At 38.9% G+C, this 560361-nt stretch overlaps 7 protein-coding genes across 25 annotated transcripts in view; 4 read left to right on the top strand and 3 right to left on the bottom strand.

Annotated features, from left to right (window-relative positions):
- Positions 1-53635, top strand: part of PTCH1 (patched 1) — a 66443-nt gene extending 12808 nt beyond the window's left edge. Inside the window, exons 3-24 of one of the 3 annotated variants that reach the window (XM_015849306.2) lie at positions 8331-8520; positions 10999-11068; positions 11176-11267; positions 12605-12803; positions 13367-13488; positions 14764-14911; positions 15682-15813; positions 16113-16268; positions 16695-16793; positions 17061-17186; positions 24731-24849; positions 26191-26590; positions 27071-27380; positions 32816-32958; positions 37978-38161; positions 39833-40113; positions 41581-41718; positions 43109-43251; positions 46166-46265; positions 47601-47852; positions 48882-49410; positions 50404-53635. In XM_015849306.2, coding sequence (XP_015704792.1) covers positions 8331-8520; positions 10999-11068; positions 11176-11267; positions 12605-12803; positions 13367-13488; positions 14764-14911; positions 15682-15813; positions 16113-16268; positions 16695-16793; positions 17061-17186; positions 24731-24849; positions 26191-26590; positions 27071-27380; positions 32816-32958; positions 37978-38161; positions 39833-40113; positions 41581-41718; positions 43109-43251; positions 46166-46265; positions 47601-47852; positions 48882-49409 — 3932 coding nt within the window. In that variant the 3' untranslated portion in view covers position 49410; positions 50404-53635. Of the gene's footprint in view, positions 1-8330; positions 8521-10998; positions 11069-11175; positions 11272-12604; positions 12804-13366; positions 13489-14763; positions 14912-15681; positions 15814-16112; positions 16269-16694; positions 16794-17060; positions 17187-24730; positions 24850-26190; positions 26591-27070; positions 27381-32815; positions 32959-37977; positions 38162-39832; positions 40114-41580; positions 41719-43108; positions 43252-46165; positions 46266-47600; positions 47853-48881; positions 49411-50403 lie in introns of those variants that run through there. The other 2 variants (XM_015849307.2, XM_032441271.1) reach the window with 2 other exon arrangements.
- Positions 53636-75346: 21711 nt separating this feature from the next.
- Positions 75347-161608, top strand: FANCC (FA complementation group C). Of its 8 annotated transcripts, none has more exons than XR_004305707.1 (16): positions 75464-75609; positions 91619-91792; positions 95072-95156; positions 97873-97967; positions 119247-119366; positions 120138-120202; positions 123898-124062; positions 124892-125048; positions 131176-131228; positions 133653-133752; positions 141631-141706; positions 142539-142620; positions 145895-146066; positions 148224-148424; positions 150454-151203; positions 152306-161608. XR_004305707.1 is itself a non-coding variant. In XM_015849277.2 (16 exons), exons 3-16 carry the CDS (start codon positions 91628-91630, stop codon positions 150595-150597), a joined length of 1680 nt encoding a protein of 559 aa, XP_015704763.1. In that variant the 5' UTR covers positions 88462-88557; positions 90340-90560; positions 91619-91627; the 3' UTR covers positions 150598-161608. The 8 variants fall into 8 exon arrangements, 7 of the variants coding, with proteins under 7 accessions (XP_015704764.1, XP_015704760.1, XP_015704766.1 ...); XM_015849277.2 differs by lacking the exon at positions 75464-75609 and adding exons at positions 88462-88557; positions 90340-90560 and having other exon boundaries at positions 150454-161608; XM_015849278.2 differs by lacking the exon at positions 75464-75609 and adding an exon at positions 75347-75419 and having other exon boundaries at positions 150454-161608.
- AOPEP (aminopeptidase O (putative)) lies at positions 161410-337344 on the bottom strand. 9 transcript variants are annotated; one of them, XR_004305706.1, is made up of 19 exons: positions 337262-337344; positions 329207-329231; positions 322619-323578; positions 317585-317751; positions 308807-308963; positions 305392-305640; positions 260537-260726; positions 259515-259624; positions 256047-256149; positions 255821-255928; positions 248126-248184; positions 237698-237758; positions 229877-229939; positions 229105-229188; positions 181730-181846; positions 177246-177281; positions 176538-176614; positions 167861-167947; positions 165215-165237 (listed from the first exon to the last, which is right to left on the bottom strand). XR_004305706.1 is itself a non-coding variant. In XM_032441526.1 (18 exons), the coding sequence occupies exons 3-17, from the start codon at positions 323422-323424 to the stop codon at positions 165097-165099; spliced, it is 2502 nt and encodes an 833-aa protein (XP_032297417.1). In that variant the 5' UTR covers positions 323425-323578; positions 329207-329231; positions 337262-337341; the 3' UTR covers positions 161410-162127; positions 165093-165096. The 9 variants fall into 9 exon arrangements, 7 of the variants coding, with proteins under 7 accessions (XP_032297417.1, XP_015704752.1, XP_032297418.1 ...); XM_032441526.1 differs by lacking the exons at positions 176538-176614; positions 177246-177281 and adding an exon at positions 161410-162127 and having other exon boundaries at positions 165093-165237; positions 337262-337341; XM_015849266.2 differs by lacking the exons at positions 176538-176614; positions 177246-177281 and adding an exon at positions 161410-162127 and having other exon boundaries at positions 165093-165237; positions 259515-259621; positions 337262-337341.
- Positions 337345-354644: 17300 nt separating this feature from the next.
- Positions 354645-363396, top strand: LOC107306278 (fructose-1,6-bisphosphatase 1). The gene is made up of 7 exons (XM_015849329.1): positions 354645-354868; positions 356280-356442; positions 358232-358324; positions 359352-359495; positions 360589-360726; positions 361934-362053; positions 363010-363396. Exons 1-7 carry the CDS (start codon positions 354699-354701, stop codon positions 363199-363201), a joined length of 1020 nt encoding a protein of 339 aa, XP_015704815.1. The 5' UTR covers positions 354645-354698; the 3' UTR covers positions 363202-363396.
- Positions 363397-367950: 4554 nt separating this feature from the next.
- On the top strand, positions 367951-388506 carry LOC107306279 (fructose-1,6-bisphosphatase isozyme 2). 2 transcript variants are annotated; one of them, XM_015849330.2, is made up of 9 exons: positions 367952-368572; positions 368920-369038; positions 369153-369855; positions 372385-372547; positions 373372-373464; positions 377401-377541; positions 378770-378907; positions 385131-385250; positions 387665-388506. In XM_015849330.2, the coding sequence occupies exons 3-9, from the start codon at positions 369683-369685 to the stop codon at positions 387857-387859; spliced, it is 1023 nt and encodes a 340-aa protein (XP_015704816.1). In that variant the 5' UTR covers positions 367952-368572; positions 368920-369038; positions 369153-369682; the 3' UTR covers positions 387860-388506. The 2 variants fall into 2 exon arrangements, with proteins under 2 accessions (XP_032297163.1, XP_015704816.1); XM_032441272.1 differs by lacking the exon at positions 378770-378907 and having other exon boundaries at positions 367951-368572.
- A 7761-nt stretch (positions 388507-396267) lies between these two features.
- On the bottom strand, positions 396268-401947 carry CTSL (cathepsin L). Its single transcript, XM_015849318.1, has 8 exons — positions 401815-401947; positions 401114-401249; positions 400640-400762; positions 400398-400553; positions 399834-400058; positions 398128-398296; positions 397704-397821; positions 396268-396688 (listed from the first exon to the last, which is right to left on the bottom strand). Exons 2-8 carry the CDS (start codon positions 401237-401239, stop codon positions 396589-396591), a joined length of 1017 nt encoding a protein of 338 aa, XP_015704804.1. The 5' UTR covers positions 401240-401249; positions 401815-401947; the 3' UTR covers positions 396268-396588.
- Positions 401948-428779: 26832 nt separating this feature from the next.
- On the bottom strand, positions 428780-527640 carry DAPK1 (death associated protein kinase 1). The gene is made up of 26 exons (XM_015849289.2): positions 527396-527640; positions 527096-527242; positions 485226-485447; positions 471952-472090; positions 465226-465355; positions 464361-464409; positions 464195-464221; positions 463657-463809; positions 463462-463507; positions 461773-461862; positions 460481-460573; positions 457371-457490; positions 456140-456238; positions 455211-455309; positions 453599-453697; positions 451809-452006; positions 450533-450730; positions 447986-448084; positions 445020-445097; positions 442479-442701; positions 438980-439168; positions 437296-437493; positions 434595-434733; positions 433193-433313; positions 431807-431995; positions 428780-431215 (listed from the first exon to the last, which is right to left on the bottom strand). Exons 2-26 carry the CDS (start codon positions 527155-527157, stop codon positions 429983-429985), a joined length of 4293 nt encoding a protein of 1430 aa, XP_015704775.1. The 5' UTR covers positions 527158-527242; positions 527396-527640; the 3' UTR covers positions 428780-429982.
- Between the last annotated feature and the right edge of the window lie 32721 nt (positions 527641-560361).

Raw genomic sequence — 560361 nt, 5'->3', positions numbered from 1 at the left:
GCCTGTATGTGAAGCTGGGGGCATCCATTGTGCTCGACCCCTTGTGGCCTCAAGTGGAAGCCAGTGAAAGAGGGGCTTGGCATTGGCCCTGCAGGGCCAGAGTAGCTTGTGGTGCCCAGGGGTGATGTCAGCCCTGCAGAAGGTAGGAGGAAAGAGCTGGGGTTGATGTTATGCAACACACTGAATGCACTGGTGGAGAGCAAACTCTGTGAGTGCTGGCATTGTCTCTGGGTGGGTATCTTGACTCAATGCACAGAATTCAGCCTAATGAAATCTCCATACTTTGTCTGTACTTGCTGGGAGTACAGCATTTCTAGTCCTTTTTGTGGAGATTCAAACAATTTTGTTTCTAACAGGAGAATACAGCATTTCTGTAAGGTTAAATACCTGGTAATGAAGTAGAATTGTCTGAATGATCAGACTGGCCAGAAGCATTAAAAAAAAAAAAAAAGGTCATTTTGTGGGATGTTCATTTGTTTAACTTCGTCACTGTCGTCTGTTTTAAAATGGATTTGGCCATATGGTCACACTCTCAGTGTGTCTGACAGGAATCTGATTGCATCCTGTGCAAAATCAAATGTGCGCATTACTCCTTGGTGTGAATAGCAAACAAGCTATAAAAAATGGGCTTCCTGACAGATGCAGCGTGGTCTTGGGAGCTGGTGGCCAGTAAGAAATATCGGGATGGGGGGAGCAATGATAGGCAGCAGGTTTGGTGCTTGGGGGGAGTGCTGACCTGACCTGATTGTGTCCAGCAGTGAGAGCAGTTCTGCTTCAGTGCAAAGCCATTCAGAAGGAAGCTGCTTAGGCGACAACAGATGGTACAGGAAGCAGCTGGTAGGGAATACTTGAAAGAAACTGTACCCTGTTTCATAACATGTGCATTCTTTTTTATTTTTTTTATTTTATTTATTTTTTTTTTTGCTACCACCTGAAAGCGTTATTTAAGAAAAAGTAGTTCTGGATGTACAGTTTCTCTTTACTGATTGTTGTTCCTTTAAAAATTTTCATTAGAACTTTGTGCTACTTTGTGTACAGATGAAATTTGTGCTATCCCAGGAGTATAGGTGAGAAGACTTGAAAATACTGCTTTTAACCACACAGGAAAACAATTACATGTTAGAGGAAAGGCCACTAAGAGGTTAAGTGAAAAGTTGGGCCTAGAGGAAAGCTGACTGCCGTGGAACAGCACAGTACATTGTTTTTAACATATTACCCATCAGAAGCTTATATCCAAGTTAAAGTAGCTCAAGTCAGTTATTTTCAGCTCTTTTAAAATCGTTAGGTTTAGACCTCGAAGCCCCTTCTTAGATGAACTGGAAATTTAGTCACGTTCAGTATGTGTGAGGGTCTGGGCCTATTGTTAAGCATGCACAAATGTTTGTTAACTCTGAAAAGTGAAACTCCAGTTTTGCTTTTCAGAGGATGAAATTGTTACAGGATCATAAACTATTAGAGTTGCTACAGTCTGTATTAGCTGCCTATCCCACCCATAAACCGTCTCCCTGATTTTTAGGAAGTAGCAGAGTCCGGGGTCCCTTATTCCTCCTGATACTTTACCCAGAAAATTCCATAGTTGGGCTTATCTACCAAAAACCTACATCTCAGCTCTGACCCGAAGGAACCATACCTTTGGAAGAAAGGACTGTTCACTCTCCATTCATTCCTCCATCTCTTTGTTGAGATGGTCAACAAGGATAGCAATTGTGACAGTGGTTTTCTATAATATGTACACCTGCCTGTTAGGAAGTGGACTGAGACCACCAACTCATTTCGCATGAGCTAGCAAAACAGCTGTCAGATGGTAAACAACTTGTGGTCACTGTTGTTCCTGGCTTGATTAGAACCAGTGACCCAGAGGTGAGCAGCTCATATCCTGTTACCAAGGACATGTGTCACAGCTCAGTAAGCAGCTACTGCATTTTACATTTAATTGGCAAGTTTGAATTACATATGCCAGTTTTGTCTGTTATGTATATTCCTGTACATTTCAAAGCTTCTATTTTTTATTTTTTATTTTTTTTTAAATTTATTTATTTATTTATTTATTCCAGATTGTACCATTGAACTTGTTCAGTTGTTGTTTTTTTTATTGTATTTTGGAACGTCTCAACCCAGAGAGACACCAACCCACAAGTGCATTAAAACTTAAATAACTTCTTTAGTGATTTTATTTATTTTACTTAATCAGAAATAATGTGTATATATATACATTCTGCGTATGGCTGGTACAAATGCATACATGTGGAATAATCTTTATTTGATTTTTAGAAGGAAAACATTTTAGCCTCTTAAATTGTAGGAAATGTTTCCCACTACAGTCTGCAGCAGCTGTTGCTGGGCTATCTTCCTGAGCCCACAGACAGCTTTGTATCCTTGTCACTACTCTAAATGTTCTCAGACTGGCCAAATGAAGAGCCATCTTTGTGTTTTTATTTCTGCTATTCATAGTCATATAAGCAGTAATGAAATTCATAACAGGAGTTCTGGAGCCACTGCCATCATCTGTGAGAGGTAACATGACATTTTGGGAAGTAAAAAGCTTCTGAAGTGCTTTTGGTTTTTGTAGCTTTTTTCATTTGTAATCAGTAATCTTTTTTTATATATATATATATATAATATATATATATAATTTAAGCAGAAATTATTGAGATAATCAGTTTGCTTCTAGATTTTCTTAGAAGCTAGTGGTCCTTAAAGAGATTGATAGAGTCTTTATATTGTGATATGCTGATGTCATTTTGTTGGACGTTAGCATGGAAGGGGTGAGAAAAGAGTACTGTTAACTGAATGTTGGGAAAGGAAATGGAATAGTGCTGGCAGCCTTAACCTGGGCAGGTGCAATTGTTGCCATTCTATATGAGCAATATAAATGCAGGCGTGTGTATTTAGCAGAGTAAAAGCAATGAAAGAAAACCTAGATACAGTGGGGTGTTTCTAACTGACCATAGTCCAGTGTCTTGCACAGGTCATGTTTAATTAATTGCAGGATATAGATAATCATTTTTTGTTGAGCTGTTGGAACAGACCGCTGAATGACCATGTAGTCTCTTTAAGACACTGTCTTACCACTGCATTCCAGACCTTGCAAATGCATCATTTTCTTTGAAATTTTATGTTACATTATTAAATAAATGAGCATTAAAAAAATTAGCATGGGTAACCAAAAAATTGTACAGTGCAGTTCTAATTGGCTGACAAGATCCCCCATTAACCTCATTAGAATTTTCAGTGAAATTGTTATGTTGTTCCTCCAATACCTCTGCACTTTGCCAGTAAATTCTGAAGAAGTTGCCACCTTACCTACTTCTGTCATGAAAAATGAAGATGCTAAGTAGTACTGTCTGTGTGCAGAAAAACTGTATTCTACAACTGACAAAGAACATGATGAGCAAGCAGCATGCACAGGCTACTTTAGGAGCAACAGGAAGCTTTAAATCAAAAGGCTGTAATTTTTCTTTGTCCAATAAGAAGCAGGGTAGTCTTTGTATCCGCCAGAGAGCTCAACTCTCCATTTCTTTATTCAGTCCTGTGTGATTCTTCTCAGGTACTGCATTCTATTACATGGCAGGCACAAATATTTCTATCCTGATAAATGTTTGGGACAGGGAGCTGAAGCTGTGTTCTTCCACTGTAAAGGACTGAAACTTCTTCCACTCTGCAATTTTTGAGCAGCATACCATTACACATGTAATAGAAATAGTGTATGGGAACAGCTAACAGAGAGACTTGGTGAGGAAGAAGAGTGGAAGGAAATCCTCAGCAGCAGTTAGTCCAGAGAGAGATCTTGTTAGGTGGCAGGAGGGAATGTGCAGGAGGTATATGGTGGCTATGGGTATCCCTCAGGCAGTGATCTCATGACTTATGTAAACAATTCTGGAAAAATGTATTCAAGTGTAAACGCTTGTCTTCAGAAGGTGAGGTCTCCAGAATGTTCTGTACCATTCATGCAGGTCAGACTTGACACAGAAAAGCTTAGGACCCCAGACCAGTACTATTTCTGGAGATACTGACTTTGGTTTCACAAAATTTCATCACTACACTGTGTCAGGCAAATATTTTTTATCCTAGTTGTTGGCTCTCATGAAAGTTGTTTATTTAGAGGGAATTTGCTCTCTGCTAAGGTAGTTGCTGTACAGTCACGTACAAGGTATCAGTTGAATGGTTAAAAGCAGGTTGTGTACGCATCTGAAAAAACAAACAAACAAACAAACCCTCAGGCTATATGTTGCAGTTCAGGAACCTGAAATTAGAAACTGATATATTAACTGAGATAGGGTCCCAGGACACTGACGTTATTATTGTGTCTTGACGTTTTTTTCTTCTTTTTAAAAATTTCTTGTTGGCTAAATTTTGCAGAAAACATGGTATCATTTTGAGTAGACAAACACCTAAAATCTGTTGACTCCACCTGAAGTATACAAAACTGCTGCCTTATATTACCATTGGCCATGAGACAGTGTGCAGATCTGTTATTTAAATCAGTGTTATGACTTGCAGGAATTTGTGCCACCAACTCAGATGACTGGTCACTAAATCAGATAATAATGGACTCAAGTGCTATCAAGTGATTTCTTATATATCAGAAAAGGAGAATGAAGTATGACTTTTGTCACCAAGATATTAAAGGGAAATAGTTCTGTCTTTAACAGTGAATAAAATCAGAAATATCGGTAGTCCGTGTCATTGCATTTCTAGTACTGTTTTCGCCAAATATAAGAAAATAGAGCCCATGAAGGAAAACCACAAAATAACACAATTTTATTCATTGGTTTTATTTTCCATTACATCATTTGTCCTATAATGTTTTTTCACATAATGATGTCCTTGGCAATCAGAAGTTTCCTCTGCCAGTTCACAGTTTCTTTGTATGTGACTGTTACATTGTGTAAAGTATCTGTGTTTGCCCATGGAGTTATCTTTGCTCTGTTTGGCAGAGTAAATGAACATAATGATCATGTCAAATAATAAAATTGTGTAATGCCCTAAGAAATATGCAGAAAAGACTGACAGTTGAGTTCTGGAATATGTGCTTGTGTTCCCGGATGGTTTTGCTATTCCTGTTTTGAGTGAAAAATAGGGGAAACAGCTTCTGTTCTGTTGGCTGACTTGTGTGATGCAGTTTTGATTAGCTAAATCTGCCTTGTCTGTGAAGTTAATGTGGTTTGACAGGACCCTGATTAGGAAGCAATCATTTCTGTTGATAGTAAACAGTTGGTCACTTTCAGCAGAGATAGGAATGTCAGCCTTTGTCTTGCATGACATACGATTTGTTGTTTCAAGTCCTAGCTAAATTCAAAAGTAAAGTGTGAGCAGAATGGGAGAGAAGGTAGTACCAGAACTAAATGTTTATGATAGAGTCCACAGTCCTCAAAAAATTGGGTCTTTATTGTCTTTGCTGGCACAGGGGCACAAAGAGAGAGAATGCTATTTTGTCTTCTGAAATGCTTACTGCCTGAAGGGCTGCAAAAGAAGCTCTGGCTCCGTGTTACACTGGTTAGGGTGGTTCTCTACTCCCTTTCTATATTCCTGTAAGAAAGAGCAAATTTTATTAACATACCATAAGAGTACTGGATGGGGGAGAAAGACAGCAGTGATCATGAACACTGGGCTGTTGAGTGAAAGTGCTGGGATTACATAAAAATCCCCCTCACAAAGAAGGTATGAAAAACATGATACAAGGGTGTGCAAATTAACTTTCAGTCTATGGTTACTGTTTGATATGAAGGTTTACTTGAATCTGTATTTAGTTGTGATTGCTCAGCTTGTTATACACAGTGAAAACATCTGAGGCAAAGTCTTACCTGTTTCTAGTGTTTTATTTGTGATACAGTTAAACAATTGGTTTTTTTTGTTTTTGATATCACACATATGCAGTGGTAAAAGGGCTGTTAGGAAGTTATAAAGGGAATCTAGGTGAGGAAGTTGTACTTCCATTCATATGCTTTATTACTTCAAACTGACCATTGTTTGATATGAATGAGATAACTTGATATGAATGAGATAACTACACAAATGACAGACTGAGAAAATGGAGTGTGTTGTGGAAATTCTTTTTCGAAGAATTCATGATCTGGAAATTAAGTGATACCTCATGTAAAAATGACTATCATTTAATTGCTGATGGTGTGATTCTGACAAGTTTATCCATGCCCAATTTCTTTTCTGGTGGTCCACTTAGCCTTAGGGATGGCATATGCATAGGTTGAGGGCCCACTTTTTTTAAGAAAAAAAAAAAAGTGCTCCTGGCTTATTCAGATTTAAAGGGTATCATTTCCCACACTGCCAGCTAGTTACAGATCAGTATATGTCCTAGGAAGACTAGGTGTCTAATTTCTCTTCACACTGTTGCAGGATTCAACTTCAGCAGTAATTCTATCAGTGCCAAGGTGACAGAAAATAGGTAACAAAGGATGTCTGTAGCTTGGACTTAACAGATGATAATTTAGTCTTCCTTATCTGAATGTGGTCTCAATTCAGCCAGTTAGCTGAATTAATTGTGCCACCCCCCCCCCCCGCCCCCCACCACACACACACACTCCCTCCATGCCCTTGTTAGATAGAGGGTTATATAGATTATACAAACTCTAGCTGAATTCTGATCTCTGAGTGGGAAGATAATTTTCCATTCTTATGTAATATTTCTGGCAAGAAAAACTGAATATGGCTCCTTCTAGAGCCTGCCTACTTTTGCAGTTTCCCCTTGCCTTTTCCTTTCCTCTTTTAAAAACTCTGTTTTGATATGAAACACACTGTTCAGCTCATTTGGATTTATAAAATAGTCACTGCACATTCACTGTATCCTGCATCACAGAATATTATGCAGGTGTGGAATTATTGGGGCAAATAAACCATAGATAGTCCTTTCTGCTGCATTCACAGCTAGTTCTCTTAATGTTAAGTTGATATTTTTTTTCTTTTTTTTTTTGTTTGGAAGAAGTAGCACTGACCACCTACTCCTTCTCTCCTCACTTTTTTGACTGACAAGAAACATTCTGCTTCTGACTTTGCCAGATTATTTAGGAGAAGGGTATGAATTAATGCCCATTATCTTGGAAATGTGCTATTGGAGCAGTGTGTTCATACAGGCAGTGGTAATTGTGACAGAGAAGTATTTGATGTGGTCTAGAAGAGTTGTAGAACCATAGCGTGGCTTAGGTTGGAGGGTACCTTAAAGATATCTTTTTCTGATCCCTTGCAGGGCTGCCACCCACCAGCTCAGGCTGCCCAGGTCCCCATCCAGCCTGTCCTTGAGTGCCTCCAGGGATGGGGCATCCACAGTTTCTCTGGGCAGCCTGTGCCAATGCTTCACCACACTCTGAGCAAAGCATTTCTTCCTAACATCTAAACTGAATTTCCCCTCTTCTAGTTTAAAGCCATTCTCCCTTGTCCTGTTGGTGTCAGACCATGTTAAAAGTTGCTTCCCCTCCTGCTTATAGGCTCCCTTCAAGTACTGGAAGGCCACAATGAGATATTCCTGGAGCCTTCTTCGACCTGAACAAGCCCAGTCCCTCAACCTTTCTTCACAGGAGAGAAGAGCTCCTGTGGGCTCCAGCCCATTGATAACTGTTGTGGCCCTCCTCTGGACCCACACCAACAGCTCTGCTATCTTTCTTATACCCGGGGCCCCAGGCCTGGACACAGTACTCCAGATGGGGCCTCAGGAAGTGCAGAGCAGAGGGGGGCAATCCCCTCCCTCTTCCTGCTGACCGCCCCTCTTTTGATGCAGCCCTGGTTACTGTTAGCCTTCTGGGCTGTCAGTGCATACTGCTGGCTCATGTCCAGTTTTTTGTCCACCAAAATCCTCAGGTCCTTCTCCTCTGGACTGGTCTGAGGGAATTCTTTTAGTCTCTACTCACATCTGGAATTGCCTTGACCCAGGTGCAACACCTAGCACTTGGCCTCATTGAACTTCATTAGATTCTCATGTGCCCACTAATTGAGCCTGTCCAGGTCCTTCTGGATGATGTTCCACCCTGTCAGCTGCACCACTCAGCTTGGTGTTATCAGAAAACTTACTGAGGGTACACTCAGTAAGGAACAGAAAAAGTTGTGAGTTGTTTTTGTTTTTTTCTTGTTTTTCATATTTACAAAAATTTTTGTTTGAGCCTTTGGTTTACATTATAGTACAGTGAGAGCTTTAATAAGGAGTATGATTTTTGTAGTATTACTAAAGTTAATTTCTTACTAGTTTTATTTACTCGGTGATCTTTTTGAGATAGATTAGTCTGTTCATGTACCATAGCTTTTCGGACTGGAGGATGTGCATTGTAGTCATCACAAATAAGTGTATTTTAGCTAATACAAAACTATTGATATTTTTACATCAGTTGGTGGACGAGTGAGTCAGGAGTTAAACTACACACGGCAGAAGATTGGAGAAGAGGCTATGTTTAACCCCCAGCTCATGATTCAGACTCCACAGGAAGAAGGAACTAATGTACTGACAACAGAAGCACTCCGACAGCACCTTGACTCTGCACTTCAGGCCAGCAGAGTACATGTTTATATGTACAACAGGTGAGCAGATAAGCAAAAATGTTCTTGGTGATATGTAACTACCGGAGATTGAACATGTGTTTCCCTCCGCATATTTCTAAGAGATGAGAACTCTTGAGCCTTTATTTTAGGACTTTCTGATTTGTCTGCCGCTGGTAAGTGGTTTTGGAAGAGATTCTAAAAACATGCCCCTATGAGCAGTTCTACATTATTTAGCAGTTATCTTTCTTGAGAAGTGATATCTATGCTCCCAATATGAAATCTAATTGATCATATTTTTAAAATTATGAAGCTTTCTGTGTTAGAGTAGTATTTATTCACTGACCCACCATCTTGAATCACATAGTGACTCTAAACATGAGTACAGTTTACTGTCATTCTGGTAGTTTGTGTATAAAGGGGGATGAAAATTTGTGAGAACTGTCAGCAGATGGAGTAACAGTTATTCAGTAACATAGGTAGTCATAGTAGAGTTGATCTTAAAGTTCAGCATCTGTGGGTAAGAATCAAGGGGAAAGTCTGCATGGGTTCATGAAAGGCAGGTCATGCTTGACCAGCCTCATTTCCTTCTATGACTGGGTGACTGGACTGGTAGATGAGGGAAAGGCTGTTGATGTAGTCTGCCTAGATGGTCTCTCACAGTATTCTCCTGGGGAAACTGGTTGCCCATGGCCTGGACAGGAATACCCTCCTTTGGGTAAGGAACTGGCTAGAGGGCCATGCCCAACAGGTAGTGGTTAATGGAGTTAAGTCCAGCTGGCAACCCGCTACAAGTGGTGTCCCCCAGGTGTCGGTACTGGGGCCCATCTTGTTTAATATCTTCATTGACCTAGATAAGGGGGTTGAGTGTACCCTCAGTAAGTTTGCAGATGACACCAAGTTGGGAGGTGGTGTTGACCTGCCTGAGGGTAGGGAGGGATCAGAGGGATCTGGATAAACTGGATCGCTGGGCTGAGGTGAATGGGATGAAGTTCAACAAGGCTAAGTGCTGGGTCCTGCACTTTGGTCACAATAACCCCATGCAGTGCTATAGGCTTGGGGTTGAGTGGCTGGATGACTGTGAAGAGGAAAGGCACCTGGGGGTGTTGGTTGATGCTCAGCTGAACATAAGCCAACAGTGTGCCCAGGTGGCCAAGAAGGCCAACAGCATCCTGGCCTGTATAAGAAATAGTGTGGCCAGCAGGAGCAGAGAGGTAAATCATTTCCCGATACTCAGCTCTGGTGAGACTGCATTTTGAGTACTGTGTTCAGTTTTGGGCTCCTCACTACAAGAAAGATGTTGGAATGCGTCCAGAGAAGGGCAATGAAACTGGTGAGGGGTCTGGAGCACAAGTCTAATGAGGAATGGCTGAGGGAGCTGGGATTGTTTAATCCTGGGAAAAAGAGGCTCAGGGGGAGACCTCATTGCATTCTGCAACTTCTTGAAGGGAGGTTGTGATGAGCAGGGGATTGACCTCTTCTCCCAGGCAACAAACAGGACCCAGGGAAATGGCTGCAAGTTGTACCAGGAGAGGTTTAGACTGGATGTAAGAAGGAACTTTTTCTCTCAGAGAGTGATTGGATGCTGGAATGGCCTGTCCAGGGAGGTGGTAGAGTTGCTGTCCCTGGCATTGTTCTAGAGGCATCTGGATGAGGAGCTGTGAGATATGGTTTAGTGGTTTGTTGTAGCTATGATAATGAAAGGACAGTTGGACTACATGGTCTTGTAGGTCCTTTCCAACCTTGTGATTCTATGATTCAGAGTGGCTATGTGCACATACTGAAGACTGGGAACTTTGTGGTATCCAACAACAGTGGTAAGACTGCACCATACAAGGGTACCAGCTTTTGACTATTGAGGTGTCTTCCTGAAAAGTGGTTCTTCCAGGGTTAATGCTTATATGATGATGTGCCTAGGGATGATATCTGAGTCATGAAATCCAGTATCTTTCAGGATATCTTTTCAGCATATTTAGCTGATGCCTGAATTAGCTTGTGCTCAGGCTCCTGTTAGCTTTTACCTGGCTCCTGCTTTGCGTTAAAGTGCCTGAAGTCATGTCAGTAGAATTTGTAATACAGCTGAAAAAGGGAGGGAGAAAGCCTGATGGTTTCTTTCCCTTCTGTGTGTGTGAGTCAGTTTAGGAACATTCTAGTCCTCTGAGCCTCAAAATGACTTGTCTTTTGGTTGCATCTCTGAATGATAACTGAAGTGACAAGTGGTCTAATTTATATAAAGTCAAATTTCTGTCCCTTTTAATCAAATCAACCAGTTTGCTCACTTAAAAGCAGCTCTATTTATGGAGACCATTTAGAACAACTGAAACAAAAATATCTATAACTACAAAACGAGCTTTTCATGTGAGGTGTGGTATATCTATGTTGAATAAAATTTGCTTTCCTCAGTGGTTTGCTACTTGAAGCCAATAAAAGAGTTTAAGTTGTAATTTTTAATGTATGTTACATTTAAAATATAACTTTTCAGTTACTGTTGAAGAAAAATATTTGTTGTTCTTATTACAGACAGTGGAAGTTGGAACATTTATGTTATAAATCAGGGGAACTCATCACAGAAGCAGGTTACATGGATCAGGTATGCATAGCAGTCATTTACTTGGAAACTTTTTCTATAATCATAATTGAACTTATGCTGCTTAGATTATGTTCTAGCCTAATTTTTGCCACTTCTCATTTTGACAGATTATAGAATATCTTTATCCTTGCTTAATTATCACTCCTTTGGACTGCTTCTGGGAGGGAGCAAAGCTACAGTCAGGAACTGCCTATCTATTGTAAGCATGCAATTATTTATCTTTCTAGTCTGATTAATTTTAATTCTATAACTATGTATGATTTTGCATTGCATTCTGACTATCCATTGACATTCTGGTTTAACAGTAAAATAAAATTATGGCGTCTCTACTGGAAGTCTGCATAGACTTTTTTTTTTAACTGAACACATATTTTTGTTTCTGCAAGATGAATTGTAGGCATCAATTTGGTTTCTGTAGTATTTTTCTCACTCTGCTAGCAAGCCCTTAAAGCTATAAGTTCTCAGTCTAAGCTTTAAGGGCTTTACGCTTCTTTTGGAAATAAACTTGTCTCTTTTTTTTCTTAGTTTACAAATAGCATTGATTAATTGGAAATTTTATTTCTAAGAAAATTTCTGGGGTTAAATCTCAGATCTTCTAAGAAACAAAAAATCCAAATCCTTTACTTATGAGTTCATCGAAGAAACCATACATAGTATCTTTTATGGGTGGTTTCTCACAATTTATAAATGTGATATTATATGCCCTAAATCATTCAAGCAATTAATTGTTGATATGTGTGGGCATTTTCTGTTAATTATGCAAGAGTTAATTGTTTCTGCTCTGGTTTGCTCTTGTTTCTGTCTCTGTAAAAGCAATTTGCAATGGCTATCTCATAACCTTTAGTGTACATTTCTAGATGGGAAACATACAGGGCTTGTGATTTCTGGTTGGGAGAACTGGAATAGTGACTTAAGCCTGGTTAGGCAGATACAGTGTGGTTTGAACCACAGAATAAGGCAGCCAAAATCCATTCTAGTCTGTCAACATCAAAAATTCACAAGTTGGGGTGGGAAATACGACAGTGATAGTAATGGTAGCCGTGATAGCAAGAGAGCTTGCTAGCCAATAGTCAAGCTGTCAGGGCATTTGAAGAAGCATAGTATAACCAAAGATCATCTGTATTGATTGATTACATCTGCAAGATGGTTATTAGAGTAGCAAGAAGTAATCTGATACTATGAGAAAGGCTTTCTTTCTTCAGCCCCTTCTTTTCTTTCCTTCTTCCTTTCCCCTAATTCTGTCCAGCAGCAATTGGCTGCTTTTTTATTATTTAGGTGCTTAATAATTTCTTTACTTTTGCTTGTAAATAGAAGTGCTTTTTACTTGTGAATATATTGTATTTTTTGCAATAACTTTGTAAAACCCAAATATTTATTTTTAAATGGCACTAAGGCTACAAAAAAGGTACATAAACAAATAAAATTAAAATATGCCACATTTCATATCCTGTATGAAACAATCTTATCAGCAAATGTAATAACTTAGAAAACAAACATAATTAAAAAAAACAAAAAAAACCCTGATTTATTTTGCAGAGGGAAGCCTCCTTTGCAGTGGATCAACTTTGACCCCTTAGAATTCTTGGAAGAGTTAAAGAAAATAAACTACCAAGTGGAGAGCTGGGAAGAAATGCTGAATAAAGCAGAGGTTGGTCATGGTTATATGGATCGACCTTGCCTGAATCCTGCTGATCCTGATTGCCCAATCACAGCTCCCAATAAAAATTCTACCAAAGTAAGTTCTTGTGCTTGTTTGTATCTTATATTGGGGAAGCTAGAGGCAGGGAGGAGAGAAGAAGCAGTATGTAGGTCTAATTGACTGCTGCTGAAACAGCTGATAACTTTCTGTCATTCTGTGATGCAATAGTTAATCCCCCATATTTAGAGTCAGAGTACAGTACTGCTGGCCAAGGATGGCAAAGTGGCAGTGTAGCATTTCAAAAGACTTAATTCCTCAGAGAGAACCACTGCTGAAATGCATCTACTCTGTATGCTCATACCAGATAGCAAAGCCTTCCTTCCTTCAGGTAGGGCCAATTTTGTTTACTTTGTGAATAATCTAAATTAGTGGTGCCCAGTTTTATACATCTGTCTTTCAGTCAGGCTTTGGGAAAGTTGCTGTTTGTTCAGTTAATACCTGACTGATTTGTCCACTTGAGTAGTTGAGCATAATTTCTCTTTTTAGACCTCTTAAACAATCTTGAATATCAGTTTTTTTACTGTACCATAAATCAACTTCCATGCAGTTTTGTCTGAAGTTATGCAACTGATCAATTTCTTCTTTATAACATTTTCCAGCCTCTTGATGTAGCCCTTATATTGAGTGGTGGATGCTATGGACTGTCAAGAAAATACATGCATTGGCAGGAAGAGTTAATTATAGGTGGTACAGTCAAGAACAGTTCTGGTAAACTTGTCAGGTAAAGAAATAAATGTTTAAAGAAAATTCTAAAGTTTTTCCCTGTTAGAATTTCGTTTTTAGGGTACATGTGTATTTATCCTTCATGTGTATTATGAACCCTTTTAGGAGGACATGCATGCCTCAAGAAAGCAGAATTTAAAACAATGATTAGATAATTGTTTAATTGACATCACTGCTTCCTGCTTCTAACCTCCGAATGATAATGTACATTTCTTAGAAATAGATTTTTTATTTTTTTTTTCTGACATCTTTGTTGTTTGGTGTGTATGTATAAAACATTGAACAGTGTTTGAAACACCAAACAGCTCTGAGCATTTTTTGAAATACTGTCAGACAAAAAAGGGGGAAAAATACAGGTAAAGTACTCACTTGGCTTTTCTCAAAATTCAAAGTAACTTTTTGTTTAGAATCAATATGGAGAAAAGTATATTATTTATGTTATTACATCTTGAATGTATTTTTGTCCGATAAAACACTTTTTTAGACTTTCTTTAAAGAAGTCAGGACTTCACTGAGGGAGAAGCCTGTGAGAGAGAACTATTCTGAAAAATATAGGACATAGTAAGCTAAATGAAGCACAGTTATCACATATTTAATAGAGGTGTTTTTTACTGGAAGTCTTAATATTGATTATGAACTTTTTTTTTTTTTTTTACATTTCCACCAAATACTGAAGAATTATTTATTGCAGTAAATCTTTCAACAATTAAGCCAAAGGATATGTTTTAGTGAAAATAAAGTAGTTGTTAAGCTTCTGAAATTGTTGGATGCATTTGAATACTGTGGAAAGTCACACTGGATAATTGTTGTCCTTGTGTAGTCCTCCCAGTCTGCCAGGCAACAGGAATTAAATATGGCATTTCTCTTGAATGGTTAATGAATGCCAAGGTTTTCAAATGACAAATTTTCAATGGCATTTAAAAGATCTTATAGAAATAACTATTTTTATGTCATCTTCACAGTAATAGTCATCTGTTAATCATGATCCTTATAATTGATTAGTAGTGTTTTATTCTTTGCACCCAAAGTGATCCTATCAAAAATAATGGCTAAATAAACTTCAGTGAAACTAAGTTTTAATCTCAGTACTTGAAAGAGCCATGCAGCTGCACCAGATACGTAGTTAGCATAATTATACTCTATTCAATTTTAATGTGAGTATGTGCTTTATAAAATCAAGAGCTCCTACAAACTGCTGTTAGGCTCTCATTTGGGATTTCATGCCATGAGATTATTTTATGCCTCCTCCTTTTCTTCTTTTTCTCTGTTACAGTGCCCAGGCGCTGCAAACGATGTTTCAGTTAATGACTCCTAAGCAAATGTATGAGCACTTCAAGGGATATGAGTATGTTTCACATATCAACTGGAATGAGGATAAAGCAGCAGCAATTTTGGAAGCCTGGCAGAGGATGTATGTCGAGGTAAAACTGAAAATAACCTAGATATTATAGTATGAAATCTTGCTGAGATCCACTGTCCCTTTTTATGGCTTTTTACTGTATTCTTCCAAAGAAGATGCTTAACTAAAACTAAGTTACTGCCTCCCAGTTTTGAAGTTACTTTAGTCTCTTTTTTAATCGAGAAACTGCTTGATTATTCACGTATGTGAAGCCATGAAGGCTTTACTGTTTGATGTCTTGAACATTTCTGCTTTGCTGAGAATGAGAAGGGTCTGAAGAGCTACTTGGGATTTAAAAGCAGTTGGTTTGCATGATTCTTCCAAAGGTTTCTGGAAAATATTAGCTCTCCCAGCAACAGTCTGGGTGGGGTGGCCACATGACAGTGCCTGGCCTTTGTGTCCCAAACTGTGCCCTCTTCTGTGCTGCTTATGACCTCTGTGAAATGGCCCTGCAGAGGGGGAAAGAGGGGTGTTCTGAAGAGCATGCTGGCCTTGGATTGAAGGCAAAACTTAATCAACAGCAAAGTTATGGAAAGAGGAAACGTTACACTGAAATTGAAAAAATGTATAAATACAGTAGACTTTTCTAAAGCATGGAGATTCTTACTTGATAAACAGTAGCTTTCATGAAGTAGTTATGGAAACATACTTCATCTAGAATCAGTGAAATCTCTTGTGTAAGGTGTATGCTGTAATATGAACGTAAAGGCAAAAACAGCTTCAGGTGTTTGCTGTAAAAATGTTTTGTTTTTTAATTTACATACAGCTACTTTTTTATTTTTCTTTTCATAGGTTGTTCATCAAAGTGTTGCACAAAACTCTACTCAAAAGGTGCTTTCCTTTACTACAACTACCCTGGATGACATCCTAAAGTCATTTTCTGATGTCAGCGTTATCAGAGTAGCTAGCGGCTACTTACTAATGGTAATAAAACAAAATATATTTATTTAATTGTTTATAGTAGTAGAACGTGGCTTGCATATCTGCTTCATTCTTACCAGTCAATAATCCAGAGCAGTTTTTTCATACTTAAAAAGCTTGCCATTTGTAAAGTTTTGTCATTTCAGGTGTGAAATATCTAATGTGTCTGTTCTGCTTAAAATGCTTGTAAATATGGGTATGTAGAAGAGAAGGGTATCACTTTTAAAAACTGACCTGTTCTAATACTTCATTCTTTTTTTTTTCTCTTTCCCTTCCCACCTCACCCTGACCCTTCCTTTCAGCTTGCCTACGCCTGTTTAACAATGCTGAGGTGGGATTGTGCCAAGTCTCAAGGTGCCGTGGGGCTGGCAGGAGTCTTGTTGGTTGCACTGTCAGTGGCTGCAGGCTTGGGTCTCTGCTCACTGATTGGAATTTCCTTTAATGCTGCCACAACTCAGGTATTTAGGAGTCAAAAGTCTGATTACTAGTACTTTATTAGTGAACAAACACATATGAATCTTCAGGGAAAATAAACTGCCAAATTATTTGTATTGCTGAACTTCACATGTGCTTCTCTCCTATGTAGTTATCATTATAACTAATGATATTATTATCATTATTCATTATTCATTATTATAATAATCATTATTATATATAATCATAAATCATTATGATATGTTAAGTCATGATGATGCCAAATGATATTAAAGAAAAAGACAGATTTTTCGTGGTTTATATAATTGTTTTTTTGTATACTTTGTTTTTCTGTGTCCCTGTATAAGTCAAGAGCGTAAAGTTACGTCAGCTAACCATGTAATAGCGAGCTGCATGATAGATCATAAAACAACAATCATTGTTTTTACTTGTTTTGTTTTTTTCCCAAGGTTCTGCCTTTTCTTGCTCTTGGAGTTGGTGTAGATGATGTTTTCCTTCTAGCCCATGCTTTCAGTGAAACAGGACAGAATAAGAGAATTCCATTCGAGGTAATGAGAAAGTGGCAAGTTAGGGTGAAATAAAAGGTTTCCTATAGGGAAAGATACTGAATTAATGAATTCGTAATGATTTTAAACAAATAACAGGTGGGTTTGTTTTTTTTTTTTGGTTTTTTGTTTGTTTGTTTTCTTTGTTTTTTCAGTATTAGTGTCTTGCATCTGTAGAATGACTGTTTCATTTGCAGGACATTGTTTTATTAACACGACTTTTAAGATGCACCATTTTTTGTTGTTGTTATTGTTTGTTTGTTTTTGCAGGACAGAACAGGCGAGTGTTTGAAGCGAACAGGAGCAAGTGTAGCCCTTACATCTATCAGCAATGTTACTGCATTCTTTATGGCTGCCTTAATCCCTATTCCTGCTTTACGAGCATTTTCACTCCAAGTAAGTTTATGTGCTACTTTGTTAGCTCTTATATGTGTTCCAGTTGTGGGAGACCAGTGATGGTACCCGTTAGTGACAGTTGTAAATCCACATTCAGTGCTTCTGGAGGCCACTGAATTAGTATCTAATCATTGTTTTCTGTAGATCTGGGTAATAGCAGCAGCTGTCTGCTCTGGATTCTGCTCCTTCTGTGGAATTTCTTGCATTCTGTTAGCTGATGGATGGTAGGCTGCACTGCCATTCCACAACTGGGTTAAGTGCAAAAACAGGATGTGTGTGTCTATATACATACATTATTTTTTTTTTTAAATTATTTTTTTAATTATTAATTTTTATTAATGAAAACTTTATTGTGTACTACCTTGCTCCCAATGAACCTCTGGAGAGAATATCAGGAATTCTATACTACAAGTACTTCTGAGAGAAAAACGTAAATTTTATGGGCTGAAGTATGTATTGCTCTCTCCTTTTTCCCTCAGTTTTCTTTTATTTGTTTCTGATAAATATGCCTTCAGGAAGATGAAATATTAAAGGTGCTGAAGAAAGTGTTGGTTTTTTTTTTTTGTTTGTTTGTTTGTTTTTTAAGAAATAGTCTCCTTGAAGAAAGCTTTGGGAGTTTCCTATCAGACACTGCTTTGACACACAAGCAATTTATATTGCTGCCTGACCTTGGTGTAGGTCAGGCAAACTGTACTTTTTCAGTAGTCATTTTTCTTGTGCTTCAGAGTGGGTTATTCAATTATTTTTCATTATCCTGGAGCATTTGGCTACCTGGAGGAAGCAAAGATTATAGTTTTCTTAATATATGTGGCAATTATTGCTGTTGCAATTAAGCTATAAAGTAATGAACTGTTGGTGATGGTAGGTACATGACCAATAAGTTTTAATTTTCCATTTTTCAACTCAATAGACAATTTGATATTGAGCAGTGGAGGAAGTAAAGGCCTATTTGGTTTGCTGTGCTGTTGGACAGTATCTGTGGCAGCTAAAACTATAGCTGAATCCTGAGTGGTTAGCTCTGCTGACTTGCTGACTTGCTGGAACTCAGATGTCTGTTTTATAGATGATGTAACAGTGAATTATAATTCTTTCCAAGACTGGCATCAGTATGTGAAGTTTATTGTTGAAGTGTAATACTTTGCAAGAAGTGTTTTGTATCTTCTAAATCTAGTCAAGATTCACCCATCCAATATGTACTTGAAACACCTAACAGGATACTGAAAATCCTTACCAGGAATTGGAGAAGTCTTTTTTTTTTTCCTGTCACAGTAGTAACTATGCTTCTGTAGAAGTTACTACAGCCTAAACACATCTCATAGGAAATACTCAACAGAGATTAGCCATTTTGTCCTAATCATACCTCTAAGCTGTTCTTTAGGAACCAACAAAACTATTTGTTTCTTCTTTAATCAGATTTTGCTCAGCCACTCGTCTCATTCTTTGTATTAGAACATGAATGGTTGCCTTTGGATAGTAAGTAGAGACAACAGCTATAAATATTACTGTGATCTCAGTACAAATTAAATGTACCTATCCTGAGTTCACAGAATCACAGAATGATCCAGGTTGGAAGGGACCTCAAGGATCATGAAGCTCCAACCCCCCTGCCCGGCAGGGCCACCAATCTTCCATGTTTACTAGATTAGGTTGCCCAAGGCCCCATCCAACCTGGCCTTGAACACCTCCACCGACGGGTCATCCACAACATCCCTGGGCAGTCTGTTCCAGTACCTCACCACTCTCCTAGTAAAGAACTTACCCCTAACATCCAACCTAAATCTTCCCTCTTGCAACTTAAAACCATTTCCCCTTGCCCTACTATTATCAACCCTTTCAAAGACTTTACTCTTTGAAGTTATTTTCTTCTTACCTGCTATCACCATATAAACAGAATCAGAAAACAGAAAAGCTGTCTACAGAATAAAATGACAAACAAGAAGATCCCAATTAGATTTCAGTATAGCCATGTATGAACATGTCAACATCATTCAGAATGAAAACACTGTGATCAAAGTCTGTTTTAAGGCAGTGATTAATATAGAATTCATATATTGGATTGCTTGGATGTTCAAAAACTAGCATTTCAATTGCTGAGTCTTTTCTCACATCTGTAGTCTGTCTTTGGTTTTTAAACAGCAGACCCTTGCATGTGGGTAGCTCCAGAAGTAATGCCTCTTATTTATTTCCGTGGAAACTGCAACAGATACAAAGAGCACAATAACACTTTTTGATAGAGCAAATTCTTGGATACAAAGCACTGTTTTACGTGGTCGCTGCCATTAGCTATGCATTTTTGCCATAATAGTCTTCATGGACATTTAGAGCATGGCTTGTCTTTCACATCGTTGTTGTCACTGCTGAAACATCAGCCATAGCCTCTCTGTTCTGGTGTCTGCTATTTGCTCTCAAAAATTGTTCAGCAAGTGTTGATGAATGTCAGTGGTTGCCAATTTTTTTCCACATGTAGGAATTCATTTCCATAGCTTTGCTTCCTATGCACTTCTTTGTCAGACACTGTTTTATAAGACAGCCTCTCTGCAACCATGGGTCACACAGCAACAAAAAATCATGGAGTATTAGTGGGAAGGTTCAACCCACTGCCATACTACCACCACTGGCCACTCATGTTGTGGCCGAACATAATAAACTAAGTGGCATTGCTTACAGGGCAGATGTCATGTATATGAGTGATGTGAAATTATGCAAAAAAGTGCAGCTGAAGACCTGTACTGAAGATTTGTTGGAACTAGAGAACATGGATAAATCAGAAACCACTATCCCTTGTTGTTGGAAAAGAAAATCTATTTCTTGCTTTGTCTAGCTTCACCAGGTAAAATCAAAGTAATATCATGCATTACTTACAGCATTCAGAATCAGTTGGCCTTTGCAGGTTTTCATTGATGGTCTGCATTTATTTACGTATGCTCTTCTTTTTCCCTAGCTTCCTAACAAGACATAGAAGGTAATGAAATATTGCAGTGTACTTTGCACAGTGACTACCTTCTTCTCATCTACGTAGTGAATTTTTAACAGATGGGCTTAGAAATAGAATTGCTCTTGACCTTATTTTACACTTAATTCACTTTTCTTAAGACTCTACAAGATAATTGCCAAAGTTTCCTTAACTTTTGAAGTCCAGTATCTGTAAAATAACCAAGCTGCTGAGGGAGAATAAATGATTTCCTGCTTGTGCAAGTCCATCGTTTAGATGGAAGCTCACATTTTGCATTTCAGTGCTTTCTTCTTTTTCAGTTTCTGTTCTGTTTGCCAGCTAAAGCAGTTTCTTGATAGTCCTTTTATTTACTTTGTGGAGTTTAAACTATGCAAGCTTGCTGTTGTTTTTGGAGTTTACTGGATTTAGCTTTTACTGAGTTAAAAGCAAACAAACAAAAATCTTTTTGAAAGTACAATTTTAAAAATTAGTTCTATTATGTGGCTAGACACTGTGTTTGCTTTATGACTATTTGCATTTTTTTTTAATTTGTTCATTAGCTCTGTATTGAAACAGTTTTACGCTTGAAGAAGCTGGTGGTTTCTCAAATAGTTCAGCCCCAAGAACCACCTATAAGAAAATGCTCAGAACTTTGAGGGAGTAGGTTCTGAATTTTCAGATTTTTAAAAATTGGGCCTGGGTGGGATAGAGGGAGGTTATCAGAGAACCCTGCTGAGAGTGTTTGAAGTTCAGAGTAGGAATGTCTTAAATATTGTTCTTTATTTTGAGTATAAGTGAAGGTGATATTGCAGAGTATAACTATCATTAGGCTGAATTCTTACCTCAGTCAAAATGTTCAGACACGTTTAAGGAATAAATTCTGCAGCAAAAAGGAAAATGCACAGCTTCATAAAAATTCACCTAACTTTCCTTGCTTGTAGTAGAAAATTCCTCCCCAGCAGTTGAGGAATGGTGTAGATTTAGTAATGAGTAGAGGTGGAACTTTGCCCAACAAGTCTTAACAGTAACTTTTTCTCTCATAGTAAGAATAATAAGTTGTTTTTTTTCCTAAATGTAAAAGTGCATTACCAGGTGGTGGTGGTGGGTTTTGTGGACAGAAAGAATGTAAGTTTTTAAACTCATTCAATTATCTTACTCTGCTGAAGTGGTTTGTCCCTCTCCTTTTACCCACATCTTTTAGTTTTCCCTGCTCCTGTCAAGAGAATTTAACAAGCAAAATTAAAGCCTAAGGGGAAGAGGAAGGGGGAGATGTGAGTCTGTGTGCTGTCAGGGGGGAGCTGCAGATAGGCAGTGGTGGAGTGGAAGTTTCCCTGACAGAACTCCTCGTTCGTTCATCACCTCTAGCCATACAGCACACATATTCTCCTTGGGTGGGCTGCCAGGAATGGCAAATAGCAGCACATACCTTAAGCAGGGCCCCAGCCTACCAGCTTGGCTCCCTTCTCCCTTGCTGCCTTCAACACAGACTGCCATTCTTCTGTTTCAGTTAACAGTTGCAGCAGCAATAGTATTTTTAGCCTGTAAGAAAAAGATGTAAAATTGGAACAAGTTTCTCAGAAAATTACCAACGTTTTTTTCTGATTAGTGCAGTATTTATTTTACTTCCTTTTGATCTCATTTCCTTTAATTTCTCTGTCTAATAGTAATCTTAACTTTAATGACTTCTCAGGAAGAGTGTCTAAGGAACTTCATTTGATTACTTGTTTCTGAAGGGATAGGGGCAGATGCACTTTTCCCAAAATATTAAATATTCAATATAAAAATATTCAGCTTGAGTGCTGCTAGCAGATTTCCCCCACTCTGCAAGCTGTGCTACCACAGACTTGTTGATGCTTTTCTGGTGAATATGGTCACAGATAGGGAATATGGCCACGATCGCAATATCTGTACATTTCCATCAGATTTCTAAACTAGTACTGCAAGGAGGAGGTGGTGGTTGATGTATCGTATCAGAGGCTTAGTCACCTTCACTAGTTATTCCATCCTTCTCTGCTGATCTGACCTTGATTTGCTCTCTTGTGTCGTATGTTTCCATATGCTACTGGAGCAGGGATATGAAGCAGGAACTGGGAGACATGCTGAATCTTTTCAAGTCACAGGGAGACTTGACGAGGCAACAGGCAGAACTGATAGAAGAGCAGTGTTTTGCCTGGGTAATTTTGAAAACTGAGTGCTTTTGCAACATTGAAATGCTGGTGAGGTAGGTGAGGGAGAGAAAGCCTGCAACATGTTGGAAATGTATTAAGCTCTAGGGATCTGTTTAAATACGACTCAGAAGGGATGTTATTGTTTAAAAAGATTTAACCTGTGGAGCTAATACTTAAATAATGATAGGATGCATTGGAGAATCTATTTGATTGTAAGAGGAATGCCATGCTGATAAGCAGATTTACTATTTGTAGTTGTGTTAGTTTTGATTCTTCATTAAGAATCACATGTGAATATAGCTAACTATATTTTATCTCTTCCACACACTTAAGTATTCATTCTCAGGGGTAGCAGTGTTTGAGTTTCAAGGATTTTCTTGTCTAAAGAGGGAACCGAAAAGGTATGAACTCTTTGCAGAATTTCACAGATTAGAAGAGAGATTTGTTGGTTTTTCAGCCATTCAGGGATAAGTAAGAATTATTGTCAAACATCAGGTGAGATTATTTTCAGTAAAACTTCACATTTTAACATTTTCAGTAAAACTTATGTCATTTTTGACAAAAGAACTTCTTTAGATACAGCTGATTATTCATGTCAAATGGATGATATGATCTTCAGTGGTTTAGTAGCAGTAAAGAAGGTGGTTGTAATAACCAGGTCCAGCAAATGCCTTGCTTGCAACAGCAGCATTAATTAATTAATTAATTAATTTTTAAACAAATTATTAAAACAAATTATTTAAACAATTATTCTGGAGAAGATCAAGAGGGGAAATCACTTTATCTTGAAGTATTAGCTATGGCCTTACCTACTTTTCTGTGTGGCTTTGTATAAATCATGAAACGGTTTTCTCTCAAACATGGTTAAATGATAACTAGGTGGTTTTAACTGCTAGATAGACACTGTTGCAGTAGTTAAGTCTACAAGTAATTACCAGGACCCAAATCTTTACTGAGTCTGAAGACGGCAAAAGGGAAACACCAGTAAGCTCTACTTCTGTGTTCAATGTATTTATGATTGAATTAACAAGACAGTATTTGCATAACTTACTATGTTCTTAGAAACACAGAAATAATATCTTTTAATCAAACTTAACAGCTTCAGAATTCTAAAAATCACTTAGTAAATTAGTACTTTGATTCTGAAAGAGAAAAATTGAGTTCCATGATTAGTCAGGAATTTTTAATATATGAACAACTTTTGAGCTACTGCTTTTGAAGACTTATTTTTAAAGATCAAAGCAGCTACTTCACTATATTGGAAGAATGGCAGCATGTTTATATCAAGTTCACCACTTGATTTATTTATTTTTTTTTTTCTTTTAATGTTAACTTGTATAATTTCATTATTATGAAACTAGACTGTTGTTGCTTATTTAATTAAAATAGAAGGTTTAAAATAGAAGGATCTCAGTTGATCTACTTGTTGATGACTCAACCACAGGTTTTTGTTTTTTTTTTTTAGCATATCTGTACTACTTGTTAATTTCTAGTCTTACCTGTGCTCAGATTTCCCTTCTTGACAGCTATAGACTTCAGTAATTCCACATTACAAGTAAATGCTATTAATAATAATGATAAATGCTGTGCTACATATGTTTATAGAGATTACCTGAGAATCTCTGTATGGGAAAGGGTTTGAAGGTGGGTGTTTGGGGATTTTTTAAAAATTAATTTAATTAATTTTTAATTAATGTTTAATTAAACACTTTACAAATTAAGTATTCTTCCAATTTAAGATGCATTATTGTTCCAGTTGAAGACTTTTTTTTGATAGACTGTATCATTAATCAAGTTCTGATAAAGACAAATGCACAGACTTACTATGTGTTGTTGGATTAATTTTGCTGCTTCTTAAAAAATACTGTGGGATTATCCCCAGATATTACTCTCTGACTGGATTTCTGAGTTCTTTCATGTGCATAGTATTATCAATTTCATTAGAATTTGATTAAATTCTATACATAATAGAATAATAATAATAATAATACTTCATTATTGACTTTTAAATGTTCTTCAATGTTTAAATAACTACACAACCCTTAAATGTGAGAACTTCATTCCTTATTCCAGGCTTGCTTATGCTTCCACCTTTTTTATAGTGGAGGATCTGAATGGAGCAGGTTCTCATGCAAATGGGTGATTTATTAACTCATGTTTTTTCCACTTTAAAAAGTGGAAAAATTGCCATGCACAGGCACATTAAAACATATGAAGTTTAGTATTAAAAGAGACTAATTAACTACAATAGGACTAGCATAATGAAACTGAAAAGTAAAAATATACTTCCTAGTTCCCTTGAGAGGAAGCTTGGAAGTATCTAACAGGTAGGTATGATAAATGAGTGGGTAAATGAGAACTGAAAAGAGGTTTAATGCTTTGTAAAAATGAAGGCCTGCGTGAAGCTAAGCATCAATACTGCTTCTTTTATGACTGATCTCTAGGCAGCAGTTGTGGTGGTATTCAACTTTGCAATGGTTCTGCTAATTTTTCCTGCTATACTGAGCATGGATCTTTATCGTCGAGAAGACAGGAGACTGGATATATTCTGCTGTTTTACAAGGTGAGAGTGTGCGACTGATTGATTGATGAGGTGTGTCCTTTTGTGGTCATAAGTGCTACTGTTCCTTGTCAAGAGTGGGTGTTCATTGCAGCAGGGTCAGTATTTTGTTGTCTTAACCATATTGCTAGTGACCAAATTGTGTTTGCTACTGAGATCTGTCTCTCTCTGTATTTGACCTTTCAGTTTTGATACCAAACAGAGAAAGAACTTTCCAAAATTAGTTTTAGTGAGTGGTTAGAACAAGGAGTTGATCACATGACAGGACTTTTGCTTTCTGTTTCCGATTAAGTTGTATTTTCATTGGGTGACTTACTTGTAATTTCTTTGGGTGACTTACTGCGCTTTGGTTTTGAGGCCTAATTCTCAGAATTAGGAGACAGTTGGACTGCCCATGTATTCTACCAGTTGTTGCACTGAACATTTATCAGAATTTGAGCCTACATATATATGAGGAAATTCAGTTAATAACAACTGGTTTTGTTTAGGTAAGCAACATTCTGAATTCCTCTTTTTTAGATAGGCTTTATTCATTTGATGAAAAATATACCGTTTTCTGTCATGGTTTGTCATTTCTTATTTACAGCAAGAGATATATCTCTGTTGTTTAAAAACAACAACAATAACAAAATAAACACAAAAAAACCCCAAAATCAACCAACCAAAAAAAAAAAACCAAAAACCACCACCACAAACTAGGTACATATTAAATCCTCGCTTAGACTAAAATAAAATTCAGAAAATACTTCTGAAATGTTATGTCTTAATTTAGCCCATCTTACTTGGAAAATTCCTATGCACGTTTGCATATGTTTACTTCATTCTTGAAACATTCTGTGTGTGTGTGGCATGTGGTTTCAAGCTGCCTCCCAAAAGTGTGAAATCTTATTCAGAAGGCTTAAATATTATTTAATGGTTATTTCAGTTGTTCTAAACAGAAGAACTTGGTATTTTATGTGTTTACATTTTATTTAAATAGCCTAATTCTCAGCATGGGTACACAAATGCAAACTCAGACGCACACTGCATTCAGACTGTGTGTGACTACCTGGATATTCACTTGATTTGTATGTACAATTAATTAATGTAATTTATGAGTGTATCTCAGTGTCTTCAGATAATGGTGGTTTCTGCTTTGTTGAAAATAAGAAATCTGCATATTTACAATTAGAATCATGTCTAAGAAGCATCCACATTTAGAGCTGGAGAGGAAGATTCATGCTGAAGTGTAATAATTAACATAAACTGTCGGAAAGTAGTCGAAATGGTTTGGGCAGAAGCAGAATATTCTGCCTAGTCTGATTAAAATAAAAACATAAGCAATGTTTTTCTTTTCTCTTACAGTCCATGTGTCACTAGAGTGATTCAGATTGAGCCTCAAGCATATGCAGAAAATGACAATATTTGTTACAGTCCTCCACCCCCGTACAGCAGTCACAGTTTTGCACATGAAACTCAGATCACAATGCAGTCTACAGTGCAGTTGCGCACTGAATATGATCCTCATACACAAGTGTACTACACCACTGCAGAGCCGCGATCAGAAATATCAGTACAGCCTGTGACAGTGACTCAAGATAGTCTTAGCTGCCAGAGCCCAGAAAGCACAAGCTCGACAAGGGATTTGCTTTCCCAGTTCTCAGACTCCAGTGTGCATTGCCTCGAGCCACCCTGTACGAAGTGGACACTTTCAACTTTTGCAGAAAAACATTATGCTCCGTTCCTCCTAAAACCAAAAGCTAAGGTAATCAGAGAACAGTTCACCTGCTTGTTGAAAAAGGCTTCTGCATTTTCTGCAAGGAACATTGTCCTGACAATAATAATAAACATAAGAAATAAATATAATTATTTTGCAGTGGAAGTTTGTAATAATTTTGCAGGTATGTTCATACTTAAGAAATTCTGTCTTGCTAGCAGAGTAGTCACATAGCTTCAAAGGTAGGTTAAAAGAGGGGATTGTTCACTTACTAAAACATAATTTTGAGAACTATGTAACTAATGCTACTCTTTATTACCATAAACATTTTTTACCCATGCTTTAGAGACCTTTCAGTAAAATGCCTTGCGTTATGTGTTTACATGCATGAAAAAACATAAGAAAAATAAAATTAGGAGTGTGCAATGATGGATATTAATTTTGAACCTAGTTCTGTTGTGGCCTTTATGAATTGTTAGTTTCTAAAGAAAACTAAAACCAAATGCATTTCTGTTTTTGTTGTTGCAGGTTGTGGTTATTTTTCTTTTCCTGGGCTTACTTGGGCTCAGCCTCTATGGAACTACCCGGGTGAGGGATGGACTAGATCTCACAGACATTGTACCACGTGAGACACGGGAATATGACTTTATTGCTGCGCAGTTCAAGTACTTCTCATTCTATAATATGTACATTGTGACACAGAAAGCCGACTATCCAAATGTCCAGCACTTACTTTATGAACTTCACAGAAGTTTCAGCAATGTGACATATGTTTTGTTGGAAGAGGATAGGCAGCTTCCCAAAATGTGGTTACACTACTTTCGAGACTGGCTACAAGGTAGGATAAAAATTGCACAAACTTATCTTTATTCTGCAGTAGCAAGCACTTAATCACTGATAATTCTGTTTTCCGATATGGCCACACAGACTGCTTACAGTAGGGGGATGCCTAGGTTCTCATCTGAATTTGGATGTTGCTTTCCTTTTTCTTCAACAGTTCTTTTCTTTGTGGCTAACTTTACTACTCAAGACAATTTTGAAGCTTTTAAAGATTATAAGTGTGAGAGGCAATCTCATGCCATTAATTTCTAAACAACTAGTGAGGAATTCTGATTAAAATTAGTGGCCAAATCAGCCCAGTGTCTTGGGAAAATAAGTGTTTGCTGAGTGTTTTGAGAATGGTAAATGAAAAGTCCTACTTCAGCAATGTATTTTGGCACAGGCTTAACTTTCAGCACAAGTGATCCTGTTGGCTTCAGTTGGGACTGCTGGCATGAATAAAATTCAGTGTGGTTTAGGCATTTTATTGGATCACGAGTACACCACACATTCTACATTTCTAGTCAAGTGTCTTCACTCTTTTTGTGGTGCTGCTTTTTCTGAGCTGAACTATAAAGGGATGGGGGAGAGATGAGAAAGGCAGAGCCTTTCAAGTAATCTGATGATGGTTATACTGAAGTCAGCGTATTAAAGATATTAAAGATACTATGTATGATTACATGTGTCGAGACAGTTTTTTTTGTTGTTTAAAATAAATGGTACATCTCAGCAAATTTAACTGTTCTCTGCTGTGAGCAAGTGTATTCTTGCTCAAAATACGCTTATCTTACCTCTGCCACTTTAGCTGAAAGAATCTTCAGCAAGCTTTTTGCCAATAGAAAAGTAAATTATGCTGGCTTAGTGAGACTGTGTATTTTAACCGTAACTATTTACAAATGACTGATGCAGCCAACAATTCTCAGAAAACATTTACATAACTACCAGCATTTGGGATATCTTCTTCCTTCTGAAAGTGTTTTAGGCAGTATTGGGAAAGCAGAGACATCTAAAGGACATAAATAGTAAAATTATCAAGTCTGTTGCATATATAATGCGCTGGTAGAATCAAGCAGAACATAGTCTTAGCTACCAGATTTATTGTTTTATTTCAATTTTTATAATGTACTGGATCCATTCATTACAGTCTCCTTACTGTATGTTTTACTTAGTTTTTCTTCTTTCATAAGTAAGGAAAGGCAGTGTCAATGGAAAGAAAATTCAGTGCAGCTTACGTGTTTTGCCATACTGAAACCTTAATGTACTCTGTAGCTTCCTAAGCAAACATCTTTCTGAGTGCTTTTCCAATCTCTTGCAATGCTATTGTTTATTTTATTTCTTTTGTTTTGGACAACCACAAAATAATCATAATGGGGAAAACAGGTCCCAGCCGTGGAACATGTGAGTAGAAATCTGAGGAAATTGTGTTCAGGATCTTCACATATTAGTGCTGAACATGAGCACAGTTTGACAATGGTAAAATTAGGAAAAGATGTCCTTGGATCTGCTACTTTGCTGGCTCCTCACAATGAAATGCTGAAGGCTATCCCCCTTGCTGTTGCTCTGAGATTGCTTGATTTCTTGTTACTCAGAGTCCATCTCTTACCTTTCATTTTGGATGCCTCTTTTTAATTCCCTTGTCATGCTAAGGACTTGTCTGTTCTTCACCACTTAGTGCCTACGTATCTCCTCTATGCTGCTTGTACATGTTCATATATGACCTTTCCACATCTTTACTAGTCTTGAGGGTATTAATGTTCTCTTCTTGCCTTTCTAGTCCACTTTAGTCTGCATGTATTCCTTCCTTCCTTCCCCTCTGCTGTTCTTCCTGTAGAGGAGGTGTGGGTATTTTGGTACCCTGGATGCAAGGAGTTAAAACTCTACACAGGCGTGTTCAGGGATGCTTCCATGAAGCTCTGATTTGGGATGGTTCAAGTGGTTGTTCCAGCCCTGTGATTAAAAGCATATTGTTTGGTCTTTTGATCATGTGCAGGTTTAAATTAATCATTATGATTACTGCTTAGTGTTTAGATCTGTGTCCTTACCCCTTCTTTCTACCTTCCTCAAGACGTGCACAATTAGGATAGAACAGCTAGCTGCTTTGTGAAGACAGGGCTGTTTTGACAGATGCTGTGTTTACAAAGCAGTAAAGAAGGATACAAGGCATTAACATAGGGGGGAAAGTGAACTATTGTGGTAAAAACTGATTATTGTCATAGTTAAGGGATTGTCTGAAGGTGCAGACAGTAGTGAACAGAAACGTGCATGGTTGTTGCCAACTAAAGCCGAAACTGAGGTGTAAAGAGAAGGGAGCGTGAAAAAAGAATTTACAAATGGGTTGGAGTTTTAGTCTGGATTGAGAGAGTGTCCTTTGTGAGATGGAAATAGTTGTGTGGCTGCCATTTTTAGGTGCTGAAGATAGCAGGATAATTGAAGTAGGAGTGATTTTTGAACTGTGTGTTTAATTCCTAATGTCTTCACTGGGAAGTTCAGTACTGTGGAGGTTAGTGGTTCAAGTTGGCCTTCTGAATTTTGTTCAGCAGTTTACAAAATGGACTGAAGGGAAGCAGCAGTGTATGAACAAAAGCATTTTTTAATGAAGACAACCTCCTTGGTTTAGCTGTATGCTTGTAGTTTCCATACAGCAGAATGCTGTCAGCCTGACACACTTGCAGTTTTCCTATACTTTTCTTCCTGGCATCCAGTCATATTAACATGCTTTTTGCTACTGAAAGTGCAACAGAAGAAAGTTAGCACTAATCATCCATTTACAATGGAAATGTTAATGTTATTTTTGTAGGTGTCTGAATACAAATTACAGCCCCAGGTGGGCTGTAATTAGGCTTGTTTTTGCATAGTGTAATCTTTTATTTCATAGTGCCAATTGCTCATATGGTTAAGTAGGAATTCCTTCACCCCCTTTTTAGCATCCCACATAATTCCGGAGGATTTTACCTCCTTCTGAACTACAAAGTGAAAGTCACTGCTGATATGAAGATGTCCCATATGTAACATTTTAAAATTCCCTCATTTGTTAAAAATTTCTCTGCTGAAAGGCATCAGCAGATTTTCTTAATTGCCCTTGTAGTAGATTAAAAGTCTTTAAAATCTTTGGTGGAAAATGCATATGTTGCTAGCGACGACTGCTATTCATTTCAAGGAAATTTTAACAATGAAACTTGGAAATTCTCTGGAAATGAAGCACAACTTAGAGTGATATCTTGGTATTCCTTCCTCAAGCTTCCAGTTTTAGCAAGGTCAATAATAAGATGACCCAAAGTGTAAAGAAATTACACCTAATGAGTAATAAAGATTAAAAAGGGAGTGGAGATTGAGGGTTGATTAGACTTTTAGGAACAAAGAAGGGGCAGAAAGAGGGAGATGTGAAAGAGTTAAACTTCCACCTGCTGTTGCAACGTAAAACTTACAGGCCCTTTTTAGCATACCTTGCAATGCAGGTTGGTCAAGTTACATGTAGAGTATATTTGGGTTTATGTATCAGTTTAGCCCTGTGACAGGAGCTGCGTATTAGTCTGGAATTACATGTTAGGATGGAAATTCTTCCACAGGTATTGGTTAGCATAGCAATTTGTGTGCTCCTGTTATGAAAGGAAACAATTTCTACTATAACTTTAAAAGTTTAGCTGTTCTTTGGTGTTCTCTCTTTTTTTTCTGTTATGCTTTTTTACACAGTCTTCTTATTTCCCCAAATCATCACACGATAATTACGGAAGAAGTGTTCTCACCTAGCTACTTCCTGAGGGACTGAGAACTGAACTGTGTTCAGGGAGGATGGATGCTGTTTTCCCATTCAGTGGGCATCAACAAATAGCACTGTTAAGGGGTCTGTGAAGTTCCTTCAGAGATTTCAAGAAGTCTGGTGAGGTTGCATCCTCATCCTGGGCAGGTGCCAAGGGGCTGCGGTGGTGGCTTTGGCAGGCCTGTTGCATCACTTTGTTCCCAGCTTCCTGGCTTTACCAGTAGGAACAGTTTTGTAGACAGCACAGGGGGCAGCTTTTTAAGGGAGTGGGGGAAGCGTTTGTCAATGGTGTGAGTACCTAGGCCCCAAGACAGTGTCAGGCCCTATTTTCTCTACCCTCCCTCTTATCTCAGTACAGCTGTAGCTAACCTATCAGATTTGTAATGATGGTTTTCATTATAACTCCTCAGTGCAGCTGTGAGGTGGGCTGGTGATTTCCACCACCCCCTGGCCTTTTCCTTTCCTTTCCTGGACATGCGGTTTGTCCTCTGTTCGCACAGAGCCTCCTTGTACCAGGCTGCGGCTTCCTGTTCTAAATATGATCCAAATTTGTGCTGTGAGGTGTTCCTCCCCGTTAAAGGGTGGCAAAGAGGAAAATAACAGTTGAGACTGAATAGGTGTTGGCTGTGATCTTTACATGTGCTGGCAGCAGATCCCACGATTTATATTAGCTACACAAGTTGAACAGATGGAACAAATTGACAAATTCATGTTCACTCACGCTGTGCTTGAGAAGCAGCTGAGTTGCTGTTTGAAGCTGAAAGTTTGAGTGTGGTTTTTTTTCCCCCTCTTGTAGTGGAATTTCTGGTTACATCATACAAGCTGTTGCCTCAGTGCTCTGCAGTAGCCCAGAACGGTTAATAAGAGTAGTGTGTGTCCTCCTCCTCTGTAGCTTAATGCACTTGGAGAGGATTCTGGTGGGGAGGGAGTTAGGAGAGGGGGGAAGCATGGATGGTGCTTTTCTGCCAGATAATGGACTAAGAGGCTCTCTGGTTTGAACTAAAGGGCAGGCAATGATGTTAAACTAAGGCTGAACTCAGCCTCTTCTTTTTTGGCACCATCCAAGTCAGCTTTGTTTTTAGGGGCAATAAATGCAAATGTGGTAGTGGATTTTGAATGTGATGATTCTGGAATTGTAGTTCATTGAGGATAAATACTTTTTATTCCAGACATCTTTAACACTTCCTCTCATTTTTCTCCAAGCAGAGTGCTTGGTTGCTGTTTCACATATAGCATTACTTCCAGGCAGTGGTGAGGCTATGTAAACTTGGGAAAATCTCTTGAAGATGTTGAATCTGAGAGTATTACTCTTATCCCAGATCTCCTCTATGCAATGAGGTTACTGATTAATGTAACTCCAGTGCACATTGCATCTGCCATTCACTAACTCAGCTTTGCCGGTCATCATGATGTGAGAATGGTCTTAAGGCTTCTTGCTTGCACCTTCTTGTTTCTCCCACTTTTTTCTTCAGAATATGGAATGTTCTAGCGGTACTTTTACCTTACCACACAATGACTGTCAGTGAGGAGTGCAAATATGGGAGGCTGCAAATGGATCTTTCTTCTTGCTTAAGCTATAGATGGCCAGAGTTTACAATTGAAAGAGTAATTCTTATTTCTTCCTACTGAAATTTATTTCTGATGTTGATTTCTTACCTGTTTCTTCTGTTTTCTCTTTGCCTTTCTTAACTCTTCAGGACTCCAGGATGCATTTGACAGTGACTGGGAAACTGGGAAAATCACTTATAACAGCTATAAAAATGGATCCGATGATGCTGTTCTGGCTTACAAACTCTTGGTACAAACAGGCAACCGAGCAAAGCCCATTGACATCAGTCAGGTATTGTATCAGAGTTATTACTGGTCTATACAGGACTGCACAAAGTCATCAGGATTCAGGGGAGATACAAAGAGCATGTTGTAGTTTCTTTTCAATCTTTCTGCATTGAAATGTGTAAGTCATGCCATACTGCATGGACTTGCTGCCTGTGCTTGATTTGTGTGTAATTGCTGTCTGGGCAGCAATTTGTGTTGCATAGCCTTCAAAATCAACACTGGGAATACCTATCATTGATGATTACTGACTGATGTGTTAATGTGCTGCTTCTGTCTCAAACATGCTCTGTTTTCACTGAATTTGTTTTGGAGGATGCATAGCTATATGCATAGATGTATGGAGTCTGAACCTATGTGAGACTCAGGGCCGGTGTTAGTCATATTGTCTTAAGTAGCATAGTTCCTGATTTGAATCAAATTTTCTTGTAGGATCAACTTTGTTCAGCTTTCTTCTGGGATATTTCACCTGGTATTTGCTATCACTTCATTAAAAACCTAAACTTTAAAGAAGATAACTGAGAGTGATGGGTGTATCGATTCCATAGAAGCTGGAAGAAAAATAGCATGCACTCTGACAATTTGACATTGTGTGGCTAGTCGGACAGAGACATGCGATGCGGATTGACCCCAATTGGGCATAGCTGACCATCAGATGGCGTATAGCGCGCTGCTTCTTAGGAGAGAGTAGGCTAGGTAGGAAGGGTTGGCGGCGCGTCGCCCTTTATGTCCGCGTTGGTAAACTGTGAGAGAGCTCCCCAAGAAACGGTCAAGAACAGGTTGAGAGCCTGTGAGGTTCGGTGTAATTAGCGATGGGACTAAGTAAAGGTCGCTGGTATTGTGGTATTACTAACAGCCACACTGGATAGGAGGGGGGGATGCTGCTGATGAGCGCTTTCTTGGCTCCAGCATGCGTGAAGTCGTCGTGGCTCACACGGGCTCTTTGTCCTGGTGAGGAAGGACTTCACCCATTCACTGAGCATCCTTTTGGGAGCACAACCAGATGGCCGAGCTGCAAGAGCTCAGAAGGCTCTTGAAATCCATTGATGATAGCTTTTGGTTCACGGTATTAGGACAGACCACGACAAGAGGTCAAAGCAGTTGCTGCCTGGCTCTCCACGCACCGCTGAGGGAGCTATAAGGCGTCAAAGGTTGGAGGGCTGCTGGCTCCAAGCACGATAGCCTGGTTGAGTTGTATGTGATCTCAAGCCAGATTCGGACCTGAAGAGCAGAGAGAGGATGCTCGCACTTTAGAGAGCAGACTTCACGCTACTTCATGGCTGCTGGACAGATCCCTGGCGTGCGCCTCGAAGAATAGGGCCGTTGAGGCGAGAGTGGCTACTGTTGCAAACGGATGCCCTCACATGGCAGCACAAGAGGTCTCCGATTCCCCCTGAATTAAGCTACAAGTGGGCCAGGAGAGGTAGAAACCGGGCATGGCTTCAAGCAAGGACGCTGCAGAGAACGTGAGGGTGGAAGAAAGGGGTGTTACAGTCTCGGACCAAGGCTGTAGTCACACAGGACGAATACAGGGCTGCGTCCCGATGTGCAGATCTGTGGGACTAGGCAACTAAGCAGAGCGCAGCAGAACTTGAACTTGGCGAGGGGATGTGAATAAACAACGAGAGACCTTCTCCGGTAATTGGGCGCAGAGGAGACCGGACAAAATGGGGCTTGTAGCCTCCTCTGGTAACTTTAAGAAGAGAATGGTTGCACAGATTGAAGAGCCGCTGGAGGTGTGAATGAGTTTTACACCTCGGTCTTCCTGGTGGCCCAAGGATTCTATGAGTCTTTTCGCACGTCCTAAAGCTCTTGAGCCACACCCCATTACCTCCCATGTGGGGGCCGGGGTAACTCCTCCTGGTAAGGGTAAGACAGCACGATCGAGAGAGTGCATCCTTGAGACTGAATGAGTATAAGTCTCAGTGGAGGCCCAAGATGGCGATGCATCCAGGGTCCTGAACGGAGCTGGCTGAGGTGGTTGCTGAGACCTCCCTCATAAATTGTGGAAGAGTCGTGGGTCAGGTGATCGCGCTGATTCGCGGAAGGGGTCAGTCAGATACACATCGTGTACAAAAGGGGAGCAGGAGCGGACCGGTAACTAAGCCAGTGAGTCTCACCTCTGTCCTGGGTCAGATTATGGAACGATCACTGGACAACATGCTTGATCACATATAAGACAAGCATGAAGTGATGCGACGCACAAGCCAGCATGCGCTTCACCACAGGGAAGGGGTCATGCTTAACTAATCTTGTGGCCCATTCTGATGATCGGAGTGACAGCGTACGGATGGATGAAGCGAGAACGCGAGCCCGATGTTCATTATACAGTGGACCTGGAAGCAAGGCCTGTGGTGGCGGCGCAAGGGTGCCCCCTACCAACGATTCTCGATCAGGCCGATGTGGGAGGGGAGGTGAGAGATCTTCGATGGGTGGACCCAAACCTAAGATGGATCAAGGCCATTAGTGGTTGAGCCAAGGCGCAGACAGAGGGTGGTGGTCAGTGGCTCTAATGTCCGCACGTCGGCCCGCCGGTCACACCCGAGCCGTGCGTCGCTCAGTTGTCTGTCTTGGGACCAGGTGCTCTTTATACACTTTATTAATGAGCATCCGCTGAGAGGACAAGGAGTGCACCTCAGCAAGTTTGCTGATAGCCACCAAGCTGAGTGAGTGCAAGTCGATGCCGGTGCAGGGCCGGATACTGCCATTCAGAGGGACCGTCTGACAGGCTGGAAAGCCCTGGCTCGGGGTGAGCCTAATGGAGGCAGTCTAACCAAACACGGAAAGTGCAAAGGTTTTTGCACTTGGGCCGGAAGAACCCAGGCAGCTGTACGCTGGGAAGGAAGTGGTCTTGAAGCAGCTCGGCTGAAAATAGGGGTCCTGATCGCAGATGAGACACTTAACATGAGCCAGCAGTGCGCCTCTGAGCAGCCGCCCCCGCCGCCAGCCCACATGGGATGCCTGGCGCTCCATCAGGAGAGGGGTGGTCGCAGGGCTGGGAGGTGATTGTCCTCTCTCCTCTGCTCTTGTAGAGGGCCCCCTCCGGGAGTCTACGTGTCCAGGTGTGGCGAGCCTCAGTCAAAAAAATTATGGAGATTTGTTGGAAAGGGTCAGAGAGGGCCAGGCAAAGATAGAATCAGGGGGCTGGGAGACCTCCCCTAATGAGGACCGGACTGAGGTGGGTTTGTTTCAGCTGGAGCAGTGGCGAGGTGCCGTCATTGCAAGCCTCTTCATAATCCCTGAAGGGAACTTAACTCAAGGAGGGGCGTAAACTCTTCGAAAGGGCTGATGAATTGCCGGACTAGGCGGACATGGATATCTTTAAGTTGAGACGGAGGGAAAGACTTTAGGTTGGACGTAGCGGGAAAGTTCTTTACTAGAACGCGGTGGATTAGGCTCCGGACAGGCTGCCCAGTGATGTTGTGGCTGCCCCCGTCCTTGGAGGTTGTTCAGGACAGGTTGGAGGGGCCCTGGCAACGATTAGTAACTGTGTATGTTTGTGCCTGCTAGGCAGGGGGAGTTGGAACTACATGATCCTCCGACGGTCTTCCAACCGGTTTTCTGTGATTCTGTGATTCTGTGATCATTTTCTTGTACTGTTGTCATAAGTACAGGTATACTATGGTAGAGTCAGGAATGACAGTTGGCTAAACTGCTGAATAAAATACCTGACCTTCTTTTATAATATTATAATAGCATACAAATACTGTAGCCATTGTTGGATGGCTACCCACTAGGTTTGACTTCTTTAACTAAAATTGTATTTAAATTGATTTCTTCTTTAAAAAGAAGATATACTGCAAGTATCTTAACTGCTCCTTTCCTTGAGTCATTATTGACTCCATGTGCTTTTAGGCAGAGGAATAATATTTCTAATGAGTTTCTTGGCAGATCTGCTTGTTGTTTTTCTTTCGTTCACTGGCATTAAAGGTGAAAGATTTTACAGAGTATACTGTTTAAAGTTACTGTGGTCTGTAAAACACTGCTCTACAGCAACATGCAGCATGCTGTCAGATCTGAATGAAGCTTTAGCAATGAATTAAGGAAACAAAGGGAGTAGAAGAGAAAATCTTCAGTGAGATTTTGTTTAGGAATGTGTACCAGGTACATGGTGTAACAAATGTGATTGGACTACAGCTGCTGATATAATTTCCTCTGCCTGGGAGGGAGAAAAGCGTGGTGCACCCACAGCGGTTGAGCCCTGTACTATGCAGTTCCAAAGACAGCTTAAAGACATACAGTTGTTGCATATCCTGTGGATTAATTGAATCCAGATTTCTGGAATCTAGGTTGGTTTTTGTTTTGTTTTGTTTTGTTTTTTACAACAGTCACTGTTGTTTTTCATTTAATTAAAAAGACCTGAAACTGGAGCCAGGCCAGAATTTTAAATAAACAAACAAAAAAAACAATACTTCTTCCCTCCATGGTCCTCTGTCAGGGCCCTGGCTGTGTTTGGCTACAAAATGCTACAAGTGTACCACTGCTGTTTACGTCACAAATACAGTTGCTCATGATGACCTGTGTAACAAAGGGCACTCTTCTACTTTCATGTTGCTGGGCATTTTCTGAATACATAGGTCATAGGAGGCAAGTGTTAGCAAAATTTATACAGATGTTGTTTTATTTTTATAGCTCTCCTCCATTTACTGGGTGGCATTTCCTTCGGTGTTAACAACAGAGGTTAACTGCACACAGACGTGTATAGGGACTCTTGCCAGATTTTCTTCCATTTCTTGAAATGTTTCTTTAAGTTGGTTGTGTTTTGCTTGTTGTTGCAGGCTTTTGGAATTCAGGTTTAGTTGCTTCAGTCTATTCTGGAGCTATCTACAGGCTTAGTGGTTGTAGTAAATGCTATAAGAGTATTAATTTGTAAACAAACACTTTATTATCACTGGTTTTTTAGATTTCATTGTCAAAGAACTGTGGTTTTTTGTTGGTTTTGTTTTGTTTTTTACTGAAAATGTTACAGCAGGAGCTCCAAAACCAAAACTCAATCTGAAAATCTTCTAATTTTTCCATTTTGCAGTTGACTAAACAGCGCCTGGTGAATGCAGATGGAATCATTAACCCAAATGCTTTCTACATCTACCTGACAGCCTGGGTTAGCAATGACCCTGTGGCATATGCTGCCTCGCAAGCCAACATCCGGCCTCACCGCCCAGAATGGGTGCATGACAAAGCAGACTATATGCCAGAGACAAGGCTAAGAAGTAAGTAACATTTCATCTTAATGTCTTACAGTTTATATAAGTGCCCCCACTTCTTCCTTTAAGGAGGAGTAACTCTAGTTGGTTGATGCTATACAGGGCTCTGAAAGCATAAACAGAACAATATATTATGTTACTCTGTAACCTCAAGAGACAAATGCACCACTGCAAATGTGGTATCACTGTAGTGTTTTATCATGTTGAAAAATGAATTTTATAGCAGTTGAAGTTTCACTGGAGCAAGTTGCCCAGCAAGGTTGTGGATGCCTCCTTTCTGAAGGTGTTCAAGGCCAGGCTGGATGGGTATTTGAGCAACCTGGTCTAGAGGGAGACGTCTCTGCCTATAGCAGGGGAGCTGGAACCAGTTGATCTTAAGTGTCCCTTCCAAACCAAACCATTCTATATTTCTGTGAAGTTTTAAAAACTGGTAATAAGGATTACTTTTTATTGCTGCCTGATAGTTCTGTCTGTGAGGAGGACTTGGAAGTTGCTTGAAATTGCTGCCTGTGTCATTCTGAAGTGCTAACACTGAGATTATATCATGCTTGTCTTCAGTTCTAAATATCTAAGGGATTCTTATCAAGTTAGTCCATATGTCTTAACCTTCCAGCACCAATATGGTATAAGAGCTACATAGGTAGGGGAGCAGTCCTATTCTATGCTATTCATTGTCTTATTGAGCAGCCAGTTCGTGTTAATTTGCTTCAACTTTGAATTTATTGGAGAGGTTACTAGTTGCACACCAGTGGGAAAATGGAGAGGGCACATGGAGGAGGCCTGATGCACTTGGAAATGTTATTGGGTAACAAGCTAGCTGTGCTTTGGTGAATCTGAACCCTAGAGCTTTGTGGCAGTCAGCCAAGTCTTGTTTTAATGAAAATTTATAGTTGAGATTATAATAGGGCAAATCATGTTTAGCAAGTCAGCTGAATGACCCTGCAGGGTCTGGAACACACAACGGCAAAAAAATGCCGTAACAAAATGCTTGTTGTGGAAGCTTTTTTTTTTCTTGTGGTACAGTAGATTTAGCATTAAGCTCAAGAAGAAGTATGGATAGCTTTGGTTTGTCAAATTATTTAAGGATAATGGGTTATATGCTTCCTTACTGAGCCATTACTTTTATATGAAGGATTGGTTTTTTTTCAGTCATTTGCAAAAGTAACATTGATTCTGAATCTGGTTCAAAATAGTGAGTGGAAATCTAAAAATTAGCCAATCTTGCTGAATATAATTTTCTTCTATTTTTTATCTTTGGACCTCAGTTAATCTCAGGGAAATGACCTTTAATTTCAAAGGAACTGTGTCTGCATGAAATGTGGATGAAATGTTTAAGGTGATGTGATCTTGTTTTATACTGCACATAGGGGCTTTTGGCAAATAATTAAAATGCACTATAGTGCTGATGAAGACTAAATACATCAAAATACATCTGTTGCTGTTAAATTATTGTGAAATTATTTGGGAACCTAATGTAGACTGTGTTCTTCCCCTTGCACTGTATGATGAAGTATAGTCATCTTATCTAGTTACTTTTAAAATCTTGGTTGCTCAAAAGGTATAAAATTTAAAGACTTAAAGCACTTTGCTATGGAGAACAAAATGTTTTGTTAATCATGCTCTCTGTGTATCTTCTTCTGCCTAAACACACATTTAAATGTTGCTATCCTTTCTTAGTTCCAGCGGCTGAGCCCATAGAATATGCTCAGTTTCCTTTCTACCTCAATGGATTGCGTGAGACTTCTGACTTCGTGGAAGCTATTGAGAAAGTGAGAGCTATCTGTAATAACTACACCAGCCTTGGGATCGCTAGCTACCCAAATGGTTACCCGTTTCTATTCTGGGAACAGTACATTGGGCTTCGTCACTGGCTCCTCTTATCCATTAGCGTGGTTTTGGCTTGCACGTTTCTGGTGTGTGCCCTCTTCCTCCTAAACCCCTGGACGGCTGGGATCATTGTAAGTTTATTATAAGGGTCTTTGTTGAAGTCAAATTCCTTTCAGCATAGCTCTTGCTGTAGTCGGGAAGGTTTTGTTTATGTCTGGGCCTCTGGTGGAGTATGTATATTGCATCATTCATTATATATTTATTCAACTTGAGAGAGTAGGGTTCACACTAAAGGTACAAACCTTAATAACCTTAATCCTTTGGCCGCCTCTTTTTTTCCAGTTTTAAATGTTTCTTATTAAGATATATAAACTTTTGCCTTTGTTCAGAAGTAAAGACGTAGAGGAAAACTGATAATTATGTTGAAGTTATTCCTATTTATTTATTCCTTCTCTTGTTACAGTGTTACTTCTCAAGGCAGTTGCCTGTGACTAACTTACCTGTAAATTTTCTTACTGATTTCTGAATACAGTCTTTCTGGAAAAACTGAAATGGTTAGGTTGTACAGTGCACACTGTGGAGAGAGTGAAACTAGGCTATTCATGAGAAAAGAGTCATAAAATTCTAAATTGAAGAGAATACTCCTCCATGCTTTTTGCAAAGCACCATAAGTCTTACAGTAAACATTCAAGTTAAATTGAATGATGAGGTTCCTATGTTTAACTTCCATGAACTATTGTGTGGTTTATAAAATGCATGAAGTAGAAAAGCATAAAATGATTACTGGTTTTTGTAATGTACATTTATATGACAGGTATGTTAAAAGATAAATAGTCTAGAATATTTTTCATAGCACTTAATCAAGCAATTTATGTTATTAGTCTTGATTCATTAACTTACAAAATCATCTATTGTGGTGCATAATCGTTTCCGTTAGATAAAAGGGGATTTTTGTTTGTTTGTTCATTTTTTTGAGCAGTCCACAACTTGTATGTCAGTCTTTTTTCTTGCTCAGCTTTTGAAACTTAAAAGTTGATTCTACAAATTTCATCCCTTCCCTTTTCTTCAATTTTTTACAAGTTTACAATAGATGAAAGAAAAATAAAACTTTCCCTCATATGTAACTGTTCACTTTATTCCTGACAATCTCCCCAAGTATCTTCAAAGCTCAAAGCCTCTCTGTAACCTGAGAGTCACTAGCTGATTATAGCATTCACTTTCTTATAGACCTTAAACCTACTAAAAGTCATACTCATATATACAAAAAAATGTTCCAACTGTAGTTAAAGTTACTTATTAAAAAATGATTGTTGTAAAAACAGGTGAGGGGGGAAAAAAAAAAAAAAAAGCATGCTTTGATAGGTATCCATAAAAAACAAAACGCTTTTGAGATGACTGGTAAATTGTAATCAACAGAATACAGCTTCTTCTGATAATTTGTGTACAATATAAACCAGCTCTTTAGCAAGTCTGTTCATAAACACACATAGGATTGCTTTGTGGTGTACATTTAATAGTCAAAAAGTTATTCTAAAGTATGTTTTTCTTCATTTGTATAGAGTATGAGAAATTACTAATAGCTGTTTGACATTACCTAGGTGGTGGTGTTGGCTCTGATGACTGTGGAGCTGTTTGGCATGATGGGTCTAATTGGAATAAAACTAAGTGCAGTGCCTGTGGTTATCCTGATTGCTTCTGTTGGAATTGGTGTGGAATTCACTGTTCATGTTGCTTTGGTATGTAAAACGTTTTCATAGTATTTTAAAATAAAATGGTGTCTATCTCCTAATCACAAATTCTTACTTAGTCTCATTGAATCAGTAATGTGATTCTCAGAAGAAAAGAAGTTGCAGTCTTTGGACAGTTTCTGTAACATCTGTATCACCTGAAATAATTGAGTTGATTTTGATGAAATTGTTCCTAACTGCTGTGGTTAAGGTCATGGGTAATTGTGTTGTATCTAGCTGTCTGAGTGATAGATAAATGTAGATAAAGCAGGGCTCTTAATGCGTATTATTGCAGTCTAGACGCTCTTAGCCACTGTCTGCAGTGTGGCTGTTGTTGCCGCTGTGCTGTGTAGCTGTTTGCTCCCTCTTGTGTATACATTCTTGCATTTTGTGGAACAGAAGCCTTTGAAGGGAGGTTTTCAGAATTACATAATGTTTAATGTCTCCAAACCACTAAAATTCAAATAGATTTGAGTTCTGTTCATTTTCCACATGAAAAGGCTGCGCCTTATTTTCAGAACTCACTCATGCACATCAAGCATACAGTCTGTAGGAAAATGTTTTTCCAATGTGATGAGAGAAGCTTTTTATTTTGTATATGGGAATGCAAAATACCGTGGATACATTAATTTTCATTCTACAGACCACTATTAATCCAACACTGAATATTAATGTTGCATGTTTTGGCTTCCAGTGGATATTAGGGTTGTAAATCTCTTTCTATATGTGTAATTACCCATCTTCATTTTGCCTGTCCCACCAAATCGCTTTATGATATGCCGACTGATTGTTAGGCTTAGTTTGTTAGGCAAGTGAAAGTAAGTTTCTGGGGAAGAGAGATTTAAATACTGGGATCAAGAGGAAGATAACTGCATGAAGTCATTTAGTTAGCAGGCGATGGAGAATTCACCTAAGAAAGATCACAAGAGGAGTTATCACTTTGGTTGCTGTCTTCTCAAACTGTTAAATGATACATTGAGAAGACTAGTTAATAGGAAGCAACACTGTCCTGGTACAGCTTGTGAATAAGCAGTCTGAGGGAGAAAGACAGACATTTCATGAGTATGTATCTCATATAATACAGTGTTCAGCATTATTCCTAAGGCTGCTGTCTTTTGAGTAGTTAAGGATAGAAGAGTGTTAAAGCAGCACACAGTCTATAGAATTACTTTTTAACAATTGTGCTGAACACACTGGCAGCTTTTCATTGTTTGGTAATCATGTTGGTGTGGATCCCCAGATACGTGCAAAGAAGTGCACTTTACCAATGGACACTTCTTTGTAATGTGACAGAAAGACCTGATGCTACTACTGAGAATGCATGCATGAAATTGCATGAGAAAAGCTCTTTGACGTGTTGTATACATATCTGTAATTAAATTATTTTCATTGTTTTTAGGCATTTTTAACTGCCATAGGAGATAAGAACCGTAGGGCTGTCCTTGCATTGGAACATATGTTTGCACCGGTGTTGGATGGAGCTGTGTCCACTCTTCTTGGAGTGCTAATGCTTGCAGGATCAGAGTTTGATTTCATTGTCAGGTAAAGCGTTTGTGTGTTTCTTGACTTTATTTTTAGAGTATGCTTTTAACATTTAATCATTTCAGTGTATCCATCCTTTTATTGTTGTGCATGGTGTATCAGTCATGCTTGCATCATGGTCCTGCTTACCTTCTGTTCCACTAACTCCTTGTTGTGTGCTAGATCTAGTAGCTTTGGTATTGATTTTATTGAAATTTGTTACAGGGAAATTTGACTCCCAACATGAAAGGAAACAAAAATGGCCCCTCTGTAGCAAAGCTGTCAAATTATGGATTTGAATTAGTTCAAAACAGCTAGTACTGTCCTATGTTAGCTGGGTTTGATGTTTAATTTTTAGATGCTCAAGACTTCTTGTATGCATAAAAATTTGTATTGAAAGGACACACGAAGTTATAAATGTGCTGCAACTGTGCAGCAAATGATATTCTCTGAGCCATCTCTTTCTGTTTTATATGACATGTTTTCAGCAGTGCAGAAAGTAGGGAGAGAGAAAAAAAGCTCTAGTTGGGAGCTAGGGAACTGAAAGCATGACCACAGAACTTCATGTTAAAATTTTGTAAAGCAAAGCCTGAAGGCTCTTCTGTGTAGAACTACAGGTGAACTGTTTCTTGTGGATTTAATTAAAAGAATAAAAGAATGTGAATTTGTCAAACATGAGAGGAGAGCACATTTTGGGGAATCTGAGAAGTGCAGTGAAATAGATCTCAATCTATTCCAAATAGCTCGGTAAAGTCTTAGCAGCAACACAGGTTCTTTTTGGCAAACTGCAGCATGCAGAAACACACAAGCCCTAAACAGGACTGAGACAAATAAAAGTTCTCTGAAAGGTGATTTAACCACTTAGGTAGATGTAAGCTGGATAGATGACTAGACTTCACTGACATCCACTAAACAAAAGCAGCAAAATGTTATAGGCAGAATCTGTGAGAAGGTTGTTGAATCTCATTAATATGCTTTTTATTTGTGTTTGTAAGACCTAAAGACAGCAAGACAGTAGGAATTTTCCAGTTGGACCTCATGAAACCTTTGTGGAGATGATTATTTCATGGATACTGCATCTCTTGAGATACAGTTTATTTATTCTGAGAACAGGATCTTTTTATTTTATTGATGTTAAAGAAATAAGGTAGAATTATTCTTTTAGGACCCGATCTTGTGAGAGATGGAATGCTTTACTTACAGATTTAACCTAAAGTTACTGGGATACATTGGTCTTCTACTTTGAAATTTAGACTAGGTTTTGACAGGCATATTTTTGTGTCATAGCAAATAAATGATTGTGGCAGCCCTTCACACCAAATTTGGATTAGATATTCTCATCATATATAAAATGAGCCTTTCAACTTTTCAGCTTAGATTGTTTTGCTCTTTTTGGCCTTCAGTTTCTCATTTCTTAGCACAGTCTGCCTTTAGTTGGCCCTATTTTAGTAATACAGTAAAATAAACTATCGGAACCCAAGTATTGCTATAGCGGATGAAGAAGATTCCAAACTTCCGGAAAGGGGTGGATTAGTCCAACAATGTGGAAGATTAAGTAAATTAACAGACACTGTGTACACCAAGTGGTCAGAGCTAAAATCTTCCTGTTTATCCTAGTGTTAGATGGATGAGATGCAAATGTTTTTAATATCTGTTGTTGACTTCTGTCCCAGTATAAAGTTCTGAAGTTTGTGTTAGTAGATTGGTGTGCTGAATTTTGCTAATGCAGTTCAGAAATTCTAAAATGTTTACAATAGCAGGGTATTTGTAGTTTTACAGGAGTCTGAAATACTTGATCAGATGTGGAAATAGGGGGCAGTAAAGTTTGTTGCCAGCTAGGCAGTGTAATCAGCAGACCCATTAGTGACAAACTTGCCCTCGGTTCTTACCTCACCCCTTTTCCTCCAGGAATTTGCCAGGACCGTGTCCTTGAAATCCTTAGTTATAACACTGCCTTAAGTTTAGTCTGAGCCCCAGCTGTGCCGAATACCAACTAGTAAGGCTTTCCTTTTACTGACAGGTTTACCTTGGTATTCATGAAGGACCCCAGACCTTAGCCCTCAATGATGGGAAAGGACAACTACTGGTGCACTTTCTTCTTCTTCCATAGTACTTCAGCCTTTATGTTTGAATTGGCTGACGCAAAACAAGAGTATTCAGAGATGCTAAATTGTTCAACAAAAGGTTAGCCTGCAATGCAGCTCTGCCATTGTGGAGTGCTCTTACTCAGTACAATGCTAAAGCTTGCTATAGAATGGGCAGCATTTTCTTTACAGAAAGTGGGTTCCTGTATTGTAAGAAGGTTGCAATTTGAGCTGTTTGGTAAAACTGGAACTCACAGAATTCTAGGCGGGAAGTTGTGATTAATGAACAGCAAGGGAAAGCCTTACCTGATACACTAGAGATTTAATTAGAGATTCTGCTGTAAGATGCAGAAGCATTTCACAGTGGATTAGCTGCTACGAGAAGAGTTCCTTCTAGGCTAAATTGTTTAAATTCTACACCCTTCACTTCATTTGTTTGCTTCTGCTGGGTTTTCACTAATGGGGGCCCCTTTGCATTGTATTTGTGCTTTCAGTTCATTCAGCTATTCACCGCACTTTCCATATTTTTGTGTTTGTGTAACACATTCATAAATAACATAGCAAACTTACAGATTCTGAGAAATTAACAAATATAATTTTTTTATTTCCTTTACAAACTAACACTTGGAGCTGTGGATTTGTAGCTTGTCTAATTCAAAAGTTTTTTGAAAACCACAACACTATATCTATACAGAGAAAATGATGTGATTATTCAGTACAATATGAAAAATATTTGAGATTCAATTTAGTGTATGTATTACGCTTATGTATTTAGGAAGTTAGTGATCTCTTATTGCTAACAACATTGTGGTTTCTCTCTCCTTCCCCTAATCCCATAAACCTCACTTCAGGTATTTCTTTGCTGTTTTGGCAATCTTAACTATTCTGGGAGTTCTCAATGGATTGGTGCTGCTTCCTGTTCTTCTTTCATTCTTCGGACCATACCCTGAGGTCAGTAAAAGTAACAATGAACAAAAGAAATAATAGTATTGTATTTGCCCCCACACCTTCCAAATCCCCTCCTCGTTTCTAGAAAGCTTTTATTATATTTTTTGGATTTTTAAATGTTTAAAAATTTTACTCTAGTTTTATTTAAAACCTGTATTAAATTTGCTATATTTATTTATTTGATATTCTTCTACTTATATTTTTAAATTATGGGTTTCTTTAATAATTATTGTTTCAGAGTCTGACAGCAAGCTAGGTACAAATGTAGGTTTTAGTACACTTTTCAAAGCATGCTGTGAATACAGACTAGTCTGTAAAATTAGACTTCTCCCCAGTATTTCACAGGAGGTCATTCCTTTTGTACATATACCTTGTCCTTTTTTTACCTCACTGCCTCTATTGCATTCCTCAAAATATTTAACTGTGGAGACCACCAGGAAGGCCTGTGCGGGCCAACATACACCAGTGGTGGTCCACAGACCACACCTTTATAGCCATGACCAAAAGTCTGCCAAAAGGCTCCTCTGTCCCTGTGGTATATTCTTGGCTCAAGAAAAGTTCTTAACAGACTGAAGGTTTCACTTACATGTCGGTGATTTAACAGTGTGAAGCTCAAATCCAGAAAACAAACAAACAAAAAACCCCCAATTTATATATTTGATTGTTCATTACCTACACTGTGCTCAACACAATTAGTGTTACATATGGAAGATTTTATTAGGCATTAATAAAAGTTTTGCTTCATGTGCCTGTGTATGAGTGTTGTTGAAAAGTAGTACACAGTTTAGATATGTAGGAGTAGAAATACTTGAGATGTTTGTTTTGTATTAGTAAAACATTTTTGACAATAGTGTAACATCTCTCATCTTCATAGCAGATAGTTGGTCCCTTATTCAAACAGCATATACGTACATGTTATTACAGTTGTGCTAATATTATTTATGTACTTATCTCTGCAGATAGCCTATGAACTGCACTATACATACATGTTTCATTTATGAAGTCACTCTTAATATAATCTGAAGGGGGAGGGAAGCCCAGGTATTATTTATATATCTGGAAGTGCAAATGTGTTTGCATGTACATATACATGCTGAAATAATACCTAGAAAAATCTCAAATTGTTTTCATGTACATATCCAGAGATTTTGTCTTTCTTTCATGCATTTTCTTTGGTTTAGTAGAAATGTTCATTGGGAATCTGGTGCTGAGGTTCTTACAGCAATGAAGGGTACACTTGGCAGAGGAACATTTGTATTAAGCAATAATGATTAAAAGGGCAATATTAATTGCATGTTATTGAATACTTGTAATTATAGTTAGCATTGTCATCATCAGGTTTCTCCAGCCAATGGTCGAAACAGATTACCTACACCATCTCCTGAGCCACCTCCCAGTATCGTGAGGTTTGCACTGCCACCTGGGCATACAAATGGGTCAGATTCCTCTGATTCAGAGTACAGTTCTCAAACCACAGTGTCAGGCATCAGTGAAGAGCTCCATCATTATGAGGCCACCCAAAGCCCTGGGGTACCAGTCCATCAAGTAGTAGTGGAAGCCACTGAGAATCCAGTCTTCGCAAGATCCACTGTAAGTGTCTTACATGTTGACTGCTGAAAGGGCAAGAGTGTGTGAGAATTTTTATTTAAATCTGTTTTTTTGGAAGTCTGTTTCATGTTTCTAGCTTATTATGCTTCATGACTTTGTGCCAAAACTTAGAGCACATGTAAACAGGGTACAAATGTTTTTCTTGAGAATCAAGTTGGGTGTGAGATGGTGGTTCAAAGGTGAGGTCTTTGGCATGTGTAGTTGCTATTACATCATATTGGCAACAGCCACGGGAGAGCTATCAGTCTGTTTGATGACTGTCCTAAATAGCCTGTTAGTCTGAGTCAGGGGAGATTAAGAGATTCAGACCTCTTCCACATAGCCACTTCTGGATCACCGTCTCATACACCTCTTTTTGACAGCAAACTTTGAGGAGAAAGTTTGATAGAGTCCAGAAGAAAAATCCAAATCTTGTGCCTGTTGCATCTTGCTACTGGGTTGGCATAACTGCAGTTTCAAAGGAAAGTGAAAAAACTCTTGTCTCCTACCCCTGCTGATGCTGCATGCTGAGCAGCAATGTGGATCTGTTTTTGTTCAACAGGGGCCTAGAAATAGGTACAAGCAGAGCCACATTTGAAGTTAGTCACGGTTTATTGACTGATGTGGCTGCTGTGCTTCACGCTTTTTACAGAAATAAGAAAACAGATTCCTACAGTCTATACAAACTACCCTACTAACATCCTGTGAATATACCCTGCATGGAGTAGAGGCTTTTCCAAATGCCTGCAGTTGTGCTTGCTGAATCACTTAAGATGAAGTGCTTGTTATCCATCCTTTTGAAAACATGGTCCAACATGTAGGAAGATTATATTTTCAGCTATAGTCCTGCACTTCTGTGATGTTATGCTTTCCAGGTTTTTATAACTTCAGATGAAAACTATTTGGAAAAATCAACAGTTATAGGACTCCAGAATATTACCTTCATAGAGTCAGAGCCTAGAATAAAATGTAGAAGAGCAGAGAATTTGTTGTCCTTGCTTTGGCAGAAGCATAATTGCATCTGTCTTTCAGGTGGTACAGCCAGAGTCAAGGCATCAGTCAAGTCCCAGACTGCAATCAAATCCAGAGGCTGGCACACAGCAGGCGTGGTGTCAGGGCAGACAACCCAAGCGGGAAGTGAGGGAAGGACTGCGACCACCTCCTTACCGCCCCCGCAGGGACGCTTTTGAATTTTCTACTGAAGGGCATCTGGGACCTAGCAATAAGGATCACTTGAGCCACAAGGCTCGTTCTCATAGCATGAGAAGCCCAGCATTTGGTGCCATGGGTGTTTCAGGATCAGCCTACTGCCAGCCTATCACTACTGTGACTGCCTCAGCTTCAGTGACTGTTGCTGTCCACCCTGCTGTGCACAGCCACAACTCTCGTGGAGGGAGCTTTCCATCCTATGAAGGATACCATGAAGACGACCATGGGATGTTTGAGGACCCCCATGTGCCTTTTAATGTGCGGTGTGAAAGAAGAAATTCTAAAGTAGAAGTTATAGAGCTTCAGGATGTCGAATGTGAGGAGAGGACAGCTGGCAAGAGCTCAGAATAAGGTGAGCCTTCATTCTGATTGTTGACATTTGTCTGTGTCAGGCAATTATGTACAAAAGAAAGGGGCAAGATAAAATTTCTCTGGAAGACTTTGGATAAGTTTGCTTCTTGGTTCCTCACCATCTTAAGTCTGACTGCACATATTACAGCACTAGCAATGTATGGGTTGTCCATAAATGAACTATTTCCAAGCGCTTTGAAAAGTGAATACATATGGTACAGTCTTAGTTTACTACATGGGGAAGGTGAAGCACGTTGTGCTATGTGTTCTGAGCTGTGTGACTGCATTTACTGCTGATAGATTCTGTCCTCTGATTACTGAATGACATAGTCTAGGAGAGTGTAAAATTGCCAGCTACTTTAAGAGTCTTAAGAGTCATCTCCTAAAGAAAATACAGTTAAAATTCAATGTAGTGAGGACTGAATCCACTGGGGAGAGAGTCTGAATGAGAAGAGAGGGGAAGGCCTCACTTTGCCCAGTACTCTGCTGAGCTGTGGAGTGTCTGAACTGTGTTCAGAGCCCTGCCCAGCCTGTTCACAGCTTGGATGAGCCGTTGGGCCAAGGATGATGTAAAGCTTCTTTCCAAGCATCTCAGTGTGCAAATAGTCCTGAACGTCTTGCGCCTCAGTCTAGAAATATTGCAGCAGTATTGAATAAGGAAATACTTAGGCTCAGCTTTTACTAGTTTAACTGCAATCTGAGTTTTGGTTGTACTGTGTCTGTTATAGCTTATTGCTTCCTGAAGCAGCCATTGGTTTTGACTGAATCTGTGACAGAAATCTAAAGCTGGGCACTCACAAATGAAATTTGTTCTTTCTTTACCAGGAAGTTCATGACTGAGGTGAAAGAAAAGTGCACATTTCCTAACTTCTAACTGTAACCATGAGAATCATGAAGCAAGTCTTAGATTAACTTAATTTGTTTGGTTTCTTGAGCTGTAACGAATGTTTATTTGTTGGTTTTTTTGTTTTTTTTCCCTCTTTTATTTTTAAAGGCTGGTAATTGAAGGGAAGAGGAGGCCAAAGATTGAAAACTATATTTCCAGAACTTCTTGAAGAGAACTGCTCAACATTGTAGAAGAGGACATGCTGCATCAGGACAACGGTTTACCGTTACTGTAACCTATTGTATTATTTTGTTAAATATGTCTTTAAGTATTTAAAAGATGTACACATATGTAATATACAAGAAAACAATGTAAAGTAGTATAATCTGGAGTCATTTGGCTTCAGACAACAGAGTGGGGACATTATCATTTGTGCTCATTATCATTGTACATTGTACATTGATCTCTGTGCCACAACTAAGCTTAATCTAGTTCTAAATTTCAGCATAAGTTGCTGCTGCTTAAATATTGTATAATTTACTTGTATAATTCTATGCAAATATTGCTTATATAATAGGATTTTTTTTTTAATTTTTTTTTTTTTTTTGTAAAGGTACGTGTCTGTTTAAAATATTTTAAATCGGTGTATCACAACCCTGTGGTAGTATGAAATGTTACTGTTTCAAACACGCTATGCGTGGTAATTTTTTAAAATAAGCAGATATGAAGAAAAGCACGTTAATCTTGGAGGCTTAAATAGGTTTAGCTATGTGAAGTTTTTGTTTTGCTGTATGTATTGATGTGTGCATCTGGAGCTGTGCAGGCCTGCATACGTACATTCCTGGTGTACTGTAGTTTCTCTTTTACTTTATGGTAACCTTCAGTGGGCTTATGAACCCACTGATGCTGATGTGAGTCTGTCTTTCCCTCTTAGCAGGCAGTAGTGAAAACTACATTGGTGTTTACTACCATATACCATAGACTGCCATCATCAAAGGCCCGGGATAAAATGGATGAGAAGATGGGGCCAGGGTTTGGGATTGTGGGATTGGGATCCCACTTTCCACACTATTAATGACTTGGTTTATGTAACTGTGGTCAAGTCATATAACTGCCCTGTGCTTCAGTTTCTGATTCTGTGAAATTAGTAGAATTATACTTACCTACCTCCCAGGAGAGTTATGAGGCTTAATTACTGTTCACAAAGTGCTTTGATGTTTTTGCGAAAGGTGTCAGGTAAGTGCAAACAACTATGACCATTACTTTGTCATTTCCAAAGGTGCTGGTAGTTATAGAAATTCCATGAATTTTATCTTGATGTTGATACTGTTAACTCTGAGCGGCATTAGAAGCTGAATAACGGAGTTGTAAGATGGGTGGCCACAGCTCAGCTTTGTCCTTATCAAAGCAGTATCTTCTGTTGCTTTATTTTCATGGCAGGGAGGAAGTTAATAGTAAGTGATAAAAATCAAATGGAAAGATAAAAAAGTATGTAAAAATCTTCTGTTTTCATTTATTAAGTATAAATGGCTTTCTATTGGGTCCAGGGCTGTAATTAATGACACACAAAGCCTGGGTTGTTCTTTTCTCTGTTGTTTGTATTTTCCCATGCTGCATTGGCACTTTTTAATTAAAACAGCTTAATGGGGATCTCTTTGCAAAACTAATTTAGCTTTTTGTATTATTATTTTTTAACTAAAGATGGATTGCTGCAGGTGAAGGGTCTGATAAAAAACAACACACTACAATATGTGTTCTGGTTGGAAAGAAACTCTAAGAATGGAGAACCTTAATTTAAAATATGAGAAGGAAAGTTTTCATTTTCTGTCAACCACCTTCTCCATCTGTTTTTCTGCCCTTCCACAAGCTGATTTTTAAAGCAAGTAGAAATGCAAATGTATTTTCAGAGCCAAATAAACATGGCCAGCATTCAGTTTCTGAACGCAGTACTGGTGAGGCTTTTCTGCAAGCGTGGTGCCTGAATGGCATCGGTTGATTCTTGGATGGGAAAGGGTATTTCTCTGGTGACTTCAGGGAGTCTTACCTTTGCCCACAGACCTTCCTAGCGCAGCAAATGGGGATAACTAGAATGCACAAGTTTCCATGCCTTTTTGCTCACTTGAAAACACTTTGATATGAGGCACTTGTTTACAGATCTCCAATGTGAACGCTCAAAGAGCAGGTGAGAGCCTGGTATTGTTCCCATGATACATAAGCTACTGTTTCAGTGTACACTAAGGGTTAATGTCGCAACTGCCTACTGGTCCAGTTCACTGTCTAGCCTGAAAAACCTTAGTGACAAAAAGATGAGGGGCCCCAATTTAGCACTAGCAGCATAGTGACCTCAGATCATAAAAACTCTGCAACAAAACTGTATGATACTAATTGGAAGCTACCTTCAACTGCCAAGTGTGTGTGTGCTCCCATGTCAGCAGTCAGCAGGGCTCCCACTGACACCACTGCTGCCCGGCCACAGGGCTCAGGCCTTTCTCCCTCCTCCTCCTTGGGGCAGTAGTGGCCAGGAATGGGCCAGGAGAGTGCAGCATCTCCACCTGCTCTGGCCTTTTCCTCCTCCCACACACCTGTGCCTGAACAGCCGCCTGCTGCCCCTGTGCAGTGTGTGCCTTCTTTCCAACATCAGTCACATTGGCCAAGGTTGAACTCAGTGGCTGGCAACGCTTATTTGAGTTTTGTTTTTTAACTTTTTAAAATTGTGGGTGATATTTATATTTTTGTATCATAAGAATGTTTTCTTACAGTATTTGTCATGCCAGTTTATAACAAATGAAATGCAGGGATTTTATTTCTATTGGAAACACTATTACAGCTATGTTTTTACTTTTTAATGGATTTTTATTTGTATAGAGTGCTTACTAATGTTAAATAGGAAAGAGTATATAACATTTACATTAAGAACACTTTGTAGCTTTTAGCGTAAGGAGTTAAAAGGAAAAAATATTCAAACTGGGTCTCATTGCCTGCCTGTTTTGGTAGGAGTGGGTTTGTGTCATTTCAGTTACAAAGATAAAATTATACCATATAATTTATTTATATGAAAATTTATTTTTGTAGTGTACATAGTAGTCATCAAGTCTTTTGACAAAAGTATATTTTTAAAGAGTTATATGTAATGATGATACCAATATGTTTTGGAACACTGCTGAGATGTGATTACGGTGCACACTTTTTCTTGTAAACCCCCTAGCAGAAAAGAAAGTGTTTTAACAGTGTAAAGAGAGAGTGTGAATATTCATTCGATTCTGAACTGTGTTTTAGTTACCATTTGTGATCTAGTGTGGTTCTCATTTTAAACTTTGAATGGAAAGTGTACAAACTCTCTAAATATTAATGTTCAAACACTGATAGAAATTCTAACATGAATAAAAACTATTGTAACTTACTGGTCATGGACGTGGTTGTTTTATAGAATACTTTTTTATAGAGTAGTCAACTGTGCAGATGCAGTCATGCAATTACGCTGATTTGAAGCATGGATTTGGGATGTTTTAGTATTCAGGATTTTTAGGAGACCCATATTTGGCCCATTTTGGAGCCAGAGCTAATTCAAAAATTGTGTATAAAATTGTGCTTATCTGTTGATTCTGTTGCTCGGTGTGAGGATGATGTGGTTAGGACTGGATTATGCATTTCATTTTCATTCTGAGGATTATATTTTACATAAACATTCAACACAAGTAAAGCAGACTATGTACGTATGTATTTTGGGGGGTTGAAATATGAGGAAGTTTCTTGGCTTTTCTGTTCTCTGATTTGTTTCTTAAAATATATTAGAGAAATAAGCTGCTTTTCCCACCTTTATGGAACATCAACAACATTACCATTCTAAAAACTGCAGCACTTTTTATGAATGGAGATTTAAGGAGTATGCAAGCATGTGCAAGCCAGAATATGTTCCCTGTGTCCCGTCAAGCCATGCATTTCTGTCTGAAGTCACTTGTTCCATAATCCCATTTGTGGATTGTCATGTGCAAGCACAATTAGCCATGCATCCCAGAGCACCACAGAGACAGCGGTCCTCTGCTTTGTCCTGTAACCCCTATGTGCATTAATCACAAGTCTTCTACATTTCACATAAACAAAAGCCCAAGTGTGTCTAGTGGTAATTTAGAATTCAGCCTCCTAATGACCAGATGAAGTACAAACACAACTTTTTACATTTTCTAGAAGTTCCACCAGAAAACAGAAATACAGCTAACAAACGCACCTTTTTTCTACTCAAAATACTCACTGACAGATGCTTAGGACTGGACAGACTAACTCATAGTTAGATTTGGCCTTAGTGGATCATAGGTCATAAGAACAGAGTCCACTGAAATCTCTCTTGCATGAGCTGAAATTGCTGGGTTTGCCCTTTGTGTCCTAGCCACGCGGAGGAGCTGCTCCACTCACTGACTGGAGACTGTAGGAGTAAGTCAGTATATTGTTCCATCCAGAATGCAGGATTTTTCTTCCAGAATTCTATGTCACATCAATGATTTACCTTATGCTAGTAGTTATGTTTAGATTTCTTTAAGATGTCATTTCTTGATGTTGGTCTTATTAACCTCAGGAGGGACTTTAATCAGATTTTTGTCAGAGATTGGCTGTATTTATTCAGACCTTAAGTAAAAAGTGCCTAAATTTTTGTTTGCATAATGCATGTATTTAACAGCTTCAGGAATGCTGCATGCTGCTGAACTGCAGCAACACTGATGTATGAACAGGTGTTTCATTCTTGTTAACTTTCACTCCCCAAAAGCATCTGAGATACTGACTGCTTATATCTGAGAACAAATTGTAATTACTTTTAATGGCTGCTGCAGGTAATGAGAACTACTACTTCCCTGCTCCATTTAATCATTCTTGTCCTTGTTGCTGTGGACATGTTGGACCTTACTTCTAGAACAGGATGCATGCCACAAAACTGCATTACCCAGCCCAGCAGCTTAAAAAACACTTGCCCAGATTAACTTTGCAGGTAATTAAGTACAACAATGGAGCAGTGCTGCTGCTTTGACAAAATCATTTAACATAAACACTGGGGTTGGTACTGCAGGAGCCATTTTGACCCCATGGATACTGCAGAAGTGGAGTTAATCTCTGCCTCAGTTTTCTGGTTGTGGCATTATCTACAATGTCATCTAGGCTACCTATTACACTACATCAACCTTTCTGAGGAATGTTTCTGCCCACCCTGTAACTGTGTGGACAACTCACTTGTGTTAGTGCTGCCACAGTACCTTCTGGCCACTGAAGTAGGGTAAGGCTGCCATAAAGATTGTTGTATCTGCCTTGGATTGGTTAGTGTTCTGTAACTCGGTTCACCTCAAAAACAGCAAATGTATTAGCGTACAGTTCAGTTCATCTTGCTAATTCACACATCCTCCCAGGCCCTTCTCTGGACTTAACCCACCAGTTCAAAGTTACAGGGTTTTTGAGCAGTGAGTTTGAGTAAGAACCTCGCATTGGCATGGTTGGGAGACATGTTTTGCATCTTGAGGCACAAAGCCCCTGGCTCTCGTGTCCAGCCTTTCTGTCCCTTGAGCTCAGCCTGTCACAGTGGAGTGACTGTGCAGGTTTACCTGTGGAACCAGTGAGCTGTGGATCTTGCTGAGAAGCAAGGCCAAAGCCAGGCCTGGGAGAAGAGGAGACTTAGGAGCTGGAGGCTGGAAGCAGCTTCCCAAGCAGGGGAGGTTTCTGCCTTGGCTGGAAAAGAGAAGTCTGTGAGGCAAGGCCCAGGGTTTGCACATGGGTGAGTTTGGTGGGTTTCCCCATTAGTTGAGGGGCAAATTGCCTCTGAGGTGTTTGAAAAAATGATTTATAGCAGAAGGGAGGAATTGTGAATGCTTTGAAGGATAGAGAGCTTCACTCTGATTCAGAAGATCCAGCACTTAAAACCAGTGCATTTAAATCCTGAGTAAGACCAATCTTTCCTGTTCCAAGATGTCAGTTTTTGGCAGCCCTAGGTGTCCTGTTGGGGATAGGCACATAGTAAGCAACATCTGTCTGGCCTTCTGGAGGGAAAGGAATTAAACAAGAATGGTTTGATAGCTAAAAAATACTCATAGGAGAGTATTATTATGCTTCTTTTTTTCCATTTCTGTTACCCTGAATCATGGAGATGATTCTTTTTCCCCTTCCTCATGATGTATGTTGCGCCCTGCACAGAAGATGAGGAGTTGCAGCCCTTGGGCCTGCCTTTAATTGGGGACCCTCCTTCAGCAAGAACATCACTTCCCAGGCGGCAATGGAGATGGAATGGTTTAAAACTAGTGATTTTCAGATTAAAATACCGATTTATCCTTATCTAGTTATGAAACATGTAACTCACCTCTAAGTATAGTTTACTTCCAAGAGCTAGATGGATTGTTTCATCTCATTAAATGAGAAAGCAGATGCTTTTTTAGCTGTTAAAACTAATAAAGATCAGATACTTTATTTCCTGTAAAAAGGAAGGTCACAATTTCACTCTACCTAAATAGCAATTATTTGCCATAATTTGGGCAAACCATCTTTCACTTTGATGTTTCCCTATCAGACAACCCTATTAGACAGGCTATGTATTTTAACTTCAGGATATTTACTTTGATAGCCGATTCAATATGCTTTTGAACTATTTTGCAAGTTTTTAGAAGATAGAAGGTTCATCTTTAAGCAGTTAAAGGGGCTAAGTGGGAATGTTACTGTGGTATCACAGAACTCTGCAATCTGTAGAGTAACAGTTCAGTTTTATCATAATTTGCAAAAAATTTGACAGCAAAATTCTTGTGTAGTTAAATTAATGGAATAAAAATGCTTATGCACGATATTAGCTCTGTGAACACCATGCAGAAACTGTTTCATTCAGTCAGGCTTACACTGAACTGAGCGAGGAAGTGAAACTGTAAGTCAAGAGGAGTTATTTTGAACCCTCAGTAAGGTCTGACTATTATGTCAGACCTGATTATTATTATATATGTCAAACTGATTATTAAGCATATAATCTGTGAAAATATTAACAAATACCTGAGCTGCAGTGACCAGCTGTCCTGTTTAATTTGCTTAACATTTCTCTATTCAGTCAAACATTTTGCTCTGCATCTCTTTGCTGCTGTCAGGCATTTCAGCATAATTTTAGGGAATAGTGTATGTATGGATGCAGGAAGTGCTTTGAAGCACACAGTCTGTAACAGATTTAATCTCATAAATATGTTCCCCAATTAATTAGATAATGCATGGATTTGCATCAATTTCAGCAGGATATTCTCTAACGCAATAGTGCTCCCAAGTATCACTGCAGTCCACTGGATCAGTAGCCCATGAATTAATGAGGATTTACACATTAGCTTGTTATGGTTCCTTGGGAACTATTAAGAACTTTTTAACATTTTGTCATTGAAATGAGCATACTGGAGCATCACAGAAATTCCTGCCAAATCTGATGGGAATAGGCCATGAGCAGCAAGGGCATTTTAAGAGCCTGGAGCAAGAACTGCTTTTAAACTGTCTTCAGTGGGATTATTCATAGGTAAATCTGCATCGCTATCAATCTTCCCTGGCTTGGCTGCAGGGTGTGCATTGAAAAGTGTGATCCTGCTGATGCTGTCCACACCATTTAACGCACAATATGTGACTTGGGCAGGGTAAATCACCCCTGTGGAGATCTCCATCTGTTGTCACTGACTGTAAAAAGTGTGTCTGGACTTCGGACTGCAGATGCTCCAAATTACATTTGGTCTACATTCCAAAATTGTGGGTGAGAATCAAACCGGGGCAGATTTTAACTCCACTGAGCTGCAAATCATACTTTTGTCACTGTTACCAGGGGACATTTCAAACAGATTTACACACATGGGAAGACTTTTTGAGCTGGAATGGAAACAAAACTGTACAGAGGAGAGAAGTTTGTTTGTGGAAGTGCCTTTTCTCTCTGTCACCTCAGATTTGCAGAGGATCTGTGCAAAAACATGCTCCTGAAACTTAGTTCTAGGTTTTGAGCTCACTACCGTTACATCCACCTATCTGTCTCTCTTGTGATACTTTAAAATTGTATTCTTTACAATTCTATGGCCATTCTTTATTGAATTATAACCTTTTTATGTTCCTTCTGCTTAAAACTTATAACAAGCGAACTGCTGTATACCTCCATGCAATAGCCCAGACTGTACCTTTTTTACCTCTGTGGATATCAGCAGGGCTCTTTATTTTTTCATGTTCATAGGACTTCAGTACATCTATTACACTATTCTTCCTCTCCCTTCCCCTCCCCTTTCACGTTCCCCACCTTGTATGTCCTGGTAGAGCTGACCCTGAGCAAGGCTTATCATGAGCTGGCAAATGCAACACTAATTGGTGACATCTGTGGCCTGAATGTTGGAAGAGGGTTTCTCTAAAAAGCCAATATAAAAAGCTGGTGTGGAAGTTCAAGATCTCTTGTGAGCCTGTAAGGTAGTACAAACTGAAGATGTGGGGAATCTCAAAAATATCACTCTGCAAACCTTCTCAGGGAAGAGAGTTCTTTGAGAAATGGTTATCTGAATTTCTTCTGCTTTGTCTTGTTTCTTTAATTTGCATGTACATTTAAAAAAGCATTGTATGGTTCCAGTTTTCTGTGAGTCTTAGGAAGAGCTTTATGTACACACATATTCTTGTTTTTACTTGCTTGTCTTTGCAGATGCAGAGAGTGGATGCTGAGAAAGAGAGTAGCAAAGTGTTGTGAGCCATACAGCAGAAAGCGAAGGAAAAGAGCAAAAAAAAAGTGAAAAAAAGAGAAAAATATACCTGAGTGCATGTGGGAAGCCTCACAAAAGTTTCTTTAAGAGGTGCATTTGAAGTTTGTATGAAATGACAAGGGGTGCTGTTCTGCTGGACAAGGGAGTCTTAGCTGTGCCTGGATGCTGAGCATAAGAGTCTAGTGTTCCTGCTCACAGGGGAGGTGATAACTTGCTTTGGGGGATACTTTTTATAATGTTGATGCTGGCTTTTTGAATGTTTTTCTATGCAATGTGTGTGTGTCTGTGTGTGTGTGTGTATGATGGGAAACACACAAGTGTGTAGAGAGAACCGTGGTTTCAGAATGTGGAATTTGCTACTGGCAAGTTATTCTAGCATGGAGGCCAAGAAAAATACCAGGTAGGCTCATATTTTTGCATGTGCATTTTTGTTCTGAAATGTTATAAAAGTCTTCAAAAATGCAGGAAGTTGCACCTGGGAATTTTCTTGGGGCTGATGATTCTCCTGATGGACATCTCTTAATATTCAGTTTCTGCTTCAGCTGTGGTTCTTTAGCAAACTCCTAAAGGGATGCCTAGATGAAGAGGCTCCAGATGACTCTCCTAGACTGGGGCCCAGCTTCACTAACTCTCCCTAGAAGTTTTCTTCTCTCCCATCCTACTGACTATGTGAGTCTGCAGACCTCCTTCCCATACTCCTTTTAAATCATCTCTTCAGGGTACAAGTAGGACTAAGCAGAACAGTAGCACTGACTTACTGCAAATAGTCCTGTTAGCTTACTTGTGTATGTGTAATAGAAGAAAAAGGTTTTCAACTGAAGACTCTCCACTGCAACACATAAAATCATTTTCTCTACTCTCAGTAATTTTCTCTTTAAGGTCTTCTTTGCACAGATTCTGGTACAAATGCTTAGTTGTTTCCCACTGAAATACAGTGTAAGATCAGCAGTGAGTTGTGTGGCCCAGCAGGCACATTTCTCCTTTTCCAAGGAATACACATCTCCTTAACAGCCATCATACCATTCCCCCTGTGGTGTCAAACAGGATAAGGAGATGAAAAAACAGAGGCTTTGGAAAATGTAGTGAAGAAGCATTGCTGTAGGGATATATTGTAAGCTGTCATTTAGAGGACAGCAGCTGCACAGGCTATTCCAGGGGAATGTGTGGTACGTGTGGTTTGGTGAGGTTTTCCACTCCTTGTCCCTCTGGTAAAAAAGAACGGAATGAGTCTAGGTATTTGCTCATTTAAGCAGTTTGTTATCATAGCAATAGAGAATGACAGCACTCTAGAGAGTATGAAATTGAAAACTGCATGTTCTTTGCAAGCTACTGAAAGAAGAGACTGCCTCTATTAAACGTACAGCTTTGTATGCTGCTGTTTGTAACAATCTATGCACATTATAGGTGTCTAATGACAAAGCATCTCTGTTAGATTCTCTGAAATATTTTTAAGGCACATGAGGTGAAATACTGATGGTAGATCTGAGGATGACTCTGGGAATACATAGAACTATATTTAGAATTCTGTCAGAGAGGATGTTGATGAATGCTGAGGTGCTCCAAGATGTGTATAACACCTTCTGGAATTCACCATTATGCTAGGTATATATTCAAACTATTATTTTGGGCTTAGAATAGTAGAATCATGGGATCAGTGAGCTTTAAAAAGACCTCCAAGATGATCTAGTCCAACCATCCAACTACACCAATATTTGGATGAGGTGCTCAGGGACATGATTTAGTGGAGGGTTGTTAGAGTTAGGGTGGTATGCTTAGGTCGTGGTTGGACTCGATAATTTTTGAGGTCTTTTCCAACATGAGCATTTCTATGATTCTATGGTTCTATGATTTCCCCAGTAAGCCATGTGCCTTAGTACAACATCTAAACAGTTCTTGAATACTTCCATGGACAGTGACTCAACTGTCTGCCCAGGCAGCCCATTCCAGTGCCTGACCACTCTTCTGGAGAAGAAATTTCTCCTAACATACAACCTGAATCTCCTCTGGCACAACTTGAGGCCATAATGTAAGAGAAGAAGCTGCCCCCACCTTGCCAGAACTTCCTTACTGGCAGCTGTAGAAAGTCTCTCCTCAGTCTCCTCTGCACCAGGCTGAATGGTCCCAGTTCCCTCAGCTGGTTCCCTAATACTCGTGCTCCAGATCCCTCACCATATTCATTACCTTTCTCTGTTCACATTCCAGGGCCTCAGTATTTTTCATGTAGTGAAACACAGTACTCAGGCTGTGGCCTCAGCAGGCCTGACTACAGAGGGACAATCACCTTCCTACTCCTGCTAGCAGCGCTATTTCTGATACAAGCCCAGATGCCATTGGCCTACTTGGAGTAGTGCTACTTGGGCACTCTGCTGGATTATGTTTAGCCAAGCACTGACTAGTACCCCCAGGTCCATTTCCTCTACATAGACTTCCAGCCATTCTGCTCCAGTCTTGCAGGGTTGCCTGGAGTTGTTGAGCCAAACTTCATCCCAATAGCTTCTGCCCAATGAGCCAGCCTGTCCAGATCTCTCTGTAGGGCCTTTCTACCTTCAAGCAGATCAACACTTCCTCCCAACTTGGTTTCATCTGTAAACTTAGGGAGGGAGCACTCAATCCCCCTTTCCAGATTATCAGTAAAGATATTGAACAGGACAGGCTCCCAAACTGACTGACTCCTGACCGGTCACCCCAGGTAGGTAGGTAACCCCATTCACCACCACCCTTTAGGCCTGTCCTCCTGCCTGTTCTTTACCCAACAAAGAGTGTATCTCACCAAGCCTTGAGCTGCCAGCTTCTCCAGGAGAATACTGTGAGAAACAGCACTGAATGGTTTGCTGAACTCTAGGTAGACTCTGTGAACATCCTCTTCCTCATCCACCAGGCAGGTCACTCAATCATAGAAGGAGATCAGGTTGGTCAAGCAGGACCTGCCTTTCATGAACCCATGCTGGCTGGGCCTGATCCCCTGGTTGTCCCACACATGCCATGTGATTGCACTCAAAATGATCTGCTTCATTTCCTTTCTTGGCACCAAGGTCAGGCTGACAGGCTTAGTTCCCCATATCCTTCTTACGATTCTTCTTGTAGAAGGGAGTCACGCTGGCAAGCTTCCAGTCTTCTGAGACCTCTCCTGTTGACAGATGGTAAAAAGCAGCTCAGCAATCATATCAGCATCCTCAGGTGGATTCAATCTGGCCCCTTGAACTTGTGACAGTCCAGGTGGAGCAGTAGGTCTCTAACATCATCAGTAGTTCTGTAATTACAGTATAGCATAGCAACTCAGGCACAGATAATCCTTTATGAAACCTAATCACATTGCTGCATACCCATCAATCATTTATATTCCTTTGGAATCAGAATTATGAAAAGAACCTAGTGGATGCTGCTATCTAGAGTCTGTGACTTTAATATTTCTTTTATCAAAATACAGAAATTAGTGTTAACTTCTGTCTTTCAGCATTTTGCTTTGGATCTCCATATTGTTCATATATGCTCTCCTATGTTTTTCACTCAGATTTTTATTTGCAGTTGCTCCAATTTTTGTCTTTCTTCCATGCTAAGACTCTACCTGAGTCTGGCCCTCTTAATGGCTGTCAGGAGACATAGAAAGAAAAAATGCTAATGTGCAGGGACACAAGAAGGCTTCCTTTTATTTTGATGCAACTTAATCAGCTTAGGAAAAGAAATATCACTTTCTATCCAAATGAGTGTCATCTCTGTCCTCACGAGGAATGGTCTCTGAATAAATTCTGGTTAATATTAAGTGTTAGTGTTTCGAATATCCAAGTAAAAACAAAAAATATTCAAAGTTTTTTTTTATTTCTTTTTTTATTTTTTTTCTCTTTTTTCTTCTCCCTCCCCCTCCCCCTGCAAGTATTTGCAGAAGGATGAGCTGCAGTGTAAAACCTAGAGGCATTTACATCTTTTTCCATTATCCATCTCAAATGTCTGGTGCAGATTTCAGGGTTGAAGCTATCCATTTGGTGAGAAATTTTTGTTCAGAGCAATGTGCAACATGTTGGACAATCAGATAGTGCTAAACTTGGGTATATATCTGGGGTGCTACACAGCATTTTGGAATGGTGGTTTTATTATTAATTGTCTGGTTGAGAGACTTAAACCATTTGGTGCTTGGACAAATTGGAATCCTTTAAGTAAATAGTTTAGTCTTGGCATCCTTTCACTCTAACTGCTGCAACTTATCCAGTTAATGTCGGAGGGGTGGATGTTTCATCTCGAAAGCACATTTAGAAGGACAAAATTTGATTTTATATACACTGTCTCTTACTCTAAAAGCACAGATTTCCAAACAGTGTACAAAAGTCCATAATTCATGCCCAGGCACAAGCAACATTTGCAACTATTTCAGACTAAACTGGGAAAGTACCTTTTTTTTTTTTTTTTTTTTCCTTCTTCCTGCAGAAACCTGAATTTCTTAAAGTGTCTAGAATTCAGGCTGGGGCTCTGACTTCAGGAGTTGCATTTGGCTTCTGCTATCAGATGTTGGGGGCAGAATGGGAAAATTCACACTGCGAATGGATAGTACTGTCACAGCAGACAATCATGCTATCATGCTTAATAATTTATTACAATCAAAAACACTTAAGCTTCAATTTTGCAAATGTTTATTAAGTGCTTAACTCCCAGGGGACTCTTGAGTCTGTAAAATTGAGCAGATGTGTAACTGTTTGCAGTATTTGTACCTGAGGACTTGCTCTGAATCCTACCAAGCTCAATGGAGGATATGTTTGGAACTTTTGGAAACCTTCAAATAACACACACATACATTGTTGAGATGTTGAAGAGTTATTGAGACAAAAACAGAAGAAACTTCTTTGTCTAATCTTAAAATAGGATGGAATGGTGGTAGAAGTGTGTATGTGTGTATGAAAACAAAGCAAACATTTGCAAGAGTTTCAGCAGAAAAATAATAAGATTCTGTAGTGCCACAGGACTTTGACAAAATTGCTGGAACCATCTTTTGCTCTGCATCTTTGAGGTCCCTATGAAAATGTTGTAACATTGTTTGCCCGGCAGGATGACTAGCCTTAGGAACTATGCTATTTACTGACAGTGATTCCAGCAGCAGCTAGGAGGGATATGTTTCATCTTACTGAAAGTGGTTAAGATGAAGCCTGCTCAGGAAGCTAAATTTTTGTGAAAGAAAACTCCTTCATTTAACAAAAACAGAATTGGTTTTGTTTACTACTCAAAAGCTTCAGGTTAAGTTATCCTGTTTGTAGTATGAAAATCAGTAGTGAGATAAAAGATTTTAATATCACACATTTGGCAATGAAAGAAGTTTTAGCTGTATGTGTACCAAGGCTTCCTGTGTACAAACACATAAAACCGTGAAAAATATGATTTGTTTCTTTTTTTTTTTTTTTTTCTATTGAACTTCCCTCCTCCTGTTCCATAACAGCAAAAACATTTCAGTAGCAACGTTTTTACTGTGTAGGGGTTTCTTGTTTGTTTTTTAAATCAGAATATTGCAAACATATAAAGCTATGTATGCATGGCTATCTTGAAAGATAACTGATTTGTTTGAAATATAAGACCTAAAAATTATTTAGTAGTTTGTAGAACTTAAATCAATTCCCATTTCATTCAAAACTGAGCAGTTCCCATCTCTTCTTATGAGCAGGAATACTTCCAATGAGTGAATTTTTTTTTTTTTTTGCTGAAGCACATCATTTCCAAATGTATTTTCTTGTATTTTCTTATTACACTGTCTTCCCAGAATATGTTTAAAATGGAATTATTTATTATTTATAGGCTCTTGCTTAATCCTATAAAATCCTGTCTCTGTTAAATTTTCATTTTGGCTAGTTAGCCAGCTGGTATTCTGAATGATCATGTTGTTGTGCAAACATACCAGATAATGAGGAGAAGATGGAGTATGTACTTCTTGGCAAATATATGCACATTGCAAGGATTTTGTTTGTTTGCTTGGGAGGTAAAAAACATCCTATGTCTGCTAGGAGATCTGAAATGATAGTCAGAAACTGACCTGAAAAGTCAGAGTGCTTTGCTTCCAATTTTTATAATTAGTATAATTAAAACTGTATGAAGACTGGAATGCTGAGAGGTGACTCAAGTAATTGGCTGGTTAATGTTAAGAAGGTGTAAATTCTCCAGAAAACCCATATGCATACCAACTGAAAATGCAACCCTTGAAATAAATCCATCTGCCTACATTTGTTTTAACAGTAATACTGACCTTGGAGCAAGGTATTTCCGAAAGATTTTTAATGACCAGCTGGAATTAATAGCCTTTGGCTGTACCTAAGGCTTTAAACTCTGCCCAGTCAGTCATTAATTCTTAGGAAATGCTCTGTTCCTTGATTGTTACTGCTTAACTGCATGACAACTTGGACTGTAAATAACTGTTAGCTGAGAAAATATAATTATTGTTAAATGCACATAGTACCCTCCTTCAGAAAAGATTCCAAAGTATTTACTAACTGAAGGTCCTGAAAAAAAGTATGCTAAGAAGATTATTGTTGCTGAGAAAACAGCCTTTTTAGTATCAGAAAGGACTAAGAAGATTCTAAGTAAGTGTCTGAGAAATTAGGCATCTTGAGGGTTGTCTTGATTGCCAGCTATGTGTTTCTAGCTGTAGGCTAAGGAAGCATTACTTTCTTCTACCTCTGTATTTTGGTCAGGAAGATATGAACATAGACATTTACCTATCTTCTGGGAAAACATGTCAAAAGTGTACAAATATCTGCCGTCACAGCTTTAACATGCAGAAAAAATACGCAGTTAAGCCTATCATATAGGTACAATATCTAATGCAGCACAGCCTTATCTCCAGTGTCTCCATACTGCAGGGGATTTAGGAGGGGAACAAGACATTACTGAAAGAGCTGAGCTGGGTGAAGTAAATCTATTTTCTGCCATGTCACCAAGAATATCTGCAGAGGTATTTGTAGCCAGAAGGATGAAGGTACAGACTCAATGAAATACAAAGCATAGAGTGCCAGATTGTTTGGCTTGTTCAACACCAACAATACGGTCAAAGATTTGGACCAACGCTTTCCACTCAACCACAAGTATTAGTGAGGTGCTGAGAAAGTTAGTTCTGATGTTGGAAAACTAGATAAGTTTGTGTTGAATAGCATGTCTATCAGCTGCAATGTCTCTTGCTGGAATAGTAAGAACAGGACCAAGGACTTCACCAAACCACCAGCCAAGGCTGTGCAGGAGGCTGTGCTTAGGTGTGCAGCTTCATTGTGCAGAAATACAGAGATGGAGCTCAAATGATTAATAGGCCAGCCTCTTTCTTATTTGTGAATGAGAGAAGCTTGACTCTACAGACCTATAGCAATCCTAAACTTGATAAATGACTTCTGACACATGTAGGCTGAATTTTATCATGTGGATATAAAGAGAAACCAATGATAAGCATAAAGCTGTATTAGATTTCAGTTACACAAAACCTCAAATCCAAATGACAGATAAAACTGTGTTGTATAGGGAAGATACCCTTTTAATTATATCATTATTTGGCCTAGAAAGACATTTCTAGATCTAATACATTGTATAGTCATAATAAATAATAATATAATGATTGTAATCATACAATATATCAAAAACATAATACATATAATGCGTAACAATTTATATCTCTTAACAAGAACTAGTTGATTCTTCAACAATTTTAAGTTATGAGTTGCTAATGCTGGCAAAATGAAAAAACATTTTTTTTTTTTTCCTTTTTTTCAGTGGCTGCAGACTTCCTTAAGAGAACAAACTTCTCATATGTTCTCCTTGCTGTTTCTCACCTAAGATTTCTTCATTCCTATCTTTCAACTATTTTTTGACTGTATATTAAAGACTGGACATCCTTTTCACATCATGTACTCACTCCTAGAGCATTTTCCAATGACAATATCATTATTCTCATTTAACAGATGAGGAAACAGATTTTCCTCTTGGAGGAATCAAATAAAATGTATTCGGCCACCCAGAAGACTCATTGTTCTTCCAACTTGCTCTTCACAAAATTCACTGCCTGATAAATTTGTTTTAAATGTAGTTTTGTTGTCCATGATATGCTTGTACACTGTGGCTTTAGTGAGAGAAAACTTTTCTAGATGGGACAGAAATGGATGCTCAGGTCATCAGCTTTTTGGTGAAGTCAGGCTGCATGCATTTTAATCTGAGACATAGGTGGAGATCATGGATGAACAGGGTTCAAGGCCTGTTCTCTTACAGCCAAATACCACTTGCATCTTGAGTTTTTCCACCTATAATTATCCTTTCAGTTTGCACAACATGATTATCTGAAGAGCCTAGATAGCAAGAAATTTAGAGGTCTTTTGATATGTGGGATGTAGAGAATAGCTAGTATTTCAAAATGTTTAAATTAGAGGATGGGAAATGCAAACTATGTTTCCATTCTCATCTGCACAGACCATAGCTTAGGAGAAAAGAAATGACCATAGTGGATCAGACCACCCGTATATCAATCTAGGTCATCCATCTGCAGCATCAGGTTATAGATATGCAAGTCTGAGCTGCTACCCATGGTTAGCTGTTACTGGCTACTGCAGATTCATTGGTTCATGTGAGCTCAGTTATTGAAAACTGAAAGGCTCCCTAATCCATCTCTGTCTTCACAGCTAGGCAGCCTGGCACAAGAGAACTGAGAAGCTCCCAACAGATGGACATGTAATTGCCTAAAATGTTGGACTACACGCTCAGTTTCTTTATCAAATGCTTTGCCCAGGCTAGTGAAATCAGATAAGAGCTTTAAGGGCAATACTTAAGGTTGACTGCACTTAGTTTCAGGTTATTGTGAGCCCCATGTGGTACAAGCTAGTGGAGTGGAGATTCAGCTTGGTATTCTTATTTCATAGCAGATTATTTCGTGAAAAAGAAACACAACTACTTTATAAGTTTAAATATAAAATATCTCTAACAATGCTGTAGCTGCTCCTAGGGTTCATATATGCCCTATGAAATGAAATGCTCATATACAAATGTAGTGAAGTGCATAGCTGAATTTTAGGGTTGAATTAAAACTCCAAGGGTGACCAAGCTTCCAGTATCACCATTAAGAAAAAATAAGGGATGTGACACTGTGGGTGACAACAACAACAACAAACAGAGGACAACCAACTCTTTCCAAAATTAATAAAAGTATGTATGGAGCAACAAACTTTTTATCTTAAACTCATGATTATTTCACAAACAGTATCATATTTTTTTTCACTTACTTCATATTAGTACATTTAGATTTATTTTATGTGTGATCTTTTTATTAGTTTGGCTGTGTGATGCTCAGATTTGTGATAATTCAACCCACTTAATGCTGACTTTGTAGTTCAGTAATACATATTCTCAACTTAATCACCATAACTGATTTCTTGTCTTTGCTGTTTTACTATATATTATGTATTTGTATACACATCTTTCCCTTAAGCAGACAAGTGAAGCAATGCCTCTAAAACTGGGTTTTTTGGTCCTGCACAAAGCTGCACAAGGTAGTTTTGAACAGCATGCATTACCTGCATGTAAATTATTTTCACTTATGAGTCATATTCACCCTATTAAATTACAGAATATTTTAAAGGCAGTGAAGAAATAAAGGAAACAAAGGAACACTTATTTGGTGAGAGAATGATAGAAAACAAATTGATATTTTGTCTGCAATGTCATAAAGAAAGGACTAAATTTGAAGATAGACAAGGTTAAAGAAAGGTTAATACCAATAAAGGAAGAAGGATTGCAAAAACAACTGAGAGGAGATTTATGAAAGAATGCATTCCAGAGATTTGCAACTATGAATATTGCAGGGAAAGGAGTGTGGATGACAAACTGTTTAAAGAAGCAGTGAAGGCACTGGAATATTGGAGTTATATTTCCTCTGGAAGGTCAAAGAATCACCATACTGTAATGTCCAATAACCTAAACGAAGGAATGAGAAATACGAGGTTTCAGTTAATGTATAGAGAATGAAGGAGAAAAGCAAGCAATCCACAAATCACAATTCTTGTTTTGGACTACAGACCTGTATTTTCTCAACCTTGTTTTGATTAACACCAGAATGAATACAACCCTACAGAGCTGCTTAACTATTTTGGTAGTTTCTTTAATATTCAGTCATTTTTTCCATTTTGAAAATAATCCCCTAGGAATTCTTAGGAACTGGTTTTCTGTGACAGAGATCAGCTACACTGAAGAAATATAATAATCAAAGACATGAAGACCAGGCTTGTGAAATAACTTACCTGACTGTGAGCAGCAGGTCGCAGAAAACATTCGGCAAATGCTTGATAGTGAAGATCATTGTGAAGGTTTCTTAAACTTATCTAAGGATGACTTCACAGGACTGGGTTAAAACCTAAGAGTTATAACATCTCACTGTTCCATCCAACCTTCTTTTCCTGCATCTTATGGTTTGCTTGTTTGTTTGCTTGTTTGTTTATAGCTTATTACACGCCGGATATTTTTGGGTTTGACAGAGATTATTCTGTCTTTTGATGGAAAGGCATAAGATATACATAAGATGAAATGGCAATCTCCTTTTTTAAACAAAACTATGCCAGTTTGGTAACTGTGCTTCTATTTTTAACATGCGTCTGTTTCATCCAGATGATAAAATGCAATCCTAAGAGAAATTTATCCACTTATATGCTTACAGTTTTTCCTTGTACTCTCCCTCTTGCAATCTATCCCAGGGACAGTGACTGTGTTTTGCTGCGTCTTTTGAGCAGCTACTACATGGCAACATTTTGCTTTTGTCTTACTGATCTTTTTCTGAGTATTTTATTATCATCATTTTATGAAAAGTTGAGGCATATCTCTCATGTATATGAATTTTACTTGATTTCAACATTTCTGTGCTTAATTGAATAAGCAATAATAAACTGCTTTACTTGAAACATTTTACTGTTCCGTGGGCTTGCTTGAAATTTTAGCTTTAAGAAGAGCTTAACTTTCTCCTGGATCATAAAATCATAAAATCATAGAATTACCCAGGTTGGAAAAGACCTTGAAGATCATCAAGTCCAACTGCAGCCTAACCATGGTACCCTAACTCTAACAACCCTCTGCTAAATCATATCCCTGAGCACCACATCCAAACACATCCAGGGATGGCGATTCAACCACCTCCCTGTGGAGCCTATTCCAGTACTTAACTACCCTTTCTGTAAAGAAGTGTTTCCTAATATCCAACCTAAACTTGCCCTGATGCAACTTGAGGCCATTTCCCCTCGTCCTGTCACTTGTCACCAGTGAGAAGAGACTTGCCCTGCTCTCACTGTGAGCACCTTTCAGGTACTGGAAGAGGGCGATAAGGTCTCCCCTCAGCCTCCTTTTCCCCAGACTAAACAGCCCCAGCTTCCTTAGCCTCTCCTCGTAGGGCTGATTCTCCAAGCCCTTCACGAGCCTCGTTGCCCTTCTCTGGACCTGCTGCAGTACCTCCATGTCTTTCCTGTGCTGAGGTGCCCAAAACTGAACACAGTACTCGAGGTGAGGCCTCACCAATGCCAAATACAGGGGCAGGATGACTTCCCTAGTCCTGCTCACCACACCATTCCTGATACAAGCCAGGATTCCATTGGTCTTCTTGGACAGCTGGGCACACTGCTGGCTCATGTTCAGCCAAGTGTCCATCAGCACACCAAAATCCCTTTCCTTCAGGCAGCTTTCCAGCCACACCTCCCCAAGCCTGTAGGGTTGCCTGAGCTTGTTGTGACCAAAATGCAGGACCCAACACTTGGTCCTATTGAAACTCATGCCATTAACCTTGTCCCATCAATTGAGTCTATCCAGGTCCCTCTGTAGAGCCCTTCTCCCCTCAGGCAGATCAACACTCCCTCCCAACTTAGAGCCGTCTGCGAACTTACAGAGGGTGCACTCAATCCCCTCATCCAGATCATCGGTGAAGATGTTAAACAGAAGCGGCCCCAGCACTGAGTCCTGGGGGACGTCACTCGTGACCGGATGCCAACTGGATTCCTCTCCATTGACCACAACTCTCTGAGCCTGGGGACATTGTCAAAGGCCTTAATGAAGTCCAGGTAGACGACATCGACAGCCTTACCTTCATCTACCAAGTGGGTCACCTTGTCATAGAATGAAATCAGGTTAGTCAGGCAGGATCTACCATTCATAAACCCATGCTGACTAGGCCTGATCCCCTGGCTGACCTTCAGTTGATCCATGATGATAACCGAGATTATCTTTTCCATAACCTTCCTGGGCACCGAGGTGAGACTGATGGGCCTGTAGCTGCCAGATTCATCTTTCCAACCCTTTTTGAAGATGGGCATCACATTCGCCAGCCCCCAATCCACCGGGACATCCCCAGTCAGTCAAGACTGCCGAAAAATGATCGAGAGTGGTTTGGCAACCACATCTGCCAACTCCCTCAGCACTCTAGGGTGCAGACAATCCGGCCCCATGGACTTGTAAACATCCAGCTTTCGGAGCAGGTCCAGAACCATCTCATAGCAGATCATGCTGGGCTCATTCTGTTCCCCCTCACCATCTACCAGCGCAGAGGGCTGTGCTCCCAGGGAGTTACAAGTGTCACTATTGAAGACCGAGTCAAAGAAGGTATTAAGTACCTCAGCCTTATCCCAATCCTTGGTGACCAAGTTGCCCTCAGAATCCAACAAGGGATGGAGATTTTCCCTAGCCTTCCTCTTGCTGTTGATATATTTAAGTTCTGAAGAAAAATTCATCGCAATTTCTAAATTTGATAACCTCACTTGTAATAATCTTTTAATAATCTTTTAATTTAATAATCCTTTAATTATTGTAATAATTACTTGTAATAAATAAATAATAAGTTTGCAAAGTAAAAATATACTAAAGGCTTTCAGTGGCTGAGGTTTAGAGTTCATTGATGTACTGTTAATGATGTTGGTAATTTCATTTTCCAAAATTTAATGCTTCGTATCCTGACATGTTTGAATAATCATGTAAATCACAAGAGAATATAAAGCTTTGTAGCTGCATTTTGATTCTGAACAGGTAGTTTCCCAAACCTCCAAACGTCTTTAAATTTGTTCAGGCATGATCTTTATCACATTTTGTTGATTTGCACCTGCTTGGTGCCAATAAAATCAGTTTTATTATCTTAATTTTGGCTAGAGCTTTTCAGGTGATAGGATGTGTAGACTCCTCACCTAGTAGAGGAGTGTAGCCTGGCAGCAAGGCTTTGAACTAAACAGTATTCTATGAAGATACTTAGCATGTTTACTTCAGGTAAGGGGTCTGAAGACATTTTGTCTGGTAAAGCGCATTTGTAGAAGCAGCATTTCTTCAACTGTTAAAGCGGCACAGGCTTTTTAGCTAATGACTATACCGTGTACAAAATATATTGCATATGTGGTAGTCACGTGCACTGATAAATTATATTTACCATACACCTTTGAGTATCTCGCCTGCAGTTTGTCCCATTAATCTATTTTCCCCAAGTATTCTAGTATTCCAAACCTCTGAGCAGCTTCAAACTTTTTTTTCCCCAAAAACCTGTCAAAGATGGATTTCTTTCTTTTCTCCAAAACTGTTTTTTTTTTTCTTACTAAATTAGTACTATCCAAAAGACAACAGGATGAGATTTTGCCCTGAACCAAAGTGTATTATCTGATATACCACATCAAAGTGCAGAACATCACAAGCAGCTTTTGCCACATGCCTAAGTAAAGAGGAAATTGCTAGGTTCTCAAGAGAAATCCTTTCTGACATGTTTAGATTTTCAAGCCAGCATTCTCATCTACAGCAGTGCTACCTCTGGTAAGTTTTAAAAGAATCAATTTTTGGAAGGTTCAAATATTTACTACTAGTAATTCTCCCTGTGAAATCATACAGTTGAGTTAGTGGTATACTTACTAGTACCTGCTGTTAAAGTCCAAGGCTATGAGAAAGAGTCCAAACAATATTTGTGAACATTCAGATGTACTGCATTTATTATATGTACTAGAAGGGCAAACCGAATTTGAAATGTCTGAAGTAGCATAACATTTGTATTAGCATTCACTTGATCTGCACTGTACTACCAAAGTAATTATTCAAATCAATGCCACTTTTTTTTTTTTTTTTTTTTTTTTTTCCCCCCTACTTAAAATAAGGGTCATTTGAAGGTAATACTAGCAAGTGTTTTTTTCCACATGTGCAAATTTAAGCATATTAGTCATTTGGTATGAGTTTCACTCCTAATTTTAAATATCTGTCTTCTACACTCTTTCTCATGACTTTCTTAAACTTCTTTTTTTTCCTTTTTTTTTTCTTTTTTTTTTTTCTTCCCCTTTTTTTCTTTTCCTCCTGGGTTTATTTTTCACAGCTTCTATTATATTACTATGATCTTTGGCCATATGCTTGGGTGTGCATGCAAATGGGAATACTGATCCTTTCACAGGAAGAAGAAAACTCACTCTGATAATAGTATAAGCATTAGGCTGATCATCAATGGCAGTTTTTTGCTACTCTCTTGACTATGGGACAGAAATAGATGACCACTGTACATGCCCAGTCAGAAATATAAAAAATGATATTAATGAACCTATTGCACTCAAAATTATTTCACTGTGTCAGAACAGTTTCTACAATTAAATAATGAATTTTGTTGACATTTAAGGAAGTATTGACAAAATTGATCATAGAAAACAAACAAAAATTCTCTCGTGTTTTTATTTGACACAAAAGGGAAGGCACAGAATGACTGGAGACTTGTATGAGTTATGAACTGGACTCACAGAGTGAATATGGGTGTTACACCCAAAGCTCTGAGCTGTGCTGTGCAGATGTGCTGGTTGTGTGGGAAACATCCTAGCCAGTTTGCCTTGGTGGATTGCCTGATGAGCAAATGCTCTTTCCCAAAAAAGTACTCTGGAGCTTCTACAGCTGAGCCATTCTAATTCATCAGGTGCTAGCAATTCAGTAATACTAAATGAAGAAAAGTAATGTAGGAATCATGGAGATACTACTATATAGGACAGGCTGAATTTATACTTGTATGAGAGGAGATTGTGTCTCATTTTACAGAAAATTAAAAGCACCAGTGAATGGAAAAGATGACACATTACACAGAACTGAATAGAAGGCTATAAAAGCTGAATGAAAGTAACAAATTTGCAGTTTTTATCCACTTTAGCTTATGTTCAAAGAGGAAAACAACTTTGGCAGTGCTGGACCAATGTTTATGCAGAGGTTAAATCTTCGTGAATATTAATAAATATTAGTATTTATAAGCCTGCTAATTCCGACTAATTGTTGGTAGAACAAAAAGTTTGGCAAAAATGTTGCAGCTATTTCCCACAAGTTTCTTATAGAATCACAGAATCATAGAATGGCCTGGGTTGAAAAGGACCTCAAAGATCATCTAGTTTCAATACCCCTACTATGTGCAGCGTCATCAGCCACCAGACCAGGCTCCCCAGAGCCACATCCAGCCTGGCCTTGAATGTCTCCAGGGATGGGTCATCCACAACCTCCTTGGGCAACCTGTTCCAGTGCATCACCACCTCTGCGTGAAAACCTTCCTCCTAATATCTAACCTAAATTTCCCATGTCTCAGTTTAAAAACATTCCCCCTTGTTCTATCACTGTCAACCCTTGTAAACAGCCATTCCCCTTCCTGTTCATATGCTCTCTTTAAGGACTGGAAGGCCGCAATGAGGTCTCCCTGCAACCTTCTCCAAGCTAAACAATAGTTCCCTCAACCTTTCTTCACAGGAGAGATGCTCCAGCCCTCTGATCATCTTAGTGGCCCTCCTCTGGACTTGTTTAGTGCTCATCTTCGTACTGAATATGAATGTTTCATCATATATTGCAGCTCTTTTAAGTTACTAATCAGTCACTTTTTAACAACTTGAGGACATGCTGCTCTGTGTATTTCTTTCAAAACCTGATCTTTATTTAACCCCAAAATTCTTACCTACAGTATTTCAGTGCTCATGCTATTCACACATTTCAACACAGGCTACAAGACCTGTTGGTGTTGACAAAACAGACAGGTTTTAGCAAATTTTGCGCTTAAGCTTAGGCTGACCTGAAAGGTCAAAATTGACTTTATTCCTTGACAATCCACAAGCTGAACCACGGGCAGGCCTACCCATCTACCTAGGCCACCACATCATCCCTAACCCACCCATCCCAACAGCCACGGAGCCCAGTTCACCCTCAGACATGCACACAGGTCCCACACAAGTTTTAGTGCTGGTGCACTGGGAGTGGCGTCTGTGGACATAGAAAACTAAAACTTCTGGGCTCTCGGTGACAAGATTGATTAGCCAGCATTTCAACACACGCAAAGCAAACGGGAACGGGAAACCTGAGCGAAATAAGCGCCCACGCAGCCAGCCGACCCCCAGGCCGCCCCGCGGAGCCCGCACCAAACCACATCCCTTCCCCGCCGGCTCCGCCCCCTGCGCACGCGCGCGGCGCTCACAGCCGGTAAGCGCGGCGGCAGAACGCGCGAAAATTCCAAAGCGGCGGCGCGAGCCGGGCTGCGGGGTAAGCGGCGGGGAGGGGGCGGGGCCGGGGGCGGGGGCTGCGGGCAGGAAGGAAAAGGAAGGGAAGGGAAGAAAGGGAACAACGCTCTTTTCTCGCCCCTTACCCGGCGGTTCCCCGTCGGTGGTCGGCGGCGCCCCGCTGCGGGGAGATGGCGTGGCTGGAGGGTCCGCGCATGCGTTTTGAGGGAGTGGTGAGTGGCAGACGGATGTCTGTCTGTCTGTCTGTTGGGTCCGTGCTACCCATTGCTGCCCGTGTCCTCCCGCTTCCCCTTCCTTAGAGAGGCTGTGAAAATGGAGCAGTAAAATGCTACAGCACGTGCTTAGGGACTTGGGCTCCTAACGGGCTCGCAAGAGGGGTGTAGAGTTCATGGCTCTGTTCCTGATCCAACAGATGTCCAGCTTTTGTGCTGTGCAGTCTGATACGGGCAGGCATCTGCTCCAGTGGAACAACTGCAGGGCAGTGTGTTTTTATGGTGCACCTGTAGGCGTACAACGGGGTCTATAGTATATATGTGCCAGCATATGTATGCGATTTTCACTGTACCTGAGGTAGGTGGATGACATATTTGACCCCCCATTAAAGAGTAGGGAAGGAATAGGCCATTTTGGGCTTAGGATCACAGTTGTGCGTAATTAAATCACAGATTTCACTCAGGCATTTTCCAGGTCACTATTTTTGGTGTGGAAGTATAGTTAAAATGAGATAACAGCTCTAGTGCTATATTTGAGTGATGAATCCTACTTTAGGTTAACTCTGGGGGGTATCATGCTCTAGCCATAGGCCTTTGAATACATGCGGACTGTGGAGAATTTGGTGACTTTTCCTACATATTAATAATTAATATTTTGAAGCTTTTTTTTTCTTTTCTTCTTTTCCCCTCATTTCAAAATCCTTGTTTTTATTTATTTATTTATTTGTAAGAAAAGGAGCTTTCCTGTCTGTTACCATCAAACCAAACCATCTGCTTTCTTCATTGCCTTGCTTTTTCATTTATTTATTTATTTACTTATTTATTGCATTTATGTTCATATTCTCTGCCTGAGGTTAAAAAATTGTGTTACAGCGTAACTCGTATGGTATTTCCAGCAGAGTTTGAGATATTATGAAGTTATGTTGTAAGCTGATGTCAACGAAAATCTCCTTCCTATTAAATTCTGACACTGCTGGAAAGCCCACTTTGTTGACTCTGTTTTTTGCAGCCATGCGGTGCATTTTTCCTCCGTTTGTTTGTTAACCACTGCCATCTCTTGGATAGAAGCAGGCATGCCGATCGTTCATCACAGTGTGTTTCCTCTAGTGGCTCAGAGGAGGCTTGTCTTTGAAAATACAGTCACTGGGAGTCTGAAACAGACACTGAAGTATGTATTTTTTCTTACAGGTTCAGTCAAGATGTAATGATCTTTTCTGTGCTTTTTTTAGTTTCCTATGAAAATAGGTCCTCTGTGGTTTGACATCTTCTTACCTACTGAAAATTGAATGTATGAGCCAGTTTTAGGTATGGGACAGAAGCCTTAAAAGCAATTATTTTCCTATGTATTTTCTAGAAATTGCGTACAGAGTGAAACAGACTGTGATAAGTGGAACTCTTTTATTCCATATTTTATTTGGCAATAGTCCTCCGACCTAGTGATCCCATACATATGGGCCAGCTGGCTTCTCTATATGTTAACTATAGGATGCTGTCCTTTCAGGCTGGAAGTGTCAGAAGAGACACCAGTATGAGTTTGTTTTTTATCTGTAACTGAAGTTATAGATTGTGAAGTAAAATGAAGTTACCCATTTGAAAGTGGACAGTTGTTTTCCTCAAAAGGAAGTGACCTTTTACGCTCAGTACTCTCGAGCTACCATCCCCTAAGCTGTCCATTAAACCGGTTTTCTTTCTTTTTCCCTAAAATGTATGTTACAGTATGTTGACCTACAGTTGTGAAGGTGCTGCTTTTGACCAAGAATTATTCCAAAACATGAGTGACAAGCTTTGTAATGGATGAAACAACTGTTTCCTGAAATTAGTCAGAAAATGTTACAGTTCTTTTATGTGGAGATGTTTTGGGTATTTACCAGAAAACTCAAATATTGTACAAAATAAAAAACCTTCAGTATGTAGGGTGTTTTTTTGTTTTGTTTTGGTCTTTTTAAGGTGTATAAGATGCTTTATAACAAACTGCTCAGAAAAAAATAGGTAAAAATATGGCATGGTTAGAAGAGCTTGCAGGAGAGCAGCTGCTGTTACTCATGTAAAATCTTAAATTAAACAACTTTTGCCAAAGTTGGTATTCTCATATCTATTTTTCTGGTTAACGTAAATAACTACTATTATTGTTGATGTTGCTAAAATGGTAACGTTCATTAAGAAGTCTGTATTTTCTTTTATGTAGCTTTGGAATTTAAAAAAAAAAAAAAAAAAGCAAAAAAAACTTTCTGTCTTGACACTTAGTGGCAAATTCCACCAATTGTTTTAGGACCAAATAGTGAAATAATTTTCAAAATTACAGGAATGTGGAATATACTAAATGTTTTCTGTAACAGTATATTGTTCTGTCCCAGTAACTTTCTGGCTATTTTGAAAGTGTTTAAAACTTAGTAAGACTAATAATCATAGATGTTGTTAATAAGGTAATTGATCAAGGCTATGCATAGCCTGGACTTTTACTTATTTGTAATATATAGAAAGTGATTTTCAGGTGGCTATGACAAATGGTATACAATAATCATTATTTGTATCTCTGATACAAAAATAATAATGAGTATTATAATCATAAATAGAAAAACTTATATTAATGTAATACTATTAATTTAAATCTTCTAAACACCAGAATTTTTGAGTTAGTGTCTGTTTAACTTCTTTTAAGGGGTCTTTGATCTGTAATGGTAAGAAATGGACTTTTAACCAAGAGTTGTTTCTGTTAATTTTTTTTAAACTGTCAGCCTTATCAGACAGATTTGTGACATTTGACTTCTCTATGTATTTTGTTGTTGTTTTAGGTATTTTAACTTCTAATAGAAATTCTGCAGATAACTAGTTATCTGAGTTATAGATGCATAAACTTATCAGTTACGAATTGAATAGATGCTGTTGGTCACAATTTAAAGACTTGCCCAGATACAATGTGCACTGCGTCAGTTATGGTAATCTGAGGATCTGAAAGTCCACTGAGGATTTTGTGGTTCTTTCAGAGGAGTACATTTCTTGTTCTTGGAAAGTGTGCAAATTGGATGTTTTTAAATGTCCTGCTTCAGTTTGTTTAAAACAATACAACAACAACAGCAAAGAAAACAAGAAAAGTAGTCTGCAGTTTGAATGCTGGAAATTAGGGCAGTACTAACAGGCTTCTGCAGAGGCAGAGTAGAAAAAGCCCTGGAAAACTGATCAGCTCCTTCAGTGTTGTATGTTGTGTTAGAAATGGAAATAGCACTCCAGGCATCTGAATCCTGGAACCAAACTGCAGGGTTGCAGTTTGGATCCTCCCTACTGGTAGTTTTCCTAAATATATTAAATTTATAAAACTACATTAACTCTGTGATAGTATTGAAATATTCCATGTAATTGCTGTGATGAGAGTATCCTGATATACAACTAAATCAGTATATATTGTTAGGTCATGATTAGATTGGATGGTCTTTAAGGTCTTTTCCAACCTGAGTGATCCCATGATTCTGCGTGGGTGTCCAAGGAGAACTGGCCAGGAGGTGTATTGCTGTGTAATATTGTTCTCACCTTATGCCTTAAAATTGGTCATCTTCTGTCAGGTGACCCAAACTGGTAAGTAACTCTCCTCCTATGAAGCACCAAAACTATACAGCTTTAATTTCTTACCACGTATGGCATTGTTAGATTGTACCTTTTTTTTTTTTTTTAAATGATCAGATGGGACAAAAAGTCTTACTGGTAAATCACGGGATCTACTATTAGCACAGTGAAAAGCACACAGGCACAGAATATGCAGGAATAATTGACTTAATTCCCCCGATGAGTGCCTCGAGGGTTTTGATGTTAGTGCTGTGTCTCCAGTCTAGCTGCCTGCACAGTCAATTGTTCCTGCAGTTCAAGTTTGATTCACTGAAAGCCTTTGCTCTCTATGTTTCTGAGGAACTTATCTCTTCTTATTTGCAAAGAATGAATAGGCTGATTTAATGCCTGTGAATAGCATGAAAACTTGTCAATGGACTCAAGGGACAAATGTCTGTGGGAGTGTGTTAAAATAATGTACAACAAAAAGGTGTAAATGTTGATTTGGGTGTCATGAAGTTATTTTTTTATTCTTCTGAAGAATACATTTTTCTCTTTCTGTCGGGTGTACTTAGGGCTATAAATACATCTTTATTCAGAAGTGGGTTTTTTGTTGGTTTTTGTTTTGCGGGTTTTTTTCGGGTTTTTTTTCTGGTTTTTTTTTTTTTTTTTTTTTCCTCTTTTTTTCTTTTTTACTTTGAAGCAATTTCTGATTGTGGGTAATTGAAGAGACAAGGCAGGAGCGTCTGGCAAGTTTTTCTTAGGCCTAAAAGAATTGTTCTTTCATTTGCAGACACACTGATACTGTGTATGGACTGTGAACTCGGAATTAGTGGGCTCAACTGACGTTAAATGTGTCATTTTTTCTTAACTTACCACGCTGAGTCCATACAAAATGTGATAAAGTCTGAAAATACTTTCCATGTTCGTTGTGTGTTTTCTTTTGGGTGTATCATTGCCCTTCACCAGTGCAACTGCTGTGCCATGTAAATATTCTATGTTTGAGAAGCTTAAGTTGAATAGTAGCCTATACTTGAGGAAACCCTTGACGAATAGTTGTGGTTAATGGATGAGAAAGTATGAGGCCTCTGTCTATTACTTCCTGACATTTGTTTCCTTAGTGACTCTGAACAAGTTGTTTGCTGTTTGTGCCTCTGTTTCCTTGCAATTAGCATAGTTATCTAAAAGTACTTTAATGATGTAGAGCTGAAGTTTCAATTAAAGGGACCTTCTTCATTACTACTTACTACTGTAATTAATAGAGATTCTTTTTTCAATAAACTTTTTGGAAAAATAATTCACTTTGTAAAAGCAAGTCAATTATATACATTGCACAGTTAGCACTGTGTGACATTACCATAAGCTGTGTTTTCAGTAATGTTCAAATGCTTGTGCTTGAGAGTTTGGACCATGTGTCTCCTCATATTTTTGTGTAAGTCAGGGGTAAAACATGGATTTAACAAAGTTGCCCAGCTATTAAAGAAACATAATTGTTGCAATTTAATAGACTAGTCATTCTTTTCTATGTCTAGATAGACTGACTGCTCTACCATTCTTTTTTGTTTTGTTTTACTAATGGTGAAACAAGATATTTTTGAAATGCGCTACCAATTTGCGGAATCTCCTGCATAGTCCAGTTGCAGGAAGATGACTTTATGTCAGGAGCTTTTTTAGGCTTTATTTCCCTAGTAATTGTAATGGGTACAGGTAGAAATGAACTTTGTTCCTTGCTATCCTAGAGTGAAGTAGTATGTTGTTGTCTGTTCCATTACAGACCAATATTCTGATTTGCTGTGTTCAATTTACTCTTCAATGTTTTCTACTTAGCTTGGAATGGAGATTACTGCATTTTTATTCCCCCTCTGTGCTGGTAGTAGAGTATTCAAACTCTGGAATAGAAAAATGATGTATATTCCATGATGAAAATGAAATGATCTCTAGCTAAGGGTTTTTTGTTTTTTGTTTGGTTGGTTTTTGCTGAGGAATTACTTTCCAAGGAAATAGTTTTTTTCTGTATTCCACTTAAGCAATATAAAATTAAATGTTAATTGGAGAGGATTTCTTTCTGAGGATGTAGAGAAAAGGATAGTGAAAGTCTTTTATACTTCTGAATTTACAGTGAAATTGCATAACTGAGAATTTAAGCAGGAGGAGATGGTGATAACGACATGTAAATGTTTAGCTGAGAAAGTACAATTTGTATTTGGCACAAAAATGACTCTGCGTGTGTCATTACAGTTCATTCACATTTGTGCATTGGCTTACGTAAAGCTTTGTTAGAGTATACTGTTTGTCAGAAGAAGATAATGGAAACTTAAGCCAAAGTTACTATCACATAATCCATGAGATACAGAGAGATGCATTAGCTGGCAAATAGGGTTTAGGAGAAATGATGCAAATGGTAAATTTCATCTTACAGGGATTTGTTGTTATTGCAAATTTAGTTGATATTGCCAACTTGGTGAACCTTTATTAGGTGTGTAATATCAGTGCTATCAATTTAGGCTACATTAATACTGGGTAAAAAAATAAAATTGGCTGCTGATGTAAAAAGAATGAGAATTTATTTCCTTACCATGTAACCTGCTTAAAAAAAGGTGTAACATTATATAGTGTTAAGAATATTGATATCATAGGCTCATGCAGTTTATTTGTGATATTATTAGCTATAGTGAAGGTAAACTGGCATATACAATGATTAGACCATTTATGGAAAGGGGTAAAACAGATTACTTCTGTGCTCACAGATATTCTTCAGAATCAGTTCTACCTCCTGCAATTTGTGGACTGAACCAGATATTCTGCATGTCTGGAGTTTATTCTTTGCATTTTTTTCTTGGCTATTGCCAAATAGGTTGGCTGATAAGGAATTGGTATGATTGAAAAGAATCTGTCCAGCAAAGTAAATCTGAGGATACTTTAACATTCAGCTTCATTATCCCCACCCTCCTCCTCACTATGTTTATCCCTCAAGTGCTACAATGAGTGTTATCTCATTGCAGTGACTTGAGTGTTAGTAAAATATCTCAGGTTTTCTGCTTAGATTGTGCAATATGTTTAAGCTTTGTTGGGGAAATACATTGAAAGAAGATGCTGCACTCCACCATCATTTCTAGGAGGTCAGTAAGATGTGTTCTTGTCTGTGCTTTTGTTAGCTGTGCTCAGTGAGTCATTTCTAGCTTCTGCTGTGTTTTGTTATGTATTTTTACCATTCTGTGGTGCATCACGGTGAAAGACTGATCAATCTGATGTGAAAGAAAAAGTAGTTGAATAGTGAGCTAGCAGACCTGTTTCTTTCTAGTCTGGAGGATATATTGCTCTACATAATATCAGCATGCACCGCTCAAATCTGGGATTTCCTTTATGGTCTGGAAACAAATGTTCAGCTTCTACATGAATCTAATGCCCTGCTTCATTACATGGATGGTTTTATGTGGGCCTTACTGGATTTTGCTCTGATGCTGGAATTCTTTTATATTAGTGCCTCGTATTGGTCCATACTTTACTTGATCGCAGAAGAGCTTTATAGTGATATGATTTATTCTGTTGCATGTGACTTTTTCTTTCAGATACTAGCAGTGTTGGACTCTTAATAACTCTGTTGCCATTCTTATCCTTTTTTTTCTTTTTTTTTCTTTTTTTCTTTTTTTCTTTCTTTTTTCCAGCGGAGTCTTCCATTGGCTTGTTAACAGACTTTGTATTGATTTGTTGTCTAAAGACATAGTAATCTGCTTTGTGGGCTAGTGGCTGCATCTTTTGAGTATAGGAATAGTAATTAATGGCTTTGTTGTCCTGTTAAGATTCATTATGGAAAAAAGATTGATTATCTGAAAATTAGGCAATATCACTCCAAAATGTCTTTCACATCTTTTACTCTTCTCTAGGGTTAAAGATAAGAGTTGGATGGATATTCTAGGATATTATTTCTGCCTTTCACATGAGAGAAAGTTTTATTCTTAGGTAGCTCAGATGGAGAAGATCAGACAGAAGATCTACTGTTCCAAGAGAAGCCTTCCTTTAGAATCAGAAAGTTTTAAAATTACCTTTTATGTTAAGTTATTACTGTTAACAAGGAAGGTTTATAAATAGTATTTTTTGTTCTGAATGTCATAGCCTGGTGAACAAGGAGAAGCCTATGATTTTGTAGCCCATTAGCAGGGCAGAAGAGTGGGAAGTGTTGTATTTTCCAAGCCTTGTAAAAATTGAAATTTTGTGTGAATCCCAGCAATGCAGTGCATGCTTCCCCAGGATGTCAGGTCTTTTCCAGTCTTGCGGAGTAACGTTAACACAACTGTAAATGCAACTTCGCAGTTTTTAATATTAATAGGAGTAAACTTGTGTCGGAGGTGTATGTATATACACAGATTGTTCATAAAAGTAATCTTATCAGTGGTCATATTCTGTTCAGTATGAGAACTGAGCTCTTTTCCCAGTGAGATGTGACAATGTAGTTTAGAAAGCAGGTGTAACAGCTGTTAAAATACAAGTACTATTTATCAGAGGAAACAAATACAGAGATGTAAATTACTAATTACCTTCTCTAAGAGATGAGTGATGTTGTCACTGTTTACATCAGCTTGATAACTATTTAATTTAATGGATTTTTCATCTTGCTTAGCTGGGTTTCGTTTCTTTAATTTGACAAATCTCTGTTGGTTTTGTTTCTGGAGGAAGATATATTTGCATGCAGATTGTTTTAATTAAGAAAGTCTGCATAAAAGCACACTGTTTTCTGTAATGACTATTTTTTCTTTCTGTAAAGTATATGTGGTTGCAACCACAAAGGGGAACAGGCAAGCTTGCTTTTTTTCTGAAGTTTTTAAATTAAAAAATCAACACTAGTCAGTACTGGATGTAAGCACACCATCCTTAATCAAAATAGAAATTGTTCAATAGATTATTCTTGATTGACACTGACTGCCAGTGAGTGTATGTTAGTCTTAACACCAACATATAAACCAGCCAATAAATCTGTTTTCTCAATGAAGAACACTAAAAAATAAGATGACAGAAGTAGTAGTATGTATATTTAATCTGCATGTAGTTTTTATTCAATTTGAGTCTTTCTGAAGTTTCTAAAAAATATTATTTTTTATCAACTACTACAACTTTCTTTTCTTTTTATACAACCCCAAAATAACATCTAGTAGGAATTAAATTTGTGATTTGTTTGCCGCTGCTGTTAAAACTTAAAAACGAGTTAATAGACTTCTCTACATTAATAGATCAGCCATGCTATATCATAACACAAGTAAGAGAGATTAAGTAATGAATCAAAGTCATGCTATCTTTTGATTATAAAATATATCCAGGTGTTTATCAATCTCCTGATATCTGTTAGAGGAAATAAGAATGAATAAGAAGACTGCTGTGCTTTTTAAAGTGTTAACAACCCTAAAAAAACATTTGGAATGTGGACTGTATAAATTCTGTTAGCTCTGTGGTGAACAGTTCTGCCTTGAGACTTTCAGCCCTGGTGTGGTATAAATAGTTTAACTGTTTTTCTGTTTTTTGTTTTGTTTTGTTAGTTTTTTTTTCCTTTACAAACTGCAGTTGTTGACGTTTATGATTTGAGAGAGGAGATGAAATAACATTAAATCAAGTGGTCTTTTGAGTGTGGAGCTACTTACCGCCAATTCATAACAAAGTACACAAATGAGAGCTTTGTACCATGAATGTAACTTTTCATCACTGCTATTAAGAAACCCTGATATTAAAGCAACGTTGTACATTAATGGTATCTCAAGGAGCTTGAAATGCTTTTACTTATTTAAAAATAATAACTGAATTTACAAGATTGAAGACCACCTAAGTAATAAAAGTTCAGCAGTAACTTTTGGTACTCTATTAAAGACAAAAGGGGGCACTGAAAGCTATGGAGGGTTTTTTCATAGAATTTTCTATGGCAGACAAAATCTTTCAGAGGAACTGTAATGATTCAGCAACTGCTGTTTCTCTTGATGTTTATTATAACTTATTCCTGAGTTTCAAGATTTGGACTTGTGAAGTTGCCTTGCTGTTGTGTGATTTTTATCTTGTTTGGTTTCATTTAGAAATATTCTGTTTGTAGAGAGTTTGTAGAGAGTTGCAGAGAAGTAGTCTTCACTCTTGCTACTTTACATACTGGATATACAGTTTTCATTTTCAGACTTTACATATGGAGATGATTGCAGAGAAGTTTTCTGTCAAGCTTTGTTGGTGTCTCATTGGCTTTTGCAAATAGCTCTATGCTCAGCTTTGATGAATGGAATTGAATTATGTATTACATGGAAGTCTGTCTGAATGTGAATGATTAGGTGTATGTCTCTTGTGTACTGAGGACTCCTCATTTGATACAGTACGCCAGGTATGCCCTCACCAGAGCAGAATCAGCCCCCTTGACCTGCTGACACTTCCTCAGGTGCAGCCTAGCATATTGTTAGCTTTCTGGGCTGTGAGGGCACATTGCCGCCTCATGTCCAGTTTATAATCTACCAGTACCCCCCAATTCTTTTTCAGCAGGCTGCACGCAATCCTTTCATCCCCCAGCCTGTATTGATAGTTAGAGTTGCCTAGACCCAGGTGCAAGATCTTTGTTGAACCTTGTGAGGTATGGTACACCTGGGCCCCCTGCTCAAACCTGTCTATGTCCATTTGGATGGCATCCATATGTTGGCTGCACCCCGCAGCTTGTAGTCATCAACAAATTTGCTAATGGTTTGCTCAACCCCACTGTCAATGTTGTGGATGAAGATATTGAAGATATCCCAGCATTGACCCCTGTGGGACACCACTCATCACTGATCTCTGTCCAGATGTTGAACCATTGACCACCACTCTCTGGACTCAATCCTGCAGCCAGTTCTTCGTCCATAGAACAGTCTAACCATGAAATCCATATCTTACCAGTTTGGAAAGAATAATGTTATGGGATGCTGTGTCAGAGGCCTTACTGAAGTCCAGATAAATTACATCAGTGGCTCTTCCCTTGTTCACTGATGGAGTAACATCATCAAAAAAGGCCATTGGGTTGGTCAAATAGGATTTGACATTGGTGAAGCCATGCTCATTCTCCTGTATCACCTCTCCCATCTTCTGTATGCCTTATTGTAGCTTCCTGGAGGATCTGCTCCGTGACCTTTCCTGGCACAGAAGTGAGACTGATAGGATGGTAGCTCCTGGGGTCATCTTTTGTACGCTTCTTAAAAAGTGGTGTGGTGTTGTCTTTTTTCCAGTCACCAGGGCCTTCACTTGATTGCCATGACTTTTCAAATATCATACTTGGTGACTACATCAGCTGATTCCCTCAGGACTCTGGGATGCATCTCATCAGGACCCATAGACTTGTGGATGTTCAGGTTCCTCTGGTGGTCACAAACCTGACCATCACTTACAGTGAGAGGATCGCTGCTTCCTTGATCACCTCCTATCAAACAAGGGTTTTAAGTCTATGTGGCAAGTAGCTGTCAGAGAAGACTGAGGCAAAAAATGTTGTTAAATAATTCAGCCTCCTGCTTGTCTGCTGTCTTGCCCTTTCTGGTCAGGGTACCTGTAGAATCCTTTCTCCTCCTTCTTGGCATTTGTTGTCAAGTGTTAATTCAGTCTGGGCCTTGGTTTTTCCGGACCCCATCCCTACACAGCCTAGCAGCTTCCTTATAGTCCTCATGTGGTACCCTGTCCCTTTTTCCACTGCATGTGCATTTTCTTCTTGTTCTTCAGTTTGACTGGCAGGTCCTGGCTCATCTATGCCAGTCTCTACCTTCTTTTCCTGATCTGCTACACCTGGAGATGGTGAGTACTTGCATCCTGTGTAAAGTTTCCTTAAAGATCTGCCAGCTCTGCTCTGATCTCTTGCCCACGAGGACAGTTTCCCAAGGTGTTTTGTTGACTAACTCCATGAAGAGCTTTCCTGAAAATCAGCATCCCAGTTTTACTCTTTACCTACCTCATATCCCTCTGGAGCATGAACTCAATCACAGCATAGCCACTGCAGCACAGGTAGCCCCAGTCCTGATGTCTCCAATTGGTTTATTTGCATTCATAAGCAACTGGTCCAGTACTGCGTTCACCCTGGCAGGGCCTTCTATTACTTGACTCAGGAGGTTATCCTGAATGCATTCCAGGAGCCTCTTGGGTTGCCTACAGCTTGCAGTGCTACTTTTCCAGCAAATATCTGGGTGGTTTAAGTCCCTCAGCAGGATGAGCACTTCCAATTGTGACACTTCCTGGAGGTAGCTGGAGGTAGAAAGCCTCATCAACAGGCTCTGACTGATCAGGTGGCCTATAGTAGACACCGCTCACAAGGCTCCCTTTCCTGCCTTGGTCTCTAACTGTCACCCACAGGCATTTGACTTGCTCATGGTTATTGTTTAGGGACAACTCTTCACATTCTATGCCTTCCATGATGTAGGTAGCAACACACCCATCCCTCCTTCCTTGCCTGTCCCTTCTGAACAGCTTGTAGCCATTGATAGCCACTTTCCAGTTGTGGGAATCATCCCAGTGGGTTCCGATGGTGGCAACTATATTGTGGTTTTACAGGAGCACAGTAGCTTCCAGCTCCTCCAGTTTGTTTCCCAAGCTGTGTGCACTGCTGTAGAAGCACTTCAGCTGGGTAGCTGGTCTTCTCACTTCCTTAAAGGATAACTCCTTAATTCCTTTTAAGTATTTCCCTTGATTTTCCCCATTGCCTTCTCCTATTGCCCCAGCAGTCACTGCCTCATCATCATAGGATTTCATATGTGCTGCAGTGTTGCCAGCACCTCTCAAGGCAGATCTAGATTTTTGGCAGCTGATATAGGAATCCCAGCTAACTGAAAGTGACCTTGGGAATACATCTGACAGTATGACTGGTCAAACTGGGTATGTGTTGTCTATAATTTCTGTAGCCCTTTTAGTTTATTGTGTACTTAGGCATATATGTTTAATTACATGTAATTAACTAGTAATTTTATATTTCTGCTGTTAATTAGCGGTACATGTCATGACAGTTTATGATCTGAAACCTGTGTATTTGGTCTATTTAATTGTCATGTTTCCTATTTAATTGTGTTATTTATATATTTAGTAATTATTTAGTGAATACTTTCCCACAATGTTGAGGTGAAGACAGTTGTACATATTGTTAACAAAATTGATCTTGGGACCAGACACCATAAACAACTGAGAAAATCATTAAATAAAAATCATGCTATTATAACTAGTGTATGGGAAACCACAGCTTGAACCTCTGATTAATCAGCAGAGGTGAGTGTTGGGTCAGCTGTGGGAGCACAGGTGAGAGTAATTTAGCTATGCTCCCAGAAGGGGTAGAGCTCGACTGCACCTCCTCTGAGACCTCATTTAAGGGCTGACCACCACCAAGGCAGCATCTCTTGGAGATTGCTCCCCAGTGGAGACTACCTCAGCTATCCGTTCAAGACATCAACATTGGTGAGTTTTTCTTTGCTAATAACCTTTGAATATTTACTATCATCTTTGTTAACATCTTTATATTAGCCACCCTTACAAACTAGAATGAGCACTTGTGATAAATTGCTTATGCCAGACAAAAAGAAATTTGTGAAAAAAAAAAGTTGTGATTGCTGCAAAATCGGCTGAGATTTCAGACTTCTGAGAAGAGGCTGTTCTTACACAGTCACTGCTACCCCACTGCACATCGTGGAACAGTACCTGTATGTGTCTGGTACAGGAGATAGGCTTGTTTGATTTTCTTAACTTGGTCCTCTGTTAGGATTTGTCTAATATGGGATCACCAAACAGGTTCACTAGTTTACTCAAACCTGTAAGTCCAGCTTCTGGCTGTATTAGTTCTTAAAGTTTTCATTATACTCTTTTGATGATAGGAAGTTTGCTAGTTGCAGCTGGATGTTTGACTTGTGATTTTGGAGAGCTATTGTGAAAATGTAGGCTGTTTTTAATGCTTTCTAACTAGTAAGGTCTTGGAGTGTTTTGAAGATCAGAGATGTTTTGGCCCTGTGTAGACTGGGAATGTAATAATGAAATAGCATGAGCTTTGCTTATATTGCCTTGAATATACTTAGGTCAAACGTACATTGAAGTGTTGTTACGGTTTTATGATGTGTATGATTGGTATTCCACATCATGACATCATGTAGTGCACTGGGAGGTGAAGAGTTAATGCTTCAGTTATGTGAACTGTCAATAGCTTGGGGTACCTGGTTCTCTGAAGAGAAGAACAACTCCATCTCCCGGAAGGCTTTCACAGTTACATTTTCTGTATAGAGGGAAAGATAAAACTGCTCATGTGTCATGAAACTGCCCTTTCTTTTACTGCTTGTCTTGGCAATATGTGCTCCCTATCATAGTCTCGTGCGGGTTGGAAGGGACCTTAGAGATCATCGAGTCCAGCCCCCGGGATTCGAGCCTCTGTGTAGCAGAGCGGCACTTCTACCACTTGCGCCACAGGGGGATTCGAACCCAGGGCCTCCGGTGTTGCAATGCAGCATTCCTACCACTTGCGCCACCGGGGCACACTCCCTAGCCATCTTGCATTCAGCATTAGAGTAAGGCCTTTGGTTTTGGACACACTCTCATTTACTTGGTTTATTAGCTTAAATCCCAATTAACTTGTATTTCTGCTATTCTAATTACAAAATTAACTTTCCTCCTCAGATGATTGTTGCTGTCTCTTTTTTTCATTATTTGTTATTATTCCTTTCCTTTTTTGTTTCTCCTTCCCTGTCACAGATACAGACGTCATTGAGTTATCTGTAGATCTAACTACCTGTCAAGCCAACGGCTTTGCATCAGCTTCCCCCTCAACCCCCCCCAAAAGTATTCAAAGTCAAGTAATAGTTGACATTCATTTTAGGATGTATACTTATTACTGTTAGAAACTAAGTGAGTTTATTAATAGTGTTCATTTTCTTCTCTAGCATGGAATAGCGTGATATTTAAGTTGTGATTATGAAGACTTAACTGTATAAAGCTGTATTTGCAGTGCTACTGATAGGGTTTATTTTTTGGTTTGTAGGTTTGTGTCTGTAAGTTAGAAAATGAATATTCTCTGATTTAATTTGTTTCTATGAGTGTCTGAATTTGTCTCCAGATAGGCAACAGTTCATTTCTGAAAGCCATCACATCTGCATTAAATGAGAATTGTCTTTACAATTTTGATATTGGGATCAATGATTGAATACCTGCAAAAGTTCAATTGCTCTTCTGGCATATGTGTTGTTCCTACTTGTACAGGAACTGCTGAATCACAACCTGAACTTTTGTTTGACCACCTGAGATGAGCAATGAGTCAATTGTGGGAGTATAGGTGAAGGCAATTCACCTGTGTGACCAGAAGGGGTGGAGCCTGGCTGCACCTCTCCTAGACCCCCCATTTAAGGGCTGACTGCCATTGGGGAAGGATCTCTTTTGTGAGATCACTCATCTTGGATTTTTCTTGTGAATCTACAACACTGGTGAGCATTTTCCATTTATTTCTTTTTCCAGCATAATAATCTCCCTGTTATACGCTCTCTAAAGACCAGTCTAACTTCTCTGTATAGTTGTCAGCTATGTATCTGTATACTTGTTGATTATACAGCCCTAAAAGCTGTTCTGCAAAAGGAAAAGCTTAATNGATTATCCTTTCCTAATGTGATAATCCTACCTGCTACATGCTCTCCAAAGACCAGCCTAACTTCTCTGTATACTTGTTGATTATACAGTACTTAAAACGTATAAAGACTGGTGTAGCATGTGCTGCTCTGTTCTCTCTTTTGCCAAGGAAAAATATTGTAAAGTCAGAAAAATAAATGGTTGTGTCTTTTACTGGAGAAATTTAGTTAGATGACATTTTTGCTTGACAATAATTCTCTTTGTTCCAAGACCCAGCTTTTGCATTGAAGTGTACAACTGAATATAGATTATAGCTTTTATTCAGAAGTTGCATGTGGTTGTTTTTCACTCTACTTTGAATAATAAGGGAATCAGATTGAAAGTACTGAATTTATTGATTTCCTTCAAGGAGGGTGCTCTTTTTGCACTTAAAGATAACAAACAAATGCAGAGCTTATGACAAGCAAAGCCTCGCTACTGCCCCAGCTCACTCCACCTTAGCCCTTTTGATTAGACTTTTTTTAGTATTTTCATTTGTCTTGGAATTGTCATTTTTAGTTTTTCTGTCATTAAAAACATTCTGAATAAATATCTACTCACTTTATTGTAGTATTCTTTAAGTATTGGTATACAGTATACATTCAGATATTAAAAGCTTGAGACACAGCTGGTATATTCTAGGGTAGTTTACTAATCACCGTGCCAGTCTTTCTACTTTGTCTCAGCAGGGTATTTATGTTACCCTACTACTATCAGAAAGCAAATTCACACCCTTAGGAGATGTAATACTGTGATTCCATTTTATTTGAACATAAGTTAGCAGAAATCCTTCTTCCCATTCATGGTCTCAAGCCAGTGTTTAATTATGCCTGATTTGGAGTTGTAATTTTTTTTCTTTAATCTTTTTATTTTTATAAAGCATCGTGGAATGGCCCAGGATACTACAGTGCCTAAATTGAACTTCAGATTTTGGTTGGATAAAGCTATTGAGTGGGGTCAGGCTACTACTTCTGAATCCCAGAAAGATGTCTGTCTTCACTTGCCCCAGTTGCTGGAGTTTCTACATCAGACTTATGAAATGCTTAAACGTATGGTAAGTGACTTTAAAAAGAAAAGGCAGCCTCAGAAAATATCTGCCATGCTCGGTCAAAAAAGCAATCTAAGAGGCTTCTGTTTCTGGCCTGAGGTATCACTGGATCAGAGGAACAAATTGGGAAAACAGTCCCAGGTAACATAGGAACACACTTATGGTTCCCATGATTTATTGGGAGGGGAACTTATTCACAGAATTTTAGGGATTGAAAGGGACATCTAGAGATCATCTAGTCCAACCCTCCTGCCAAAGCAGGCTCCCTAGAGCAGGTTGCACAGGATGGGGTTCAGGTGGAGAAAGAGACTCCACAGCCTCTCTGGGCAGTCTGTTCTAAGTGCTCTGTTACCTTTAAAGTGAAGAAATTCTGCATGTTTGTGCAGAACTTCCTATGCTTTAGTTTGTGGCCATTTCTCTTTCTTCTATCACCATACAGCTAAAAAGAGCCTGACCTTGTCCTTTTGCCTACCCCACCTTATAGACATTGATCAGATCCTCTCTCAGTCTGCTTTTCACAAGGCCAAACAGACCCAGGTTACTCAGACTTATGCTCTCATAAGTCAATAAGAGCATAAGAGAGGTGCTCAGGGCCTTTGTGGCCCTCCGCTGGACTCCTGCTGGGAGATCCCCATCTTTTTTGTACTGGGGAGGCCAGACTGGACACAGTACTCCAGATGAGGCCTCAACAAGGCAGTGCAGATGGGGAGGGTCACCTCTCTTGACCTGCCTGCCCCACTCTTTTAATACACCCCAGGATGCCATTGGCCTTCTTAGCCACCAGGGCACACTGCTGGCTCACAGGCAACCTGTTGTACACCAGGACCCCCATGTCCTTCTCTGCACAGAGCTCCTCTGCAACGGGTCATCCCCCAACCTGTACTGGTGCATGCAATTATTCCTCCTGAGGAGCAAGACTACACTTACTTTTGTTGCTGCCCAGCTCTCCAGCCTACCCAGGTCTCACTGACTGGCAGCGCAGCCTTAAGGTGTGTCAACCATTCCTCTCAGCTTTGTATCATCAACATACTTCTGAGACTGAACACTATCCACTCATAACTGGTGAAGATGTTGAACAAGAACAAACCCAGCACTGACCCCTGAGGAACACTAAATGCAGGCCTCTAGCTGGACTTTTTGCCACCCATCACAACTGTCTGAGCACAGACAGTGAATTCTTGATTGGTTGTCATCTTGTGATGTTTCCCAGCTAATGCTCTAGCCTCATTAAATAACTCTTTAAAATAAATTATAATAAACAGGATTTTCTTCTTCCTGCTTGACTGGTGATAAACGGAATTATTTAGGGACATTCATGTGCAAAATTGTAACTGATACTTTAAAATCTCAGAATCTTCTGTCATGTTAACCACAGTACTGTGGCATGTGCGGTACAGTCAGACCATTGGCACGTGCTGGTAGCTGTCCTGTTTTGTAATATAATTATTGTTATCAGTTACTGGAGTGCTTTCCTTTTTTTTTTTTTTTTCCTTTTAAAATACATTTAGTTATTTTTGTGTTTAGTTCTGTGTATGTTTTTTTGAGCATGATTTTCAGTGAATGTAGTCATCTTAAATTGCTATAGAAATACTGTATTAAGGTATGAGGCTGACTTTTTCTTCTGTAAAGACTGCAGAGCTGTGGGGTTTTTTTTTTTCATTATTATTTCTGATCTGAATTTAATTTTTAAATACAAAATTCTTTTAGTAGTATTTCCAAATTAAATTTTTAAATGCAGGATTATTTTAGTAGTATTTCTTCCCGTGAATACGTCTTTTCCTTAGGAGAGAAAGAAATCTGTTTTAATATTGTTATTTCAAGTAATCTGAGGCTTGGCCTGAAATGGACCTTGCAAGTATGGCCCCAGAAAGTCTAGGGCTAACCCCAAATGTGAGACAAATGTAAGGAATTTATTACCACAACAGGAGATGGTTATCGCTCCTGCTACTTACAATCTCAGCACAGCCCCATTTTTAAAAGCCTTCATTTATTAGATGGTGAAGTTACAAAAATGGAAAAATAAGATTGATTACACATGATTGTATATAAATACAATGCCTACTACTTTAGTAAAGCTGCTTTCTCCTCAGTTCAAAGTTAAATGGCAGTTTGTTCCTGTGTAGATGTAAACTGATTTAAAGAAGGCAGGAAGAAGTAACAGAAAGATATTTAGTTGATTTTTTTTTTTGCCATGATGAATGTGAATTTCTTCAGAAACTCCATGAGGCAGAATATTGATGAGGACCAACAAAAGCAATTTTAATTGTGATTTTGTTTATCACAGAATCTTGGTTATCACTGCTGTTTTATGATTATGGCACATGAGGGAATTAATACATTTTCTAGCACAGTTGAACATTAGCTGAGGAAATTACTTAAGCTTTAACTTATTTGAAATATGATGCTATAGCTGATATCACAGAGCTCTTCTTTTATCACCTACCTGCTAGCATTTACCTTCCAGAGCATTTCATAACAAAATCATTGGGAATGTAATCACAGAATCACAGAATGACCCGGGTTGGAAGGGACCTCAAGGATCATGTAGTTCCAACCCCCCTGCCTAGCAGGGCCACCAAACATACACCTTTACTAGATCAGGTTGCCCAGAGTCCAACCTGGTCTTGAACACCTCCAAGGACGGGGCATCCACAACCTCCCTGGGCAGCCTGTTCCAGGACCTAACCACTCTCCTAGTGAAGAACTTCCCCCTAACGTCCAACCTAAATCTTCCCTCTTTTAACTTAAAACCATTTCCCCTAGTCCTGCTATTATCAGCCCTTTCGAAGAGTTTACTCCCCTCCTGGGAGTAAGTTCCCTCCAGGTATTGAAAGGCTGCAATGAGGTCACCCCGCAACCTTCTCTTCTCCAGGCTGAACAAACCCAACTCCCTCAGCCTGTCCTCATAGGGGAGGTGCTCCAGCCCCCTAATCATCTTTGTGGCCCTCCTCTGGACCTTTTCCAAAATCTCCATGTCTTTTTTGTACTGAGGGCTCCACACCTGGACACAGTACTCCAGATGGGGCCTCACAAGAGCAGTGTAGAGAGGGACAATCACCTCCCTATCCCTGCTGACCACCCCTCTCCTGATGGAGCCCAGGATCCCATTTGCTTTCCGGGCTGCCAGAGCGCACTGCTGGCTCATGTTAAGTTTCTTGTCTATCAGGACCCCTAGGTCTTTCTCTGCCAAGCTGCTCTCAACGTAATCTGTGTCATGAACAATTCTCCTAATTTACTGTTGATGTATAATGTGTTTATTATGTTTTTGTTTTTATGTCTTAACAGAATTCAATTGTAGCAATTCAGCAGTTCCCTTTAATTGGCCAGTTACTAGGAAGGCTTTGTTGGAATCCTTTTGTCATAGGATATGGTAAGAACCTGTAATTATATTTCTTTAACATGAATTTTGTTCCTTAGGACATAGAAAAAAAAATATATAGATTGGCATATACTTTGAGTTTGCTGTTTAAATATAGCTTTTTTTCTTTTTTCATTTAAGTAAAATTTTGAAATAAAACTGTTAACCAAGTTAGTTAAAATATGCCATAGAAAAATCTAGAAAAATGAGTAGGTAGGTTAACAGAGAAAAAATATTTTTTCTGATACCTGTTTTTTTTAAAATAATGAGAAACAGTACTATATCATGATTGTTTGTTTTCATAGATTTGTTTCTGTTTGTGTTTTTCCTACCTTTTAAACTTGCAAAAATACATAGATTAAAAATAAAAAGGGTGAAGTGATGACATAGGGCATGAAAAATCAAAAGTCTTTTACTGTTAATTTATACGTTCAGGTGAGATGAAAGAAGCAGTGAACAAGAAAACTGGTAGAAGGGAGCAAACTGTACGTGCTACCTCATACATAGTGGTAGTATTCTTAACACAAACTGAGATTTTGTTAAATGTCTTATGATCTACTATTGACCAGACAAGTGATTCTGAACTCATCCGCCCTTGGAAATAATCTTTTGTTGATCTTATGCCACAGTTACAACTGCAATTAAATAAATAAAATAAAAAATAAAAAAAAAAATTGCATGTTTTCTCTCCTAATTCATGCTTCATTGTTGAGAAATATGGAAAAGGACAATTTTTTTGCAATCTCTTGGAAGAGTTTTTTAGGTCAAGCAGAGCTTCTGGTTTGGATTTATCTTGTTCCAGTCAACTTCAAACACAGGCAGAATGTGCAAAGCAAATGACAGACGTGTTTGTTAGTACTTTCCATCTGAAAGTAAGATTTGGGAAGGAACCATAGATATTTAAATAAGTCACTATACAAATATATACTTCTATGGCAGTTTTTGAGAAGGGACTTCAAGTTGTTGGGCTTTTTTTTTTTTTTTTCTTTCCCTTGTGAATCATGGTTGCAAGCTATCCGATTTAGAGGACTTTACTTGCTCCAAGTAGAATCCTTTACTTCAGAGTTTAGAGGTGAGAGGCAGAGATTTTCTGTCATCAGTAGACCTGATGCAGTCTGCTTATCCATTTTCACCAGTATATAGTTTTAGAGCCACCTGAGATCTCTCTGGACTGCTGGCACATATAATTCAGCTAATTTTCATTTTATTTGGCACTAATTCTGGAGATATCCTTTAAGATAATGGTGGCTATGGCAGATGCTGACTTTTAAGGGCATATAAAGCAATTTCTTATTTGAATAAATTAGCTTATTCAAGCATGTGTCTATGACCAGGCCACCCTTGCAGCAGAAGGAAATAATTATGTTCAATTCACTCAGAAGAGAAAAAACTTGTACTTCTGCATTTTGTTCAAACCAGATTACCTGTTAAGTTAGATAGGTATGTCTTGGTGCTGGATGCTGTTGTGGTTGACCACGCAGCAGGAAGCATGGTCTCCATGGGAAATTAACCTCTTCATAAACACTCTTGAGCAGGAGGTGACCAAGTTAGCCATATTTAGAACACTACTGTGAGGGAAGCGTGACCAAGGACAAATTGATGTCTGTATTTGTGGTCCTGAACCACAAGAGATACACAAGGAGTTCAGACTGGGTAAGGAATTCCAATGCTTTTTCTGTGGGCTAAGGGATTATGTTTCTCAGTAGGCTCCTAAAGGTTTATGTCTTGAGCCAAAAAGTCTTGCAACCCAAACTAATACTAAAAATGCTGGGGAATTTCTTGGTGGCTCTCTGTCAACATGAATGTGTAAGTGTGCATGTGTTCATTTCCACAGAAATTTCAGTTTTAGCTGATTGCTATTTAGCTTAATTAATATTTTCTTATATATATACATATATATATATGCACACACATATGTAATACGTACATATCTGTGTTTTTCAGTAACATTTTATGATGGGCTTTAAAAGAATATTTTTAGTTCTATGCCAAGGAGTAATCTTTTGTAGTAAAACTGTTATGCCATTAAGTTGGAACTGTTGGAAGGGTTATGATGTTAACATAAGTTGGTTTCAGATCATGGAATCATAGAATGGTTTGGGTTGGAAGGGACCTTCAAAGTCACCTAGTTCCAACCCTGCTCCTGTAGGCAGGGACACCTTTCACTAGACCAGCTCGCTCAAAGCCCCATCCAGCCTGGCTTTGAACGCCTCCAGGGCAGCTAGGAAATAGGATTTTTGTTCATCAGCATTTGGGTGTTATGCTACAGAAATGTCCTTTTCATGAAGTGTGGATAATTTTAATGTATTCTTACAGAAAACTCTGTTCTACGTTGTTGTTATGAATGATCTTGTACTTTGTAAACTTAAAAATGCTCACTTCTGAAAAATTTAGTTGTGCAGACTTTTGGCACAAGGTAGTAATTATTTTACTATGGTTGATTATTGTTTATCATTAAAGATATTATTCAGGTATTTGATTGAATGATTTCTTGAAGATATCTTGAGGTGTTTTTTATGTTAATACTGTTGAAGGAAATGGCTATACAAGAACTACATTTCCACTTTGTTGTGGAAATCTGGCAGAATAGAAGCATTGTGAGTTGTGATTGATATTTTGGACTTTATTTTTGTGGATAGATAAGAATTGTGTGTAATTCTGTCTGTTTTGGTATTATTTTCTTATTTCATCCTGAACATAGACATATTTGCTTTTTTTTCCTCATTAGATGAGAGCCAGAAGACTCTTATGTGGTGCTTATGTTGTCTGTACAGTAGTGAACCACAGAACCCTGTGGAACTGAAGGCCAACAGCTGGATACGAGTAAGTGAATGAGTCCTTCCCAGGGCTGCTTTGAATTAAATTCATTACTTAAAGGTGCTACACTGTCTTTTAAGAAACTGCTTTAAACACAGCTACCATGCAATTTGTAATGAAGCATGTACCACTCTGATTATAACACAATCTGTAGTACTTTGTTATTAAAAAGGTATGGCATTTTAAAGTGGCTAGTTTTGAAGTTTTAACCTTGCAGGTTCACTAAATCTAGTAACTGAACAGTGAGCAAAAGCCACAAATTGGAAGGCAAGCAAGCATTATTTAAAAAACAAAAAGAAAAAAAAAACAAGAACCTTTCAATTAAGATAAAATAAAGTAGTCTGCAGAAATATAATAGTTTGATTTGAAAATGGTTTGTGTTCCTTCTTCAGTTTCACTTTTTTTTTCCCTTTTGTTTAGTCTCCTGCATATGAAGAAGCTAACTGTATCCAAACTAATTGTATCCAAAGCTAATTGTATCCAAAGGTGGCTGGAGAGAGAACTGGTAGTGCTTATGTGTGAATTTATATCTAGCAATGTAAGGAATGATGATGTCAAACTCAAAGGTTTTACATGAGTTTATCTGATCATACTTTATATATTGGCAAACTGAGCTAGCAAAACACATAAGCGTGTAAACAACTGCAGTCTGTTGATGCATAATGCTACCTTGCAGAATAACAAGGGTGCAGAATTTTTTGAGTTTTAATTCTTTGTGTTCTCTCTGGGTTCTTACCAATATACGATTAAAATATTAATTGAATTGTTAATTCAGTTATAGTCCTCACAATTAGTGAGTCAGTAGCAGCCATCTCACTATCATTGATAAAAAAAATTTTAGGCTTAGCCAATATGTGACTAATTCATTTCTTAATTACTAGTTGTTTTTATATATTTCTTTTTTTTCTAGGTATGCATGTTAGTAAATAACTGTACTTGAGTATTGTTTATTGGGGTGTGCTTATTCTCAACAGTTAAGTTCTCATAAATGTTCTGATGCCTCAGTTCCTAAATGCGCTTATGAGTTTCTCAAGACTACCCATATTTTCTGTTATGAACTTTTCTCAAGAGACCCTTTGTGAGGTCAGAGCATTTGTAATTCACTGTGCAGCAAAGGTTTTTTTCAAAGTCTGAATGAACTCCAAAGTGAAGTGATGCAAAAAATAATTCTACCTTTTCTTATGCGTTCTTACTAATTGGAAGTATTCTTCATATGGACACGTGTGATTCAAAATAACATCCATTTAGATATTACCGAGAGAAAAGTTTGTCTTAGAATTTATTATAAACAGCAGCATATGCATATGATGTGGTGAAGGAGGGCTATGCCAAAGCAGTGTTCTACTGAATGTGTTAACGTGTGGGGATGTTAGAAATATGTCTATCTGTTTTAGCCTATATCAGTTGCCTGATCTGATTGATGTAACTGACCTGGTGATTTTGATGATATGAAAAGGAGTGTCAAGTATGAAAGAATAGATAGTTGGAGATAGATATGGGAGGGACTGCTGCTATTGGCAGCACCACTACTTCAGGCTGTCCTGGTTTGGGACTTTTTTCTACCCACTTTTGTGTGTTTGAATCAATCTTAAATACTCACCATGAGTTAGAGGGTCAAGATGTAGTGTAAAAGGAATAGAGAAGAGGACACAGGAGCATCCATTCTTTTGTTTCCTTGTTAAGAGTCAGTTGAAGCGAGTTGCAGTACCTAAACTAATGAAATGAGAAAAAAAATCCTCCAATTACCAGCAGATGGCACTCTATTTATTTAGAGATTGCCAGTCCATGCATTCATACATGCTTGCATGCCTACACAAACATATATTCTCACTCACTGTTTTTGAACAATAGGGTAATTTTGGGATTAAACTAACGGTAATAGTATTGCAACCTTTCCTTGATTCCATCTTGCTGTTTTGTTAAGAAATTTTGTATTAGGTGCTAGTTTTGCCTTTAATTTGTCAAATTTGTCGTGAGAATGACAAGCAAAAACAAGTCCTTTATCTAAGGGAAGGCCAAATTAGACTGGGCTGCTCAGTCCAAATTATTGGCTACAAAAAATAAAAAATATGACATTATGCAATGAACATGAACAGGCATTCTCTGGAGTTGGAAATGAGAAGTAAAAACAGCTGAGCATTATGCTTTTTATTAAAACTGTTTTGTGTTACTAAAGTTTTCCATTCTGAGTTAAAAGTAGGAGCAGCTGTTAAATCAGTACAGCTCACAAAATGGAAACAAACAAAACCATTCTACCAAATATCCTGATTCTAATAGTTGCCTGTTCTGGAGGCCCTTCTGTACATGCAGAATACTCCTGATGATTGTTCTTATGATACTGTGTAGTATGGGGATTTTTATATTATTCTTCATCCTGGTTTTGGCTTGAATACATTTAATTTTGTTCACAGTAGCTGGTATGGTGCTGTATTTTAGATTTAGAATGAGAATAATGTTAATGCACTTATGCTTTAGTTGTTACTAAGAAGTGCTGCACAGACCCAGTAACTTTTCATCTCCTCATATTGCCCTACCAGCAAGGAGCTGGCTGTGCTCAAGGAACTGGAAGGAGGCAGAACCAGGGCAGCTGATTCAAGTTGTCTAAAGGGTTGTATTGTACCGTATGGTACAATAAAACTGGCCTAGCTGACTTGCAAGCTGCCACTGCTCATGGACTAACTGGGCATCAGTCTATGGGTTGCACTGTGTATCACTTTTTTTTTTTTTTAAATTCATCAGTTCTTCTGCTTGTTTTTCCCCGTTTCTCTTCCCCAAGTGCTAGGGTAACATGGGCAAGCAGGTATGGCGGTTCTGAGCTGACCACTATGTTAAACTACAAGAGTCCTTTTTGCACACAGGGCTCAGAGTTGAGATGATGACAGATCTGACCAGAGTATGTTAGAACAAATTTGTAGTTTAAGTCCTGTATTTGCATAATGGTTGTTGGTCTTATTGTTGATTAATTTGCCTTCAAAATATTTGCTCTCAAGGTTGTTTTATGTATCGGCTATCTTGCAGTTTACTACCTCTGAGGTCTGACTTATGGCTGCTTTTCCTTTTGTCAGTTTGTACAGTGTAACATTTGCTAACTTTATGCTGTCTATGAGCATGCTGTGTGGTATTTGTGTTAAGTATTGCTGTCATTGTACCTGGGGGAACATTTGTTTCTTGGAATTTAGTAGCAATTACACTTTCTGTCCTTTTTACTTGTGGGTTCATTCTGTGTAGGAGACAGAGAAGGACGCTTTCCTTATCTCCTTCTCTTTACCTTTAAGGGTGCTGATTATTGTTCATTATTGTTTGATAGATCAGACCTCAGAAAGGGCAGCAAGCTGTAACTATTCAGTATTGCCAGAGTCTATCAGTTCTTTAGGATTCCACAGCTGTTCAGGAATTAATTCCAAAACTATCAGAGATGACAATTGTCAGAAATATGTACCCACATCCTCCCAAACACCTTGCCACCCAAACCCTTCCTGTCTCAGGGTAGATCTCTGGGTGATATTCTCAGATCATTATTCAACCTTCAACAAAACCAGAAATTCCTTCAGGGAATTTAGCAATAGAAATATGCTGGTTTGAACATCCAAGGATATTCAGAATTCTTAAGAGGTACTGGAGCCTGGAGAACAAAGGAAGGTGAAAACTAACTCTTCCTCAGTCAATATCAGGATATTTTTATAATTCATGATTGATCAGAGCATTGAAGACCTTCGAACTTAATTCGATTTTAGAATTGTCATGGTTACAAAATGCAGTTATCAATGTGCTCACTATTGATAAAGTGTTTAATCCAATTCTAAATCTGACGTAGGCTTATATTCTGTAAACAGGAAGGAAGCATGGATTTTTTTGACATGTTGAAGTTAATGAGTCATCAAAGAGGCATCCAAGAAACCTGAATGTAATATTTTACTTGTAAGTCAAGGAATAACAAGAAAGTATATCTCTAAATAGGAAGAGCTGACTTAAGTATATTGTCCAGATATAAGATATAAGTGCAAAATTGAAAAGTATTTCTCAATTCTGTATCTGAAATTCTCTTTAATAGTTGTTCTTAGTGAAACACAGAAAACATATCTTCAAGTTCAGGCCACTCCATGGGGAAAACTGCTTCTGTTTCCTTGTCGTTCATCTGAACAGCAGTCAGTTTGATTCACCAGAGCATACAATGTGTTTGAAAATAAAGAAATCTGTGAATATGGAAGAAGAAAACACCAAACGCAGAAACAGCATAGGATTAGAAGCTCCAAGCCAAATTTGAAAGAGTCAAAACTTCTGTGTTAAATGAAACAAGCAGAAAAGGTCTTTACACAGAGGTAACAATACATGTAAAGAATTGTGTATTGACAGCAATGCTAAGAGGAAGGGTACTGTGTGGATGGGCTGTGTAGAGTCTTTTGAATGGAGCCTTTGTACTTAAGATGCCTGAGCCTTTATTGTAAGTTTAATGTTGTGCAGAGCCATCTAATAATTCTTCCCTTCTTTTTCTTAAAATTGTGACAACTGCACAGAATTTAAGAAAACAATCCTCAATGCTTTTTATCATCTCTCTCTCTCTCCAAAAAAGAGAGGTAGTAGCACGTTAGTCACGTTACAACCTTGAAATTTAAGTGGGAGAATGCTGCTGTTTATGTCTTGAGCATAACAAAAGTGAGAGTAAAAACTCCTGCTCTTTCATTGGCCTTGCTTCGTACAGTAAAATGTTTGCTATTTTTGTTTGTGAGAGTAAAACTTCAGCTGAAATGATGTTAAACTAGTTATGGCCAATCAGGGGTACAGCTTTGAGGATAAATGTAGCAATCAAACACTTGTCAGCTTTAAGTGTAATATTTACAAATCTAAATTCATACATTGAAGATAATTTCTGTTTGCTGGATTAGGAAAAAACTGGTGAGTCAAAACTCAGAGGTGGATAAACTATTTTGTTTAGTGTCATATCTAAGAGTACAAAAGACAAAGTCTAGTTATAAAGACTTGTCCGTTGTATGTGTGAGATTGAGTATGGAGGCATAGATAAAGCTCCGTATAGACAAATGGAAAATGCTAGACATGTGGATGTGAGGGAGCACCACAGGGGAAGGTGAGCCAGGATCCAATGACAGTGATCAGACCAGTCATAAGACCAGTGGTCATCATGCCCAGTTCACAGTTACAAGGCAGGTCCAGGGTCAAGCTAGCAAGTTGGTGCCCTAGATCAGGCTATGGAGCAGCAAGGAGTATCACCAACAGGTGTATCTGAAACATGGCTTAGGCAAGGACCAAAGCTGATGCTAAATGCAGTTCCCAGGCAAAACCAGGAGGAGCCAGCTTTGTAGAACTCTTGAGCACTCAGCACTGTATCAGAGTTGGTCTGGAGCATAGGTGACCATCAGCTTCTCAGGTGGTCATTATTACCCAGAACTTGGACTAAGAATGGATGTTTCTATGAAAAATGCACTGTGCTGCAGTAAAGCTCTAAAGAGTGGGGATTATCCTGGTAGATTAATGAGCATTTTGTGTGGTTGAAGGTGGGTTGCAGCATAGGTGAAGCTCACCTTAAGAACATCCAAGCATTCTCTCCTTGGCCTAACTGAAGTCCACACAAGAATTCTAGATGCCCTGATTCCATCTGACCAGTGGGCTAGTTTTTAGGCATTGCAGACTGTTGTAAGAGTGATTTTGATTAATATATATTGTAAATAAGCTATTTTTTCTACCACTCAGATTTTCAAACGCCAGTTTCAAATTTCCTTATGAACATAACTGCAGTATGTACCAGCACTTCATAATAGCTCATGCCTATGACCAGATGTTTAGGTTTCCACAGGATTTTTTGTGGAAGTCTTTCTGTCAGTGGGTATTTCAAGAAGTTTGTTTTCTTCTATGAAGGCAAATAACTGTGAGAAAATGCCTCAGCAACTCAGGTTCATGTACATGCCATACATTTTGAGCAGCATGGTAATTTAGGTAAGCAATGAAAAATACAGTCTCCTTTTATGCACAGTTAATCTAGGGCTGGAATATATGTTTCCTTCATTGAAAGAACAGCTGTGGACCTTACTGGGAGGTTAACGTGATTAATTATCTGCAGGAACGCTTCACAAAATGTTGTTATTAGGAAATAACATGATAAGATTAATGCAAATATAACATTTATATGCATTGTAACTCTTTTTTTTCAATTTATTATTCTCTTTTTAAAAGCAAATCTGAAAGGCTTTTCTAAAAGCTTTTCTAGGAGATGTAATTTTAAGGTATCATGGAGAAGATTAAAAATGAAGTGGGAAATTAAAAGCTAAACAAATATTTGAATATTATGAGCATAATTCATCTGTTATTATTGAGAAAATAAAGGAGAAATAATGTTTCATAGAAAATAATGTTTAAAGTGGTTTTATTTCACATACTGTGCTTGAAAGTTTATTGTTGTTGCTCCCTTCTAATTTAGTAATATTCAGACTAAGACAAGTAAATAGTTACTTTACGCTACTTCTTCTGTAGATGAAACACAAGATAATTAGAAGCTAATGCCAGTTTAAGAGAGCAGGAGAGGAATGGACTGGGGATCTGTTTTCTTTTTCCCACTGGTTGTGGGAAGAAGGAGGTCTGTGTTCCAAGGGGCATGATTCCAAGGTAGATATGGAAAATGTGAAGTCTCCTGGAGGCCAGAGTAGTTCAAAGATACTTGATCACTTTCTGAGACTCAATTTTGTGGTTTTAAGGATCTGACAGCTTTTTTTTTATTATTATTATCTATATTTTTTGTATGTTTGGAAGAGGAAGTTGTCATTCCTCTCCTGACCTGTGCAAATAATCATCAGGAACATTACAAATTACAAAGATCGCAGTGTATTCCTTCAAACGAACAACATATGATAGTAGATACAGTAGATATCTTGTTTACACTTTTCCTACTCTTTTTTTTTGTTTGTTTAGTTTTTGTTTTTTGTTTTTTATTTTTCTCTCTTGCATTTTCCCCCTCATTCTTCTGGAGTCTTTGTGGCAGTTTTCCTTAGTCACTGTATGTGGAATTTAACTTTGCCTGCAATCAAGGGTTAATATGAAATGTGATCTAAAGACTTTTCCTCATGAAGTTTTCTAGAGTGGGTGAGACAAATGTGTTTTTTTACCCAATCCTTGAATTTTTTTCATTCAACCTTATTCTGGTACATCCTTCTTCCCTCCTTTGTTCAGCAGTGGCATTCTGTTCAGTGTAACTCTTCATATTTATACCCAGTAGACAGTCTGTTCTTTTTGCAGGGGCATCTGTGCAACCAACTCCTGGCAGAATTATTGAAATGGTACAGCCTACCTCATAGATTTGGTAGGGAAGAATGCAAAAACAACTGTGTGTTGTGCCTCCGGCAACAGCATCATACTGCTTAATTTTGGATGATAGGACACCACACATCAGGAGAATGTCTGGAATACAAGTTTCAAATTTGATCTACTACATGAAGCAAAGAACAAAGTTTGAAATAAAATTTTCTGCTAAGGAAATTGCAACTTACTTTGATGTTTAGGACTTTATTTCTCTGAAATTTACTGTTACTATGAACTGTTGAGTGTTCTTAAAGGAAAAAGGGTAAGTTGGTAATACATTTAAATCTAGAATCTTTGGAGATTTTTCAATATATGTATTCACATGACAAAGAAACAGGGAGTTGTAATAATTTATTGCTCTCTAGATGTGTATCAAATCCACAAGTCACATAGCCTCTGTTCTTTAAAGATGTAAAGCTTATTATAAAAATGTAAGGTGAGGAGGTGATGTGACAGTCTGTATCTTCTGATAAGAAAATTAAAGTGACTGTTTTGGTGGTCAGTCTACCTTCACTATGACACTGGTTGTACTGTAAGGCAAAATATTTTAACAAACCTAAAGTACAAATATTTAAAGTATTCAGATTTTGAGCCCCTTGTGCACATCAAAATAACTTGCAATTACTGTTCAGTGGTTTTCTTGTTGGATAATGTAGAGGAACTTGTTGCAACATATGCAATACATTATAAGACTTCCAGAACAATAATTACAGAATGAAGCAGACTTTGCTGGCAGATACTTGAACACAGAAGTCTAATCATAGTACTTGCCATAGCATGGGTGGTCACAGTCTGCAGACATTTCTGACAATTGATTCTCTGTGCAACAGCGGTTGTAAAGAACTGAAGTAAACAGCATTCCAGTCTTTCAAGGTCTTCAGTTTTAAGAAAGTATAGCTTCTCTTCACCACTTCTCTAGACTGCTTGTTTCTGACAGCCATAATCATATGGGCCATGTTTTCTACCAAGTAAATTATTCTAGAAGCAAATCAATAGTATATAATATATACATTCTTCAGAAAGTTTTCTTTCTTTAAAATATATGCTGTTTTAAAAACTTCATTTATTTTGTTTTCTGACCATAAGAAGTTATTTCTTACATAAAACACTGTACGATGTGTATTTTTATTTTTATTTTTTTAACTTTTATATTCCTTGTTTCCCTTTCCCATTGTTCCTATGCTCAGTGTTTGGATTTTTTTCTTACTGTTTCTCTAAAATGACTTATGGTTACTTTGAGTGCTAGCACAGAATTTTTACTCCAACCAAATAATAAAAAATATAGGTGTTTGGGAGCCAGTTTACTGCTGTGGGACCTGGAGTGATTTGTCCAGATCTGGATCAAGTACAAGAAAGAGGGAGCTGTTGGAGAGGATCCAGAGGAGGGCCACGAAGATGATCAGAGGACTGGAGCACCTCCCCTACTAAGATAGGCTGGGGGAATTGGGCTTGCTCAGTCTGAAGAAAAAAAAGCTGCGGGGTGACGATTACATCAGCCTTTCAGTACCTAAAGGGAGACTACAAAAAGGGGGGCAGTCAACTCTTTGAAAGGGTAGATAACAGCAGGACTAGGGGAAATGCTTTTAAGTTGATGGAGAGAAGATTTAGGTTGGGTGTCAGAGACAAGCTCTTTAGTATGAGAGTGGTGAGGTGCTAGAACAGGCTGCCCAGAGAGGTTGTGGATGCCCCATACTTGGAGGTGTTCAAGGCCAGGTTAGATGGAGCCCTGAGCAGTACCAACACAGAGGTTGGTGGCCCTGCCTTTGGCGGGGGGATGGAGATTCATGATTCCTGAGGTCCCTCCCAACCTGGGCCATTCCATGATTCTGTGGCCGGATTTCGCTTTCTTAGTGTCCTATGTGTATTGACTTGGCATCTTGAATTTCACTAATTATATTTAAATGACTAAAGCTGGTGTCATGCAAATACATACACAGTGTTTACAGGCCATTCCAGAGTATGCAAATCAATTGCGGTTGAGCACAAGTACTGCAGTTCTGTCATATAACTGTATGAACATGAAAGTCAAAATGTATTTTGATGTGTTTTTACGTGGTGTTGAAGTATTTGTGGAAATAACTCAAGTACATAAATGAGTGTAAAAGAAATATCTTAACTCTTGCTCTGGATAACATTAGTTTAAAGTTAGCTTTCCTTTGAATTAAACAGAGAGCAGAAGATTGTTAAATGAGATATATACACACTTTGAAGATCTGGTGTTATTGACTATAGCCTGAAGACTTACTGAATTCCTAATGTGATATGGGACCTTTCAACTTTTAAATTACTGGTTAAAATTCATTTTGAAAACCAAGTCTACTTGCTTTGCAGCATGGCCTGAGGGAATAATGAGTGATAAAGGCACTTTTCTTCATCATTTCTGCAATTTGTTTGTGTTCTATGTATCAACTTGGAAAGGGAAACAGGCTTCTCCAAGCTGCTGATGTTCTTATTCTTATTTCTTGATGTGTATCTCATGTGTGTACGCAAAATATGTTGGCCAGAGATGGAGTAATTTTGGGATCATTCTTTAATGTGTTTGTTCAGCTGCACCAGCTGTGTGAGTATGTGTAATTACATTGGATACACACCTACTGAGATCTGCTTCTTTCAGGAATACTGGGAAGAGGTTCTGATTTGCTGTAGGATCAGTGAAATGTGAAGTTAGTTTTCATGGATAACTAAATCATGTTTTAGTTGCAAAGCTATAATGGTAAATTAAAAACCTTATTTACTGAAAGCTTATTAATGTCTTTTATAAGTTGTTGCCTATTTCAGTAACGTGTTCTAGCAGTGTATATATTTGTCATTAAACAGGTGGGAAAAGTAAGGTTAGCAGCATGATCTGTTCCATGCCTGGTCTATGCAAATATGATTTACTTCTTTATTACTACCATGTTTTTCTTTTAAGGAAATTTAAGGCTCATGAAATAAAGAAAGACCATAGGTTATTCTACCATTGACTGGTGCAAACATATGTTAATAGAAACATCTCATTTTTGTTAGATGTAGATGTAGGCTTTTCTGGCTGTAGTTTTATTTTCCACATTTTTGTTGTTGTTGTTCAAACCCATGTCTCTACAGGCTTTAGATCCATACTTTATACTGCTGAGAGTTCAAAAATGTTTTCTGTAGTAAAAATGTAGCTGAATGTTCTAAAAGCTACCTTTTATTTTTTTAGAGCAAGTTGATAATACATGCTTAACATTTGACATATCTACCTCTTACAGTTGCTAATTAATTTTGCCTTAAAGAGCACAATTCTCTGTAAGGTTAGAGTACATCACTGACCCGTGAATCAAAGTGACAAGTTGGCCTTGTAACTTTAATAAAACAGTTTATGGAGGGAGATTATATAATTAAGAATTGCACTAGTATATGTACTAAAACAATGTTTTTTATAAAGAACAAAAGTGTGATTGAAGATTACAAGAAAAGTTCAGGTAAGAAGAGCTTGGAGCTGGCTCATTTTGGCTCATCATATAGAGAACTTTTAAGAATTAAGATGGCTTATTAGACAGAGTGCATAATCAACTTTTTGATCCTTATTGTCCCAAAGTTTTACTGTGCTTACTGATGCTCTTTTTTTTTTTCTTTTTTTCTGCTGTTCCTTCACTTTTTGAAAAGTCACCTAAAGGAGGTCTAGGTGATTTCTGAACAATTGAAGATTATTCATCTAAGTTGTCAGTTAGCCTTCTCATTAGCTCTTCTGTGAATCAACTTTCTAAGTTGATTTGGATATTCTCTATCCAACTATGCATAATTGCTTGGAAGGATGCAAAAGTATTTGCAGTACTTGGTCATATTACCACATTCTTCTGATTAGAAATAGAATGATAACATGTGTAAGCTGGGGGAAAACCAGACCTCTATGCTTTTTTTTTTTTTTTCTTCCCAAAATGATAATTCTTTTAACAATGCCAAGATAACAAATTTAAATAATTTCTTGGCTTTTACGCCAAAGTAAACAAAAGCTAAGTATCTCAAAATAAGAAATGAAGGATTCTGCTTTTCTCTAAGGCTGCTTGAGCTTTAACAGAAGATGTTGCGATTTGCTGGCCAGCCAGCCAGCTTCCTCAAAGCACTTCAGTAGTGCCAAGTGGCTCTAGGAAAGATTATGATTTGTTAGTGACAAAGAATATGTGTTAGTTTGAAGAAATTCTGTTGGTTTTAGAAACAGCCTACTATAATTAGTGACTGTCTATTATTGTATCATCATTATATGTGTGTTCTACGTATTTTTGTGAAAAAAGTTCAAGAACATTTTTCCATCCTTAACATTAAACAATTTGACGTTTCTTGAGTCCAAAAATAACTGAGTAAAAATAATTTCTGTTAAACTTCATTCCGAGTTATTTGTAACACAAACCAATTTCAAGCATAAATATTTATTGATGATTTACTGATAAGTTATATGTTTCTAGTACTTACTGAAGTCACATATTTGGACTAAAAAGTAAAACATTATGATGCATTCAATCTTCCTAAACATAAAGAACTATTTTTTTTTTTTCCATTTTCTTTTTATTCATGGATTTGAAGAATTCTTGTGTGCAAATCTTGTGTTTGGGCTTTTGAAATTTGTGGGGGGAAGAGGGAAATTGATTCTGAATCTCCGTCTACTTAAACCAGAGGGCTGAAAAAAGAGATTTATGGTAAAAGTATTGAATTTCCTTTTGTAAACTAGTGTGTGTAAATGTGTGTTTTATTTCAAAAGCAAAAGTCTCCCTAATACAAAGGATAATAGCACTTTTTAGGTGGGTGTTTTTTAAAGTGAAGAGAAAGGAGGAGATTTGAAATTGCTTTTTCTGTTTGAGGCCAAGCATAGCCTCAAACCTTGCCAGCCCCAAATTTCTAAGTTTTTTCCTAAGATTTCCAAGGGTTTTGTTAGTGATTTGCAGATGGAATTTAGGCTTTGGAACTCATCCATTAAAAAGTTGTGTGGTCTTAGCCACAGTAGTGGTGCAACATGTTTTTCCTGTGCTAGCCTCACAGAAGTTAACTGAGCTTAAACTGGTGAAAGAACAACAGTGAAGCTTCCCTCCCCCTCTCCCATAATTTTGTTTACTGCATACTGCTTAGAAAATAGGATCAGGTTCATTTTGAATTGTATGGAAGAATGTAACACTTTTCTTTGATTTTAAGAATCAGAAGGAAAAGTCATCTTTTTAATGAGCAGCATGTATCAGCAAGATGAATGGCATTCATAGTATACATTAATGTTTAAAGAATTGTATCAGTCTGAATGACTTATTTGACTGTTTTGGGTTTTGTTTGTTTGTTTGTTTGTTTGTTTTTGCCAGTAAGCTTTTTGTGTAGGTTTTCATGCTCTTTCTGTCTATTTTTGCAGTTATTATTTTTTTAAAAAGCAAATTGTAATTACAGCTGTAGAAAGCAAGGTAAGTAAATTGGCCTCTGTTGCATTAGGTATGGTGTGGAGAATTTTGTAGAAACCACGCTTTCTTGTTCAGGAGTACATGCAAGCTAATGGGTCCTGTACATCTGGTGGCATTAATTTGCAGAAGAATACATACATACATATATATGTGTATATGTATGTATATAAATCTCTAAATAATATTAAGCCTGTAGATTTTCTGTAACTTGATCAAATTCTCAAATGCCAAAACCTTTGTCTTTGTAGGAGTATTTAGCAGGGTAACTTGTTTACTATCAGCTAGTCTTTCATGGTTATTAATGGAGATTTAGATGTGGGCAGATTTCACAGTGCCACTTCATGCAAATAAGAACAATAAGCTCCAACAAAACCTAGCCAAGTGCTTGTGGCCAGCAGTTTTATTTAATGTTCTGGTATAGACATTCAATTAATGAAAACCATCCCATAAATGCAAAGAATGTGTATCTACAAACTATGCTGGAAAAAAAAAAAATTCCTGACATTAAATGTCAGAAAGAAATGTAGGAAGAAGGTGCTACCTCATCCTATACTTAAAAAATTTGGCCCTGATCCAGGAAATTAGGAAGGAATATTTTAAGATGAAAGTTATGTTGAAGATTAAGTCTGTGCAAACCTTTCTGTAGTTACTTGAATAGACTCTTCTTGATATGGTGAGTGATTGTGTTGACTGTCTGATTGCTGAAATGTGTGTGTGTTTATGGCATTTTGTCTATTTGAGATATGTTTGAATTTTACAGCAGAAATTGGAGATTTTAATTAGGTTATCATTGGTTAGTAGTTAAAGAACTACTTTTTTTTTTTTTTTTTTTTTTTACTCTTATGAAATACACACTCACATTTTGCTTATGATTAAGTTGTTAAGAAATGCGTGTTATATAATTTCCCCTAGCTTAAACATTGAGGCTTGTGTAAATTCATTAGAAAAAAAAATTGCTTAACGTAAAATACTGCTCTGAAGCCTATATTATGTTTAAATACATACAGTGCTGTATATATTTTGTTCTCGGTTTTGGTTTGTGGAAAACTAATTTTCTGTCTTTTTCCTGGAATTTAGGAATGAGTGAGCAGGAGGTCCTGTAAGCAAAATTAAAAGTCACGGACTTTGTTATGATTAGATAAGTCCTTGGAAGTAATATGAATTGTGTTACACTAGCATCCTACTGACAAAATTGGTTTCATAAGTGGTTGATGTTTTAATCAGTCTGTATGAGCAGAAATCCTTGTCATTTATATGATTAGCCACTGTAATTCTCCATAATTATTTATCTCATACTAAAAAGGTTCTAGAAATACCCAACCAGTTTGTTTTTTATTGTCAATAATTTAATCTATATGGCATGGAACACAATAAAACCGTTACGCCTCCAGGCAGGATTTTACAGAAAAAAATTAATAAAAATTATCTGCAGCCATTTCGTTTGGAGTGAGCTGCTGAAAACTGATAAGCAAAAAAGCCCTGGGGAAAGAACTTAGCTTTAAACACATCAGTGCAATGTGTTTACTTTGCTTCCCAAGAACTGTGGCCAAACAATTAGGGAAGTAATTTTTGAAGTGAGGATGCTACCTCTTTAAGGAAAGAAATAAAATGTGTCATACAGCTTTTTATGTTTTTTATGTTTTTGTATGAAAGGTGATCTAATTCATTACTAATGTTGTAACTGATTACATAGTTTTGAGGTATTTTCAAGGCCAATTTGGAAGTAGAATGACATCTCTTGTATCCTAGACCTGTGTTTAAAACAGTGGACCATCTGACAGTACTAGGAGCACTTGAGAGCAAAATTGATGTACAGACTCTTTAAATCACTGCCATACAAGAAATACTCATTTCAAAATCTGATAAAATGCAAAGAGAAATTACTTCTAATACTTCCCCTGAATAAGATTTTATTTTTTATTATACCCTTTTTTTTTTTTTTTTTTTTTTTTAAGCAAAGTGGAGAAAATTTGGTTTCTGTCAAACCAGATGGAAAGATTGGAAATAAACCTGTTACTTGGATAGATTTGAGAAATTTACCATTGGGTGTTCATGGTGTATGAATTCCAACAAATTCATATAGATCATAATATTGAGTTAAATGTTACTAGTAATCTCTTTGCAGATAACAATGGCAATTCACTTTGAAAGATAATATACTAAGAAGAAATATTCTTCAGAAAAGCTGACATCTCCTTCTGTTCCATCCTGACTTACTTGTTGCTTTACAGAGTCAACTAAATTAGCAAAAAGTGTGTGACAGTGTCACTGGGAAACCCTAATTAATATCAAGTCTGATAGGCACATCCCAGTGAAGCCATTGATCTTTTCCATCTAAAAGAAATTGTTCATATTGATTTTAATGTCTGCTTTCAAGGACACTAGGAATCATAAATCCTTTAGAGAGAGGGTGTTGTGAGATTTCCAAAAACAAATTGTTTTGTTTGGTTCCTTGGAATGTCTTTGAAACTGTGTCATAAATTCTGGGATAGTTGTTATACAAATACAGGTACTAGTATAGAATTTGTCATGTAGTCTGGTAATTAAAAACATCAACAACAACAAAGCCTGACTACCTTGTATTGATATCTTGATAATCTTGAAAGACATGGTCAATTGAAGGTCACCCAGGGGATCAGGCCCAGTCAGCATGAGTTCATGAATGTTAGATCCTCTTTGACAAACTTAATATCATTCTGTGACAAGGAGACCTGTTTAGTGGGTGAAGGTAAGGCTGTCAGTGTGGTCTACCTGGACTTCAGTAAAGCCTTTGACACTGTCCCCCACAATATCCGCATGGAGAAGCTGTCTGCCCATGTCTTGGATGGGCATACACTGGGTGAAACACTGGCTGGATGGCCAGGCCCAAAGAGTTGTGGTCACTGGAGTTAAATCCAGTTGGTGGCCAGTCACCAGTGGTATCCCCCAGGGCCCAGTACTGGGGCCACTCCTATTTAACATCTTAATTATCTTAATGAGGGGATTCAGTGCACTCAATAAGTTCACAGACAACACCAAGTTGATAGGGAATGTTGATCTGCTAGAGGGCAGAAAGGCACTACAGAGGGACCTGAATAGACTGGATCAATAGACCAAGGTAAACTGTGTGAGTCTTTGTAGGGCCAAGTGTCAGGTCCTGCATTTTGGTCACAACAAGCCTAGGCAACCTTATAGGCTTGAGGAGGACTAACTGGAAAGCTGCATGATGGAAATTGTTCCTTGGTGTACTGATGGATTATTGGCTGAATATGAGCAAGCAATGTGTCCAGGCAGCCAAGAAGGCTAGTGGCATCCTGGCTTGTATGCAGAATGGTGTGGTGAGCAGGAATAGAGAAGTAATCCTGCCCCTGTTCTCAGCATTGGTGAGGCCTCACCTTGAGTACGGTGCTCAGTTATGGGCACCTCAATACAGAAAGGACACTGAGATGCTGGAGCAGGTCCAAAGAAGGGGAACAAGGCTTGTGAAAGGCTTGGAGAATGCTCTGTGAGGAGCAACTAAAGGAACTCAGGCTGTTTAGTTTGGGGAAGAGTAGGCTGAGGGGAGACCTTAATGCTTTCTTCAAATACCAGAAAGGTGCTTGCGGTGAGAGTGGGGCTGGTCTCTTCTCACTGGTGGCAGGTGACAGGACAAGAGAAAATGGCCTCAAGTTGTACCAGGGGAGGTTTAGGTTGGAAACAGAAAGCACTGGAATATTCTCCCCAAGGAGGTGGTTGAGTCACCATCCCTGTAGAATCTAAGACTACACGTTCTTCATGCTCTGCTTTGCGTAAGTGACCAATTACCAGGTCAAGGCTAATAACTACATACAGACACTAATTTCATGAACAGTGAAAAATGGCTCTTTATTGCCTCGTGGTGTTTGTTTATATACAGGCTCTACTTCGTCTACGCCACCTTAAGCTATGCATAATATTATCCAGTCACAGAGCAGGAGAGGTCCTGTCATGTCGCAGCCCGAGTGTTTGTGCACGCCTACTGCAACACATCCCTGAATGTGTTTAAAAACAGTTTGGATGTGCTGGTGGGTTGTTAAGAGCTAAGGTAATATGATTAGGTTCTGGCTGGACTAGATGGTCTTTAAGGTCTTTTCCAACAGAGCAATCCCATGGTTCTGAGAAGCAGACAGCTTCTTCACAAGGATGTTGTGGGGTAGTGTCATAGGCCAGGTAGACAGCCTTACCTTCATCCACTAAGTGAATCATGTTGTCATAGAATACTAAGTTTGTCAAGCAGGATCTTCCATATACCCATGCTGACTGGGCCAGATCCCTTGGTTGACTTTAGCTTATCTATGATAGCTCCTGAGATTATCAGTTCCATAACCTTCCCTGGCACTGAGGTGAGACTGATAGGTCTGTAGCTACCAGGATCATCCTTCTGGCCCTTTTTGAAGATGTCACTTTTGCCAGTCTCCAGTCCACTGGTACATCCTCGGTTATTCAGGACTGTCTAAAGATGATGGAGAGTGGCTTGTCAGCCACATCCGTCAACTCCTTCAGCACTATATGGTGCAATCCATCTGGCTCTCTGGACTTGTGGGTGTCCAGCTTTCAGAGCAGGTCCAAAAACATCTCATCATGGATTATTCAGGGCCTATTCTGTTTCCGATCCCTATCTACCAGTGCAAGAGGCTGTGTAGCCAGCCCTCCCTGACTTACTATTAAAGAATGAGACAAAGGAGGCAATAAGTACCTCAGCCTTATCCTGATCCTTGATCACTGTGTTGCCCTCTGCATCCAGCAAGGGATGGAGATTCTCCCTAGCCCTCTTCTTACTGTTGATGTATTTATGGAAATAATTGTTGTCTCTCACCTTACTGGCCAAGTTCAGTTCTAGCTGGATTTTGTTTTTTTTCTAATTTTCTCCCTGCACAGCTTCACTGTGTATTTGTAATTCTTATAAGTAGTTTGCCCCCTCGTCTGCCCTGCAGAAGTCAAAGGTGGCAGTTCTGCTGACTCCCCTCTGTGGTTCAACAAGGATCAAAAAGTCTATCATTTTGTGATAACTTTGCTTCAGACGGCATCCAACCTTTACACTCTCCACAAGACATTCTCTGTTAACAAACAGCATGTCCAGGATTTTCCTTTCCCTTGTTGGCTCCTTTACAGGCTGTGTCAGGAAGTTGTCTTTCACACACTCTAGGAACCTCTGGGTCTGTTCACTTTCTCCTGCATTAGAATTCCAGCAGATCTTTAGGAAGTTGAAGGCCCTCACGAGAATAAGGGGTGGAGACCTTGAGACCTTATCCAACTGTCTATAATGTATTGTGTCCACCTTTTCATCCTGGTTGGGTAGCCTGTAGCAGACTCCCACAATAATGTGAGTCTTGTTGGCCTTTGCTTTTATTCTGACCCATAAGCTCTCAACCCCCATCATCACTGTCATTAATTTCCATACATTCACATTCTTTCTTAACATAGAGGGCCACATCATCACCTTTCCTGCCTTGCCTATCTCATTTGAAAAGTTGGTAGCCATCCATCACAGTGCTTCAGCTATGTGAGTCGTCCCACCATATTTCCATGATGGCAACTATATCATAGTTTTTTGACCACACAGTGGCCTACAGCTCCTCCTGTTTGTTACCCATGCTGCATGCATTCGTGTAAAAGCACCTGAGCTGGACCACCTTCTGAGTGGGAGAAACCCTGATACAGTTGTCTTGCTCCAATTTATAGGAGGAAGGCAAGGTTCTTTGTTATATGTTTGTGAACATTTGCTTCCTTTCATACCTGTCTATGCTAATGAGACATATAGTTGTAATAGAATCATTATGTATAAGCAGAGTTAAGTGTTTTAAATAAGCTACATTTTCTGGAGAGGAGAATTTTCTGGACGTTTGTTGTGATTTAACCCAGCAGATGGGTGAGCACCAGTCATTCATGTGCTACTCTCCCTTCCAAGTGGGATGGGAAGAGAATCAGGAAAAAACAAAAAGAACTTGTGGGTTGAGATAAAATTATTTACTAAGATAGAGAAAAGGAAAAGGGTAATACTTACGACTACATAAATATGTATTTATACATATTTATATATATATGAATGTACGTAACAAGTGATGCACAAGCAATTGCTCACCACCCCCTGACCAATGTCCAGATTGCCCCCAAACAGTGGAAGCAGTGAACTCCCACCTCCTTCAAAACTCCTTTCGTTTGACATCATATGGTAAGGAATATCCATTTGGCCAGTTTGAGTCATCTGTCCTCATTCTGTTTACTCCCAGCTCCTTGGGCTCTTCACTGTGAATGGCCTTGGCTCTGTGCAACACTGCTTGGCAGCAACTGTAAAAAGCAGTGTGCCATCAACATTGTTTTGTCCCAGGACCAAAACATAGCATCATACCAGATGCTCTGAAGAAAACAGCTCCATCCCTGCTGTAACTAAGACATATTTTGCATCAAAGAAAGCATTTAAACCCAACTAAATAAAAATAAATGCTTTATTATTTCCAAGTTTCTTATCTTAGTTGCACATAGGTATCTCCCCGGCTTTGCACTGGCAACACAACCTGTAAAATGAAGTATCTAAGACATGGAATTGAATTTTTAATGTTTTTCATCTTTTAGTACATAAGTTTCTTTTACATATCAAATAGATCTTTTCATATTGAGTACAGTGTCTCTTTGCCCCTGCTTTCTTTGCCTCATTCTGGCTATTCAGAGGTTTGATACATTAAAAAAGAAACAACAACTAACCTACAGAATCTCATCAGGGATGTAGTGAAGTGCATAGAAAAGGAAGATGTGGAGAACAAACCAAAGGCATGCAAAACAAACAAACAAGAAATACAGCTTTGTGGGACCTACTTGACTGAACCCTTGTTAGTGTTTTGAAAACAGTCTAACTTGAGTTACAACTGAAAATAATACAACTCACAGTTGCATATGAATAAATTAATCAAGACTTGTTTGGAGATTGTGCAACTTAATAGATTTTAGAAGTTTTAATCGTATTTAGAAATATGTACTTTTTGAAAATCCCCATTTTAATGTTCTTTTGTTAAAAAATGCAGACATTACTTCTGAGGTGCTTCTGAAAATGTGATCCTACAGTGCTGACTTCTTTAGTTTCACAAAAGTCAGTAGGTGGCGGTAGAACTGCAATTTTTCCTAGCTCAAACTATTCCCGAAAAAACATTAACACTGAAAGATAACAGTATTTAGACATTTAACATTAGTCGGCAAGGTTCTAAAACAATCCTATACAAAAGTATAATAAATAATATGCCCTAAGTGCTTTCTTGTTTTTTTGTTTTTTGTTTATTTTGTATTGTTTTAATAATGATTTTTTCTTGTACCTCTGGTGTGCTTTTGCTGATCTTCTCTCATGTTATTATTTCACACATAGAATACAACTCATTCTGATACCTCCTACTGAAACAAAAATTGCTCACCTGCTGCTACTACCAGGCTGAGACAGAAACCCAGACAGAAGGAGCACAGCTTTCATAGGCTGATGTGTGCACTCAGATAGAACTCCAGCAGAACAACAGAGCAGCCCAGGCATTTGTTTGAGGGAAGCTCCAGAATCTGGAAGTCTTCACTAGAGCCTGAGAGCGGATGGGAGTGTAAATGCGCCCAACTTGACAAACTTTTCAAGCAGGTGGTCCGGGAAATCACCAGTCATAATGTCATAGTCATAATGGTAATCTGAGAGAAAGCTTGATACATAGTATTGTGCAGTTATATGGACAAACCGACTGCCCTAAGTCCCTGAAAGAGAAGGAAAACTAAGGTAGCTTGAGGAGACAGGTGGCAACAACACTTAAGACAAGGGAGACAGGAACATTATATTTGTTCAGTGCAGATGGAGTCTCTCTTTAGCCCTGAAGAGTCCCTGCAGAAAATACTACCAGAAACGGTGAAGGGTGTTAGTAAATGGGAATTTGTTGCTGAGGGTCACTGAGGTACTCATTTGCAATCTGGACAGTCTCTCTAGTGAGGTTTGATACTTGCTAGAATATCAGTGAAAGGTTACCATGTTTATTAAAACTAGAGAACCACTACCCATTCCTGCCCTTTTAAGTTAGGTTTCAGGAGGCTACTATGAGGAGGCTCTGAAATAGTAGGGAGACTTCAGATCCCTCAGAAAATCGCTTATGTGATCAGGAGTGCAGTGTTCTTCGTCCTCCCAGCTAAAGACTAGTTCCTGGGAAGAAGGAGGTGAACACACCAGGTGAATGATATACTTCATGGCTAGTGCTACACTCATGGCTTTGGGTTCTGTGATCAGGCATGGGATGCAGCTGACCAGGTGGAGCAAGAGTTCTGGGTGAACTGATTAGGAAAGCTTAAAACTAGTTTTGATGGGAGAAGGGGATGGAGTTATGCATGACAGAGAAGGGCTGGCAATATTGTCACTGCAGGAACCAGCGGGGAAAAGCCTTTTAGATTGTTCCAAAGGAATTAGAGAGGGCTCCTCTATGAAGGTATTGAGGCAGTAGCCCAGCTGAAGTGCTTCTGCACCAATATGCACACCATGGGAAATACGCTGAAGCTGGAAACCATGGTGCAATTAGAAAGCAGTTACCTAAGTATACTTGTAGCTTTACTGCATTGCCCTTCTGTTCCTTTCTTCCAGAGCTTACTTTGCCATCTCCTTTCTTCTTCTAAGTGGGAAAGAATCGAGGCTGAAACCAGTACATTCATATCGGCTCTTGGCTACACGTCAGCAGATTATTACGGTCACTTGGTTGAAAATGTAAGTATTTTGTGCAATTGAGACTTTGTTATTAATCGCACCAGTTTATGAACACATACATGGAGTTGTCAGTGCTACAAGGAACATGAATTGAACTTTGCTTGTCTTTCTTACTTCAGTTACTTTTACAGTCTTTTAAGGGAGAAAATGAAGTGAATGAAAGGAATCTCTGGAGAGAAGAAATTATTTTTTATTAGATTATAGAAGCAAAGGTTGAGTATAGGATAATAAAATATTTTGTTTCTGTTGTGTTATGGCCAAAATGTCTGTACTATCATTCATTTTTTCCCTCTGAAGTTTAGATTATGTATATACATAACTGTGCATTAAAACATAAATTCTGAATGTTTTCTTTGCCTGTATGCATAGCATTTAAAATAATAGATGAGCATTAAATCTTTAGAAAAGTGTCTTTTATGTTTGATATATTTAAAAAAGTGGGAATAGTATCTGATAATAGTCTGAATCAGATGAAACATCTAAAAATTACTGACTCTGAAAGTTTTGCCTCAAGTCTCAACAGATCTGAAATAGCTTCTTTGTTTGCAAATGTGGAAGGTATAGAATATGTTCAGAAATGTTTTGAGTGGTTTATTCAGTGATCTGGACAGTTTTAACTTGGGCTCAATAACTTAAAATATAATTGAATCAAAATGGAAAGTTATTTATGTCTACAGAGTATCAGTGATACAAACAACCATGCAACTAATGTCTGCTTATCTGGAGTATGGGCTTTTTATGTAATTTATTTTATTTTGTTTTATTTAACAGATCATCTCCTCATTAGTAACTGAACTCAGAGGAAATCAATTTAATGAACTTAACATTCAGGGAAAGTAAGTGCTATCCAGATATCATTTTGATTTGTTTTAATTTCAGCCACTAGTTCAGCAAGGGTCTTTTTGCAGTCTTAGGCATGCAAGTATTTAGGCATCAGCTTGAAACTTCACTTGCTCATTTGGATAGTTCCAAGTGTAAAGAAGCTTGTTAAATTATGCTTCACATAAGAATTCAAACTTACCTGAGCCAAATAAATAAATAAATAAATAAATAAATATAATGTTATATATATGTTATAAATTTTATAATTTTATAATAAGAATAATGTTGCATTTGTTATTAATGAGAAAATGTGTCCAAAATGTGTCCATGCTCATTTGAAATTAGCTCCCTCATTTTCCTTCTACTATTAGGTCTTTTGTCTGTTACCAAATAGTACTTTGGCACTACAGTATGTTACACAAGCAGATGTTTTAAATGAACCCAAGCATTTAGTGTCTCCACCCTCTAACTTCTTATCCCTCCTTTCTGTGGAAGAAAGTCTGAGAAAGCGATGGGGAAGGAAGCTGTGACATGCTCTGGCCAGATCTGCAATCCTGATTATCAAGCAGTGCTAACAGTTGTCTTGCTGCATTGTATATTATGTTTCTACATGTGTAGATGTAGTCAGTGAGAAAAATCGCTTTCTTTGTCCATGCTATTTATATAGAGTAGGTCAAGCCAAAGTCTCTGAAAGGAAATTTACCTAGCACTACTATTTTGGACCTGACTGTTCCTCTCCACTGGCTTTGAAATGATCATAATCTTTTGTAAATATTTCAGAAAATATTAGATCACATTGGTAGATCTATCTTTCTGACTGTATGTAAATTCTGTGTATTCCAGAAGAAAAAAAGAGAAAAAGGAAATGTATGACCTTACCGTGCGTACTCTCTTGTTCTTCAGACTCAAATCTGCTGACACTGATTAAATGAGTTTTATTACCTGTGTAACACCAAATAGGCTGTAAAGTTAGAGGAAAGAGGAAGGTGTTTGAAAGATCTTCATTGTGTCATACCTTCTGTTTTTCTTGTTTGACTATTTTCCACACTTCCTTCTTGCACTTGGATGTTTTTGTAAAAATGAATAAGTGACCTGAATTTATTTAGTTCTAATTTGTACTACAGTCATATAGACTGTTTAGTTTTGTTCAATGAAGAAAATAAACACCCACATTTTACAATGTGGACTAAGCTGCAAAACTAATGAGGTTGTTGGAGATATCAAAGAATATCTGATTTGTACCAGGAAACAAGATTTGTACTTGTAGATTTGGAACATAAAATTTACTCATTTTGCAGATACAAATGTAGTTTGTAGTTGAAGGTGTATATGCTTTGATTTCTCTGTGTAGTGATTCTTTCAGCAACATGAACAATGTCTGGAAACTTTCTTGCCTTGATTTTCACCTGTAATGCTCTAGTCACACCATCCAGTCTCAGAAGGCAAAGATGGGCCAGGAGAATTAAGAACTTTGTATAGAAGATCAGGTTGGACACCACCTAACAGATGTGAAGGTGCATAAGTTGATAGAATGCAATGAGATATATTTGTATGTCCTGAGGAAACTCACAGATCAAGTTGCTGAGCCACTATTTGTCATATGTGAGAAGTTATGGCAGTTCAGTAATGGGAAATTTAAACTCCATTTCTATAAAGCAAAGAAGGGAGACCCAGGCAACTGCAAGCTAGGCAATATCACCTCTGTGCCTGGCAAGATCGTGGAGCAGATCATCCTGGAAACTATACAAAAGCTTACGGAAAACAAAGAGGCGATTGGTGACAACCACCATGGCTTCACTAGGGAAGAACTATGTCTGACAAGTTTTATGACCTTCTACAGTGGGGTTACTGCATTGGTGGTTAAGGGAGGAATAACTGGTGCCATCTACCTGGCTTTAAATTTGAGGAACATGGATTTGGTGGATGGGCGACTCTGTATAAGAAACTGGCTAGATGGTTGTACCTAAAGTATTGAATTCAATGTATACGTGTCCGAATGGAGACCAGTGATCACTGGTATTCCTCGAGTGTAAGTAGTAGGCAATATGTACTTGCTGCCCAGAAAGTTCACTGTGTCATGTGTTGCTTCAGAAGAAGTGTGACCAACAGGTTGAGGGAGGCAGTTTCTGCCTTTTCTGTTCTTGTCAGGCCCCACCTGGAGTATTGCATTCAGCTATAGGACCCCAGTATAAGGATATGGACCTGTTGGAGACAGTCGTGAAAAGAGCCACAAAGATGATCAGAGGACTGAAGTTCCTCTGCTATTAAGATGATCTGAAAGAGTTGGTTTTGTTCAGCTTGGAGAAAGCTCTGAGGAGACTTCCTCAGAGGACCTATAAGAAAGCTGGAGAGGAATTCACACCAAGAAATGTCTTGAAAGAACTAGGAACAATGGCTTCAAACTAAATGACTGTAGGTTTAGACTAGACATTAGGAAGAAATTCTTCACGCAGAGGATGGTGACACACTGCCCAGTGAAACTGTGGATTCTCCACTCATGGAACTGTTGCCCAAAGGGATGGAGTCCTGTGAGGTGTCCCTACCCACTGCAACAGAGGTGGAACTAGGTGATCTTTAAGGTCCTTTCCAACATAAATCTATTTTATGAAATTCATTGCACACAGTGGACTGCACTGCACAATATTCTCCAATAACATACCTATTTTGAAGCTTATGCAGAATCAAAGAATCACACAGTTGGAAAGGACCTACAAGATCATCTAGTCCAACTGTCCTTCCATCACCATTGCTACCACAAGCCACTAAACCATATCTTGTAGCTCCTCATCCAGATGCCTATTGAACACTGCCAGGGACGGCAACTCCGCCACCTTCCTCGACAGGCCATTCCAGTGCCCGACCTCTCTCTGAGAGAAAAAGTTTTTCCCTATGTCTAATCTAAACTTCCTCTGGTACAACTTGCAGACATTTCCTCAGGTTCTGTTTGTTGCCTGGGAGGAGAGGCCAAACCCCTCGTCATCACAACCTCCCCTCAGGAAGTTGTAGAGTGCAATGAGGTCTCTCCTGAGCCTCCTTTTCTCCAGTCCAAACAGCTCCTCAGCTGCTCTTCATAAGACTTGTGCTCCAGACCCCTCAGCAGTTTCATTGCCCTTCTCTGAACCAGTTCCAGAGCCTCAGTATCTTTCTTGTAGCGAGTTGCCCAAATCTGAACACAATACTCAGGGTGCTGCCTTATCAGTACAGGGGGATGATTACCTCTCTGCTCCTGCTGGCCACACTATTTCTTATACAGGCCAGGATGCTGTTGGCCTTCTTGGCCACCTGGGCACACTGTTGGCACACATTCAGCTGAGCATCAGCCAACACCCCCAGGTCCTTTTCCTCTTCACAGTTAGAAGAAGGCAAAAATATCTTTGCAAGGTTTTCTTCCAGAATTAAAAATAAGAATAAAGTAAGCAGCTATTTTGCTAATCCTGAATAGGGAATTAGAATATTGTAAAGGAGACTGATATAAAAAATGCCAAATGCATGTGAACTTCACACATATAACTTGGGAAATACTGCTGCAGAATAAATACCAGTCCAGTATTTGTCATTCTAAAGAATCACTTCTCATGGCAAAAGATGATAAGTCAACAGTATCCATCTCTTGTATTTAATCTGCAGTTAATTTAATTTTCTTTTACCTCATGGATATAGAAATTAAAGTTTAAACTTTTCTAAAATGGTAACTGTATTTCTCCCTCAGAATTTCAGTCAGTCGTGTGAACGCCATGTCCCTTTTCTGTCTCCCATTTGTTACTTTGCCTGATCTAACTCCATTGCTGGAAACTCTTCTTGTTTACCATGGGGGAGCATCAAAAGAAATCCTCAGCTCAGAGTTCTTGGAGGCAGTGAATGATGCCTTTTTAAAGTAAGTTATATGGTCCATATGGTTTTTGTTTTTTTTTAAATGAAGATAATTTATTCAGTTGAATGGCTTTTCTTTGGATCTGGATGCTGAATGCACTATGCATCTCCTGTATAAAAACAACAACACCCTCCTTTGTATTTGAATGGCAGAGCTTAGGTTGTTGACCAAAGTGGAATTTTAATTTGCCGGTGTATAAATTGTGGCATAACAGCTTTTTATATTGACTGAAACTTTTTTTCAAATCCAAAGTATTTTTATGTATTTCTTACTATCTACAAAAGTACAGTTTAGATAAGCTATTAGATAGTTTTGAGTTAAAAAGGATAGCTTTCCGGTGGAAGTTAGAATTCTAATGGCTGTAAAATTGCCTAAGACCTACCTGTTTACCTGCCAGCTGCTGATACTCTCTGTGTAAACAGGACTTTGGGAAGCAGTCTGGATGTGTAAGAGAGTGGGCATGGAGTAGGTGCTTTCTCTGGAGCATACAAGTGAGTTACGGCTTCAAGCCCTTTGCTTCCATTTGTTGGGATCTGCCATAACCAAGTTCACCATTTTTAAAGATGTGTAGAGAGGTTCCATTTTTAGGTGATAATGATTGCATGTTAGTTTTTGCCCTTGTTGTTTTATACCAAATAGAGTACTGTAAACAAGATTTTTTCTCTTTTACTGCAAGTTGATCTTTTTTTTTTTCCTTCTTCTTTTTTTTTTTTTTTTTTCCCCAAGTGTGCATAAAAAAAGAAGAAAGAAAGAAAGAAAAAAAGAAAGTGAATGTTTTTGCGTGTCTTCTATTTTCTTGTGGTAGAAACAATTATTTTTGTCTCTAAACCAGGAAGAAGATCTCCCTTTCTGAATCAGCCATCTTCAGTCTCTGGCACCGTCACTTACCAAGCCTTGAAACTGCTACATTAAGTCTTTTAGACCAGCTGGTATCACTTCAGATAAATAATTTGGAAAAAGTGGCTTGTGTCATAAAAGATTCACTTTTGGTATGTACAACACCATAGTACATTTGATACTGCTCTTTCAGGCATACTGAGTGACCGTTTTTTAAATGTCAGCATCTTTGAGAGAAGTAGTCTATGACATGGCATAAAGCTTCCTTTATCTGGCAATAACTGCTTTACTAAAAGCAAATCTTGATTTTTGTTCATTTTTGCTCTCAGTTTGTTGCAAAAAATAGAAATTTACTGAGACGAACTTCATCCAGGGATGAAAATCAGAGAACTTGAGAATCCAGTCAATATTAGTACTGAGTACCTGTCTGTCTTTAAAAATTACAAACTATTTCCAGGGAGAATTTTTACTTCAATATCTGTGCCCTTGGGAGTATAACAGTTTAAGCAATTAAATTCCTTGTAGATTACTTCATTGTGGACTGCTTAGTCACTTAGCTTTGTTTGCAGATCTGAACAAAGCTCTTAATATAAAACATTTTGCCGGGTCCTGCACTTCAGTGACAACAGCCCCAGGCGACGCTACAGGCTTGGGGCAGAGTGGCTGGAAGACTGTGTAGAGGAAATGGACCTGGGGGTATTGATTGATGCTCAGCTGAACATGAGCTGACAGCGTGCCCAGGTGGCCAAGAAGGCCAACAGCATCCTGGCTTGCATCAGAAACAGTGTTGCCAGCAGGAGTAGAGAGGTGATTGTCCCCCTGTACTCAGCGCTGGTGGGGCCGCACCTCAAGTACTACATCCAGTTTTGGGCCCCTCACTGCAAGAAAGACATTGAGGCCATGGAACATGTTCAGAGGAGGGCAACAAAGCTGGTGAGGGGTCTGGAGCACAGGCCTTATGAGGAGTGGCTGAAGGAGCTGGGAATGTGCAGCATGGAGAAGAGGAGGCTCAAGGGAGACCTTATAGCTCTCTATAACTTCCAGAAGGGAGGTTGTAGTGAGCTGGGGGTTGGCCTCTTCTCTAGTGTCATTAGTGATAGGACCAGAGGGAATGGTTTCAAGCTATGGCAGGGGAGATTCAGGCTGGACATTAGGAGGCATTACTTCTCAGAAAGGGTGGTCAGGCACTGGAATGGACTGCCCAGGGAGGTGGTGGAGTCACCGACCCTGGGGGTGTTCAAGGAAAGACTGGATGTTGTATTGAGGGACATGGTTTAGTGGGAACTATTGGTAATAGGTGAATGGCTGGACTGGATGATCTTTTAGGTCTTTTCCAACCTTGGTGATTCTACGATTCTATGATTCTATGATTTTCTAAACTATAATTAGTGCTGGCTAGTTTGTTTTATAATGCCGGGTTACTCAGTTCACCAAAAATCTAATTTCTTATTAGAATATATAATGACACAGTACCTCTTCCAAAATAATGAGCCTGGCCTTAGTAGTGCTTTGTGTGTCATCTGAGGTTCTTCACCAGAATACAATGCTTGCATACAAGGTCTGTGTGTTATTTCTGTATTAAATTCACTCTGAGTTGAATACAATGCATGATACAGCACATGGCTGAGAAAAAATAATCTAAGTTAAAGTAATGAAAGAAATATAAAAGGAAATAGAATATTTATTTTAATTATTGGTTATTTGTTGTTTGTTAATGATTTCATTTCATTTTAATACTTACATTTTTTTCACAAAGTTTCCCATAAAAGAATAGAACCTTCTGTACTAGCAGACTTTGAGTGTGTGTGTTTGCCTCTGCTCCAGAGGCTTTAGGTGCTTTGAAAAGAAAGCATTCAGAAAGAGGAAAGACCAGTGCAACAGCTTTGAATACTGGTTTACAGGGGACATCCTGTGGACAAGGAATGGAATGAAAAGAGGTGTAAAAATGAGTGCAGTTAGAAGGTAATATTCCTTTTTGGTTGTAGCTGACGGGAGAGTGTGTATAAGGGGGAGATGGCTTAACAGCTAAAAACTAAGAAGCTTCAAAGATATAAAGAGGGAAATGATTGGATCCAGAAGTTGTGATCTGAAATTCTAATTATGTTCTGTAAAACTTGCACAGAGTTCTATGGAGATACTTGTCTGTTAGACCAGTCAACAACTTGAATCCAACAGCCTGCCTAAAAAACACAAGTATTTAGTAGTATAAATTATCATGTTTTGACCTTTGGATTATGGTAGTTGTAAGATGTAACCTCTTTTTTTTTTTTTTTTTTTTTTTTTTTAATTAATACAGTAATTAAAAAGTGGGAAAGTGATGCACAAATTGATTGATCTCAGTGTTTCTTTCATTTGCAAGAAAATCTGTTGAGCACAAATAAGCAACTAGTGTTTTGATTACAGAACATCATAAGATGGAAAAACCACCAGGCCATTTCATAATCACATTAGCAGAGATATTTATCTAAACATAATGCTTCAAAACAGCAAACAAATAATGTATGAACTTTATCAGACCTACACTATTCAAATGGTTGTAAACTACTATACTTTTTTTTGGAAAGCAAAAGTGATATGCAATATTCTTATATTTGAATTTGGGGGATTATTGTAGTGTGATGATCTACTAAATCATGTTTAATGAGGTAAGTTACTAGGTTTGTGATTTCTTAGACTTAACTGGAATTAATATTAGAAATTGTATGCCTGTTTAGAAGTAGCAAAAACAAGAAGTGACAAATACAAATATTCTTTTAGCCTCTTCAGAATTTCATGAGTGGGTGGAGGTCTTTCTTTCTGAAGCAACACTGAAGTTTGTGTGTTCGAGTTAACAACTAGTATTTAGCACATCAGAATTTTGCAGTTTATAAGAAATGTAAAAATATGTATGTAAAGTGATTTCTAAGCTCATATTTGTAAACAACTGTGTCAACAAATCAGTGTTAGTTATAGTTTATGTTCGATTCTTAGATAGCTTTCCTGAGTAATTTTATTATGTTCAAAGTCATGTTGCAAGAAAACCCTGTTCCAGTACAGTAGGTTGAGAGGCTTAGTATTTGTCAGCTTTGCCTTTATAAATCTTATGTGATTGCTGTGTTTTGTTTTTCCACATTATCCCCTTCCCGAAGCACAGATGAGAATCAAAAGTATGTTGTGCTCTATATATAAAGCTCTAACTGTGGAGTCTTCCTTGCTGCTGTTGCACCTATGCCCTTGAACTGTCTGCATGTTTTGCCTTATTCGCAGGTTCTGAGTGTGGGTGGATCCACACTTTCTTTTTGTTGGCAGCTATGTAAATGAAGTAAGTCTTAAAGAGGGGAAAGGAAAATGGATAGAGAGAAAATATAGAAAGCTTGTTTTTTTCTCCTACTACAGTCCAGCTAAATTAGAGTTAATTCCCTGAGTGTTGCCTGCCTTCAAAACCTGTGTTATGGTAAAATGTCTGAAGTAACACCAACTAATTTGTTTGTAATCATGATGAATTAAAGAGGTGTTAAAATAAAATACATATGTATATGTAAAAAGATGTTAGTGCTTTCAAGAAAACTTTATGCTTCAAAATAAAAGTATGTCAGGCACAATCTATAAGGAAATGATTCTTCTCATTTTTTTTTTTCAATTTTAAGTTCAAAATTCAGGAATATTGGTAAAAATAAAATTTGGAAGTAAAACATTTTAAATGCAATAGTGTATTAGGAAGACAAGAGAACTGGCACTTGTGTTATCACCTCAAATCTTTTACTGTGTGATTTTGTGTCCAGTTTGTTACCTTATGCCTACTCTTACTTGGCTTTGCTATAGTAGAGTCTTATTGCTAATATATTCTTCTATATCCTATTTACATGTATCCTGTAGATGCAAATATATATTACACATATATATAGAGAGAGAGAGATTTTTTTTTTCTTTTTCATTCAGTACTGGCTTTGTATCACATGGGCTGTTTAGAATTCTTCTTTCAGTTGATGTAGATAATAAAGTACTGTAGTTTTATAGAATTTGTGTTTATATTATTTCATGTTACCATGTCTTTTTCTTATTTTTTTTTAAGTCACGTTGTTTTCGTATGAGGTGGTTTTCTGAAGTGCTCGCATTCTTAGAATACATTATTGTAGAATCACATGTGCAGTTCCATTTCACTGTTTCGATCTTTTCGATCTTTTGAATTGTTGTATTACATGAAATTTGTGTTACATGAAAAGAGCTGGAACAAGCTCCCAGTAGAGATTAGTTTTTCTGAACTTTTTCTGAAAAAATTTGCATTGTCACAAATGGGATTATTAAATTATAATAAACTATTATTTGTGGGGGAAAAATAGAAGAAAAATAAAAAAAGAAGAGAGATTGTTAAAAACCTGGAAGCCCTCTGAGAAACCCTCCCAGACTCCAGAATCTCTTCCTGCTGTCTTTTATAGCATGGCATGCTGCACTACAGACATAGCTTCACATTGCCTTGGAGACTGTTATGGTGTGATAATATTCTTATTTTGAGTACTTTCAAATAAATTGCATACCGTCAATTGAACAAAATCTGGTGATATGAGGCCACTTTTCCTTTAAAATTCCAGTGATGAAATTTCAGTTGTGTTCATGTCTATGAAGTAGAGGAAACTATTGATAGTGTTTTCTCACAGTGATTATTGTTGTTTGCTGCTGTATGGGAGGAAAGGTTAAAAAAATTTTTGTTGTTCCATAGAAAACTTATATTTTGGTCTTCTTCTAAAGAACTATGGTTTGATCTTGATATGTGTGACTGGTTGACTCTTAGCAATGTTAGGCAACGGTGGCTTTGTGTGTTAAAGAGAGAATATCTAAAAAGACAGTAGAGAAGTAACTGAATTTTACACATAGGACTTGTAGAACATTGTTTTCACTTCCCACTGTTTCCAGAAAGTGTTAGAAACTGGGAAGGACCTCTGGAAGTTGTCTGGTCCAAGTTTCCCTCTAACACGGTGGAATTTTGGAGCCCAACCCTGCAATCAGCTGCCTGCTGTTTGTCACGTCTAAGCAACCAGCTGTAAATACTCTTGAATACTAGATGGCATGTGTTCAGTGGGACAGTTTAGCTACAGCCCTACCACAGAGAGAAAGTAAGGTAAAACATGAAAACAAGATTCCCCTGAGTATTTGTAGTGTGTGAAGACAGCCATGAGAAATAAAGGAGCTGTTATTTTAAGAGCTCTTCTAATTAGTTTCTATTAAAGTTTGTGTCTTAATTTCTGAGATTATTATCTCAGATAAAAGTCCTTGTTCTTCCTATGTGTAATGAAATAGAATATTTTTCTACGTAATACTTACTAGCTTGAAAAACATGCTGAATTCTTCAGGATGCTGCTTCAGACACTTAGACCTTTTATCAATAAAAGGCATATGTAAATACTGGTCCTTCCATATATTCTAAAGTTTGTAAAATGTTTTTTTACTAGACATGCATCATTCCAAATTGTTCAGGAATTATGTTCTCATCAGATCTTCCAGTTCTAATTTTGGAAATGTGAAGCATTTACTTGTTCTTATGTTTTGTTTTGTTTTGTTTTTAAACTAGACTATGTGTGCAAATAGTTACTTAATCTTGGTGCTGTACAAAAGCTTACTTAAATCTTAGAATGTAAGAGTATGGGATTAGAAAGTAGCATGTTTACAAGTGCATGTTGAAAATAACTTTCTTTAAATAGTATTTTGTGTCATAGTACCATGAATACAAAAAAGCTTTCCTGATTTAAAAAATACATACAATTTGATGTACTGAGATAATTACCTTAGCAACTCTTCAATTCACAGAAGAGCATAATAGTTGTAAAAATAACTTAGACCAAAATATATGTGGTAATGTTAAAGACAAAGAGATAAATTTAATTTCTGGAATTTAATTCTGATGGTGTATCAAGAATCTCTAAGTATACCCAAAAGGCATTGCCTGCAAAGGCAAGAGGAAAGCTTTTTGTAAACCTATCTGTGTCTCTTACTTCCAGCAATTGCATGCAATAACTTTTTTTTTTCCCCACCACTCCCTATTTTTAGTGCTTGTTGTCATAAACAGTTTGTAGCCTGGGTGTTGTACTAATTTGCTGATCAGCCTGCTTAGTGTCATTGTGACTCTATCTGTGATTTTGAAGAATCTAATCCTGAGAAAATCTGATAGAAAGAGTTCATTTGAGATTTACAGTTTATTAATTGCAGCATAGTTTTATCCATGAGTTAAGCCATAAAATATGCTGTGACAGTTGTTTGAGTTGCTGCTTCTTAATGACTAATTTCCTTCCATTTGTTCATGAACAGCCACAAGCTGCAAGCCATCCTGCCATTTTCAGAATTGTTAACGAAATCTTCAAGTAAGTTTTGAAAGTATAGTAGGAATCACACACTGGTTTTTTTTTTTCTTTCTTTTTTTTCTTTTTCTTTTTTTTTTTTTTTTTCATGCAAATATGCAGTATTATAATTTCTGTGTGTCATATGCTGTAGCTGGGTACTGCAGGGTACCCTTCTCTGTAATATACTGCAAATAATAGTAAATGTTGAAAGTCCTGAGAACTTTATTTGAAACCTGGAATATAATAATTATTGATAAAATTGACTATGTTGTATTTTACTCTTTAGAAGTTAGAATTGATTTTCCAGTTTAGTAGAGACTTATGGTTGAAATACTACTTTGATACGAAAGCTATAAATGATCTGTAATAGCTTGGCTTATACCAGCATGCAGATGGAGTGTAGCTATAATGTTTGTGCTTACCAATGTTGCTTCTTCTTTATTATATTAATAATCCTCAGTTTTTAGATCAGATATGCTCTTATTTGCGCTAAATTACTGACTTGCCTGTTCAATGAGTTCATCTTTGAATGTGCCATGGTTATTTTGAAGCTATTTATGTTGTTCACCACATGGGGGCTTCCAATCCTTAGTAACTTCAGTGGATTTTTCACTTTGCTTGTATTTCTTCTTATTTTACCATTCTTTCAAAGACTATGTACTACTCTGGTAATCAGCCTGAAATGCGTTTTTGTTGGATCAAATCTAAAAAGAAACTCATAATCTTTGCTATGTGTTTTCCTTTGTAAGAAAAAAGACATTTGTGTGTCTGTGCATGTTTCATTTAGAAACTGTAATTTGCTCTTCAGTAGAGTAGAACCTTTTGACCGCTGTTGCTATAGCATTCCTTTCCATTGCTGTGTTCCAGCATTAACATTTTCTGGTTAGTTGAGACCAGTCACTTTACAAAAGAAAAGTGCACTTAAAAATTGTTGTAACTCCAACAGACCTTAAATGTCATAGGTTGAACTCTAAGGTACAGGGAGACAAAATCTCTGCAGACTTTTTGGAGACCCATTTGTTTCTGTAGTTTGTGTTTATTTTTCTTTTCTCTGCTATCACTCCAATTTTTACCAAATGGTGCCTCAAAATGAGCACGCTGTTTCAGACATAGTTACATCTAGGAATTTAGAAAGCTCTTTGTATTACGCTGTTTAGAAATTGTATTGTGTATCCGCACCTGGAATAAAATTTATTTTATTGGAAGGTATGGAGGTGAGTGAGGGCTGAGGGCTGAGTTTAGGTGACCCTGAAACTCATATCTAAAACTTACGTCTCTTTCATTAATAGCTTTTCCTGTTCTTTACCTGACTGGGCTAAATTGTTTTATCTCACAGATAATAACTTGTTTCCCCAACTTTTTTACCAAGGTAGAGCCATGCTTTGTTCTGTATAGCTTCATAGTCCATTCCATACACACTAGCTTGAGTTTGTGTACTATTTCTTATATTTAAATTGCCCACAGTTTTATGAAATTTTTGCATTACAGTAGTGTGTTAGTTGTTCTCATCTTTTTGTCATTATGGAAAAAAAATAAAAAATCTAACAACAACAACAAAAACCCACAAAAAACAAACAAACAAACAAAAAAACAACCCTAGGACATCTCAGTGGCAGCTTACTTTGAACTTTTTTCCCTGCCTTTCCACATTATTCAAAGATGAGAATGAAAATTGCTCTTGGCTGCCAATGTAGTTTTGTCTTCCACTTGCGCATTGGTTGCATTATGCCTTATGGAAGGGCCAGTTAAAGCATTCACCTTCCTGAACCTCCGGAATAGATTCAATGATTTCGACAGTAAAAGCACTTTGGAATGCATCATGAATTGGAATCCATAATGAAATTTGCAGTAATTATGGATCTAGTATGCCTTTGGTACATAGTTATTTTTGTTTCTGCTGGTTTACTGATGGTGTTCACTAAGGAGTCACAATGATTCTGTATTATTTAATATTAAAATTTGATCTCCTCCTGTAATTTTTTATCTGTGGAACTTTTATATTTGATCAGCAACTTTTTTCTTCTTTCCCCTGACTACATTACGAGTGCACTACTTGACAAGTCAGGACTTATATATGTGTACTTTAAGTTAGTATATTCCAGGAGACTGTAATTTCACTCTGACATGGCTGTGAGTGCTTTCCCTCAGAGCACTTACATATGCTTAGTTGTAGGTGTGGGAATAGTTGCAGTCAACCAACTGTTCTGATACCAGTTTTACCTAACAAAGATATGAAAGTCTGATTTTTAATTTTATACTTTTTTGATTTATTATTTGGGCAAATTATATGTGTCTGTATACTGCGTATACAAAATAACATTTTGTATATACATATGTATATGTATATACATATATATATATATGTTCAAAGTCCTTTCATTAACATTGCTATAGTTGGCAGACAAATTATCTAATCTCTGTCATAATCTAATTTTTCAATCTTAGGAGCGCACTTTTGGAAACTGATGGAGCTCCTGAAGTTATGACCATAATACAAATATTTATACAGCTCTTCATTCAGCTTCAGCAGAATGAAAACAAGCAGGTTAGTCAAGATCTTCTACTTAATGTTTCTTTTCAGCGAGAAAATACTAAATTTTGCAAGAAAATAACAATTCTACCCATAAGACCAGTCACTGAATATGAGTTTAATAATGCTGTTCCCCATGTTTGTACATGTATGCTAAGTTTTAGTTCAGATTTTTTTTTGCCTGTAAATAGAAATACAGTATGGAACCAGTGCACCAGAGAAATTTACCTGAACTTATCCTGGAATAATCCTGCAACCCAAACTATAGTTTTCTCAGGAGCAGTTAAATTGTTATAGTGTGCTCATATGATTTTTGTCACGCGTCTCTGACAGAAAAGACAAAAAACTGTTTTTCTTCTGCAATAGCAGAGTTCTTGAGAATAAAGAAAACATATGTAATAACCCCAATCCTATCTCCAGTCCACTCTGTTGTCTGCTCTTTGCATCCTCGTCCAATTTCTGGCCTTTAATATTGGCCACTGAGAAAAGTCTCGTCAGTTAAGGCTTCAAATTTCCCAGCTCAGCATCCTTTCTTTTGCACAGGCTTTTACGTTGTTCACACTGAACTGAATTAAATAGATTACTTTTCATATTTCAGCTTCTCACTTTTAAAGTTTAAAATAGGAGTCACAAAAAGGTTTTATTCTGTTTATAGGTAACAAAATTCTTGTTAGTTATTAGATCACACTGTCACCTCAAATGCTAATCAAGTTGTTTATTTAGTTTGCTTTTAACTCCATTGTCTATGTTGAAAGTTTGGAAATTATCATTTAATACTTTCTGTTTTAGACTTATGAATATTTTCCATTCCTTTGAGTTTTGCAACTTCTTGGGGAGATGGTAGTTAAGAAAATCTGGGGCCTTCATGTGAGAACATGTGATATATTGACCTTTAATTACCATTGTGACTGAATCTATCATCTTCTGTCTTCAGGCAGTATGACTTAAGGATGAAACTGCAGCTGTCTTGCTTAATATGTAGGTGCTGTACACGTTAATTTTATGCCACCCTGGTTGCATACAGCAGCAGCACACTGTGTAGCCTCAGGTGTGGGTGACTGGGTGGAGAAAACAAGTAAAGATCCCACACCCACCAGGCACCCAAGGGCTAATCCTATTGTGCAGGTGATGTGTTTGCTTCACGGTAAAAAGTCCTTCAGCTACTGACATTACAATGTGGGTTATTGCCTATTTCTCTGAAAGTGGTCTTAAATGTTTCCTCTACTTGAATCTTATCCAGTTTAATTTATGAGTCTTTAGTTAAGATGCTTTCTTCAATATTAGGATTTAAAATCCCTTGTTTCACAGTTTCTGAATTTTCTGTGAAGTTAACTTAAATTTGGCACAAAAATAAGCAGGCAGATTACTTCCTAAACTTGATTTAAATCTCTCTGTATTTTTTGTTTTACTAAAATTACATATGTATATATATGGTACCCATCTTTATCTGGATGTCTGTCAATGACATAATTTCCTCCTTTAACTTTTCTTTCAAGATTGGTAAAACTGTTAATGACAGAGGATGAAAAAGATTGTGGCTAGATCATCTGAAGGTCATATTGGAGTACACTTAATTGAAAAAGGGCTATGGGAATAGAATTGTCCAAAAAAGTGTTTTGAAGAACCAAGTCATGTCTGACAGCTCTACAGGTTTGGAAAATAGCAGAATGATTCCCTTTTCCTATCTGGCACTGTCAGAACTTGCTGTTTTTTCTAAAACTGGGTTTTACTGTTGGGATGATCTTCTTCATGCTTTGTAGAAGATTTCCTTCAAGTTTGTGATGGTAGCAAAGGATTTGGGGTCAGGTTAGTTATAAATTTATGAACTTAAAGTTCATGTTTTTATTTAATGGTAACATTTTTTTCTTCTGGGGTTATTTTCCATTAGGACTGCAAGTAGTTTTCACCTTGGAATGTTGTTTTAGATAGCTAGATAAATATTTTATGACACTCTTCAACTTTTATCTCCTGTTTTACATCACGGCAATTAATATAATCAGCCATATCCAAACAAGTTTAAGTTGTTAGGGTAGTAGGGTTGTGGTTGGACTTGAAGATCTTTTTCAACCTGAGCAGTTGATCACTCTATGAGTCTAAGTTCTGTACCTAGGTACCTTGTTTGGCAATTTGTGATGGCTTATGTAAGAGAAGATCTGCCTAAACTACTGTGTATGTATTACAGGAAGCAAAAAGATGTTTTTCTTTGCTGAAACTGATTTTCACATGCCTTACAATACTGTTTTCATATGTAACTTAAGCTGTTGCTTGTCTTAGCTACTAATTAACTGTGTCAAGGGCTGCTTTTTCAAGGAGATTTTTGATTCAAGCTAATTGACTGCATGCATACCTACTTTAATATAGGGATCATTCATTTTTAATTAACCTAATTCCACCTGATAAGTAGACTTCTAGACTTACCATAGTAGTGATACACTAGCTAAGATTACTGTGTATATTACTGTGCTATAATTTCAATTAATTATTGCTTACAGAACAACAACAGCAACAACAAAATAATTAAAAAAGGTTAGAGAGGGAATGGGACATTATATTTATTTATAAGGTACATACATGTATTTCACACATTTACCCAAACCTAATGTAGGGTTTAGAAAGGTGTCAAATTCTATAGTCCATATTCCCACTCTGTATTTCAAGAGTTGAAAGGCTGTGGCTATGCTCTTACTTCAAAAGGAAGTAGCCAGTTCTAAGCTATGGACATGTAAATCACAGAATTATCAAGGTTGGAAAAGACCTAGAAGATCATCCAGTCCAACCATCACCAATATTTCCCAGCTAAATCGTATCCCTCAACACAACATCCACACGTTTCTTGAACACTCCCATGGTTGGTGACTCCACCACCTCCCTGGGCAGTGCATTCCAGTGCCTGACTGCCCTTTCCGAGAAGTAATATTTCCTAATGTCCAGCTTGAATCTGCCCTGGTGCAGCTTGGAACCATTGCCTCTAGTCCTATCACTGTCTACATGAGAGAAAAGGCTGACCCCCAGCTCACTACAACCTCCCTTCAGGAAGTTATAGAGAGCAATAAGGTCTCCCCTGAGCTGCCTCTTCTCCAGGCTGAACAATACTAGCTCCCTCAGCCGCTCCTCATAAGGCCTGTGCTCCAGACCCCTCACCAGCTTCGTAGCCCTCCTCTGAATGTGTTCCAGGGCCTCAATGTCTTTCTTGCAGTGAGGGGCCCAAAACTGGACACAGTACTTGAGGTGCGGCCTCACCAGTGCTGAGTACAAGGGGACAATTATTTCCCTGTTCCTGCTGGCAACACTGTTTTTGATGCAAGCCAGTATGCCGTTGGCCTTCTTGGCCACCCGGGCACACTGTCGGCTCATGTTCAGCCGAGCATCAATCAGTATCCCCAGGTCTGTTTCCTCCACACAAACCTCCAGCCACTCTGCCCCAAGCCTATAGCGCTGCCTGGGGTTGTTGTGGCCAAAGTGCAGGACTCGGCATTTGGTCTCGTTGAACCTCATCCCATTGGCTTCAGCCCAGCTCTCCTGCCTGTCCAGATCCCTCTGTAGGGCCTCGCTACCCCCAGGCAGATCCACACTCCCAGCCAATTTGGTGTCATCTGTGTACTTACTGAGGGTGCACTCAATGCCCTCATCCAGGTCATCAATAAAGATATTGAAGAGGACAGGCCCCAGCACCGACCCCTGGGGAACACCACTCATGACCGGTCGCCAGCTGGATTTAACTCCATTCACCACCACTCTCTGAGCCCAGCCCTCCAGCCAGCTCCTTACTCAGCCAAGAGTGCACCCATCCAAGCCATGGGCTGCCAGCCTCTGCATGAGAATACTGTGGGAGACAGTGCCAAAGGCTTTGCTGAAGTCTAGGTAGACCACATCAACAACCTTTCCCTCATCCAGCAGATGGGTCACTAGATCATAAAAGGAGATCAGGTTGGTCAAACAGGACCTGTCCTTCATGAACCTATGCTGGCTGGGCCTGATCCCCCAGCCATCCCGCACATGCCGCATGATCTCCCTCAAGACAATCTGTTCCATAACCTTCCCTGGCACCGAGGTCAGGCTAACAGGCCTGTAGTTCCCCGGATCCTCCTTACAACATTTCTTGTAAATGGGAGTCACTTTGGCAAGCCTCCAGTCTTGTGGGACCTCACCAGTCAACAAGGAGCGCTGACAGGTGATGGAAAGAGGCTCATCTATCACCTCTTCCAGTTCCCTCAGCACTCTCAGGTGGATCTCATACGGCCCCATGGACTTGTGGCAGTCCGGTTATGAGTAGCAAGTCTCTGTTTCTTCTGGAATCACAGGGAGCTTAGCATGCTCCCCAGCTGAGAATACCAGATCAGAGTGGAGTACCCTGAGGATAACTGGTCTGTCCTTTAAAGACAGACATAAAGAAGGCATTCAGAACCTCTGCCTTTTCCTTATCCTCAGTGGTCACATTCCCAGCCTCATCCAGCAAAGAGTGGATATTCTCCTTTGTCCTCCTCTTACTGTTAATGTATTTATAAAAGAGTTTCTTATTCCTTTTCACCCCAGCGGCCAGGCTAAATTCAAGCTGGGCTTTTGCCTTTCTGATTTCACCTCTACAAATCCTAACAACTTCTCTGTATTCATTCTCAGTTGCCCATCCCTCCTTCCACAGGTGGTAGATTCTCTTTTTTTCCCGGAGCCTCAAGAACAGCTCCCTATTCATCCATACCGGTCTTCTTCCTTGCTGGCTCATTTTGCGGCTCAGGGGGACTGCCTGCTCCTGCACCCTTAAGACAGCATTCTTGGTTGAAGAGCAACCAGCTCTCTTGGACCCCTTTACTTGCTAAGACTGAATGCCAGGGGACTACCCCTACTAGTCTTTTGAACAATTTTAAGTCTGCCCTCCTGAAGTCCAAGGTAGCAGTTTTACTATTCCCCCTCCAAGCTCCACCATGAATTGAGAAATTCATCATTTCATGGTCACTCTGTCCAAGGCAGCCCCCAACCTCCACATCTCCCACCAGACCTTCCCTGTTTGCAAACATCAGGTCTAGCAGGGCATTTCCTCTCGCGGGCTCTCTGACCAGCTGCATCAGGAAGGCATCCTCTATGCACTCAAGAAACCTCCTAGACTGCTTCTTCTGTGCTGTGCTATACTCCCAGCATATGTCAGGGAAGTTGAAGTCCCCAGTGAGGACAAGGGCTGACGACCGTGTAGCTCGTGCCAGCTGCTTGTAGAATACCTCATCTGTCTCTTCATCCTGGTTTGGTGGTCTATAACAGATGCCCACCAGGATGTCTGCCTTGTCAGCCCTTCCTCTGATCTTTATCCATAGGGACTCAATGTTACCATCCCCAGTCACAGTCTCAGTAGCATAAAAGCATCCCCTAACGTAGAGAGCGACACCACCACCCCTCCTTCCTTGCCTATCCCTCCTGAAGAGTTTATAGCCATCCACTGCAGCACTCCAGTCATGGGAGCAATCCCAACACATTTCTGTTATGGCAAATAGGTCATAGTTTGCCTGCCGCAGTATGGCTTCCAACTCTTCTTGCGTGTTGCCCAAAAAGCACAGGAGGCCCCAGCAAGGATAAACAAAATAGCTGGAGTTGGAAGGAACTTGTAGAAGTCATCTGGACCCAAAGCCTTTGTTCATAGAGGGCCACCTATGAGTGGGTTTGCACAAGACCATGTCCAAACTGCTTATAGTATCTCCAAGGACAGAAATTCCACTGCCTGTCTGAGCAAACTGTGTCAAAGATCAGTTACCTTTATAGTGACAAAGTGTTTCTTAATGTTCAGAGAAACCCACTTATGTTCCAGTTTATGCCCATTGCCTCTTAACCTGTCACTGGGTTCCACAGCAAAGAGCCCAAATCAGTCTTCTTTGTGCCCTCCCATCAGGTGTTTGTAGACATTGATAAAGTTGAATCTGAGCCAGCAGTGTGCCCTGGCAGCCCAAAGGGCCAACTGTACCCTGGGGTGCACCAGACCCAGCACTGCCAGTGGGTGAGGGGAGAGATTGTCCCTCTCTGCTCTGTGTGTTTTGGTCTCACCTCCAGCACTGGGTGCAGCTTTGAGTGCCACATCAGAAAAGGGACATAAAACTGTAGAAAGTGTCCAGAGGAGGGCTGTGAAGATGGTGAAGGGTCTGAGGGCAAGGTGTGTGAGGAGCAGCTGAGGTCCCTAGGTCTGTTCAGCCCAGAGCATGGCAGGCTGATAGGAGGCCTCGTGGCAGCTGCAGCTCCTCACAGGGAATGGAGGGGCAGCACTGAGTTCTGCTCTCTGTGACAGCGACAGGGCCCGAGGGAGCAGCATGGAGCAGCATCAGGGGAGGGGTGGCTGGGGGCTGGGGACACAATCTGCGCCAGAAGGTGGTGGGCAGAGCCCCAAGCTGATGGACATTTGGACACCTTTTTCAGATATACTGTTTGAATTTTGGGTGGTGCTGTGTGAAACCAGAAGTTGGACTTGATGATCCTTCTGGGTCCCTTCCAAGTCAATATATTTTATGATTCTGAGATCCCCTGATTGTTTTCCATGATGATCAGTCAGCATCAGTCATAAGAGAGGTGCTCCAGTCCCTTGATCACCTTGGTGGTCTTACACTGGACTTGTTCCAGTATCTCCAGGTCCCTCTTTTACTGTGGGGCCCAGAACTGGACCCTGTGCTCCAGGTGCAGCTTCAGCAATGCTGAGTGTAAGGATTATCTCTCTTGGCCTGCTGGCAATACTTTGCCTTGTGCAGCCAAGAATATTGTTAGCCTTCTTAGTGACAGGGACACCCAGTCATGTTCAACTTGGCATTCACTGGAACCCTGGGTCCTTCTTTACAGAGCTGCTTTCCATCTGGGTGGCACCCAGCATGTCCTGGTGCCTCAGGTTGTTCCTGTCTAAGGTGACAGGACTTAGCACTTTTCCTTTATGAACTTCATGAGGTTCATTTTGACCCATTTCTCCAGCCTCTAGATGGCAGCATGTCCCTCTGGTGTTCTTCCACTTTTGTGTCATCAAATAAACCTTGTGTTGCACACTGTCCCATCATTCACATTGTTAATGAAGGTATTAAACTGGATCAAACCTAGTACAGACCACTAGGGTACACCGCTGGTTTTGGCTTCCAGCTTGATGTGACAGTCATCACCACCCTCTGGGCCTGGGTGTTCAGCCAGATTTCAATCCACTTCAAATGGAGTTCATCCTGTACTTGCACATTTATGCTGTATCTTGGACATGCCTGTAGTGGATGCTTACAGAACAAAAAAATTAAAGGTATGATGCTGTTAATCTAACGATTACACAAGTAGATATTTGCACATCATCTGAATTGCAAACACTCAGGTAAACAGAGGACTGGTTTGTTTTCTGTGACTACCCTAACCTTGTGCTGAGTCACATCATAAGAATTTTCCTTTTCCATTTTTAAAAATAAAGCAATAATCTACATTACACTGTTATATTTTGTTGATGTTACTAATTATTAGTTTGATATGGTCCATGAGTCTGTTTACAGAGAAAAGTGAAACTGAACTAGTATCTATTTTGGCCTTTGTGTATTAAGAATGAAGACTTTTCTGACTAAAGGAAAAAGACTAGTAATGTTATTGGGCAATATCTTAATATGTTAATATTAAGATGTAATTTTATTCACACTCTTAAGTAATTTTTAGTACATTTATTTAAAAAAAATCTATAACCAATCCATAAATAATTTTAATAGTCAAGCTTTTCATAGGTATCTCCCTTTCTTCTTTGTATAAAATCTTAATTTTAAGCATAGAAGAAAAATATGTAGAAAACGTACTTCTGTGTTCTCTTGCTTCAGACTGTGTTGCTGAGATTGTTTGCTATAGGCTTGTTTTGAAATCTGACCCAAAAGCTCTTAAAATAATTTTTTTTAATTTTTTTTTTTTTTTTTTTCATAGCATAAATTTCCTTTGAAGGCCTACTTCCCTCACCACCACCAGCCTCTTGTAATAGCTTTACTAAGACGCCCTTTTGGTAAGTTTCTTCAGGACACATTTGCAGCATTATCTAACTTGCATTGTCTTCATATGTGTTAAAATAACTTCTAAAAGGACTAAATTTTGCCTTTTCCTAAACTGGGCATTTTGATGAAGCAATTTAAATAATGTTCTTTTTTTGCATTTTATAATAGAAATATCTAAATGTTACTATAACATAGGTATAACTGTAAAGAAAACTATACAGGAATAACAAGGAAAGAGTGCATTATTTTTTGTATAAAAACTATGACATTAGGAATTAAGACAAGATATGAAAGAAGGCATACTAAGTATAATACTACTAATTGTGATTATATGCCATATATGTACTAAAATACTGTATTGCCTTGTTGTTTGTCTCTGAACAAGAGAAGCTTGAGTTCTGCTGTTCAGATTCTGCAAACTTAATTTTCTTATATATATGTTTTTTTAGATTTTCCATTTAGATGGATCACAAAATACAATTCAGTGTTGTGCAGTCTTTCACAAGCAATAACTTCTGCTCTACTCACAGTCTGTTAATATACTGAGGTAGAATTTACGCAAGAATTTACATCAGCCTTATTCAAAGAATATCCCTAATTGTAATTTCTCACATGGCTCTGTCAATGAATTGTTCTGTGAACCACAAACCATTGTTGAAAACTGGAAAATTTTAAGAGGAAATTTTAATTCATTGATGATAAATGAATAAAAATAAAGCAAAAGCCTTACTGATATCTTAATGTGTTCAATTTTATTGTTATTTTCTAGCTGGACAGAAACTTTTCAAATTAAAAAGTGAAAAGCCATCTTCTAAGACTTTTATTTTCATTCTCCCTTCTCAGAATTGCCATCTACACAGTGGCTGCAGCATTTGAAACACATTTCAGATACACTAAAATCTATAGTAGAAGATACGGACATTAGGTAAGCAGTATTTCTAGCTTTTGTCATTTGAATGTATTTGTGAAAAGTCATGCCAACTGAAGTTATCTGAGATGACTACATTTCATTAAGTCTATATTCTTCTGCCAAATTTAGCTTTGTTATAAAGTTTAGCACTTGAGTTACTTACTGAACGAGGACTTTGTAGCATCCATACATCTGGCCAATATACCTGTGTTTCAGAGGTACTTGCCTGCCTACTCTGCCATTTCTCCTATGAATCTTTAAAACTGATTCAGGATTGCATATCAATTCTGTTTAAACAGAACTTTCAAAAGCCATTGTCACATCCAAAGAGTGCCAATGCAGAGTTATCAATCAGAACTTTTTCTTAGCAATGCCATTACCTGTTCTTTGTTTTTAGGTTGCAGTATCCTAAGGACTTATAAGGAGACTGTTTTGGCTCATTAAAGCATCACAAGTTAAGTCCTGAAAAAGTACTGTGAGAATACGCATAGAAAAGATGATCAGGTGGAAAAACAGAGCCCATGTTATGAACTGGAGGAGAGGGAGATGAGAATATTGGTTGGAAAGTTGATCTGACACTTCCCCATTTTTTGGTGTAACAGGAGAACACTTCCACTGAAAATACAGCTATTTTTGGAAAGAGCCTGTTGTGAGCCTTTTGGATATGGCCTGTTTCATGACTGAGGATGTACTGAGTTTCTGAAGGCTTGTACTGACATCCAAACTTTCTAATTTTATTCATGAAGATAAGACTGAAAGACTATTTCAGTCTTTGTTATATTGCTCTTTGAGCTGACACTCCATGTTTCTGACCTGTTGCCCTTTGGTGTTTGTTTTCTAAATAGTTACTGTAATGAATGTGTTTGCTTAGGTGAATTCTGCTTTGGTAGTAAATGTTCTAGAAATATATGGAAAGAAGGAAAGAATGATAAGTCTGTTTAGATCTGATTCAAGAGTGATCATTTCAAAAGAACATTAAACAGCTTTAAATTTCCAGGAACCAGTTTCATTTTGATTTTAAGAGTGAAGTATTTTAATAGAAACATACAACACCTGGATCATATAGATTCTGAAAGGCAGATTCTTGAATATACATTTTGTTTCAGTTAACATATGAAGGCTTTTATTTTTGTTGATGTCAAAAACAACAACAACAACCAACCAACCAAACAAACAAACAAACAAAAAACAAGCTTTTTGCTCTTCCTTCTGAGGCCTGGCTGTCTGGTACCTGTTTCTTGGTTTCTGTATGAACTGCATCTTAGTGCTGTGTCTTGTCTGTTCTGCTCTGAAGTCTGTCAAATGTTTATGTCCTTGAAACTGACCACAGTTTCTTAAGAATATAACTCAGAACAAAGAAAATAACATTAATCATAGTATATTATGGTAAAAAAAAACATCTCTCTTTTCTTTGGTTCCCTAGCCCTTTATTTGCTTATGTTGTCTTTTCACCTCCTTTGCCTTGTTAATGCACTAATTTGAATAGTATTGTACTTGCCAGCATATCTTCTTACTTCCTTTAAAACTCATGCAACAATTATTTTTTCTCCCTAATCCCATTCAGCTGGCAAGAAAACAGATCTGGTCAAAATTCTTAAGTACTAATATAACAAGGAACTGTATTTAATTTTCATTCATTGCTTTATTCATGATTCTGTATCTTTTCTACTTAATAAGATTAACAGATGAGTAAAAATAGCTACTGCACAGCATATTCTTTTCTCTCATAGTCACTACTCTCATTTTTCAGTGATTTTGTTTTTCACTAAACACTAAGTCTTACAGCAAAAATCTTTCTGTCCTTTTCTAATAAACAGGCAGCTTCATGTTCAGGGACATGACTTAGAGGAGGGTTGTTAGAGTTAAGGTATTATCGTTAGGTTGTCATTGGACTTGATGATCTTGGAGGTCTTCCCCAACCCGAGCAATTCTGTGATTCTATATTCAATTATTTTTATTATTTGTGGTCACCTCAGTAAACTGTAAATGTTATGTGATAATTTAAAACAAAATGAACTTACATAAGGCTGGAAGAAATAACATCCCAGAAAAGTGAGCCACAGTAGAGTGATTGACATAGTTGCCACTTGAGAATGAGCAGAAATTTTAATGAGGCCAGAAGTGGAAGTTTCATGACCCTAGACCAGGCATTGTCATGGCACAGGAAAGTCATGGTGAGTTGTATGCTTTGTGGTGTTTAAACTGTTTAGGTAAAAATAAGATTCTGTTCTGCTTAGTACCTGTTAAAAGCAGTGTAATACATATGTCTAAGGACATGTATTTACCCTTTGAGCTATGAATGCTTCCAGTCGTAAATACTTCCAGTGTTACACATAATTAATTGTCTGTTCTTGTTAATTATATTTAATTTTTTTTTTGTTTGTTTTCTTGATTGGGTTTCAGAGCTAAACTATCCAGACCCAGTAAAGCTTGATACAGGCCTCCAGCTAGGCTCTGTATAGCTAATTACAGCTCTCTGTTCCTTCTTCCATGCCATGTTTAACTTTTTGCTTAGGACAAGTCCACCTTTGGTTTGCATCATTATCTTCTGTCTCTTCATTAGTTGGATCAATTGTGATGAAAATGATCTAACTTTGCTTTAGATGAGTATGTGAGAGAGCGTAGAGATGAGCTGTGGCCCATACAGGTATTTCATAGAATCACAGAATCATAGAATCACCAAGGTTGGAAAAGACCTACAAGATCATCCAGTCCAACTGTTCACCTATTACTAATGGCTCCCACTAAACTGTGGCCCTTAACACAACATCTAGTCTTTCCTTGAACACCCCCAGGGTCGGTGACTCCAGATTGTAAGTATCTTCGAACTGAATTTTAAGTCAGGAAACGGCTATCCTTACAAACTTTACTCTTACTTCACCTAAATACACTTCCCCATAATCTACAAAAAATATATGCTGTGTAAACAAGACAGTGAAACTGAAAACCAAAGCAAGACAACAGTACATTAGAATGTGGTATTTAAATCATGATTTTTCCAGTCCTTAGACTGGAAAGTTTAAGGTAAGAATAATTTAAGATGTATATTTTAATTCATAATATTTTTTCACTGCAATACACTAGAACCTGGTGTTAGATATAATCTGTTTTATGGAAAGATTAATGTGTTAATAGCACTGAGTGTATCCTCTAGATAGAGTAAATGAATCTGCTTAGCAGTTAAAATGTTATCTATATTTTCATGTCAGTGCTCTTTGCAGCTAAGCTACAAAATTGTAGGGTGTTTAACAAAACTTAAACACTTAAGTGCATAATTTTCATTTTCCAGCTCTTTTGCTGACCTTTATGAAATCTGGTTTTTGGTTGCTTGTTTTGGAGAATGGCTGGATATTGCAGTAGACCAATTAATGAAAGCACCTGTAGCCCCTGATGCTTTGCTGTGGTTGTTGTCATTTTACTACTGCCCTCAGAATGAAAGTCAACAAAGGACTCAAACAATGGTGGGTAATGTAAGAATAATCAGCAATTATCAGTTGGTAGTCTGCTAATATCTCATTGCTATAAAATAAATAGTATACAACAGAAAAATGAAAGCTCTACAGTGAAGAAGGTACTGGTTTTGCAAGGTCTCCTGGGATCTGTGTTGCAGTGGAGAAGTGGAAAGCTAATTTCTGTGAATTTTCTTGGTGACATTTAGAAAACTTATTCCATTTTTTAAAGACATATAGATTAGCACCTTTTTGTCTTTCTTTTAAAATAATGTAAATTCTTTTAATTAGAAATAAAACTGCTCTGGGAGTGACAGAATTCTGCATTCTTGTACAATGGCTTCTTCTGAGAAGGAAACAAAAGAAAATTCACAGCAGCAGCTGAAGATAATCATCACCAAATCCCTGCATCCCAACCTCATCCACCTACTCTGATTTATCTTACATATGTGTCAAAAATCAGTGAAGAGATACATGCTACATATATGCATAAATATATTACATTCCCATGTTAAATCTCTAACAGAATGAAGCAGTGTCAGAACTTCAGTCCTTGTACTGCATAGACTGGTGTGTGTCTCTGTGTGTCTGTAAATGCATGAAGTCTTGAACTGAGACCTGTTAGCAAGTCTGAAATAGCCTGAGCGATCTGATCTACAAAGCCAAGTTTCAGAATCTGGCTGTAGTATTTAGTCTTTCTTAGTTCAAAAACAGATTTGATTTAAAAATGCAGTTTAATACATCACACTCGTATAACATTATGCTTTCATTTTACATCTAACTATCCAGCATATTTTGTAATATTTTGTTTCCTTCTCTCCCCCTACTGTCCATGCAAGTTCACATATTAATCACTTTTTAATTTTTTTCTCTTTAATTTCTTATACTCCAGGAGCAGATGTGGAATATTAGTTAACTTAGGTTAGAGGTACGTGGAGTAAAGAAACAAGAGTTTTAGAATGTACTTTTGGGACAGTACTCAGTATCCAAGCATTAAATGTAGCTGAGTAAAGCCACAGACCTTGTATGTGCTGATATCTATATACATGCAGCATTTTTCAGCTCCAGCACCTCAGAATGTAATCACATTGTCCCAAAAACCTTCTTCCTGTGTGTCCCTTACACTATCAGGTTGTTGTTTTCAATCACTATATGACAAACTTCAATGAGGAAATAGCTTTTCAACTGAGATCCCATGCAGTTACTCATATTTCAGTTCAGTGTGATCGTTTCTTGGGTTACTTACAGTGAAAAAAATAATATTTTTCACAGGCTAGGCTACTTGACACGTATTCCTACAGCTAATGCTAAGCTTATGCCTTAAGTTAGGTGTTTGCTTTTTTATTATTGCCTTTTCAGACTATTTTATTTTAATGGAGAAGGGATGAAAAAAAATGAGGTCAGGTAACTGCCTGAAACAAGTTGTTTTTCTGAACATGGTTGAGAAATAGCTGTCCTTTTGAGTTTGTAGTGTTATATATTTTCCCTGGTCCCCGCGCTTACATGTTTGTAGGTTAAGTTTTTTATCTATTTATTTACTTATCATTTGTTTAGTTCAGATAGTGTGAACAAAATTAATGTTAAATTAGTTCTTTTTATGTTGCGTAGGAGACAAACTCTTCTGTTTTTTATACCCAGTAAAAATAAGTTTTTATTGGCTAACTCAAAGGGTAAAAACATAATTTGCAAACAACACAGGAAGATGGAAAAAATGGCATTCTTACCGGAATGTTTTATCAGTTGTGGTCAGATTGCATTGGGATTTAATTGATTTTAGCAGCAATGCTGAAATGAGTCCTTGAGGATCCTCTGTTCTTTTTCCCACAATGCAAAAATCTGACTGTGTTCTACTCAGGGACTTTCTCTGTTTCCTTTTATTATTAAAAAAGGTCAGATCCTGGCTTTGTGCCCTCCTTGCTTAGTTTCAAAGACTAAGGAAAGTTAACAGATCCATTCTGCCCACATTTGTGTGTATGAATCAGTATGAAAGAAATGTGTGTACTGCCCTTCCTTCCCTCTTCACCTTTCTGCCTAAAGGCAGACTTTTTTAATGTTTGAGTATTTCTGCCAAATACTCCCTTTTCTATTAGTGAATAAATCTGTAGGAAAAATACATAGGTGACCTTTACTCTTTCCTGATCTTGCATGCTTTGAAATTGTTCCTTACAGGTAGAATCTCAAGCAGTCTACAGTCATCTAATGATGCTTTACAACCATCCTGTCCTTTCATTTGGAGATCTGCAGGCTCCTGTAAACAATGTAGCAGATACAGAACAATGTCATACCCAGTGTCTTATAACACATCTTCTTACCAACTTTTTATTCTTTTCTTCTGGAGGACATATGATTGCCCAGGAATTCATTTCCTATGTAAGTGCTGATTGTTTTCTTTCCCCCCCCATGCCCCTCTCCCAAGTTTAAGTAAAATATACCTGTCTTACAAACTCAGATTTAATATTCTACATCTTACAAAGGAGAACTGAAGAAGATTTGACTACAAAAACAATAGCTAGCATGATATATAATCTGCATAGATCACTCTGAAAGACATGTCTATTTAATTCCATGGAAACTTCAACAGAACACAATAACACTATTTAATTAAGCAAATTCTTACCTACAAAGCACTATTTTCAGTATAGTCACCAATTACCTATGCATTTTCTCTGGGACTGAACAAGTCTGCAAGCTGTGCTCATAAAAATCTGCACTAACAGATGTGACCCACTGTTTCACTGCTGCTATGATGGCATCGTTGCTAGGAAAATGTTGCCTACACAGTCTGTCTTTCATTGGCCTGAACAGATGGAAATCAGAAAGCCCCAGATCTGGTCTGTGTGGTAGGTGTGACAGTCCAGCCAAGATTGGCACTGTGCTCTGTGGTCTTCAAACTGGTATGGGGCCTGGCCATATCGTGTTAACAAGAGGAAGGTTGTCTTCTTTTCCAGTCTAATTCTGGAAGTTTGAGCCTTTAGCCTGGTAAGCAGTCAGAATGATGGTTTGTTGGGGTTCCAGGAAATCCAGGAGGATCAGCCCTTTCCTGTCCCAAAAGACAGTGCATATTGCTGAGGTAAAGTGCCTCTTCAGCTTTTCCTTCAGTGAAGAATTGACATCACCAGCCATGATGAGATTCAGGAAACTGTTACCTTTAGCATTGTATTGATTTATGCAGTGTTCTTTCTGTCCATGTGCAAGCATTCAGGGACTAACTTGGTACAAACTTTGCTGTAGCTCAGCATTTTTATCATAATTTCCAATGCAGTGAAACTGATAATTAGTTCTGTATACAGTTTCCTGCAAAGCCGACCAATGATGAGCTGATTGAGGTGCTCTTCATTTCATGGCATGATAGCTATGCATGACTGTACAAAATGTGGTTTGTCTTTCATGTCACTGCTGAGATACACCACCCACTGCATCACTGTGCTACATTCACTGTTTGGATGTTTATTCAGCATCAGTGAATGTCAGGGTGTTGATTGTTTTCTGTGCAGAGGAATTTGGAGACAGACTTTTGCTTCATACATACTTCCATGTCAGTCTTCCCTCAGCTACCAACTGTTGCACAGCACCAAAATGTAATTGAATATTGGTTGGAAGGTCCAACCTCTATTGCTATACCATCAACATCCTCCTCTGCCACTGTGGGCCAACATTAAAGAGGAGGCATTACTTTCAGAGCAGCTTTTTATTTCAGCTACAATCAAACTGTTTTCCTTCTTGAAGCATCTCAGCAAAATCTCACTGGAAAACATATTCTGTTCTAACAGTAAAGTTGCAGAAATTCTCCGTGCAGAATCCTGAACCTAATGGATGTCTATACTTATGCTCTCTGATAATTTTATGTATTTCTTATATTAAGGCACCCCAAACCACACACAGTACCAAATTGTGCTGCATGGCAGTGACTTTGGTTAACTTAGTAAAATTTGAGATTAACCCAGCAAATCTGAAAAAATTATGCCTTTGGGTCTGTCTGTGGTGTTTTGTCATTGTCTAGCAGAGGGATATATTTTTATTCTTTGAAACATTGAATTGAAATGTCTCCCTAAACCCATCAAGAACTTAACATGCTTTGCTTTCCAAGGAGACAACTCCTAAATGGTTGTATTGTCTGTCTATTTATTTCTGTTTAAAACCTTTCTGATATATTGTTCTATTTCACTTTAGTTTTAGAGAACCTTAGATGTCTCATAAATGCTGAATTAATTCAAGATGTGTCAAAACAGTATGCTTGAACATAATGAAACTTACTTATGAGATCAGTTTTTATTTTCAGAAGATCTCATGTGTTCAGTTATAAGGGATAGATCTGTGGTTATGTTGCTGAAATTAATAGAGAATAAATTACACTTAATAAATTAATTGCATTATTTCCCATTTCTCTGTTTTCCTTCAGATTACTGAGACAACTGACATGAGAAAGGAAGTTTGTAGCCTTCTTGTCCGTACTGCATACAGAATTAAACATAATGGAGGAGAAAACCAAAGGACTGTGAAGCTGTTGAATGAACTTCTCCAAAAACTAGCAGTGGAAGTTTAGGTTTTCAGTGTTTTCTCTATCCAGTCACTGAGTTAAATCTTTATTTGGGTTTCAGCCTTTCATGAAAGTCTTGCATTGCAGGTTAGCAGGGGTAAAGAAAAATCTCCTTCTTGAGGATATCCCATAACTTTGTCTTTCCCCATGCTGTTTAGAAATGTAAACTGTGAGGACAAAACAGTATTAAAGATAGCTGAAAACTTTGTTCTGAGCTCCTCCTTTAACAAGAGACCTATATCATTTAAAGCAGTTTACTCATCTCCTTGTTTATCTGGCTGCGGATCCATTTTTCTCCCAGATTACTCATGGCTTTATGAGCAATTTTATCCAATTGTTTGGTTGGTAAGTTGTTTCTAAAATGTTTTGTTCTATAATTCTGCTTTTATGTGGCTAACGATGATCTCAAGCGAGAGTTAATGATTCATGGTGAATGCACTCCATGTTCTCAGGAAATCAACAGTGTTTCCTGAACTTGTTAATTCTTTTTGAAAACATGTCCAAAATAAAGCTCCCTTCATGTTTTTTAAATGATTATTTAACACTGCTGCAGCTTTCACAGGACAGTGTTCTCTGCAATGTACAATGCCGATAGCAGGTCTCCATCAGCAGGTATGGCACAGAAATTTCTGTCAGCCTATTTTCCATGAGATTATTGCTCAGGAAATCCTTTTTTTTTTTTTTCATGCAGACAGAATAGGGCAAGTTATGAGGAAACTCCTATTTGAGGCCCAAATTTCCTAAAGAGAGAGGATTGTTTTAGATATATGGTTTCTTTGCTTACTTCTTTCTTTCTTTGTCTATGAGAAGAGCATGGACCAGGAGTAATGCATTCTTGTTTTATCCAAGAAGTTTTGTCCACTTGTTTCTAGCTTAGTTAAATAAATTAAGCATGAAGAACAGTAACAGTAGAGCATCTTAACTGACTTCACAGAATCAGACAATTGGAAGAGTTGGAAGTGTCATGTGTTACCTACCTAGCTTTTATATCAACAGTTACTCTGTGTTAAAAGAAACCACTTGAAATCCTTATGGGTCCTTTCAAATTCAAAATATTCTGTGATTCTGTGAAATAGTATTCTTACATAGAATCAAAAGTGTGTATCTTAAATTAGTACAGTTTTATGGGTGTAACATTTGTTTTTGAGCAAGGGAGAAGAAAAACAGTGTTCTTAGTTTTCTTTGGCTACAAGAAGTGGAAGGATATTTGCTGTTGACTGTTGACTGGTTACTTACAATTTTGTTCCTAGTGAGTCACATTAGACTGAAGTACAGAAGTTATGTGCCCTCTTGGCAAATTTATTAATGTATTTGTGTTGTTTGATTCTAGCCTATGAAGAAATAGTAAAAACTTAATTTGTCTGTGAAGAACACTGCTTTTTGTCTTTTTGGATTAAAAATAGTTCTGAATTTAAAAAAAAAAAAAAAAAGAGAGAGAGAGAGAGAGTTTTCTTGCATATTTTTAGTTGGTACACATATCCACAAAATCAGAATCAAGCAACCTAATTTTCAATTCTGTGATTATTATAACTGAAGGGCAGGTAGAGTCTGGTGGAAGAATAACTTCCCCTTGGCTAAGGAGGAGCTTGTGAAAGACTGTTTAGGCAAAATTAATGCCCACAGATCTGTGGGCCCCAATGGGTTTCACCCACAAGTGCTGATAGAGCTGGCAGAAGTGATGCTAAACTGTTCTCTGTCATATTTGCAAATACAGGCTAGCCAGCCTCACCTCTGTCCTGGAAAGGTCATGGATCAACTTGTTCTGGATGCCATCTCCAAACAGTTGGAACAAAAGAATGTTATCAGCAGTAGACAACACATATTCACCAAGGGGGAATTTATGCTCAACTACTTCAGTAGCTTTCTATGATATCATCATAGTTTCGGTAAATGAGGGGAGATTAGTACCTTGCCTCAACGAGGCTTTTGACGCTATTTCCTGCAACAGCCTTTTAAAGATGAGTAGGAAATGTGGGATAGATGAGTGGGACAATGAAGTGGATTGAGAACTGGTTGACTCATAGAATTCAGAGTCATGACTGATGGTATAGAGCCTGGTTGGAGGCCTGTAACTAGTTGTGTTCCCCAGGGGCCAGTGCTGGGTCCAGTCATCTTCAGCATCTTCATCAGCTACCTGGATGAAGGGATAAAGTTCACCTTCAGCAAGGTTGCTGATGTTTCAAAGCTGGGAGAAGTGGCTGACAGAGCAAACGGCAGTGCTGCCATTCACAAAGACCTGAAAAGATAGAGTTGGGCAGAGAGCAACTTGAGCAAGTGTAGAGCATTGCATGTGGGGAGGAATAACTGCATTCATGATTACAGGCTAGTTAGGGGCTGACATCTTGGAGAAGAGCTTTGCAGAGAAAGATCTGGATGTACTGGTGGACAACATGTTGACTGTGAGCCAGCAATTGATCTTGTGGTGAAGGCAGCCAGTGATATCCTAAGCTGCATTAAAAAGAGCAAGGCTAGCAGGTCAAGAAGTGATCCTCCCCCTCTACTTTTTCCACATCTGGAGTACTGGATGGAGTTCTGGGCTACCTCATCCACAAAAGACTTCTGGAGAGTTTCCAGCAGAAGGCCACAAAGATGATGAGAGGCCTGGAGGATCTGCCTTATGAGGAAAGGCTGGGAGACCTGGGGCTGTTATACCTGGAGAATGAAAGAGAGGGCTGGCCTCATCAGTGCTTATAAATATGCCTATAAAAACCCAAAGAGCAGGAGTCAAGAGTCCAGGCTCTTTTCAGTGGTGTGCATCAATAGAACAAGGGGCAGCAAGCAGAAACTGGAACACAGTATGTGTGAAGCAAACATGAGGAGGTACTACTTCGCTGCAGGAGTGACAGAGCACTGGAACAGGTTGCCCAGGGAGGTGGTGGAGAATCCTTCTCTGGAAGTATTGAAGACCCACCTGGACACTTTCCTGTGCAAACTGTTTTGGGGAACCTGCTTGAGCACGGGGTTAAACTAGATGATCTCCAGAGGTCCCTTCCATCCACTATGACTTTGTGATTCTTTGTATTAAACTGAATGGTTTGCTGAACTGAGTTTTTGGTGTAAACACCTACAGAGTGTTCTCTGTAGGATGAAAAATACCCTAAAATTTGCCTCCAAAGGAAGAATCCCATTATTTGATGTGAGATTCCTTAAATTCTCTCTATGTTAAAACTATAGGTAATTTTACCTACTTAAAAGAATTAGCAGAGTTATTAATTAAAGAATTAAGAATTAAGAGTTGCAGTGTATGACTCCTGCAGATTTGTTAATTCAATGCTATGGGTATTAACTTGCTGGAGATTATTTTTTTTTTAAAAAAAAACCACTAACAAGATGCATGGAAACTTTTGTAACTTTCTTAAACAAAACCAATATCCTACTAAATAGTGAGAGATCTATTCAAATAGGTAGGAATAGTAATAGCAGAACAGACAAAATGAGCTGAAAAAAGGTATGTTCTTGTTCTCCTGTGTTTATCTTATTAAGAATTACTGAATAATTTAAATATTATAAAAAGGATTTGCTGGCTTGCAGAGACTTTAAAGAAAAGTAACCAATTGATGCTATCTGTAACTTTAAAAAGGAACATGTGTACTGGCATTCTTTGCTTAATTTAGCATAGTTATAAATCATTAGTGTTTCTTTTTCTTTGCTCTTTCACAGTGCTTGAATTATGTTCTAACGTTGATATAAACCATGATTTCGTGGGATGTCAAAGCTGCTTTTGTTAGTGTGCCAGTGGTAGGCAACAGAGTGCTTTTGGTAGATCTGAGTAATGGAAGATTTCTCCGATGGTGGCTCCTTCATCATCTGCCTAGTGTGTATCATCATCTCTGCAGTCTCTGCTTTCTGAAAAAGTCCTTTGGAGCCCTGAGGGCTGTACTTATGTGCAGAACCAGACAGAAAGTCCTGAAGCTGGGGCTACGAGTAGCTTGTTCCCTTCCCTCCACTCTTCATGTCACCACACACTCTCGTTCTGGATATTATGCTGCATAGAGAACTTTAAAAATGTTACGTTTCAAGGAGTTGCTTTGACTAGGAATACATCTAGTAAATTTAGCATATTTGTTGATGATATTTCATTCCAACCCAAGACTGCCACATTACAACCCTTTGTGTTCTGCATGCTGTCCTCCCAGGGAAAAGGGTGGTTGGCACCTGTGGGTTTTCTTCAAAAAAAAGACAGTGCTGTGGCTTCTCTTCAGTTAGGATCTTGGTGTAGTGTACAAAGCAGAATGTGCTTTCTGCACGGCATGCTTGGAACAGGTGTTACTGCAGTTTAGCTCTGGGATTTGTGATCTACTTTCCATAATGGTATTGTAAATGTGCAGAGAGGTGTCTGAGAGAGTCAGATGAAGATCCAAGTGAAGGAATATTAGTTATGGTAGGTTATAGTTCATGCCGTGTGACTGCATGTTTGGCTTGGTTTTGGTTTGTTTTTTTAAGTGTTGTACAAGTTACTGATGAAAGGTCCAGCAGAAATAACAAGTAACAACTAAAGAAAACACTGAAAATACTGAAAGAGTTCGATCTGTGTATTTCATGGACTATTAAATAACAGAATAAAATGCTGATGTTGTGTGTGAGAGAAAAATGTTGCACTAAATAAAATGCAGTTTTTTATTGAGATGTAAAAAAGTGTACAAGAAGGTGAGAATTTTTGAACCACAGTTGTGGCTGCCATACCTGAGTCTGAAAAGTCAAATCCCATGGTGCAGAGTGCCGCACCTGACACCAAGCATGTTTTTAGTCCATGTCTTCAGAATTTTCCACATAGTCTTCAATGTCTGTGTTAGGCTATCATCATGTTTTGCTGGATTACACAAGTTACACCACTGCAGCCAAGCAAGCTGGTACCAGAGGCCTCCCTCTAGCACCTAATTTATTGCAGCATTCCCATATTTAAGTCCACCTATCTCTCTGGTATTTTCTTCTTCTTCACGATAGATGTTTTCCTTCAGATACTGGTCTGGATATTAACATACACAATAATGGCAGTCAGTTCTGCTGCTGCTGCCTTCGCAGGGAGCAGCTTATTGTGTTGTTGTGTGGTTTGTTCACAGTAAGTGCCAGCAAGCAGCTTCCCTCGTGCTGGCCACCTTCCTCTAACCTGCTGTCTGCCTGCTGGAGGGAATAAATCTCACCAGTCTCTTACAATGGCTGAAGTGTACTTGTGGTGACTGAGTACTTCTGATGGCCAGGACCCAGTAGGAGTAAGGACCGAATTGCTGTAGGACACTGGGAAAAAATATGAGATTTTTTTTTCTCAAATGAACTGCAGAACAGTTCTAGTGATGTCGGTAGGCACAGATTGTTGCTTAATTTGTATTTTGTGTTCTTGCATGTGTGTGAAAGAAGAAGTGGAGAAGGAAGAAAAAATGAGCACATTGAAACTCTTGCAGAAATTTAGCAGTGATTTTTCATATTCAATTTAATAGTAGCACTTCTGTAGAATTAGGAAATGACAATTCCATCCATGACAGTTAACCCAAACATCAGAAAACACTGGAAAAGTTCAAATTATGCCATATCTTTAATAGTTCCATGTACTAACCCAATTCTCTGTGTCTTGACAAACCTTGCTATTCTACAAGCATGCTCCATAACTCTTCTGGGTTATGCTAGACTCATTTCAGAAGGCAGCAGCCCCTTGGAAACAATGTCCCTCTCTGTTATTTTGAATAAAACTACCTGTCAGGCCCATGGACTTTTGCCAATGCATATTTCCAGCTTGAGCACATTTTGACATGTTCTTGACCATAATGAACAGTTCCACTTAGTACCATGTAGTAAAGTATGTTTTGAGTTACAACGTCCTTGAGATTTCCCACGTGTGTGCCCAACCAACATATGCATACAGCTCCTTCCTTCCCTCCTTCTTGCTGTTTTCTTTCTTTGATGCATTCTCTGTGTTGTATGCTTCTTTATTTATTTATTTATTTATTTAGCTTCAAACTAAGTTGTAATGGCAGCTGGAAACACAGATATCTGTCCAGTACTGTCTTTCTTGGTAGAGAACACTGATGAATATTTAACTTTTCCTAGAAATGTGATGAGTGTACTGCATTTCTACATCAGCTTGAGCTGTTTGTGAATAAAGAAGAAAAAGCCATTCTCAAATTGCTTGGAAGTGGAAAGCTGCCCTCAAATCTGGTGTGGATTAAATTCTTAAGCTGGAAATTACTGTTATCTGAGAAGATGGAATCATTATCATATTTCCTAGAGACATGACAAAAAATACAAATGTTTTCTTTGTAGACCAATGAGTTTGTTCTTGAAACAGTCTAAAGAAAGCAATTATCTTTCAGCTTTCCTTTCTTGTAGGTTTGCTTCTTTGCTAAAACAAGTAAGCAGAGCACTGAGCAGTGTGCCCCATACTGTACCCCAAGGGCCATGATGAGCATCTTTCCTGCTCTGCCCTGTCTAACCCAGGCCATGGGAGCATGCTGAGCAAATACCCAGCCCAAATCTTGTGATAAAGCTACACCATCCCCTTTGGAAAGACATTTGTGCAGCGATTTAAAGGTTTCAGATGATAGCTCTTGATTATTTTTCATCATAGCTTTTCTAATCCCAATTTTTTTTATTTTTACTTTACATGTGGTATTGGCAGAGAATGAGCTTTCAGACTCAGTGACTCTGCACACAGACATTTCCCTTTTATTCTCTCCACCCTCATTTCCATTTCTGTCTGGGATCCAAGGCAGATGTGGGCATGGCCCATGACAGGTTGCGGGGAAAACATGAGTCAAGCGACCACAGCCAACAGCTTCTTCCTGGGCTGAGCTGGAATAGCATGAGTCAGGCAGTGCACCTTCCAGAGGAGGGAAGAGACATGTCTCAGACACTTCCATGCCCCCATGTGATACCAGCTGTCCCCCCAGGCACTGTCCTCACATGGACTTCTGTATGTTTATTACTGTTTAATTCATGCCTATAACCATAGTTTGTCAGATTATTTTTAGTGAAGTACAACCTGTCTTCCAGCGGGTTGGTGGGCAGCAGCAGATTGGGTATAGCATTCTCTGCCACCTCTTAGTGGAAGGGTGGTATAAATAACAGATCCAACACTTCAAAGAGTGATTTGTTTTTAAGTTGGACTATCTCAGATTTAGGCAGAAATCAAGGAATAAAGCTGTAGGTCCTGCATATAAGATAACACCTAAGCCTAATATCTAAGAGGGCAGTTTGGTGTTATGATGTCTGTTTTGCACTTGAATGGAATGCCATTTAAACATTATAGGATCACAGTATCAACAACAACATACGTATCTGCTGAAACTTTGCCTCTCATAGGGGACATAAAATCTCATGGATACTGGAAATTGCAGTGCCATGCTGGTGGTGATTTTGAACTTGTTTAAAAAAACATCGTTGATATATCATGCTTTTAGATACTGAGATTCAGTGTCCCAGAATCAATTTTGTAGCAAATTAAAGAGTAACATTTTGTGTTCTGCGTGTGAGTTTATGTCAAACGGCAGTTCTATTGCAGAAACACATTATTACATTAAGGGAGTGCTTTGCTCAGGGGAAAATACCATTAAGTCACAGATGTTAAGATCTGAATGCTTCCAAATAATTCAGACTTTAAAACCATATGCATGGAAATAGGCCCATGGGAGCAAGGACACTGAACAGAATGCCAGGCCACAGCACCAGGCAGCAGAGAGCCACAGCAGGAGGCCTGGACTGCCCTGCAGTAGGTAAGGGTCCCCAGCCTCAAGCAGTGTGGCATCTCTGGGTGCTTCCTAATACTCCTCAACGTCCTTGTGGAAAGAGTTGTCTTGAAAAGCCTCTACAGAAAACAACAAGGATTCACAGAATCATGGAATAATCAAAGCCTACGTCTGAGAGCATTGTAAAATGCTCCTTGAACTCTGGCAGCCTAGGGCCATACCCACTCCCCTCTGATGAAGAACCTACTACTGATACCCAGAGTGGACTGTGATGACAGGGTGCATTAGGGGTGCCAAACTACAGTGATAGTGAGCACTGCACCGTGGGGGAAAGAAGACATGGGGACATGGGTAGCAGAGAAAGAAGCAGGAAAGTTGAACGGAGAACAGATTCTTCTGAAGTGAAGCCCAATGTGAAGGAGGGAAGAGGTATCTTCTACAGAACAACTGATTATCTACCAGAAAAAAGAAGGAACAAATAGCTGCTCAGTAATACTACTAGTTTATACCAAGATGCCTTGGTTTCCTCCCACTTATTTAAACTTTTAAACACAATTGCTAAAATCTTCTGTAATAGAACTGACTTAATGCTCAATAGCAAGACCTCCATCAGCTGTGAAAACATAAATTTGCTGGCTGCAGTGATCTGCATTACATATTATCATGGATGGCATAGCTCTACAGAATATTTTTTTTGTAGTACCCTTTTTCATACATCCCAACATCCTGTTATTCTTTGTCTTAACTGAGTAGTGGTTTCCAGCCTCCTGAAGCCCTTTATCCTTTTGTGTAGCAAAACCGTTTGCTGTCTCTTTGCAAATCATACATTGTCTTCAGCTGCACACATGTATTTGTGGACAGAAAAACTCTACTTTAAAATCTCTCCTATTAGCAAAGAGTGTTTCTGTCTGCCCATTGCCCAGCTGTAACTGTGGTGCCACCAGGGCTGAGCTGTCCCACCACAGCTCATCTGCCACCTGACATCATTGCTGGCAGATATCCACACTGGATCCTCATGCCCCAGGCTCAACATTCTCACTCAGGTGGCACTTCTGGTGAGAGCTGTCTCCAGGCCAAATCTGCTTCCTCCCATTATGTGAGAGGAATGTGCAAACTGGTACACTTAATTCCCCCTCAAAGGAGAAAGCACAGAGCTACAGCAGCTGCAAGCACATCCCAGCAAAGCTGAAGACAAAACAAAGCAGAGGAACTGCTGTCAGCAAATTGGTATGTTTTAAGTCGTGTTTGTAACAGAAAGCATATGATCAGGAATGTGCTTTGTCTGGGGGCACAAGCTACCTCAGTCTCATTATAGGCTGTGTTCCTCTCAGCGAGCCACTCTCAGAAAAACAGATGGTGCTCCTTGCCTAAACAGGCAGAGTTTTAGCTTCAGAGATTCATTTTTTACAGTTTAATGCTAGAATCAGTTAGATCCTAACCATCTGCTGCCCTGGTGCAATACATGGGACACAGTCCAGCTTTCTGCATGGGGACCTCTAGTGGAAACCAGGGCAAAGCCATCAGCTAAACTGGGAGTGGCAGGGGTGGGGGGGGGGGGGGGGGGAGTGCTTTATTTGATTCAGACTGGATTGGCTACGAAACAGAACAAGATGAAATGCAAGCAAATAGGGCAAGAAAACAACTTCATGACTGCCAGTGCTGTTTACAGCCACATACAGTAGTGTGCAATGAATGCCCTTAAAGATTCAGCATTCACCTCAAAAGAGATTAAACGAAGCCACATTTCTGCCACATTCCCCATGTGCCAAACTCTACTAACAAAAAGTGTTAAAAGAGCAAAATGGTAATGTCACTGGATTTTAGGATGCTTATATTCAGGCCTGGATAGATTTACAGCCTGGTAAGATATCACTTCAAGTGATGATTTTAATAAGTTACAATATACTTCTTCGGGGGTTTTTTTTGTTTGTTTGTTTTTGTTTTGTTTTTGTTTTTTTCCTTTTTCCTTACTTTCATTTACCACAAAATGAATCCATACCCACAACACTCTCCTCTATGGAAATTAATACAGGTACACCCAACACTGGGAGAATTCTGAGAAAAATAAACAGTTCAAAGGTTTCTGCATTTAGTTTTTTTTTCCTGCTAGGAAAAAACCAGACCCTATTAGAACTTACACAAATAAATGGTCTATTTCACTCCCACAGCTCCTCCCTCACTCTGTTCAGCGGTGCTTGGGTTAGCAACAAGGGACCACACAGCCCTAGCTGCGGGGTGAGAGCTGTTCCCTCGGCCATTTTTTAGGTTACATGTTGTTAGGCTTTTTATTTGCTGTTGCATTTTCACAATGAAGGACAAAGTTGTGCGAGGGCCACCAATGTTCAAAGGCATGCTACTGTTAATACTGCAACAGCTGTAGGAAGCTGTCCTTAGCAAGCAACTGAAAGAAAAAAAACAACTGAAAGCAACTGAAAGGAAAAAAAAAAAAAAAAAAGGCAAGAAAAGTAACTGTTTTTAAAGATATTTGGTGATACTTGTGAAGTATGTAACATCTCATGTGCCAGGCAGCTTTCACAGTACTGGCTAAGACCAAGACTTAACATTTAAGTTAGGTGTCCTGTTTAAGAGCCTCATTCAGCTTTGGCTTCTTTCCTTGATGCAGTAATGAAATAAAAAGTATGGTTTGGCTTTTTTGTTTGTTTGTTTGTTTGTTTTTTGCTGGCCTTTGCAGAAAAACCTTGTGAAACAAGGCATAACTCTTTCATAAGTAGTTGGGAGCCCGCAGTAAATACATTTATAAGTGTAACTGCATTACAAGTCATTGCAATATATCAGCATGTGCTTGGTAAATTTCCCAACTCCTTCTACATTTAGAAGTTGCTGACTGATCTGACTGATCTGTAATTCAGGTGACGACACTGTAGAGGAGAGGTCAGGAAGTAGGGCGAAGTGAAGAGGAATGGGATTTCTTGGGCTCATGTCACCACTGCAGTAGGCTTTTAAGAAACTGCACGTGCTGGACTTCTCCAGTGTAATTCTTCTTCTTAACATCTATTAACAACTTTCAACTTCTTCTGTCTTACAGTGGAATTGCAAATTTTTTATTCATTTATTTATTTATTTTCCCCCATAGATTTATAAATTGATTTTGAATGGCTGTTCAATGGAACAACTACACATATGTGAAAAACATATTTATTGTTACAAGTACTGGATTTAAAACAATAGTGTACAAAGTAAGCATGTTCACAAGCATCTGTTTATTAAAGTCTTATTTTTTGAAAGAAATAATTGCACTGCAATCAGTAGAGATGCCAATCCTATAAATGAAGAACTACACTTAATAGTTTGCTATGAAGGAAAAAAAAAAAAAAAAAAAAGAGTAGAAAACATTTCCAGAATTTGAGAGGTGGAAGTTCAGTTAACCTAACCAAGACAGGGGCAAACTTCTTCTTAAGTCCCATCCCATCAACAGATCAATGGCCGGTCACCTTCCAGAGACAATTCCATCTTCCAATTAATCTCCCCACTCTACCACCCAGCTAATTTTACGTTAACTTTCTGAAGTGGCTCAGAAGTTACAAACAAAATCTTAAAATACAGAATAAGCGTTTATCAAATTTCATCAGATCCTGTCAAACTGTTTGTATCGTAGGGACTGCCTAGAACCACAATAGATTTTGTGTATATGTGTACAGAGCTGGTTTGTGTCTGTGCATTTTTACCTGTTCTTGGTTACAGTGAGCCTCTGGAAAACAAACACTGAAAGGTAAATGTTTCTGTCAGCTGATTGTTTTAGCAGTCACTTAATCCTTCTTTTGATGTCTTGGGTCAAGGAAATCCTAGCACCACCGAGGTTTAGTAGGAGATAGATTAAAAGAATTTCTCTGTGATCTTTCCTGTAACGGAAAGAGCAATAAAAGTTATTACTCTGTCACAATAAAGCAGTATCTCTGTGTTCTTCTATTTCAAATGTTATATTTTTAGGTTACTAGTAGAGCGTAACTGAGGTTACAAAGTTAATAAAGCTGAAATTGTACTTTAATGCACTGTTTCCCATTATATCTTCTGTGAATGAAGTCTGAGCAATGGGAAATCTCTTTAGAGCTACCACAACGATGTTTGGAGAAGACATAGAAGAGCCAAAGAACAAGCAATTCCCCCCAGTTATTAGCAGGTTACTCTGGAAATAATGATGGAGCTGTTACCAGGGCAATGCTGTGCTGCTGTGCAATATTACACATATCCACATACCTCTTGTCACAAGCCAACAGTTCTCTAAATAGTACTGAGGTAGATTTTCCACCTTAAGAGTATGGTGTTTAACATCAGGACAGCATTATGTACACTATCTTGATTTTAGAGAGAAAACAGTAACAAAGGCTCTCATGTTTACATCTTTTACATCTTTATTTTTTTATTTTTTTTATTTTTTGCTCTCGGGCTCGACTCCTGTTCCTGCTGAACTGAGCCAGTATGTAAAATCAGAACTGATATCAGCTCAGTAGGCACCGGAGGACGGGTCCATCCATGCTTGGGTCAACAGCAGCAGCCGTAACTGGCGGCTCCAGTCGGAAACAACCATTTCCTGCAAACGATACACAGTGCTATGCTACAGCTGCACAGAAAACACAGGAGCATCCACTGAAGAAGAGCCTACAAAACAAAGCTTTATAGACAATTCCAGTTTAACATCACAAACACTGATTTCCTCTGAACTTTAGAAAAGCTCTGTAACCATGTTACTGTAGGAAATACCCTATTTTGCAGTCAGACAGAAGGAGTGCTGTTCATTTGTAGCTAAAAAAAAGTCTTTGGTCCTCTCCAGCTATCTTTGTCTCTCAGCCACTGTACACTGTATTTGGCACACAAGCTCTGATTGCAAAGCTGCCCGTCAAGCACTCCCCCCTTTGCAGGCTGACACTTTAGAAACATTCTCATCTCACCTTCTCTTCAGGTGCAGAACTTAGCCACTGTGAACAAAGAGGGAAACAATCACTGTTCACCAATCAGCTAAGCTCTGCACCTCACCAGAGAGGTCTCCGTCTCAGTACCACTAATTATCAGATGAGGTTCTTCCATGGTGCGTCTGCGCCTTTCCTCTTTGGACTTTTTTGTTTAATGGATGGAGAGGATGCTACAGTGTACATGTTATCAGATGTTATAGCCATTTTCAGAGTAGCAGCTGTGGTCATGGCTATGTGGTAATCCCTGGCAATGTGATTTTAATCTTAACTCACAAATCATCATGCCAGGAACCCAAACAACCACAACATTAAAAAAACAAACAAACAAAAAAAAAAACAACTGTGCAATCACATAGACAGATTACAGATTCCTAGTGGCACTTCATCTTTTATTTTATAGCTCACCATGCATTTCTAATCTGTCTAGAAAGTCAAACTGCAATTCTAGACTATTGTGCATAGATAATACATAATATTCCTGTGCTAGACAGATACTTACCTCCAGAAGTTGTAGAAATATTTATGTGATTACTTAAGGAAATATAGAAAGATGGTACCAAGTACTGTAGTACCAGAACAAACTGCATCTTCCTATTCCTGGCATCTACCAGATGATAAAATGTTGTATGTAACTCAAATTACCATGGGTCCCTGATAACAGGGAGACCATGTAAGCAAGTCCCTTAGCTCTATTTATTTAGAAGGCAATCTCCTCCCTATTACTGCTACCCCTTGCACTCTTCAGTCTCCACCACATTTCTCATAAAGGTTTTCTGGTAGACATACTGCTTGCCTATACAGAACATGTATAGACAGAGTTATACAGAGCAGTTTACAAACAAACTTGTCACAAAAATAAATGCCACAAATTCAAGTGGAACTTACATTCAAGGAATGCCACCATGTACAGGCTTGAATTGGAGGAAAATAAAAATTTAAAAAATCAAGATTCCTAGTAAGTACTAGTTAGAAAATAATGATCTTGCTAAATTAGAGGCCTTAATTTTGAAACAAAAAATCAACTGCCCCTTATGTGAACAGTCAAGGCTATCAGTCTGTCAGATGAGCTATATCATGAAGCAAAAATGTGAGGTATACTGGAAGAGATATTCACATTAATCTGTCTGGCTACATGTTTAACACACTTGTACAAACACTGCAAAACAATCCAAGTAGAATGAGAGATGGTGAGTATCTTTGCAAATAACAATTTATAATCTCCTTGTACTGCAATATTTTGTGAATATTTCTTGCAGTTCTGCTTCCTCTTTACCAAATCTTATCCAGTAATTTCAGAAATAAGTTAGATTACGTATGACATTAACCAGCATCTTTATGTTAAGGGTACACTTATAACCAGTCTCCAAACACCTGGCTATATTTTACATGGTTGAATGAACAAACTGTTCTCACAAGACTCAGATTTGGTGTGAAGTGCACAACTTCGCTATTCCATTTTGGGCTCAGAGTCTTTTCAAAGACTGTGCTACCTGTACAATCAGCATCTGCTTTGTTAAACAAAAGTACTTCTCATACAGGTGCAATTTTTCATAGCATATACTGTAGACAGAGTTAAGAATTCAGAACAGAAAACAACTGTAGGTAGAACCTACAGTTCCTGGCTATCCTGACTTAAAACAGGCCCTCATACAGTCCAGCACAAAGTTTAAAGCAAAGCACCTCCATGCTCTCCATCAAGTGCCTACACATCTAACTCACACTCCAGCAGCTGGGCTTAAAAATAATAATAAAAAGAAGATATTTAAACAAGAATTACTTCTCAAGCTAAGCAGCCACAAGCTCTGTGGTATACCAAAGTTTACTCTGTTCAGTGAGCTCCGCATATTCTTCCTTTATGAGGCAAGATCAACATATTTAATTTAAAAAGAAAACTCACCTATTCAAAATAGCATCTCTGCCACCACTTTGGCTGAGGACATATCCATTTGTTCTTGTGCTACAGCAAAGCATCTGTATGCAAGTTCTTGCTGTTTTGCATCTTCATTCACCATTAATTCACCATAGAGATACACACCCATTGCCTGAAAGAAGAATGCAACATACAGTCATCCTGTTACGACTAGTTGGACGGTTTTCATTTTGTTAACCTTCAAATACTCATTTAATTCAAAAACACTATAGAAAAGGCCTTATACTCTATAGCATACCTTTCCACAGAATGCAGTTTTCTCTGGCTGTCTGTGCCCTAAGGTTGCCTATGCATTGTATTGAGTGTGTAAAAAAAATATTAATTTGATAAATGTCATGAGAAGAAACTGCTTTCTCACTCCACTTTTCTTGCTGCTTTTGAAGTTGAAATCTCTTTTATCCACTACCTGAAATATTTCCAAATGCCCCTTAAGAAAACAGTCTGTCCTTCCTTCAACAGGATACACATTTTCTTTCCAACTGGGACATTTCCATATATGCTAATAAAGAGCACATCAGCTAGAACACCCACTCCAGAATTCCCACCTGGCAATTCTGTAACTTGAAATCAACAGTGCGTGGCTAGGTCTCTGTTTCAGAGTTTCCTCTTTACATCTGAGATATGCTTGGACCTTCTGTAAGAATTATGTCTCTTAGTATTCATCCTGGACAAAACTAGGTAGCCAAGCATGTGAGAGTAAGATGTGAGCCCTTTTGATGTGAGCAGGTAGTAAAGCACTGGCCAATGTAATGAGAAATGCACTGGGCACTGCCTTTTTTTTTTTTTTTTTCTTTTTTTCTTTTTTCCCCTTCCTTCTTTCCTTCCTCCCTTCCTTCCTTTCTTCCTTTCTCTCTCTCTCTCTCTCTCTCCTGAAGATAGATGCTTTCAATCAAATTATGAAAATTCTGTAAGGGTTAAGCTGCACTTATCAAAACTGGATTACACATGTGCAAAAACATTAGCAGCTTAGCGCATCAACTTCTACAGTTTTACTTAATGCTTGGACAGTTGCAAGAGAGGAAAAGTAGGAGTAATATTGAAAAACACAGTTTGTAGTACTGTTTCTCGCAGTTTCTAAGACTGACTGGTGACATTAAAAATTAAGCTTCATCAAATGGTGAAATTTATAGTTTAACACTGACTGTAATAAAAGAGAGCAGCCTCAGTCAGACAAAAGACTGTCAGATGAAGTGACAGTGCCCTAACCACAATGTCCTGCATCCAGAGACCCAAACCCCAGATTTCCAGCATCTGCAGCTGCTGATCACACTGCCTTGGAGCTGGGTTTGGGTTGTTTTTTATGGTGAACATCAAAATGATGGAATTTTGTTCCAGATAGAAATTAGCTTCTCTACTCAGTATTATATTTTTCCCCTTAAATCTTCACATTAAAATGCAACAAATATACTGAGCTTTTGTAATCCTGGAGAGAATTAAATAGCCACACCTGCAATTATTCCCAGACCTAAAAAACAAAATATTTCCAAGTTTCTCATGATCAGTAAGGATACACAATCACTCTGATTCGAGTTGTAATGATTCCAGAACCTGGCTGAGCCATAAACAATTTCTACTGTTGGAATAAATTCAATGAAAGATATTGAAGATTACATGAAAAAAAAAATGTTGCAAAAATTCTTTCCCTGCACTGCAGAAAACATTTGTATTTGTTTATAACCATATCTGTCCTAAACATAAAGCAAATCAATATGTTTGTTTGTGTGAACTTTTTCCCCCCTTTCTGCTGGTGCATATCTGTATCCTTCCATATGACTAAAATACGCACAATAGCACAATATATATAACTCCTTGTTGTTGTAAATGATGTCATTATATCCTCTCGGGGAGGGACGGGGGGAGAGGGAGGGGATGCATTGTCTGTGTTTTATTCTTTGAATAGAAAACTTGCCAAGAAGTCTTGGACTGTTTTTGGCTGATATTTAAATAGGCATTATGCTCCAGAGCTGGAAGAATTAACACAAGAGACTGTAACAGAATTTAGAAAAAGTACAAAAACCTCATAGGCTGTAAATGTCTTTGCTCATTTTCAACATAAAAGGCAAAGGCATGAAAATCTTCATATACCTTCACATACCTTGCAACATTTTCTGTTGTAAATCTCTTTTAAATGTATCCATTATCCTACTCTAAAAATAAACATAAGTGAAACCAAAGAAACAAAGCAGAAGTACAGTTACAACCATAAGATCATAATAGCTCATGTTAATAGCCACATTAAATACATTTTGCATGGCCTCTTAAAACCTTCAAAATTGTCTCATTAACAGTGGAGATACCTTCATTCTCTAGAAGAATATAATAGTTCTATGCTTCTCCATCTGTACATTGTCGTGAAAACTTTAGTCACTGTTTTGCACTTAAGTCATACCTACTTGGATTTACATTCACAACTAGACATGCCTTTGCCACCCTGCAAATCCAGCCAATCCTGAGAAGCATTTTCCTAGCATCGGTGTTTCCTCTGGCTTGCAGTGTGAGAGAATACACACTTTTTACCAACTATCATCTGATCAGCATGCTTCAGTGGGGCTGATTACCACCTAGGTAGATTTCTTAAATCACAGAGCTTAAGGAAAGGGCATAACCTGAATACTTATTCAGCACTTAAACTGCAGCAAATAGATGCAATAAAACAAGCTTTTAGTTTCACACTACTGATTTCAAGAAAGTGTGAAAGGTGATTATTTTGAAAATGCTGATTAAATCAAACTGACCTGGTCTTCTCTGAGAAATTTCTCAACATCTCCATATCCAGGCACATATTTGTGTTTAACAACAAGTTCACACCACCGATGACGAACCTACGGGAAGAGGGAAAAAAAGAAGAAAACAAATTAAAAAAAAAAAAAAAAAAAAAAGCTAGACTGTTCTACCACACAGAGGAACACCAGTTATTAACATAATATAATGACAAGTATTAAAGTTTTCAAGCAAATCACAATTGAAATAAACTCATATTTAAGTAGCAGGAACATGTCTTTGAAAAGCACATACTTTTTGCTGTTCCTAAGTTTATGTTCTTTATCACCTCTGCAGTACAAGCACTACCTTGCATGGCTTTCTCAGCTGTATGCACTAACCAGTCTTTTACTCTATTACTGACTCAGCATTGAGCCTAAAGGAAAAAATCAAAACAAAACAAAACACACACACACACACACAAAACCACATAAAAAAACCACTCTTCTTCTCCTCTTGTTTCAGCTTTTGTTCTTATAGTCGGCATTTATAATTGGAGTAAAATACAAGCAGTCTTAGTCCTTTGTCCTACTGGACAAAAGTCAGAGGACCTCATGTCCAAATTTCAAAAACAGCTCAGAGACCTGGCTGGCACAGTGCAAAGTCAGTCCTCAAACATTGTTTTTCATGGATAGAACCACAATACCTGCATAGAGAGCAGAGCGACAGGTGTGGATATGGTCACATGCTTCTACTTCCTCACATAGTGCAGGTCTGCCATACATTTCTGCCACTGTCCAATTACTTGAATTCCCACCACTTTGCAAAAGTCTTTTTCTTAATCATTCCTTCCTCCACTGGGTACCCACTCCTGGCAGTAAAGCTCCTTTCAAAGTTTGAAAGGAAAACATTGATTTGTTGAGTGAAACTTGGGACAACACATACTTTTCTTTCTCTCTTCTCTATTTTTCTCAAGGTCATTACAAATCCTGGCAGAACCCCAGCCCTGCCATTCTGGAGAGTCGCCAGCTGGGGCAACATGTCTTATCCTCAGATTGCATGATTACCTCCTGCTTCCCAAAAAGCCTCAGTGCTGTCAATGGTGCTGCAAACTACAAGAGCACCAGCTGCTGATGACAGGCCCATGAAGCAGTCAGCAGTACAGATGGCCTGTGGCATGTTTTGGGGTGCAGCGTGGCAGCACTAAGGCTGCTCAGTGTGCAGGAGGGCATGGCCTTGCCAAGGAGGCATGGAGGGTGGCTGGGCCAGGTACGGACTACACAGCACATAGGCTGCTGTGTAACACAGCAAATGCAGTCTCTTCTTGGACCTGAGTACTACAAAGAACCATTTTTTTCATGTATATGCCCCATGTATATACCACACACGCGACAATTTTATTCATATAAGTGGAGGATGGAAAAAATAATTTTAGTTCCTGATGTCTCATCCTTTTCTCAGAGCAGGAGAAGTAAGTTGAGCCCCTCAGCTTTGCAGTGTAACATATGTGTCATGTGAGCAGGCCCAAACCAGTGTCAGAAGGAAATTCTGAAAGAAATTCTCATGGTAGGACTGAGTTAACCATACCACATCCTGTGTATGCTCATCTTGGCTCTTCTTTTCCTCTCAGAAGCCAGTATACAGTGGTGAAAATAAGAATTCATCAGCCTTCTCCAAATTTCCTCTCTGTGATTTCTCTATGCTCTCCTGCATGGTGCAGAGACTCAGACCATATGTCATTCTGGCTCGCTACACGGGACCAACTCAACCTGAGAAGCGATTCACAGCCACCCTTTCCACTACTGCTGGCAGCATGCACTGCCTTCAGCAGAACCACTGCAGCATTTGCAACCACTCCAATGCTCCTGATGCCTGGCAGCTGAAGGCACCATCCACCAAAGCTGGAAATGCTGTTTGCTTCCCTGGCCTGGGCTTCAGTCTCAGAACTGCTCTGCCCAGGAGGGGCCTGGTTGTACCTCTGATCCTGAATGCACCCTCCCGACTCATTCCTTCAGACCTCTTCTGAGGTTTGTAAGTCACCACATATCTCAGCTGTGTCTTTCTGAGCTACAGCTGAGTGTCAGTGACATGTCAACCCACTGACATGTTTCTACCGAAATAACTGCATCAAGATCTACGTACTGGTTAGCACCTAGGGTGAAACACCTAAAAGGGCTGCTACTGACAGACAGCACAGAGTGCTCAGGTTGGGTCCACCTCCCGCCAGATGTCTCATATTAACTCTTCACTTCAAGAAAAATACACGGTATCACACAATCATGTGCAACTCAAATACCACCTGTATTTTGACAGTGCAGTGCAAAATGTTTTGAAACCAAAATAATAATGTAGTAAACTCTACATAACATTTCAAACCAAAATGATAATGTAATAAAATCTACATAAAATTTCAAATGAAATAAATGCTTACATAAAATTCACTGATAATGTAGCTCTAAGAAAGTACTTTTGTTCTAACAGTCTGGGCCACAATCTTCTGGTAAATGGTGCTTAAAGCTGGTGGAGTAAACTCCTGTCAGACATCTAGTACAGGCCTCCACTTTCAAAAGAAAAGCTCCCAGTGACGTATTTGTAGAACTATATTTTTATATTAGAGTGATAATTTTTATCATCTGAGCCAGGTGATAACTTGCTTTGTCTAATCCGTATTACTCTCCTGAGCCTCACACAAATAAACAGACTTACCTAAAACAAATACCCTCACAGAAAGTTTTATGTTATACTGTAATGATCTAGCATGCTAATATTCTCAATCAAATATACAAAGGCAAAAAATAAATATTTTACTTCTGAGGTCTACAAATATAATTTAGAAAGCAGGTAATCTAAGCCATGACCTTAAGAGAGAACAGAAGAAGAGGTGAGAATAGAAAAAAAGAGAAGAAAACTATAGTTGTACTTGGCTCCTGGTCTGCAGAATAGGAGACAAGCTTCAGGGAAAATGAGTACATTTTGCTAATAGCTGGATCCAATTTAAAAGACACCGTGAGACAACAAATATAAATCACAGAACAAAACCAACACAATTAGAGATCCTAGAAAACAGTGTAATGTGAAATACAAATAAGAACTACTGTCTACCTTTATTAATGGTAGGAAGCATATCTGATCTTGAGTTCAGACTTGATTGAAAAAAGAATGTGTTTCAACAGTTAGAATTGTGAATGTTAATTAAACAGTCTCAGATGGCAGACTGGTCTGATTTAGAGAAGAAAAATACAGCAAAACTTTTTTTGAAAAACAATGCTGTCCTACTATAGGACAGCTTTAATTAACAAGAGGGAACCTGGTATCTCCAGAGCAACAGAATGCTGTTCTGTTCCATTTGAAATTATTTATTTCCAGTCTCTTCCTATCTACAAGTAAACTGAATTCAAACATTAGAGCATTTTCAGACAATTAAGGAACAGCGTCACATGCTACTAGGCAAAGTGGGCTTAATGATTTTTTTTTAAACCTCCTTCTATCTTTTCAAGAGCAAAGATTTAAGAACTGCTTAACTAACTACTCTTTAACAAACGAGCCAGGTTGTATCAGTGACGTTTAACATAGCCTGCATTTCACATAAGCATTCCTACCCTCTAAACCATAAGATGTACATGCTTTAATCTGTAAATTTGATTCCACAAACATTTACAAAGAAAGATGATCAGGGATGCTAAATGAGCGTGGAAGCAATGAAACTGCTGCATGTGTTACAACTGTGCTGACAGAATATCAAATTGACAATCTGAAAAGAATGTACTCAGTGGCCAAAAAGCTAGTGAATGCAAACATAATGGATTCATCACTCTGACAAGGAGTCTGAAATTGGGATTTCTGTGTATGCCAAAGGTCTGTCAGGAGTCTGAGCAAAAAAGCTGTCTAAGACCTTTAATGAACTTGTATTTTGGTCCAAAAACTCACTGAGTCTTCAGTACATAAGTAACTTACCAGGCAGTTGCAAACTTCCAACAACACTGCAGGGCCAGCAAAACCATATCCAGTCCTGCAAAAGCCAGCAGTGTTGACAGCTATTCATGTTCCCAAGACCCTCAAAGTGTCGAGATGCAATTAATGCTGTGTTTTACACCTGTAATGTTCTCTCTCAGCCTTACTAATGTTGCTTTTTGCTGCCACTGCTAGAACTGCTGCTAAGGGGGAGAATGGCAGGACTCCATCCTAATGGAACTCAGGGATCCCCACCATGCCCTGCATTGGACAGTGACTGCACATGCAACAGCATGACACTTACTACCACAATGTCAGTTTTCTTTGACCCCAGCACAAGTATCTTAGACCATCAGCAGCCTGATATGCAGGAGCATGATCATTTGGGAAACCCTATGCTACCTGTGGGCAGGCGGATCAATACGATTTTTGTCAGGAGACACTTGCCATTTTAAGGACAACTATGTAGTGCTTTAAATACTTAAAAGTCTTAAGCTACTTAAAATCTATCTTGAATAGAATACCAGACTTAAGATCTCGGTAATACTGATAGCCATGGCATACTACTTTGTTTATTTTGCCCCTTCAGATTGCTACTTCCATGAAAATGAAGCAATAGCACATTATGAGGGATGTTTGTGGTCAGGGAGTAGGACTCGCTGTCCTCTCTCCCACCCCTCAGCAGCACTGATGGAGGCTGTGGGTGGAGCCTGCTGCAGCTGCTTCTGTTGTGAGGGAAGAGGGGGGTCATATGATCTGTGTTTACAAAAACAACTTCTGTATTCTGTGCTTTGGCCAACCTCAAACTGTGGGACAACTAGCAGCATATGGAGCTGTAACTGCCTTGAAGTACCAGAAGGCCCTAGCTTACCAACAGGCATAGGCTTGAACCTCCTTCCCTTCAAATCTGATTTGTGGGCATTTCTTTATGTGCCTTCACCTTCCCTCCAGCTGCAGGCCATTGAATCATTCCTGCACTATATAACCAAATTTCACTTTTACAAAGTTATCAGAAGAACCAAGGCCTTCCTGAAGAACAACCAGAACAGGTCCTTCTTGTGTGGGTCCCCCACACTGCAAACAGGATTCCATGCTTTTCCACAGCCAGCATGGAAACATTAACATACAGAAGCATAGGAATCACAAAACATGCTGATTAGGATGTCCAAGCAACAGGGAGTACATCACTGCTGCTCTCTGTGATCAGGAAGTCTATGACATTATTGAAGGGAAAGCAGCATCGCAGGGAAAAGGTTCAGCCCTTAGCAATGAAGCGTATACCAAGAGCCTATTCAGGAAAAAACAAATGACCCTTTTTCCCCACATACAGTTCAAAAAAAGAGCTCCCAATTAGAGAGCAGAAACTTTTCTCCCTTTATGGTCCAGATCTATGACCAATGACATCCATGTTTGTAGAAGTTTTCCAAAAGAAGGCAGAAAATGAGAGATGAAGAAGCCATGCTTAATCCTTCCTAAAAGGACACACTGACTATGCCTCCCTCTGTGTATCAAAGCCCTTTTTGTGAATTTCTGGCTATAAGAGGACACTTCACACTGACATCCCACGTGCTCTTTTGCCTGCCCTTTTCTGCCTTTTAGCAGAAGATACAATAGCAGTTGGCTGTTCCTCATCCTCCTATGGGCCAATTAAGTGATGGTACACTTACAACAAAAATAGCATGCACTAGCACTAAGGTACTGTGGCAGCCTTAGCAGTGCTTGCTGGGAGAGTGTCCCCACTGCACCTGAGTGCTTTTCTACCACATTTCTATCTAAGCTGCTGTGGTCTCTGCTCCATGGGGGACCAGCTCCTGCACTGCAGTGCCATGTGAGGTAAGGAACTGTTCAGCACAGCATGTGAAACCATTTAGACTGAAAAACAAAGGCTTTTAAAAATAAACCTTAATTAAAACCATAAATGCACTCCCTATACTGGAACCAAATACTTACCCTTTCCCAAGCCTTTCTGCCTGTTCAGCAGGCTGGAGCACTAGTACGTTTCACAGCTTGCAGTAAGATGGAGATAGAAAAAGTGGTGTCATCAGCTGCCACTTGAACAGCTTCATTGGAGATGCATGTTGTGCTGAGGTTTGCCGTGATACTGCTCATTCTTGGCTCTGCTCTCTTGCACCTCCCTGTACCTGCAATGCTAGGGATGTCCTGGCACCAGGATAAGGCCCAGCACTGGAGGGGAGCAGGCCCCAGAAAATCCATCCATAGCACTGGCCCCATGTGAGCTTGAGGGAGAAGCAGCATAGCACTCAGAGGGTCAGGGAGCAGCTTGAGTTGGTGAGGTCCAGGACCTCAGAGAAGAGGGAAAGAAGAACTGGTCTTGGCCTCAGGTCTAGCCCTGCTCTGCAGCCTCCACCAAAATATGCTGGGGGGAACATCCCTGTCCGCAAGCCTTAGGCATTTGTGCATGCCTCAGCTTACACTTCACCTGATGATCACATGAGTACAGTTGTCTCTGTCTGATGTACAACTCTGTCCAAATTCCCTTTGACACCTCTAACAACTGAAATACCTACTGACAACAGTGGCTATAATATCTTTGGTATTACAGTAAGTTTGTTTTAGCAACAATGGAAGTGGTTGAAATATTGCACATCCCACTGCCTCTTCTGGCTGTTTCCCAGCCAAGTCTGCCTACAGTTTTTACCCATATAGTGCTTGTAATGTATTTCAACATGAGCTATTTATATATGCAAATAAAAGTATGTTGGGCTTATAAAACCAAATGTTGTAGTGGGAAAAAGCACATAAACATACCCCACCCATCTGAAGCAGAAATATATCTCCACAGAGCTTGATGTGGGGCACACCAGCTTTCTGTTACCAGTTATTACTCCTGTTCAGCAAAAGGAAAGGCTGATGCAAGCATCAGCACAACAATAAGCTGCCCCTTAGCATGAGCCCCTTTCCCCTGCTTCTACCTACTCTCTGTCATAACTGAAGGCAAAAAAGTGCCTTCTTTTGATCTTAGTTTTCCCACAGTGACAGTGGTCCAAACTTCTGTCATTTCCAAACAAGATGATTGTCACAGACACAATCTAGAGCTGAATGTGAAGATGAGACACAAGTTCTAGGCAACAAACAATGTGGCTGCCTGGTTTCTCTGTCGCTTCAGTCACAGCCAGCTCTTCAAACACAGCTCACATCCTGCCAGTTTTGCAAACTTTAAAATCTTTGTTCCAGTTTTCAAAACACAAAGTTTTGACTCTAAAGACAGAATAGACACATCACTCATATACATCCCTCTCCCAGTCCCCAGAATAAGCTCTCAAGAGAAATACACACTGATTGTACAAGCTCAGAAGAAGCATATTCACTGCTGCAATCAGAGCACAGATGTTACTCCATGTTTTGAATTTCTGACTCATCTTTTTCTCTTGATCCCTGCCCTCAACAACACAACTACCCTTGCTGCTCAGGCCAACATTTGCCCCACATAGTATGACAGCTCTCCATGGTGCTGCAGCCCCAAAGGTCTTTTAATGGCACAGAGACAAAAAGAAGACAGCAAAATAATATCCACATATTTGTAAGTCTGTGATTTAGCAGCGTGACCAGATCTCTGAAGCTAAGGTGATGGCGTAAGGGTTAGCAATTTTGAACTGCCCTGTTTCTTGCGCTATTTAGACCTCACAAACTTATGTCATGCCCTACTTTTTTCCTGCCCTGTGATTCCAGATAACCTGTATTTGCATCAGCCTTTATATTGGCTGGGGAAGTTGATGAGCAGTTTGGACACACTATCAGAATCTGTTTATTTAAAATAGAGAAACATCTTCAAGTTTTATTCACAGTGGAGAAAAAAACACCAAAACAGCCACAGATAATACACTGCACAAGAAGAAACATGTCCACAGCTTCATAATAAAACAATCAGTTGAGGAAAACTACCACTGATAGCCAGGAGCCAGTTCTGCTATTTTTATAACTAAATCTGACTCCTATCCTAGCAGCTTTCATACATATACAAACAAAAGAATCTTTTAAATTTCAAGACAAGGCCAGGTAGTTTGTATTACAGAGCTATCTTTGTATTGTCCTTCGTAGAAACACAGTAGAAAAATTCAGATAACACACCAGCACTCAACTCAGATCATCTCTGAGACAGACTTCAGAAGTCCAGACACTAGAAACCACATTATCCTCCTTTCCAGAATACAGAAAAGCAGGAACTATCTTCAGTCCCTTGCCCTTGAACAAATAACAGTCACAGTATAGTAGCAGTAATAAAAACTTGCTACGTTTCCCTCCTAGCACCAGCTCCCCCTACTTTTCAAGTCTCAGTAAGTTGTTGGATTGCCAGACAACTATGAAATTAAGTGTTAAAATCAGTAAGAAAAACATCAGAGGATAAGCAAACAGCACTGGTAATAGCACTGAGCAGGGGCTTGGAAACTCCTAAGAATACCACCCAGCAGCAAGTGAGATCACTTGGAAGAGGAGTGTTGATGTTGGCTCTTCGGAGGGTTGGGGATCAGGAGTGCTGACGGCTGCAAAGTTATTTTGAGTGCTCCATGAATCGTGTGCTCTGATGTACCTTTCATAGAGCTAATGCTGGCTGAAGGATTTTCTGTTCTCAAGCCCTTATAATTTTCATGTAGCATCAAAACAAACCCAAATTATGGTTACTAGAAATTGCCCTTTGATCGGTCTTACAAATTAATTCCAGCACATCCACTCAGTTACGACAGGCACACGATCCAGAGACAGCCCTAGGGGAAAACCATTACTGTAGGCATTTATCTTCACCTTGTTCCACTTATTTCAGATTCACACTGTACTCTGGGCCTGATCTTTGAACAGCAAGTGCCATATCCTCGGATATCCTTTTTTGGAGGGAAGAAAAAAGTACATGAACCATCAGCATGACTAAAACACAGCTCCTGCAATGCATTCTTGTGAAAAACTATCTTCACCGACGGCAACTGCAACACCATACATCTTAAGAGTCTGCAAACAGCAGTTAACTGCAACACAAGAACTGTAACAGGATGAAGATTTAAAAAAATCAAGATCACAGAGGATCTTCTGAAAAGTGACTGCTGCTCTGGTCAATACATTTCCCATCCAGGAAATGGAGATGGTATACTTCACTCTCACTTTGGCCAGTTTACTGGTCAAAATGAGAGAAATTTCCAACAACAGCAAAATATTTTGTAGGTATTTGCTACAGGAAGTATGAGGAGAAGGGCAGCATGAAAAGTATTAGACTTATACAGAGATTATACTTTGTAAGAACTCATATTACTTCTCCTTTCTCTTTTATTTAATGATCATGACATCTCAGAAATGATTGGTATTAAAACCTCAAATCAGATTTATTTCAGAAACAAATCTAGGACACAGCCAGACTGTTTTACACAAGTTGTTTTGTTTTTTTTTTTCTTTCTTTTTTTTCCCTAAGTTTCTCTCTCTGAAGTAATTGTTAAATGAAAACAAAACATAAAGTGATCTTACCTATCTATAGTGCCACAATGGTGCTCTGAATATAACCTTAAAAAAGAAAAAGCCAGGTGAAAATGTATTTTGTATCAGGGATAAGTCTTCACAGCAGCTTTGTCAGTCTTACAAAACATATACTCATGTAAACAATAAGGCATCTTCTCCTGACATGAGTTGAAACCAAGCTGTATACATATATTAGAAAGTTTCTTTATTTTGTCTCTTGCAGAAACAATAAATCGTTGTATGCACTTATTTTTTTTTCTTCAAGAAAGTAGCATCCTTTAAAATGGCCATAAGTTCAAGCCTTTGTTTTTTTTGTCTACTGAATTGGTCATTCACACACAGGTTACATGAAAGGATCACATATATGCAGGTATTTCATGGCAGCAACTACTTGGAACATACTTAAATGTTGTTCTGCAGTCTTGTAAAGAACGAATGATAAGTCTACGGAGGTATTTGTACACAGTGCTGATTGCATTCAAAAACTGGAAATCACTCCTGAGCCCCTGCCCCAAGCACACCAGGCAAAAAAGGCCTAGCCCTAGATTAGCTGAAAGGAGAGCTCACTCAATGCCTTTTCTGCTGGCTAGCATGGACTGACCTTTCCTGGCCAGCTCCCTTTTCGCATTTAGTTTTGCACTACACTCTACAGAGCACTCTTCTGTAAGTGTGCCTTCCCACAATGCTCAGTAACAACCTGCAGGAGAACTGAGCCATTCAGTGTGAGAATATGCTCAGCTTAATGCACTGAACACCAGATGGGAAGCAGCAAGGCAGATACTACATCGCTTCAGTTGTACTTCTATACCTGTCAGTATTCCACAGATTAAGAAAGATCAATAGAAATGTTATTTTGTCCTACACCCAACTCTGTACGGATGCTGAACGCCTTATATGGTGTGCCTAATCCACAAACCATTTTTCTATCACTTGGTTTTAGATAACTCATCAGCAAGTAAAACACACTTGCAAAAATACCGCCAGATTGTAAATGGGACAGAAAGACTGACACACATCCACTGCCTTTCTCGTCTTATGCTGATGACTTTTTTCCTATCATCTTTGTTATTGCTCTACAAGCCACTTAAACAGCCTGTAGTCTGGTGTACTTATTACAGGCCTCTCCCTGATCAAGTGAAGATGTTAGAACACAAGTAATAAATATACCCAAGGTTTTTTTCTGGACATGCTCCTGGGCAGCCTGCTCTTGTGTAACTTGCTTGACCAGGGAGACTGGACCAATTACCTCCAGAGATCTCTTTCCTCCTTAGCCATTCTGTCATTCTCTGATTGTTAGCAGATTCACAAACTGTTATTCAGAGTTCTCAGTGCTGTCTTTAGATATTTGTAATAAACGGTTTTGTAAAGGCAAATCATCAAAAACCTATGCTCAAACATGTCAAGCTTGCACGATCCTATCAAAAGAAGTGTCACCAAGCTTAGGTGGATTTAAATGCTTTCCAAGTAAACTAACTCTATGCTCTGCCTGATGCTAGATATTCATTAACTGTGCACATAACTATCACTTGAGGAGGGAGAGAAAAAAATAAAAAGGAAAGGACCTCAGCTTCAATTCTGTTATCCTACTGTGTTGATGGTAAATGTAGTTCCTTTGTACTACAGCTGAATATTGTTGTCTTTCTTTCACTGCGCCAACTTCTGTAATGTTCATCTTGGACACAGAGCTTGTGGTACACCATGGAGATTCAGCCCGCCTATGAACAACCACAGTAAGAGAAGGGGAAACAAGGAGAAACAAGGGAAACCTAATACTCAACCATTTTTCCATGCAATTGTCATCCACTTGTTGGACAAGGTTGTGTAATACAAAAAGACATGCCCCAGAAATGAGTTTTCTTGCCTCAGTTGTGAAATTCAAGGATGGAACATAATGAGCTACACAGCACACTGAATGAGAGAACTGTAAAATAACTCCCAGGCAAAACAAGCCCAATGCACCTGTATCCTGTTTCTCACCAGCCATGCTCAATGCAGCTTTTCCCCAGTACTTTCTCAGTGCAGTGTTGCAGTGTCCATGTGTTACAAGGGATGAAGCACAGAACACTCCCCTCCTTTTACAAAGAGCAGAGGGAAGGTCTGATTTCATCCCAGCAGTGAAAAACACCCATCCTCCTCTACTGCTCCCAACACAATTCTAACACGGTTGATTTTTCTTATTATTGCTAACAAGCTTGAAGCATTCTCACTATAATGAGAGTAAACAGTGCTAGATGTAAATAATTTTCTTTATATCCCCTCTGATGTTGTAAAATCTTTCAGCTAACTACAGCACATATATGAAAAGCCTTCCAGCTCCCAAGGGTGCAGACAATATTTTATACACAATTTTTAAGATAAATCTTTGCTTAAAATACAAATTAACATTTTTACATGCAACTCTCACATATTACTGGCCACATCATTGTTAATTCCTATTAGAAGATGAATGTGAACATAAACAGTACTTGTCAAAAATAATAAAACTGGTTCCTATTTCTTAACTTCTTTATTGCTGAGTAGAACACCACAACTTAGAGTTTTACTTAAAAAAATCCCTGCATATAGCCTCTGACACAGAGGGGTTTTGCTTTCTCTACTGGCCTAGCAACATTTCCCTTCCCTTCCTTTCCCTTCCCTTCCCTTCCCTTCCCTTCCCTTCCCTTCCTTTCCCTTTTCTGTATCTACTTCTTCTGTCCAGCTACTATCAACATTTGAACTTCAGTAACACAATAGGATCATCATAACTAAAAAGTGTCTTCAGAGACCAAATTTAGACAAGAAAAGCTAACTATAAACTTGGACTGCCATTCTTTGTCTCTGGGTCACTAGGGTCATTAAAGGAAAAATCCTCTGTGCACACACTGGACTGAGAGGCATGAACGGCCCTTCTCTTGGGTACATAAGGGTGTGTAAGCTAGCATTTCCTTTAAAGTATTGTAGCTGTCTGTGATCTGATGACTGAGATTGCATTACCATTAGTGTTTTACCAGTTGTACCTCTGAAGATCTGCTAAGCCTTTGGCTTCACTTAGTAAAATGAAATGAAGATTACACTCCTTTTGCCAAGGTTTATTTATTTTTTAAATAGAAGAAAAAAGTCTGAGAGACACCTTCTGTACTTTTATGTGACATTGAAAAGAAGAAAGCAAATATGAAAGTAGAGCGAAAGGAGAAACTTGAGAAGCTCAAGCTTGAGGCCTGGTGCTAAGAATTCACTGGCAGGAAGCAGTAACATCACAGCTATTGCTTTGATCTACCTTCCTATTTATTTCTCTTCCCATTGTAGAACCCCTAACACTTCATTGGTATTCAGATGAGATTAAAATATAATACCTATAAATAGATAGAAATGTTGCTTCAAGTACTAATTAAAAACAAGTTTGGCATTTGGAAATTTGTATCAATATTGTGTTTTTTCTGAGAAAAAGCTAGAACTCTGTTTAATAAATCTTGACAAGAACGTTCAAGATTGAACAAGAATAACAAGAAGGATTTTGCTCTCTCCTTAAATTTTAAATATTTCCATAAAATTCCAATTATTCTACTATAAGTCATGCATACTAACTCTCCACAGTCTTCACAGTAGTTTTTAATTAACAAGAGTTGAAAGCCATGTTATTTACTGAGCTCTCTCACTACACGTTAGTTTGATTACATGCTGTAAAAAAATCTAAACATTCTTTACACACCCTTTATTTCCATGAATGACTTCATCTTCCTATCTCCCCTTCTAAAAATCTGATGCAAACAGGTACTAATTGCAAAGGAGTTTTCAGCAGCAAGTTTTGTAGCCTTAACTTTGACAGTTCTCACAGCTTGAGACACCCACAGGACTCTACAAAGTGGCCAGAACTGCATGTGGTAAGAAGGATGTACAGGTTTGCTCCCAATTCTCCCCCAAAACATTAAGCTCTTTGGAACAGAGATACTAGTTTGGTGCATGTCTATGATAAGGGAGGCATGTTTACACTATTACATAAAATTGTATTTTCTCCAGTGCCTGTTGGCACTCTGCATGCAACTGCACAGAACTGATTCACCTTTAAAAAACTCTGAAAAGCACACTTCTCAAAATTGCAAGTGAGATTTAGGAGTGCCCAGAGAGGAACAAAATGGGCCAGTCATGTGGAAACTCAGCTTTAGACTGCAACAGACACAACTGCACCTGGAGACCACAAAAAAGACTAAGATGAACTGAGCTCTGATACATACTCACCATAATATTGTGAAATGTAGCACTTGAGTGAACATGCTGTCTGAAGTTTATGTACAATAGTATATGACATCTACATTGTACTTTCTCCTATTACTACAGCATCCAAGCACACCTGGACTAATGACACACACATGACAGCACTGGACAATTAAGGCATTTTAGGAGTTCAATTAAGTTCAATTAAGGAGTTGAATGAACCTGGCTCTTAGTGGATAATCATTATTCCCAGTCAAAAATGCTAAGAATTATTTTATAAGAGATTTTTTTTAGTGACTTACCTCAGCATCCTGGTCATGGAGCTGGTATGTCTTCTCTAAGCGCTGCAGTGTTCTAGGACACAGTGTCTTCTCTTCCAGGAGATACTCCAGAAGTAAGACCAGCTGGTCTGGGAGCAGCTAAAACCAAAACAAATGCTGCATGTGAACAGAGCTCTACTTAATGAGCAATTAAACAGACAAACCAAAGCAGACAAGACTGCAATAACCTCTGCACTAGCATGCATGAAATACAGAAAGAAGTTATAGGTGATTTCTGAAAAAACTCATTTTTTATGTGTCTGTATTCTGAAAGGCCCAATTATGACACATTTTCCATGGCTTTCATTACTATATAGTTAGGTCAGATCTAAACCATGTTTATCTGAGACATAATCATATCTTATTAAACTAAGATTGTTATGGAATACATATGCTAAGTTATTGCATTTTGTTTGGGCTCAGAAGGAATAAAATAAGAGAATAATTTATAGGGTGTCATTTCAGGAGTCAACTGGATATACTCATGTGGCACTTTTAGCTGCTACATTAACAATTGCTTAGTATGCTTAATGAACATGACACAAATGAGTGACCCATAAAACAATGCTAAAACATCACATTTTGAGGCACATGCTAGCACAGAGTGTCAGGAGTTATCCACCACCATGCAGAAATGATGGCATGAATGCTATGTCTGTAGTATACACAGTATGTATGTACATATGTGTATATGCAGTAGTTGCCCGACTTGTTTTCAAGTTGAATCTAATGCAGCTTTTAGAACAAAAAACACTAGTAGTCTGATGTAGCAAGTGCTTAAGTGCTCTGTTTAAAAGGCTTACTGGATGAACAAATAAATAATTCAAACAGGACTCAGAAAGAAATTACACCAGCTGCCAGGAAACATTTATTGGAAATGAACGATCCATCAAAAGTATGTTATATGCCCCAAAGATTTTCCACTATTCATCCAATTTTGGTAGGCACCAAAATTCTAAGGGGAAGGCAGGAAGAATTGAAACCTTTGCACAGAAAAAGAAATCAACACTACTTTATTTCTAACACTCTCCAGACAAAGTAATGAGCAAAAAAATTTCTGTTATTTTAACTCTGCTTCCAATGTTATGCCATTTGGAGATGCTCTGCTCCCACATCATTGTATCTAAATTATCATAATTAGCAACAAAGCCGCACAACATTTTCTTTCCTCTTAGTCTGACATAATTTACCATTAGTACCCAATCAGAATAAGGCAGAAAGGAAGGCTCTAGGATTTAAAAGATTAGTTTCCATTCCATTTATTTTATTATTTAAGCTATATTCTTAGGGACTGAAAAAATTCCACATCTTACTGGCTCTTACTGGAACATTTTCCAAGTGATAATCACGCCTGCTAACAAAATGAAATTGATAAAAACCATCAGCTGCTTACTGAGTATCTCAATCTTAGAACAACCCCCTAAAGTGCCAAGTTGAATGTTCACTGTATGGTCCAAGAGCAGCTTTCTGGGAAGGATGGGGAGTACTTTAAAAAACAAAACTGGGAAGGCTTCTGGGAAGTGGCTCTGCTTGGAGACAGAACTCATTTTGAACACGAATAAAGTCTGAAATGTTGCAGAACACTACACATGGAAAAGTAACTTTTTATTTAGAAAGCTTTGCCTGCTAAGATAACGCACAATACTTAATTTTAGAAACTGTAGAATAGCTGTTTGAATACGTACATACATATATGCATGCTAGAGGAGGTACAGAATAGCTATTATCTATCCTCAATATAATTGCTTTACAGATTCACCCACAGACAGCTATTGTCTAAGATACTACAGAATGTAAATTAAGCCAACAACAGCAAAGCATCAAAACAACAGCCGTGTCCTTAATTTACCTTTGTCTACTGCTGCATTATGGGCGAGGAATTTTTGGGATTATAGATCAAACTCCTGCCCCTCCTGAATGTGAGACTGTTGAGCAAAAACTCCCGAGATGACATCTTTAGTTGTTTTTTCACCTTCTAGTTGTCCAAGAAAAAACTTTACAAACTAGTCTGCATCCTGTGGTTTAACTAAAGTCCATGTTAAGAGCTAGGAAGCATGGAGAGAGTGGGTGTGGGTGCTAGCAGAAGTGCTGTCAGACCTGTAACTGAACCAGCACTAGTGGTTACAGCTCTTACACTTTGTTCTCTCATTTACTTACAACAAAAAATTAAAGGAAGAACATATTTTCTTTCATTTCCCCTTTTCCTTTTTAATAAAAAAAAACAAACCTGTCTATGTAAGATAAAAACTATCCTAAGGAAAGAGGCAGAAAGCTCAGCTGAAATTTCAGGGCACAGACTGCTACAAAAATTTTCCTGGGGTTTAGAATTCTTCTTTTTCTCAAATAAATCAGCATGAGTAACTTTGTCTCCAAAGCAAGTTTTCAGAGGTTATAGATGACTTCAGAGGATGACATCTGAAGTTTTGCTCCTTCATTTTTCATTGTCCTCACCACCATCCTTATTTGTCCCATCTACCTGCTATTTCTCATCTTTCGCACTTTGACAGTTGTTTGGGGTGCACACTGCAGATTTGCTGTTTGTCTTAGCTTATTACAAAGAGGTCCTTCCTCTTTTTATTAAAGCATAAATCCTAGAGAAAACAAGTTAATTTGTTTTGGATATTGTGAAGCCATTTTCATTTATGACATTATGGCAAATCCATTTTGAATATCTAACAGATGTAAAATTTCTATACAGATACAGCAAAATACAACAGTATAAATTACACTGTGTGAAATCTCTCCCCACGATGAAAAAATTCCAAAACCAGCCACAACACACTAGACATAAAATTTCCATCTCTGTTCTTTGTTTTTCCTTTAAAAGGAAAACTGCATGGAAATAATACTCAGTCCAAATGCTCAAACGTATGTGATTATTAAAGTAGATCCCTTCCACCAGGAAATGAGGCAAATATCAAGAAACAGCATTCACGATGACTCCAAATGCTACACCATCTGTTTCTATTGAAAAACAGATAGCCCTGGCCACAACCTGAGGCTGCCGCACGGAAATCACATTGCTTTTCCAGGGCTTCCCCACCCCCAGCTGTGAGTACTGACACTATAAAGACAGAATAAATTAATGTCTTGGGACCAAGCACACCAGAGGTTTTCTGTCATGTCGCATATAATTAACCATCGTCCCCACTGCAAAGCTGTATCCCAGCACTGCATGCTTTACCTTGTCCTTAAGCCCCTCCTGCAACTACTCAGTCTTTTGAAAGGGTTTCGCTTTGTCTTCCCACTTAACAGCTGTCTGTCCCTAACTTCCCTGGAGTTATCTGATGTAGTGGTTTTAAAGTTTGAATATTGAGGGTCTTGCCTCTGAAAAAAAACAAACAAATAAAAAACACCAACAAAAAAACAAAACAAACCCCCCCACCCCCCAAAAGAAAAAAATAAATAAAAAATGGCATGGAGTACCAAAACAGCAAGGTGGAAGAATCGATGTAAATGTTACCAAACTGCAACTGTAACTCAGACTGACATTCAAGTAGCATCCTGCTTGGGTCTGGAATTCAATGCATACCAAATACCGAGGAACTAAGAAATAGCATACTTAGTACATCCATATGAATAAAATACAAGATACTTAAACCATTATTCTTGTTAAAAGAGTAGCTCAAGTCAGTTTTGAAATAGTTCTACAAAAAATATTGGAACAAAAATGTAAGTTTTCTGAATCCTGCATCCATAAACTGTGAAAAGCACAAAGGCAACAAGTCTTGTCTCTGCAAAGGCATGATATTGCAGCCACAGAGGTCATCGGCCTCTAGTCCCAGAAGACCACCCACATGAAGGAGTGTATTTATCAGTAATACATTAACAAATGCAATAAATGCCAGATTCACCCTTTATACTAGAAAAATGACACTGAAACATTTGACTGCTGACCTTTCACAGCCATAAAATGTATCTACTTGAGCATCCACAGGACCAGTGCTCACACAGCACCCCTAAGCCAGGACACAAATCACTGAAGTAGTACAGCTGGTATGCTGAATATCCCATTTGCTCCAGTCTGCACTTGAATGAAGTCATTGAAAGCCTCCTCCAAAGGGAAATGTGCCTGCAACTAATGCAGCAACTGATTGACAGTGGCGTGATTTCTATTATTATTCCATTATCACACTGGGATCTGTGCCTAAATGAGCATACTTCCTCCCTGATGCCATTTCCTTTTATCCTGGTTCTAGTCTAAAAGCAGATCAATGGGAGTAATACATATGATGTCACTTCAATTTACAGCTTATGCCTCCCTCTCTCGCATGCACAAATAGATCAATTCTTCCCAAAAATGGTTAAGAAATGCATGGGGAGACTCTTCTCCCAGAAAAGGGTTCTCAGCTATATTTGTCTGTGTAACCACAGCAAGAAACTGTTTACTGACCAAAAACAGGAGGGAAAGTAAATAAATAATAGTTTTAAAAAAGGTCACTACTGTACACTAAAAAATGCTGGCTGAAGTACAACACACGCATAAGGTCCAAAACAGAATAAATGCATTTGACCTTTGAAAATTTTACAGGAAAGTTTCAAGTCTCCAGGACAGAAGAGATTTTCGCAACATTTCTCTGGGAGAAAGGAGTGCCTTCAAAATATGAGATGTCTCTTCATTTACATTTTTACAAGACTTTCCAAGGTCAAATTGAATTCCTTCCCACCCCTCTCTTGAGAGAGAGAAACCCCACCCCAGAATTCAATAGTGAATAGCTCCCTTCAGACAGAACTTTCTCATTAACTGTAGATAAGAAAGCACTGCTACTGGTTCAGCAGACAGGATTTACAGAGCCAGGCCATCTCTGCACCCATATTCTGAGCCAATCAAAAGAATCCCCAGATGAATCTCGCTTTATAAACTGTCCATGCCGACAATTTGCCTTGAGGGCTGCTTTCTCTGGGCAGAAATTGAACAAAACGACTTGGTAAAAGAAATCTCCTTTCCCTCAAAACATCTAAAAAGTTAGTATCTTGAAAATTCAAGATAACACTATTTACTCAGCAATATTTTTAGGTAGACTTTGTCACTGTTTATCTCAAAATTCTTGAGACAACAATTTCATCTGTATGACGACCATCTTTTACATGAAAGTAAGGCTTTACCCTCCCCCCTTCTCCTCCTCCAATTCCTGGGGCTAAAATGTACTCATATCAAGTAACATGAATTTAATGAAAACATCCACACTCAACAGCTGTTAACTAGCAAAGTGTGATACACTGTGCTTAAGAGATTCTAAGTCTGAGAGAACTAAACTGCGGTTGAAAACACAGGAAAAAAAAAGCAATCTGCAACGAACAAAAAAATGCTTTGAACTGGTTGGCAAAATAAAACCCATACCAGAGCCTAACAAAATTTCAGAAGTGAATAGTGAAGCAGACTGTATTATTTAACTTTATTTAGGTCAGTTTGTTTACGACTTTCCTTCTGTTGAAAAATCCGTCCCCCTTTCATTGCTTACAAAATGCAAGTAGACTTCACCATACTTAAAAACAAGACAAGTATCTGTAACAGACTGTATTCTACCACAGAACTGCAATACCCTGAAATGTATTCCTGATATGCTGTTTCTGATCAGGGAGCTCTTACTGTGCTTGGTAAGAGACACATATTGTAGAAACAATAAGACTAAACATGAATTTTAGTGAAGTTTTATCAGAAACAGGAAATCCTATGAAGTTTGCTTTAAAAATGATAATTACAGGATATTTAAGCTTGGTATCACTTGCTTCAAACTGGTGGAACATAAAAATGATATTGAGGATAACTATTGTAATAAATACTAAGGGTTACATTGACTTCCCAGTTACATTTCCCTTTGTTCCATCAAAATTAAGGATTAATTTTTAGAAGCAGATCCCCTATATCACAAATCATTCTAAGGACACTACCTGCTCAAATACATAGCTCTGATTTATTCTGGCCATGCTCTGTCGAAGCATTGCTGGATAAGGGGCACAAGTCCTGAAGAACAGTACACAAAAGCACATAAGAACAAAAGTCAGATGACTTGATCTCCACTGACTTTTAATATTCCCTTTGAAGCCAAGGACAAAAATATCAGTAATCAGAGTTCAGTTATCAATATACTATCAGTAAATATTATCCCATATAACACAGCTATCCCCTACAACAGGGCCTTCTGGAGGACTCAAAAGTTTTTGTGTAAGCATTCAATTTTAATTACAGTTTCATCTGATATATCAACACCAAAGTAGTCACAAAAAAACCGAACGTGGGAAACTTAATTCTAAATAATCTATTTAGCATTTGTGAAAGAGAAGTTGATGTAAAAGCTGTGCCACTGGAACATTTTCTCAAAAACCTTTCCTAAGTTAGCACTCTTTTATCACATAACATTTGTGTAACTAGTGCTGCGCTTCTCTAAGTGTTATGGATACTCAATTTGAAAATGCTGTTGAGACCTCTTATGTGCTTAAACTTTTATATATTCACACATTTTTTCTGTCCTGTGAGATTTAAAATGAGATTTTGACACTGTGCATATACATACCTCACCTTGCAATTCCCACCAAATTGTTTTGTATTTATATTATATATCAAACTTAAGAATATTTGTAAAGGAACATTAAATCAGTAGCAGAGAGGGAATATGTGGGTAGATAAGAATGCAAGGATTTCATTTTAGTGATATTTTAAGCTGACTTTCAATACAGGAATCACCACCTTTAAACTGTTTCGTGCTCTGTGCCTGATATTCCGGTTACTTCCTACCAGCAATGTTTTAAAAGGCCAATCATTACTACTGCTCCATTAACATTTTATTTTTCTTAAGCTAGAGTACAAAATATTTTCCCATAATTTACTCAACAAAGAGAAATTACACTTATGAAAAATACATCATCTGTAATCTAATATAAACACACTGAAATGTAAAAAATTATTAAACCTTTATCATCTAACATACTGCTGAGCCAGCAAAGTGAAAACCAGGTGGCTTCTACTGCAGGTCCAGTCACACTACATTGCGCTTTTCCTCAAACCAAATTTTCTCAAATAAATGTTTCGTCATAACTTTACTCTTGAGTATAATAATTCCCTCTTAAGCCTAACGGGCTACACATTGTCTATTTTAATGCACATTATCAAATCTGCTGCTCACTGCCTTCAGCACATTCTGCTCCTGGCTGGAGAGAGACAGGATGTACCTGCTTCCTTGTGTAACCTTTCATCAGTCTGGCTGCTGCTGCTGAAGAAAACTATACCAATGCCACTTAACTCATGACTGTAGGACATAACACTGCTTCAAAGGAGGGCTGTCTGAGGTTCATAATAAAGCACTAATAATGTCACAAGCCTTCCTGGAGAAAAGGTTGAAAACACAGAAAACTGTACTTTCGCTGCTGGACACTATACTCTTGGAATTTCTAAGAATTAACACTTTTTTTTTTTTTTTTTTTCCCCTCCTGAATTTTACAACAGGTGATGAGTGGCTTCATGCTTACGTATCTAATTCATCTTTTAACATCTATTAATCAACTGCATTTCCAGATCTCAGCAAGCAGTAATTTCATCTGACCTAAATACTGGTTCTTATGCATTTTGCTGTACACCCTACGCATCCTGCTAACAGTTTATCCAACAGATCATGTTCCTTTGATTCCTAGTTCTTTTTTTTTTTTTTTTAATTTTTCTTGTTTTTTTCTTTTATTGGCTATTAATATAATCAACTAGATTGGACTCAAGCTTCAGAAACACGCATACTGGAAGACCTTACAACCGATGTAATTGGAACAGGTGTTATCCAATCTTTAGTCCATGCAGGTGACATGGGGTACGTAGAAGAGCTTTATGAAGAGAATGAAGTAATTAAACAGTCTCCTTTGACCAGAGTTGGAGGGACTGATTCACTACCACAGTCCTCTTTGACTCTTTATTAGCCAACCCCCCACAATGGCCATCACAAAATCTCCATCTGTCTGGGAGAATTCATTCATCATGTCTGAAAGCAATCACATTCTATAATCAGCACTTCTCAGACAAGTTAAGTCAGCATCTCAAACATAAGCCTTTGGCACTTCAGAAAGTAACTGGTTGTAGACACTGCACCAGCACCACAGGTTACCGCTTGCCCATCACATTGATTTCCTAACCTCTACATCATTTCCCTTGAATTCCCTCACACAGCCTCTGCAGCCTGTGCCTTCTATCTGAAGCAGGCTATCACACCTCAAGACCAGCCAAGGATGACAAGAAACAGCCTGCATCCCAAACACTCCAGACAAAATGTGCTGACTCCTCAAAGCAGGGGAGAGGGGGGACTGAACTTCTAATGAGTTGATCTAGAACTGCACTGTGAACTACATGTGGGTCACCACCACTTCCCACTCCAGACACATAGGAAGTTTTTCTGTTTCACCTGCTATAGTACAAATGCATATCGGCAGGCACATAGCTTCATATTAAGTAAAATAAATTTTAAAATATTCCTTTCTCCCTTCCAAAAAACCTATCTAAAGCAGAACACCACATTGCAAAGAGAATCACAGAATTGTAGGGTTTGGAAGAGACGTTCAGAGACCATCAAGTCCAACCCACCTGCCAACACAGGTTCCCTAAACCAGGTTGCACAGGTAGGTGTCCAGGCCAGTCTTGAATATCTCCAGAGAAGGAGACTCCACAACCCCCCTGGGCAGCCTGTTCCAGTGCTCCGTCACCCTCAACGTAAAGAAGTTCTTGTGCACATTTGTGCAGAAATTCCTATGCTCCAGCTTCTGGCCGTTTCCCCTTGTCCTGTCTCTACATACAGCTCTCTCAAGAGGGAGAGGATGAGACGACAAACAACATAATGACAGAAGTTAGTTTACTGCTTAAGGTACTTGTGGAAGCTACTCAGATCCTACAGCAATGAATGTGGTGTGGAAAAAACATATTCCGTACACTTTAGTCGTGATTTGAAAAATACAGATAAGATTTTATTCAAAACTATTGTGAAAGCCAATTGCCACTGAGAAAACAAAACAAAAAAAAATCCTTTAAAAGATCTGTGGATGAGTGTTAAAACATCAAGTGGATGTGTGTTGCATGACATGTCCGGTGCTATTTAAAAAGATAGCTATTAGCAAAAATCCAGCTGCCAGATTTTCTGGTCCAAAATCCTATAGAGGAGCATTAAAACTCTCAAAACAAATCCTAGTCAAAACTTGCTGGACATGAGCTTCTCCAAATTTCATTCTGACTTATGTATTTTTAGTCTGAAGAAGTACAAGAACTTAAACAGCATGCCATTAGTGTATTCAGGAGCTCAATTTCTTTCTTTCTTCCTTTTGATTTTTACATTAAAAGAACAACAACAAAAACACTCTAATAATTAGTTGAAATACTAATATTTTCAGAAGAAAATACCAGATTAAATGTGATATGAGTGTCATGGTAACACCGTGACATATGAGAAAAGTATAATCTCAAGTTTCTCAAATGAGACTTTCTGCATTGCCAAGGGCAGTATATTAATTATTAAAAGCAAGCAGGAGTTAATTCTATCACATGTACTGATCAGTACTTCCACATAAAGATACAATATTAGTAATTAGTTTTATATGCAGACAATGGATTTGTTCCTTGACTCGTAACTGCATCTGTGTGGGAAAAACTAGTGCTTCAAAGCACTAGCCTCTCAAGAGCTCTCTTGAAAAAACAAACAAACAAAAGGACAACAAAAAAAACTTTTTTACAGTTATAGGAATGTGTACTACTTTCATACAATTCATGTACTTCAAAAAGGAAAAAGGCATTTAAGAATATGTTAAGCAACTACAGAGTTGATGAAGAGGTATGCAAAAAATATGGATGTTTAAGACAACAAACACTTTACAAATTCACTCTCACAGTCAGGGTAAAATCTGAGGCCCCAAAATATATTAATTTAAATACATGTAATTTATTCAACTTGTAATACAGATACATTCATCTTAGCAAAGCAACATATACAGTAACTCAGTGGAAAGTTCTCTAACATCTCTCCAAATTCCTCAATTTAATGAAAAGTTCCATTAACATTTTTATAGATAGATAGATAGATATAGATGTTTATATTTGTATTCTGTCTGTAAGGCCAATTCAATTAGCTGCATAAAAGCCCTTAGTTTCATAAACCCCCTCCATTAGGTTTGTGTATCATGTTCTAACGTACCTGGAATCATTTCACATTTGATGTATAAAATCCAAGTGCTTGCTGCTTATTGCTGGATGCAGGCACATAGGCTAATCTTCTGGCTGAAATGGCAGAGTTAGTGTTCTCTGATATTTTCTATTAATCTTTTACTATAACATTCATTTATTAAAACTGTCAGTGTTTTACAATTGACTGGGGAAGAAAAGTGTACAAGAGCTGTTGCAGAAAAGAGGGCCAAGAAGCCACACTCTGAAGCTACTTATTTTTATTCCATAAACGTGTACAGAAATTACTCAGTTTAATGCCACTTGTTTCCACACTATTTTTCATGCAGAAAAATGACACAGCAGATGCAAAGCACAGGCTGTCCTAAATTCCACACTTCTGGACTCCCTTCTAGACAACTTATGCCCCATGCCGCTCAGATATTTCACATGGACCTGGACAATCTGCAGCAGGTATCAAGTCACTGCAGCTGCAGTGGGAGAACCCAACCTCAGCAAAATCAGCATTCAGTTACTTGTACATCAGTTAGTCTATATAACGTCTCTCTCTTCAGAAAAGGGGGGAAGGAGAAAAACATTCATCTCAAGGATGAACAATCCCTAGGAGGCTGACCTGTGGCCTCATTGCATATTCCTACTGGGAAGAAAGCTCCTACTAACTCCAATATAATGGATGCAAAACTGGCACTTAATCGCTGAAATGATGTACAAATGTGAAGAGTAAAAATAACCAGATAATGCCAGGGAGGAGTTGGTTACCTGAGCAGTGGTTGAGTAATATTCAATAACTAATAGGTGGATAACCACTAAGTTCAGAGCAGCGCAACAGCAGTCATTCATAACCTTATCTACTAGTGAAAATAGTTCATGGAATTAAGATGTTGTACACAGTGACAGGATGAAAATGTTGGTTTAAACAATGCAGTCCTGTGTTTAAGTTAGGAAACTGCCTGTTAATGTTCAGTTAAACCTAATTTAAGACATAAATGTATCCAAACACTGAAAAAAAAAACAAACTGATTTGCACTAGAAACACAATACTTTCATAGTGCAGATCTCTCTGTTAAGCAAAGGAAAGTGTCCATTCCGCTTTCCACCTATTGAAATCAATCTTTAGAAGTCTTTTTACAGATACGAATGTGCTGCTATGGCTGAAATAGATCTGACGTTTCATTTATAAACATCCATTCTCAGGTGTTCATAACTTAGCTGTAAGAATTCTCTCCTGCCAGAGACTTGATGTTAAAGTTCTCAGACTCTAATCGATTTAAAATAGGCTGGTTTCACCATTTTTTTCCAAAGAAAGTGTCCAGGACAAGTGTTTAAAGACAACTGTCTACATCCAAACTCCCACTTTTTAGAAATGAAAACAATTGACTGATTTACATGACTAGTCTAACGGCTTTTGCAAGCCCACAGAATAAGGACTGCTCTGGCAACAAACAAATAGCCATTACTTCTTAAGGAGCACATATTTTCAGCGGGCAAATTTTACCCTTCATAGCTCTGTCTTAAATAACATTAAAAAAAAAAAAAAAACATTCTCAAAATGATAACACTTCTTTTAAACTACACAGTACAGATTTATATTTCCCCCATTTTTAGAAGAAAACCCCTGAACATCTCTTTTGCATTCCCAGGGACATCAACACCTACCCCAACAAAACTCCAAGACTACAGCAGTTTATGCACAGCTCTGCTAACAATTACATGTAATTAACTTTTCATGCATGAGTTCCTCCACTGAGATGAACAGCAGCACACAAGCTGGCAGAAGTTTACAAGATCAGACCCTCTTAAATGTCCCTTTTGCAAGGACACTGACAGGATTTAACAAATAGCAGTCGTGTTGGAGAATTTTGCAGTAGTGGTATGTTTTCTTATTTTTTTTTTTTTTTTTTTTTTTTTTAAAATCAGGCTCAGAACATTAAGACTTTATATTAAATTACAGAGATATACAAAACAATTCATGTTAAATGCTGTTTACTATCTCTACAATCGAATTAATTCATTTTTAGAAAATATTTTACCCAGAGCAGTCAATTCTCTGTACTGAAATAAACACAATATATTTTTGGAAATATAACGCTCTTTATTACACTCTTCCCCACTCTCCTTTTTAAACACAGACATGCTAGCTACAACAACAGCTAGATTTTAAAGCCCTTTCTGTGAACTACTGGTCCAGCCTGGGCACCTGCAGTCCTCACTTTCAGATGAACTCATCCCCACAAATCTTAATTAAGAAGCTGGGAACCAAAAGCACCATAACACCCTGGAAAATAAGGGACATCATGATCAGAACTATTAAATTGTAACTGCACAAGGAAAGCAGGTACAGTACACTACACCACAATATATTGAGATGCTTCTCTTTTTGGCTATGTCATAGTTACTTCACCTCTGTCCCTTAGGAGGGTGAATTCCTACCCACAGTCAGCTCAGCTATGAATCAGTGTACACATCTTCATTTTGCCAATTATCTTTGTCTAAATTCCCAAGAAACCAAAAGATCCATTCTGTGGAAGGAAAAACACCTGAAGCTTAGTCTTTGATTTCAACATTTAATAATTTTAACCTTGAATAGACATAGGAAAATGATTACATGGGCATTAGATATCTTTTTCTGTAAATTGTTCCTAAAAATGTTTCCTGTATTTCATGATGGAATAGATATTAACTACACTGCAAACTCCCACTGGCAAATAAAATAGCCCCAGACAAGTATTACTGTTTAAATATTATGACTAAACCCTCCAAAAGACACCAATATTCTTACATAAACACTGTTGAAACAAGTGATTCATAACAAATCTAAATTCTTAACTGCTACTAATTACAAATGGGCAGCAGAGGGAAGAAGGTGATACGAAAAGAAGTTCGCTAGTTTAAAAAACAAGTGCTGTAACCAGCAATAGCTAAATTACTCCAAGAACGCAAAATAAATGTAGCGCTATTGTGGAAAAGCTTACAAGCAAGATTATACTTACTGAAAATGTAATTTCAGTTCCAGTCAGTTGGCCAAAGCACAAAGTCTTTTAACCTGATTACACCTTTACTGCGGTGCTTCTGTAACATTTGTCTTCTCTTGAGACTAAATACACAAGCTCTTCTTCTTAATCTAAATCCAATCACAAACCAGTTTTAGACATGCTCCACCCTTGCAATTACACATTACTCTGTGATCATATTCCACCTCTTTCTTTCCCTCCTCCTTTTCCGTGCTGCATCCCTTTTTAGTCAATGCACTTCTGGGAACATTATCTCTCATCTCTAATAATCAAGTTAATTAGAAATGTTAATTTTGGCATTTTAACAACATGAAACTAGTTTTGACAAATCTTACAATTCCAGAGGCTGTAATAACATAAAAGTAAAGTTCTTTTTAATCTGCCTCCAAAAGTACATGAATTTATAAAATACAAAAACAGAATTCTTATCCCACCACCTTCTGTGACAAAATGAGGGCATCCATGAATAAGATCACTATTAATTGCAGGTGCCAAGGCTCTGTCTGAAGTGTAAGAAATGAAAATTTCTTTTGGTTTTACCAGCTGAAACACTATGTAGAGACACTGAGGTTTGCCAAGTGCAGCATCTATTTTTCAATCTTCAAAACAACTGCACCTTATTTTACATGCAATTTTAATGTAAATAGAAGTAATAAAAGCAAAAAAGTAACAGCCTATTGAAACTGTAGTTTCTGTTCATGAGGAATACTATATAATTAGCACGCTTACAGTAAAGTCTTAAGTGCAGGTCTGCATGGTTTCACAGCAGCAATCTCAGCTTACAGGGATTCTTCTTGGAGTAAAGAAGCAAAGCAATAGCAACAAGGTTTGTCTCACTAACATAGTCAGTTTACATAAGAAACCTTTCCATTATGTATTGCCCTTCTGTATTAACCTTCATGGTCAAAAATATTACGTTCAAATATGTTTACTATGCTGATTCATTTTGAGTGTATTTGCATGAAGTGAAATAATATAATCAACACCTTTTTTAGCCATGTCTTACAAGAAATAACAGGAATTGATTACAAAGACTTGTTGTGATATAACAGCAGGCATATTTTCTACACTGGAGAGAACTGGTTTTATCTGGAAAATGTATTTTCCCCTTTTTTAGTCCCCATGGGATTCTTGGCTGTAGAATGTGATCTGAACTCTCCAGGACAGAACTGAAAAATGAACCAGGAAGGAAAAGCAAACAAACAAACAACAAAAAAAAAAACCAACAAACCACTCTCAGTATTGGCACAGCTAAATTTATATGACTGTGGTAATTACTGCTTATAGGTATGAATCCTGTATATTACTGACTTATGCTTAGCAACCCTGCAAATGACAACATTTTCTGCATACAGTATTGAAGCCATATTAAGGGCCTGACAGTGCACACAGTGCTTCCTTCCATCTTTTTTTTCCATCTTTAAACTGTGCTTTCCAGTTCCACAAGTACACTCACAAGTGCTCTGTGTGTAGTGTACTATGATCATGGCAGATATGCAGTACCTATACCATGTATCTCAACTGCAGGGGCAAACAGCAAGAAGAATTAATTGGATTTTTTATTTTAAAAATTGAAACAGACAGAATGGAAGCTGTGAAGTCTGGCTGCACAGATCTCAAAATCATGGGAAAATACACTGCTGGCCTTTAGCCAATTATTGCTTGAATGCTTTTCCATCTTTCCACTTACACTACTACTGGTTAGGGCAGTAAATAAAATATTGCTGTCTGTTTCAAATACTGGTTTCAGGTTATCCGTAAAAAAAAAATGCGAACTCCATTACAACAACATCCTTCTTTTTTCTTTCTAACTTACAGGCACATTCTTTTCTTCCAGTTCCCTGACATTAGATTTTCCTCTTTTTTTCGGCATGTTTACTTAATGTTTGACGTCTTCTGCTGCCTCTGATCAGTCTGTTTCTTCCTTTTTTTTAATTTTTTTAAAAAATTTTTCTTCCCCAATTACTCACGCAGCAACAGGGGGAAGAAAATAAAACAACAATAATTTTAAAAATGCTCTGCAGGAAGCTGGATTATAAAACCACTAAAACTGGCAGAGTGACAAACTATGGAGAGACCTTAGACATTTTGTAGCTTTTGTAGCTAGATTTCAACTTGAGAGTTTAAAAAACAAAAAGGAAAATTAACAATGCCCATTTTGAAACATATTGCTTGCTGGACAAAGAGGACCCCAGCGGAAGATTTAGAGTAATATGCAAGCACACCTGTTTCATGAAATCCAACATAAGGGAAGAAAACACGAAAACACAAGCCAACAACAAAAAAACAGAAAAATCTCCACACAGATACTGTGATATTATGACATTTTCTTTCCACAGAGACTTCAAAGATTCCACCATTTCACTACTTTTCCTAGTCCCTATTTTTCCCGTATTCCAGCACAACTACAGTTGAATCTCTCTGCTTCTTGTTTACCACATTTTCCATCTTTGGATGCTGATCAAGAAGGCGCAGGCCTCGTGCCCTGTAGCTGACACCCACCAGCAGGCTGCTGGACCTGGAGCAGCACCCTGCAACCCAGCACGGTTTGAGGCAGGGCTGCTGGGCACACCGTCCTCTGGAAACACTGCTCGCAGCTCCTCATCATGCTGCTTCGAGGCAGCTCTCCTGCCCTGAGCTCACTGGCTACGGAAGGTGCTGTACAGACAAACGCACCTGGAAACTGGAAACGTGTCAATTTCAGCCATTTGTAACTGAACTATACTCTCTAATACATGTTTGAAGGCAGAGTAATCCTGTTCCACGTGATCTTAATCAGCTGCTAAAGGAGGCTATTTTCATATAAGTTGCTCTTTCTTTTAATGGTTTTCTGCCACATGAAGAAACGTTTTCATTTCTAAGTTTCAATACATAGAATACACAAAGGTAAATTAAATGTAGCGAGTCACTAAAAAGCTGTACTCCTGAGTAAGCTTGTATTCCGAACAGTGCTCAAAGCTTCCACTTAAAAGTAGCTTTTAAAAAAGGGGGACTTCAGAAATAATTGTGACACAAGTATTGTTGAAAGAAAAAATTAAAATACAAGAATTAGAATATAAGAGAAAAGGGAGGGTGGAGGAGAAAAAAAAAAAAAAGAAAGAAAAGAAACCAGAAAGGAAGTAAAACACAGAAACAATGGGCTCAATACAAGGATTACTATTTTTCTACATTTGATTTTAATTTTCCATCTTCTATTAACTTACTGTGTACATTTTCACAACTAGCTTGTATGTCATACACTTTGTTAAATGTATTAGGTAAACATCACAGGCACTCTATTTTATCAAAAAAGAGTTTGTTTATGTATTTATATTAGTTGCATGTTCCTGATAGACTGCTGCTATGAAAAAAAAAAAACAAAAACAAACAAACAAACAAAAAACCATACTGTCAATAACTAAAAGACTGCTATCCCTAATTACACATGTATATCACAAAGGTACACTGAAGAACTTTTTAAAAATACAGATTTCATTAAAACTTGTATGAGACAAGAAGTGAAGTCACTGTTCAGATAAATATTACTTTCCCTGCATTTCTGTGCCTTCCTCACAACTTGCAAATAAAACTGTGCTTTGCAGGGCAAATTAGGAGGTCTCATGTAAAGTGAGGATAAAGTTCAGCACTGCTTTTCCAATTAGTGTGCAAACTTGCATTTTAGTTTACACAATTGGGGATAATACTATTACTGGGAAAAAAAAAACACATTTCATATATAGTCTACAAGAACAAGCAAGACAACCTTTAAAACATAATAGCTTGCATGGCTAGTTTTAATAGCATATGAATGCTGATGGAACAGATTTGACTGTACAGACAGAATTGACTTATGGCTAAAAATGTTTGAAGACAAGTATTTTGCAACAACAGCCTTTCAGATACTAAAATACACATGAAAAAAGCACAATCAAAAAAAAGTTTTTTTTCTGTCAATGTTATTATAGAAACAGGATTGAGTAATTAATATCATTCTCACTTTTTTTTCTTTTCTTTTTTTTTTTTTTTTGGTTTCACACTACATAGCCTACCTACTGCTCAGTGAAAGATTTCCATATTTTTAAAATTCTTTTTAGAAACTAAAGAACCTTAGGTGTTCTACTTTGCATCAGATTTATATGCTAAACACTTACAACATAACGAAGTTGATTTTGCAGCAGTACTTGTTGAGACAAAATTCCCAAGAGATTTCAATGAAACTCATCTGCATAAGGATTGTAGGGTGGGGCATGCAGCACCTTCTGAGTAATCATTTTAACACACACGTACTACATCATGTAAATTCATTTTGTCATTTTATATTCTTGGCTTAGCTTTAAACTTTCAGAGCAAAGCCAAAACATGTAAGCATTAAAGAGCATAAAACAAAGTGCTGCAGGCAACAACTTCGCTCAAATCTAAGAGAGATGGAAGTTAACAAAACACATACACTTCGTTCACAACTCTTATTTTTGTGGACATACTTATGCAGCATCAATTCTTCGTCATGGATACCACATACACAAACACAAGTCAAATTATTCTATAATTGCAAAAAAGTTTCAAAATATATATATATTTTTCAATATATATATATAAAGCAATATATCTACTAAGTAGTAAAAAACTGTAATGTATACATTTAAACTATGAAATTCAGTGAAAACACAGGCTTAATTTCCAAGTCAAGTCTCAAAAATATTTAAAAATGTAGCAAGAAACTACTAAATAATGTAAACTAAGAAAGCACGTCACCAGTACATTGAAAGTATCCTATTAAAATCACATTTTCTGACATACACTTTAGCTGCTGGAAATCTGTCTGAAAACTCATTCTATGAAGTTGACTGCAGATGATTAGCACTAAGTGCTTTATAAAAACATTTTTGGCCATGTAGGCAAACAAACTAATGCTAAGTAAGTCTTAGTTTTGTAACTAAAAGCAGCCAAATTTGCATGAGTGAAGACCAAACGGGAACCCTGTCTGGTTCTGGCTGTAATGCATACAATTTTGATGTCAGCTGCAAAACAAAAATGACTTGCATTATGATGGAACTTTATTTATGGATTATTATTTTTATTTTTGATAAATTCAGATACTTGCTGTGGAGCCAAACCTACCATCTCTACACAGCCATGCTTACAATATTTTTCTCTTGCACAATAATAGCAAGATGGCATCATTTTCTCATATTTTTCTGCCACGTCTGAATAGAATTAGCTAAATCAGATGCAGACGTTCACCACCAGCTTGCAAACTGAAGGAATCCTGGCTCCCAAGCAACAGAAATAAGGCACATAGTTTCTATGTTTTTTCCAGCTTTATAAAAGGATAAGTGTACTTTTGGTGTATACTTCTGAATAAAATAAAGATTTACCAACTGGAAAAGAGAGGCTTAAACATTTATAGTGGACCATAAAGACTCTTTTCTACTTAAACTTGCTTTCTGAAGAGCTGAGATGTTAAAACCAAAAGAAGGTAAACAGATAAAGAAGCTTAGTTGCCTCAGTTCAGATCCTACCGAAAAAGGCATCCAAATCACAAAAGCTGCCCTCACAACTGGCAATGCTGACTAACATCAGGGCTGAATGAGTGTGGAAATGGAATTATGCCCCCTCTCCCTGTTGATCAGCCTACCAGAGTACTTCAGAAGTCAGGGCTGCTCCTCTGTGTGATGCATTTGCTCAACACAGAGTCCTTCAGATTGATGCTCGCTCAGTATGACACTATTCAAGAGAGTACATAACATTTAAAAAATCTCTCCTTTAAATAGTAATTCAAGATAAATGTCTATTTGCAATAGACATTTGCAATAGGAACTCTCTTTGCAGGCTCCTGCTAATATGATTTAAGTATGATTTTGTTTGCAATCAGGAAGCTTAAATTAATTTAGCTGTTCCTGAGCACTGTTACAGCAAGACGAAGTACCCAGTGACTCACAAATACAGTTCCTAGTTCAACAGCCACATTTGCTGCACAGCCAGGTTATGCTGATTTTTTTTTTTTGTTTTGTTTTGTTTTTGCTTTAGCTACCATTACACAAGGGATTTATACTATTACAGCTATCCATTACATTCAGTTTTTAGATTTGTGCAGATTGCCTAGAGACTAAAAGGCAAAAGAATCCAGATCCTCATGCATGCTAAATCACCAGCTGTGAGAAAATCTTCAGCATAATCCTCATACTGATGAGACTTCATCAATCATCAATTATGCACCCCAATATTAAGAAGCCTGACATGATCTTAGTTCTTACTGTTGCTTGCTTTCTAACCCTATAGTAAATACAACAAACTCTTCAACTGAAAAAAAAAAAAAAAAAAAAAAAAAAGTTATTTGCATTTCATTTGCTGCATGGAGGCTGACATTCTGGAGAACAAATACTATGATCAAAAATCCAAAATAGTTAGACAATAGTTAGTGAAGCTCAAACTGAAGCCTCCTATTGTTTTTCAGAGACTTGCCAAACAGCTTTTTCTTAGGCCCAAAGCTTCCAGGATTACATGGAGGACTCCATCAAGTCCATCTGAAACAACCAAACAAAAATACCCAACACAAACCAAATCTATTATTCTTTCAAGACTCCTAACTCAATGGATTTTCTTCCACTGTCCCTTTCAAAATGGAAGGCAATTAACACCTCACAAAGAAATTGAGAGAAACTGTAAAGACTGCCAGAATCACTGTGCAAGGAATGTGCAACAAGATAAAGGACTTAGTTCAGAGGCTCTTCCTTGTATGTCACACCTACTTCACACCTACACCTACACAGTACAAGAGTCTGTATAAAGAAAAACAAACAACAAAACAAAACAAGAGACCCAGTTGTGACTGGTGGGCTACTGCAGTGAACTCTCACCTAAACACAAGGATCTCAGGCTTTACCAAATCTTACCTGAGAGGCTGTGGGTTCATATCAATACCACTAGACAGTACAAGCATCTGTATAAATAAAAATCCCAGTATGGCTAACCTGGTTGGCTTTTTATCATTTAAATAAAATAAATAAACATCACAAGCAAACAAATAAAGGAGGGGAAAAAAAAAAAACAACCTACATGCTTCTTGATATCACTTTGAAACAGGAGGTTGTATGGAATACCTAAGTGGCAAATATCACTCCACGCTCACTTTTCTTTACAGCTTTCTTACTAAAGCAGAAATTCAACCTGCAGTTCAGGAAATGCTTTAAGATGAAGCTGGCTACACTCCTAGAAATAAAAAATAAAAGTTTCAGTAAAACCTGATATGTCTCTGAAAATTACACCTTAACTCCTCCCCCCTAAAACAAACAGGAAACGACACTATTACCTAATGTCTGAAAATTCAGAGAATATATTCATTCATGGAAAGTGCTTTTGCAAGTGAAATGAACAGAAATTATTTCCTCTGTTTACCACACTGTAAACAAGATACTCAAGCAACTTTTTAACCCCTGCCTTCCTGGAAATAGCACATGCTTTTTTAATTCATTAGAGAAAGCAAATGTCAGTCTTGAAACAGGCAATCTGATCAGCATTAAAGTATGCTCAACAAGACAGAACCAGACACTAAGAGGCATGCTACAACAGTTTCTAGTGTGATTCCCCAGCTAACCAAATTCATAGTACTGAGATAACACATCAATTCCTCTACGCATTCAACTATGTTTTTCAAAGAAGTAATTTCATTTGCAAGAGGCAAATTCATTGATCTCTAATCTAAGTATGCGGTTGTACAACCATATCATCTTTCAGATTGTTCATGTGACTATGATTGGAAATACAACACTTGTGGCCAGTTCAGAATTCAGACAGGATCAAACAGACCGTACACAGGTTGCTTCACCAGGGTGACATTACACATTATGTCTTAACATTAGGCTGTTACTTTCGTGGCCACAGCTTTCCTTCAACATCTTCCTTGTATCAAGCTCAATAACGTTTGAAGTAAACAGAAGTTTCCTTCTCAGGAATGCAAGCCCTGATAATTTCAGTGTCTGCTCAAAGAAAAGAACTGTATTGTTGCTTTATGTCACAGTAAAAGCATTTGATTTCAAAGACAACAAGCAGAAAGGCTTCTGCAAGATGGAAACATTAAGACTAGTTTCTGCACTGCATTAATCTAGCATATCTGAGAGTTCCTGCATTCAGGAATGCACTTTCAGGAGTACTGATGCAGAAACACCCTGCCCATCCCCATGCCAGGAGGACTCCTCCTCCACCGGGCACAAAGAAATCTAAGCTGCTGACATCTAGGACAAGCCATTCCTAAGGACAATTTAAAACGAAGGCAAAGGGGCAATGGAGCACAGCAGAAACTAAAGCACTGCCCTGAGAGCAGACAGACTTATGCACAGGTAGCAAAGGTATTTGCCTTCCAGCAGACCATGTAAGGCTGAAACTTTTTTAGCAGCTGTTCATTTCTCATTTGTCAAAAGGAGCTTATAATCAGGAAGAAGACTGACTTTTTACACAGGCAGTGATAAGGCAAGTGAGCATGTTTTTGAACTACAAGAGGGGAAGATTCAGGTTAGATGTCAGGAAAAGAATTGTTTACTTAGAGGGTGGTGGGACACTGTGGCACAGGCTGTCCTTAGAAGCTGTGGGAGCCCTATCTCTGAAATTGCTCAAGTCTAGGGTGGATGGAGCCCTGGGCAGAATGATCTGGTGGATTGCCTACCCATGACAGGGGGTTGGAAATGGGTGGTCTTTAAGGTCCCTTCCAAGCCATTCAGTGATACTGTACTTATGACTCCAAGGTCTGTACTACAAACCAAAGATAAGAGAGAGAAGTAATGCACATAGATGCCTGCTGTGCTACAAGTTAAAAGCAGCAGGCACCTATATGTCTCCAGATGATCAAATCCTTAATATGTCCTTAATATGAAGGGGGGGGGAAAAAAAAAAAAAAAAAAAAAAAAAAAAAAAAAGGGGGGGAATTTTTTCTTAAATAAGTATAATTCATACTTGCCCATTACTTGCCTGAGATCCAAGGGTCACAGCATCTCCTGAATGGCTTACCACCTCCCTGTTCTAGCTCCCTTTTGTTCTCACATAGTATTTTATCAGCACACTAAGGCCACAGGCTACATTAACTTGCTGCAAGTGGCTCAGAAGTACCACTTTTTGGTTTACTTTTATGACTGCAGCAGTCATTAGCCAGCAGTTAAAGAAGCAGGTTGTTAATTTAGCAACAAAATTATTCCAGAATGTATAAAACAAAGCTCCCTCCTCTGTTAACTCAGGCTCAGTTGAACTTCCTCTTATTACTGCATTTATGTGAAATGCAGTGCACAGAGATTACACAGCATACAGTCAGAGCAAGCTCTCTGAAAGTAGACATGCTCTTCCACACTCGTGTCATGCCTCAACTTAATACAGATATATTCTTAATATTATGTTTCTGTGAAGACACACATGGAAAAAGCTACAATTATAACATTCAAATGATGTTACACTTCCTATCAAATAGAAACCATAAAGATCCACTGAATTTATTAAACATATTATTTATGGGATTTATGTTCAGAAAAAAAATGATGTCTGCAACTGCAATCCACAACAGTCAGCAGCACAGAAATGTTTTATACAAGAGTCATGTAACAACAGTTACACAGGGAAAAATGCCCAACCTTAAAATCCCAAAAACAAATCTGAAAAGAAAAACAGCTATGGTGGTCACTTATTTTGAAATGCAAGAATGGTCTTAACCAAAGTACTATGAGGCATTGCCTGCTTCTAATGAAATACATATGATTTTGAAATTAATGATACCTGATGAAACAATATCTGACAGAAATTTGCAACAGAAATGTACTCCTCAGCATAGATGCCTCACAACAACTAAGAAACATTATTTCAGGAACTGCCACATCTCACAGTTTGAAACAGCTGCAAGATTTGTATTTCATTTTATGCCAAATCCTTAGGAATTTAAAGCTGAAAAACTCAAGCAAGTAAGGTGAAAAAACAAGATATTTTTAAATGCTCAGGAACATCTCTTGATCTATTTCTAGTTTGCCTCCTGACAATGGGACTCAGAAGACTGAGGGAGAAACCTGATAGAGTCATTTTGTTTCTCCTTATCAAATACCAAGAAGGCAGTCTTGCCTCACCTTCACTTTTCCTTAAATAAACTCTGTCTGCAAACTAGAACCATAATTTTTAATACCTCTTAAAAGAGGCCAGAAACAGATAGATTGCAGTCTTCTGATTACATGGCAGGAGGAAAGGCAAAGAAACACTATGAGCTATTAATTCTGCCAATAAAACCCTGAAGCCATAGAAACCTTATAAATCTTCCTAAACCTCATTTTGTCATTCAGTTGCTAAGAGCAACTTCTGTTTGTTTGAAATAAAAAGTAGGACTCTGGCCCTTCACTACTGGCACTGTGACATGAAACACAAAAGCAATGTATATTTCTTCATCTGCATATACACAAAAGAAAATAAAGATACTCTAATTCCACTTGGCACTACAGCCATCTCCTACAGGAAAACCTTCTATACTAGTGCAAATATGAAGAGGTGTACCCTCCCTTTACACTGCCACATCTCAACAGGAACCACACAGTCAGTGAGCTGCTAAGGCCCTGGGTGGCCATAAAGTCCAAGTCCATTGCTGTATCTGCTATGCATACTGTCTCTGTGCCTTCTAAAAATTGCCACCATGTGCGGAGATGTCTACATCCTCTGTATAGGACAGTATCACACAAATATGAGATTCCAATAATTTAAGTGAAACACATCAAGGATTTAATTTTGATGTGTAATTTACTACATATGTAAAGGATCAAGAGTTTAGGAAAACAACAGATGAACTTTAAATTATTTGAAATAAACAAATTGCATTCTCCCATAGTAGAAAACTATCATATTTGAAAGCTGATAAACATATTCCACTCCTCTGTTTTAGAGCAAAATGACACTATTTGAAGTTGTCATGCTAAGCTAATTAGCAAAGCAGGAGATCTTCTTGACAACTTTTCAGTCTTAAATCATGCATGGCTCAGACACAATGATTCAGATAAGGTAGCATAATTACAGCACAAAAGTCAACAGTTTCTAAGTTGATACCAATTTTTGACTTCACATTTCACTGTAAGATTCAAGACTTCACAGTAAGATTGAGGTACAAAGTAAATGCTCTAAAAAGTAAATGCTCTCCTCTTATAATTTTTTCCTCATCCTTTCAATAGGACACAGCAGTAAAAGTAATGTGAGATAAGATTGCTCTGGTCAGGAATTGCACATATTTAGGACTCTGTATTTAATTTAGGAATCAGTATGTTTTGATGTATCTACATAATGAAGCCAAGGGATGATGACACTTAAAGGCATCACAGAACACTGAGATGACAATTTCTACTGTGAAAGTGGAATGAAACAACCACTTCAGCACTGAAGAAGGAGCTCAGCAATTCTCATTGGTTATGTCTTTTAATGTGGTACTACTTCAGATGCAACGCTCCACCCCAGCAAAACCAGAAGAGTATTTTCAATCAGACAGACATTTTACAGAAGTTTCATTTGCCTCTCACCAGAACAGTTAAATGGAAACACTGTATAGCAACAGCTAAACAGGACAAAGAACTGAGTCAAGTTTGTATCCACAGGTTCCAGCAAGATCAGATTCAGCATTAAAAAATAAATAAATCCCTTCATCTTAAAGAAAGAATACAGTGGATCAGGAAAACTCTGGTGGTTTCCACTGGTTCCATGAAAGATAAATCAGAAGAAGGAGACAGAGGGGATGCCTAATTGAGAAGGTTCCTACATTTGGAATAAGTACAACTACCAAATGCAAAGTAAACCGGGAGCTGTTTCTCAAAGTCATTGCTGATAAATAGGTTACTGACACAAAACTTCACTCTATGTAAATACCATTGAGAAGAACAAAGAAATGATTCAGGGGTAGGTCTTCATGCTACAACATCAAAACAACTGGAATCTAGGAACACCCCTCTGCATATTTTTCTGAATACACTGGCTTTCAAAGCACACTCTCCACACCCACTTTTACAGACATCCCACTTCAAGAGACATTCAGATAGAGACTTGAAATAATACACACTAGCCAAACCATAACGTATTACTTCAGGAAAAGAAACAGCAATAGTAGTATTTCACTGTGTGGCCCATGAGGAACAGCAAAAGAAACCATAAAACATAGTAGCTATTCTTGCATGAATTATTAAAATCTAGTACAAGTTAGACATTAAAAAAAATAATAATCTTGTGTTGCATTTGCAAAATTTTCAGTACTGAACATATATTTCTTCCCCTCACAGTTACACCATGCTTTTACAAAAAAAAACTCACGAATGAGATGCTCACAATTAAGATAATTTCTGGATGCCATGAGCATTAACTGACTATGCATTTCACAGCAGATACAGGATGTCTTCTCTGGCAGAAAATACACAAAAACCAAAGTGAATTAAAATAACCCGCTTATCGATTGTTGAACAGGGCTGAATCCACTACTTCAGCGCAGATACCATGCACGACAACAAACCATGGGCAATCACATTAAGATCGAAAGTGCTCAACTTTAACAACTGACTTAAAGAAGAAAAAAAGAATGAAAAAAAAAATTCATTGTTGTTGCACCCAATTTTTAGCAAATTAGACAAACTTTCACCTAAAATTTCACTTCTAAACAAATCACAGAATTGTAAACAAGCTTGACTTGGAAGAGATCTTAAAGACCATCTAGTTCTACTCCTCAGACTGTGGAGAGCAAAATATAATGTTTCTTTCTGGCTTTACTTGCTGATGAAGTCAACCAACAGAAAACAAACAAACAAACAAACAACAAAACAAAAAAACAGACCCAGTTGTGACTGATGTGCTACTGCAGTGAACTCTCACCTAAACACAAGGATCTCAGGGTTTACCAAATCCTACCTGAGAAGCTGTGAGTTCGTATCAATACCGCTTGAAAGAATGTCCCAAAAACACACAACACAGTACCACAGGCATGTCACTGGACAGTGCCACTGTGAACACTACTGATTCCTGTAATTTAAGGCATTCATGGAGGCCACATGGCAATTGCCAGATAATCATAGAATGGCCTGAGTTGAAAAGGACCACAGTGATCATCTCGTTTCAACCCTGTGCTATGTCTAGGCTTCCCAGAGCCACATCCAGCCTGGCCTTGAATGCCTCCAGAGATGGGACATCCATAACCACATTCGGCATCCTGCTCCAGAGTGATACCACTCTCTGTGTGAAAAACTTCCTCCTAACATCTAACCTAAATGTCCCATCTCAGTTACTAAAACCATTCACCCTTGTCCTATCACTATCCACCCATGTAAACAGTTGGTCCCCTTCCTGTTTATATGCTCCCTTCAATGACTGTAAGGCCACAGTGAGATCTCCCCAGAGCCTTCTCTTCTCCATGATAAAAACATGAAGTTCCCTCAGCTTTTCTTCATATGAGAGATGCTCCAGCCCTCTGAACATCTTAGTGGCCCTCCTGCTCCAAGAGTTCCACATCCTCCTCATGCTGGGGACCCCAGGCCTGGATGCAGTACTCCAGATGGAGCCTCACAAGAGCTGAGTAGAGGGGGACAGTCATCTCCCTCTCCCCGCTGGCCACTCCTCTGTTAATACAGCCCAGAACACTGTTGGACTTCTGGGCTGCAAGCACACCAGGACCCCCAAGTCTATCTCTGCAGGGCTGCTTTCAACAGTTTCTTTCCCCAGTCTGTATGCCCAAACTTAAAGAAATAGTGTGAACTTTGAGTGTATCTAAATATTTACCTTCTGTCCTGAAATTATTATTGGTATTAAAATGCTTAGGGTTGGACTTAATTTTCTACAAATCCACTATTTCTCTCCTCTGATGAAATCAGTGTTCCTGGAAAACAGATATAGCAGACATTTCCTAAAGCACTATTAATAAATGGATGAACACCTATATTCTCTTCCTTCTCAGGAAACTACTGTTTCACATTGGAAAACTTAAGTCTACCAAGTACCTTAGGACAGCATAATTCTACATTGTCTCAGCTCTCACCAAAGTGAAAATTAAGAATTCTGAACAAACGCACATTACGGACTCCCAGCTCTTTTACCTGACGTCAGTAAGCATTTTTGTCCTTGTCTCCTTCACTTTTCTATCATACACCAAAGTTCATGGCAGAGAAACTTGTGACTGGTAAAATTTAATAACTAATTTTAATTAGTGATGCACATACAGCATGTTTACTTGAATACTGTGAATTACTGGAGTATGAGACAACTATTAAACATAAACAAGCTGGGAGGAGATTCTACCTGTGTTTTAAATTAATGCGCAAGACAGTCTAAAATATTCTTCTAACAATATTATTAGTAGTAATTAGTAATATTACTAATATTATTTACATGGCATACTAGGAGAGACCAAATAGCATGCTGTGAAACTACATCAGCAGTCAAATTCCAGAGATATCATGAAGTTTAGTAATAACTAGACAACATGGGTGGACCCCAACGCCAAAATCTGCCTAAATACATCTTCATATAGTATAACTTAACTCTGGAGAAAAATAAAAAACTTCAGGCTCTAATACCCTTTCTCACAGTGTCTGAAAGAACATCACCCACATCACTTACATTTATATCTTTTCCCCACAGACAAAAGCTAAGAAATAAAGTACTAGAAGATTCTGAATTCCCTTCTGACCTTTCAGAAGATAACCCTACATTCCGAATTACTTATAGCGTGGATCAGGATCTAATCACTATCTAAAAGGTTTTTAAAATTTGTTCTTTCTAACATACACTGCTATGCCTGGACACATTATGTCATCATATTTGAACATATTAAAAAAAAGAGTATGCACTGATAAGTCTTGTTCATGGAACACTGTGCAAGCAAGAGCATCTTCTCTTATACAGCTTCAGATGCTGTAACTGGATAGCTCTTGAGGAACTGATGCATTACAAGCAGAAGCAAAAATGTACAATGACATGCAATGTTATTTTAAAATAAGAGTTTTATCTTTGTGTCCTTATGCAGTATTTCTGGAAAATTACTAGAATGTATAGGAAAGGACAGAGAGTGAGTTTTTGAAACAGGAAAATGAAACCGGGAATGGAAGCAAGACCAGCCCATTCAGAGGTCTACCAGACTATTCTGTATGATACCCAGTGAAATACTTCTGTACAGAAGTCATTTGTAGAAAACCTATGGTGAATTATTTTAATTAACCAAATGCTTTTAGGTAAACTAGACTTGTACATCCCAATTCCTTGCTTTAGGTGCATCCTTGTGTCTTATGATGCATGAGCTTCAGCTTATCACAGTGGAACACCATGTAAAAAGTTATGTTGTTCCAGAAGCAATGAAGTCCAGGTTTCCCCTGGATTTGTGTACTGTGGCTGACTGTAAATTCATTCACAGTTTATACAGGTACTTCCAGGGCCTTTTTAGACTAGAATTCCCCATGTCTAACAAATCACAAGCTGTGAAAGAAATAATTTCTTGACCCTGCTTCCTCTGGCTGGTTGGTGCTCACTGTATCACCATCTTTTTGTCACACTTGATTTAAATATGTCAAACTACTAGAGAAGAAATACAAATAAATACTGAAATTTAATCAATGTGAGCAGGTTTGCCTGCTACAGACTAAAGTGATCTCTGATCTTTTTATAGAATGTAAAATACAGATCTAATGCAGCATTCAAGAAGTTTCTGAAAAGAAAAGGAAACTTCTTAAATAAAAACTTCTATTAATACCCTCAATATCACAAACCCAGACCTAAAGTTACCAGAGGAATTTCCTGGGAGCTGATCAGTTTTCCTCCTCTACTCTGAAATCAGATGGGAAGGCCCTTGAAGTGGGAAACAACAAAAGAAAAGGGCAATGAGGAAGAGAGATTTCTGTAATTTGGAAAAAACACTCAGTGTAAGCAACCCTGTGGATGGCAGAGAAATATTAGCAGTGGATAGAGGAATCAACTTTTAAACTTAGCATCTGGTCTGGAAGCAGTCCTGGAGAAGAGGCAGACTGGTGCCTACACTTCAGGAGAGAATAAAATCTGCACAGCATTAGGATGATTTCTTAAATAAACTGAGAGGTGACATGAAATATTGTGGATATGACTTTATCATTTCAAACTATATATGTGATTAATTATATACATGATGTATATATAATATTCCATATATATGGAATGTGGAAACCTATTTGGCTGTTGGCATTCAGCAGCTTCAGAAGAAGGTAATTGAAGCAAGCCAAGCAGAGTAATAGTACACAACTAATGCAATTTTTTGTAATAGCAAGTAAAAAACAAAAAAAAAAACTTCAAAAAACAAAAACACCTGTGCCCTCCAAAAAACTTTTAATATGCAAATGGAAATTTACTAATTCAGAACAACAACAACAACAATAAAATTCCAGTTAACATCACAGTTTTAGGGGAATTAAGTCCTTTTCCATTCTGTAGGAATGAGATAAAAAAAATCTAAAAATCTAGAAAGGCAAATCTGATTGAGAAACTTTTAAGAATGACAAATTGTTTGTCTAAACTGTAAACTCTGTCTTTCACAGAAAGTCACCTAAAACTGAATGAAATAAGCAACAGGATCTTGTGCAAAGCACTGAGCAGAAACACTCCCAGAAGCACATGTATCAGGCACGCAGATGTTTGATCTTGCATGTTAGCCAATACCTGGATTTCTTTACCCCTTGCAGTTAATTTTTTACTTATGTGAAACACTACTTGCTTTTTCTATGAAAGCATAGCACTAGACATATCTGTAAAGAACTATGAAAAGTTCAAATCACTAGGTACATATAAACCCACTCCTATAGACATACTAATGTAACATAGTCTGGTAGACTATTCTACTTATAATCCTAAGGCAATCTCTTTAATATGATCTTTCTAATATAAGCAAATGATGTGGAATTTCTACACTGTAGAAAAATATTCAGAAAATAATAGATGCAGCCATTCAACCTATACACAACACACACGTATCCAAAGAACTTGCACCATGCACATCCAACCTTTTTGCTTGCCTCAGCTTCACTGAGCAAAGAGGAATTGTCTTGGGCTGTATATAAAACATGTTGTATAGTTAGTGCATGGCAGTTAAAAAAAAAAACCAAAAAAACCAAAAAAAACATAACAAATCTTCTTTTTTAACACTGAAAAAGAGAGCAACAAAAACATAAAACTAGTGGGATATTTGACCTTGTTTTTGCGAAGCTATTGCTTCAGTCTTGTTCAGTGGAAGTGGTTGCAATTTGCTCTGAGTTCTCAAGGCATTCATCAGAAGTTTTTAACCAAATTTTACTCTTTCTGTACTTCACTCTTGAAAACAGTTATTCACAAATGTGCATACTGTAATATATATATATATATGTGTGTATATGTGTGTGTGTGATTATATGAATACAGTGTGATATATATGATTATATGATACAGCAAGGGATAATTTTCCCTGCGAAGAGATGTCTGATAGAAGTCTAGTAAGGAGACACAAATACATTTTTTCATTGAATTGAACATCTGGCTGCAACTCTACAGATCCCATTTGAATATCTGCAGGTCATGAATCTAATGTCAAGAGAGTACAGAGTTGCAAATACATTAACAAATTATGACTTTTGCCCAAGATCTGGAAACCTATTCTCAGATTCTGGTATCAAAATGGAAAGTAAGGCTGCATTTATTTTTTTTTTTTATTTTTTGCTGTTCACAGGACTGTGCTTAGCCAATGTATCAAAATGGATAGAATTATTTGCCATAACGTGAGCCTGACATAATTATATTTCATTTTGAACACTATTATGGTTTGAAATACAGTACACATAAACTGATTTTCACCTTGAAGATGACTGCTTAACCCACTGAAGTGAACAGTCAAATCCATCAAAAACATTACATCTTGGAGACCTTTTTCATCTGCAAGTTCTGACACAAATTTTCCTTTTGAATCCACAAATGACCTGATATGATTTTGTTAGCTGTAAGACCTTCTTAGTATTTTACCTTTCCCTACCTACCTTCCTTCAGAAAAATTAATGATGTCCCCATAATCAGCATCTATTCTTTAAAGGAACTCAAACTGGTGATGACTCAGTCCACTGGACAATATGAAATTCAGAACTTTGATCATGATTTGCACAGCATTATCAATTTTTAAAGTTTTCACACATAGATTTCCTTGATGTACGATAAATTCACGAATGTGAACTGTTGGCGGCAAGTGTATTGCCTTCTTCACAAGTCCCTGTTTTTAAACAGCCAGACCCAAGGCACCATCAGCAGCTATAATGGACATGCCAGCCAAGGTTAAAGAAAAATCACTTTAATTTAACTCCTACTGCTTCATACAAATTCAGTGACGTTATCTTCACTCTCAATACCTCTAATAAAAATAGCAAAATGAACTTTATTTGTAGGATTGGTACTTTCATCTATCACCAAAGCATAACATTTGAAATCAGCAGTTTTACTCTCCAGATATCTTTTTTGATGTGCATCAGATTTGGCAGCATGTTTTGGAATAGAATGTCTCTTTAGATTGAAATCTTTTAAAACTGACAAGATTTCCTTACAAATTAAGCATAGTGCCATATTATTTGTCCGCACAAAAAAAAGCAGTTATCTGCCTCTTTTTCATTGAACACTCTTCTGTCATCCATGCTGATTCTTTTTTGAGCTCAGTTTTCTCTTGACACAACATTAGCTAGGCTGAAAGCTATCGTGTTTTACTCACTAAATGGCACGAGCACATGTAATATACAATACATGTAATACTTATCACATATGTATTAATGCAACTGAGTGTGTAGTGGGTACAAGACAGGGAACACTGCACTGAGCCCTTCCCTCCACAGTGTTCTGCTGCTACATATGCCGCGTGCATTTGAGCTGCATGCAATCAACTCATGAAAAATATCACTAAAAATCACATAATAATGTTAAAAGTTTACAGTCCTCTGGGGGCCATATTACTAGCTGTTGAGGGCAGTGAATACATCTATTGACTGTAATTTTTAAAGGCACATACAGTGGATTACTGGAATACTTCAGTTAGTTTCCTGTTTTAGCAAGTGAATTTCTAAATATTTTCAAGAATGGGGGAGAATTAAAACCTAAAATGATAATGTGATGCATTTGGGCATTTCAGTTGCTATTTCATGACCTTTTAAAACAGCTACACCACAACCAAAATATGGCATGATCATATGATCATGCTGGTGAACTAGATCACAAAACCACTGAGATTCTCTGTAAGTTGCTTTAATGCACCAAGCTCTATAATGATTTGTGCCTACTAAGAGTGTCATTGAACTCCTTAGATTACATGAAATTTATATCAGTCCAGTTTAATAGGAGAAAACATATTGTGACAATTCCTTTAAGCTAACACAGTTTCATTTCAAGAACAGAAATGGGTTTTTATTAGAGGGACTACTGCATTGCAACTTTCATAAAGCAACTCTAAGTGGATTATAAAACACAGGAACACTGACGCAAAATGTATTATGGAACTAACTAAAAACTTTGATTCAAAAAAGTACTTTGCTGTCACTAGTGATAAATGACACACATGTTCTACCCAAGACCTCACATTTAAATTCTACACTCAAAAATAAACAAAAACAACAACAATAAAATGTAAAAGGCCAGACCTGCAAACATTTACCCAGTGGCTGCATTCCACAACAGCAAATGCGTACATACCAGTTTTGAGAAAACTCACACCAGTTTCAGCTAAATCTAAGCTTTTCGGTCTTTTCATCTTTTCCCCAACTTGAGAAATGACCAGTCCTTTGATCGTGGTATACTGCAACCATAGTGGGACTAATGGGTACACGGGCATCACAAGCCTGCAGTGGGTTGGTTAATGACTGAAACCTTACAGATACGATGCCACTGAAGAATTACATTGCCTAGATTTGAAATTGGCCTGATACTATGGTGTCTGACCAACAAAAGACAAAAAGTTTGGACTAAATAAGCTGCTTTAATTCTCTCAGAAAAGAGCAGAAGAGCATGCCTCTGTCTTGAACAGTAGTACAAACAAAAACAAAAAGTGAAGGCCGAGCTTCTAGCCCAAAAAGCAGAATTTGATGCATCTTGAAGGTTTCATAGTTTTAGTTACCCTTTTTTCTTCTTTTCACAAAGGTTACAATTTAAAAGCAAAAACTAAGTTTTTAATTACAGGTAATTAGAATAAACTTACACAGTCTCAAGCAACAACATCTGAACCCAAAACAAGACTTTAGCCTCCAGCCTTCTAGCCACTGTCATTAGTGAAGGGCTGACAAACATGCCACACAGGCAGGAGGTTAGCAAGAGGCCTCTGCAGGGCTACCGTGGTTACATTAGAGAAGAATGGGCCAAGTGAGCAGCTTAAATCCAGCCAACTCTTGCACGTTTCCAAATGCCAACAGTGAAAAAGACAAACATGCCTGTTCTCCACATATTCCTGGGCACCTGCCTACCTAGCCTTGGGACCTGATGATTATGTTTGAAGCCATCAAAGCCATAGAAGCATCCTGTATATCTCCCCACAGCCTTGAGGAAAGTGACTACACATCCACACATCCAACATAGCTTTTAAGAAATACCAGACAGGTTGTCAGTGGAACTGTGCCCACACCAGGCCACACGCAGTTCCATGGGTAACAAGTAGAGACAGCTGGTAAGCATATTAGGTGGAGGAAGGAAGCACTCGGTGGGCATCAAGCACATTCAATGTAGAGCAATACACATTTCAGGAGTCATTTCACATCCTCTGTTTTTAGAAACCCAAATATATGCACATTCTTGTTCAAGCACAGGTATTTTGCTGAAGCACAGATGCACAGGACAAGACACTGTGTGAAGGAATAAGCAAGGACTTAGAGGGATTTAAATGAGAGATAAGATTAATTATGCCTCTCCAGCTAGTAACAGCCAAACAGAAGTTTGAAATCCCTGACACTTGTCTGCTGTACTACAAGATCAAAAAAGCAGTATTATCAATCAATGACAGTTTCTAAAAAACATTTTAAAATACATCACGTAAACTACAAAAGTTATATTGAAATTAGTTATAGATTGACAATTATGTTTCTCAAAACACACCATTTATTTATTCCTTATGGAGAGGGAAAGGAGCTAAAGCCAAATTGTATATAAATATATACTGTCCCTCTTTTTAGTATATAAGCTGGTCAAGAAATCAAGATCTTAGAGAAAACTCACTCTAGTCTGAGAGGAAATTAAACCTGACAAGAGGACTCTGTCAATTCCATTCCACTAATACTGCCTATGTTTCTTTATGAAAACAGTACTTCTCCTTGTTGCATACATACCTTGTTCTTCCAGCATTTTTCTTTCATCTACATATTCTACATATTTTGCCTTCTCAAGCAATAGCTTCAGACTTGTATTTTTCCACTATGAACTTACATCAACTCAAAACCTGCACTTTAACTACTCAAGGGCATGTAGGCACAAAAATATATTGTCCTCCTGAGCAGGCTGGGTGTGGTACTTGAATGTTGTACATTCCATCAGTTAATTGAAAATTATATCTCTGCTTTTCAAAGGTTTGGTAAATACATGGCTTGGCAAAAAGATACCAAGGAACAAGCCAGAAATAGGTATTTCAAATTACTTTCAAGTATGCTGTTAATATATACATTGATTCATAGTAGAATTTCTGGTACTAAATGCCAACATCCTCCTTTAAAACCAAGAGGAGAAAAAACCAAAAAGTAGGTCACTGCAGAAACATACAAAACTGGGAGAGAGATGAAAGAGATCTTTTACTAAATTTAGTTAATCATATCAAAATTGAGACCCAGATCCCTACAAATTAAGACAACCTCCTTCCTTCCATTTTTTTCTTTTTAATTTAATTTTGTTTTTTCACCAGTATGACCAATTTGTGGCAAACACTCCATTTCCTAAGATAGGTCGTCCTATCTGTTATGACATGTAGTTGTTCCACAATAGAGATCTGGGGAAAATTTTGAGCCTCTACCAATATTCCTTCTTTATTTCCAGATATCTGGAAAATACATTTATGAAGCATTGATCCATAGACAGTTTGAAGAGTTATTAAAATAGTACCAAATGGATTACTTAGAAGAAAGTCATCTGAAAATTAAGGGAAATAAAACATTTGCATACTGAGATATGCCAACTTTGAAACAGACTTTTTCTTCCAAATGCTGAAAATTGATAGCTTTAACTTTACGACTCTTAATATTTTAAAAGCCTTATTAAGCATCCTTTTTATTCAAGCCTGCTACTTCAATAAGTGTCAAGATTTGCCATCAACTTGTAAAAGCAGTATCTCCCATGCTTTTTACTTAGTTTCCAGTTATACTCGTATTAGCTCCTTAAAACTTCATGTAGTCTGTTTTTCAGTTGAAATTGTGGAAAATTCCAGAACACAAAAATATTCAACTGAGAAGGTCAGTTTCAGCTAAATGCCGCTGGCACAACTGACTGGATTTCACAACAGTATGAATGCAAAAATAAAATGCATTTGCATACAACACTAAGAACAGTTGTGTGCACTCCAGCTTACTGGAGTCAGCTCGACTATCCCATCTGAAATCACACAACGGACTTAGAGGGTGAATACAAAATGTTCTCTGTGCTGAAATGTCAGTGCCGTCTGGTCCAAACTTCAGGCACAGGCATGCCTGTTTGTCTGTGGAGGTGAAGAAATAATTATCTTAAAAGACCTTTAAATGGTCAATAAGGGAAGTTTCCCTGATACACTGAGGGCATTCCACACCATTTTAGCCAACAAGCACCTATCTCCCAAAAGTGCTGGTTTGCTAATTCATTAGTTAAATCAAGTTTAGCAGACTTTAATAAAGTCTCTGTACTCTAGATAGTTTGCATTCAATATCACAAATAAAAATATTTTTAACACTGCCAGTAACACAAAAATATATAGTGCCATTTGCCATAATTACACATAAAATATTTATTCTGCAAGTTGTATCACTAGCAGAATGGGAGCAGCAGATGTGCTGTGCCACAGAGGTAATAATTTATCTTTCTCCCGTACTCTTAATGGTGGCTCACTCTTTAAAGGGCTTGCCATGTGGTCAGATTAAATAGTATTTCTTCTCACAGGCACGTGGCTCCTCCCTGCTCTCTGATCTTAGCAAAGAAGATCAAGTACATAATAAATACCACGCAACTGAAACTGCGCAGTTATGGCCAGATATACTGTTTGCTATGAATTCTATTTCTGATACTCTTATTAAGTTAGTAACAGGAACTCCTGATTGAATCAGTTTGTTGTTATGAAGTTATTAATCTTGCAACTAGTTATTCAAAAATACTTTACCAGAGATCGAAGCATATATAACTCTCATTTCTCACTGACGGTTTTAAGGTCCTCCTCTTTACTGCCTCCCATCCCCCACAATTACCTGACCTGCATTTCAGGAGCTTCCAGACTATCCTGAGAGGCTAAATGAAGGCTTTCATAATGACTTCAAACGGGTCATTCTGCTATCTAATCTGAAAGTAATATAGTTAAAGAAGTTTGTAACATTACACTTCTAGATGGAGCCAAGACATTAAAAAAATTCAAAACTCAAAATAATTTATGCACTAATTACCTAATAGCAAACTAACAGAAGGCCATAAACATCACCTGGGGGATGAATATTCCCATTTGGGACAAAGCCTTTCTTAGCAAGGACAGTACTTTTCCCCTGATAAATTACAGTTTGGACCCCATTTAAATTCAAGTTCACTTACCATATTGTCTTTTAAAGTACTACCTCCTTCTCTTTGAGGTAATGACTGGAGGACAGCTGAGAGATATGACCAGCATTTGCAAATATCCATTCACTCCTCCCTCTGCATGATGTCCTACAAGCTTTCAGCTCGGCAGCTCCTAAAACCAGTCAGCTGTCTCTTGCCTTCTGTTTACCCACCATCATTCTATTAGACTTAACAATGGTTTTAATTTTAGAACACCTTACTGACTGAGCATTTAAAAAGACTGCCTTATATACAATATACGTAGCTCTGTTCAAACACACACTCTCTCCCTGTGTGAACTGCAGACTTCTAGAAGGAATGTCACATGCAAAAGAAATACATCAGTAAAACAAAAACCCCAGAGTAAATAAAAACTAGTTTATTTTCCTTTTCAGAAGGAATGCCTGCAAAGGTACAAAGTTAGGAGCATAAGCACCTTTTCTAGAACCACAGATATTACTTATCTTCAAACCCACCCTCTCTTTGGCTTTTACTGAAGCAATCAAAAAAGGATTTTAAATAATACCAGCTCTCATTAGCTGTTTCAGGAACTAATTCTACTGAGAAACCTACACCACCTTTAGATACAGCTAACTTTTTAGCCATTACCAATCCTGTCCATGTTTAAATTAAGAAACAACAGGCTCTGCTTAACCACTCCACTGCCTTTCCTAAAAGCAGAGTCCTCTTATCTAAATTAACAACATACCTTAAAAACACTTGATCTGGATGAATATTTAATAGATGTCCTACTGTTAGTTGAGTTGGGAAAAAAAGAAAAAAGGCCTTCACACCACTACTTCGGAACAGCCCACTCTATAACAGAAAGTCTGGAGATGGGTCATTTTGAAGTTTAGTAAAGTTTCTACGTGAAGTAGCAGGGAACAGCAAATAATACTCGCAGAAATTACTCCAACACTCTGCCATAAAGCATCACACCAACATAGATTATAAGTAAGCAAAGAAAACAAATGGGAATTCCATTAAGACACTATCACATGATAAAATATTTCAAAAATAAAAGTTCAGTATAAACAGGAAAAAAAAAAAAAATCAACAGAACAACAACAACAACAAAAATCACACACCGGGCTGATGATAACTACAAGTCCTTAGGTAAAAGGGGGCAAGCCCCTTTCTGTAAAAATTCTGTAGTGCAAGATGATGGGGCAAATTGGAGGGCATGTGTGCATGCATATGTATACATACACAGACATATATGTATTTACATATGCCCATACACACACTAAATATATATATATATGTATAAGGGAGAATTTCTTCAAGTTTCATAAATAAGAACCTTTTGTACCTTGCATTAATTTTTGACCCAACAAAAAAACCCCAAACATGCAAAAATTTGCATCTCAGTTGCCTGCTCTGTTTGTCACATGCTTCACAAAAACTTCAAATAGCTCATCTTGTAACCATGCCTAATTTAATACGAAAGTCAGAATTTCAGCTCAAACCCTTAGGGGAACTCAGCTGGATTACTGTTAAATCTTTGCCAGTGCTTTGGAAAGTCTGCAAAACGCCCACCCAGACCACTCTTAACTAAGCCAAGATGGTAAAAAAAAAAAAAAAAAAAAAAAAAAAAAAAGGCTACTTGCACTATATGAAGGATATCTTTGTAAGAACATCTTTAACTTGACATTCACTCTATATATCTTTTAATTCCTATCTCCCATCACTCAACTTTAAAAACAAACACAACATAAAATTAAGTAGCCAAATTCTTCCTACCTGTAACTCAAAGTGACTTTAGTTTTATGCCCAGTTCCAAAGCGTTTTGCAGGCCAGCAGTATGACTACTTGTAATACACCTGAAGGACCAGAGAAGCCACCCTAGTGGAATATGCAGGTACTGAGGATGAACACAAAAAGCCTTCAGCTTCAGCCTTCTATCTGCAGTTCCTTTCCCAAGCCTACCTACATCTCCTCAGCTAAGATGCTAATAGCAATGAGCATAACAATAAAATCTCAGTGAAGTTCCTTGTGTTGATTACACTTTGTGATTTGGTCACTATTCATTCGGTGACTTCAAGTTTATATAAATTGCTCATTAACTTAAACAGAGTCCTAAGAAGGTGTCAGTATGTTGAATCAAATTCTCTCTCTTTGTAAATGTTGAGCCATAGCTTTTTTTTTTTTTTTTTTTTTTTTCAGTCCTTCCCTGAGTTACAGAGTTCATGTATCTGTGTCCATAATCAGGTTTTCATAAACACTGAACAGGTATTGACAACAGAACAGTCAGTTAAAACTCACACAGGCGTCTCCAAAAGTAACTCTTTCCAACACTGAGTTTTTTGAGTCATAAGGAATTTCCATTGCCATCCAAAGACAATTTTATAACATTTTATTATTTGACTTGGTCTATGTCTCCAGGGTAATAGACACATTCGGATAAAAATTACTCAAAAGTAAGGAAGCTGAGAAACACAGACTTTCCATCTGTGAAAGGAACAGTCAAATGCTGGCTAGCATGTGATTCACAAGTACCAAGTTCTATGGAAAGAAAAGTAGGAGTAAGATAGTGAGAAGCTGATGTGTAGCACAAAGAACAATTACTCAGGTGCTCTGACAAACAGGGACTCCCTAAAGTTTCAGTCACCCCATCTCCCAGACTTCAAATGTTTTAGAAATATTAATGTGGTTTGATGTAAATTTTAACATTACAAAGAAGCAGAACTCAGTCTTGCATACTATAGGTCACTTGTGTGGTACAGGAAAGGACTAAATTATGTTTCAGTAATCTGCAACCCACTCTGGAACTGCTGAGATGGAAGCTACTTCAGAGATATCTTCAAGGCCTTAACAATGGAAATGGAAAAGTACATGATTACAGCAAAACAGTGAGGCACCCAATTTCTCCTTAACTGAAAGAGACATGTCAACTAAAACAGCAGCACCAAAGTAGCCCAGGTAGAAGATGCACTACAGATCACTTCCCAGATGAATGCTGAGATGAGAAATGAGGAAAACAGAAGCTAAGAAGGGGACCAGAACTCCAAACTCCTTTTCACTTAACAATCCTTCTGTCACAACAAAATTGGTGTCAAAAAGACAGTCTCATTATGGAGGAAAAAAATAAACAGTCTTTTAGACATTATGATCTCAGTAGTCAGCTATAAAATAAATCACTTATGGTATTCAGTTTAGACCTACAATGAAAAAAAATAAAAATATTACAAACATTCTGAGAAGTCCTTTGTTCTGTGTCCAAATATTCAAGTATGACGGTTCAATAGAGGTTGAAGTTTTTACACACCTTCGTTCAAAAACAGGCATCCAAAATAAAATAAAAAAATTGTACACATATGGCACCATGAAGGAGTAAAACAATATTGCCTTTGGATCTAGCCAAGAGATTTCTGTTATATGAGGAAACCAAAGTCGACTTTTAAAATTCTAAAAATAATTCTAAGAATGCTTCCTTTCTCAATACTTAGGACAAGAGAAAACAAATGAAAAGACTTAAGTGTCTACACACCATCTAGATCATTGTTATTATACAACCACCCATTTAAAAAACTCTTCAAACAAACTCCTATACAGGACATTCACTGACTATAACTGATTAAAAACAAGTGCAAGATATGAAATAAACAATGTAAGTACAAAATAGATTGTTCTCTGAAGTCCCTAAATACCTTGCAAACTGAAAAGGAAACTGTAAGAGAATCTCATGGTCTGACCAAATATTTTTAACTAAATACAACCCTTTAAATGTTTGCTTGCATGCAACTTTATATCAGAAAGCTGTATCAGTACAAAAGATATTTACACAGGATATCTGTTTCTATATTCTTGTCTTAAATAGCCTTGGAAGTAATGGACGTCATTAGGATAAGTATGCCTGAATAGCAAATAATTATGTATGCAATTATTATTTTTCATAGGTTCCAACTCTAGTAACTACCATGAGCTTATTTGTATCTTTCTTTAAGCTGTGCAAGCACTAGATGCTGGCAAATTTCTAGCTTCTAAAGTAAGACCCATACTCCCAGCATGATTATACTGCAATACTATCATACAATGCGTGAAAGTTTTCTGAAAGTTATACATTAAAAACTATTTGAACTGGGGAAATAAATGAAATAAATAAATAAAATTTAGCAAGATTTGATTTCGTATTCTTTTCTCCCTCTGTGATATAAAAGTTACAGAACAGCATACACTCATCTAGGCATGCAAAGACAAAATGGTAAATCACTGTCCATTAAATTATTATCCTTTACATCCAAAACCTACACTTACATTTGACACTTCAAATCAAAACCACAAAACACAGCCTTAATTAATTACTGAAAATTATAAATGCTGCATTACAAATACTGCAGTATTCCAGATACTGGACTCAGTGATCCTTGTGGGTCCTTTCCAACTCAGAATCTTCTATGAAATCCTAATAAAATGAATCCACCTCTATTTATCTTTTCAGTTATACTGCTGTTTTATGTGTTTGGGATTTCATGGATAATGGTGTGGCTTAATTCATTTGCATTTACAACATAAAGAGCCTCAAGCAAAAGGTTGTGCTCAGACGCCACAGGTAATGATTGCAGTCCATTTCCTTCCTCTAACCAAATCTCTTAGATATCTTTGTATATAGTTAACATCACTACGTCTCAGTTCCCCATTTCTAAAACTACTGTAAGTATTAATAATCACTTCTCTTATGCAGTGATATTACACATATTCGAGGTATTTCATGCAGTGGTGATTGTGTTCTCAGATTAAAAACTAAAAAAAAACCAACAACTTTGAAATCACAGAATTGCTTAGGTTGGAAGAGACCCTAAAGACCAAAATCCTTTTGCCACTGGCAGGGAACCTTCCCACTAGGTCAGGTAGCCCCAGTCTAGCCTGGCCTTGAACACCTCCAGCAATGGGGCATCCACAGCTTCTCCAGGCAAACTGTTCCAGTGCCTCATCAACATAGTAAAGAATATCTTCTAAATACCTCTGTTAGTTTAAAGCCATTACCCTTTCTCTTATCACTGAGCTACCTTATGAACAGTCTCTCTCCAGCTTTCTTACAGGCCCCCTTTTTGGGTACCAGAAGGCTGCAATGATGTTTCTTGTAGAGTCTTCCCTCTAAATTAACAACTCAATTGTCTACATAACAGAGGTGCTCCAGCCCTTTAGTTATTCTTCTTGTCCTCCTCTGGACTAGTTGGACTTGTTCCAACAGGTACATGCCTTTTTTATTTTAGAGTACCTAGAGTTAAATGCAGTATTACAGTGGGGTTTCACAAGAGTAGAGTAGAGGGGAACAATCACCTCCCTCAGCTTTCTGATCGTGCCCCTTATGATGCAGCTCAGGATATGATTTGCTTTCTTGGCTGCAAGCACACATTGATGACTCAGGTTGAGTTTTCATCATTCAGCAACCCCAAGTTCTTATTTCTGGGGCTGTTTTCAATCCATTCTAGCCCTGTCTGTATTTGTGCTTGCCATTGCTCTGACTCAGGTGCAGAACCTTGCACTTAGTATTGCTGAGCTCCATGACATTTGCATGAGACAACCTCTCAAGCCTGTGAAGGTCCCTCTGAATAGCATCTCTTTCCTTGCTTTCTGTGAAAAGATGCTCAGTAAACACACAGTCACATTACAACTCGGTCTTCATGCAACTAGGTATCCTGTTCTGATCTTCTAGGTCTTTCCCAACCTTGATAATTCTGATAATTCTGTGAACTTTTTCAGGATAACATAAAAGCTTTTCTTGACAGCTGATTATTAACTAGAACATGGTTATGATACAAGAAGACAACAATATTTCTTATACTTTCTTTATTAATTGCCACTAGATATCATGTCTGAATCCAAACCATGAAAAAAAAAATATATATATATATATAAATATCCTGCAAATATTCATGAAATGTCAAAATACTGCAAACTGCTTTTAAATGCTTGAACGAGTGGTACAAAATCCATGAGCAATGTATCCATCTGTAGATAGGAACAAGCCAGTCTTGAGAGGTCACTCTACTTGTCCCTGCCAGAAAAGTAACACAGGAAAAATGAGCCCAGTGTAATCTACACAATTTTAGGAATCTAATCCTTTTTTCTGTTAACTTAAAGCTACACAGTGTTTACTTGCTTCTACCAGTGAACTGGATTTGTGCTCCAAGAGTTTCTTGGAGGGTAGATGGTAAGCAGGAGGGCAGTACATAAGAGTAATCTGTGGCTGCTACTGAGTGACTACAGCTATCAAAAAGAAGAATGAGAACTTCCAAAATCTTTACTTAGTTCTGTAAAAGCTCTTGCCTTTGCCTTCTGTGATCAGACATATTTTTTAAAATCAAATGATAAATTCTACACTTAGGAACAACTACACATGACTTTATAATATCTGAATATAAACTAAACTCATTAAAGACAGCCTGATAGCAATTGCCAAGAATCATTATTAAAAATTATTACATATTGTCAAAAATAAGCTTAAAAAGTATAAGACTAAAATGCAACAAACGTAATACTGAAATACAGCATGTTTGAGCAGGAAGACTGTTATAGCTCCTTTGGAGTTTTCAGAGTCAGTGACAATGAGAACGTAAACAATCTACTGGACCTAAACATCTTCAGAACTGTATATTCTCAAGTTATATATTTAAAGAAATTTTGTAGAAAGCAGCTTATGGAGTACTTGAATGCAGTATACCACTAATTTCAAATTGAATAAGTTGCTCCAGTTCCAAATGCCTCCAAATTAGTAGCTTTTTGCCTTACTCCCAAGCTCTCCAAATCACTGCTCAAAACTAATCACATAAACACTAGTGGGTGAGACATTCAAGAAATATTAAAAGAAATCCAATTCTGTTTTCATCTTACTTTGGAAACAACATTATCCATGTTATCAAATTTTCCATTTCCTGATTTATTCAAGACAAAAGGTACTTGTAAGCTAAGGTGAAAAGGCACACATAGCAACCACATACACACACACAAAAAGGGCTTCAGTAAACTGAAAAGATGTTGGTCTTCGTAGATTTCAGTAATTCATCTTGTGATAACATGCACAAAGACAGCCTCATTAAAGTACCTCCAATGAGACCGATGGCCAAACACTGCTCTCTGATGGGAGGGTAACCAACTCTTCCTACAAATCAAAACAAAAACTGTCTGCTAGAACTGCTTTATTTCTTTCCTCTACAAACTTCATATTTTACCATTAACCTCAAACCATATCAGCACACGGCCATGATGGCCCAAGTTCTCCTCATTTAAAAATGGCCACCTCTGACTCTGAAAGGGAATGGGTGAGTCATTGTATGTGTGGTACTAGGTTGCTTTATTGACCTAGAAGTGTGGCAATAACACGAATCATAATATGTATCAGAGAGATGTGCTGTGAAGCAAGGTATGCAACAATAACTGTGAAAGGCAACAGGTAATATTAAAAAGGACATTCTATCACAACAGTACTGCAAATAAGATATAGCTGATACTGGATTCAGAAGTGGACTAATTTTTTTCATCATTATTATTATGGCTACAATAACAACAATAACAACTCCACACTTTTTTTTGTTGTTGTTGTTGTTGTTTTGTTTTTAAACAGACAGTAATTTACTGTGCTATTAAATGCTTTTCAACTTTCAGGCAGTGTTACCCTAAGGAATAAAGTTTTGAGCCATATAGTTACAGCTTCCAAACAATCCATGAGTGTATACAGCTATGATGAAAATATTCAGCATTAAGAGCCTGAAATTACATATTAGCAGGGTTCCTAGAGTTCTGTAATGCTAACCAAATTCAGAAAGGTAAGATTCTGCAAATGATTCACACAAACACTACCTGAAGAACACTCTCGAATTTTGCTTTAGTTACAAAGTAGAGCACAGTATGTAGGTTCAAGATACCTATTTCAGATTTGGTCCTTGGTTTGATTCTCAGTTCAGTGGATTCAAATTAAAGCATTTAAAAACAAACAAACACAACAACAACAAAAAATAACACACACACACAAAAGAACAGGTACATGAAAGTTTTGATGCTAACTTTAGCAAGTTCATGCTTGTTCTGAAAGTATAAACAAGATTATCTTGGTTTTCTAGCTATAGCAGAAGAAGCTGGTAACGTTACTGTAATTGCACTTGTGATACAAAATGATACTAGCCCTTACTTTTCTGTTTCCTTATTGTTTTGCTCCTCATCTTCCTGTTCTCTCAATGTTTTTATCTTTTTTTTTTTTTTTCCCCTCTTATTCTTCAAGGGTATCATCCTTTTTTTTCTTTTTTTTTTCTTCTAATCACACACTTATTCTCTTTCATATTTGCGCACAAAGTACTTAATCTGCTGTGCAATACTGTTTCTGCTACAAGCCAATACATATCCAGACAAAGTTAAGAACGCTAGTGGAACATATCAACTGACTGGGTGCCTCCCTTAATTGGTAAGTCAGTACTGAAAGATTAGTTGTAACCAAAGTCTGAATTTTAATATTGCAATAAAGCTTTGCCAGTGCCAAGAAAATCTCGCTCCCTTTCCTCTTCACTGTTTCTACTGGAAAAGCCACCATTGCTATGGCCAAGCTCCTAAAGAATATAACAATTTCCACTCCCAATCAATAATTTCACTACTAAATGTAAGGTCACTGATATGCCCTTTTGTTGCCAGGGGGGTTGACCAACCTGCAGATGCAGTTCCGTGACTGTGCACTGGATCTCAAAGAATTATTGATACTTATAAATAATAGTAGAAAATGTGTATTCTTATCTTTAATTTTAATTCATATTGATGCTCACAGACCTTGCAACAATATATACATATATACACACACACACACACACATATATATATAAAGAAGTGGACATTTCATGGTATAATGCATTATACCATGCATACGAGTATATTTTACTATATATATTATGTGATTTTAATGATATATATTATATAATTATTAATAATCATATTAGTCTACATACTAGAGGTCCGTTTCACAAACCTTTCAACAGTGAGACCTGAACAACCTTTTAAATATATGAATTTTATCAGTAAATGTGGATTTTGCACCAAGGAAGCTTTTTCCTATAAAAAGAAATGAAGAGGCTCTAACAGTACAAAGTGCTTTTAAGTCTATGCTGAAGATGTGGCAGCAGACCTACTTCATCCTTTGTAATTTAAAAATTACTTCTAACTGCATGCAATCTGTAGCTTGTATTAACACTATTTCTACTGTTGGTGCACTTTGCTCAACAATTCACATACTGATATTTTTGAAATGTTAAGAAATAAACACTAACACAGAAGAAACAAGAACGGCAAACACAAAAAAAAGAATCACATGCATGAAAATAAACAAATTGAATTACTCGGTGCAACAGTTTATGCAGTCTCAGTTTAAATCATATTCTAAAGTATGACAACACAGAGCACCTTATTCTAAATGATATGTCATTTGGTGGTGTTATTTAAATGCACCAGGGAGCTTGTGAGTCACTCACACACAACAATGCACTTCATAGACATTTGTCAAATACTGCAATGCCCATACTAAGGCAACACATCTCAAGAGCTGGCAGTCATGCTATCAGCAAGAATTTGGCTACAGAAACAGCAATGAATCATCATACATTCTAGAAGCACTGTCAAAACAGCAAAACAACATGCTGCTGTACTGATCCTTTAAAGGCAAGATTTAAGAAATGATAATTAAAAATACATTTCTAAAATCAACATAAGCAAAAAACACCACAAAATTCTGTTAGTGCATTTGGAAATGCGTATTTATTCATAAGTGATAGAGTATTAGAATCATTTTTTCCTCAAGATAGCAGAAAGTGGTCATTTAATACACGCGCCAGTTGATTATTTACCTCCTTAATTTCTAATTTAAATAGTCAGTATTATAGGAGATAAGTGTAAAAAAAAAAAGAAGTTTTTCATTTACAACAGGTAAACGAAAAAAAGCATGTGTTTAAATACAGTTTAATTTAGGTTGCACACAGTTTAAGAAATTCTCTGCAGTAATTTCTAAAATAATCAACAGTGAACCCTCATGAATTTCCTTATAGTGCAACTACATAATCTGTAAGACTCAGAAAACCACTGACCGAAGAGCCAAAAGTATCATCAGAGCACCTGTTTCAATGCAGGCATCCTATCTTTTATTGTCCCATTGCTTACCAACACAGATGGTTTCTCAGCTAAAACTATTTGACAATTTACAAGTAACGGTGTAGGTCCTGGCATAAGCTCTTGCTCTCAAGCACAACTGATAGCTCTAATGAGAGTGCTCTTACCTTTCTTCTGCAGAACATTCAGTTTTAACAAAAAAACAGGGAACTTTTGTCCCTGAAATTGCAGGCTATTGATTTCTTTCTAATGATTTATTTCCATAGAACGTACATAGTGGCACACTGAGATAATTATTATCACCTCATCAGAGAAATTAAGAATACCTCTTTATAGTTTATAAGGCACAGTCTTAAAAATCATTCAATTGTGCTGTCCTTTGCCCATGTACACAAACGCACAAAATGAACGCTTACCTTTTGAAAAACAACTTCATCCTGCTTTCTTTTCTTTTTGCTGCTTTTTCTGATCCTCTTGTTTGCCTGAATCCATTTTGTGACCTGGAGTTCAAAACCACAGGGGTTCTTTAGAAAGAAGATGTGATGCAAGTGCAGCTACTCAGCATTAATAACAACCTGTAAACAGACTTGAGACAATTTTCTCCATTGGTTCACTGGGAGAGGAAAAGCACTTTTCCTACACCGAATGACATGGTCTTAGGTAATCTGCTTAGATACTTGTACACAGCTGGAGTGAGATGCTGCTCTCCACCCTGTGAAGCGCTACCTTTCTTTCTTTAATAAAGCAAACTTGCAACTTTCAGCTTAATGTGCTTTGGTTGTTGTGGTTTTTTGTTTGTTTTTAATATTTTATTTTTTTTCCTTCAAGAAAAGGTCTCTGAAACCAGACCGGGCTGCCAAATGTAAAGTTATCACTCCTGCGTGCAAATATCCTGGGGACAATCTCTGCACTCCATCCCTTACACCTTCTATTACAAATCAGAAATTTACTTCCAGCCACCGACTGAACGTTGTTGCAGACCAGCAGCGCCGACGTCAGACGGTGGGGTTGTTATTATTAGCAAAACAACAACACGTGGGTTCTTCCTCGCATACAAGCGCCTCTGTTTCTGAGAAGAGACCGACTATGCTTTTGAAGCAAAAACGCTACGGAAGGAGGTCAGGCGGGGAACTCGGGGAGGAGACCCGCGGGGGACGAAGCGAGTAGCACAAGGACGGCTCTCCTCACCTCGGCATTCACTTGCTGCACAAGCTTGCACTCCTTCCAGGTCTCGCCCTCCTTCAGCAGCGACTGTACGGGGAGAAAGCGCACGGTGAGGCCGAGCCGAGGAACGCCGCGGCCACCCCCAGCCCAGACGTCCCGCTACACTCGGTAGGAAATAGAACACCTCCGCGGGGTCCCCCGCTCCGGCCCCGGAACCCCGCGGAGAGGAGGAGCCTGCCTTAAAGACGCAGGGGCCGGCAGACTCCAGGGTGGCCCCGTCGGCAGCTTCGCGCCTCCCCCGGCCGGGCCTGGAGAGTCGCTGCCGGCGCCCCGCGCTCCCTCCGAGCCCTCAGACCCGGGACGGATTTCCCTCGTCCCGAGCACCATGGCATATAGCTCACGTAAAGCCCTCCGCAACTGAAAGACGCTGTTCTAGCAAAACCTCCGTATACCCTGGTGAAGGGCGTAGCAGGCTGGATCAGGAGTGTAGCACCATCCGTGCCTGACGGCTTCCCCCGGTGCTTTCCCGACGCCGAAGACCCCAGTTGTTAACTGCGCTGCCGTGCATTCTGAAGGGCAGCTCAGTACGTGCACCTCAGCGGGTTTTATTCCTATCACGGCACAGCAAGCCCAATACCGAGGCCTCTGAGAAACGCTTGATATTCAACACGAGAGCACGAGCAGGTGATTAAATTTAGGCACGGGACTTCAGCAGATGATTCTGTGCTCTTTGAGCAGGGTGTTCTATCTCAAGTGTTATGGGAGACACCCAAATTAGTTTAGCCATGGAAAATCTCAGTACGAGAAATCCCCAAGTTGGGTTATTTTTAATGCATTATGTTTAGCATTTAAAACAAGGCAGACTGAGTCACACCTGGTATAACTAAGCTATTCTCAGCATTTTAGAACTTATTTATACTCTGTGCTATAAATGACCATTCTCTGAAAGCTTCTAAGAAGATCTGTGCTCCTGTGGAAAAAAAAGAGGGCTCATCAAAGCATCAAAGCAAGAAAACTCTCCTGCACATAGAATTAGATGGACTTAGCAAACAGAGTTAATAAAAGTAAGTCCAATTACTGCCTGCTAAATCTTGACATTATCCCTCTAACTTTATAACAAAAAGGAAAAAAGGAAAAAAAAAAGTCTCTTCTACTCTTTTTGTTCTACTGCCACAACAGCCTTCTTTCAAGATCAAAAGCTACAGATCAAAGCCAAGATCAAACTCAGTACTTTAAATAGAAGCAACTTCACCACGAGCTATTATACAATAAAGAACTTTTAAATAGAGCAATCACAATAGAAAATCTTATTATAGATTTTTTATTTTTTGCTCACAACGGGTCCACTTAAAGCCAGTGTCAACAGCTTTTTTATTTTTATTTTGTAGAACAGTGGATTTTCTTCTAAATCGTAGCTCTGAAAAGCTGCTACAAATTGTCTCTTGATCTGAGCATTTGAATGACGAAAGAATGACGGAGCACAGTTCAAAGAAAATGAACAAGAATATGAAGAAAATGTTTGTAGCAAACAGAAACTAATGCAGCTATCTAAAAAAAGAGAAAAACAAACAAACAAACAACAAAAAACAACGCTCCTTTGAATCATTTAATAGATTAGATCATGCATTCCCACAGAAGTTCTTACAGGAAGGACTGGGTCATAGAAACAGTGAGGCATATTTTCCCAAAATACTTTAAATAATTACACTTCCTCTCCTGTCAAGTGTTTGGAGTAAATGAGCAGAGAAAATTGGAGAAGACACTGATTTTCAGACTAGCAGACCCTGGGACTGACTTGGGATGAAAACTCCTGAACAAAACCAGAAAACATATTAAAACTCAGAAATAGCTCCCATTTTCTAATTAGTGACTGCACAGCAGTAAAAGAAATTCAACAGGAATTGTTATGGACCTTTTATAGAGGTAATATGTCTTGTGGAGCAACATTTGAGGTTCTCTGGCGCTGGCTGCCATACCTATCAAAACTTGTCTAATGTAAGATAATTAGGTGACTGCAGTTCTACTGAAGACAAGAGCTAATGCACATATGCACACATATTGCAGAGTTAACGAAAGCAGTGAGAAGAACAGGATAGGCTTAATGAGCCTGTGGCCGCACAGCACATTGGCTGTACTGTCAGCTGCTAACTATACTTGTTGGTGCCTCAGTAATCACTGATTTAGCTCAAGATCAGACTAGGATAATTTACTTGGAAAATGGGGAGAGGGAGAATGGGAAAAGATGAAAGAAGGGGGAGGGAAAACAGGGAAAATGGATGGGATGGAATAAAGGTGATTTTAGGAACATTGGTTTCCTACTGTATTCTTTAATACCTCAGAAGAAAAGAGCCAACACCAGAAAAAAGGGTGTAGGAACACCCAATGTACAGGGAGAGTCACTGCCTCACCCTACACCAACAGTCCTCTTTTCTGTCCATATGACTATGACCAGTCACTCCTGAATCCCCTCACAACTGAAATTAAGAGATAGTCCAATCTAGGCTTTCATTAGAAGACCAAAAGCTCTCTTTTGTAATGCTCAGATTGGGAAGCACTTAGACATCTCAAAGCAGGCAAAAGTTCCTTCATTCTTGAAGCAGCAGGGTTAAATATAACTGGATTTTGAACTATGGAGGAGGAGGTGTAGCCAAGTTATATTTTCCAGCATCTATTTTCTAGAATTTTGATTTTTTTTCCCCTCTATTACTGAATTCTACACAACAAGTATACACCTAGATCTATGTGGAATGTAAGTAAAGTCTAGGGACTTCACTATTGTATCATCTTAGGCCCCAGAGGATCTAACAGTCTTCACCAGCCTGCAAGTTACAAAATTGTAACTTTGTACCTTTCTCTGTCTTCCCAGGTAACATAAAATAATCTTAGTTTTGTTTTATGGAATGATACCACCTACTTTTCTGGACTGTTCTATTACTTCTGTCACATCAATAAATAGTATTTTAAAGAACCAATGTGCAAGGCACATTACTGTTTTCCTATAAACCAGAACTATAGCAAAACAGCAAGTGTCCATATTGGGCAATTCTCTATTCAACAATTCAGTAAAAAAGGACCTGTCCTTCCTCCCTCCACTGCATTTCCACCCCCAGCATACATAGATGGGAGAGTGGGAGCTTGGGAATGTGAACTCAGTCCAGCATTGATTGACCAGGCAGCAAACCCTTATTGTTCTGGAGATACCAAACATAACTCCTTTCTAGTAGGGATAAGCTCAGTCATTCTGCACATAACATTGCTTTTGTATTCAGCAGTAGAAATAGAAAAAGGGAAATAAAGTGACTGCTGGAGATTTGTTAAACTTAAAAGAGATTTTGATGAAAAAATATGTGGAATCCAGTCCACAGTTATTTTAGAAATGGAGCACTATTTCAAATGTCCTTTGTACCTCTGAGCTGCACACACATAATGATGACAGGCAGAATGAAGGAAAACAAAAAGATATTTGTGAAAATCTGACTTTTGACTGGAGAGGCAAGCCAATTTTAGCAGGTCATTAAACTAAATCCAGAGAAGTATCCACCTCAGCCTAACTGCATATGTGCATTCCAGGTAAAAATCCCTAAATTATTTTTGGAATTGTTCAATTATTGACTAAACTAAGATTTCTAAAATTAAATACCACTTTCAGAATTTAGAACAAAGGAGGCACTGAAATGCTATGGCCACCATTTTCCAATGTAACATTTAAAAATGAACTTCTACATCTAAGTATATGTATGCCAAACCTGAGAAAATCTGCTTTCCAATTTTAGAATGGGACCATGCAAGATTTCTTCAAGAATGGCTTCATTAGAAATCATACTATTCGTAGATCATATTATGATTCATATTACGTACTTGAGCTGCTGCTAAAACATCCCTTAAAATTTATGAAATCACAGATATTACCTACACTGATTTAGAGCAACCCATAAACTATGTTTTACGTCACTTTTTAAAACAGTGTAGTGAAATTTTGCTATGGGTTTCCTTTAGCTATGCAGTCTATTTCCTTGAGTAGGATGATCCAAAAACTAGCCATGTATAAAAAAAAACAGAAATACTATGAATAAATGAATATTCACCACTAGAAGAATTATTTTGACAATATATCTCTAGAAGTATGCTTGATTTACAAGAAACGTTAATACGTATGGATTAAGCTATTCCTTCACCATAGTTAAAAACAAACAAACAAAAACAGATCAGAGAGGGGAAAAAAATTAAATAGAAGTATTCTTAGCACTGTCAGAGCAGTCTGCCTTCCACTGTTAATTCAGAATCATATATCATGTCAGTGTTCTCCTGATGCTTACAAAAAGCTGCATGTATTCTGAAATATCTGTTGGTAGTAGCTACTAATATCAGGAAAAACTATTTAAGGTGGAATAGGCATAAATCATTAAGTTCAACAGATGGATGAAACAGCAACTCAGGAGTAAATCTTAAGATAATTTCATTTTCATAACACAAGGTACCAAATCAAATGCACATTCAAGGAAAAATCAAGATAGATAGTAAGTTTACCAGTAAATAAGGGTGAGCTATGAACAATGAAGCTTCACAGAGGCAATAAAAAGGTAGTAAAACAAGAATGAAGTAGCAAAGTACTTTTAGGAGTTTATGAGATGCAGAAACTACCTAGTGCTTATTTATCTGTTACACAATTAAAAATGCCCAATGTTAAATATTTCAAGTTTATTTTTAAAATCATTAACTCACTAGGGTAGCATAAGAAATAAACACAAAGCAGATGGACGCTATAAAAGAGAATCTATGCAGAACATATCGTCCACAAGCATACAGCCTTTTAGTTTTAAACAGGAATTAAAGTAGAGCAAATCTCTTACACAGAAAAGATAAAACAGAAACTCAGAAGCACAGAAAAACAGAAACCATACTTCAGGAAACAATCAGTAGCATGAATAAAGTGGTTTTAAGTGAGCTCATAGGTGTTTTCCTGTTCTAAATGCTGTTTCATTCTTCTGATTCTACTGCTTGCCAGCTTAAATCATTGGCTGAAGTTAGTAGTGTTATGTCATTACTAGCCTTGCGCGTGATAAAAGTATTCCATAATCCTCCAGTGAGTCACTTTGGAGACAGCAGTACATGCTGGAGGGTTGCTGATACTTGATTTGATAAATGGTGTTTTCAACAAGACATTTTGCGTTCCCACAATGTGTTCTCAGGAAAATATCTTTCTGACAGTTATGTATGTTATGTATGTTAGAAAAGCTTGCTTATTTTTCATCTCTTACGATCCTTGTTGTTTTCTGTGTAAGAAAACCTTACCAAACAGCAAGCTTCAAGAGAACCGTTGTGCTATGGCACTCACCCATTTATGAAAAAGATTGGCCAGGAATTACCTTGCATTCTCATTTTATAAGATTAACCTTTAATGCCTCAGAAAATACAGAAGCTGGAATTGTAACTTGGCATGCAGAATTCTTTCTTTCATGGCAACAGGACAAATTCAATTTTTATTTATTGGCACGGCTTCTTTAAGTTATATATAGAGTTATTCTTAATTACTACTGGTGTACATATAAGAACCTGGAAACTGGCCCAATATTTAGAAAAGACAAAATGACTTTTCTGAGAGTTTAATGGTAAGAAAAGACTAACTAACATTAAGATTTTGCTAATTGTAGAACAAGTTGAAAGGAGTGCATATGTGTTTTTATACATAGTTATATACACACATACTGTTCCCTGGACAGAATCAGAGGCAGAATTAGGGAAGGCAAAAGATACACAGCATAGGTAAAGGAGTACAGACCTCTGTGAGACCAGTGTCATGATGTATGACTGCAAGGAATACAAAATGTTAATTTCTCCACTGGAAGGAAAAATGTGAAGTAAAACTACAAGCAGTGTAAGTGGAAAGTATTTACCCTCAGAGTTGTGAATTTTCTTTGTGTAAAATTCCTGACACAAATTTCCTAAGCAAAACCAACCCAAACATTAGAAGTGAAAACACCATGGAAACAAGAACAGTATAATACAAAAAGTTTCACATATGGGAAAGATACAAAGGGAAATATGTTCTCATTTAATTTTCAGAACAGACAGTATGATGCATATTTCCTAATCCCATTAAGTAAAATAATCTCTTCAGTACAAAAGTTTCCATTCTAAATTTAGTGAAGTCTTAGATATTACTTGTAAACTAAGAGACATTTTAACTACCATGCTACAAGTCCCTATAGTGCAGTATGCAAAGATTCATAAGCAGAAAGATGACAATTCCAGTGTAAAGCACAAGACACTGCTGCTCTGCTTTTGGGATGCTATCAGAGCAGAAATTTTTCCAGCGACTCTACCACTCAAGAGAAGCAGTCAACTGCAAAAAATACTGGGTGCTTCATATATTCAACACTGCCTGGTTAGCAAGCTCAGAAGTATCACTCCAGGCAAAGGAACAGGCAGAAAGCTTCCTATACAAACAGCCTTGCTCACTCATCATGCAACCTATATAAGAGAGCAAAAATGAATTCCATGGAGTTCCTTGGCTGCTGCTTATAATGTAGATAATTCACCAGGATGTAAGAAAATGGTTTATGTGCCTTTGCAAGCCTGAATCTGTGACAATAGCTAAAAAAATTTTTGCTGAATAAAAACACCCATAATTTAAATATGTCTTATCTGCAATACTGAAAGCAGCTGTTCTACAACATATTAAATTTTCTATCCACTTTCTTGATTAAAACACGGTATTAGAATCAAGGTCCTTTCTCAAGAAAAGATTGAACATCAAGATGCATTATTATATTGTCCTTTCTCTTGCACCCTTCCAGTTAAAGCAAATTTTATCTTCAATTGTTTCACAGCAAAAAGCAAATACAACCTTGATTTTATCTTCTCTTAAAATACTAGTATTCAAATGTTATGGTCTCAGGACAAACTCTCTCAGAGAACTTTCTGTGGCATACATAGAACAACAGAAATCCACAATACCTTTAAATAGAAGAAAGAGCTCAATCACAGCATTTGAATCAAGCTCAGGTTCACAAATATTGACAGTTCTATTTTGACAATTCTATCTGCAAATCTACTCATTCCTTGGAGCCTCAGTCATACTGCCAACCAGCTCTCCATTTCTGTACTTACAGAATCATTCTAAATCTTAAAATTGCAAAGTGGAAACAAATGCAAGTACTTGTTAAGATAAATTTCAAGCAACTTAACAGTTAGAAATTGACCACCAAGTGTGTCACAGAAATATATTTGATAAAAAACTGTTTTTAGGAAGTTTTCTAACAGGATGCCTTTCTTCAGCTTACCTAAATTTTGGAAAAAAATCAATTTACAAAGCCTTCAAATATCACTATGCATTTTCAGTTTTCATAATTTATATAATTAATATGAAAATTAGCATTAAAAGCAGAAAATAATGCTTGGTCTCAGCTGCAACAGAATGAGAACTCCAAAGAAATACAGGAAATTCATGCAAGAGACCCGTGAGTGAGGCACCATATTCATAAAGTATGGAAGCACAAATAACTTAGCGAAGTCACTGCTGTCAATATGACTGTCAGTAACACATATACTGGCTGAATAATGCTCCTTACATTTAGTATAATCCACCACCATACTGTACAACATACTTCAAAGTGTCTACAGTATTAAAGAGTAGGATACATTTTGTAAGATTTGCCTTTGGACTGGTTCATTAAGATGATGGTAGATGCAAAAAACTGCAGTTAATAAAAACTAACAGTATATGAACAATGTATAAAGATGTAGAAACAAGTCACAATCAAAATGTTTATTTAAAAATAACATATACCCAGTGCAAAATGCAAGACTCCAGAAAGAACAGAGAACAAGTATTTTGGAATTTACCTTTGGTACGCCAGAAGTGTCAAGCCAATTCTGGGAGATACTTTCAACAGTTAACCCGGGCCTTTAAAAAAAAATTAAAAAAATTAAAAAATCAGTTTTTCACAATAAGTTTAACAATGTAGTAGCTAAGCAGTTCCCAGTACTGAGTATAATACAGTAGTAGTACATCATGGATTTTTTAATGACTAATACCATCAGATCAGATTTTTTGCATGTTTAAACAAAGGATAAATTACTCCTGGCAGAGATCACTTAAGACAGTCAACTGCAGTTTTGAAATGTAAATTATGAATATGTGCTCTCATCTTTCTTTCTTCTACTAAAATAAAAATAAAAATAAAAATCACCAAACAAACAAACCCAAAAACATGGGTCAAATAAGTTTAGCAGGTGATTTTCAAACAGTTGTTACAGAAGCAGCCTATATGAAAATATAAAGTACCAAAGAATAAATAAAATAAAAACTTCTTTGAACTTATGGACTTTAGAGGCACTGATTGATTTTAATGCTCAGAGTTATTGAATAGTTAACATATTTTAGCTTAAGTTTCATTTCTTCTACATTTTCTTTATATGCAGATAGTAGTCAAAGTGAAGTCCAGAATAGTCTGGAGTCTCAACTAATACAAAAGGAAATAGTTTGTTATGACCAAGCTATGTGGGATTAAAATAAACACAGACAGAATTAACTGTACATTCAGAAATAATGTTTCCACTTTTGCTTTTGCAAGTAGCTTCTGCTGAAATCAGGCTAGGCTGAAAACTTCATAGAACTTCATAGAATCATAAAATCATAGAATCTAGAATCATAGAATCACAGAATCATAGAATGGCCTGGGTTGAAAAGGACCACAATGGTCATCTAGTTTCAACCCTCTGCCGTGTGCAGGGTCATCATCCTCCAGACCAGGCTGCCCAGAGCCACATCCAGCCTGGCCTTGAATGCTTCTGGGGATTGGACATCCATAATCTCCTTGGGCAACCTGTTCTCAGTGCATCATCTCCTGTGTGAAAAACTTCCTCCTAATATACAACCTAAACCTCCCCTGTCTCAGTTTAAAACCATTCACCCTGTCTTATCTCTATCCACCCATGTAAACAGTTGGTCCCATTCCTGTTTATACCCGCCCTTCTAGGACTGGAAGGCCACAATGTGGTCTCCCCAGAGCCTTCTCTTCTCCAAGCTAAACAAGCCCAGTTCCCTCAGCTTTTCTTCATAGGAGAGGTGCTCCAGCCCTCCTCTGGACCTACCCCAAGAGCTCCATGTTGTTCCTGTACTGAGAGCCCCAGGCCTGGATGCAGTGCTCCATATGGGACCTCACAAGAGCTGACTAGAGGGGAACAATCACCTCCCTCTCTCTGCTGGCCACTCCTCTTCTAATGAAGCCCAGAATACAGTTGGCCTTCAGGGCTGCAAGCACACACTGCTGGCTCATGTCCAGCTTCTCGTCCACCAGGACCCCAAAGTCCTTCTCCACAGGGCTGCTTTCAAGGAGATCTTTCCCCAGTTTGTATAAATACCTGGGATTGCCCCGACCCAAGTGCAGCACCCTGCACTTGACCTTATTGAATCTCATCAGTTTTTCATGGGCCCACTTCTTCAGCCTCTCCAGATCTTTCCAGATGGCTTCCTTTCCTTCCAGTGTATCGACTGCACCACTCAGCTTGGTGTCATCTGCAAACTTGCACTCACTACCATCGTCTGTGTCACTGATAAAGATGGTGAAATGCTCTGGTCCCAAGACTAACCCCTGAGGGACACCGCTTGTGACCAGCCTCCACTGTGACACAGAACCATTGATCACAACAATCGGTTGCATCTAGCCAGCCAGTTCCTAATCCATCAAACGGTCCATCCTTCAAATCCACATCTCTCCAATTTAGAGAGAAGGATGTGGTGAGGAACAATGTCAAAAGCTTTGCAGAAGTCCAGGTAGATGACATCCATCTTCCCCCATCTACCGATGCCATCACTCCATCATAGAAGGCCATCAGATTGGTCAGGCAAGATCTGGCCTTGGTGAAGCCATGCTGGCTGTCTCAAATCACCTCTTTGTCTCATATGTGTCTTAACATATTTTCTAGGAGGACCTGCTCCAGGATCTTACCAGGCGCAGAGGTGAGGCTCACTGGTCTGTGGTTCCCCAGGTCTTCCTTTCTCCCTTTCTTAAAAATGGGATTAATGTTTCCCTTTTCCCAGTTGCCAGGTACTTCACCAGACAGCCATGATTTTTCAAATATGCTGTGCACAGCAACCACATCAGCCATCCCTTTCAGTACCATAGGATGGATATCGTGTGGACCCATGGAATTACACACATTCAGTTTAATGGGAGGACTTGGACTTGTTCCACTGTTCCACTGGAACAGAAACCACTCCCCACACCCCCATGTATAGGCTCATGGTTCTTGCAGACATGGGAAGCCTGACCACCTAGGAACTTATAAAGAAGCAAATTTTATATAAAAATCTACACTGTTCGTGCAGTATGCCAGTAGTGAAAAATAGTAAGTAAGCTATGAATTCTGAGAAGAACAAACATGCATAGTCCTGCACGTGGACTTGGCAAGATCTATTCTAGTACCTGCAGCTACTTTCAGGTGAAGACTCATAATCAGCAAAGCATCCAGGAGAAGAACTTCCATTTTGAAGTTCCAAAGCAGGAAGGCAAGCTTCTCAACACTGTTTTTAATTTAACTACACGACAAAAAATCCTGTTGGTTTTTATTTTCCCCAACCCTTACAGTTCTGCTAAAAATTCTGATCCCATAGGAATTTATGGACTGTATCTGTGACTATAAAGGAACTTGCAATTAATCCATCAATCATTTTTACTGAATGATTTTAGAACAACTTTAAATATTAACTTTCATTATGCTATTGAGAGACAGATCAATCACATGTTATGCCTGACATGCAACTAGGAAAATTAATCCTAAAGTACTAGGAACTAGCATTAATTAATGCTATGAAGCCTTCAAAGCAGTCGATCAATTTGTGTTCTTAGTAATCACTATTTTTAATCTCAACTAATTTAACTTGAACTGACCAAAGATTTAAATTATTGATATTGATAAGGTTAGCAGCAGTACTTTCCCAGACACTGGTTATATCTTGACTGAGATAACCCTAAATTCCTTGAAGTCATGAAGAAGTTTCCGCTCCACCTCTCAACTAAACTACATGTTATATCACTTTGAGGTACAACTAATAGTTAAAATCTCTATTCCACACCATCATGTTGTTAGATCTACCATCTCTACTCCCACTTCGCAATATTCTGAAGGAAGCATCATGAAAAGCAAGTCTGCTTAGTAGAATAAAATTATGCCAACTTGAATTAGAAGCAGGAGTATCTGATTAAAACAGAGAGTCAGCTGGACACTCATTGAGTAATTATTCAACATATGCCTGCAAAAAATAAGCAATCTGATAATAATAAACTTGTCCAAAATACACAGGAATTTTGTAACAAAGGCAAAAATGAATCACCAGGTACCTGAAACATAAAAAAACCACTGTGCTTACAAGTGCTGCCCTGTGTCTTTCAGCTACTATGATATACTTGCATACACAGGACAGAGCACCATACTAAGTACTGTGAGAAGCTGCCAATTGAAAAAGAAAAAGGTCATTCTATTCACAGTGTCAACAATACCATTTATATGTGTTTTCAGTATCTATTCTTCTAACAGTTTTCTTTAGTTTTTGATCAGTCATATATTAAGCTGCTGGTCAGGGAGGCTTAATTTGGAAATATAACCAGTCTAACTATCACTACTATAGTGACAGTAATATATTCCAACAGCTCATGTAGTTTAGGTCCCAACCTTTCTTTTAGGCCATTTACAAGTGAGAGATGACATAAGTCTGACTGGGGTGACTTAAGAAGTTCTACAAGAGAGAATAATTCCCAAAGAGAAAAAGAAATCTCCCTAATTAATAAATCTGAGAAGTAAAAAAATATATCCTATAACAATAATAATAATAAGTATACAATAAGTAGACTGCCACAGTCTAAAAAAAATAATAAAAAAACATAACATTTCTCATATCATGTGATTTAAACAATCACAGCATTCAAGAAAAGTTTTTACATTGCTGAGGATTATGAATTCTCACGAAATTACTGTTCTGTATGCCTGATCACTATGGAAATTGATTTTACACAGGTAGTTGAATAGAGACATCATGCTTGAAATGGGGTGCTGTTCCGCATTCAAGTGAATTACATCTAGGTTTGGTCCACTTTTAATAGTACCTTGTTATTTACACAAATTTAGAACATTTAAACGCTGGGTCCTTCAGGCTTTAATTACCTTCACCTCCATGCAATATTCTAAAAATTGGTGTCTAATTAAGCTAGTCAGTTGAATTCCTTCCAAAGGGAATGGGAAGGAAAAAAAGGAAAGTCATTCAATACACTTCCCTTGGGATAAGATGATTTTTTCTTGAGCGCATCTTACTGTGGGGCTAATGCAAAAAGCACAAATAGGACAAACATAAAATAAGACACCCACATTTTGTATAGTCAAAGGCAGATCAGGTGGATCATTCAATTTATTCTATCTCAAGCAGCATAATCAGAAGATTTTTTCATTTCTTCTCTCATGATTCAAAACCAGTGCAACTTTATGTTCCAAAGCTGTATAAGCTAGCAGCTAGGGAAATATGCTTTTACATGCACATTTGATTTGTTTTACTTAGGGATAAGAAACACAGCTTCACACTGCCAGTTTCTCTACCTCTTTTTAACAGCTCAGGCAAAACTTAAAAGGCAAGATTTCCTCAGTAAAAAAATTACCTAGGTCAACACATGATTACACCATATTTGCTATGTAGTGTCTTTATTTTCTATGCCCTCTGTTGTACTTTTCTGAGCCTGTGACAGATGCTGGGGATGGACAGCATATTTAAGAAGGGAAAGATCTGCAACAGCAGTTGGGATCAACGAGTGAAAAAATGAAAGGAACAATACCATAGCCCCCACGATCAGTGCTGAAGCAGGTTAGAAGAAGCTCCAGGCACGAAGCAGAAGCTCCTCCATGAAGAGGCCCGTGGAGGACAAGGCTGTCCCCCTGCAGCCCATGGTCACCATGCAAAGCAGACCTCCACATTCAGCCATGGAGGAGTACATGTTGCAGCAGTGGATAAGACCTGAATGAGGGACAGCCGATGGAGGGCTCCCACAGCAGCAGTCTCAGGCTCGAGCTGCAGCCTTGGAGAACAACTCTCAGTGACACAGGAGGACTGGGGGAGCTGCTACGCATGAGGACAGTGGTGGAGTAGAGACTGGGGTGTGGGCACCACAGTATGGAGCTGTGTTGGATCAGTGCTGGGAGAGCTGCCACCCAAGGGAAAGCCACCTAGTATCAGGGATCCCCACCTAGGGATCCATATAGAGTAGCAGCAGAGTGACCATGGAGGAGCAGGAGAGAAAAAGTGTTACGGTCTGACTGCAGTTCCCATTCTCTGTTCCCATTCTCTGTTCCCCTGCAGCGCTTGGAGGGAGAAGATAGAAGACAGTTAATGGGGGGCAAGTTTTTAGCTTGATTTTAGTCTATACTACTCTGCTCTGTTATGAACATGCAATTATCTTCTTATTTTTAGTCTATTTTGCGCATGATTGTAATTGGTTAGCAATCTTCTTGTCCTTATCTCAGCTGACAAAATCTTTTCCCCCTCTGCATACCACATTTGAGGAGTGGAAGTGAAACCCATCACAATGAAAGCGCTACACCAACTTAGGACATTCTTGATAGCATTTATCCCAACAAGCAACATATTACTTTTCTATTTTCTTCAGATGTTTTAGTACTATGGAGACTATTGTCTCCATAGTACCTGGGGGTACTGATTGATGCTCGGCTGAACATGAGCCAACAGTGTGCCTGGGTGGCCAAGAAGGTCAACGGCATACTGGCTTGCATCAAAAACAGTGTTACTAGCAGGAACAGAGAGGTAATTGTCCCCCTGTACTCGGCACTGGTGAGGCCGCACCTTGAGTACTGTGTTCAGTTTTGGGTCCCTCACTGCAAGAAAGACATTGCGGCCCTGGAACATGTTCAGAGGAGGGCTATGAAGCTGGTGAGGGGTCTGGAGCACAGGCCTTATGAGGAGCGGCTGAGGGAGCCAGGATTGTTCAGCCTGGAGAAGAGGAGGCTCAGGGGAGACCTTATAGCTCTCTATAACTTCCTGAAGGGGGGTTGTAGTGAGCTAGGGGTTGGCCTCTTCTCTCATGTAATCAGTGATAGAACTAGAGGGAATGGTTTTAAGCTGTGTCAGGGGAGATTCAGGCTGGACATAAAGAAGCATTACTTTTCAGAAAGAGTAGTCAGGCATTGGAACGCACTGCCCAGGGAGGTGGTAGAGTCACCGACCATGGGAGTGTTCAAGAAATGCTTGGATGTGGTGCTGAGGAACATGATTTAGCCTGTAAGTATTGGTAATGGTTGGATTAGATGATCTTCTAGGTCTTTTCCAACCTTGATAATTCTATGATTCTGTAATTCTGTAATTGATTATCAGATTACTGTCTCATCATCAGATGATGTCTAAAGATCATTTGTTTTTACCTTTTCTCCCTTCACTTTTCTTTCAGGCTGTTTTTGTTTACTACCAATAGCTTGCATTCAAGACCAAAAAAAAATATCTTTGTAGCAAACAAGAAAGAAATGTGAAGATCTGCTCTGAATGAGTTGTGAGTCAATACTTAACTGAGAAGTCCTTGGAAAAGTTTCTACCAACTTCCAACCAAACCCAAAAGACATACCATAGACTTATAGAATGGCTTAGATTGGAAGGAACCTCAAAGATCAATCTAGTTCCAGTCTTCTGCTATGGGCAGAGACACTTTCCTCTAGATCATAAATCACTGTTTCAAAGCCCATAGAAAGGATTCAGAGTTAAGTATTTCTGGAGGCTGCAATTCAGTAAAGCAGGCATATTCAGAAAGGGCACTTACCACCTGCTTATTTTGCATTTCCGCATCTGTAGGGACTTAAATCCGCATGTCCGATTTTGTGAATTGCCTTCTGCTTTAGGTAGTGTGCCAGACTATTCGAATCTGAGATAATAATGTAGTATGGCAGGTTCTTTAATTGCTCTGCACTACTGTTCCCTGCTGTAACAACATTAGTGCCTCCACATTGTCTTATTCCATGTCAACTGTTTAGACTAAGCTGATTAGATGATGATCTAACACGTACACATACAGTATATGGCCAGATGCAATGTTTCAGAACAAGCTCTGTAAAATACTTGCACTAATGATAATTTCAAAGTTAAAGTTACATAGCAAGCTGTCTACATAGCAAGCTTTCATTGCACTGGGCCCCAAGGCACTTTGGAAACTTTAAACATAAACCCACTTAATTCCTCAATCAAGGAAGAGAATCCACATTTACGGAGAGAAAAAGATTGTTCAAATAAACAGAGAACATGAAAGAACAGAATTTTTTTTTAGGCAGGGAGGGAGGTAGTGGAAAACAAGAAGTCAACATATCCAGCTGAAAATACTTAATTAAGCTTTTTTACTTCGTCTGGATATATGCATTTGTTCACATAAATTACTTTCAAAGACATTCCAAATTACTTTCAAAGTAAGACATTCCAGCTATATGCTAAAGCAGAGTAGTGACAGATCAGTGACTGTTAAGAACCTAATCGCTTCCTACAGGTAAGGTTGTTTTTTTGTTTTTTGTTTTGGTTTGTTTTTTTTTTGTTTGTTTTTGTTTTTGTTTTTTGTACGTGGAATCACAAATGCTAGGAAGAAAGGCTGGAAGCCTTCCAACTGTTCATCAGAATCAACACGTTCATGGTAAGTAGCAATCAGCATGAGTATCCAAGAGGAAAAGTATGAAGGAAAGAGACATATACCTATGTAGATAAAGGTTGTTAAATTACAGCATTATTTTTACATAGATTTTTTAATAAACTGACAATTTATAAAGACATCCAAAGAATGCAATTAGTAAGTCCAAGTTATTAGCAATACAAATAGCAGAAATTTAACACAAGACGTTCTTTGTTTATTCTACATTATTAGAAGAACAGGTTTATTAATCCTCTTGTTTATTTTATTGAATCAAATTTTTTAAAAATTTCAGCACAAGCCAGAGCATATAATATTTTAAAAGGCTTTGAAACAACGATAGATAATGTAGACAGGCATTTTTCCTTCTTGTCATTGGCCCCTTACAGTGAAAACTTGACCTTAGGTGCAAGCTAGGAGATTCTAGGCCTGTCTGGTCAGAATCTAGCCACAGTGCAGAAACAGAAAGATGTGCCTCTGAGAATGGATTCCTTAAGGTAACAAAACTGAGTCAGAGCAGGAAGGAAATAGCTAAGTACATAATCATCCTCCTCTGAGTGTGGAAGGCAACAAAAATCAGGGACTACCTCTTAAGAAGTTATGTCTGTATCTTGGAGCTGTTCATCATTGGGAATGCACTAAAAAAAGCTCCCATGACTAAAATCTGAAGTGCTCAAATTTGGCAAAAGGGAAAAACTTATAGTCTGCTGCATCAAAAAGCAGAAAAGTAATGTACCATTACTCCAAAGTAATAATTACATAAAATTTCCACACTTCAGTGCAATTGCTTTCTGCCAGTTCTAAGGCTCCTCTCATTACAAACATCTCCCAGTGAGCCAAACTTTCCTCTTAGCAACACTAGAGTATGTCTCTTTTGCTAAAGCTGACTGTACTACCATACTAGTAATTTGTTTTTACTTCTTTCCTTCTTAATAAGGTCAGAGTCTAATACAGTATCAGAATGCTTAATATTTTTAAATTAAAAAGTGTTTAGGTTTAATGTTAAAACTTTACTTCATATAATTGCACAAGAGTGAGCCATTTTGTGTGCTACAAAGATTCCAAATTGTTGCTGAGGTCTTGGTATGCATTTTATTCCTGTGGTTGAACTTCAGTGAAAAAAAAACAGTCATCAACAGATGATGTCTAAAGATCCTTTTGTTTTTACATTTTTTCCCTTCACTATTCCTTCGGGCTGTTTTTGTTTACTACCACCAGCATGCATTCCAGATCAAAAAAAAAAAAAATAAAAAAAATAAAAAAAAATCTTTGTAGCAGACAAGAAAGAAATGCCTACTCTTTATTCACACGTTCTGTTACTCTAGACATTGCTGTTATATCTTCATTCTGGGTGATTTTGAGAGTACATAAGTTTAGATAAACTTTATGTCTGGCTGTAAAATGAATTTCCATAGATCTGAATTTTTCAACATACTGTTCTGGAGTGATGCAAAACAAATGGTGCCATACTTCCTTTGCATTAGTCCTACTGAATGTTTACACATATCTTGGCATGTATCTTGGATGAAAATTGGCTGTTTATTTAAATAACACTCTGTACTAGCAGTGGGCTGTGGATAAACACACAAGAAAAGGAAAATTGAGATTCTACTAACAAATCAATGTATAAGCAAATCACTAGGTAATTTACTTCCTAATATGCACCACTTAATTGTCCTGATTTTTGTAGGGCTGTGAATCTCCACCCAATGATACAAACCACTCAGAATTCCAAGGTAGATCTTTGGAAACTGTAACACCACTCCTAGTGGCACAAATATCTCAATGATAAGTATCTTCCCTGTCTCCCTGTCTCTCACTCCCTAGAACACTTTTCTCTAAAAATCTCAAAAGGAGATCTCAAAATCTTTAAAGGAAAAGTTGGAAAGGACATCAAGGATCATGAAGCTCCAACGCCCATGAAGTTTTTTGATGAAGCCTTTTGGAATCTTGCTTCTGAAAAATGTGTATTTTCCAGTAAATGTGCTATTTCTTAAATATGCCAGACATCACTGTAGAAGAATCTGTATTTGTAGCACAGCCCATAGTAACACAGAACAAATTAACAAATAAGCAGTGACGTATTCAAATTTCTGTTAAAGACATAATGTATTCAGCCAGTCACACATAGGAAGATTCTGAAGGACCTCAGAGGTGCTTAACACTGGATTTCTGTGTTTTTCATCTTTCCCTCATTTGTCGCACTGTGTGACAAGAAAAGGACACTACCATACTACTGCTTGAATAAAATCCTTCTCTGGTCTCCTAGATCCAGGGGAAAGCTCTGTTCTTCTTGCTCTGGAGCTCCATGTGCCAAAAGCAGATGGCAGGAGAATCATAGATTAAGCTGAGCAGCTGTGCCTGGCACTTCAGGTCACATAGTGAACACAAAACCTAAATGCTGCCTTAACATTAAAGACAGTGCTTGGGGGGGCATGGGATAGCGGTATCACAAGTCTTATATTTTTGTTTGTACATATGAATGAAAATTTAAAGAAAAAGATAGATGCATATGCTTGAACACAACATTCAGAAAATGATAAATGATCCTATTTCTGCCTAGCATTGATGAAAATAAAATCTAAATCCACATGTTTTCTAGGACTTTACTAACCTCGTTCTCGTTTGCTCTTTTTGTTCAGGTATGTCTTCCAACAGCATGGAAAGAAAATCCTGAAAAACAAACAAAACGCCATAATTAGTATGTTTATGTGTCTGCATTGCTAAAAAGCAACAGATTTTTAAAAACTATATACAGTAGAATGATAAGAACAAAGTTTATATATCTGTCCTGGTGCTATTCTGCTCAATTATTTATACAACAAGCATTATGTTTGTTATTTTTTTAACCTTTTCAGGGAAAAAGTGTCAATACTGAAAAAAAATGGACTTGAAAAGCCTGTTCACTATTTTAACACAATCTAGATTCCCTTTATAACTTACTCTTTAAGAATACACAAGATATAGCTGTTAAAAGCTGGAGATTCATATACTCAGAGGATCATAAACATCTGAGTCATGCATGTTCTTCACATCCTCTTCACTGTGCTTGCACTGCTGTTATCATTATTATGTAATTATTTATGAACATATCATTAATTATAAGAACATACTTTACTGCTTTACTGTTAGATTTTTTTTTAATTATTATTATTATTATTTTTAACCCTCTATGCACTCAGTTGATCAGAAGGCTACACCTACCCTGACAAAATTCACAGTCTTCCTGTGAATCACGCCATGGAGTAAACTCTTCAAAGAGAAGGAAGACAGAACTTTCATGGATCAAGAAGGAAAGTGCTATGACAGTGTAACAACACTACCATCATCCTCACTTATAACAGCATGATAAACCCCCTTTATAGACTTGACATTACTGAATGGATCTCTAGCACCCCATGCTATCCACAATCTAGCATTATTAAAGACAGTCAGTCTTCAACTGTCTAAATACCCACAAAGCATAGGAATTATTCTTCACACTTTCTAAAAGAATTCATCACTTCTGTCTTATTTTAATGGTTGTATTTCTATGCTCCAAAACAGAATAGGAAACAAAATAGCTCATACCTCATATTTACATTTCTTCTTGTCTTTTAACATTTGCCTGTTATTAATTCTGCCTGACATATCATCATCATATTGTTTTGCCAAACAATACATATCAGGAGTGAAATTTTATCCTCAAGCTATTTTTGCCTTCCTCTCCAGGTATAATGGTTCAGAAGAGTCAAATGGCAAACTAGGAGATGTGCTCTTTGTAAGCTTTAATGCCATTTGTTTAAGAGACTCTAGTGACCTTAAACTTCGAAGCAAACATTTGTGGATGGATGGCTGAGTCAAATCATAAAACAAAATACAGTCTGCACTTTTTCTTTCTGACAAGTAATTCAATGAAGTCAGAAAGAAAACACAAGTTAGCAATCATGTCACCACAGAGCATCATTGTTAATAAATTGGCTTATTAATATATATTTTTTTCAATTATTGTTGCATTATTTTATAATATTTAATAATCTGCTATTATTATCAATATTATTAGTAGTATAAATAATCTCAGTTCCCTACATACACCTGCTGCTCTTCCATGGCTGGAAACTCAGAGGCTGAAAAAAAGGCTTTTACTCTAGACAGAAATTGTTACTCTGAAATTTGTGAAATGAATAATGAATACTAAAGGGAAAAAATCTTCTTTGTCAAAAACTCAAATCTAGATATTACTAGTACATTAGAATAAATAAAAAAAATTGGCTCAACTCTCTATTTAAAACATAGATAAATAAGGTTGTATAGAAGCAAAGACTCGAGATGGTACATCTAAATGTATGTTAAATTAGTAACAAGTGCATTTTTGCTCCAGATGCATTTACATCCAATTCCTTATGGAAACTTCTGACTCTATCTCAGTCGATTACACAATTCTAAAATTATCTAACAAATTGGCAAACATTACCTTGTCCCTTTTGGGAGTGAAAATAAATAATAAGCACCCTTCTTAGGATGCAGATGGAAGACTGGACACTTGAAAGGCCAACGGTGTGTAGGATGCAGCAAAACAAGGGTGACCAGCATGGCAAAGAAAGTGATAGTTTCCCTCTGCTCTACTCTTGTGAGGCTCCACCCGAAGTACTGTAGCAAGGCCTTGGGCACTAAATACAATAAAGACACAGAGCTACTGAAGCAAGCCAGATGGCTAGAGTGCTGGAGCACTTCTATTAAGAAAAGTTGAGGATGCTGGGCTTGTTTAGCTTAGGGAAGGCTCTGGGACACCTCACTGTGGCATTCCAATACTTAAACGGAGATTATAAACAGAAAGCAAACTGACTTTTTACACAGGCAGATTTTGATAGGATGAATGGGAATGATTTTAAACTAAAAGACAGATTTACGGGGAGGCTGGTAATGAGTGGTCATGCCCAGGGGACTGTCTTGGGAGAGGAGCTCTTTAACATCTTTATCAATGACACTGATGATGGAACTGAGTGTACCCTCCGCAGGTTTGCTGATGACACCAAGCTGAGTGGTGCATTTGACACAATGGAAGGAAGGGATGCCATTCAGAGGGACCTCAACAGACTCAAGAGGTGGGCCCAGGTGAATCTAGTAAGGTTCAACACAGCAATGTGCAAGGTTTTGCACTTGGGCCAGAGGAATCCCAGGCTGGGATTCCAGAGACGGACTGGGAGGAGCAGTCCTTGAGAGCAGCCCTGCAGGACCTAGAGGTCCTGGTGGATGAAAAAGTTAACATGAGCCAACAGTGTGCTCCTGTGGCTCAGAAACAGTAAGCAAACAGTATCCTGGGCTCCATCAGGAGAGTGGTTGCCAGCAGAGACAGGGAAGTGAATGGCTCTCTACTCTGCTCTCTTGAGGCCCCATATGGAGTACTGCATCCAGGTCTGGGGCCCCAAGTATAAGAAAGACAGGGGTCTGGACACCTCTCTAGTGTCCAGAGGTGAGCCACAAAGATGATCAGAGAACTGGAGCACCTTCCCTACAAAGACAGGCTGAGGGAGCTGGGCTTGTTCAGCATGGAGAAAGCTGAGGGGTGACCTAACAGCAGCCTTCCATTACCTAAAAGGAGCCTACAAGCAGGAGGGGTCTCAACTCTTTACAAGGGTAGATAATGGCAGGACAAGAGGAAGGGGTTTAAGTTGAGGGATTTAGGTTGGATATCATGGGGAAGTTCTTTACCAAGAGGGCGGTAAGATGCTGGAACAGGCTGCTCAGAGAGGCTATAGATGCCACATCCCTTGAGGTGTTCAAGGCCAGGTTGGATGGGGCCCTGGGCAGCCTGATGTGTTAGACACGGAGATTGGTGGCCCTGCATGCGACAGGGAAGTTGGAGCTTGATGATCTTTGAGGTCCCTACCAACCTAAGCCATTCTATGATTCTATGATTTAGATTAGATGTCAGGGAGTGTTGAGGTATAGTCACAGGCTGCCCAGAGATGTTGTGTATGTCCCATTCCTGGAGACAGTCAAGGCCAGGTTGGATGGGGCTCTTGGCAGCCTAATCTAATGGGAAGCAACCTTGTCCACAGCAGGTGTTTAGAACTGGATGATCTTTGCGCGGACCATTCTAACCCAAGCCATTCTATGATAAGTAAAGAAATATAAGCTTGTACTCAATTTCTGCTAACACTTTGGCTCTGGAGCCTATGCTGTCTCCAAATCACTTGTAATGTGAGTACCAATGCATACATGTGCCTGTGAAAAGATGAGGAACTAAATGTTGATATCAGTGACAACACAGAGTCCTCAATCATCCTTTCAACTTCTTCTTAAGACTATTCAACTGAAAATCATTGATTGGATTCAATTGATTATTTAAACTTCATGCATGTAGACAAAACAAAAACTGTAACTGTGATTCAGCAGGACCCAATACTCACAAGTATTGGAAATACTCCCTTGTTAGTTTGTTCTGATAATATATAAATAGTAAAACAGTTTATGCCTTTTCTCTTCAAATGATTATAAGATAGGAACAAACTACTATGTAAAGCTTAAGCTTAAAGAATGCTGAAATCTTCAAGTCAGCGGTGCTGTGAGAGACTGTGACAGCAAAAATGGAAATGTAGAATGTTGATGACTGAAGCCTGAACTTGTACTCTTCCCTCACTAGCTATGCGAAAGACTTGTATATGGTATTGGAAAGGTTTATGATGTTCTCAGACGGGTCTCTTCCGTGACAGAAGAGATAATACTCATAAAGCTTAGAATTTCTTTAAAGATCTTTATACTTGAAACAAGGACGCTGAAATATATTTGAATTTTTATATAACTATATTTTACAAATGTGTGACATACTAGAAGACTTTTTCGTCTTTCACCTGTACAAGATATGATTATAAAACTTCTGAACATCTAGTTCCACTCCTTTCTGCTGTTTTCTCCATGCACAGTAAGCTTGGATTCATACACTAAAACTTTCAAGTATAACATAAAATCTTATTTTTTGAAGCGCTGTCTTCTTAATTGTCATTTTAAAAGAGCAAACTTTAGCTCTATCCGATGATTGAACTCTACAAACCTTTGGTTATTATTGTAACAGAAGTACATAAAAATGAAAGGCTGTAAACAGGTCAGTTCCCAATGTGTTCTTATTTCACTTTCAAACTGAACAATGGCTTTAATTGCATTATGAGTATCAGCAACTTGCAGTCCTGTTTATTTATTCGTAGTCAGTAACACTCAATTTATTATTTAAAACATTCATCTAGTGCAGCTACTAAGTGAGTTCTGTCAAAGAAGAAAAATGGAAACTTTTTTCCTAAAATCCTTCTTGGAGATTCCAGACTTGTCCATTAATGACTCAACTAAAAGAAACAAAAACTACTATTAAAAACATACTGAGCATGCAATCTAAATGAGGGAAAAAAGCATTGATTAATCTTTCATATTTGAAGTCATTTCCTTGCACCTGCAGCTCTGATCTATGAAAAGCACTATGAACACCACTGAAAACAAGACTGGCATTCAGAATGTGGGAAATTATTTTCGCTACTTTGACATTTCCCCCTCCCCACAATTCCTAAAGCTGGGAACCTCTACAATTACTTTGGACAAGGTGGAAGTACAACAGTATGACTTTTAAACTTACCATTCACACCTCAATCTATTTTAATTTTTTTATTCTTTTAAACATGGACAGCATGTTCACTCAGGAAGGAATCTGAATAATAAACTTTATACTAACTTGACTTCATTGCTCCTGCATTTTCAGTTTCTGCTGTGATTATTTATCTAACAATACCAACAGTCTTTAAGACTTCTTACAGAGATAGTAAATACATTTATGGTTGGATTCAGTCCTATCTGCTTTGCATTTTTTAACGTACTAATCAAACAACAGGATCATGCTAAAATTCAGTCTCACCCTTAATATACATCTATACACTTGTCTAAACAGTGGATTAACTCTTCCTGTCAGCTTCAATAAAAACTGGATTTAGGCTGATACGAAACAAGGTAAAAACACAAAAAGCATCACCTCTTTATACCTGATTCTCAAGTAAAGCCATTTAGGAATGTTCAAGACACCCAGCTCTTGCTAAAAATATGTACTGTATATAATCAATGTACTTTTACAGTACAGCACACAGTAGATCAAAATCCACCAAATCAAATATCTTCAAATAAGTAAAGAACCTGTTTTTGATCTACATTAAGCACATAGCTATGCACATATTCAAATAAAATGCAGCCTAGGAAAACTAAAATAAAAGCATCACTTACTCTTGCTTGACACAAGATTTTGGACACAATTATAGGGACAAAGCTTGTATAGTCACTGGTGTTTTCTGCTCTATGCTAAGTACAGCTGCTCAGGGTCTAAGTAACACAACATAGGAAACAGCTGTAGCAGTGGAAAATTAACTGCCTCAGCACCCCAAATCTACCTCTACAGTGCAGAATTGCTGCAGTTGAGCAATATTGTGTGACCTGACACATAAAAGAACCCACAGGCCACTGAGTTATTTTTAAAGATATGTGGAGACAGATGGCCCCTTCAGAGTGAGAACCAAATACCAGGCTCACTGAGCAAAGAATGACTGCCCTGGAAGAAAGAGGAATGTGTTAGACTCCATTCCCTCAAGAGCAGAGACCACAGACTGTGTTGCAAGGAGATGTTTATCTATGATATTCACCATCCTGAATCCTCCTTAAGATTTAAACTGTCACTCCACAAAACACAGTTTTCAACAAAGAAACTAATTTCAGAAATTCACCCATGCCCATTCTCTTCTCTCTTTTCCTGCTCTTCACTCTCATCACATTGCTCTCCTAGTTAGGCCAACTATTTGTCATGTCATTGCTTTCCAGGCATGCCGTTCCAGGCCTGCTTTTAACAATGATGACTTCAGTGAACTGATTCACACACCTCCACAAATGACTACATTTACAACATTACAGCTACAACAAGATGCTGTGCTGGTTTCATCACAAGTGAAAAGTTTCCTAGAACTTTGGGTTTAGAGAGTTATGTCTTTCCTTTCTCAAAACAATATACTTGAGGAGAAGGCTACTTCTCTTTTAGTGATACAGCCAGAGGTTACAGGACCTTTTCAGAAAGGTCTGGGGGAGGTCAATTTCTGACTATAACTGCAGTTGAGTTTTGTACCTAAGAGATGCTACAGTATTCTGTGCTGTGACTTGCTCAGTCTTTCATAGTTTCATCGTCTCATAGTCTCGTGCGGGTTGGAAGGGACCTTAGAGATCATCGAGTCCAGCCCTGGGATTCGAGCCTCTGTGTAGCAGAGCGGCACTTCTACCACTTGCGCCACAGGGGGGATTCGAACTCTGGGCCCCAGTATTGCAAGGCGGCGTCCTTAACCACTGCGCCACCGGGGCTTCCTTTTGAAGCCATTCTACTTCGCATGAAATAATTATATAACACTTATGTCAAGTAGGAAAGTGTAAAGACTAAGTCTGTAGTGCAAGTGATTCATATATGAAGTGGACTTTGGAAGGGCAGACTGATTCCTAATTCAATGCTATTTTTCAAAAGCAAAGCCTTCACCAGTTGAGAAGGAAATCCTTTTCTTTGAGAACATCTGCTCATGGCTGCCACTGCACATTATCACTGCCAGAAAAAAATCTACTGAAAGAAAGAAACAGTGCATCTTAAATATCCTTTGTGGTTAATACTTCAGCAACAGAAAGAGACAAAAGGTTGTTTTAGACAGCATGAGAGTATGGAGCATGATAAGAAAACCTTTAAAGGTTTAAACCTGTAAACCTGTAATAAAGGTGTGTGTAATGCCAAACAGTGTTAGTGACGCTGACTGTGGGGAGGAGGCAGTTCTCATAAGAAAAACTGAAATGAAAACTAAATGAAGCAACACACAGAGGAAGGAATAAAGGGAAAATGTAACAAGCGTTATAGAGGTTTTCAGTTACATTCCTACTCCCTGTTTCCTCTCTCTCAAGAAAAGAGAGTAATCCAGAAAGATACTGATTACAACCAAAATCCAGAAATTAAAAGAATACAAGAGACTATTACAGGAGAGTAAATGATCTATATTTGAGAACATCAGAACCTATGAATATTGACCAAGTATCAAGCTGACAGCCTAAAACAAACTCAATCTATTGCTTACATTATGTGATACATGCAAGGAATCAGATACATATATCACACTAAAAATTAGTGTTGTCTCTTAACAGGCAGGAATATCATCAATACTGCTAAGCCACAATTGCTGTTCATTTTCCACCACAACCAGAAGTATTCCTTTGAATAGTCAAATGGAAAATTAATGTTTTTTGTTTTTCAGAATGTGAATAACAACCCCGAGCACTGTACCTGAGAAAGAACAAGCTGTCCATGGAATTTATGGACAAATTTTCGTAAAGATGCAAGGTATGAAGCCTCTCCTAATGTACTTGCCAGAGACCGCAATAGGAAATAACCCTGCAAGAAATTAAACCAAAAACAAATAGGAGGTTATGAATACACTGATATCTAGAAAAAAGAAGTCCTTGTAATAATAGTAAAGCAATCTCAATAAAAATCAGCTTACAAAACTCACCTTCAAATAATGAACCTGCATGAAGATTTTTTCTGCTTTAAGACCATGTTTGACAATGGATGCTCCAGATTCACTCACTTCTCCCGTACTCTCCTTGTGAGGCCTAAAATGGTAAAAGACTAGTGAAGTCTTGCATAAGTAAGAAATAACAAATAGATTACATCTTCTCATAGTTGAACTACTGTGCATGCCCTAGTAACTTAAAAACTTGTGACTAGTTCAGATGGGGTAGAAAAGAAAACCATTACCAAGCTGGTGTATTATCTTTACAGCCAGGTTGACATTATGTTACATGCCATCCTACAGTGCGCAGACACATTATGAAGAAAGAGAAACAAAACAGAAAAAAAGGCATTTTAAGCAAAAGGAAAGAGAAGGATATTGCAGCCATTTTATTCAAATACAGATTCTCTTCCTATACCTGAGCACTGGCTTAACAGCCTACACAGTTATATTTGCAAGAAAAAATTATTTCATTCACATGTAATACACTGCAGAAATAATAATAACAATAATAATAATAATAATAACAACAATAATAATACTTCTCTAGTTTTCATTTTGGCATTTGTTGTTGGAAGAAAAATTCTGAAGTTCTAAAAGAGCAAACCTTACAAACACAACATTTTGTGGGCTGATTTGTCCCTGTTTCATAACAATATGGGGTTGAGGGACCCACAGATTCATACCCTGGGAGAGGGGTCAAGGGGAAAAAGGGGAAAGAGTAAGGAGATGGTCCTAAAAATAAAACTGCAGCAATGAACTAAGGCAGAAAACCAACGTAGTAAACATAATAGCAGAATGTGAGATAACACAACATAATACAATATAATTGGAACCAAAGCTGTGGTGTGTAGTGGAAATGCTAAGTCGTGGCCTAAAACAGTGATTGAGCAACTGGCGGAAAGGCAAGGCCAAACCAGGGAAGCTCAGGTGCAAGCAATGCACCTGAGGGACTGGAAGGGATAGAGTCTGGATCCACTCCTTTCCAGACCTCATTTAGAAGTTGGCAGTAGAGATGAAAGCATCCCTTGCCAGAGACCCCTGCCTACCTGAGGCCTTTCAAGGGTAAGCAGTTCTTTTCTTACATTTCTGTATTCATGGCTGCTGCATTTGAGCTCATTCTCATTTGTTGTATCCAACGACGTTGCCAGCCTGCTATTATCATCTCATTATAGCATAATATGGTTTTCAGACAAATCTAGAACAAACTACTTCACTGCCTACTTTTAAAACATAACACAGAATCTGGTGTTCAATAAATTTACGGCAGTGAAGTCTGAAGGGTTCCTAGGCTCTTGCAAGCACAAACTGAGACTAAAGAGAAGCTACAAAAACATAGCTTTTTCCATTCCAAAAATATCCCAGCTAGCAGTAGTCTGAGAAGGGACATTTGTCTTCATTGCCTAGCCCTGTGACTGAACCAACCTCTTTAAGTCTCCTGCTGGATTTTGAATGGCTAGACTCAGAAACCAAATAAATTCCTCCAGTTCAAGTGAATAAAAACAACACAGGCCACAGAGTGCAGACTTCTTCAGACCACAACTCCCAATTCTTCTCAAAAGCAAGTCACAACAGTAAAACTTCTTTCAAATCCATATCTGCTTTGAGAATTTTTTTTTTGCCTGTGTAGTGCTTTCTTACTATGCTTTTGCAAAGTGTAAAGCCATTTTTTCCTCTTAAGTGCTATGCTGATAACCTGAACACAACAAACTCATTTCACACATTAAATTCTCAGACAAAAGGTAACCATTTAAAATAGAAAAAGAAAATGCTGTTTAAATTTTATGTTGTTTCTAATACAAAGTCCTTTACCAATGGGAAAGGAGACAGTGGATAATAAGAAAGGTTTTTTAAAGTGTATCAACAGTAAAAGGAAGCCTAGGGAAAATGTGGGTCCCCTAATAAATGGGGGGGGGGGGTGTTCTGTGTTCTGGCAACAGGGAATGCTGAGAAGATGGAGATATGGAGATAGTGAACACCTTCTTTGCAAAAAGATAACTGAAAACACAAAACACTCCTACTCAGGAATCCTGGACCCTAGGAGTAAGTGAGAGAGTCTGGGGAATGGAAGGCTTTGCTTTGGTGAGAGAAGAGATAGTCTGAGAGAATCTTGGCAACATCAGTGTACATAAATCCATGGGCCTCATTGGCATCCAAGTGGGCTGAGGGAGCTACCGAACTGCTCTCTATCATCTTTGAGAGGTCTTGGAAAATGGGAAAAGTGCCTGAAGACTGGAGGATAGCCAATGGCACTCTGGTCTTTAAAAATGGTCAAGAAGGAGGATCTGGGAAACTGCAGGTCTGTCCATCCCACCTCCTTCCCTGGAAAGTTGAACAGTTTGTTCTAGATGCCATCTCCAAGCAACTGGAAGAGAAGAAGGTCATCAGCATGGATTCACTGGGGGGAGGTCATGCTCAACCAACCTGGTGGCCTTCTATGATTTTGGTTCTGGGTGGGTGGATGGGGGGAGAGCAGTGGATGTAGTCTGACTTGATTTCAGCAAGTTTCACTTGTTTCTGTCTCCCACCACATTCTCATAATGAAGATGAGAAAATGTGGGATAGATGGGTGGATGGTGAGGTGGGTTGAGAACTGGCTGACTGGTTAAGCTCAGAGGGTTGTGATTGGCAGTGTGGAGTCCAGTTGGAGGCCTGTATCTACTGGTGTTCCCCACAGACTGGTGCTGGGTCTGATCTTGTTCAACATCCTCATCAATAATCTTGATGAGGGGATAGTGTCCACCCTCATCAAGTTTGCTGATGATAAAAAGCTGGGAGGAATGGCTGACATACCAGAAGGCTACATCAGATTTCTCTAATCTGTGAGGTTTACATCACAGATGTAAAAAACAAAAAGTTCCACAACTTTCCTGAGTTGGAGGCTCCTGACCTGGACACAGTACTTCCATGAAGAGCAGTGGGGGGCAATCACTCCCTCTGTCCTGCTAGCTACAAGATAGTTTCAATTTGTAACAGATACCTTGGCCCTTCAACGAACAATTTTTAAAATTTACAATGCATACACATCTTAGTCTTATCATTTTATTCAGATTTGGCAGTTAGATGCCATACTCCTGCATGTGCCTGTCTTCAGCCATAGAAAATACATCTGTTGCATCTTCAAGCACGAACTTCTGTTCAGGAAATAGCTTTTGCCCTCACCCCCTCAGATAGAGGGAAACTCTTGTAAACTGCTTAGAGACATTTTATACCAAACTAAATCTCATGTTTTTGGAGAGCTTTCTGTAATAAACTGAAAAGTAATTGCATTTTAGAGAAGATGAATAACCTCAGCAATTTAAGTTGACTCTTCTTTTTTTCTTTAGAAGGAAGTAAGGAAGTGTAGTGGATTTAATCACATGTATATACTTTGAAAGGAGAAAACAGTAGAAAATAGCAAGGATGGAGGGAGAAAGAGGGAGAAAAGAATATGAAAAAGCAAAAATTACACGATCACAGCTTTACCTTAAAACTTGCAGCTCTTCTTCAGAGTTCTGCACCTCATCTCTGAGTCGCCGCCAGCGAAGTAAAGCTTTCAATTCCTGCTGCTCTTTTCCTTCATCATGCGACAGCTGCTTAGTGAAAAAATTACCAGGGAGTAAATGATCTTGCTTTCCTTTAATGTGCAAGCAATGAAAGATACACTGCAGATACAGTTGTTAAAAAAACAAAACAAAACAAAACAAAACAAAACAACAACAACAACAACAACAACAACAACAAAACCCACCTACAATTATACCCACTTCTCTAAGAGCTAATAAGAAGACATTGCTGATTATTCCACTTTTAGGAGCACGACACAAATGGAGAGAATGCTTAGCAAATGTTTGATAACTGAATGATAATATTTAAGTGGTATGTTTGTGGGAAGGTAATAATTAATGAATAGATGTTTTCATTCTTATTTGCAGAGATCTTTACCTCTGTAAAGATTAGAGCTGATTATGGGTAGGGAAGGAAAGATTTTTTTTATTTTTTTTTTCTTTTTAAATCAAGTTAGCCTTCAAATTCCAATATTATTGTAAAAGACAGCCTCATAAGGCAGGTTACCCTCTTAACAAAGGTTTTATGAATACTTAATTCACAAAAAAGTTGCTCCAAAAGTAGTGCCTCCTATTAATTTCCACAGAAATGATGAGAGATACAAAGAGTACAATAAAACTATTTGATTGAGCAAATTTTGAATGTCTGTGGGTGTCACTTTTTCAACATATAGGAATTCAGTGACACACCCTTGGTTCACACACATTTCTATGTCAATCACCATTTTGTCAGACTGCCCCTCTGTTGCCATCCATTACACAGCAACAAAATGTAACAAATTACTGTTGGGAAAGTTCAACTCTACTGTCAGAGCACCAACATCCAACTCTTAGATCTCGGGCCAACATAATAAAATCGTAGGCATTACTTTCAGAGCAGCACTCATATCTAATTTTGATTTCTGCATGATTAAATCAAGAACTAGTGCGTTATCAACTTACCTGTTGAGCCCTAGCCCAAAATACATCTTCTAAAAAAGTGGCAAACCCTTCACTTATCCACTCTTCAGTCCAATCACGAGCACCAATGGCCAGTCCAAACCAAGAGTGAGCAATTTCATGGCACAGACGTGTTCCACAGAGATGGTTCCCTCCAGGCAATACACTCTGTGACAAGAAGATGATGTGTGGGCTGCACAAGGGAAATGAAGGACAAAATACTTCATAGGTCTGTTGTAACATCCATTGCATGGCCATAACAATATGTAGGCTTTATTAGCCTTGTCATTCTGTTATCACTATATGCATGCTAGGTCATGACGAACAGTTTACAGCTCAGGCATTTACTTTATCATTGCTTGGCAGAGAATCAAACTAAAAATCAGCAAAGCAGTTGTTTCATATTCAACCACACAACAGCTATTACCTGTAAGAAGTAACTTAAACCAAACTTTTATATTTTTCAAATTACAAGACTGGTTTATTTCAACAGAAGCATTTATATGTAAACCAGGACAATACAAAATCATTAGATGTTGAATCCAGGCAGCAGGTATTTATCAGTTAAATGATCAAAGCTGGAAATAAAGGAAGGAGAAACAATTTATGAAGAAAACAAATCACTACCCAAAAAAACAAGAGCCACATAAAGTAAAGCACTGTGCTTACTACAACCTAAAACAAGCTAGAAAGATACCAGCTGATAATAAGAGTTGATGATTTATTCAAACACAAAGGAAGGAGAACACCCTTTGTTACAAGAACAAAAGTGAAATGAAGGCTTAGATGCCCCCTAAACATCTGCTTTTCACAGTAGGAGAAAGTAACATAGTCTATATCTTCTCTATTTTGTACTCAACTAATAAAAGAAAAAAACTGGAAGAAAAAATATCTGCTATTTACACTTATTCTGCTATGGAAAACACTTATACTGAACTGCAAGTTTCTGCAGTTCCCAGCTCATTTTCTGCTGTTAGGCAATTTCTGTTATGTTTACAGATGTTATATACCACCACCTGCAGATTACTGCTGCACTAACTCTAGGCATCCATCATCTGCATTTCAACTATTTTCTTTTAGAAGGGAAATGAAGCACGGTGGTAGTACCTTCAAGACTACAGATCTTTAAGTTTAGCCATCAAATGTTAGTTTACTTTATATTTGAGAACACTTGTGTCATTTGAATGCAGACACAAGTACATGCCACAACCAATCACCAGAATTCCAGTGCATGTTACAATTTAGTATCAAGAGAACAACAGAGATGAACAACCCTTTTTGATCTTCCGTGTTTACATTTTGTCAGAAACTCAATCATACACACAGATGCAGTTGTATAGATAAGAATTCTGTAGTTAGAATACTCTGAGCATTGTGCCAGACCTACTGGAAACTTCATAAAGATGTTTTTCCTGTAATCATACTGGGAAATAATCAAGTGAATGGATATTACAGATGAATTTTCTAGAGCAAATGACTAGCTGCCATAAATCCTACAATAATATAGCATTTGAGTAGGCAACAGGGTAGAAAAGCAAGCCTTGTGTTTGAAGGAGGATCATATTAACCAATCTCAAAATACTGTAATTCAACATCCAAACTTCATACTACAGAGAAGAAAACATCTAATCACTGATCTGAACACTTGAGCTGCCCCATGGACTGGCAGGCAACTACTTCAGTTTTGCTTGTTTTGTTGCAGTAAATCAAATCAGTCAGAATACAAATAAACAAGAGTGCCTCTCAGGCAAGACTCAGCACTGCTGCTCAGGAGCAAGAAGTAAACCAGGCTACTGAATTAGCTCTTTAAATATTAGATAAGCGTGAAATAAGATATAGACTATGTTACTTTCTCTTTGTGGGATATATACCCACACAGAGTGATACATCAACTTCCTTGAATAATACAGAATGGTCAGTTTAAAAGCAGGATTCACATTTCATATTTTTACTTTCAGGGACCTCAAGGAGAAAATGCAGAGCTGTATGTACTAATCCAAGATATTTATTTATCTGGTCAACAAAGCACACACCTAGCAGACAAGAAATATTTCTGGAGGTTTTCATTTTTGCACCAGCCTTGCAAAAAATGGTCCTTTTCCTTTTCTCTTTTGGTTTGGTTTGGTTTTGAGCATTCTTCTGCAGCTCAGCTCAATTGTCCTCTATAATCCAACCAAAATATACTATCTTAAAATAGTGGACAGAAAACATCACTTCCCAGACAAGGGTTACAAGTATTTCCATAGATATCTGAGATCAGAACATGCAACAAAATGAACAGTCTGGTAATAATGCAAGCAATTTATTTAAACAGTGCTGTCTCATCATCTCTCTCACACCTACAGAGCACACTGTTATGACAAAATTTTTAACTGAGATTTTACAAAATTCACAAGACAAAATAACTTATCTGCAGTTGATAATATGTAGTCATGTCATAGTAATAAATCCTACCTGCCTCAAGTGTTCTAACTTGGGAAATAATTCAAGAGAGAAATATTTTGCATGCAGGTTTCTCTCTTATGCCTGAGATCCAAGTATTACCAGTGTACTAACCTAACTGCCTGCTGTAGTACAAAAAGAAAAAAAAAGAAAAAAAAAGAAAAAAAATAAAAATGGAAAATTACAGAGTAAAAAGAATAAATTATAGATTCAAAACTTTCTCAGTGGCCACCAAGTTTTCATTCTAATTTGTTTGAAACCTCCTACTGAAAAAAACATGAAGAAATGGAAATGTCATAAAAATCAACTACACTGTGCTTCCTAGTAACTGTTACAATACTGTCAAAAAATCTTACAAACTAGAACATTTTGGGGACTAAAGCTTTCTATTCTGTATGAAGTAGTATTAATTTTTCATACTTAATTAATATATTGGCAAAAGCAAGCACAAGCTCTATTTCCAACACTCACATCTCAAATGCAATTACTCTTCTATTGATATTGTTAACACTAAACATAATTTGCGAATTAGTGCAACCAATTTACAAATTCTTTCCCAAGTAATCACAATATAAAATTCCATTGTTTCACGCCTGATGTTTCCAAATGAGAAGTCATGTAAGCTATACAATTCAGTTAGCTTTTTTTTTCTTTATTCTTAAATGATTGACTGGAAATCAATCTAAATTATTATAGCTAAGCAGTAAAGAAATTAAAATGATAAAAATATTTCTCCTGCTGACATATGTAGTATCCCAAAGGAGATCCAGAGGCTGAAGAGAAAATTCTCTGTATGACTGAGAAGAAAAAATACATTAATCCCACTAATTTCAATAATGACTTCATATTAACATGCAAATTGAATATTTAGTTTACTTTCTGGATTTGTTAAATTCTAGATTTCATATGAAACTTAAACCATATGTCTCTGAGCATTTGTAAAATGGGAAAATGAAAAAGGAATATGTTAAAACAGTTAAGAAAAATAATAGCTTGGAAACTCCATTGGAATATCTAGAACATTTTCTCACAGAATCTCAAAGATTGTTAAGGTTGGAAGGGACCTCTGGAGACTAGTCCTACTACCCTGCTAAGCCATGTTCCCACAACATGCTGCATTGAATTGCAACTATGCAGATTTTTAATACCTCCAGAGAAGATGATGAAAATTTGTATTCATTCTCACTCATCTAGAACTGATTTATAAACTAAAATAAATCTCAAACATTTGTTTAAACAAAATTAAAAATTAAAAAGTTACCATAAAAGAATGGATCATAGACATTGATCATAGAATCATAGAATGGTGAGGGTTGAAAAAGACCATAATGATCATCTTGTTTCAATCCCTCTGCTATGTGTGGGGTCACCAACCACTAGAACAGGCTACCCAGAGCCACATCCAGCCTGGGCTTGAATGCCTCCAGGGATGGGGCATCTACAACCTCCTTGGGCAACCTGTTCCAGTGTGCCACAACCCTCTGTATTAAAAACTTCCTCATAATATCTAAAGCTCCCCTGTCTCAGTTTAAAAGCATTCCCTCTTGTCCTATCACTATCTATCCTTGTAAACAGTCATTCCCCCTCCTGTTTATATTCTCCCTTCAAATATCAGAAGGCCATAATGTCGTCTCACAGGGTCTTCTCTTTTCCAAGCTAAACAAGCCCAGTTCCCTCAACCTTTCCTCATTGGAGAGGTGCTCCAGCCCCTCTGATCATCTTAGTGCCCCTCCTCTGGATCATTATGATTAATAATGTTAAAAGATTATCTAAAGAAGACCAGAGAAACAGATACAGATGTAGGCACTCATTCTTCTCATTTTAGAAATACAAAATGGTTCCAAGTGATAATTATTTGATTCCTTCTCATACACTGAAGAGAAGCACTTGTTTTATATAGTACAGTAGTCCTTGGCACTAGAGTAGTCTGTGAGAGCAGCCTGCAGAGAAGGACCTGGGGGTTCCTGATGGATAAGAAAATAAACATGAGCCAGCAGTGTGTTCCTGCAGCTCGCAAAGCAAGTGGTATCCTGGGCTCCATCAGGAGAGGGGTGGCCAGCAGGGACAGGGAAGTGATTCTCCCTCTTTGCTCTTTTGAGGCCCCATCTGGAGTACTGTGTCCAGGTATGGAGCCCTTGGTACAAGCAAGTCACAGAGTTGTTGGAAAAGGTCCAGAGAAGAGCCACAGAGATGATCGGGGGCTGAAGCACCTCCCCTATGAAGACAGGCTGAGAGAGCTGAGCTTGTTCAGCCTGGAGAAAAGAAGGCTGTGAGGTAACCTCACTGCAGCCTTTCAGTACCTGAAGGGAGCCTATAAACAGGAGGGGAATAAACTCTTTGAAAGGATGAATAACAGCAGGACAAGGGGAAATGGTTTTAAGTTGAAGGAGGGAAGATTTAGGTTGGATGCTAGGGGGAAGTTCTTTACAATGAGAGTGCTGAGGTGTTGGCTCACCCAGAGAGGTTGTAGATGCCCCTCCCCTGAAGGTGTTTAAGGCGAGGTTGAATGGTGCCCTGGGCAACCTGGTCTAGTAAACGTGAAGTTTGGTGGCCCTGCCAGACAGCAGGGTTGGAGATCCATGATCCTTGTGATCCTTTCCAACCTGGGACATTCTGTGATTATGTGACCAATGCAGACAGAACTTGTTTCAGAGTCTTTTCAAACTCCTCTTTATACTACCACTGAAGTGATTAGTATGATGAACTGTCAAACAACATCTCTCAGTTCCAGTCTAAACTATGAGTTTTATCACTGATGGATGCAATTTTTCAGTCATGGATAGATTTCGTTATTTGTAGTTTTTCATCACTGCAATTTTATTACATTGTGATGTTTCTGACAAATATGAAAACAGTGCTGAGAGACAAGGTGTGAATAACCTACTATGATAAACAGTCAGACAGAAGGAGCAAAATGTATCTGCTCCTCCAAGCTAAGGTCCAGTACATTGAAAAATCTCTAAAGAGGACTTGAATAAGACAAGATAAAATAATGAAGGTATCTTTTTTTTTTTTTTTTCATCATTTACTACGCAGAAGATAGTATTTATTCATATGTACAATGTAGGTAAATTGTCAAGAAAAAACAACAGGAACAACAACAAGGAAATTAGATTACTTATTCTTTAAATTTTTGAAAATTATTTTTCTCATTGTAATGCCATTGGCATCACTGTTCTAAAAACAGCAAGGAAATGAAATATTTGAAGGCAGAGGTGGTTCTTATTAAATCTCTACAAAGTACAGTTAGTATTGCAAAACTAAGGAATGCTCTTGATTTTTACAGTTTTCTATCACAAATATTTCACCTGAAGACCTAGAAGACTCCAGATAGATACCTGAATTATTGAGGAATTCCCTAACATTACAGGATCCCTAATATTACAGGATAAATGAGAGCTACGATTCAGTGATATTTCAGTGGAAAGTAAATAAAAAGGTCAAGTCCACAGCTGTTGGGTTTTTAGTTTTTTTAAGTGATGAAAACTTCTTATACGATAAAAGAGGTACTGATCCACTTCTACAAAAAGTTTGGTTTGTATCTACTTTACTGCTGCTTCCTGGATCAACTATACATGGGAGTAAATAGTGAGATGAAGACAGCTATCTGGTTAGTAATTGATAGGCTTTTTGCTAATATGTAGTACCACCCACAGTACTTGCTTTTCAGAATTGGCATGTACAAATACACTTGCTAAATTTATTTATTCTACTTAAAAACAGGTGCAAAATCAATACTGTCAAGTATATTCTGATCTCCAACATTCCATTCCTGCTGAAAACATATCCCCTGTATATACAATAAACTACACAACAATCTGCACTTCCCCTTCTTAAGAATGGTCCAGGCCATAGAAATTCAACTAATTAGTCCTGCTACCTCTTTTTATGTACTTCTGTTCCTCATGTATAAGCACCTGATGTAAAACATAAGCTTTAGATTTACTGAATGAAGACCCAGTGCTCATTAGAATGATTAATGCTATTAGGAAAAAAAAAAGGGGGGGGGGGGGGGGGGGGAAGAATAACAGAAGAGAGAGAATAACAGAAGAACAAGTAATGGCTTCAAAATATTTTTTTTTTGTTTATTTTGTAGAGCAGCTACACAAGCCTCCCTTTTTTTATGTGTCAGGTCAATAAGATATCTGTTGTGCTTTTGCACAAAGAACAAAGATGCCTTTATCAGTTCTCAAAAGTCTGTGGGACAAACCATTCACACTGTCAAACCTCCTAAAGTCCTTTCAGCAAATAATGAAATCCAGCACTGACAAATGTCAAAATACTAATTTGTTATATACAGAACAAAAGCAACATTCAGACTTGGTGCCTCATTTCATGTTGTATCAGCCCTTCAACTTGTAAGAACTTCATGGTAGCCCACAGATCATGTAATATTAAAACATAACTGTAAATGGCTAAAACTAGAACAATCTGTTCTCATTACAGTAAGTACTTAACAGTTAAAAGAAGCAAAGCTGTAAACAAAGTCTTCTGGGAACACCAAACACTTTGCAATGTTGAAATTTTCCTCCTTACTGGGAGCAATTTCCAAATAAAATGTTACTTCCAAATGCAGATTCTTTTTCACACACATTTACTTTTACTGTGCTGGTGGAAAAATGAGACTAAATTAGATCATAACTAGTGACAGAAGTGCATTAATGTGCACATAAATTATTGTATCTATTATAAGGGACATGCAGCTATTATTGTTAAATCATATAGAAAAAGGAGAGTTTAACTGCATATAAGCACGCATGTAAATTATTTTGTTCATCATACAAGTCATCCTGCTATTATTACTGAACTGCACAGTAAGAACTGGTTTAGTTTGAAATAGTTATTGTGCCTAAAAACCATCCTAATGTCTCATAGTAATGAACTTTATACAATTTCATCCATTTAGCTTTTTTGCACAACCACAAATTAGTTTCTGTCCATCATAAGGACTTACTCAAGTATTTTCCCTGTTCTCTAGGATACTTTCACAGAATGCATTTACCTAATATTTTTAAGGATGCCAAAAAGAAGCAAGCAGCATTGTGTTCTACAAATACCTACTGCATTCAACACTTATGAATACTTCCAACATAGGTAGGTCACTTTGAAAGTTTTTATTTATTTCCATGGAAACTATGACATATACAAATTTGACACAAAATTTGATAGAGCAAATTTTCAGCAGCAAAACCCAATGTAGTCACTACCATTAGCTATGTATTTCACCAGCAATGAACAAGAGCCTGCATGTTGTGTTTATAAACATCTGCACTAGTGAAGGTGACCACTATTACTGTCACCACTGCTGAAACACACTTCCCACTGCCTCACTGTGCTCACATCCACTGTGTGGTCTCCAGAAACATTCATCAAGGGTTGATGAATGTCCATGAATGCCATTTTTTTTCCCACATGGATGTATTCAGTGACACACCTTTGCTTCATATACATCATGTCAGATGCCATTCTGTCAGACTGCTGCAACTGCTGCACAACAAAAACATGCTACAGAGTACTGTTGGAAAGGTTCAATTTCTACTTCCATAACACCAGCATCCACCTTTAATGTCATGCGCAAGCATAATAACACAGGAGGCACAACTTCCAGAGCAGCTCTTGTATGTATATGGTCATATAATTTGTGTTTTGCATATTTATTGAATAAATAATAAAAATAGATAAGAACTTCTGAAGTTATTAAATTGAGGACACTACATTCAACGAAATGGTAAGGGGCATATGATTACTTCAAGATTTATTTTTACAAGTCCAGAAGGATAAAAATAGGCCATTCCCTGCCTCAACAAATACAATGCCATGGGTCAAACGATGGCCTTTTAAATTTTTATTTAAATTTTATTCAGCAGGGATTCAAATAACAATAGAGAAAAAGCAAAGTAAAAAATTTATTTATTACTCCTGTACTTCTCAGAATAATTCCACTGATATACCAATGGCTATTCCTGTCAGAACAGCCTTCACATTTGCTTGTGGTTATTAGCCACTCCCAAGAGCCAAACATTTCCACTAAGTCCAAACAAAGTCAGGTTTCCAGTTTAAAAACAGTGTTAGTTGGATGACAGGTAGTTTCCTTGCAGGCTCAGTTGAATCTGTGTCTTCTCAGATGGTTAAGCTTTTTTTCTATGAATTCCATACAGTCAACATTAATCAAATGAAATTATTTTTCAACTTCAAATTGCATTTGACATCTGTATCAGTTTGAATTTATGAACTTGAAGACTTGAAGAAAAATGTGCAAATTGTGTGACATTTCAGAAAGTGCAGATTGAAGTTTCCAAAGACTTAATAGCTTTTAAGCCAAATCTAGTCACTTTGCTGTAAATTAAGTTAATTTCCATAGTCAGTGTAATTACTTTAAATTGTAGTTGTAGCAGAATTTTTTGACAGTTATAAGAATACTGAGACTTGCCTCAGTTACCAATCAGTGCATATCTGTCAAGAGTACACAACTGTCTGTCTACAATTAAAACTTTGGCAAGGTGGGTTCATGTCATTTTTGGAGCACAGGATGATTAAAAAGATACATTCCATATTGAGGTTCCATGCTGGATTCTGACTTTAGGTCTATCATACTATCTTAGCCAGCTGTTAACAAAGATGCAAGTAGAAATAAGGAGCTGTTAGCCTCCCCATGGCCTAAAGTGTGAAGGGATGGCATGGCATCTTTCTGCCAAGCTCTATTCCAAACTTTGGAGAGAAGAGCTCATCAGTGACAGAAAAAAGTTCCTCTTCTCCAGCCAACTATATCTCCAGGAGATGAAAAATTAGTTAACTAAGAATTAGCTGCAAACATTCCAGTTACAATGACTTATGTAAATTGGAAAAAGTAAAAGATACAATAGCAACAAGTAGAGACTGTTGGTTTATACTGGCCATAATAACAATTGGTTTGAGTTTCCATGTATGTGCCCAGTGTGTTATTTTTTTTTAAAAAAAGACGTTGCTCAGACTGTAAATACAACTATGTCAATTATACACTCTCTGCCAATAATTCATTTTTTTCAGAAAATTATGTGAAACCAAGACTTCATATAGACTGTAATCTTATGGTACAGCTTCATTTTATCCTTTACTTCTTTCTTCCAGTAAAGGCAGATTGGTTTCTTAGCAGCTGTAGATCAGTCATCTTCATGCCAGTAAATTGATATATTAGCCCAATGTTGCTGTGCAAGAGTAATGGATTGAAGACAGTTCTCTTTGCACAACCATAAGATGCCTTAGTGTCTCAAATTCACTGCAGAGGAAACATGATACACCAAACTTAATTCATGGGATTAAGAAGGAGGAAATTCATCTGCAAATTTATTTGTTCCAAGACATAACTTACATCTACTGCTTTTACATATATTAGTAGGTAATGTTTAACATTACAAATACATCACACAGAATCAAAATAAAAAACAGTGGCACTCTGCATTACTGTCCTACTGAAGGCACTGAGGAAAATTTTAAACAGCTCATCATCACCTAAAGTTATTTGGAGATAACTTGGTTTCCTCTCCAAACTAAAAAACTGCCTTTGATATGTTGCTTTTTTTCTTTTTTTCTTTTTATCTGAAGCATGTGATGTATGTATAATAGACCCTCAGCTAACACAGACCGGTGATTGTACCAGAAACACTCCTGACAGTGAAAACTGACCTTTTTTTTTTGACAAAACAGCTTTGTATGCAACAAATGATAAAGAATATGCCAACAAATTCACAGTGGTTCTTTACACTTCACAAAACTACACTGAACTTCAGCTTCACACACTTTAAGCAGAAGACAGCAGTTTTAAAAGTAAACTTATGGATGCTTGAAGTCCTAGAATTATGTAACATAAATTTTAAAATGTCAGAATTTATTTAATTATCTAGAAATATTAGTTCAGCATTATATCATGAATGAGATAGATGATAAATTAAATAAGATTGCTCAATTTCAATATTCAAAATTAGCCCTAGAAGCCAAAATTATTAACTTGTAATATCATAGCAACTAGTAACACCCTTTGTAAAGCAGAGACATAATATTTGCAATATTATGCAAATAACAAGCAGTCAGCACAAACTAGATGCCTGTCACCTCACAACAAAAAGTACTGCCCTTGAAATTGGAAGGAGTTAAACCATCCCTTATGCTACTACAGACAAAGGAAACATAAGAACCATCAAAAAATAGACATCTCATCCATTTATTTTCTACAAAACAACTGTATTGCCAAATCCCTCTGACAAAAAGAAAATATGAAGTGTCCTTTTCTCCTTCCTGAAAGCACTCTCAGGAATCTAATCTTCCAAAGGACAGAAAGTTCTTACATATATTTCTCCACCAACTTAAATGAGCTAACTTTTGATCTTTACTAGAAGACCCCTATTATTCCCAAAACAAATCTTCACCAACAACATACTGGCAGTAAGCATGTGTTTGTAAGGAGAAAGTTCACATAAGAATACTCAGACTTCTACAAACCACGTGTCAGTCTGAACTGTATATAACTATATAAAATATAATGATTCGCAACACAACACATGCTTTCACAGAACAAGATATAATATCTTGACAGTACTCTGAAAAAAGCTGTAATTTCAAAGTTTAGCTTTTGTAAAAAAAAAAAAAATTAATTCATTCCTCCAAAATATGTTCCATTTCACACAATTGGCAGGAACAAAAAAAAAAAAAAAAAAAAAAAGCCCAACACACTACTGGAAAGTAAGCAGAATCAGAAGAAATCTCTCTCTCGATCACTAAAATGTAAAACAAGGCAAATAAATCTCTTTAATTTTACTGTTAAAACTACCATCAAAACGTAAACCTTCAAACATTTGAAAGAAGTGTGAAGGTTTTTAATTCATATTATTCATCTAAAAATTAAACCATGTTGCAATGCTCAGGATGGAACAAATGTTCAGATTAAATTGTTTTGCAAGGATAACAGTTTAATATTTTAATTAAGATCTCTAGATAATTACTTCAGTCATGCACACAGGTAGGAGAATCTGCTTGTGCCTTTCAAAGGCACTTATTTTTTCTATGATGAATGTTTCAAAAAAACACATTTAGACCAAACTATGACTGTTAATCCAGTTTTGAAGTATCATCATTTTTACTTTAAATATAGTGAAACAGACACAAGGGTTACATGATTGTTCTCAGGATACAGAAGTCTACTTTTATTCACTCCCTCGTGGAGATGAGCAACACATCAGAGGAATCTTTTGTGTAAAATAAAAATCTAAAAAAGCGGGCAGTGGTAGAAAAAGTGCAAAAGAAAGAAGTTTTTCAAATGTTTTGTACAAAATAATTCCAATAACCATTCCTCACTGTATTTGATTTATCAGTGCCTTCCCAGTAATAGGTTCAGAACAGAAAAAAACAAGGCATTGCTATCAAATCTGTTGAGATCCTCCCCAAGAAGACTCATAATATCTTCTCTCCCTTCAATAAACTACTCATTGATGTTTATTGAGTGTTCTTAAGAATAGCACTGAACACTTCCAAAATGAGTACTTGGAAACTGACATTGTGACAAAACACTCTGTAAACTCAACTCTACCCAGTCTTCTCTTCTTTATACACATATTAACATGGAAAACCATGAAAATTTGAAGTTTCCAATACATCACGATAGCGTAATAATCCACTGCCGAAGAGACCTAACTCACACTGCTTAAATCTTAGAATAAGCAGATAACAATAGCTCAAAGTTTGACATTTGAGCATTAGTGATAACAACACTCACCAGCCCTGCATTTTCAGCATTCTCATCAATAAGTAGAAAGGAATCAAAATATGAAGAAATCCACTCCACTGCTGAAGGGATTTGCCAGATTTAATATCCATGTGAAGATTAAAACCCCCCTAAGAACTGCATGTATGTATCACATTCAGATGTCAAAAGACTAAAATTATGTGATCAAAGGAGTGATTCCTTGGTTCAGAATAGAAAGGTGAAAAATATCAAAATAATTACTCATAGAGAATTTGACCGTTTCTATCATTCCTATTCCATTCAACAGGCATAGGACTATATCAAAAGTTGTCACAATAGCAAAAATACCTTTTCCTCTAGCTTAAGATAAACAAACAAACAAACAAACAAAAACAAAACACACACACACACACAAAAACCAACAAAAAAACAAAGATATCATGATGAAACCAGAGCATTTGAAACTACCAGAACAACAGAAATGAAGCAGCTCACTGATACTTTGTGAAAATTATGGCATCAGCACATGTGTCGTTATGTTCTTACTGTGGTTTTATGCTTAACAACTAAATCCTGAGTAAAGGTATGTATTTCCCCTAGTGTGAAAGAGAGGGGAAAGGGGGCCTTTTTATATCATTCTGTTTTGATGAATCACTAACATTTTTTGTGCCTTTTTTTTTTTAAGCAGGAAAACTAATATATAAAAGCAAACAAAAAAACTTGTCACTGTGTAATAAGTGGACACAGGAATTTCAAATTAGATTTAAAACTGACTCTGCTGGAAAGTTTAGCATCTACAAGCAGGGCTAAAATACTTTTATTTTTAAAACCCATTTCTATGGCAACTGCACTAAAAGTGTTTGAAATCAATAATAGACTACATTTCCCTCCAGAAGTTCCAGATCTGGAAGCATCTGGCAGATGCCCTTTAAATCCTCCTTTATGTTATCAGCATTGGCTGGAAGCCAGAAGAAATATACATAACTACAGACAAGCTCTTTATGCTCACTAAGATCCTTAACTTTCAGCTGCTTCCTTTAAGACTTCAGTAACCTGGTCATAGCAATTTCATTCTACCACACGAATAAGCAGAAACTGATCCAAAACACTGGTGCTGATTCAAGTCTGTATGTTTCTGCGTACCTGCTAAAAGTAAACACAAAGCTTTTTAGCTGACTGACCAGAGCTTAGACCATTTTTTATTTTAAAAAAATACGTATTTTTTCTGGAGCCTTAAACCACATCTCAGATATTTCTCTCCAACCAATTCCTGTGGCTCACTAGAACATTTGTCCTTCAAAGTACTGTCAGAAAGATCTGCTGGTACTCTAATCCAAAATAGAACAAGCTATTTAAGCATATACACATGGGAACAAACTCCATTTTGGGTCAAGAACCAGCAACATAATGTCCCAGACAGCTGTAATGCTTCTATGAATATGTGTTCTGTATAAGATGAGTGAGTCATTGAGACAGAGATGTATCAGAAATCTGGATTTAGACATAAAATAGCCTAATAAAGGAAAATCTCCAATATATGATGCTGATTTGTTCAGTATATGTAGGATACATTTTTTATCAAGAGATTTTGTATTGTACTATTTTTAGACTGAAAATGTTCAAAGGCATGTATTTTCCTTCCTTTTAAACACTGAGTAGCTAAAGCTGAATTATAGTATCATTCAAATAACCCAGCCCACAGCTTAATGTCAATAATCACTTAGCTTAATAACTCACAAAGATTATCAGCTGTTTTTTTTTTTTGTTTGTTGTTGTTGTTTAGAAAGATTCTTCTTCAATAAAAAATATATGTATTTAATATATGTATTTAAATATACAGTTGTTCAGTTAATGTCAACATAGGCAGAAAACTCTTAAACACATACATTGGACTGGTAAAATGCAAAAATGTCAGCAGCCTTAGAACAGAAGAAGAATTTAGATCATAAATATGTTGCTGTCTGCCTTCTCATTTTCCCATTTACTGCAGTGCTGTGGCTGTATTTGATAATTTGACATAGAACAAAATTTGAGCTGGTCAGATTACAGAAGCAGAAACAGCAGTGCAGGAGACAAAACAAAGCATGTAACAGACTGAGGCTCCCTAAACATACGTGGACTGGCTGCATCATAGCTGCAGCAGTTACCTTATTTATTTGTTCTCATCAGATCAGCTATTTTCAAAGACAGCTGAAAAAGAGAAAAATGTAAAGAAACTCAAAATTCAGTAACTTGTGGAAATCATCACATTTCTGTGTTGGCTATGTTCAGAGCCCTTTTAGGGAATACCTTACAGAAAAATGAAATAAAGTTATGTTCAGACATTATACTCATTTGAGAAAATGCTTAAGCCCAATTTCATTCCACAAGTACACAGTCAGAACAGACACTCCAAAGAGAGTGTACTTCCTAATAAGAAAGGAAGCTGGCTATGACAGACATGGAGAAGGCTGAAGTACTGAAAAAGTTCTCTGACTCATTGCACACTGGCAGCCAGGTTTTCATGTCTCTCACATGCCCAAACCACATATTCCTGAACATCTAGGTGGGAGCTCCCACTGTAAGAGAAACCCAAGTCTGACACTACTTTACGAGATCGAATGTTTACAACTCTATGAGACCTGATGACACATAACTCAGTGTTCTGAAGGATGTGGCTGAAGTGGTTGCCAAGCCATGCTCCATAATATTTGAGAAGTCATGGCTGTCTCCAGTGACTGGAAAAAGAGAAACATCACTCCCAGTTTCAAGGAGAGATAGGAAGCCATGAGGAACTACAGGCCAGTGTGCCTCAACTCTGCCTGGCAAAATTATGGAACAGATGCTCCTGGAAGATATGAGGAATGAGCAGACGATCCAAAACAGCCAAACACAGGCAGATAATTTCTGACCAGCCTGGTGGACTTTTACAGTGGAGTAACAGCATTGGTGGGCAAAAGAAGGGCAACTGTTATCTGCCTTGACTTCTGCAAGACCTTTGACATGCTTCCACACTAAAAAAACTGGAGAGTCATAGGTTTGAAAAGTAGACTGGTGGATAAGGAAGTGATTTGAAGGTTGCAGCCAGAGGATTGCTGTCAATGGCTTTGTGTCCAGGTGGAGGCTTGTCATAAGTGGGGGTCCCCAGGAGTCTGTCCTGGGACCAGCACTCTTTAACAACACTGATAATAATAGCATGTCCCATCAGTGACACAGATGATGGGATTGAGTGCACCCTCAGCTAACAACACCAAGTTTAGTGGCACAGTTGACACAATAGAAAAAAGGATGTAATTCAGAGGGACTGGACAGGTTTGAGAAGTGGATCCATGTGAACTTAATGAGGTTCAACAAGGCCAAGTGCAAGGTGTTGCACTTGGATCAGGAAATCCCAGATATATGTACAGTCTGAGCAGAGTGAGGGAGGTAACTGTCCCCCTCTTGAGTCCATAACTGGAGTACCATGTTCGAGCCTGGGGACTCCAACACAAGAAAGATGTGGAACTGTTGGCACAGGTCCAGAAAAGGGTCATGAAAATGACTGGAGCACCTCTGCTGTGAAGACAGGCTGAGGGAGCTGGACTTGCTTAGTGTAGAGAAGGCTCTAGGGAGATCTGACAGTGATCAGCAATAATTACAGGGAGCTTATAAGCAGGAGGTAAATCAATGTTTAAAACAGGTAGATAGGACAGGAGAGAACACTTTTAAACTAAAAGAAGAAAGATTTAGATTAGATGTCAGGGGAAAATTTTTCACTGAGAGGGTGGTGAGGCATGGGAACAGGCTGCCCAGATAACCTGCGGACATCCTCTCCCTGGAGGTATTCAAAGCCAGGCTGGATGTGGCACTGAAAAGTCTCATCTAGTACCTGTTTTTGTGGTTGGTAACCCTGCCCATGGCACAGGACTTGGAACTAGATGATCTTTGAGGTCCCTTCCAACCCAATCCACTCCATGATTGATATTTTTCAGATGTACTGTGTTTGATTCCTGTTATTTCAATGGGAGACAGCTATGTATCTCAGGATATAACTTAATTCTAGTACATACTAAAATCTTTATATCTTAATATCTATGTATTCTAATAGTTTTTATGATTCATAGGTATAAAACACCATTCAACACAAAAACCTGTGGTGGAGTTTTAAATAGAAGTTTTGTTTTGTTTTTTTTTTAAAGAATAATGTTAAAAGAGAAACCTGACAGCAGACTTTTGATACACACAAAAGTGTCTATCCACATCCAGAACTCAAACAGGAGAGACTAAATTCAGCTAAATATAACAGATCAGCTCACTGACATGTAATTGTCAGTACAAATATGTTGTCTGGCAAAGAACATATTTCTTACAAAAAATAATTGCATCCAAACATGTTTCTGGAGTATTAGTGGAATCTAATAAATGAGCAGAAGTTGATACTTCTTGAAAGAAAGCATGAATTCTTTTTCAGCAATGGAATCACATGAATAATTGCTACTTTTTAAACATCTTTCTCATGAGAACTACCTCTAGCTTAAACTCTGCCAGTTTGTTCTTACATACATACGCCCATGAAGCAAGCATACCCTGGGAAAGCAAAGCCTGCACCATCTGCGTAAGACAAAAGGGTCAAGGATAACTTCAGCATACTGATGGCACAGAAGCAGAGACCGTCTTAGTGTCTGTTGCTGGTCCCAAAGAAACTTTACACAAAGAAATTGCAAGAAGAGAACCTTTCAAGTCATATTAAGAAACAGACCTAATTCTCTGGAATCTTAAAAAGGAATATATGCAATTACCGCCCAGAGCTTCACCAAAGTATTTTGGAAAAATACACTGCTCTCTGCAATTAGTACTAAGACAAGAAAACCTTAAACCATCTGTATTTGCAAGTTCTTTGTCCAACAAATGTTCCAGGCCTATTTTAACATGAAGTGATATGAAATAATCAAGTGCTGGCCTTTGCCATAGGTGCTTTCCTGTTCCTTTCTGACTTTTGTTCTCTTTGACAAAAGGAGTAAGAGAGTTGGTATTCTTAATTATATTGTTAACACGGACAATTTAACAGGCAAAACACAACCTATCTGAAAAGAAAACACATGCTTCTCAACCAAAAAGTGATAATAAGACTGTCAGTGCTAGATCTCTATCTTCTACATTAGTTTATCCATGCCATAAATGGCAATGGATTGTTCTCAGCTCACAGGTAGCAACTCCCTCAGCAAAACCATGACCAAAGAAAGGAAATTATCTTGGGGCTGCTTGCCTCTTCATGGCATAACCATGGAACTACAACAGCAGCCTATTTTAGCACAGTTCTTTCTGTCTGAACACTGAACACTTCAACTAGTTGGTGGGTTGTTGGTTTTTTTTTTGTTTTTCTTTGTTTGTTTGTTTGTTTTTTAAATTGTTTTTTATTTGATTGTTTTTGTTTTTTTCTGAGAATTACACACTGGGTTTTAAAATGCTACATATAACATAGCCCTTTTTTTTCTTCTTCTTTTTTCTTTTTATTTATTTATTTATTTGGTCTAATTTCTATGGAATGAGTGAGCAGCAGCATAATCACTTAGATTTCATGTAACACAAGTGCATGCACATACTGGTCTTATTTAGAGCTTTTTGCATACAGAGTTGATTCAAAAGCACCACATAAGATAAGAAGGACTTTCTTCAAACTTAATTTTTTAATTTACTTCAGAAGTTTAGAAAGAATGAGAAGACTGAAAGCCTCAAAATGCCTGACCTGAGAGGTTCAAGGCAGAACACAACAAAAAGCTAGAGATTCTATTTTTTTAAAATTTTTTTTATTTTTTTGTCCAGAAAAAGCTGCTTCTACTCAAAAGCATATGTGCAAGTGTGTCCCTAAACTTGAAGNAAAAAAAAAAAAAAAAAGCCCAACACACTACTGGAAAGTAAGCAGAATCAGAAGAAATCTCTCTCTCGATCACTAAAATGTAAAACAAGGCAAATAAATCTCTTTAATTTTACTGTTAAAACTACCATCAAAACGTAAACCTTCAAACATTTGAAAGAAGTGTGAAGGTTTTTAATTCATATTATTCATCTAAAAATTAAACCATGTTGCAATGCTCAGGATGGAACAAATGTTCAGATTAAATTGTTTTGCAAGGATAACAGTTTAATATTTTAATTAAGATCTCTAGATAATTACTTCAGTCATGCACACAGGTAGGAGAATCTGCTTGTGCCTTTCAAAGGCACTTATTTTTTCTATGATGAATGTTTCAAAAAAACACATTTAGACCAAACTATGACTGTTAATCCAGTTTTGAAGTATCATCATTTTTACTTTAAATATAGTGAAACAGACACAAGGGTTACATGATTGTTCTCAGGATACAGAAGTCTACTTTTATTCACTCCCTCGTGGAGATGAGCAACACATCAGAGGAATCTTTTGTGTAAAATAAAAATCTAAAAAAGCGGGCAGTGGTAGAAAAAGTGCAAAAGAAAGAAGTTTTTCAAATGTTTTGTACAAAATAATTCCAATAACCATTCCTCACTGTATTTGATTTATCAGTGCCTTCCCAGTAATAGGTTCAGAACAGAAAAAAACAAGGCATTGCTATCAAATCTGTTGAGATCCTCCCCAAGAAGACTCATAATATCTTCTCTCCCTTCAATAAACTACTCATTGATGTTTATTGAGTGTTCTTAAGAATAGCACTGAACACTTCCAAAATGAGTACTTGGAAACTGACATTGTGACAAAACACTCTGTAAACTCAACTCTACCCAGTCTTCTCTTCTTTATACACATATTAACATGGAAAACCATGAAAATTTGAAGTTTCCAATACATCACGATAGCGTAATAATCCACTGCCGAAGAGACCTAACTCACACTGCTTAAATCTTAGAATAAGCAGATAACAATAGCTCAAAGTTTGACATTTGAGCATTAGTGATAACAACACTCACCAGCCCTGCATTTTCAGCATTCTCATCAATAAGTAGAAAGGAATCAAAATATGAAGAAATCCACTCCACTGCTGAAGGGATTTGCCAGATTTAATATCCATGTGAAGATTAAAACCCCCCTAAGAACTGCATGTATGTATCACATTCAGATGTCAAAAGACTAAAATTATGTGATCAAAGGAGTGATTCCTTGGTTCAGAATAGAAAGGTGAAAAATATCAAAATAATTACTCATAGAGAATTTGACCGTTTCTATCATTCCTATTCCATTCAACAGGCATAGGACTATATCAAAAGTTGTCACAATAGCAAAAATACCTTTTCCTCTAGCTTAAGATAAACAAACAAACAAACAAACAAAAACAAAACACACACACACACACAAAAACCAACAAAAAAACAAAGATATCATGATGAAACCAGAGCATTTGAAACTACCAGAACAACAGAAATGAAGCAGCTCACTGATACTTTGTGAAAATTATGGCATCAGCACATGTGTCGTTATGTTCTTACTGTGGTTTTATGCTTAACAACTAAATCCTGAGTAAAGGTATGTATTTCCCCTAGTGTGAAAGAGAGGGGAAAGGGGGCCTTTTTATATCATTCTGTTTTGATGAATCACTAACATTTTTTGTGCCTTTTTTTTTTTAAGCAGGAAAACTAATATATAAAAGCAAACAAAAAAACTTGTCACTGTGTAATAAGTGGACACAGGAATTTCAAATTAGATTTAAAACTGACTCTGCTGGAAAGTTTAGCATCTACAAGCAGGGCTAAAATACTTTTATTTTTAAAACCCATTTCTATGGCAACTGCACTAAAAGTGTTTGAAATCAATAATAGACTACATTTCCCTCCAGAAGTTCCAGATCTGGAAGCATCTGGCAGATGCCCTTTAAATCCTCCTTTATGTTATCAGCATTGGCTGGAAGCCAGAAGAAATATACATAACTACAGACAAGCTCTTTATGCTCACTAAGATCCTTAACTTTCAGCTGCTTCCTTTAAGACTTCAGTAACCTGGTCATAGCAATTTCATTCTACCACACGAATAAGCAGAAACTGATCCAAAACACTGGTGCTGATTCAAGTCTGTATGTTTCTGCGTACCTGCTAAAAGTAAACACAAAGCTTTTTAGCTGACTGACCAGAGCTTAGACCATTTTTTATTTTAAAAAAATACGTATTTTTTCTGGAGCCTTAAACCACATCTCAGATATTTCTCTCCAACCAATTCCTGTGGCTCACTAGAACATTTGTCCTTCAAAGTACTGTCAGAAAGATCTGCTGGTACTCTAATCCAAAATAGAACAAGCTATTTAAGCATATACACATGGGAACAAACTCCATTTTGGGTCAAGAACCAGCAACATAATGTCCCAGACAGCTGTAATGCTTCTATGAATATGTGTTCTGTATAAGATGAGTGAGTCATTGAGACAGAGATGTATCAGAAATCTGGATTTAGACATAAAATAGCCTAATAAAGGAAAATCTCCAATATATGATGCTGATTTGTTCAGTATATGTAGGATACATTTTTTATCAAGAGATTTTGTATTGTACTATTTTTAGACTGAAAATGTTCAAAGGCATGTATTTTCCTTCCTTTTAAACACTGAGTAGCTAAAGCTGAATTATAGTATCATTCAAATAACCCAGCCCACAGCTTAATGTCAATAATCACTTAGCTTAATAACTCACAAAGATTATCAGCTGTTTTTTTTTTTTGTTTGTTGTTGTTGTTTAGAAAGATTCTTCTTCAATAAAAAATATATGTATTTAATATATGTATTTAAATATACAGTTGTTCAGTTAATGTCAACATAGGCAGAAAACTCTTAAACACATACATTGGACTGGTAAAATGCAAAAATGTCAGCAGCCTTAGAACAGAAGAAGAATTTAGATCATAAATATGTTGCTGTCTGCCTTCTCATTTTCCCATTTACTGCAGTGCTGTGGCTGTATTTGATAATTTGACATAGAACAAAATTTGAGCTGGTCAGATTACAGAAGCAGAAACAGCAGTGCAGGAGACAAAACAAAGCATGTAACAGACTGAGGCTCCCTAAACATACGTGGACTGGCTGCATCATAGCTGCAGCAGTTACCTTATTTATTTGTTCTCATCAGATCAGCTATTTTCAAAGACAGCTGAAAAAGAGAAAAATGTAAAGAAACTCAAAATTCAGTAACTTGTGGAAATCATCACATTTCTGTGTTGGCTATGTTCAGAGCCCTTTTAGGGAATACCTTACAGAAAAATGAAATAAAGTTATGTTCAGACATTATACTCATTTGAGAAAATGCTTAAGCCCAATTTCATTCCACAAGTACACAGTCAGAACAGACACTCCAAAGAGAGTGTACTTCCTAATAAGAAAGGAAGCTGGCTATGACAGACATGGAGAAGGCTGAAGTACTGAAAAAGTTCTCTGACTCATTGCACACTGGCAGCCAGGTTTTCATGTCTCTCACATGCCCAAACCACATATTCCTGAACATCTAGGTGGGAGCTCCCACTGTAAGAGAAACCCAAGTCTGACACTACTTTACGAGATCGAATGTTTACAACTCTATGAGACCTGATGACACATAACTCAGTGTTCTGAAGGATGTGGCTGAAGTGGTTGCCAAGCCATGCTCCATAATATTTGAGAAGTCATGGCTGTCTCCAGTGACTGGAAAAAGAGAAACATCACTCCCAGTTTCAAGGAGAGATAGGAAGCCATGAGGAACTACAGGCCAGTGTGCCTCAACTCTGCCTGGCAAAATTATGGAACAGATGCTCCTGGAAGATATGAGGAATGAGCAGACGATCCAAAACAGCCAAACACAGGCAGATAATTTCTGACCAGCCTGGTGGACTTTTACAGTGGAGTAACAGCATTGGTGGGCAAAAGAAGGGCAACTGTTATCTGCCTTGACTTCTGCAAGACCTTTGACATGCTTCCACACTAAAAAAACTGGAGAGTCATAGGTTTGAAAAGTAGACTGGTGGATAAGGAAGTGATTTGAAGGTTGCAGCCAGAGGATTGCTGTCAATGGCTTTGTGTCCAGGTGGAGGCTTGTCATAAGTGGGGGTCCCCAGGAGTCTGTCCTGGGACCAGCACTCTTTAACAACACTGATAATAATAGCATGTCCCATCAGTGACACAGATGATGGGATTGAGTGCACCCTCAGCTAACAACACCAAGTTTAGTGGCACAGTTGACACAATAGAAAAAAGGATGTAATTCAGAGGGACTGGACAGGTTTGAGAAGTGGATCCATGTGAACTTAATGAGGTTCAACAAGGCCAAGTGCAAGGTGTTGCACTTGGATCAGGAAATCCCAGATATATGTACAGTCTGAGCAGAGTGAGGGAGGTAACTGTCCCCCTCTTGAGTCCATAACTGGAGTACCATGTTCGAGCCTGGGGACTCCAACACAAGAAAGATGTGGAACTGTTGGCACAGGTCCAGAAAAGGGTCATGAAAATGACTGGAGCACCTCTGCTGTGAAGACAGGCTGAGGGAGCTGGACTTGCTTAGTGTAGAGAAGGCTCTAGGGAGATCTGACAGTGATCAGCAATAATTACAGGGAGCTTATAAGCAGGAGGTAAATCAATGTTTAAAACAGGTAGATAGGACAGGAGAGAACACTTTTAAACTAAAAGAAGAAAGATTTAGATTAGATGTCAGGGGAAAATTTTTCACTGAGAGGGTGGTGAGGCATGGGAACAGGCTGCCCAGATAACCTGCGGACATCCTCTCCCTGGAGGTATTCAAAGCCAGGCTGGATGTGGCACTGAAAAGTCTCATCTAGTACCTGTTTTTGTGGTTGGTAACCCTGCCCATGGCACAGGACTTGGAACTAGATGATCTTTGAGGTCCCTTCCAACCCAATCCACTCCATGATTGATATTTTTCAGATGTACTGTGTTTGATTCCTGTTATTTCAATGGGAGACAGCTATGTATCTCAGGATATAACTTAATTCTAGTACATACTAAAATCTTTATATCTTAATATCTATGTATTCTAATAGTTTTTATGATTCATAGGTATAAAACACCATTCAACACAAAAACCTGTGGTGGAGTTTTAAATAGAAGTTTTGTTTTGTTTTTTTTTTAAAGAATAATGTTAAAAGAGAAACCTGACAGCAGACTTTTGATACACACAAAAGTGTCTATCCACATCCAGAACTCAAACAGGAGAGACTAAATTCAGCTAAATATAACAGATCAGCTCACTGACATGTAATTGTCAGTACAAATATGTTGTCTGGCAAAGAACATATTTCTTACAAAAAATAATTGCATCCAAACATGTTTCTGGAGTATTAGTGGAATCTAATAAATGAGCAGAAGTTGATACTTCTTGAAAGAAAGCATGAATTCTTTTTCAGCAATGGAATCACATGAATAATTGCTACTTTTTAAACATCTTTCTCATGAGAACTACCTCTAGCTTAAACTCTGCCAGTTTGTTCTTACATACATACGCCCATGAAGCAAGCATACCCTGGGAAAGCAAAGCCTGCACCATCTGCGTAAGACAAAAGGGTCAAGGATAACTTCAGCATACTGATGGCACAGAAGCAGAGACCGTCTTAGTGTCTGTTGCTGGTCCCAAAGAAACTTTACACAAAGAAATTGCAAGAAGAGAACCTTTCAAGTCATATTAAGAAACAGACCTAATTCTCTGGAATCTTAAAAAGGAATATATGCAATTACCGCCCAGAGCTTCACCAAAGTATTTTGGAAAAATACACTGCTCTCTGCAATTAGTACTAAGACAAGAAAACCTTAAACCATCTGTATTTGCAAGTTCTTTGTCCAACAAATGTTCCAGGCCTATTTTAACATGAAGTGATATGAAATAATCAAGTGCTGGCCTTTGCCATAGGTGCTTTCCTGTTCCTTTCTGACTTTTGTTCTCTTTGACAAAAGGAGTAAGAGAGTTGGTATTCTTAATTATATTGTTAACACGGACAATTTAACAGGCAAAACACAACCTATCTGAAAAGAAAACACATGCTTCTCAACCAAAAAGTGATAATAAGACTGTCAGTGCTAGATCTCTATCTTCTACATTAGTTTATCCATGCCATAAATGGCAATGGATTGTTCTCAGCTCACAGGTAGCAACTCCCTCAGCAAAACCATGACCAAAGAAAGGAAATTATCTTGGGGCTGCTTGCCTCTTCATGGCATAACCATGGAACTACAACAGCAGCCTATTTTAGCACAGTTCTTTCTGTCTGAACACTGAACACTTCAACTAGTTGGTGGGTTGTTGGTTTTTTTTTTGTTTTTCTTTGTTTGTTTGTTTGTTTTTTAAATTGTTTTTTATTTGATTGTTTTTGTTTTTTTCTGAGAATTACACACTGGGTTTTAAAATGCTACATATAACATAGCCCTTTTTTTTCTTCTTCTTTTTTCTTTTTATTTATTTATTTATTTGGTCTAATTTCTATGGAATGAGTGAGCAGCAGCATAATCACTTAGATTTCATGTAACACAAGTGCATGCACATACTGGTCTTATTTAGAGCTTTTTGCATACAGAGTTGATTCAAAAGCACCACATAAGATAAGAAGGACTTTCTTCAAACTTAATTTTTTAATTTACTTCAGAAGTTTAGAAAGAATGAGAAGACTGAAAGCCTCAAAATGCCTGACCTGAGAGGTTCAAGGCAGAACACAACCACAAGGTACAGATTCTATTTTTTTAAAATTTTTTTTATTTTTTTGTCCAGAAAAAGCTGCTTCTACTCAAAAGCATATGTGCAAGTGTGTCCCTAAACTTGAAGATTTATATGGACAGTCTTTCATAGGAGGTACTCACTGGAACCATGAGAAGGCAGATAATTCTACAATAAAAGCAAGGACAGTTTCATATCCTTTTAAGTTTCACTTAGTCCACATACAGCTAACTGCTGTTATGGCAAAAATATTGAGACCCAGAGTTTTCATAGTGCCTATAAGATCCTAAGGATATTTACAAACTACGTACACAAACTGCATAAACACTGTCATCCACAGTAATCACCTTAAATAACTCCATTACTGTCAGGCTACTACTTGTCCAGCTCGGTTGAAAAGCCTGCTACACAAACAAGCCATTGCTTGCAGAAAAAATTGCTAGTTTAGTCTCATGACAGGAACCTGCATGTAAGATGAAACAACTTGGTCATACACCTGATACCAAACATAAAGTACACAACCTATTCTCTCATTTGCACTTTTCTGGATGCATTCACAGATAATTATCTCTGAACATAAACAAACCAAATCAGACAGCTGATTTATTCAGGCAGGTTATCAGCAATATGATCTCATTAACACAGCAGATAATTTGGATTGCAGAGTTCATATGGAGATAAACACTAATAATAAAAAATAAACAAATAAATAAATAGAAAAACAAATAACAAACAACAACAACAACAAAACAGGCAGCAATTATAAATTGTCTTAATTTTAGGGTTTTAAGTTTTTTTCAAACATCCATCTACCAGAAGCACTGATACTTGAAGGAAAAAAGTGTTTGGTATACCTCAACTTAAAAGCACACTGCAATTATGTACTCTGGTTTTCACTATGCGTGCAGCTTTTGTGGAAACCATACTGATACTCCATATTAAAAAGATTTATTTAAGTAGATATATATTGTATATTCCAAACATAAACTTGTTTCCAAGCAATGTAAGAAGTATGTAAACTGACTTCTCAAAAAATCAGAGAGTAAAGTATGCACATGAAAACACAAAGTAGTATGCATACATGGAAACCAAAATGTTAAAATGGTGTGAGAAGGTGGCTAAGATTTTTAGCATCTGACATTTCAATCAATTCAAAAACAGAAAAAGATCAGTGTAATAGGAGTTTAAAAACAGGAAATATTTATTCTTACATCAATTTGGAATGTTAGAAGTGAAACTGAATCAGAATGAAGACTTTCAAGAGATCAAGAACAGCATCTCAGAAATGCTTTGCATTTGCAGAAATACTACAGGAGATTAAAATATCTAAAACTATTTTTTGCCATTCTAACCATTTGGCTTCTCTACCCTTGATATCTAAGCACTGATCCATATGTTATGAAGTCAGAAACAAATCACTATGCTCTCCAGATATAAAAGCATACCTCCTACTGACATCAGCAAGAGCCCTGTAAAAAAATCTTAAACCAGTATATAACCCAGAAGTCTTTAAAAATAATAAAGAGATGGTGTAAATCTCAGACAAATGGCTGTTCTTCTCTCTCTTTTTGAGCATGTGATACCCATTAACATTACTATGATCTATGCATATGTTTCAAAAGAGCAGAATATATTATACAAAATCAAAGCTTTCTAAGCCAGACTACAAAGGGCAGTGACCTGAGGAGAGCTTAGTTCTTTCTGAAAAAAACTGAATATTTTCAGCTGCTGATGGAAACTGAGAGTACACAATTGAACTATGAACCATTACCTGACCTAGTAAACACGGAAGTTTGGTGGCCCTGCCAGGCAGCGGTGTTGGAGCTTCATGATCCTTGAGGTCCCTTCCAACCTGGGCCATTCTGTGATCTGTGATTCTGAGACTCTGCGAACAATGATCAGCCCTGAGACGAAACATTCAGGTGATAACACATTCTGAAACTATTTCCAAGATATTGCCAGTAAGCATTCCTTTTATCAGAGGACAAACTACTAAATATATCACAGGTTATTTGAGGAATGATAACTACATAGAATTCTGACTGCTTCATGAGACTGACAAGTTACAGCAGCTCTGAAAAAATCTTTGGGAGTTGAGACAGTGACAACTTAGTTTTAAAGCACAGTAAAGACAGTGCACCATAAAAAAATTGTGATCTCTAGAGATGACAGTAGTTTGCTTTGCTAAAATGCAGCTATAATATCTTTGTGTCATCTTTCAAGTGACATGAAGACCGTACACATTAAAGAAATCTACATTAAAATTCATTCTAAGTAACAAAAGATCAGCAGGAAAAAAAATGAACTGAAACTCAAGAGTTGCACAGCTTATGTTTTGTGTAACTTTTAATGGTCTATTATCACAACAGTGTGATTTATGTGAATACTCAGTATAAGTAGAGATAAATGTAATGATGGAAATTTGATCTTTATCTTGACCATCTAATTGTTCTGCTTTCAAAGCAGTTATTATTGGAAAGGTATTTCTGTTCTGACACATTCTGCATCCTTGTTGAGCAGAAAGCCACACTGTTTAGAATATGGTTTCATCTGTGAGTTCAAACATCTGTCTATTTTAGGACAAATTATTACAACAACCTAAAAAGAAGAGCTCATAAACAAATAAAGCTGTCACAAAATAAGAACAAGATCAATTCTGTGATTTCACAGGACAGGATCATATTACAAAATAAGACAAGCAAGAAAAAGACAAGTAAATATGACAACGCATTTTGAAATAGAACACTATATATACACTGCTTGTTTTTACCATCCTTGAACACTGCAATAACCAGCAATTTATACTGCAAATATAATAAACTCAGATAGGGTGTTTGAGCAGCGTTATACAGACATTCTTAACTAAAAGTTCTTAAGTCAGGAGATGTCATACATTTTTATGCATAATTTAATTATTTGCTGAATTCTTTTCCAAAAGATCATCTATATTGCCCCCTTAAAGTCAAACAACTTAAAAATATCTCAGAAAAGGAAATCTGTCTTCCTCTTTAAGTAAAATACTATCTAACAATAATGCCTGGAAAAATTCTTTAAATATTTCCATCCGACTTTCTATAAAATGTCACCTCTACTTTCACACACTCTGATTGACTTACTTTTCATTAATCAAATACTTGCAATGAGTCCAAAATCATAGAATCATAGTATTCTTAGAGATGGAAGGACCTTATAAAGATCATCTAGTTTAACTCCCCTGCAAGGGAGCAAGGGACATCCACAGCCTGATCAGGTGCTCAGAGCCTGGTCCAGTCCTTGAATGTCACCAGGCACACGTCATCAACCATATCTTGGGGCAGGCTGTTCCAGTGCCTCACCACCCTCACTTACATCCAACCTAAATGTACCCAGTTCAAGTATGAAACCATTTCTCCTTGTCCTATGAATGTACTAGCAGGTTTCTTTATACTTCCATAATCTGGGGGTACTTTGACTAGATTTCAGTTGAGGTAATGTATTAATGACATCATGGCTAGAAGCAAATTTGGATTCTGTACAGTTTTATAAATCACAGTGCAATAAGCCATGTGACTAACATCTGTTGTACGCTGTTTTTTCTTTGATCATTTCTCCAAGGGAAAAGCAGAAGAAAAGGTGTTTCTTATTTTGATAGGGAGATATATGTATATATATGCAGTATTATATATTTATGCAAAGCAAGCCTGAGCAACATTTTCCTTGCTCCCAGTAACAAGGCAAAACAGTATGTCCTGTTTCTACTCCCTGGGAGAATTCATTTGGCAAAATTAATTGAATCCTGGTGGCATTTATGCCCTGGATATATTTGTTATCTTGTTTTACTGTGATGTTGATCACCACGGGTTAAATCATCTTAAAAATTTACGTGGTTCTTTTGGTTTTTGTGCTAGTATGATCATCAATGTGCCATCAGCACAGGACACAAAGAGCCTCATTTTTGCTACAGTGTGGTCCTTCCAATACCTCCACACTCAAATCCTCCTTACTTGAAACTTTGAAATAAACATGTTCTAAATTCTATGGAAAGCCAATCTGAAAAGCAGATAACTTTCTATGATCCTGAAAAAGCTTCTGCTAATCTAATCCTGATCTATCCTACTATTGAAGCAAAAGTCTTATTTACTGCAACTGTTTCACACTTCTGAGTCACAAAGATTATACAAACATAATTTTTCTGTTAAGTTTCCAGTTCAATTCCTGTTGCCCACTGGTGCTACACCTACACACATCTCTGCAAAAGTTCCAGTTAGCTGAAGATAAGCGTAGTTAATTCTGGAGCTCACTGACACCAATTTGATTGCTGTCAAGCAAGAGACTTAGCAAGTATTACTGGCTCAACATATTCAAGTTGCTGAGCTACTAATTAATTACTGGATTCATTGCAGTTTTTTTTCTATATTGACTGGAGTTACATGGGCCTGAGCAGGTCTGTTCCGTTCATTAATATATTCTCCAGACAGATGTTCTATTTATCAGTGTCTTTATCTTGATGAGACAGAGGCAGAAGATCCACTGCAGTAATGCCTATGTACCTCTTCCATGTCTAAGATATGTCTCGCAATACTGCAGTTTACCAGGTTGACAAAGGCTTACAAGACCTACTGATACATCACAATTTCTAGTCATAGCTTAATCTGAATTTAAAACTTCAGCTACAAGTTGTCTGGATTTTAATGTTTAACAGAACTTCTGTGGTAAAAATAAGGCATAGAGAGAGCTAAAACTAAGTCACAGAAGATATTATTTCTTTATTATCTTATTTATTCTAGTAATATAGTAACATCCATAACATTCAATACTATCCATGGAGTTCATTTTAAGCAACAGGTCCAAGACACAGTGTACTTCAACATCTGTTCCCTTCCTGGTTTACTGTAGGTAAAAAAAATAAAAAAAGTCAAAAGAGGTGAGCGCCAATTCCCTCAACATGCACTCTCCAAAAAGGAGAAGGATCATAATTTCTTTCAACTATTGTTGGAGCCAGTCTTTCCAGTAGTATAAAAATGTGTACTTTGCTGTCAAATTAAAACTTCCCAAGTTGTTTCTAGCAGTTTCATCATCCAGCAATCCTACTTTGTAAATAGCTGCAATTTTTCATCTGAAAATAGAAATCTTTCTTTTGGAGTGTCTGCTAAATCATCTCAGTACTCATCTCCAAAAATTCTTAGCCAAACCAAAGAAGCAGAAGGACATTTAATTTTAAAGAAAGACTACCACAGTGTAAAGTAGGTCAAAAGGATACACAGAGGGAGGAAACCAGAAAGAAGGAGGAAATTATATCCCTTGGCAAAATGGATTCAAAGCTGCCATGATCTGATAGTAGCAGTGTTCAAAAATGAATTCTAAGTCCTTAGCCAAACAGCACCAGCAGATGCGTTTTAAAGGCTGCAATCACAGTTCAGAAGCCAATTCAGCAGCAATTTTCAGAATTTGCATATAAATGCTAGAACAGTAACACTGGCCAAGCAGACTGGATTAGCTATCCTAAAAGCAAAGAGCAAGTGATAGATGAAAAGATGCTTTCTGACACATGCTGCAGAATCTCAAAGATTACAGTCCCAACTCAGAACCATAAAGATCCTTTAAGTCAACGTCCAACCCACTACTGCTGAAAAAGGGTAAACCTCAGAACTCACATGGTGTATCAGAGCAAACTGAGTCACCTTTCCTTAGGAAACTAACAATGGATCACAAGACACTATGGAAACATTTGCCTACTCCCTCCCACCAAGAGTAACTGAAATTTGACTGAGGCCCTTGTGAATCCCCACAGTAGCAGATGTGGGGACTGAGCAGAGAAAGAAGCAGTTCAACAAAACGACGAAGTGAAAGAACAACTAAGGTAAAACAAGCTGCTGCACACTAGGAACTTGATGACGCTGTCCTTCAGGAATGAAGTCTCTCAATTGACAGAATGTTACAACAGCAAAGAAGTAAGGATAACAAATCCAGGAAGTATAGGATCCAGGCCATTAAGCAGGAGACTTAACTGAGTGGTCATGATCAAAGTTAGTACTGAATTACAACATATATGAAGAAAAGAGACTATACAATTGTTTAGAGATAATGTGGTTGAATATTAAAAAGTAAAAAATAGACACTCAGCATCTGAGAGAAGTGAAAAAAAAAAAAATCATAAATGCCAGTGCTATTAAAAAAAGACATCATGTCAATGTCAGTGAAGACAATGAAAAACAAGACCAAAAGTTATACTGGAATACAGGAGGGTTAAGTTAAATACAAGAGGGTTAAGTTACAATCAGAGGCAAAAATTGTATTATAAAATACCTGCAAATAGTCTCAAAGTAAAAGAGCTGTGATAAGAAAGGCATTCCTGCCTCCTGATACAAATTCAGAGCTTTAGAACCAAAGTTTGTTTATGTAAAAATTTACTGGAGAAATTACATGTTTCTGGAAACAAAAATTAGCCCTAAAGTACTGTAAAACCGAGAGGTTTAAAACCTGGCTGCAGAGGCATCTAGCATCCAATCACTTAATACTCAATAAGAAAAAAATTAATCACATCATAACAATAAGTTAGGAAAATGTGAGGGTTCCAGGAGAAAACTTTCTTAATGACCAATGCATGATTCCACTAAAAATTGAATATGGCCATGAAAAAATTTTTGTTTGTGGGGTGTTTTTTGGTTTTTTTTTCAGTCAGAGGGTAGGTTAACAAGAGTATTGCTACTAGAAACAAGCCAAAGTATATACTTGGGAATGTTAGTGGAGAAATGTGGAAAAAAACCACAGCTACCGTAAAAATGATTCACTGCAAAGAAAGATCTATCTTTATCGCTTCAGTGTTATGTCTGGATTATTTTTAACTTGTGCTAATTTTGCTTTTAATCTGTGTTTCTTCCCAAGATTTCTGGAATTAAAAAATAAATAAATAAAAAATTATTGACTCCTTGCCCCAGAGCAAATAATTCACTATTTGTGTATTGCACAAGATCTAAAAGGCTGTATGTGTTGCAGACTTCAACTACCTGATGATCACACTCCTGGGAAAAAAAAAAAAAAAAAAGGCAGCAGGAAGAGTTCAAAACACAGACGTGGAGAAACATTAATCTTCCACAGAGCTCTTTTTCTGTTTGTAAACATTCTGTACTCCTTTTATTTGTTCCACAATCAAGTTAGAGTTGAATTTCCTCATATCAAAACTTCTGTTCAGAATTTCATTTAGAAAAAAGAAACGGAGCAACATTAAAAACAAGCTTTTTTAGATCCAGTTTTTTTTCCTTTCAAAAAAGCCCAGCTGGAGGAAATGAAAATAAACATCAAATATGCAAAAACATATATATATATATAAACTTTGCAAGACTTATTTCACAGTTTTGGGTAAATGTTTGACTTTATTCTTAATTAAAAGACACTGGAGCCAGTTTTGTTTCAAAAAGACTCCAGAACTAAGTATTATTATTATCATATAATAGGGGGGAAAAAAAAGTCTAACAAATAGCTTATACAATCAGTACAATATTGGTCTCTCAACTGAACAGTGCAATAAGCTCTGAACACAGTTATCTCCTTTATCCACCATTAACTTTTGTCAATTTAGAATGCTCAGATTCTGAGAACCCTAAAGGACAATTGTAACATGCAAGGAGTTCCTAATAAAGGCAAGATAAAAAGCCTTGAGCAGGATGCTAACTCCACCTTGAAATCCACAGAAATTTTACCCTTGCGCAAAAATAAGCTCGAAGATTGGCAAGTTTCAGAAAGAACTTAGTATTGCTTTTTTTTTTTTTTTTCACTCTGCAGAGACAAAAGGAACAACACTGTCTGACAGTGCTATGTGTTCCTTACCCTAATTAGGTAGGTTTGGAAGACTTACTCCTTTGCTGTGGCTTCTGGATGCTATCCAAAATTAAAATAGTAACAGATAAAAATAACATGCAAGAACTGGTACTGCAGTGACTTACAAAATTCGCAACTTATGTACTTCATTGGTGTCAAATATAAAGTTTGGAGGACCTGAAGGAAATTTGCTGTTTTTCATTATGCAGTCTACCCCAGTCAAAACTGCTTTCTTTTGTTATGGATCTAGTTGTGCTTGAAATATGTTCGCTAGGTCTTCATCATCTTATAGTGCATTCCCTTACAAGTGTTCTTGTGCACTTGAATTTATTTTACTTCCTGATATCACTGTTAAGTCCCTCCTTTACATGTTTTTCTTTACAGCATGGATAAATAACTATTTTGCATACCACCAGTTAATTTCTGCACACTGCAGCTAAAAACAAGCTGAAATAATACAGACTGTAGCCTGAACAAGTGACTAATCTGTGAGAAAGGGCTCGTATTACATTGGGAGTGCAAGTAAATTGTCTCTAGCTTTCAGTACGTAGCTAGAGGAAATTCATTTCTAAGAAACTCCTCTGTAGCCATAAACAAATTTACATATATCTATGAACACAGTACTAATGGAAGTTTGTGGACATCTTGCCAGCCAGCTGCTACCAGTATCTGACAGAGGTAGTCCCAGGGCAGACATTATAATGGCCAGCTTCCATCTGTATGAACTTGGCTAAGACTGACCATCTGGCTGTTCCCAACAACAAGAGTAGTTCAATATTAAACTGATGAGTGCTAACTAGTCTCCACATACTTTATTCAGGATTAGTAAAACCTTACACAGAAGTGGTGGAGCTTTTGCATTACAGCCAGTGGGTTGGGTCCTGTCAAATCATTAAATTAAGTCCCTTGAAAACAGTATTCATGCACAGAACTGCCAAAAAGGAGGCATCTCATTGAAAGCACACATAGCTAAGTGAGAGCTGGAAGCAGTCTGTGATTGTTAGGATTAGCATTATCTGCTAATTCTTTCTGTTTCTCAAGCGGAAAGCAGTGAGATACGCCTAGCATAACACACACTATAAGTAAAACAAGAAGAATCAGTATAAGAATTATCTCCATTTTCTTCTAGTACTTTAATGGCTTCCCCCCACCCTCCCCCCCCAATCATTAAAAATGGCACTCTAAATTTAAACTGCATTAGAGAAGAACACAGACTCAGCGCAACCTTCATTTCCTGTTCCTGTCTATAACTGAGATGCCATGTCCATAACTGACAGAAGTAGCAGGAAATCTTAAATCTATCTCCTGTTTTTCTCCTGAGTGGAGACAGGGCGTTTTATTTGATGAACGATTAACACTCAGGAAAAAGGTGTTTAATTGCTGTATTCACAGAAAATGATTGTATACACAATTACCCTTTAAAAACTAAATCTGCCTTAACCACAAGTAACATAGAGAGATCTGGGACTGTTCAGCCTGGAAAAGAGAAGACTGAGAGGGGATCTTATCGATACTTAAAAATATCTAAAAGTCAGGTGTCAAGTGGATGGGGCCAGGCTCTTTTCAGTGGTGGGCAGCAACAGAACAAGGGGTAACAGGCGAAATCTGCAACAGAGGAAGTTTCATACAAACATAAACTCTTTACCATAAAGGGTGAAAGAGCACTGGAACAGGTTGCCCAGAGAGGCTGCTGAGTCACCTTCTCTGGATATGTTCAGACACTAGCGTGGACACTCTCCTATGAAACCTCTGTAGGGAATCTGCTTTAGCAGGGGGTTGGACTGGGTAATCTCCAAAGGTGCCTTTCAATGCCTTCAATTCTGTGATTATTTGAACACCCTTCTCACTTCAACCTTCATGTCATTGTAGAGAGCAGTGAGCTCTCCCCTCAGTTTCCTTTTCTCTAGACTAAACAACCCTACTACTTTCAACTGCTCCTCATAACTCTTGTTTTTTGAGTTCCTTCATCAGCTTTGTTTCTCTTCTTGAGCAATTCTATATCCTTCTTACAGAGAGGCACCCAAAACACAATGCAGTACAGTCTCTTACTTCTCTAGTTCTGACGACAACATTTTTGATGCAAGCCAGGATGACCTGAGCCTTCTTGGTCATCTGCACACACTGCTGGCTCATGTACAGCCAGCTGATCAGCACCCCCAGGTTCTTCTTTGGTAAGCAACTTCCAAGCCATCCTTCCCCAGTTCTGTACTGCTGCATGGGGTTATTACAACCCAAGTGTTTAACCCAGTACTTAGCCTTGTTGATGATGACAACAGATTAACGATTGCACTGTTGAATATCATCTGTTTAGAATCAGCCCATCAATCTCGCCCACTCACATTCCCCCCACAAAGCCTTCCTGAGCTCAAGAGTATACAGTCCTGCCTAACTGGATAGCTGCAAATATGCTGAGAATTCACTGGGTCACATCATGGACAACAAAGTTAAACAAAACTGGTCCCAGTACAGTCATGGGGAATGCCACTAACGACTGGCCAGCAACTGGACTGTAAAATAGGGATACAAGATAGCCTTCGTAGAAAATTCAGACTCAGTTGCCACAAAACATTAAAATACCAGCACAGATACTTTTCAAAACAGACAAGAAAATAGTACCATTCTCCGTTTAACCACTCAGACTTTGTACTAGCTACTTTCTAGACTAGTAAGGTCCTCAAGTTAGTCTTCCAACCAGACACAAGAGAGAATGGGTGACTGAAAAAACTGAATAACCCTCTTTAAGGACAAGAGCGTGTTTCAACACCGTGAACTTAAATTCTACACTTGTGTGTCCAAAGAGAGGTAGCAATCTTACAGCTGTAAAGAAATCATAACTGATAGACCAGTATAATACATGAGCAACTAAATTGTGTATGGATCCAGTTCAGACCTGATTAGCACCCAATGATAACTAATTAAGTATGTATGACAGGTCTAGTACAGACTGCTGATTGTATTAAGGTTGCAATTGATTGACATTTTGTTTCAATTCAAAATTTAGTTTCAGAGCATGGAATTTACATTTTCTCATCTGGCTGCTGTTGAAAAAAACACATACCGGAACCAGAGCACTATTTTCATCTGCCTTAAATCCGTGTAGCTGCAAGTGACTTCTAAGTTGCTTTCTGCTTTAGACCATTGCTACTTCACAGAATCACAGAATTATCAAGGTTGGAAAAGACCTAGAAGATCATCTAATCCAACCATTACCAATACTTCCCGGCTTAATCATATTCCTCAGCACCACATCCAAGCATTTCTTGAACACTCCCATGGTCGGTGACTCCACCACCTCCCTGGGCAGTGCATTCCAGTGCCTGACTACCCTTTCCGACAAGTAATGCTTCCTTATGTCCAGCCTGAATCTCCCCTGCCACAGGTTGGAACCATTCCCTCTAGTTCTGTCACTATCTACATGAGAGAAAAGGCCGACCCCTAGCTCACTACAACCTCCCTTCAGGAAGTTATAGAGAACAATAAGGTCTCCCCTGAGCCTCCTCTTCTAGAGGGTGAACAATCCCAGCTCTCTCAGCCGCTCCTCATAAGGCCTGTGCTCCAGACCCCTCACCAGCTTGATAGCCCTCCTCTGAACACGTTCCAGGGCCTCAGTGTCTTTCTTGCAGTGAGAGGCCCAAAACTGAACACAGTACTCAAGGTGCGGCCTCACCAGTGCTGAGTACAGGGGGACAATTACCTCCCTGTTCCTGCTAGTAACACTGTTTTTGATGCAAGCCAGTATGCCGTTGGCCTTCTTGGCCACCCGGACACACTGTCGGCTCATGTTCAGCTGAGCATTAATCTGTATCCCCAGGTCCATTTCCTACACACAATCCTCCAGCCACTCCGCTTCAAGCCTACAGCGCTGCCTGGGGTTGTTGTGGCCAAAGTGCAGGACTCAATACTTCGTCTCGTTGAACCTCATCCCATTGACTTCAGCCCAGCTCTCCAGCCTGTCCAGATCCCTCTGTAAGGCCTCGCTACCCCCACGCAGATCCACACTCCCAGAAAGAAAATAACAGACACTACTGCACAGATGTCACACTGTACAAAAGACATCATCTGAACTGTAATGGCTTTGCAAGCTAATATTTGAATAACCTCTTTTTAGTATTTAAGTATAAAACAGCTATTAGTGTAGCACTCTAGGAAGGGTGGTGAAATGAGTTAAAGTCAGTTCTTATCCTTCATAGCCTCAAATACCATTTCATCAACCTATTAGATTGTGATAAGAAAAAATATATCCAACACTACTTGTATGTACACATATATATACATGTAAATATAAATATATACACACTTACATGTAAAAATTACACAGCGCTTTTTGTATGTTCAATCATAGGAAGAAGGATCTACCTTCAGAACACAGGATATTTGGGCACTGAAAAAATGTCATGTCATACTGAAAATATGTCCATATCACACAAATTAAAGAAACAAAGTTGCTTCTATCACAGTCTCAGACTTTCTCCTTAAAACATGCAGATGCTAGAACATCAGCAAGTTTTTATGGCATCTCAAGACAATAAAAAACAATTTGTTTGTTAAGTAGTGGGAGGCTACAAATAGTAAATAACAACATATATATATATGTATATTTGCAGCAGCAAACTTTTAGATCCCCCTTCACTGCTGTCCAAGTGCTTAATATTTTGTGTTCTCTTTTGTGTATGTACTGCAGCAAACATAATTGATGTCAAGTGAAGACGCTGATGCAAAACCAAACCGTATTTGGCTTAGGAAGCTATTTATGCATTTCTGGAACAGAAGCAGACAATTTTTTTACAATATTTATTTATTTATTCAAAGCACAGGATAGCCTGTTTGATAAGTTATAATTAAAGAACTCTCTATTTTGTATATGCATATTTTCAAGAAACTGAAGAAGAATAAGAGCTATTGAAAGTGAGAAATCTCTTTACTCATCTTTTTAATATTACTCTAAAGAGGAAAAAGAATATGCTCTTCAGAATAAGAAATTAACTTACTGAGATAAGGTCCGTGAAGAAGGAGCGGGGGAGAAGGAGAATAGGGAATACACAGATAAAGTAATGCACTACACAGCTGTTCCACCTCCAGCTGAATGATTTTGATCCCCAGGCAACAGTGCCTGCTGGTGCCTCCCTGACCCCAGACAATTCCCCTTGTTTTATTTTTCAGCATGTACTCAGGGTATGGAATATACCTTTGGCCAGTTTAGGTCCGAGGCCCTGGCTCTGGACCTCCTTCTTCTGCACCCCTCCTTGGCAGGGCAGTATAAGAATCTGAAAAACCCTTACCATAGAGTAAGCACTGCTCTGCAACAACTAAAACATCACCTTCAACATGGATGAACTTTGGATAGCTCTGTTCTCCTGAAATAGAATTGCAATGCCCTAGAAAAAGCAAAAACTACTAAATCTCTGTCACTACGCCAATAATTTTCAATTTTCATAAAAATTGAACCTAAATTCTATAGCTAAGACAGTGATAAATCTGAGGGAAAGAAAGCCTAAGATGAAATATAACATATTTAGATAGCAAGAAGACAGATTTTTAATCTCTTTTATTTCATATATGTCTGCAGATTACATCCCACATTGACTACAGTCAGTTTTGAATACCATGTCATTCAGGACTTTTGTATTAAGAACAAAAGCAGCATTTTAAATTGATATCCAACTTTTCTTGTCAAGTATTTACCCAGCTAGTATCACATTTCCCCTTCTCCATTTGTCAAAGAAAACCTCTGAAGTTGCTTTGATAAGCATAGGTATAGATGATTATTATTTATATTACATTCATTTTATTGCAACAGACCATGTGAGGCTAGTAAATACTTTAAATACTACTCTACCAGAGCAACAGCTACTCAAAGGGGACATCATATAAATTAAAATAAATCTCTGCAGTTACAACTTTCTATGATAGACATTGTACTAACCAGTATGGATTTCATAATTTCCACAATAATAAAACAAATAAAATTTACTTATTTGCATATGATTTTACAAAATACATAATTTTCCAAAGGAAAAAAAAAAAAAAAGCTAACTGAAAAAAATATATATCTGGGGAAAAAAAAACAGAAAAGAAAAAAAAAGAAAAAAAGGGTAATTCGCATCCATTCTTCAAGAACTCAGCCAAAGTGGCCATTTAAATAGGAAAAAAAAAAAAACAAAAAACAGAAATTAAGATTAAAAACTATTTGTGCTCTGCTTCAGCACTTCTGTTTGCACTGATGAATGGACTACTTGTTATTTTCAGCCCAATATCCTGCTTGATTTTTCATCATAGAAACACAAGAATGACTGGTACTTTTTCCTCCTATATGGATGCCACTATGGATTTCAAATTATATTTAAAAAGAATCATTGAGAGTATACCAAAGCATCATTACTTGCAAATATTTTTATTAAGTAAAAGCTCAAGAAACTATACTTTAATTTCAAATCACATTAAAGTTGCCTACATCATTAAGTCAAATTTCACTTATGAAGTCATAATCCTAGCAAAAAAAAAAAACAAAAAAAAAACCCCATCAACATGTAAATATGATTTTTGATCAAAACGTAAAGGATTCTTGCATATATGCTGAAGGACATGCAAAACTATTTGTAGGATCAAGGATTCGATTATCAGACAAGCTGCAGCCTTCTGGGTAAGGAGATCCCACCAAGAACAAACAAAAAGTAAGAAAAAATTTGTTACATAAAAAAGCATGAATACATTAAATATATATTTTTTCTTTCTCCAGACTTCAAACTCTCTTTTACTTGAACTTTTCTTTGCAGTCATTTCTGGCTATGCTGGACAGACCAAGGAATGTTCATATTTAAGGTTTTTGGAAATATTTCCCTAAACTATCACAACTGAAAATAATGACCCCCCAAAAGTTTACATAAGCATATACTCTCACAAAAGGCATCTAGAGCTGAGGCAAATGATTAGTCGTTATTCTGTAAAGCTGAACAATATGAGGTTTGACATTTGAATAGTTTCCAGTAATCCTGGCTGTTTTTACTATAGACTTATCAGTTGTTATTGGAACACTGCAGATATACAGCTTGCATAAATGATGACTGCAAACATGCAGATCAGAGAGGCTGCTTGGTTTAGTTTGTTGTTTTCTGTTGTTGTTTTGCTTTGTTTTACTCTGTTTTGTTTTGTGGTTTTTTTTTCCTTTTCAATTTAAAAAGTTAACAACCATTCTGACATGGCCTGGAAAGCCTCAAGAGTTATGCTGAGATGTTTGAAGTCATGTTTGAAGAAGGGGAACTTCTTTCTCTTGAAACACCATCAAAGGACTATTTGCATGACAGAAAAGAGACTAAGATCTTTATTATCTACTGGGTTGCCAAATTCTTCATTAGCCAGAAATATAAACTGATATGATCTACAGTTCTGCCAAGGACCCCTTATGTTTCTGCCATCAAACACCACTTGGGTTTCAAGGGTGTCCAGCACATTTAAAAACAAAGCCACTAATTTCAGAGCTCAGATAGATTTCAAATAGCTTAATATTGGCATCCTCTTTTGAAAACATTGGTATCTCATTTTAAGTTATTTGCCTTAGTAACAACCAAAGATCTCTCTATCTCATTAGTTTGTTTTCAGCAGTTACTACTAGTGCTTACAAAAATACACAAGAGCAAGGTAAAGAGCAAAGAAGACATTTTTCATCATACTCATAGCTCTCACTGATGTGTGATGTGACAAACTATAATGTACAGTACTTGGCCTACACATTTTTTAATATGCAAGTGCCAGTTTTCAAATTCAAACACAAAAAGTAGTAATCCTATGTTATTTAAATTATGTATGCTGCAAGAGCAAAAGAGAATTCTTGAGGTCAATTGTTTCTAAAAACATCCTCCAACCCAGTGAAAATAAAGGTCCACAACTCTCAAGGGAGTAAAATAAGTATAGGTGAATTTGCTATGAAAAAGCAGAAAAATGCTAAACAGGTTCCAAGGCCCAAGAAATGCAAAAGCCTAGTGTGACTGTGAAAGGCCCTCCATGGTTAGCAAGGAAGGAATAACTTCCAAGGAAAAAGAGGTCTCATGCAGTTAAACAGTGCAAGAGGGTCAAGACTCAAACAAACTCAGGTGGCAAAAAAAAATTAGTCTATATATGGTAGGATGTCCTTCCTCAGGGAATGAGAAAGAACAAGGAATTTAGAATCTCTGCAGGTACTGCCAAAACAAAAGGAAATTAAGGAGTTTAAGATCATTAGGAAGAGATTTTGAAATACTGGTCTTTCAAATGGGATCAGTAAAACTGGATTGGGAATGAAGTGATCTGAAGAGACTGAACACACCCAGGGAACACACAGATCCTGTTTTTCATTTGAATTCTTTCCACAAATTTTGTTCAGCTGAGTAATTCTACTGACTCACATTTGCAACTGATAAATATTTAGACACCAGCAAAGCCTACACACAATTCCTACAGGTCATCACCAACACTGCCAAAACTGAAGAGCTACTCTTGCTTCCAGCCTGTTAGTACTTAGAACATACAACTGATGTTTGTCTTTTGGTGTAATATAAGCTCAAGCATCTTAAAAGAGGAGTGTCCAGCAGGGAGACGGAGGTGATTGTCCCCCTCTGCTCAGCTCCTGTGAGGCCCCATCTGAAGTACTGTGTCCAGGCCTGGGGCCCCCCAGCACAAGAAAGACACAAAGCTTTTGGAATGGATCCAGAGGAGGGCCACTAAGATGATCAGAAGGCTAGAGCACCTCTCCTATGGAGAAAGTTGTGGGAACTGGGATTGTTTAGCTTGGAGAAGGGTCCAGAGAGACCTTACTTGAAGGGAGCATATAAACAGGAAGGGGAATGGTTGTTTACGAGGGTGGACAGTGATAGGATAAGGGGGAATGGTTTTAAACCGAGACGGGGAGGTTTAGGTTAGATATTAGGAGGAAGTTTTTCACAGAGGTTGGTGACGTGCTGGAACAGGTTGCCCAAGGAGGTTGTGGATGCCCCATCCCCGGAAGCATTCAAGGCCAGGCTGGATATGGTTCTGGGCAGCCTGGTTTAGTGGCTGGTAGCAATGCACTTAGCAGGCAAGTTGAAACTAGATGATCATTATAGTCTTTTTCAACCCAGGCCATTCTATGATTATATAATCTCTTCCCTGCACAGTCTAATTAGGAGCTCTAGAATCTTTGCAGTCTCATATGTTTCCTACTCCTTTTTCCTCCAGTCTCTACCTTGTGAAAGTGAGAGAACTTAATATCAGGAAAAAGAAATGCTGTTAGTCATTTGTGCCATTCTCAAAGTTCTGCAAAAAGAACTGAATTCCTAGATTTTAAACTGTTTAAATTGGATCCACAATGCTTTATTCATTTTTATTTTTTTTCTCTTAACGTAGAGTTTAACATATCCCCAACAAAGCTATCTGGATCACATTCTTCTGCTACTAGCATAAGATTTCTGAGAAGCTATACAGAATCATCTGAACTAAAATATCATGATACCAAGAAGGTATGCAAACTTAAGTTTTCCCACTTGAAAGATATTCAGGAAGCAAGAAATAATGACAGCAATGATTATATGCAGTCAAGATTTTGTTTCCATGCAAAAATTAAACGCAAATTTTAAAAGACAGGAAGAGGTGTAAAGAAAACATAAGTAAATTATACATGCTTTCAAGCACAGTTTTTCTGACAAAGTCAGACTTCAGGAGTAATGCAACTGACTCACAGTGGCAGCTGCTAGAATAGACAGCTTAAAACACCTAATTAGGTCACTCCACGGAAGAGCTATCATCATTTTAAATTACTCTAAAATGCTGAAGAAATGCCCCCCCAAAGAATAGGAAAGTATTTGGAATATAAAAATACAGTAAGTACCAGCTAATGAGGAACAAAGAAAGTGCTAAATGCTGTAAAGACCTAATACTTAAGATGTTGACTAAAATTTGACTGTTACCTTCCCTAGCAGACAGGAATACAATTAGAATTCTCAAAATGGTAGTGTATTTGTGCTGGCATGCTGTGTTATGTTATACTGCTAGAGACAGACTTCAGATAAAAAGGTAAATATTACCCTTTCTAATCTAAGGAAACAGCAATTTTTTATTTTTTTATTTTTTTCCCATAATGTGGGTTTGGGCATGGTTTTGAACACAACTTAGTCTTAACTGAAGTCATGAATGTAATTATCATTGCATGGGCAGGAATAAACCATGTAAGTAGTTGCTATATGCAAATAATCCCTGAAAAAAAAATACATCACATGAAGCAAGAATAAGTGAGCTCTTATGAGTCACATAATAATTCCCTTTGCTGTCCAAACAGTTTGACATTTAAATAACTTCTTATTTTATTTCAATTTTTAAAAATTTGAATGTGCTTGGCTTGATGAATGAAAAGCATCAGGAAGTATGCATGCTTCTTCTTTCATCCTTTACTTATATTCAGTGATAGGGATCACTTGGAATGAACAGTCATTAGAGGAAGCATGAGGAAATATACACAGAGGTTTTCTCATCTCCTCCACAAAGAAAGCATTATTACAAATTCCAAATACACAGTCCAGATTCAGATAACCACAGATGGTTTTGCAACAGAGCACCCTCCAGGCATCCTTTCCCTTTTCTGGGAAAGGTACATGCAGGGGAAGCACTGCCATCTTCCCAAAGAGCAATAACATACCAAGAACAGAATCTTGAAGATTGTTCCTACTCAGTATTATTATTTTGGTCTACACATCTCTCACTCTTTTCTCTTTCTTTTTTTTTTTTTTTTTAATTCTTTTTCTGTGTGCACGTATTGTGTCTTTCCTGGCTCCACTGATCACTGCTCTCTTCATACAGTTAAGTGAAATGTAGTCTTCTTCTCACTCACAGAAATGACTGGAAAGGACACATGTCAGTCTTTGTGTACCATGTCTTTGAAATCAGTAGAAACTACTAAGCAACTCTCTCAACTTCATACAGCTTCACGAACAAGGTACTCAACATCTCACCTACCACCAAACCAAATATAATCTGTAGTAGGTGACCAAGCAACAAGGAGTCTGTTTCATGACACTTTCACTTATGAGTCTATTAAGCAAAAATCTATCACCAAATACCAGTAACATATGCAAGTTGTCTACAACTATGAGGCTGATGTGAAAAAGAAGAGTGTCACTGAATGCAGGATTCTTAAATTTTACAGTCTTTAAAAAAGTAAACCTGCAACAAAAACTATACATTATTACATGACAACTTTTTTTTTTTTTTTTTTTTTTTTTTAAGCTCTCTGAGGAAGACTGCAATATGAAAGCTGAATAAAAATAAAGAAGTCTACAGAAAGGAAAATCAAAACATCTAGCATTTTTCAAATTTTCGTATTTGATTAGTTGTACAATTTATCAGACACCATATTATCAGACTGCCCCTCTACTGCCATCTGTCTGATGGCAAGAAAATATAACGGAATACTGGTGGGAAGGTTCAATCTCTACTGCTATGTGGCCATCTACCTAGAATTTTGTGGGCCAATGTTATAAAATAGGATGCATTACTTTTGGAGCAGCTGTTGCAGTTTTCCTTTCAGCCTTCACTCTCCCTTGGACGTTTTACTATATAATATATACACCTAAAAGCTTCTAGTCTAGTGGTGGTACTAGAAAATAGTAATACAAATAGCATTTTACTCTCTGCTATTAGCAAATGCTATCTGATAAGCAACTTACATATTCTTAATAAAATTAATAAATTGGAAATCTTAATTGGTACATGTTTCTGTACTAGTACTACAGCTAAAAGTCCTATGCTATTGCACAACTGGAAATTGTACTGTAAAAACAATAATATTTAATTAAGCTTTTTATTTTCCTCAATTACATGAACACCTAATAGCTTGCTTTCCTCAGCTTCCAAAGCCCAGTGTTTGATTAGAATATCTTAAACAACAAAATACTTGTAAGTAAACTACATATCTGAATTTTAACATACTCTGTCAAGACAGAATGATAAAGTCACCACCACCACCACCAAAACCCATGAAATAATATTAGCATCAAGTACTCGGATTAATAGAACTAATAAAAAAACCTTCAGTTTTGCAAAGCGGAAATTCAGACACATGTCTTACGAACTTATATTTTGCTTCCAAAGCCCTTTTAACACTGAAACTAAAGATCTCAGCACAAAGTAGGCAAGTAAACCTACTAAGCAAAACCCAGCTAGCAACAATTAGCATTTTAAAATTCATTTCATAAAACAGCAGTTTCGTATTGACAGCAATTTTACTCTGTTCATAAACTGATAAAAAGGAGTCAAACAAAATACAAAATACAGAATAAGGTAAAATAGTAAAAACATACTTTACCTAGCCATTCCCAGGCTGGAAAAGTTTGAAGGAACTATCAAAACATCAAGCCTGCAAAAGGGATGTGTGCCCAGTGTGGAATAAGCAGCTGAGAGGCACTGAGGAATAAGCTGAAGTAAATGCTCTTCACAGTGTTCCATGAGGCACAAGGGAGCAAAGACTCTATAGGGAATGACTCTTTGCAACGTGGCAGCAGGATTTTGGAAACGGCAGGGATATTCCATATGACCACAGCTTTCTTTATTCCATCTGACAATAACAATAAAAAAATAGTTTAACATGATACAGAAATATACGATTGAATATAGTTAACACATAGATATTTTCCAGACACCAGAATGATGCAGTTAGTTGACATACATCCATGTCATTTAATCTTCTTGTACCATTCACCCATGTTTAGCACTGTGAAAACATAGGTCAGAATTATTACATATCTGAATAGAGCAGATACAGATAACTAAAAAAGAAGAAATATACAAACCTTGGATTTATAGAAGAAACGAATCAAAAAAAAGATAAAAAGTAAATAACAATACAAAAATGCTTCTTTGTTCAGAGAACTTCTACTCAAATGATTATGCAAATTTTCTTTTTTTACTCTCTTATTACATGCAACTACAACAAAACTCCATTTCTTTTCTGTTGTTTTTAGTTTAAAAAAAAAAATCTCTCAGAGCTTTTACTGCTTTTGTTTTTTCCTTAGATGAAAAATAAGTAGGTATCAAGTCAGTTTGATCAACACAGATATCACATTAGTATCAAGATAAGAGTAACGCCCTTACAGAACGTTAAAAGTTGGGGCTAGAAATATGAATAAATCTGATCCTTTCTAAAACTGAGTCATATGTCTTTATCTATCCAAATAGACTTGTATCTGAGCAGAAATGAGCTTCATGTTTTCACCTGCTAACTTGTCTTCTCTACAGGGCAGAGCCTCTCCTTGGTAACAGATTTCAGCTTCAAGAAGCTGGTTCTACTATGCCTGGACAGCTGAAATACTTAATGTGCCAAGCATCACCAAAAGCCATTTATATTTGTAAGAGTATAAGAGTAAAGACTCCCTCCAATTGGGTGCTGATACACGAAAACAAATTATAAGATGTAGAAAAGAGCTATGCTTCTCAGAAGTGCCAAAATTTCTAAGTGTCAACCAAACACATTGTGTAAAATAAGTAAATTTTTATTACATATGAGAAAAACTCCATCTACCATTTAACACCCTTTTTTTTTTTTTCCCCCAATGATTATCTGAACCAGAATATTTTTACTCTAAAAGAATATAAATTTGTATTTAATTGTCAGAGTTGAGATTAAACAGGAACACAGAAGCCAGCACTTCAGTTCTCTTAACATTTGCCAATTAGTCATTATGGAGATAGGAAATTTATCTTACATTCTAACTCCATTTACTATTTTGGTGCAGTCTCCTCACATCAAGCACACTGGTGCCTGAACATAAATTATATTACACATTTAACTAATTTCTTTCAGAAATCTTTTTTTCCTGCTGCTCAAGAGTTTATCCTCTTTATTATTACTTTCTAGAAACCCCTGCTACTGTTTTGGTTACTTAGACTTAATGACTTAAATAACAGAGAGTATTCACTGTTCTAGCACTCAAATGTGCTTTTCTAAAAAATCTTTTTGGGTTAGTTTTTCTTTGAAAGTTCACCTGTTGCAGATAGATCAGTCCAATTGTCTCAATTTAATCAACAAAAACAGATGAGAACAATGACCTTCACACTGATTAGAATTTGCAGTACTTTTTGCTGCAGAAAGATAAAGAAAATCCTGTTTTCCAAAAGTTTCCAAAGAATAAAAATTAAATATTCTGTCAGATTAAAATCCTGCATCAAAGCAATTACTGAATATCTTGTACATTAGAGAAACGTGGTTAACAATTACTGAGTACTTCTGTATAGACAGTCACATAATGAACAAATAAATAGCAGAGGAATAAGCAGGAAATAATTTCTGAAAGCTATAAACTATAACATAAATATATATGTATAAACTGCTTTTAAGGCTGAACAGGCATGTGTTACTGATGTTAGCCAAGCTGCAAGTCATCAGAGTCCTTTAATTTTGAATTCTAGCAATTATGTCCTCAGTTTCCAAAACCTCGCCAACTCTTATCAAAATGGTGAAAACTTCCACAATCTTAATGGTAACACAGTATTAACCCTAAAACAGCTATGTAATGAGTAAGGCCCCTTCCCCTTCCCTTCCCATTCTTTCCCTTCCCTTCCCTTCCTTTCCTTTCCCTTCCTTTCCCTTCCTTTCCCTTCCTTTCCCTTCCCTGTTCCATTTCCCTTTCCTTTTCAAGCTAAGTTTCTAACTGCATGATAAAAAAAAAATAAAACAAAAAACAAAAAAACAAAAAACAAAAAACAAAAAAAACTAAGGACTTTGAAAAATTGACTGTAACATGTCAGAGAATCAAGTGCTGTGTCTGAGATTTCTGTTAACTAAGGTGAAGACGTGGAATCAAGCTTCATTGCTCCAGAAAATTAATTTTTAACTTCAGTTGTCATCGGAAGGACTATGTGACATTATAATGTTCATTCACAGGAGACAGCAATCTCATAGAATGAATCCAGAGGTGGACCGCAAAGACAATAATGGGCCTGGAGCATCTCCCTTTTGAGGAAAGGCTGGGTAATTTGGGTCTGTTCAGCCTGGGAAAAAGAAGACTGAAGGAAGATCTCACGTTTACAGATATCAAAAGGGACAGACAACCCCATAATAATTTAAATGTAATGAACCTTTTTGAGTAGATTGAAAAGAGAGATAGATAATATCCAAACTAATTACATTTCTACAGGCTTTGTTAAAGATAGCAAAGTAGCCACTGCATGTACTGGTCAACAGGCTATTTTTCATTGATTTGAATGAATTTCCAAAATTCTTTCACAGAACCACTGCAACATTACACACCAACCCAGGAAAACAACTGTGAAGGCCACCTCTAACTATGCAATGGGACTGTACAAGAAAGGAGAAGTAGGGACTTGCATTGGCCAAGAATTGTGGCACTAGTGGGCACTAGATATCCAGTATGGGTGAAGATAAGTAGCACTGAGGATCTTACAGCAAGAGTCTGTAATAAAAAATGGAGAATCTGGTAGTCCTGCAGCAGGGCAATAAGCACCACATGATGTAATATGCAAATCCAGAGAATAGTAGGATTAGTGCTATTGCTCATGAAAGCAGTTTGTTTTTACATAAAAAGAACCACACCCTTACTCGTGAAAAAAAGTCTTGGGACTTATTTCCCTGTCATGATTTTTCTAGTAAGGTGAAACAAATTCTATTTTGATTCCTGTGCTGAAATGGCTTATTTTCACCTTCTATGGAGAAAATGTCACGGCGGAGTAAAATGTCACTTTTCAACAATATTCCAAACACCAACCTGAAATCAGCTTGTGAAAATGGCACGGAAAACTCATCTTCTGGCTGGATAGCAGCTGTGAAGCATTGCTGTTTAACCTCCTGCCAGCACCCCACAGCAATAGTGAAGGTGGATGCTGGCATTGGCATAGTTACATAGTAGTACCAGCTCAAAATACCTGTGAATAAAAGAACATTTGTGCAGATTCATCAGTCAAAGCACCCAGTCAATATTTGATATTATTGTGTACTTGAGATTTTGGGTCATATCACTAACCTTATGTCCTGTTATTTTTCTTGGAGAAAAAAAAAAAATCATTGAGACATATAAGAGCAGTCATATGTGACCGCCACAGATTCAGTATCATTTACTTATATCTGTACTCAGCACTGGTGTGGCCACACCTTAAGTACTGTGTTCAGTTTTAGGTCCCTCATTTGCAAGAAAGACATCGAAGTCCTGGAGCATGTCCAGAGAAGGGCAATGAAACTGGTAAGGGATCTGGAGCACCGGCCTGATGAGGAGTGGCTGAGGGAGCTAGGATTGTTCAGTCTGGAGAAGAGAAGACTCAGGGGAGACCTTACCATTTTCTATAACTGCCTGAAGGGAGGTAGTTGTGAGCTGGGAGTCAGCCTCTTCTCCCATGTAACTAGTGATAGGACTTGGAATGGCCTCAAGTCCCAGCAGGGGAGATTCAAGCTGGATGTTAGGAAACAGTACTTTTCCAAAAGAGTGGTCAGGCACTGTAATGGGCTGCTGAGGGAGTTGGAGTCACTGGTCCTGGACGTATTCAAGGAATGTTTAGATGTGCTGAGTGACATGGTTTAGTGAGAATTATTGGTTACAGGTGTATGGTTGTATTGGATGGTCTTGGAGGTCTTTTCCAACCTTAGTGATTCTTTCATTCGATGATTCTATACTTAAGGCCTTAACTTTCCCCTATCTGCTGGTACATTCAGCTGTTACTGCCCAAGAATTCTATCAGATGTGAAATCTAATAGCATCTTCAGTCACAAAAGATTAACATCTAATTCTGTCAACCCTGGATCACTTCCATACAATTTGTATTGTCTGTACAACACTACAAACATTACAAACCCTTTTCTTTGTGTTCTTGACAGTACCAAACTGACAGAAAAGTTTTAACAAACAACACTAGTACTTACGGATCAGACTTGGCAATACAAGATATAGATGTGCCAACCAGGGAGTTAGAAATTAATACTCAGAACCAGATAGAATATTGCCAAATAGAATATTTCAAGTCATGATTATCCAGGAGCAATATTAGCAATATTAGAAAACCTAATGTAAGGTAAAAAGATAAGACTTAATAGTATAGGAACACGATGATGGAAGACAGAGCGTATATTAAATGCTGACTATATATGCAAACATGTGGACAAACTTCAAGATATTTTGGGGCAGCCTACCTTTTGTTAATCTAAATACTGCTTAGGTTTACATTTGCCCCTCTAAAATGAGCACAGCTTATGGGTCACACTTAAGTACCCATGTATGGGCACAAGTACAGTTGATACACCATATGAATAGGTTGATTACTCTAGGAAACAATCTAGCCTATAGAATCATATGCAAGCAAGTGTGCCCATGGAACTGTGGAAACATACAAACTCCACTTATTTTAAGAAAACATTAATACTTGCAATAGTATTCTAAGCAGGGATATGGAATACTATCAACAGGGGAAAAAAAAAGGTGTGGAGGCTGGAAATAACAAAGTAGCCTTGTAGGACTACTACGCCCTACAAGACACAAGGGAATGAAAGGCGCTGGTAATTATCTTCTAACTTAATGACACTAGAAGGTCAAGTTGTCCAAAGAAGGGACAAGTTAGAAAACCTTACTGCTCAACCTCAACAAATATTGCTACCTACTATTTAGTATAATGTTTATAATGTCTTCTAAGAGGCTGAGGCTTCATCTTTCTTTATCTGCCAGAAAAAGCCTCTGTCTCTTATATGCAATAGCAACCACTTACACACTCTATTCCACTTCCAGCAACATTTACCACTGTCATAAAAAAGCTGAACATACATTACTCCTGTAATTTTCTTAATCTCACAGCAGTATGTGAGCAGAAGGAACTCATTTGCTCCAAACATATCTGAAACAAAGAGGATAACTAGTTTACCAAATTCTCTCCTCATTTTATTTTTTTTTTAAACTTACCAAAGATACAAACGAGCCAACACAAGCAAATTCCATTTTGAGCAAAAGACATAGCCTATAACAGTACCGATTATGAAAAAACAGATTCTCAAGTATTAGTATAATGTGAAGTTTCACTTGAAATGAAAGCCAAAAGGCAGTCACACAAAATTGTTCAAGGTGGCAGAAGATGTAAAAGAGAAAACTCGCAATAGCAAGGACGCTGTCTAAAAGCAAAGGAAAGAGGTCTTTGCTACACAAACAGAGGAAGCGGAGAGGGTTACAAAGATAAACAAGTTTAGCAAGACAGGCTGGAACAAGACCATAGATTTTGTTTGTAAGAAAAAGGTGATGGTAATTTGCACAGAATGTCAAAATCAGTTTGTAATCCAGAAAGGACAGTATGTACTGCATTCACATATTTATATGGACTGGCAACAAACATGATATTCAGAGGCGGAACAAGCCTGAAAAATGATTCAGAAACCAAATACAGGGGAAATTACATTTTCTTGATATGTGTTTACAGATTTATCTAAACTTGAGTTTCCTGAATAAAAGAAAAACAACTAACAATCTCATGTATTTTGTAAGCATTTTACAGATCATGCAAATTCTGGATACTATCAGGACAAGATCCAAGATCTATACTGTCTTTACATATGCAGCTGGAACTCAATCCAATTCCTCCAGAGATTTTAGATGCCCTCTCCATTCATACTCTAGAATTGCACAGGATCACTAAATATTTTTCTAACAGTGGTCTTCCCTTGTACAACTGAATTATATGCACTAACATGAACCCATGAAAAACATGGCTTGAGTTGGAAAAGACATTAAGACTATCTAGGTCCACACTCCCACCATGGGCAGGGTTGCTACCCACTAGATCAGGTTGCCCTAAGTCCCATGCAGCCTGGGTCTTGAACACCTCCAGTTTCTCTGGGCAATCTATTCAGTGCCTCACCACCTTGACAGAGAAGAATTTATTCCTTATATCTACTTTACAGAACCACAGATCACAGAATGACCCAGGTTGGAAGGGACCTCAAGGATCATGAATCTCCAACCCCACTGCCTGGCAGGGCCACCAAACTTCCACGTTTACTAGATCAGATTGCCCAGCGCCTCATCCAACCTGGCCTTGAACACCTCCAGGGATGGGGCATCCACAACCTCCATGGGCAGCCTATTCCAGGACCACAGCACTCTCCTAGTAAAGAACTTATCCCAAACATCCAAACTAAATCTTCCCTCTTTCATCTTAAAACAGTTTCCCCTTGTCCTGCTACTATCATCCCTTTCAGAGTTTACTCCCCTCCTGATTATAGGTTCCCTTCAGGTACTGAAAGGCTGCAATGAGGTCACCCCGCAGCCTTCTTTTCTCCAGGCTGAACAAGCCTGACTCTCTCAGCCTGTCTTCATAGGGGAAGTGCTCCAGCCCCCTGATCATCTTCGTGGTCCTCCTCTGGACGCTTTCCAACAGCTCTCTGTCTTTCTTGTACTGAGGACTTCATACCTAGACACAGTACTCCAGATGGGGCCTCACAAGAGCAGAGTAGAGACAGACAGTCACCTCCTTATCCCTGCTGGCCACCCTGCTCAGCCACCCCCACTCCTGATGGAGCCCAGGATAATTTAAATCTATCTTCTTTTAGTTTGACACTGTTACTTAGTTTCCTTATAGTGATCCTCTCTCCATTTTTTTTCCTCTAGAGTCCCTCAAAGTATAAAAAGACAGCAATAAGTTATCTCTGGGGACAATCATCTTGCTCAACCTGCTAGCCACACTTCTTTTGATGGAGCCCAGGGTACAATTGTCTTTCTGAGCTGCAAGCATATACTGCCAGCTCGTGTTGAGTTTTTCATCTATCAGTACCCCCACTTCCTTCTGCACAGAGCTTCTCCAAGTCCATTCATCAACCAGTAAGCACTGATGTTAGAGACCACAGGTGCAGCAACCTGCCCTTGCCAAACTTCTCAGGATGTAGAACACTGCTTCCACTTTCTGTACATTTCTGTTTTGTATTTTACTTCGTTTAAGAGGTCCTAACTCAGCATTGTAAGTGAGCTCATATTATAAGGGCAATAATTGAGGCTCTCTCTATAATGCGTTCACTGATCAAAGATTGAAATGTTCTTCACGTACACAACACTTCTCTAAAGCAACCGCCACGAAGTACTGTTCCAAATAAGGTTTAACTCTCACTGGTAGGTTTGCTTCCCAGATACCTCTTTTCTCCTATAACTTCCTTTCTTTAACATTTTTTCAGACCGGTGTGATTTGTTTCGTTTTCTATTACTTGTATCCTCACTACACACTGGGATGACAAGCTTCATTCTGTTCCTTTTCCCCCTTCTTCCTTTCTCCTGACCGTCCTCTGTTTACCAGTGGCTTCCTTGTATACAGCACCACCTCTAGGGTAAGAGAAAGCAGTACACATCAAATAGGAAGATTATCTACTGAAGTTAATAGCACTTTGTACTATGAAAACTGTTTTAGACCAAGCAAGGACATCTTGGGAACAACAAGAGGTTAGACAAGGGTTCAGCCATGGGAAAGGAAGAGCACACTGATCCTTATATTTGTAATGCTTATTCCCTCTTCTTAAAATTAGACTTAATTTAAAAGCAATCAGATTCATATAAATAATTACATTAGGCAAAATATTTTCTTACAGGTAATTTTAAAATCATTTAAAAAAAAAATTTAAAAAAAAAAAAAGTTATCGGTTCTGCAAAGCAAGTCTGTCTTAAGATTATACAGATCCTGCAGCAACAATCATCAGTTCTATGAGGTAAAACTGGAAAAAAAACTATTCAAAATTTAGGACTATATTTAACAAGAGTAAGAAATTATAAGCTATTTCTTTTTGCCCAAAAGAACAATTTAATGGCCATTTTTTTAACTGTACTTAAAATAATAACAATGAATCATGAAATTACTTATTAGAATTTTAATGCATTCCGGTATATTTGAAACTACTAAATTGTTTAAGTCCTGCAGAGTTTATTGCAGCTGAAGAATTATGTGAAAGCCATTGTCTGATAATGCCTGATGGAGTATTAAGATTGTATGCTGTGGTGTTTATATTTGTGTTGGCACAAATGACATATTTCAGGGGGAATGTGCTAATATATAAGAACAATGTCCATGAATTAATAGAAAAACACAATTCAGCTAGTTCTAAAGAATAAGAGGTATCCACCCAACCCTAGAACTTGGTATACAAGGTAAGAGTTAGCTCCAGTGCATAAAAGCACAGCTTAGTAAAATACTATTTAGCTCGGGCACTAGGATGAAGAATCCTCCAGTTTTCTGGATCTCCTTGTGACTTGCAGAGATTTTTGATCTTATCTGAAGGACAGAAGTTCCCATACAGCTGTCTCCCATTCATACTTGAATATTAGTTCAGCACTGAACCAGAGGAATGAGCAGCATGTGACAATCTGTTAACTCACACACTAATTCCTGATACATATTGGAGATCAATCAACATGAATACCAGACTCTTTAATTTTGCCTCGGGAAAAGAGAGAAAAGCTCAAATACAAGCTTTTGCTACTAGCTGCAGTGCAGGTGATGACTTCTATACCACTGTATTTCTAATAGTAGAACACATCTCCTAGCGGAAATCAAAGTCTATGTAAGATAGAAACACTAGGAATATGTGAATATGGAGTAATTGCACACAGTCCAAGCCTCTTGATTTTATGCTTACTACTGAATGTCTACCGCTTGAACATGAATCAAAACTAATGTAAAGGTGCTTGTGATAAAACATATATGCACATTCTCTGTGTAACAGCAATGAAATGAAAATAATACTAACAAAAATTTAAAAGTACATCTGGAGGCTAAATGGCTTGTATTTCACACAAACACCACATCTTATAGTGTCCCCTTCTTAACCAAGGGAAAAAAATTGGGTTCTTAGGAAAGGATATATAGTGGATTGGTTTTGGAAAAAATAAATAAATAAACTAATATACAAAGCTTTATGTTGACACAAGAATTATCAATTACAACTACTACAAGGATTTATACAAAAAACACTTATGTTCTCCACATGGTGACAGGCTGACTCTGGGCCACTAAGTCCCATTCCTATCATTAATGATATGGTACATTGATGCCATTTTCAACACTCCATCAACTGCATTTTAAAAATAGTTTTCCCTAGAATTAGTTTTTCCTTATAATACCACTATACATATTTAATGGACTCTTTCAATTAGAGTCACATAACAATGTTATTGAGGAAATAATTATTTCACAGTACAGACTTTTCAACTAGTGAATTGATCTAAGAGAATATTTTTTTTAACTGGCTTATGCTCATTTACGTTGCCTGAAAATCTTCCACAGGTTTCTATTTCTAGAAATTCACATAAGAATCCTTACTCTTCCTAATAGTTTAGACCATGCAGATATCACTAAGGTACAGGTAACAACTCATCAGCGAGAGAGGAGTGTGAATAAAAATAAATTATACAATAACAGCAGAACTGGTGTCCTAGCCTGAAATCAAGAACACTTTCTCCGTACCATGTCAGGAAAACACTAGAGCCCAAATGAGTGGGAAGCTCATCATGTCAGTTTTCCATATTTCAGCAGAAGAGTCAAGGCTTGAAACATGCTTCACATATGACCAAAATAATCAAATAATTCAATGCAAGCTGATGGCTCTCAAATCAATCATACTTCTATTCATTCTTCCCCTCTCAAATATAAATTTGACTTTTCAGAGGGTAAGATTTTTTTTCCCAGAAACACCTAACTCTAACCTTTTCCATGAGCTTTCATTAAACAATCTTTTCACAGGATAAAAAAACTTTTGCAGAAAACTACTATATAGCCCACAATTCTTCTGGCCAAAAGGAAGTAAAATTTTATACATCAAAAGTATGCCTGAGCTCCTTTTCCGTATCCAAATGCTTCATTATGTTTCCCATTAAAGAAAATTTTGGCCTTATCTAAACATAGGCACCAGCCCCTTTTTGCAAGTGTAGAGAAATTAACTTATTTTATCAATATAAGCTATGAACAGTTTTGAAGGATTATACAAAAAGTCAGTTCACTACAGCAGTAGCTGAGAACAACTATTAGACTTTGCCTGTGGGGTGAATTAGAGAAAGAGTGAAACTGAGCAAAGCAATTCGTCAGAACTGGAATAAATATGTAAAGTGTTAGTCATTTCTGAAGACAGGTTTATGGTGGAAAATAACTGCTGTAAGGGTTGGATCCTGTCTTGTAATCATTGTAATTTTTCTAAGTATTAAAATTTTAAATTGCTTCAGAACTGAGACTTCCAAAACAGTTCAATTGGAGGCTGGCTTTCCTTGAGTTCTAAGAGCTTCTTTTATCAGAATGGGTGAGATACAAGCATTATAATCCTTATTTCATTTTTTCACAACTAGAGTATATAACTGTGGAGTGGTGGGTCTTGTCCAAACATAAGGAGCAACAACTTTCTTCCTTACAAAGGGAATATACATTTATTTATGGATTTAAACTTAAAAAACTTTTAAAAATCAGTGTACACAGCCACCAGATGGATGCTGTATGCGCCCCACAGAAAGTTCCCATTCAACTTATCTCCATTTCTATGTGCAAGAGTTAAGTTCTCCTGCTGTCTGCAGCCTGAATACAGCTTGCACTTTCTGCAGCTCTACTGATTAATGCTGATTAATGCCGCAGTGATGCTGTATGAATCCAGTTTACTTTGTGCGTCAGGGGGAAAGTGGGAATAAAATAGAAATCTAGAACTTCTCTTGCAGTACTAGCACTGGACCAACCAGTACTTAAAGTAGGCCTAGTTAAGGAAGGATAATTCTAACTACTAGTATTATTGAGACTTCTCACTGAACATCAATGAATACCACTTTCATAAAGCAGGCTTCATATTTAAAGGCTTGACAACAAAACTACTTACACTAGAAAATACTGACCCTGCTTCTCAAACAAGTTCAAAACTAATGGTGGCAAGACATACTTTGTATTATTTAGCTAACTGCCATAAAAACTTCTTTATCTGTGCTGACATAGGTCTAAAGAATGAATAATACAGAATAAAAATGAAAAATGCTTACTTGCTCTCAGTTGCAGGTAGTTTTATCTACAAATTTAAAAAACAAAAAACAAACACAAAACCAACACAAAAAAACAAACACCAGATTTTCAGAGTACAGAACTAATACTCTTCATCCACTCAGTATATTTCAGGAAACAGATAAAACACAGTAGCAGATCTTAATCACTGCCATACTAGCCTACCAGTGGACTGAAGAAAAGAAACCAAAAGCTTAATTAATCAAGGCTTGGATTTGTCAAGAGCCTGATTCAGTACTTTATCTGTCAAACATTCAACTACGAAGTAATTAAAATAAAGTCATTTCAGAACAAGTGAAATCTAGGTTTAGAAAAAATAAAAATTAAATCTAGGTGTGTAAAATATCCATAAGTTCTTACTGTTTCTTACTGAGACCTTGAATGGGCAACCACCTCAGGATCCCCACTTAGAGATTACTTGTGCTTTTATATCCTTTCAAAAATCATGTCATTACTTAAGCTATATCTCCAATTATAAAACTATAGAAAACACTGCTGTAGAAAATAAATTTCACCTTCTTGAAGCTGGACTGGGTCTGCTGAGTTTTCACCACTCATCAATACAACAAAGTCTGCAGATGCTCGGACTGATGCTTGCCATGTTGACAAGGCAATGGGCGGTTCTTGGCATGGGAAAAGGGCTCTGTTGTTTATCGGTGATCCCATTGTATAAACACATGGCCTAAATGGAAGGAAATGAGATGGGAGGCAGAGTTACAAAAAAAAGACTCAATTGTGTTTTTTGTCAAAGATCAAACATACTGTTGTATTGCCTTCATACTTAACTTTCTCAGCTAGGTTTCAAACTTGTTTGACAAAAACCAAACTACCATTCAAGCCATTTAAGACAAGATAAAGAAAAGCAAAAATACTACAATAATTTTTACATAAACAACAAAAGAATTTTATGCATTAGCTTTTCAGTCTCATACAATTACTGTAATCTGAAACCATAAGGTCAAGAAAGGCTTCTGAGAATCTTCTAAGGATTACATTGCAGCCTTCACTAATATTTATGACACTTCTCTACTGTCATCTAATTAGTGCTTTCATTACCATTACTTGATGGCTCATCCAAACAGCATTAGAACTAGTGCTGTGTCTTACTCATTTACAGTCTCAATCAATCTTGACTTTTGAAATTTCTTCTTCTACTAAGGAGATGCAGGCTAGTTCACTTGCATTACAGATATATATAATCAAAAGAAAGCATTTCTTCCCTGCCAGCTTTAGTCTCCTTTTAGCTTTCCATGTAGCAGTCTCCCTTGTCACTGCTCTTTTTGCAGTTCCTCTAACATTCTCTTAAGCATCTTCCTTATCTGCTGACCCTTTGCTAACTCCAACATTTCATGCCAACCAATTTCTTATTAGCAGCTATGACACAGATGGGAAGGTAACAAGGCCTTTAATTAACTTTTAGACTCCCTTTGCTGGTGCACAGGCGTAATACTTCTGCTTCTTTCACTGTGTTTTGCAGTTTTACAAAGTTTTCTAGTACTTGCATACTGTCACCCCTTCCAAATCATGCATTTAAGAGCTAATTTTTAAAACATAAATTATATTAAATAAGCACAGTGAATAGCTTCTCAAACTAAAGAAAGAAAACTTCAAAAACATCACTTCGTTTTGCTGAGTCTTTTAAGTCCTGTGATATTCTGGGAACACGAAACTGCTTGAGGACAAAAGCATTCTGATTGATTTCTTTCACAACTTGAACAAACAAAAAAAAAATCATCAAAATGCTTCAGAAAATAGGAGATAAGGTGTTAGGTGAAACCTATTTTGCAGTGGCTAAGATCTGAGTCTTACTTTCCTCCACAATAACTCTTTCACAGAAATAATTCCTTCCTCAAAGCCAAACCTAAACCACATGGAATGAATGTGGAGATATCACTGCCACAGATGGAATATATTCTGAAGCCTTCTCTTTTGCTTTCCTTGTCAAAAGTGTTATTTGTTCTACTGGATCATGTTGTCTATGGCAAATTCCAGAGCAAAATGCTACAACTGAGAAAATGAGCTGACAGAACAACACTGGGCAGAACACTGAAACACTGTTCAAATTTACAGTAAAGGGAAGGGGATGAGATGTTTTGTATTGTTCACAAACGAATATACAATTACAGAATCTCCAAATACCCCAAGTTGGAAGGGACTCACAAGGATCATCAAGTCCAACTCCAGCTTCACACAGGACAACCAAAATCAAACCCTATGCCTGGCAGCACTGTCCAAAGGCTCCCTGAACTCTAGCAGCCTAGGTCCATGTCTGCTGTCCTGAGCAGCCTGTTCCATGCCCACTGCCCTCTGGCACAGACCCTGTCCCTAACCCCAGCTGCCCCTCCCTTGACGCAGCTCCATGCCGTTCCCTCGGGCCCTATCACTGTCAAAGAGAGCAGAGTCTGCCCCTCTGCTCCCTGTGAGGAGCTGCAGAGGCCATGAGACCTTCCCTTGGCCTGCCCTGCTCTGTGCTGAACAGACATGGGGAACTCAGCTGCTTCCTCATACCCCTTGCCCTCAGACTCTCCACTATCTCCATAGCACTGTCACCCGTGGAAGAACAAATAAAAGCTGATGTCATGCAAATACTCGATACCTCAATCTGTTGTAAGTGAAACATGAAACACATTTTAAGTGAAACATGAAAATTAACAAATTTTTGTCAGTGTGACCTGATACCTGGCAAGCGGCTCACTCTGCCCAAGGGTGACTCCTGAAGCCAGACTCTTTCCCAGAATGTGAAAAATTGAATGATCAGATGTCTCATACAAATATTTAGATTGTCTGAACCTTACACAGACAACAGCAATTAATTAGCAGAATTCAGAAGAGTAGCCAATAAAGCACCATACTATAACCTATATTATTTTAGCATACAGAAACTGAGAACTCAGTGTCAAATACAACACAATCAGCATGGAACAGATGCTGCCTACATTATTAATGTTATCTTGCTCTCAGATAGTACTTCTAACCAGCAGAAATTATATTAACATCATTTTACAAATAGGAAATAAGAAATGGAGTGAATAGACTTGCAAAATGACAGTGTAGAAGCAGGACCTGGAAACATAGTTCCAAGCCTACTAGTCCAGTAGCTTTTACACTGCACTAGAAAAATTCTCTTTATGAGAAATATCAAAACATATTACATAAAACCTTTTTGCTAAAACATTTTAGAGCTAAAATGGATATAAAGTGAGGTAACAAGTTTCAGCAACTAAGGCACTGGCAGAAATGAGTTAGAAAGGCAGAGAAAGATTGGTCAAATATATAATGTGTTTTCACAGGAATCTCCACTTCTTACCTGAGGAAAATACTGTTTTTGCCAGAGACACTTACTAACTCTAATACTGCAAATGAAAATTTATTTGAAGATGTCCAAGTCTGCCAGGAAAGCATCCATGAAACACTCCTACAAATATTCCTGATTTTGAAAGGAAACTATCAGAACAATGATTACATCAATTTTGTAATCCAACATTAATATATTCACAGCAAGATCAACTGAATACTAGCTGATGATGTGATCAACAGAAATGTCAGCTAACAATGAACTGTCTGCTGCTCTGTTTTAGCATGTGGGTTTTCTAAGATGGACTGATGATTATGGAGAAGTACCTTTTTTAAATCTATTTTCTTCTCACCCTAAGTATATCTCCACATATTTTAGTGCTTCCCTATAGAAGTTCTGTTGTACCTTGCTATTCTTTTATACTTTACTTACATTATTAATTTCTTTTTAACAGCACTGGTAACAGTGCAGTGTTACGTTAGGTTGTAGCTGGCATTCTTCTTTGTTCTTGGTCAGGTGGCACAATTCCAGTGCAAAAGAGGATCAGAAACAAAATTTGTAACCTGATATGGCTCTCTTTTCGTCTGATGCCAGTGATATCTAATTCCCTTTACACAAAATTTGATTTCATAGCTGTTCCTGTTAAAATGGTAACAAAGACTGAAAATAATTGATCAATGACTGAGAAAATAAGAGATTTCCTACTTACTCTATTTCTGCAAGAGTGATTTTAAAAAAATCATACAGTTGTCAGCCTCAATGTTTACAACAGAAGACAGTTTTCTTAAGCACATCATCAATGATACAGATGGATTTTCTCAGCTCCATTCTGAAATCCGTGTTCGTTTCTTGGTTATCTGACTCACATGAACTAGAGTTTTTATTTGTTTCCACATTTCACATGTCACAATAGCTGTGTAATGCTTTGTTCCTAAGTGCCAGTACACAAGTAATTTTGCTACCTTCAAATGGTCTTCCGATCTCCCTCTAGAATATAAAGGACTTACACAATTCTAAATAAACACTTAAAAATCTTAGTTATAAATAGCTAAGGAATTGTGTCACTCTCCTTGCCAATGAGATCCAGCCTGATCTGGACACCTGACACCCCCAGACTTTGCTTTGCCTTCCTGAAGCCCCATCTGGAGTACTTTGTCCTCAGCACAAGAATGATGTAGAACTGCTGGAGTGGGTCGAGAGAAGGCCACAGTCAAAATTCAGAATTTCTGTAACTAACAATTATCTTGAGTTAAACTTCTGACACTTATACTGTTAATAATTTATTGAGGAGTGAGGAGAGAAAGGGAAGCATAGTAATTAATGAATATTAACCATTAACTTCAAATTAACTACCAGGCTTAATGCTGATCACAGTTTACCAGTAGAATAAACTAAAAACCAGACATGGGTGCTTCTGAGTGAAGTCTTAGTTTATGTTAGCATAACTGAAATGAAAGGCAACCATATGTCACTACTTTAGGAATGAAAAGCAAGTATTCACCTATACACAATTTCTTCATCATCTGCCAACTTTGCCACCGATTTTGAAATATCAAAGACTAAAGAAATGGTAGCTATTAAAATCCACCTTTGAACATTACAGATACAGTTGTGTAAGTCAAGAGTGAACTGTGGATCCCCTCATACAAAGATCTTATCTTGAAGATTTCTGTGTAGCACTGTGTACTTCCATAGAAGCCAGATAAAAAAAGCAGCTCATTTGCCAACATCAATGTTTTTTACATAACAGGTAAAAAAGATTTTAAAAGTTGATTATGAGTGATTTATGAGGAAAAGACTGTGTTGATAAAAGACTAGCTGTGAATAAATTCTATTAAATGTTCAGCATGTTGGTTTTTATGTGGTACAAACAGTTGTTTAATCTAGAAGGGAAAAGGAATGGAAAGAACTAAAATGAAAATAACTTGTCACAGAATATCTTCTTTTCTCAAAATAATAATCTCCTATTCCCTTCACGCACTTATGCCAATACTCAGTAATTACGTATTCCCGTTTAGTATGAAGAAGCACAATCATTTAAACAGGCTTGAGGCCTGCAAGTGCTACAAAGTTTCTGGAGCACAATTTATCTGTTACCCTGCAAGACAGCAGTAGGATTCAAACCAAGTACACAAGAGATAGAGTGGAAGGAAATGCTCATCAGCTTCACTGAGCTTCTCAGCAACACACAAATGAACATTCTTACAATTGTTTACAATTAACAAATGCAAAACCTTTCAGCTAATTTACATACCTGCCACTCTGGTCTTTAGTCCATGTAACAGATCTTCCCTCAGGTTTGGTTTTGTACTGTATTCTTATAGCATGAGGAAAATCTGCTGGAGTCTGAACTCCATGTTTCTTTATCTCCAAGCTCCAGCTGCCAGAAGTAAACTCAAGCTCTCCATATCCAGGTGCCTGGCTGCAGCAAGTGTAATAGTATAGCTGTTCCTGACAGCGATCCAAAGGTAAAGTCACAAGTTTGTGTACAATCTGATTTCTGAGATTTTCCAGCTCCTTTGAAACATCAATTAGTTCAGCAGACATGGCAAATTTCTCAATGCCTGGCACAGCAGCAATATCTACCTCCTCAACCTTTAGCACAGATAAATCACAGCAATCCAATATCAGCAGAAAATCCTTGTTCCCGTGGCTCTCTGTGTCACAGCAGTTCTTTGAACCAGAAATCTCAGAAACTTGTTCCTTGTTGCTATGGTTACCATTTTTATCAGAAGTATCTTTTTTACCTTCACCACTGACAGCAAAATCACTATATTCCACTTCACATGAAATGACACTTGCACTTGACACAGAAACATGGCAGGGTTCTGATGACCCAGTTTCACAGATTTTGTTAAGGTGTGACTGGCAGCCTTCTTCACCAATACTGCTGGCTTTCCTGTATCTGCTCCCTGTCTCCAGAAATAAAACTATGATTCCTTCTATAACTTGGCTTTTAAAATCCACATCCAAGTCCAGTACATAGTGCTTTACAAGCATGTGGCTAGTGTTGGCCATTAAGGGCAAGTCATCCTTCATGGGGTCTAGCTGCATCTCCATGTTTCACACTGGTGGTTAAGTTTTACAAAACCTTAGTCATTTGTTATTTATAATATTTCCATAAGAAGCAAGAACATTCAGCCTTCTAGTGCCAAAAACATTTTGATCAAATTACAGTATAGAAATCAGTTGCAGTTCCTTCACTTCTCTCATTCTGTAAGAAAAAGCAAAAACAAAACCAAGTCAGATTATTGTTCCATGACTTGAAGCATTTCGAAAAATACTAAAAAGTCCAGTTGCTTTTACAAAAAACTGCATCTCCACAGAATGAGATCAAGCTAGTTGCTTCAGGATTTGCTATCAAGTAGGCTTTATTTTTCATCTGTCATAAACTGAAACCAACTCTACTAAAGATGACTCCAGATGACTCTTTTTACCTTCTTTTCAAGAATACTTAAGATACACTGTTATGCAACATCTAAATTTATTTTTGTATTGTTTGTTTTCAGGGTTCCTGTATTAATATCATTACTTAGCTCCAATATAAGAAGCATTAGCCAAAACCACTTCATATGTTACAAACTTTTAAGTAACAATCTGATTAATACAAGGCAACAGCAGGGACTAATATACTTCCCACATGACAACCACTCTCATATCAGCATTTTTAGTAAATTAGAGAACATGAGTCCATCTACTGTGGGTGTATTCTTAGTATGCCTTTGAGATGGTTCATAAAGATTTTTAAAATTTATAGTTATATACTAAAGTTACATGTTTACATCTTAATAGCTGGAAACCCATTAATGCTCAGGATAATAGCATCCTACAGAAAACAAAACATCTTTCTCTGGAAAATACACAAATATTACAAAAGCAAGAACATATTAAAATACATCAATATTTTTTGGAAGCTTTTCACCACAGAATTGTAATTTCTATGCATTCTCTGATTGCTACAACCACTGAGCTGAAATTATATGGTTATCCCACTTCAATCCTTTTTTTGACTGCTTTCTAGACTAGAAGTCAAAGACAGAAAGAAACAATTTCCTGTTAAGACTTGTAGTTCTCTTGCTATTAAATCATTGATATTCTCACAACACATAGCTAGGTCTGTTTTTAAACACCTAAAGTGCACAGATATTGGCTTGAGTCACTGGTTTATTGTTTCACAGACTCAGAACAGATTTCAGTGTCCAACATGGTTTTTAAAGTAAACACAGAGAAGAACCTAGACTCACCTTAGACTTGCTATTTTGTTTGAATGCTATCAAATTGGGACCAGTAAGTGAAAGGCTCAGGCCATGAAACCATCAAACTGCAATACGAACTACTTTCACACAAAGCACACAAAGCATTGCAAGAGGGACTTCTTTGAATGTTCTCTTCTACTCAGAAACAGCTATTACAGGGACGTCTTTAAATACAAACAGAGAAAAATCTTTCTTTCACTTTGTATCAGTCCACATGCAAAGGGTCACTGATATATCTCAGTAAATTCAGAGTAACTTGAAGATTATTCAAGACATTAGATTTTTTGAACTAATGCTGGCAAGTACTACTCTCTTCTTTATTTGAGGGCTCTCCCAAACTTTGTCACTGAATTGTATTTCTGTTGATCTTAACAGTTTTCTATTTCAAGTGTTTTCAAACTTTACATATTTACAAGAAAACATTTCATATCTTGCTCTGATGTGCCTGTGTATACTTTGCAGGATCACAAAAAGGTACAAGCTCCTGCAGAGCACCAGTGACTTCACTGTAGCTTTGCAAAAATGACATGTTCATTTTGTCAGTTTGACTTAAAAACAAAGAGCAACAAAAATAAATAAATAGAGGAAAGTGAAACATCATGTACCCTGCAGTGTATATTGGGCATATGGAGCAATGCCTCCATGATGTCTGTCTGTGACACCAGAGAGCAAACTTGATGTTATGAAATAGGTAAATAAATACTTACTTTAAAAAAAATAAATTAAAACTCTCTTTGGTTGTATCTGCTGAGTATCAATTCCACTAATTTACACATACCTATTTCTGTAATATTAGTAAGTATCCAAAAGTAGCAAAGTACTATACACCTAACACCCATGAAAAGCAAAAGCATTAAACTACACACAGGGAGCTATATTAAAATATGTGTATGTGAAATATGATTTTAGCAAGTTACATTCTATTCACGTTAAAATGGATTTTCATTAGACAGCTGCATTCTACTTCTGTCACATTTGGCCTTTCCTACCCATTTCACCCAAACTCTTGATATAAAATTAGATCACACTCCTGGTGTGAGATGTGAGAAGAGCATGAGCCACGGAAGAACATTCATATTTAGCAGTTATATCAATAACTAATTCTTAAAAGTGCCGAGCTGTTAGCAAGTCACACAAATCACAAAATTTTATCCTAAGATTACATGTACATTTGTATCTTATACTTTTTTCAAAAGACAACTTCACATAGGAGTTATCTTTGGGAACTTGGAAGCAGAAATGCTGAGAGCTGTTCTTAAAGTAATGCCTCCAGTTTCATAACACTGGCCCACAATATCAGAGTTGGATACTGGCAGTAGAGTTGAACCTTCCCACCAACATTCCATTACATGTTGTTGCCTTGTGACAACATGCCCACTGCAGAGGGGCAGTCTGTGAATATGGCATCTGAAGTGGAAGTGCAGATGAAGCATGGATATGCCACTGAATTCCTTCACGCTGAAAAAATGGCACCCAGTGACATTCTTTGATGCTTGCCTATTGAGTGTTTCTGGAGACCAAACAGTGGATGTGAGCACAGTGAGGCAGTGGGCTACCTGCACCGGTGCAGATGTTTACGAATGCAGCACACAGGCTTTCATTCATTGCTGGCATAGTTAATAGCGGTGACTGTGCTGAAAAGTAGTTTTGTAGCTAAGAATTTTTATCTATGAAATAGTGCTACTTTTAGCTTTGTATCTGTTACACTTTACATCAAAATAACCAGGAGGCATTATTTTTGGAGTGACCTATGTATCTTGTCTTGCAGATATAAACACACTCCATAATATACTGAATTACATAGATAATATTTTTAAAACAAAAGCCACCATCTTTCTATTTAGTATATCTGTTTGGTTGGGGTTTTGTTTTGTTTGTTTTGCTGTAATTGAGCTGAGCAACTAGATGAAAAATAGATTGGAAAGAGCAAATAAAGAATGAGAACAGTCATTGTTTAAACAAGAAAACAAATAAATCACTGCTGTTTTGCTTTAGGGTCAAGTTAAGAAGAGATTTGCAGACTAAATGGTGTGTGCATATGTATCACTCTTTCTGAAGCTAATTTATTTTTCAAATAGTTTTATCATAGAATCATAGAATGGCCTGGGTTGAAAAAGACCATAATGATCATCTAGTTTCAACCTGCCTGCTATGTACAGGGTCACCAACCACCAGACCACATTCAGCATGGCCTTGAATGCCTCAAGGGATGGGGCATCCACAACCTCCTTGGGCAACCTATTACAGTGTGCCACCACCCTCTGTGTGAAAAACTTCCTCTAACCTAAACCTGCCCTGTCTCAGTTTAAAAACATTCCCCCTTGTCCTATCACTATCCACCCTTGTAAACAGACGTTTCCTCTCCTGTTTATACACTCCCTTCAAGTACTGGAAGGCCACAATGAGGTCTTCCTGGACCTTTCTCCAAGCTAAACAAGCCCAGTTCCCACAACTTTTCTTCATAGCAGAGGCGCTCCAACCTTCTGATAATCTTAGTGGCCCTCTTCTGGATCTGTTCCAAGTGCTCCACACCTTTATGTTTAAATTCTATTCTGTACTATTAGAGTAATCTTTCACACAGAATTAAGAATGGCGACTTAAAAATATCAGTTGCTTTTAACCAAGCACTTGTAGATGCCTAAGCAATATTATCAGCATACATACAGCTTTTTAAAAACTCCCTTAAGAATCTTTTTAGAAGCACCATAAGACATCTTTTTTAACTATGTGGCAGATTTTCAGTATGTTTATTGAGATACAGAGATAATACCTTGTATGAGGGTATCGAGACTGGCACACTAAATGCCTGCTTAGGATCCAAGGGATTAGGAGAATGGAGAAATAAACACAAAAACAAATGCACACTAAAGTTTATTACTCCTTCCCACGACTAAAAAGATAGGAAGCAGAATTAACAGAATTACTGATTAACAGTAATACACAAAAGACTGAGAAGAAAATGATCCTTCCAGATATTTCTGGGGGGAGTGGGAGTGGGAAGATGAAGTCAGTTATTACCTCAGTAATAAATTATTCAGTAATAAATCTGTGAACAAAGAAGTCTATCAAATAGTTATACTTTTTAACACTATTTTACTTCTATCTGCTATATTAATAAGAAATTTAAAGATAAAACAACATTGTTGGTTTTAGTTTGTTGGTGTTTTTTGTTCTTGTTGCTTTTTTAATAAAGCATTTGCAACACAAAAACAAACAGGTAATCTAGGAAAAATATTTAAAGGCATACATATGATAGTCACCTGAGAAGAAAAATAATTAAAATGTTTCATGTGGGCCATTTTACATAAGAATTTAACCTGATATGAGACAAACAGGTCCACTGGATTAAACATTTTAATGCTAATTTTACTACATTAAAGTGCATGTATAAATGTTTGTGTTTTAAACAAAATGGATAGCTAGTCAGTACAGATGTGTGCAGCTTATTAGATACTAGATTTAAATCACCTAAGGAGAATGTCTCAATTCTATACAAGAAAAGACAAGAATGAACTGTCTACTTGGCTCAAACAGACAGGCTTTCTATTATTTAAAAAATAAAAAAAAAAATAAAAAAATCAAGGCAGTTAATGACTATATATCAAACTTCAGTTGCAAATGAACTAGAAAACGACACAGATGTCATATTAAAGCACAACAAAAATCAAGATGGGAAGAAAAAAAGAACAAATAAAAACTAATAAAGAAAAAATGCACTTCCACAAAAGTGGATTATACAATATCAGATATAGCAGAAAATTATTATTTTAGTTCCTTGGAAAGGACACTGTAAAAACCTGCAAGTGAACATGAAAAAAGGTACACATAGGTAGTTGTAGCTTCACGTTTATTTAAATGCTAGTAACCTATAACTTTGCTTTAAATCAGTATAATGATTTCAATAATATTGTAAAATAAATATACTGGAATTATGTTTAAAGTCTAGCATCTAAGCAGACTTCCCCTCATTGGTCCAGCATTTAAAGAAATATATATATATATATATATATATATATATATATATATATATATCTGTCAGATGATACAGAAAGCTTGCACTCAGAAGTAAAAAATATGTAATGACAAGTCCAAGAGACAAACAAGAACTAAGTGAAAAAAACAGAAGTGCAACAATGAAACATGCTTGTAAACCCTATGTTCACCACTACACTTAATTGTAATGTCTTTCACAGACATGTAATAATTTAGGTTATAAAATTAGGTAGCAAACAATGATTTAATTCATCCTTTGATTCCAGTAGAAATGAAATGCATCTTCTGTTATTTCTGTAATCAGGTGTTCCCAAAAATGTACAAAAATAAAAGTACAAATATTCAAGCAAAACATTCCAAACTACAAGTGCAAAAATACAGCTTATCAAAACTTGAAGCAAAATCAGTATGAGTTCCAACATTATGCAAATTTGGAAGTTGGGCCTGGGTACTCCAAGACAGCATTCTCCATTAATTTTCTTTCTGATTAACTGAATATGATTTCTGATGAGGTGCAACCAACTTGATTCTCAAACAGGGTACGACCATGGAACCCACTCAGAGTAACAATTGTTCTTCAATGCTTTCCTTACTTCCATCAAGAGAAGGAGTAGGAATCTGAAAGATATGAAGGGAAATTGGGTTTAACAGATAAAAAGGAAAAAAAAAAAAAAAAAAAACAATCAAAGAAAATCTGACTCTGCTAGCTACATGTTATGTTAGATGGGCAGACTTACCTATGTATTCATATACAGTCCGTCTTTCAGATGCTGACATTATGGAATGCACTTGTATGCATTCAGCTAGAACTACATCAAAGCTTGCAGGTTTCACTGATTTTATCATTTTATCACCTTCCTACTGAACTACTCTATTTTATGACCAAGTTATGCAATATACTCTTATAACTAAACTTCTATTAACGTTCTCTTTTATTCTTAATTACAAAGTTAGCAGAATAAATTGTAATTATGGCTCTCACGTAACACAAAAAACATACTTTATCAACTGCTAAAGTAATATCCTTGCTGATCCTTTTGGAAGTCCTCTGCACATTTCCAAGCTTTCCAACTACATGCAAAGAGTAGACCTTTTCCTACTGTTTCCTGAAGATGCAGCTCTGAATTAGTATTCATTAAATTTGATACAATCTTTTCTTCCCACCTTATACACATATCAAGGTGCCTCCCTCTGATTATCAAAATGAGAGGGGAGATTCTTTGATATACTCAGATGATGGAAAGTGGCTTGGCTATCACCTCCACCAGTTCCCTCAGCACTCTCCGGTGAATCTCATCCAGCCCCATGGACTTGTGGCAGTCCAGTTGGAGTAGTAAGTCTCTGACCATTTCTACCAGCATCACAGCAGGTTTAGTCTGCTCTTCAGCCGAGACTACCAGGTCAGAGTGCTGAGTAGCTTGAGGATAACTGGTCTGATCTTTAAGTACAGACGTAAAGAAGGCATTCAGGACTTCTGCCTTTTCCTTATTCTCAGTGGTCACATTCCCAGCCTCATTCAGTAAAGAGTGGAGATTCTCCTTTGTCCACCTCTTACTGTTGATGTATTTATAAGAGTTTCTTGTTCCTTTTTACCCCAGAGGCCAGACTGAGTTCAAGCTGGGCTTTTGCCTTTCTGATTTTCTCACTACGCTTCTTAACAACTTCTCTGTATTCCTTCTGAGTTGCCTGTCCCTTCTTCCATGGGAGGTAGATTCTCTTTTTCTCCCGGAGCCTCAAGAATAGCTCCCTATTCATCCACACCGGTCTTACAGCTTTCAACAATTCTGGAAGACCCCTAATTAAAGGGGTTGTCCTCTTGGGATCAACAAGAATCATCATGGGTGATTTGTGGTGCAGCTGAAGCTTTCCATCATACATCATTTGGAGACAAGCAATCTTTTGAACAGTTTCTACTAATTGGATGACTGTCCCAGAAATGGCAAGAGTCTCCCCTTTCTAGTCAGTTGAGACCACATGTCCAATAGGCAGCCCTCTGCATTAAGGACCACGGGGCCCAAAAGTTACCAGTAGGCAAAAATACTCCTGGTCCCCAGTATCCTTCAGGAGCTTCTTCAATTAACAGTATCTGGTCTCCACCAATAAGGCTAACCTTCCACACATACTCCATCTCCAGTTCCTTCAGGGAACAGTCAGAATCTTTTTTTCAATTTTGCTAATTCAGTAGAAGAAAAAGTAATCTCTATTCATCTAATCTGATTCATCTAATCTGATTCATCTAAACTGATTCATCTAAATTGATTCATCTAAATTGATTCATCTAATCAGATGAATCAGTATTCATCTGATTGTTTAAGTAGTCGCCATTTTGGTACAAACATTTCTTTTTTATCAAAGGATGCAACTGTGTTGTCAAGGTTTCTAGTTTATCTAGCCCTGACTTTATTTCTTCCAGAGGACAGATTTTTTCTTTAGGAAGGTTTTAAGTGCTAGTGCTGATATTATCCTTGCAAACCAGCTGTTCCTTCAGGGCCTTTCATTCTCTAATTGCCCTTCAAGTTCCACTACCCAATTCTGCAAGGTTTTTACTATTTTTTGCAATTTTCTGTTCCCTGACTCAAGTTCCTTTATCTGACTCTGTAGCAATTGTCTGATTTGGCTTTCTGCAGTAAGCTGTCATGCTCTGAACTCTGCAGTTGCAAGATACAACTTTCCTTTTCCAGCTCAGGAACAAGCATCTTTTTGCAGAGCACTAATGCAGTCAAAAACACTTGGCAAGTTACACCAGTTCTGGAGTGCCCAATATAGCCCTGATAAGTGTCTGGAACCATGATTTCTTAAGAGACCTAACAACACATTTTTGTTTTCCATAGTGGCTTCTCTAACATCCATCTCACAAAATGCACGGTGATATTCCTGGAGACACACACGTATCCAACAAATTCAAGTACTCAGATCACTCATAACCCCGAGAGGTGCATGCACAAAAAAATTCTAACAACACACTTAAGTTATAACACACTTAAGTCACAAAATGCAGAGTGATCTTCCCATAGAGGCACACACATATCTAACAAATGTAAATACTCAAAATTACTCCCTACATTCCCAAGAGGTATACATAAAAATGTTCCAACAGTACATTTAAGTCACAAAATGTGGAGTGATCTTCCTGGAGACATATATGTGTATCAATAAAATGCAAATACTCAAAATTACTCCTTATGTCCCTGAGAAGCCACTCTCTGGAAGGGTACCCTGCCTCAATTATGCCATTTAATAAATCTCTTGCTTTGATTATCAGAGCAAGAGGGGAAATTCTTTGATACACCCGTAGTGAGACTGAAATAGAAGCAAGGTCAGCTGTTTTCTGAAAAGTTTATTACCAATTAAAGTGATGCGGAAGGGAAAGGCTGCTGGTTGTCACAAATTAGGACAATGGGAAAGGGAATGCAGGCAAATAGGAAAGATGGGAAAAGAGCAAAAATTACATGAAGCATAAACAGTCATGCTCACAGATCCAACAGTGTCCCATTGTGTGCCATTCTGATGGTCCAAGGCCAATGTAGGAATAAGGGCACAGGGGGAGGCAGCAGTAGAATGGCCAGCCTTTGGCAACAAGCATATAAACATTAGACAAACAACAGTGGGTCCAGGAGAAGCAGGCAGGTTCCAGGTAGCAGGCCCAGGAGAATCAGGCAGCAGGCAAGTTTCACACCACAAGATATCTGATATTAGGCACATGCTTCCTTGGTTGTAAGCGCCTTTTTTTATCCACTTCCTCTGCCAGGGAGACATTCCTGGGCACTTAGGTTAAGAGTCATGGGCAGCACCTTCAGGCATGCAGGTACTCTAAATGGTTACCTCTTGAGATCTGCCTACAAAAGACTGCTCACTGGCCATTTAGCAGCTGCTTATCTCTGGAGGCTGCTTATCTGTTCTGATCCCTGGTCTGCAAGTGTTAAGACAGTAGATCTCTTGGACTTGGGTCTAAGACTTCCTGGAATTGTCTATCTGAAGTTGTACTACAGCAAGCTTCCAGAGAAAGGTGCAGAAATAATCTCTTACACAGGTACTGTCATCATACTGAAGATACTAGAGCTACTGTTTCTGAGATGTTTGACACTTCTTCTGTAATGCACTGTCTTCTGCAATATGTTTATGTATATTCTGTACATAATACAATATCTAGATTTCATTTTACTGAAAAAAAAGTGAAAGCACTTCACCTTTAAAAATGCATGTTCACTAGCTGAACTGTAAGCACTAAAAATTAGGAACAGTAATTAATGGTACTGTGAAGTCTCAACAACCATTTCAAAAATATTTTTAATTCATACATCCACACATAAAGAAGTAATAAATTATCAGTGCATTCTTAAAATATACCTCACATTCAATGCATTGTCTATATTGAATGTACTTCATAAACGATAAAAACATCAGTCAAGCTAAAAGTATGGTTATGTTTTAGTATTTTAATTTGCAAAGGAACAAATAATAAGAATAGCAGATGCTGGCCAGTATGAATAGAGTTACCCTTAATCATCTATGCATTAATGAGTTGCATAAAACATAAAGAATGAGAAATGGGGAAGAAGTGATCTATTGCACTTTTATAACACTGCATTTCTACTTACTACAGAAAGCATCATATTGAGTCACATGCAAACCTGAGAACAGCTTCCAGGTAAAATAACACCTGGTTGCAAAGCAGACAGGTTTGAAGAATAAACTTCCTAAAACTACCTATAGCAAAAACTACATGTGCAGCATTAAATAAAATAGAATAGACAAGGAAATGGGAAGAGAAAGTTAAAAAGAGGCAAGAAAAAGGATGTTACAGATAATGTACATGATTATCAAAGATGACTCTGTAATAGGATGGTACAAGCCAGAAATACACCATGCAGAACACACTAACTCCTACTTCCTTTCCAGCAAATAATTGTATCAGATGGCAACAGATTTTCTTACCATAGAATCACAGAAAAGCTCGGATTAGAGGGGATATTAAAAATCATCCACTTGCAAAGTCTAGCCATAGGAAAGGCTGTGACTCACCAGCTCAAGCTGCCCAGGGCCCCATCCAGCCCAGCCTTGAACATCTTCAGGGATGGGGCATCCACAGCTTCTTAGGCAGCCTATGCCAGTGCCTCGCTGCCCTGAGTAAAAAATTTCTTCCTAATGTCTAACCTAAATTTCCCCTCTTTCAGTTTAAAGTCATTCCCCCTCTTGCTATTAGTCAGTCCATGTAAAAGGTCAGTCCCCTCCTGCTTATAAGCTCCCTTCAAGTACTGAAAGGTTGCAGTGAGGTCTCCCCAGAGCCCTTCTTCTCCAAGATAAACAAGCCCAGCTCCTTCAACCTCTCCTTCCAGTTAACACACTTCAGTGAAAGAGAAGCACAAAACAACATTTCCTAAATCTTCATGGAAAAACATATGACTATGCCAAATATGCAATCTCTTTTGTGAATGATGTGAGGTACCTCTTATCTCAGAGCACAAATGTAGCTGTTATGTTTCATATATTTTCAAACTCTGAGAGAGTATAAATTAATGAAAGAAAGGTTTGCATGACAGAAAAATCAAGAGAATGACAGTTTTTTAATTGGGCAAAATCAGCTGCATAAATGTTTTTCACACACAAACACCAATACAAGTAGCAGGCAATGACCTCAAGACAGAGGCCACTAAATCAGATTTTGTGTTTACTGTACAGCACACCAACTCACTCCCTGAAATAAAAGCCATTTAAAGCAATTAAAGAAATAGGTGCCTAAGAGCTAAGGACTGTCAGACAAACCCTGGCAGTTTATGCTACATCTGTTCAAAGAGATGTCTCCCAGCTGACTGTTCAGCCCTTAAAAAAAAATAAAATAAAATCAACAGAGATGAGTACCCTTACGCTCAGGTACCCCAGGCCACAGCCTGGCTCATGTGGCCTCACCAGTAGCTGAAGCTAACATTCTGGGCTGCAAATAAGCATCTCTGAAACACTGGCATCAACCTGTTTGCATTATGCATACCTCATATTCTTCGAAAGGCGTAGAAAGTATTTCAGCACCATACTTCCCCTGCATGCCCCAGGCCAATATCGAGGTGCTACGCATTTAAATAAGCCCTAATTTTATTTTGAAGTGTTCTAATGGAAGTTTCTTCCAAATCCAGTTTTATAAATATCATATGTAACGTAAGACTTAAAGATCTTACCCAAGTCAATCCCAAAGACTGGCATCAACAGTAATTTTACTCTGTAAATATTTATATAATTATATATAAGTTATATATATTTATATATAGTTCACAGTAATTTTGAACTTGATTTTCTTCCAAGTACCTAACACAACTAACTAAGCCTTTTTAAGGCAGACAAGAGCAAGAGCTCCTTCATAGTTGAAAGCAAGGTTAAAACAACCTTACAGAAGGACTTGCTACTGTAAACTTTTCCATAGAAAAGAGTTTGAGAACTTCAGAGAGAGTCACAAGAAAATCAGTACACATGGGAACGAGACTCCAAAGTGAAAGTTTAATTCTGTTAACTGCTGCTCCTTCTCAGTCAGTGAACTATAGCTGCAATGAGTAACCACAAGTTAGCAGTAGAGGAAGCTGTTCACCGTGAGTTGAAACTACAATGGAAAAAAAAAAAAAAAAATCTTCCAGTTCAAATGAGATTTGAAAATCAGAAAAGTTCCTTCACAAGAATATTCACTCCCAAAGACAAAACACTAACTTATTCAATGCTTGAGGCAGAAGCATAACTTATTTATGGAAAATGAGCTAGGAATAGCATCCCGATATTTCCTGCAAACACTCTGAGCCTTCATCCAACTCTCTGAACCAAATACCTACATTGTTAAGCAAAGCCCAAACATACATGTAAACATTCCACAAGTACCTACCCATAAATCAGCAATGTTTTGAAAGAAACTGTGTTTTAAAAGAACCCATTTCTGTATGGATTATGTTTTTAATTTTTATTTTTAAAAATAATTTGAAGGACAGTCCTAAGGAACCTACTGAGCCCATGCTTGAGCTAGGGCATGGACCAGATGGTGCCGCGGCCCCTTCTAAACCTCCGAGATGGTGAGGTTCTATGGAGATGCTGGCAAGCATTACAGAGGTGCAAAATTATCTTGGATTTTATTTCTACTCTATACACACAAGAAAAAGAATCTGCTGTTCAAAAGACAGACCATGCAGATGAAAATGTGTCCAAATTAGACTTGTGCTGTAATATGGTATGACTGTTTCTAATGCAATGCAGCTGCCATTTAAAAATACCACCTACAACATGAAAGATTGATTGTTATGTTTCCAATATCTGGAAAATAATCTTCTCTTCCCAATGCTGACACTCACAGACCACTCCTGTAACTCAGCATGACTTATAAAACTCAAATTTATTGTGAGTGAAAAAAATAATACAACTAAAAAGGTTGCTCCAAAAGTAATTGCTCCTATTTTATTATGCAGGCCCATGACATCAATGGCAGATGATGGTGGTATGGCAGTAGAGGCTGAGCATTCCCACCAACATTCTGACACATTTTGCTGCCATGCAACAGATGGCAGCACAGGGGCAGTGTGACAAAATGGCATCTGACATGGAAGTGCCTATTAAACAAAAAAAAAGCATCAATGAATTCCTGCATGCAGAAAAAAAAAATCACCCACTGACATTCATTGATGCTTGTTGAACATTTACGGAGACCAACCACAGGACACAAGCACAGCGGAGGGAGGTGTGTTACATAAGCAGCAACAGCAGGTCACCCCTGCTGGTGCATATCTTCATAAATGCAACATAAAATCTTTAAAGCTGAAAAAGCCAACTAAGATTATCTAGTCTAACCATCCACCCATCACCAGTACTGCCCACTAAAACATGTTCCTCAGCACCACATCTACATGTTTCAGCTCTTGTTAATCACTGGCAAAAATACATAGCTAATGCTAGGGACAATGCTGAAATTGAGCACGCTGTAGCTGACAATTCGTTCTATTAGTGTTATTCTGCTTTTTGTTGTCATTCCCATGCAAATAACAAGAAGGCATTACTTTTAAACTGACTTACATAACACAAAAATCTTTAGATAAATTATAAAATACCATTTATTAAGATATGAGTTTTACATTCCATGTTTCCAAGCATTAGAAGAAGCCAATGAACAGAATCTGTTAATCACCTAAAGAGCTTTAATATAACCATATGTCATGTTCTTTCAGGAATTTACACTTAACAACAAAGTCTTACGAGAAGGGCATGGATTCAAGATGCATAAACAGCTTTTAACGAGAATAGCAAATAAAGTCAATAACAGCAAAAGCCTACAGCTTATTGCTGATTGCATATCGTTTCTTAACATGCATTTACACTGTGCTCCTGTTTACTGTAGACAAGTTTACTCAAGAAGCTGAGGGGGCAACTTAGCCTTCCAGACTTCCAGAAGCACCTTGCGCCGACCGACCCAGCAGCAGGCTGTAGGACAAAGTCTGCGGCCCCAGGGAGCGGGGCTCGGACCCCGGCAGCGGGGGCACCGGGCAGAGGGCTGACAGCGAAGGAAGGTCGGAACACGCGGGACAGACAATTGCTAACAACCACTATCGACACACCACCTTACCTTACCCCTTACCTTCCCCTGCCCCCTGCCGAGAGCTTGACTACCCGACAACCGCAGCTGTACCTACCAAGCTTTCCACCGAGCGCAGGCCGCCGTCCAACCGAGCTGCGGCGCACACGAATGACATAGTGCGTATCCCCCACCCCCAGGTCCCGCCCAAATGCTCGGCGCAACGGTAGTCGCCCCGCCCCCTCGCTCTTGGCCCGGCCCGTGGATCCTCAGGGTGTCCTGGTGGGCCGTGGTGTTCGCTGTAGGGCGTGGTTTCACTTATGTCCGAGGTCCGAGCGTAATGGGTTCTGTTGGCAGGTTTAACCCAGCTGCATCTTTCAGACTCATACACCTTAGCATGGGGGCAGAGGAGTGTCTGCAGCATGGTGTTTGGTCTGTGTGGCCACACAATGGTGCCATCCTGTTCTGAAACCAAGTAGTCAAACAAAACGGTCTTAAGAATTCTGCATTTTGCAAGCCATTACAAATTTAAAAACTACATATGTCTTTAGCAGTTCATTTGTCTTTGGAATTATAATCCTTTGCTTTAATTCTAAATGTCTGAAGAACTCTGATGCATCAGTATTTTTGCACTCACTTGCTGCAGTGTAGTGCCGTTAAAATGCTACACCGTTTGCTGCACCACCAAATGTTGGGTTCCAACCTGTATGTGGATATAGTCAGTGAATTTCTCTACCTCTTTTAGGTGTCCTTGTGCTATCTTCATTTCAATCCTCTTAAAACCTTCAGTCTTCACATTTTGTCCACATCATTTTGAAGTTATTACCACCTCTTTCAGGAAAGCTCCTAAGGCCTAATTCTCTACTGGTACAGCTTACATTGCTTCACTTTTCTCAGTAGAGTTGTGCCAAAAATGTGCCTATCTGAAATATTTCAGAAGTTTCACTCCTAGTGTAGGCTTATAATTTTAATCACAGCCACTCCAAGAGCACCTTTCTGCAATGCATGATATAAACAAATAAGAATAACATGCTTGTTATCAGCAGACCAGGCTCCATTTAAGGTTGAATTTGCCACTCCCAAGGAATAAGCAATAAAGTAAAAGAACAGAAACTTTCAGACAGCTGATGGCAGATTGCAGCCTCACGATTGCCTGGTTACTTGTACCTCTCTTTGCAATCATGCTAGGATGACAGGATGGAGAAGTGTACTTTTTTGCACATTAAGACAGAGCACTGTCATTACTGTTCAAGTTAGCAAAAATCCCACTGGCATCAGCAGGGGTGTATGTATACTTATTTATTTTCACATAACAGATTTAGCTAGATACTTTATTCTGTTGTTTAGTTTGGCAGTGAATGGCTAAGTTCACTGAAGTAATTTATAACTGATTAACTGCTCTCACGGATACCTTGCTTCTGTCTCAGAGCCCACAGGATGCTGGAGCTGTTAGCTGGCTGCTGAAGAAGCCAGAATGCTTATAAAAGGCAAATTATTTTGTCACTTCTGTCTGCAGAAGGAATAATTCCTAAAAATATCTAGCAATGTCAGCACTGAATCAATTGCGGTCTAGGAGAGGTAGGCAGCCATCAGCTGTTAAAATCAATACCGCAGAAGGTCTTAGAAATACTTCATTCATATTTGCAGTGCTTAATTATATGACTCTTTCTGCTTTGGGACCTACTTGGAGCTATCCAATGGGCTAGGATGTTAGAAGGTAAGGGTACCCGTGAGATCTGGTCAGCATTTAAACAACACTTCTCCCAAGCTCAGGATCAGTGTGAACCTATGAGTAAGAAATCAGGGAAGGGTGGCAGGAGGTCTGTATGGATGAGCAAGGAGCTCATGCATAAACTCAAAGGGAAGAAGAAGATCCACAAAATGTGGAAAAAGGATCTGACCACTTGGGAAGAATATAAGAAGGCTGTCAGGGCCTGCAGGGATGTAATAGGAAGGCTAAAGCCCACCTGGAATGAATCTGGTGAAGGAGATAAAGGATAAGAAGAAAGGTTTTTTTTCAGTATATCAACAGTAAAAGGAAGAGTAGGGAAAATGTGGGTCCCCTAATAAATGAGGGGGTGTTCTGGCAACAGGGGATGCTGAGAAGACGGAGATAGTGAACACTTTCTTTGCAAAGATATAACTGAAAACACTCCCACTCAGGAATCCTGGACCCTGGTGAGAAATTCTGGGGAATGAAAGTCTTTGCTTTGGTGAGGGAAGAGATGGTCTGAGAGCTTCTTGGCAGCATCAGTATACATAAATCCTTGGGCTCCATTGGTACGCACCCAAATGGGCTGAGGGAGCTAGCAGAGGTGACTGCCGAACTACTCTCTATCATCTTTGAGAGGTCTTGGAGAATGGGAAAGGTGTCTGAAGACTATAGGGTAGCCAATGGCACTCTGGTCTTCAAAAAGGAGGGCAGAATCCGCAGGTCTGTTCATCTCACCTCTCCCTGGAAAGGTGGTGGAACAGCTTGGTCTGGATGCCATCTCCAGGCAACTGGAAGGGAAGAAGTTTATCAGCAGTATTCAGCTTGGATTCACCGAGGAAAAGTCATGCTCAACCAACCCTGCAGCCTTCTATGATTTCAGTGCTGGATGGGTGAATGGGGGGGAGAGCAGTGAATGTAGTCTGACTTGATTTCAGCAGGCGTTTGATACTGTCTACCAAGACATTCTCATAATGAAGATGAACAACTGTGGGACAGATGGGTGAATGGTGAGGTGGGTTGAGAACTGGCTGACTGGTCAAGCTCAGAGGGTTGTGATTGGCAGCGTAGAGTCCAGTTGGATGCCTGTATCTACTGGTGTTCCCCAGAGGCTGGTGCTGGGTCTGATCTTGTTCAGCATCTTCATCAATGACCTTTATGGGGGGATAGCGCCCACCCTCAGCAAGTTTGCTGATGATAAAAGGCTGGGAGGAATGGCTGACGCACCAGAAGGCTACATTGCCATTCAGCAAGACCTGGAAAAGCTGGAAAGCTAGGCAGAGGGGAACCAGATGAGGTTTAACAAGAGCAAGTGTAGAGTCTTGCACCTGGGGACAAGTAACCGCATGTACCGGTACAGGCTGGGGGATGACCTGCTGGAGAGCAGGTCTGTGCAGAGAAGGACCTGGGATTCCTGGTGGACAACAGGTTGGCTATGAGCCAGCACTGTGCCCTGGTGGTCAAGAAGGTCAATGGCATCCTGGGGTGCATTAACAGGAGTGTGGCATGCAGGTCAAGAGAGGTGGTCCTCCCCCTCTGCACTGCCCTGTTGAGGCCTCACCTCAACAAAAAGACAGAGATCTCCTGGCAAGAGTCCAGCAGAGGGCCACAAAGATGATAAAGGACCTGAAAAACCTCTCTTATGAGCAAAGGGTGAGCTACGTCTGTTGAGCTACGATGTTCTTTATAGACGATCTATGATCAATGGTCTATAAAGAATCTAAGGTGTGTGGGAGCAAAGGGGGTTGAGTGCAGACTCTTCAGTAGTGTGTGGTGATAGGACAAGGGGAAACAGCCACAAAACTGAAGCATAGGAAGAACTTCACAGTAAAGGTGACTGTGCAGAGCACTGTAACAGGTTGACCAGAGTAATTGTGGAGTCTCCTTCTCTGGAGATACTTAAGACCCATCTGGACACCTACCTATGCAGCCTGGTCTAGGGAACCTACTTGGGCAGTGAGGTTGGACTAAATGATCTCTAGAGGTCTCTTCCAGCCTTTACGATTCTGTGATTCTGTGATTCACATATTATCAGCCTGCAGTGCCCAGTCTTTCTGATGATGCCAATCTATGAAGTAGGGGAGAAGTGAATGGAAACATCTCCCTAGCTTGTCTGGTATCAGAAAAATAATAAAATATTCATTGAAATAAGGATTCAAAGCTAATTTTCCCAGAGTAAGTACCTTAACGACAGCTTGGGCAAGATTCTCTTTTCTTTGACTCCATAGACATTTAATTATTTATGGCAAATGGGAAAACAGTTATAGGGCAAACTGTGAGAATCCCTCTCAGAACACAAAATTGAATTTTCTGCATCATTTCCAGGGACTTGGGAAATCTAGATTCAGATCCTTTGCTAAACTGAGGAATTTGCAAACAGATTTCTCTCTCCCAAAGCAAATTCAGTTCTTGAATACAGTGAAAGAAATGCAAATACCATCTTTTGTGCAAAAGTGTTATTTTTTTTTCACCCAAATTGGACAGGGTACAGTGCTCAGGAAAACTGAGGAGAAAGTATTTAGAGAATCCTAAGCAGAAGGATTTGGTTTAGTTTTAGGTATATCTGTTTGGAGCAATGCAGCACTTAAAATACATTGCTTTGGGGGTTGAAACTTAAGTGGATTCATGACTGTTGCTATCAGCTTGGAACTTCAAATTAGCTTGTTTGATTTACAACTGCCAAATTTGAGTATTCTTCTATCTCAAGTGACACAAGAAAATTGTTTACTGAAAGTGTGGGTCTTACTGTGCTTGTTAGAAGAGATAAGGCTCATTGAGAATCTTTCCAGCTAGTATTCAAAAGCAAAGTTTAATGGAGTAAATAATCACCAAAGGAAAAAGAAAAAGAAAAAGAAAAAGAAAAAGAAAAAGAAAAAGAAAAAGAAAAAGAAAAAGAAAAAGAAAAAGAAAAAGAAAAAACTATTCACTCTCTATTCTCCAAAAGCAATGTAAACAAAGAATGTAAGTAAATATATGCATAGTTCAATATATTACTTCAGGCCTATGAGCATTGATAATATCAAGTGGCTTGCAACTAGCAAGCTTAAAGAGAAGGTTCAGGAGCACATGGGATGCCACAGGGTAGGAATAAACATACGCACACAAGGATCTCAAAATATACTATAATTTGACAAAACAAAAAGCTTCTGAAACATAGCTGTGGGGAGGAGAGTGGCTGTGGGTAGTGGCCAGTGATGTTTTAATTTCCCCAGCTTCCCATGTGTCAGAAAGAAATGCAATTGCTGTCCTGAAGTCTGTGGGTTGCCTAGTACAAATGAGTATCACTCATGATCTAGAGACCTCTCAGTGTGCATCCTACATTTTTTAGTCAAGAAGATCAAGAAAATCGGCGCCTACACAAGTGATGGCACCTGGGGCCAGTTGGACAAAGGCTGCCCAAGCTGTGACTGCTTGCCTGTCTTCCCCACTGACAGCTGTCACCCACCTCTGCCAACTGAATCTGTCCCATTGCCTAGAAGCCCCAGAAGCAAACTGACATCTGTGGTTGCAGATGGGGTAACTTTTCCAGTCAACACCAAAAAAGTATATAGGGTTAGTTTATGAAATTGAGCTCAGTTCCCTCCATCATTTTACTCAAAATTGACAAGAATCTTTGTACAGAGCTAGTGAGGACACAGGGGGGAGAGCCTCACAGAGCAACTTATGTAAAGACCCATATTTCTTTTAGGTCATGAAGCACTATCCCAATATTTAGGTAACATACACTCCTGGCTGAGAAAGTAATGATTGAAACTGAATGTAATGTAACTTGACATGAAACTGTGACAAACTCATCTCTCCTGTTCTTAACATCCCTTCAGCTAATAAATCTGGGAACCAAGAACTCAGAACTGGAACTGCTGCTGGACTGAGAATATTATAGAAGATAGTTCGATTCCAAAATGAAGGTGATTGCATTCAGAATTAATTAGAAAACCAACCAGTTTCCTTCAGCTCATTCACTAAATTTCCCATACTTAAGAGCAGAGCCATGAACTCTTCATGCTAGTTGCTCTCACATGTTTTTTAGAAGGGAATAAAATAAACATAGTGCAGATAGAATTTCTGTTTCAAAATACTTTTGAGTTGTTGAGATATCAAGGTGATGGGTGACATAAAAAGCATTGTGCCAGTGTTAGAGGTAAAAGCATGTATATAGTTTTACTAAAATAAAGCTGTTCACCTTCTGATCTCAAAGGAGCATTTTGACCAACTGTTTGTGAAAATCCTTTCATTGGCACTGGGTCTCCAGTACACTGCATGTGTTCAGGGCTATCAGACCCTCACATCAGCTCCAGTGTGGGGTGAAATTTAAATAAATAAATAAAATAAATAAAAAGGGGGGAAAAAAAAAGAAAAAAGAAAAAGTCTAATTTAAAAAGAAAATTTCCTCATTACTTTCACTGGACTTGAGAGTAAGATTTTTCCTTATTTAATGTATCTGGTATATAGACTTGAGAGCTTGTACAGTTAATTAACATTTAATTTGAATCTTCTGTCTGACACAAGCTGAAGAAATCCAAATCCAACAGTTATACTAGGTGGACAATAAAATAGGAAAACAAATTTTTGAAAAAGGGTTCATATATTTTATTAACCACTGTGCTCAAGAGAACCAAATATATATATATATAAATATATATTTCAGCTTTGAGAAGAGGACATACTGCTGAACATGTATAGTATCCCTTCAATGAACTGCTTCCATATCTTATTGCTAAGTGCTGTAAATGTTCAAAAATAATTTTCTCTGAATTATCCACAAATTATAGATTTCATTCTCATGAATTAGACTTTGTCAGTTATAGACTCCTGTGTTGCTTGTGGAAATTCAGTTTTGCTCTTCATCCTTTCTTGAAGTTACTGTCCTGTTAAATATGGGAGAGTTATGTGAGACAACACATTAGAAAAGTTCTTTTTCATCAAGTTTCTTTTCTTTCAGCAGAATATAAGATTAGATTTCCTAAAGCAGACTTCTGAATTAAAAACACTGATGAATTCTAGAGGAGACAACCTCATCTCCTTCTATGATCTAGTGAGCTGCCTGGTGGAAGATTGTTGATGTAAGTCTACCTAGAGTTCAGCAAAGCCTTTGACACTGTCTCCCACAGGATTCTTCTGGAGAAGCTGGTAGCTCATGGCTTTGTCAGGTACACTCTTTGCTGGGTAAAGAAATGGCTGGAGGGCCAAGACCAGAGAGTGGTGGTAAATGGAGCCACATCCAGCTGGTGACTGATCACATGTGGTGCTCCCAGGAGTCAGTATTGGGCCTGTCCTGTCCAATATCTTTATAGATGACCTCAATGAAGGGACTGAGTGCACCCTCAGTAAGTTTGTAGCTGACTCGAAGTTGTCGGGAAGACCAAGTGCTGGGTACTGCACTTTGGCCATGACAATGCTTAGGTAATACTACAGGCTTGGAGCAGAGTGTGTGGAAGACTGTGTAGAGGAAATGGACCTGGGGGCATTTGTCAACACTCAGCTGAACATGAGCCATCAGTGTGCCAGTTGGCCAAGAAGGTCAGTGGCATCCTGACTTGTATCAGAACTTGTGTTGCCAAAAGGAGCAGGGAAGTCATCATCCCTCTGTACTCAGCCATGGCAAGGCCATGCCTAAAGTACTGTGTTCAGTTTTGGGCCCTTCACATCAAAAAAGACACTGAGACTCTGGAGCATGTTCAGAAAATGGCATTTAAGCTGTTGAGAGGCCTGGAGCACAAGTCTGATGCAAAGTGGCTGTGGGAGCTGAGACTGTTCAGTCTGGAGGAGGCATATGGGTGACCTTATTGCCCTGTACAACTACCTAAAGGGAGGTTGTGGTGAGGTGGGGTTCTTCTACTATTCCAGGCATTATTGGTCTAGGACTGATATTAGGAGTGGGAATAAGATTTGTTACAAGGAAAACTAGGTGGAGACAGGTCCAGAAGCAGATGCTTGGATAAATGACAGTTTGGCTGAATTTAAGTTTTAAACTAAATCTGGGGCCCAAAAAATACGATTAACTGCAGTTGGTGCTAGGTCTGGGAAGGGCCCTATTGCTAATCTGGCTGGTGATAGTAGGGCTCAGATGGCAATTTTTTATATTTTGGGATAAAGGGATCGCTTAATACCACATAAATGTCACATTTGGGTTATGAGTCTGTATTTTTTTTTTTTTTTAATTTTAACTAATTATTTTGTTTCTAAAAGCACTTCAGCAGCAAATTTCAATTTGAAGCATTTTCCAAAATGCTATTAAAAGACATTTGGATGAAACTGTCATAGCGCACAACTTTTTGACAGTCATTTGCTGTATGCTTTCAGGAGCTAATCAACCTTTAGATGCTAGAATTGCAGTAACTTTCTAAGTCCTGTTTACCTATAAACACTGATAGCCACCCACCTATATAAAGCATGTTAGATAGATGCTTCATGCTCTGTCTACCTTCTTAGGAAAAGGAGAGGTCTCATATCCTATATCAATCAGAACAGAAGCATCTTTTGTCCTCATTATGCTGCAGTGGGTACCAGACCTCACAGCTTTTGTCTCTAGATAGCGATCTCTGAAGCAGGGTGTGTGTACTCCAGGAAGTGCTGCAGATAATCCACTGTGGTACTGGAGGAAAAGATTTTTTACCATTCAAAAACATTAAAATATCAATTTCTATTTTTCCTTGTGCTATTATAGGTAATTTCTATAATATATTAATCTAGTACTATGTGTATATGACTTGTAAATAAATACTGTGGGATTGTTTACTCTTAAATTTTTAATAAATAAGGGCACATGATCAATATGTGCTTTGAGACCACTGCCCTAGAGCACCTTGTTCATTTGGAGAACTATGTGAATGTTTCATTTGTTATGAGTAAAATAAACATGTAACCCTCTAAGTAGGTCTAAATCTGTAGCATGTAATAAGAATCCAGTCAGATACTATATAACAAGCTTGATCGATTTCCAGCTGTGCCTGGTCATGCAGCACTTGCATCATCCTTTGCAATTAAGATGAAGTGGAATCTGTGTGTAGGATTTTGTGACTCCTGCTGTCTCATAAGGATTTCATGTCACAAAACACACATGGAGCCTATTGGTTTTGGTATTCAGCCTGTAACTGGCTGAAGCAGTGATCTGGTGCTGAATGTGCGAGGAGAGCTTCCCATCTTTTCTTTACATAAACCTGAAGCGTTAGGGGTGTGTTACGTGGCAACCTTACCCAGTTTCTGCACTGAAAATGAGCACTCCCAATTCAATATATGTTACTCCTACAAGTTGCTTTTTGGTTTGTTTGTATGTTTGTTTCAAATTCTCATGGGAGAATTTTTCTGAAGGTGATGCGTTAGCACACATTATCAAACTGCCGCACGATGCAACGGCCATGAATAACATGCAGAATGCAAAGGAAAAGGTGGCAGTGAAGTTCTGAATGACAGCAAGGCTTTGTCCTTGCAAGCATTGCAGCAGGTCGTTTGAAAACAAGGCACATTCACATCTTCCTGTTTTTACCTATTCTCTCTTGTTCTCAGACGGCGGTCTGCATGTAACACTCAGTGCTCTTGTCTGCAGAATGCCAGCAATTCAGTTCGTCGCTACAAAATTACGGCCTTCCCATTGCGCGTCGCAGCCCCACATCGACTGGGCTTGTTCCAGAGGAGCATTGCCACCTGACGGCCACGCTGTGGTGCTGCACAGCGGCTTCTGCTTCCAAGGGACTTTTTCTCAAAGAAAGTAGCCAAGACAAACGTTTGCCCAGGGAGATGGTGGAGTCACCGACCCTGGAAGTGTTCAAGGGATATTTAGATGTTGAGTTGAGGGTCATGGTTTAGTGAGAGCTATTGGTGATAAGTGGACAGTTGGACTGGATGGCCTTGTAGGTCTTTTCAAACGTTTGTGATTCTATGATTCTAAGACTTCATTTTTTCCTGTGTTATCATATGCTTATTTTCTTATGATGAATATCCTGTTTTCCTGAATGAGTGGCAGGAGAGCAGTCATATTAAAATATTTGCAACATGAAAAACCCTTTTCATCCCTAATTGCTGTATTTCTAGCTCTTCCTCGGAGACAGAATGCTGGAATCATTTACTCCACATTTGGTTCTTCCTTCTCTGGGCCTTCTACATTATCACTCACAGTCATTCAGAGAGATGGTGACCTTAAACCTCTCAGCACTTGTGCCAGATTTTTAGATGGTTTGCACAATTACCAGGTGCCACACTGTTGTTTCAGGTGGCAGATTGGACTGACACTCATCACAAAGGCTGCAGTCATGTATTTCATCTGTCAAGAGTAGTGGTTGCATTCTCCACTCTATGCTTCCAACATTTGAAGCATAGAGTGGTTTGAGCAACTCTGTCTTAGCCTCTCCACTGGAAACTGTGGCTTCCAACACTTACAGCTCCCTAACTGGCACAGGAGATCATCCTTCTGCTCAGGACTCTGCTCCCACTTACAGCTCAGTGGCCATCAAAGAATGAGTAACAGATAAACAGAACTAGACATCAACATTGGGTTTGGGCTATATCTTGCAATACCATATCAAAATGTATATGTTCATATGTTCATTTAGGCAAAAATGAGTTCTGCAAAACTCATAGTCCTTTGAAAACTGTAACATATCTATTTTGTTTGATCCTTTTAAAACTTGAGTTTAATAACCTTTTCAGTATCTCATGGGATAAGAGCATCCAACTCATCCATCATCCAAGTTCTGGAGCTTAAGAGAAGGAAAACACTGCTATTTGCAGTGGGAAGGTGCCATCTCCATTTAAAAAGAGAAGATCCTACTACAGAGTGCTACAGAGTTCACAGCTCAGCTAGACACAGCATCTCACATGGAAGCGAGATGATGGCTTTTCCTGGGCATCCCAGGTTCTTTGAGCCAGTCAAGACTCATCTGATACATTCAGAGAAGCAGGGGCCTACAGCTTCTATTGAATTTGAGCAGTGTCTGTTTTTTCTGTTCTTCAAGCATTGATTACTGACTTGTTACTTTACAAAAAGAATACGGTAACATTTTGTTTCCTTAAAAAGGGAACGAGACCACAAGACAGCTCCGTTACTTCACGTTCAGATTTGTCTCAGCTAACACTCATATTGAAATCTCGTACTATTTTGTCAGTCAGTGTTGCTTTCTTCTTTTTTCTCTACTACTCTCCTCAGCCTCACAGAGATGGGTTCAACCAGCAACCCCTGGCTTCCTTTTAAGTTGCCTACCAAATAGAGATGTATCTGAATATTCATTAATTCAAATGGGAAAGCAGGCAACACTTACAGAATAGGTTTGCACTGAACCCAGTATAAATATTTCAAGGAAAAAAAGATAATAATTTAGAATTTAAGCATCTTCTATTCACTTCTCTGCAACAGGTTCTTTCTTCTTGTTGTTGTGTGTTGTAATTTTATCTATCTATTTATTTATTTATTTTTAAGGGGGAAATCTAGAGCATTGCTTATAGCAATGAAATTGTGAATGAAGATGAATATGAAAGTTAGCTCAAAAAAGCAGTGGCAGGCAAGGAAGCCAGAGAAATTATTGAGATAGGTGCTGAAAAAAAATGACAGGAAGAGCCATGAGATTCTTGGTGCCTTGTCTAATGGAATGCTGTGTGTTTAAGGTCAGGAGGAATGCAGTGGGTCTCCTGGAATTTGAAACTGTTAGCAATATGGATTGGCTGCCCTAGAGGAGCATCTGTCCTTCTGGGAGAAGACCGAGGTTTACAAAATCCCAAAGATGACACATCAATGGAATGAAGTGCTGTTGTTCATCAAAGCCTGCAATGCTAAAACTATGAGGAACTTGCTGAAACTAGAAAGAAAGCAGAAAGACTGTCTAGGAAAGGATTTTCACTTACATAGAGTAGTGAACATCTCAGGCTTTCTGTAACAGGATGTGAACCAGAGTAATAAAACAGGATTAGAAGAATGCTAGGGCTGTGACTAGTAAAGGAATGCAATGGAGCACAGCCTCTAGCACCTGCTGTGGCCTTTCATTATCTTTCCAGTTCATTCCTGCCAGAGATTATGGTGCATTTCAGACAGCTCTCTGCTGCACTGGTCACCTATGCTTCATTTCATCTGGATCCCAGGAGTTGATATTATTGTCCAAGTTAATTCCATATATCATCTCTACCACAGCTAGTTCCCTCAAGTACTGGATATGTTTCTCCATGGTGGTCCATTTGCCTGGGTTAAATATCAGGTCTTCCTTGAAGGGATATCTTTCTTTCACAGCTGACAAGAGTCATTGCCATAGGGTGAAAGACTGTGTCCCTTTTCCAATTGCTTTGTCAGTGCCACTTTCCCTAGAAAGAGATCCCAGCTGCTTGGCTTCACTGCCCACTAAGTCCAGGCTACTGGCCCCACCATCCCAGCACCAGAGCAGCCAGGTGGCAAATGGGGATCCAGCATGCCTGGAAACTGGAGGATAAGCAAGCTGAAATATACTTCCTAAACAGTGTGAGGAATCAAAAGCTTGACTCCAGCATTTGCTACATGTGACATTTTCCCACCACCCATAACACATGCTGCATTTTTATTATTGACCTTATGCTGTGTGTTGGACTGGCACAGAAAGCTGCACCATCACATTTGAAAAGCAAATGCTGAAATGAGTCACAAAACTAAATTCTAAAGCAGTGTGGAAAAAATCACCCTTCCCATTTCAACCCTATGTATGTACTCATACACAGGTGATTTGAGTGTTGCCATGGGTTGTTTGATCAGAACAAAAACATGCAAGGTAAGGAAGAAGTTATACAGTATGTTCATCAGTCAGGCCTGATGACTTCTCTTCTGTGTTGTACTACTGCATATGAGCTCCAGCTGCAGATCAGACCAGGTCCTGGTGTAAAAAGATAGAACACAATGGTGACATGTCCAAGATTGTATTATCAAAGGAAATGTATTTGCTACTACTGCCACTGGTAAAGTGAGGCTACTTGCAGCAATAATGGGAAACTGTGAGAAAAAAACCTAACTTCAGATCAGGATTTTATCGCTATCCATAACTGTATATATCTATTGCTATGTAGAAGTTAATTTAAAAGGATTAAGCTGCTGTTTATTCACCTTATCACAACCAAATAGATTCTGTATAATGACCTGGAGGAGAGGCTTCTTTCTACTCCCCTCTCACTCCCATTTCTTAAGTCATACCACCTCACAGTGGAGCTTAATCTGTGTGGGCTGAACTTTCTTGCTATTTCTGCAGAGCTGACCCAACATATGCTTGGCATCCCCTTTCTCTCCTCTGTGTAGTCTGCAACTGTGTCATCAAAGAAGTGTCAAGTAAACAGTGGAAGAGGGAAAGCACAGAGAAGGTCACAAGGGCAGTCCCTTGTTTTGTCAGTGCCTCTTTTTCCTATTTGCTTCTTCTGTCTCTCATACTGTGTAAATTGCTGACATAATCAGCCAGCTGTTCATTTTTACTCAGGTTTTTCCTCTCTGGACCAGGAAGAAGTCTTTTCCTCAATCTTCTCTGTCTACCTCTTTATATCACAAGACAACTATACTGATTAGTTGATGCTTAATCAGAATTTAGAAGCTGTGGCAATTGATGCAAACTACGGATAGAAATAATTTTTAAAATGTAGAGGTTAGAGGTCATTCTAAGTAGCTTTGCTGCCTACTTTTATCATGTAACCAAATATGGATTGTAAAGAGCAACAGGGAATAGCTATTAACAGTCTCCTTTCTTGGGCATGTATTTCACAGGCTTACACAAAAGAAGACTTTTGTGAATGCTGAGCTATGTTTTTGTATTCCCTGTAGTCTGTACCTCGCTAACAGTTATTTCTGATCAGTCCCCCTCACACAACAAACAAAGGTGGAAATGCCAACCACTGTAATTTCATAAGACTTGTTGTGCTGGTAAACACCTGCAATTACATGGAAAGTCTGTACAAAAGTAAAATTACTAAAGCCAAGCAAATGCTCAAGTCCTACCCTCAAAGCTGAACCTCCTGTGCCAACATTCATTTAAATTGTGGAACAGAATCTGAAACAACTGAGCAGACTGTTCTCTGGGGTGAAGTGACATAACTAGTTATTTAATCCGGCAATGAGATATGCAAGGACACTAATGGTACATCTGCCCAGAAATCTGCCCTAGGGGTAGCACCAGGGTCTGAGCAGAGAATTTGATTGTTTCCAATATGTTCTACCTCTGGCAATTCCTCTTGAATTTTCAGGTTTCCTTTTTAAATATAGAAAGGCAATGTTCTTCCATTTAATTGTTGCACTGAGAAACAACATCATGTAACCATGGCATTGATAAAATCTATTTCTTCCTGCATAATGAAGAGTCAAAATACTAACTCTACCATTTGACTGACCTTGTGCCAAGTGCACTGAAAATTCTTCAGGTTGGCAGCAATTTTTTGAATCTTGTTGATGTAGAATTAATTATGCTTTTTATGCTTTTCATACCTTTTATACTTTATGCATTTTATAAGATGGAAAGTGGTAGCATGAGTAATTTCAGATAGCATACTCTTTACTATGTTTAGAAGGTAGGGTCTTGTGGTTCAATAACAAATACAAGGTTTTACAATTCAACATTTATTTTTCAGATCCATGTATACTTTGTTTTCAGCACCTAGCGTCTGCATGTTACATACTTTGCCAGCTCATAGAGAAGTCCAAATGTGCTCTCAGAAGAGCCAGCCTCACAGTACAACACTGAAAGTGCTCACACGCTGCTTCCACGGGAGGGCAGTGTACAAACACAACAGGACAGTATACAAGCACAGCTTGGAAACCCCTCAGTGCAGTATTTATATTGATATCAGCTTTCCAGTTCAATTGGCAAAGTAATTTAATGCATGGTATCAAATTAATTCTATTTTCTAGTTAATATGTTAGATATTAATTTTTAATTGGTTTTTCCTTATAATTGCATCCCTCTCATGCTAATGCCTTCTGGTATATTTCACCTGTGTCCACTGATGTGATGTGCTTTGCTATCACGGTCATAAATAAATACTCTGGGATGCTGGCCCAGCATGCCAAATTCATGTAATAGATAAGCACTGAAGCTAAAAAGAGGAAAGACTGAATGTGTGGATATAAACCCACCTCAGAATTCCCCACATGACACTCTCCCCAGCTTGAAGGATTGTAATTACTACTGCAGTTTCTAATGATCCACCTCTTGAAGCAAATGATAAAAAGCCTGAGCCATCCCCTTCACAGTGTCCCAGTCCCACTCACCATGGCATAGTGAGTTAGAGATACCATCTGTTAGCTATCACCCTTGACTGTTAGATCCGACTCTCACACCACCCACCTGAAAAGAAACTTCCACATCTTTCAGACTTTTGCATGAAAAAAAATTTCTCTCAGCGAAAGTGGGATCTAAGTCTCCCCTCCCCATGTGGACACTCTTACTTCAGGGGAAGCCTTTCCAAAAGCACTTTATTCCCATTGTCCTTTTGGCTGTCAATTGAATCTACAAGAGGGAAGCTTGGTAACAAAGTACCTGGGAATAATTTTATATCTCATTTTCTACATAATAATAATTTGTTTTAAAATGTTGTGGATTTGCACAATTACAACTCTAGATCAGCTGTGCTCTGTGCTTAGTTGGATGTCATCTGTTTGCAAACAAGACCATGTTTTCTTCCATACAGAACTGACAGTTTCAGCAATGTTTAATCAACCAGTACTGACCTTTCTTCTCAAATGACAGAAATTCATTTTCAATAAATGTTTAACTACTGATTTCTAGGGGAAAAGTTCAAAACGTGTACAGACTACATCTAATCCTATATTAGTTTCACATTTACCACATAGCATGATTGCTGTAGGAGTTCTCATGTGTTTTAGGATGTAAGACAAATTGTTTTGCAGTCCAAGAATCTTCTGACATTTGCATTCTCTTCCTTTTTCTGACCCCCATTTTGCTCCTGTTATTTACCCATGTTTTGAGGGAAATGGTGGATGGAGCCACTGTCCATCATATTTGAAAGGTCATGGCAGTCTGATGAAGTTCCCACTGACCAGAAAAGGGGAAATATAACCCCCATTTTCAGTGAGGGGAAAAAAAAGAACTGGGGAACAAGAGGCCAGCCAGTCTCACCTCAGCGCCTGGCAGGATCATGAAGCAAATCATCCTGAAGGCCCTACTAAGGCACATGGAAAATAAAGATGAGGTGACTGCTTATAACCAACATGGCATCATCAAGGGCAAGCCGTGCCTGACAAACATGCTGGCCTTTTATGATGGATTTACAGCATTAGTGGATAAAGTAAGAACAAATGACATTAATCCACCTGGACTTCTGCAAAGCATGAATGGTCACACTCAGAGAGTTGCAGTCAGTGGCGAAGTATCCAAGTGGAGACTGGTGAGGAGTGGTATTCCTAAGAAATCAGTGTTGGGACTGGTGTTATTAACTTCTTTGTAGGCTATGGGGCAGTGGGATCAAGTACACCCTCAGCAAGTTTGCAGGCACTTGGTATAAGCTGAGTGGTGCAGTTGAAGTGCTAGAGGGATAAAATGCTATCCATAACTTGAGAAGTGGACCCATGTCAACCTCATGAAGTTCAACAAGGCCACATGTAAGGTCCTGCACCTCGGGCAGTCTCAAGCATAGATGCAGGTTGGGCCAAGAATGGCTTGAGAGCAGGACTAAGGAGAAGGATTTGAGGATGTCAGTTGATGAGAGAGATTCAAGATGAGCCAGTAATGTGCACTTGCAGCCCAGAAAGGGAACCGTATCCTGGGTTGTACTAAGAGAATTGAGACTATTAGGTCAAGGGAGATGATTCTGCCCCTCTGCCCTCATGAGACCCCACCTGGAGTATTGTGTCCAGTTCTGGAAACCCCAGCACTAGGACATGGAGTTCTTGGAGCAGGTCCAGAGGAGGGCCACGAAGATTATCAGAGGGCTGGAGCACCTCCCCTATGAGAACAGGCTGAGTGAGCTGAGGTTTTTCAGCCTGGAGAAGAGAAGGCTCTGAGGAGACCTTATAGAGGCCTTCCAGCACCTGAAAGGGACCTACGGGGAGAGGGGGCCTATAGGGGAACAGATTTTTTCTAAGGGCAGGTAGCAACAGGATGAGGGTAAATGGTTTTAAACTGGAAGAGGGTAGATTTAGACTAGATATTAGGAAGAAATTCTTTACTATGAGGGTAGTCTAAAGGGAGGTATCCCTGCCTATAGCAGGGGGATTGGAATTAGGTGATCTTAAAGATCTCTTTGACCCAAGCCATTCTATGATTCTGTGATCTTTTTGCATTGCCTTAAGATATTTGAAAGTTCTGACAAAGAGGCAAGAATTACACACATACTACAGCACTTGGTAAAATTACTAAGTTTTCTTTTAGCGAATGCATATTTGAGAATTGATCAGAATTGCTTCAGGATATATCCACGTTATAGTCTAGATAGGTAGCAGAAAAACTGAGCCAGATGTCTTGGCTAGATAGCCATTTCTCATGGTACAGAACAAACTGTACAGTGCAGATTCTGTCTGAAAACTTGTGTGCTAAATAAAGCACTAAGCTTTACATTCTCACAAGTCATCTGTCCTTGACTACTAGGACTTAAGTTATTTAATGACAAGGTCAGTTCCTACAGACAACAGTATCACAGAAATGACCCGTGTATGGGCATACTCTAGGACCAGTGGACATGAAAGTACGTTTTCCTGAACCACTGAACGGCTCAAGCTGGAAGGGATCTTAAAGAGCTCCGAGGCGCCGCACGGATCCCACCTAAAGACCTGCCGTCGCCAGCCCCAGGGGCGGAGCGGGGGGTGGGCGGAGCGGGGGGCGGGCAGAGGGGCGAGGTCCAGCCCTCGGGAATAAGTGAAGAGCCGGCGGCTGGGCAGCGGTGCCTCTCGACCCGCGCCAGCAGCATGACTGACCGCTCCGCCTTCGACACTAATGTCATTACCATGACCCGCTTCGTGATGGAGGAGGGCCGGCGGGCGAAAGGCACTGGGGAGTTCACGCAGCTCCTCAACTCTCTTTGCACCGCCGTCAAGGCCATTTCCACTGCCGTGCGCAAGGCCGGCATCGCCAACCTGTGAGTGACACCCCTGCCCCGAGCAGGGGTGGGGGCTGCCAGTCGGGAGCTGCGGGAGGTGGGATGGCCATAAGACATCGGGCTGCTCTGTAGTCTTTCCGCTCTTCCCACCTTCTTCTTGGGACTGCGGCAGCAACTCGGACAGCATCTTCTCCCAGGAGTAGTAGGCAGTATTACTTGCTTCTGGGTCCCTTTAGCAGACACTGCTGCTGATTGACCCTCACATAGACCTTCATCAAAAAGGTGTGGGTGTTTTGAACCAGAAAACCAAAGGAGCAGGCTGAAGGGCATGTATCAATGGGTTACTGCTCACTGGAGTTAACAACTCAGTGTCAGAGCACCACTTTGTGCTACGTGGTACTGTGCTAGTTTTTCTTTTTTCCACATTATTTTGTAGCACTGTGAGTTTGTGAGGATGACTGCAGACTGTGGCAGCCAACAGAGCTGACACCAAGGAGTGTTTGCTCTGGGAACACTGGGAGGAAACTCAAACACATAGAGTCATGACAGGTCCCCTGCAGGCAGCACACCGTATTTCTAAGTTCAGCATTGCAAAAGACCTGAATTACCAAATTATTCACACTGATCAGTGTATCGTGGCTGAAGTACATTAGAGAAATCTCAGTATGTGCAGAGCTGAGTCCTGCTTTTCTCTGCTGAGAGCTGAACTTCCTGGTCTCTCTTCTGGATGTTTTCAACATTGCCTGTCACAAGGTTTCCCAGTACTTCCTGATGTCAGATAGAGTAGTGCTGATTAGCTTGCAAGGCTTTATTTGTGTTTTGTGCCTGTGTTTCTCAGCTTTATTCCCAAATAAATGTTTACCACTTAAAGTGAAAAGCTGAAAACACTGAACCATAAAATTGGTGATTTATGTGTGAGCAAAGTGTTTGTTTTGGAACTTGTACGTGGAACTACTAACCAAGAGCAAACTACATTGAGAAGTTACAATGTAACTAGCACAGTCAGATTCACTTCCTAAGTATAAAGTTTCCAGCAACATCTTAGCTATTAGAGTAAGCAGCTGTGACAGTGGAGATAGGATGGAGGGACAACATTTAGGTCTTATAGTTAGTATAAAGTAATGTGGTTTTGTAATTCAGCCTTCACAGCCTGCTCTGGCTATATGTGTCTATAATTCAGGGACAACTGAAAAATAATTCCCTCTTTTGTGTACTTCATCTTCAGTGTCTTCTAGATTTTTTCATGACACAGGTGATCCGTGCTAAGACCATAGCCAGTTTTAGCAAGGATGCATTGGACAGCAAGTCAGGTGCAAAAACCTGGGAGATCATCTATCAGTACTGTTTCCACTGCAGGATGTTGTACAAGCATAGACTTGTCAGAAATGGGCTGATTTGGAGGCTGCAGCGCGCTCCTCTGACTGGTTGCTCTCTACTTGCCTTACCTTAGGTATGGGATTGCTGGTTCTACCAATGTGACAGGAGATCAGGTGAAGAAGCTGGACATCCTTTCCAACGATTTGGTGATTAACATGCTCAAGTCATCTTTCAGCACATGTGTTATTGTCTCTGAAGAAAACAAGGATGCTGTAATAGTTGAAGCTGACAGAAGGGTTGGTAACTTTGAAAATTCTCAGTACTCTATTTCAGACTGATCTTTACAACTGTGTCTATTCAAACATGGGAAATTGGATCTGGGCTAAAAATTTCAGAGAACATGTACTTTTCCATATGGACATATACAGTCTGTTTTCAGTTAGTTTGTTCTGTAGGTGCACGTGTTCATCTGTCCCCACATTTGTCCTGCCTGCTATTTCTGTTTGCAAGACTGGATTTTTAGTTTTGTTTTCTCTGATGTTCTTCCTCACTTTTTTTTTTTCTCTCCCCACTTTTTTCCTAATTGTGGAGGAAGTGTTTTTCATGTTTCTTCCTCCTGATCTCTGGAGCTGCACTCTGAGTCTATACAGCACTTTTGTAAAGGAGCTTTATCAGTAAAACACTGACTACTTGCTGCAGATCAGATCTTCACTTCTCCAGTTTAGGCAAATTCTCCCAGAAGGCCTGAAAATAAGATTTTTGCAACAACACAAAAAATCATTCCAACTTTTTGACTTTAATTATATTTCCTGGTCTGCATATCCTTCTTGAATGATCATAATTCCTTTCTGCTGCTTAATATTCTGGTGTGCAAAATAAATAAATAAATTAAAAAAAAAATCAGAGCAAAAAGTATAGAGGAAAAAAACAGCAAACATAATTTAAAAAGTATAACATTAGTTTCGTCAAAGCAGCTGTCTCTTTCCTTCTTTGCCGAGAACCCCTCAAAATGGATTGTGTTAGCATCGGATGAATTTTAGATATGCTTTAGATCTGAACAAATACAGTTACAGATCCTTGTGAGGATCACTGAGAGAGGCTCAATGTTAATGCTTTTATTTATTTATTTTATTATATATTTTTTTTAAACAAAATGTGAGATAAATGTCACTTCTCTCAGAATTTCTACCCATATGATAGCAGAGTATAGAATTTCTGAGTTTAAAAACGTTTCTGGTTTCCAGGATTGAAATTGAATGAGAAGCAAATATGCAAACATATTTATTATGCATGATTATTAGTGATTGTGAACAGCATAAGGGAAAAATGAGCTACATAAAAAGCATAGTGGAATCATCTGTTTTCCCTGTACTGGCAGTTTCCTTTGTCTGCAAGAATCCTTAATACTGCCATAGGCAGAAACCACTCCTCTCTGGGGGAACAAGCGCCCAGCCCACAGGGCAAAAGCAGGAACTGGCTGCAGTAATTTCTGAGTGCCTGTCAATTTCTGAGCAGAAGACTTTGTTAAGCTGTTCAAAGTGGAATGTGCAGTAAAGTGTATAGATTCTGAATGTCAGGTCTTAATGTCATTTTTAATCCCTCTAGTTTTAGCTCTTTATAAAAAGAAGATAGATCTTCTTGTCTGTTTCCTTAAAATTCAGCATACAGTTTCATTAGAAATGAGAAAATGTAGTCTAAATAGTAGATGTTAGAGGATGTCTATCAAAATGGATCAGCATTAACTTCTTATATAAAGCTAAACTGATTACTTAACTTTTTAAATAATGAATTTAAAAAAAAAAAAAAAGTTGAATATGAGAACCTGCTTTGCTGTTTCATCATCTGTTAATTACTTTAAGAATTCCCCAGATTCTACTTTAGCACCAATCACAGTTGTGATCAAGAATGAAATCCAGGTCAGAGATCCTTCAGTTACAAAGTTATGTTCCTTCATAATCTCTAAGAACATTTTAATTTATATTGATATATGAATGTTTGAGAATATTTATCTACTGAATACTTCAATTTGTAGGAGGTAAGCGAATTATGTTACTAACCTTACTGCTCCCCATTTTATATTTTTAGGGTAAATATATAGTTTGCATAGACCCTCTGGATGGATCATCTAACATTGACTGCCTTGTTTCCATTGGGACCATCTTTGGTATCTATAGAAAGGTAAAATGCTTTCCAATAGAATGGGAAAAATTATTATTGTGCACCTTTGGGTAAAATAGAATTGCATATGAAAATTTAATAAAATCTCACTAAAGTTATTTGTGAAAGAGTCTTTCCAGGACTGACTGTAAGTTAAATCTGCTGCTTCAGATGTCTGTATGAAAGATTTGTAAGTGATTTGCACCACTGTCTTAGAATATGAACATTAGAAGAACATGGAAGCCTTGCTGATATTTAATTAGTCAGCTAGAGGAGTCACCCCTTACCTGGTATTAGATTCATGAATAATCTTCTTGAGACAAATTGCCACGTAATTGTTATCTACATGTGAAATGTGCTTTCAGGTTTTCTTTTTCTCTATACTAATGTTAGCCTGAGGACAGGCTTCAAATATAAACCAGAGCTGAAATATGGCATGTGCATTTGAGTGTCTAATTCACTCTGAAAGGCAGAAACCTTGTCTGAAAAGCCTGAAATACTGGACTTACATGTCACAAGATGGGGGAAACAGTAAGCCAGATAAAAACACACCCAACTGTCTGTTTTAATCATTTTTTGTTCTCACATCCCTCAAAGTAACTATTTTCCACTTCGTTTTTTGATGAAGCAAAGGAAAATAAAAGCAACCCTAGGCATTTTGCTCAGCTGTAAACTCCATGAGTCATTTTTCATTGCTTGCTTTTCAACTATGACTTGGAGTTTTGCTTCTAGCCATGTTCATCACCACCTACACAGGAGGTGTGCAGCTCTATATTATCGCCTTAATCCTTTCCTGTTTCCTGCATTCCAACAATGCTTATATAAGAGCATTTCTAAATGAATGTGTCTCTTCCATGTAATTTGTGCACTATATGTAATGCATACGACAATAAAACACATCCATTAGGAATCCTAGTTGTAGGCCATGCAAGCATTTGTGCTACGTGTTGCATGAATATGCAGTAAGAAGACATTCCTATCTCAGAGTCCAATAATAATACATACCAGATTTAAAAAATGAAGTAATTTTTTTTCCTCCTTGTTCTAGGTATCCCCTGATGAACCTACTGGGAAAGATGCTTTACAACCTGGGCGCAATCTTGTGGCAGCAGGTTATGCTCTCTATGGGAGTGCCACAATGCTGGTACTGGCTACTTCTGCTGGAGGTGTCAACTGTTTTATGCTTGATCCGGTGAGAATGTCTTCTGCTTGTTTGTTTATTTAGGGATAACAAGGTACTGTCCGTAAGAACCATTTGTTCATCAAAAAGGTCAAAGGTACAATTTTCAAATTAAAGCTGATGTGGAAAAATGAAGTACGTTCTGTATCCTGCCAAAACTAAGATCAACAGATTTTTGCATTCCATCTGCCTGCCACAGTCAGTGATTCAGTAATGGGAAGACAGTTGAGTCAGTGAAGCAAATATGCAGCATGTGTCAAATAATGTGGCATTTAAAACAAGCTATTTTCTGCAATGCAGAATGCAGCTGAGGTTTTTCTATTTTTTCTTTTCTTTTTTTTTTTTTTTTCTTAATGCTAGGGCCTTAGTAAACTGTTGAAGCAGAGATTCTTAACTGACTTATGTATTTTCAGATCTCTCCACGATAAGTAAAAGAGTAAGTGATGTGTGTGAATGTGTTAGACGCTGTAGAACACACTGATGCATAAGCTTTAAAATCAAAGACATACTGACAACAGCAGAAAGTCGTTTGCTACAATAACCCGTCTTTGTGTTATCAGTCAACCACAATGCCTGCATTAAAGTTTTAGAACCTGCAGCAGTCAAGAAGCAGGAAATATACTGTGGTGCTCCCTGTAAAATAAGAGCTTAATTAGCTGCATGTGTTTTTGTTTACTTTCAGATAGGAGACAGCTTAGAGCATGTGTGAATGTTATTTTGTTTGCTTTTATCACTAACATAGAAATTTACATCATTAGAAACCAAATAGCCCAGCCCTTAGCTACAGAGATTGAAGCTCTGTCTTCTAGTTAGCCCAAGCTAGGACAAACTAGAGTATGTTAATATCTATTTGGAAACGTTTGCACATTACTTCATCTGGCAAAGCTGGTAATGGTACTATGAAGAAGCTTGCATGAACCCAGGATTCCTGCTCTAACCTGTATCCTAACAGCAAATACCACCTTTTTCACAGATATTGAATTATTAAAGAAAGCATCTAGTAATCTCTAGTAATTATTTACTAAACCATGTATATGAAAGGCTTTTACTCTGTAAATAAATCAGAAAACAACATTGATACATTATTTTTCTTTCTTACTTTTAGGCAATTGGAGAATTCATTTTGGTTGATAGGGATGTGAAAATCAAAAAGAAGGGGAATATCTACAGTCTCAATGAAGGCTATGCTAAATACTTTGATTCTGCCATCACTGAGTATCTCAGGAAGAAGAAATTCCCTGAGGTAAAAAAAATCCAGTTTCAGAGAAGCTTTCTGGTCACAAGTAGTTACTTAGTAGTTCCTTCTTTAACATCAGTCACTGCCTCCTGCATGAAGTTCCAGAGCTTGTGGGTTGTTGTTGTTTTTGTTTGTTTTTAAATCTACTTAAGATGTATCCATGTGTGTAGGACTGCTATTTAGATCAGCTGCCACTCAGCACTGTGCTTCACCTCTGCTTTTTCTTCCTTCTTTTTTTTTATCTTAGTCAGGGGTCTGAGTAACTGTTCTGGGGTTAAAACTGGGCATTCAGTGGTAAAGTAGAGAGGAAGTTTCATCCAGTGATGAAGAAACATTTTCTACAGGTATTTCAGGTTGCAGCTGCCCCAGTGCAGTGTCTGATTAGATGGAGAACCTGAGCAGGGATGTTGGCCTTGTGCTCAGTGATAACATGGGCTGTGTCCCCAGGGGCCTCTCATGTGAAAAATTCATGTTGTTTCAAGGTCTGATTTGTGGTCATGCAGCTTCCTGGTTTTGGAAGGTCTGAAGCTCTGAGGAATACCTGCAGAAACACATCTATTCTTTTGCCTTCCTTCTGTCCTCATTGCATTTATTAGGTGGATAACAGTGTCAACATGTAGTATTGCTAAGTGTTCATCTCCACTCTCAGCTTCCTGAACAATGACTGGTATTTTCTTCTGATGACTTGCAAGTTTAAGGTGCTGTTTATTAAGATACTAAAATGATACTGGAAAGATACTATCTGCAGTGTATTGAGGAACAAATTTTAGTAGTCAAATTTAACTTTGTTGACAAAGGAGATGTGAAAACTGAAGCAAATGGGTAAAATAATTACTAACAGTTGCTATTTTTGCTTTTTTACTTTATTTTTTTTTTCCTCATTACAACAGAATAAAAACCCAACATCAGTTTCCACCACTTGATCTCTTTTTCTACTAGAAATGCAGTGTTTTCCAAGGGTTAGAGCACTGATGGAGAGCTGGGCAGCATTTTCTGTTGCTGGTACCACTGCTCATCCATTCTGAGAATTTTTCAGCAGTTCTGTTCCTTGGATTTTCCCAATTAGAAAATGAGGAAGAAACTGAATTTTTAACCTAAACTACTTGGAATACTATGAATTTCTACAAGGAGGAGTTAGATGTTACAACTACTAAGAGGAAGAGACTAACCTGATGTGCTCAAAAGTTACATTTATTTGATTGTCTTTCTATAGGATGGCAGTTCACCATATGGTGGAAGGTACATAGGATCTATGGTGGCTGATGTACATCGCACACTGGTGTATGGAGGAATCTTTCTGTATCCTGCTAACTCCAAAAGTCCCAAAGGGAAGGTAAATCTGCTTAAGTCCAATTACAGAAGAAGTTGCATTACATAGATATTTCATTCTCCTGGATCAGTATTTTGATTCCAGAATGTAATTCTTACAACTTGAAAGTATGTATCTCTTTTGTCTGCATGCTGTCACAGAAGACAGTAACCTATTGTCATACACCAGTTTAGGGCTGCTTCTGGCCTTTGTCAACCATACTGATTTTTCTTTATAATCACACATGTACAGATAATGGGACATTAGTAGGAACACACTAGGGGATGTTTGTTTAAGCAGTCTTCTCCATACCATGTCGGCCCAGTACCTATAGCTAAGTGGAAAAATTACAAAGCAAAATAAATGGCTCACACTATGCTGAGATTCCTATTAAAATCTGAGATATCAGAAGCTTAAATGTAATGTGCTCCTTAAATGAAGCTCAACTGAAAAGAAAAACCTTTTGTCTTTTTCTTAGTTGTGTTGCCTCATCTGGAGGAACCATGCTTGACTGCTTCTGCAGGGCAGCAGACAGTCCCTTGTGGAAAAGCACACTCTTAGGGGCTGACAGGGTGACTATTTATTCAGAGAAGACCTTTCATCTGTTTTGTAACTGTCCATAAATTATTGCTTCAGGTTTCAGATAAGACGCAGTTACTCATTAGAGAAACCTAATGGCATATTCAGGGTCAGTATTTTTCTTGCTACACGATCTGCTGCCTTGTTAAAGGCTGTGTCCTACATATGAACTTTATCTCTGTGTAAAGAGCACAAGGCAAACATGAACTATGGAAAAAGAACTCAGACTGGGGCATTCTTTCTGCTTTGTTTACAGCAAAATCTACACAATTCTGGAGTCAAATTTATATTAAATACAGAGTACTTCAAGTGTTGATTGACTTTAAATCAATTGCCAGATAGTTATGTGATTGTGAGCATTGTCTGGATTGACCACTGCCATTTTGATTTTTGTCTTACAGCTGAGACTGCTCTATGAATGCAATCCTATGGCTTTTGTTATTGAGAAAGCTGGGGGAATAGCAACAACAGGGCATCAGTCAATACTAGATATAGTGCCTGAGGATATCCACCAGAGAGTGCCTGTTGTCTTGGGATCTCCTGATGATGTGAAGGAGTACCTGGAAATTGTCAAAAAACATGCAGCTAAGTGAAAAAGGCCTGCTGCAGTCTCTATGAAGATGGGAAGGAATGCCTTAAAGCTAAACCAAAGAACATACTGCAAGTCTGAACTGTCAGACAAGAAAGGGGATAAGCCACATTTTCATAAGACTTTTTTTTTAAAGTGCAGTTGTACTGTAAAACAAAAGGCATTAAAAGATTGTATTAAAGGAAGCTTTGAAAGAAAATGTTTGTTTTTTTCATTTATCTTTTTTAATTTTACACATAAGTCACTTATGCTACAAGGAAATATTGTGTGATGTTCATTGATACCTAACGTTCTCAAACAAACAATACTGTCATCAGAATATCTTATTTTGTCCTCTTCTAAAGATCTTACAGCTTCTTACAGTGAGTGACCCTTCCTTGACCAGTCCATTGTTCTTTGATAAAAGTATAAAAGTTAACATGGATGATTTCATATGTTGTTTCTAGTCCCTACAAGTTTCTCAGTGTATTTCAGTGTGGACTCATCCTAACCAAGAGTTAACATTTGTGAATTATGAATATTCAAAAAGGACAAGAAGGAGGTCAATCAGCCTCACCTCTGTCCCAGGGAAGGTGATGGAACAGCTTGTGCTGCATGCCATCTCCAGACAGCTGGGAGAGAAGGAGGTTATCAGGACTACTCAGCATGGGTTCACCAAGGGGAGGTTGTGCTCAACCAACCTGGTGGCCTTTTATGAAGGTGTCACTAGCTGGGTGGATGGAGAGAGAGTGGTAGATATAATCTACCTTGATTTCAGAAAGGCTTTTTGGTACTGTCCCCCATGACATCTTTATAACAAAGCTGAGGAAGTATGGGATAGATGAGTGGACCGTGAAGTGGGTTGAGAATTGGCTGACTGGCAGAGTGCAGAGGGTTGTCGTTGGCAGTGCAGTGTCTGGCTGGAGGCCTGTAACTAGTGGCATCCCCCAGGGTTCTGTGCTGGGTCCGATCTTGTTCAACATCTTCATCAGTGACCTTGGTGAGGTGATAGTGACCACCCTCAGCAAGTTTGCTGATGACACAAAGTTGGGAGGATTGGCTGACATGCCTAGAGGCTGTGCTGCCATTCCGAGAGACCTGGACAGGCTGGAGAGCTGGGCAGTAAGAAACCGGATGAGGTTTAACAAAAGCAAGCGTAGAGTCTTGCACCTAGCGAGGAATAACTGCACGCACCAGTACAGGCTGGGGGATGACCTACTGGAGAGGAGCTTTGCAGAGAGGGAGCTGGGCGTCCTGGTGGACGACAGGTTGGCCACGAGCCAGCAGTGTGCCCTTGTGGCCAAAAAGTCCAATGACATACTGGGGTGCATTGAAAAGAGCGTGTCCAGCAGGTCATGGGAGGTGATCCTCCCCCTCTACTCTGCCCTGGTGAGGCCTCATCTGGTGTACTGTGTCCAGTTCTGGGCTCCCCAGTACAAAAAAGACAGGGATCTCTTAGAAAGAGTCCAGTGGAGGGCCTCAAAGATGGTGAAAGGCCTGGAGCATCTCCCCTATGAGGAGAGACTAAATGAACTGGGTCTGTTTAGCCTTAAGAAAAGAAGGCTGAGAGGGGATTTGATCCAGATTTATATACCTATAATACCTGAGGTGTGGGAGCCATAGTGCCGAGTCTGGTCTCTTTTCAGTAGTGTGTGGGGATAGGACTAGGGGTAATGGGCTGAAACTTCAGCACAGGAAGTTCTGCTCGAATGTGCAGAAGAACTTCTCTACAGTGAGGGAGACAAAGCATCCTGGGAACAGGATGCCCAGGGAGGTGGTGGAGTCTCCTTCTCTGGAGATATTCAAGACCCACCTGGACACCTACCTGTGTGACCTGGTGTAGGGAGCCTGCTTTGGCCAGGGGGGTTGACTTGATGATCTCTAGATGTCCCTTCCAACCCCTACAATTCTGTGATACTGTGGTTCTGTAACTCTGACACATCCTGTTAATACTGCCAGCTATTATTCTGTCAGATCTAGGTACATAAGGATGGGAAATGGAAAATAAAACATTTTGGAGGAGGATTTTGAACTGCAGAAAGAGCATGTGCCACTTGGTACCATTCTGCTCTAATGGCATGGCCATTATTGCCAGAAATTAATCTGGTTGAAAAACAACTTCTCTTTTACTAGCAACCCTCACCTGGTGTTCTTTGCGTTATTTTGAGAACATGCATTACCACAGAAGGAAAGAACTGTGCTGTGTAAGCAGAAGTAAATTGTGAGGATTCCCACAAAGCATGCCAACATTTAATATGCTGATTCAGGGCATACTGCTGGGGACACAACATCAGTACTTGGGAACTATAGGGACTGTCCAACTGTCCAGGTCTGCAAGTGCCTTATACGGTCTGGACAGTCCTGACCATCCCCTCTTAGCTCTCACTCTGCCTATGCTCCTGCATCCAATGTTGTCAAGACATGCCTGGTCCTGAGCAGCGCCAATCCCTCCACAGGCCATGCTGTGGTCTGGAAAACAAGAAGGCACTCAGGTGGGAGAGGGCTCAGGTTCATGTGGCCAGACAGATGGGACAGCTGGGTTGCTGCCTGCTAAGTCACTCTTGCATCCCAGCCTTTTCTCCACGGGCTGTCTTGCTCATGCTAGGGCCAGTTCTGCTCCCTCTTCCTGCTCAGGCTGGAAACCAGCTACTCGGGTGTAGCCACAGTCTCACTTTTGTAAGAGATGAAATATAGTTCTTGCATTTCTTTTATCTTTTCTTTGTGATTTTGAAAGGAAGAGGGAATCTCTCTCCATTTTGGATGAGTGGAGGTGCTGGGAGTGAGTGGAGGTGCTGCTTCCATCCTGAAGCACTTCCTGGGGGAACTGCTTGGCTCTTATTCCTGCATCTCCCTATTTACTGGCTTTAGTACATACCCCTTAGCACTAAGAGGCCTCTAGCTCACCAAACCTGCCATAGCAGGCATGGTGCTCAGAAGGACTCCTTTAATATTCAGAATTCTGCTCCTAGTGCAAAGCATGTGACTGTTTCTGAAGTGCATAATTTATTTAGACTCTAAGGTTTTAATTTAATTTGTTCTCAGGGCCATAATTGGACACTTTCATTTAAATGGACACTAATAAGAGGAGAGCCTGGAGCCCTTGCAGTTTTTCTCACTTTCCACACACCAGTCTGGACTACAGTGCCTCAACAGCCCATTGCCCAACTTTTAAGATAGACAGCACACAACAGCAAGACATTTCAACCAGCTATATTAACTCTTCAGCTGAATTATGCCCTCAGCCCCTTCAAGAATCTTTGGGCTGTGTGCATCTATTTTTAAAACAACATGCTGGCAACAGGGAAAGGTTATAAAGCAATACTGCCTGTGTTTACCAGGACATTTTCCAGTGTTTTGTGGTTGTTAGTTTTTGTTTTTGTTTTAGTTTTAGTTTTTTTTCCCCTGTGGGTTGACATTTTCTACTGAAAGTTTTTTGTCTTAAGAGTTGTTTCTTTCTTCCTGTCTGTAATACATGTATCCATGATAGAAAGAGCTCCAGTGCAGGCATTTATAGGGACAATTCCATCAGCTCACCTGCAGTTCCTCTGCACGGCTATCCGGGTGTATCAAAGCTGTGCAGAAGGGCTCGCTTTGGTAGGGCATCCATCTTCAGCTCCTGCAATACTTCTAGCCCGGTTGAGATGCTGAACTGTGGCATTTGGTGAAAGGTCACCAGCTCTTATTTCAGGCAGCACCATCCCATGCGACTAACATTTATGAGCAGTTAGAAGAGGTGTCACCTTTACAGTGCGGGCATGGCCTATACACCAATGGCAGCAGGAATCAGCTTCAAGTGCTCTTGTGTAATCACTGCATTAGGAGACAAATCTGTAGATCCACCAAATTAAGTTGCTTTTTTTTTTTTTTTAGAATCCTTTCTGTCCTATTACAATCCACTTTATCAACTGGCTTATAATCATCACACATTTTAAAAACAATCTCATTTGTTTCTCTTCCACCTATTATCATTAATATTATTATTATTATTAATATAATTATTATAAATATTATTAATATTTTGTATACCTTAGCAGTAGGGCTTTTTATCATTTAGAGGATTCTCCACAGTATTTATGTATTTATCACAAATTTATCTTGGCCAAGATCAGCCAGAGTGATGACCTCTTCCTGTCCAGTCTTTTGCTAAGTTTTATTCATTTATTTCTCTTCTTACTTCACTATTGGCTGTAATGTTTCTGGTAAGCTTGGTTATAGAGCTGGTACATTTCTTTCTGAAGAAATGTTGTTCAAGCAGTAACTTCAGGTACTGTGCTCTAAACTTACTAAGAACTACGCACTACCCATAGAAAGCATTTTGGAAGTTTTTGGTTTTTTTTGTTTTTTTTGGTTTTTTTTTTTTTTTGTTTGTTTTTTTGTTTTTTGATTTTTTAAAAAGAACTAAAGAGAGAAACAGTGACCTTTGGACACTCTTTGAACTGCTAACTCCAAAACAAACCTTAGAAGTGGTTCTGAACTTTGTCTTTTTGACCAGTGTGCAAGATCACTTGGAATCAATAATAAAGAAGGCCCACACGTGATGTTTTTGACAAATGTTAGAAACCATAGTACACACACGCCCACATCCTCGACAAATTTTATTTGCTAAGTTGCTGAGGTACCGCAGTGGTACACACAAAGGAGGCTTTGCATTAAGAGCATTTTAGTAATCCTCATGCCAAGAACCACCATAATGATGAAATAGCTTGCACAATGCAACAGTTTTATTTTAAACCAGCAGATCTGTTTACACGTCTAACGTGAATATTTCCCTTCTTTTATTCATAGCTCCACCACGAGCTACCTCACAGTTCCATAAATATATTATTCTTTGTTTTTTCTCAGTCTCTTCAAAGAAAGCAGGGCTCCTGTTCTGACAAAGGTGTTCTGGAATATTTGCATTGTTATATGAATGGCCTCATAGTCTTTTAACTAGACCACAGAAAATAGAAAATGTTCCAGATAATTTTCATTTTCCACCTTTTTGCCTTTGAGGATGGAGTGGAAAATCTGCCTGCTACTTCATCTGAAGAGCCCTGCTCATCAGACCTCCTTACCCTGAGAGATGCCCAGTGACAGAGCAGGAGGCAATTGGCACAAACTGGAACACTGTAAGTTTCATCTGAACATGAAGAAAAACTTACATACTGTGCAGTGACAGAGCACTGGCACTAATTGCCCAGAGAGGCTGAGGTGTCTTCTTTGGAGATCTTCAAACTTGCCAGGATGTGATCCTGGGCATGGAGACGCTGACCTCCAAAGTAGAAAATCTTTGCATTCAGATGTATCACACCTGGAGAAACCTTCTAGGAAAACAGTGAGAAATTATGAAGCTTAAAAAAGGAATGCAAAGGGATGTCCGAACTCCCAGCCTACAGCTGCAGCTCCTACAAACAAAAGTAAGGCTAAACACAAGTTCTGTTGATAAATTAAATTTCTTCTTTCCTAGTATGATTCATGCCGAGTATTTTGGCTTCAGTGATCAATAAAAATCTCATTGAAACTTTCTGCTTTAACTTCAGATTTTCTAATTTTGTTGTGGGCTTTCCAGACCTTCATCTTAAAAATGAGGGACTGCTACCAATAAGTTAAAATGAAGACTGCAACGCGTGATTGCTCTGATTGCCTTTTATAAGTGGGAGAACAGAGCTGCAATTGAGAGCTGTAATTCCAGTGTTCCAGATGATAGCATGTGCCTAACTCACTGCACTTCTGTCTTTCTTCTCACTGGTGCCATGTGTTCCAGGTTTATTGCTTTCAAGAAAATGATGGCAGAATTATCAGCATAATTGCAAAGTGAGACATATCTACATTTGCATAGAATCACAGAACCACGGAATTATGACAGAGACAAGATAAAATCAGGTAAGGATTATTTGTAGATTAATGAAGGCATAATTACTTAGGAAGCACCAAGCCATAACTCACTCAGTGCTCATGCAGCTCTCATGCTAATTAACTTCCAAATGTCTGTTTTAGGTGGTTAAATGGCCTTCTGGCTTCAGGCACAGAGCAGTGTTTTGCCCTAGCAAGTGCCATGCAGCCTGGCTCCTATGCTAGCCTTGTGGAGAGCCAGGAACTGGACAAGGTGATGAGAGGGCTTCCAATTGTCACCCCTCTGCTGCTGGCATTCTGCAAATTGTGCAGGGCTTGCCTTGCTTTGCAACCCTGAGCCTGCTGCTGCAGGAGGACTGTGTTCAGCCATGAGGACAGTGAGAGCCTTTGCCAAGAGCAGCCATTGTACCACAAAGTTGCATCGTCAGAGCTGTGTGCCAGGAATGGGGGTTTGCGGAGGGCAGCAGAGCACTGACTGCCTGAAGGAGCATGGAGCCAGCACAGGCACAGCTATTCTGGGACCCCATCACATGGTCCCAGGAACATTTGAATAAACTACGACTGGCAGCACAGCCAGGAGCTTCCCCTCAAAATAGACTGCGGCTGGGTATCTCAATACGGCTAGAAAGCACCCAGTCCAGCCAAGGAGATAGGAGCACTGGTATCCAGCAAAAATGTCGGACAAAACCCCCTTTGAAACAGACATGCTGACTCTCACACGGTTTGTCATGGAGAAGGGACGACGAGTCAAGGGAGCCACCGGGGAGCTGACACAGCTGCTCAACTCCATGCTGACTGCTATAAAGGCCATTTCATCCGCAGTCAGAAAGGCAGGCCTTGCCCACATGTGAGTCCTACTTAGGTGTATGGGGAAGAGGAGGTGGAAGAGGCAGCTGCTTGCTCCGTGAGGCTGGGAAGAGGGCAGTGTTGTCCAAGTAATTGCGTGAAGGAGATCAGGGCACGGGTTGCTAGGACTGGTAAGCAGGAGATCTCTCTTTCTGGAGCATTTTAACATCAAATGCAAGATAAACACTTAAACTGGCTACCCTTCTGCAATATGGGTCAGGACTTTGCTGTTCTCTTCATTATAACTTGTAAATGTTGGCACTGATGTATTTCCAAATGTATTGTGAATGTACAGAACATCACACTGCACTGTTTCCACTGGCAGCCAAGCACAGTGCTGAACAGTGCCAGCCAGGTCTTCTTCTGTATTGGGATAATAGTGTTCTGCTTGACAGAAGTGTAAGTAAAGCTATGAAATAACAGCTCTGTGAGAAGTGCTGTCACACATGGGCACATTCCCTTTCTTTCTTGAGTAGTATCAGGGTTACAAGTGAGGAGTCCTAGCAGGTTCTATATGAAAAACAAACAGAATAATTTTGCTTGTAGTCATTTAGGAAATCAAACAAAGATTTGCCTCAGCAAAACATGCAGTGAATTGAGCTGTTCTTCACACAGCTAGGTAAGAATGACCTCAGTGTCTGCCTTTTATTGGTGATCTCTCAGAAGCAGCTTAGGGATCTGAAAAGTCCTAATAAAATTATGTATTTAAAATATACAATTGTTGTTTATGTACTGAAATATATCTTTGTATACCTCCCTGTGTATGTATGTATGCATGCACGTGCAAAGACAGGGAAAACAACTGTGTAAGAAAGACAGTGTTTGTAATTTATCCCTTTTTTTTTTTTTTTCCCCAGTGGTAATGCCATAGCATATAGCACCCTGGGGTCTTTATACTTCTGTAGAATTCTCAGTGATCTGTGACAACCAAAAATTCAGTATCTCAGTACTGCCATAGTCCCCTTACAGGTGTGGACTGTAATTTGTAGAGAGGACACAACGTACACTGAAAGTCAGCATCAGCCTCAGGCTCTTCTGCTATTAAAATGGTCAAGTATATTTTGCCTCTATGAAGTGATCTGAGCTGTTCTGCTTCCCTGACTTCGAGGACGTACTACTTTTAACTAATTTCTATCTTTCAGTATACAGCTTTTAAGTGGAGAGAGCCACTGTTTGACAGACTAAATGTAGAATAGTCCCCTTGCACACAGGATGCAGATACAGTGCTACAGGAGTGTCCTTTTAGAAGGCAAGCATCCATACCAATAAGCAAATGGCTTTTTCTATTAACAAAATCTTTCACATAATGATGAAGAATCATGGATGAGTAATATATATCATTCAAACTGCAGCACATAACCATGAAATTTTGGAAACTTCTGTTGCAAGCTTTCAACCACAGTGACTGCCTTGCATTCATCTGTGCCTTCTTCCCATAAGCAAGACCTTTTTAGAGAAAAAATGTAGCTCTCATTTTTTCTTGCTTTTCCAAACATGAGAATGTGAAGTGACTTCTTTGATGTCAGATATCTCAGCATGAATTTTTAACAGATTTGCCTTTCAGAGCTGAAGGACTTTACAAAACTATAAACTTGGTTTGAGAACCTGCCTGGAAACATGGTAACTGGAGTTCAGATGCTTAGCATGCCCTGAAAATTACATTCATTTCTAGTGCCTCAAACTCAGCATTCCAAGATGGTAATATCTGAAATGCTCAATACTTCTGGAAAGCTCAGGCAGTTTTTGGTTTTTACTGAGGGAAAAAACTTGCCCCTAGCAGCTTATGGTTGATGCTGACCTTACTCAACAGGGATTAATTAACAGCCCTTTCCCCGCTCCATTTTTTTTTTTTGTGGTGAATGATGTACAGATTACCTTTATATTTCTGAGCTGCCCTGATTCATCACATCAGGTTAAGAGTTCTTTTTGTTTAGGACATAAATATGAATTTCAGATATACATATGTATTACTATATTCTGCATAATCATCATACTGATAAAATTAGGATGTAGAATGGAAGTATCATCCTAATCCAGCCAGCAAACACTGCACAAAATGGGTGAATAAACTGACTAAATCTAGAGGCATGGCTTAGAATGGTCTGGAGTTCACTCTGAAGCTTCTGGTTTTGGGGCTGGATGGCAACTGAGGAGTGGAGGGCTCTCGGGATTTCTGTGCTGCTGTATGAGCAGCAGATGGGACCAGCAGTGAATGTCCCTTCTCTGCCCTCAGAGCTGCTGGTCCCTCCTGGAGCTCCAGGCAAACCTGACATCTGCCACCAGAGCTGAACTGTGGGCCCTGCTCCTGGCTTCGAGAGCATTCAGAGAAGAGCAAAGGGACCTCAGTAATGCCCCAAAACGATGCCATCATATTTCCCTTGTTCAGACACCTTGTTTCTAGCAGTAGTAGCCACCTCCCAATGCACCTTGATGGTCTGAATCCAGAGATTAGAGGGAAGATGAGAGGATAGAGCTACCTTTACCTGTGATTCTCTAAAATTCCCCTTTAGACATTTTCCCTTCTCCTCAGGTTTGGCATAGCAGGCACCGTGAATGTGACTGGCGACGAGGTGAAGAAGCTGGACGTCCTGTCCAACTCCCTGGTGATCAACATGCTGCAGTCCTCCTACAGCACCTGCGTGCTGGTTACGGAGGAGAACGAGGAGGCCCTCATCACCCCCAAGGATAAGCGGGTGGGTGCTGCGGGAGCCGGGCGGCGGCAGGGGGCACTCGTGGTTCGGGGAGAGGGCCAGGCCGTGAGAGCTGGGAGCATGTGCGGCGCTGCTGCTTTGTGTCAGTAATTCGGGCGGACGGCCCGATTTCAGCAGCTGAACGCGCTGTGGAGGGAAAAAGTGTTATTAAAGCTTGGAGGAGGGGGAAATGATTATTTCAGAGTTGTTAACACACCCAACTCCCACATGCGCATGTATATTACATTCCCTGGGCGCTGGAGTTACAGTTTTTGATTACATTAATATTTAGGCAAGATAAAGTGAGTCGGTAAGCTGAGGCCGTCAGGGCTGGGTTTTACATTACAGGCCCAGAGAGAGCACCTGACTGCTTCACAGGGCTCCCCTAGGGGGGATCCTATTGCTACTCTTGCTGATGTAACTTAGGCCCTTCCTCGTGGCTTTTTTTCTTCTGACCTCAAACCACACATTATGAGCAAGTCCTTTGGTTCTGAATGTAACAGGCCAAAGAACATCTACTCAAGCAAGATGTGCGCTTCCAGAATGGCTTGTTGCCTCTGTTTTTAGTCTTCTTACATGACCTGTAGACACAGACTGTTCTTTCTGTCAGCCGACTTCGTGCTGTGTGTGCAGCAGTATGCTCTCTCTCCTGTTGCCCTGGCAGGGGAGGCACAGTGCTACAGGGCCAGCTGAGTCCATGGGCCAGCCCTGTCTGCTGGGCTGCATGCAGAGACATGGATGTGTGAGTCACCATGTGAATGGAAATAGCAGTGGAAGGCAACTGGACAGTGCAACATTTAATGCTTCCCTTGCCCTTTCTGTTTCAGGGTAAATATGTGGTGTGTTTTGACCCTCTGGATGGCTCATCCAATATAGACTGCTTGGCTCCCATAGGAACAATATTCGCTATCTACAAAAAAGTAAGAGAACAAACAAAGAACATGTGACAGAATTTTCATGGCAAAAGCAAAATGGCTTGGATGTATCAAGGTGTATCAGTTTCCCTCCTTAATCCTTTATGTGTCTTTGGGCTCAGCAGAGCCTTGCAAAGAGCAGAAAGGGTAGAACATGAGGTTCACCCATGCTGAAGAGCTTTCTGAATTCCCTGGGACCATCAGACCTTGCTGGGTAACAGTACTTTTCCACACAGGCTGGCACCCAAATAAGACCTCTACCACCATCAGGCAGGGGTAGCTCACCTCAGGGCAGGAGGGCTGAAGGCTGTTGCATATCTACCAGTTGGTGTTTGTAATACAGGATTCTGACCAGTGTAGGTTGAGGCCCTGCCTGGGCCCTATCACTGCTAGTGCTGCAGTGCCCTCCTGGTGCATGTTTCCATGCTGGTTGCAGACGGGTGTTTAGGTAGATGGAGGACACCTGAGGCCAAAGGAAGCTGTCACCTACAGATGACAGGGCCTGGCCAACAGCTCCCTTTCCACAGAGTTGCTCAGAGTAGCAACTGTATACCCAATTAATAAATGCTAATAGCTACAGTCATACTGAGTCTTGTGACTTGACTGCTAATCTCCCAGCAGTTGGTATTTTGCTTAAAGTCTGAGCTCACAGCCATATGACTACAGGAGACCCTCAGCCATCATAAGTTTGAAGAAACATTTGCAGTTCTCGTGACTGCAAAGAAATGCTTGCAGGCTCAGACACTATACTTCAAAAGTATAAAGATGTGCTTTTAAAATCATCTCTTGTCTTTTAACTCATCATTTTCCAGACAGTCTTTGTCTTTTACATTTTGGTAGACAAAGCCATCATTGCCATTGAGCACACAGCTGCAGATAAACCAAATAGTTGTGACACAGCCTGAACAGGGTCATGGCACATGTAAAATGCTGGCATATGACTGACCATGATATCCATGGTCAGATCCAGCATGCTCCACAGATTCTGCAACAATATGTAATGTATGGCTTGATGGCTTACCTCCAGTACTTCTAACATGCCCCTTTCTACAGGAAACAGCTTGGCAATCCATACCACATGTCCTGATGGCATGCAGAAGGACCCTTAGTCTTTCTATGTATTCCTGAAAAGACAGCTAAAAATACTGCAGTGCTTTGCTACATTAAGGTAGACAGTAGCTACGGAGGGCACTGTTTCACAAACACTAAACATTAGCTTTTTGTTTAGAAGTGTGTTTAGGTTGCTCTGCAAAAATATAAAAGCAAATGCTCCATGTGATTCATACAACATGGCAGGTTGAAATACAGTTCAGACTTCTCTGTAAGCTCTATAGCTCACATGTTGAGACACATTAGAACTGTGAGCTACCCAACCTTACCTAGGTTGCTGTGGCAGAACAGAAAACATTTCCTGAAGAACTTGAGTCCTTCCCAAACACTAAAGTTTTCGATTCATTTTCTGATCTTTCCATATTTGTTGTTATTCTGTTATACCTGAAGTTCCCTTTATTTATTTATCATCTATCTATCTATCTATCTATCTATCTATCTATCTATCTATCTATCTATCTATCTATCTATCTAATCTATCTATCTATCTATCTGCCATCTATCATCTATCTATTTAATTTAACTGTTTAGCATGAATTTTTCATATCCAAATGAAAATACTGCTGCTGTGATAAAGCATAGTTCTATAAAGCATAGTAGCAGGAAAAACTTATATTAGAAAATGTTAGAAACAACACTGCACCCATGGACTTCCACTTCGGTAATTCTTGGACATTAGAAGGCTGTTTTTGAAGTAGATCATAATTAATGTGCCTTTCTCTTAGATAAGACAATTTTACAGCAGCATTATTAACTTCAGGACTATTTAACCTTTTAAAATAAGTAAATAATAGTAAGAGCTTTATTAATTTATTAAAGTGGATGACCCTTGGCACCCTTGATATTTAGTGCCTTGCACTTCTCAGTCAACTGCACTGTTGATATTCCCACGTTAACATATTTTTAATGAGGAAAGCATACAGAAAGACACTATAAAAAGTGTGGTATGCTTGCAAGTAGTGGTGTAAATGTATATTTAATACTGCATTTAATGTTGAAAACAATACATCTACTATCGGCAACCACTGCCATTGATGTTGAGATATGTGTGTGAGGAGGATATAGTTTTGAAAAAGAAGGTGCTATGAAGTTGGTTCTTAAAAGGAATTGTTTAGCAAACAATTAACAGCTTGTCAACTAGTAAACAGTCAATATTTCCAGCTTTGATACTTACAGATAGATTTTTAAACTTCATTACATGTGTGTAACTTTTCTGAATAAGCGATTTTGCACAGAATGGTTCTAAAGGACTTCATATCAGGTATGTTTTTACGTATTATACTTCATGAAGATCTAACTGGCAACTAGTTTTGTTTTTTTTTTAATTCAGAGAAGATTTGACAAAATAGTATTAAAAATAATTGTGAGCAAAATGTAGATACAAGGTCAGTAAAATAAAGTAACACATTTTTTCAAGCAAAGTCTTTCAATTGAAAATAAAAACACTCTGAAGAGAATTCATTGTCCTCACATATTTTGAAAGATGGTGTGTTTGCTTTCCTATAGATGTGGTATCCAATGGTGAACAGGATTCCAAGGTTACCCCAACACTTTTAGTCTGCTGGGACCTGGTGGACCCTCTGAGAGTTTCTTGTCAGGGACAAAAATGTTTCTTTTTGTTGGTGTGGAAGGTTGTTTTTCTTTGGAAATAACTCTGATAGACATTCGTGAATTTTTAAATAATTAACTTGATATTTATCAAATATTCGGTTTTCTGCACAAAACATTCTCCAATGGTTTTTACATTTTAATGAGATATTTTGGGCTATGCCTGCTATTTCTATTTAGCTGCTAATCAGTCTAATTAAGCCCATGCAACCACTGAGAAACTGTATGAATTTGAGATGATAAAATGCTAAATCAGGACCTCAGTAATAAAGGGTCTGAGCAGATTCTCATTTTAATATCCAGTTAACCAGTATCAAAACTTTCACAGAAACTCTGGCACAAATGGCAAGCTCTTTAAGAAGCATCAGTATCAACTATTCTTAACCCATGTTGACCTATGTAGTCAGGAAAAGCAGGCTGGAGACAGCATTCCCACGTGCTTTCATCAGTCTCTCTTAACCTGTGGCTGAGGCACTCCTCTGGAGCTGGCTAGAAATTTTTTTGCCTGGTCTGCTTGTCATGTTCTTCTTCAGAAATAACTGCAGCACCAAACAGCAAAATGGAAAGTGATGCCAGATTAAAAGCCTGAAGTAAAATGCCATGTGACAGTTCTGTACAATTATGTATGCAAAACTAAATTTACACATACATTACTTAATTAAAGATGTATATTCTGCTATATATAGACATGAGCACTTACACTGTCATTTCAGTTACCTATCTCTTCATCAACAGAGACACAAAGGCATGATCTTGACTCCACTGTCTTCAACATCTGCCCTTTTACTTTGTTTTAATGGAAGCAATGTCTATGGAGTGCAGTGTGAACAATAATAGTTATCACACTCACCGTACACTTACTCCTTCAGACTGACATCTGTTTGATTGCTTAAGTTTAAATTTATAGAAAATTAGTAACTTTGTTCTGTCTCAGATTTATGAGGAACTTGGGTTAATATAATGGGCTACATTGCTCAGCTCTCAGTTTTGTGGCAGATATCATGCTGATTGCATTACATGCATGAAAGGACAAATTCACATTGCCCTGCCTGAGCACACACATTTACTTGTGTTGAACTTACCTTGAACTAGTGAGAACAGTATTTTGATACTTTCAAAGGGTAAGACGCAAATAAGAAATCTATCCCAAGCTGTTATTTCATTGTTGTTTTTATTGTTTCTTGTAATAATTTAACCTCCAGTCCAACGATAATTTTTCCTTAGGAGACAGATGATGAGCCTTCTGAAAAAGATGCTTTGCAGCCTGGGCGCAATATTGTGGCTGCAGGCTATGCCCTGTATGGCAGTGCTACGCTGGTAGCCCTCTCTACTGGTCAAGGAGTGGACTGCTTCATGCTGGATCCGGTACAGTCCTGCTGTTAATAACATTGCTACAGTCTTTCAGAGCTTCCCATGTTTGAGTCTGCCCACTTTTGTTGCTCGTTGTGTCTGAAACCTTCGTAATCTATGCTGTTCTGCCACCTTACTCTGCTTAATAATTTGTGAGTATGTTGGTTGCACTGCCTCTGCCTGATTTCTTTGCTCTGTGAGTTAGATTTTAAGTCAAGCAGCATCTGAGATACAGTTTGTTCAAACCAGACTTCTGATTTGCATAGAGAAATACTTCAAAAAGCTCGCTCCGAACAGTATCTTTGTGTCAGTTTGAAGGATTCTTTCTGTTTTCTTGATTTAGTTTCTTGTCTGCTAAAGAACCTCAAGATGTTCAGTGTTTTGTCTGGAGCAGGGAACATTCGTTGATAGAAGTAAGGTGAAGTGATGCCTGAATTCCTGGGTGCAAAGTAGCTTTATGGCTAAGTCTGTGTAGCCAGCAATCTGTGATTCTGATTCTGTGAAGCAGACTTTTGCTGCTCATTGCTGCTCAGCCCTACAAATGTTGCTGGAGAAATGGGGGAGACTACTTGTTTGAAAAACTGGCAATAATATAGGAGTTGTTTTTAATAAAATGGTGCATTGCAATCAAAACGCTTCTTAATCTTTATATATTCTATATCCAAGCAGGATATATATATACATACATACAATTTATTTATTTATTTATTTATTTATTTATTTATTTATTTATTTATTTATTTATGATCTATATCCAAGCTGGAAGAACTGAGATCTGAACAGATCTGATCTGGTTAGAGACAGAGAGTGTGAAGAAGGAGGCTGCTCTCCGACTGAAGACAGCAGAATCTGGAAGGAACTGACCACAGTCACTTTAAGATACTTACACAGGGCAGTCAAGGGGAGTTCAAAGAGTAAAGGAAAGCATAATTTATTCATTTGTAACCTCATGATCTGTGGACACAAACATTCTATATGTTTTTAGGGTTGACTGGTGTTGCTAACCAAGCTAGCTATTGAAAGCAAACTGCTTTTTGCTTATGCTACCAGTGAAGTAAGTTAACTTTAAACAGATACTGTGCTTTCTGTTTTGTTTGAATACTGTGAAGTTTTACACAAGACTGGTGCTGAAAGGGCCAAGCTGTGCTCGTATGTCTGCTGTTGCTACTGTGAAAACTGTTAGGAGAAGCCAACAAAGCATTCTGCTGCTTGCTCATAATTGATCTCCCCTGTTATGCTGTAGGGTCTTGGAGAATTTATTCTGGTTGATAGAGATGTTAAAATCAAGAAGAAAGGGAAGATTTACAGTCTCAATGAAGGTTATGCAAAGTATTTTGATCCTGCAATGACAGAATACTTAAAAAGGAAGAAATTCCCTGAGGTAAGAACATACTAGCGCTGTATCCAGTATACTATTTGCTGGCCGGTACTGCCTTGCATGCAGTCCAGAGTAATGGGAAGGGATTTGAAGACATCTCTGAAGTCAGCCCCTTGTAAACCTTTGGTTCCATTTTGGGTTTGTATCTGATTTGTTGGTTTTTGGTGCCCTGACATATTTTGTAACTTACTTTTAGTAAATAAACTCATAGCCTATTCATTACTGCATGAAGGAAATTATGCTGTAAATGAAATCATTTAAAAAACAAAAACAAATCAAAACCAGCCAACCAAACAAACAAACAAACAAAAAAATGTGGTCACAGAATCACAGAATCACAGAATTGTAGGGGTCGGAAGGGACCTCTAGAGGTCATACCCTTGTTTTCTACCATTATGCAGCGCAGTCATTTATGCAGTGGGGCATAGTGGAGTTAGATTCAACTCACAGAAGGGGCTGCCAGGGATCTAGGTAGGATCACTTTCATTTTCCCGCAACTAGAAGATATGGCATAACTCTTACATATGTGTCATATAGACCATTAAATGTTCTGTATATATATTCAGAGGTTGGAAAAAAAAATAGGGGAAGGGTTAAGGCACAATTTCACCATCTTCTATTGTTAAGAGGATTGTACTGTTTCCTTCAGAGAGAGAAAGCTGAGAACATCCCTTGCCTGATGAACTTTATCATGAGAATGTGCAGCTCTCTATGGCCAGTGCTGGGAAGGACATAGTGCAGTCTCTCAGTGGGGATATCTAAAAGCTATCTGTATATGTATATGTATATGTATATGTAAGCTATATGGCCAGTAAGTCTCTAACAGTGTAATTCCTCAGTCTTTCTTTGTATGGGAGGTGCTCCATCCCTTTGATTTTCTTTGTGGCCATCCTCTGAACATGTTCCAACAGCACCACATCTTTCTTGTGCTGGGGCCCCAGACCTGGACACAATACTCTTGGTGGGGTCTTATGAGGGGCAAAGCCAAAGAAGACAGTCCCCTTCCTCTCTCTGCTGGCCACCCCTGTTCTAATGCATTCCAAAATACATTGGTCTTCCAGGCTGCAACTGCACACTGCAGGTTCATGTCTAGCTTTTTGTCCACCAGAACTCCCAAGTCCTTCTCATTAGGGCTGCTCTCACTGAGTTCTTCTCCTGGTCTGTACACATACCTGGGACTGCCCTGACCAAAGTGCAACACCTTGCACTTAGCCTTGTTGAACTTCTTTAAATTCATGAGGTCCCACTTTGGAAGCTTGTCTGTTAGATGGCATCCCTTCCTCTACCAACTGCACCACTCATCTTAGTGTCATCAGCAAACCAGCTGGGAGTGCGCTCAGTCCCACTGTCCACATGTAATTGATAAAGATACTGAATATGGGTCCCAGGATGGATGTCTGGAGGACACCACTCATCACCAGCATCCATGTGGACAATGAGCTGTTAACCACAACCACAACTAATTCTTTATCCACTGAATAGTCCAGACTTCAAATCCTTATTTCTTCAATTTAGAGATAACAGTTCAGTGCAGGCCCATGTCAAAGGCCTTGCACAAGTCCAGGTAGACAACATCAGTTACCCTTCTTTTGTTCACTGATGACACTTCAGGTATGCCAGCTTGGACATGCTTGCCAGCATGTCTTAGACCACCTCTTCATTTTATATGGGTCTTAACATCTCTTCCTAGAGGGTCTGTTTCATAATCTTCCTAGGCACAGTCATGGGCTCACTGGCCCATAGTACCTCTGGTTTTCCTTTCTCTCCTTCTTAAAAGTGGAAGTGATGTTTCCCTTTTTCCAGTCACTGGGGACTTCATCTGACAGCTGTGACTTTTCAAATATGACTGAGAGTGGCTTGGTAACCACATCTGTCAGTTCCTTCAGGATACTGGAATGTATGTTGTTCAGTCCCCTAGACTTCTGCGCATTCATTCTCATGAGGCAGTCTTGGACTTGCACTGCTTGTACAGTGGGAGGGATTTTTCTCTCCTGAACTTCATGGAGAAGTTCTGGGTCATGAGAGGTGTGGGAAGCCTGAATGATAGTGAAGACTGAGGGAAAGAATTCACTGAGTTCTCTCTCTCTCCATGTCTGTTGAAGCCTTGAAGTTAAGGTCCTGTCTCCAAGCCACAAGGCTGGCATTGACCCCTGGCTGAGAGGGGTCAGTGCACTGATGTTACAGGCCACAATACACAAGTAATTCCACAAGCCCCTGCTACAGCCCAGATACAGCTACTCTGTTGATACACCCTTAGCACATAACCCAACTGGAGCACTGCACAGATTTGATCTGGGTCTCTCTTTCATCAGTATGCAAAAGGGCAGTGGGGAGTATGTGCTGGATATTTACTGCATGAAGGTCTTTGACTTGAGGGAGGACTGGCTGTCTCCTGCTTTGGGGTTTGGGAGACATCTCAACCAGAAGGACCACTCTCACTCTATGGTCTTCTGGCCACTGTAAACCAAGAGGCTAAGCAACAGTATTATATATGGGTGACCCTTATAATTTTCTCATACTTTTTCTCCCCTTAGATCCATCATGTTTTCTGCCTGCAGTGTATAATGGGCACCACTGTGCTAGAAATTGTTTTTAAAACAGATTTCATTCCAGTCTTTTCAGCCAGTAATGTTTTTAGGGCCATAACACCTAGTCGACACCGATTGTTTTATAGTAGAACTCTAAAACACTCTGTGACCATTTCCTGACTTTGTTATTCCACTTCATTTTTATCTTAACTTAGAATCATAGAGTTGCTTAGGTTGGAAGGGACCATACAGTTCCTATCTCCTGCCATAGGGAGGGTTACCACCATAGATCAGGCTGCTCAGGGCCCCATCTAACCTGACTTTGAACACATCCAGGGATGGGGCATCCACAGTTTCTCTGAGCAGCCTGTGCCAATGTCTCACCACTCTCATTTTAAATAATTTCTTCTTTGTAAATAATCCAAACCTTTTAGATTATTATAAATTATTATTATTATAAACTTCTTTTTGTTTGAAGTTGTTAACCCTTGTCCTGTCACTGGATTCCCTTGTAAGGAGTCCCTCTCTGTCTTTTCTGTAGGCTCCCTGTAAGTACTAGAGAAATGTTAGAAAGCCTGACCATAGCCTTGCTCTCTCCAAGCTGAACGACCCCATTACTCACAGCCTTTCTTCATGGAGAGGTTCTCCATCCCTTCCTGCAGCCATGTGAGGTTCAATCAGTCTTAACTGCAGCTGTTGTCTGAGAGTCATGCTATGGAGATTCCTTGTTTAAAGACTCATCTTAGTAATGCTGTCAAAAACTTACCATCAAGTACAGGTTGCCAGCCAGTCCAGCCGTGTGGAAGTGATGTAAAAAAAGCTAAGAATCATGTTTTTGTCACCATGAATGTATGTAGAGGGAAGCATGCAGTCTATTGCTGCTGGAGTCTAGAAAAGACTTCTTCCAGTCCACTCTCCTAGTTTTGCAAGAAAAACATAGTCTTGAGCTGTTGCTGCAGAGGAACATAGTTTTCAGATATTTGTAGAATAAAGAAGTGAGAAAATTTTCATCACTGTGAAGAGAAAAAAATCACAAGATCTGTCTGTTATGAGCCACATTTTTTTCCCCCTGTTTAAGCAAAAGAAGTAAAGCCAAGGGTGAAACCAAGAGCAATCATGATGTTCCTTAAATGCCACAAATGCAGGTGAAGGGAACATCAAAGTTCTCCAACTCTTTCATTAACATTGGCTATAACATTGCAAAGTTCCCACTGGGCAAACACTGTTTGGCATTATTGAGATCTTTAGTTGAGCTTCCCTAGCATTCATGCTGTTATTTGGTTTGAGAAGAAAGCCTGGGCAATGTGCCAACAACTGTGCAATACCTATTAACTTTTTCATTTGTAAGAAAAATATATGATTAACCAAACTAGAGAAACAAGAAGTAAAGTACCTTGTAACTAGAAGTATTGTTTATTCCTCCTGAGTAGGTAGGTGGATGCTAAGAGAAATGAAAAATTTGTTTTAATCTGCAGTTCAACTAATTACTGTACAAGAATGGAGTGATTTCTCTTCTGTATTTTTCTGAGCACAGTCTCAGCTTTGTGTTTCTAGAAAAGGAATGTCAGGGTAAAAAACAAAACAAATGGCTGGTGGACTCATATTATCCTCTCTTTACATTGCCCAGGTACACACATAAACTGTGTGAATGGCCTATATGTGAACAGGAGATCCAGCACATCCCAGAAGTGTCTGACACCTTGTACACAGGGTGGTTCAGTTGTGCAGCTCATGCTTATTAGGTTGTATTCTTGTGGGCTGAAAATTCCTTATCTGATAGTGCAATAAAAGCAGTTCAAAGCATGGCCTGCTTGTGACCAGTATCCTATGACTTTCTGTAAGGTTTAACAAACTTTTCTCTAAGTCCTCTTCTGAAACTTTGTACTCTCAATTTGTTTGTTCATTCCTTTGTTTGTTTTTTAAATAGAAGTTTAGACTATAATAATGTATTTCCATGAAAAGTGTATTTTCCAATTGCAATCACCTCTGAAGATGTTTTTTTCTGGCCTCAGATTTTTATATCTGCAAAGTCACAGGTGCAAACTACTATGAGCTAGAGAGGCTATTGTTAGAAGATGTGATTGTTTGAGTATAGACTATGGAAATTCTGAGACTGAATACTCGAAATCGTTTTTCAATTGTGCCTGGAAGTAGTATGACCAAGACCCAGGCTTAAGCAAACTCTAATAGGAAATCTCCAAGCTGTGTATTACCCACTGAGTTTTTTTATTGACTATACATTAAAGAAGTATGGAAAGTAGCACAAGAACAGCTGAACAAGGATTACGACTTACTTCGGCTGGAACAGTTCTCAATTCCTGTTTTACTACCAGCTGTAGCAAACATCTAATTCTCTCATGTTGACACTTAGGACTCAAGTTCCTAGTGTTCAATTGCATTGTATAAATGCATGAGAATCTGTTCCCATTTTAAAAGACAGTGAATATCAAAACTTCACAGCTGCACAGAACAGTTAGATAAAGTGATTGCAAAATAAAATACATTTTCCTTCATCTATATTTTCCCCTCTTACTTCTGCTTTTCCTCTCACTTGATTTTTTTTTTCTCTCCTAGTTGGCCTCATGATTTTGCTGGCTAACTTGTGACATCTGGGTCCTTAGAGCTGGCACTGCTAAACTAGTTCTCATTTTATATGTTTCTCTAAAACTTGTACTCATAGAAAGCAGTGAAATCTTTTATTAGACAACGAATCCAGACAGAAAAAAACATGCAGAGGTCATTTCAAACATCTAGCATTACAACATGTATATACATTGATTTTCTGGGGGAGGCCAAAATTTCACTGTTGTTTTGTTGAAGACAGAGTGAGAGATATGAAATTACCATTGGATTATCTGGCATATGAGCTTTCAATAAGGTTTTATTCGTTATATATTTATATGTGTTTTGTATTTCTCCTTTGCAAACATAGAGCGATGCTTTATTTTTGTTATGATGAGCTTATTGTTATTGTTTATGCAAGACACCTTGCTTTTCTTCTGAATTTTCTATCTTACTGTTTTGTTGTTGTCGTTGTTGTAGGGTTTTATTTATTTATTTATATGGCCAGCAAACTTGAAACTGGTGTGAATATCTCCTTTACTGAGCTCACTAAAATGACTGTTCCTTCAGTGATGTCAGTTTCTATTCTGAAGGCAAGGAAAACTGCATTCATGAATAACTTCCAATTATGTCCTAATCTAAACTCTACAGTGAATGCTGTGATGAGCTTCACAACTTGAAAACAAGCTAGAAGGAAAAGGCTGAGTGTCCTCTGGGAACTCTCTAAACTTGTACTGAAAAGTGATATTCATCCTCATGCCCTGGCTTTGGGACCTGTGACAGATTAGAAGTCAAATGGGTACCTTGTTCTAATAGTGTGAGGAAGACTTCACTCTCTTTTTTTGACCACTTGCACTTTCACAGGATAGCAGTTGATACCAAGTTGTTGTGCACTCAAATTACAGACAACCTAGTTTCCACAGTGTGAATACAGCTCTTTAAAGCACTTATTTTAGAATCTCTTCACTAGGTTTCACAAAAGTCAAAACCTGAGACTGGTTTAGGCCTTTACAGTGTCAATAAGCAACAGATGATTTAAGTCACTCTGATACCTGGTTTATAATAAAAAAGACATTTTCCTGTGCTACCAGCTGTCTAGCCTGGTAGATATAATGCTTCATGTGTATGTTTTTCAGGATGGAAGTTCCCCATATGGTGCTAGGTATGTGGGCTCCATGGTAGCTGATGTTCACCGTACTCTGATGTATGGTGGGATCTTCATGTATCCTGCCAGTCAGAAGAGTCCTAAAGGAAAGGTAAATAATTTTACTTCCTCTCTGGTGATCTTGGTCAAATGAATATCTGTGGTTTTCCTGGAGATGCAAATGAATCATTTAGATATACAAACAGGTAATAATTTCCCATCTGCCGAGAGTATTGTTAATGGACATAATGGTCAACAATCCAATTTAATCAAGAAGTTTAGACAGTTGTCAACTCAGGCAAGAAATATTCATTTCTGTTTTTATATTAAAGACTGATAAATGTTTTTCACTAAAATCAAAAGCTTTACTCATTTTTCTAATGAAAATAATTTCAGTATGATAAAAGCCACTGAGATTCCTATCCACAGCTAGCCAATAAACTGTTAATCAGAGGGCAACCTCTGCCCTTTCAGATGGCAGAGTCCAGAGGGGATATGCTGAACTCTCCAGGGTTTTGTTCAGTGCTAGACAGTTGGGCTTGCCTGCCTACTTTTTCCAAAGGTACTGAACTTACTACAATTAGTCCTGAAAACTCAGATTTCTACTAGTTGAGAAAAACTCTGTCAGTGGAAGGTGAGATTTGTGCACATTTAGATAAATATGCTCTGCAAATATTCCATTTGGATACCTGTACAGTGCACACCATGTGTTAATGCAATGCATTGCAGTGATTCCACATGCAGTGTAGTGACTTCATGAATGTGCTGGACCGTGGACCATAGTCAACCTCAACTTTTCTCCTGCAGCATTGGATACTTTTATTATCAAATTTCTAAACCAAGTTATTTTAAGAGCAGTCTGTGTACATAGCTGATCTGTGGACTACAAGTAACCTGCAGGTCATATTTGGAATATGAGTAGTTCAAGGTGTAATAGATTAGTCAGAGATCTGACTCCAAAGCCTCCTTCCTCCCATATCAGTACCAGAGTTAAAACCTTATATTTGATTGCATTTACATCTTTGGTTGGCATGTGAAGAAATTTGTGTTCTTTAAACTACTTGCCGTATCTCTTATGCCCATGTCAGAGCATACTGGTGTCTATAATTCTTTTGTGACAGAGGGCTACTTGTTACATACTTGTGAATGTGTGTTTACCAGAAGAACAGCAGATCCAAGAGATCTGGGGAATGAGAAGAACAGGAAAACAACAGAACACACAACAGAAAAGATCTGCATGTCTGTCCAGGCAAATTTGATTTAAATATATGATACGGCAATTACACTATTGTCTGAAGGAAAACTACTTTTCTTCAGCAGTGTAGTCACAATGAAGAAACAAAAACTCAACATGTTTCCACACTGGTTTTATTGCTGTTTTCTGACTTTCAAAAGCTGGTAATGTGCTAAGGAGAACAATAAGGGCTGTTGGACCCATGTTACCTGGCAGATGGGGTTCTTGTATCAGAAAGCAGCATTTCAGGGGATGTAAAAGTTAAGAATGATGGTAATATGTGTTATTTAGGTTTGTGATATGTCATTGTTTTATTTTAAACACAATGATAAAGGAACTGTGGGTATCAAAGTCTTTGTCCAACCCATTTCTTTTCCTCTCTGTACAGTTGCATTCTGTGACACTTTCTTTTTTTTTTTCCCCCCCAGAAAACATTGTCTTTTGCACATGTGAGAAGTCTTTTAAATATAATTTGAAGTAACAGTGTAGTACAGGAGCAACTCAGACTGTCAATGAAGTAATCAGCTAAAACTAGAGGTGACATCTATTAAAAAATAACTAGTTGTCATTTATATCCTTATAAATACAGAATATTTTGGTAGATATCCTAAATAAGTTTGCATTTAACTGGAACACAAGCACAAGACTGGCAACATTTTTGAAGTTGGTAACAAATACTGTGGCTTATCTGTCTCCATACTGAAAGTGAAAAATTGCTTTAAAAATTACTCTAGTTACTTTTGAAAACAGAGTTACTATCCATATGAATTCAAGCTACAGTATCTATTCACATTTCTGAAGAACTGCAACCAAAACCTGAAATTTGAAACTGGGAGCATCAAGTTTCAAACTCCAAAATATCCTGACCAAACACAATGTGATTACTCCACGCTTTGAGATAACAAATAAAGCCTATACATTAGAAGAGTCTTTGTTTTTCCTTCCCAAGTAATATTACCTCAGCTGGCTACAGTGTTTTGCTTGTGTCTATGAGCTCGACAGCTACTTTTGACATCTTTGACAAATCACAGCTTCATGCTGGTGATGCACAGGAATATGTCAGCTTGGAAACCACGGTGCTGATGTGTGGATGAGGGGTCAAAATACGAACTGTGAAGGGAGATGAATGGAGGAAAGAAGAAGGGCTTGATGAAAGAAAAACTGCTACTTAGGTCAATAGGCACTTCAAATAAAATTGGCTAAAATCCCACTTTACATTCTGGTAATGCACTAGTAATTCTGGTAATGTATTTACCTCCAGAAAGAGTTACTTGTTCCCTCTATCTTTCTAGCTCCGACTTCTCTATGAGTGCAACCCTATGGCCTACATCATCGAGCAGGCAGGTGGGATAGCAACTACAGGGACAGAGGCGGTGCTGGATGTGAAACCTGAGGGCATCCACCAGAGAGTTCCTCTCATTCTTGGTTCTCCAGATGACGTGCATGAGTATCTTGCTTGTGTACAGAAACACCAGAAGAGCAGCTAAAGGCTTTATCACTTCAGACCTTGCTCGTTTGTCTTCAGTGCATAGTAAAAATATTCCTTTCGAGCATTTCAACATCCACCTCTCAGTGAATATCCCACTAAATGAGAGCAAGAGAAATAGTGAGAATGGCTGATGGGAAGAGCAAATACTTCATTTCTCAATGCAGACAAGTGTAAAAATCCTTTCATTTTGATTTATGCAATGCAAACATAGAAATAGAAGCCTAATTAATAAACAGAAGCTACATACTTTACATAACATTAACAAGAAGAAGGGAATAGGGTCAGCACCCCCATTTGATCTGAAGCTAGACATCTGACACCACATGTTGGTATTTTTTGAGACATTATTTTCATACCAACATTTACAATATCGCTATCTGGATTTTCTTCCAGAAATTTTGTTTCAGATGCTTTTTATTTTGTCAGCTCACAGAAGACTGAAAGTCCTGTGCTGTTTGAAACAGTATTTTCAAGCTCCAAATGGTATATGTCATGGGTAATTAATAAAGATGAAAAAGTAGTGACACTGCTAAGGAATGATAGTTTTCATATGAATGGGAAGATGTCTGATGTTATGTACAGACATGTAAACTTCAATGGCACTTCAATGGCACAAATTAAAATAAACCACTGCTGCAAATGTGACACTGGAATCATACCTATTCTCCATTTATCCATAGTCCACTGCAACAGAAGGTAAGTTATTGCACCAAAGTCATTGATGCACCTCCATTTTACTTTACTTCGAAAGTTTCTCATTTCAGGTTTACACTTGCCCTTTTGTACACCTTACCATTCCTAGCCATCTCTACTGGTGCCCTACTGCCAGGTCTCCAATTGACACTTCCAAAGGAGATATGGAATCAGCTCTGTGACTAGCAAGCATTCACTGAGCAATGATAGGGAAAAAAAAAATCTCAATTAAATGAAATATGTAATTATGTTAAGAAAAAAGAGAGTAAAACCAGACATTTAGGTCACTTCAAGTGCAAGGCACACTGATTCATTTATTACCCCTGTCTCCAACAGCTTTTATCAGATGGACATTTCTTTTGATCATCTTGTCTTAAGCAACTCCTGCCCCATCTGCTCATTTCCTGCTCCATGTCCCCAGCCATGCTCAGGTGAGGTTTGATTAGGAACTCACTGTGAACTACATTAGGACATGGACAGAAGTTAAAAATACCCCTGGCAAGAAATCCCTGTGGTTATTTTTAAACTTACAAGTATTCTCTATTACTCATAGAGAAGTCTCGTGTTGAATAAATGCAGGTGTAAAATTATACAGAATGGATATTTACTTGCAGGCATTGTTATCACAGAGGTGTGGTTATGATTTCAGTGCTGCCTCAGTACTCTTTCTACAGGTCTTTATCTACTTTTCTGTAAAGCTGTAGCAGTGACACCTGCCTAAGATCAGCGCGTATTTGTACTTGTACTCAGCATGTACTTATTACTCTGCCCTTTGTTACTCGTTTACTGAATATCTGCTATCAACAACAAAATACTGCAACACTTAAATCCTGAAGAATGAAGTGGAAGTAGAAAAAGCTGAGAGGGTGTAGGTGACAGCCACAGCAATTATATCACAGAGCATGTAGTTGTGTACTCTGAGTATGAGAGCTAGTGCACACTGTATGTATATACATGTATATGTATATATTTACATGTATATGTAGTGTCTTTCTCTCTTCCCCTCCCATCTTCATATCTATACACCTGTAGCAGGTGAATTCAGCATTATATTGAAAAATCCTGTTGCACTTCTAAAACAGGAAATCTAAACACAAGCATATTTGTGGTTTATCTCAGATGTTTGCAATACCTGTGCCAAATCACAAGTGGGGTCACTGGTAACTGCCCTGTTTCCAAGGGCCAGAAAGGAGGACAGAGACTTGATAATCCTCTCAGTAACCACAGGGCCTCTATCCACTGCTTTTAGGGACATGCTGAAGTGAAGATCATGTTGTGGTTGGTATGTACACTGTGTTACTGTGTGAACTGTTTGACCACTGTCAGCATACTGAAATGTTTCAGGTATTCAGTGCCCTACCCTCAGTGTAAATGCATCTGAACTGCCTGACTCCATAGCAAATCTGCATTCAATCCTAGGCACCCTTCAGTGCAGAGCCCAGTACTGTGTGCCTGATATTTCAAAAAGTTGCAGTTCTGACAGCTGCTGATGCTCAGAAAACACAGCTCACCACCTGCAGACAGATCAGTGTCTGCTCTGAACAGAAAGTAATCTCAGCTCAATAAGCAGCATGGGCTGCTTATTAAACACAGATTAGGTAAGCAGCAACTGGTTTCGTCAGATCCTGCTCTAACCTACATAACCTGAAAAGTTTTCTTATGTATTTACATGGCTTCTATTATGTGTGACAAAACCTTGCCTGGGGCAGAGCAGGGGAGAGGGAAAAGGGGAAGGGCACAGTTCTGGAGGCAATACAGCAGTGCTCTAGATAGGAGGTTCCAGCTTGCACCAGCTCACACCTCCAGGCCCCTTTTAATCCCCAAGTCAAGAGTTCGAAGTTTCCCCTCCTGGTGCCTGACCTGTTCAGGCTGTTCCCTCAGAGCTGTCTGGAACAAGCCTCAGGGTTGTGGTGCAGGGTTGTTACCTGCAAAGCCCTTGTGTTTGTTGAACCACAACTTCTTGTGGTCAGCTGTGTGAGGACAGCTGACAGGTGAGAAAATGATTCACAGTATTTCATTTTTTTAAGGATCTTGAAGTCAAATGTAGTGGTTGAGAGGTGAAAAAGAGAACACACCGGCAGCTGCCTCCAGAGCTGATGGAGCACAGGGAACCCAGCACCATTGGCGCTGACTGAGCTCAGGGTGAAGGCACTTTGCTTGTGGAAGAAGCTGGTGCTTTACATTATGCCTCAAAATGCACCAATTTCAGAATGTATTTTCAACTATCTCAGAAGTAAAATGAACTACCTACATTGGTTGGTATCCAAAAACAGAAGAAAACGCAGAGACCCCACTGCTAATAAACAAACGGTTGTTTTGCATGTTACTTGGACTGGGAATTAAACTTGCCTGAGTAGCCAGGCACAGAGAAAAGCAGCAGCCTCGTGACTAAAATCACAAGGCTGGGGGTTAGAAACAGATCTGGGCTGGCATGGGTCCAGCAGACTGCTGCCTCAGCATGCACAGCAGAACAGTGACTGCAGGCCCACAGCAGCAGCACAGCCCGTCTCAGTCACTAGAGGTATCCTAGCACCCACCCGAGAAAGCAAGAGAGCTGAAATGGGAATGCTGCTTGAAACAGGGCTTTGAGCATTTACATCAAGAGTCTGGTTTTCATTCTGTTTTCTACACAGCATACATGCAGGAAGTTATTTTGCTTTTTAACAAAGCCAACTGATATTTCTAGGAAAATCAGGCAAAAATTATTATCATGTGTAAAATGGAAGCAGTGTATCTCAGGATAATTACAAGGAACAGTTAGGACTTTAGTTTAACTAAACTGGGTTACCCAGTTGGCTCATAAAGAAAAAAAGAGTGATTGGTGAATGTAGACCAGAAGTGAAAGATAACCAAAGGAAAGATGACAAAGTTGTGAAAACCTGCAGGAATTCAAAGTATCTGTTTTCCATACACACTTGGGATCTATGTATCAGGAGGCTTAAATGTGAGTAAAAATAAACACACTAACAGAGAGCCTTCATACTAACAGCCATCAATAGGAACAGGAGCTCACATACTGTGAGGAGACAACACCTACTGCTCCATGCCATCATGGACAGTGCTCACACACTACACTCATTTCCACTGGAATTGCTTTTTAGCTTTTGTTCCTTGTTTGCTGCAGATACAGATCTGATTTTTAGCAAATGTGACAACAAAGATCTAAACCAAGCTTGTATTTGGATTATGTATGATTTCACTGAGCTGATTTTAACACTTGATGGAGCATAATAGATTGGTATTCATGCTGGGATCCACCCTGCAGAGTTGCTCCCAGTCAGCTCAGCAATTCACATTGTGGTTTTGCAGGATCCTGTTCATCAGAAGCCAAGTGGTCTCTGATGGCAGCTTTTCTAGTTCTGACCATGACTGTCGAATGAGGCCATTCAATGAGCTCTCTTGCAGAGCATGTTGGCCAGGACAGCAAAATACTCACAGGCTGGTAAGGGGAGCCTGATCCAAACACTCTTGTCAGCTGCTGTACAGGTTGCCTGCTGGATATTTTATCACTTCTGAGGAGAGGCTTCCATGAGGAGATAATTCCCCTGCTCGCTACAGGAGATGCGGACTATGCTGAGGCAGAGCCCAGGCATGACTACTCGCTACACCCCAATGGCTCCCGCCAGCATTACAATGCACTGTCAGCAAATGCCTGGGAAGGAAGAAGCCAGCTTGTCCCCACACCCATCACCTGCAGCACAGCAGTAGTCACTGCCACGTGCCCCAGAAGTATCACCCAGTACAGGCAGGCCGGGTGCCTGCCAGGTGACACATTGTGCTTCCTGTTGTGAGGGCTTCCTGTTTTGTCCCTGCATGGACAATTTTCTTCCTCTTTTAACAAAATAGCACAATTTTGCTTTCTAACTTAGGGAGATAAAAAGAATACTGGCTGCTCAATGAAAAGAAACTAGGGAAGACATGTGAAGGAAAAAGGGCCAGGCAGACAAAAGTAGGCCTGGGATTAAAAGTTTAGTGAAAGACAAACTGTATGCTTACCTTTTGGCTCTGCTGAAGTAAGAATGGGAAAAAGTAAAGCAAGAATTCTTTAAGACTAACAAACAGCTGCTAATCAGCTGCACAACCTCTAGCAGGCAGATTACTTTTGGCTTTTTCCTCTCCCATCCTTCAGCTGCATGTCTGTTACTTCAGATTAGAAGATCGGGGAGAAGAGGGATTCCCTTGCTTTTGGATTTACAGAGTACCTAGTAAATGGGAATATAAAGTTTCTTGGATGCATGTAGATACTGCAACTGAAATTACATTCCACAGTGATCCCTAACAGATTTCCAATGACCACAAGTGTGCTTCTTAAATGCTCTGTTACTCTGAGAGAGATATGAGGTGGGAACCAGAACTATGGCTCCACGTCTTAAAATGCACACTGATATTTCTAGATATCTATTTCCAGTATCATTTTATTGAGAAAAGCTATCAGGTTGCACTAAGAAGTAGCTTTGGGGTCTCCTGGAAAAGGTGAGAATGATAGATGAATAAAACAAAGAATCTGCATATTAAAAATAAGCCACTGTGGTTTTTATGTAAATGTCTGTCATCTTGGTTTCCTTGGACCTCGACTCACTAAAATTAATAGCAACTCTTCAACAGGCATGTGCATGGTGAAAATAAGTAGTACTGCATAAATCAATTTTCAAGATCACTGGAAAATGAATATTTATGTAAATCAGTGTGACAAGAAAAGAAATAAAGCACAGTCAAGTTCCCTGTAAACACAAGTGAAGATTCATCCTCTGAGACCCCTAAAATAACAGAATTAACACATCCATGGATCTTTAGCAAATGGACAAACCTCATCCTCCTCAAAGCTCACAGTCTGTATGCAGAAAAACCTTATCAAATGTCATCAAGGTTCATTTTTGTGAATGGGATTTTTCTGGAAGGAATTTTGTGTCTGATTGTATCCTTCCTTCCACATGCTCTAAGTATCCCTGCACTCACCTGAAATGTCAATAATGATTTCAAGATTCAACAGCGTGGAATGAAAACTAATATTTTGTCATGGCAGTCCTTAAATACATTTAGAAATTTTCTTTCCTGCATACTTTTCAATAGGAGGATAGTAGGCTTATTTAACAACACTGTAAATTTTCATAAATTGATAAAACATCTGCAGTGAAGAAAACCAACACACATTAAAGTAAAATAAAGTTCAGTTTTGCTTAACATTCACAGATAGGATAAGAAAATGACTACTGTTTAAGAGAAAAGGAACACATTCTTTCATGATGGTGAAATCAGTTTCTCATTGAAATTCAAAGAATGACTGCTTTGTGTACAAGAGGAATAATTTCATTTCATGGCTTTCCTTGCCTTACAAATATTTCTGTTTAGAATCCTATAACCACCCACAAAGAAATACAGTCATTCACCAGACAAACTGGAGATGTTTTCATTTTGAGACCTCTAGGACAAACCTGATCAAAGAAGCACCAGCACGCAGAAACCCAGTGCAAACTCCATTTTCTTCCCAAATTTGATTAAAACAGTTCATTTTCATGATGAAGATGAAGGCAAACAATGATGGCAGTGTAATCATTGTACAGAACATCTATCATGCATGTAGCATAGTACTCAAATCATGCATTTAGATATGCATTATATAAGACTCCATTAGCAGCACCAGTAGCTCCAGTGCAGACAGAGCTTAATCAGAATAGTCTAGTCAGGACATTTTAATGGTAAGGAGTGCACTAGAATCTTTTAAACTAATACGCTTTGTGGAAAAATGCAACTCTGGTTATCAACAGAAGTATAATTCAAAAAAATTCTTCAAAAATTTTGGAAACAAGTATGTAGGAACATAGACATCAAGAGCTTTAATAGCCCATAACATTTCTGGAGACAACTCAGGAGCTTTGTGTGTGTGCACGTAACACATTTGCTTTGCCTTTAGAAAGGAAAAACTCTAGAGAGATGCACCACTCTCCCCAGCAAGGAACATATACCCACTAGCTACTTTGTTATAGTGCTTCTACAGTAAACAATACAATTCTTCAGAAAATAAAGCAAACACAGCGGAATCAGGAAAACAGATTTGAAACAATTCTTGAAGTGCAACAGGTTTCAATTTCTACCACTGGGCTTACTTGCAACTGACACAAATTTTATCGTTTACACTATTGCATAAGGAAACCTAGGCTGAGGATTTTACTTAAGATGTCTGTGTAAATATCCAGTTATCTGCATGACTTATTTTACCCTGTCAGCTTTGTGATAATTCCATTCAGAAGGGAGGATGTTCAGCCAGAAGTAAGCAAGATTTAGTGCATACTAATAGCTGTCTTATCATGTGGGTTTTCTTTTTAAGTCATAGGCTGATGCCTCTTTTGTGAACTACATTCCCATTTATTTGTATATGGCTTCAGAAAGTTACTTCCTCTTCTTTTCCTTTCTGTTCATAAACAACATCTTGTTTTCCCAGCAGCTTTTAGTAACCTTGGCTTTTACAATTAAATACCTTTCATCTTCTTTTACAGCTCAAGTACTAGCAGGCTTTGTGTTGAGCTCACGCTGCACTTGGTATTCTATCTTATCTGAAGAAAGGCAGAAAATTAGTAATACCTTATATTCAGCACTGAAGTGCTGAGAGACAGGTTTCTGTCCACTCAGTTCTAGGGATGCAAGAATGAAAATCAGCTAATGCATTTGGAGCTTATGAAGTCAGTTTCCTGGCATCTTGAATATAGACTGCTGACATTTGACATTTTCTTCCAAGCATAATCTCCTTATGGGCACCACCACTTGCTCTCCCTCCCCTTTGTTTCCCACATAACTTCCACCAAGCAGTATGGATGCTCTCCCTAACAGGTTTAACAAGTCCACATAATAGCTCAATCCCAACCAGCGCTTCTGGTCTGTAGCTTATTAATAGCCACTGAGGGAGGCTCTTCTTTAGAAAAAAAAAAAAGTTTGCAAGGACATTCAGGTTGAAAGAAGTCATCTGTAAATAGCACATGAACACACAGCTGAAGAGCAATGAAGTTTTAGTTATTCTGTATTTCTGAATTTAGCTTTTTGTCCCTCTCCTCCTCCAAGAAAACTTAGGAACTGCTACCTTAAAACTTCCTCCACAATAAGGAAATTCTGCTACCACAACTTTAAGTGTTCCCTTGTGTACAAGCAGGAGAAGCTAACTAGGGTCTAATTAAGTTTATACAGGAAGAGTTCATCTCCCCCACCCTTATTTCCCTAACTAGAGCTGGGGCAGAAAGGAACAAGCTTTCTCACTGAATGTTTGCTTTGGATCTTCTTGTTTTACCCTCTTCTTGTTTATCACAATCACAAAGAGAGCAAGGCTCTAAATTAAGTTCATATGAGGTAGTATGAGGAAAGACTGGGGTTAGAAATATGGTATTCTGGATAAGGAATAAAGTTATAAAGTAGTAAGAGCCATAATATTGCCCCTGGGTCACAGGGCAACAACAACATTTTATTACGATATTCCAGATTAACAAGAAGTTTCAAAGAATGAGCATCTATTTCAGTCATTTCTGCTTTTTCCAGTGAAGGTATTTTTCTTCTTTCTATTACAACTGTATCAAATACTACACTCCAGTTTATAAGAGCTGTTCATCATCCTCAAGTACAGGTGCATTTATGTAACAGATAAGACAGATTTTCATTAGCAGTACTATGTAGGATGCCTAAATGATGAGCTCCAAGTGGAAAGAGAGACCAAAAGCCAGTCATCTGTACACACTAAATTAAGTGTTTATTTAAAAAGTAAACCTTTGAGCACATTTCTAATTTTTTTTAAAAAAGGAAAAAAATATATAGAAGAATCTATTAGATTAAGCAGCTAAAAGCCAGCAATATTACAAGCTGTTTACATACCAACATTCACATTAATTTAAAATAAGTGGCATGTCACCAACATGTAAAACAGACTTCAAGAGATTTAAAAAAAAAAAAAAATTAAGTTGACTTTTGAAGAATACAGGTCTACCAGCTGTGTGAACGTGTGTTTGGTCATTCAGTTTATTATCCCCTTTTGCGATGAAATGTTCAGTCCTCAAATTATACAAGCGGATAACTAGCCGCTGTTGCTATTCCACAGTGGTTCTTCCTGTCTTTGGCCATGTAGATATATCCTTTGTCACCCCACTTCTCACCCCAGCTGTAATCAGAAATAAAAGGTTTATTTTCATATAAACATATAAAATTTTCACACTATATATTAGTGTGCCCTGGTGGCGCAGTGGTAGGAATGCCGCTTGCAACACTGGAGGCCCGGGTTCAAATCCCCCCTGTGGCGCGAGTGGTAGAAGTGCCGCTCTGCTACACAGGAGGCTTGAATCCCGGGGGTTGGACTCTATGATCTCTAAGGTCCCTTCCAGCTCGCACAAGACTGTGATACTGTGATATTCCAATAGACTTCTTTACTATTCCTCCATGAAGCATTTAAACTAAGAACTACCTTCCATATTCACAGGAAATTGTGAACAGATGTATGTNGACCAAAAAAAAACAAAAAAAACCACCAAGTAGTGCAGCTGTACACTGAGGTCTCTGCCTCACAAGAGGACAATTCAGGACTACTGGTACTGGAGCTCAGACAATGCTCCCAGCCAGTTTTAAGGGAGGATCCAAGACATCAGGGAGCAAGAGGGTGGTGTCCTGCTAATGCTGATAGCATGAGACTAACTCATGTGATATGCCCTTTAGCATTAAATTGTTTTGTTGTTTTTTTTTTTTTTTTTTTTTCCCCTTCCAGCCCAGGAGGGTAACTACATTCTGAAAATTCAAATGTTACCCTCTTTCACACAAGTGAGTAGCCCCACTACTTCTGAAAATTCATGGTCCTCTACTGCCATAACCTGTTCTTCCTCCTGCTCTCCTATACACTACCACTTCAGTGCATCTACTCTCTGCATGAGCTAATCTTTCACCAAGCTCCCTTGATCCCTTAAATTAGCTGAAAAGGCAGAGGAATGCAATTGCTGCTCACAGCCTACTTTACTAGCAAGTCAGCAGCCAAAGCTGGCTTTTAACTCCCATCATGCAGAACCCCAAGAACAGACTCCATATTTTCCATATGTAGATTTCTTTTGCCGTCTCATACCCCCCAGCCAAAAGGCAAGTCACCCTCCTTCCTCCCACGAAGAATACAACAGACACAGGAAAAGTCTTACCTGTTCTTAACAATCCAGTATTTCTTTCCATCTACATCTTCACCTTCAAAACCATAACCTACAACCAGCACACCGTGGTCCAAGTCTTCGCTACTACAGTCTGGTTCATAGTAGATACCTGAGGAAATATGAGATCACATATGAACAAATTCCCTTACAAGAATCTTTGTGTTCAAAATTGCGTTGATTAGCTCAAGAAGCTGTGCAAAGAGGGGAGTGCTAAGTGAAATGTATCACTGGGAGAAAGTAAGCAGCAAGCATAAGCATATATAAGAGAAGCACAGTGTGGGAATCTGGGCTAGGATTAAAAGGAATCATATGTCCTACTTCATAAACTCAAAATTTTTTGCACTTATTAAACTGAAGAGCAAGTGATTACCGAGTACTCAAGTTCTCTTCATGCAGGTTACTAACAAATCCCCACCTGACTGATAAAACTGGAATGAAGAGTGGCCTGCATCAATAGCAACAGACACTGGACCCACAGCTGCTACTGCTTTCATGAGAGCTCTTTCATGTCCTTGAGGGATGTCAACAAAGCCAGTATCATTAGCAGCATTGTACTCTGCCTTGTAGCGACAGTCTTCATCATCCTGAATTAAAATAAATTAAAAAAACAAAAACAAAAAAAACCTAGTTACTACATTGTTTTCTACTTTACACACAGGTGAGCATAAGAACTACCAGACATACCACAAGTTCACTGCATTGAAAGCAAGAATTAGAAGGACCTAGTTGTTTCTGGTATGCTTTCAAAGTGTTCCCAACAAAAGAAACTGCTTTAGAGTTATTCAGAGATGCTGAAAAAGGAGGGAAAAAAAACCACATAGAGCTGAGAAGCCTAAAATGAAAGGTTTACTGGAATGCAGAACACCTTCACATCTAGGAAAACTGCATTCTCTAGTAAGGAAGACAAATTTCTTTTCTGAGAAAACAATGTCCAAAATGCATTAGTAGGCTAAGAAAGAGAGCCAAGTATTCATTAATTACAAAGCAGTCCAGAAGCTGCTAACTGAGCAAGCACTTAAATCCACAGTCTGTCAGTCTTAAAAACCAATAAGAGTGACTTGGAAATCACTCATTTTTAATGTATGAGCTTACAGTATTCCTGTATTTTGTGCTTCTTTTTTCTTCACACACAGTGAAGCCTAAACTGTGTGGGCATTTGTTTCAGGAAAGGGATCAAGTCGGGACATCTGGCAATTTGATATAAAAAACAAGTGTGATTGATACTAGAACTTAAGTTGGCCCATGTTCTTTTCTTTGGAAGACATGTACCTCAGTTGCTTACTTCTCATACTCAGCAAGTTAGCACTTCCTATAAACAACCAGAATTGCTGGAAGAGCCAAGTTTAAAAAAGAACAACGACAAAGAAAAACAAAACAGGATACAGGCAGATAAGAATCCAAATCCTTCAGTGTTATTCACAGTGAATGCCACTGCTACTGCACATCCATCCAGTCAATAGAAGACAAGCTGCAAGGAAAGTCCCTAGTGAGCAGCAGAACTCAAAGTAGTAAAAGCCCAAACATTACAACTTACGTGACACTGCCTTTTTGTCCTCCCATGCCTGTTAAGCTTTTGGTAAATCATTAGAAGTATTTTAGAAATCTGCTCATTACCTGCATTTATGCAGATTTAGTTCAAAGGCAGAATATAAGACATAGTCAAATCTGAGAAAATCCACACCAGCTGCAAGAATTACTTGGTCTACAGGAAACAGCTTAGTTATGAGAAGCAGAATTGAATCCCTAGGACTAACCAGCAGTTTTGACAAGAACCAAGTCCTGGTTTGGGGTGTCATCAAAGATAAGGCATCTGACAGGAAGGAAGCAATAACAAGATTTGTTTAGTTTTTCCAAATGGTCTGGTAAGATTTGATGAGTTTTAAGGTCTTTTTTAACCTGAGCATTTGATTCCATGATTTTGACTCCCAAAGATCAGTGCAGTATGTGACTGCCACAGAACCTGGGGCAAGCAGCCAACCAATTTCTTTAGAATGATGTGAGAGGAAAAGCAAATGTACTGATGGCTATTTAGCCTTTATCCTTCCTAGGTAGGAGTTTCTTAACACTTATAGTTCACACAAAAGATGCTGTATCTGCAGCATGTTCAGCTAGAACATTTACCTTTGCAGTGTATGGGTAGGATTCTTCCGAATCAATTCCCCCATTATCTTGTACATACTGGAAAGCCTGGTCCATGAGACCACCATTGCAGCCTTGATTTCCTTCTGGGCGGGAGCAGTCCACAAGATTCTGTTCACTGAGTGAAACAAGTTTTCCAGTTTTTCTGAAGTGCTGTCCTTCAAGAGCTCCTGTTGTACTGAAAGCCCAGCAAGAGCCACATTGACCCTGAAAGAAAGACGCAAAATCACAAGTTGCTACATTGGATATATTATGCAATTACAGTTCCCATACTATTTATCTAAGCATTAGAAAAGCAAAAGCCTGAAGACCAACTTCAGTTTCATGATTCTACTATGTTCAAGTAGAGACACTGTTTCAGTTTTCTGAGATTTAGCACAGAATGACTCCTTAATAAACCTAATGGGGTACAGAATTTTACTAAAATGGAACTTCATTCAGCATGCTTGTCCCCAAGTTCATCAAACAACTTAACAGCATCTCTCCTCTATGTACATGGAGGCAGCATTCAGGAAAACTAGACAAAAGTCCACCAACATAGAATACCTGGTCTTTAACAGGAGTTACATATCCCTTCTCTCTCCAGTCCACAGATCGTGGTGCTTCAAGGAAGCTGGGCTCAAGAAACTGGGATCCTTTGTACTTCCTTTCTGACTTCTTGTGTATATAGCCATTCATCAGCTGTCTGAACTCCTCTGTTGTCTACAGAAAATTCAAGACATGAAGTCACCATCTACTATACTATACACTTCTGTTTAGAATTGCATGTTTCATGCTTATGTACATACCATGTCACCAAACTGATTCATCCCTAACTTATAGCTATGTTTTCCTAATGAGTGATCCAGGTTATGGAGTTCAATCATTTTCAGATTCTTCTCCCACACCACTCTCCTCCAGCTTTCCTCTCTCTGAGAAGTCAGAAAAAAAAAATTTCAAGGAGAAAGTTCAAAATTTCACTCAAGTGATAGCATGCTTTGTTACAGCTTGTATACTCAGGCAAACATAAACTCCTCTAGAGAGCTAGAACACTTCCAGAAACAGACACTTTGCCACTCTCATATGAAAAACAGTACAGCACAACTGAGCTGTTATACAAACAAAGCAAAAGGACCCAGGAAGAGAGACTTAATTCCACAAAGGCAAATCATGACCAGCATTAAAACAAAGCAGCCGTGACTCAGCTGATGGGGCCCAGCCGAGCATGCTCTGCATTTGCTGAGCCGAACACACATCTCAGGGGCCACCCAACAGGCACTCACCTCATGATAATCTTTACTGTGCCAGGACTTCCACAGCTGCCAGTGGCTGTCCAAATCGGGATCTAGTCTCGGTGCAGCAAAGGCCAGCCCCAAGCACAGGGACAGGATGGTCAGACACAAGTACATGTTGACAGATCTGCCGGAAATTGAGCAATGCCCATCGGACAAAACAATATGCACACAAGTCCTGTTGCCTCACAGCCTCTAAAGCTGAAATACCCGGCTTGAAACAAACCCGTTCACAGCAGAAGACTCGGTCTCCCCTCTTACTTTGCAAGAAGAAATTAACAAGATGGGCGTAGATCTCGAAGAGAGATCTCTTTGGACAGGAGAAGAAAGCACACAGCTCCTCCCCCAACCCCCTCTTCGAGCTTTAAAACCCGACCCTCACCACCCCGGCGCCCCCCCGGGCCAGGCGGGCTGCCAGGCTGAAGTCTCCGAGGCTCAGCCCTAGGGTGGGTCCTCGAGGCCACCTTGCGCCACCATATCACCTCGCTGGGCCTCGGAGCCCTCCGCTGCGGCCGTAAACAAGGTCGGGCGGAGCGGCCCAAAACCAGGGCCGGCGGCAGGGCGGCTTAGCGGGAGCCTCCCTAGGAATGGCGGCCTCATTCCTACGTGCCCGCGCCTGGAGAGGCAGGGGCCGGGAGGGCCCTCCGGGATACCACCATCGCGGGCGCCTACAACCTCTCCGCCGAGCTCACCTTGATAGACGCCGGAACAACCACCACTCACCCAGCACAGCAACGCTTAACCGGTGGTAGTACCACCGACCCCTTCTTTTATAGCCACCGCGGCCGTGCCCGCCCCACCGCGCCGATTGGCGGCAGCGCCGGCACTCGCCCCGCCCGCCCGCTCGGAACGGGCCGCGGCCGAGGTCGAGGTTCGCGTTGGGGGCCCCTCCAAGTGCCGTGGTCGGCTGCGGTCAGGCGGGGTCGGGCCGTGGAGCTGCGCGGAGAGCTCGCCGAAGCGGTGTGTCCGCCGCCCCGGGCACTGAAGTGGCGAGGTTGCCCGTCTCGGTGGGAACTGCCCGCCCTGGGGGTCCCAGAATGCACCGGCTGTTGCTTTAGGCCCGTTTGTATTTCGATGTGGAGGTACTGTCTAGTGAGAGAGAGCGGTGGAGTATCAAGCTGTTAGGAGTTCAGAGTAAAACTCGTAACTGGTAGAGCACAAGGCAACAAATCTGGAAAAGGAAAGGAAGAAAGGCCTGTTGTTTGAAACCGCAGAAACCCAAGTGTAGCCCCACTGATTGCTCCTGATCAGATCAAGCCGATGAGCATCCAGGGAGCCGTGTTGTCCCTTTGAAGTTTGTGCCTGTCGGGGCATAAACCAGGGCGCATGACTTCACTGGCTTTTCCCTTCTGCTTTGTTTTCCTTCGGACAGGTGCCTGCCTTGCTGTGGCCAGTTCCAGCCTGGGAACACTGCTGCTGCTTGCTGGAGGTTTCTGTACACTTGCTGCTGTGCACGGTTTTGTACCTGATCTGATGCCAGGCATGTGTGAGGAGCATCCTACTCACACCCAGATGTGCTGCAGCAGTTGCACTTACAGTAGTATGAGAAGCACTCCAAAGAATGCCCTCCCTCCCCCCCCTTTCCCTCCCTCCTCCCCCCCCCAACTTAATTTGTGAGAACTATTTTTTTCTTGCCTCTGGTCCTGATGTAGTAAGAATCAGGTATTTCACCCTGTTATAGAGATAGCACCTAGTAGTGTCTCCTGAAAAGTGGTTTGTGACACTGAGTGCTGTGGCACAAGTGAGATATTAAACCGTTTGCATGTGGACTTAGTGTGGGAGCAGACAGGCTTTGTTTTTTAACAGGGTGTTTGCCTCAATAAATAGAATAACTGTAGGAGCTATGCGAGGCTCTTCTGTAAAATCTTGTAAAGACAGCATTTCTGATTGCTTTCCCTTACAAACATGGAGTAAAATGCAGTGCTGTGAACTGTTGCACAACAGAGAAAAGGCAGAAATCACATGATAGGCATTTCTCCCTTCTTTGATGTCTCAAGACACAAAATGTGTCACAACACACAGGGACAAACAAAACATGTTTCCTTGACCAGATTATCATGGGGACAGTGTTTGGCCCTGGGAAGCCCCTCAGAGCCACACATTGAGAAGCTGAAGAAGTTGTCTTGTCTTTTCAGAGTAGTCATTACACACACAGAGAGAGAGAGGGAGGGGGAGAGAGTCATGAAGTGAAAATTCACCAACAGTAATGAACTTACCTTGCAAAACCTGTAAGAAAACAAGACATTTAAAAACGGAGCTGCTTACTTTAGCCAAAGGCTGCATACAAACACTCAGGGCCGACAGAATGGTTGTATGCATGCAGATATGCCACTTTGAGTAGGAAAACATGAGGTCTTTGTAAAAGAAACATTGAAAGGATTTCCTCAGAGTTGGAATGCAGCAAAAGCATTCTGGAAGCATCATGATTTTTTAGTAATTACTCGCTCATCATTTTTAGTTGTTTTGCAAAGATCAAATTTCAAGAGGTCTCTATGACTAAAGGTTCTGAAAGTTTATGTTTTGTTCTAAATTTCTGTGGTTTGTTACTGCTAGTAGCAAGCTGACCATATAGCCACCATATAAGCAATATTTTTGAAGGAAGAAAATGTGTGACATAATCTGCAACAGCATGCATTTGCACAAGATCTGTTAAGTGTACGAACATTTGAAAACCTCAATATCCTTGTGCTTTCTATTCAGATAAATATTTAAAATCTGTATTTTTAATTCCCAAACAACAGTTGTTATTGTTATCAAAGACTGGCCTTTCCTAAGGAAAATGTTCTATTTCCTTATTTGTAAGGAGAATTTAAAAGATGCATACTAAATAAGAATATACTTTTTTATTTTTCCAACTTGAAACTTTGCTCCATAGCTAACTTATGTGCAAATGATTCATGATAGTGAGATGACTTCATAGTTTGTGTAACTAATGGTGTTTTGTGGGGTTTGGGGGATGGGAGGATGTTTTTACTTCACAGCTCTTGGCTGATGTGTCCTGTGCAGTGAGAAATTTTCAGTCCTGTGTTTTTGTCTCTGCAACCGTGTCAGATACCAACTGAGCACTGAAAGGCTACTTTTAAGTTTCCAGTGAACTGTGGACAAGGGCTGCTTTTTTTAGAAGGGCAAGATGTTTAGCTGGCATGACAGGAGGTAAGTCAGAATTACAGTCTTGCGCCATAAATCACATGTGTGCTGTGATGCACTCTGGGATACACCAAGACAAACCAAAGCTTATCCAGATAACACTGTGTCCTGCCTCTGGGAGGTTACCATGTCACCAGCCAGTATGGGTTTACACAGCATGTATCTATTGTGCTGCCTTTTTCTTCGAGTCCTCTTAGTGCATGTTTGCAACACACAAAAATGCCAGATGTCATTTCCACTATGAAGCTCAGCTCACATTACAGGTTTCTTTAACTGCCTTATAGAGCAAATAACATCAGAGAATTTCTGGAAATTCTTGAAGAACATTAAATTTCAACTTGCTCTGAATCATTACTACTATGTGGACATATCAGTTTGCCACGTATTTCTGTAGGTTGTTCAACTACTTTCTCCATATTTTTTTTTTCCCCCTTCAAAAGCTAGATTCCTTTCTGCTCCTTCCAACTCTGCCATTAGTTTCATTGCTGCACATAGGTGAAAATACTCTCTCTCTGCCATCAGTACTCACCAAGTCATTCTGCCTCAACCATTTATTCATCCATGCCACACAGTTACTCACTGTGGCTTCTCACCAGATGAATCTTGAGGTCCCAAGTCTCTCTGCCCTCAATGAGAAGCAAACATACAGGAAGCCTGGAAGCCCAGGCTCAGAAAGGTAAGCAGATGGAAGGGAAATCTGCATGGCAATGGCAATGATCACATCTTGGCCATCACAACAGTGCCATTTAGAAACCTGTGATGGGAAACTGGCCTCCTGTGTCTCTGGCTCCTGTGCAAACAGCTCATGTTTGAGAGTTGTCCTCATTGTGAAGACCACCAGCCACACTGCAGAGGCTGTTGACAGCCTAAAACAAGTTAAATATGCCTTATTATACAGCTAATATATACTTTTATTTCCAGTGCTGCTCCCAAGCCATAGACAGTGCTGTCACATGTCAGTGCTTCCACAAGTCACCAGATGATAGAAGCTGTGTATTTCTCAATAGTCAAAAGATCTTGCATAGCGGTGTGCTGCCTTTATAGTTGGAGGTTTGAACTCAGCACTAATCTCCAGGGAAACTTCAACATGAAATTCAGCTGCAACTGCACATCCCATGCCTGAAGTACAGCCCTCACCATTTGCTATTTTGATTATTTGAAGTCAGAATTTCTAAAATTTGTTTTCTTCTTTGACATCTAATTTTGTCTTCATTATCTTGGTGCAAAAGAAAAGAGGAATGGGCTTACCTGTATTTGCTGGAAAAAGACCCAGAAATCGAAAAAACAAAGCTCTTCTGCAAAGGTAGTTGACCTGCAAAGCTGCAGGAGGTTGACAGAATATCAGAAACATCTGTTCAATGTGAACAAAATAAGCTGTGTCATACTCATCTGTGGCAAGGATGTGCACTAAAGAAAATCCGTGGACCACCAGAGTGGTTTGTCTGAATACCATTTCTTCCAACAGGATAGAAAGGGCCCCACTTTTACCCAAACACAGATTTTTATTTTTTTAATTTTTAATTTGTGTGTGTTAATATGTAGACCAAATTCAAGAGCTTTACTACTAGATTACACAAAGCTGAATTAGTTTAATTAAAAACTACAGTTGTGAATGTGTTTATTTAAACCTGGTGAAATCCCTCTGTCTTAAATTTGGTTATCTACCCTTAAATGCAAACTACAGCATTTCACTGCAAGCTTTCACTGTCTGACATTGATTCAATTAAAAAAAAAAAAAAAAAAAAAAGCACACAAACATTTCAGCAAGCATTGTACTAATTTTAGATAATGGTGCCTTGCTTATGTGTAAAATATGCCAGAGACGCGTTTGTCCATAAGAAAACAACATTGAAAACATAGGTCAAGTTTCTTTTCAGCAATGTAACCAAACTGTACTTATATTTTACAGAAAAGGTTTTTACAGAAAACAAGTGCAGTAAGTTTTCAAAGTGACTGTATCAGAGAGTTAGGAGGATGTGAAAAAACTGTCATGCAATAGGTGTATGTGTTACCTTAAGAAATACTGCTTACTTTAATATATATTTTTAATGCTAGCTTCAGTAATGTTTTAGAAACTGTAGGTATTTTTTAATATTTCTTAATTGAACATGACTGATAAAGAATACCAAAAAGCCTAAATAGTTTTCATTCTTGCAGCTCCTTAAAAATTCCTTTCTCCCTAAAACAGGGCATTCCTCACCAACGACCTCAGGTGACTTTGGAGTTTATAATGATCCTTCAGCATTAAAAACATTTGTAAGTACCCACTTAATCTTTGTTTAGGTTTCTCCTTATTATGAAATCAGATTCAAAGGGTGCTTCATCTGGAGTACCCATAGGGAAGTCAGTTGCATTGTTAGCAGGTTAGAAAAGAAGCAGAGTCTGCTTCAAGAGAACATGAACAGGGTTTTGCTGGCTGTCTGACCACCTTGGAGATGGCTGGGGAGCAGCAACAAAGCCCTTCTAAAGCAACTTTTTGTTTTTAGAGGTCTTGTGATCTCGGAAGAGATGAAAAGCAACAGATAAAACCGCATTCCAGTTTCCCTGATGGCCCACAAGGCAAAGGTGGCTTCAATTTACATCTCAATATCTCACCTGGTCACAGGAACTGGGGAATGATGAAAGGGACTGCTTGCTTTGCAAGAAGGAAGGAGGGGGGAGATTTATTATCACTGCTTCTTCAAGGCAAGGTTGGCTTTTCTGAAATGCCCCAATATTAATTTCCTGTGAGTTTTTCTCTTTAAGTTACATTTGTATGTGTGTAAAAAAAATGACTTTTTTTTTCTTTAACCTGTATGTATGTATACACACACACACACACACACACACACACATATACATATATATATATATATATATATATACACATCCTAAATACTGAATCATATGTGAAGTCAGCTCTTGAAGCTTGAAGCACTGTGTAGACTCATACACCTGAAACTCGGAGTGTTGATTAGCTAGATTCCTTAGTCTTTACTCAGTGTCTCTTGATTTCTAGTAGTTAGTCATTTCTGGAAAGACTGTGGGTCTATAAGTTAACCTGGGGAAAGAGGAGGAGGAGATGGGCAATTATCATATTAACTTGATAATACTGAAGTTTGCAGATGTAGAATCATTTTCACAGTGCACTGATATTTCTCTAAAACAGAACTTTGATGACTTTTCTCCCTCATGTTAAAAATGTTTCTCTGCAAGTTTCACACACAAGAAGTTACTGTTTCCTTGCTTTCTTAATTTAAAGTTTTTATTCTATCAGGCTGGAAATTGCAAATCCTGTCTGTGTTGTAAAGTTCCTCTCACTAAGACTGATATTTTATTATGCATCCTTACTCCAGAGATCACAGTGAAGGCATTCTAAGAGAATTCCAAGAGGGCTTGGGGGAGTACTTCATATCCATTTGAATTTAAAGAAATAAAGGCCAAAGTTTCTGTTTTGAAAAGGAAGTAGTAATAAAGTTCAGAGAGGTATAAACCTTTAAGTCCTTAAGTGCAACATTTGTGCTTCAGCAAGAAGTTGCAAACAGTTGCAGAGGATGAAAGAAAATCTGTTTGTCTGTCTCCTGCTGTTCTCAGAGCAGGGCTGTCTAAAGGGCAAGTTGTCATGCTGGAAAGCATTTCCCATGATAAGGTTAGAGACTGGGAGTGATGTGAGGAATTATTTTTAAACTTAAAAGTTACAGGCTGGATTTCATTAATAGATCACATGAGGGAAGGTTAAATAAAAGCTACTTACAGAAACAGAGAGAGGCAACTGAAACAATCAAACACTGATTTAAATGTAGTTTTCCTTACAGGAAAAAAAAAAAAAAAAAAATTGAGTTCACATGCTTTTTGGGTAAGAGCAAAGGTGATTCACAATTGCTTTTATTCCCCCTTGACAAGTGGGGAGGTTGAGGGGAAAAACAAAGTAGTGCCATTGTTGCTGGCAGTGAAGTAATATGAATGACCCACAGATTTTTCACTCAAGGCTCTTCACAGAGGCATGGTAAATAATAATGTGTTCCTTTTTCTCACTCTTAGACTAATAAAAATGCATGCAAATTTTAGCTCATTTTGGGTTTGCAGACAGATGCAGTATAAACAAGTGCAATATGCATTGCCATGCCTGTCTCTGAGGTCCTGCTGAAGCAAGCTCAGTCCATTGTACACCAGGATGCTGGTAATTGCTGCCAAACTGAAGTAATTGTTTCAAATACTTTAATCACCATTTTTATAATCATTCTTCAGTGTGTCCCCAACACACCACACCACGTCTTTTGCAGGACCTTTATGGTCACCAAAGATCTGTTTGATTGGAATCTCCTCAGTATCAGTGGACTAGAATTTCCTCTGTCCTCTACATCTTTGATGCACCCTCTGCCAGTGGTGCACACTGAATGTACACCCTGAAACTGCAGGACAGCACAGCTGGAGGAAAGGGAAGTCTATGCTGGTTCCTACAGAGGCTCTGGAAGTGAGTGAGTATGAAGGGACATTCATCTGGAAGTGGGATGAAGCTGAAAATGTTTTAAAATATAAATAAATTTAAAATATTAGATTAGTTAGTGAACAGCATTAAACATGTAATGTCCTGATGACTCCATGACAAGGCAATAGCACAGCCTTCACAGAGCAGAGAACTGAATTGGTGCTCCTCCAACTTGTCTCATGAGCAGCTATTAGTGCAGTTTCCTCTGGGTCCTTATGGAAACATACACAGGGAGTTTTCTAGACACTATCCCTAGGCTTGCAGAGGAGAACAGTGAGTAGCTGACACAGCATTCATACAATCAAATCTCATGCCCACCAGCAGTCTTTTGTCTCAAAAAAAGCAATCTCCTGATGCTTAGTTGTTCAGTGCTGGGGGAATGGGATAACATAGGGTTTTCGCTGTGATGCCCATGGTTCCACACAGCTGTGCTGGACTGTTGCTCAGCTGTCTAAAAATTGAGCTTGCATATATGAAATATGCATTTCACCATTCATGTGCCAGTGTCTTTTAGTAGTAAATCTCTCCCTCCCCTGGCAGCATTTCTGGAAGCCATGGTCTCAAGTATCAGCCACGTAGGCTGCTTTACACACTGACTTGAAATAGATTACCTACAGTAGCCTTGATTTGATGCAGAAATCCAACCTTTGTGCATCACTGGTAAAAGGATTTTCCCAATACCGTGTGCCTGAGATGGCTCCTGCCCCCTGACAGAGCCCCAAACACTTCCCATTAGCATGCCGGGCAGACAGCTGAGCACACAGTGCAATCCAAACACAGAGCTGGCCCCTCCCTCTTTAGCTTTTGTTAAGGATTTTGGATTTGATTCAACAGATAACTGTTCAAAACGTGAGAGTGTTTGTGAGTGTGAGTGAGACCAGCCTGGGCTACTTCAATTGACAAAGCCATGCTGTGGGGTCACAGAAGCGGAGTGTGGAAGTGTCTGGTCTCTGAACCACAGATATCAATTTGCCTGGCTACTCCAGCCACCACCTCTCTGCTCAGGGGTTTCCTCAGGGGTTTCCTCTGCTGCGGGCATTGACACTTAGCCCTGGCGCTCAGATCTGTGTGCATGCACAACCTGACTACAAAAGGTTAGTCCCCAAGCTCTTAGATAAGAGAGTCAGGAAGGAAAGAGCTAACAAAGAATCAAACAAAATAGAAATCCAGTTTGCCTATAAAATCTACTTTTGTGACCATTTTTATTGTATGTCATGTCTGAAAAATAATAATTTGCCATTTTTGTGGTTTCCAGTTATAATTCTACGCAAGATAATTAGAGCAATGTCCTTGAAGAGCCATCATTTTTCCTAATTAATATAGCTTCCAGATGTATTGCTTATCTATGATAAATTCCTAACTACAATGCTTGTATTACAAGAGCAACATCCTCCAAATGGGGGCTCAAATCCAAAAAAAAGTAACCAATCAGTAAAAATTAGGTGAAAACTGGGTGTTCTTAGAAAACCAGTGCCCACACATGGACAAAATGAGAGGGGGGTTGTCACTCCAAATAAACACTGAAGAACCCTGCATAAGTTCAGAAGATTAGAATATGTTTGTGTAATCTTGTAACTGCAATAATCTCATGAATATGTACCAGATAGATGTATCTTATGTATTAGATAGATGTGTATTGAGAACTTTTGGATTATAAATAGCAGATAGTGCAATGACGTGGACACATTTGATTTGCAGAGATTAACCACCCGGTGCCCTGCACAGAAATAAAGCACTGTCTTCTCTACAAACATTTGACTTTTTGATGTGTTTGAGAAGATTTTGAAATTGACGACATATGTACAGTGGTAAAATATCAGTGCAAATGCAAAAAACATTTTTTAATTATTCTTTTTTTTCCAAGTGAGAACAGTGTTTGTTGAATTAGGTTCTGTTTGCTTGTTTATTTTTGTTTTGGCTTTTAGGCATGAACAGTAATTGTTTCATGAAATAGTGTACACTTAACCTATACATAACATTACAAACATTGCTTTGTATTTTGTTCCATGTGCTGAATTTGCACTGTCCTAAACCACTCACAGAATGTGCATGAAAATTACTAGAAAAAAAGGTGAGCCGTTAGTGTGAAAACACATTTTAACAGTGTTCTGCACGTAGTATGCTAATTAACAGTGTTCTGCACATAGTATGCTAATTTACATTAAAATGTTCCTCCAAAATAGTATTAAAATTTCCATGCCTCAAAACAGTTGCATCTAAACCTACCAAGTTCTCTACCCAAATACCAGGATTAGACTTGGTTGATTTCTAGTAATTAATAGTAGTGGCAAAATCTGCCTGAGACTAGCCCATGCTTCCTTCAGCACTTGACAACATTATAGATGGGCATGAGATGCCCACTGCATGGTATTCGTGCCTTCAGTTTGCCTGCATTGTATAAAGTGGACTGAAAATATTAACCAATTTATGTAAAGGTACTCCATCAAACCCACCACACAGGCTGTCTTTAAAAACTAGTTGAGGTAGTCCAGGATCAGGTGGTTAGCTCGAATTCTGTGTTTGCTGTTTTTAGCTCTTTTGCATAGTGTCCTTTGTGAAGGACACTACCTCTGCTGAGGGAAACACACCTGCAGGCCATAGGATTCCATGAGAGGCTGCACACCTTCTGGACAGTCCCTGCCGAGCACACCTGCCCAGGTCTGCAGCAGCCTGCTTCCTCAGCATGTCCTTTCTGCTGCTGGCGGTCTTGCTGCAGCCTTGCCTGATGTGGCTGTTGTGTGCTGACTGTTCCTTGGGCTGAGGGGTGAAAATAAAGGCAAGCAGTGTCAGCGTTGCCAAAAGCAGTTGGCTGAAGCAGAGTATGTGGGGTTTCTTCTTCCACCCATCAACTTGCTTCACAGTCCTCTTGTGCTACTCCTTTATGTCTCAACATCTACACAACAAAAATGAGCAAATGTAAGGTTTTTTCCTTCCTTCTCCCCAGCCTTTATCTGCACACAGTGAAGCTGGGTTTTTGCTGAGCATTGGCCTTGCCTTGTCACCATCCTTTTAGAGAAGCAGAGGGTAAGAGCTACCCCAGATGTTGTGTTAATATGCACACTGTGTTTTCAGCTAAGACTTCATTGAAGATAACCAGAACAAAATAAAATGGAAATAATAAAATACTTCACTATAATGACATAATGACCAAATGCTTTGCATTGATTTAATGCATTCTTCTTCCATGACTGTTAATTAATGATGCTTTGTTAAGTAAATCCTGTGGAGTGGGATGTCAGTGCTGAAAATAACCTAGGTCTGATGTGTCTATGAGATCTCTATGAAACTGTTAGGACACTTTTCTTCATATTTTCCTACCTAAAGCATAGCTGCAGTGTCAAAGACAAATTGTTTGGACTGCAGAATTGGCATATTTATCATCATAGTGTTGCCTACATTTTAGAGATAAATGTCAATTCTCAAACTGATTTTCTATTTTTTTAAAATATAAAATGTTAGTGCCCTGTTTGAAGAAGGCTTGGAACTGTTTCATGTGAAACACTGGGAGCATTTCAAGAGTTCCTCAGCTCAGTTCATAATTCACAAGCCCAGATGTAGTTCTGCATCCTGAATTCAGTACAGACCCTGGAAGAGGAGGAAGCAGCAGAACTGAAATGTCCAGTTCTATTGAGGTCTTGGCTGATCTTCTGGTCTTCTAAAACAGAGGTTGTGGAAGACATAGGGTCCATACCCTCACACAGCACAGCAAAGATACATTCATGCAAACCCATATCCAGGGTGCTGTATTATTTTTTTTTCCTGATAAGACTGCAGATAGACAGATTTGGTTGGCTCTTAATAGGTGAGACTTTTTTTTTCCTGGTAAGGTTTTGCCCTCAAGTCTCTGGACAACCTTCTCCTCATCCTCAGTTTTGTACTTGCAATTGTTTTCATGTGTATCTTGCTTGCCTGTTCTTTGCTGCTTTCTGTGCTTTAATTGCTCATCCCTCTCTCTGATTCTGGGAGCAGCCAGTGTTACCTCACCTTACCCAAACAGTTTAGAAGTTACTAGCAGAAGTGGATGCCCCGTCCTTGGAGGTGTTCAAGACCAGGTTGGACGGGGCCCTGGGCAACCTGATCTAGTAAATGTGTATGTTTGGTGGCCCTGCNAGGCAGGGGGGTTGGAACTACATGATCCTTGAGGTCCCTTCCAACCCGGGTAATTCTGTGATTCTGTGATTCTGTGATTCTGTGTTTTTCTCACTGAGTTGAAGGAGTGTGTTCCACAAAGCAAGGACTTTTTATGAACGAAGAATACAAGCAGAAATTCAGCACAGCTAGCTTTTTCCATTTTCCTGTTTTGGAAGGACAAGAAAATACTCAGTTTCACGTGAATCACAGCAAAACACACAGCTTTTTGCATCTGTATGTAGGCTTGATATAGGCTGGTTTGTTTAGCAGTAGGGATCGGTATATTGTTTTAAAGGCCAATATATTAGTGTAACAAAAGGAATAAATTAGTGTTAGTTCTAAAACTTTCCATTTCAACTTTGCTTGGTTTATGAACAGCCTAGTGTTTTCTCGATGAATCTACCTCACAAGAAGCACTGGAGTCATAATAGATTACTTTTATATTTTGCCTCAACATGTGCAAGGACTTTTTCCTTGGATTTCACATATATTGTTTTGGAAATTGCTCATTATGGCCTAACAAGCAATGGAAGTTTGCCAAATTGGGGAAAAACAGCTAAAATTCAGCCAAAAGTCCCTGTGATAAAGCTGGTGATGGAAAAATGGGAAGAAAGGAAGTGGTCACAGGACCACCTTAGATGCAACTGTGCATGCCCAGAGGGATACTACCGTATACTAATGAATTGATGGAAAAGAATGAATATGTGTGCCAGTGTGCTGCATATGCATGTCTTAACTATTTAAATGTAGAACTTGAACTCTGAGAGCATGCTTGTTTTGTCAAGTTGTCCAGTACCTATCCTGAGGAATAAAGGAATGCCACTTCTCTTCCTGGATTTTGGATGACAGACTGAGTTCAAAGAGCATCAGCATGAGTTTGATAGGTAGCCATTGCAAAATAAATGGTGAGGTTCATGCTTGCCTTGCTTGTGCTCCCTTTAATCAGATCACCAACACTTTTTGTTGTTCTTAATCTTGTTCTCCTAAGAATAAGATACCTAGGAGCTGACATCATCTGTGTACCTATTTCCTTCCTCCTGCTGTTGAGCAGATAGGCCAGGGGAAGAGATCTCCAACTTGCCCTGAAGGTGAGAATAAACCAAAAGAGAGTCTTATCTGAGTGGAAGCCAGACAGACAGCAGCTCTCACAAGACAATGCTTGGCAGATGCAGTCACTCACCATCCCAGCACATACAACATGGCACAGCTCCCAGTTGTCCAGTGTAGATGGGATGACTTATAGGAAACAAAGGATTATGATATCCTAGGGAGAAACAGAGACAAAAGAGAGATCCAAAGATAATAAGAACTGTTCAGATCTGCCCTGCCATCTCTCATTATACAAAATAATGTTCTTCTTTCATCCATGTTGTCCAGCAATCTCCATAGCTGGTTTTCTCAATTACTTGCACAAGATTCTGTCTATGGCTACATCTTACTACTACTGCAGACAGATTCCTGAAATGATGCATTGTAGTTAGGAAGAACAAGAAACACATGCTCCTACTGGAACATCTTTTATAAAGAAACTGGACTATGTTGGCTAAGAAGAACAATCCTTACCTGTGCAAGTGGGCAGTCTTTGGGGAGGCAAAAGCAGCCTGACTTATACTTTTGTGTTTGTCTGGTTTTGACTACTTGAAGTCTTCTGGGGCATGTGAAGTCACTGTAAAGACTGAGAACCCTGTGACTGCCAGGTATGACGTGACAATTACTTCCCATCAGTAGCAGAAACCAATCAAGATAATGATATCAGTTGTTTAAAAGAAATCAAACACCTTAGAAGAGTAGTTAGGCTGAAATGATCAACACAAAAGTGCAACATATTGGATGAGTAATCCCTTATTTAATATAGGTTTTAAAAAGAGGGCACTTTCTGTAGATGCCACTTCTAAAACATTTGGCAAGAACTACCAGCCATTCCAGCTCTGAAGGCAGCAACAAACCATGCCCTGTAAGGTTATCCACAGAGGTAATTTCCTGTAATTCTGCAAACTCACTCAAATCAATAAACCATATATATATACATATTCAAATGTTTGCAAGGTCAAGAACTTTACACCTAACATACCTGCTTCAGAGGGGTCACAGAGTTAGTCCTTTTTGTTTAGGAAATGGCTGATAAAAATAAGCCTTTTATCCACTCTTAATATGGCATCTCCATTTATTTTCAGCTCTGTAGCACTAAAGTTTTTGAAGACTACAAAATGAAAAATATTAGGTTACGGGCGTGTGCCTGTAGTCTTACTGGAGAAATTATGTTTTGAACAGTGTATAAAGCAAGACAGTATTTTCCAGAGGACGAAATGGAGAGTAACTCAACATTTCTGTTATGGATGCCCTGAACATGAGACATTAACAATTTTATAAGGTTTGGTAAGCAACATTGTATGCTATGGAGGCCCAGTGAGACTGCTGAGAAGAACTGCTCCTTTTGCCCCAGTGCTGCCATTAAGCCCATGCAGCAGTTTTTGCAGGTGATATGCTCTCTGCAGAGTGTAACGATCATTATGTTTTGTACTGACCTGCATGGGTGTTGCAACATATTTCATAGTTTTATGCAACCACTGTCCAAAAGGTCCAAATTGAGGGCTTAGGTGGTGGTGCTGCTTGTGCAGCCTGGCACAAGACTATATACACTTTTTAAATTGTCATTGAGCCTTTCCTTATGTACTTTCTTCTACAGCATCTCTGGAGTTTTCTGTTGTCACCTGAAGAACTTCATTTTTTCTCAGCTTCCTGAGACTGGAATAAAGAGGTTTTTCCCCTTCTTTTATTAAATAAAGCATTCCCAGTAAGTGCTGGCAACATTCCGGAAAATTCTTGCTTCTCTTCTCAGATTGATTCTCCTGTCAGAAATGCTCAGCTATCTGTCTGTATGGAGAAGGTAACTGAAAGGACAGTACAAGCCCCAGAACAGCGGGGGGAGATTCTTCTCTACTGGGGTTGAGTAGAAGTGGGTGAATTCACACCTACTGGCATGGGTAGTTGCAGGAGCTAGAGTTTTCCTTGAAAGATGACGAGGTTTTAGACACATTCCTGTTAAGCCAAGCATTTATAGAGATGTGCAGGTATGTTGAGTAGGGGCCTTGCTAGTGTGGTAGCACATGACATATTGGGCTTGCAGCTAAGGCTATTAAACAGACTTTGCCAGTAAATAGGTTCCTATTAAATAGTTCACAGCATGGTTTTTTGATTTGTACTTCTGTTTACCAGATTCTTACTCTGGTTGACAGATAACCTGAAGGTACAATATTGCGAAGGGGCAGTGATGAGAGATAGGACTCTCCTGCTGTGCCTTCCATGCTTCTACATAAGGGGAGGGAAGAGGGGCTGAGGCATGCTGCACTCTGCATTTCAGCAGCTGCAGAACCACGTTCCAGGGCAGAGGCTGCAGCCGATGTAGCAGTGCATTTGGTGCCTCTGGCCCTCTCCCCCCATGCCACCAGGGCACACCACGCACTGGCCATGCAGGAAACAGGATGTGATAGGTATGTGGTTGTGTTGCAAAGTCTCACCTTGTGAAATCACCACATTTGTTTGTCCCCTGAAATGGCCAGTTGAGAGGTCCCTCGCCTCTTTCCATAGGTGAAATGAACAGACTGATCCTCCGGGGTGGCAGGTACAAACCCAGACAGCCCCTCTCTCCTTCCAGAGTCAAATGCACTCAGTGTAGTTGAGGAAGGGCTGGCTGTACAGCAGCCAAACAAAGAATGAGTGTTGCAAGAGGCATTTTGAAATAAACCTGTTTGTGACAAGCAGTGACTGTGGTGATATTTATGTGCTGATTCATACTAAAGTGCAGCACCTGCAGTTTTAGCCTGGATGGCTTTTAGGACAGAAGCTGCAGCAAATACTCTTCTAACAGTTGGGAATGAGAAAACAAGCATTGGTGGCTCTAGGACTGCTATGAACTTAGTGTGGGAGGCGGCAGAAGTACCCTTGCCCACAGGGCACAGCTGCTCATGACTGATGGAGAAGGGTCCACACCGCTTCTATACCTCTCACTATCTCATCTTGCAGCATCTCTTCTCTTTTATGTGGTAATGGCAATTAAAAGAACTTTTAACCAGTATGCATTGCACCACACGAGGGCTACTGGACGCCCTCAGAAAACCCCTTGCGGCATCTCCTGCTTCTCCTGGGTGACAGACAGGGCTGGACATTCTTATCTGTGTCTATTGGGCTACGGGTTATAGCATCTGTCACTGCCTGTGAGCTGTGGGTGCCCATCATCAGCCTCTTCACATCAACAAATGCTGGAAAGCATGTGTTATTTCCCCCACACTGCTGATAAGCAAACTGATGCAGCTGAGAGAGGACAGGGCTGCTGCCAGGTCAGTGCTGCCCAGGGAGAGCTTGTGTGTCTGCTCCCAGGGGCACATCAGCCTCTGGTGGGCAGCCAGGGGGGCTGAGAGTGGAAAAACTCTGGGGCAGCCAGAACACTGCAGACACCTCTGCAGTATCTTTGCAGAGGTTTACAGAAACACAGCCTGGAGCCCTCAGGCCAGAGGAGCTGCAGAGCTGCAGAGGCCCTCACTCTCCATCCTGCACTAAGGCCACCACTAAATGTGCTAGTGGTGAAAGTGTCTGGTGAAAGTGAGATCGAGAGAGGAAGCATCTACAGACTACTTCCTCCAGGAAGAAAAAATATTAACATAAGCATTTCTGCATTCAGTCTTCAAGAGTATTAAGGTTTTTTCCTACAAGTGTTTAAAACACTTCAAAGTACAGTGAGAAATCTTCACGCACCCTTGTTGAGTGACTCCTCAGCTTAGCCCTACACGTGCTCTTTTGTTGTTTTTTTCCTGCACTTGGCCACTGGAGCTAGTTTTAGAACAGTTTAAACAAAACACCTTTAAACACTTAGGTGAAAAAAAAAAAAAGAGAAAAAACATAGTTTGATCACAGAGAGAATTCCCTGTCCAAACATTTGAGAACTGTTTGCTGAGGGAAACCTACTCGCCAGCGTTTTTCCCTTCTCACCTGACATTTCTCTTGTAGAGATTGCTGATTCTTTTTCATTTCCATATCAGATAAGGAAGATGACCTTCTGTCTTCTACCACAAAATGTATCTCAGATCCAGCCAGTGATTTGTTTTTTTTGTTTTTTTTTTTACCATTGGAAATGTAAAGATTGTACCTCAACGCTTTGGAAATGGGTGTGAAAGTCTGTGTTATACACAGCTGACGCAATAAAATTTCCCATATCCATACCAAACTCAAGGACTTTTCATAGGATCATAGATCATAAAGGCTGGAAAACATCTCTAAGACCATCTTGTCCAACTGCTGAACCATCAGTACCAAGCCTGCTAACCATGTTTGTCAGTGTCACATCCACACATTTCTTGGACAACTCCAGGGACAACTCCACAGACTCCATTGCCTCGCCATGCTCTCTGTGAAGAAATTTTTCCTAACGTCCAATCTGAATCTCCTCTGGCACAATTTGAGGCTATTCTCTCGTTCCATCGCTGTTATCTGGGAGAAAAAGCTGACTCTCACCTCATTACAACTTACTTTTTGGGAGCTGTGGAAAGCAATAAGGTTTCCCCTGAGCTTTCAGTTTTTCAGAGCAGACAATTCTAGTTCTCTCAGCCACTCCCCATTAAGATTTGTGCTTCAGATCCTTTACAGCTTTGCTGTCCTTCTCTGGACACATTCCAGTGCCTTGATATCTTTCTTGTAGTGAGGGGCATAATAGTGAAGGTGTGGCCTCACCAGCGCTTAGTACAGGGAGATGGTCACCTCCCTAATCCTTCTGACTACACTATTTCTGATACAAGCTTGGATGTCATTGGCCTTCTTGGCCACCTGGGCACAATGCTGGCTCATATTCAGTCAGCTGTCAACTAATACTCTCAGATCTTTTTCCTCTGTGCAGCTTTCCAGCCACTCTATTCCAAACTTGAAGTGTTGCACAGGGTTGCTGTGACTGAAGTGAAGGATCTGACACTCAGTCTCATTAAAACTCATACTATTGGCCACAGCCCATAAATCCAGCCTATCTGGATCCCTCTGAAGAGCCTTTCCATCTTCAAGAAGTTCAACAATTACTCCAACTTGGTCTCATCTGCAAACTTAGTGACGGTGCACTCAATCCTCTCATCAAGAGATCCAAATCATCAAGAGACATTAAACAGGGCTGGTCCCAGTACTGACCCATAAGGAATACCACTAATCAGTTGCCAGATGGACTGAACACTCTGGGCCTGGCCATCCAGCAAAGAGTATACACCTGTCCAAGCCACAGACTACAACTTGCTGGGACAGCACTGTGGGAGACAGCTTTATTAAAGTCTAGGTAGACTGTGTCCATAGCCTTTCTTTCACCCATAGAAAGGTCTGCCGTCATTAAAGGAGATTAGGTCAGTCCAGCAGGACCTGCTTTTCATGAGCCCACACTGATTAGGCTTGGTCCCACAGCTGTGATGCACATGCTGTGTGGTCACACTCAATATGATCTGCTCCATGACCTTCCCCAAAACTGAGTTCAGGTTGATAGGTATGGAAATCCTCCTGTCTCCAGATCCTCTTGACACTTCTTGTAGACAGGCATCACACTGACAAGTCTTCAGTTGCTGTCAAATGGTGGAAAGCAGGTCAGGAATCACTTTTGCCAGCACCCTTGGTAATAAGTGAATCCTATCTGGCTTCATGAACTTATGAAAGTCCAGGTGGAATAGAAGGTTACTGTTTCCTCCTGAAACGTGAGGGGTTGATTCTGCTCCCCATCACTGTCTTCCAGTTCAGGGGGTTGAGTGCCCAACATTTTCTTCATCCCACAACACAGCCCAGTTCTTCTCATTTATTTATTTTGATGCTATATTTGCTTTAGAAGGGAAGAGGAAAGTATTTTGCTAGTACAGACTCAGAAAGCTATACAACGGCAATATACCAAAAGCTATACTGTTTTGTTTTCCATACACAGAGCAAATAAAAGATAAAACCTATGGATGAATTGAACTGTAGTCATTTCCGTGTACTCCCGATTAATATACATATTGATTATCTAGAGACAAAGAGAATCCAGAAGTAGTACTCCAGAAGTAGTACGTCACCTCCCTTCCACATGCAGCTTGACTGCCTCAGTATGAAGAGTACAACTAGCACCTCTTCAGAGAGCGTCATGCCTCAAACCTATTGCTGTCAGCAAAAGGAAAGGTACTGCAACCTCTTCAGGGAGTCAGTATGGGCCACTCAGAGAGAAGCTCTCCCTTGCCTGTGGTACTCTGCCTGGAATTCGATAAGCAGCTAGAAGACCAGGAAAAACCCACCGTGACTCGCGTTACAAAGTACATAGCACTGAGCACCAAGGTAGCTTTTGCTCTTACTCCTTGGGTTGCTCTTCTGGAGAAGAAAAATGCTGGGACAGCCTGTGCTGTTTATCAGTCACTGCAGGGCAGTCTGGACATCCTCGGTAAAGAACAGGGACATTAAATGAACACCCAACTTCAAAAGCAGGAACAGAGAGCATCCTTTAAACTCATTGGCGTTTATCAAAATACTAGACAAATAGCTTTCTGATTCACATACATGTTTTTATTTAAAATTAATGCTGTTCCAGACAGAGTAATCTAGACTTAGGTGAGAAACTTAGAGGTGATATTTGGTAAGAAAAGGAAAAGTGAGGCTCACTGTCTAGAAATACTTTGATTTTTAATCAAATTTGCTCATCATGTGTGTTTAATAAGCAGCATTTGAATGGCTGCTGAATATCAAATCATTTATTTTTCTTCTTTTCTTACTGAAAAGAGAGCAACAAATCCAGATGAGAATAGACTAAATATGGCTGCTGGGTATAACAAAAGAGACAGAGGTCAGGTGATCTGCAGACTAGTTCTATTCAGAAATGTTTTCTGAGAAAGTAGTACCATATTTCTTCTTTGCCTTATCTGTCTCCAGAAATGCCACCAGTTATCCCCCTCCTTGTACATGTGATACAGCATTTGAAGTCCAGCCTTTTGAGCAAGGACAGTTTTATACCATGCCTATATTATGGCCATAATATTGTTGAAGGACTGCAGTGTGCCCTGCGCTGATCCTACAAGAGAGCAGAAAAGTGCCCTGGGTGATGGTGAGGTTTCTTATGCACCTTCTCTTCCAAGGGCCACTGACAGACATCTGACCTCATGGCCTGTGAAAATCTTCCTAGCTAAAACAAATATTGAAGACTAATCCTTATGGGGCTTGTTCCAGTTTTGGCAATTATGTGGATAAAATTTTAATTTGAGGCAAAATGGAAACTGCTTATGGGTGTTTTCCCACAGAGCTCAGGTTGATTTGGGCCAGAATTACTTCTGAAAAGAGGCCACTTGGCCCTGTTCTTGCTTGCAGCCCCTTGGCTTCTAGCCACAGCAGTGAGCAAACCAGGCCACAGGCCAGGCCTGAAGGGCCAACAGTAGGCTGGGATGCCTGGGCACATGGGGCCTGGTGCAAGCTTAATGGATGGGGCTGCAGTGGAAGATGGATGGGACAGGACCTCACCCTCCGCACAAAGCAGCTTTTGCCTTGCTTAGTGGACTTAGGCAAAAACACTCAGAAACCTTACAGTGCTGAGATGGGAGCGCTGGCCTGAGCTATGCAGGAACTTGGTCAACATCTCTTCCATCCCAGACCATGCAGGAGTTCAGACAGCCTGACTGTAGATTCGCTTATTTGCATACACACTCTGTTTATGTCTCCCCATTGCTGCAAAAGTATCTAGAATGAGAATAAATGTAAAAAGAATTAAAAACAAATTGGAAACACAGGTGTCCCTGCAATAGGACACCTAACCCCCATTGGCAGTCCTTAGTATTGTTACTAACACACACACACACACACACACACACATGCATAAGCTGTCCAGCAAACACAAGGCACTGGCCTTGGACAAATCTGCTGGTCGGTTGCCAGCAGTCTCCTGACTGAAAAGCATGGACTGTGGATTGAAACCGTGGCAGTGACCCAGCAGAACACCTGCTCCTTTCTCTCGGCCCCAAACATATGCTGCAGAAACACTTGGTGGTGTTTACTGCTTCCCACCAACCTCTGCAGTGTGTCTACAGGAAAGCTCAGGTGACGTGGAGCAGGATGCCTGGCAAGCCAGCAGAACACGATGAGCTGTGCAGTTGGCATAGCTGGCTCTGCCAGCACGGGATGTACAGGGCTGTCCAGGAACTTGCACAAGCACACAGGCCTTGTTGTACCTGGAGAGGCTGCCCCATCATACTTCTGTGGTCCACACAGTGTGTGTTGGCTGCTTGGCCACTCTGAGCCCCACCTATGTCACAGTCTCAAGGTGGGTAACCATAGACTCAAAGAGTCCTTAGAGTTAGAAGGGACCTCTGAGGGCCATGTAGTCCAACTCCCCTGGAATGAACAGGGACTCTACAGCTAGCTCAGGTTGCCCAGGGCTTTACTCAGCCTTGCCCTGAAAGTCTCCAGGGTAACGACAACACTAGGTAACTAGTTCCAGAGCCTCACCACCCTCACTGTAAAAGATTTTTCCTTATATCTAACCTAAATATACCTTACCTGAGCCTGAAGACATCTCCCCTTGTTCTATCACCACAGACCCGGCTAAAGAGCCTGTCCCCTTCTTTCCTGTGACTGAAAGGCTGCAATCTGGTCACCTCGCAGCCTTCTCCCAGCTGAACAGCCCCAGCTTGATCAGCCTGTCCTCTCAGGAGTGGTGTTCCATTCTATGGATCATTTTTATGGTCCTCCTCTGGATGCACTCCAACAGGTCTACATCTCTCCATCTCTTGTACTGAGGACTCCACATCAGGTGAGGCAGAACAGAGGGGCAGGAACTTGCAACCTGCTGGTCACACTACTTTTGATGCAGCCCAGGATATGGTTGGCTTTCAGGACTGCGAGGGCACATTGCTGGCTCATGTCCAGCTTCTGTCCACCACCAGTACACCTAGGTCTTTTTTGGCCAAAAAATAATGCAGAATGAGAAGAGCAGTTTGTCTCTGCTTCCCAATGACATCTAAAACCACCTCTCCTCCCTACAGAAGGCAGTATAAATGTCTCACAAAGGTGACCTCCATCAGCATGCTTTCTACTCTGGCTATTTCAGCACTTAATTATTATTGCATTCCTGGTGTCCAGAAGGTTATATTTGCTTGGCTCCAGTCATCACAGAGAAGCCTCAGGCAGCAGAGGTTAGGAGGAACATTATCTGGCTTCTTGAATTTGACATAGTTCCTGAAGTTTGGTGCCTTGATGGACTGAGCTGGAAGGAAAGACTGCAGGTATTTGTGACACAGGTAAAGCCTGTGAAATCTGTTCTTCTTTCAAGAACACCAACCTTTTTGTGGCCCTAGCTTCTAATTTCAGTCCTTAGCATTTGAACACTGCACCTTTGATCAAAAATTTCAAGCACTTCACCATCTGGAAGACAGAGAAGCCACTAATTTTACATATTTTCTATACATTTTTTAACATCCTATTCTACTTCCATCCCTATTCCTCTTTCAAATAAGAGAAATAACCTGGGTGACAGAGAGTGCTCCTTTGCAGGTAGTTTACACCACATCTCTTGCCTCTCCACAGGATGTTCATGACAGTCCCGTGGCCAGGCAGGGGTGAGAGGAAGCTGCTGCAGGCTACTGCTGAGGAGTGGAAGGAGTGAACTTGTCCAGCCCAAGCCTGGCTCTGCTCCACTGTGGCTTCAAGCCATTTTTACTGCCCAATCTTTAAAGTCATTTTTTGTTGTGTAATCCCACCTCTTATACTGTAAACTTTCTAGGCTTTGTTACATTCCTTAGGTCTGAAGAGGCAAATGACTTGACTCTGCAGGTTTTTTGAAACTGAAATTTGCAGAAAGAGAATGAAAACGCCTTGTTGAAAATGAAGGACCTCACCTGCAACCAGTCTCACAGCTTTTCAAAACTGTCATCAGTACTGTTTGCATTCTTTACTTTTAGAAGTTTGGCTCAGCTGGATTAACACATGGAGTTACAGTCAGATAAAAGGTAGGCTACGTAGAGTTGAGTAATGTAAACTCTTAGATGGGACAGACATTGGGCCTGTGGATCAGTTCTCCTAAGCTAGAAATTGAAATCTTTAAGCAAGCAGCAGCTTTTGGCCTGGTGGTTGCTAGCAGCAGGGCTGAAATGGTATAGGCAATCCTTTGCTTGCCTGCTCAGGTGTAGGAATAACCTCTTGCTTCAGTTATACTCAGCACATGCAGGTTGATGGTCTCACAGTGCCTCCTAGGGCAGGTAGTCTTCATCCATTTCTACCCCTAACAGAGGCACGCAGGAGCTGTATCTGCTGTGCAATTCCTATTACAAAGATGCATTGCAAGGACTAGTGACTCCAGATTGATGGATTAAAGGAGGTACTTATATAGCTTCCTCTGTAATCCTTACTGCTACTTGACTTCCAGGTCTAAAAGCTGCAAGCAGCACTTCCTTCTGCCTATGAGCATCCAAGGAAATTAATCCCATCCTAATATAGGGCTAATTTGGTTGCAGTGACTCATCCTCTTCCATGATATCCATCCTAAAAGTTACACCGCTCTCCAGCTACCAACAGTCCCCAGAATTCTGTAGAAATGTTTGACTCAAAACACTTTAGTGATAGAGGGCGGGGGTTTAACTCAATAATCAAATAATGTAGTCCTAGCTATCAAATGGGTACAAATGCCTTAAGCAAACTCTTTCTCACATCCTCTGAAGATATGCGCCCTAGCAATGATGAAATCATCCAAACAATAGGCTTAGAAAAGAAGCAGCTAGTTCTGGAGCTCACCTGGGTTTGTCTCCAGTTTTCATGTGCACAGACATTGCCTTTACCACAGCATTCAAGACCTACTGACCTCTGTTTTCCGAAGGAATGAAAGCTTTAGTTTCAGCAGTAGCTGACAGTGCTCAGCACTTTGCAGAGTAACTATTCCTTGCATTTAAATCAATAAAAAGTCAGAAATAAAAAATAGATATATAGATGCCAATGCTATACAGCTGTAGGACTTTGCAGGCAAACATAGGATTTACAGGATTTATTGATATCCCTTACTTCCCAGCAAGTGATCTTTCTCCTTGCACTCACTTTACTTACTGATCCACTACACATGGACACGTAATCTGACCTGCAGAGGGAATGCCCCTGTGAGACTCATTTATCTTTAGGAGACAACAGACTACAACAATGAAAGTATTCTTTGTGGCTGTGCTAAACCAGCAGATTTTGCAATGGAAGGGGCAGCTGAAAAGTGAGACACATGGTGACTCAGAGTCACTCACAATCCTCTAACAGCATCAGTATGAGCTGATACCCTGACATGAAGCCTGCCCTTCTTTCCCATGCTTTCTTCAGCACAGTTTTGAAAAGTGCAACTTCTTACTCCCTGCCACATACCACATGCTGGTGTCTCACGTCAGCTCTTACTCATTCATGCAAACACCACTGAAATGAAGTAAGAGCACCTCCGCTCTCCTCCATCCTGAGCTGTCTGGGCTGGCAAGGCCCAGCTGTGGCAGTGTGCAGGGAAGGCACCTCTCAGCTTTGCTGTGCAAGACCCATGCTGAAAGGAGCAAGCACATATTCCTGAGCCAAGACGTAGAGCTGCCATAAGTGCCCCAGCACATACAAGAAATGCCACATTTCTGTGGGAGAAGACAGCATGGCTCTGGCTGCCAACCTCTCTGCCAGCAAGCTGCAGAAAACTAGGCATTTTTTCTTATTCAGCACCCTTCGCCAGCCCCAAAGGACTGCCTTCAGTCTTCCTTTCTGCATAGAGATGTGAATGCGTTCTTGATGCATGGTATCCTGAGATAGTGAGGGCAGGACTCGGAGAGCAGGCGGGGCATCCTCAGTGCAGGGTTCTTGTTTTCTAGGTATACCCAGCTGAATCAGCAACATGGCTGCATTTTCAAGAATGATTGCTGAATAGGCATAGTTTGGATTTGAACCTCACCTCAGGGCAATCTGGGTACTTCAGAACTGCTGTCTGTTTGGTTATTGCAAACGAGGGCACAGGGACACTCTTGGAGGCAGCACTGCCCACTGGCCTGTTGTTTCAGTGAAGCTCGATAGGGTGAACTGCTGCCATGCATCCTTCTGTCTACATCTCCCCTCACTGCTGGAGACCCAGTCTCACAGAGGCAAAGTTTGTGCAGCTTAGACCTTTTAGAAAACAAGTTCCTCAGTGTTAAAATCTTTTCTTCCTATTTTTTTTTTTTTTTGCTTTCTACCTTGCCTTCTGAATCAGAGAAAGACTGAGAAGACAAAGAAATGAACCCGTGGTTTCATGTACTGATTCTGTATATTCTAACAAGCTGGTTAAAGTAGAATTTTAATTCTGTACGTAGTACATTCAGGCCACCTTCAAAGAAGGTGCTGCACTGCTCTGTCTGCTGAAAACCTAGAGAGGTTTCAGCTCACAGCACACTTCATTTACTGTCTTCAGAGTTACAATTTTTTCATCACTCATCAATTTCATTTGCAAAACTGAAACAGTGACATGGTTCAAACCAAGGTATCTTTTTTAAACAATGCTGCAACACAGACTCTTTGGAATACAAAAGCTGTAATATACCAACAAATAACTTTGGCTAGGGTTGGGGAATGCAGCCAGTGCAGAAGTTTCACCAATGCTTTAGAAAGACTAGAACGCTTAGAAAGCGAGTTTCTGGCTCCCTTCTGAGCCTCTCTTAATCCCTTACGCTTTAGGGTTGCTAAATCACTGTAGTTTCATAACTCTTTCTCAATCATTTGAATCATAAGATTCTTGAAACCTGTGGCTGTCTCTGATTTACATTCTCTTAAGGTGAAAAGAGTAATTTATACCCATCTTCACCCCCAGTCACCTCTAGAATCCCTTCTTTGTCCCACCCTCAGTAATTTGCATGGAGCTGCTGATCTTATGTCTTTCCAGTCTCACCAGCTGGATCTACAGCAAAACTCCCATGAGATACAAAATCAGCCCCTAATACAGCAACACGAAGTGCTCCCCTATTCCATGCATAGTGCTGCACATCTGAGAGAAAATATGCGGAAAAATGATTTTTCAGAATTTAAGTTCAGACGTCAGTAAGAAATTTATGAACTGCAGGACCATCTGTCATGTGTCTTGGTCTTGAACACTGCATCTTTGAGTTTGTCTGTATTATTGATGAACACTGGGACTAACCTCCATATCATCAAACCATGCATCTGTGAAGAGGAATCTTCTAATGGACAGTATCCGACTTTACTTGTTTCAGTATCAGGAGCTGAGTTTATGTAGTCTGTTCATGGCACAAACAAGTAAATTTACAGCCAAACTTTTTTATCTTCTTAAGATGCCACCGCCCATGCTTGTAGAGTGAGTCAGGGCCTTTCAAAAACTGAGGAATGAAGCTCTAATTTTTGTTGCATTAAAACAAAATAGCAAATCAGTAAAACTGAAACCACTGAAGAGTGCTAAGAACGTCCACTTGTATCACTTTTTCAGTTGAAATCATGATTTACAACAGCTGTGATTTTTTTCCTGAAATCTCAGTAGTATGGCACATGACGTACACAAATGCAATCCAAAGCAACCCTATGACAGTGATTCACTTTCCTGAACCTATCACCATAAAAGCTGGAAATGATGCAATAAGCATTTTCTGCCATTCAAAGATTTATCACAGCATCCGCTACTCCCAGGGCTGCATTTTACAGTAAACAGAAGCAGAGATTTGACAAGAATGTACTGTTGGGAAGGGTGGAAAACCATAGTAATAATAAAATCATAACAGCCCTAGGTTTTTAAGTTAAACATAGATCTTCAATGTCCTTGAAGCATGTGAAGAGCTACCTGCTATCTCCGGTCTCTCCTATCCACTACAGCAGACACTACTGGCAGACCTGCACACCAAAAGCACCACGCAGTGTCCTGCACTCTTGCACAGTTTATTTAGCAAGTCCCAGTCGTTTGCAGATATACAATTTCAGCAAAGCTAACTCAGAGGCTGGACTCACCTTCAGGTCTAAGGCTGAAGAAACAAGCTACAAAACCTGGAGGTATTACAAAACGAGCAAGACCCATCTGCATATCAGAACATGGGCAGAACTGTTCCTGTTGTACACACCTAGGAGGCATAGTGTGGTGGTGGTTAAGTAGTAATGCAGGCAAAGCTGCCAGAAGTGGTCTACACAAAACAGGACTCCTCAGTGAGCAACTCACAGCAGAGGTGGGGGGAGGAAGAAACTAAGCTCACTTTGTCTGTGGTAGGAAAACACAGAGGTACCTGAAGGTTGGACTGCTCATTAGGTATGGTTCTTAGTGCAGACTAGGCATTTCAAACAAACAAACAAACAAACAAATTTTCAACAAAGGAGCTCAGTGATGTCAGGGGAAGGATGTAATATAGACAAGATAAAGTACACACAAAAAGCAGTGGGAAACAGCAATTACCTTTTTAAGGAAACTCAGTGCAAGATGCAGTACAGTTTTGCAGTATACACAGGGAGGTGGCATTGTGCAGCTATGTGCATGGAGTGCAGCCAGTGGCCATGCAGCTGTCAGTGAATGAAGAGGAGAATTCATGTAACAGCAAAACCAACCCTTACATGACGAGCAGATCCTTACTGTAAGAGCCACCACCATGCATAGGCTCCGACACAGTAAGAACGACACTTACAACACACATTACTTCCCAATGACAGACTTGCATCCGGTGTTATGGTTTTCACTGTTGAAATAAACAAAGAAAAAGTGATGAGTGAACTGTTCTGGCTTGCTGTTTTTCACAATGAAACCATACCTATTCCACAGCAGAGGAGCCACCTGATAAAATTCAAATACTTCCACAGTGTACTCAGAAAGCTCCCTGATGTGACAAAGGAGGTGGTCACAACTTCAGAAGTCAGGCACTGCCTCTGCAGCATTGTGGTTTTAAGGAAAAGAGGAGGTTTGGTCCACTTAAGGTACAGGAATGCAAATAAAAGCGATGCAACAAGAAACAATTTATTTGTAGAAAAATCCTTTGAAATTTTACTACATGGTAAGATTAAGGAAAAAATAGTATTAATATATATACATACAATATATATACACAAACACATTGCACCATTAAAATTACATGCTTTTTAGAACAGAATGCGCCGTATCCCCTCATATCATTTTTAAAGTCCTCACTGCAAGAAATCTTGTGTCCTTTTGTTTTTATCCCCATTAAAATTTTCAAGTACAAGAAGTAACTTAGGATCTAATAGTAAAAAAAACATTTGGTATACACAAATGACAACTGACAGCTATTATTCTGCAGTATTATTCTGCATTATTTTGCAGTATCTGACACATGTACATCCATTTTGAACTCCATAATGAAACAAACTTTTACCTGAGGTAAATGGAAATAAAGAAGCGTGGTAATTGGCAAGGTTAAGAGGTTTTCACATTATGATTTGACTATAATTGAAGTTGATTAGGTATCACACATCCATACCCACAGTATTGGCACATGAATGCTCTAAATGAGTCATTTTCAATGTCTTAGAAATAAGGGAAAAATTAAAAGGCAAGCACCACTTGCAATGATAAGCATGCAGACAATTTCAGTGAAACAGAGGTAGCATGTTCTTGTAACTCCAACAGGGTCATTCAAACCAATGGAACCTCCCTCTTCTGCAAAAGGCACTCGCTTTTTCAGCTAAAAACAATGTGGTCTTATATTCAGGCAGACTGATTACAAGTGTAGGTGGATTTCCCTCCTTACAAATATATGTATAAAAATGCTAAACAGAGGACAGGATTTAAATAATAATAATTAAAAAAAAGGATGTAAGAAATACATGTTTCATGTAATATGTGCTATTCTTCTCCCCCTTCCTTTTACAGGGAGAATTAATTTATAAAACAGTGTGGTACACCCAGCATTGAAAGACTTCCAGTTAAAACATCAGTACTAAGCAGCACATTATGTATCTGTAATAACTTTTAACACATTAGAAGTACACCAGCCTTTAAGAGATCAAATAAAAAGCAACAATTCAGCCAGAAGTAGAAAGTTTAAGCATAAAAAGGTGGTGCTGAAGAAGGATAAAGACCCTTTGCTGTAAAACCTCATAATAGAGAAGGTACAGAAACTCTTGTACTTTTACGTTTTCAAACTGCAAAAAGGATATCTATGCAAAACACCTCTTTCTTACCGTGACACTACAGAGCTAATTGAATTATAGGATGTGCCACTGTTGCAACTTGAAGCATAAGCCTCTTGACCATTGGCATCTAAATTTATTTTGAATACAGAAGATGCCTTGAGTAAAAAGTCTGCTGCATCTCTGCGACCTAATTCCCTCAGCTTAGACATCAGGATTCCTACAGTGCTCTCAGGAGCATTACTCCACTCCCGCAACAGGGCATGGACTGGGCTTGACAGAAAGTCACTTTGTGTTCCATTATTTGTATTGTACTTCGCAACAAGATCAGGGAGGCCCAGGTTCATGGCAAGAAGGCACCAATCTTTGCCCATGGGATCAGGTGGATCCAGAAGTCGGCTTAGTTTTCTCCTGGTAAGTAGATTCAGATCTGAAACATGAATATCCATTCCTAGGCTTCCTTGGGAGTAGACATCAAGACACCCAAAACACAGTATACTACTAAAGCTCTCTTTATATCCCCCCATGGTGTTAGTTAGTGATGTCTCCTTTTGACTCTGTGCACGGAAGAAGTCTCGAGGCTGATAGACCATTACTGGTTCATGACGCTCCCTCAGCTGCTGAGGACTAAGGTAGTATTTTACAGTCAAAAGGCCTGGTAAGGTTGTGGCTATTAAGTTATCAATAGTGCTGCACACAGAATCCAAAAGCAAGCAGCACTTGATCTTCTCTGTTTCCAGTCCTCTAACTTGAACCTCTATACCCTGACCATGGTTGACAAGCAGCACTAAAAGCTCGGCGCCACGATTCATAATCTTTGATCCATTTACCCACAGACGTATATCAGCATCTCCCTCAGTGCTTTGTTGATGAATCCACCTGCAGAGATTCACCTGAACTTTATGAAAAATTCCACAAGGAAATGGGGTAAGATGTTCCACAGGAACAATTCTAACACCACCATAAATCAGTACCTCATCCTCCTCCTCTGTCCAAGACCTGTGGAGATTGTCAGTCTTGATGAGAGCAGGAATATCCACCATTGCCCCACTGCTAAGGTCTCTTGCACAAATATCCATGGCATCCAAAATCTGTATCAGCTCTTCCACATCACTATCTGTTACCAGACGCTGTATGTCCTCTATAGTGTATCGACCTCTATAGTGATGGAGAGCTTTTGGGTTCTCTACTGACAGGATTTTCCCAAGAACATTTGAACAAAGCCAGCGAGGATCCAGAAGGACAACATCTTGAACTGTTTCACTCTGCATAATGTTTATCTGTTTATAAATAGGAAAGCTATTATTGGTATTTTATGAAGAACAAGATGATAGTCCATACTCTGTCTTTCATAACCTTTTGACCAAATCATTTAAATAACACAGCTGACAGAACCTGAACTGCATTCTGATTTCTTGCAAATATTCAGAACTAAGAACTCGTTCTTGTCTTCCATTAATAATAAAGCCACCAGAGCCCAACAGCATTAAGGCCTAGCCAGTGCTCTGAAAGCTATTTACACAAAGGTGTTTTCCTGCAATTCAGTTTCTAACAGACAAACAAATTTCTCACCTCAAGTGAACATGCTAAGCACTACCTCATTTCAAGATGCCAGTAATAGCATATCCTATGTATTTCATGTTGTTAACAATTACAACAGTGAACTGCAGTTCTGTCTCACAGAAATAATGTTGAATAGAACACATACCCCAAAACAATAATGATAACAAGGAGCACTATTAACAAGTCACTAGTACAATGTCTTAAGAGTGGAAGGAATTAAATACAGGGTATTTACTTGCATCCCATTAAAAATAGTTGGCCAGAAAAGTACCTTAATAATAAGAATACATAGTTTAAAAAGAACTTACTTCTCCTATGCTATGCAACTGCTGTGCAATATGCCGTAGGTCATCTTCATTTGCTAGGGGATTAAGCTGTTCCTGTACATCATATACAAACTGCTGCAATGACATCAGCTGGTTGGGTCCATTCATTTTTCTCCATGAAGGCAGCACAGAGATTATTTTTTCACACAGAAGAGTCATAGGTGGGCAAGTCTAACAAAAAGCACATAAAACAGCTTGTGACTGTACTCTGCTAACTTTGAGGTCTAGAACATACGTGATGTATATACATATCTAAAAAGTCCCCTTGAGGTGGACTGTTACTCTTCTACCTGGTATGTACTTGTGAGAAGATCTACTTTTTCTCAATGAAATACATTCCAGAAACAGCTGGGCTTTTAACCGAAGTATGTGCTCATCACTGTCTGTTCAGGACTAACATTTCAATAAGCGACACTACAGAATATCAGGAAATATGTACAGATAGCATATTCATCTATTCACTGTTTTGGTCACTACTGATGACTATGTCTTGCATTCTCCAGCCACAGCACCCAATCTGTAGGCAACAAAGCCCCCTCAAATTTCATCTAATGGAAACTGCTACCAAAAAACAAACAAACAAACAAAAACACAAAAACCAAAAACAAAACAAAACCAAGTTCTGTCAAAGAAAAGAAACATATATTAAACAGGCTACGTTATATTCCATTAAAATACCTTCCTTGAATCCCCACAGTGAACTCAGCAACCCATTAACTGTCATTTCATTATTTCTTTCATACCTAACAGAAGCAGCTGCAGAATGTTTTATTGGCATGTCATACAGTTAAGGAGGTCTTTAATATGAAGAATTTAAATGACAGACTACAAAGTGACTTGGTCACCCTCAGTACTGAAGTTCGTGTAGATTCATGGTAATTACATACAGTTAAGGGCAACTTTACCCTTAGTTTCATACACATATATACACACACAACTAAGAAAAATCCAACTGCATAGCTTTTCAATACAATAATCTACATATTATCTATTTATATGGGCAGTGTTCAACCCAGGCCCTTTTTAGTGAAAAATATTTGCATCAAATACATTCAATTTTTCTGTTAGACTGCTATGACACAAGGCATAAAACAAACAAGCACACAAGGACTGGAGTCCAATCTGTCAACTCAAAATATGAGAACATAGCTTTAAACTGATAATCCCAAAAATTTATTTTGAAGAGAGGCTTTTTTTGGCACCTGTACTATATGCCAGCAATTTTGGAACTGCTGACAGAATCTTGCACGTCAATAATTTGTTTCTTCATTTCTAATTTCTGAAATTAAATAATTTTACAGAAAAATATTTCTCATCCTAAGTTTTCACATTTTGGCTGGCACAAACTAGACCATTAATATTACTTACAGAAATTATCTGGCTTCTTATTTCTTGTAAGTGATTTCGGAGAAGCTTCATATCTTTAGATCCAGATGCTCCAGCATCCAACACAAATAACTTCTCTGAAATCTGAAGATCATTTCCAAATCTTAAAGAGAAAGAGGGACAGCACTGTTTATTCAGTCCCTTATCTATTTTCTTAATTCAGTGGCACTTCAGCTTTAACTTGCACAATACTTGATTTCCTTTGAAGATTAATGTATAAGTGCAGTACTAATTATAGTAAGATATTTTATAAGAAAATACAGAATAGTTGCTCTCTAATCTTTTTGATTGTAAGCAGATATATGGACAGTAAATTATAATCTTTCCATGGAAGAAGGCTGAAGAGTCCCAGATAAAGTATAACTGCATCCCAGCACTTACCGAGCACTTGTAAGAACAAACATATTTTACTAGATAATGGATAGTAGATATTATTATTATTTTTTTTTTTAAGGTCTTGAAATTTGTTGTTTAGTTTCTACTCAAAATAGCTTAGTTTTCATAAACACAAACACTAGCTCTATTTCTTACTGTTGTTTAACTATTCAATCACACATACTTGTTTTCTTAGCTCTGGAATGATCTGCATTTAAAAAGGTGTAAGCTTTGGTGCTGTCATCCAGATATGTTGTGATAGTTCATCTCAACTGATCGAGATACCACCTATTTTGCAGTAACTCAAATATGTGAATACCTTATATAATACTTCTTAGTTTGTGAAAGTTCTCCGTTGAATGTCACTGATAATCAGTGTGCTCTCCAGACATGTGCTCAAGAAGCTCAGAAGCTACTCTGACTACTAAATAACTTTTGGCTAATCTTCATGTATGTGACTCCACCATGTCCAGTTCTTCAGAAACTGTGTGTGAGTATTCCCTCCAGATTTAGCTAGTTTTTTTCCTACCAGTCTCAATTCAATTCACATTAAAAGGTGTCTGCCCTGTGAAGCTTCCTCTTTTGCTCCTGCAGGTTGCAGCTCAGAACTGCCCACTTCTCTGTGACTGTTGACACGAGGCTGTCAGACAGACTGTTGACACTGACCATTGGATCTAATCCAAATTCAGGGTGAGAATTCTGAGCCTCAGTCATGTTATGCACTACTTGCTCAGGTGCGCTCACTTAGGCCAGCTCACTCATTGATAACACAGTAATTGGCAACTGGTCCTTCCCCCCCCCCCCCCCCCCCCCCCCCCCCCCCCCCAACAGAACAAGCTTCCTGAATACTTTCATTAAAAAAAAAAAAAAATCCTCAAAATAGGACACGTTCTTTTCTGTAAACATCACATTGCTGCAGCCAAATAAAAACTTTTTACATATTCTTATGCATTATAGTATACTTTCTTTGAAACTCACACGTGAACCAGTACTGATAACCTCTCCTTACCTGTTCCTGATCTCTTTCAAGAATGACATATCCTTATCATACCAAAACTCTCCTCCAGCAGGCCGAGGAAGATTGACTATGTCAGCATGTGTGGCAACCAGAACAACATGCAGTGGAGTTTTCAGCTTTCCGCCAAATGCTAAAAATGGAAGCAAAAATATTTCTTTACTACAAGACATGTCCGGGAAGATGGGTTCCTCAGTGAGCCAGGGAAGGAGAAGTAGATTTTTTTGTTCTTGATAACAATTACTTCTGCAATCACTTCTGCAGTGGATTAATGAACTTTTAAGCACAGCTACATCTGTTTCTACATAATGAAACTATTGCTTTGCTGGCTGTTAGCCACCTATAAAATTAACTACATAACATTCCATTTTAATAGTTCTAATCCTTGAATAGTATCAGAAATACTGGTATTACATGCCCTTACTGCTTTAACAAAAAGATTAATTAATAACACTACCCATATATCTATTAACTACAGTCTACAACAATGTAAGGAAAAATAATTAAGAAAAGTAAAAGCTTATTGAAAGGGTTTCTTATTACCTCAATGCTACAGGTAAAGCTTGGGGAAATGTAGGTAGAACACAAAATGTCTACAACATTTACACACTGGTATGAATGCTATTTTACAGTACTTACACAAACAGTGACCTCTCACTTAAGAGAGAGTTAAGTAGGAAAGCTTGGCAGATACCATGAAAAAGAATGAAAAAGAAAGATACAAATGGCATGAATGAGATGACAGCATGGAACACAAAATTTTCAATCTCTTCTCAGACTGATCTTCCACAAAAGAGGAGACATAATTAGACAATTATTTCAGAAGAATGAAGGTACATCCAATTCTGCAGTTTTTGTCTGACAAAAACATTACAAGTCAGAAACACGTTTTCATCAATTAAGCTACAGAACTTGCATTCATTCTTAAAAATAGTCACATTTCCCAATTTAGGAGCTGAAAGTAAAACAAAATGTTATCCAACTTATGTCAAATACTACAAATATACTCCAAATAGAGCTTATCAGCATAAATACTGATTTAAGCAAAGAGCCTAAGTAATGGTATTAGCTCAGTCAAACTAAGTTTCCTTACTAGACTAAGACAATAAAAGCTTTCAAACAGTGCAAATTAACTACGTTTTTAGCTTTAATATGTTTCTGCACATTTCCAAGCTTTTCATTCCAGAATCACAAATCAGTGATATCCAAATGGTTATATTCATGATGTTGTGTTATCACCTAAAATGGAATATGAAAGACAGGCAGGTGTCTGAGGTGAAAACTGAAGGTCAGCCCTTTAGTTCATCATTATCACTGGGCATGCTGAGATCATACATACAGAACAGAGCAGTAAACAAAATGAGAGGGGCAATACTCTGCCCTATGTAAGTATTCAGTATTTTTGTCTGGTGAGTCCCTAGCAATTTTTATAAACATCCATCAGTGCTGAGTTAGATCCTCTGGCAGGGATAACATTTTGATCAGTTGAACCAGTTCTTCCATAAAACTTTAGACCAGTGCTTAGCTAGAAGCAAGATCAAACATTACGATATGTATACCTAGACCTACAGACCTTTTAAGGAAGAGTCCAAGAAATTTAATCAGTTTGCCTGTCATATAACTCTATGTTATGTAACTTAGGATCCTATGGACTTTCAACTCATTGAAAAGCTTGAACACAAAGTCATCCAACTTAAAACCCATGCAAAGTCTTCAAAAATAAATAAATAAAAAAAAACTGAAGTGAAATGGAAATGCTGGTTTCTGTATATCTCAATGTGCCAGAAGCTGAGGCTTAAATACAACTCTAATTAAACAGGTTAGAGCAGCATGCACTGAAAGGTAACGCCCATCTCCAACAACATTCTTGTTGGAGCAGGTACAGAGGAGGGTCATGAAGATGATCAGAGGGCTGAAGCACCCCCCCTACAAGGACAGGCTGAGGAGAGGTAGAGCTGTTCAGCCTAGAGGAGGAGACCTTATAGCAGCTTTCCAGTACCTGAAGGAGTCCTACATGAACACTGGGGAGAGATTTTTTCTAAGCACAGGTAGCAAAAGGACAGGGCAAAATGGTTTTAAAATGGAAGAGGCCAGATTTAGACTAGATATTATGAAGAAATTCTTTACTGTGAGAGTAGTGAGATACCGGAACAGCTCGCTCAGTGAGTGAGAATGCCCTTTCCCTGGAAGCATTCAAGGCTAGGCTGGATGGGGCTTCGTGCAATGTAGGCTAGAGGGAGGTGTCCCTGCCTATAGCAGAGGATTGAAACTAGATGGTCCCTTCCCTAACCATTCTATGATGCCATCCTGTTCACAATTGCAAAACTAATTTAACCTTCAAAAACATTTTAAATGGAGTTAGATTTAACTCTGTTTTAATCTGCATGTCCTGTTCTTGCCTTAAATGGTTTAAACATTCAACATGTTTTCAGAATGCTTATCTGACATAAAACTTCATTTGCCACAAGAGCTTTGTGCTGTACTGCGTGACCTTTTTCAGCTGGCTAACTAGTGCATGAAATTCTTCAGGCTTGTCCCACAAATAAAACTGTCTACTACTGAAAAACAATGATTCAGTTTTGTTTAAATAAAAGAGGATGAAAATGTTTAACAGTGGTCAACAGAGAGGATTTACAGAGTTGCAGGGAAATATTTATATTCCTACGATATTTTATTAACAAGCAAAATAACATACCAATTGGCTCCTCAACAGGGACTAATGATTTCAGGAAACTAAGCCAGAAGGTCACTTGGTTTATCTGGATTTCGTAAGGCTCCTCAAGACTAAAAAGCACTATGTGAATTGTGGTGGGATCATTTGCAGCAAAATAATCATAACAGCAGAAATACACAGGATTCCCAGAGAATTCCCAGATGCTGAAATCACCAACTCCTATAAAACAGACAAACACATGTAAGGAAGCATCATGGAAAGACAAGCAGTCTAATTTAAACTTTCTCAGAGATTAAATGCATGCAAATGAGAAGGCAAAACTGTAAATGCAATCATGAACAAAAGGAATGGTGAAGTTTCAGACCGTCTCAGAATTGGAGAAGTTGAGTCCTCACAGTTTGTTCTTCTCTCACATTCACTTCTCTAAGTCATTCAGCTGGATGTCACAGGGAAACACCTGCATTTTACAAGCAATGCAGCCTTACATATTAAACTGGCTTTTGTCTTGTATAGGAGCGAGTCTTTGCAAAATATAACTGTTCTTTTTTGGCTAATTCCAAAAAAGCATTTTAATTTTATTTATTTATTTTTTAAGTGTGATTGCTGGTATTAAAAGCAACCCAAGGATATTCTCAAATTCACTTTGCTTCACAGAATTATGTTACTCAAATCACATTTGTAAGTCAGGATTGAAGAATCACTACATTGAGGGCTGAAACAGCACAAAGCTTCTTTCTGTGATCTGCTTTACTTGGCTTTAGGTGAGGAAACTATCAGCATGCTGTACTACATGGCACTTCCCAGACTCACTACCAGGTTAGTGTGAAATCAGATACAATTATACTATCTTTACTTATTTAAGTGCTGACTGAGATGCACTTCAAACTTCTGGGAGAAAAATATGCCAGAGACCTAAAATATACTGTTATGAGTACATCTATTCACAGCTCACTCACATACACTCTTACCTTCAATATCAAGGCAGTACATAGAAAGAAAAAAATTGGACAGTTTGTGGCACAACTCTGTTTCACTGCAGAATTTGACCTGATTTCAAATTATACGGAAAGAAGAAATTTGCCCATACAAAGAACAAGCTTTAGTTACATGCCAAACTCTTCAGCACCTAGGACAAATGTTTTGTCACAGGATGTTTCAGTTACTGACCCCTCTTCCTGCTAACTGGTTCCAATTGCAGAACAGTTAACTTGCTTTCCAAAAATACCGAAACCTAAAGTTCCACTCCAGTGCTCACCAGATGTGTTCCAGCCCCCTCGTGGGGTGAGAATGGTTAGATCCTTCAAGCAGATGGGAAGAACACTTGGGCCTATGGGACTGTATTAAATCTGACAAAATCTCTAATCCACATCTAGGTACCTTTACACTAGTAGATAGTGTCATAACCCATTCCTATTACAACAAACTCCTTCCTCCCGCCCCACTAACTCATCTTACAAGTACTTCTGTGTAATGCTCTAAGTTCAGCATATGCACACTGACACAAATGATTACTACATGTCTTACAAGTAATGAATTCCACACAAATATAGTTTCTTCTTAAACACCCCTCATCCCCAGTGTTGAATTCTAAACCACAGTAGCTACCATACCAAGTCATACATTTTATTTTTTACTTCTAAAAACAAGCAACGAGGCTTAACTTTTTCCACAGAAGTGAGGCATGCCAGCTCAGAACTCCACTTACCATTCAAGTAGGCATTCTGAATGTCAATGGCCTTGGTGGACTGATCATCGGCAGAGAAATGAGTGTGATGAGCAGGTGAAACAAAAGCTTCTAATACCCCTTTTGTCAGGCCTGGCTCAAACATCATACTTCGGCTTCTCACACTGACATTCTCACAACCAGGATAAAGATTTGTAATACTTACTGAAACTAAGTCAGAGAAAAAGAAAATAAGATTAGAAATCATAGGAAAATTATAATCACATCACTTAAAATTAAGTATGCTAGACAAAAAGAAAAAACTGATTAAAAAACCCCAAATTTTCTTCAAAGAAAGATGAATAGCAAGCTGTGAGTACACACAGCTGCATCTTTAATCTGAATACTGGAAAGGAAAATATTAGAATGATCTCATTTGGTCCTTAGTGCACTACAGCACGTATACTGCTGGGAAGGAAGTTCAGAAAAGAATAATCTGGAAGTAAAATACTTCAAGAGTCAAAGCTCTTCTACCGCAAAGATATACTGTTTTATATAAGTAAGAACTGTAGCTTCATAGCATGAGCTATTTTTATTGGCATAGAAATGCTACACATTTGAACAGTTAAATTCTGTAAATAAGGATGAAAATACCACACAATCACTAAGGTTTGAAAAGACCTACAAGATCATCCAGTACAACCATCCACCTGTCACCAACCGTTCTCACTAAGTCAGAACTCCTAGCTCCCCCAGCTGCTCCTCATAAGGCCTGTGCTTCAGACCTCTCATCAGCTTAGCTGCCATTCTCCAAACATGCTCCAGGATCTCAAAGTCTTTTTTGTAGTGAGGGGCCCTAAACTGAACACAGCACTTAAGAAGTGGCCTAACCAGTGCTGAGTACAGAGGGATGATCACTTTCCTGCTCATGTTGACAATGTCAAGGTTATATGATTTTTGGTTACTGATACTCCACATCATAACATTATGTAATGCACTGGGAGTTAAAGTGTTAATGCTGACACAACACCATTTCTGATACAAGCCAGCATGCCACTGGCCTTCTTGGCCTCCTGGGCACACTGCTGTCTCATGTTCAGCCAAGCATTGACCAAAATCTCCTGGTCTGTTTCCTATACACAGTGTTTCATCCACACTGTATAGTAACTATTTCTGAGGAGGTGTGGGAGAAAAGCAGGCCCTTAAGTGAAATTATTTTACTTGTAAGCAATTAAGTTCATGCTCACTGCAGATTCCGTAAAGAAGAAAGGGCTTTTTAGCTCACTCCCACCATCTAGTGGAGAAAGTAAATATTTATTTCCTCTACTCGCTGAATTCAAAGAAACTATGTGTCAGTAGTGTAATAAAAACTTTAATGTTTGATCTTTTGGTAGACTGCTTAAATCTTTAGGCTCATATGAATTAAATAACGGAAATTCACACTTATGAACTTTCAGAAACATAAACATGTTGTCAAGTATCCTCCAAACTGGACTGCTTTAAATGTCTCCAATTATAACACTCCATTCAGAACATTATTCATGAGTTACATAATGATCTCCATCCAAAATGACCACCTATCGAAACAAAGTGATGTTACAAAGCAGATTCACTTGAACATCACTGCTCAATTTTCAAGTGTAATGTTCCACATAAACTATTTTCAAGTGAATGCTACTTTTATGGTGATTTTTCAAGCAGTGTGACTGACAATTTAAGTAACTTTCAACTTATGATGGTATGACAGCATTAGATTACTCTCTGGTTCTTGTACTAAGTGATATTAAAAATGTCTTCAGTCAAAACCTTCACTGAATCTTTGAATGGCTTGGTTTGGAAGGAACCTCAAAGATCATCTAGTTCTAAAACCTATGCTGCAGGCACGGTTATCAACCACAAAATCAAGCACAATCAGATTGCCAAGGGCACCATCCAGCCTGGCCTCAAACACCCCCAGGGATGGGACAGCCACAGGGCAGACCGTTCTAGACCCTAGCTACTCTCAGTGAAAATTTGTGAAAATTGTCTAAAGGGAGACAGTGACATCTCATGCTCTGGTGGTCACTGTTCTTATGCAGCCAATGGCATGGGTGGACTTCCAGGCTGCAAGAGCACACTGCTGGCTCTTGTTGCTGTCCAGCTTTTTGTCCACTGGGACCCCCAAGTCCTTCTTGGCAGGGCTGCTCTCAAGGAGTTCCTCCCCCAGTCTGTATACATATCTGGGATCGCCCCAACACAAGTGCAACACCTTACAGTTGGTTTTGTTGAACCTCATCAGGTTCACATGAGCCCACCCTTTGGGACCATTCAGGTTCCTTTCGATGGCACCCCTTTCTTCTGTCATATTAACTGCACCACTCAGCTTACTGTCAACTTCCAGCACTGCTTCCATGAACTGATATTTGTGGTGTAGTTAGCCTCCCCTTGTACAACACAGTGAATTATGTTAAATAATCCAAGAACTTCTGCTTGATTTATTTAATCCATTTATGTATTCTCTCACCACCACAGATATTAATGCCTTCTGATAAATGAACAGGAAATGTAATAACAATCTATGTTGGATATCTTGATAAATCATAATAATTACCTTTGAGTTTCCAAAGACAACAGGAAAGGAAGTGGAGAAGAAATCTATTGCAAGCACTTGCTCTAACATTATTTAGAAGTAATGCTAAAACCGCAAGCAGTACCCAAAGGTTTTTAAAGAAAAAGACAACACCGACCCAATCTGAAACTTAGGTAATAAGATTATTTCTGAACAGCAATATAAATCCAAGCTCTTCAATTTGCCTGATTAGCTTGTATACATTGCACAGCATTTCAGTGTTACAACAAACAATTCTCTCTTTCTGGTATGCTACCACAACTGTGGGCTCTTCCAGAATGAGGTACATGTTGATGTGCAAATCTGAATAGTTTCTCCACATCCTGCAGCTCTTTCCATATTACACAGGTCAACCTGCACTTCATGAGCAAGGTTTCCTTACCATTTGTATACTTCAGTTTAGAAAAGCTCCTTTTTCATTTTGATTAGAGGCAATTTTAGAAACCAATTGGCTGATCTAAATGCCTTATGAAAAAGCTTCTCTTTGTATCCATGGTTATATTTAATGATTATCTAAGGATGCAGCAACTGTTAGTTCTACACTGAATTTGCACTTAAACAAAAAATGCCAATTAAACTTAAGTCTAAAACCATGATGTCAGAATCCCATTATGAAACTAATATTTGCAGCTTAAGACTTCTTTGTAAAAGAGTCCCCTGCTCTTTTAAGCTCATGTACACACCACAATAGTATAGAGAAGCTGAACCACTCTTCATTCTGCACAACCACTGCTCCTCTTATCTCTTATTTTTGGCATGATTTTGCATGCAGAGAAGTCAATACCATCTATGCTTTGCTTTAATTCCTTACACAGATAGGCTATTCTGTCTTTTACAGTACAGTTAACAGGTGTTTGTTTGGACTTCTAGTTTCATCTAGTCCATAGATGAAAAATGAGTTACTACTTAAATGGTATAATGTTAAAGTCATACCTGAAGGTTTAGAAGACAAAGGAGATGGAGGGAACCTGGTTGAATTTGTGGAAGAGAGTCTAGGCCTACGTCTTCGGAAAAAGCTTCGTATTAGGCCACATTTGAGTGACTCTACAAGAGTTGTCTTCCCAGAGCCAGAGTGTCCAAACAACTTCAGCTTAATCCGAGGCTGTGGGTTCTGTGTGTGCCGCAGCTGCTGGATAAAAAGCGCCCTGTGCGTATCCTAAAAATGAGTACAAAGAAGAAATCAGAGTGTGCAGTAGACAACTTCTGCCTCCCAGCAAACGCAAAACCTAGGATTAAATTAAAACTTTTAGGCCAGGTTAGTGTTTATCTGGATCATTTCTCCCATCTGCTCCATCATGCAAGTGATCAATCACTGCCAGAGGAGGAGGGATATGTAACCAAAACACAGCTTAAATACTGCTGTCCAGAATGATCCTGAATTGTCATGAAAACCATGCACAGTTTCTGGATCAACATCAGTGAATGGGATCATTCTGAAATATGATAGAGGACAAATGAGAAAATAATAGTTTCTTTCAGTTCCCTTTTTCCTTACCTGTGATTCTCAGTAGCATAATCAGTATGTTTAAGCTTATATAGCATATATGCAGGTCTGAAGTATTTTGCAATGACAGCAACCATCTGAGCAATCTGAAAACTCGACATGCATCTTCCCTTTCTCTTTGTTATCTTCTCCCGTACTTTTCATATTTAGGAGAATTCTCTTATTCTCTTCACCAAAAGTCTGTTTATTTTCACTTTTTTTTTTTTTTTTGCAAGCAAAATACTGCCTTACCAGATCAATCTTACATGTCAATTCCCACGAAGTTCTTTCCCATTAAAGACCTCTTCCAACCTTCTAAATTTCTACCCCCCTACTGCAAGCTTAAATCCTCTAGACTTGTTTCCCTTTTAACTCCCAAGACTCAATAAATCTTCTTCCCTACTTAATTTAGTTTCACTGTTTGCCCTCTGGATGTATTCATTAGCTCTTCCAAAGCTGCAGTATCCTCTGCATATTCAGGCTTTTTCTCCAAACCTAATCATAACTTCTGTTGAAGAGCTTTCCACTTTAAGCTTACCCATCACCACTGTTTTGCAACAAGAATAACCATACAGAACAAACAAATCACATCTTGCTCTCTTCCTCCAGCAAGAAGCAATTAGACATAGATACTCATACTCTACTCATGGGAGCTGAGCTTTAAAATCAACTCATCAAGACAAAGCAGTCTAGGACAGGGAAACTATTTAATGCCTCACACCTCATAAAGATGTATTTTAAGATAACTGAGATACGTCAAAAAGGTGGAAGAGCAAAGGAATTTGATTTATGTTCCCTTCCTTCACTCACTCATTTGGAGCTGAGAGAGGCTCTGCTGTTCTGCATTTGTACTGGGTTTAAAAGGTAATGTGAATTATTAACAGAAAATCCACAGCAGCAATTTCTGAAATAAGAGCATGCAGCAACTTCACTGAGAAACTGCTCAGAGACAGTGGTGTATTAAATTTATTTTCTTCCTCCCTAACAGGAATGTACAAAATACATTCATTACAATGCAAGTATTGCACACCCTCATTGCTCAATATTCAATTATCTGGAAGAGCTACTAAAACAGTAAGTTCTTCATATGTGTGCTGTTAGGAACTAAATCCTCTAGAGACACGATGAAAAATGTCAGATACACTCAGTACTACATAGTAACAAGCACTTTAAGTGGCTTATTGTAGATTATTAATTTCAATTTACCAAATACTCTGTTGCAAGCTCTGATCAAATGTATTATTATCTCATATTCTCCCTACGTATGTAGTCAGCCTTGAAGAATCAAGTATACTCCGCTGTCAAAGAGATTTATCTAGCACTTCCGAAAGATATTTTAGTAGCTTTATCTCGTTCCTTTTGCTCCAGGTTGATTTGTACTAGTTTCATATCTACCTCAGAAACATTTTTCTACCCGCATGCAAAAACAGTCAAGAATTGTTTGGCTTTTGTTTTGTTTTCTTTTGAAAAATATTGTGCTATAGCACATATATGCCATACTATGGATCTTGCTATGACAAGTGTATGCAAATTATGTGGAATAATCAACGCATATCAGACTTGTCAGATTTACTCCCTTATGCGAAGCCCAGATTCTAGAAGGTAGGGGATTTTCAGATACTGAAACACTGGAATTAAGAGAGGACACAGAAAATTTATACTGCTATTCCAAGTGGTACGATACCTTCCAGAAGGGCACAAACCTCTCAAAGTCATAACTCAAATCTAACTTAAATGCTGATAAAGTAAGCTGTCCTGTAGGATATGCTAACTCAGTAATTTCCAGTTTCTTATAAATTCCTTAAAATATTTGGTAGGCACTGTTAGAGAACAGATAAGATGGAATGTTGGTGCTGTCTGTCTTGCAGCCAGGATATTTGTAATGAGGTTTTTAGAGTGACTTTTGTGAATGATCTTATGATTTCCCATATTCAAACTGCTTCTACTATCTTAAAAACATGAAGAGCTCTTAAAATTTACACATTCCCAACCTTTTTAAGTCTTGCAAGCAGACTGGCTACATGTTCGTGCTGCTCTGCTCTGGCAAGATCTTCTGCTGTTTTCCCATCCTGTTGAAAGACAAATCATTAGCTGCAGGTTCTTCCTCTCTTACCCACAGTAAAAAGCTATGTGCAACACAGACCAACTCTGGTTAAGGCAACAACAGAATAATTACTGTCAGACACAGATGAGTCACGGAGAAGAGGTAAAAAAAATAATAAATGAAGCTGTACTGACTATACCCACTGGAATTCCTGTTTCCTTAAATGGTGCAAAGATACACACAGTGAAACCCACCACAGTATTTCTTTTACAAATTAGCATCTGGATGCCACTGTATCAAGATACTTCGAATTCAGAGTCTTACAGCAATGCCAGCACCCCCTCTCTGTATCCCTTCTTTTCTCACCAATTATTATAGTAATTTATAGACACTATATTCTAAATAGATTTCAAAGTTTAGGCAGTTCACAAATACACATTAGTGTATTCACTTGAATGAATATCAGGTGAATTTTCCTTGCTAGTGGATAAAGAATGATGATAGCATATAAGTCAGTGGAGGTTTAGAGAAAGCGTGAAAATTAGAAGGACGTGGTTTAAACTGCATCAGCAAATTCAAAAAGAGAAGAAAAGCTACATTCAGCATCCTACTCTTGACAGTTAATTACCCACGTTTCATACACCAGCAGTTTAATATGAAATAAACTGAAAGAAAAGTGCTGACTATTTTTCCTATAACAACCACTTCACTGTTAATTTTGTACATTTTGGCAGCAACTAATTCACAAGGACTTTACTTCCTTCTTGCTTTTTCTTTTCTTCTTCTTCTTCTTCTTCTTTTTTTTTTTTTTTTTTTTTTTTTAAATGAAAGAGCTTTCACAAATTACTGGAAAACTAAGACCTCTTTCTTGGACTTCCATTTTTTTATTTACTAGCTTTTCAGGTGAAGTTTGTATAGTCTTCAGTAGCTTCTGACAATACTGTTAACTATTGCCTCATACACAAAAAAGATATCTTTGATAACTGGGTATCCACATAGAGTAGCTATTTTTAGTTTTCTATAGAAGTTAGTCTGTACTCCATACAGAAAAGGAAAGGGACATTAGCAAGTAATAGTAAAAATCGTGGTTCATGGTATGAAGTAACTAATTCTGAACAAACATCTTGCCCTTAAAAATTCCTTCCAAACTTTAAAGGTATCTGCAATTTTACTGAAGAAACATCTAAGATTCTTAAAGTTATTTTTCCTCAGAAAGATGTAGCAAAGAGAAGAATCTTTGCAACTCTACTGATCCACGCGGCATGGATAGATAGTCAAGAGGGAAGGGTTTTAAACTGAAGAGAGAAGATTTAGGTTAGATGCAGGGGAAAATTTTCCATTACAAGGGTGGTGAGGTGCTGGAACAGGCTGACAAGAGAAGCTATGGATGCCCTATCCCTGGAGATGTTCAAGGTTAGATGGGGCCCTAGGCAGTCTAATCCAAAGACTGATTAGCAGTTGACAAGCCTGCCTGCATCAGGGGTTGGTTTGATGACCCTTCAAACCTAAGTCATTTTATTATTCTATGATTAATGTATATGCGGTGCATTCCTCCTGACAGGGTTAGCATCAGCACTATTTACTTTGTCATCTCATTCACAACTACAGAGATAAAAGTTACTTTTATCTTGGAAAGACAAGGAATAGATGGACAATTATACCAGAATAGTCATTTTGTCATAAGTAAGCTGACACAGATCATGAATCCCCTAATCTTCACTTTTTTTCCCTATATCTCACCTCCACAGTATACACTATTAACAAGAGAATTACAGAATAAGGAAAAAAAAAAAAAAAAAAAAAAAAAAAGACAAAGAAAGAAAAATAAAAAGTTGTAAAATGCCCACAAACTCTACTGCATGCACATTTTGTTACTGACTAATAGAGGAACTAACCTAGCTTTCCAAATGTCATTTTTAGATACTAAATTTCTTAAACCCACAGTTTCAATGGTTGCTTTTGAAAGGCTTCTATGTGTCATGTGAGATACACACTTAGAGAGAAAAAAAAAACCAAAAAAACAGCACTTGGTGTATGGGAAAGCAAAAATGTAATTTCCATCAAATAGTTAAAGGAAATGAGATAGAAATCTTCCTCCTCTCTCCATTTTTATTGACTCAGGGATACTCTGAGTGGATAAGAACTTTGAAAAACAGAGTTGGTAATAACCAAATCACAATCATGTGATCTCAATATACAGGGAAACAGTTACTTCAGATCAGAATGCACTGATTAAAGCAAGGGGCAGCATAAAACAATGCAATTCTTCTAAAAATAAATCATGGTGGGTGGGCAGGTAAAGGTGTATACAATGCCTTGGATGCATGGCAAGTCAATAAAGTGTTTAGGAAGAAAGATATTTCTTTTGTAGGTATGCCAGTAAGGACATTGCTGCTAAGAAAAAAAAAATATATTGAGTGGTGTGAATTGCAAGTAATAGTACTGATTAATCTGATATAAATCATTTGTTTCTATACAGATACCTGCACTCTAGTTAAACTCTTCCATGTATCCACACATTTATGACATGAAAACAGAGCTTTTAAACTTCTCCAAAAAAACAAAAAACTGAACAGGATACACATTAAGCATCCGTACAGCAACTGTACAAGGTATGAGATTACCTATCTTAACAACAGTGGCCTATTATAACATTATGTTATCTGTATTTCTAACTAATTTTAAGTCAATAAACTCCACAGATGAAGTGGTAGCTTCACTGTACCTAGTTTCAAATTCAGCTGTAAGAAGGGCACAAGTTGACAACAATTATTTTCAAGTTGTAGATGTTCTACTCCCTACTACTTTTTCATTTCAAAATGTAATTGTATTTAACCACTTCTCTCCCTTGAGATTAACTTATTTTCTACTATTGTATATAAAACATGCATGAAGCATCGTCTTAATACTTACTGAGGTTAAAGCTTCCACATTGGCACCAGTAAGACAAAGGAACCTGACAACTTCAAGAATGCCATTGTTTGCAGCAAGATGCAAAGGTGTTCTTCCATACTATCATGGAGAAAATAAAGGATCATATTAGACAAACAATATCATTCCAATGTTTATGATTAACAATCATATTATATGTTTTATTATTAAGTACTGATACACCGCAAAGGTAGTATGAAAATTTTAAGAAAAAGTCCCTAGTCTTTAAAGCTGTAGATTCAATTTATTTCAAACCAAGCATTACTGAAGATAACGTTTCTGTAGTGTTCTCCTAGCAAGGAATAATAGATGAACATAAGGAGTGTGCATGAAGGGATCTATGATTGTAGTGACAAAAGGAAAGTGATGAAAGTATTTGGAGAAAAGAGCAAAAAAAAAGGTTAGGAATATTTCTTCTGATGACAGATATGAAAATATCAATCATTTCTGGTTTTTTACGTTCATAGCTAAAAACATAAATAACTCTACTGTATACTGCAAATCCTTGCATTACTTGTAAATCCTCTCATCATCTCCTCTTGTTACTTCATATTCTCAATACTGTTCTCCCTGTTTTAACCCTACATTCCAAACCAAATTCATTTGCTTACTTCAAAAAGAGTACCTGAAAGCAAAGCTAAGTTTACGCACCTATAAACTGAAAAGCTGCTTACTCCTCGAACTCAAATAAATGTTTATGATGTTCTGCTGCGCATGGACTTTGAAAGAAACTAGCAGCGCCCTCAACTGGTACTGGATATGCACAGGACAATGCCAGATTTGAGGACCAAGGACAGATGGTCCTTAGTTTATTTACTCATATCATGGGTCTCACTGCTGAAAAGCACAAGTAGAAATAAATGTCTTTATTTCATAAGATTTTTACTCAATCTTTCAGATAAAGTGTGTTCTTAAAAACCACTCCAGTATACTTGACTCCTAAAAGACTAGCAGGACATAAACTTTAACTGCAGCTCCTGCGCTATGATCCCACATCTACTGACCACTTGAAGGCTGTTTATTTCCCTATGGTATGCTTGGGGCCAGGCTACTGAAACCAACTGAGCATTCTCAGTTACGAAAAGAGGTACTAATCCAGCCTTTTGCTGAATTATCTCACTTTCCCAAAATGTGTTCTCGGCAATTAAATTTAGATTCTCTGCTTAGTCATCATATTTAAGCTCAGAGGCAAGATCAGAGAGCTCATTACTGTAAGATTCTTGACTTTGCAGCTGATTATTTTAATTATTAAAGCCAAGAGATTTCACTGGACAACCTTCAAGCAAGAAGACCTACAACTTTAATTTGCTGGCTTACTTAGAGAATGTCAGTTTTCATACTAAGTGGAAATATTAGTATAATATTCTGTTGGAATATGCATATTTTCAGAAAAACTGAATTACAATATCTGAATCATATATAAATTAACAATATAAATTAACAATTAATGACATAAAGATGTCTCAAAAAAAAAAAAAGACTTTTAAATTCACACACAAAAAAAGCACAAAAATTCAACAGAGTAGAGAAGACTTCAAAACTAAATACAGCATGTCAGCAGTCTATTAGCAGACTTTAAACTTATTCAAATCCAGTTTAGGAAAATTTTCTCAAACAGCTTACTTATTTTTCACCTAAAGATACATCGGAGGAAAGCAAGAATGTTAAACCTGGATAGCACCTCATTTAGTTATCCCATACCCTGCAGCAATAGCACAAGAAAAGAAGCCAAGAAAGCACTAGCACTATCTCCAAATTCAGAGATAGGCAATGAAACTTTCTCTTTGCAAAGTGCCCATTACTACAATCAGTTGGCATTTCACATATTTACCTGGTAGTAATCCATGAAGAGGTATCACATTCAACATCTTTTAACGTTTATTACTTCCATAATTGTCACTTGTAAGTGAAAGAATCACCAATAGGACAATTTCCCCAAAGCTCCTCCCTCAGTCATCTAACTACAATTTTTGAAAATAGTTTTACTTTTAACATTTTAATTCTGAGAATTCATGTACAATTGTTTTGTCATTATTTATTTTAATATTTTAATAAATGAACTCAAGAAAAACATAAACCAGCTAATATAACATTTTTATAACCAGCAGCAGAATCCACACTTGTTTTCTATCACTTGTTCAGATGACAGTGCAGACCTGTACTGAATTTAAAGATTTTTAATAAAAATGTATCAGTCTTTAATTTTGAAGCAATTTAGTATTATTAAAGTACATCAAACAAATGTCTATTCAGGCTAGGGAAGATGGCTGGCACAGATTTCAACACTAGAGCTGAGTAGCAGAGTACACTGTGGTAATTAATTCACTTCGGCTCCTACTTCATGGATTTTTAATCTGTGAACTAAACTGAAAAAGGTAAGTTTGCAGCATGAGTCATCAAATGCTTTACATCTGACCACTTTAAAATATAAAAATGAGGGAAAAATAATTTTCTGACTAGCAAAGTAGAGAAGATCATCTAATGCAATAGGTGACCTCTTAAAGCAGTTCAGTGCCATATGCCATTTACCTTATTAGCAACATCCAAGTTACAACCTGCTTCACAAAGTGCCATTACAATAGGGACATTTCCATCTTTGCAGGCCACGTGCAGGGGAGTGTTGCCATGTCTGTCTTGGAAATCAACAAAACATCCTTGATTGATGAGGGTTTTAACTACTTCCATCTGACATCTTCTTACAGCAAGGTGCAGGGCTATATGACCATCCTGAAAACACAACAGAGCCAAGATGTGAGGGAAAAATAAAAGTCCAAGTATTTTTTGAAGTCACAATCATTTTCCAGTAATTTTATGTATTTCCTTGCCTCCAGAATTAAATATATATATATATATTTTGGGGGAGGCAAAAGGGAAGGGCTGAGCTGGAAGCAGGGTGATGCACAATATCTGTCAGAACAGATCAACAAGTAGAAAGCAAATTTTTATTAAGCCAGCAGGCTTTGCATTGGAATGAATGAAATGTAAACACACATTCTCTAGTGAAGACTTCCCCGGGAAGTGGGAGCGTGACTAACTGAAAAAACAAGCCCAGCACTGTAAATCACACTAGTATTTACTAACAGAGGTTAGGGATGAAAAAGTCAAGCAATCTGTTCAGTGATCTGCAACTTCAGAGACAGAGCTTTCTTGCTCAGAGAAATAACTTACAGGCAACTTCGCTGAAAAAAAATAAAGAAAGGAAGAAAAAAATAAATCAGTTTACTGCTTTTTGGGGAAAAAACAAAAATATTGCATTCAACATGCTTTAGCAACAAGTTTGTAACTACCACCAATAAAGCTAGTTATGAGAACAAGCATAGCATAAGCTAAGAAATTGAAACTTTATTTTTTTGGATCACATTGTGAGAGACAAAACATGATTTTGGATCAAATGGAGCTGAATTTTTAAATAGTTTGATTTTAGTATACTGGGAACAAATACGACTTATCCAACCCATGGGAATCACAGGGAAACACTGAATTCATTGTTTTTCTTTAAGTAAATGGCCTACTAACAATTACAGTGCTTCCATGTTCCTCAATATTATTCATAAGGCAATGACTGATAAAGGTGATAATGCATAATCAAAATAATAATAATTAAAGTAACAATAATCAGCTAGCAACTTTAAAGACTAGTATAGCCATCCGTATTCTCTGTAGAAACTGCTCAGAAATCCTAAATCCCAAAAAAGAATGCCAGCACCCAGCATTCAAAAAAGTCAGTTCAGAGGTATGGCTCTGTGACACCTGTGAACTCTGGAGGCAATTCCTGCTAAAAGCAAATCACTCACCCATAACTAACCTTATCTGTTGCATCAAGGTCAGCTCCATGTTCTGACAAGCATTCCACAATATCATGGTATCCCCTAGCAGATGCTGTCAAGAGTGGAGTTTCTCCTTCTCTGTTCTTGATGTTCACATTACAGCCTGCTTCACAAAGTGCTTTGGCAACAGAGTAGTAACCATGCCAAGATGCACAATGCAATGGGGTTTCTTCTTCCTAGCAACACAGAATAAAAACAACCCACAATGAAAAAAACAGAAACAAATGCTACAAGAGGCAAGTCACCTCCTTAACTTAGAGGGAAAGCAAGATGGCAAGGACAAAAACAAACAAACAAAAAAGACAGTCTACTATATAAGCCTTGTAAATAGGGGATCATTTCAAATGCTGACGTTCTCAAGTAGTTCCTGCTGACACACTAAGGGATTACAATGAAGCACTAGATCTGCATCATCACCTAGATTCTGGAAGTCCATATTTCTCACTATAAGGTCATCTGTTGACAACACTCTGTGAGTAATAATAGTCTGGACATTTCCATGCTATTGTGGCTGTCATGGTCCTCCTATTTGAAAAATGATTTTCATTCATAAACACCTTCTACATCCATATTTTGCATGCCAAGGGGCTTAAACAGATAAATCTCACAAGACTTTCAGCTTGAGGGACACTTTTTTGTTTGTCTGAACCAAGGAAGACTCAAAACTTCATTTCCACTATCTCTGTATTTTATAACAATTATGTTTAATATCATTAAGAAATTCAAATGTTTTATAAAAATATAAAGAATATAAATTCTAAGCAAAGGAGTATCCTTTCTGTATTTGATTAATAACAATAGACAATTAGTGCTGATAGCAGAAGACCTGGGCTGTATTCAAGGTTTCTGTAAAAATTTAAGAAAGGAAGTAAAAGTTGATTCTGCTTAAACAATAGAAATATAGACCCTACAAGATGCCAGATTTTAGTTCCACAACTCAACATCCACGCACAACAGAATTTCAGTGAATTTTGGGTTGGATGTATGGGTTTTTTTCCTCACTTAAGACTTTTATTTCTTGTCTTTTTACAAGACTTGGCAGTTCAGAGCTAACAGGAAAAAAAAAAAAAAAAAAAGGATCTTTACAGGAGCACTTCTGAACTCTCCTGTTTACAAATATCAGTGTTTGACACTTCTGAAATCTCTCATGCCTCATAAAAAAAAAAAGATGCTGAAATCAAAGCAACAAGTAATAAAAAGCGTTAGCTGAACTCATAGGGCATGCACCACTAGCTGGACCTTCATGATATGAAGTTTCTTCATCTCTAAACTTCCACTTCTAAGCTAATTTGTGCTTTCTGAGTACAGCAGTTTTTGAGTACCTGCTTATTACAACTTCCATAGTTTGAATTTTTTGTCTTTTCCAAATTCATAGAATCATGGAACAATGCAGAAAGACAATCTAGTCCAACTCCCCTGTGACAAACAGCTATAGCAGGGTGCTCAGAGCTTGGTCCACCCTGGCCCTGAACATCTCCAGTGACAGGAGATCCATCACTACTCTGGGCAGCCTGTTCCAGTGCCTCACCACTCACTGTAAAAAAAAACTTCTTCCTTATACCCAATCTAAACCTCCCATCTTTTAGTTTGAAACCCCTCATCCTGTCACAACAAACCCTGCTGAAGAGTCTGTGCCCTTTCTTCTTACAGCCCTCCTTAAGACACTGAAAGGAAATTCAAACGTATCAGAGGCTGCAAGGAAAGGCTTAGAGTTTTGACCGCATCCACTAAAGCTGTGTTTCTGTAGAAAAATCAAAAAGTACTTCACCTTATCTTGGAAGTTTGGATTGGATCCAACACTACAGAGAAACTGAACCACATCCACATGCCCGTATCGAGCTGCAACATGAAGAGCTGTCTCCCCAGACTGCAATTACAAAAGAACATAACAGTGTAATTTCGTATGTTGCCCCAAATTTACACCACTATGTACAGCTTGATTGTCTATACTCTTTGGGGTACTCTGTTCTTCCTGTACTCTAACAGCTACAGTTAGCTGAGGACTCCAGTTCGCAAACTGTAGTTGTATGTGACAGTTACGATACCACCAGACAAAAGGTATTTCCATCCCACTAGTCACAGAACTAGGCAGGATCAGCCCATAACCTGTTGACACATTCCTTTTCCAGAACTTACTTTCATATTTAATTTGCTGAAGATCACAACCATAATGGAATTTCTGAGTAATGTGAGGTGACTGATGTGTGTATAACTGTCTCCGAAACCAGGTATTTCTACCCCTCCCAACTTTAACCCATACGTGTATGGAGTTGGCCTAACATTTCATTATATCCTTTTGTATGTATATTTTGGTTATTGCATGAAACAATTTGCAAACTTTTGTCATAATTACATTAAATAGAAACAGTACTTCTACTAACAGTGTAACTCCTCTTACAGTATTTCTGTCAGGAATGGAATACTGATTTTACTAGCATGCCTTTCCTTTTGCTAGTTCCACGATCAAAGCACATTTCACAGAAATAACTGCCTCTGTATTGGAGCTTTGGCTAGTGTGGAAACATTGCTGTGGTATAAGCTTCTAACAGCAACTACTTTCTCAGGGAAACGTTGCTGAAGTAACTGCAAGATACAGGCTAATAGCTCATCAACTCTAAGTTCTTTACCTTCTTTATATTCAACTTCATAAAGTCAAATCTATTTGTCAGACTAAAGTGATTTTCAATCAAGAGGAATGAAAAACAGAATCACGATTTTACCCTGAGTTCCAACGTGAAACCCAGTGTTCATGTGAAAATTAATTTAGGTTTGTTCTTCTCCACCTACCTACCATGTACTCACCACATTTATATGCACACTTGGTTAACATCCATCAGAAGAATATCCAGTACATTCAGCTACTTAAAAGCTGTGTTATTACAGCCCTATATGTCAGCTTGTAAAACCAAACTAAAAAATTCAGTCACTCTGTAACGTTATAATGTGATGGAAAACATGGCAGTGACAGCAGGATAGCAGAGTCCCAGGCTGCAGCAAGTGAGGAAAAGCATCAGTGCAACAGCCGTGAATGCAGAAACAAAAGAAAAAATCCGCTTACCTCAGGTAGGCAGGAATCTCATGCAGGATACACATGCCTCCACTGCCAACTCATAAATGAGTTCTGGGAGGGGGTGAGTCCTGGCTCCACTCCTTCTGGTCACTCAGGTGCACTGCATGCACCTGAGCTCCTTTGAGTTGGCTCAACCAGCTGTTTCAGGCTGTGACTTAGTATTTTCACTACACACATTCTTTAGATTACAGCACAGCTCAAAATCATTTCAATTCAAAGACCTCTCTCTTTGCAAAGATAAAGCTTTATGAAAACAAACAAAAAAAATCAAGCAAACTTCCACGAAATACAGAAGAAATTTTATTCTTACCTTATCCTTAACATCCAGAGGACATTTGTTCTCATTCAGAAATTTCAGTGTTTCTATATGACCATGTCGAGAAGCCCAATAGATCGCATTAGATCCAGCCTGCCCAAAATGTTTTATTATTAATGTCAGCAATCACTTTAGAATTTTGATTTTAGACATTTACTAAGATAAAAACGCACACATGTGTATACTGATACTCTGAGCAAATCAGGCTCATCACAGTAAATTTGGGCCCATCACTTATATCAATATATTTTATACATATACCTTTTTTTTCTTCAAGTTGGTTTAGCAACTGAACATATCAATACCAAAAAGCCACTACACTCTGTACAAGGATAATTAATAGGATGACTAACACTACGCAAGGGATAATCCTCGTCACCCTTGCAAAAGAGATTATTGAGAAGTCATTGGGTAAAAACTTCTGCTGTGCTTATTCCATTTATTAGGTAGCAGGTAGTACTTCAAGTTAACTTTAAATGAGACCCAGATCACTCAAAGATATTTTGAAGAAACACTATTTGCAAAGAGTACCTGAATCTTAGTTGTGACATTCCCCATCTCTGAAATGTATGCTTATAATTTCATACTAAACTAAGTTCACCATTTTGATTTACGGCAATCACTAGTTTGAACTAACTTAGTAAACTTAAATAAGCAAGAGCTACATCTTAAGAATAGTATCATTCAAACTATCACAGCTAATAAAGTGATCAAAATGAGGGTAGATGCACTAATAACAAATGAAGGTACTACAAGTTTGCCTTTTTTCTTTTTGCTACAGAGACTAGTGAATAATTTACAAGACAAGCTCTACAACAAACATTTTTTCATTTCCAGTACAGCCTTGTCTGAATTGCAAGTCATCTGACAGCTGCACTGAAAGCCAAAATCTTACATAGAAACAGTGACTAGTGAACTCTTACCTTATCTTGGACATCAATACGGGATCCACGCTTTAGAAGCAACTGAAGCATCTGAATGTTTCCACAGCCAGCAGCAATGAGTAGTGGAGGTGTTCCATGCTAATAATGAAAAATACAAGCAAAAATAATGTATTTGCATTTTGAGGTATTAAGAACAGAGACTGGAATAGAAGAAAGACAGTTAATGGCCTCTCTGGGTGTCCAATTTTAAATAACTCTTTAGGGAATACTGTACAGTAAATAATTCAGCCCTCTGTCCAACTATAACATATCAATTTTCCACATTTTTTTGGGACGAAGTCACACTGGCTAAACGACATAGAATATTAAAGGCACACTTTTCAAATTAGGAATAATAATGTTAAGTTCTCATTAGCCCAGTTTTCAAAAGATGATCCCCTTCAAAATTTATAGCTACATTTCATATAGCTTAGAAAAAAAGAAGGTAAAAAGAATATCTAAGTTTTTGGCCACAATACCTCAAAGATACAACCCACTAACAACATATTAGAAAGTTAAACAGTACTGCATCATTTGAGCAAAAATTCCTATTTGAAAGTTTCAGGACTCCTTCACAGCAAAATAATAAATTTTTCACTACTCTTCAAGAATACTTTTTTAAGTGTGCTATAACAAACATAATTAAAAAAAACCAAACAAACTGACAATCAAAGTTGAGATGATTTATCCAAGGTTTAAAGCAGAGCCAGCAATGGAACCTCAGTCTCCTGCGCTCAGTTAAAATACTCCCACTTGAGCAGCTGCATGATACTAAAACTCTTCATCAAGCAATTCATTTTTTTTCTGAAAATGAACGGCACAATCTAACACTGCGTTTGTGCTGTACGGAACTTTTGTTTCTGAGAGTGCTTTGCAAAGCTAGTTTGTCAGTCTGGTTATTTGTACCTGTTCATCCACGTTTGTGTGCTCTAAGGAACAGTTGCAAACTAAAGCAAAGGCTAATCTCTACCATAAAAAAAGCTCTTTTAAACAGATTTGATTAGTAGTTTTTCAAAGGTGTACTTTTTCTGAAGCATATTTCAGGCTTCATTTTCACGTTGCCTGAGAAGACTGCAGGCAGAACTTATTAAAATTTTCCCTAAAGAAAGGCAGAATAATTCCCTATCCACCTGACATTTCTTTTTCATTTCATGTTACATTTCTATTACTGATATACTCAACAGGGCTGGAGCTAGTCTGCCGCCCACCTCATCACAGACCCACACTCTACCTTGTTGGGTTGATTGACATCATAATTTGTCAGAGATCCCAGAAGGTGCTGTAATCCAGGAACATTGTCATCATTGATGGCATGAATAATAGCTTTCATCACAAAAGAATCTTCCTCATCCTTGTAATTAAAGACAAAGAAGAAAAACTGTTAGCTTCAAGAAAAACAACCCCTCTCCAACTCAACAGTTGACAAGACACTGAAAATTTTTAAGAAGTGAAATTTTAAAGTCTTCTGCTGAAAGTAATCCTTTGTGAAGCATACAGATAAAATGCACATTGTTCAAAAATTCACACAAAAAAGCCTTACACCACCTCTAGTGCAGTAACTCTTAATCTATAAACTCATTATTCAGTGAGATTCCAGACAAGGAACTAATTCCAGCAGAACTAATTACATGCATGTATCCAAAAGGAAATGGTCCGAAGCCTACTACGCCACTTGACTGCACAAATCGCTATGGCTGGATAGGATCTATTCAGGGGTGTTGATGGAGCTGGCTGAAGTGCTAGACAAGCCAGTTTGAAAAATTTACCAGCAGTCTTGTCTAACTGAGGAGCTTCCAATTGACTAGATATTAGCAAATGTGATGCCCTCCTGCAGGAAGTGCAGGAAGGAGGAATAGGGTAATTATAGGCCTGTCAGTTTGATCTTGGTGCTAGGGAAGGTCATTGAGCAGATCACCCTGAGTGCCATCAAATGGCACATACAGGACAATCATGTGATCAGACCTTGTCAGCGTGGTCTTATAAAAGGCAGGTTCTGCCTGACTAATCTGTTCTTCTTCTACAACAACATTACTCACTTAGTGGATGAGGGAAGGGCTGTGGATATTGTCTACTTGGACGTCAGGAAGGCATTCAATTCTGTTTCCCAAAACCCTCTCCTGAAGAAACTTGCTGCCCATGACTTGGGTGGATGTACAGTTCACTGGGTAAAAAACTAGTTGGATGGCTGAGTCCAAAGGGTCTTTGTGAATGGAGTTAAATCTGGTTGGTAACTGTTCACAGGTGGTGTTCTCTACGGGCTCAGTATTAATGTCAGTTTTCATATCTTTATTGATAATATTGATGAGGTTACTGAGTGTGCTCTCAGTATGTTTGTAGATGACACCACATTGGGAAGGAACGTTATCTGCTTCTCTGAGGGTAAGAAGGCTCTGCAGAGGGATCTGGATAGACTACATGAACAGTCTGCATTCAACTGTATGGCATTCAACAAGGCAAGATGCTGGGTGCTGCTCTTAGGTCATAAAACCACGTGCAGTGGTATACATTTCAGGAAAAGTGGTTGAAAAACTTCCTAATAGAAAAGGGGGTGCTGATGAGTAGCTAGCTGAATATGAGCCTGAAGTGTCCCCAGGTGGCCAAGAATGCCAATGGTGCCCTGGCCTATATCAGAAATAGGGTGGTCAGGAGAGAACTGATTGTCTCATTATACTTGGCACTAGAATATAGTAAATATTGTGTTCAGTTTTGGGCCTGTTACTATAAAAAGAGTACTGACTTGTCTAAGCATGGGAAAAGAACAACAAAGCTAATGAAAGGACTACAAAACATGACACATGAGGGGTGGCTGAGGGAACTGGGGCTATGTAGTCAGGAGAAAAAGAGGCTGAGGGAAGACCTCATTACTCTCTACAGCAACCTGACAGGAGGTTGTAGCGAAGACAGTGTCAATACTTTTCTAAGGTGACAAGTGATAAAATATGTAGCAATGGCATTAAGTTGTGCCCTCCCCCCTTTCAAGAATTGGTTTAGACTGTAAATCAGGAAGAATTTCTTCAGAAAAAAGGGTGGTCAGGTTTTGCCTAGGGAGGTGGTAGAATCACTATCCCCAGAGGTATTTAAGAAAAGTGTGTAAGCGACATGAAGTAGTGGTACACTTTCCAGTGTTAGGTAGATCACTGGACTCAAGGTTCTTAAAGGTCTTATCCAACATGCTCAAAACACTAAAAGAAAAGATATACACAAATACAAAATGCAGAATCAAGTTTTGTGTTATCCAGGGATATGCTGTAGGAGGGGTACTTTGTATCCACCTTTCATACATTCATATGGACCAGGTAGGAATCTAGAAAATAAACAGTGAACCTAGATATATTTGCAGACATAACTTTATTTTACATCAAGTACTGAAATTCACTGAGCCAAATATTTAAACCACTTATCTACTTCACACTGTGGTTTCTTTTTTTTTTTTTTTTTTTAATTTTATAATCTAACATTAGGATAGAAAGACATAATGACAGCTGATAAGCTGCGGTGGGGGAAGTGGGGAAAGTGGAAAAAGAGAATAAGCAGCATGGAAGCAGAAAGATAGGAGAAAATGGAGACAAAGGTATGTGGGGTTACAGAGGAGGGACACAAAGAAGATAACAAGAACAAAAGAGGCTTTGGGGAATTTTTAAAGTACGATCCTATTAATTAACAGGAAAAATGAAGTTACCCAACTCTAAACATATCATTATTGCTAATCAGATGGGATTTCTGAAGCCTGTATTAAAATATGGAGAGTAAGATAAATAAGATGCCCTTGGATTTACAAGAAAGTGTAATTTCAAAGCATACTACTTAAAATTGCTACTACTTAAAATCCAATAGATATATACCACCCCAAAAATTGAATACTGACGACTCTAAAATTCCATCCTTAAATAACTGTGTACTATCCGTACTTTAACACTGCTGTCTACCATTTGTCATATCTACGGAGGAGGCTCAGTAATTCTGAATGCTCTGTTAAAAATACCCACAATATTATTTTATGTTATACTGTGCCATGAAAAAAATCAAATGCAACTTTTCCACATTGTAATTGCTACAGTACTAAAATTCCTCCTGAATAAAACTCAGAATCTGAGATAAATGAATGTCAAACACAAACTGATCAGTCTCAGTATGATAACTGATAAATGAAATTTCAAAGTTGGTATCATGCACAAGATCAGACTATGGATAATTAACCTCTGTAGATTTAAAATCTATTTCTTCATACATGTGGGGATTTATTAATCCTGAACACTTTGTCCAATATTTGTGTTAGAACCATTTCAGAAAACATTGTGTCATATACGTTAAGGCTTTCTAATCATATAAGTATACACTTACCAGAGTATCATCACTCCGAGCAACACTCATATTACTTCTGGACAAGAAGGATCTTGATAATCTTTGGCACAAGGATATCAAGCGTACTGATTGCTTTTTTTTAAAAAAAATAAGAGAAAAACTATATTAAAAAAAAATCAAAACAATACTTTGATAGAATGCTATTGCAGAGCTTTTCAAGAAAGACTGTCTATTAGCAACACAAACAAGTTTGATTCCAACCTCTCTCCCATCCCCTTTTAAGCTGCATTTGAATCTTTAACTATAATACTGATAAGCTATTTATTTGCACTAGTAGAACTATGTAATATTTTTTGATTGGTACTATTTCAAAAAGCCATTCATATACAGAGCAAAACATGGAAAGTATTTAAATGCATGGATTTCAAAGCATGTACACACAGGAAACCTAACTGGGCATGAACTAATTGACAACAGTCCCTTAAACTGTTACTGTAATATGCAGATATATACCTATATAATAAGTTACTCCTATACTTACAATTTTCTACAAGGAAGAAATTAATATTTCAGTTTAATAAACACCATAGGTATTTACCAAACAGAAACACTACACTGTGGGGAAAAAAAAAAAAAAAAAAAAAAAAAGAAGTACATGTATATTTGGATAGTTTCTGTTTTTGCTCAGTGACTTAGCAAAATTATTTCCGGCATCTACTGAAATCATTAAAACTCTTTTTCTAATATTACAGACTTCTGCTGTGTCATGTTTCACTCTCCTCATATAAACAGCAGTCAGTCCTTGCTTAGAATCAGTGTGAACTCCCTAGCGTGCAAACAGAAGGAAAGAACTGTCATGAAGTGCTCCCTGAATTCATCAACAACTTCAGCTAATACCTTCCCCCATTACTGAGAAGATTAAATGATGTTTTATTGTAAATACACTGGCAGTGTAAGAGCAAAAACCCTCTGCAAAAGAGACTGTTTCTTCCTTCCTACTCTGCTGCGTGTTGGCATAACTTGTTCAAAGAATTCTGGGAGGCCTGCTTAAAATATGTTTGATCTACCTGTATTACTGCCACAAAAACATGTACCTACACCCAGGAGAGCCTTTCCTCTTATAAATGTGAGCAAAATAGATGATAACAACAAAAAAATGTGCACATAAACATTCCACACACATGAGCACTTCTGTGCTGATCATTAGCAAGGAAGTCTCACTATACTCATACTCTATTCGAAATGACAAAGGATAGGCATGTTTTTCTGGAACAGGTACCACTACTGTATTTATACATTGCCAGCACTGGAAAATGTATTGAATGACTTACTTTCCATTTTCTCCGAGCTGCAAACTTCTTGAATTTCTCCATATTCACTGCAGATGCTTTCCTACTAAGTGCTTGCTGACTGTCTTTAGGCTGTGAGCAGAAGTAAAATATAGCTGTGAAATATCCCATAGTTACAACCAGAACTTTCATTAAGCATCTTCCCTTATGTAAGACTTCCACTTATAATTACTTTGTTACACTGTTTTTATAATGTAAGCATGCATTTGAATACCCACGATGTAGTGAGGCATGCAGATGGAATTCCCTAAGAATACAGTCTAAGGAAAATCCAGATCTAAGAATATTCAATGAAATACTAAGTTGGGTATTTTTGTTTCTTATTTTAAAGAAGAAAAACAAAAAGCCGAGGAATGTAGATTTATCGTTCTGAAAAGAAGTTTAATTTTTTATGTCCCACACTGATGGAGGAATTGTGTATCATTTCCTACACAAAACATGTCTTCTAGGAAAATTTTATGGCTGAATTTAGTCAAACTTTGTTCCAATCTCAGTGTCATTAGATAGACACTGCTGTAACCAAAGAATAATTATATCCCACCTACCTATGCAGTAAGCTCAGCCTTTGACATTTCTCATAGGCTAATGTTAAGCAGAAGTCACCAGTGAAACATACCTAGCTTTGCAAAGCACGATGCTGTACTTAAAATTATTTTTACTGAGAAATATGGGTAAAGGTAGTGATGAGAAGTAAGAGACAATACGAACAGTGGAGAAGGCAGAAGGAGAATATTTGGAATGTCAATATTATAAAGGAATATTGCAAGGCACAAAACAGTGGCTCCTGCTGCAGGAGTGGAAAACGTGTCTGTGAAACACAAACTTAGTGCTTGCTCTACTGTTTTAAAAATCACTTCAATATGTTGTCTTCTTCACATCTGTACTTGTTAAGATTAACACACGAAAAAGTCAGCAGAGAACAGAGAATATCGGTATTTTTTCCAGTCAAATCTGCAGTTTTGCAGCATATTGCTGTGGAAGTATATCTGCCCTAGGGTGCTAAACTGTGAACTGGTTCTCTGGAACATGAGAAGAGGTCACAGTGCAATCTCAAAGCTTGGGAAATCATTGCTGCTAAAGACATTTACTATTCATAATCAGAATTTGATAGGGTAATGAAAAAAATCCATGGCAGGTATTAGAGCACACTTTAAGAACGGTGATGGGTCCACTTTCTCCCTTTCACCCTAGAAATGCTACAATAGCTTGTCCTAAAACAATCACTGGAAGACTGAAGGAAGTTGAGGACTGCCCCACATCAACTGCTGCCTTCAGTCTTAAGGGGGAAGAAGGATAGAAGAGAGAGGACTCTTTTATGCCTGATCTAAATAAGGAGATTAGAAGACAACAAAGGGACTAAATTGAGATAATGCATCTTTGTCAGTACAGTCCTGTCTGAACTCTAGCTTCTCTAGTTGAACATGAATTTTATCTTAATGATAAAATGTTCTTCTTGCATAAATTGCATATGTAAATCAAGTCCACAATTCAAATATACTAGTTTATATACTTTCATACAGATAGCCTACAAAAGCAGTACAAAAGCAGATACATTTAACCATTAGACCAATTTTCAGTTTGAAGGCTTTGTTACAGAACTTAGCAAGTGAAAGTGGAATAAGAAATGAAGAACAATTGAAGAACAGAAGAGAGAATGAATTACATGCTCACCTTGATCCAAGGATGCAGCAAACTATCTTGAATAGTCATTCTCTTCCTATAACAGGAGGAAAGAGAATTTTCTCAGGTAGTAAAAACCAGAAAATACTATATAGTAAAAAAACTAACATTGTGCAATATTCTGTAATTTGAAATATTAGAGACATTTCAGGCTGCAACAATGTATATGCAAGAGGAACAACTCACTTTGGATCCTTGACTAGAAGTCTTCGTATAAAATCTTTTGCCAGGTCACTGGTATTGCTGAAAAATTCTTCATCAAATTCATAATTCACAGCAGACACATTTGCTAATGTTTCCTGCTTGGTTTCTCCAAGAAATGGTGATGCACCACTTAGACTGCAGAAACACAGAACCCTCCTCACATTACATGTTGAAACACACAGCTGTTAACCCTCTCAAACCACAGCAGAAAATGAACTTTTTTTCCCTTGCTTTGAGAAAATAAAATACTATTTTCAGAAAGGTTAGATTTAACAGGGCAAAAGCTTCTATGCAGTTTTAGAGAATATTACCTACAGATCTGAAGACAGCTTCCCATGCAATCTCAAGTCCCACTAATGGCCATTCTAATCAATAATTATAATACTGCTCTTATGATTATTCAACTTGAAACACATTACACAATCAAAATTAGTTGATTCGCATAGGCATCACCAAAATCCCAGAGAACAGATTAAAAAACTAGCAATTCTAAGAACTGCCCGTACACTTTCATACTTACAGGATGTAAGTTATTACACCAATGCTCCTGGAACACAAAAAGAAAAAAAAAAAAAAAAAGAGGGGTGAGGAAGCGTGGACAGAAATGGAGAAAGAAAAGGAAAAACACAAGTTTAGAACACATAAACAACCACAACATTTATTTCAAATCAGATCTAGTAACTCACCACATGTCTGCTTCAAGACCAAGAGGCTCATAATTTACTATTTCAGGAGCTGAAGGAGAAAATAGATAGATCAGATTATAGCCTATGAGGAAATCTATTTCAACCTGAGATTATATAAGTCAGACATAATAAACTAAGATGCTGACAGACTAAATACCTTTAACATATATTTACAATAGGAATGAATGCTACAAACTGCTCAGTTAAATTCTAAAATATCATAAATTACAAAAAGTTAGTGCCTCCTATTATATTAGTTATTAGTTAGTACCTTCCTATATATGCGGAAACTATAACAGATGTGGAATAACACAGTTTGAGAGAGCAAATTCTCAGCTACAAAACACTATTTTTTCAATGCATTCACAATCATTTGCTATGCATTTTCACCAGAAATGAACAAAATGCATGCCACATTTGTAAAAAGCTACACCAGTGGAGGTGACCCACCATCACTGCTGTCACTGCTGAAGCACACCATCCCTCACTGTGATCACATCCACTATTACATCTCCAGTGTTTATTCAGCAAGTGACAATGACTGTCAGTGGGTGCAACTTTTTCCACATGAAGTAATCCAGTTACACACCTCTGCTTCACACACACTTCCATCTCGAACACAGTTTCATCAGAATGCTTCTCTGCTGCTATCTCTTACATGGCAACAAAATGTAATGGAATACTGTCAGGAATATTAAACTTCCACTGCCATACCCACAGTATATGTCTCTGATGTAACGGATCAATATAGTAACACTTTTGGAACAGACACCATGTAAACTCTATTTCAGTCAAACCAAGTTAAAACACATTTATTATTTCACAGACTGTGAAAGAAGAGTTTTAACAGTATCAAGTTTCTCACCAACAAACTCTGGTGTTCCGAAAATATTTTTGAATTCATTTCCAAAATCAATTTTGTGTGCTAAACCGAAGTCGATAATCTTGATTCGAGGCTTTGGTACATTTTTGTCCAACAACATTATGTTTTCAGGCTTTGAAAGGGAGGAAAAAAAAAAAAAGAAAAACAAGATTACATTTAGGTGCAAAATGTATGATACATTCCAGTGTTCTTTAGTCTTGAGCAATTCTTGTATAGTCAGCAGATAAATCCCGCTTTTTAATGTCAAAATTTAACATGATAAAAAGTAAATACAGCAAACCAGAATTTCATGCTGTCTTCTGCAGGCACAAAATTCTACCCCTTGTGGATTCAATAGTAGCAGTTTTCATTTGGACAGACCCTGGTGAAACATATTCTCTTATGATCACAACCCCTGCTATATGATAACTGCTGTTCTGCTAGAAGCTTCCAAGATACAAAAACTATAAATACTAGTACTTGGTCAATATTACACCCTGGAAGAGGTTTCTTTTACAGAAAGTGAGGAAACAGCAAATCAGGGAAGTATATCTCTCTGCTTTTGGTTCTCCAAGAGAAACTTCAGGAGTGGTCCAGCTCCCAGACTTTTTAGAAATCCTTTCCATAGATGAATAGCAGGTTCTTGTATTTACCCATTACTTTTTAAAACATGGCAAAGGGTTATTTACAACGCTGAATCTCAGAATGGCTTAGGTTGGAGGGGACCTTAAAAATATCTACATCTAACCATCTGACATAAGCAGGCTTGCCACCTACTAGACCAGGCTGCTGGGGACCCCACCCATCTTGGCCATGAATGCCTCCAGGCATGGGGCATCTACAGCTTCTCTTGGACAGTCTTACCACTCTGTGAGTAAAAAATTTCGTTATAACATCTAACCTAATTTTCCCTCTTTTAGCTTGAAGCCATTCTCCTTAGTCCTATCACTATCTGATTGTGAACACAATTTGCCAAAAGATGGAACAAATAAGAAAAAATGTCAAGACTTATCATGGAATCAGAACAGCTTAGGTTTGAAGAGACTTTCCCTTAGTGGGCAGTCCCCCTTGTACTACCACTATCTATCTACCTGAGGAAAAAGTTCCTCAAGTACTGGAAGACCGCAATGAGGTATCCCCAGGGCCTTATCTTCTCCAAGCTAAACAAGCCCAACACCCTCAGCTCTAGGAGATGCTTCAGCCCTTCTCTGGATTCACTCTATCAGCTCCATATCTTTCTTGTGCTGTGGGCCCCAGACCTTGATGCAGTACTCCAGGTGAGGCCTCACAAGTGCGGGACAATCCCCTCCCTCTCCACGCTAGTCACTCCTCTTTTGAGGTAGCCCAGGGTACTGTTGGCTCTGTGGGCTGCAAGAGCACACTGCAGGCTCGTGTCCAGCTTCTCATCCACCAGGACTTTCAGTCCTTCCCCTCAGAGCTGCTCTCAATGAGTTCTTCTCCCAGTCTGTACACGTAATTTAGTATCATCCCCACCCAGGTCTAACAATTTGCACTTGGCCTTGCTGAACCTCTTCTGTTTCACACAGGTCCACTCTTCAAGCCTGTCCTTTCTTTCTGTTGTGTCAACTGCACAACTCAGCTTGGCATTACCAGCAAACTTGCAGACAGTACCCCCTTTTTCACTGTATGTACCATGGAATTATGGAGGTCAGTCTCTGGCCTACTTAGAGACCTCGCTGACAGAGAGACCTTCCTTCAGAAGGTAGGCCTGTGAAGGCTGGGTCTTCTTCAAGAAGGAAATCTTGCACTGAAAGCTGAGCCAAGGAAGGAAAGGAGTTTATGAGCTCTGGAAATAGGGGCAGCCAGTTCAAGATTATACACCTGCAGTCAAGTCCAACAGGAAAAAAATAAGACAATCAAACATCATCATCTGGCACACATTTTGTCCAGTTCAGTAAAAGGCAACTAACAGCAAAAGAAGGACTAAGAACTTCCATCCTTTGTTGTATGAGGGGAAACACGGTGATCAAAGATAAGGATAAGGGTGGGGTACATAATGTTAAAAGTCAATTGTTCTTGGAGCATCCAGCCCTCTGAGTTGGAAGAAGGTGACATGGAGCAGAATCACGCTCCTGCAATCCAATGGGAAACTGTAAATGACCTATTATATCCTTTTAACATTCGCAAAGCTGTAGGATTAGGAGGAATTCATCCAACAGCAGTGAAGGAGCTCACCACTCCAAGTGCTCACCAAGCCAAATTCAATAATTTACCAGCAGTCCTGGCTGACCAGGGAGTTCCCAGTTGAACAGATTTTAGCAAATGTGACTTCAGTCTACAAGAAAGGCAGGAAGGAGGAGCCAGGGACCTACAGGCCAGTCAGTTGTCCTGTGCCAAGGAAAGATATGGAACAGATGTTACCGCACAGCACATATAAGACAACTGACTGATCAGATGCAGCCACAGATCTCTCTGCATGGTAGGTCCTGCCTGACTAAACTGATTTCTTTCTGTGACAAAATGATTTGCATTCTAGATGAGGGAAAGGCTGAGGATGTTCTCTATCTCATTTTAGTTAATCATTTGACATAGTTTCCTACAGCATTTCCTGGAGAAACTGACTGTTCATGATCTGTATAGGAGTACCGGTTGCTTGGTGAAGAACTATCTGGATAGCTGGGATCAAAGACTCATGATAAATGGAGGTTTTTTTCAGGTGACAAGTGATAGGATGTGAGGAAAAGCTGCACTATGGGAAGTTTAGATAGCATATTGAGAAGAATTTCTTCTTGGAGAAGGTGGTTGTTAGAATGCATTGCTTAGGGACATGGTACAGACCTCTCCCTGGAGATGCTTAAGGAGATGTGTGGACCGCGTACAGACAACTACAGTAATGAGACTCCATAGGTCATGCTGATGGTTGGATCTGGTGATCCTAACGGTCTTTTCAAACATAAGTGATTCAGTATGCTGGACTGCTCTAAGGAATTCTGAGAGCTATGCCATACTGCTCACACTGTAAAAAAGGACATCTAGAACAGCTAAGAACAGCTCTGGCCCATCAGCCTTCTATTAACTCTCTTTCTCAATAACAAGGGTTGATATATGAGGCTGATAAATCACTTCCAAAATTAATTTTCTTTTTTTTCCTCTCTGCATTTCTGTTACATACATCCATTGCTCTTTTAATTCACACATTCTTGGTATCAAGTGAGAGGATGGTTTTCTTTATTGCAAATACACTGACAAAAAAATAAATATCAGGTAGGAATGTTGGAAGACATTAGGAACATATTCTTACTAGATTTGTAACTCTTGCTGACTATCATACACAGACAAAAATATATTACCATAGATAATAAGGATGAGATTGGAACAGGTATGTTTATACTGAAAAAAACACTCCTTGTCCTGTCTCACTTCCTAAATACAGCAATCCCTTTCAGAACTGTACTGCAATATAATCCTATGCTTCCTTTTCCTCTAGAGACATAACTTCTTACTGTAGCAGACATCAAATGTTCAGCTGCTTATCTATCATATAATCCTAAATCAGGAAACATTTTGAAATGGAAACAATAAAAAAGCAGTAACCAAGCTGACACTGAAAAGACCTCTTTCCATTACCAACAGGATGCAATTAATTGCAATTCTTAAAAAAGAAGGAAAAAGAAACAATACAGAAAATTCCAACAGAATACACCCTTCCCCAATATCCACTAAAACAGAAATGATCTGCTCTATCTGATCTACAAGAATCACTGTTCACTGCTCTGTAGTTCCATTTTAGTACTTATATATAACATTCACATGAACATACAGTGTATATACAACAGTACAAAGAATGAAGTTGATAAAAGGCATTTTGTCCAGGATGTTTTATCCAGCTCGTGTTCACAATTCATAAAATGCTAATCATAGTCTTTATTTCAAGATCTCCTCAGAATGGTTTCATTTTGTTGGAAGTTGCAATTTTCCACAAAGAATCTTATATAAAACACAGATGAGAACTATTCATGGTTAAGTAATTTCTTTCCATTGGCTGATATTTTCCCACCTATGTAAGCAAGCAAAACAAAACTACAGCCAAGATCTGCATGACAGAAGATTTCTGGTTAATGTTACAAAAGAACCATAGAATGGTTAGGTTGGAAAGAACCCTTAAGACCATCTAATTCTAACCACGCTGCCACAGCAGGGACAGCTCCCTCTACCAGGTACCACAAAGGCCCATTCAGCCTGACCTTGAGTGCTTAAATGGAAAGGTCACTAACAGCTGCACTGGGCAACCTATTCCAGTGTCTCACCACCCTCACGGTAAAGAATGTCTTCATAATATCTAATCTAAATCTACCTTTTTCCAGCTTAAAAACATTTCTCCTCATCCTGTCGCTACCTGCTCTCAGAAAAAGTTCTTCCTGAGCTTTCCTGTAGACCCCTGCAGCTACTGGAAGGCCATTATAAGGTTACCCCAGAGCCTTCTCTTCTCTAGGCTGAAGAGCCCCAGCTTCCTCAGCCTGTCCTCACAGGGGCAGTGCTCCAGCCCTCTGGTCATCTTTATGGCCCTCCCATGGACCCCCTTCAACAGTTTGATGTCCTTCTTGTGTTGGGAGCCCCAGAACTGGACAGAATACTCCAGGTGGAGTCTCACAAGAGCACAGTAGAGGGGTAGAACCACCTCCCTCAACCTGCTGATCACATTTCTTTTCATCCAACCCAGGATACATCTGGCCTTTTGTGTAGGAAGTGTGTATTGCCAGCCTATGTTGAATCTTTCATCAACTGACACCCCCAAATCCTTCTCCTCAGGGCTGTTCTCAAGCCATTCTCAGCACAACCTGTATCTGTGCTTGGGATTGCCCTGACCCAGGTTCAGGACCTTGCACTTGGCTTTGTTGAACTTCATGAGGTTGGCATGGGCCCACCTCTCAAGCCTGTCCATGTCTCTCTGGATAGCATCTCTTCCCTCTAAAGTGTCAACTGCACTACTCAGCTTGATGTCTCCTGCAAACTTGCTGAGAATGCACTCAATCCCACTGTCCATGCTGCCTACAAAGATGTTAAATAAATCTGATCCCAGCACTGACTTCTGGGGAACACCACTCCTCACCAGTTTCCACTTGGACACTGAGTCACTGACCACAACTCTCTGAGTGGTCTGTTCATCAAATATATTTTTATCCAGCTTGCTCATCAGGATTTTGTGCGGGCAGTATCAAATGGTTTGCACAAGTCCAGGTAACTCAGTCACTGAGCACCTTACTTTCTCTGTATCCCTCATGATCAGGACTCCAGTTTCCTTCTGGAGAAGACTTTTATCCTCCCTAGCCTTCCCTTTATCACTGATATACCTGTAGAATTTATTCTTGCTCCCCTTAATGTCCCTGGCTAGATTTAATTCTGTTTGGGTTTTAGCTTTCCTAACGTGATGCCTGGCTGCTCAGTCAACTCCTCTGTAGTTCTCCCAGGTAACCTGTTCCTGCTTCCACGCCCTACACACTTTTCTTTTGAGCTTAAGTAAGTCCAGGAGAAACTTACTGATTCAAGGAAGCCTCCTGGCATACTAGCCTGTCTTCCTTTTTCCAAGGTTGTACTACTTCTGGGCTTAGAGGAGATGGTCCATGAGTACTGACCAGCTTTCTTGAGCCTCTCTTCCCTCCAGGGCTATATCCCACATCACTTTGCCAAGCAGTTCCCTGAAGAGTTCCGAATTTTCTTTCCTGAATTCCAGAGTGGCAAGTTTGCTATACACCCTCTTTCATACTCTACGGACCTTGAACTCCACGATTTTGCAGGCACTGCAACCAAGGCTGCCCTTGGGCATCACATTACTCACCAGACACTCTTTGTTGGAAAGGACAAGGTCCACATAGCACCTATTCTCATGGGTTGCTTCAGCACTTGGAAGAGGAAGCTGCCATCAACACATTCCAGGAACCTCTTCAATTTCTGGTGCACTGCTGTGTTGTCCCTCCAACAGATACTGGGGTGGTTGAGGACCACAAGGACCATGTTTTGTGAATGTGAAGCTGCTCCTATGTGTTTATAGAGGGCCTCATCCACTCAGTCTTCCTGATCAGGCAGCCTGTAGCAGACTCCCACTATGATGTCTTCTTCCCCTGCCTTCCCTTTAATCCTAACCCATAAGCTCTCTGTCAGCTCCTCATCTATTCCCAGGTGGAGCTCCATGGACTCCAGCTGGTCAGCAATGTAGCAGGCAACACCTCCTCCCCTTTTCCCCTGCCTGTCATTCCTAAAGAGTTTACATCCATCCATTCCATGTCTCAGTGATGCCAATGACATCATAGCCCTGTAGGCATGCACACACCTGCAACTCTTCCTGCTTGTTCCCCATGCTCCATGCATTAGTGTACAGGCATTTGAGTTGGGCTCCCATTGAGGCTGATTTACCAATTGGAGTTCCCTTATCTTTCATCTTAGGTGCTGTCTTGCTGGCCTGCAATCCAACTCCATGCTCAGGGCATCCATTACCATCATCAGCCTCAAACTGGGATGGTTTGAAGATCCTCTCTCTAAGCAACTACAGTTTAAGCTCTCCTGATTAAACTGGAAAGCTTGTTGCCAAAAATGATCTTTCCCTTTTCTGAGGGAAAACCCCATCCTCCCACAGAACACTGGATTTCTCAAAACTAGTTCCATGACATAAATAGCTGAAGCCCCATTCATCACACCACTAGCTCTTTTCATGACACAAAACTTTAATGGATGTTGCTCACAGTTGTGTGCATTCTTATCTGCTCAACATACCTTTAGATCAAAGTGGGCAATTTGAAGAGAATGGAGATACTGAACACCATTAAGTATTTGCTTGAGAAATTCTGTGGCTTCTTCCTCTGTAAGAGACTCTTTTTCAGCTAAGAAGTCGAAGAGCTCTCCACCTGCAACACTAGGTAAACAGAAGTAGAGTTATTGCCAAGCTTGTTTTAACCTACAGGCTCCTTTTAGCACAGCTATTATCAGACCAACCTCAGAAAGCATCCAAAAGCTTATCAACTGTCAAGGTCAAAGTATAAGATGGAAAATACTTAATTAAATATCTGAAACAGTAATTACTCCTTGCTTCCCCTGAAGAGGAAAGATTACAATAAAAAACATTGTTTGTTTGCTTTTTTAACAAAAAAAAAAAAAAAAAGGTTGGAAAAACTAAACATACATACATTCACAGTTGGTTGTATCTAAATTTATGTGAACTAAAATCCACATATTTAAAACATACTGAATAGCTAAAAAATAAAGCTTGTTTTTGCTTATACACCCATATAACATCAGATTCTGTTTGGTTGTATTTTATTGGGAAATACAAAATTCGAAACTTTCTCTATAATAATTACTAGCATTGGTTTTTTAATTACTCTTTGAAAACTGAATTAAAGAACAGAACTCCCCCAAAGTGTTCAACTTTTTACTAACATAGTGTATTCTCTGAAACTGTGTTATCGCACTCAGCATGCATGTTATATTTCTACTCTAATATAACTGCTCCAACAAGGAAAATCTACAACTGCTCTTAAGACAATTTAGTTGGCTTTCTGGGCTGCAAGAGCACATTGATGTCTGACACGCAGCTTGCCAACCACTGGTACCCCCAAGTCCTTCACAGCAGAGCTGTGGTCTACCTTTTCATCTTCCAGCTTGTACTAGTAGTGGACATTGCAATGACCCAGTTGTAAGCTCTTGCACTTAGATCTGTTGAACCTCATGAGGCTTTCCTGGGCCTCACTGCTTGAGCCCCCTTGGGATTTTTTAGATGGCATTCGGTCTCTCAGGTGTGTGACTGCACCATATAGCTTGCTGTCATCTGCAAACTTGCTGAGGATGCACACGATCTCACTGTCAAAGTCACTGATGAAGATACTAAGAAGTGCTGGCCTCAGTACTGACGCTTGAAGGGACATCGCTCATCACTGATCTCCACTCAGATATGAATCAATGATCACTATTTGTTGATTATGATCTTGCAATTAGTTCCTTGTCCAGTAATCAGTCCACTCATCAAATCCATATCTTTCCAATTTGGAAAGAAGGATGGTGTGGGGGATTCTGTTAAGGGCCTTAACTGAAGTTCAGACATCAGTGGATCTTCCCTTGTCCACTGACACAGGTTCAGCTTCACAGAAAGCCACCATCTTGGTCAGGCAGGACTTGCTCTTGGGGAAGCCATGTTGGTTGTCCTGCATCATCATCTACTTTTCTATGTGCCTTAGCATAGCATCCAGGAGAAGGAGGATCTGTTCCATGATTTCCCCTGGCACAGAAGTAAGGCTAACAGGTCAGTAGTTCCCTTAGTCATCCTTTGTACCCATTTTTAAAGTGGGTATGACATTGCCTTTTTCCAGTTCATCAAAAACTTCACCTAATTGCCATGATTTTTCAAATATCATTGAGATTGGCTTGGTGACTACGTCCGAAAATTCCCTCAGGACTCTGGGATGCATCTCAAAATGACCCATATACTCAGGAATGTGGAGGTTCCTCTAGTGGTCACGAACCCAATCTTCATGTACAGAAGGACAGGCAGCGTTTCCCAAACCCTACCATCTGATTAAATTTGCTCAAAGGGTATGTAAAGAGCAGTTGCCAGTGAACACTGATGTAAAGAAATTGTTAAGGACTTCAGCCTTCTCCTTGTATTCTCTTATCAGTTTGCCTGTACAGTTTACTAGGTGGGGAATACACACCCTCCCTTTCCCAGCTGATGTACTTATTCTTTGCAACTCTTGCTAAGTCCAGTTAGAGTTGGGCATCAGCTTTCTTCCTGACTACAGGTGTAACCAATGTAGTAGCATCAGGTTATCTGTCCCCGTCTTCACTGCCTGCACATTTTCTTTCTTTCTTCTTCCTCTCCATTCTGACCAGTAGGTTCTGGTTCAGCCACATTGGTCTCCTTTCCTGCTCTCCTACACCTGAGAATGTAGAGATCTTCTGCAGTATGGAGAACTGCCTTAAAAACCTTCCAGATCTGTTCTGCTCCCTCATCCTTGAGGACAGATTCCCAGGGGAGTTCTGTTGACTTAACTCCCTGAGGAGCTGGAATTTACCTTCCCTAAAATTCAGTGTTTTGATCTTACTCTTTTCGGTCCCAGATCCCTCAGAAGTGTGAACTTCACCATTGCATGAAGTGAACAAGAAACAAGATCCACAAATTTTCCTAAAAAACAATCAAGCTCTCTTCAGCTTAAGGGCACACACACTACAACTGTTTTTTCTCTACTATTACATAGCACTATTACACAGAAAGGTGTTAGATACAACAAAGAAAGTCACAGTTCCCCTTGCTTTTAGTAAAAAACTGATAATTTAAAAAATACCTGTATATATATCAGAAAGTACAACCTAATTTAAACTGTCTTTCTGTAGAGAAAAAATAATCTGCTCATGATCTAAAATTCTGATTATGAAAAATAATGGGATTAACACATAACAATAGCTAAAGTCCCGGCAAGTTTCTGGAAATACATTTGACTTACTTTATCCTGTCTACTTTTCAAGACACTTAATCTACATTATTGTAATGCAAACTGCATGAAAGTGCATTTTAATGAGTTCTTGGAGCCTTCTCTGAGCTGCCTAGAAGACAATAAGAGTGTTGTTTTGGGTATTATTTGGGATGTTGTAATATTTTCCTCATGAAAGCAATTATTAAAACAAGTGCAAAATGAAATGCCAGAATTACAGACCGGAAGGAAGAGAGGTCACTTTAATAATTTTTTTGTTTGCTTTAGAAACATTAAAATGAAAATGCTGCAGACTAAATACAGTTCATTATCTTATGCAGGCTGGTCAGAAAGACCTTACAAACGGATGCACATACATATTCCTTCATTCTTTGCTTCCCTCTGAATTAAAGTAAGAGGTTTCAAAGAGCTTAATAATGCAGCTATTGTTTCTTAGGTTCCTTCTAATGCTTATCAGAAGAATGCTTACTCTGTTACCTTCCTGCTGACCCCAGTCAGGTCTGATATTAAACACAAGCACCATAGGTATACAGAAAATCATTGCATCATAAGAAGTTACTTGTTGTTTTAAAACAACTCGTAGAGTATTAATGTATGTTTGCACCCAACAAGCTTTACAAACTAAGTTTTAATTATGTAGTTTATTTACTGGCTCACAGTTCCCTTGATCAGTGGACTTTACTCTCACAAATTTTATAATTACTTACATACCTAGATTCACATTGTATGATCTTGAGTGGACTTCCAAATATTACAGATTAAGAAACTACTTTTAAAAAAGCCAGTATAAGACACTGGCTGTCAAATCTATGTCAGTCCTCACAACTCTAAAATGCTGCCATGTTTCCAAGTCTAGTCCTGTGCTTCAGCTAGGTTGATGTGTTACCATACTAAACAAACACAGTGTAATCTATTATCCTATGTTTAACTTTAGAGGTGAAACTGAAAGCCAGAACTGTAACAAAAGAAAACCCTACTGCACCAAAATACCTGCATGTAGTCTTACCAGCTGCATGGCAGCAGTCTCAATCTACAGAAGAGGCAGACCATTCAACCCCTAAGACTGACCTTTTAAAACTTCAGCCTCTCCCAAGAACACTGGTTCCACTGCCATCACAGTGACCCAGCATTGTTTCTCATGTACCGAAAACAAGTTAGGTTTGAGTCTGCTAGTGAATGAATGCCCCGTGTAAATCTAGCTGAAACTAGATCACACAGAATCACAGAATCACAGAATTGTAGGGGTTGGAAGGGACCTCTAGAGATAATCGAGTCCAACCCCCCTGCCAAAGCAGGCTCCCTACACCATGTCACACAGGTAGGCGTCCAGGCGGGTCTTAAATATCTCCAGAGAAGGAGACTCCACCACCTCCCTGGGCAGCCTGTTCCAGTGCTCCGTCACCCTCACTGTAAAGAAGTTCTTCCGCACATTTGTGCGGAACTTCCCATGCTGTACTTTCATCCCATTACCCCTAGTCCTATCCCCACGCACTACTGAAAAGAGACCAGACTCACCACTATGGCTCCCACACCTCAGGTATTTATAAACCTGGATCAAGTCCCCTCTCAGACTTCTTTTCTCAAGGCTAAACAGACACAGTTCCCTAAGTCTCTCCTCATAGGGGAGATGCTCCAGGCCCTTCACCATCTTTGTGGCCCTCCGCTGGACTATTTCCAAGAGATCCCTGTCTTTTTTGTACTGGGGAGCCCAGAACTGGACACAATATTCCAGATGAGGCCTCACCAGGGCAGAGTAGAGGGGGAGGATCACCTCCTTTGACCTGCTGGACACGCTCTTTTTAATACACCCCAGTATGCCATTGGCTTTTTTGGCTACAAGGGCACACTGCTGGCTCATGGTTAATCTGTCGATTAACCGTGATGTCGATCGCTAGACAAACCTCCCTGCTGCTGCCAGAACCCTGCAACCTGGCTTCTAGCTTGCCTTTTAGACACTACAAAGGGATCCATACAGCACGTTAACTGACTGCTCCCAACAGACTGGGAGAAAACTGCTTTCCTCAGGGTGCAGAGGCAATATGTTCACTGAGTATGAGGATTTCCTCCAGCAAAGCACTTCAAAATAATTATGGAAGCCCACAGCTTTTCTCTGTGCACTTTCTGACTGTTAGCAAGAGTTACAGACAGCTTTCTGAGCAATTCACCTGTTAACGACAGGTTTTATTATTTACTGCACTATAATACAGAAAGCTGTAAGGACTAAGTAAATCTGTTTTCACTGCCATAACATCAGTTCATGCTGTTTTCAAGCAGCAGAACACACGTTTTTAGAAACAGCAACACTCTGAACTTGAAAACATTCTGTACAATCATTTTTACTAAGAGTAACAATGGTATCACTGCATCCCCAGCACAACTAGGCATCAATTCTAGTTTTCCTGAACTGGAGTTAAGTGGAACAAAACCTTGGGTCTGCCATATTTATGTAAAAATTAGTAGTGATAAGCACAGTTCCCTGTTTTTCCAGAGGAAGGCTGACAAGATGGTTTTGCAGCTCAGATATTTCCCTCTGGGAACTGAAATAGATCATACCTGCAGAAAAAGGACTTCTACATAGTGTTGTTTCAAGTTGTCAGTTCTTCTCAACTAGAAAACATCGCTAACTAGCAGACCTTGGAATAAGTCATTACCGGAACTGGCACAGGGAACTCAGAACCAATTAACCTTCAAAGTCAGTGCAGCCACCTCATAATGACTCAGTCACATGCTGCGCTGATCACATTGCTTATATGATAATATTGCCTAAATGATAATTAATGATTATCTAATGATTTCTCATGAAGCTAAAGAAAACAAAACATAAAATGCTAAGCTCTTGTTTCAAGCAATTTAACCCACTTTTAAGCTTAAAATATTTAATCAGTCTCAGATTTCAAAATAATGTAAAGTTGAAAAGCTAAAATCCCCAATCAGTTAATTCCAATTTTTAAAGCAGATTTAATATGGGAAGTTATCTGAATTATTTTCTACTACAGGAATCAGTGCTCTTTCCTAATCCAAAAGTCTGTTATCAACTTGCAGAAGAAATTCTCTCTTCTATGGAGTCTATGGTTTCCTGTGGACAACTGTCTCTCCTTTGATTCCTTGAATTTTTTCAAAATACAAGTTTTCTGTCCAAGACTAAAGTATTGCTAATTCCATTTTTATTTAAGGGTTTTAGTACCCATTTATTAGCTTTTATGAACTATATAGTTGCCAAGTCACTCCTCTGAAGTAAAAAGTGTGCCAAATATTTTTAAAGGGCAGTTCAAGGATGCTGCCTTTTTTTTCATTCTTTTTTTTTTTGTAACCTAGCCCTGCAACACTACCATACTTAGATTTTTTTGTTTGTTTCTTTGTTTTGTTTTGCTGTTTTTGAAGAAAACAAACAAACAAACAAAAAACCAAAACCAGAACAACCAAAGGCTTATTACTGCATTAGAACTCCTTGTCATTTCATTTCTCCAGCCCCTAGTGGAGATACACTGTTGTGAAATCCTCTCTCTGATGAGTTCTACAAGTATACAGACCAAGAAGCTTTGGCTTCAGAACAGCTAGCTAGAAGAACACAGGCTCCATAACCTGGGTGGGGATCTAACAGTTAACTTGCTCTAAGATGGAGACTTGAAGACTCCAGTACATCTTTCTGCTCCTAATCACATCTGTTAAACCTTTATTCCTAGGTGCCTAAACACCCTCAGAGAATCTCTCCGACAGCCTATGATTCAGGATTTTGAAGTCAAAAGGTAGCATGATATCTCAAGATATGTACTGTGGAGCATGCTTAGCTGCTGCTGTTTCCCACTAATCTCTGAAAAGCCAGTGCAAGGCTCATAAAAAACAACTTCTTAGCAAGAGAAAGGCAAATTTAACAAAAATATTAAGGCTATTTTGGTCAAAATACATTTAAAGAAACTGTGCTAACTTCAAACCTCAGTGGAAGTCAAGTTATTTTAAGCACTGTAAGTTAATTCTGATGAAATACAAGAGAGATTACACAGTTCATTGTTATATGTACTTTTTTTTTTGATAAGCAATTTAAAATGTCATTAAAATTTTATACATGGATCTATCATTCACTCTTTGTTTTGTTCTGTTCTGTTTTGGTAAATATTATAGAGGTGCTAAGAAGTTGGCAAGTATGCCTTGGTTGGAAAGGACATCAAGGAAGACTTTAAATACGAGACCATGTACTAGATCATGCTGCCCAGAGCCCCATCCAACCTGACCCTGAATACATCTTGGGACAGAGCATCCACAACCTCTCTGGGCAGCCTGTTCCAGGACCTCACCACTGTCTCTGTGAAAAACTTCCTCCTGACATCTAACCTAAATCTCCTCTACTACAGTTTAAGACCATTTCCCCTTGTCCTGTCTCTATCCCTCACATTTATTATCTTCCTTTAAATACTGGAAGGCCATAATGAGGTCTCCCTGGAACCTTCTCAGGACTGGACAAGCCCAGTTACCTGGGACTTTATTTTAAAGAAAGTACACAGGAACTAACTTATTAAAAGCACAAGCCTTTATACCTAACGTTCAGTCACTTGCAAGTAATAAAATTCCTCTCCTTCTGAGCTGAGACTTTAAAACCATTCTTCTTCTTGTTTTCTGAATTGTATAAGCAGATTTTCAACACTTAGCAACACATTACAAGAATTAAGACTGTTAAATTAAGATTCCTAATGCTTTCCATCCATTTCTATGCTCAACACCATTTTTGAAAAATCATCCCCAGTGAGTGGAAAAAGGGAAACAATATTCCCATTTTTAAGAAAGGGAGAAATAATGAGCCAGGGAACTACAGGCCAGTCCTCCACCCTTTGTCTGTTAAGATCATGGAACAGATCCTCCTGGTTACAATGTAAAGGCACATACAAGACAAACAAGTGATCTGAGACAGACAGCGTGGCTTCACCAAGGGCAGATCTTGCGTGATCAATCTGGTGGCCTTCTATGATGGAGTGATGGCACTGGTGAACAGGAGAAGAGTAACAGATGTCATCTACCTGGACTTCTACAGAGCCTTTGATAAGGCCCCTCACCACATCTTTCTTTCTAAATTTGAGAGGTATGGATTTGAAGGATGGACTGTTTAATGAATTAAGAATTGGATAGCTGGATGCAGCCAAAGGGTTGTGATTAGTGGTTCTGCATCACAGAGGAGGAGGCTGGTCACAAGTTGTGTCTTAGGTCTTAGGACTGGTGCTTTTTAACATTTTTATCAATGACATAAATGATGGAATCAAGTGTACCCTCAGCAAGTCTGCAGATGAGACCAAGCTGAGCAGCACAGTCAATACACTGGAGGGAAGAAAATGCATGCCATCCAGAGGTTTTGGAGAGGCTGGAGAAGTGGGTCCACAAAAACCTAATGAGGTACAACAAAGCCAAGTGCAAAGTGCTTCACTTGGGCTAGGGCAATCCCAGGTATCTATAAAGACTACGTGCAGAACCCTTTGAGAGCAGACCTGTGGAGAAGGACCTGCAAGTCCTGGTGGATGAGAAGATAGACGTGAGCCATCAGTGTGTGCTTGCAGCCCAGAAGGCCAACTGTGTTCTAGGCTGCATTAAAAAACAGGTGGCCAGCAGAGAGAGAGAGGTGATTGTCCCCCTCTACTCAGCTCTGTGTCAGGCCCCATCTGTAGTACTGCATCCAGGCCTAGGACGCTCAGCACAAGAAAGATGTGGAACATTTGGAATGGGTTCAGAGGAGGGCCACTAAGATGATCAGAGGGCTGGAGCACCTCTTCTATGAAGAAAGGTTGAGGGAACTGGACTTGTTTAGGTTGGAGAAGAGAAGGCTCAGGGAAGACCTCATTGTGGCCAACTGGAGGGGGGAGTGACTGTTCACATGGATTGACAGAAATAGGGCAAAGGGGGAATGGTTTTAAACCAAGGCAGGGAGGTTTAGGTAAGATATTAGGAGGAAGTTTCTCCACACAGAGGGTGGTGACACACTGGAACAGGTTGCCCAGAGACGATGTGGATGCCCACTCCCTCGAGGCATTCAAGGCCAAGCTGGATGTGGCTCTGGGGAGCCTGGTCTAGTGGTTGGGAACCCTGCCCATAGCAGGGAGGCTAAAACTTTGATGTCCTTCTCAACCCAGGCCATTCAATGATTCTATGAAGTAAAGACCTTCCCCCCCCCCCCCCCCCCCCCCCCCCCCCCTTTTTTTGCAAAGAGAAATATCAATGCATAACTCCATCCATAGCTTTCCTGTATGAAGTACTCCACTATTGCTATTAACCTGCTTTGAAAAGTAAGGCCATCAGGATTGTTTTTTTGATCATACTATGCAATTGTATAGGATTTAGAATAAAAACACTTATTATTTATAGTTACATCTAGAAAGCACCACACGTTGAGAATATTTTGCAGGTCTATGGTCTAAATGAAGTCCTAAAGAAGTGGAAGGAAAAACAAAACAAAGTACTCAGATCTGGTGCATCCATGATTACCAGCAGGCTGGTGAAAAGGTAACCAAGTAGACACCAAATGTGTCTGAGGAAAGAAAGTAAACTTGCTGAGAGTGTACTCGATTCCAGTGCTGAAGTCATTGACGGAGATGTTGAAGAGCCCCAGTTCCATGTCAGACCAGTAAGGCATATCACTCATCACTGGCCTCTGCATGGATACATGTAACTGCTAACCACAACCCTTTGACCGTGACCACCCGACCAATTTTTTATCTATCAAACAGTCTTCCCTTCAAACTTCTCTTCTGCCAATTTAAAGGCAAGAATGGGACTATGCCTGAAGCTTTGCAGTAGTCTGGGTAGATGTCATCTGTTACCTTTTTTCCACCCACACTGATGCTGTCACTCCATCATACATGATCACCAGACACAACCTGCTCTTGATGAAGATATGGTGCTGATTACCTAAGATCACCTCTCCGTGTCCTGCATGTCCTCAAAACAGCTACCAGGATGATCTTTTCCATAATCTTTCCAGGCACAAAGGTGAAGCTCACTGGCCTGTAGCTCCCCAAACCTTCCCTTCTATCCTTAAAAATGGGATTGTTGTTTCCCTTTTTCCAGTCATCTGAAACTTCATCTAACAGCCATGACTTTCCAAATATTTTGGAGAATGGCTTGGTGGATAAAACAACCAGCACTAAGATAGGGAATGAAGGGGACAAGAAGTGATGCAGCAACTATCAGTCTGGGACTTGACATGTAATATATTTCCCTACTCTGTCAATAAATTTATTTGAGATAACTAGCAAATATCATAAGATACTTTCCAATCTACAGAACAATGGTAATGACTTCTACCTCACAAGCTGGATAAAAGAATTATAAATATTAAGTGCTATACTATTAAGGTGAACATTTCTCACACACACATTGTGACATGAGGAAGAGCTTTTCACTGAGGTGGTGGTGGAGTACTGTAAAAGGTTGCCCTGAGAAGTTGTGGATGCCTCATCCCTGGAGGTTTCCGAGGCGAGGCCGGAGGGGCCCTGGGCAGCCTGACTGAGTATCTAGCAGTTAGCAACTCTGCCAGCAGCAAGTGGGCCAGAACTAGATGATCTTTCAGGACCTTTTCAAAGCAAAGGTTCAGTGATGTAAGAAATGTGGGAAACCTGACTACTAGTGGAGATCAAGGCAAATAACTGCTTGGATGCCTAAGTCTTCTCCATATCTGCTGTTGCTGGTTTTTCCTTCTCATTTACCAGAGGCATCCTTAGCCTTTCTTTTCTGATCCACACATCTGTAGAATCCTTGCTACTTTTCAAACCCCTTGTGAAGTTTAGTTCTGCATGCACCTTGACTTTCTGATATCTCTATGTAAACATTTGACTTAAGGTTACAAAAACTAGGCATTTTTTAAACTTTTACAGATTAGTCTCCTGATACAAGGTTTTTGAGAGAAAAAAGAAGAATGGTAAATAGCGGTATGGATAATTTTTTTTTTTTTTTTTCTTTTTTCCCACCATTCAGCACTGCAAGGACATGAGACAATTAAGTAAGAATTTCTACAGTCAGCTGCTCCTTAGAAACAGCTTATGAATTATGCTAAAAATGTTTAAAAGGCTGCACAAAATCCTGCAAATCCTCTGCTGAACTGAGAGATGAAAATCAATAGTAAACAGGAAACAGATACCATCTTGAGACTTCTGTGCTAACACCTATTGACAGTCACTAAAAAGGACAGCTGCAATGGCATGTCTTTTATGGACTGCAGGTGACATACAGAACAGAAACCAGAGATTCTTCTCATCACTGCACATATTATTATACTTGCTTATTAATAATAAACTAGTGTTTCTTCTGGATTTTTGCCTTGTTATGAGCTTTTTGTAGCTGAACACTGAGTTTTAGTTACTCTCTAATGTTAAGAGTAAATTACACAAAATTCTGTTTATTTATGATACACTCTCTCATCTTGAAGTCATACAAGAACATACATCCTAGGGGAAAAATATGCATTATATGAAGAATTTAGTTCAAGAAAGAAATACAGAAAATTCAGTACAGAAAACTGTCACTACCCTGGGTTCTCAGAGGTTATTAAATAAGTTTTCTGCTTCATTTCTGATTTGCTTGAAATTGCTCTGTAAGAACAAAGAATGTCAGAGGAGTAGGCACCTAGAAAAAATATGAGTATCAGAACAGCAGAAAAAAAAAAAAGGATTAAATACTTAAATATTTTTTTGCATTTTCAATGACTTCACATGATACCATAGTGATTTTAAAGATAGTAAAACTCGTCTCTACAGCAATTACAGCAATTCAGTTTAGAAAGAGAATGCCAGTGTATCATCTTTTCCTTTCTGACCCTTTACTCTACCTTTTGATACCACAAATAGCACTTCTTCAGTTTAATATTCATGAAACGGTTTTGAGAAGTGGAGAAAAATCTGACGCTACATTGGGATTATTAACTTGGCAATACGATTAGATAAATAGTTACACAAGTAGTCTGCTGTGTTTTATGAAACATTAAGTCCTGCAGGATGCAGTAACTGTTTCCTTTCAATAAAAGTCAACTGGTACAGAAAGACACACAAGGCAGCCTTGCCACCAAAGGAGCTTTTATTCCACATGGAAAAAAAATAAATAAAAAAGAAAGGAACAGCTCCATTCCTCGTATGACTATCTGTGGCTACTGAATTTTCTTCATAGCCTAAGTACTGGACACTGGAATTTCATGTGGACAGACTACAGAATAGAAAGAAAGCAGTGCAGAAGAAGCAACATGATAACAGTAAGGATATATATACGAAGAATGTGAGAACAAGGGGAGGGATATCATGCTATTTTTTTTTCTTCTTTTTTAAAAGTACTCAGTACACTTTTTTTTTTTTTTAAAAAGAGTTTTGAGCATCAGTAGTAGTAGACCTTCTGACAGAAACTATGAAGTTCATACTTTTTACAAGTCGATCACTTAGTTTTTTTAAAAGAATTCTCATTTACACAAACTCAAACTAATAAAAATGTATAAATCTGAAGCTAAAGAAGCCAACATCCAGATGTTAGCAAGTATTACAAGAAACAATTACATGCAGGACTAAAAGAAGAATAAAAATGTTTTCATGTATTACAAATGTATTTATCATAGCTAATAACTGGTACAGAACTCCAGAGGGTAATTTGCAGTTTATTTCTTAAATCTCTATTGTAAATCTATGTGTACACAACTGAAAACATGCCACACTGAAGTATCCTTATAAGGCATGTGGAATTATCAGTTACGAAAGCTAGTAAACAGGAAGACAATGTACAGGAAAGAAAAAAAAAGTCACATAAACAGCAAAGGAAAAGAGAAGCATTGCCCAAGATTCTCACAACAAATCAGATGTATTTGCATGAAATACACATTCTGAAATGTTTATATGGTATGGAACAAATATAGAAATAATACAGCCTGCATTAGGCATCCAAACAATTTAGAGACATGTATGTCCCACAAGCAGACACTGACAAGCTGTGAAGGGTAAATACTGGTTAACTTGACAACCTGCAGCCTTTGAGGATCCTGAGGTCAGACTTGAAGCAATGGCAAAGTGTTCTCTGTTAACATGTTTACCTCAGTCAGTCAGCAAATAACCAGATTAACAAATGGGAACTAAAACAAGGATGTGAAAGTTCCGTTTACATTTCAACAAGAAAGAACTCTGAGAATTCTATTCTCAGCTATGTGAGCAAAAAAATAAATTCAGCAATGCTACTTTACATCAAAACAAAATATCACAAAATTTGCTAAACTAACTTCCACCCAGAATCTGTACTTCCCTTTGCTCTAATCTTGAAATCATTCATTCAGCTCTACACTGCTCTGGATTTAGAACAGTAATGATGATTAAAATAACAAGCAGGAAAAAAAATCTTAAGTATAATGTACTTAACCACTGTAGCACATTTAGAGTGAAAAACAGATGTATAAATCAAGAAGCGACAACTCCAATGTGAAGAAAAAGAACCCCCAGGCTATTACCAGTCACCTCTGGGGTGGTAAGAAAGACTCATTAAATCATGATTCTTGAAGTATCTTAATTTCTTTACAATAACAACCCCAAAAATCTGTCGTTCTTCTCCAAATCTCTAGTCACTTACAGTTCCAGAATAAGAATGACATCTGTTTTGTTCTCATAAACATCATGCAGGGTGATCACATTAGGGTGCCGGATCTCTTTGAGAATGCTGACTTCTCGCTCAATATCTTCCCGGCCCACGCCACGCCGGCTAGATTTTGTTCTCCGTTTCTTGATGAATTTTGCTGCAAACTGCTGACCAGTGCTTTTCTCACGGCATTTTTTCACTACCGCAAACTGCCCACTGAAACAAAGAACAGAAAGATGCATACCTGGTTCAAGAATGTTTAGAACTGGGAGTAGTTTCTATTTGCTGCTACAGAGAGAAACAGCTGTAACTCCAACTTACCAACTCCGCTGAAATATGTGACTGATTTTTGTGAAAACTACAGTAATATCTGGAAAAAAGCCAAACGAATTCTACAGACACATCACATGCACACATACCCACGTTTCAGCATATGTGACTAAAAAACCACTGCCTGCGTAGACCATTAGGTTTTTAACACACGTGAGCACTGGGAATTAGTGGGGGAAGGTTCTGCATTTCTCCATCTTCACTCATCTTAGAGAATTTTTTTTCCCCAAGAGCTGAGCTTCTGCCAATCTATCAATGCTCATTTTACTCTATACTCAAAAGTATTTTTATTTTATTTAGTTTCTAAAAGGATACTGTTGTTTCAGGATACTGCTTTGTGGTTTATTCATTGTACTACAAAGAACTGCATTTATTATATCATTACCTTAAGGACACATTTGAACATGAAACCAGGCCTGAAGTCATCATAATACAAACCAAGGAAGGTGCTGATGGTACATAATAACACTACTGCTAGTTGTACATAGCATGTCAGAACAGAAAACTCTAAGAATCGAATGCAAAAACAGTATTTCTGATACTATTAAATTTTCCTCTTAAGTTTTCTCAAACTCTAGCAATTCTGTTGTTTTTTTTTCTTTTCTTTTCTTTTTTTTTTTTAATTGTACAAAAAACTACTGAATACTAATGAGAAATTTTTCAGAAGTTTTTCAATTTCTAAATTTCTAAAGTGAAGCCAATAAGTGTTGTCCCTTGAAGTAGATTTATAGCAAATGTTAAACCAAAGACAAGCTTAGCAGGCTTGGATATCTGCACAGAGGTGTAACATATAGGCACGCACAACTCCCATCAGTACCTGAAAGATGAGCTAACTTGTACTGGTAGTTGATTAATCACAAATGATGGAGATCTGCAAAATGATGCATCACCTGCTAAAAGGGCATCACTTAAGTGATGCCATGTAGGAATCTTCCATAAATGAACACAATCCACCATTTACATCACCAAGAATCTGCTCAGGCAAGATGCACTGATGAAATAAGTAAACAATTAAGGAGCATATGACAGACTGAAAATAGCCAATAACTGATAAAAGCAGTATTACACGATAATTAGCCAACTTCCATGGTAGTTGGCTTGGACTAGATGATCTTTAAGTCCCCTTCCAACTCAAATCATCCAATGGTTCCAAAAATCAACGTAAGAATAAAATCGTACTCATGATTTATAAACCTGAAGGGCTGGATCAGCTGGAACATATTTCACATTGCTGGGTTGCCACTATCACCACAAATAGACCTGAGTGACAAAGTGTCTTGAGCTGGGCCACACCATTGGGCCACACCGAGTGACTTCCTTGCAGAAGACAGGGCAGAGACACCAGCCTTCACCTTCTAGAAAGGCTCTGCAGTAGCCAGCACTTACAGGGGAGTCTTTGCACTCTGCCACGGAAAGCCAGAGAAATAAACACAGAGAGAAGCATTCAAAGTTTGGTTTTACTTCAATTACACTATCAACATGTTCAGCATTTTACGAAATCAATTAATCTGTAAAATGACATTACCTCCCTTGAGAAAAAAGTATTTAAGGCACGGAATTTTAAAAAATTCTGCTGCATATTTCGTTATTCCCCTGCAAATATATGTTCTAAAGATAGAACTGTACTGCTCACAGCTCAAAGCTGTCAAAGGCCATATTTGCCTAACAGGGCCCAACAAATGTTCAAATCACAGAATCACATAATCGTAGGGGTTGGAAGGGACCTCCAGAGACCACTGAGTCCAGTCCCCCTGCCAAAGCAGGTTCCCTACACCAGGTCACACAGGTCAGCCGTCCAGGCGGGTCTTAAATATCACCAGAGAAGGAGACTCCACAGCCCCCCTGGGCAGCCTGTTCCAGTGCTCTGTCACCCTCACCATAAAGTTCTTGCACACATTCATGCGGAACTTCCTATGCTCCAGTTTCTGGACATTTCCCCTTGTCCTGTCTCTACACACTGCTGAAAAGACTCTGGCCTCACCGCTTTGCCCCCCACACCTCAGATATTTATAGACATGGATCAAGTCCTCTCTCAGTCTTCTCAACAGAGCCAGTTCACTTAGCCTTTCTTCATAGGGGAGATACCGGGCCCTTCACCATCTCTGTGGCCCTCTGCTGAACTCTTTCCAAGAGATCCCTGTCTTTTTTGTACCGGGGAGCCCAGAACTGGACACAATACACTAGATGAGGCCTTACCAGGCAGAGTAGATGGGGAGGATCACCTCCCTTGACCTGCTGGCCACGCTCTTTTTAATGCACCCCAGAATGCCACTGGCCTTTTTGGCCACGAGGGCACATTGCTGGCTCGTGGCCAACCTGTCGTCCACCAGGACGCCCAGCTCCCTCTCTGCAAAGCTCCTCTCCAGTAGGTCATCCCCCAACTGTACTGGTACGTGCAATCATTCCTCCCTCACTTGCTTTTGTTAAACCTCATCCAGTTTCTTACTGCCCAACTCTCCAGCCTGTCCAGGTCTCGCTGAATGGCAGCACTGTCTTCAGGCATGTCAGCCAATCCTCCCAACTTCGTATCATCAGCAAACTTGCTGAGGGTGGACACTATCCCCTTGTCAAGGTCATTGATGAAGATGTTGAACAAGACCAGACCAAGCACTGACCCCTGGGGAACACCGCTAGATACAGGTCTCCAACCGGACTCTGCACCGCCAGCGACGATCCCTGTGCTCTGCCAGTCAGTCAGTTCTCAACCCACCACACTGTCCACTCATCTATCCCACACTTCTTCAGCTTTATTATAAGAATGCCATGGGAGACAGTATCAAATGCCTTGCTGAAATCAGGGCAGAACTACATCCACCATCTTCCCCCCATCCACCCAGCCAGTGACAACATCATAGAAGGCTACCAGGTTGGTTGAGAATAACTTTCCCCTGGTGAACCCATGCTGACTACTTCTGATAACCTCCTTTACTTCTAATTGTCTGGAGATGGCATCCAGCACAAGCTGTTCCATCGCCTTTCCAGGGGCATTTTCTCCCCTTCCCCCTTCATAACTAGTTTTATTTTCAGGATGTCCTGCCAATTCCTCAGCTAGGATCCTCTTACCCTATGGAGACAGGCTACCCCTATCTGCAGCCATCATGCCAGGTGCCAAGTAAATTGCCCCGTGGTCAAAAAAAAGCCAAAATTCCTGTGTTTGCACCAACTCCTAAGCCAATTATTTGTGAGATGGGTTTTTTGGATCCTTTCAGTATCCTTCTCTGCCACTGAAGGTATAGAAGGAAAAAACACCTGCACATGTGTTCCTCCAACCACCTGCCACGGTCCCCTGAAGTCTTCCGTTATAGTCCTCAGGCTTTTCTCAGTGACTTCATCACTGCCAGCCTGATTTATCAATAAGGAGTAGTAATCAGAAGGGCAAATTGATCCAGGAAGTTTCCAACATATGCCCCTGACCCATGCCCCAGGGAGGCAGCACACCTCCCTGTGGGTAGGGTCAGGCTGACATACAGGGCCCTCCATTCCTCTCAGAAGGGAGTTGCCTATGACAGCCACCCTTCTGTCCTTCTTGGTGGAGGCAGTCTTGAGGCATGGGGTCAACTGCTTCACCCGAGGCAACCTCATGGGTGGACCTCCCTCCACACCCTCACTCACCTCTCTGAGTTCCAGGGTCTCAAACCAATTTTGCAGAGGTGCCTGGGGAGCAGAGGATGGTCGGGATGAACAATGCCCACTTCACCAAGCTGGTATCCGTTTCCATTCCTCCTTCTCTCTCAAACTGCCTTGCTCTGCTCAGCAGCGACAGGGCAGGGGTTTCACCACTGTGTGGAGAATATCACCTTGCCCTTCTAGGAGAAAGTTAGTGTTTTTGCCACTGCCCCATGCCCCCCAGTTCTTCATTAGTATAACTAGTTGCAGGAGAGGACAGGGGGCTCACTGCAACAGGAACACAGTCTGCCTGCCCATTGTAGTGTGCAGACCTGTGCTTTGGGCTGTGCCAGCTGTATCTTATTTCTGATTAGGTATAAGATGGAAGACATATGTTATTAGCTCGCACTTAGCTATTGAGAGTCATCTGAGATGATCTTGGAAACTTGTATGGGACCAGAAGACAAGGTACAGGACCTCTAGAAGAGCTGTGATGTCCTAAAACAGCAGCAGAGGGTTAGAAAAGACACTCTATGGTACCTCAGTCCTCTATATTTGGTTCAGTTCAACCCCACAACAGCTCTCCAATCAACACAGACTCTGGATTTGGTCTCCAGGATCTGTACAGTTTTGCACTACAGGGCAGCAACTCAGGGCAGTGTACTCACTCAATTACTTGCCCTGCTGTGGTGAAGTGCTCATGCAGTGCCCTAGGCTGTTGCTTATAGAAAGGAAAAGCTGTAATTCTCTCACACTCTCACAAAATATGTACACCTCTGGAGATACAGAGGCATTTAGTATTACTGAAAAAGCAATCCACATTTCAGAGAGTTCAAAGCTCCAGAGCAATTGCAAAGTTGGGTAGCAGATACAGGCATTTCTACAAGTCAATCCAGCTCAAGGGTCAGAAGGAAGTAAAAAGTTCTTCTTCATACTTTGGTCAACTGGCTTTCTGCCTGTAAGTCTAAACTGCACAATAGAAGAAGCAAAATATTTCTGCTTATGATTCACCCACAGGGTTGAATGCTATACAGACATCTGGGGGAGCTGATCATGGGATAAAAATGCTGCACATCACATGATGTGTATACACAAAATTAAATGATTCTGTAAAGAAAGACTGACAGAAGCAACCAGTAAGAGTAAGTTATTTTTAGCTTAATCCCAATGGGCACAGAATTCCTGTTACACTCTCTACTCTTATTTTTTTTCCTGGGCTCTACTACAATACTAAGAAGTTACATCCATAAAGCAAAACAGAAAATCAGACAAATTCTGGGAACTGTGTCCTTGTCATAATAGTTACCCCTCTGAAGCAGAGCTTATTAAAAACGTCCTCATCTCTCCATACTATACAGAGGAAAATACTGGGGCTAGACAAAAGTGTTCTCTGCCCAGTAACAAAAAATGGCTTTTTTTCCATGTTTGAAAAGAATGTCAATCTTTGCAGAAGTGAGACAGTCCACAACCTGATTATAAGCTATTACCACTTTTTTCCCCACAGATTTGCAGTTGTATATGCACTCAAACAGCACATAAATAATGATCTTGCAGCTAAGTGATTCGCAGCTCCAAGAAGCTTACAATTTACTCTGTGTGCGTGCACATGTAACACCTATTCTCTTTCAACAGCATGTACAACCACTGCAAAAAGGAGAGAAAAAAAAACAACACATTAATCTCAAAACAATTAAATAGTCGTTAGTCAGAGTAAGGAAATATATAAGACCTTTTCAGTCATAGAAATATTAAGGTTAACCACTTTCTTATCAACACTCGCCTCAGAAGTTTTACAACAGTTACTGCTTTATCATATTAATAAAAAAGCAAAAAACAGAATCACTACTAATATCAGGCTTAAGAAAGTCCAGGGCTACAAAGTAACACTGAAATATGTAGATACACAATACATTTTGGTATGGAAGAAGATTTAATAAAATTGAAAAACTGTCTAGGATTTAGAGTTATGTACATAGGTTTCTTCTGAAGTATTAACTTCTAGTTATTTCCATGGAAACTACAACAGATAATAAAGAACACAATAACACTATTTCACAGAGTTAATTCTCAGCTACAAAAGACTATTTTTCAGCATAGTCACTACCATTAGCTACACATTTTTACAAGAGATGAGCAAGCCTGCACGCCACACCTGTAACAATCCACATGTCTGTCCAGAACAAGGGGCCACTGCCACCACCATTTAGTCTACATAAATGTTCAGCAAGCATCAATGAATGTCCACAGGTGTCATTTTTTCCACATGGAGGTACTCAGTGACACCCATTTGCTTCATACACATCTCCACTTTGTCAGAGTGCCCTTCTGTTGCCACCTGTCACACAGAAACAACATGTAACAGAATACTGGTGGGAAGGTTCAACCACTACTGCCATGCCACAAACATTCACCTCTGATACCATGGGCCAGCAAAATAAAACAGGAGGAACTGTTTCTGGAGAAGTCCTTCTCGCTGAAAAAGCTTATGCTGCTGGTGTTTAAAGAATTCTGATGCCTGAGTTTCTGATATTTTTCCTTTAGTCCATGACATAATTTTTTATTATTTTTTTAAATTATTATTATTATTTTTAATTTATTTCTTCACAGAAGATAGTAATGCATTTTGGACTTCTTTCTAAATAGAAAACGTTCCATTCAGCACATGATTTTAAACAGGCAGTGGTTACAGATCTGTAAGCTAAAGAAAGATGACTTCTCCATGGTGTCAGTGGATCTCCAGTATCCCCATTCCACAAAGACACATCGTGCTTATGATGCCTTTAACATTAAGAGTTCTTTAATCTGATGTTGGCAATGAGCCAACTATCACATTACAGTGTGAGACTGAAGCACTGAAACAATGGAGACCAGCTAAGGCAAGTAGATCTCCTCTTTTCTGAGCTATGTATCACTATCAATCTTTTTTTCCCTCAAACTGTAACTGTTTCAAGGATACTCAGCACAGGGTATATATCACAGTATAAAAGTGTTACAAGACAACAAATATACTGCTTAAAATCAAATGACTTTGTAGACTGCTCCCATCTACAGTTTATCAGAATGTGGGGTTCCAGGAATCTTTGCCACTGCTCAAGAGTACAAGAAAGTTATCAACTAACATATATCTAGATTAAGTGCCAGTTATTCAACAACCTTATTGCTATTCAGCACATAACCCCACAATTAGTTGTTTGTTATTAAATGCTGTACTCACAGATCACTTTTAATCTGCAATCAAAGGGGCTATTTCACTCCAGAGTTCTTTAAGCTCTGCTGTTTTACAGCTCCCTCTAAACTTCTACTTTAAAAGCAAAGGAGAGGTGTAAATCAAAGGGTATTTACTGGACTTTAGCCTGTAGAACTGCAGCAACAGAGCTGGTTTAAGTCAGCCCTGTATAGGCTAATGTATTACACATTCTCCTACTGATCTTTTATTTCAGATCCAATATTTATTCATTTAGCTTCTTCAAAGACAGAAAAAAAAGCACTTGAGTTTTTAAGTTTCTCTTGCTTTTGCAAGTTTGATTTGAAGTGGCCAAGTCACAGAAACCACTGTTAAGTACAGGAGAGAATTATATTAAAGAAACATAAGCCCTCATAAAAAAAAGTGTCTTTTTTTTTTTTTCCACATGGCAGAAGCAGGTTCAACAGTGAAGATGACAGCTTGACATGAGAACAAGTACTTCTGCTAATAACAGTAATTTGTTTCGCAATTTTGTAATTCTTACTCAACCAGTAGCTAATTGCTAGCCTGAATCCACTCTTTTCAGAATACTTGGCATGAAGCTTCCACATCCAGTGAATTTTCTGACTTGCTTTGGAACAAGTACTTATCCCACTGGCCTATTAATCATGACATTTCTCTGTTGTTTTTATATTATAAAGACAACATGTGCTGCCCTTCATAATACATATAGATAAATGCAAAAATTATGGAAAGAAGCGACAAAATCCTCAATAAAGCACGCACACCACACTCTTTATTGATCCTGGATTAGTGAGATTACAGAATAACCACTAGTATGAATTACGAATAGTATGAATTATGAAACTAAAGACACAGATGTTTTAGAATCTATCCTCCTAACACTGAGGAAGTGCCTTCCTTTTCAGAGGGCTGATCATAGTGATTAGGGGTGGCAGTCTCATCACCCGTTCCAAAACTTGTACTTCTGTCCATTCCCAGCCTACAGTACTAGGTTTACCAGATCAGCTGTTTTTGTAATGAGAAAAATTCTTGCGACAAGAACCTTCCAAAGGAGGTGAAAATTAAGCAAGAAGGTAGCAAGCCCCAGGGCTCAGTTTCTAATATTTATTGTCACAGATGTGCAAGTGTAGGGGAATTAATCATGCTCCTTTCTGAGATGGACTGAACTAATGGAAGCAGAGAAAGTGAATAAAGAAGGGACGCTATACTGATACAACAGTGTATCAGTAACAAGATATCTTGGTGCATTTCTAATATTTATTGCATTTTATTTAAAAATAAAAAATAAAAAATAAAGGGGGGGGGTGTATTAAGATCCAGATATTACTGCTTTCACTATTTGACTGCTCTCCTTTTAAAATCATTCTTACCCACTGGAAAGATGCTCAATACTATCAGATCACAAGTCAATTACACAGCTACTTGCTTCCCCCCCAAGAACAGCCTCTAGCAGACTAAAAACCTTCACACTTCCCTCTCATTTCTGAACTCTCCTCAAAGTGTAACAGCAAACATCTTCCCCCAAGTTTTGATGATGTCCTGTTCCTGGAAAGCTAACAGAGTACTTGTGCTGAAGTATTAATCCACAAATCCAAAACACAACTGTCAATTTCTCTCATTGAGCATTGCAGCAGGGAAGGCCAATTGAGCAGGTGACTGGTTTTTAACCCCTCATCTTCACTCCTCAGATCTGAAGATAACCTGAATAAATGAGAAGTCTCCTCTGAAGGGATAAGTGGATCTGCTCATGTTGCTTCAGTGAAAGGACACTGTAGCGGCATTAAACAGGTACATCAGACAAAGCAAGTGTCTTGGTAGCATATACCTTTCATTAAAAACTGCTTCCTCCTTTTGCAGGTATTTAAGTAAAACCACTACAGCATTTAAGGTGAAAAAAATCACCTTCACAGGATTTAATTCAAGAAATGTTGCACATTACGTTTTTCATGTGGTAACTGCATTTCTGTGGATTTTTGCTGCTGTGACTGAACTAATTACCTACCCATATCTCTTTCTGTCATCTGAGACTTTTTGTGATGTGGAAACACTTTTTCAATTTTGAGAATTCTGTGTTTTGTACCATGCCAAATACTTTTGCAATACACTGTCCCCTGTGGAAGAAGTATCTGTACTGAGAAGACGCAGGCTTTAAAAATATTATATTGTAGACCTGTGAAAAAAGGTTTATTGCTTTGTTACAGATTTAAATGAAAGCAGTTACATAATGCAAACCTATCAGAATGACCTGGGACATTGCCTCCTAAACTGGTGAGATTTATGCCTCCAGTTTGTTCCTTTTTTTTTTTTTTTTTAAAGAGAACTTTTAAAAGTCATATTTTTATAACTGTCTTTGCTCTAATGGCTTAACATTCTCCAAATTCTACTGAAAGGAAACTGCATGGAAAATGACAAGACACTAAGAGGGGGATGTACAGTTGAGCAAGGGAACTCATCGTTCACTTTCTCTTGATAAGAACAGCCACCTCCACATCTTCCTCAGCTCCACCCATCATTCAGCACAACCACTCATGTGCAGTCGTGGTAGAGGACATCTGAGTTTTTCCTGCTAAATGGGTTATTTCTCACCAAACACTCAGGTAGGTATCAGCACCTAAGTGAGATTTTTCCAAAGCAAAAGATTGTTCTTCTAGAAAAAGGGCTATAGATGCATAGGATTCTTTTCCATCTTCTAAAACTTGCGAATAATGTTTATGTTTTCAGCTCTGCTACAGTGCCAAACTGGAATCCAACTGGATCCCTCTCCATCACCACTTCTTTGCAGTCTTGCACAAGAGGGCAAACATTAAGAGGTAACTGAAAGCTTGCATGTGTGCCAGTGACCCTTAAGTGCTCCGTGTTAGACTTGCCCAACTGAAGAGATAAGCTACCATCAACATTAACAGGGCAGGGTAAGTCACTGGCACAAGAGAGCACTCCTGGATACAGCAAAGTGGTGGTAAGAGTCTGCATTCACCATGGTCAAAGACAGCTATGTCCACTGCCAGCATTATGCCTTGAGGCACAATCTTCATTCATCTTGATGGATGAAGAAACTGAGATACATGCGCATGGACACATGGAGGGCAGTGCAGAGGGGAAAAAGAGCATGACTCCCCTGCATTATCTTAAAATCACATTTTTAATTTTGCAGCCACACAGGGAATTAATTCAGGACAGGCTTATTTGCTCATACTGCACTTGCTTAAGATCTGAAAGGTGGATGTGCTTATACAGTGCTCAAAATGTCTGTGTTCCTTCCCTTGCTCTGCAAAGTTTAATTCACTGGTAGGGATAAAGAAAATGGCAATAGCATTTAGTCTCCCAAATACCAGAGCTTTGAACAGAGATGGCAAACAAAGCAAAGAAGAGAGCACTGCAGGACGTCTGTATCTGAAGGATGCTGAATAAATGATCACAGCTCTTTTTTTTTTTAAACAAAACAAAAATTTCTATGAAAAACAAAACAAAAAAATCAAAACAGCTCTGCCTAAACAGTCTTCACTGAAAGTAACAAGTTTACACTTTAAGAACCTAAAGTCACAAACCTATCTCTAATTTGACAGCACAATTGTTTACTGTGCATCTCTGGCTGAGAAAAGTATTTTTATAGACTGCCCTTAGCCTAAGCCAGCAATGCTCTAAGTACTTGGCTACCTCCTAATATGAAAGAGCAGCACCCAATCACAAGAAGCATACTCCTGCTGCACACAAAAACTTGTTCTGAAAAAGGTTGCAATGATCACAGCACAAAGACAGAAGACACATGGAAAAGAAGCACGTCAGAGAAGAGCCAGAAGAAGAGCTGAACATTATATAGCATTTCTTAGCACCAAGCTGAAGAGAAAATAATGCTCAAATGCTACATGAATGCACACGGAGAATAAGACTACTGAAACCTGATGGTTTGCTACATACACAGCCTTTTCCAGCTACAGAATACAGATACATACATAAAAGGATCTAAATTAACTTGACTGTAAAAACAGGAAAGTACTGTACATACAAAGAAAAGCAGAAGAATAATGTTATGTGATCTTGTTGTGCTAACATTTCTGACATTTAAAAAGTTTAAATGAAGTTGTAACTTTTACTCATCAGTAAAATAGAAGCTGATAAGCATTCCTTGGAAATATTCTAGAAAACAGTGAAGTTAAAAAAAAAAAAAAAAAAAAGCAAGACATAAGGAAAGGGAATTGCAATCATTGCTAAAGTGAAGCAAATATTCTGACATGATCTATTCCTAACTTTCAAGTTCCTTGTCAGACACATAGATGTGTTTATGTGTTTATGTACTTATTAACTCAAGAAAAATCTCTTAGTTCTCCTGGATTTCTGACTTTGAATGTCTTTTAGCATCACATTACTGAGTTTTGGAAGAACTCTGCTCACAATACAGTAACCCAGAGTATGTGCCAATGAAAGTTTGATTATTCTCCAACAGAAACAGAAATACTTCAGTTAAAGTGATTACACCAAAACATCTGCTTCCTTCATATGACATGCTAAGCAAAATATTAAAAAAAAAATAAAAAAAATCAAAGTTAGTGTATAAAAGTCACCTGCAAACTTCCTGCCTAGATCAACTTAACCCTCTGCTGTACTACCTATTCAAATACAAACTGAACAGTGTAACTGTAAGCTATTGGCAAAATCAATGGAGAGAGAAGTAGCCTGGCAGTATCTATGACAGATGGCAGTTCAGACAAAACAACCATAATTTGATGTTTCAGATGCTGTAAAAAGCACATAGGCTAGACTTAAGTATACACATGTTTTGAATTTAAAATTGTACTTTTGAAATTATACATTTTAAGCATATCCATTGGCTAAGCTACCTAGCAGAAATTTGTAATTTACTCTGAAGTTAGATTGCACTGGAGTCCGTTATTATGCTTTTATATAATTTTTTATATATATATTTTTTTAGTTTTTATATAATATAAACTTTTATATATACTATTATACTTTTCTAGATGTTTACAATGCTTAAAGAATAGTAATTTTTCAGCCTTATAATTATCTTCTTAGAAACCTGAAGAGCCTCCAGTCCTAAGGAAGGACATAACAACATGAAAGCACAAAAGAGCACTTCAGTATCCATGACAGAGCAGAAGACAGATTTCATATTTCTTACTGTTTCCTATACTTCACTTATGCCCTTTGTTTTACGTGACTAGTGTATGAAAAATTCTAGAGTAATAATTACAAGAGTTTGGACTAAAATAGAAAGAAATGGAAAGAAGGGCACTTACTTTTGATCCATGTACATGTATGCATAAGCAGCCAGTTTTAAGAGTTATGCTACCTTCACAATACCAGATTATCATAGCATTACAGCACTTAATGGGCCTCATCAAAAATGTAAACAATAAAATGTGTATCTGGTATTGCCAAGATTCACTACAGAAGTGCTATGTAAGCACAGCCTCTGGTAAGACCACATCTCACCCCACAGGGCACTCCAGAATAACAGCTGCTGTTAAGCAGAAGTTAATTCATCGAATGGGTCCAACTGGAGGTGAATCAGAATTGCCTGAACTGAGAGGAACCTTTAAAGGTCACCTAGTCCAACTCATCTGCAGTGAACAGGGGCCTTACTGAATAAAGCTCTACTGAGTTCCAGACAGATGACGTCAGTGGGTACTCCCTCATCTACTAATGCAGTTACATCACCTCAGAAAGCCCCTAGGCTCCTCAGGCAGGACCTGTCGTTAGTTAAGCCATGCTGGTTTTCTCACACCACCTCTCACTCTTCCATGTGCCTCAGCATAGTGTCCAAGAGGATCTGTGCTTTGATCTTCCCCAGCACAGAGGTAAGGCTGAGAAGTCAGCAGTACCTCAGGTCATCCTGTCTACTCTTCTTAAAGTGGATGTGACATTGCTTTTTTTCCTGTTGCCAAGGATTGTCATGAAGAAAAAGCTAAATAATTAAGAAAAGCTAAATTTGGAGTATTTCCAATATATTTTTCACATATATTTCACCCTATGTTTAAAGTAAAAACAATACACCTTCCTTGGGCCCAACACTGCTTAAAGGGAAGAAATTGATCTGCTTACGATGTTCTCCTGTTCACAGAACAATGATACCACTTTGCCAACACAGCTAATGAAAAACAAGTTAAAACTTGTTTAGGCATGCATGCACACACCTGTGCATACAATTACAGCACCAAAAGCACTTATTAACTAGTATAGGTCATCAGACAGAGGGAGAAGTTCATTCTAAGTATCAGCAGCTTGACAGTAAAATTCAATTGTAGATGTTGCTCACTTCTGAAAATAAGGAGTTTAACATAAAGATGTAGCCTTGTGAGGACTAGGCTAAATTTTGTGGAGTGAAGCAGAGGACAAATTAAAAACAAATTTGGAAAACAAACAAAAAAAAACAAAACAAAAAACCAACCTTCCCTCCTGTTCACATCCAGCACATGTAAACATTTTCACTTACTCTCTATGCTCAAGTAAACGTGCCAGAATCACAATATAATACAACAAAAGCATTGCAGAAACAATGACAGTTTAACCTACTACATTGTGGAGCGAATATCTAGATATTTTGAATCCTCCCTCTTGGTATGCAGTAACTGCGTTACTGTGCTTGGAAAGGTTTTAACTAGAAATGCAGAATCTGGGTGCGGGGGAAGGGGAAGGTAAAAAACCTGTAATATTTGCTTCCTGTTGATGTACTTAGCTTAAAGGCTGATGCACAGACCATGCCAAGTGCAGTTGCTACTAAATTAAAGCATAGTCCTCTCTTTCATCTGAGAGCCCCAGCATTTTCTCCCTTTATGCAAGGCGTTGTTTCCAATCAGAGCTCTAAACTGAACAGTGCAGTGCACAGAATGTGCTTTGAATAATACCAGATCTCCCTGTGAAGCTGCAAATTCTCCTGCTCAATTCCTGAGCACTGACATGTCACTTCATACTGGGGGGTGTGGAGGGAATCATGAAACTCAAAGCTGTAGATACCTCACTGTGCAGTTCAATGTGAAAGCAGTTATGGAAACACCTGAAAGAACAGCAGCATGTGTACTGCTTGGAACAGAGGCTATTTACATCTTCTTTATGCAGACCATCTCCTTGACATATAATTAGATGTTACTGAACTACACTTTATTAAAGAAATATTTACATATTTTATTAACTTGTCATATAGCATAGAATAGGCAAATATAAACTGATGTTCAAGAACATTACCCAAAATACAGGCAGATATTAAATTATAAGTACATCTTAAATCAGAAATAAAAATAGCAAATTTTATAATTACATGAAGAATACCATGTCTGAGTACTTTATCTGCACTGAACACAAATTTGATTATTGAAAGATAACAATGGTCTTCATTCAAAAAACAATTAGTAGAGGAATTACAGCACAGAAAGGAAAGCTCAGACAAACCAAATACTGCATACATACAAGATTCTTACTTCAGTAAATATTTTATTTATACAGTATATCACTGTAAGCCCCCGTCAAGGGTATTTCATCACAGCTTGTAAATATTAAATATTTAAATTTACGCAGGACTTTAAATAAGTTAGTACTCAAACTCAAATTGGCAGATTTGACAACTCATTAGCTAAGCCCTTCAGAAGTCACTGCTTAGAAGAAAATGCTTTGAAAGATGCATCTTAAAACTTCTGCACTGCTCCTAGCCAGTTTCAGAGTTTAAGCTAAAAGTCCTGCTTTTCATGTGATCTAATACCTACTCTTAAATTCAGCTGAGTATCTTGACAAAATTCCTTTAAGTCTATTTCCCTCAATTTAGGCAACTGTAAAAATGAACTTAATTTTTGGTTTTTTTTCCAGACACACTTAAAATTGACCAAATGGTGGGTTAAGTCAAAGGCTTGCAGTACATATAAAACACCTGTTTGTCTTTCGCTTTTGTTGAAACAAAGATTGCTGAACAAGTGACACAGGTTCAAAGGCTTTCTGTTCATCTCCAGTATTCAATACCTTCACCTTCTGCTTAGTCCCACTGCTGTGCTCCTGTAACAGAACCAAAAGGCCTCCTCTTCACTCTTCTGACAGTTGTCAGCCTGCTTTATTTCTTTTCTTCATTGAGTTCTCTTAACTCAAGACTTCTGTAATCTCTACCCTCCCCTCCAGCCTCAAGGTCCACCTCTCTGATCCTTGTTGGGATCGAGGCAGACACTAAAGCTACAGTGTCTAAAACATGGAAATACGACAAGTTCCTCCTCAGTCTTTCTGGCCTTCTCTCCTCTCCTCCTCCCTATGCTCCCTGGCACACGCACCACCCACAGAATGTCCAGGCAATAACATCCCCTCCCCAGTCATAGCTAAAGTCATGAATTGGAACTCTGCGCCTTGTAGGGGAGAGATCTTTTTCACAACTCTTCTCTTGCTGTGCACACAATGTTGTGTCCTCAGAACCGCTTGGATTCCTTCCAAAACTTGCCCAGCTTGCCTTCTTAATAAAATTGCATGGCACATCAAAGAAACATACTTCAAGAAATACCACGCAAAGCCAAACAACTCTGCCTTATTTCTGGATTAAATGGAGTGCTGTCTCCAGAGTTTCTCATTTTCCTCTGTTTAAGCACAGAACTGCGCCCCAAATGTGGTCTTTGCACTTACCCGGCACACTGAACTTGTTACACAGGGAGAAACTTGTGTATATGTTACAAAGAACAAAACAATGAGACCGACCTATTACTTTCTCAGCTACATACTTACTGAGTGGATTCAGTTTAGTGCATGCAAGTTAAAACACAGTTTTAAACAAATAATTTACTGTAACCTAAATAAAAGAATTGAAAGTAAATTGTAAATAAAGGACTTAAAAGATTCTACATACCTCATTTAAAAAAATAAATTCTTACTTTCTGAAGTTACTTTCTCTCTTACTTGGTAGATGAATAACACTTGTAACAAGTGTCTTAAAACACAAATGAAAAACATCCATGGGCAACATCTAAATGCAACATACCAGCTAGGTAGCAGATGGCACATCATATGGTTACCCATCAATCTGCAGCACTGGCAAAAAGATTAATCTACGTATCCTGCTGTTTAATCAGAAGCAATAGGGATAGTATCTGCCTTTCTTTCCCCTCCTTTGCCATGTTCTCCCCACATCCCAATCTCACATACACAAAAAATTTTGTTCATTAGCCAATGGTATTTCAGTAGGAAGTTCTCGGATGTTTACTCTACCCACCCAACCACTTGGTCAGGCCCAAGGCCAGACCATTTTTAAGCACAACCCCATTTAAAGCACAACCATCTGAAACTCCTAAACTTGCCAAGATGCTTTCACTTCTGGGAATTCTGCTACATACGAAGTTTGACATCTTTTCTAATTCCAACAGACTATTCTTCCGAGACTCTAAACATAATTTATCCTTCCATTTCTTTCCCACCCCCATTATAACAATCAGGATCAACAGTCTCCCAGTAATAGAACTAAATGGGACAACCTAACCAAAAACAGCACGTTCATTTTCCTCGGGCTTACTCCCTATAACTAACTTACAGCACCTATACCATTCTGTAAAAGTCTTTGCAAAGTCAGAAAGGGCTGAGGCATGCACACTTTGTACAGTCTCAGTACACGGAACAGATTCAAACGCTGAGATACCAAAGGCAGGATAACTGATAACCTTTAAAAATGAACAAATAGAAAAACAAAACAAAAACCAAAAACAAACACAAACAAACAAACAAAAACAACAAAAACAAAAACTACAGAACACCCATAACTCTCTTAACATAATGCAACTCTCTAACCTCACTCCTTCCAGGAAGAACAGACTGCAGCCTAACAATTCAGTTTATATATTTTTATGTTCAAACATGCAGTGATGAAACATGCTGAACTAAAGATCACCACTTCATGTAACTTCAACAGTGGTTTTGTTTAGCACCCAGATTATTTTAGAATATAAGAACAACAGTCATAGTATGCTTCCTGAAGCTATGGATTAAAAAAATAAACACTTGTGCCAAAACTAGTGTTTATTTTTCATTTAGAATGCTGTTCTTATTCTCTGGTAGGATCTGGCAGGAAAGTACTGTTGTGAAGCACTAAAGAGACAGCAAATTTGGAGCACAACTACTGAATAATTACACAGGCTTAGGTTAAACATACATTTTTCTTGTGTGAGTGCTCCATGTAGAACAAGAATGAGGCTTCCAATTAGAATTCCAGCTGTAATTAGATAAAATAGGAGAATGCCATTTCTTCACAGGGCTGACTGTTTAGTTCTTCCAGAATAAAAATAACAATAATAAAAATAAAAAAATAAAGATATATAACAGTAAATCACTGAAAATTGAAAAAGCTTATATCTAATTAAGAAGAGAGATAAGGTACATCTTCACTTTATTCATCCACTGGCTCAATTTAGTTGACTGTAATAAAATAACAACCCTCCTACCATCCTTAAGGGCTCAATCCATTTGTGTTCCAGGCTTTTAATGGTATCCACATCCTCTGCAAAACCATCTTATTTTTCTTGTATGGTTTTCAACACACATGCTTTTTTGCCCGTAAGTGCTTGCTTTAACCCATGATCAAAAAGCCAGCAACATCCATTTAGATAATAAAAGAACGTTAAAAGCTTCAATTCTCAGCATTAGTGCTGCTATCCAGAAAATGACATTTTTTTCTACACTTGCAGGCACTCCAGTTAATCTTATTTTGAGGCTTAAGCCATCTATACTTATCATATTCTAATTTCATACTGCAGATAAACCAGCTCATCATTAAAAGCAAATATCTTCTCAAATGCTTTAAACCGGTATCTTACTTACTGTACACAAGTAGAAAAATTACCATACCTCAAGAAAGGTAAGTAAAGACACAGTAACCCAGATTCAAGGTGATGTGAAAGAAAAGGGCCTCCATAAACACTACCAATCTAAAACATCCAGAACTCACCTGAATCTCTGAAGTCTGAACTGGAACTCAAGACTTTTATACTTCCAGTATTCATCTAGAGTACTTAAGGGTTAAGTTCCACAGTGATAAACTGTTGCTTGCTTTCCAGAAAACTAGTGTAAGATGTATTGGGATGAAAAGATGATTGTGTTACATAGCTCTTAATGAAACTTCAGCAAGACAGAGGCAGTCACTTGCTTACGCACAGCAGGACTGGAGCTATGCTGCAAGGCAACATGTGCACTGACAGCCGGCTGTCTGGAGCCACAGTTGTCTCACAATATTTCCATTGGTAATGAATGCATCCTCTGAACCTCAACTCCGCTCCAGCTGTGTTTCTGCAAGCACACACACTGCACAGAAACTACCTTCAGACATCTTAGTCCTAACTGCACTGACAGTATTACAAAGCAATCCAAGATCCACATGCATACTTTGATGACATTTTTGAACACCTTGAAAACTATTTTGTTAGCAACAGTATATGTAAATACATGAAGGAAAAATTACAGATCAGTGTAAGCAACATACAGATACTTTCATTAATTCATGCACATTTTATATTAGTGATTAACAGCAAGAACAAACAGAAGTCAAAAACCTCTCAAATTTACATCAGCCTTGCCAAAAATATTGTTTCCTAAAATTCAGATTCTGTGCCAAAAAAGAAAGTGTTTTTTCTAAGTTTGGTTTTGAGTAACAGGATGCCAGGAAATCTGTCATCCAAAACGGTTGTATATTTATCAGCAGTAACACTGCAGAGCAGAAGTTTCACTTTCTACAGTAATTCAGCCAGCCTACAAAAGATTCACACGCATCAGACTCAGCTTTCATCAATGCAGATCTTTCTACTCAGATTAAGAGTTAAACCTCAGAACAAAAATGTAGTCATAGAGACATCAGCATAACAACCACCCCAAGCTGCAAGCAGGATCCTTTCCTCCCTCCATTACAAGGAACGAGCAAAGGCGTGCATAAACTACAGAATACATTTCAGAAACATTTGTCTTCATCATGGGGTATGTTTGTAGATTTTTCCACTGTAGTATTATTATTCATAACAGTCTTGTTTCACTCTATCCTCCCTACCCCCCTCAACTTCCAACATGCAAGTTGCTCCAAAAGAAATGTCTTCTAGTTATTTCCATGGAAACTCTATCAGATACAAAGAGCATGATGATATTATTTGATAGAGCAAGTTCTCAACTACAGAACACTATTCTTCAATAGTTACCACCATTAGCTATGCATTTTTGCCAGCGATGAACAAGAACCTGCATGCCACGCTCATAAAAACCTGCATCAGTGGAGGTGGCTCACTGTTTCACAGATTCAAGGACGACACAGCTGTTAGGAAAATGTTGCCCAAACAATCCAGCTTTAACTGTGCTCACATCCACTGTTTGGTCTCCATAAATGTTCAGCAAGTATCAATGAATATAAGTGGGTGCCACCTTTCCACATGGAGGAATTCAGTGACACACCTTTGCTTTGTACACACTTTCATGTAAGACACTGTTCTGTCAGAATGTCCCTCTGAAGCCATCTGTCACAGGGCAACAGCGTGTAATGTAATACTAATGGAAAGGTTAAAGCTTTACTGCCATATCACCAACATCTGCCTGTGATGTTGAGGGCCACCACAGTAACACTGGAGGTGTTACCTTCATAGCAGCCCATATATTGTAGACATGCTATATTACAGCTGACAGAGAACAAGTAAGCTTACTTAGGCCACTTGGTTAAGGGAGAACACGTGTTTCATCACAGCTCCAAGTTAAACCAATAGTTTCTGAATTCAGAAATGACTTTGTAATCTGAGTTTTACCAGAAATATTTTTTCCAGCAAGTTGGCATTCTCTAGTTATACTTCATAAACACTGCATCCCTACAGAAAGCATCTGAAACCACCCCTGCTGCAAACAGATGAGTGCAGGTAAGCTGGGGATTCAGGCCTCTTCCCCATTGCAATCATCACCTTCCTTCTACTTAGAATATTTCAGATAATAACCCAGGGGAAAAAAAAGAAAAAAAAAAAAAAAAGCAGAACCAGCTCACCCATAGCTAACTCAGCATTTTCAGTAAACTACTTTCTCTGTCCACCCTTCATAGAGATACTACTCTGCCTTCTTCTCTGTCATGAATTCTTAAAACTTTAAGATGTCACTTGCTAAATGCATTTACTCTTTCAGTCATTAGTTTTAGAGATCAATTTTTCAGATATTTCAGAAAGTTAGGGAGTAGTCCTCTTGACGCGTTGCAAGGGTACAAGAGGCATTCAGTTAATTTTAACTATTCATAGAAGCATTATTCTGAAGTTTTGGTAAGATGTTTCTGTAAATGATAATAATAATAAAAATGCTGAATACAAATGACAGTCTTCTTTATCAAAAATATATTTGTTTCAACTTCTACTTATTTTAGTATGCAGAAGTAAATCACAAACAACCCCAATTTCACTTCAGAAAGCACAGATAGCTTTAATATTTGATTTTCTACATAAAGATTTCTCAAGTAAATACCAGAAATATTGAACAGTACTGCCTGCTTAAAAAAATTATGATATTCCCATACAGAATACCAAAGGGAGTAGACAGAACTGACTCAAGCTCTCATAGCGCAAGCGAAGTTGCAACTAATTTTCCTTACATTTTTGTTACAAAAGCAGTTTACCAAGACACTTCTTTTTAGCTTCAAGAATACGAATTCATTTATGCATTTCCTTCCCTTTTCTAACATAAAGAATCATTCCTTTATGAGTTATGTGAAGCCTAGCCTGAAGCAAGGCTCCTCTTAAGGTCTGCTACAGTGTCTTTCATAGAAGCAATAAACTCAAACACTGTTTATTACATGAAATTACCACATACTTCTCAGCATGAACCACTTGTAAAAAAGCAGTAGCAAGTACCCTGCCTTTTCTATGGCCAGCCACAGCTTTTCAGTTAAACACAAATGGTCAAGGAAACCAACGCAATGACCTCTCACCTCAGTGTCATGGTTCTTTTTTTTACTTCTTCATTTTAAAGTGTCAGATTAAGAAAAATCACTGCGACTGGAGGTTTCTCCCTGCTCACTTCAAATGGATGAGAAAATGTCAGTGGGGAAATACAAGAAAGCAGAGATCAGTATGTTAGTGCATTTGCTACATTTCACTTTACAAAAGAGCAGGACTGAAAATAATTTGTAATTGCCCTTTTTAATTTTGAGAAACAGATCCTTTATGGACTTAAGACTGTGAGAGAACACGCCATGTCAGGGGTGTGTCTGGACAGAAGCAGGCCCTCCTTCTGCCTCACACAAGGGTCCTGCATCCCATCAGACCATGCAGCCACTGCCACTCCTCATGTCATCAGCACTCAGGAGTAGCTTCGTGCATAGCGGTGCCTGCTCTGCATTGCCTCCAGAAGCACAGGAGCAAGTGCACACTGCATGGCTAAGGAGAGGCCCTGTTCAGCCTCCACCACAAGCTCATCTCACAGCAGACCTTTTACCTGTGTCTGCCACCTAAGACAGTGGTATTCAACATGAGAGCAGAGGACAGCACCGGACATATTTCACAAAATGTGGGGATGCTCACATATATAATACAGGGATAAAAAATAAACTAAATCTGCCCCAAAAGAAACCCTATGTTTCCAGAAACATCTCTTTTTCCTCCTCTGATCCACATACTTTGCCCTGGGCATGAGCCTCCACCACGGTCCACACAAACACTATGAAGGATAGATGAGGAAGCAGCTGAGGTCCCTGTGTTTGCTCATCTGAGAGGCTGAGGGAAGGCCTCATGGTGGCTGCACTCCTCACAGGAGCAGAAGGGCAGCACTGAGCTCTGCTCTCTGTGACACTGACAGGGCCTGAGGGAACAGCATGGAGCGGTTACAGGGGAAGGGCAGCTGGGGGTTAGGGACAGGTTAGGGTCCCAGGCTGCCAGTGTTCAATAAGCCTTTTTGCAATGCTTTCAGATACAAGGTTTGGACTTCGGGTGGCTCCTTTGTGGAGCCAGAGGTTGGATTCAATAATATTTTTGGGATATTCTATGACTGACTGCTTTCCTCTCCCACTCACAGAGCAGAGGCAGCTCACATAACCTGCTGCTCTGCCAAGCACATCAGCCCTTGCTCTTCTATTGTCCGGGGACCTGACTGGATGATTACAGCAACTGACCTGGAACGTAAGGGACTTGCACAACTTTAGAAAGGCAAGTATTCGCACATGAACAACATTCTCAATATGTAGATTCTCACTTCATGAATATAGTTTTGTTATGAAAACCTGTATGATGCACCCAGTGTTATCAGCCAGGAGCAACCATATGCATTACAACCCTCAGCAATGACAAGATGACAAGATGAAATAACGGAAGTTGCTTATGGTCTTGGCAGGCTGTCCAGAGAACAAGGTGGCAAGCAAGTTTAACTCTGCAGAGTGGCAGCCATGTGTCAGGGTTCCCTTTCCCTCCCAGAATGGAGTATTTCTCTCATACAGTAAGTCTGCTACAGACTTATAGCTTCAGCATGGCTGAAGGGTGGCTGCTTGCTGTAAGGAACAGAAGTTCTGTAACAGAATTGCAAGAAGTAGAAAAATGAGTTCATCAAATGAAGACATCTCCCAAAGTGACACCAGCAAAATTTCCCTCACAACTAATGAGTTTGCAAAAGTGCTACTCCAAGTGTAACCTTCAGACTGCCTATCTGGCAGAAACATAGCTGAAGTGATAGCTTGTTGGTGATGACAGAGGAAAGAAGAGAGATCAGCTGCCATAATGCATAACAGCTCCTGCAGATTCGGCAGTCAAAAAATCAGCTTGAAAATATGATGCAGACATCTATGAAACAGAATACAAGACCCCCAAATACCTTCAAGTTTAAAATCATGCAGTCACAACTTCAAGTCAGAAAAGTTTCTGAGTTACTTTTCATTACACTGGCAACAGTAATTACCAAAATAAAGACATCAGCAAGCTGAAGCTGTTTGGGAGTATTTGTTAGGCTTGAATTCACTGTCATTCTCCATACACTCACTACACAGTTTAAGATATTTACTGCTTGTTTTTGAAAGCTTTCTCAGGAAAAAGAAATGGAAAAAGAACCTCCATCAAAAAAAAAAAGTCCATCTCAAACTCTATTGTAAAGAACATTTTGAGAAAACAAGTTGAAACTGGTAGGTGTGTAGGTTCAGACTTCCATTAGACAGTGAACTAGCATTGCTTTAAGCAATTAGATATAAATGCATCAGGGGCACACAAATAAACATCTCCACACTGCGTACAAACTCCTTCCAGAAAAGTTCTTTAAAGACCGTGCCCAGCAGTGACACAAAGCAAACCCCATCACATGAGGCAACAGAGAGAAGCAGGCAAAATAACATGATGATTTATAAAAATATATATATTTCTAAACTTAGGCCTAGGATGACATAAAACCAGGCACAGGAACAAATAATTTAATTGACATCTTATATTCAAGTTGCAAGGGAAAAAAGAAAGTTACTCTGCAACTGTAAACAAGCTTGCAGAAGACCATTTTACAGAGATTGATAGAAGGTGGTTTTATTGGAGACAGGAAAATGGCTGCAAGATGAAACTAAATGACCGAATGGCTTTAAGTGTCACCCACATGAAAGGTAATACTATCTCTGCTGAGCAGGCTGTAGATAATATGACTAACAGTACCTGAGCATAAGCATTGCTTTTTTGCAGTAGAAGCAGAGGAGGTATCAGAGTCAAAGTGAGCATACAGGACAATACCCGCTGCCAAAGACACTATGGGAAAACCACTATCATGGAGAAACAGCACTTATAATAATAATAATTACGCTTTTCTAGTCTTACATAATTTTTCAATGTGTGGTGCTGAAACTTCTCCCCAGATGCCACACTACTAGTAAATGCAATAAACCTGTCAGAGTGAAATGAAAACCATCAGTGCTGAAAATCATAAAATGAAGGCAGAGAAGGCAATACCTTCTGAATCCTTAAGTTATTCTCTAAAGTTAGAGCCTGCACAGACCACGTATTAAGAAACACAAAGTAAACTGGGATAGAACATAAGACAAATTTAAAAATTTGTACTATGAAGTAGAGTAGTAGATTTGTCCATGGAATTTATTAAGAATTTTAATCCTCCCTCCCTCCCTCACCCCCCCCCCCCCCAGATTTCCACAAACATATATATATATTTATAATTCATTAGTGTTAAAAATCAGTTTAAAATATCATATGCTTTACACACAGGTTTGTTGTGCTGGATAGTTAGCAGAGTTGCAGTTCCACAGTACAGCGCTGTGGGAAGAAATCTCCTCTAAAATACCTCCTCTGCCTCAGCAAAGGCTTGACAACATCTATGCACATACTTACACACACTCCTGCACCCTCAACCACTTGGTTCCTGCTGTCACATTTCACCTCCGTCTGACCTCATAAAAATCAAAATTCATTTTTAGCTATTAGCATTCTAACATTCATTTTAAAAACAAAGTATTCACATAAGTCACAGAGGAGAAAAGCCACCATACATCTTAGAAATGAATGGTAACAGACTGAAGTTTTTCCAAGGCTATGTTGCCCCTTACATATTTGGAAAGACAGAACCCTAAAATAGGCAAAAGAGACAACATATAAGTAGGCAAACTAGAATTTAAGAATATCTGAGATCACTTTCAACTTTATTTGTACTAATGTTCTTTAAGCAAGAAATGTTTTCCAACACTTACAGCATTTTTATTTTCTGCTCCTTCAGATTTCATTGATGACACCAAAACCTCTGCCTTAAGTCTTCTGCTTTACCAGACACATACTAATAATTAATGTTAGCCAGAGAAATCCAAGAGGAAATACATTTTGGGGGTATCAGATAAGCACCTGGTTTTTGTTTCTTTTTTGTCATTGTTTGTTTTTTACTTCCCAACAACAAGTAATTAGGCACTGCAACTTTCTGAAATTTGAATTCCTTTAAGTTGGTCTATTGAAAACAGAGGTGAATCTATTAGTCATGCAACATGATGTTACCAAGGAGCAATTTAATACCACTTTTGATCAGTCAAGAACTCCAGTACTTTTCCATGGTGCACAGCTTCTCTCAACTTCAGAAAGTCAGTCAATGTCAAGTTAAGAAACCAAACTGAACTGAATTCTAGGTAGTTCACTACATTTAGGATATTATTCTAGAAGCATCAAATTTGATTTTACACAGTGCAATTACAGGTGGATTACCTAACATGAAATGTAAGTTCACTGTTTTGAAATAATACAGACAAAACAAAAAAGAAGACAGGTCAGAAAATATTCCCCGTACATTATTTCCTCCCTGAATTATAAAGTAGAAAGAACAAAATTCAGAATATTTTGATACTTTCATTTGCCAGCAGTAGCATCAGATCACCTATGCTGAAAAAATGCAAAGTTAATACCAAACACTTAACTGCTGACAAACTACATTCAAAAATCTAATACAAACAGAAGGGCTATATTGCAATGGTTGCCATTTCAAGTAAGCAGAATGGTAAAAAAAAACATAGCTGTCCCTGTAATCTGAAATGTAATACAAAAGAATAACATTTATTTCCCATATACTCTTTACCACTTAGTGTTCCTATCCCAGAGAAGAACTGATTGGCTTGGCCACTTGGGAATTTCAGCTAGAAATCTGTATTGACTGTGACATTAGGTTGTACACAACACATTTAATAGGATTAAACCTGGTGCCTCCAAAGGAAAAAAAAAAAAGTGATTAATCAACTGAGTTCATTGGAGATTTCTGGAACAACGTGAAAGCAGTCATGGAACCATAAATAAAAAAATAAAACTTCTGCTGATTCACAAAGTATCAAAGTGAGCTTGTTATCACAGAAGACAACTTTATGATGTACATGTTACAATCAGGATGTTGGACAAAGGCTAAGAGTACATTACACAGAGAAAACAGATTATTTTAGACTAGGTCTTAAGACATTTCTATCCTTTCATAACTGTGAACATTCTGAAAAACTTCAACCGCTGGTCAGATATTCAGGTATTAAGAACAGGCCAGTGCATTCTGACACACTGAAGTCAAAGAAAAAATCTAGTAGGTATCAGGAAGCAAGTACTCAGTTGAGGCTGAATAGCAGGTAAAGTGCAAAGGACAAATGTGAACAAAGATAAACACCCAAGTCAAAGCAGCACACAGTGATATGTGGTTTTTTTTTTTGTTGGGATATAGAAGCAACTGAACCTTGATATAGTGATGAAGAAAGAGACAGGAGAATACAGAGTAGATAAGTAATCTGAACAAAACTACACACAAACAAGCGGTACATATTTACAATATACTCTGCAAACTGGCCAATGCTTTGCAGAGATTAAGCACACTGTGCAGCGGAGAAGCTGCCTAAGAGGATGAGGAGAGCAACAGCAGACTCAGGCAGCAATTCCTCACTAGAGCTGCAGCAGTGCCCCACTTCAGGACCACGTGGCTCCTAAGGCCAGGCTAGACAGAGCCCACCTGCCATTGTCCCAGCACAAGACTGCCTTGGATGAACAAATGCCCTCTACCTGCTGCCTCAAGGCACCACCACTTGCACACACACTTTGCAAACAATGATACAAAGAAATTAATTGAACACACCCAGAAGGCTCATCCCTTTCCCTAAAGAATTGATTCAATTTTTACTTCAAAAATGATTGTGTTACGAACTTACATTTTTCCAGTGAGTTCTTCAGCACGGGCTGTATGAAAGAAACAGTATCAAAGAGATGCCCCTTTTTTTCCAGATCAGTACAGGTTGTCATCCACAATAAAAGTTACTAATATCCAGACACTACTAAAAATACAACATTTGACAGGATAAAGAAAGGAGTGTTTAAATGAGGCTGTTTAAAATGTGTTTAAAGTTCTAAATCCCAAAAAAAGTGAACACCAAATTGGGTGCAGGGAAAAAAAAAATAAAATAAATTACTAGACCATTATATGCAGCTGACTAAACACAGGACCTCTCAGAGCACACCAAGACAACACAGTTGACGTGTGAGGTAAAAATGGAGTAAAAAACATGCACGGAAAACCAAATACCATACATCCACACAGACAAATAGTCTCTTTCCACTCCTCCTCCACCCTTGTTTTTAAGATAAAAGCCATTAAGCTCTCTCACTTCACTTTGACATTACTGGTTGGCTAAGCTTGCTTGGACATCACAGAAGAAAAAGTATCAGCAAAACCTTAACAGGTTTAAGTGTACTTAAGCATATTTTTGTTTAAGATAGCAAACTGACGATGCAGATGCAAGTCTGTCATGGTTTAATAATTTTGTAATTTTGCTATCAGTATTCCACATCATAACATCATATAAAGCATGAATTATTTTACTGAATCTGCAACTTACAGAAGAAGACTACATCTCCCAGGGAACAACACGATAGGTCACGGGACCTGGATTCTATATTATCTCGGTCGCAGACTAGACTGGGGTCTTTCAAGTTCTGGCGTTCAGGGGAGTGTGTGGGAGCTTTCACCGTTTCGCCTAGATTTCACAGTAGACCTCTCGGTTACGGGACTCATTCTCTCTCCTATTTTGCTTGATTCGTTAGCTCAATTTTCAATTATATTGTATTATATTGTGTTATCCTGTATTTCAATATAGTATTTAGTAAATAAGTGTGCCTCCTTAGATCGTTGCCGCTGTTTTCTTTTCCTAATTAACTTTTAAATTTCAGCCTAGGGCCCCTGCGGGGCCCATGGCCCTCTGTCACGGACGCAGGTGGATTTTCATTCAAACCGTGACAAAGTCTTAGGAACAAATTTTGGATTCTGCTAGGAGAGCACCCAGGCTAAAAGTGAACAAACACTCCTGCAACAAACCTAAGCCAACAGTTCTGGGCACGCTTCAGGTACTCACTTCACACTCTCACCAGTGTTCTGGCAAGATGTAAAGATATAAGTCCTGTGAGGGCTACAAAAAAACAAAACAAACAAAAAAACCAACCAACCAACCAAACAAAAAACCAACCAAAAATAAATAAATAAATAAACCACACATCCAAAAAACACTTATTTCATCTGAGTAACCATCCCATCACGCAAGTACTAACAGCTCTGTTTCACAGAAGAACATCAAAAGCTGACACACTGCTTAGCACAACAAGGATGGGCTGCACCTCTCCTCACAAACCCTACCATATGGATCCTTTTCTTTTTTCCCCCACATTTTTCAGAGAGAGTGAGCCCCGACAGCTTCTATCAGCTTCTATTATATATCTACCAGCAAAACAATACATCAGTAACATTTACAGGTGTATGGTTGACAATACTGGAACTTAGGACTGTTCCACATAACCTACAGATCGATGGAAGTGCACAGACAGAATGACACTGATTTATTATTTAGTTATTAATTTGCAATCACAAGGTATGCAATACACATCACAGACAGAAGGGCAAGCAGTCACACAGTTTTCTGAACTTGTTCTTTTGGTGTTACAACACACAGAAGAATCAGATTATATTTAAGTGGGACAAGTAATACTGGATCTAACACAAAAAGTACCATTTATGGAAAATGGTTTCTCTCTCCACTGAAGGAGCATGGCGATGGCACCAAGGCTTATGCAGTTCTCCAGAAGTGGAGTAAGGGGTAGCAGGTACCATGCAAGGACGTGAGTCAAAATTAGCTCTCAGAGACAGTTTAAAACTGATATCACACAATTAGTTTACCTAAGGAATCCAGACACAGCTAGGAAATGCATGCTTTTGCTTGCACCATACTTTTCAAACCATTAGTTTCATCAACCAGTTTCCTGTCACTAAGTCATTCTGTGAATCAGAAAAAACCCTGTATCCCCACTTAATCTGACTTGATTTATCATAAACATAATTCCCAATCTGCCTGTGCATATCTACTGGCCCCACAGAGGAGCCAGGGAAAGCAATTCTCCACTTGGCACTCACAGTGGGCCATGAGCTGTGACAGGCCTGGCAGCCAGCACCCACAGCCCGAGGGCCACAGACAACCTTGCTAGAGGACTTTGGGAACGAGGGGGCTGACAGCAGTTATCTTTTAATTGCATGTGTTTAAATGCATGGCGCACTCACACCTAAATTGAGTTAAGTCTTCAAGGGAAGTTCACACAAGAAGTCACACCCACATATTTTTCTTTTGGGTAGAACAGCAAAGCAGAGATTCATATTGAGCTGGACAGCAATTTTCTGTCTTGTTTTTAAGTGCCTTGAAGAATGAAGGATAAGTGGTTTTCAAGCAGAAAAGGTGGCACTGTCAACGGTACTTCAAACAATGAAGAAAAGTGAGAGATTATGCAGCTGCTAAATCCTGCATAGACAGCACCAACACACAGCCCTCCCATCCATGCATTCTTTCAAAATAGCACATGATTTTAAAGAAATCGTGACCGCAGGGTTAGCAGACAATATATGGGATTTCTCCATGATCATACTCTGTTAAGCAATTAGGTCAAGCTGTGCCCTTTAAAATTAGTTTAACACAGCTGAAGGTCAAGGGAAGAAAGCACGTGGTGGAAGAGGAAGTAAAACAGGAGCAGGAAGATTTATTTTAACTCTCAAGCATTTACAAAGCCCTTGCCAGAAAGAGGAGTTGCACTGTTGCTAGAACTTTTTAGTGGATAGAACGAACATTTTTGGCACAGGAAAACTAGCATCTGTGTACAAATAGCAAAAGTGTTTTCCAAGGTCCAAGCTACACAAAATAAGAAAAAGAGAAACACCTTTAGACCAACCTGGTTACTAGTAATGGGTTGAGAATTCTAAATCATGCTTTTATCAATGGATTAATCTGGCTTAGTAGGCAGGTAAATAAGTCAATTTGTGCTGTTGCTGATAATCAGAACAAAGAGATACTGCACGCTGATTAGAAGTTCTGTGATGTTTCTTAAAAGAGATACCCCAGCTTGAGCAGCAATTCTGATATCAGATGTATTTTTTTTTCCCATTCACTTTGAGTTCTGGAATGCAAATGGGATTGAGCAGAAGAACCCTGGTTCTGTGCTGACAGCAGCTATTAGGAAGAGAAGATGCACTGAAAAAAAATAAGAAAACATTACTTAGGGCCTGATGGTTCTGTCCTGCTGGAAGCCCTTAAGTTACTGCAGATTCAAAACAAAGAGCTACAAAGAAAACTTCAGTGACCATATTACAGCAATCAATAAACAATTTAAGTCCTAAAGTAATCAATTAAATATTAATTTTTTTTTGCCACTTTCAAATTGTTAGAATTGTCAGAATAGGTGGTTGTGATGCATACACAAAACCTGCTTCATTTCATGAACACACACAAACAATTCAGCAAACAATTCAGTTTCATATTATATATGTAGCACTCACTTATGTAGTCTGTATAATGCTAGACATGCACATTTGTTGCTGTGTCAGTAGACAAGGCAAGAAATACAAGTTATCAACACCAAAGAAACTTTATACAAGAGGCAGAGAAATACCAAGACACTTCTTTTTCCTGATCAAATTATTGCCTAGGCACAAATAACAATTGCAGCATTATTGCATGTGTGTTTGGAATAACAAATTGATGGATATCCCCTTGTAAGCATAAGCAAATATATAATTCTTTACATGCTTATCACTCTTGCATAGCTTGAAGATGTCATACAAGACATCTTCTGCTGTTTCTGCCAAGTCCCTTAACATTAGCACTTTACTTAGCAATTAAACTCCGGAACAGGAAGAACTACGTGTTATTTCAGTTGCCCAAGTAAAGGCTTAAGAAAATGCTTCAGACAAAAGTCTACTCATAGATACCGTGGTTTAAAATTATAATGTGAATCCATGCCTAGACACAGCACACCTACTATATAAGCCAAGGGAATATGTGTGGAGTAAAACTTCCAAGCCAGCTGGATACCAGCCATTTTGTAATAACAATGGAGCTTGCTGGGACTCATTTGGTCTGAATATATGTACATCTGTTAAAGCCTTTTCACAGACCATTTTACCATATGAAAAACAGGGTACTCACACTTGTAAACAGTTCAAATAACAGCTACATCTCTGATGGAAATGAAAAAGCTAGAAATAAGGTGAAATGATACAGAGAAATGCACTTTTCTTAAAGTGCTATGCTAGCTATTATTTGCAATAATAAAAGGAGCTTGCATGTACAAGTACTTACAGAATCAATGCCCAAATAAATAGCCATATAAATAAGGAACATAATTTACTGTGCTAGTTCCTAACGCCAGAATTTGAACCTTAATACTTGTATTGCTCTTTAGAGCTTTATTTTTCCCTTTTGACTTTTCAAGAAATTTGTAAACCAGACCAGAATTTAACATTACTTCTTAAGTTAGCCTCCTAAGTGTTGGAAGGATTAATATGGTTTTTAATTCTAAGTTAGATGTACAATAGACCAGCCCTAAGTTCCTTAGAAATTAGGATCCTGTTGTGAGTATTAAAGTATATGATCAGAAGAAACATTTGATTTTGATGATGCTAAGCAAGGAATGCTGTTGTTGCAATTTTGTAAAAAGAAACAGGTAAGCTTCCTGCTTTGCTTCCCCTTTATAGCAAAAGATTCTGAAGCTTGTTTGATACACATGCTTGTCTGGCAGCTTGGGAAGAATCTAATGATAATGCTTATTATATTTCAGTTATGCCAACCACTCTTTTGTTATAATGAACAACTTCCCTTTATTTCACCTTTCAGAACCTCCATTTTATGACAGACAACTTATGATCTTAATGAATAATGGTAATGTTCATCTAGAAAACATTCCTATGCTCCAGCTCCAGGGGCTTTCTACACTGAAGTCACAAAACCAAAAATTCAAATGCATGGCACTCAGAGCAGAGAAATATATATAAGGGCTACCTTAAGGAGTTGTTTTTCCATTATCTTTGAAAAATAGGTTTAATACTATGACAAGGCAATGATTATTCAAATAAACACTTGCTAGAAAGACAGTAAGCAGAAATGAAGACAGACTGCAAAGCCCCCAAACTGGTTACGCTTTCCTAAGAAAGGATACAGTTGAAGGTATGATACAGATTTTATCTCACTTACTTCCCACTGGGTATGAATAATCACTGTAAAATCCACAGGTTACTAACATTCCCAGTACCAGAACACAAAGAAACACATAAAACCACAAGCTTATACTTGGTTTTTTAGTTTTCCCCTTTCAGCGATCACTTTGACATTAGCTACATACACAAGAAATGCACCAAGCAATAAAATCCATAAGCACATAATTCATTGATGCTCTGCAAGAAAATCTGCATTGGTGAACGTGATGCCTCTCTTTGACTGAACTAAGTTTTTTTTTTTTAGTTTTTTTTAGTTTTTTTGTTTTTTTTTTTTTTTAGGAAGACACCAAAACCTGTTATTAAAAGAACTGCAAACAGAGCACAGTTTCTATCACATAATCAAACCTCATACCAAAAGCTTTAGTAACTGACTGTCTAAGTTATGGTTTTATGAGCTGCTATTTACAGCAAAGTAATTGTCTGCTTCCCTTACTCTTTAGTCTTTATTTACATCTGCTCACACTCACAGATGAGCTGGAGCACTTAGGAATTCAGAACATTTAAAAAAATATACTGCAAACTGCCCTCTCCAACCTCCATGCAAAGGAAGGCCTGCCTGTCTGCCCTACAGCTCCCGCAGTGAGAAAGCATGCTCAGAGCATGTAGTAACAGCCCTTGTAATGTAGGTTTAATCAGCAGCCAGGCTCCCTGTCATTTGCAGAGCAGCATTTCCACGAAGTGCCATGGAGGTCTACATGCTCCTCTGCCATTCATCATGACAATGGAAGGCTCTGGTGTTTGCAAGGGCAGTGTGTCAGGTGTGGACAAAGACCTTTGTTGGTCTCTCCTAGGGACAGGTTTGGTCACACACTAAGGGCACCTGGGTGGGCTAAGAAGGAAGCACTGCAGCACCCACCAGGAGCTACCTGATGGCAACATACCCACAGAGAAAACCATTATGGAAAGCCTTTCTGCAGGAACAAGAGGAACCAGAAACAGAACAGTTGTAAGATGTAGTCTGGAACTATCTGTTCCTCAATCAATGTTTTAACTAGTAATAAGAGCAGAAAAAGCAATGCTTCTTTTAGGCAGAAACATAAACAGTATAGGCAGAAAGTAAACAGTATCAGAAGGCCCCTTCAAATAGAAAGCAATAACAAAGACAATATACTAAGCTGTTCCCTGTCATGCCTTCCTTTCCTGGGGAACAGACAGCAAACCTATGCAAACGACCCAACTCTTGCAGCTCCAAAAGTAATGCCTCCTAGTTATTTTCATGGAAACTACAGCAGTTACAAACAGCATGATGACACTACTTGGTAGAGCAAGTTCTCAGCTACAAACCCAATAGTTACCACCATCAGCTATGTATTTTCACCAGCTATGAACAAATGCCTGCATTCCACGCTCATAAAAATCTGCACCAATGGAGTTAACCCAATGTTTCACAGATGCTATGACCAAGACTGCCATGTCTGTGGTTTTCTTAGGAAGTAATAAGCTGCCAAAAGGAGCTACTGGAAGTGATGGGATATTGGCCAAGAACTTGCAAGACCCAAGTAAAATATCCAGCAATATAATTTCCCTGTCTGCACAAGGAGAAACAAATTCCATACCACTAGATCTCCAGTGAACTTGGCAAAATAATTTAGCTGCTAGTAGTGCCAGAAGAGAATACAATACAACCAAGTAACATAAGAGTTACCTGTGCCTACTGATACCTACACAACTAAGCACAGTAAACACCAATCTGCACTCAAGAGAGCACAGGATCTCAGCATTTTAATTTTTTAACACTGGTTTTCTTCTCATTTAGAAAAGCAAGACTACAAGGCACAATTTCAGAAACAAAAACAGCCCTCTTAAGCTGCAGACAACCTGGAACACAAATTGGGACTAAAAACTTCAGCTGAGACCAAAGAGACGAAAGGCACCATCCTGTATCTCTGTAATCATGTCTTGAACGTTAACACAGACTCCAGAAAATGAACACCTTTCCTTTTTTCTCCTGTAAGGATAGTAACTTCAAAACACTGTAGCTCCTGATCATGGCTCTCCTGATCCCTGGCCCCACAGGCATGCTCGCAAGCAAGGCACTCACAGCAAAGTCTTTCAGAGGCACACACCATCCTGCACCTCAAGCCTTACAGTGAGTCTGAGATGGCCTTTGAGATAAAGCTGAAAAAAGGGACAAGAACCCAGAAGCCAAGTGACATACAAGACAGTAAGCAGGACCTCCTCAAATAACCGGCAAAAATTTATAACTAACACTGATCACTCACTAAGAAAGATACAGTAGAAATCAAACATTAATAGTACATTACTTCAGTTAAAGGCAATCCTACCACTGAGCTGAGGCAAGAAATGTACAAGCAGTAGGGCACTGCATACAGCAATGTGTTTTTTCCTTTTCAACAGCTCATTCCCCCGAACAGCTCAGCAATAAATCCAACAAAACTAAACCTGTCAATCAGGCTGTAAGCATGATTATAATTTACACTGACTGCAAACTCTCCAAAGATGTGGAAATACCCTCATACACTTGCCATCACCTGGTAAGAGCTAATTTGCTTTTAGAAAAGTACAGACAACATGCTCTAAACACCTGCAGCACCTTAAATGTGGAGACAGGCTATTCAGGGAGAGACTCGCTCCTTTACAAACGTGGCATGCCACTGCTCTGTAAGCTCCATGCTGCTGGTGGAGAATGCATACACTTGGTCTGGGCAGCCACACAGTGATACTCCTTCCTCAGCATTACTGTATCACTGAACCTGCTTTGGCAGGGGGTTTGGACTCAATGGTCCCCTCCCCCTCCAACCCCTACAATTCTGTGAATCTGTATCTTCAAGCAGAAGTTGTCATTTGTCACATCTGGTTATGTAACCAATAGAGAATAAGAGACAAGGGATAAAATATGAAACATTAAAATATTAAATATTAAAATATATATTAAAAAATATTAAAACCAAAACCGTAAGGTTACACACCACCAAATGGATCACTCAGTGCAGTGTTTCACAACAATGCTAAACTGTGTGATCTGCTCTGGATTTAGGTGAAAAGCACCTGCTAGAAGACATTCATCACAACATCAATGCATGTAACAACAAAATTTAATACCCTTCATAAAGAAGGAAATATCCTCAAGGACTATGATGTGCTTGTATAGAAGACAGATTTAAAGCTCATCTAAGAGACCTACAAAGTATAAATCCTTATCAGCTTCCTCCTTCCCCACAGCAGTGTCAAGCCAAACTCCCCATTAATTTATCAAGCTCAGCCTTTAAAAGAATTTCAGTTCCCTGTTCAAACTGGTCTGGTTTCAAAGAGAAATCCTGAATTCAAAGTTCTCTCTTCTGGAGGCCAGCAGCATTTCAATTTGCAGCCTGTTCACTTACCTGTGAACATTAAAGTGTAAATCTAATTTAGATCTTTCAAGTTCAAAGTTCCTTCATTTCCTTAAACATTTTCATTCTTTCAGAGTACTTAGAAGAATAGCATCCCTCTGCACTGTGACAGGAATGTTACCCAGCAACTGACCAAGACAGGCTCCACTCTTGCTATATCAGCTCCAGGTTATGTGAACTGACTGCAGCAAAATTACTACACTGCTCCACTAACTTTCACACCATTCACATTACTCTATACATACTGTGTAATGAAAATATGCAAGGAAGTACTTTCAGTTCCAGGACCCTGCCTGAGAAGCAGACTTTCATTGTCCACCTCAGATTCTGCCACAAGCTAGTGTTGTTTAAATAAGATCTACTGTGGTGGTGATTAAGGCTCTTCAGGTTTGCTGGATAGTACTCCTTTGGGTCACCCACCTTCCAGCAGTGGGGTCAAAAGAGAGTTTGACAGAAGCCTTACTTGAGACTCTATCATTCAGGAAACAGAAGCTACTAAACCACTGTTTTAACAGACATTGTTTCCTCCATAACATACAATTATGCCAATATGTTTGCTGCAAGACTAACAAAATCCGGCAAAAACAGGACACCTGGTTATAAGGACCAGCTGTGACTCTCACAGGAAATACGTAATTTCCTCCAAAAACTGATGGGCCTCTTAATGTATTACCAACTTTAACAACTGCCTGGAAAGATTACCCTGACACCTCAGTACTTTCCATCACTCTCATTGTTTTCAAGTTTATTTCCTGGTTTACAGCCTATGTTCTTTTGCCTTCACGCTACAGTTCTTTACCTCTGTCCCTCCCATGCGTTTAACTTGAGGCAGATCTGCAGAGACTTCCTTGCAAGTTGAAACACAGTGTGAACTGTGACCATAAAATAGATATAAGTTGTTTCTTCTCTTTGACAGCATCTGTGCATCAAAGAACTGGGTAGAAACATTCAGCAGGGGAAAGTGATACTACTCCTGTCAGCTACCATCAGCCTAGACTCAGTCTGGCATACAGCCCTCATGAAAACAGAGCCTCAGCCTCCTCCTAAGCCGAATATGCCAAACACTGTTCAGTACACATAGTTCTAACAGGGAAAGAGATATATCCAAACATCTGTAGAGGTAAGTAGCAGAGATGAAAAAAAAAAAGTCCACACAAAAGAAAAAACAAAAAAAACCACCTATACACTCATAAAAAAAAAAAAAAGCAAAGCTGAAAAGATCAAATTAAAGTTTAAGCACACGCTCAGCACATCAATTCAAGAGCTGACTGTACTTCACAGAGTCTAGCTAGAAATCAAAGACAAACATACAAACATTTTAATCTACTTCCTGATGAGTTCAGATTTACAAATATTTCTGCATCTAGATGATTGAATAATAATCAGCAAGCTGTAGAGTTAATTACACTCAGTTTTAGGAGACCTATAAATCAGACACTGAACAGAGACATAAGCTAAGAAAGAAGTCGTTACACCAAAAAGCAGCTGCACTTCTTGTGGTTTTCCTGCAGCAACACCTCTCAACACATTTTAAAATGCAGCAGTTGTCAGTGGCTGTGCTGCATGCAGCCTGCATGATCTGCAGCTTGCATTTTATTATACATTCCCAAACAGAGCCATTTTGAGGCTTGAACTTGAGGTAAAGTAAGATGAGATCCAGAAGAGTAACTCTTAACACCACTCTTACAGCTAAAGGATTTTTTTTTCAGCCCCCATGCAACCAGCAGGGCCAGGACATGCTCTACTCAGTGTTATCAAGGCAAGCATTAAGTACTGATTCTCAAAGCTTACAGTACTGGTACAACACATACACAGCTCAGAGAAAGCACTGAAATAGCTCTTTGCTGCAAGCTAGGCTTCATCAGCCACTCAGGCGTCTTAAGAACTGGGGCCAACAGTTTCAGCCCATTCAATTTACTGCATTTCACCATCACATATTACTGAAATTTGCATACATGTAGTCAGAAAAGTACTGAATTCTATCTTTGAGAACCTTACACAAGTTACTCAGGAAACTGCTCCAGGGGTTTGGGTTTGTTTGTTACCCATCTTCAATATCCAGTAATTTCCACGGGCACAGTTTAAAATCTTAGACAAATGTAATTAAAAAAAAAGCTTTACTAGACCATCCTTCAAACTGCTCCTTCCCTCATCCATCCCTTATCATCACTTTCTAATAGAATAAGTAACAGGAAATAAACATCACCCTGTGATACTATTAAAAAGACAGTTTGCATGGTTCTCAGCTTGGCCATTCTGAGAGGAAACATCATCTTGAAGAATTTTCACATGCTGTGTATCTCATAATGGAACTTGACAATACATGCACAATTTCAGCACATCAGCTCATTAGTATGAGTTGTTTAGGTTGTATCAGCACATCAGCTCATTAGTATGAGTTGTAAAGTCTGAAAAGAACCACAAAGGTCATGCTATAGTTGTCACCCAAGCATTTTTTTGTCCACCACTTTCTCTTTCCTCTCAACATCAGAGTGCCATGTATTTACTATTCCAGTGTAAAGATAGGTGAGGGACACAGCCTCTGCAGTCCTACAAATAAGCACTTCTGAAAACTGAAGTATGAATAACCAGAATATATATACATATATATTCTGCCTATGTACTCACTGCTTACTATTGACATCAGATCCCACATGGCCTAGAAAAGATTTATCTTCTAATTGAATGCTCCAAAGAACATTTTTCAGATCATAAACACACACTTCCACAACTGCCTATTCTCTCTTATCAGCACCTGCATCACATTATCCTATGCATTTTCCCCTCTGGACTGATAAAGTTATTAGATACCTTAGATAACAGCAGAAAGCAGTGAGCTAACCCTGGAAGCTACTCTTCTTAGTAGCTCACTAAGCTGAAGCACAGGAATTTCCAGAAATGCTGAAATCCATTGTTCCGTTCAACAGTGGTTGAAAGTGTTTCACTTGTGAATTCAAACATTCGAAACAAGTTAAAATTTGTCTGATATACTGATCTCTCATCCTACTTCTTGAAACAACAGGGCTGTCCTAGTAAGTGGCAAACCACAATGCAACACAAGTGCCATTTTTCAATTCTGAGACATTATTTCAGAAGTCTGCAGCTCTTCTAGGAAACACTGAGAAGTTTAATGATTAAAAAAAAAAAAAAAAGAAAAAAAAATGAAAGAAAAGCAGAGGCAGAAGTTGTTTAGTATTTAAGACTATGAACCAAGTCACTTCATTTAATATAAACAAACACGATGTATGTAGTGTAGCTTTGCTTGGACAGTACACCCAGTCATTTCCTGAGCATCATTTCTCACAGCAACCATTTCCAGGCAAAGTCCATCACAGAAGAGTAAAAAAAACAAAACAAAAAAACCCACACACACACACAGACAAAAAAACATTTTTATTAGTCTGATCTAGTTTCAAGGTCTTTCCTTGTCTCCTTCCCCAATAAGGTTTTTAATACTGATGAACTTTAATTCCCATCTTTTGGGCAAACTGAAGCAGTGGCAGTGCAGTAGGGTATTTAAAATGTACAGTCAGATGGCTCGCAACTGCAGGCAGAAATAAAATGAATAAACCCAGTTTAGTAAATTTGTTACCCTTTCAAGATAATCTCTAATGTAGCAGGATCAGAATCTCCAACACTCTTTGAAATGTCATAGATAGATGATTATTTAACACAATAACTTACACCTGTATAACACATCGATACATAACACTAAATCTGTAAGATCCAAGAAAGTATACCATAGAACAACGTGTACAATGGTCAAGAGCACAGTGCCCACATATGATGTTCTGTCCTGTGGACAGCATTGGGTTGACAAGTCTTGGGACACTCAAAAGCTTAACTGGACAAAAGAAATAAATTCACTTCAGCTATCACAAAGCTATGTGCACAATTCATGTACAGTCTAGATGAAAAAAAAGTGAATGATTCCACAGGTATTCATAATTCTGAGATCTTTTTCCTCGTATTTTCTATAGTGACAAATCAAAACAAACCAAAGAATGGAATAAAAATTCTAACATGTTGGCAAGAGAATGACTGTTCATTACTTTTTCAATGGCATCGATTAATAACATAAAACTGAGAAGTGCATATTTTGAGCCAAGGCACGCCATTATCTCTTCCCCTTGTTTTAGCCATCTGCAGGTTTTTTGCAAGCAATATTTCAAACCTTCTTTACTAGCTCTGACCAGGAATTTCACTTAAACAATCCACATATTTTCTTTGAGAGACCTTTGCTAGAACAGCAAAGCTACTTTTTATTCTAGTTACTGCCAGTAGTGTTGCAAGGCAACAGAGATAGCAAAATGTTTCAGAAGAAAAAAATAGTGAAAACAAAAATGTCGAAGTATTTGCATCTTCACAAAGCTTTCTCAAAAGGCAGGTGGTCCTAGGAGCTTCAGGATCCATACATGCAAATACCCCTCAGTGACAAAAAAAAACAACCAACAATAAAAATCAACAAAATAACACAAGAATAATCTGTTTGCTTACCTACTCATTTGTTTCACCGCTGCTGCTAAGTGGAAACAAATGAGTTCATCCCTTACAAGGGAAAAATTGGCTGATTTAGGCAAAACAAAACAAAGCAGAAAAAACAACAGCAACCCCTTTAATCAGTGCTTAGCCAAATCTTAGATCATGACTCAAGTTCTCATATAAGTACAAAAAAAAAAACCCCAACATAGTAAAGTCACAGGTGCTTTTAATAGTCACTTGATTCTTTAGTCCTAAGCCTCACTCAGGGTTGATATGTTTGCATATAAACACACTCGCAAATAAAGTAATAAGCCTAAGGGGGAAAGAAGCAAGAGAGATAAATGGGATTTACAAGAGTATTTCAAGAAATCCTAGAAGCTTAAGCTCAAAAACAAGTTAAACGCATCAGCAAACTAAACTGCTCAACAACTATGCTGAGATTTCTTTACCCCTACTGTTTTATGACAGCATTTAGTCATAGAATGATGGGCATTTCTCAAAGTGATACTGAGGTGAACTCTTCAGGGCCTTTTATTTTTACAGCAAAACCTACACATCAGGCTACACTTATGATCAATCAGCATATTCTCACAACAGTTACTAAAAATCAGTAAGGTTCTTTGTTACATTCACTTTCTTTAAGGAAAAAACAAATAGTTTAACTAGTTATTTTAAATTCTTTAATGTTACAGGTTTAAACTGCATGCCAAGGTTTCACACCACTAAAATGGAGAAAAGCAAACAGTCTCGATACTGTAACATATTGTTTCTAATTCATCACATTAACACAACAATTTGGGTTTTTTTACTGAATTTTATTACATTATATTCAGCCAATTAAAAAAAACAAAAAACTCCACTTGTTTTTTTTTTAAATGTTGTCCAACATCATTCAGTATTTGCACTTCCCCATGATTTAAAAATGAAATTCCCCACCTTCAGTGCTTCATTCTTGAGCTAACATGAGACTTCTGAAGCATGCTTGCATGGGAAAACCCCCATATTTTTGCATTCTGTCTATGAGTGTCCTTATCGAACCTCTTCAGTATGTAAGCATTGTTATGGAAACAGCCCTTTTTCACAAACGGGTGTTGGGGATCAAGGTTTGCACTGACACCTTCCCTCTAAAACGAATAAATGAGGGGTTATTTCCTGAACTAGCAGGTTGGAACTGTTTTCCTCCGTAAAGAATTTTAAGAAAACACAACACATAATTTCTGATTCTGTCTTTACTTTCTTCTGTAAGATAAATCATGTACCAGCATCTGTAAGCACAAGCACGGTGTCAGTTTCAGTAGTCCAGAAACTGAAAAACAAAGTCTAGAACACTTCACGTGTTCTTATCAAAATCTTCTTTTCCAAATAGAATATTTGGACCACACACCCGAAATACATGGTTCAGTATACCACATATCAATCCAACAAATCAACACAAGACTGTCCAGCAGACACCTGAGATGTAAGAAAAGGTTCTGCATGCGCCTGCACGAGTACGTTTCTGCTGCTTTAAACGTTCCTGATAACATGCCGCTCCTTTCTATCCGCAGTCCCACAGCTCAGAGCCCCGCTACAACGCAAAGCCAGGCGGATCCATCGACCTCCCCCCCCTCCGGGGGCAGCCAGGGCATCCCCTGCCCTCGGCACAGCCCTGCAGTAATGTGATACCGTCCAAGCTTTGCAATCACTGACATCACCGCAGGACACAGATTCGGCCCTGTGCTGTCCCGAAATGCCGCAGCCTTCTCTAACAGAAGCGGGGAGGATGACGAACCCCAGCTGGCCGAACTGAGTGGGGCTGAGCCGGAGGCTGACGGCACGGCTCTGCCCGTTGCCCACCGCACCCCAGCACCGCTGCCGGCCCCACTCCCGCCGCTCCCCGAGGCACCAGATCGGCACAATGAGAACTTCTGTCCCCGCCGCCGCCCCGCACCCACCTGCCGAGGTCCTCGCCGGTCTCATAGTGCTCCTCCAGGTTCTCCTGCCGGAACACCGTCATGGTCACGTCGCGCCACACCGCTGACCACCGCCTTCAGCCCCTGCTCGACGCCCTCATCACCGCCACGCCGGGGCCGCCCCACGCCCTGCGGAGGAGCGCGGATGTGAACGCCCAGCCTCGGCCGCACCACCCCCGCCTTCCGCGACCCCCGCCCCTTTCCGTAGCACCGCCCGCCCGCCGCATTCCACCGCGGTTCCGCTACCCAGCATGGCTGGGGCACACCCCGGCCTCCCCGCACCTGACCCCGGCGAGGCGAAGCGGGAAGGGGTTTCCCTGCTCGCTGTCGCGCTGGGAACCGCCTGGCGGCAGCGGTCGCCCCCCGCGACCGGTCGGTCGGAGCTTGATCGTTCGATCCCCTACTCCCCTGCCTTCTCGTCCTCTGTCGCACGAGTCCCTAAGCCCTACACGGCCGCTCCCGGCCGGCTCAGGCACAGCACAAGGCCGCCTCCGCTCCGCCAATGGGAAGGTGCCACCGCCCCGCCCCCGGCCCCACCGAGGAGAGCGGGCGGCGGCCGCTGCTCTGCCCGGCCTTAGGAGATGGCGGTGGCGCCGCCCTGGGTCGGCCGCGGGCACGCGCGGCCGCCATTGTGCAGAGGGATGGAGGTCGCGGCGCGTGGGTAGCCCGCTGTCCAGAGAGGGGAAGCTGTATCTACGCCGGGCGTGTGGCCGTTCGCTGGAGGGGTGTACCCGGTGTGGGGCGGTGTGTCTCTGGGCCACGTGAAACCCAACGCATTATTGCTGCCATGCTGCATGGTTGCCGCCCGTTGTCCTTCCCTGGTTTCCTGCGGTCTGTGGCAGCATGGTTTTGGCCTGCCAAGTTCTGTAGCATGTGGCCCAGTGCTGGGTTGGAACTTAGCTGCATACATTTCTTTATAGCTGCTGTGTTCCTTTCATCTGCACTGTTCAGCCCTGAGGGAATGTATGACGTCAGGTCACCGAGCAGCTTTCAGCTCCCATCTGAGCTTTATGATTCTTAGGAAAAGGATTGCTCATCAGAGGTGAAGAGTTCAGCACGGCTGTGTGTCAGTTCAGCACAGTTGTGTGTTGTTATGCTCACTCCATTTAGCATTTGAGTGAGCCCAGCCTTCTCTAAGCTCAGCTCCAAGTGAGCAAAGGCCTGAAATCTCCTGAGAGAATCATGATGTGGACTTGGATGAGTGTCAAAATTTTCTATGGCCCAAATGATGTACATGAAATGGAGGTACTGGCAGAGGGGTTGTGATGTGCAGTTCCATCATGCTGCCTCCAAGGAGCGCACCACAGGCACCACACCACAGACATGAGGGTAGTCAGAGCATCACTGCCCTTCACTGCTGTTACACAGGAGCAAGGCAAGCAGACCTGTACTCAACCCATCTTCTATGCTTTTGTCTCTGATGGGTTTTCAAGTCATAACTCACACATTTGAGGTGGCTGCATTGTTTGTACAGCCCAAGACTTTTGACAAGCATTGGGTAAAAGTTAAGAAGTTCCTTTTGGCTTTGGAGAAGTCTTCTTCGGTGGATGCAAAGACAATTGCTGCAGCCAGCCAAAACGTTTTTTTGTGATTTTCACATTTTTTCTTGTTGTCTTTGTGATCGCCATGGGCTCACACAGAGGCAGCACCTGTTGTCACACATGTATTTTGCACTACCATCACTGCTCATGTATGCTGCTCAGGGTATTCCTTGCAACACAGCCCTGCACCAAGTGAAGCAATTGGAAACTCTGTTGGTTCAGACAAGCAGAAGCAGCCCAATAGCTGCACCTTCAACATTTTTTTTGACTTCTGGAGACAGGTGTTAGATTCCATATGTGATGAATGGGAAAAATAATGTAAAATTGCTGACAAATATAGTTAAGCAATTTTGATTGCATTGAATGCTTTCAGGTTTTACACTGCATTGGAATGAAATGTGGCTGACATGCCAGAAGGCAGTGCTGCCATTCAGCAGGACCTAGATAGGTTGGAGAACTAGGCAGTAAGAAATCAGATGAGGTTTAACAAAAGCAAGCGTAGAGTCTTGCACATGGGAAGGAATAACAGCATATATCAGTACAAGTTGGGGGATAACCTACTGGAGAGGAACTCTGCAGAGAAGGACCTGAGGGTCCTGGTGGACAACAGGTTGGCAATGAACCAGCAGTATTCCCCTGTGGCCAAGAGGACCATGGGATCCTGAGATGCATTAAAAGGAGCATGGTCAGCAGGTCAAGGGAGGTGATCCTCCCCCTCTATTTTGCCTTGTTTAGGCCTCACCTGGAATATTGTGTCCAGTTCTGGGCTTCCAATCCAAAAAAAAAAAAAAAAAAAAAAAAAAAAAAAGACAAGGATCTCCTGGAAAAAGTTCAGTGGAAGGCTACAAAGATGATAAAGGGCCTGGAACACCTCTCTTATGAGCAAAGGCTGAGTGACCTGGGTCTGTTTATCCTTGAGAAAAGACCAAGAGGGGATCTTATTAGTATTTATAAATATCTAAAGAGTGGGAGACAAAGGGATATAGCCAACTTATTTTCAGTGATCTGTAGGGGCAGAGTAAGAGGAAATAACCATGAACTTGAGTATAGGAAGCTCTGCACCAATATGCAAAAGAACTTCTACACAGTGAGGGTGACGGAGCACTGGAACAGGCTGCCCAGGGAGGTTGCAGAGTCTCCTTTGGAGATAATCAAGACCCATCTGGACACCTGGTGCAACATGATGTAGGGAGCCCAATTTGGCAGGGGGTTGGACTAGATCTCTGGAGGTCCCTTCAGACAACTACAGTTCTGTGATTCTCTGAAATGCTGTCTGTCTTGGCTTTGGCAAAGCCTTTGACTCTATCTCCCCCAGTATTCTCCTGGAAAAGCTGTCAGCTTGTGGCTTGAACAGATACACTCTTTGCTGGATAAAGAACTGTCTGGAGGGCCAGACCCAGAGAATTACAACCAGCTGTGACTAGTCATGATTGGTGTTCCTCAGGGGTCCGTACTGGGGCCTGTCCTGTTCATTATCTTTACTGATGACCTGGACAAGGGATTGAGTGCAAGGGATTCAGCACTGTTACTGCATTCATGTCAGTGGCACAGGGTAAACTGGACAGGCTGCAGTAATAACTCCTTAGTGATTTGGTCAGCAGAATACCATTTTGTTAAAATTTGTCTCATTGCTGTTTTGAAAACCACGAAGATGATAACATAACGAGAATGCCGGGCTTTGTTCCTCCAGAAGCACTCCACAAAAACTAATGCCTCCCGTAATTTCTAGATATTTATGTCATTTCCTTGTACAAAGAAATATGCTCCATCTCCCCAGAGAGCTGCAGCTAATCTAGGATCTGCTAATTCATTTGTTTATTCATAAGGGGTTGTATCACGTACATCCCCACAAAGCAGCTCCTTGACAAGACGATTAATTGAATGCCTGACTTGAGCTGCAAGTAGCCGATTAGCTGAGCTACTTTAGGGTTTAAATGCACATGTCAGCATCTCCCTGTGCCAAAGACCAGACCCACAGTATTGCCAGAGCACTCTGGGGTTCAGGTTGTCCAAAAGCTGAATGCCACTCCCTCTGTGATTACAACCTTGACAATAGCTCTTTTCCAGTGGAAAAATTGAGCTGCTAATGAAAAAAGGAAGGCTTGTAGCCATGGTAGTTGTGTCTTTCCATGATGCTGAATTAAGACTACTAAAACCCCTTCCAAATGACCCAAGTATAACCACTAACTGCAATTAGAACTAACCAGAAATTACAGCTCTTTGGCTTAACTTCTTTGCAAATATTCTTCCACATAAATGTGTGCTATTGTGTATTTATTTAATAGAAAATCCATAAATGATCAATTTTATTTTTGACAGAACTATCTCTTCATGAAAAGGTTTACTCAAAACATTTTGACACAAATTTCTTAACAAGCAATTTCAGCAAGGTAAAATGTGTAATTTGTAGTTGCATTTAGTTAAAATATTGCTCTTAATAACATAACTCTGTGTTGCATATAGGATTAGATACTCTGTGAGACAAAATATTTGTCTCAAGGTATCATGAGGATGTCCTCTGGATTTTTGACTTCAGGCTCAAAGAGGTTACTTCCCTATGAGAACCAAACCCATCAATTATATAACAGTGTTTATTAAATTTTATTGTAAATTTTACTCTGTTAGAGAAGTGTAAACCTGCATTAGAAAGAAGAAATCAAGAAAGCCTATTCTGCAAGTCCTTGGCAATGCTCAACCTACTTCATGAACTCTACAGAGAAACTGAAGATCCAGTTTGTCCAGCACACTGTGTAGTAAAACTTGAGTTTGGATGACATCTTGATATCTAGATGCACATGCTTAAAATTAAAAATAATCAGTACTGCTGTTGCAAAATGATAGGCTTTATATTGATTTGTTGCACAGTATGCACAAGGCAGCACATGATGTTCTGCTTTCACATCTGTTTTCTCCTTTTCCTTTTCTAAGATCTCTACTATCTCAATCAAGAACCAAATGAAAAATTCAGAGCACCTACACATAAAGGAAAAAAATGTGGATAATGAAATATTTCTAAAAGCTTTCACTCAATGACCCCAAATGCCTTACAAGTATCTGTTGCTTTGGTTGTCCTTCACTACATCTCTGTAATGGTGATGGCTGTTAAAAAATCACACCTGTACATGCTGCTTCACAGCAGCTGCGACCAGAGCTGCTCCAGGGCTGGAGGTGTCAGCAGTTGGGGCATGATGTCACATCCCAGCAAACCTCCATATACCAGGCATCTTCAGGAACAGGATATTTCCCTCCCTTAACAGGACTTATCTCAGGTGGAGCAACTGTTGTCTCTTATGGCACATCACTATGATATGTCACTAGGTCTTCTGAAGCTCTTCTTTCAATGATGACAAAGGCAGACTACTTCTCTGGCTGGGACAGGCAACCCACTGTGCCACTGTCAGCACTTGGGCCACCCCTGTCTTAGGAAGGTTGGTCAGATCTTTCAACTACCCCTGAATTTACAAGGTCATTTTAACTACAATTTCAGCTGTTTGGTTTATTGGCTCCAATGCCTGTATTGAAGTGTAGTCAGCCAATAACTGTTTTTCAGTCATACTGTACCTTCTGCTCCATGCCAAACCTGAGACCAGAACCCAACTGGGGTTCAAATGGAATTCTGGTGCTGCCATAGGCACCAGCCAAGCATTTCCTGAGTTACATGGACATCTAGTTCAGCTGGAAGGGTGGGATCAAATATACCCAGTGCCTGGGCCTGTTTAACAGCTAGTTTTGCTTGCTGGAACGCCTCTTGTTCCATTCTGCCCCAGTCCCATTTTTGGCCTTTCTTTGTGAGTTGGTATAAAGGCCTCAGCAGCTGCACTAACTGGGGTCCAGTGGCACACCAGTATTCCACTATACTGCTGAATTCTTGCAGATGTCTTAGAATCTCAGAATCACAAGGTTGGAAGGGACCTGTAGTGTATTAGGTGGCAGGCGGGGCTATGGGATGTGACGGGAAAGGTCCCTCCTCCTTAGTTAATACTCACGATGGGCGGGATTAGCCTTGCCCACTTTCTAGCAAGTTCTATACCAAAAGTTATATAAGGGTGTGTTTGCATTAATAAAATGCCATTTTGCCACGCACTCCCTTGTTGTCTTGGCATTTGGCCCAGCCGCAGATACTCGGGGACGAACGGAGCGCAAGGTGGCGTGTAACAGGGACCTACAAGATCATCTAGTCCAACTGTCCTCCCTCTACCATACAGAAAACCACTAAACCATATCTTCTAGCTCCTTATTGTCTGGAACACTACCAGGGATGGCGACTCCATCACCTCCCTGGGCAGGCCATTCCAATGCCTGACCACTCTCTGAGAGAAAATGTTTCTTCTTATGCCTAGTCTAAACCTCATCTGATATAACTTGCAGCCATTTCCTCGGGTCCTGTTTGTTGCTCCGGGAGAAGAGGCCAAGCCCCTCCTCATCACAACCTCCCTTCAGGACATTGTAGAGTGCAGTGAGGTCTCCCCCAAGCCTCCTCCAGGCTAAACAATTCCAGCTCCCTGAGCCCTTCCTCATAAAACTTGTGCTCTAGACCCCTCGCAAGTTTCATTACCCTTCTCTGGGCACATTCCAGGGCTTTGATGTCTTTCTTGTAGTGAGAAGCCCAAAACTGAACACAGTATTCTTGGCATGGAAGGGAATGCCTGAGCCTTGTCTTTTACCACACTGGGCAGTACTTGGGTCTTTCCTGACTAAACTATGTCCAGGAATTTTGTTGACAGGCCTGGTCCTTGCAGCTTCTGTGGGTTTATAGCCCACCCTTTCTCTTGTGGATAGGTAGTCAATGAGTCTACTGCCTTTCCTAATGCCTCCAGTGAGTCAGACATCAATATGAGGTCATCAATATAGTGGTACAGTTTGATGTTATTGGGATTATTCCAATCTGCTAGGTCACACACTGCTAAGTATGACATACGTAGGCGAGCACACATACCTTTGCAGCAGGACCTAAAAAGGTCCACTGCCTGCCTCCCCACATAAATGCAAACTGATCTTGTGATTCTTCATGGATGGAATACTGAAGAATGCATTTGCCATGTGTAGGACACAATGGTAGGTTTCTAGCTTCCTACTCAAAGAATCCATCAGGCAATACTGGGTATGGCTGCATGAATGAGTGATGTGATTTTCAATTCTCTGTAATTCACTGTCATTCTTCATGCTCTGTCTAACTTTCATATTGGCCATGTGGAAGAACTATACAGGCTATGTACATATCTATGTCCATACATACTCCAGGACTGGGACAATAGACACTTTGAGTATACATGCTCCTGCGGTGGGAGATGCCCAACGCCCAACTTCAACCGTGTCTGGGTTACAGGGATGGTCTGTCCCCCAAACCCACCAATCATCACCCTATCTCCATGGAATTTAGTTGGATCACCATAAATAATCAAAGTTTCTGTGCCTGTGTCTACTAATGCCATCACTTGCTGTATGTTCTTCCAGGACCAAAAATAGTTAATTCAACATAGGGCCTCAGATCCCATCTGGGTCCTCTAGATACAGGGAGCTGGCATCCCCCATCATGCAAGTAACTATGCAATTGCCAGTTCTTTTTCCTCGTGTGGCATGGGCACAGTGGCCTAGGTCACTTGAGGTGTCTTTCCTTTTGTAAGGAACTATGAAATCTTCCAAGATCTATGTTCTTGTTGGTACTTGTGAAACAATTCCTACCCTTGCTTTTTTGGGGGTGTTTTGAAACTTTTTATTTTCTTCCAGCAGCCTCCATAGCTGGACAACTTGATTGGACTGGTGATCAGTCTTTGCAAATTGAACCCTAACCTGGATTAAGTCATTAAATATCTGTTTTTGGGATACATGTATGGGTCCTGATTGAGAAGTCCGTAGGGTGGGTCTCCTAGTTTTACTTATAGGGAAGACCACTTCCTCTTATGCTTTCTGGACATAGTGCCTGGTCTGAAGTTACTCTGCTTCTCCTAGATCAGCCACCAGTTTAGTAGCTTTTTGGACAATGGCCTCTGAGGTTACCAGAGGGTTTAGAATGGACACTAGCATGCCATACTGCTGGGGAGGAGCTTGTTGTAAGATGAGGTCCCTCATCCCCACCAAAAACTTAACCAGGTCTGGACTCTCAAAAGCATTATCATAAATTGCCTCCTTCATTCCCAGTTCTCTATTATAATTTGAAGGTCTCCATCAAAGTTCATAGACCAGTATTCATTGGGACATCATTTTTATTTGGCCACATGATTCTACATGCAGCCATTATCTCTTGAATTAGATAATGATTTTCCTCATTATGCATTACAGTCACATATTGTCTTTGTCTGAGGGCCAGATGTGTGGTGATAGATTCAAGTTTAGAAATGTCTGGTCCATTAATTACCACACTTTCAGTCCCCATGCCCCATAATCTAAAGAGCCAAGCTGGTATTCTCTCTCATATTCTGTTTAAATTGTAACAAATTCATGAGTTTGGCGGCTGTGTATGGGATCGCTGTCATATTAATATCATGTGGGCAGGGGACCACTCCTCAGGTGACAACCCTGCTAGTCTATCTTGGACTTCATTTGGTTTTATGAGTAATTACTGGTCTTATTTCTAGAGGATCTGAGTTTCTCAGATCCTCCAGTTACGTTTCAGTCTGCTTGATTTTCTTTTTATATTTAGATTCAACCAGGATCCAAGGATCTTGTTGATCCAAGTCCTTTTTCCCTTTTGATGGTATAGTCTTTAATTTTAGAGGGGAATTGCCATTCAAAGAGGAGGCAGTTTGGCCCACCAGTAGTGTAATTTTGTTTTACGATTGTCTGATACAGTCTTTTAAAAGCTCCATTTCATCTTTCAGTCTTTCCATAGAGAAATGATATGAGCTCATAGTTAGTAGCAGCAGCCATGCTACAGCAGATGCTGCTACTACTCTTTCCTCTGTTGTTAGAAAAGTTTGTTCTAATTTATTCAAAAATTCTGCCATCTTGGAAGGGGATTTAATAATGGACCATCATCTTCAATAATCCATGCAGCAGTCTGAGATAGGGGATGCAGGTTTTCCCCTGGGAGTTCCTCCTTTCAGGTAGTAGGGGTTGCAATGACCATCGTCTTCTTGAGAAAATTTGCTCAAATGCAACAGCTGTGGATATAAAAATAAAGGGAAAAAGCCACTTACCTTCAAAAAGCCTCAAGTGGGAAGGGATCTCCAGCAAGATACCCTTGTCTCTACTACCATCCCTTTAATGAGGTCCGGGAAGGGGTGGAGCGTGGTTCCACCTGTTCTGTTCACTCAGGAACACTGCATGCACTTGAGCTCCCCTAAGTCGTCCCTGCCTTTCTAACAGGTGCTCAATCACTGTTTCATCTCTGTGAAAAACTTCCTCCCAATATCTAACCTAAACCTTCCATTTCAGTTTAAAACCATTCCCCCTTGTCTTATCACTGTCCACCCTCATAAACAGCCATTCCCCTCCTCTTTAAATGCTTGCTTCAAGTAGTGGAAGGTCATGATGAGGTATCCCTGGAACCTTCTCTTTTCTAAGCTAAACCAGCCCAGTTCCTTCAACCTTTCCACATAGGAGAGGTTCTCCAGCCCTTTGATCATCTTAGTGGCCCTCCTCTGGACATGCTCCAAGAGCTGCACATCCTGCCTGCATTGGGGGCCCCAGGCTCGGATGCAGTACTCCAGATGGGGCCTCGCAAGAGCTGAGTAGAGGAGGACAATCACCTCCCCCTCCCTGCTGGCCAGCCCTTTTTTAATGCAGCCCAGAACACAGTTGGCCTTCAGTGTTGTAAGTGCACACTGCTGGCTCATGTCCAGCTTCTCATCCACCCTTCTCTGCAGGGCCGCTCTGGTGGAACAGATTGCCCAAGGATGTTGTGGATGCTCAGTCCCTGGAGGCATTCAAGGCCAGGCTGGATGTGGCTCTGGGCAGCCTGGTCTGGTGGTTGGTGACCCTAGGCACATAGCAGGGAGGCCAAAACTAGATGATCACTGTGGACCCTTTCAGCCCTGGCCATTCTATGATTCAATTATTCTATGATTTGCATTACATGTAGTCATTGTATACATATAGTCATACTTAGAAATAATTCATAGTAGTATTTAGCGTAATCTGTTTACAGATGATGCATGGAAATGCAGGCTGGATGTGAGGCATAACACCAAATGTGTGTATCTGTATTTAATTGCTGGATGTTTTTGTTTGGGTGGGTTTTTTTTTTGTTGATTTTTGTTTGATTGTTTTTCAGCTAAACACAGCTAAACTGAGCATTCAGCATGTCTGTAGCAGCACTCTCCCAGTGTCACACCTGAGATTAGTGATGATAACTGTACAGAAACACTATCCTGAAGCTTAGGTTCCTTTCCCTGATGGTCACAGAAACTGCCTCTGTCAGCTTCCATGAGTCCAGACAGCTACGTGGAAGCGTTTCCTGTGAGGATGTGCTGTGAAAATCTGTCTACAAAGTCATTAATGCTTTCAGTGTCTCCCCCAGATTTCACATTTCCACGGGGCTGGCATGGTGAATACACTGCTGGGGAGTCCATGTTAAATTTTCAGCTGCTACAGCATCATTGTCTTTATTGTGAAGCAACGTTTGCCACCGGAGCTTCAAAATTTGTGCAGTATTGATCAGGGGCTGTGTTTTCACACTGATGCCTGTCACGGAGTTCTCTCTAGAGCTCACTCCGGGACAGTGGGAACAAACCCGGGGGAGCAGGAACAACAGTTCCCCCCTTCTCTCTAGCGGCACTGTAGGGCACGGCGCGGCCCGACTACGTGCATTCCGGGAGAGGGGAAGGGAAGGGAGATTGCGATTGGGTCTAACAAAAAATGAAGGAGAAAAAAGGTGATCTGAGAACGAACGGCAGTTTAATAACCTAATAACGCTAAACAACAACAAGAGAGTTTCAACAAAGAGAATACCAAGTCCCCAATCTCACCGATGGAGCTGTGGAAGGCGGGAAGCTCCGACCGCGTTGTCTCCTCGCAGGGAGCCGGGCCAGCAACCCCGTCCCCTTCCCCACTTCTCCTCCGGTGCCCCTCCCCACATGCCCATTAAGGCAGTCCACAGGAAAAAAACTTGTCCCCTTTACTCCCATTATTAGGCATGGTGTTCTGATGTGGAATACCAACACCAACCAAGTTACAAAACCATAACAGTGCCATTATGTGGCTATCACCCCTTTTGTTGTGGATTCACTTTTGTTGTGGTGCTGAGCCAGAACAGGTGAAGCAGGTGTTATTTCATGGTAAAGCTGTGTGAGACTCCTTTTGTTGTCTCACATATGACGCAGCAGTTTAGAGGTGTTGAGGAGCCATAGGCAGTGGTTTGGAATGCATGGAATGGAGTGAGTTTACCTACTGCCTGGCACCTTGTCCTGCAATGGAAGTGTGTGGGGGGGAGCACACTCCAGCTTTTAGTGAAATGCTCATGTACAAAATCATTAGCATAGGAAGAAATGCCTGTTTGATTGTTTTGCAGCATTTGCTTTGCATATTTGCAGCCCTAAGCAAAAGATCCCTAAACACAAATTCCTAACAGATATGTCTGCATTAAGTTGTCATCAAAATGTTTTGAAGATGGAGTGATCACATTTGACTTGTTTCATGCCTATGTACTCCATCTGCCCGTCTTGCCTATTTTACAGAATTTGTGCTGCAATTTCTGCAGAGAGAAACAAAGTTTGCACTCCATCTTTTTGTGTGCAGTTCCTTTGTCCAAGGACTGACAAAAAGAAACTTGAATCCTCCAGTGGATTTGTGTACATGCCCTGATGATAGTGAGGCTGGAGCATTACTAAACATTTGTGAGCAGTTGATTCCACCATGCGAAGGGGGCTAGAAAAAAGTGCAAGAGGCTTCTGTTGTGCAAGTGATATTTGATCTTGGTGGGTCGATTAAAAGATAGTATATATTGTTCAGGTACTCTAATCAGGTCAGTTTAAGTTTCCCTGTGGTACAGGAAAAGCCTGCTGTCCCACTGAAACACCAGCTTCTGGGTCTGGACTCTAGCGGCACCTGGGAGATGAGCAGTAGGAGACAGAGATGCTTAGTGTTGTCTGGCCTGTTTTTTCCTCTTTATTTCTCTGGCTTCATTGTTAGCTTGATATCATGCAACCTAAGCATGTTCCATCTCACTGGGGATGGCTGCTGAGGACCAAAACGTTGCATCAATTTCCCTGACAGTGCCTCTGTGCTGGGAGAAAGCTCTGAGCCAAAACAGTAATCTCCAAAGCATGTTAGGGTGTAGTGGTGGTGTGAGGCCAGCAGCACCTCCCTTGCTAAGGGGTGCAGAATATGGTAATAGGAGCTAGGACCTGTTTTTCCCTACTGAGGTAATCCCTGCCAGCATGAACTTAATTGATTTATTATTGCAGTCTTTTAATTTATTTCTTACTGTATTAGATAAATCTCAGTGGGCTCCACTGTGAATTCAGTGTCTGGGATGGGTCAGTTAGTTGATTGATGTTTTGGTGATGATTTTTCTTGCACAGCTTTCAGAGGAGAGGCAGCTGCTTCATACCCATAAACCCAATTGTCTTATTAGGCTTTTACATCCTTAGTCTTGCAGGGACTTTCCCATTGCTAATAACCTGGAGGCTTCTCAGCTGCAATAGAACATGTGTGACAAGCAGTATTCTTACTGTCAGTGCTAAAAATAATATATTTATTTTTTTCTCAGTGACCATCACAGTTGCCCATGAGGGTAGAAAGTCATCATGGGAATCTGCAGGTTCTACAAAGAAGGCCCAGAGGTCTGATTGCCAAACTGAGCACTGAATCCGTCACAGCAAGGCTGGTGATCTTCTGGATAAGGGCTGGCAAGCTTGTAACCTTGCTTCTGGGTGAGCAGTGCAGTGCCTTGGGGGATGAAGCCCTTATATTCTTGTTAACTGCCAAAATAAATGGGTGGGTTTCTGTTCAAATGCAGGTTCTTCTGGCTTTAAGACATAAGGAGGAGCTTGGTTTTGTCCACTGTTAAAAAGCAGATTGCAATTTTGGTTTTCCCAGAATAAAAGTAGCATCATGCCTTGGTTATAATAAGCATACATTATTTACACGTATGTTGCTTGAATAGGTACTGTTGTGTCTGTAAGGAATTACTAAATGGTCAATGAGCTATCAAACCATCTTGTTGTTGGATTAATAAAGTTATGCATTAACAATGCTTTCTTGTACCTGAAACCATATTTAGTAGCTAATTTAACTGACAGGCAAAGAGGAAGAGTTCTGTCATGCATCTTCTTTTCCTTTTGATTTTTTAACACCTATATGCTGTTGGAAAGACCTAACACATAACACTGTGCAGGTATTTTGCAGTGTATTCTATTTAACTAGTTAGAAACTTTTGTATTTATTAAAAAAAGAAAAAAAATAGTTGTTCTGCAAGAAAGTTGCCAATGAATAGAAAACAAATATTTTATAAGCAGGCCAGTGAGGGAAAAATGTAATCAGTTTGTTTGGTAGAAAACTCAGGCATGGTAAGAAATTTGTACTGAAGACTGGGAATGACTACTGAAAGCCCAGTGCATGTTGACTGTGGGGAGAAGAGATCTCAGCTCTGAGCAGGCCAGAGGCTTGTCCTGTGGCCAGAGAAGGAGCAGTGCTGATGGAGGTGGCTTGGGTGGAGGTATGAAAAAGGAGCTGGTGCCTGTTTGTCCTCCTGTAAATCCACAGTGGCACTAGGCCCTTTTTCAAATGAAGTAGAGAACATTTAATAATATTAAATATCCTAAAATTGTCCTGGGCTGGTTCCTGAGCTAGTGTAAATTAGCACAATAAACTCTCATGCTCCCATGAAGTAATGTGACCTGGATCGTTACTGGATCATTATTGATGGCTAGGAAAGTGGGTGGTGATTGCATACTGCAGAAGGCTAGGAGAAAGGCAGGTATGATATAATTTCACCCAGGTAACCTATTGCTATGGCAACAAAGAATAGATTTTTTAAAATTTTTTTTTTTTAATAGAGTTCAATCCAAAAGTGTCATAAAACCAGAGGTGAATTTGAATGAAATTCTCTTATTTGCTTGTGTTATTCATTTGTATTATTAAAATGTTTGTGACCCACGACATTTCTTCTAAGTTAAACAGAGTATTGTCACTTCAGTTTTGTTTTCTCGATTTGCATCCACACTAAAAGTTTTTCATTGTGCTTAATTTTCAGCTACAGACTTTAAAAGTTTATACTCCATTTCCAGCACTTGAACTGTTGCTCCAGGATTAAAGAGATGCAGCTGAGATCAGCACTCATCATTTTTTGTTTCATAGACACAGCAGATTCAGGGAGGTGATCACTTTTCCTCACGGCCTCTGCAGTAGGCACTTGGTGGTCACACCAGGATGTGCTGCTAGCTGCATTTCCCTCCCATTAGTGCTTCAGTGATGTGATCAGGGTGAGTTGGCTAGAAAGGACATCTGCAGCAATTTCACCTCATCTGTGAGAGAGCTGAAGCTTTGAAGTGACTCAAGTACATCAACAGAGCTGAACACATGTCTACACGAGGCAGCTAGGCCTTCAGTCAGAGGACAAGGAGGATGCCCAGGAACCAGATGCGTGCTATGGGGCTCCTTGTGAGTGTCTGAGCTCTGACAGAGGGAATAGTGGTCAGTGTAGCTTCCTTCCCTCCATAGGTTTTCAGTGAGAAGTTGGAGCTGCTTGCTTGATGAACCAAGGATTAGCCCCTACCCATGCTCTGCTCTTCTGATTCCCCTCAAGACAACACCTTCATTTCATCCTTTCAGGCTTCATCCTACCCTGTTTTCTTGAGGCTTGTGCTACACTAATTGCATTTGCTATTTCTCTGCTCAGACATGATGCCTGTCTGAATTACACTCGTGTTTACACTACTTTAGTGCTACAACAGAAGTGACAGTGTTTTTCTTTACATCAATCATGTATTTTACAGTATTTGAAGGCTATTCCTGTAATTGTTTAATGCTTTTTTTTTTTTTTTTAACATCTTTTTATTTTTTCTAAATAGAACATGGCCAAGAGATTTATGCTGCCATGGAATGCCATAAGCTCCATGACCAGAATCTTCTGGGAGTGTCAGTCACAGCAACAGTCACATCAGAACTATGGTAAAGAAAGGCAGCACATCTACAGCAAGAGGAATCAATTCAAGCAAAGCAGTTGTGACTGTTCTGCACAACAAAAGCATAAACAAACCAAACTCAAAAGTAAAACAAGAAACAGAGAAGAATCTATACAGGACCATGGACTGATTTTGGTAGAATTCAATGGTAAACACAGAGATAGGATTATACAGGAAACTAAGGAGTCTTTTCTCTAACATGCAGACGGGAAGAGGCAAGGATGCTATTCTATTTAAAATTCACTTTAGAAGCCACATAAATTCATCTGTTAGCTGCTTAAATGTTTATGTCTCTACTTTCACTATATTTAGTATACACTTACAGAAAATTACTTCGGTGGGTTCTTCTTCACCTTTGAACCACTTTAGGAAGTTGTCTGAGGACCTATATTGCATGTGGTAGTCTGAGGTTGGCCCTGACCTTACACAGGCAGCTCAGTGTCACCCAGCTCCTCATCACTGCTGCCAAACGGCTTCAAACAGATCTCAGCTTGTGTTGCGTGTCCTAATATGAGAAGATACAGAAAACAGGTAGATCTTCCTGGGACATATTGAGATGCATTAGTCTGATTGGCAGAGCAGCCTGAGAGGAGTTGTTATGCTGAAAAGCCTTCTGAGACCAGCTCTTACTTCTCTCCTCATCTTGCCCATAAATGACAAATATTCAACCAAAGAACTGCCCAGCAGAGAAAACTTCTGCTTTGTAATTACTACTCACATGAACTGTTGTGATTGTGTCTGGATGGCAAGTGACTTGATTACATCTTCATGACACTGAAGTGCAAATTGGTCTCATAAAGGTCAGGAGTGCTCTCATGCACCTTTCATGTCTGGTATGTGCTCTTCATACTTGTTATTCTTGTTTTCACAACATACCCACTTATCTTGCTGTCAGGATACCTGTACTAGAGCCTTGGCACTGCCACCAGCGGCAACATGGTACTGTCAACTTCTTCTCCCTTTCCTGTTGCTAATGGAGCGTAAGATGAACACAACATTCCTATGTGTTTAGGCAGTAACTTCACAATGACTGATTTTTTTATAATGCGTTTTTTTAACATTAATCAGTAGGAGCTAAATTCATCTTTACTGTTGCTGTACTGCAAGCAGTAACCTTGTGGCAGGCATAAATCTACCCTCTGTGCCCTTCTAATGCTGATATTTATTGGATAGTCCTCTGTGAATATTGCAGTATTTTTATTTTGCTGTCAATTCAACCTAAATTGCAGTATTTTTTAGAAAAAGCTGTGTTTAGCATGAATTGATTTTTGTTGAGTATCACAAGCTTGGAAGTTATGAAGCAGTGACTTCTCATTTGTATGTAACAGAACAGAAAAGTAGCAGTTTTACCTCCTTTTAAACAATACTGGTTTAATTTGTCTTGTATCTGTGTAGGCTGCAATAAAAGTTCAGTTGTTCTATAGAAAAGCATTATTGAGTTGAAGAGGGAAGAAATTATTAAGATTCAGTAGAAATATAGCAGCTAATAGGTTTGCATGGAGAATTATAACTCTGTTGTACCACTTTCTGGATTGTTATAAGCATTCTACAGAAAGCTTATCACCCACCTATTAATCTCCATAGAAATTTTCCATAAATAATATTTTTTAATATATTGGGGCTGGAAGAAGTAGACCTCCGAGTTAAGGAGCACAATCCATTTGCTGGACTACAAAAATATACCATTTATTTTTCCTTACGCATCATTCATCCCTCTGGGACAACAGTGCAATCTAAAACCTTAGACATTAAAGCTGCGCAGTTAGCCAGCATCGCTGTTGTACTGAGGGGTATTCATTGCATCATTGCCCTGACAGAAAAGAGGTGAAATGGGATCCTCATTCTTACTTTTTCCTCCAGATTAAGGTATGTAGTGATATGATCCACACTATATGGCAAAGCAATACTGCTGCCGTGGTGGGCACCATTCAGAGGACAGAAAATAAGATAGCTGGGTTTTTCTGCTCTCTGTAATGTAAGTGCTGGAATTGTTCCTTCCTGAGAGCTGCAGGAAATCCTACTGTACATTCAGGGATTGCACTCCTGTGAATGACACTGAGCTGGTGCGATTCAGGTATCATAGCAACCTCTATGAATCATGGTCTTTGTTTATCTGTGACTTGATTTTATAAAAAAACACAGTTGGCTTTGGGCCCGGCCTTCTACTTTGCACTGAAGCGAACAGAAGGGCTGCAGGAGTGGTTCCACCAGCTTCAACATGAGTCACAGTGGAAGAATCAGCTTCTTTTGTACTGACTTCCCTGCAGCAGGAGTTGTTTCATGCCATATGTCTGCATGGGGATTACCACCCACTGAGTTTATGACAATTATTAATATTTAATTATTAAAAGGCTATTTTTTTGCAATTACACAGAGAGTAAGGAAATATCACTAGAAACAATCCTTCCCAAATATGTTACTCTGCAATAAATAAATAAATAAATAAATAAAGTAATTTATGGAGTTATTCTGCTTGCATAGAGTAATTCTGGCCTTCCTCTTTGTGCTCACTGGGATGTGGTGCACTTAGAATGAAGAAAGAGGTGACTCAAGAGGAAGTTAAATTCCTTCAGTGACTGACAGTATGTCACTTGCTTTGCTCTTGTTCACTGTCATTTTCTTTGGTGGTCAAAGGAAGGGCATCTCTGATTTATACACTTCTCTCTGAGCTTCACACTTCCTCCTTCCCTGCCATTTGCAGTAGACTAAGGGAGTGAAGACTTGGCTCCAAGACAGGCCCGATAAGCAAGCAAGCAAGCCAAGAAGTAACATTGATACCCTGAGGCCTCTTTGCACTCTGCCTTGCCTGGTAAACACAAAGAAGGTGGTTCTGGGATTTGCCCCTGTGTAGGAATACAGAAAGACTGTGCCACGTAGAAAAATAACTGCAGCGCATGTCCCTAGACTTGTAACTTCTGCTTGAGCTATTTTATCCATGACATAGATACTCTACCCCAGTGTCAAGCATTTAACAGTAAGGGGACAAAGAAGAAAAATAATGAACCATCACTATGACCAAACAGAATAAAGCTGGCTAAACATAAATTTCTTCTCATTTTCTCTGTTGTCATTAGTATTAACTCATGCATTTGTTGAAAAATATAACCAGTTCTTAAAGCCACTGCAGTCAGACAGTAATGGCCTAAAAAGTCAAAACATCCATTAAACTTTTGAAGTCCTGTGTAGGGCAGAAAAAACATGTTGACTTTTATAAAATAGAGTGGTTAGGATGATTATCTTTATTATTACATTAAATATCTTATACAATTTCATAATGCAGTAAAACATTTTAAAAATGCTTAAATTACCGATTCTGATAAAAGGCAACATAGATACTATTGCCAAGATAAAAATACTAATGACTTGAAAGTTCAAACAAGCCATAAGCATGGTAGTTATCAAGAAGCCTCAGAGTTATTTGTACTTTATGCCCCAGATGAAGAACATCTTGTGGTTGCTGGGAACTTGAATATTTGCAGTCTTGAGTCAAAATGCAACTTTTTGACAATAGCTTATCTTCAGTACTGAAAACAGAAGAGCTTAACCACAGGAGTTCAAATGAACTGTAATGTTTAAGATCTGACATATCACCGCTCTAAATGAAAGCAAATATTTCAGATCAGAACCTGAAAAGAAATGTAAATATTCTTCCCAGCTCTATAAGATAGATTCTGCTTGTGCATAGGTTGCGTCTCCGAGTATGCATGCATTAACTTTAGTTCCAGGATTTTGGTCTGGTTGGCTTCTGGGAAAACAAATATTGGCATTGCGCAGAATGCAAACCACCTCCACAGTTCACACTTATATTTCTGGTGCTCACAGAGAGGCCAAAGATGTGAGTAACACAGTGGCTGATCTGAACAGAAAGTGTTTTATTTCCAGGGAAAAACAAATGTACTTCAGAGCACTCTGGTGTGGTCACAGCTCTGTTTTGTTGTTGTTGTTATTATTTTTGTTTTCTGCTGAAGTATAAAAATGCTTGCTTTGTTTTCTTTCTCCCTCATGTCAATCCAAAAATGATAAAAGAACCATTTTGCTCACACAGATTTGTATACAATGGAGTGTCTGTTATGTCTGCAGGATCAGTTCATTTATTAAATAATGCAGACTGATTTAGCTATGGCTGGTAAGCTGTGGCTGCTAACAGTCTAAACTACATCTCTTGCTTCTCAGTAAGGCAGGGATGTGCTCAGAGCTCTTCCATGGAGGATCTCATGCCTACCTCAACTCCACTGGGACTTCTTCACTCTGGAATTACAGCTTCATTACTGAGAGAGGCCTAATGCTGTGCAATTCTCGTTCATTTTAAACTCTGTTCTTTTATGTCTACATCAAGGTAATAAATAAATAAAACAGCTCACTCTCTTGGCCCGCTATCCTTTATCTCTTTCAATCCTATCAATGAGAAGGAAGACTGAGAACATCTGTCTGACTTCCAAAATCCTGATGCAAAGTGTATTGTGCCTTTTCCTATTTCAGTTCTGCCATTTTAGTCATTCTTTCCAGAAGACAGTGATCAATTCCTGATCTTTGATTTCCTCTGTTAGAAGGGCTCACTAGAGTGACCTTGCAGAGCCTGGTATACCAGATACCTGGCCTTTCCTTTTCCTGATATTTAATAGTCAATTTAAAGCTATAATCTATTTACAGCTTTTGAAAACCTCTTTGCCTATTTGGAAGCCAGTGTCCTTGACCACAAATAGTGGGCACATTATATCATCTGGTTTCCAAAGGGAAACAAAGAAATAACAGTACTGACAGATAAATGGAAGTCAGGCAGATGCATAAAATGGTGATCTTCAATAAAGTGGGACCATGGAAAAGTGACATGAGACATGTAGGTGATTTCCAGGAAGCTAGCAATAACAACAAATCCATCAAATGAGGCAGAGTTCTGTAGCAATTATGTTTATTTTGAAAGCAAAATAGTTTTGCAGGAATTTCTTGCCTTGGATGTAATTGGAAAAGATGGAAATATATATCTCGGTTCAGGATTCACAGATTAATTGGAACACAGAGCCTCATATTTTCATTTGATCATTCATGTAAGAATGAAGTTGTCGCCTTCAACTTAAGAAAAGTTCAACTACTCATAGAGTATTCTTGACAAAACAGATTATTTCTGGTGCATATATTACTTGGACCCAGCTTGCAGCACAATGCTCTGGGTATGTTTAGTCTGGGGAAAAGGAGCCTGAGGGGAGACCTTATTGCCCTCTTCCAGTACCTGAAAGGTGCTTACAGTGAGAATGGGGCAAGTCTCTTCTCACTGGTGACGAGTGACAGGATGAGGGGAAATGGCCTCAAGTTGCACCAGGGCAAGTTTAGGTTGGATATTAGGAAGCACTTCTTTACAGAAAGAGTAGTTAAGTACTGGAATAGGCTCCCCAGGGAGGAGGTTGAATAACCATCCATTTGGACGTGGTGCTCAGGGATATGATTTAGCAGAGGGTTTTTAGAGTTAGGGTACTATGGTTAGGCTGTGGTTGGACTTGATCTTCAAGGTAATTTTTTCCAACCTGGGTAATTCTATGATTCTATGTTCATGTATGTAGGAGCAGAAGCATGTCTGTATTCCCTGGAGCACAGTACAGATCATAACAGAGGCAGTGACTTCCCATATACATTCTGGATAAAATGACATGAGAATAGAAGTAGAAACTATGATACTGATGCACACATCTTTCAACTCAGGGCTCCTTTAGTTACCATACTCCTCAGTAGAGCCCCCTCCTTATGACATATGCACATATGTCTTAAAAGCCCCACTGACCTTCTGTAAGTAAAATGGTATGGTAATCTCCACCTCTAGTTCTTTCTAATTCAGACATTTGCCTTTCTTGATCACTGTAAGGAGCTGCTCATGTAAGCAGCAGTTAATGGCTGTGGTAACAGAAATAATTTATCTTGTTCCAAAGCCCTGCCCCAGTGAAACAGGTATCTACTTTGATCCATTATGTAGGATGAGGATGGGAAAAGAATGGAACTGAACAATATTTCAATTTTATTATTTTATTTTATCCTATTTCTCTCTCTCTCTCCCTCTCTCTCTCTCTTTTTTTTTTTTTTTTTTTTCCCAGGATGAGACAGTGGTTTTTGCTTTCCTCTAGACCTAACACTCCATGAAAGCCTTTTAGTCTGCAGGAGGAGGTGTGCTGGTAACAGACCCCTACTGTCTGTTCACAGGGCTCTTGGGACAGAGCTCCTCTCTTTGCAGTTCCTCTGTCAGAAAAGTTATTCTGTCAGTTGAATCAGTACTGAGGAGCCAGGAGGAACTGTCACTGTGAACAGATCAGCTCAGAGCTCAGCATCTTCAGCTCATCACACACCTCCTGTCTCCTTTCAGCTAGTCTACAGTTTTACATTGTGTTTTCTTCTACAGTCTGTACAGTCCATACTGGGAGACAGTTTTACTTCCAAATGAGCTAAAGTATGTTAGGCTGTATCCTTCTCTCCCAGCAGGAGAGAACTTCACTTGCTGAGGAAGCTGCATTTCAGGGCTGCTGAAGTTGCCTTTGATTAGGACCTTTGCTTTTCATCAGTGAATCACTGTTCTTTCCTCCTGTGAAAGCTAATCTTGATTGTTATTTGGGGACAAATACTTTACAACTGCAGAGTTATTCACTAGCAATGAACTCAGTGCATTTCTATTTACAGCAAACTTCCCACATTCTGTTGTCTTGTGATAGATCTGAACTTCACAAAATCACAGGGGACGGCACTGTACCCTTCTGTGCTGAAAATGGCTTGAGAAAAAAAAAACGTGATACAAGAAGCAGATGAGTGGAAATGGGAAATCCAAGTGTGCCCCGGTGGCGCAGTGGTTAAAGACGCCGCCTTGCAACACTGGGGCCCGTAGTTCGAATCCCCCCTATGGCGCAAGTGGTAGAAGTGCCGCTCTGCTACACAGAGGCTCGAATCCCGGGGGTTGGACTCCATGATCTCTAAGGTCCCTTCCAACCCGCACGAGACTATGAAACTATGAAACACAGAAATGCTTCATAGTAATGCTCCATAGAAATGCTCAGAGGTATGTTTTTGTTTCCAAGGAAATGGGAAGAAAACTGAAGAATTAAGAAGCTATGGAGCTAGCCTCTTGCTATCCAAGTCAAGAAGTCCTATGTCCATGATTAAGACCTCTTAACACACAGCTCAACATTCCCCCGCTGAAGAGGGGGAATCTATGTAAGAAAAGCAGTCATCTAAAAGACATGCTGTTATAGTCAGTAATAAAACTGTATGACTGCATAAATACAGACGACTCTGTATATCACAAAAGTTTTGCATCCTGTTGGGAAAATTAGCAATGACTGAGGAACATCTGCAGTGTGAAATGAGGCTGGCTTCAATAAGTGCAGTGGAAAATAAGATAGGATCATAAAACACAATTGTCTGTTGAGGCTCTAAATTACATTAGGATATATCAACTTCATGTAAAGTTTTGTTCAAATCCCTTTTTGTGTCTCGGCTTTGTTCTATGTTTAATGTACTTATATATTCTTCCAGCTCCAGTGAAGCAATACAGCAATACTGTCTGAAGAACTAATAGCAGGAGGAGAAGAGATTGCCATGTGGCATCAGCCTCCGGGCTAACAAAGGTTACTAAGTGCTAGTTTGAGGAATATGACTCCCCTCCTGACTATCATGAGCTGTAGCTGGTTTGAATTCCAAGAAAGTGTACTCCAGATGTTAACTCCAGATGAGATTGTGCAACATTAAGAGGGTGGCAGTTCCCCTAAATGCTAGATTTTCTTCCTCCCGCATGATCCTTCCAATTCAACTGCAGGATTGCACCATCAAATTTGTTACTCAGTTTGGGATAACAGTCTATTAAGGAAATTATTTGGCACATTCTGTCACTGTTAGCTATTGACACAAGATGCAAACCTGCAGTTGCTTTACCTTTTAATAGACAAATGGTAGTTATGCAGAAGGGCGACAGCAGTAATTACTTGAAAACATGTTAGGAAATAATAGAACATTTATAGCAGCTTTTAATCCATCTTGGTGAGTAAGAAGTAAGGAGATGGACTATCCCCATGAATGCAGCCTTTTCTCCAATGACCATCATAATATATATATTCATAGAGGGAATGTTTTAATGGGTGGCACATGGATAAATATCGCCTATTGTGGCTTTTTTTCTTTTTTTCTTTCATTTTTTCCCCTTTCATCTTTCCATCCAGTATCATTTTATCATTTACTCCTCACTAGAACTACCTGGCTCCAATGGCTCACAGATTCACATTTCATAACTGAAATCAAGTAGGAGGTAGAATCCTAGAATCTTTTGAATATTGGGCCTAATAGTTACACATATATTCTCAATAGTTACGTGAATATATATCCTAAATTCTAGGTCTTTACAGAAAACAGAATCAAGAGAAAATAATGTTTGAAATGCAGAATTTTTCCTTTTGTTCTTTCTTTTCCCTTTCCTTTCCTTCCTCATTCCCTTTCCCCTTCCCCTTCCTTCTTGTTTTGTTTTGTTTTTTGTTTTGTTTTGTTTTTAATGCTACAGTCATTTCTACAGCAGTGCACACATACAGTATCTGTAGCTTCTAGATGGCCAGAATCCTAATTCTATAACTGCCCAGCACACAATGAATTAAGACAAAGTACTGGTGCTCTCAAAAGCAAATTGTTAACAAAACTGTATTAGTGTCCACATGCAGAAAGAACACGTTGTCATGTTTGCATTAGTTATATGCAATCAGGCAGAATGTGGAAGAAAAGTCTACAATTTTGGTCATGCAAAGCAATTTGCAGTATTTCTCACGAGGACAGATTGTTCAGAATTTTTTGCTGACTGAAGGATTAAAAAACTCAATCAATGTGAATCTGGTTTTCACTAGTGAAGGGCTTACTTTTGAAGGTACAGAACAAGAAATTACTTTATGCATTTCTAACGAAGTACTTATACCCTCCCCATGAGCCTACACTCCCTTTCCCCAGTCATTTCACTTCACCTGAGTTTTGCCTTTGACAAACTCCTTTTCCTGGCATTTGGTCCCTTCAACAGAAGCAGCAAATCATGATTTGCAATGGCTATGTGATGTATGCAAAAGAGGAAAAATAGGATCAGAGCCTTGTGCTTATGTTTGCTCAGTGAAAGATTTGAACTCAAGTTTGCGGGGAGGAAAAGAACTTATATTTTTGTCAGTACAATTTGCAGTAGGTTTCAGAAATTGTTGTGGCCTAAAGCTCACAGCTTAAAAGCTGGTATTGAATCTGTACTCTCTTTGGTAAGAAAAAATCCCCACTGTGCTTGTAGAGGTCTGAAAGAATGTAAAGTGTAGCAATGAATGCAGTTCTTTTACGTAGGCAGGCAGAAATAAACTGCTCACTAACTAAGATCTTCTGACATTTTGAGGCATGCCTTGTTTAAAATACTGTTCCATGTTTCTGAAAAACTCTGCATGGGTTGTTGTTTGGTAGCTCAGGGCACAGATGAAAGTGCATCAGGACTTGCTTTTTGCACATTCTTACACATTGCGATCTACAGGTCAGATACAAGGAAATATTTATTTTTTCATAAAGTGGTGGGATATTTGGAAGAGGCTGTCCAGAGAGATGGTGGAGTTACTATCCCTGGAGGGGAATGTGTAGATGTGGCATTGGGGGGCATGGTTACTACATGTAACCATGGTTACATGGATGAGACATGATGAGTATGATCTGATGGTTGGACTAGATGATCTTAGGGTTCTTTTCCAGACTTTAGCATTCTAAGATGATATGATTCTGTCATTCAAGGGTTAAACCTGGCCAGCAGAGCTGCACTGCTAGTTAAAAAAGATACCATACCATGTGCAAAGAGTTTAGCCATGTGTTTCCTTGACATTTGCAAACAGGAACTCCTAAGTCTCCCTGGAGGGAAGGAATAGGAGGAAATGCCTCCAACAGAAACTGCTGCTCTGTCCTGTGCATCCAGACGGATGCGTGGTAGGAGGTAGTTGTTACCAAGGCACAGCAACATAACTAACACTCCTTTTCTGCCACTGAAAAAAAGAGAAAACCTTTCATGAGTCCAAACCTGACAGTTTACATCTAACCATCTCAACAGGTCTCAGAAAGTGTTTCCTTTCTTAGAAACAGGCACAGCTGTTCAAGGCAATGTAGATCCCACTGTTAGCTTAACAGGCTAAAAAAGGCTGGGTGGATAGCAAAACACACGGACAAGTTGTGCAAGACAATTCACACAAATCCTTGAATGAAGATCTATCTTGGAAATTCAGGGCAGTTATGTTCTTCTGTGTTCCACTGTACAGAATTGTGTCAGGTTGCATATTAATCATACTGTACTGTTCTCAAAATATAAGAAACCCATCCAAAATAGATGTTAAGTCAAAAATATTTCCTATAGTACTGTTGATTCAAAAGTTAGAAAACTGATTGGACTAGCATGAAGTGTAAACTTCTGTGTGATTATTTTGTGCTGTAATTTCAGGTGGAATGTTTATTTACAAAATCCAAAGAAAGACTTGGGGTATGACAAAAACATGCAATTTATACAAGACTTAAGATGTATTTGCTGAAAATAAATGGATAAAATAGTCTGCTTACAGTCACTGTAGAATGATTATTTGGTAGATGAATGCAGTCCAGATAGTTATTATACTGTATTACAAGTTGCTTTGTGCTTACATGGGCTCTTCCTAAAAACACCGTATGCTATTTACAAATAAAAAGATGTGTACTGCATTTTTTTGCATTGCTGCATTGTGTTGTACTACAAGAACTGTTAACCTGAAGGTAACAGGTAACCAACCAGAATTCAGAGCAAATGAATAGGAAGGATAAGTAAGGACGAAAGGAAGTTGATCTTTTTTTTACCAAGTAGTGGATTTTAGGTGTATAATTGCTAAGCTTGGCAAAAAGAGCATTTCATTAATAAGTGTTGCATAAAACTGGACAACTTCAATGTAAGCATAGATTTATTTCTTACTGTCTGAATTCATAAGATCCTTACTGTAGTTAGATCCTGAGATTTTGCCTGAAACACAGTCTGCTGGAGATGAAAAACTTGCTCGTATATGAAAATCATATTCTAACCTTATTATGGACTGAAAAATGAGATGGATGTACTAGAGCAGGGAATCTCTGATCCCCCGTGATTCAGTTTGTCAGTTATTATAAGGTATTGGCTATTCAATTTTACCTGTGCATAGATACTCCACTTAAGATGGTAGGATGATCAGTTTCTGTCAGAGAACATGCTTTGAATTCCATTAGAATTCACTGACATTCATTCCTTCATATCTCTTCACAAGTCCTTGCTTTTGAGTGTGAATATTGAATAAATTGTGTCAAACCTGTTCCTAAAATTAAAGAGACTGAGACCAAGCTAATTTAGATTTTAACTACTGAAATACTCTTCTGTGTTATCAGTTAATCCTTTTTCAAAAGGATGACTGAGAAAGAATGAATTGTAGAGCCAAGCACTTCTGTTTTCTACACTGTGTACTTGTCATTGGCAGGCTATGTTCCAATAAAATGAAGAAAATGCTTAGATTCTGGCATTTCAGTTGCCACACTAGGAGCAGAATAGTACCATGGCTGAGCTAGAATTTAGGAATACTTATTTATTTGTATCATTTGACAAGGTTACTAGCTCCTATATTCTCTACTGGAAAGCTCAAGTTACAGTTTTTCAAAATACTGTTAGTTGTGGCGTTTTACATACATTCAAATAATATCCACCTAGATTTTTATGGCATATTTTGATGGTAAAAAGAGAAATATTTGAGAGAAAATGCAGTTTACCTGCTCCGGTAAGACAACTATGCATGAAAAATGAGGCTGGTAGAATATGTTAGAACTAAAAAATAAATATTTATGATGTGTAAGTGAATATGGTGCAGCTGCTTTTGTCGGGAAGAATATTTTCCCTCAATTGAAATGATGGTGAATTTCCTACATAATTTTCATTTATAAATGTAATAGTGCACTAGGGCTCATTTAGAGCTTTGTTTTCCCTAATTATTACCAAACGGAGTTTTAACAACATTTTAATTTCTTTCACTTGAAAACAATATCCTGTAGAATAATCAAAGACATCAGCTTATTTTAAGATACAGACATAATTTATGCAGGCAGACATTTTTTCATACTCTTCCAGATTATTAAAAGCCAAGCTGTTTTCTGTGCAAGCTAACAGAGAGAAGCTTGTCAGCAGCTTTGACAGGCACCACTGGTGCAGCAGCACATTTTAGCACTTGCACGTGCTGTTGTCTACAGCAGAACCCATGCTCCAGACACTTGCTGCCTTCTTTTCCAAGAATCGTTCCTGTACTCAGCTCCACCTTCCAGTAGCCTGCAGATCTAACAGAGGATACAAAGTAGTGGTGGCTGTTGTTTGGCACGTTTGGGAGCAAAAAGTCAGAAAAATACTTTCTCATCATTTTGCTTGACTTCAATTTATAATAAGAATCTCAGTCTCATCATCCAAGATAACAGAAGTATTAAGTTTATCTCCAGGGTGCTGTTTACTTAAGAAGAGCATAAGAAGACTGAAAAGCTTTAGGTGAGCAAGTTGTGATTTACACAGAGGGTGGTGATACACTGGCACAGTTTGCCCAGAGAAGTCGTGTCCTGTCTATGCACCTTCCCTGGAGGCATTCAAGGTCAAGTTGGATGGGGCTTTGGGAAGCCTGGTCTGATCAGTGGTAGACCTCCCAAAGGTGGGGGGTTGGAATTGGATTGGCTTGGAATGGCTGTAAGCCATTCTACATTTCTATAACTAAAAAATAAAAAATAATAAAAAAAATAAAAATAAAAATTATTGTTTTGCAATGAACCAGATCAACTTTGCATGCTGATACCAAAAGAGAAGATGATCTTATTTTTCCTTGCATACTTTAGAAACAGCCTGCAGTTCCTTCCCACTTGTTTCTATGAATACAAGTGTATTAGCTGTCCAGCTGGGTAAATTACTTCTGCCTGCCCACCCAAATTCATCTCACAACTTTCTCAGCCTTTGCCTTCAGTTCAAAGAAGCATTTGTGGCTTGCTAATGAGCATTTTCATTGATGTACATGATTAAATGAAAGGTTCTATGCTACAAATTAATTCTGTTATGTGTTCCCAGCTCTATAGAGGATCCAGGAAGTAATCTTACATGAATTGAAGTTTGGGAATCCTGTCTCTAAAAGTTTGTCTGACTCCCACTTCTGTAACATCTATTTGCTAGCAGCTTGCATTCTGGACAGAATCTGTCCATACTAAGAAGTTATTTCAAAGTCACACCTCATTAAGACGTGGGAAGAGAAGACTGTAATCACTTCATTAATATTTCCAGAGGTTTCTGACTTCTGAAAACAAAGAAGGAAGAACAACCTCCTCTTAAAAACTCAAAGGGAATGAATAACTTAGTGAAACCTCAGGCCTTCCTGCCTGTCCTCTGAAAGAACAAAAAACACAAAATTACAGGCTACTTCAAACACAGAGCTCAATCTAGCACAACTGTTTGTCTGTGAACATTCTCGGAAGCCATTACTTGAAACACAGCAGGAGTAATGGAGAGACATCTGAGTGGGTGCTCATGACCCTTGCCAACAGCATCCACTCACAGACTCAGTCCTCCATCTTGGTGCGAGTGCTTGGCCATGTGGATATCCCTGCTTACGTATCTTTCCTGAAAAGATTGTTGCACACTAGCATGGGTCACCATGGGCAACCATGTGAACCATTTTTTGCTTCCTGGTCAAGCCTAGAAGATGCTTGACCAAGAAGCAGGCAGCAGGAGGCAAACTGCTGTTGAGTACCAGGTGACACCACCAACAATGCTGGTTTTCCTGTCCTAAAGACAGCAGGCCACCTGGAAATATGTCACTTTGTTAGCTAGAGGAAAGAAACCAGGCTGCCAGAAGCTTACAGCAGACAGCATCCCAAGAACTGCAGCAGCCCTCTGACCACTTGATGTGGCCTGTCCGGAGGTGTGGAAGTCTTGAAATGGCTTGCCATGAGGGCAGATCAGAAACAATGGCAACGGTAACTGTGGCCTTGCCTTATCACCACACAACACCACGATCTTGCCCAGATTTAACCTACCCACTTTCAGAGTGCCAACTTGCCTCACTCACATATCTGCCTGTCTCTTAGGTAGGTAATTTGGCCTGACTGCTTTTTTAAATTACACATGGGGTTACATGCTTCTGTATGTTACCCAAATGTTTCCGAGTTATATTCTGCAAGAGGTGTTCATCTGCATCTAATCACAACGACAAGCTGCGACTCAAGTTATAATTCATTATTCATTTGTTGCATCCAGGATCTAAAGAGTTCACTGTGTTAGAGATTTATCTCTTAAGACCTTTAAGAGAGTCTCATACCAGTCTAATACTTCCCTCCAGAACTATATAAACTGCTAAAAATCTAAGAGGGGAAAAAAAAAAAAAAGAAAGAAAAAAATTCTGTGTGCTTTGCCTTAAGGAGACAGTATCAAAATAGCTATTCTTTGTACTAATTCCTCAATATGTAGAACTGCTCTGGGAAAAAATCCTACTGGACAGAAAGTAACTCAGTGCAACAAAATGTCTGATGTCACAGAGAGATGAGAGCCTCATAAATAATTTTCTTTCATCATAAGCACTTCTCTTTTATCTGGTACAAATTACTTTTTCTGCTCAACATGTAGTTTGAGTGTGAACTCATATCCATGCAGATTAAACAAAACAACTTTGCCTTCTACTTGTACTGTCACTGCTCTATTTTTGCATTTTGTAGATAATCACTCATAAAGTATGAGTGTTTTGACAGAGCTTCATGCTGTGGTGATCATCATCTCTCCTGATGATTTTGGTCATTGGCTATGATAATGGGAGAAAGATTATACAAAATCTCATGGGACCAAAATCATCTCAAGGGCTACTCCTGGGCTAATAAGCAAACCATATAATAGACCCAAATATTTGTTTAAAAATTACATAGAATTTATCATCCTTAACTATATAAAGCTGTATTACAAAGTAAGACATTGGCCTCAGGCTTAATACCCTTTGCTATATAGACAGTGATTCTAATACCATGCATTTCAATTTTTTCCATCTTTTTGTATTTCCTCCTCCATATGCTGTACTTTTGAAGCTGAGTGCATGGTATATGTCATCACCATTTCCAGGACCTTGCTATTTTCAACTTACAAAACTGGTACCCTGTATCCCACACTGTTAATGTAAAGAAGTCTATCAATAAACTCTCTAAGACTCAAGTTGTAGTGTTAGAAAGTAGGCTTTCTTTACAAACAGCACCAGATTTACAGGAGATACTCTCCTACTATCACACATACCTTGCACAAAAAGTCTTCAGTTTGTATGCATTCAGAGGTCTTCCTGGAGGTATATATATATTCCATATCAAGAGTCGTGGAACTTTCCTTATCTATTCAAAATCAAAGTCTGGTGGAACTACCCTTATCTGTTCAATACAAAGACACAGATCCCTCCCATTATCTAAACAAACTACAAGGTTGTCCATTAAGGGACTTAACAAGCTGCAACTTGTATCAACGCAAATCCCAGCTAATTTCTGGAAAGTAGGAAATAGATAGAGCCTGGACTGCTTTGCCTAGAGTACTTGTAGTGCCTTCAGTGTCACATCCTCTTCCTACTTTGGCTGCTGCTGAATGCAGTAACATCACAGTCTCATATGTAGGTCATTCTGAAAGTAATGCCTCCTTGTTATTTCCATTGAAACTACAACAAAGAGAACATTAACAATGTTTGTGAGAGCAAATTCTAAACTACAAAACACTATTTTACAACAGTCATTAGCCAAATCATGTGGTGTGGTGGGGCTCTTCATTTCTTGTGACTGGGCATCAAGTACACTGTTGTAACTTTGCAGATGACATGAAGTTGGCAGGAAGTGTTGACCTGCCTGGGGGAGGAAGGCCCTACAGAGAGATATGGACAGGCTGGATCACTGGGCTGAGGCCAGTGAGATAAAGTTCAACAAGACCAAGTATCGAGTCCTGCACTTTGGCCACAACAACCCCAGGCAATGCTGCACGCTTGGGGCAGAGTGGCTGGAAGACTGTGTAGAGGAAATGGACCTGAGGATTGATGCTCAACAGCTCAGTTGAACATGAGCCAACAGTGTGCCCAGGTGGCCCAGAAGGCCAATGGCACACCCTGGTTTGTACCAGAAATAGAGTTGCCTGCAGTAGCAGAGAAGTCATCATCTCTCTGTACTCAGCCTCAGTGAGGTTGCACCTTGTTGCTGTGCTCAGTTTTGGGCCCTTCACTATGAGAAAGACACTGTGAGGCCCTGGAGTGTGTCCAGAGAAAGGCAACAAAGCTGCTGAGGGGTCTGGAGCATGGGCCTTATGAGGATTGGCTGAAGGAGCTGGGAACATTTGGTCTGGAGAAGAGGAGGCTCAGGGATGACCTTATTGCTCTTTACAGTGACCTGAGGGGACGTTGTGGTGAGGTGGGAGTTGGCCTCATCTCCCATCAAACTAATGACTCCTAACCCAATGGAGGTTCGAGAGTTTGATCATAGGATTAAAAGACCCTTTAAAAGTTGAATGTCTGTGGCCTATTTCTAAGGATCTGCTAAATGGTGAGGGAACCACACTGATCATTAAGAGTTGGAATTCTTTAAGCAGGAACCCATACTCCTTTCTGAAAGCTTATATGTATCTATAGTACTCTGGTCTAACACATCAAAAATTGCAGGATTGCCCTGAGGTTTCTCAACAGGGAAAGTTATCCATTTTTCCTCTTTAAAGACAAATAGATCCTACCCTGGGGAAATATTTTGAAAAGCTCTTTTAGCCAATTTTATGACATTCTGTCTGACTATAAAGATTACATGGAAGGACTAGTAGGTGTTTCACTCTTAGGCTTAATTTTCAGATTGCACTTTCAAAAAAAGTAAGAAATGTAAAGATTTTTTTAAAAAAAGAATTATATGCTTTATTCAGCATACGTGCATTACATCCACTGCATGTGCAATATTCACAGAACAAAGGACCCAAGTGAAACAGGTTACCCTGTGTTAGTACAGAAAACAAGGCAGGGGAATGATATCCAGAGCACAGCTCTGGCCTACACCAGCTAGTACCCTGCAAAGCAGTAGTCTGGGGTGCCTTGAAATTACCAGAGTACGTAAGCTGTTCTCAGTGGGTCATACAGACAAAGACAAACTACTCCAGAGGATAAGAGATTTTAGCTATAAGGATTGGAACCAAGCTTTTCCTGTTGTCTGCAAGGCCAGAGGATTATGCCTGGCTGTAGTATGGAAATAAACAAGACTTGGATTGACAAAGTAAAACCCAGCTCATCCACCATTTTGTAAGATTCTCTCCTTCCCAGTGTTTTGCCTTTTCTTATGCTCCCGCTCAGCTCCAAGTAAGAACTTCTGCCACTCCTCTAACAGGATCCCTGCAGCAGGCTTTAGTCACAACCTGCTCCACAGCTGACAAGAACTATTCTATGTTTGTGTTACACAGTGGTTTGTTTTTAATATTCCAGGCTGACTAGACACCAGCCTTGAGTAAACTTACTGCAAACTTCCTGAAACATAATATAAAGCCATTTTTTTGTTTATCCTATTCACTTCACATGAGAAAGCACAGAGAAAGTTAAAAGAAGAGTCATATGCGCTGATGAACAGGGTTAGAACTGAAGATGAACAACCCTTCAGACTACTTGCAACTGACATTTCCCCCTGATAGAATCACTGTTTTTAACTTTGTGGGGTTTTTTTTGTTTGTTTTTGTTTTTGGTTTTTGGTGTTTTTTTTGTTTTTTTTTTTTTGGGGGGGGGGGGGGGGGGGGGAGGGGAGGACAGAGCTCTTTCTCCAGTTTGAAAAATGCGGTTTAAAATGCTTGTCTGCTGAAATAAATAATGAACACACTGCAATTCTTATCTTGCTTCTTGTTACCTAGACTTTAAGCAAGTCAAAAGCAGTCCTGTGAATATACCCAGTAATTTACATTCAAAATTTCTGGGTTTTGTCATATATAACCTTTGTAGGAGTGCCTCTAGCCATGACAGATTGAATATACAACTCTAAATCTGCAAACTGGAGACCAACAGTCTCTGCCTCAAATTAAAATCTCCTGCTCAGATTATCTGCACTCTTGATTAACAAATAACACTAGTAATTACTTGCCTCTGAAGTCTCCTTTATGATTTAGTCAAAGAATATTTGGATAACATTTACAAAGTGTAGAATGCTATTATATGGACCAAAGCTTCCAACTGTTATTTCATTGCACAGTGGAGACTTCTCTTGTGGCCAGAAAACAGTATTGGAATGAAAAATTGCAAATGAAATGTCACTCCTACATAATATTGCCATTGGTAATGGTGGCTAAAACTACGAGAATAATTTTTAAACAACAAGATTACAGGAAGGGTCCATTTCTATTACATCAGTCTTTTCAGGGGGCCTGCACTCCTCAATAAATGCCTGTTTTTAGACAGCATTATTGTTTTCTCTGGCTTGATGTTATAGACTTTCTGTATGAGCTTCTGTCATGGTTTAATAATTTTGTAATTTTGCTATCAGTATTCCACATCATAACATCATATAAAGCACGAATAATTTTACTGAATCTGCAACTTATAGAAGAAGACTACATCTCCCAGAGAACAACACAATAGGTACTACATCTCCCAGAGAACAACATGAT

This window comes from Coturnix japonica, chromosome Z (assembly GCF_001577835.2).
Source record: "Coturnix japonica isolate 7356 chromosome Z, Coturnix japonica 2.1, whole genome shotgun sequence".
Classification (NCBI taxonomy): Eukaryota; Metazoa; Chordata; class Aves; order Galliformes; family Phasianidae; genus Coturnix; species Coturnix japonica.
This window is presented reverse-complemented; position numbering and strand designations above follow the sequence as displayed.

Bases quoted from the DNA above. Each gene is read 5' to 3' on its own strand.
- FANCC (XM_015849274.2), top strand. From the start codon at position 75,568: ATGGCGTGGCTGGAGGGTCCGCGCATGCGTTTTGAGGGAGTG. The intron at 95,157-97,872 runs GTAAGAACCTGT...TTTCCTCATTAG, and splicing joins TCCTTTTGTCATAGGATATG to ATGAGAGCCAGAAGACTCTT. The intron at 131,229-133,652 runs GTAAGTTTTGAA...TTTCAATCTTAG, and splicing joins ATTGTTAACGAAATCTTCAA to GAGCGCACTTTTGGAAACTG.
- AOPEP (XM_032441528.1), bottom strand. From the start codon at position 323,424: ATGGAGATGCAGCTAGACCCCATGAAGGATGACTTGCCCTTAATGGCC. The intron at 305,641-308,806 runs GTTGGTGTTTGG...TGTTATTGTCAG, and splicing joins TTTTCACAAGCTGATTTCAG to ATGGAATAAAGAAAGCTGTG. The intron at 255,929-256,046 runs GTGAGTTTTGTA...AATTTCTTGCAG, and splicing joins TGCAGGTTCATTATTTGAAG to GGTTATTTCCTATTGCGGTC.
- LOC107306278 (XM_015849329.1), top strand. From the start codon at position 354,699: ATGACTGACCGCTCCGCCTTCGACACTAATGTCATTACCATGACCCGC. The intron at 358,325-359,351 runs GTAAAATGCTTT...TCCTTGTTCTAG, and splicing joins TCTTTGGTATCTATAGAAAG to GTATCCCCTGATGAACCTAC. The intron at 360,727-361,933 runs GTAAAAAAAATC...GTCTTTCTATAG, and splicing joins GGAAGAAGAAATTCCCTGAG to GATGGCAGTTCACCATATGG.
- LOC107306279 (XM_015849330.2), top strand. From the start codon at position 369,683: ATGTCGGACAAAACCCCCTTTGAAACAGACATGCTGACTCTCACACGG. The intron at 372,548-373,371 runs GTGGGTGCTGCG...TTTCTGTTTCAG, and splicing joins TCACCCCCAAGGATAAGCGG to GGTAAATATGTGGTGTGTTT. The intron at 377,542-378,769 runs GTACAGTCCTGC...GTTATGCTGTAG, and splicing joins ACTGCTTCATGCTGGATCCG to GGTCTTGGAGAATTTATTCT.
- CTSL (XM_015849318.1), bottom strand. From the start codon at position 401,239: ATGTACTTGTGTCTGACCATCCTGTCCCTGTGCTTGGGGCTGGCCTTT. The intron at 400,554-400,639 runs GTATGTACATAA...AATTTTCTGTAG, and splicing joins TGAATCAGTTTGGTGACATG to ACAACAGAGGAGTTCAGACA. The intron at 400,059-400,397 runs GTATTCTATGTT...TCTTTCTTTCAG, and splicing joins TAACTCCTGTTAAAGACCAG to GGTCAATGTGGCTCTTGCTG.
- DAPK1 (XM_015849289.2), bottom strand. From the start codon at position 527,157: ATGACGGTGTTCCGGCAGGAGAACCTGGAGGAGCACTATGAGACCGGC. The intron at 442,702-445,019 runs GTTGGGAATGTG...ACTCATTTTTAG, and splicing joins TGCTTGCAAGACTTAAAAAG to GATACGCACAGGGCGCTTTT. The intron at 431,216-431,806 runs GTAAGTTCTTTT...ATTTATAAACAG, and splicing joins AGTTGCATAGCATAGGAGAA to ATAAACATTATGCAGAGTGA.